Raw genomic sequence first — 576,716 nt, forward strand, 5'->3', positions numbered from 1 at the left:
TTGTTCATTGTTATATAATTATTCTACTTTTATTAAATGATTACTTTGGTGTTTATAGCCATAAATAACACATCAACAAGCCCATTGTGAATTCTGGGTCAAGTGCCTAATCCTAATAATTTGTCTTCTGTGATTTAAATATATAGACCAATAATTTAATTGAGCTCATGATGCTCAAAGTCACCTTTCCCCCCTGCTCTGTAGGAGAGCTTGGCTCGCCTTCAGGCCTCAGTGAAGGAGTGAATCTAATATCTGACCCCCCGTGTGACACTTTGTTCATCTTTTCTCTCATTGCTCTCAAACTCCGCTGCATATCTTTCCTTATCCTCCTTCTCCATGGCGTCTCAGTGGGAGTGGGAGTGTAATTACGCAGTCAGACGGTGTTTACAGACGCAAAAGCGCCTTAATTTATTCCAACAGTTAGCAGTAATTCCCCCACTTTAATTTATAGCTCCTCCACCCAGTGGGAAAACCAGAGAGGCAGATAGCGAGAACGAGGGGGGTGAAAGACGGAGCATATGGACTTTATATTACAGAATGGAGTCAAGTACAACTGGTGCAAGGTTTACACTCACGTACAAACCATCTACTGCATATTTTAGATGCTTTTTTATTTAAGGTTGGCTGTAGAAGAGGAAAGCAAAGACAAAAGAAATGTTTGTGGCTTTGCTGTTTGCAGAAAACCATCTGATTTATCCTTATGTTCCTTTTCTTTTATATAAAAATCTCCAGCAGTGATATTCCTGTCAGGTCAGTCTGTAAAGCAATGGAGAGAGGGCTGGTTTACTTTGTCTTTACTGACATTTAATCAACACTGTGATTGGATCATAATTCAGCCTTTACAGAGGTGTTACACTCCTCTTCTTGTAAACAGGTTTCAGTCTGGCTCAGCTGTAATTTAACACAGACAGAGAGTCTTTTCAGGCCAAAAGTGCATTTACTCCTGTGTTTTCTCACCTGATAAGCACCTCTAAAGCTGTGAACACTGGTGAGAAAACTGGCATTGATCACTTTCATACCGCCGCCTCACAACAGCTACAATGGTTCTTATTGACTTTTTAGGAACTGTGTGAAGAAAGGTACAAACCCTTAATGGTCGAAGCAGGGACTGATGTAAGGATACAGAAGAAAAATCAGCCTGCTGGAGTACAGAAATACACTGCTCCACCCCCAGCATGAAAAGAAGGTGCAGTATTGATGGAGCTGTTGACGGCAATTTGAAACAGGAAGAAGTCAGAATAGAGAAAAGCATATGGGCCAAATCTTGGCTGTCATGTCTTAAGACATATTCATAAGGAACAGTCTTGTTAAAACCAGCATGCCTCAAGTATATGCACCACACAACAAAATTTATAGTTCTGTGTTGAGTCTATGCCGTAACATACCTCATAGATCTAAAACTACAAAAAGACCTGCACATGCACAGCTGACATACACCAAAATGTAACTTTACATCCAGACAAAGCAGGCCACAAGCCCTGTGATTGGTCGGCTGGGTAGCAGAGGTTGACTTCCAGTATCTTAGTAATGTCTACAGGTACAGTATATGTTGTTTACTCTAGACTGAGATAAATGGCTTACATGGTGACACAGCTGTTGTTCCTAAAGGCTTCCACTTTCTCATAATGTCACTTACAGTTGACTATGGAATATCCAGCAGGGATGACATTTCACAAACTGTCTTATTGTAAAGGTGGCATCCATCACAGTTCCACACACCCTAACCCTGAGCTCTTCAGAACGAAGAATTTTGTATCACAAATGTTTATAAATGGAGACTGCATGGCTAGGGGCTTCATTTTGTACACCTGTGGCAACAGGTCTGATTGAACTGCTTGATAAACCTGACTTCATACTGAAAATTTATGAGGGGTGTGGCTGGAGAAAGTCCAGGTAAAGTCTGTTTAAAATCTTTGACATTTGCATTCTAACATGCAGCGCACCTAAAGGAAGCTGTTATGAGCCCTCTGCTTATCTACAGCAAAAAGGCATTATTAACCCTTAGAGCTCACAAGGCATGAAGCCACACCTTTGGTAAATTGCCGTGGGAATAATACACACCTTCTTATATGGATATCCTGGAGGTGTGTGTTAACAGGTCACATGGTCAGGCTTTACAAAATGCTTTCTTTTGCCTTGTTGTGTGTTGTTGAGTCAAAGTTATGATTGATTTTTACATTGCATAGTATTTTTGAACTTTTAAGACAGTGTTGTCATATATGACAAGAAAAGGCACGTGTTATTTAAAGTTGAATTACTTTTGAACAGTAAATCATAGGCACTAGTTTTTCCTCTGAAAGCTCACCGTTGTACCGTGATGATGCCTTTCACACCTTTGTAGGTCTTACAGAACATTTTCTTGGGAGCCTGACAGTTGGCTGACTTTCATCTTCTTCAAAGATTAAATCTACACCAGTAACTTTGATATTTGACATCTTTTTATCCATTTATAATCCATTTTTTTCAATCGTTCCTGCAGTAAACCAGTTTGCCATATTGGCTGTTTATATCCCAGAATACACTGTGGCTGGGCTATGACAACCACTGGGAAGCTAATACGTCGTCAGAGTTATAAACTGAAGAAGAGAGCCTGAGTGACTCATAACAGAGAAAAATAGACACAAAGAAGCTGTAATTTGTCCCTCAGTCACTGCACTTTAAATAATGACTCAAATGCCCAAAAGCACAATAACTTTTTGTCACAGAATTTTTATTTTTGATTCTTTAGTCCCAAAGAAATGGGAGAACAAGTTTGTGCAAGAAAACCCTTAGTCATTAATGTTTAGTTTGTTTAATACATAAAATAATGCAGTTATAATTTTCAAATAGGTTTTTCTTTTGTCTTTAAAGCCCCATAAGTTTTAATAAAGCCCATTGTCCTGAAAAAAAGGCTGTTTAGAGCTCGACTGTGCACCACAGGTATGATGTTCTACAATGTTTTTAAGACAAAAAGTCCAGAAGAGACACAATGGTAAAAACTAGCTAGGGGTGCAGATGGCTATGGTTAAGGTGCACCCCATGTACGCGAATGGCCTGGGTTCGCATCCAGCCTGAGGCCCATTACTGCATGTCTCTCCCCTGCTCTCGTCCCTGTTTCCGACTCTATCGACTGTCCTCCTCTATCAAATAAAGGCACAAAAATGCCCTAAATAAACCTTAAAAAAATAGCTGAGAGCTTTAAGGGTTAAGGAAGCTTATCCTCTTACTGATCTTTACTTCATTTTATACCACTTGTGTGAACCGGCAAGTCAGATTTCAGAGGGGCTTCTTGTCTTGGAATTTTCTCAAAAATGTTTGTAAGTTCATAGAGGAAATGTCTTAAACTGCACTTTCTTCTCCCTTACAGTTAAAGATTTTACCTGTGGAAATCTTTGTGTTATGTTTGAACACATTCAAGATGGCAGAAGAAGCATCGGAGTGACAGCGTGAAAGCAAAGCTACGTGTAACCATAAGTGTTTACAGTATAAACAAACAAATGGATCAGAAGAGTACAAAGCTGCTTCATTAGGTCACTGAATCAAACTGGAGAAGCAGTCACACTAAAGCTGTTCATCAATCAAGAACCAAAGAACCTGCAGACACAAGATCAAATAAGACAAATTTACTGCATTCAGAAAGTATTCAGACCATCAGGTTTTTGGTCACCTCTCCGTCTAAGGCCCTTCTCCCCTTATCGCTCAGTTTGGTTTGGCGACCAGGTCTCAGAAGAGTCCTGGCTGTGCCAAACTTCTATCTGAGAATTATGGAGGCCACAGTGGGAACCTTCAGTGCAGCAGGTTTTTTGTAGGCTTCCCCAGATCTGTACCGTAGAACAATCCTGTCTCTGAGCTGGCCGCTCCTTTGGCTTTACGGCTTTTTGCTCTGATATGCATTGACGGCTCAGAGGGCTTCTCTAAAGATATGTGTGCACGTCTATCATGTCCAATCAATTCATTTGACCACAGGTGGAATCCAATCAAAGTGTAGAAACATCTCAGGAAAGATTAGGAGAAATGTGAGGAATCTGAGCTCAACTTCAAGTGTTTACAAAGGGTCTGAATACTTGTGTCAATTTGATATTTCATTTCTTTTATTTTTTATTAGTCTGTTTTTACTTTGTCATGATGAGGTACTGAGTATAGATCGTTTAAAATGTTTTTTTGACTGTAGCATCAGGCCACAAAACTGAAAAAAGTGAAATGAAAACTCATTCAGTCTTCCTTTAACTTTAGGATAAAAACTTCATACCTTTGAATATTAACATGCCAACATTATAAAATCTACTTATACGTTATAAATTCTTAATAGACACACGTAAAGTAAAAATGTCCCTCATGTCCAGTCAATCAGACATTGCAGGAAATGAACATGAAAATTGAGTAAACTGCAGGAAAAGGAGCTGATTAATGGTTTAATATCTGTTTCAGTGAGAGAGGCTGAGCAGTAAAATGCTAATAAAAAAATCAGCCTGAAATATTTAATCACAATGACAGTGTTCTCCCATAACTCGGCTCTCTTGAATAAAGCATTGAGTCAATTTCCTGCATGGTAAAAGCTCAAGGCTAGAGCTGGACTTTTGCTTAGTAATAGAAGAAAAATAAACAATTGACAAAAAATGTTGCTAGGCAACACCATTGTGCATCTTTAAGTGCAGGAGAATCAAGGCAACTGTCAGTGGGGTTAATGAGAGTAAAGAAACAGATATCTTTTATGCCATGTTACTCTTTTAAATGTATAATGTGATTTTTAGAGTGGATGTTCTGTTGATGTTGCACTTTTGCACCTGTCTCTGAAAACCAAAACAAACTGAATCAATTCTCCTCCTTCTCCTCTTCTCTCTCAGAGTTTGACTGACTGCAGTCGTTTCTATGTCTGATTTCCATTCAGATATGCAGCTGATTCAGCTCTGATTTCTTTTAGACTTGACACATCTGTTTCTTCACTTTGAAGGGTCCACTGGTTTCTGAGTTGAACTTCACCAGTGTTCCTCTTGATAAACCAGCCCTGAGTGGGTGGGGTCTCTACCCCAGATGGTAGTAGGGCTATATGGTGTGATTTAGGCCGACTCTATAACAGTAGAGGTGTAATGTCACCTCACACTGTTCGACTGAATCATTTACTACGCACTAGAATTTATGTGCTCTCTCTGTAGGGTCCGCTGGTCAGCCCATACCTGAATGCTCATAATTTAGAAGTGAAGTCAGGATGGGCTGAGTTCCCTTTGAAAAATCTCTCACATGAAGTCAGATCTACTGTTTTTTATGTTTTCAAATAGCTTTAACTGGTTTCAACAGACATAAACAGCATCCCCATGAAACACAACTACCAGCAAAAAAGTAACAAAGATTCTGAGTCAGCAGGAGGTCCACAGGGAGGCCTACTTCCTGATCTTTTAATTCCTTTATTACAGTTAGGGAAAGCACAAAAGACATTCCTGTTGTCATTTTGATTGAAGATACTGTCTAACAGTTTACAAGGTAAAAAATGAGGTAAAAATGCTTGTGACTCTTTTCTTGCATGTGCAGTCATTAGTTAATCAGTGGAGGGCAGCTGGTTGGGCTTTGGTCAGCCATTGTGTACCCCTGTACACTACATGACAAACAACTCACGATCAGGCTGAAAGTCAGCTCCACTTCTAAACCGGGACTTCCATTGGGTTTCATTTGGATGTTTTGCTGCTACTGTGGATATGTGACCTATTTTATAAATAATTGTGCTTAATCAGTTTCCTATCATTTGTCTGAGAAGTGTGTTTTTGGATCAACTTTCCCTATTCACCTTGTCCCCTTGACCTGTTAAACTCAGGCTCAGCTACACCCCATTATGTGGTTTTGTCGATGTACAGAAGTGAAATGCCATATGGCATTTCTCTGGGTATATATAGGTTTTGGTGAAACTTCTTGCCTCGCTTCTCCGTGCTAAATTGATGCACAGTGACCCATCTTCTGCTAAAATAGAAGTCCTGCATGTCTGCTGTGGAGGGTTCCAGGCTGCCAAAGCCATGACAGAGCAGCAGGGGCGTAGCTAGGGACTTTGGGCCCCCAGAAAGAATATTACACACAGCCCCCCTTAACTGGCTAGCCGAGCAACAAATTTGTCATTTTTGCAAATATCTCTGCATTTTAATGTATTTTTTAACCCTAATTTCCCCATTTATGTGCAATAATTTTACTATGGTTAAATTTTATTCACTTGCATTATTTTGCAGCGCTGGACACAAATTCAGTCTGCTGAGCAATTCATTTAGTTTCTTTTGATTCAATAATGATACTAATTACTAAGAAAAAATAAATAAAAACACCTTTTTCATTGCAGGCTTCTCAATGGTTCTCCCCTACTGTGGGCCCGGGCAATCAGTACCCCTTTTTTCCCCAGTGTTATGACCCATGACCCAAAGCAGTGGCACCAGTGGAAGCACTCTCATTGACTAAAACTGAAACCTCTGTTGCCATGATGTAGTACAGACAGACCAAACACGTACCTGGTCAAATATAGGGCTAAGTAAGGTCGTTTTCACACCTGATACTCCGGGGGACTAGGTCTGTTTTGGAACGGAAATTGCAACATTTTTGCACTTTCCTTTGGTTTGGTTTGCATTCACACTGCTCTTGGTCAAACGGACCAAACTGTCTGAACACCTACAACCTCTGCCCATTAGGGGCGCTGTCATCACAAACAAACAGCGACCAAGAAGAAAAGAAGACCAAAACCGGAAATCAATCTCCTTCCGCCGGTCTTTTTTTTCCACATAAACAACTAGAAAAGCATTCGGAGAGCGCAGACCTCCGCCATTAGCCCTATCTCCCAATAGTACTGAATCCTCCATCTGGATCCAGACAGTGATCCGGATCACTCCCAAAATCTAATCAGTTCTTCCTTATGCCATTTCTGACATTTCCTGAAAATTCATGAAAATCCATCCATAACTTTTTGAGTTATGTTGTTAACAAACAAACTAACAAACCCTTCCTATCACATAACCTCCTTGGCAGAGGTAATGAAAAAACACATAGTTTACGCTGTCTTGGGGTTTACGAGCAGGCAGCGAGGCAGTGAGCTGTCCATCATGTCGTTCTTTACATGATACAAATAAATCAGCACCAACTACGACGTGTTACTATGGCTACACAGATGCCAAGCGAGGTTCCGACGTGTATTTGAATGTATTAAATCGCATATAAATCAATTCATCATTACGCTCTCCCAGGTCCCATGTTCAATCAGAATCCGCTTGTTTGGTCCACACCAGAGTTTGTGTGACCTTTACACCACTCCAAACGAATCAGACTATCCAGGAAAATGGACCAGAGTTTGATTAAAGCGGAACAAACAGCTCTGGTGGTTGCCTTGAGTCATCCATCCATCCTTCCATTTTCTATACTGCTTATCTGTTTGGAGTCGCAGTGGGGGTGGAGCCAATCCCAGCTGTCATCGAGCGAGAGGTGGGGTACACGCTGAACTGGTTGCAAGTCAATCGCAGGGCTCTAAATCATGCATATCAAAATCTGTGGATTTAGATGAAATTTGCAGTGTTTTCCCCAGGTAAACTAAAATGTTTACACCACACACACTAGAGTGGTTTTTTTTAAAGCGTGAGGAGGGCCTTCCCTATGGGAGGTGCCACAGGACTTCAGGGTAGAGGAATCATAAACTAGAAAAAGATGATCAGCTTTAACAACTTCTGCTGTGTAGGTGGGCAAAATGGACAAATTAATTGTTACCACAGAGACTAAACTATAGAGTCAACCATTAAAGTTAGGATTGTCCTGCATTGGTCCTGATGATGCTCAATGACCACAGTGTTTGATTTGCAAAGATGTACAAGCTAATGACAGCATAAGGCTGTGTAAACCCTGGGGTCATATTCAGATAAAGCAGTAAGTCTAGTGACCAAAACCAGAGGATTTTGATACCACTACATCCCTACTACTTAGTCATACACCTTTGAGAGTGCACTCTTTTATGAGCAGAGACCTGGTCTTTCTTTACTCAACCTGGAATTACCAAGAAGGGCTGAAACGTTGGAGGAGGGGCAGTTCCACGTTATAGGGATGAGCTTAGCGATTGAACTTGCAATCAGTGGCAGAGAATGATCATGGTTCATCACAAGTAAGCAGCACAACACATGAATGAGAGGCAGCAACATAATGGCAGTTTCTAGTGGAAGTGACCAATGCAACATGCAGCGGACTTTTATATTACATCCAATTATTCATGGTGGCTCTGTCATGGCAGCCACCAAAACTAGATATTTCCTTTTGCATATCAAAATTATGAATATCTCTATCTTTTAAGTGTTGGAAATATTTGATGTAATGTAAAAACTTAACTAAATAATATATATAAAATAGGAGTCTTTTTGTTCTAAATATTTCGATGCAAAAAATCTACATATTGTAGCTTTAAAAATGGCATGAAAGGGTGAGGTTTATCTAAACAAATCTAGGAGATTGCAAAGTAAACAAAGTAGAAAATTTGTTCAAGAAGACCTTGGCTCTCCTTTGTGAAATTATCATGCAGGCAGTAACAAATTGGCTGTGGAGTCTTTGTAAAAATGGATGATCCTAGTTTGAATGAGTACATTTAGCTTTGGTTCTGACACAAAAGGGTAACATTGAGCATAACACAGGAATCAGCTTAACTTCCTGCTTTAATAAAGACTATTAAGAGGAGTGCAAGAGTCAAAGCCACCGGGGCCAGACAATGAATGTAACTAATCTTCCTGTGTGGTTGCAATGAGCATTTATGAAAGAGAAATACTAATTAAAGAAACTGAGGATTTTGAGAGGAACAGAGAGAAAAGGATATGTAATGTGAAGAGGAGTGTGGGAGCTTTAGAGGAGGAAGGGACTTGTGAAGAGATTAGATTTTAGGAGGAAACAGAGACACTGATTGCTTTGTTGACTGGGAAAATGAAGCCGACTCCACCGATGATGAAGCATAAATGAGGATCTGATGTGACACTGGGTGGAGTCTCCTTTGGGAAATAGGGCTAACCAAAGTGCAGACACACAAACAAGCCGGACTCTGCATCAAAACCATCATGAGCACTTCAGTAAATAGTCTGCATCTGTCTCTGGTCACACATGTCAGCAGTGACAGCTCACAGAATTGGCAGAGAGTCGCCTCATCTGGCCGCTCTCTTCAGTAATTACCAAAGACTAAATGATATCACTGAGCCGCTGTGGTGAGCCAGCAGTCAACACACTCAATGAGACTATGACCTGCTCCAAGTCCAGCTGGAAACTTGTTTGAATTTTGTTTTTCTTTTAAACAAGAGAAGGACAAAATGGATGGCTGCAACTCCATCCAAATTAAATTTAAATCATACTAGAATAATATAAAATGTTCTCAGTGAGGTTTATTGGTGGTGAAGGAGAACAAAGACCCATGTTTGTGAGTTGGTTTGTTTTTCCTGGATAAAAAGAAACAAAAAATAAAACAAAAGAACCTGATAATTATGAATGAAATGTAACACATAACCAAAAGCAACTGTATGTTTAGTTACACAGATATCAAAGATATCAAGTTCTTACACAAAGTTTCAGCAAATCTTGGAACCAGTGTAGACTTACAATCCTACACGCACCCCCTAAAAAAATGCAGGATGACATTTCAACACATGCACAATAACAAGTATAGCACAAGAAGGACAACACTCACCCCTAATCTGTATTGGTTATGGCGGTAGGTCAACTTGAGGTCTATTCATTCCTATGGGAATCTCTGTGATGCCAGTGAAACTCCTCCCTAGTATTTTCCTAATAGTGAATTATACAAATTTCAGCTTTTTTTTTTTTTGTGGCAAGACCATATGGCTATCTCAGTGCTAGTGCTACCTTAGTCAAAAAGCTGCTAACAGGCTACCACTCTTCGTAAATTTATCACCTTGATATGAAATACAGATTAATCCAAGACAGTCTGGCTGCCGTTCTCACAGACTTCATCTGAGACACCGTTTATCTAAGAATAGACATGCATGCTAAAACATTCAATAAAAATCAGATTAAACGTAGGGGGTAAGGTAACAGTAAGGATATCAAAAGTTAAAAACCTAACCTGAAATACCTGATTACAAAAGTGAGTTAACAGGCTGCTCAAAAAAAGCTCATTCTCCACAAAACATTCCAACACAGCCAGTGTAGCTTATGTAGCTCCATTAGCTGCATATGCTATGTAGATAATGTAGCCTCATAGCTAATGTAGCTAAAGCTAAACTTACAAGACAGCTTTGTAATCTACGTAGCCACATAGATAAGTTATCTTTGGCTAGGTTCGCTAAAGCTCACGTTGCCAAATTTTACTTAACTACTACAACAGTACTTATTAATGTTACGTTACATTGGCTTATTAATGTTATTTACGTCTCTAGCATAGCTATGTTAGCTTTAGCTGAAACTAACAAAGCTAAAGTGAGCCACTGTTTTTACCACTTCTTAAACAGGTTGATATGTAATTTGATCCCAGATTAGACCTCTGACTTTTTTCTCTGCTTTATTTATTAAATGTTTCTTAGTTGGTAATGTTTGCAGTGTGGTTATTTCATGAATGTAACTGAAAAACTTTGTTTATGAATAATATTAAAATAAAGAGAAAGATTGTAGCGGCATTGTACCGGTAAATTAAGGCACTTCATTTCTGTAAGACGGGACCTCAGATGAACGCTGAGTGGCTGCCAGTCTTAGATCATCTTGTACATTAGTACATAAAATATACAGTATTTATTCATTTAGATTCAGATCCAGAAAATGTTGTCTGTCGTGACAGAAAACTGTCTTGGGCATGGCTCAACATACAGTGCAATAACAAACCAAAGACAAATGACATAACAGCAAGATGTTTCTAAAATCAGTAATGGTGAAATGTTAGTACGAAGTTAGTTTAGCTTAGGTGGTTCAGCCACCAAGATCAATACCAACATTTAAATGTAGTTCACTCCTTGAAAACAAATTAAAGTTTCAGGATGAAAAAGTTAACAATTTCAATTCTAACGACACGCTAAAGTGTAAGGAATGATGATGAATGCACTCACACTAGACAATCTGTAAAGCAGGCATGCTTTCAGCTATGTGCTGTTTCTATAATCGTCAAGTGTAAAGCCTGGTTGAAGGGTTTTAATGTTTGGTTACGCAGGAGTACTCTTGGCAGGCTAGTTTTCTCAGTGTGTAACAGTAATTTTAATTTTAATAGTAACGCTGTCTAACATTGGTAACATGATGTCTGCAGTGGGCTGAAAGTCTCCAGTTAACAGGTCTCTAATTAAACTTTTACACCAGGAGCGTTGCATCCATGCATGGAAAATGTTGGAGAATTTAAGTGCAGACAATCTTCTGGATTGACCATCAGTCTGAGCTATTGATTGACTATTGATATCATCATCATGTTAGTTCTGATCTCTGAAGTAACAACATAATAACCTATGTTTCCTTGTTTGTAGTTTACATCCTACACAGGAGGCAGTTGTTTGCTGCTTGAGCTTTCTGGTGTATCCTCTTGTGGTGTCCTCCAACAACATGCATCATGTATAAGTAAATTTGTATTTACAGCTTATGATGCAGCCTAATGATGGGCAAATGCAAGGTGAAACAGCAAGAATACAGTATGTTCGATACAACACACAGATGAATCAGACATAGGCAGAGGCCATCAGAGGCACAGGCCATCTAAATAATCAGAGCAATGTACACAGCCTATTATGTCCCATTAAGCTGTGCCAGAGGAACATGAAGTTGAACTCAGTAGAGAGTAGAGCACTGATTGCACCATCCGGCAACATACTTTTGAGAACAGCAAAGACAGAGATGACTGATTTAAGAAAAGCATTTAGCAGCAAGACAAAACTTAAATGTCACTGTAGGTGACCAAAATATTAAATGCATTTGTATCCATAACAAGATGATTTAGCATCTCCCTGTAGCATCAGACTCTTGTAGAAAAGCCTCTTCATCTATTTCAGTATCCTGATGAAACAACATCACTGCCAGTTGACTCAGACCTTCATCGTACTCTGAGATTGTTCCTAGAATTCCACATGAACTCGCTGGCTGCTGTACCACAAAGCACTGCTAACATTAGCAGCAGCATTGTACTCGACATTGAGCTTCACTGTGAAATTGATTTTTAATGCCAAAAGCCTGAAAAATACTCTGTTATTTGTTTTTCCTCATCAATTTTTAAAAATTCTTACCACTGACACAGTAAACTTTTTCTAGCTTACTTGGGGGTTCAGTGAAATGTTTTGATTTAATTTACCCTTGACCTGATACTTACATCAATCAAAGGCTTTTACCTGTATTTGTACGATGTTGGAGAGTGGATGCACTAAAGACTGCTACTCAAAAATATACAGAACAAGGATTATATTTAAATCAGGAGAGACAAATAAATAAGAAATTGTTTATTAAAACAAATATCATGGAATTTTATTTTGTGTATTACCCCCTAAACCTAATAACTGGTTGTGCCACCATTGGCAGCAACAACAGCAAGCAGGGATAACTGGCAATGAGTCTTTCACATTGCTGGGGAGGAATTTTAGCCCACTCATTTTTGCAGAATTGTTTCAATTCTGTCCCATTTGAGGGGTTTCTAGCATGAATGTCCTGTTTAAGGTCGTGCCACAGTATCTCAATGAGATTTACATCCGGACTTTGACTGGGCCACTCCAAAACCTTCATTTTTTAGGCCATTCAGAGGTGAACTTGCTGGTGTGTTTAAGATCATTGTCTTTCTGCATAACTCAAGTGCTCTTAAGCTTGCGGTCAGAACTTTTGGCTGGACATTCTCCATCAGGGTAGGGAACAGAATTCTTTGTTTGATCGGACACAGCAAATCACCCTTAAGCAGCAAAGCAGCCCCAGACCATCCCACTGCCACCACCATGTTTGACTGTTGGTATGATGATTTTTTTATGATATGCTGTTTTAGTTTATGCCAGATTTAATGGGATGCCTGCCAGAAAGTTCTATTTTTGTCTCGTCAGTCCACAGGATATTTCCCTGAAAGTCTAGGGAAGATATTTTTTGGCAAATGTGAGCTGAGCCTCTGTTTTACTTTTTGGTGGGTTTTTTTGTGGAACTCTCCCATGGAAACCATTTTAGCCCCGTCTCTTTGTTATTGTTGAATCATGAACACTGACTCTAATGGCAGGCCTTTAGATGGTGTTCTGGGTTCTTTTGTGACCTCCTGGATGAGTCGTTGATGAGCTCATAGATTAATTTTTCGTAGGCCGGCTACTCCTGGAAAGGTTTATCACCGTTCCAAGTTTTCTCCATTTGTGGATAATGGCTTTCCAAATGGTTTTCTGGAGTGCCAAAGCATCAGAAATGGCTTTGTAACCCTTTCCAGACTGATGTCATTGACATAGATTCTCATCTGTTCTTGAATTCCTTTAGACAGCGGCATGATGTGTTGCTTTATGGGATCTTTTACCTACTTTGCTTTGTCAGACAGGTTCTTTTAAAGGATTTCTTGATTCAACAGATCTCGTAATGTTGCTAATGAAACTGGACTCTTTTAAAAAATCTTGATTTTAAAAAGGGGGCAGTTACTTTTTTCACATCGTGCCAGAGAGCTTTGGATGGCTTTTTTCCCTAAAAAAAATGAAATCCTCATTTAAAAATTCCATTATGTATTTACTCAGGTTATCTTATTAGAATTGGTTTGATGATCTGAAACATTTAAATGTGACAAATATGCAGACAAAAAGAAATAAGCAAAGGGACAAATATTTTTTCTACAGCACTGTTGATGCTCTGATGGAGGAACCACGTCTCATTATTTCTAATGAAGCCTTGTATGCTGTTTATTGGGTTTTCATCAGCTACTTCCCTCTAGGAGGGTTGTTTAAATATGCTACCTCATCAGAAACAGACTTTCACCTGCTATGATAAAAAACTAGCAGGTGAAACATTTCAAAGGTTAATTAATAATGTTTGGCATCTTTACACAGCATACAGTTAGTGAGAACTGTCAAAAGAGCAAGAACAGAAAAAATGTTCTAAAAGTTTGACATACATAATGAGACAGGATGAGATAGCCATCAATCAATCAATCTGACACCGAGCATCTATGAAAAATAAGCAGCAGTTAAAGAAGAATGGGTGTCCTTAGATATTAAACACTTCAGAAATATTCATCTGCCCCACTCTCATCAGCACGCTGTGCTTGTGGTTTGATCAACTTTGATTGACAGCTCTAGCAACACAAGCAAACAACTTCAGAAGTTTCATCAGATTGTGATTATAATGCCGTTCAAACCTGATCGGCCCACTTCAAACCTGCAAGAGGAAGAAACAACACTGGCGTACATTTTTGATGTGATAAACTATTCAAACTTTTTATAAGCACTGTCCTTATATGATCCTGTTTTAAGAAGCTGTCGTGGGAAAAAAAAGTTTCTAAAGTCTGTCTTCTTTAACTTCAGAGGAAATAAAAATATCTCTGACTGCAGTATAACAGCAAACCTCTGCATAACCTCCACATTTTTTTCACTGATGATACAAAATTATGTACAGTGACTATAAAAAGTGTTCACCCCCTTGGATGTTTTATCCTTTTATTGGTTTTATATTGATTTTATAAATCATTGATGATTGTTTTTTGTTTTGTTTTTTGCAAAAAAGAATGAAAACATGAAAATTTTACTGTCAAAGTGAAAGCAGATATCTACAAAGTAATGCCAATTAAATGAAAATATATAATGTAAACTAAGTGACTGCATTCATATTCACTAAATTTCAAGTCAGTATTTAATAGATGCATCTTTGGCTGCAATCACAGCACTGAGTCTGTGTGGATAGGTCTTAATCAGGCTTGCACATCTGGACACGGCAATTTTACTCCGTTTGTCTCTTCAAAACTGCTCAAGCTCTGTCAGGTTGCACGGGGTTCAGCCCTTTTCAAGTCCAGCCACAAATTGTCTGTTGGATTGAGGTCTGGGCTTTGACTCAGCCACTCCAGAACATTTACCTTGTTTTCTTTAAACCATTTCTGTGTAGCTTTCACTGTATGTTTTGTTTTTTGCTTTTGCTGGAAGATAAATCTTCTCCCAAGCTGCAGTTCTCTTGCAGACTGAATAAGATTGTCCTCCAGCATTTCCCTGTATTTTGCCAAATTCATTTTACCCTCTACCATAACAAGCCTTCCAGGGCCAGCTGTTGAGAAGCATCCCCACAACATGACGCTTCCCACACTGTGATCCACATTTATGACTACCTGCTGCCTGAGGGGAACTCGCGTCTACTCGCTTCTTTACATTGACTTTACATGTAATTTACTCACACAAATGATTTTACTTGCATCCAGTGTGAACACATTATACTTTCAATAACTTTTCTCTGAGTTGCTTAGAGTGTTTTTTGTCTTCCTGGTGTAATGGTAGCCAGGAATGCTGACTAACCAGTGACTGGAATTTTCAGATAAAGGTGTCTTTATGCTACAACCACTTGAGACCACAAGGTGATAGAATATTTATGCAGTCACTTATTTTGCATTACATATTCTATTTAACTGGCATTACTTTGCAGAAATCTGTTTTCCCTTTGACATTACAGAGGTATTTTTTTAATTTTTTGGTCAAATAAGCCAAATTATATTGACCATGATTGATTAGAAAATCAGTTAAAGGGTAAAACATCCAAGGGGTGAATACTTTTTATAAGCACTGCATGCCATTTATATGCATGCAGAGGGTATGAAAGGTAGCGTTTATCTTATAATTTGGAGCTGAAATCTAATGACGCTACAGTCATTACTCTCTCATTTTACTCCACACTTTTTAAATGCTTCAGTTTTAAACTTTGAAATCACTTTCTGTTATCAAATCAGAGCATTCAAGGCTTCAGAGGCCCATAAACAGCTGGAGTTCAGTCAGACTTATGTCCAGATTATGGATAAAAACCATGATTCTGTTACAATTTTGAATGCTGTGTTTATTGATTTTTTTTCACACTTGGGTAAACCCTGAAAATGAACAAAGAGAAATAAATCATCGCAGCAAGTCCACAAAAACCCTCAAGACCCAACACAAGTACCTCATAAAACACAATCAGGGAATAATTTGTGGATAATAAATTTAGCGTACAGTCTGCGGCTCGTTTCACAGCCAGTTCTCCTATAAATGGCTCAAAGCCTTCTTCATCTTAAACACATTTACATATTCACAACTGCCTCTGCATGAAGATTAAAGAAGTGAACTGGAAATTTCCCTACCTGTCACATCAGCCAATTTGCCACCGCGAGATAAAACCAAGAGGAGCATGTAGCGTTCAAAGCCCTACTTATGAGCGCTGGAAATTTCCCCATTCGTATGAAAGTAAATGGGTTTTTTTGTGGGAGCCATAACAATGTGCTTTCCAATCATATCACCTTTCTATGGGGACTCCAACTATAAACACTATCACGCTCCCTCTCTGTCATTTACATAGACGTTTTAGTGTTTATTCCCCCTTTAAAGCATTCATTTGGCTGCGTTTTTCATATTACAGACGCATAAAATATGAAATAGATGGGAAACCGAGTCAATCAGCACTTAAACGAGAGGAAGAGAAAACGAGGAATGAGAAGAAAAATGGTCTTATTGCAGGTGATAAACAGGAGATGGAGGAAGGAAAGGGTTAAAGCATTCATTTCAGATTTTAATATCCCATTTCCCTGTTCATGCAATCACCAAATCACCTCATCGCACTGCAAAAGGTAGTGATCCATTACAGCATGATAGCAGTCATTTTGACTTGATGAACTGAGTCAGGCCGCTCGAGTAAACCCAAAGCAGCTGTCAGATTCAGCCTGAGAGACACGACCTGCTAATAAATCCTAACTGCTCTGTGTTTTTTGTTTGTCCTTGACGCTAATTTGATTATATTTTTTAAAGTGATGTTGCTCTCATCTATTGCGTCTGTCCTTGCATCTCCTACTTCACTAAATACTCCAGGGATCATCCTCCTCGCAGGAGAAATTACAGTCACGCTGGACTCCTCTGCACCGCAGCGTTCCTCTTCTTATTCTGGCCAAACAAGGTGGCATTTCTCCCCAGGACTCACCGAAGCCCAACCAAATATTTACAGAGTCACACTTCCTTAAATCCACATCGCAGCCATCATTTGTGCCCTGCAGCGGCGGATGGGAAGCATTTTTGGCACAGAGCGGGCGGCACAGCAGGACAGGAGAGAGGAGAGGAAGGATGAGACAAACTGGGGGTGAAGGATGTGTTTAGGCACAGCATTGCCACATTTCCAACTAATCCCATGAAAGAGCCGGACCAACACTGAGTTTAAAATGCTTACAAGAAGATTCATTGAGTGGCTAAATAGAGCTGAAACCAGACTCCTCTTCTGTTAATACCCACTAGTGTTACAAATACTGCACATATTAATCCACAGCTAAAAAATAGTCACTAACAAATGTTTAAAAGATACAATTTTTGAGTTAGGTGTTGTGTGTTGCGAATCTTAGAGTCATTCATTTTGACTATAACTATACAACGACTTCAATTTCTGCAACATGTTATTAAGAGGCTTTTTCACATGAATATGGATAAGGTGTTGGCCTTGAGATTTTGGGGTGATCTTAGGTGTGCCTTGAGAAAACCACTGCTCTAAGGGCTTTTGCACACCAAGGGAAGAATTTGTTGTTAAATGTATGGTTGGACTAAAGTCCTGTTAGTTCAGAAACAGCTTCAGTTGATAAGATTGTCTGACTGCAGACCACAGGTCTCAGATGCCCCCTTTTGCCAACCACTACTGTCAAACGCTGCATTTGTTAGGGCATAAATAAAAGCTAAAACATTCAAAATAAAATCAGATTTAACTTCCAGTCAAGGTTAAGATGAGGGCTATGACACCAAAAGGTAAAAGTCAAAAACCTGACCTCCAAAACCTAATTACAAAAGGTTTAATAAAGCTGACGTAACAGTCTGCTTACAGGAATAACAAAAACACCTGTTTCTTCATAAAAACACTGTAATGCAGCTAAAATAGCTAAGGCTAAAGCTACGTAAGCTACATAGGTAACAAAGTTTAAGACTACATCTTTTACAGTTTGCAAATCTCATGAACCCCTATCCTATTCACTTAAAATAGCTACGTAGCAAATAAAGCTAAGGCCAACAAAATACGTTAGCTTTTCCTTTGTTTGCTAAAGCTAACTTTGCTACATGCCTTCGTACATACGTAGCTACAACAGTATCAGCAGGGGCGGTTTAAGTGACTTGGAGGCCCCAGGATAGGATCAATGTGAGTGAACTGATTGTATGACATTTGCATTAAATATAAGCAGTGAGTAGTCACTCCACAAATAATTTCAGGAGAGAGAAACGCTGGAGAGCATTTCTCTATCTCTGCATCTCTCTATTTGTGTCTCTTTGTGTTTTATTGTAAGTGTTTGTCAGCTGAATGGCAGGAATGCAGCAGAGCGAAGGGCAGCTGTCCAACATTCGTTCCTGGATGGTGTCTTCGTCTTGAGCAGATTAAAAAAATAGCAGGACATTGCAACAAGCTCTCAGTTTGAAGCTTTTGTCTTCATGGATTGTTTTTTTTTCTTCTTCGTCTTCTTTTTTTATAAAATCATGTTTCAGCCAAATTTGAATACAACCCCTGAGATTGTTACTGAGACACAATAAAAGAGCAGAAATGAAATTTTAAAATAACTTTCCACTTTGTGTCTGCACTTTCATTTTGCATCAGTTTTGTATCAGTGATCTACATGTTTGTCTTTTGTTAATTTCCGTTGAATGTGATTAATGTGTTATTAGAGTTCCTCAGTGATTGATCATTTGATCTTTTAGCATTTATAAAGCATAAGCAAAGCCTTAGTTAATGTAACTTTTTATTTATAGAACATATATGTAAATTATTTATATTTTATTTGTAAACCAATCTTTAAATGTTTTATTGATGCATTGGTAAAGCTTTCATAACCTTAACCCTGCCCTTACATAATCCCGATACTAAAGGCCTTTGCACCCTGTGTCCGTTTTTTATCGTTCCAAATTTTGCACATAAAAAATAAAAAGGTCTCATGTTGTTCTTATAACACACTGATAATGACATATTCAGCTGTCATTATTTTTCTACGAACAGGTTGCATTTTACACCAATTTTTGCATCAGTCCAAGTAATTTAAACGGGGGATTGAAGATTCAGATCAGCCTCGGCTGCGTCCTTCTCGCTCACCCCCGCCCAACCTCCAGTCTCTTTCTTTCCCGCCAAAACGTCACTTTAAACCGTAGTTTGTCCGTGTATTATGTGGCTATCAACCATGGAAATATAACAGATGAAGGCAAACAGTAAGTTTGTTCTCACAGCCACCTAAAAAAGGCTGAATATGAGTTGCTCTCCATCTCGCCGATTTGGCAAACCTGCGGAGTACGGCTGGTGCTGCCTGAAGATCTCTCTTGGGATGGATGGAATCAGTGTGATTTTCAATGAGTCACTGCTTATTTTCATCTACAATTTGCCACATTCTACAAATTTTGCAGTGAATACAAATAAAATGCAACGGACTCAGTGTGCAAGGTCTGAGTGTGTGACGTTTTTTCAGGTTACAGATCCGATCAGTTTGGTTACTACTTATCCGTGCAGCAACTGTATGATGGCTGACAAGCTTCGCCATTTGGTGTGGTTCAGTATGATTAATTTTCTCATAGATAAAAGCCAATCTAGTATAGCCTACATCCAGTCCTTTCTCATATTCACAAAATTGCAGACTATGAGTTTAGAACATGCTACATTCTCAGTGTGACATTACACTTAGTATTAATAGTCTGAAAATGTTTGGAACACAACAAAAGTGTCTGATTTTTTTGATCACAGCCAAAAATTATCTTATTAAGGATCACAATGCCTTAATGCTAACCTGTCATCATAACTGGAGTTGATATATGTGCTAATGTCTGATCATTACTGATATCTCCACAGAAATTGCATTTTGGGAGGACGGATAACCTGTACCTTCATGAAAGGGAATAAAAAATATATATGTGAGATTTTAAAGGTTTAAGTCTTCAGTAGGCATGAATGTGCCTGAGGCAGAGAGCCACAGACAGGCTGAGTCCTAAAGTATTGAGAGACAGACTGAGGCGTTGTTGGTTCAGCCTTTTAATGGGATTTGATGACAATAACAGACGTATTGGCAGTCTGATCCTCTTATAGACTACACAGTGAGTTATTCTCAGTATAAAACTCATCTCCCACAACCCCTCAACACCCCCAGTATTACTTATCAAAGATTTCTTGTTGATGATTCCCAATTAATGATCTAATTTTCCACACCAGTGAGCTGACTTCTTTTGGCCCACAACATACGGGGCAGAAATATTGGAGGCAGGGAAGGGAGACGCAGTCACCTCACATGCATATTGTTGAGGGGGTGTGAGTCAGTGTGAAGAGAAGAGCCTCCTTCCTCATATATCACCTGTGTAACTTTACTTTTCACACATGAAAAAATCCACAATGTATGGCAGTGCAAAGACAGGAATGTCCTGGGTAACACTGTCGATAAAGTCACAGAAACTGACTTTTTGTCTGAGGTAGATGAGGCTTTTTATGTGGTTGTTTGCTCTCCTGCTGGTCTGGTAACACTCACTTAAAGTTAGAGCTCATTCAATTTTCACTTCAATAAGTTTCTGCTACCGAGGATCCTAAAGTGGGATCCAAGGGCTTTATTTTATCATCTTTTATCTCTGTTTTTTATGACGTTAAGGTTGGGGTACAGACTACATTTACAAATCTGCAAATTCTACTCTTACAGCATTATAGGTTGGGTTTGCTGACACTAAAAAACAGAATATAAATGCCAAACTCACAGCAAAAAAAAAGCCTAAGGAGCTAAGCTGACAGGGAAACAGCAACATCAGGGGGCGTATCACGAACCAGATTAGAGGGTTAAGTCTGGTTTATGTTTCTTCTGCATCATAGTGGCCTACGCTGCTGTGAGCACCACATACACTTCATGGACAAAAGTATCTGGCTGTCTGACCACAGCACCAACAAAGACTGTAATGACATTGTATTCAAATACAGGTACACTGATTTGGAGTCCCCCCCTTTTGTAGCTATGACAGCCCCCACTCTTCTTGGAAGGCTATCCAGAAGATGTTGGAGTGTTCCTGTGGGAATTTGTGCCCATTCATTCTTTAGAGCAATTATAAGATCAGGCACTGATGTTGGACGAGAAGGCCTGGCTCACAATCTTCATTCCATTTCATTCCAAAAGTGTTTGATGGGGTTGAAGTCAATGGCTTTGTCTGAGTTCATCAAGTTCTTCCACACTGAACTCATCAAACCATGTCTTTATAGTCCTTGATTTGTGCACTGGGGCACAGCCGTGTTTGAATAGAAAAGGGCCTTCCCCAAACTTTTGCCGCAAAGTTGGAAGTATAGCATTGCCCAAAATGTCTTGGTATGCTGAAGCATTAAGATTACCCTTCACTGGAGATAAGTGGCCTTGCCCAAACCCTGAAAAACAGCCCCATACCATTATCCCTCCTCCACCAAACTTCACAGCTGGCACAATGCAGTCAGGCAGGTAATGTTCTCCTGGCATTGTCCAAACCTGGGTTTACCCAGTTTTCTCCATTTGTGGATTATGGCTCTCATCCCGAGTCCCAAAACCTTAGAAATTGCTTTGTAACCCTTTTCAGACTGATCAATGTCAATGACTTTGTTTCGCATCTGTTCTTGATTTTTTTCAGATGGCATCCTTTAGCCTAAAACATTTCAGTGTGGCAAATATGCAAAGAGAAGTTGAAATACTTTTCACAGCATTGTCCATAACCATGCCAGCTCTCTTTAAACTGATCACCACAGTGAATGAGTCTAATCTCATGTTGTGTTCCAGTTAATCTTTGAACTCAGAAATACATTATCCCAAAAGCCTCCTAAACTTAGAAATCTGACAAAGAAGAACAAAGTCCAAGTAACTTAGGCACATTCAACTCAGGTGTGGGGTCCCAGGTCCAACAAGGTAAACGTAATCCAGCACCATGATCTTTTCAGGACTGGGTTAAATTCATAGTTGTGTCTCAAAATCGGTTGTAAAGTGTCATTCTTTTTAATTCTAATTACCCTGGAGTTTTCTCCACAGTGTTATTTATCTTAAGCTTAAGCAATGATTATGGAAACTTCTAGAATTGTGGAGTTACATTTCTAATATCACAGTCATGCCGTGGATCACTGCTGTGTTCATGTCAGTCCCACAAATTTGTTTTACCTGTTTGTGTTCAAACATTTAATTACAGTAGATCCTCACAATGAAAGGGGGAACAGCATCTTAAGAAACTAGCATTTTCACGTTTTGCCATTATATCCTAAAAGCCTCATAACCTGGTTGGTTTTACAATAAAAACGCATGTGACAAAACTGGACACTCTTTGAGGATCACCCATAGACTGTAGCCTTTATGCATAGTCAGATATTAAATCAGTTCAATGAATTAACATGGCTTTGATTAAGTCAAAAAGTTATTTTTGCATATTTTCATGGCATGCTAGCTATCCAGCCTAATAACATTTATTGTTTAAATTAATGAAATCAAATGTATCAGAGTTAAAGTGTAATCTCTATCCTATGAGGGTTTCACAGTAGAAATAAATGAGAAGCACAGACAAATTTTGGCTGTCAAAATCAGCTAATCAACTGATTAATTAATTAATATACTAATTACCACATTTTCGGCAGTGTCTCTCTACTTTAGTGCCGCAGCAGCAGTTGTGTTTTTAACCACAGCAGCATTTATATATTCATCATCACTTCTCATTAGTTTAATCTGAAAGCAGCAGAGAGCCAGATTGTTTCTTTTTATGCAGGATAAATGTCAAATGACACACTAAATGCCCACTTTTCTGTGAGTGCACACAGCCTGGAGCAGAAAGACGGAGTTAACAGAGAAAGTTCAAAACCATTTTCATGAAACCCAACATCTCTGAACTCATGCTGCAGGATTTGTCAAGACTGTAAACCCAGAGAAAGCCTCGCTCCATGGTTCACCCCCCAGATCAATGGCATCTTTAACACTGGTATGAAAAACAGTTCTTATAGAGAGAATATAAGTACAAAGAATATAATCTGCAATAATAACACCCCAGCTGCAATGGGCACTAATCTGACAACTATTTCTATAACAGATATCTGATTACATAAGTGAAGCCATTCAAAATCAGAATTTTTCAGCTCCAGTAAACAATCTGCTTGATAAAGTGTCACAAAAGTCAATGAATGTTTGAATTTTTCTGGAAAGCATCTGAAATGATCAATTTGACCTCCATACAAAAAACAATAATTGTAAAATCTTTTCTTGAGGATTCACCTCACAAAGCTTGCCTGTTTGCTTCTTCTGCATAAGGACTGTGTTGTTTCAGCAAACTCAAGACCTATTTGTTTAAATTAAAATATAAGAAAATCAGTACCTTTTTCAGGATAAATTAACAGATGAGCATGCACTCCAGAGTTATGAACCGAGAAATGACACAGTTTGCTTTGCAGATATATCTGGAGTGACTGATTTGCTTCTTATATAAACACAAAGATGGTTGTTCCTAATTGGACTGTGTCAGTAACCTTGCAAAGCAGATGGATTGGTCAGATTCCATGTCAGTCTTTAGGCAGATCTGTCTTGCAAAGCTTTAGTCTGAAACTATTGTGCCAGGTCTGAAATGAACCTGACCAATCAGCATTGTATAAAGAGAACAAGGAAGAAGCTACAGGCAGGGTTTTGTTGTACAGGAAGCAGGTAGCAATGGCTGCTGCAGGTGTAGTGATTAGCTTGGCTGTAGCTATAGAATAGCGGAAGTTTCATCACAATTGGGGCATTTCTTTATTAAAGCAAGAGCAAAGAGCCATACTGAACACTTTTCATGACCAAAAAGATGTATTTGAACTTCTGACCAGCCTCAGTATGAGTTTTATCCAACAGCAAGCTATGGGAGATTTCCTAGATGAATGTGAAATTTAAGACATGCAATGAATATATGAAACAGTCTACCTGGCATGTCAGGTTAGTTTTTGTAACTCTTGTCACTGTATCTTACTGTACTGTATTATATCATATTGCATTGTATCATGCTATTATATCATAACATGTTTCAGTTTGTCATTCTGTATAACATGATATTGCATTTTATTATGTTGCATTTTATTGTATTGTGTCCTTTGATATCATGCCTTGTTCCTCTTGTGAAGCCTGCCTGCTTTGGCGTGAGTTTGTGGTAGTTGCATGAATGTGGGGTAGGGGTCAATATATACAATGGCTGCAGGAGGAGCTGGCTTGGTTTAGCTCAGATTCTAAGTTGAACTGTGTATACAATGGCTGCTCCCATGTTACATTAAGCTATAGGCACTGCATCATGACTGTACTGTTCTCAATCCAACAGCCAAACAGCACTCATCTGACTTGAAATATAAGCTTTGTTGGTTCCATGATTGGATTTATTTTTCTTGAATCCCTCCTTTACAGGGAGCCAAGATGATAATGAACAGAAAAAGATGGACAGAGCTAAGGAGACGGTGGATACGACTGAAGATATGAAAGCTTTTATGCTGATGTGGCCAAATGGGCAGGCTTTAGCCGCAGCTCAATATACACAAATGTATCAGGAAAGATAGCAGTGCCAGATGTGCAACACAAAACATAACATATAAAGTGGGAAACACTGTCAAAGTTTATGAATGAAGTGAGTAAAATGTGTTGTGTTACACTGCCTAATATATACAAAACAAATACATTTTTTGCAAATTGCTATGCCACAGCAATGACTCAGTATGAAACGTTGTCATGCCAGATTATTATTTTGAGATAAATTCACGATCATAGCCTATAACTCCAGTAAAAGGTTGAAAACTAAAGTAGGCTGGGTCTTGAAACTCCAGGGCTGATAATGAGTCCCATTCCAGCTCTGATACTTTCCAGAAAACATTTTTAACGATTAAAATTTTCCCAAAATGTTTCTAAAATCTCTGAATAAACTAAAGGTAGGATCTTGAGTTCAGAGTGTCAAAATCAATGTAATTATTTTTCACCTTTTCCAAAAAATTCAGCCCCTGTTTCTGCATCTAAATGTGGCTTTACTTAACTGTTCACTTTATCTCCTGTATGCTCTGCCTTTAATTTCTGAACTTAACACCTACTCTTAGACTTTTGACTCTGAAAGATATGGAGTGATGTCTGTGCTGAGAAACCATTAAAAGTCAGCTTTAAGAAAGTGGCTGGAAAAACCAAGCAGCCATAATAAAAATCCATATTTAATGAGTTACCCTGAATGAATGAGAGGGTATCTGTAGTTTAGTTAAACAGTAAAATAGTTCTCTTGTGGGAGACAGAGACGTCTAAAGGCGGGTTATTTGAGGGAAAGCTCTCAGTGACTCTGACAGCATTTGCATGCCCTGCCAGAGTCTCATGGGAGAGAAAGGGAGGGCAGCGATCGATCCGGTGATCTGCTCTGCATGTGGGCAGGGAGGCACAAGTGCAATACGCTGCTTTATTTCCCACTAACCTCTATGAATGGGTTTTATGGCAGGAGGAGGCACTGGAGAGCTGTGGAGTTTGCAGAGAGGTCAGAGCGGAGTCCAGCTCCCTGCTGCAGTAAATGGCTTCATGCCAGGAGCAAAGAGAACCGATCTGGATGCTGCTGTTGATTTTCTGTCACACTTCTCTCATCTGTTCGGCCCAGAACGACATCTGTCAGAACCACAGCAAGATCAGCACGGTCACCAGGGGCAGATGCTCCCTCGTTTAAAGAGACTGTTTATTGTAAATGACCTTTTGTTGGCTTCCATGACTGTACTTTTAAGCAAAATTGGGCTTAATTTAATCCAAAACAGAGAACTTGGCAACCAAAGAAAAGAGTCCAGTCTGTTTAATATTGTCAGAGAAATCCATGAAAAGACTAAACCAATGAAATGATGTTATTTGGTTAGTTTCTGTTCTGTGAATGCAGAATCTATAGGGAAGAATCTTAATTTATTCGGTAACAAACACATTCAAGGTTTTATCAGTGGGCTGTATGCAAAACAGGAAAACAGTAAAGGGGAAAAAAACAAACACCATGCTGGTTTAAGGATTCTATCCCCTCAATGGCTATCTTTTTTGTCATATTAATAAAATTTGACAATTTATTGATTTGAATAAGCATGCCTCTGCATAAAAGAATGAGCAGATTTTCCAATAGAACAAAGAAAATGTATTTGTCTAATTAATAGCCAAACATGTATTGATAGTTATAATAAGTCTTATTTGTCTGACATGTTCAGGTAGACAGCTCACAAACCACAATTCCAAAAATCTTGGGACGTTGTTTTGTTTAAAATGTGAACAACAGAAACAAGTGATTATACGACTCGACTCATATTCAGTTTAACACTGTATGACAAGATGTTTTGTGACCAAACTAATCTCTTTTTTTTTTTTTTTTTTTTTTTTACACACATTCTGAATTTGGGGCCCACAACATGCTCCAAAAAAAGTTGGGACAAGACTTGAAATTCTGGGGTACACTCAAAACACAGCCAGAACATGCATTTTATGGTTTAGATTCTCAGTTTAGTATCATCTCTATTTAAATTCAGATTCAAACAACTTTATTAATCCCTCAAGGGGTTGGTTTGGAGCAGCTTTTATATCAAAGCATAAATAAAACACAATGACAGACAACACAACAATATAACAAGATGAGTCTAAATTTCTAACCTGACATGCCAGATAAACTGTTTCATGTGCGCATTACATGGCTATGTTTCATAGTCATCTGTGAAACCTCTCATACAAAAGGTTTGGGGAGGGCAAAATTTTCAAAAAATTCTCAGAAGGTGATAGGTCGAATGTTCTGTCTGTCAAATTTATTACTAGCTAATAAGAGCAACAACACAAATGAGGTTTGCATGCACAGCTCCAGTAGTAACCTGAGCTCAACCTAAAGGCACTGCTGTAGTTTATGATAATGGGGCTTGTTGGTGGATAAAACTCATGCCTGGGCCAGTCTGGAGAAGAGTGAAAACATCTTCTCCAATAGAAGCTTACAGTTTGGCTCTTTGCTTTTAATTTAATGAAGAAATGTTCTAGTAATTTTCATGTAGATAATCATGATATAGTCACTAAATTATATCTCACCCATTTGTAATCCATTGTTGACAGTTTCCTAAGTGGTCATAGAGGTGATGCTATCGGAAAGCTTAATGTAAAATCAGGAGATATTTGAGATACATTTCTGAAAAACTGAGGGGTCAGAGGGCTGACCTTTGGTATTTCTTTATTGATCTTGGTGATAGAGATACAGAAAAGCATGAGTTTAATTTGAAAATACATGACCATATTTAACACCTGACATGACTGAGGGATAGCTGCTGTCATGATGTCATTTCTAACATTTATTTGACATGTATCAGATGGTCATGTCGATGTCAATGTAGCAAAAAAATAAAATTTACCTCTGAATACTACCCTTGGGGCACAGATGGCCTACTGGTTAGGTCGCGACCCATCTACACATGTTCTTTGGAGAAGATGTCATGCAGCTGTGAAGGACAAACGTCAGGGTGTGATAGAAAAACATTGCCAAAAAGATCATGTTTTAAGCTGTTTTGACAATGCCAACTGTTCAGACAGCAAAAACAAAATCTTTCTTAATTCTTAAGCTACTTTTGGTCCTGAAAATAGTGAAATATTCAGGAGGAAAAAGAAGAAAAAGCAGTAGGCAGGCGTTGAAAAAACCTCAAACTTAAGCCTGGATGAGCGATGTCAAACAGCTCTCATGTTTGGTCTGGTTCCACAAAGCGGTCTGGTTAGGTTCTCACAAAGGTTTATTTGGTTGATAGAACATCACTGTTTCAACTAAAGCATGTTTGTGATGAAATAAGTCATTTTTTAGTTAAAGGGGCTCAGCTAGCCTCTGAGCTCTGTACAAGACTCCTAAAGACTCTTGTCTCCCTTCATCTGACCCAGCTAATGTTTTCCAACCTGCTTTGTTTTTAGGCAAACTTAAAAAATGCAAGTCACCCCATTCATAATGTTTTGATTTTAAAAAACATCCCAGTTTCTTCCAAGAGATTTATGTAGTAATAGAGTTAACAAGATACATCTCTAAAGCACTCTTTTAAAACAAAAACCTTATACTTTCAAAGAATGGTTGTGCAGACCTTAAAAATGCATTTTTATACTTTTCAGTGTTAAGACTTTATTTGGAAGTGATGCAGACTAAAATAAACATTAAGATGTGTTGCAGCACACCTGCCAAACAAAGACACTGAAACCCCTACATCATTCTTGCACAGATGTAACCTGTTCATTTTCTGATCCTGACTGAAGGAAAAGGGCTTATGAGCCAACTTGGTTTTCTTACATCATGATAGCTAATGATCTTTATAGTAATGGCAATCCTTTTTTCAATTTGTAGCATTTTCAAGCCACCCCTGACAATGCCAGAAGGCACCCTAGGGTGCCACAGCACTTCTGGTTGAAAATGGCTGAGCTGGATGATGCAAGACTGAGTTATTTGTGATACTGATCACCTGTAAGCCAGGTAAATCGATTAAAGTGTGGAAAAAACACTCGGATTGTACTCAGTGTATTTAGAAATTTTCATATGATTAGTGCAGCATAAAGGTCTATTTAAAATTTTAACTTTCCTCCATTCCTATTCATTCCTATTGGTTATCCCTCACTTCCTGACCCCATGGACATTCAGGATCACGTGTTGGCAAAGTCTGCTTATGCAAGAAGGATTCTGCCTCTGGTTTGCTTTGCTCTCAATGTACTGGAAACAAACATTAGATATGAAAATAAATAAAACTGAGAAAAATATATAAAAAAAAGATTTAGATATGTACTGCCTCTTGTTAGGTATTTTAGTTAGTGTATTTGAATCTGTGTGCATTCATGTTATGGTTGCAAGGTTTGAAAAGGATGAAAGAATGCTCAGTAGACATGATCAAAGGTATAAAATATGCACGAATGTGGGTGTATACATGAGGTAGAGAAGATGATTAAGATAATTTACATTAACTAGTGCAAATGTGCATATGAGGCGGGGCATTTTTGATGAGCTGGAGCCCTCCTGTTGGCTTTTTAGGAAGTCCATAAAGGAGGGCGTTGTAATAATCTAATCTGTTGGATATGAGCAGTTTCTCATAGTCATAGTCAGACATAAAAACCTCTGTTTAGGAATGTTTTTAGACAATAGAAGGCTGTTTTTATGTGATTCTGGAAGTTTAAATTGGAAATAATCATTTCACCAGCTAAATACAGTGTGCTGATCATGTCACCAACAACTTTTTGCGTTTTAGCAGGGGGTTTTTTGACAATAATTGAGAACTACAGCAGGAAAGGAATTCAACATGTCCCATTTAAAATATTGAATGTTTTTATATATTGTAAGTTTGAATATTTGATAGGTATAAAAACATTTAAAACATGTTCAGACTTTTATAGAAAGTGTGTTTTATTTTCTGTTATAAAGCATCCTATCTGTGCATATATGTAGTATAAGCTGAATGTGGTATAGTTAGAGATTTCCACCATGTGTTTCAAACACAGAAGCCGCTGAAAATACTGAATACTAAACATATATTTTCATTCTCTATTCAGGCAAAGTTCCCCCCACATGAGGAGTCTGTGAGTGTTTGTGCTCTCCCTGAAAGTAAGCTCAGGAAATACACATGAAAATAACTGTGAGCATCATGGGGGATAAATAAATTAATAATGAAGTTACAACAACACAGATTTCTTTCCCCATCATGCATCAGCCCCCCACTGCCTCCACGCAAACACACACCGCCACCCCGGCTCATCCTGCATCATAAAGCATCTCAATGCTAATTATTATGCTTCAGTGTTTGTGCACAGGAACACATTTCATGTCTCGTTCAGCAGCTCGTGACACTTCCAGCACACATGTGGCCCCTGAACGCGTCTCTGTGAGGCTGCAGTGATAGCTGGAGGCTCTGATAGCTGCTGTACTCACACAAACACGCATAAACGCGCACATACATGCACATGCACGCACATGCACAGGCTCGCAGTGATTTAGCGACTGTTAATAAGAGCAGCGTGGACTCAACAATAGACTTGATTGTGTTTCCAGTGGAGCTGCGGCCCTGTGTGCTGCACGCCGGCCTTGTTTGTGCCCGTAGAGGCACTCATGCATTACGAGGGCCTGACCCAGATCACAGATAGACATGATACTGTATGACAGGTTGTCCTTTAGAAAGCCCAGGGTCCTAAAAGGCAGACTGGCCATTTACAGGCTCCATGTCTGATAACATGGTGAGGAACAGATCTGTCTGCAACAAACAATAGAGATAAATCCCTCTATATTCTTCTGTACTTTTATTTAGATCAATAAATTCTAACTCATAAATGCAGGCTTTAACAGCAGAAAGACTGTGCTCTATACTGTCTAGAAGAACCATCTGAGAGGTCATTCTGACTGCTAGATTCCTCTGTTATCTCTGATCATAGAAATCCAATACTAACGAAAATTCAATATCTGTGTGAGGATAACTTTTTTAAATGACATAAAAGCAAATGTACATTTCTACCTGTTTATTCAGATGTTTTAGAATATAATGTACCATTACATACAGATAATTTGACATTAAAACAGTAATTTTAAAGATGTTTTAATAGATAATTCACCTAAAAAATTATTATATGTAATAGAAATGGGAATACAGTCAGATTGATGAGAGGGGTCTGGCTGTAGAGCCCAGTTCTCAGACTATCCCTCTTGCAGAACACTGCTGCCACATCTGTCAGAATAGGAGTTATAATTTGCCGGAACACGTCACTGATTTATCTCTTTTTTAATTCAACTTTACTCATAAAAAAGTCTGGCAATTAATTAAAACAGATGTTAACGGTCTTATCTAGAATAAAATTATGTAAAGACCTTTTTTAAAAGTAGTTATACATATGGTGGCTCCCCTTAGGTACGTAAACCTTAGCTCAAGCTAATGTAGCTATGCTAGACACACAGTTACTGTGTGGTACTATGTAAGCCAAAGTAGCTACATTAGCTTTAGGTTTAGTAACGCAATCTTTCGCAAACCTTGCTAAAGCTAACATAGCTACGTAGGTAAAGTAGCTAACACAGGAAAAGCTAAAGAAAATGCAGCATAAGCTAATGTTGCTAATGTATTTTCATTGGCTTTAGATTTAGCCACTGAAGTTACATAGCTACAGTACATTTTCTGCTTAGCTTATGTAGTTTAGGTAGCTAACATAGCTTCATTAGATTTCGTTTTAGCTACATTAGCTATGTAGCTATGTTATCTACATATCTAATGAAGATTCGTCAGCTTGAGACTTAGCTAAGACTTAGCATGGAGGACAAGCATTTTTCCTGTAATCACACTGTTCACTCAACTTTCTGTAATCAGGTTTTGCATGTCAGGGTTTTAACTTAACCATTACCGGAAGTTTAATCTATTTTGTTTTAACGTTTTAGTGCATATTTACTTTCTGAAAAAGGCGACATCTCACAGTCCTGGTCTGGAAGTGGCTGTGGTCCACAGCCAGACTGTCTTGAAATTGACAGCATGGTCTTTCTTGTGTTAAGTGAACTGTGAAACATCATGCTTTTATGGCCACACATTTGCAATAAAACGAAGTCCTCTTGGACACTTAAAGAACCCTTTTGTTAAACTGAGGTTCTCTGATAAAAAGATTAAGACATCCAATAAGAAATAATCCCCAGATTGAGCCCTTAGATCAAAATAAGAGACTTGCAGCTTTGCTTTACAACATGTAAACACCATATTCACATAAAAAGTTAAGATCCACTCCCAGTTCTAAAAATAGTCCTTGGACAGGAACACAGTCTAGGATGTCAACTTAAGCACAGTTTCCATGGCATCTGTGAGCCTCCTCAGATTAAATTTATTCATTATACATGGGGACGTGTGAGCACGACATTAAAGATGCATACGAACAGCTTATCCCGAAGACTTTAAAGGCGCTCCTCACCAAACAAACAAAGACGATGTATTATTCAAATAATCTCATGTCGGGAAAGTGTACCACAAATTCATCTGCTTTGAGTTATTCAGAGTTAATGAGGCTGAATTTATCCTCTGAGTGGTGTCAACTGAAGGACACGTGCTTCATGTGGAGAGGAGGGACCACTCATCCCGGGAGAAAATTTACATCTCATCGTTCAAGGCGACTAACTCGGTTTGACTTTGTGAGCGTTAATCCAACAACTTTGCTGCTCTGGTTATTTTTAGTCAACAAGATTTAACTTATTTTCATTTGGTGCAGTTATTAAAGTTGAAGCACAGCACGAGCCAAAGCTTACAGTGGAGGACAGACTGCTACACTACTTTTCTTATGTTGGAAGGAAGGAAACCATTGGAAAAAAAAAACAGCTCGATTAAATGCTGAAAATAAAAGACATTATAAGCAATGGAAAAAGCAAACAAGTAAAAATGTAACTAATGAAAGTGACTGAAAACTAGCACACAGCACCAAGGAACACATGAAAAGGACTAAAACACTAACACTCAAACACACTGAAAATACAGAGGGCACAAACTGAACTCTGAAATGCTACACTTTATTACAGGGCAGCACAAGTTTAACAGCACATATCTGCACAGCCTGTTCTTATTCCCAAGGCTCCATATAGTGACACTTTGTCACTTCCCTCTGTGTCTTATACAGACGCACAACTTCAGTGTCTGCACGAGGAACAAGCTCTCAACCACATGTATTTAAAATGTTCTGAATCAATATTTTACACCTTAAGGCACGGCCGTGATGGAGAACCAAGACTGGCTCCAGACAGTTAAAGGAGTATTACTGGGTTTTTCTTTTTTACTGAGGTCATGTGAGATGCATGTCAAGAATGATGGAGCTGTCTTTGCTTTAAGCACAGATGTTCCAAACCATCCAGTCAGCAAGGCTGAATAAAGGACACAACTAAACAAACAAACCCAGAGGTTTTTGTTGGCATGCCTCATCTGTAAAATTTCTTCTTCTGTTCTCTTGCTCATAAAATCTTTTCTTGTCTCCATCATGATTGGTATTTTTTCCTCATAATTATGTTGTTTTCTTTTATGTTCTGTCTTCTCTAATAACCTCTGACTCAAACAGCTGATCTGACACTGTGCACTGCATGTGTAAGAATACAGAGCCGTCGGTCAAAAAAATACAACTAAAAGGGTTGTTTATATCAAGGCGTAGGGTTTTTTTTTTAAATACTGGAAATAAAATATATTTTATATGTGCTACCGTTTTAGTGGTACAAGTTTGTGTGTTTGTTGATCACACACACAGCAGTTCATATCTTAGCTTACATGTAGAATCTACGGCCAGATTCTTCAAACTGAGCCCTTAATATGATCTAATACAAAATAATGCTATACAATATCATATCTTACCATTCTTTACCATACCATAAATGAAAAATGAAAGATAGATCCTGATCATCCTGAAAGTTGGATTTAACTTTTTTGCAAACATAATTCACTTGTTTTTCAAATCTTATGTGTGAGTCGAGAATGTTCCTACATCTTTCACCACATTAATGGGCTCATTATTGATCTGAGTTATTGATCAATCAGCCATCTCTAAAAATTGGAAATAAATAAAAGATATTTGTGCCATACTTAAAGGATAAACACTCAGTGTAGAGATTCCTAAACCCAGTTAACCCATCAATATTGGCTTAACTGGATTAAGAGATTTTGTTATTTCATGGCAACAATGAGACGGCATCTTTAATGTGTATATGTGGGTGTTACAGGGTTGTACTGTGAAAAGGAATAACCAAAGATCATACTCCACCCACAGCTCTGACCGGTTCTTACTTTTGATCACTGTCAGTGCAGGAAACCTGCATCCACACAGGTTGCCGCGGTATTTTCAGTGCTAAATGTCTCATTTGCTTTTTTCTGTGACCTTTAGCTTTCTGTGAAATAAAAAAACATCCAGTGGCTTGGTCACCAAGCTTGTGCTTAGTCTCAGTGGTCTCAATAAGCGGGTGAAGATTAAACAACCTCATGATATCATTAGAGAGCATCTCTGTGCAAATGCACACTGAGAACATGGAGCATCATCAGGACCATGAAAACCCGAACCTGAATGTGTCGTGGTTCTTCTGCCCACTACAAAGTGTGTGTCATCTCTCTGTGGTTACTAAAATCAATCCAATTTGTTCCATCCCCTGCAGAAGTTTGCTAAGATGCCCTTTTTAAAAAAAAATGTTTTTTCATGTCATGCCTTCCTTGACGTCCTCTGATCCCCTCCAAAGCAGACCCGCCTCACGCTTTGAAAACCTCTAAGGACCAGCGTTTGCATCTCCAGTGAAATAGTGTGAAAACAACATGTTTTATACCTGTCTTATAATGTTACCTCACCTCAACCATTTCATTTTGCTCCTAAACTTAAGGAGACAGTGTGGCATTGACCTTGGTTACTGCAGTGCTGTCTCTTGTTTAGTGGTCTGATAAGCAGTAAATGCAGGGCCGGGTCTCTCCTTCTCTTATGTCAAAGATAAAGTTGTTTCACTGATGCTTCTGTGATTGTGATGAATGGTTTTCTGATGCTTTTTTGGTGGTTTGTGCTTTTTTAAAAATGTGTGTTATTACATATTTTAAGGTCTGTGCAGCATGTTTTGTGAATGCTGTGTCTATGGCTTTAAAAAAAAACATTTTTTATTACATCACATTCACTGTTGATTACTGAATGTGTTTTTAGAAAATGTATCATCTAAAATTTGCAGTTCTTGCTGGGCACTGCACAATAAAGAGAAGAAAACTTGGTACTTGAGAATGCTAGGTAACATGATGATGTGTAATTAATCTGAATCATGCAATCAGAATATTTTAATAAATTAGATTATTTCAATCCCCACTGATTAATTGCCATATTTTAACTCTGGGTTACTATTTGACTTGTAGAATATCTGTTTGGTTGTTTCTTTATCTTCTTAAATGCTTTACATGGTTCTATTGTTGAATGTTTCTCCTTCATTTATTTGCTTACATTATGAAGTCAGCAGAGTACAGAGACATGATTTCAAATTTTCTGTCTGTCCACTCCAGGTAATTCTGGTTAACCTGATACCTCAAGAATGCTTTGAGAGATTTTGTTGTAACTTTGCAGCAATGTCCACTCTGACTGGATAAACTGTAGCCTTGCAAAGCAGATGGATTGGCCAGATTCCACATCTGTCATCAAGCAGATCCATCTTGAAAAGCTCTATGGTCTGAGGTGGCTTTCCTACTAGGGACCCGGGCCCGGATCAGAGTATACTTGTGCCCAAAGTTCAGTTTGCTTTGGTCAGTGCGAATGTGAACAAACCACACCTGGGAACCAGCCCGGGCCCACTTGGGGGGAGAGTCTTGGGCGTGATTCAAGTGGACTCAGTTCAGGGGAGATATGAATGCAATTGCACCCAGATACGGGACAGAGAGGCGCCTTGACTATATGACGTCATTGTAAAAAGTAAACTCCTTTCCCCAGCATGGCAGCTGTTCACAGTTTTCTCAGTAAAAGGTGGAAATCATCAGAATCAAGTAGAGAAAAATGACTGTTATGACTCACCTTACAGATGATCAAAAGTTGTAGTCAATGAGATGAGATGCAAAGGCAATAAAAGTCTCCTGTCACCTCAAAAACTGCTGTATCCGCAAACTGCAAGCTCATTTATTCCTCTGACCTGCATGTAGATGTGTAGGCAGGATGAACTCTATCAAACAATCTTCACTCAGGTCATGACCTGAGTGGTTGCCATGGCAGCTTCCTCTTCTTTCACTTCCTCAATAGCCAGCTTCATGCATACTGCCACCTGCTGTATCAGAGAACATCGGCAAGTGAGCTGAGGACCAGGGGGTTGGGGGGCTTGGGCCATGGTGCAGTTTGAAACAATCAAGCCTAATGTGAAAGCACCCTGGAATGATTTTACCCGGTCTAACCAGTCAGTGTCACTTGAGGAGAATGAGATGGTAGCTACAGGTGGGGTTTAGTTATCCTTGAGGCCTGTTGCTAGCGTGATGTAGTTGTTGTAACAGTTGTTTTATTAAAACTGGACCACATTCTTAAAAAATAGCAAAAAACACACAAAAAGAGTTTTATGATGGAATGAAATGTTTGGCCAAAAACTGACTGAAGTAAGACGTAGAAGTGGCGTTTAAGCTGCCTGAGGGCACCACCGGTCAGGAAGGAGGATTTCTACAACCCTTGTCATGCTCTGGATGTCCTTGCACACTTACCAAGGACATGCGAAAATAATCTGTTGAAAAAAATAGCAAAGTCCACAACTTTTGGGGGGAGCAAGGGATGAATGGGTTGCATAAGCATGGACTACGGTACTGTCTGAAAAGGTAGTAGGGTTGCCAAAACCCGTGATCAGGCTGTAGATACCTCTGGTCTCCAGGCATATGGCTCATTCAAAAGAGATACTGTCAAGCTTCACCTTGGCTGTGGAGCAACACTTGTGTCAACATGTAACAAGCTTGACTCTGCCCCCCCCCCCCAGCCCCGGGTTGTGGCACAAAGGGCCGCCTGATGAATCCTTAGCGCCCTGCGTGCCTTAAACTAATACACATGACTGCAGCTAAAGTGGAAGTTTTTAGCAGATCTGTACAACTTATCTTTATTGAACCATACTGAAAGTCTTTCTTGGTGAAATAAAGGGTTTTTGCACTTCTACTAACTAACCTTGGCATGAGTTTGATGCACAAACAAGCTCTACTACTCAAGCCTGGGTGACATAACTTACCAGAGCTGCACATGGCTTTAACCTTATTTTGTCATGTTGCTCTGGTGTGCCTATGATGAAAGTGATAGAGCATTCCTCCAGTAACCTTATGAGAATTTTTTGACAAGTCCTGCCCTTCCAAAACCCTTTCAGTGGGAGCTGAGACAGACTATCTGGTGTGTAACTGGTGTGTTAGGTTACAGTAGATAAAAGTAAAAACTTTTGTAAGTACAAAGTCACGGTCAAAAACCATCCTAGCCTTTCTTCTTTTCCCACCACTGTGCTTTCACTGTGTGGGCAATTCATTGAATTTTGATTTTGATTACAACTTTAGCTTCCCACAATCATAAAAACAAGAGAATTTTTTTGTTTCACTTATGTTGTCATGTTTGGTGAAAAGAATGCAGCCTCTCTTTGCAGGGTTTTGTCTGAACTTGATAAATGCTCAGATTGCCTGGCAAGAATGAAAGGTACTGAAACAATGTGTTTTTGAAAGTAAAAGCCTTTGGTTTTATTCTGAATAGGCAGTTATTGAGTTGTTGAAGTCAATTGACAGTTATACTTTAAAGTTCTTTTTCTGAGCCCTGCAAAACATTCATAAATATGATATTTACAGATCTCACTCTCTTAATGATCTCAGAGGTATTCAAAACAATCATGGTTATGATTTCTGCCATAACTGAGCAGCTGAAAATCCTGTAGCCTCTTAACAACCATCAGGAAGTTGTTCTAGTCTTTAGCTTTCAGGCTGACAGCAGAAATGGTTTTCCAATGGGGTTGTTTTTATCAGAAAATGTACTTATAATAGTGCAGTGCATAACTGCTATAAAGAGCTGAAAGCATAGAGCATGCAGTAAACTTTCTCTGTCTGCTCATATCTGAAGCACCTGGTCCATTTAAAGAGTAAAACACTGTATTTATGCAGACCAGCGTCTGATGTTCCAGCTGAATCCATGTGCTGGTTAGTATTCATCTCTCTTCATAATCTAGTCTGTTAACGTTTCTGGCTGTCTCCTCGAGCGTTTAACCTTGTCACAGATAGGCCTGGATCCATTAAGATTTCCTGAAAGGGTTGAGCATTACAGGCTCATTTAGAATGACTTCCATTTTTAATAAACTGCTCGCAGCCCTGCAGATCAGATACAGAAGGGGTGCACTTAACAATGCCGGAGAGATAGATATGCCTCATAATTTATATTACACAAAAGCTAGGGAATTCATTCCTGCATGATTTCTCCCTCTCTTATTTTGCCTCCTCTTTGTGAAAGCCTTTCACGCTCTTATTTTGACATGTGTAAAAAGCTGCCTTGTCATCTTTTCAGGTCTGCCCTGCTGAATCTCTGCGGCGATTCTTTATAAGCTCTAATGATGTTTACCTTTTTTTTTAAAGACTGGGATTATTTTGTTTGCACACGGCGTCACTGCTGCCAGCTGCACCTATAACAGTCCGAGCTGGCTTGTTAAAGTGGATCACTGGCACAGGAAGTGTCCTGTGTGCTGGATTTTTACATCTTTACAACACTTTGAGCATCACAAGGTCTCTGTATCTCTGCACATTCATGCCTACAGACAGACGACGTGTGCGGAAAGGTAATGATCATATCTGAGCTGAAGCAGAAATGATGGGATGAGAATAAAGAGGACAGGGTTAACTGACAGTGAGCAGGGGGGTGATGGGTGCCAGAGGGGAGGGTGAGGTTAATGGAAGTGGAGGAGGAGAAAGTGAAGGGAAGCTTGGTTAAATGGTATGAGAATTGAAAATGCCTTTTTTTAGATACTAAATCAATAAATAGTTTCTGTGTCGTGAGTAGCTGTCGGCTCCTTTACTACAGAGGTGAGAGGGCGAGAAGGAACACAGAGAAAGATCTCTATCTCTGTCTCTCATAACATAAATCCCTCAGTGGCAACAATATTCATAAAGCATTGCACATTCACCGCCTTTCTTCTCTTTCAATATCCACACATGTCAGCTCCATTGCTACCCTCGCAGTCAATTTAAGCACAGAGAAATATGTCTTTATCCTTCCACTATCTCTTGGGTTGACCTGCATGATTAAGTGAAAGCAGCTCTGCGCGCTGCATGACTCACTTTTCTTAGATCTATTCACAGATGTTAGCTGCTGCAAAATTAAAGCAGCTTGTGTAAATGCCACCAAGTCAGAGGAGGACAAAAGGTAAGAGGAAGGAAGCACACAACACGACACAAAGGATCCTTGGTACTCACACACAGTGGTTCACTGAGCGGTAACATAAAGTGGAAGAATGCTAACACTTTAACCTGAGATACACAGAGGGTTTGACTTATTAGCTAGAAAGTGTTTGGCTCCATATCACCTTTAAAGCTACAAGTTTTCTCCTTAAGATGGTATTTTCACAGCTTATCTGATAGGATGATTTTTTCGACAGGGAGAATGACGTCTATCCTATTTCCACACAGCACCCTGCTCGCCTGTTATCAGTACTCTGACAGCCAGAAGTGAAAAGTACAGATTTACGGCACTCATTTACAGACCAGCCAGTTAGCCCATCTTGATACACTGGAAATGCAATGAATGGCAGAAGAAGAGGAAAAAGAAAGAGTTTTGTGAAACAGTAGGCTGGCTAAGTTGTTGGATGGTTGTAACCTGGTTGCTCATCAAGAAGATATTATGATTTGTCCCAGGGTTTTTGGAAGTTACCTGCATTGCATACTTTTATTTATTTATTTAAGACTTAAATAATGGACTACTTTGCCTTTCTCAGGTTGATTTGCTTTTCATTTTCATTTCAGTCTGGGATTTTTTTTATGGGTGAGAAAATGAAGGAGTTTTGTATAAAATCCTGTCGTAGTCCACCTCAAAAGCGTTCTTTGTCCATGGCACTGTCTTACCCCTGTGACCCTCTGACCCACTCAGGCTTGTGCCACCATTTGTGATGTAATGTTGATATAGAGGTGACATTAAAAGTTGAGGATTTGTGCATTCTGTTTTATTTTGAAATCAGTCTGACAGTCGTGCATTCTCATTCCTGTTGTGGTCAATAAGCTCTATAAAGGTTAAATATTGACCTTGGAGCGTGTCCAGATTAGCCTTAAGGCAAGTCTAGGTATGTTTGAAACTTGTGCAACCCTACGTTCTTACTTCACCCACACACTCCTGAGACCCAAGCTTTCATTTGTTAAGCATTTTGATATCTCCTACTTATTTGAAATTAGAAGGACCTGATAAGTATAAGAGATTAATATTGTTTCTCAACAAAAAGCAGTAAAAAAAAGATGTCTACATATGAGGACAGTGGGTCTATTTACCGTTAAAAAAAAAAAAAAAAACTTTCCGCTTAAAGACCCTGTATGGTGAAATCAAAAATTCTGTCTTAACACACTAGATATGTTGGAATATGGTTGCTCTAAACATTGGAAAACACTGAGATCTACATGTTGTTTTTCACCTCTTTCCTGGCTGGGTTTCATTTGGGCGGGGCAAAGATGTGGGCTGGTGATGTCACTGGCCCCCAGTGGGGCATGAACCCACCTCTCTAACACTACTACAGTATAAAATCACAGAGCATTTCATCTCAGTACAGTGTGTTGTTAGCTGATACCACTGCCTTTATTGAAAGTCAACAGTCAGTTAAATGCTGTTTTTTATTCATTGTGAGGTAAATTTGCCAAATCTATCAGCCACAGTGGCCTATGGATCATTTAAAACATCATGACAGAGATTTGAGCCAGAAAACTGCTTTTGTTTCTGCTCTGGCACAGAGTCAGGCAGCTGTGCTCTGATCGTTAGGTCATCTAAGGTCAAGGAACAGGCTAATGGCGTGAGTGCTTTCTTCCATTCAGATTGTAGCATTTTTTAAATTTGAGAGGATCGTATTTCTCCTGAGTGGGCGTGCTCATTCAACGGACATGCCCACACCATCCTGGAGCAGATTCTACTCATTTTTCATGAATTTGAAACTTAATTTTATAAATTTAGAGATTTTTTTATCTGACTGAAATTTGACCTGGGAGTTCACAACACAGTGACGTGTCATATGACAAGCCTAAATAAAAGATTTGTTTTCACTTTACAGGGTCTTTAAATCTTCCTGTATTTTCACTGTTTCCTAATATTTTTTTGTCACTACTGATAAAAGAATTGTGAGAAAATAAAAATGATCTCAAAATATTTGTTAGATTTTGTTTACATCAATATAAAGAGTATGTACTGTATATACCTGAGTAAATTTACCTGAGCACATTTTACACACACTGAATAAAATTTTACTCTGAAAAATATAACATTTAGTCCCAGTCTATTTGGAGTGAGATTCACTCTGCGTGCAGAGTAAAGTTTTCAGAGTTGTTTTTACTCTAAAAAGGGTTTTTGTTTAACTCTAACATGCAAACATGAGTTGTCTGACTGAACCAACAGTTAAAATATCGTCCTCTCCAGTGCAGTCATATAGCCACAGATGGTAGACATCATGACATGCAAATGAAAACAAAACCTCATGTTTAACATGCAAACAGTTTGCAGTCATTGTTCATAATCATCCTGTAACTTGTCAGCCAGCATGGTTTTTCAGCTTCTCACGACATCTTTGCTGGCTTTGCCACCCTCTTAGAAATGCACATGATCTTTCAGGTAAGGGTAACTCCACAGCATGTTTTCATACTGTCGCGTACTGAGACCTTTAGTGGCATCATAATGCACCAACCTGAATTCCTAAATTGTTATTGAATCTCAAAAAGTCTCACTTTCTGCTAAAAGCCTCTTCCCTGCTTATTTGATGTTGAACTATAATTACAGAGCGCTGTGAGCACAAAGGAAGTGCTGACCTGCAGGTTAATGAGACATCTTCAACACAATGATACACTCAAACAAAAGATATACGGTTCAACAACTGACATTGTGGATATGAAGTGAATGCACTGCCAGAAAAGACATTATGACACAGGCAATATAAATCTTATTCAGGTTTAAATCTGTCTCACTAAAGCAGAGATCAGAAAATGTTTAAGTGGGACACAAGGTTGAGTTTATAATGTCATATTTTGGCAATCTGCAAATCCATCAAGTTTTAGATCTATGTGAAAAAGAATGAGAATAAAAACAGTCAAAACTGGTACAGCAGCGGCTGACAAATCCTTGACTTTTAGTCAATAGAGGAGGTCAAGTTTCAAAGGGCTGTTTCCTACAGACTTCACTACATATCACATCAGTATCTTTCATGTATCCTTCACTGCACTGTAGAAATGCCAAATGTCAGCAAGGTCAAGTATTTGAAGTATATACTGTATGGTATGTTTTAACCCTGGTGAAGCAATAAAACACTAGAAAAAGGTTTCATTCAGGGGAATTTTTGATTGAGCTTCAATACAGACAAATAAATATGTATGAAGCTTTGTTAAAGGGACTTAAAAATAGAATAAACCATATTCAGTAGGCGATATATAATCCTGACCTTGTTTGTGGAGGTAAAGCTTCATATTCAATTTGTCCAAACAATCCCCTGAATGCGTCTCAGTCTTTCTTTAAACACCCTCTCTACATTTTAATAGCCTCAGTTTTTAAAACTCACTGTCCATCTATAACACCGTCAGAATTCATAAAGTCTGATCTCATAACAGAAAACATGTAAAGGTATAATAGGTGACTTTCAGAGTTGATGATAAGTGGAAGTCACACTTTACTAACTGAGATCAAAATTTATAAACTGAATTTTGATGAAATTGGAACGGTCATTAGAGAGCAGAAATGAGAAATCCTAACCCCACAAGGCCAGGATTTGTCGGGTGTGCTCGTAATATTTTAGAAGGCTGCTCAGACCTTCACTAACATTTTTTTTGATACACAAAATCCATATTTCAGGTTTTCAATAAATGTGCCTTGGGCCTGGCCTTGGAAGATTAATTTGCCAATATGAACTGGTCTTGAACTTATCAGTTTCTATTAGGCTTCTTATCAAGTCACAGACCAGAATGTCTCTGGATTATACTCTGCTCTGCCTCTACTGTGGCAAAAAATCATAACCATGGTTATTCTTTAGGGGAGCACAATACTGGATTTCTGTCCATTTCTGATGTGCCAATATTTCTAATCTCTATTTCAGTATTAACTCCTTAAAGCCTGTTGTATCATATTTGATACATACTTTTATGTTACCTTTATCTAATCAATATGATCAATAAATTACAGGAAAAAAAACTGAATACAGTCTGATAAATGATAGAAAAAATGCCCTCAAGTGGATTATCAGTTACCAAAAACACCTAACGTATCAAAAGAGATACAAAATATATATACATATGTTAAATTTTATGGGAATTTGGATTTTTTTGGATTTCAATAGAAAGTGAAAAAAAACATTTCATTTCCAAAAAATGAGAATTTTCTGGCTATTATTTGTGTATTCAGGCTTTACAGGGTTAATAATGATATATACAAGGTTCTGCCTAAGACTCCAGACTCAATACTCTAAAAGGTGAAGCAAGGACATGTATGTTTAGAAACCCTGAAGACTGTATGTGACTATTATCCTACTTCAAGACTACACTGTAAAATCGAGTTATACTTAAAATCTTTGTTGAAACTGATCACATTAAAGTGTAATTAGACTAAACTGTGGAAACTTTCCTATACTTAAAAATTCTTTATATTCAACTCAAAACAACAAAATCTAAAACTTGATATAGGCCAACTTAAGGGTAACAATTACTGAAAGGTTCACACTGAACTAGGAAGTCCTCTTCCATACCAGCCACGGTATATTGTGGTTTCTCCCCACAGGTGGCACTTCTCTAACTGAGTCAGTAACTTCACACGTGGTGCAAAAGTGTCTAATGCCCAAAGACATTCTAGAAAAACTGCAGATTATGGAATAATTGTCGAATAAATAGACTGCAATTACAAAAGTGAATTTTAAGTGACTGAGTACTGTTTACTTAAAACTTAAAAGTGCATCCCAACAATTCAGAAAAATAGAACTGAATTAGTTATTTTTGATTTTAATGTTATGACAACTTATTTTTTAAAACAACCTCCAATTCTTCAGGCTGCACAAAGTAATCCGTTACTGTAATAGCATTGCATTTGTCTGTAACACAGAAGTGTAGCACGTAGCTAACGTAGATAACTGCATAAAGCCCACACCTACCAAGCAGGTGAAGCTTGACTTACAACAACAACCACAGGTAACCACAAAAGTGGAGCTAAACAGGCTTGTGGCAGCATATGTGGTGGAGGAAAAGTTACCTACTGTGGCCTCGTTCTTGATAGATGTCAGGTGCTGTTTTGGTGTGAACTTCCCAACTTTTCTGTCACCTTTTTTGTATTTAAGAGCAGAAAGGAGAGATTTTGTGTATGTCCTCCTTATTAGACTAAGAATTTGTGCTAATTGCTGTGTCATGTAGAATTATCAGGAGGCAGTGACTGTCTTTTGTTGACTTTATCAGCATGACTTGACTAAATGTAACATATGATGGACGTACTCTACTAACTCCTCATGAAGCACATGTACACTAAGTTCCAGCTTGTGCTGACATTAGCCACATATGATTACACCTTTTAGTCCAGGAAATAGTGCCATTGCATTATATTACACTAATGTGGGAATATGTCAGGTTGAGCATTGTATTTTTATTGGCAATTAAGTCACAGAAGATCTAAAGTGACAAGGAGTAATGCAAAAGTAACAAGTAATTTGTAGCTTCTCCACCTTTCAGAAAATGTGGGCTGAAACAAGCCATTCTCAGATTTCCCCTTATGATGTCTTGTGGGGAGTTAGCACTGCCCCCTGGATAGGTTGGCCCTCCCCACTTGGAATAAAGCTCTGCCTTCCTCCACATCCATTAAGCCCCATCCATGCATCTGTGTAATCAGGGGCGGAGTTGGACAGCTCATTAACATTTAACAAGCCACAGACACAGAAACAGCTCATTCTGAGCAGGGCTGAAACAGAGAGGGGTTTTTAGACACGCAAAAATCCAATACTGGAGTGTTTTTTTCAACAAACTTCACAGGCATGTTTTGGGGAACTCTGAGACCAATATAAACTTGTCTTAAAAGGGTAAAATATGTGACCTTTGATCTAAATATAGCTCTATTTATTAATCTTTCCTGGATGTTGTCCTTGTTTAAAAGAGTAGCACAGCAAATTTTGTTGTACAATGTGCAATGAAAATAAATGGCATTAGATATTTAATTTCATGTTACATTTTTTGTATAACTACACAAACATTGTGGGTCGCTATGCTCAGTAGCTCATCCAGCATTCAATTTAAATGTCCTCCAGCTCTGAGAATACATGGATGTTTGATATGACATAAATTGGCAGCCATGACTAGAAGTTATCATCCTCTTTGTTAACTAATGCAGTAGCAGGTTTAGCATGTCTCACATCAGTGGCAGCCATCCTGGTTGTTTGGAAACAACCTAAACAGCCTTTAAACCATGGCTGTCAGACAATTAGAATTTCTAATCACTGAATTTCTGTGGTAAGTCCTGATTAATCTCCTCTTTTTTGCTCTTGGCATCGCACTTTTTCACATTCAAAGCTGTGTTTATTTCATTTTGGGTCTGTACTGTCCTAAACTAAGGATAACTGATTTCCTGTAGGATACAGACCTGCTTTTATTTTTGAAAGAAAATAAGAACTTCATAGATTGAATATTATGATATGAGCATAAGTGCAGAAAACTAAACTTTTTGTGAACTGAAAAAGAAATAATACAACAGAAAAAGGTCAATGTTTGGTATCACAAGGTGCAGATGACTTTTGAATTTCCACTGAGCTGTCTGTGAGTCTTAAAGTGAAATGAGACATTAAGGAGCAGTGGTGGACTAATTTTCACATCATGGTGGCTGCAGGGAGAGGCTAAAGTGGCTTAACTGAAGTGTCTGAAAGGGACAATAAAAAATGTGAATAGTCACAGTTTAAAAAAAATGTTTGCACTCCCCATGGACCTTAATTAATCATGATAAATGCCTTAATGCTGACATATGACACTTGAAATATCTTCATTGGCTTTCTGTGCAGAACAGATTTTTAATGTAATGTCCATTCTTTTGTCTCTAGCCTTCTTTGAAATATTTCTGCCTGAACAGGAGAGAAACCACGAATAAATCATGAGTTTGTAGATTTATAGATTTCCAGGATTAGGCTCAGAATGATATCACAGTGATGTCATTGGGGTTAGTTTTTGATTCTTTAGAAATCTCCTCCAGAGTCTATAAAGGTTTTATAAAAGTTTTTTATAGGCTGAGATCTACTCCCAATGACGAGTAAACTGACCTCAGAGGACTGTCCCTTTAAATCTACCTGTCTATTAAGTTGTCACATAAACCTCTCATTGTAATCCATTTTTGTTCTCCAGACTCATAACCCTGTGCACTTTCCCGAGTCAATATCGAGTCTCCATGCCCCTGTGCTTCCCCACAGAGCGTGCTTACAACTCAAACACATTTTGTGACTACTGAACTGTTTAATAGTGGAAGCTCAGACCACATCTGTAGTTTGATCTGCTCTGAAAACTCATCAATAAGTGAATTCCTACTGCACCGTGCTGCTGCTGCTGCTGCTGCTGCTGGTAAATGCTTCCTCCTGTGTCTGTGTGCGGCTGACTGAAGGCTGAGCTCTCTGTTCTTGGGTCACTTCCAAGCAGGCTATAATTGATGCTTTTGATCGAGTGCTGCATGCAGATCTTTGTCATGCTCGATATATTACATTTATTCAGTGCAAATCATCCAGCCAGGGATTGATTTGATTAATGACTCAGTGACACATTATATTCATGTTATACCTCACTGTGGCTCCTGTGCTCCCTGTCAGAGTCAGGCACCCTACTGACCCCCGGTGGTGTGGGATTTATGGTGCAGCATTCAGGACCATGGACAGCGTCAAAGTTCATGAGACTTATCAGTGAAGTAATAGAGCATTGTGGGTTTTTAATGAGCAACATTTTTGGGCATGCATATATCATCATACACCACATATTTTAATGGCCTGTTAAATATTCCATTAAGCTCTCTCATTAGTGAAAATTCTGCGTGTACACTTTTTAACATAAAGCTTACACTGTATAAGAGCAGCTGCTCTATCATACAGAACTGCAGACCTGTTATTATTGCAACATTGCATTTTATTGCTTCATTTAAGCTTCAAGGTCTCAAACTAGGAGGGGAAAGAATATTGTTGCCTACAGCTGTAAATGCATTGCATCTCAAAGGACTTTTATGTTTAAGCACATTGCAGATTGTTAGTGGAAAGATAATAACAGCTTTTATGGCACTTTCAGAGGTGTCTGCAGAACTGTTAGTACACCGTAGATGACTTTTAATTAATGTCTGATTTCTTCCTAAGCATAGTTTCAGTTTAGCATGCCAACAGAGCTGTGTTTTTTTATTTTCCGTCCTACTGTTTGCTGGCTTTCCTTCTTGTTTTGTATTAAAGTGCAAGTTTTATGAGTAAACACTGGCGTCTTCCTGCAGAGACAAAAGTCTTGCCCTTCAGAAAGTGCAGCTGTTTGTTAGCATCATGGTGCCAATAACAGCGGCCTTTGCTGCAGCACGCAGTCGGTGGAATATGTGGAGCGAAGAGTTTGATTAGCCCACAGGCTCAACGGGGAATTCATCTGCTGCCAACAATCAATGAGCAGGCTGCAAAGCATGCCAATCAGATTTATTGGTTTCTCCTTGCTTTGGGTTATCACATGCATCATCAACACCGATATAATATCACCTTTTGTGGCTGTCTGAGTGTTTAGGTCTGTAGGTCATACACTTTGGTACACTCTATTTATCTCGACAGCTATTAATCTAATATTACACTGTTATAAAGACCAGTCACTTCAGCTATCATCTGACTTTTTCTCTGGCCATCAGGAAGTTGATATTTGTGGTTCTCAATAAAATAGCTGACTAACTATTGGATGGTTTTCGTTGATATTTGGTATAAATATTAGTGCTGATAAGAGCAACCTTAACAACTGGACTTCAATTGTTGTAGCACATAAAGCTAAACAAAGAGGAGTCATTAGTCTATGCAGTTGACAATGCAAAGATTTTCAAATCTTCTAAACCCATATTTTATTCACAACAGAATATTCATTTATTTATCAGATGTTGAAATGAAGGCATTTTACTATTTCATTAAAATATTTGTTAATTTTGAATTTGATGGAAGCCAACACATCTAAAAAAAAGTAGGGAAAGGGCCATGTTTACCATTGTGTAGCACCCACTCTTCTTTTAACAACAGTCTGTGAACATTTGGGAAGTGAGGAGATCAATTGCTGGTGGTTTAAGAGAGAAATGTTGTCCCACTTTTTTTCTGACATAATATTCAAGCTGCTCAAGAGTCCTGGGTCTTATTTGCCAGATTTCATTGTTATGATGCCCTGAATGTTTTCTATTTGTGAAAGGTCTGGACTGCAGGCAGGCCAGGTCAGCACCCGGACTAATCTGCTGCAAAGCCATGCTGCTGTGATGGATTGTATGTGGTTTAGCATTGTCTCACTGGAATATGCGAGGCCTATCCAGAAAGAGGCATTTTCTGAATGGGAGCATGTGTTGCTGGAACCTCTATCTACTTTTCAGCATTGATAGTTCCTTTCCAGATGAGTACGCTGTCCTCACCATAAGCGTGAATGCAACCCATACCATCAGAGATGTAGACTTTTAAGCTGTGCACTCAAAACAAGCTAGATGGTCCCTCTCCTCTTTAATCTGCATCCATTACCTCCAGAAAGAATTTTGAATTTTAATTTATCTGACCACAGAACAGTTTTCCATTTTGTCTCAGTCCATTTTAAATTAGTTTTGGCCAAGAGAAGACGGAAGCAATTCTGGATCGTGTTCACATATGCCTACTGCTTTGCATAATACAGCCTTTTTATATTTGTGTATGAAACAGTGAACTATGTTGACAGACAATAAGTGTTCCTGAGCCCATACTGTGATTTCCAGCACTGAATCATGCTTGTTTTTAATGCATTACCACGTGAGAGGCAGAAGATCACAAGAAGCCAATAATGATAGTCCCTTGCACACAGATTTCTCCAGATTCTCTTATTCTTTTGATGATATACTGTAGATGGTGGGATATTCAAAGTCTTTGTGATTTTAAATTGAGGACCATTTTACTGAAATTGAACCACATTTTCAGATGCAGTTTTTGCAGATTGGTGAACTTCTGCCCATCTTTACTTCTGCAAAACTCTGCCTATCTAAATGCTCATTTTTTGCCCAGTCATGTTACTGACCTGTTGCCAGTTAACTTAATTAGTTTCAAATGCTCGTCCAGTTTTTTCATTTGTACCACTTACCTTTCCAGCCTTTTGGTGCCCTGTCCTTCCTTTTTTTTTTTAGATGTGTTGCTGCCATCAAATTCAAAATTAGAAATGGCAAAATTTCTCCATTTCAACATCTGATATGTTGTTTATGTTCTACTGTGAATACTATATGGCTTTAGGAGATTTACCAATCAATACATAACATTTTACTGTGTCCCAACTTTTTTGGAATTTGGGCTGTATTTTGCCTGTTTAAAATTGACCTTCACTGGTGACTTAGGCTACACAGGAGTGCTGCATTCAACCCCTTTAGTGTGGTAAAATCCATTTTTGTTATTTATTTTACAAACAGCGTAGCTATGCTAGCTGTAGCTAAAGCTAGCATTAGCTAAAGCGTGCCACCATTCATGTAACTGGGTTATACATGATTTAATCCTGGATTAGGCTCCTGATTTCAGTTGCCGATATTTTGACTTGCTTTGAACACTGTTTCAGTGCTGACAGGGGGACTTTGGTGACAAGCTAACTTTCTGAAGTTTCCACAGGGAAAGAAATGTCAAAATCCCTCTGCCAAACAAACAAATGATGGTACAGGATGACTTAATGAGCGAGTGCTTGGAGATGCAACACTGACCGCACTGTGAACCACATTTCTCTGCAATTAGCTCATTAGCTTTAGCTCATTCTTCTCATAGGGAATGACTGCAGAAGGAGAGCGCTCACAGGTAGCAGTGAATTATAGTGACAGGCAAGAAAGTCGCTCACCCAGTAATGGGCCTGGGGAAACCACAGATAAAACTTGATTTTTAAAAAGGTTAGGACAATGTAAATGAAATCTGGAAATGATTTGTAATACATAGAAATAGCACAAAATGGCACAAAGGCAACACATTCAATCTAAATTTGAGAAATTTAATTGTTTTGAGAAAATTATACAATTTCAATTTAATTCTAGGAGCATGTTCCAGAAAAGCTGAGATCAGAACATGTGGCTTTACGTCATCTATTTAAAATACTCCTTAAACATTGGGGGACTGAGGAGACCAATGTCTTGTTTTCAAGAATGTGGAATATTTTCATTCATATTCAATACACTGTCCCAACTTTTTTGGAAACAAGCTTATATATTTTTTTTCCGTCTTTTTTGTTATCCATTTTTTATTCAAATATTCCTTTCAAGATGTAAAGAGAATCTCAATAAATATACTTCCAGAATAACTGACCAAGCTTCTCTATCTTTATTTGAGGTAAGTTAGCCTGACTCAATTAAAAAGTAAAATCTCACCAACAAGATGAAAAGAATTACATCCATTAAATGTTCTGCAGAGTCCTCTCCCTCAGCCCAGCTCTAGCTCTGATCTGTGCACCTCTTTAGATCTACAAACGCTTTACTGCCTTTACAGGCTGCCAGCTTTGTAATACATGAGAAATGCTGTGTCTTAGTTTTGGTGTTGTAATTTAGTGTCTTGTCCTGCGTAATGAAGGTCTCCCATCATTAGGCGGCTACACGTCCTGTTCAGTCCAGCCCTGTGTCACTCTGTCCTGGTCCCCGTGTCGTGTCCTGTTAATTGGTGTCCAGTCCTGAGAAATGTTTTGAATGATCAAGTGATGTAATGGAGAGATGTAGCACGTGTATCAGGATCAGTGTAATGTCTCTGACCGTCATGGCTCACAGCACAGCATAAAGCCAATGTAGGCCATTCAAATTATCTTACCCTTTATTTATATTGAACCAAAGTACAATTTCTGGAGGCCCTAATGAGCCAAATTTATACTTCACTTTCACTGCCCTTTTCTCATAGCTTTTTAAGAACACTCAAAAATACTTAAAAAACTTTTAAAGTTAAAATTAACTTGATTAAAATAAATAAACATATATTTGTAAAATATATGGCTTACAGTGCCTATAAAAAGTTTTCATCTCCTTGGATATTTAACCTGTTTTGTTTGTTTGTTTGTTTGTTTGTTTGTTTGTTTGTTTGTTTGTTTGTTTGTTTGTTTTATAAATCAACCGTATATCAACCATATCAATATAATTCGGCTTTTTTTTTTTTTTTTTTTTTACAAAAATTCCTTTTTAATGTCAAAGTGAAAACAGTTACCTAAAAGGTAAAGTCCATTAAATATGTTAAATAAGTGACTGCATAAATATTCAGCCCCTCTAAAGTAAGGTCCAGATAGATGGTGCTTTTAGTCTCACTATTAGTGACATGGCGATCACCTGAGTGCAGTGAATGTGTCTCAAGTGCTTTCAGCATAAAGATACCTGTGTCTGGAAGGTCCAGTTGCTGCTTAATCCGTATTCCCGGCTACCATTACACCATGAATACAAAAGAATACTCCAAGCAACTCAGAGAAAAGGTTATTGAAAGGTATAAGTCATGGGATGGATACAAAAAATATTCAGTCAGTGAACATGACCCAGAGTTCAGTTAAATCCATCATCAAGAAATATGAGGAATATGTTAAGATTTATTTTTTCACTTATTTTACATATTTTTTTTCTCATTTTATTGACATTAAAGAGGGGTTTTTTAGTAAGTTTTTTGTTCACAAAACTCAAATTATGTTGACCACATTGGATTAATAAAAAACAATTAAAGATTAAAACATCCAAACGGGGTGAATACTTTTAATAGGCATTGTCATTTTTCAAAATGTTCTTGCTGTAATGTATTCATACAAAAATACAACTAGACCAAGTTCTGGGTGGTAAAGAGTATTTTGAAAATGAGCCCTTTGTTGTCTTATTTCTCCCCTTAAATGTTTCACATTTTTAAAACCCAACTTTAAAAACTACTCTCACAAAATAAACACAGGAAAGGATAACATTTTGATCACACTTTGAAAATTCACAACCAGCATAAACTTGTTCTTATTTGCTTCTGTACATATTAACACCTTTCACAGAAATGAATGAGGGAAGAACTGATTGAGATTATGGGTCAGATAAAACTGGACACTGGACAGCACACAGCAGCCACCTAATGGTACAATGAATTCATTACATAGGCTGGGATGCTGAAACCGCCTTAAGTACAGAAACCTATTAAAGAACTGTGGAACATGGTCACGAGTCTTGGTATTTCTGTGTGTTGCAGCATCAGCAGGAATGTAGCTGTTCAGAAAGATAATTACAATGGAGTGAATCTTTATTGCCCAAGATCAGCAGAAAAAGTCTTCTTTGGTTTGAAAGAATACACAGTAAAATGCAACAATGAGCTGATGTTTGTCAGTATTTTTCAGGAAACCAGTAAAAAGTGCATTACATTAATCGAAAGGGCTTCAAATAAAGGCATGAATCTGTTTTTCAGCATCTTTTTGATTAATAAATTGTTGTACTTTATTATGTTTGGACAAGGGAAGTGTTATTAGCACCTCAAATATAACACATGGAGTAAACTGTTGCCTCCATGATTTAGAATATCAATTTTGTCCTTGTTTAACTCCTACAAATTAGTTGGCATATTTTTTTTTATCAAATTTTAACACAGAGGAAATAATTGTATATTTTTAACTGCAGCAGCATTATATACAGCAGTGATGCAAAGTTGTGTGTCTTCTACATTACTATAAACATGGAGGTTTTGTGTTTATAGTGAGAATTACAGTTGGCCAAGGTGTCTTCCTTGTAGAGCCCCAAATCAGCTGTCATGCTTCTCTATTCTGTGAAACGTTCTACCTTGTGTTCAGGATTTTAACCATCTCATGACAGTCAAAAAGACCAACAAACCTTTCACCAAAAGTGGTTAGGATGTCAAGGTTAGTCATACCAAACACCACAAAAGAAATGCTATTCACCAGCACACTGATAAAAAAAAAATAGTTAAAAGGACTGTGTTATTGAATGAAACTATTCTGTGTCACTGACAGGTGGGTGGAAATCAATTTATTCATCTGGTTTTGTAAACTCATTCATTTGTTAGTTAAGAATTTCAGCTATGAGGAAACTCAAGGACACCAGACTCTATTTGAAAAACAAATAAAAGATGAATAAAGCTCAGCAATTATGACCACTGAGCTTTTTTATCCATCCAGGCCAAGCCTTCCAGTTCTACCTGCTGAACAAATTCAATACAAGTGCACTGCATTTGGGATTAATTCTGTATTTATTGCATATTAAATGAAAGAAGATCTCACAAAGTCAGACATTTCCGTCTCAAGTACTGTAGTCTGCACTGAGACGATATGCAGCACCTGCACATTATAAAGCTTTCATCTTATACCAAACCCTTGTGAAAGTGAGGTGTCCAATTATACTTTTATAAAACTACTGATGAAAACCTGAAGGATGTTTTCACACTAATTCACTTTTTCATAAGAGTGATCATAGCCTTTTACCTGCTTTGTTTCAGTATGAAAGTAATAGCGACAAAGGAGCTCCTTTATGCAGTGTGTTAACCCAGGGCCGGCAGGTATCAAGACTTGGAACGAACAAACCAGTCCCCAAAGCATTCTTATAATTTACATTTGTTTAAACTGTCAGTGTTATTGTCAGTAGGGCTGAATAGATATTGATATGTTAGATCGCATCCTTGAGAGAGAGTGGGGAAACCCGAGCCACCTGCTTCAAGGAGTAAAGCCTCTGTTCTAGGGGTACATGGACATAACCTAACCTTGCAAAAGCAGGTGGATACGCCCGTTTTCTTGTTTCTCACTGGCAAATCCATCTTGCAAAGCTCCCATCTCAACCATTTGGGCCCAGTTAGAAAGTGACAGGACCAATCAGCGACGAGGGGCAGTACTTTCAGGTGCAGCAGAGTTGTGATGTAAACAAGCAGCAGCAAGAGCTGGTGCAGTTATGGAGGAAGACGTTAGCGTGGATGCTGCTAAAGTGCCAGTTTTATCAGAACTTGATGACATTTCTTTGTTAAAAGAAGAACAAAGAACAGCAGTGAGTTGTTTTCTTTTCAAAAACGACAAAAGTCGAGTACTTACATGTCTACAGTCGCCATGTTTCACGTTATTCCTCAGTAGTTACGCATGCACAGCTTGATAGCGGCTACATCACGTGTTTTGTTGCTCTGATTGGCCCGTAGAGATGTGACAGACGGAGCGTTCACCCAATCGTACTCCTAGTTTTTTTCAAAGCCTCTTTCTTTTCTCAAACATTTCCTACTGAAGCTATCCCAGATGGATGTGTGAAACACATCCATCTGGCGTGTCAGGTTAGATATAACTACCAGCGAAGAAAATACCCAAAATGTTCATCAAAGTGAAGCCAACCAGAGAAGTTGCTGCTGTGCAACACAAACAGAGAAAGAGAGAGAGAGAGAAAGAGGGAAATGACTTCAATCTGACAGACTTGCTGTTTTTCAAAGTCCAAGATCCTTCCTCTGTAGGAAGGACCCTACCAGGTCAGGTCCTACAGAGGCGAGGCAAGAGTCCCCTTTGGCAACCTTTTAACACACATTTGGAGCAGACTTGTGAGTGTGCATGATTAAGACATTGTAACAGGTGTGCATTGGCAGGAATCAAAGTGGAGTTGGTATTGACAATAGGTTGTATAATTTTTACCCAGCAGCGTCTGCATATCATAATATCTATAATAATATTATACCTATAAACATATTCTATGATGCTGGTTTTATCTGTTTACTTTGATGCCATAAATTATGATAACATATTTAAGGTGGACACAGGACAGTCATGTAAAAGTGTTTTGCGCAGTTGAGGACTGCTTACTCCTCATGTTTTGTTTTGTTTTTTAAGAGAAAGAAAATGGTGCGCATTGGATTGTGGGTAATTCCTGCGAGCAGGGGATCAGTATGTGCATCCTTAAAAATTCTCTGTTTTAAGGACTCAGTCTTTTGAAGAACTGTGAGGATCCTCTGCACTGTAAAAGTCCTACACTCACAGTTCATAACATAGTACCCTTCAAACATGGCTGTCACAGGATCCTTCCTCGGATTTAAGAGATATCAAGAGTTCGTCAACAGGAAAGACAATGTTTGTAACCCCAGGCCAGCAGGAGGGCCCCTAGGGCTATCAAACTTTAATTAGAGCAGTGGCTAAAAATGTGAAAAATTTGAAATAACAGTAGGACTCCCTCCTAAGGGGGCCCCATCTGACAGCACTGATGTCTCAAATACCAAAGTGAGTTTTGGAAATATTAATATCAAAATGTTTCATTAAGCCTTTTGCTCTTTTTCTTTTACTGTGTCTGATTTCTTTAGTAACAAAATATAGATGAATGTGGGTTGGGAAACCAAACAGACTCAAAAGGGGTCTGGCAGCAGACCATAGTTCCTTTCACAGACCATTACAGTGAGACTGTCAGAACAGTAATAAACACTAAAACTTTGAAATTACAGTTGGATCAAACTTTCAGTTAGGTCAGGGTAAGGCTTAAGGTAATGGTCAGGGTACCAAAAGCCAAAAACCTGACCAGCAAAACCTGCTTGCAAAAAATTAATGAAAGAGTAAACGATCTGCTTATAGGAAGAAAAAAGCTCACCTTCCATGAAAACATTCTAACATAGAACACATAGCCTTATTCCTATAGCTACCTAGATTACTGTGATACCTAGCAAACAGAGCCAGAAGTAAAGTTCACAAAGCCCATGGATATCTATACTAACAAAGCTATGAAGCTTATGTTAGATACATAAGACATGTAGCTAAGTTATCGATGTAGCAAATGTAGCTATGCTAGCTTTGATTACGTTTACTAAAGGTCACATTGCTAAAACTAAGCTACATGGCTTACGCTGTAACTTTAACTATGTAGCATAGCTATGTAAGCTTTAGCCAAAGCTAACAAAGCTAAAGCAAGCCACTGTTAACATATCTACCTCTAAAACAGGTCTATACAGCATTTAACCCCTGATTAGACCATTGCCCTTTTTCTGTTTTATCTATGAAATGTTGCTTAGTCTGCAATGTTTGCAGTGTGGTTATTTCATTAATGCAACTCAAGACTTTGTTTATAATTAAAGTTCCATTTTAAAAGATGAGATTAATTGTGGTTTAACAAATAACTGCACTAATCATGGACCTTAATTAATGGCGATTAATGCATCTATTCTGACAGCCCTACTCTAAAAACAAGCATAAAAAAGTTCCCTACATTTTCAAAACTCCACAAATATCTTGCAAAATGAAACCTTAATCAAAACCATGTTCTTTCTCCTCATAACCGATTCCATAACAGTATGCACAGTTATTTTAAGTATCGGTCGTATAGAACACCAAATAAACGCTGATCATTTCAAAACATTACCATTTAAAGTGTTCATGCATGTTTTAGCATCACGTGTTACTTGTGTTACATTATCAAATCCATTCAAGTGTGTGGAAATCAGTTTCCTTTGTATCATTCTGGCAGAGCAGGATCTTTTTGCTCTGAAATACTGTTTACATTACTACACATACATGCAATGCAAATGTTACCTATTTAACGTAGCATGCAGAAAAACTATTTTCATTTATGCAAGTACAATAAGAAACACGATGAAGAAAATTAGTAATAGAAAACAAAAATATAACAAAATGTATTTATTTCTGCAACACATGCTACAGAGAGGTTTCTCAGATTTGTCAGGATTGGCTGCCCAGCTCCATACACAGATCAAGCATGATTTGTTATAAGTTCTACCAAAGCAGCACGTATTTAATTCGAAATATTGTCCTGCCTTCGCCCTCCTCCCCCTCTTCCTTGATGGCTTCCCCGTCCTGCTAGGCCTCCTCACTTTCCCACTGCATTCTCACGGCAAGAGTCTGTTTAATTCTGTGGCACAATTGAAGTGTCCTTCCAATTTACTTTGCACAGGTGTGACATGAGAGAGACTAATACTAGTAGGTAATCGGGTGGTTGCATTTTGAAGGCCAGTGTTTTTAAGTGAACAAAGCTAAGTGATGAAATTTGTGTTCAGAGATGAGCAAATCTGTAATTAAGAATATTTGGATAAGACCAATGACATTGTGCCTGGAGATAAGCACTTTTGAGTGACTTTGTTGATACACAAGCATGAAGTTCTCAGAATTGTGTACATAGTTCATCTTTTCAAGTATACAAGTTGGATTAATTGTAATGTTGTGGCTCTGCTTTGGTTTTTCATTCAGCATTGGCTTAAGATTTTGGGTCTGCATATAGGTCTTCATAAAACCTACACAAAAAGCCTCTAAGGTCTGCCCAGATCCCAAAAGGAGGTCCACAAGTTTCATTTCAATTTCAAAAGAAAGCATTTTTGATGGTGCCAAATGACTTTAACCTGTTGTAACTTTTGTATACACTATTCAATGCTCTTCTCAGGCAACACAAAAGTAAAAACAGACTCATTATTTGTTTCATTATAGGAAGTCTCAATAGTGATGGTGAGCATTTTGATAACGCGCCAATTCCACAGGAAGTTGCCCTAACTCTTAAATGCCACATCTGATGTAATTCATATTTTACGTTTATGATTAAGGTATGCTCCCCAATGAATTCAAAGATTAATATTATGGTTTTGTTGTAGTGCCACCTACTGTAAGAAGCCATTAACCTCTAAAATAAAATGTCTAATCTCCTTTCAGTTGTAACTGATGATAAAAAATACCAATCCTGCCCAGATCACATCTACATGGTGTCTTGCTTTGTCATACTGCCACCCAGTGTTGGCAGCCACTACTACCGCATATATAAAATGTGACCTGCTCTTTTAATCCCAGTCCTGGAGGATGATCCTGCTATCTCTGCTGTGCAGGAGCACACTGCATGGTTTAAAAGCACCCAGCGGTGGTGGTGCACTGGCGTTTGAAACACACCCCAACATGCACCAAGGCAAGAGGGCCCTTAAATGCTGCTTTTGCAGTCCTGGTTTAAAAATAAATTTGTCTAAAAAGACTATTTTAATGCTCTAAAAAAACACACTGCAATTTAAAAATACATGAATAACACATGACACTGGGTTTCATTGTATTTTTCAGTTTTTACCCCTATGGTCCACATCAAAGAAGGGTCATATCATAGATATTACTATAACCATGAATATTACTGAGTCTTACTGCTATTCTCTTGTGAATGAATGCTTATATTAAGGAAATTAGGGGGTTTAAGATTCATTTGAATAACTGTACATTTGTTTTTAACAGTGACAGCTGCTCACTGAAGGAGATAAATTGATCTTCATCTGTCCTCAGATAACTCATCCTGGCAGAGTATCATTCTGGGAAGAGCTGTCTCCTTATTACTAGTCATGTTTGACATTGATTTTAGTTTTTAATGAGAGCTTCTCCTTTACTCTTACAAAATATTTTTGAGATAGCTTTTGTCATTTGGACAGGTTATTAGACATCCTGTTTAATTTATTGTGTTCCACTCAGTACCATTATTCAAAGTCTTGTCAGTGTGAAAGGTTCTCACTTTAGTTGGTGATGACAGCCACACACACAACACACAAGACTAGCTATTTAAAAGTCATTTTATTTTGCACCAACCCAAAAATCTTGGTGCAAAAGATAAATTCCCAGATACGACATCAGTGACAGTGCATCTCAGTAAAATAATAATGCTCAAAAAAGGGAAAAAGAAAAGAAAAAAACATCATTTACTACAACAAAGAGTTTAAACACCAATAAAAGCACAGGTTCTGAAGTAAAAATGTCAAACACAAACAACCAGTTGACTTTTTTTTAAAGACAAAGGCGCCAAACAACAAGAAGAAGAAAATACAGTAACTTGCAAAAATGCTTCATCTGGTACAGAGATATCGGTACAACAAAACCTCCCTCCACCAGTCATGCTCGCTCGTTTCTCTCTCATACACACAAACATAAAAACACAACAACACAACGAGATCCAATTTCAATCATCAATCCCATTACCACTGCATTACAATCAATTACATGTAATAAATATCAGAGAAAGCACCTTTAAAGCTGAAATGTGTTTAACTGATCAACTGACTGTGCAACATGTAGAAAAAGAAAAGTCCAATAAAAACGTAATTACATCAGGAGACTAATAAACCATTAAACTGTTGTCAAATTAAAGTTCATTACATCTTTTTTTTGCTCTTAATCAAAGATGAGTGTACACACCAGCTCTGCAGTATGATGCCATCAGAGCCATGTTAAAGTCCTTATTAGGTTTCTCATTTTCTTACATTATTTTAACTCAATGCAATAAAATATTTTAAAATCACATCTGTAAAACACCATTAAATGAGCTCAGGTTATACAGATGAGGACTAAATTATTTTAGTATTATTCCATATGAAATTTTACGTTTAAAAGTATTTCCCAAGTGCTGTTAAACAGAGCAAGGACTTTCTAACACTTCATTTCCAAACATCCTTGTTTATTTTGGATGCTTTCATTATTGTACTTTCAACAGAGAAACAAAATTTTTTCACACTCACAAAAAAAAACAAAAAAAAAAACACCAGGGCAGTTTTTGGTTCTTTTTTCATAGAGGGGCTAATAATTTCATCCTCATCTGTGACAAACTGAACTGAACTGAGGGGAAGGAGTATTTCACTGTTTAATGTGATTGTTGTTGTGATAGCCGCACATGGCGCTGGTCTGTTGGGGCAGCAGGAAGCTGTATAACCCTTTAATTTTCACAATGAGCACGCAAAATCACCAAAATGGATTCTGCTCCATCATGAAGCATGGTGGCATAAAAACATTCTTGCAGACTTTTACATAATGAGCCCAAAGATACCAAAATATTTTTTAAAACACCAAAGCATATAAACATGCTATAGATTTTCAGACCTGCTCAATAATGCAATAATTTACAGCATTAACACGAAGGAAAGAGAAACTCTTTTGTTTATATCTCCTCTGTTTCTAAAGACTAGTGTAGCACTGAGGCTGCTTCAAGTCAAACTTTTTTCTCAGAATACCCCCACATTAGAGCTGTTGCTTTGGAAATGCTCTCCATATTCTCTTATATAATATCTGCAGAGCTGGTAGTGTCTATGAGACATCAGTGCCGTGTGAAGTCAGGTCAAACTGTACATCGACTTCTGCAGTTTCCATCGTTTGCCGTCTCAGGGGTTTTCACACATCACAGTCATTTCCCTCAGCACCAAGTCCTTCCAGCTATCTACCTTTTTTAACCTTTTGATCATTTACATTCTCTGCCAATAGTGCAAACAGCAGATTTTTTTTACACTGAGAAAAGCAAAATATACAAGTTTCCACAACACTGCAATTTCTACAGGGCAGTAGTGCCTAAACTTTTGTCTTATTTGCCAATCATTTTACATTTGGCAGCTTGAAAAATAAGTCATTACATGTAAAGGGTTAATCCTGTTGGTCCTTTGAAGGACTACTCATTTGCTGTGTGGCTCAATTTTGATATATGCACTGCTTTGCTGTGTATATGGCTTCTGCTCATTTATGGCTCCTTTTTCCCTTTATCCCTATAAATCCAGGCACTCTTTTTACCCACAGTGAACATAGGTAAATGACTCATTTTTGACTTTAAGTGTGTGGAGTCACCATATTATGGTGAATGAATACTGAGTGAGTATTAATTTTAGTCAAGGCCACAGATTTCTGTACACTGAAAAGATACTAAACTAAACCTCCACCATCTTCTTATTAAAAATACATGTTTCGTTTGGGGAGAATTTGACATGATGAATGAGGCTGCTTGGCTGTTAAAAAGTTGCGTTGAAAACATAATACAAAGTTGAACCAGTCTTTTGGCTTTTCAGTAGGTGTTTTTTGGAGCCATTGACCTTATCACTGGAGGACATCGTGTTGCCAGGAGAAACACAAACCACTTCATTTTCTCCCCTGCCATTCAGGCTAGCTCTGCTTTGGGCTCACGGTTTGCTTTGGCTGCCCTTTGGATGCTTTTGCAGAGGCGGAGGAGGACGTGGAGGAAGAAGAGGAGGAGGAGGATGAGCTCCATCGTGTCTCCACTCCTGTGCTCGTCATCTTCAGCTTTCGACGTTTTGCAAGGGGAGCGTTGTCAACACTTTTCAGAAAGAAGCCTTCTCTTTTTCCACGATTGAAAGCCTGGTAGCAGAGGAAAAAAAAATCACAGAAAAGCCCAGAAATTTAGAACATGTACCCTACATCTAGATAAAGCACCTTGAGGAGTTCAGTGAACAATGTTTTACCTTGTAGGTGGCGTTGACGTAGGTACGAACAGTAGGCCCACTGGACTCAAGGACATCAGGTGTGCACAGAGGAGTGGTGGACATGGAGGCTCCACCCTGCAGCCAGCTGTTCTCTTTCAGATCTGACAGTTTGAGACGCCTCTCTGGATCCACCGTTAGCAGGCCTTAAATATCACAGAGAAGGGTTAACACAAACACACTACGAGAGGTTAAAAAGATAAGGTTTGGAATAAAAACAAATTCACCAAGAGTCCTAAAAACTATGGCATTTCCTATATTATATTCTTTGCAGATGATGTCATGCCACAGCAAAGAACTGAAGAAGGGGGCCAGGAAGTGATTTCCGTATAGAGAAGCTTAAAAAAATCATCGTAATCATTAATCATATTAATTCAAGGCAATTATGATAGGATCTTCTACTAAAAATTATCTGATTATTTAACTACCTATTTATTTATTCCCAAACCATACATACAGATGATGGTGACTGGAGTATTTTGATAATAGAATAAATAAATAAATTTAGATGGAATAAAATTCCCATTACCTATTCTTTTCAGTGGACCAGTTTTACCAATTTTCAATGGGGCTTAACTAACCAACCTGTTTTTAAGGGAAGTTTTTAGAATTTTTTTGTACTCACAGTCCCCGAGAGCCCATAACCCTAATAACCCCCTAACCTGGACCCTAACTTCAAAAATCACTTGAAACTCAGGACGGACTCTGTTTAATTCAGAGGGCCAAGATAAAGAAATTACCTGTGAATTATCAAGCAACTTGGATAGAAAATTATTATTAATTTGTACCTAATTACTTGGTAAAATAACATCGAATTACCAGAGAACTGCCAATAAATTATGTGGGTTAGGGTTAGAGGGTTCAAGAGTTAGGGTAAAACACCAAAGAATTACCAGAGAATTTACACAATATTGCAAGGAATTACTTGATAATTAATACATTATTACTAGGTAAATACTTTCTTAATATTACTGAGTTATTACTTGATAAAATGCCAACCAATACCAACTGAAAAAATGTTTGATAATTATTGCTTATTACTTTAAATTGCTGGGTAAAGCCTACTGAAAAAAGTGCTACCAAAAATCTAATTTCATTGCATCTCAGAAATGTTCAGCCACCCATTCTTGTTGTTCAAGAACTGATTCTTCTACATTCTTTCTTCTAATGGTATCAGGCACAAACATCCCCATCAGTGAGGCTCTACTTTGTTCATCACACACCTTTAACAAGCTCTTTGGCGTCCTCTGATACACCTTTCCATGCCTCCCCATCCAATGAGAAATCGCCCTCCTTTATTTTTTGCATGATGTCAGCAGCATACGATGAGGTCATCCCCCGCTGCTCACTCTGAAACGGCACCTGGCCTGACAGCATGGTGTACTACAGCAAACACACAGAGAGAAATATTAGCGCTGCAGCTGAATTTACTGATGCAACATAAAAAGAGGAGCTTTATGTTTAATTACCAGAATGACTCCCAGGCTCCAGAGGTCACAGGCTTTATCGTATCCGGCGCTTTCAAAGAGTTCAGGTGCAGCGTACTGCAGTGTGAAGCAGGGAGTCTGCAGGGGGGCGCTGCCTGCAGGGCACAGTCGGGCAAATCCAAAATCTATTACTTTCAGCACCGAGTCCTCCCCCTCATCCGAAAACAGCACATTCTGAAAGGAAGAAGATAAAATCAATGATCATCGTCTATCATTTCTTTTACTTTTACTGCTTCTACTGGTAAACACCCCCAGTAAAAACTACTATTACTATCAGTTGGCACGTTCCTAATCTTGGCATATGCTTTCCCAGTGTGAATGACATTTTCCTTCTCAGTGCAGATTAAGATGGGAGTAAAGGGAAAACAGATGGGATTTTCCTCAATGTGTCCTCTTTAAATTTGAAAATATTTTGTTGAATGTTAAACTCTATGTTGCTGGATAGAAGCTAGTTTTACATCTCTCCTTAGGCCTCCATTTATCTTTTGGTGACTGTCAAACCCCCACTTGAAAGGAAATGTGCAGGAATTGTGCATTATGCAGATAAACGTTTTCAGTCAAACCCTCTCCGGCCAGTAAATGAGTTTAGATTGGCATCAAAAATAAAAGTTTATGCGATTACGACAGGCATCTCAGTAAAACTCTAAAAAGTTAATGGGTGATTCTTGACGCTATCTGTCATTAACAGCAGCTTTATACAATATGAAAGCTTTCTCCTTCAGTTAATTAAATCCAACAGCCATCTAAAGACGGCGGGACATGTGTGATAAATCTGCAGCATTCATTTGGAAAAGTGCTGCACCACAACACGCAGGCATTATGTGCTGTTGTCCACTGTGTTTACAACAATTAAATCATTCATGTGCAAATGATGCGGCAGAATAACAACAACAACACCCCCGTACACCCAATTGGCTGCTTCTCACTTTATTTAAGACACCCTAGAAATGCAAGGGACGCAGGCAGTGGATAATGAAAAATACCGAAGGCCTGATTCACTAAAGGACTGCATGGCTTTTGCTCTCTCTAACCCTTTGTAAATGAGATAAGGAGACACTGTTTAACTTACAAAACACACAGTTATCACCACATAACATGATAACCAGAACATAGTGTGTGTGCGCTGGTGCTTCTTGTGTGTGCTATTATACATTTATTTGGGGCTAAACTGTTCTTTTTACATGCTAGTCAGAATGAAAAGGAAATACTGTCTGCTGAGAGTTGGTTGTGACTGCGTTGCAGATTTTTATAAAGGATGTCACACAAATTTTAGGCGCCAGTTCAGGTTCAGGTGCTGAAGTTACTACTGCCCTACAAAGGAATGGGGATCGTTAATTTTACTAATATTGATACCGTTATTAATATGAGTCCTTACATATTGTACAATTGTTAGTGTTTGATGGAAAGACAACAATACATTTGAACACAAGTGTATAAGCTGTGCAGAGCTTGAGTTAAAGACTTAACTGAATTCATGATTCTGTCTATGATATCTACTTTCCATTACTGAGAAACATAAACTTCTCATCCTCACAGCTGTTTTCACCTTAATTCAAGTTTCTCATTAAAAACTACATTTTCTTTTCCTTGATGCTACACTTGAACACTGTGACATTCAATTTACAATAGTCATTTTCTAAGCTGACCTTGAACACATCATAATACAACCATCTGTCTGCTCTTTAAGTGAGCTAATTAACATTAAACGTCCAACTTTTTTTAAAATTCTTGTTTTGGTTTAATTTGATGCAGAAAGCTGATATGTGATTTTCAGTTTTTGAAAAATGCAGAACCTACCTCCATCTTTAATCCTATGGCAATAATGGCAGAATAGTACTCTCACTTGTAGACCAGTGTTAATTTTGACAGCTGCTTTTAATTTTAGTCTCATTCTTAGTCTTCAGATTTAATGCATTTTTGTTTTAGTCATATTTTTGGCCATTTCTAACCCTTACAGTTTAAGGCTCATTTTAGTCAACAAAAACATTTTAATCTAGTTTTAGTCCATAAAAAGTTCTACATTATAGTCTGTACTTTAAGTCAAAACATTTATTTTCTTGCCTGAATCTGGTACCGAATCATGGTAGTGTGTTCTATGCATCCTGCCAGACCTGGGGTCCCTGCTTTCTACAGCTGAGAGGTGGAATAGCTACAGATGGATTGTATTTTGACAGATTTACCCACAGTGGAGAAATATCATGGTTTTTGAATGTCTGATGAAAACTAAATTACATTTTAGTCTAGTTTTAGTAATCTTGATGAAAACTATACTCACTTTTAGTCAGTTTTAGTCATCAAAGATCTATTTTTGGCTAGTCTTAGTCTAGTTTTCTCATCGAAAAAGGCAGTCAACAAACATTTTAGTCATAGTTTTAGTCGACGAAAGTAACACTGTTGTTGACAACATTGGTGCATATTGTCAATGCACAAACTCAAACTTGAATAATGCTGGCCACTGCCCAATTTTAAGCTTGGCTTTAGGGCAGATTTCCCCCCTCTAAGGAGCAAGGGGTTATGTCCCAAGTTGAGAGGCTCACTGCAAATGATGCCCAGTGTAACACATCATAAAAAGATATTATGAATTCTGGGGAAATACTTTCAGCACCAAAATACTGGGCAGAAAACTGCTTGTGCTGTGCTCATAGTGATTAATGCTGGTCTATTATAATAGGCCACAACAGAGAGTACAGTTTTAGACCTGCCGTCATTGTAAAGTATCCTGAGATAACTTTGGTTATGAATTGGCTCTATTTAAAAAAAAAAAAAAAAAAAGATTGCCTGACTACCTTACAGTGTGGGCTGCCACAGTCTGGTAAATTAATGGTAAACACGGCTCTAACATGTCAGCAGTGTCTGGGCTACTGCGCAAAATAAGGGTCCTATTTTTCTTTTTAATATTTGCTGGCTAGCTCTTGGAAGGGACAATTTTTATGTGTGATGAAACCTGCATCCATTTTTGAGTCTTGACTTCAAATAAACAGGAGAAAGTGTCCCCTCTCATTTCAGCTCATCATTTGAATGTGAACAAAATTGAGCTCTGTCTGAGAGTGCAGCTCAGTGCAGCAGAGTTGAGGTGAGGACAGCTCATCATCACAGTCAGATGTAAAACAAAATCAAACTGCACCAGACTTTGAGTGGATAGAGTGGATAGCGGGTACAATTTAATGTGCAATTTGTGAATGCGTTGGTGGTTACAATCCATTCTTAATGAATCCAGCCCTGGGATAATAAACTTTGCTGTTTAATTTCTTTTGTACTACAACACTCACACTGATACATCAAGAAGCCAGGACTTTCTTTTAAACTTCTAACATCCCTGACGATGCGTTTTGCATTTTTGCTGTAAATTCAATCATAATACAATACAACAGATTAATAAATTAGAAGACAGGCTGTAAGTGTAATATGCTGATTGTTTTAATGTGATCTGTATCATGTATGATATGTATATGAATGTACAGCTGACGTTGCTAAATATCTTTTTTAGTCAGTAGATTCCAGTCTTTAAATAAAAACCCACCTCTGGTTTGAGATCCCTGTGTACGACTCCGTTCTCGTGCATGAAGCTGACAGCAGAGACCAGGCTCTGTAACAGCTGACTGGCCTCTGCCTCACCAAACAGTTTCTTTCTCTTGATCCTTTCCAGCAGCTCCCCTCCTTTCAGGAGTTCCATCACTAAATAGGTGTGGTACTGAAAGAGGAGGAGAGAGGTGCTCAAAGAGAGACCGTTTTTATACAAGCCCCCATCCTTAAAGTTACATTCAGTTTATCCACTACTTTTGTTACTTTAACGTCATGAAATGCACAATATCCTTACTTGGTTTCCTCTACTGTACCTGATCAGTGTAGACTTCATGCAGCTTGACAATGTTTGGGTGGGATTCACATTGCCTCAAGGCAGCGATCTCCCTCTGAGTGTTTGCCTCCATTCTGACACAGTTTTGAGAAATGCTCAATATTAACAGAGACATTCTTCAAAACACACAATCGGATGGTAAAGCAAAGCTGTGTTGCAGAAGCATCACATCTCCACTAACCTGCGGCTGACGATCTTGACAGCATACTCATGGTCTGTCTGCTTGTGTCGGCATTTTCTGCACACAGAGAAACTGCCCTCACCCAGGGGTGGCCCTTGTAGACACAGCTCATAGTGCAGGAAAAACTGTGATTCCTGAGCAAAGACGGGAAAGAATGAGTCAGTACGAACTGTTAAGGGAGATGCGCTTCATTTTAGTTGATCTTTTTTTATGTTTGTGAAAAGACTTGGCTCTGAGCGGTGTGAGAAGCCCCTCACTTTGGACTGCACTTGCCAACAAGTGATAAAACCTAAAAATCAATATTAATTTCTCTGAGAAGGGTTTGCTTTCAGGAGTGCATTTGAATTTAAATACAGATTTAGTTTGCACCTACACAAGACTGAAACCTTGTTTTCGGTGTATCACCGTCTTCCCTTTATGGTAGGTCACTGGTAATAAACGTTTGTTTTTTTTTCTCTTTTATGTCTATACTAGAGTAGTAGTACAAGTCTGTGTTACCTTATCTGACAGAGACAATTTTTCTGCTACTGAACCATTTCACAAACATTGAGAAAATTCTGAAACAAATCCTCATGAATAAAGTGATTCATTGAATTTAATGAGTCTATTAAAGGCAGAATGAGTAGGATTTGTATTCCGCCCCCACGTACAGGAAAGCCCCGTAGTGTGAGATTCTTGTTTGCATAATGAGCTGTGATACACATTTCCATTGTTCAAACAAATTACTAAGTCAGATTTGTGGAATATCTGCAAACTACAGTTAAAAATAGCTGACATACTGACACGCATTAATGCTGTTAATGGGATTAACATCAACTGAGATAACCTGAAGTTTTCTATTCACACTTTCTATAATACTAGGTCAGAGCAGCATACAGATTGTGCTGTGTTTTAAATGTGGCCTCGATTTTTAAGAAAAGGCTAACCATCTTTGGTTAATAAAGCAGGCTAACTACACCAGTTTCTCTTCCTCATGTCCTTCCTGTCTGTCACAAACGCTGCTGAGCACTTTTTAACTTGCCTGGAACACAGATGGGCTTTTAAACCTTTAAGTTAAAAGATATTCAGAGCCTTTGTCTGTAACAGGCATTCTCACGTGCTTGGGGCCACAACTTCAGTTTCAGAGTATTTCTCCAAATGCTTACTGTTGCTAGATAGGGCTGGGAGATATGGCCCAAATTATCAAACAAATCACTAAAATCAGTGACTGTTTGTCTGAGCTAGAACTGATAATCTTTTGCCTGGCTTCCTCAATCCCTCTCTCTGCCTTGTAAGTGACTGCAAAGAGTTTTAACATGTTTTAAATCCAGTATAAATACTGTTACTAATTCCTGGAAAGTTATGCGTCTGATTGAAGCTCAGTTTTCTGAATCAGATGTTTACATGCTGAGGTTATGTCACGTAAGACAAGAATATTACAAGAAAATTTATAAAATTAGACATTAAGGAAACGCTACGCAATCCAAAAGCGTGTGAGAGACACTGCATTATGAAAATGTGACCTCCGTGGGGAAAACTAGGTTATGGCGATAAAATTTACACAATGGCAGCGCCATGGTTTAGGTAATGTGTGAGAAACGCTGCTCTTATTATTCACGCCAAACTCAATTTCGATTACAACTGATTTCCTTATCCGCTCAAAAGAGACTAAAGAAGAACGAGAATTTACTCAAAACAGAAAAGAACAGAATTTTCCCTCATTATAACAGGTCAGCAGAATGTTCTGCTTTTAGTTTCTGAGCAAGGTGTACACACGAACAGCGTATAAATTAAGGTGCATTATTTGTTTACAGAGGTCACCAGAACTAACAGAAAACCAAAGTTTCTGACAGTATCTTTAACCTGTTTTGCAGGGAATTTGAACAAAAACTTGATTTTCCAAAAAACATATTTATAAATAAAATAATCATCTTATTGACCCCTATTGCTAGGTTATGCCTGCATTAGTTAGTGTCTGCTGCCTTCTATAGTGACTGTGAGGGTAATGCCAGATCTCCACCGAGAAACCTTCAAATAGACAGGTCTGATTAAATTCTCCACCCCTATTGTTGTTGACAAAGCTGTTATCTTAAGTCCTGCCTCCTTCTGATTTCAATTTGTCTGTAAGGGAGAAGTGACAATGACAAGCCTGGTTGTGTTCCAGTAGTTGGAAAAAAAAATAACAGCTGATGCCGAACTCCATGCCGAACAGACACTGACAGCTCAATAAAGCAGGAACATAGGCACAGGCCTTAATGCTGTAATCACTTTACATTTTAACTGAGAATATTTTCATAAGGAAGTTCTAGGTACGCACCTGTAGCATAGCACTGCGTTGAACAGAAGCTGAACCTGGTCGGTCAGCACCGACCTGAGACTGGACAATGTCTCCCATGACTGCATTCTTATTGAACAGGATAGAGGGAGCGATGAAGGAGTAACCCTAAAATAACAGAGAGTTAATGTTTATGTATGTCAACGTAGTATACTCCGAGTTATCCACTTTAAGAGAGAGAGAGAAGCAGAGAGAAGACAATTTACAATCCTTTTATCACATCATGTAATACCCAAGTCTGCCCCCTATACATACAGATATCTACATAAATCATAACCCTAAATCTTTCTATCTGATCCATTATAACACAGCACCTTTCAGAAAATCAATGTTGCCAGATAATGAGTCTGTTTATGGAAAATGCTTTTTCAAGATTTTCAGACAGAGACATTGAAAACTAACCTGAAACAGGCGGTCAGTGCTTGGGGGCGTGCTCGCCGGAGAGTAAACAGGATCCATCCCTGTGAACTCTTCTGCAAAGTTCCCCACATCAAGTTCACTCTTCAGCTCTGGCTTGAACGGACTTGATACTTTCTTCTGAGCAAGGTCAGTCCAGTTCAGGCCCTGTTAGGACACAGAGAGTGAACGATGTAAGAGTTATGGATGACATTAGAGTTAGAGAGAATATTTGTGACTGGTGGTTGAACTGGTTAGGACCTTAAAGAAGGAATGTGCTTTAATTTCTTCAGCCCCTCGGGGTCCTGAACCCAGCCTCCTGTGGGGATCTTTAACCAACAACTTCCTCAGCAGGTCCTGAGCAGTGGGTCCGATCATTGAGGGGAACGGTGGATCACAGCGCAAAATACGTCTGACAGATCAGGGGCAGAAAAGGGATAAAATAATTTATCTTGAGACATAACTGCAATCCAAAAAGACACTGCCTCACTGTTTTAGGGAGCATCACATGAAAAATTCAATATGTGCTTGGTGGATTAATGAGGATACGTTCCTCCAACACAATGGCTGACATAATTTCTTTGACTTTATCTGAGAAGAATAAAGCTTGGTGAAAGATTTAAATGCATGTTTTATGCCGATGGAGTCAGTGATACTGACTTTGACACCTCACTCTGAGAGTTCCTCTCTCCCTCCAGGGTAAAGGGAGACGCTCCTGTCAGCAGCTCAAACATCAGGATCCCAAGACTCCACCAGTCTACAGACTGAGAGAGGAAACAGGTTAAAAAAGTTTACATGAAGGTAAGAGAACAGAGATGAGCAGAGAAGCCTGTCAATGTGTGGCATTCAGTTGAGCCTGGGTTATGATGGCTTATGAGTGGCCTCATTTCAAGACCAAAACTGTCGAATCAAACAGTGGTATTAAGCCGGTACAGTGTTCAAAGTAAAAGCCAACTAAAGACATTTTTTGTCACTTACACAGACACCAGACTTTCTGATTTAACTTTTAGCTGTTCGTGTTGAATAGCATTTAAAAAACACTCCAGCTTAATGTTTTCACTGGTATGCTGCAACTTCAAAAATCAACAAATAACAAAAACTGCACAGAGCTCCTTAAATCTTTAACAGCAAAATAAATGACCAAAAAACACAGAGTCTGCAGATTTGCTGCCATACCTTGCCATGTCCCGATTTCCCCCTGATGATCTCAGGAGCCATGTACTCAATGGTGCCACAAAAAGAGTATGTCCTTTCTTTCTATAATGACGAAGAGTAACAGGAAAAATAAATCTTACAGAATATTATGTTTACTGTACCCCACATTTTATGCTTCACTGTTCAAATAGAGGCACAATTAATGATTAGATATTGTTTTGTTTGCATACCTCTTCTTCCAGGAACTCCTTGCTCAGTCCAAAATCTGTCAGCACTACATGGCCTTCACTATCGAGAAGAATGTTCTCCAATTTGATGTCTCGATACACAATCCCAAGCTGTATTAACATACAAGACAAAAATTGACCACACACATAAGGACAATTTCAAAAAATTTTCAACTTAAAATCCTCTGAATGCACACTAGATGACTCAGCCAGTGTGAGAGACCATACACCTGCCAACAACCCTGCATGATCATGTGACTACAGAAGATAAAAAGACATGGATGTCTATCAATATCCTCAACTTGTCCCTTCACCACAGGCTGTTCACAGGCAAACAGAAGATGGACAGCCTAAAACTGCACCACACTGAGGTGAGGCTGGATGCCACACCTCAATTTCAGACATATTAACTAATGTATGCTTTAGTGTCAGACAGCAATATGCAGGTTTACAGTGCAGATAAACTGTTTTTTTTCTCACTGTTCATGAGACTTCAAACAAGATTTAAGAAAGTCTGAGATGTCCAGTAGCCTTTAAAAACCAATGAAGAACAGTTATAATTTCTATTTCTAGTCTGAATAGATTTCTTGCCAAACATTTCAGTCATCGTTCTCACAGTTTAGATGAATGAGGTCCTGTCTCTTACAGCCTCCAGCTGTTCATGTGCATAGTAGTGGGTTAAATCAATTATTTAAGTCTCCAGACACGCTGATTGATTCTGATCAAATTTAAAGTTATTATTGTGTTAGTTTATGGTCAGCTCTTAAACACACTCTCCAGGTTTTTGAATAGTTTGGTGTAAATCACTCCTCTTCCTGTTTAAACCCTGATTCATTCACAGGGTTTAAAAACATTTCTTATTTAAGAAGCTGAATGTTTAATTTGTTTCCTCTCGAGTTTCCACTTTTTTCTGCCCCCAATAACTTTTTTCTTAGATTTTTTTCTGCTTTTTTCTCCCAGGATATTTTTCAAGTGATTTTGGGTTGTACAATGGAACTTTAATAATTGCTGAAGGCAGTCTGTTTATCCTTTTCTCAAAATACATCGATAAAGAAACGCTCATTCATCATTTACAACAAACAAATAGAAAATCAACATAAAGCTGGCACTACTCAACATCATTTCAAAAGCAATTTTGCTCACAGGGATTGTCAAAGCTTTGGTTTAAAGTTAAATGCATTTTAAAAGTCCCTTCTGAACTAACACCAGATTTAAGCTGCAAAGTGAGTCCACACTGAGTTGAAAACGTGTGTAAACGAGCTCAGACCTGGCCTGAGATGTATTGTATGCTCATGCCCAGATAGATAAATGGAAATGACCATTCACCCACATATCTAGTGTACGCATGTTAGATAAATGAGAGCCAAAGTGCTTGGGAGGGGCAGAACTTAAAAAAAAAAAAAATTCTCAGACAGTCAATTGACAAATGTTCGATCTGTCACATTCATTATCAGAGCAACAAAACAAAATGAGATGGTAGGCATGTGCAACCCCAGGGAGTAACATGAGCTCGGCTGGAAGGCACAGTCATAGTTTACAAATGGTGGAGCTTGTTGTTGGATCAAACTCATACCAAGGCCATTCAAGGTGGTTCTTCGCTCTCAAAACAGAAATGCTGTCCAGATCTGATAAAAACTGTCACTATACCAGAGCTACCCTGGCGGAGAATACTGCAACAGGCTTGCAATTGAACAAAACCCCACCTGTAGCTACCGCCTTGTTCTCCTCAAAAGGAGCTGATTGGTCCAGGCTATTCAGGCTGGAACTTTTAAGTTGGATCTGCTTCATGACAGATATGGAAACTGGCCAATACATTAGGTTTGCAAGATTAACATTACTGATATGAAACCATAACATAGCTTCATGTCTGCTGAATTGAGAGGTGCTGCTCACAGACACCTCTGACACAACAGTACACAAGGTAACATATTGCTGCAGTGTCTCCACGGTGCTGTTTTTATTCTTTCTTCTGTCTCTTTGTATCCAAACGTCACACAGAATTAAGTGGCAGAGCTGGAAGAAGAAAAACCCACCTTGTGCAGGTGCTCCAGAGCCAGGATTATTTCTCCAATATAAATCCTCACCGCCTCCTCAGAGAAGTGATCCCGCTGGTACAAATGAGTGAACATCTCCCCGCCACTCACATAGTCTGCACTCACACACATACAAATACCCAGTTTGAATAGACAATATACAAAAAATACACAAACAGGCATTGTGAATAAAATTTAAAAAAAAAAAACAAAACAAAACAAAGTCAATAGCAAAAAACATAGAAAGAAACATCCACAGAGCGCTTTAAGACCAGAGTGAAAACAATCTCTGAGGTGATGGTGTCCCTGCACTCACCCAGGATGAGATGAAGTTTGCTCTGCGTCTGGAAGGCATAGTGCAGCGTGACCAGGAAGGGAGACTGGCGGATATGCTCCAGCACTTGCCTCTCAGTGCGAGTGTGTTCTGTGGTCTTTGCCTTTTGAACAATGGCTGCTTTCTTTAACACCTAGGAAAGAAGCCAAAATAAGTGCATCTTAAGTTTGATTAAAGGTAACTGTGATTTGCTCTTTCAGGTTAATGAAATATACATATATAGTTTTTGTTATTCAATCAACAGCATGCATCACTTCTACAAAATGTAGACATCCTTGGTAAAACTTACACAAAGCACTCAATATGAAGTTACTAAGTGATTCTTCTCATACTGCAGCTAGAAAGACCATCACCAAAATCTTTCAGTATGAAAATTCAGCTCAAAATAGCTCAACAATGAACGAGCATGGGTTTCTGGAGACAATAAATAAGTCTGAAGCTGTCAATCAGGGGGCGGTCTCCTTTTTGTGAGATCTTACAAAGCAGAGCACTGATGAATGCATCAAGACTTAAACAGCGATGGGCGGACGAGCTGAATGCAGAATTCAGAGATGAGGTTTGTGAAGATTGTTTATAGAGTAAACATGGTTGTTCAGTCGGTGTCAGTCATTGTCTTATTCAGTTCAGGATGTCACAAAGACCATATAATTCATTTTTCTGAGAAATTTGAAAGGCGTTTGGAACGTGATCTGTTCATAGCCATCCTGGAGGAATAAACTCCCTGTCTTTTGCCGGCAAGTATTCAACACAGCTCTCTTATGATCCTGATGTGTGTCTGTTTGTAGCAGCAGCACCACTGCCCGTGAGTGAATAAGCTGTAACAATGAGGACAGAACTGTAAATGGTGTTGGGCTAGTTATCAAATAGTGGACAAGGAATGAAAAGGACTCATGCATACATTCTCAAGTTACAGCAAAGCACTGATCTCCTACAGTCAAACTATTAAATAGGGATGCACAAAAATTATTGGTATCGATAAGTTTTTCACCAATATTGAGATATTTTACATATTTTTATTATCCCAATAATAAAATATTAACCAGTACTGATAATAAAGGGATTTGCTTTCTTTCTCATGAGACTACACATCCTGAAACAGTCATCATTAAGCCCAGACAATAAGAATATGAAGCCCCAGGGCTACGTGGCTACACCATGTCTAATAACACAGCGTGACTGGTAGTTATTCTGTGTTTATAGAAGGATAATACAAAAGTGTTTGTAAAACTTGCCCTGCAAAGATCCCAATAAGTGACAAAGTCCTCTAGTTTTAACACAAAGGATCTTATCAGTCACTTAAGAGTCGTCAACAGGCTCTTAATATGAAGCAGCAGTAGCTGTTAGCATTAACCGCTAGCATCAGGACCAAGTCAAAGGCTAATACCAGGCAGAGTGCTGATTCAGCCAGCATTTAAGAACTGCAGAAAGTTTGCCAGAGACAGCCAAAAGGCAAATCCATTAATGATAAAATCAGTCTGACAGTCTCCTGATCCACTGCTACTTGTTTAACGTATACCTGCCTGCTCTTTGATATGGTCTTATTCACAGTCTGATCCACAATATAAGGGACAGGAGTTTAATGACAACACCATTGTTTTGAATTAACGATGAACTTCACTTTTTTTTTTTTACATTAAATCTAAAATGAATTAATAACCCAACTTTGTTAAATTATTCATTTTAATAACTCTACTCTCTGCCCTTAACCAAATTCCTAAAAACTGGAAAATTTTACCTAACATTTTTAACTACTTATATTTGCCACTACTACTTATGATCTGTTTTCTGTGTGCACAGTCTGCACACAAACTTCATTTCCCCCTTGCACAAATCAGGGCCTGGGCCCTTCACCAAAAAGTCTAGGTTTATTTTTGCTTTTTTTGCTTTTCCTCCACTACAATTATAAACCAGTAATGATCAATCCAGATCATCAAAAAAAGGGATATTTCATAAACTGAATCTAAATAATTGATGCAATCAATACTATTTTGTTAAGGGGGACATATACTATATACTATAATAGTGGCATGCTGTGCCATATGCATGTAAGTCAATTAAAAACATTAAAGATGGCGCATGAGTAACAGCTGTCTTGGCTCTGTAGGCCTGAATAATTGAGGGAAACTTATTAAAGAGATGCCTATAAGGCACAGGATAAGAAAAAAAAACAGTTATGACAGCCCTAGGTAAATTCTCAGCCAAAATCAGGTACAGGCACGGCATGAGGCAACTCATTAGGGAAATGGAATAAGAAGCATTCAAGCAGAGCTGAGTTTCTGACAGCAAAATGAATATAAGATGTTCATGCTCGGCTATATAAAAGGAGCGTACAGTGCCGTGAAAAGTATTTGCCCCCTCTCTGATTGCTGATGTTTTTGCATATTTATCACACTTAAATTTTTCGGATCATCAAACCAATTTTCATATTTCACAACCCAAGTAAATAGAAAATGCAGTGTCTGAATGATTATTTAATTTTTTTAAGGGGGGGGGGAAGCCAAACCTATCTGGCCCTGTGTGAAAAAGTAACTGCCCCCCCTTGTTAAATCATGAGTTAACTGTGATTAACCACAGTTTTTGGAGAGCTGAATTCAATTTCACTGGCCACAGCCAGGCCTGATTACCAACAGATTTGTTTAATCAAGTAATCACTTAAATAGAAATTGTCAGACAAAGTGAAGTAGGCTACAAGATCTCATAAAGAAACGCATCATTCCACAATCCAAAGAAATTCAAGAACAAATGAGAAACAAAGTGATTGAAATCCATTAGTCTGGAAAAGGTTACAAAACCATCTCCAAGGCTTTGGGATTCCAGTGAACCACAGTCAGAGCCATTATCCACAACTGGAGAAAACTGGGAACAGTGGTGAACCTTCCCAGGAGTGGTTGGCTAACCAAAATGAACTTATCCAAGAGTTCACAAAAGAACCCAGAACCACATCCAAAGAACTGCAGGCCTCACTGGCCTCAGTTAAGATCTGTGTTCATGACTCAACCATAAGAAAGACACTGGGCAAAAATGGCATCATGGGAGAGTTCCAAGGCCAAAATCACAGCTGACAAAAAAAGAACACAAAAGCTCGTCTCACATTTGCCAAAAAACATCTTGATGATCCCCAAGATTTTGGAGAAATATTCTGTGGACTGACGAGACAAAAGTTGAACAGACAGAGATAGGTTTGGATTTTTTCCCCCTTTAAAAAATCAAATAATACTTCAGACACTGCATTGTCTATTTACTTGGGATGTGTTTGTGAAATATAAAAATAGGTTTGATGGTCCGAAACATTTAAGTGTGATAAATATGCAAAAAACTTAGGAATCAGAAAGGGGGCAAATACTTTTTCACAGCACCGTATACCTACATAAACTATGCTCCATGAGGTATTTTTGTCTTTCATTTGGAGTTCAAGTGTGTTGTATTGGGGTAGCAAGGTACCGAAAACTTTGTTTTGATTTAATCCTGTAGATATCGGACATGTTGGCACCAGGCCAACATTAGTACTCTCTATCTTTAGATCACCTGACTGACATTGTTTCCCCTACAATATCACTATCACACATGTGCATATTGCAATTAGCATTTTGTAAACATGTTTTATTCAGACACAATTTCTAGACTGGCATTTTTGCATTAAAGCAAAAAAAAAAACTGTGACTTCCATGAGATCTGGAGCCTGTCCAATGTGGACAAATTTGTATCCAAGGTAATGGATAAATTCAATTTTTCTTGTTTTAATCAATGTCTTCTTTTACCACATATATCCTTTAGAGGAGAAATTGCACTTTAATACAATGGGTATTACCAAGGCTGTGTTGGGTCTTATTTTAGCTCTTTTTTGTTATGTTAACATTACCTTGATAATAAAAAAGAAATAAATTCATATTAAAATGAAAACACAGCTAAATATGTTTTTCTCCTTTTCCTCTACAGGCTTTCACTGAGTGGCATCTCAGTCAACCTTCACTTTGTGGAATATCATTTAGATTGAATGGCATCTCATTATGTGTTTTGCAAGTATTACAGATTCATTTGAATAAAAGCAAAATCATTGAATCATTTACATAAAACTTTTGGAAAGGTTTCCTGATTTGAATTTAAAGCATAGCCCAGTGACTTAAATATACAACAAACACTTACCTTCATAGCGTAAAGCTGTCCTGCATCATGGCCTGTGTTCTTCCGGACCAAAAACACTTTTCCATAAGCTACACAAAGACAAACACACTGTCAAATTACTTTGTATGAAACTCATCTGGAATATGTATGCAGACACACTCCAGCACACAAAATGAGATGAGAATTTTTTTTGTTGATAGAAGCAGCCTCTCAGATCTCTCAAAGGTATTCATTATGGATGAGATCTAATAACAGAGACATCTCCAGCATATGGTCTCCCTTATAAACATTCACATACTACTCATGCTGTTTTGATGATTTGCAACTCCCAAATCACTACATAAAGAAACGCTTTGCCACAACAGTTAAGCCCTCTGGGACATTTTCTGTACAAGCTGAGAAATTTAATTAGAAACACTTCAACCCCCAAGATATGAAAGCAATGCCGCAAACACTTCCTCTGAGCTTAGGTGTACCTCATACTGACATCTTACTGAGACTTTTCTTCAGGTCTGATAACAGCTGTATCACTGCTTGATATATTAGATGCTTTATGAGGACACCTACCTCCAGTGCCCAAGACTTTGAGCAGCTCGAAGTTCTCCATGCCGACTTTCTCAGTGTGACCTGTGAGGTTAGCTAGAAACACAAACAGGAGAAATAAACATATAATTACAGCATACCGTGTGTATAAAGGGATGACTGATTATTGACCAATATTTGGCTGATTTACTGTATTGGCATTTTATTTTAATAAGTGCTGATAAAAATAATTAAAAGTGTGTTAATTTTGGTCTGCTACAAGTTGAAGTGGTCCTTTCTGGCTCTGTTTTCACTCTCCATTGACACCCTAATTTACCACCAATGACACTATTTGATCTGTTAGACATTAAACCAGTAACAGCCATATTCATCTTCAGCAATTAGTAGGGAAATGATACTGGATTTCTACCAATATAAGATAAGCTGTTATTTGCAAATTCATTTTAGCCAACCAATCGATACTAATAGTGATACATAAACGTAGTTCAGACCTAAACACACTTAAGAAATAAAGGATTAATAAAGAAACACTTCAGTCATTAGGGCAAAGGAAAATACTTCAGCTAACATAGGTCTATTATTCCTGCCTAAATCTTCACAAACTTATTTGTACTTAGGCGGATGTTTACAACCAATGGTGTAGTGCAGGGTATACACAGGTAAACAGACAGAGTACACCAACTTATTTTTCAGTATCCTTAGGGTATAATCCCCTCTGAATTCCCTTTCCTTTGATGACAAAGACAACAAAAAAGTAACCCAAGTATCACTTGTGTATTGCTTTGTAATGTACCCCTCCCAGCACTGCTATTGAATACGAAATTGTTCGATTAAATGCATATTTATGCATTTTTCAGTCTTCAGTCATCCAAGCAGTAGTAATGGTCAAATTTACTCTTCTTCTTCTGTTAATTTCATAATGATCTTTACTTCCTGAAGTCTTAAATGTAATGTGCAAATTTAAGGCCCATCTTTAAGTGAACTGTATATGCAAGGTTAGGTACTGACTCATTATCAGCCTGGCTGATTATTAAGACTGATATTTGGCATTTCGCAGATTATCCGTTTTGGCATTTTATTTTACTGACAACTGCTAAAGATAGGTGCACTAGTTTAATTCCACTGCTAATTGTGTCTTCCCCTCTTGCTGTATTTTAACTCTCAATAGTCTACTCTCAACAAATATCCTTTAAACAACCCATCTGAGTGGCTAGATGTCACTTGATCACCAGCCAATCAACACTTAACCCTAGGTAGGACTAAAAAAGTGAGCATCTCCTCCTGTTTTCCTGTTTCTAATTTACCTGTTGCTCTCTGTGCTGTTCCTCATGCTGATAGAGCTTACGCTAAATTGTTTATTTTTCATCATGTGATTTTAATTGCCCCATGCTAAGTCAATTTTGTACTTTACAATGTATGTATGTAGGTACCAGATATAAACTATTGGTCGCATGCAGAAATGCTCTTAGATAACTGCTGATATGGCTATCATACATCCCAAGTCATTAGTAATTATGTAGCCTAGTGTTTTTAATGACAGTTTCATTTCCTATCACATATTGTAACACTGAAAACAATTTTAACTATGAATGCATACCAGTTTTAAATATTGTTTATCAGTCTAATAAACTACTAATAATCTCCATTGGTATCAGCACTGAAAAATCAATATTCTAGTGTGATTATCATATTTCTGTAAGCACAGCTGTATGTGCTTTAGAAATGACACATGTCACACTTTCAGATATTTCATATCTGTATTAGTGTTTGGGTATGTAAACAAAACTTTCAAGTTTGTGCAATGGAGGATTTCAAGGTTGAGTCAACTTAGATCCACAAATAAACTATGTACAACTTCCATTATTCCACACAGAATTCCAATAATGACTTGGTAATAATACTTTTCAGACTTCATTCAACAATTCTTTATCAACATTGTTTTATCAACAGTTGGCCAGTGTTTACAAGATGTACTTTATAGAAGTTGATCTATTACAATTTATAAAAATGCTGGCTGCACTTCTCTGCGTAGAATAAAGGATGGTTGCCCTTTGAGCCATATCCACACCCTTATCAATCACAGTAAGTACAGTGGTACATTTCATGCTGTGACATCTCAGTACAAACATACAGCGCCACAACTTCTTATGACTAACCTCACATTTTTTTACTCAGGGAAGGAGAGTAAAGCAGCAGTCATCTGTTTAAAGTCAATTTGGGTGACTTTTCAGTGCATTTACAATATCTATTGTTTTACATAGTGCTCACTATGTTTTAAAACTATGAACCAAGACTAATTGTTTTCTTCCTTTTGTAGGTCCCACAATACCAGAATTTATAACTCCAGTGTGATCCTACATTATGTCAGGTTTAAGGCAACACAGAGTATTAATATACAACACAAACTCATGTCATTCACTTGCAGTAAATTATACAGTTGTTTTCAAACAAGCCTTACAGAAAAGACACAACAGAAATAAACATTCATAAATATTTTTATACAATGACGAAGAGAGTATATTTCTACTGTAAACGTCATTTATAACTCGCTTGAAAACAAACAGGAAATTTAACTTACCATTGGTGATCTGATGCTTGACGGTGCAGGCCTTTTCATTTGTTTTGGCATCGGAATCATCACTACTATCAGAGGCGTCCCCAGCCATAACTTTAATAAAATCAGACTATACAGTCTTTTTTCTGACTTAAATAAACCAATTAAATGTTCAAATGTATTTGTAAATAAAAGCTAATACCCTACAAGCTCAGATATAACGTCTACAGCATCTGTAATATAGAGGGTACAGGGATTATCGAAATGAGCAGACAGCTGTGTTTTCTAGACAATACTGTTGCCTTTTCCTTAATCCCCATGCGTTTGACATCCTGCTGTTTCTCATCGTTTATCTCGAGAGATTTGCCCAAATCAAACGGGAAACACGGACGTCTGGGTCTTAAACATCTGTTTAGTATCTGCAGTTTGCTTTGTTTTACGATGAGAGAACAGAGAGCTAAGACTTATTCTAATTTGAATAAGTGTGACTGTTAGTGAAGTTTAAATGGCTAGCGCTAGCATTCCCTGCTAACCAGTTCTCATTCATAATTCAGCTATCGTTACTCTGTAATAACGCTAACGCGACTTTTATATGTACGTCCAAACAAAAAAAAAAACAGCTCATTAACGAAAGCACAAAATGCTGGTATATTAGCTCAGTTGTTACAATAGCAACACACACTGAACTGCGAGCTAGAATGGCAGTAGTAAATCTGCAACAAGCAGCTATCGAGTAAATTTCTGCTGTTGCTCGTCAAAGTTTGAACGTAGCTAGCGCTAATGTTTGGTTAGCTTTTTAAGCTAGCTTCTCCAGATATCAGCACTCAGACCATGTTGAAAAAGACCAGTCTGTGTGGTTCCTTATCGTCCTCCCCTCCTCTGAAGCCAGGGTAATAATGAACCCATTTACAAAATATTTCTATAATGCCTTGTAGACATTTTTATCAACAGCAAGCTAACTGCTAACACCAGGATGCTTTCGACACAACCTGGGCGACGGTCAGTCACGTGAACCATTGGTGTAGGCGGAGCAGTGGAGCTCGAGACCTCAGACGAACCGGCCAGAAAGTAAAGCTCTATGGTACCAGCAACTTGTACTATACGTGGGAAATAATATATATGGACAAATATATTGTTATTTTTTGATATATTTATTTTGTCTAAATCAGAAGGTATTTTAAAAAACAATGTACCCATGTCACTCCTTTAAAAGTCACAGTGTGTATGAGACTATTTTTACATTTTATTTTATTGCATAATAGAAAATGAGGGGAAACACAGACTAAAACAAGAATAAACAATACAATGCACGAAGACAGAGTGGAAAACCAAGCTATGTGGTCAAATGGACTTTGTGCCTGCAGAGCTCAGAGACAGGATTGTTGCAAGGGTACTAAAAAGATCAGCTGCTCTGAAGGTTCCCAAGGGCACAGTGGCCTCCACAATTCTCAAAGGGAACAAGTTTGGCACAACCAAGACTCTCTCAAAAGCTGGTCGTCCAGCCAAACTGAGCAACCGAGGGAGAAGGGCTTTAGAAAGAGAGCCCACTAAGAACCCGATAGTGACTCTGCCTTAGCTCCAAAGATCCGGTGTGGAAATGGGACAAAGTTCCAGAAGGACAACCATCACTGCAGCCCTCCACTTATCTGGGTAGAGTCACTAAAACTCCAACCAAGGTTCAGAAACATCTCAGCAATGATCAAGATAAATAGGAGGCTCACGAGCTGAACTTCCAGTGTTTTTGCGGGGGGCATCAGCATCAGCCTGAAATGTAACCAGACTGAAAAAAGTGAATGGTCTGAATCCTTTCTGAATGCATTGTAACTTATATAATAAAATAACAGCACACAGCCGATCTACCTTTTAAACATCTTGTTAACAAAGTATTTAATTTTTTGGTAGCTTACAGATCAATATGACAGAGGCTTGCTGTCAATTTTGCTGTCTACACATTGTACAAGAATATTTCCAATCACATCCTGCTGGTGTCTGTTAACAGTATTTTGATTATGTCATATAAGGATTAAGTGTATAGGCATTGTCAAGCAATGATATTTACACAGCCATGTACACTCATCTTTAAATTGTACTTTAACTGGCATGTTGACATAAAGTGTTGAAACTACATCAGCCAAACACTATAAAATATGCCAATATCAACAAGGTTTGTAGGCTACTGAAGACTAAAACAGATCCCACTGACCTTAAAGATATATTCAGATGCAATATACATCATAGTCATGAAAAGTTCTTTGAGAAGTTTCCTCTACATTCAATTTGATACATCAGTGGTTCTGGTCAGGTGGTCCCACCACCACTTCCTTGTGAGAAATTATGACCAAACTTTTAAAAGTCAATACTTTTTTCATAAAACATTTTATTGTATGGGGGGAAGAAAATAAATACATTGAAACCTTCAGAAAAAGACCAAAGTTTATCCCCCAAACCCTAAAAAAGTATGGCTATACTACATGTCCACTCTAGGCTTTTGTACATTCTAGACTTATTGCTACAAATTCCTTTCCCAGGCATGCATTGGCACGCCACTAGTAACAGTTCCGGGGCCCACTTCTGGGTCCCAGTTGAGAGCCACTGTGATACATATCAGTCAAGATTTTGATGAGACCTTGATAAAGTATTCATGTCCCTGTTTTTATTTAGGTTCTTCTTTTCTTTTCAATTTGTCAGCAATGAGCCTCAGAGTTATCTTAGCACCATCAGGAGGAGACAGACTTTTAGTTTGAGAAACCACTGAGCTAAAATACTTGGAATGCAGGGATCAGTTATGAAGTAATTGTACTCTTAAAACATAGCAGAAACTGTAAAAACTGTAGACTGTAGACTCCTTGGCAACAGGATTCATAAAGATGGAGTTGTTCTTTATAATACTGTATATTCTGTATAATTTTGAAGCATGAGTTTGCTCTCATATTATAAGAGTCAAGGTTGGAGCCATGTCTGCAGTTTGTTGACATTTTCATATACAGTGCATTTAGAAAGTACTCAGACCCCTTCACATTTTTCCGTCTTTATGTTGCAGCCTGATGCTAATGATGTAAACTACCCCCCCCCCCCCTTAATCTACACTCAACACTCCACCAAGACAAAGTGAATAAAGTATTTTAGAAATTTTTGCAAATTTATCAAAAATTAAATAGTGCATTTTCACAAGTATTGAGACCATTTGCAAAAACAATTGATATTTAGCTTAGCTTTGCTATATGGAAGCCTCTCCACACATGAAAGCCTGCCCAGTCTTTTATGTGGAAACTCAAGGAAAGTTTCATATGTTTTGCACTGAGGAGAGGCTTCCGTCTTGCCACTCAGCCGTAAGCCCAGATCAGTGGAGGGCTGCAGTGATGGCTGCCCTTCTGGAAATTTGTCCCATCTCCTCACTGGATCTTTTGAGCTCAGGTTCTTAGTAGGCTCTCTTGCTAAGGCCTTTACTCCTGATTGCCCAGTTTGGCTGGATGACCAGTGTTTGGGAGAATCCTGGTTGTGCCAAAACTTGTTCCATTTGAGAATTGCGGAGGCCACTGTGCTCTTAGGAAGCTTCAGGGCAGCAGATCTTTTCTGTGGCCTTTCTCAGATCTGTGCTTTGCACTGGTCCTGTATCTGAGCTCTACAGCCAGCTCCTTTGACCTCATAGCTTGGTTTTTGCCCTGAAATGAATTGTCAGCTGTGAGGCCTTTGTGACTTTCCAAATCATGTCCAGTCAATTTAATTTACTCCAGTTGGTGCTGAAACATCACAGCAAAGATCCAGAGAAATTAGAGGAATCTGAGCGAAATTTCAAGTGGTTTAGCAAAGGGTCTGAATACTTTTGTCCATACGATATTTCCGTTTTTTCATACCTTTACAAAAATTTCTAAAAATGTGTTTATATTTTGTCATTACGGGGAACAGTGTGAGGATTCATGAGAGGAAACAGACTTTTTGTTTTTTTTAACTGTAGAATAAGGCAGCAATATAAAATTGAAAAAAGGGAAGGGGGTCTGAATACTTTAATGCACCGTATAAGGAAGCAGTGTTTGGGATCTGTAGGGCTTCAGTGCTTTGAGAGAAGATTCCAAGACTAAATATTTTAGATAGCAATCCACTGGGATAATTGTTGACCCCTGTGACTTATTCAACTTGTACCTTTAAGATTTTGAAATATTGCAGCCTGCTGCAATGTTACATTCTGGTAAAACAGTATTTGGCCATCAAACTTTTCAAAGCCATTGACAGGTGTACAAAAGTGAATCACTAAATCATGACAATGAAGTTTACAAGGTCTCCTTATGTTGATACAAAGAAAAGTTCCTTGCAGTATTTATGACTTACAGTTTTGTTGATATTTCCACTGCATATCAGCTTCACCTCCAAGTTTAAAACTAACACAGAGACAATAACATGGAGTTCTTATTTGCTGTATGAACTTGTTTAATAACTGATCAATTCTGTGTCTTTTTTACTCACTGCAAATCTTCCCAAGAACCTTAAAAGACATTGGGTGGTACGCTTCCTAGTTACATGTCGTCAGGATGCCTCCAACAATACAACAAAGAAATGCTTCATTTCCTGGTGTTAATTTCACACATTTCTCATTAACCATCTGGCCAAAGACAGCAGTATCTCAAATGTGGCTTTGAATCATTTTGGATAAAAAACAAAAATAATATCTAGGACACCTACAAGATCCATGACCTGCATGTGAGAAGTGAGTTGAGGTTAGATTCAGCTTTCCACCAGAGATCTGAGATTAACAAAAGGACAAGAAAAAACTTGACACCAAAACTTCAAAGCACCATTTTTAGTCAAGCCTTGAAGTGGACAACACCAGTTAAGAAGACCATTGTTGACAGTTTCAATTGTGATCTACATACAATCTTGATTTTTCCTGTATAAATTATTCTATTTGTCATTACATATCAGTAAACTATGAACCAATAAGAATATCTAAACTTCCCCTTTAAACGCTGAGTGCCCTGGTGCACTGAATTGTATTGAAGTATTTGCACACATGAAACCAGTGTTGTATATTAGGGTTCCTGGAAACCTGAACTTCTTCAGATGACATAGATGCTTTCTTAAATACAATGTAAAAGTTGTGAAACTGATTAAAAAAACAACACACACAGAGCCTCAGTGAGACCAAGGACAGTATAATTTTAAATTTGAAGGCAAAAAAAAGGGGGGCGTAGTATTTTGGAGGGCTTTGTTCCACTGTCGTCTTGGAGTTTCTTTCAAACAATCTGCATCCTGGTTCTCATCAACGAATTGCTATCAGTCCGACATCAATGAGTTTCTGAATCTTCTGAGCAATAACTGGATTCTTTAAGTGGCTGTGGATCACACAGGAAATAAAAATATTAATAATTATTATGATAAACTTTATGTAGAAAGACAGTCGCACTGAAGATGGCAAACTTACTCGCTGAGTGCCTGCGGGTCCTTCTGCATTTGCTCCAGGATCATGCGCATGGCAGGGTCACTCATAATCTGTTGCACCTCAGGATCAGCCATCGCTCTTTTCTTCACCTCCTCAGGGCTGTCATTCCTCATCGCCTGACTCATCATACAGCGCTGCATGCCCTCTGTGGCTTCCTGGAAAGGCAAAATGATATCAATTAGAAAGGCATGATAAGTCATTGTCTTTTATCTTTAATGTTCAAAACCATACACTCACCAACCACTTCATTGGTTGAACCTACTGGACTGCTCATTAATGCAGTTATCTACTCAGTCAATTACATGGCAGCAACTGAAGTTAGAACTTTTCTTCACAGGAGCTAAAGAGGTCGATTTACTCCAAAAAGTGTGTGTGTTTGTTGAAGTAGTGTAATATTTAGCATTTCTCTAATCCACTTTAGTGCTTCAGTGGCAGTTGTATACTTTTGTGGGCTATTTCAACCTGGAATTCTGAATTGTTCCTTTAACGCAGAAGCAAGAGCTCAGGTAAAGAGCATTAGGGTTTGTTTAAGTCTAGTGTTTTATATCTGACGTCATGACTTAGATTTATTTTCAGCCACTTTCTTGTCACTGGCCTAACTGTGTGAGGTAAGAAAAATTACAAGCAAAAATTGTATTCTGTGGTTCAAAAATGTATAACAATTGATGAATGATCAAACTAAATTGTTTACTGCCATACCAGCTATCTGAATTTGACGGCCATGCAAACTTTAAGCAAGTTTTAAATCAGCCTTACAATATTAAATGAGTTTTATCTTGAGATAAGTAATTTTCTTGGATATTTTTTAAGGGAACCTGGAATATTCAAATCAAGAAGGTGCATTTTGCTTGTGAACGAGAGCTTGAGACCTGCTGCCTACCAGAGAGTCTCTGTGCCTTGCTGTGAGAGGCTGTGATAGCAGCTAGTTGCGCCAGTCTTAGTGACAGGGTTGCCTGTGTGTTTGCTTTATCTGCAGAGGTTTCCCAGAATGCCTTTGGGCATTAGGCATTGTTGCACCATGAGTGAAATTACTGACTCAGTTAGAAAAGTCCCGCCTGTGGGGAGAAACCACAATTTACAATGGATGGTACATGATGGCCATGGTGGAAGAGATCTGCCTTGTGCAGTGTGCACCACATCTATTTTTGTTAGTCTTGGTCTAGTTTTTGTCATGGAAAAAAAGGTTGTTGATGAACATTTTTAGTCATAGTTTTAGTCAATGAAATGAACACTGCTCCATGCTTGCTTTGTTGATTCAGTAAGCCGCTACTGACGTCATCCAGCATGGAAAATTGACTACTCTTCCACTCTCTTCCAGTCACAGGGATGCGTTTAGGTACTGAAACATGGTACTGTTTGATTTTACATGAATTGGTACTCCGGAGTACAGACAGAATTCTGTCAGTACCTATACAAGTGCAGAATTCAGTTCCTATCCCTACTTTGAAATATTCTGGATTATGTTCTGGTGGATCTCCCACTAGATGGCAATGTGAGCAAGATAGGCAGACAATGTCAACAGTGAAGTAAACAGCTACCAGCTGGCTCTTTTCATCCATTCAGATTCACACGGCACGAGCTTCAGCCATGAGAGAAATCCCCTTTGCTACTATTACCTTCGCATTCACAGGTGATCAGAACGGGCTAACTTGTCCACAGAGCTGACGCTGAACTATAGACTTATATAACTTATATACTAAAAGTGCTACCAAACAGTCATAATGGCACACACAAGATCACCAATCACCTCAGTCACAAACACACAGAGCTAGCTACAAAACACAACAGGTTAGCATAGAAGCTAGCTCACTAGCCCAGTAGTAGGAAGGTGATGAGCATAGCATTAGCAAATCTGTAGCGCGTCGCTATCACCACACTGCAGTAGACCTGACAGGTTGACAGGGAAATGTGAGGTCTAAAACAACAAATTTATGATGTTGACGTTATGAGGTGCCTCTTTAGGTGCTTTTAACATGACTGCATAGATAAATAGCTGACAGTAGGGCTGCTACCTTATGTCAAATGTAACTACGGTGGCTCTATAGTGTGAGATTAAACAATCAGCTAAAAAGATAAAAAAAATAATAAAAAATAGAATCTGTTTAATTCATAGTATAATATAAGCATTGTTCAGGGCAGGCCTTAAAATACACAATTTGATTATTACATATTATCACATACACTGTTTATAAAGAATCCCATTTCATTCAGTCTAACTCCAAAAGCAGATTAGCTGCTGCCCTTGATGAACATGAAATTAGGTCTTAAAAATATCTTTAAAAGTAAACTTTTTGAATTCAGTGAGTCTCCTAGATTTGTAAAAGAAAACTGAATAAGAACAAACTAACAGAGTACCAAATAATTGATTATAAATAAAGAATGGTGATAAGTCTAAATTAATAACCAAAACTTCATTTAAATGTAGTTTTTACACAGTTAGGTTGCTCATAAATTATCATTTCCAAAATGTGAACATCCTGCTTCGATCCCTAGGTATTGAGTATCAAACTTGTTTCATTTCCAATTTCAAGAAACGTTTCAGCATCAGTATCAAAGTTAAAATTTTGGTATCGTGACATCACTAGTCAAGTTTTGGTTAAAACATTTTAATGAGCAGTTCGGGAAGTTTATTTTTTGGTCTGGTATTTCTCCAGACCTCCAGGCCACAGAGTAACATTTAAAATACCTTTGAGGAGGACTCCAGCTCCAGGGCCTTCTGGTATGCATCCATAGCTTTTGAATAATCTTTCATGGCCTCCAAAGCTGCTCCTTTACGTGTGTAGCCTTTAACTGTGAAAAGACGTGTTCAAACAGGTGTAAAATCAGTGTGACTTTCACTTCTACACACAGTGTTTTAACTGTAATGCACATTGAAGTTACTCATGTGAAAAGGTAATCAAAATGTAATAAATACAAAATTATCCAACTCACTGAAAGTGGGCTCAAGTTTGATGCACTCTTCACAATCCTGGAAAAAAAGTTCATCGTGAGGTCATTAAATAGCATCGAGTCACTTTTTCATTATGTGCTAAACCCATTAAGCAGTTCACTCTCACTGAGATGCTTAATTATGATGAACGGTACCTTCAGGGCAAGCTGAAACTCCAGCAGCTTTGTGTAGCAAGCAGCTCTGTTGCTGAACAGTTTGGCATCCTTGGGGTTTCTCTTGATGGCCTCACTGTAATGTTTCATGGCCAATGGGTAGTCCCCTGTGGCAAGGAAAGAGAAGTTGATATTTTTACGAGATCTAGTTTATTGAAAAACATTGAAAACAACAATATTTTATGAACTGGAGGTAATAACATTATTATTATCTAATAATACCAATAAAATAATCAAATTATTTTTGTTACAAGTAAAAGAAGCTTTCTGGGCTATTTAAGAACAAAATAGGCTACCTAGAGACAACTCATAAAAAGTGCCAAGTTCACATAAAAAGCTTGATTTAGAAAATGTAAATAAAAAGTGAAGTGCTGGTTTCCCCTTGCCCCTTTTTTCTAGATATTGACGTAGCCAATTTTTAAATTAAAAAAAAATTTCAAACATTTAATAGCCTTAATGTCTGCTTTTTTCTATCTTTTCGTATAAGTAATCCTGTAAAAAGTAAAGTTCTGAACTGAATTCAGGTCTTAATTTTACAATCCTGGAGTCAATAAGGGATTTATATGTCCAAAAAAAGCCAAAAAAACTTTAAGAGAGCACTGATAGTCAGAGATTGTGTCACTGATCATATTGGGATCTATGGCAGTTTCTTTTCCCCTTCCTCAGATGTTGAGATGTTGCTCACAGGTGTGTGGTTTGACTTGTAGTAATGTTTGACATTACCATATTTAGTGACTGCGAGTGTATCGAAGTATACAAGAAATGTCAGTTTTAACGAGCTGTGGGAAAACTGAACATATAATATCATTAAAAACTCTGTTTTTTGTTTTCATCTTTTCTTATTTAAAAGCTTAGCATCGCTACTCTTCCCTAAATCATATTCTCCACTGTTTTTCTGGAACTTCCCTGACTTCTGCAGCTGTGGCCTCTCCAACAACCCTCGTCTTCACTAGCAGTGCCTCATCTGAGAGAAGCATCTGGCTGGCCGAGCTACCACTCACATGTAGCTACCACTAAGACAAGAGGCTGGGCAGGTCAAGAAACGTATATCACAGTAGAAGTAAAAAAGCTGCACAGGTTGAGATGGGAGCAATCATCAGATTGACATCACGAGTCTAGATTGGATGGCACTTGGGTCTGGATCTACACTGCTAATTAGTGGCCCCGTCTTTACTCCATACAACTCCACAAAGAGCTGGAGGGTGGTTCATTTAGCTTGAGAAAATAGTCATTTATTCATTTAATGTCTATTTAATTGCTATTGTGTTGCTAATTACATTACAAATGCTTCGACTAAACACACCTTTCTGGAAGGCGTCGTTGCCCTTGTTCTTCTCTTCCAGGGCTAACTCAGGGTTGATGTAGGCTTGTTTTTCCTGCTCCTTCAGTATCTTTTCTGCCTGTGAAAATAATTGCAAAACAATGGTTTAAGTGAGGATCCCTCCTATGTTTACAAGTCCTGTACATGTGCAGGTCTGACTAATTCAACCAAGTATTTCAACTTAAGAAATTAGATTAGTTAATACTTAATGATCTAACTTTAACTCGTGAAAACTCAATTTAGCTTGCACAGCACCTGTTGACACTTCTTCAAGACATCAGGAGTGCGATGTTCTGTCAGACTCTTGTTGAAAAACTGAACTGCTTCTTTATATTTCTCCTGCTTGAAGTACGAGTTGCCAATCCTAGCCAGTGCCCTTTGAAAAGGCGAGAATGGTGAAGATGAACATGTTAAAACATAATCAGTGACAGAGTTCAGCCTGTGAACAACAGACCTCTTCATTCAGGGATAAGAGTTCAGTGATTTAACTCTCAGAAAACAAAAACTGAGTGAGTACACAAGTTAAATTTACACAAATTCCCCACTTGGCAATAGCAACACACCTATCATGGCGAGTTTATAGAGCGAAATAATGGAGCAACACTGCCACCAAATGGTTCCTGTATTAAACAACTTTTTTCTCCAGTATTGGTGATTTAAATCCAGACATTTGTTCTTAGTCTAGCAGCACCCAAAAGAATAGCAGTCCATCCCTCCAGCCTGGGGGTAGTAGCATGTGGGTAGTTTTGTGCAAGTATTGACAAAAATAAAGACAAGACTTTCTTGCAACACTCACTTTGCAATTTGTCTGTAGTCTTCTCGGTTCTCTCTGCCAACTTCAATGGCCTTCTCACACAGCTCTCGGCACTTCTCGAAATCTCCCTTCTCAAAGAAAACAGCTAGAAGAAAAACAAAAGGAATAAATATTTAACATTTTAAGAGTGTTGTTATAATCTTACTGTTCTTCCATTCTAGTTGAACTGAGCTGGAGAGATCTCAAGAAAAGATCTGAGGGTCAAAACTTGATTTATTCCATATATCTAAGAATTTCACTCAGCAGCTTCTAAGCACCATTATTTGCATTTAAATATGTGTCTTGTTTTCCTCTCTATTGCAGTTTAATTCAAAGTCTGGTAAAGACGGCATCTAGTGTGAAAAAACTTCCAAGCAAGACTTCCTAACACCATCATTTCTTGGACCATAACATTCCTGTTAATCTGTTGACCCTGAGTCAGTTCAACAGTAGATTGACTACAAGTTACACTGCAGCTTCCCTCTGGTTCATTTCAGCGTTATGAGTGCAAGACGTTAACTGATTGACAGGGATTATGTTAGCTGAAGTAACAACATACAGACAGTTTTACAGAAAGTAGTGATACACGGTACTTTTTCAGGCCGAAACAATAATCAGCTATTTCCTACTCTGTGGCTGATAACAAATGACCCTTTTTTCAGATATTTGCTTTTTACAAGGATTTTATTCTATGTATTCACGGTATCTAGTAAGAGGATGGGTTAATATGTTTTGTTTATAACCAATTCCAACTGGCATCACTCATGTTTACATTGAAAAAAAATTTGTACTTCAACTTTTTTTCCTCCTTTTTATCTTATAAGCACTTTTTGTGAACGAAAAAGAAATCAAACATAAACCAACAACCCACATACTTTGGTTTTGAAGAATTGTCTTTTTCACTTTTGCCATGATTTGAATTAAAACGTGTTGGCAAACAGATCTTTAAAATCTGATATTTCAATAAACTAAATAATAATTCAGTAAAAAAAAAGTAAAATCAGAAAACTTTTCTTGTTAAAAATTCATGTTACTTTCAAAAAGTAGAGCTCACATCAGTTGAAAACAAAGGAACTAAAAAGCTGTTGTAATAACTCTAGATAAAAGGCATTAATGATAACACACAATTATACTAAATAAATGGAAAGATTTGTTATTTTTTCAGCACAAGTCAGAACTGACAAAAAGCATATTTTTCGCACGATTTCAAAATAGCTTCTTTGCAGTCACATGATTTTGATGACACATGAATGCCCACTGGGGGTCAGGAAGCAGGGGAACGGAATAAATGGGAACGAATGAAAGTTAGTAATTCAACACTCTAAATGGACCTCAACAAAATTATCATCAGAAAATTTTTACATACAGCAAGCATGATACCTACACTTCACTTTTTCTTTTTCTACACAGCCTCATTTACATTGTATGGAGGCGATCAATATTACAAATCTCTCAGTTCTGCACAGCTCCTAGTGTCTAGCCAGATGAAAGGAGACGAGAGTCTTGAGGAGTCCTAAGAGGCAAGCTGAGCCCCTTTAATGTATAAACAAAATCCTGATTTTGTCTCAAACATGCTTTTAATTGAAATGGTGATGCACCATCAACTGAATAAACCTTGTGGGGTAAGCGAATGACTAAAGATGTGCCGTTGATGAACGAGCCTGTGCGAAAAAATGGCTCTTTTATGTGGACGTGGTAGCTAGCTCCTGTTTGAGTGCCAGTTTCCTTTCCTCCATCCTTGGTCATTATTTAATCCGCATTTAAAAAGCCAAACTGTTAGAAAATGAAGAGCTGTTTGGGAACTTCACCAGCTCTACTGAGCTAAGCCGAATGATGTGGATCTCTTAAAAGGAGACAGATTTCCTGTCATAACAAGAGAGACTGGACAGACATCAGCTTAGGGAGTATGGATAAGTAGGGATGCTCTGATACCACGAGTATGAGTACAGTAGAGGTTCTCTTTGCAGAAATCAAGGATGACAACTCTTATGTGAATGATAAGATCTCTGGTGTTTTTTTTTTACCGATCCGGATCTTTGTGGACCACATTTTACAAACACATTCATGTTTTTCTCCTCTGAAATACAAAACACACCCACATCAGTGTCACCGTGTTTAGTCACACTGTTGCAGCTCTTCTTCTATGTTTCATGGAGGGTCACATACCACAACACCACCTACTGTTTCAGAATGTGTAGTCTCGTGAGGAAGTAAACAAACACCTTTATTATCTGTGGATTTTATCTGTTATTTGTTTATCATTGGAATAATAAAATTATATAAATATTTACAATATCAGCTGCCAATAACTTACTTCATCTCTAATAATAAGTAAACACAGAAGCTTGTCAGGTCTGCCATCAAGAGGAGAGGAAAATGACTTTAATGGGCTCAATTTTTGGGTGGGGGTCTCATCAACCATTTAGATGCGATTCAGCTACATTAGATATCCGTTTATGGAAATCTATAAATCGTCAAATTACAGCTGATGAGAACTGGTGTATGTGCTTTTGAGGATTGATTTTTTTGGCTTTAATGTCTTTATTCATAGAGAAGGGAAGTGGATCTAGTCATAGATCAGGAGAGACAGTGGGGATACGTAGAGAAGGAGCCACAGACTAGATGTGAACCTGCATAGACAGGGTATCACCAAACTGCTAGGCCATCTGCACCCAGAGCTAGTGTGTTTATAGCACTGTTCGCTGTCCACTCAGAGTGTCTCTGTGGGATACACCAACACCAGCTGATAAGTAACTGGTCAATACAGCTCAGACTACAGAACAGAAATCAGAACCCTTCCTATGCTGATAATCAAGACGACCATGTACAGATTCTACTGTCCTCTTTAAAATCTGGTGATGATAAAATCAGCTGCATTGACTTAAATCAACATTAAAATCTGACTGGTGTAGAAGTTTCTTATCAGCATATCAGATTTATGGCACATATCATTACAAAATCTGTTAATTTAATAAACTTTTAGGGACATTATGATCACTTAAATTTGTTTTCAAACATTTGCGAGTGCATACCTGCTTGATTTGATAAAAATGTCATGTTGGTGGGGTCGTGTTTAAATGCCTCTTCATAGTGTTTCAGTGCTGTTGCAAAGTCCTTATTCTTGTATGCAGTGTTCCCAAGTTCCTTTTCCTTTAAGGCCTATTAATAAATGGAAATAAGAGGATTAACAGTAAGAACAGAAATTCATTAGGAAAGACAATATGGTTAAAAATTGATTTCGGTGAAGAGTGTAATGAAGGGATTTACCTTTCGCTTGTTTTCAGGAAGGTCTTCCTCTTTGGGAGGGGGCGGCTGGGTCTCTTTTGGTTTGGGAGGAGGAGGAGGGGTGGGCTCCTCTTCTTCTTCCATTTCAGAGAGGTTCAGTCCCAGCAGTACAGAGAGTGTGGTCATCACTCTGGGATCCTGCAGCTTCCTACAAAACAAGCCCAAAAAATGCTTATGTTGGCTCTGCTCCTATGCATGAGGTCTTATCGGATTGGAGCCAACATACGTATTTTTAATTGATCGTAGATAGACAATTTGATTTGACCAGCCCAGCCCATGACTTAAGTCAGCTGTAATAACGGAGTACAATTTGAGGCAGGCCGTAAACACAAGAGTGAAGGCTCATTCATGCTCTACATTCGAATCGCATAGGGATACAGACGGACCTTTCTGTCCGGTTCATTTCATCTGTTTTTTGTCTGTTCTCTCAAGGTGTACAGATACGGACAGACCGTGCAATACCATGGCCAATCGTGGGGCAGTGTTGAGCAATGCAGCACACAGTTCAACTCAGAGCGAAGAAGAACTTAATCAAGTTTTCTGAAGAAATTTAAGTAAACAATGAGTTAGCTACAAGAAAATAAAAAACATATCAGTGATGTTAGCTCACCTGGACACAAAGACAGACAGCTACAAGAGCAACACTGAGCTGAGGACAGACCATTTTCTCTCCACTCCATGGGACGGATGGAGCAGCATCAAAGTAGCTCGGAGAGAGACAATGACCTCCAGCGAATTTGTTTATTAATGTTCACTCCAACATAATGGACGCACGTCAGTATGAGGGTATTGACGGTTGTTAAGTTCAAACTGATCTGTTTTTATGTGTGCTTAAAGCATAAATGAGCCTTATGACAACAAAGCAGCAGTATCAACATTAGCAATCCTGTGGCTAAAATGTCAGTGGTATGGAAATACTTCAAACTTGAAGGTGAAAACAGGGATATTGTTTTGAATATGTATGATTCATTTCTTTTTTATCCTGTGCCTATTCAAGTCAAACTATTTACAATACTTTAAATTGATGCAGGGATGTTTTGAATTAATTTTTTGAGTTCAGTTTCGTTGTGACTTACATAGTCAAGCTAATTATACCACTTTTGGGGGACTGTGATATTTCAGATTAATTTGGGAATTTAGGGGTGTAACGGTTCACAGAGGTCACGGTTTGTACCTTTGTTTTGGGGGTCACAAAAAAAAAAAAAATACCTCTAACCTATTATTATCGTTTTTTCCTTTTACTAGCATAATTTTTTTAAGGTTGAAATATAATTTTGAATCAATAAATCAATCCTTTCTTCCATCTATCTTATTTAGAGCTATCAGTGATAGTTGGTACAGCCTGTGATCTATTAAACATGAGACAAAAATGTGGGAAACAAAAAAAATGTGCAAAACGAAAGGCAATACAGAAGACAACCTAATGTCTGCTGATTTGTAAAAGTCAAAATAAACACAACTTAAAATGCAAATTAAAATGTGTGCATTGTAGAGCAATATTTCACATTTATGATTATGAAGTGTGCTGTCACACCGTTTTTATTAAAAACTGATGCAGTGGGTACCAACGCAAAATCCTGACTCATGTTTGTCAGTAATGGATCAATCACTAGCTCATGGAAACACAGGAAGAGATGTTGCAACAGAGCCTGAGCAGGGCGCTTAACACATTTGTTTTATGTGTTTTCTACTTCTGTCAGTCTGTGAATAGTCTTTAGAATGTTTTAGCAGCAGTAATATCTTTGACCTCTCTGCTTTCACATCTGGAGGCTTTTTAAAAACAGCGCAGAGATAAGAAGACTGAGAAAAGGCAGCGGGTCTCACTGCTCTGCCTCTTTCGCAGCTTGCTGCTGGAGCCAGCCATAGGGAGCCAGCCTAGCGTGGACTTCTCTTCTTTCTATGTTTTAATATGCTGGCCACATCATCTTTTTCGTTAATGGCTTAATAGTAGTTAGCAAACACTTACTGGCATTACTGCCAGCTGAATTGGTGGTAACTATTGTTATAATTGTATCTGTTTTCACCATCAGCTAAGGGGGGTCTGGAGGTTTTCTTCTAAACATTTTAAGTACTAAATATTTCTATCCCAAATTTAATTGATTTTATGGAGCCAATGTGTACTTTATCTACCACTTTAGAATTATGGTTTTTAGTGTTCTCTTTTTTATTTTTAAGCTTTTTTAGTTTTCATCAGGCACAGTTTAACAATGATGTTTTAAAACACTGACTATAAGCAGAATTTGTAATCTGTCTTAGCTAATCTTGAGCACTGCCATTTCAACAAGATTTATGTGCTGTCATAGTACTTCATAACCTTCCTCCAGAGTATACAGACGAGCAGTCATTTTGAACTTCCTTCATATAAAGTGCACAAAACTTAATTTCTGAAAGAGAACAGGAACTAGAAGACATTGTGGATATGATCAGTGCAACACATCCAGCCACCTAGCTATCTACAGCTATCATAATCCTCGTTTAAAGGTAAAGGGTCACCGTGAGTTGCGCAAGATTAAAGCCTAGCCAAAGCATGGTGAAACGAGCTAATAAATGAGCTGCAGGGCCTCACGGAAGCGATCTCTAACGTTAAAACTGGCGCACCAACTGAATCATGCTACATTATTACCGATCTAGGGAACCACGGACTGATGCACTCAGACCTTTGACGTTAATATCAGTTAACTGATCCAGGTCAGTTCACGTATGTCTGCAATGTTGTCTAAAGTTATTAGGTTCTGAGTTGAAGGTAAACAGGAAGGTGGAAAACAGCAGGAAGCCGATACACATGATGCATTCTGATGACATCAGCACGACTGATTGCTTGCTGTGCTTTGCAAAATTATCTGCACCACTCAAATAATAAATAAAAGACTACTCTGGATACATGAAAGGGCTGTCCAGATAAAGTCTTAAATGAAGTGTATGTGACAAGGGGCTTATTTTTAGTATGTAAGATCTATCTCAGATCAAAGTTTGGAAATCTTAATTTGAGGAAAGTTGCATAAGCTGACAAATTTTTGAAAGTCCACATACGTGCCCAGCTCCGACGGTTTGTTCCTGAGCTGCTCCAGCAGCTCTCTGTAGCTTGGATCTGACAAAAGCTCACGGGTTCGAGGGTCATTCTCCAGCTTCTGATACAGGTTTGGCATGGCGAAGGGATTCATCATTGTTTTCTCTGGGGGAAAAAATATAGGTTTCTAGTTTGATTTATGTGATGAAACAAGCTGTCAGGATGCTAAGCCATCTCAAGCTGGTCTAGGAATAACTCCAACAGTTTTCATTCCTGCTACTACTACTTGTCCTCTGACTAAATGAATCACAACTCTGCTGTCCCAAGTGGGCTGCCTACTCTCCTATTGAAAACCTGCACTCAGTAAGATACTTTAGCGATCCCCTTGGCAGCCATCTCTAAATCCTCTATGCATGTAGGAGGAAAAAGTGAGTCACTCAGTTTTAACACTGTACCGCCACTTTTACTGTGGAATAAAAGACCTCATAAATACAACAGTTCTTACCTGCAAGCCGGGCCTCAATATTCTGTAAACCCTCCTTCAGCTGCTGATTACTTGGCTCTTGCCGAATTCCCTCTTGGTAAGTTGTTTTAGCGTCTTCCAATCGGCCAAGAAATTCCAGTGCTGCAGCTTTGCGTGAATAGCCCTGGTTGATCAAGATTTAAAGACAGAAAGTGACCTTTTTTGGTTTAATCCTTTCATAGCTTGTCTTTTTATTCATTAGAAAATAAACAACTTCTCACCTTTCCCCAGTCAGGCTTGATCTTGATGGTCTGACAGGCATCCTGGAGAGCATTCTCATAGTTGCCTTTCTTAGCATAGGCAGCTGAGCGGTTACTGAAGAGGACGTGGTTTGAAGGGTCAAGAGCCAAAGCTTCGGTGTAGCAGCGTACAGCCTCATCAATGTTCCCTGCACTCAGGGCTTTGTTGCCCTGATCTTTCAATGCTGAAACCTGGGATTCAGGAAGATGCAATCAAATTAAGCTGTGACAGAGAAATTCAAAATACTTCAACCATCCTGCTTTGACTTTTCCATCGATCCTACACTCTGAAGAAAGCAGCTGCCACTGGCAGGACCGAGGAATGACAACAACACTCAGCTGTTCATGTCAGACAGGTGCAGCAGTAGTAATGTGACTTTCTGTTAAATGTACATTGAGGCTGATGGGAGTAAATCATACCCCTGTGTAAGTCTAAAAGCTGGATGACTGAATGGTAAGTAAAAGTTTGTCTAGTCCAGATAAGAGCAGATTTAGGAAAAAAAAGTCTTTTTTTTTTTAAATGTCCCAAAAAAATTCTCACATTTTTTCTTTTGACTGTGGTACTTCCTGCAGCTGCGTACTGCATGAATGAAGTTTGAGTTGCATCAATTACACATGCAAGTGAAAAATTACATTCTCTAACAATGCCACTTCTGGTTGTACAGTCACTGAAATCCATGGCTAAAATGTTCATACATTTAAACGCAAGTGGTTTCATGGGAGATATGGGGCACTGTGTATTGCTGTGCCCTTTCAGCATGGTCAATGCGACATATCTGTTTTGTGGTGAATCGTGGATAAACACTTTTTTGTTTATCATCCTACATTTGAAATATATGTATAGTGATAAACTGAATTTTCTGTCACACATATGATGTGCATAATGGGGAACTGGCTCGCAGCCATATTTTTTTGTTCAGAAAATTGTATCCTAAGGCATTTTACACCAAGACAGTTTATTAAACTGGAACATGCAGTGTATAAAAGGTCTGCTTTCTAATAATTTGTTCAGACAGAAAAGAAAAAGCATACTGTGGGTGTTATAATCAGGACAGTAAGAAAAATTCTGTTAAAATACAGACTGTTTTGCAGCACCTCTTGTCACTTGTCATCAAACTTTATCTCTAATTGTGTTTGACAGATTCAAATACACACTGAGCACCAATGTGTTATAAAAAGAAGATCTAATCTCCTCTGGCTCCTTTTGATGACTATGCCATCAGACACTTGGGGTTCATTTATAACCATACCAATCAAATACATCAGTGAGTTTATCAATTGGTACATCTTTGCTTCTACAGCCAATAGACCCTATTTATCTATCTGGTCATTTCAAGACAGTCCAATGTATGTGCATGAATGTCACTTATCAAATACTTTAACACAGTAATTAGCTTATGTTCTGGTACAATTTCTGTAAATTTCCTGATTGTTTGTGCAATCTTTCAACTACTTAAACCTTTGATATACTGAAGACCCCAGTTAAGTCAGAAGAAGTATAACTTTGACTCGTTTTAGCAGCCGCCTACTTTGAAAACAGTGCTTTGACACTTATCAAAAATAAAATTAAAATAAAAAGCGTGGGGCAAAGAAGGCCTGGTGGTTAACCAGGTTTCCCTGTAAGCATGTAAACACAATAGGGGTGTAAAGGTATGTGTATTTGTACCGTACGGATTTGGTATGGGCCTCTCAGTACGGTACAGACGTGTATCAAACGAATATATGTGGAATGAAGCTCATACACAGACAACTCACTGTCACACCGTCCTAGCAACCACAGCAAACGACAGCAACAGCATGAATATTTTAAAGAATGTTTAAAGAATGGGTATAAATATGTCAATATATCAATTAAAATAACCTAGTAATTCAAAAATGTAATCATTTATTAATATTTATAATCATTGAACAACTTTTGGAAGGAGGTTGCTGCATTATTATTAATTTAAATGTAATTTATTCCACCTATTTATTTCAATACAATTTAATTTTAAAAAATAAATAAATAGAAATTAAATTTTATTTATTTGCTTTGATTACTGTACTGAAAATGTGCAGAACCATGACTTCAAAACCAAGGTACGTACTGAACCAAATTTTTTCCGTACCGTTACACCCCTAAAACACAGTATTATAAATAATCAAAACCAGGATATGACTCATAACTGGGACACTCAAGTCCATGTAAACACACTCAGTGAGTACCCAAATGTAAGTACTTGTACTTGGTCTGAATAAATGTTGCATCGGTACGTCTCTATTATATACTTCCAATTGGGAGCATTAACTACAAGTTAGAAAAAGTTTTAAGAAGGGTTGTCCAAATATTACAATTTTCACCCTTTCTATACCATTACTAAATTCCATTTTTTGCATTGAAATCTGTTTTTGTGTCATTTTAGATTTTTCTACTGTCTTAAACTAAGGATAACTCACTTCTAGTTATCCTACAGACCTGCTTTTAAAGGTAAATTGAAGATTTTAACATAAACTCAACCACAGAAAAAAGGAACTTGTTATGTACAGAAAAGAAGGTATGTAAATGGTAAAAAGTAAATGTTTGATAGCACATGGTTCAGGTGACTACTGACCTGTCCACTGAGCTGTCAGTGAGTTTTTAAAACTGAAACAACAATCTGAGAATCAGAGCTGTACTTATCTTACATTACTGTGGCTGCAGGGAGACGATGCATAAATCAAAACAAGGTTAGGGAGAGGGGACTGTCATTCTATGTTCTTGCTAAAAGATTAAGTCAATAACATGCTATATAATTTCTGGTTGTATCAGCACAATTTATTCTGCCCTGAAGTTCCTCTTTTGATCCCGTAGAAAGCCTATTTTCCAGGTTGAGTGGCCTTGTCATAATTGATCGTGATTAGCCAATTCATGTATGATAAATAAATAAAAGCTATGACATGTAAATACGAATAAAAGTCAAAAAAGTTGATCTGACAAATTCAAGAAGGTTCGACAGCTGGTGGCAAGATGCGGCTGTAGCCATGACAGCAGCGCGTGTGCGTCTAGAATGATCCTCCGGTCTGAGAGCAGGCTACTGAGGGCAACACTGAAACCGGTCCAAAAATACTCATGCGGCATGTGCTATACCCTCACTGCCGCGTTTTCAGCACAATGTCTATCATTAAATCCCTCTACAAAAGCGAGTTGTAAGTTTACTACGACTTTTCTCCGCCCGTCTTCACATGAATGATATCTTTCACGCTGTAAGCTAAAGTTAGCTTTTAAACCGCGGTTTGCTACTTAGAGAAGACAGAAGGAAGGTCATCATATCGGTGATGAGCTAGGGTTAAGTTAACTGTTTCGTTGAATCACAACATGGATAAAGTCTGATATGACTGCACAACAAACTGAGATAGATGTCCAATGACAAAGCAGCTGTGAAAGAATAAAGTCATGCGTTAGCTTAGAGTTAGCCAGTCTTGTCTTCTGCATTCATACATTAGATACAACCGTTAAAACCTAGCCATCTGAATTCCTGGGTTTTACATTAAGTTTGGCTACACTACATACTTAGTGTCAGAAGGCTTCGTGTTTAGCAACGGAAGAATGCATATCATGTCCAACTAAATCATTAGCTAAACTGCCACAGCACATTACTACCGGGTTGATGCTAACTGACACGCTAGCTAGCGGTTGGATATTAGCAAACATTGGAGTCCGGTTATAGAAGACAGCTAACTACACTAACGACGGAGTTCAATAGGTAGACTCCACATTTATTTCACCAACATCGAGGGGAACTCAAGTATTTCTAGACAAGAAGGAAATAAATAATGATGGAGTTGTAGGGCACTCACTTTCTCCATGGTGCAGGCATGAGGTTCCTTCCAGAAACTACTGCAGACTGGCGCCTCCCCCTCAACAGCATGCAGGTTGCCAGTATGGGATGTAAGAAATCCGCAATTTACGATTATAGACGGTCCGTGATGACAGCCGACCGACGGTAACATCCAGAAGCTGGCAGAAAAGTAAAGAATTCGACAAAACTTTGAAATGAATGCTTCTCAAGTTGTGTCAAGTCAACAGATGACTGATACGGAAGACGAAGAAGGAGAAAATGGCAAGTCTCAAACCAAACGCCTGTTATAAAGTCTGTCAAGTTGAATAAAAGAGAAGAACACTTTTAAAAAACTAATCACCTTTTACCAAAACGTTGTCATTTCTTTAAAAAAAATTACGTTAGCAAAGCATTTTTACAAACGACAAAACAAATTTAAGTTTTTACAAAACAAATTCTCAAAAAATCTTTGGCAAAATAACAAACTGGAAAGATTGTTGTGTGATTGTTGTGTCTTCTATCATGGGGTCTCCTTTTCCACTCGATCCTGAGATACTGTATGTTTGCTCTGTAATTTCACCCATCTCAGTCTTAACAATGATTTTGTAAAAATTTAGAAAGGTTGCACTTGCAAGAAAATGTGTAGCTTTAACTTGGAAATCTGGTTGTACTTGATCCCTGTCAAAATGGTTCTCAGAAATGAATAAATGTATCCTATTGGAGAAGACAACTTACAGCCTGAGGAACAAGTATGAACAATTTGTCAGAACATGGAAGCCATAAAGCAAACAGCAGTCCCAGACTTGATGTAGTTTTACTGCCCTGGAGTGGACTCATCTAAAGCCTCACCTCTGTCCTTTACTGTTAATATTATTAGTTTTTTGTTCGCTTTTATTTTGTTTGTTTGTTTGTTTTGTTTTGATTTGTTTTGTTTCATTTCTTTTTGTGCCTGGGTAGGTAGGAGGAGGGGGTTGTTCTGTCTGAACTGTCCAGCTGTTGTTGATTAAGATGAGTGCAAAAAAAAAAAAAAAAAAAATTAAGGCAGTTTAGAAGGCAAAAGGGGGTCCAACCTGGTACTAGCAAGGTGTACCTAATATAGTAGCCAGAGAGTTTATGTTTTCCCTGAAAATAAAACTACTGAAAACTATGCAAGAAAGGATGGTATGGGAGGATTTTAATTTAATCATGGATGTAGGATATATTGAAGCTCAAACATGGAGGACAGCAGACAGATTAGCAACATAAACAGGAAGAGAAATTTTAAAATGATTTAAAGTGGTATATTACACTTTTAACCACCTCTACGGATGGTGGGGTCCCCAATCTCTGGTGCTGTTTTTTGGGGGTCACAGGCTAAAAAGTTTGAGACTAGACCAGAGAACAGCAATGAACTATGCACTGTGGAAGTTTTTCTCTCGCCTCTACTACTCCGAATAACCACAAAGATGGAATTTCATAGTTTTAAGTGAACTCTGCACTGACCTGTATTTTGGCATTTTAAAATTTTAATGGGATTTTAAAAAACTCATTAAAAGCATGAACCATGAAGTAAACTTGATCATGTTATAATAGAAATAAATATTTGGATAATTAAGTATAGAAATTTGAAAAAAAAAAGTCTTTAGGTGTAACTGTTACTTTAACAAATATTTCATAATATATATTAAACAAATAAAAATACATTAATAAATTAAATATATTTGGCCACTTTGGTGGTTTAGGTTGGTAAAACAACAAAAAAAAAGGAAAAAAAATCCAAATTTTATTTTTCTTTTCTTTCAGTAAATTGTCATTTGTTATTGAAATAAACATGCACATTTAATATTACACATGCAGTGTTGAATTTATTTGGTATCCATTTAGAGTCTCCAAATAGACATTTTGAAAATCTACCTGGCCATCTCTGTACAAAAAAAAAAAAAAAATACAGTAAGTAAACAATAATTTTTGGTTGGTTTTTATATCAATTTACAAGTAGGTATTTCTTTGATAAATTAGAATTTAAAAGGAAGGAGAACAGTGGATGTGGAGGGCCCCAAAAAGGGTAAATTCACCACTGGATAGGACTTTAAGTTTGATTTGAAGTGCTGAGTTTTGACATGGTGTCTGATGACAAGAGGACTGCTGGCTTGCTTCTTGTAATAGTTTGCTGATGTTTTCTCCATCCATCCATTTTCTATACCCCTTATTCCATACTGGGTCGGGGGTGGGCTGGAGCCTATCCCAGCTGTCACTGGGCGAGAGGCGGGGTACACTCTGGACTGGTCGCCAGTCAATCGCAGGGCTGACATATAGAGACAGACAACCAGGCACGCTCACGTTCACACCTACAGCCAATTTAGAGTGATCAGTTAAACTAATGAGCATGTTTTTGGTGGTGAGAGGAAGCCGGAGTACCCGGAGAGAATCCACGCGTGCACGGGGAGAACATGCAGACTCCACACAGAAAGGCCCTGTTGGGGAAGCAAACCAGCAACGTTCTTGCCTGATGTTTTCTGAGGATATTAATCAGCTATTGTATGGTAATGTGCTATGTGGCAAAATGAGAGCTAAAGTGGAGAAGTGTGTATGTTGCAACTGACTGTGTAAGAAACATCTGATTGGACTTTACATTATGTGTGTTTATACATACGGATAGAAATTGCTGACTTTTGATAGTCATCTTCATGATCCAGTCACCCGTGTTAACAAGCAGTCTGTGACAGGGAAACAACAGCTTGGGTTTACTGTTGGGCTTGGTTACTGTCTTAGATTTGGGTCAGGTTCAGATAGAAATAGATTACCCTAGCCTGACAAACATTATGGAACCACATTGTAGCTACAGTACCGGAGGCCCAACCATGACAGACCCTAAGTGCACTCTGAGTCATCAGATGACTTGAAACTACTATACAAGCTGAAGTCTATTTACCACTGTCAAATGCACATCAATACAAAGCAGTAGAATTCAGCTTAACAGAATTCAATATTAAATATAATATCATACTGTTTAAGGGGGAATCTGAAATTTTAAATCAGAGAATAAAACATTTTACTGATCCAGTGTGAAAAATCAATCATGTGTTGCTAAGTGATGTGGCACAATGTCTGATGTTTATTTACTGTTAAAATGGAGTGTAATGGTCACAGTACAATCAACAGTATGAAAAATACAGAACATAACAGATTGACTGACTGATTGAATTAATGAATAAATGCATTCAATTTTTGACCTGATTATTTTTATTTAAATTTTAAACACATTTTCATGCGGTCCAATTTTTTTGTGTGTGGGATAAACACGCCTGCGGAAAACATTAGCAGACTCAGTGGGAACATGGAGAATCCTGACCAACAGAAACCAGTTCGTCACTGTCAAAAGAGCCTGGTTGCACGTTTCCTGCTGTTTTATTTTAATTGAGGTGCCTTTTCATTAAAACTTATATCCATAAGGTGTATGTACTTTACACTACACCAACGATTAATTTTTTCATGGATAAATGTCATACTGTGAGAGACAAAAGATGTTTAAGTAAATAAGTCTGTCCGGCAAAATGCCCTGTTATTGTTATGTGTTTCGGCTTTTCCTGTTTCTGAAATGTTTCCTGGCAGGTAAAATATTTCGCTGCGGGTGGAATATATCAACAGCCAGTCATACGCCCAAAATGTTTCCCGCTTTTTTTTTTTAAACGTCCCAGAAAAATTACATCCGAGTTTTCCAGAGGAACTTAAAGCTGACATCATCGGGGAGTTTTGGCGCGTGCAGTTTCCAGGGTGCTGAACCGGGCAAGACAGGACAGACAACTCGCTCGTAGGTTGTTTCATTTTATTTGTGAACTTTTGGCGACAAAGAAATGATAAATGAGCGTATGAACTTGGTGTGTGTTTTAAGACCGTAAATTTGACAAGCTTAAACATAACATTTCTGTATAAGCTCTCCATATTTGTTTAACGGCGCCTAAATCTAAGACCTGCCTAACGGCCACTTTAGCTTTAAGCTAACTTTCTAATCTAATTTACTGCTTATGTTCACCTGTCAGACGAATTTACCACAAAAAAGACAAAAATTGGCTCAAAAACTCAAGTTTTCCTCATAGTTAAGCATACTTTTTTTCTATGTAAAACTAAACGGAACCACCATTAACCTCATCATCCTATGTAAAGTTATGTACATGTATATTTGTTTAGCTTTGCACAGCTAGTACCACCAGCAGGTTAGATGAGCTTCTTTTCAGTGTGAATACCATGAGAAGACTGGAACACCAGCAGGCCAGGCCAACAGCAGGTTTGTAAAATAAAAATGGTCAATGTGACAGCAGTTCCTTTTGATTTTAATCTCTTTCTAAGTATTGAAGTGATGAATGGTTTCAAATTATATTTTTACTACAGTCGTTTAGCTTAAATATTTTTTATTAGTTTTTAAGCTCAGTATAAGATATTAGTTTGATTTTATTGCAGCATCTTAGAACCCCAGTTTTCCAAAAAGTTGGGGTTCTGTGTAGCAATGCCTGTTAAATCTCATAAACCCATATTCTAGTCACAATGGAACATTAACAGCATATCAGGTGTTGAAAGTGAGACATTTGACCATTTCATGAAAAATACAGGCTCATTTTTGATTTGATGGCAGCAACACATCTCAGTAGGGACAGTAGGGACATGGACATGTTTACCATTGTGCATCCACTCTTCTTTTAACAAGTCTGTAAACATCTGGGAAGTGAGGAGACCAGTTGCTGGAGTTTTGGGAGAGGAATGTTTTCCCATTCTTGTCTGATGTAGTATTCTAGCTACAACAATCCAGGACCTTCTTTGCTGGATTTTTCGACTTATGATGCTCCAGACGTTTTCCATTGGTGAAAGATCTGGACTGACTGGCCAGTTCAGCACTCAGACTCTTCTACTGTGAAGTCATGCTCCTGTGATGGTGGGCATGTGGTTAAGCATTATATTGCTTAAATAGGCAAGACCCTCCCTGAAAGAGACGTCCAAATGGGAGCATATGTTGTTATAAAACCTCTGTACACTTTTTAGCACTAATAGTGCCATTCCAGCTATGCAAGTTGTCCATGCCATAGGCACTAGTGCAGCCCCTACAATCAGATGCAGGCTATAGAACTGTGGGCTGATAAGTTGGTCCATCTCTCTTTACACCTCCAGGACACAGCATCTGTGGTTTCCAAAAAAAATCACATTTTTCTTTTTCTGACCACAGAATAGTTTTCCATTTTACCCTTAACGATAGTCCCACCCCTACTTTGTTATGTGTCTGCAATCAAATTCAAAATGACCTAATATTTTGAGTGAAATGGTAAAATGTTTGTTTCCACATCTAATATGTTATGTTCTATTGTGATTAAAGAATGGGTTTATATAATTTGCAAGTAAGTGCATTCTGTTTGTATTTGCATTTTACACAGCCCCCAATTTTTATGGAGTTGAGGTCACATAATAGTGATTTAATTGGCTATTTGGGTAATGTACTTTATTGATAGAAGTAAAAAAAGACATGATGAAGTATTTGGTTAATAAATGTTAGAAATCATCAAGGAGTATGGTTTGCCAATGTTTATAAGCTGTCTGATATGCCAGTATGTAACCTCTGTTGTCTCCATTAGGCTGTCTATCTGTGCCACTTTTCAACCAGAAGAAAAGAAACCGAGTCCCTCTGACATCTGCCCCTTCAGAGAGTGAATTCTTTTCTCACAGTGAATACTCAGCAAATACCAGCTCAAATACATCTCACAACACACCAGGTGAGGCATTCATTCAGGCTGTGTTAGCTTCCACTCTGCTTCATCCACTAGGTGGCAGCACAGGAAAGATAACGCGAGCATTATTGAGTGACTTATTCATCTGTTCATGTTTTAGTTGCTTTTAAAAGCCACCATCCCTTGCTGAATCACACAACACATTTTAACAGTAAATAAATAGGAAAAAAAGAATATCCCCATTGATTAGGACTAAAAATCAAAGCTGGGGAAAGCAGAGGCTGTAACAGTAAAATAATTTTCTTCAGGTTCCTATGGGAGTTACCATGCTCCTGGTCCATCCACTGGTGCTCCACCAAGGCTCCAGTGGAACAGACAGGGCAACCCACAATCTTCCCCTCCCCAGCAGTATGGCAGTAACAGACCTGCTCCTGGACCTTCCCCTACTGTGAGAAGCTATGCACCTATTCTACATCCATACAAAGGAGGAGACACAAGGTATATCCAGTTGTTTTTCTGAAAAGTAGTAGGACTATCTGTGTTGGTTTGACTTAATTATCTAAGATTAAATGCATTTTTAGTACGTTAGAATGCTTAAAATATCAATATCTCCAAATTACCATCAATCTATTTTAAGTACAGTCATCTTTTTTTTTTGTTTTTTCAGAGACAAAAAGTGTCTGAGACTTCATTTACCGTTATTTTATTTTTACATGAGAGATTGTTAAAGACCCGTGTCAACAGGTTTTAAAATACAACCTGGTGAAATGACAGGAGTATCATTTCAGAAGTTTTAAAAGTCAGTGTGACACATATTTGGTGTTTGGTGCTTGCTGGGTTTCAATTTTAGATCTCAGCATGCAAGAGTTTGTGTTTCATTTTCAGCGCAAAGATGGGACAGCCAAGCAACCCAGTTAGACAGCAGCCTGCCAGCTCCAGTGTTAACTCTAGAAACAACCTGTATCAAGCCCCTCGCATCAGTGATACTGCTCAAAGCAAGCCATCACCTCATACTGGGTTCTCTCAGAGGAGTCAGCAGCCATCTCACAGGCAGTCCAATCCCACACAGCAGTATTCCCAGCAGTCAAGACCTCCTCCTGCACTTGTCCCTCCACCCAGCAGGCCCCCTGCTCGGGACCCACAACCACAGAAAAACTCCTGGAATTTTACTAACAGCTTTGGCCCTCAGAATCCTCCCTATGATGGAAACAGGAGCTCAAATCGAGCTTGCACTGTGCAGATACCTCAAAATCAGGTTAAATTTTTACTTCATGATTAATAGAGATATTATCTTTTTTGCTATCACTGTTTTTTTATTGATCTTTGTATTTGTACTCAGCAGGGAACTTCTCCAGGGAAGCCAACCGTAGAGCACTCACTGAGAATCCTGACTGCAGTTATTGATGGAATGAGACACTGGAGCCAGTTTAAAGACAGAGCCCCTTATTTATTTGAGATATTTGGTCAGTTGATCTGAATTGGATTTTGTCACCTTTGAGCACTGTCAAGTAATTTTAAACACTATCAGACTGACAAACTGTGCTCTTCCCTCAGCTACTCTGGACTCTGCAGTCACACTGGGGCGCCATGGAGCCAAGAACTTCCTCATGAGAGACGGGAAGCAGGTTGTGCAGTGTGTCTTCTATGAAAATGTGAGTTTGAGATATATATATAAAATCCTTTCTAGTTTTGGCTCAAGGACACAGAGCTCTTCTTTCACAGTCCTGCAATTGAGAATAAAAAAAACTTGAGGAAAACTAATGCTTTAATTATCCATCACACAAGATGCAGCACAATAGGCTTTAATCGCATTGAAACCACATTGTTGTCTATCTACAGATCTACAGGGGCTTTTTTTTTTAACCACTCTGGAGAGCAGGAAGTTAAGTTGTGCTGTTCCTATCAATTTTTTTCTCTCTTTCGCAACAAAAAAGTATCAACACAATTACTGTTCCTCTCTTTTCTTTTTCCAAGTTAGCTCATGGCTTTGTGCAAGTGGAAGGTAAACAGAGCTGTCACAAAGTGTGCATGTGGCGAGTTGATTGAGCTAGTGAGATGGCAGCCAGGTCATTAGAGTTTACTTAAACTAACAAATAACTCAAACTGAAATTTAAAAATCACTTTAGTGAACTGAAACAAAAATCTAAACCAAGCTTGGAAAAAAATGCTAACACTATTAGTGTGATTATAAAACTAATGTAAATAAGAAAATATATTTACATATTTATACATATTTATATATTTACAGACAAAATATTCTCAGTTTTAATCTTTTCCTTAGAAAAAATGAACAGTAGGACACTGACTGATGGACTTGTGCAGGAGTTGTATTAGGTTTGTGTGTGCACATGAGTCTATAGCATATTATAACACTTTGTAAAACACATATAAAAGAATTATATCAACCTTAACCTTTTGTATTAAGTAATTAAGTTGGACTGACCATGCCTAGGAAGTTTAAATGGCCTGATTTGATTGAAGAAGACTCAACACAATAATAATTTTAGGTCTTGAGTTGTTTTCAAAAATCAAATTTGAATAAATAAAATGAAAAGTGAAATGTAGCTGAATGCATTTGTCAAATTGTACAGTATTTTTACTTTTTCTGGCCTTTTGGCTCTCTCTCCCCTGACAAGTATCCCATATTGAAGGAAAAAAATATAATGCACAAATAAAAACTAAACTAGAACAAGAAATTTTTGAAAATTAATGAACCAAAATAACCCAACAGAGCCTTTTCAATGAGGCATTCAGAATTATACACCACCTGTGCACAGGGCTTTTGTGTAATTCTTTATGCCTCTGTCGTGTTTGTTGTTGGTTTGTGAGCGTATTAAAGAGCTGCTAAAGGTTACCACGTCAGTTATTCTGTTAATAATCAACAGAGTTACAGAGTATAGGCCTTAAACAAAGCAATGGAATGGTGGTTTGGTAGAATCTACACATGCAAAGGCAAATGTTGAAATGTCTGCATTTTTTACAAACGGCATTAGGAAGAACTGGCACATGAATAGTCAAAGGGTTGTAAATATGGTTATGCAAAAGTATTCTGAGGTGTTTGTTTTCTCAGTAGGTAACATGGTAATGTAATGAGCTACTTTTCTCAGATGCAACGTTAGCTTAACACGTTATTATTATAAAAGAAATGCTACGCAATTCAATTTCAAAAGATATTTTTCTCTGATTTTTCTAAATAATAGATGCAAATGACAGTCATCAATTCATAAGAGCGTAATTTAGATTTTATTAAACCAACCTCCAAATGATAACTATTTTTTTTTCCAAAAATAAAAAACTCAAAATGCACTGTTCCACATTATTATGCACAGCAGAGTTTCAAAACATTTTATAGGTTGTAAAGAACTGAAAACGGTCATTTGTTGAATTTGCAGCAGTAGGAGGTCATATTTACTGAAATCAAAGCTATTTCAATTAAAAACATCTTAACAGGCAAAGTTACATCCTTTTCAGCCATGTTAACATAGGACCCCTTTGATATCACCTTCACTATTCTTGCATCCATTGAACTTGTAGTTTTTGGAGAGTTGCTGCTTAAATTTCTTTGCAAGATGTCAGAATAGCCTCCCAGAGCTGCCGTTTTGATGTGAACTGTCCGCCACCCTCATTGATCTTTTGCTTGAGGATGCTCCAAAAGTTCTCAATAGGGTCAGTGGAAGATGGGACCACACCATGAGTTTCTCTCCTTTTTTACCCATAGCAGCCAATGACACAGAGATATTGTTTGCAGCATGAGATGGTGCATTGTCATGCATGGAGATAATTTTGCTACAGAAGGCACGGTTCTTCTTTTTGTACCATGGAAGAAAGTGGTCAGTCAGAAACTCTATATGCTTTGCCGAGGTCATTTTCACACCTTCAGGGACCCTAAAGGGGCCTACCAGCTCTCTTTCCATGATTCTGGCCCAAATATGACTCCACCACCTCCTTGCTGATGTCGCAGCCTTGTTGGGACATAGTGGCCATCCACCAACCATCTGCTACTCCATCCATCTGGACCATCCAGGGTTGCACGGCACTCATCAGTAAACAAGACCATTTGAAAATGAGTCTACATGTATTTCTGGGCCCACTGCAACCATTTCTGCTTGTGATCATTGGTTAGGGGTGGCTGAATAGTAGGTTTATGCATGAATGCAAGCCTTTGGAGGATCCTACACCTCGGGGTTTGTGGGACTTTAGAGGCACCAGCAGCTTCAAATACCTGTTTGTTGCTTTATAATGGCATTTTAGCAGCTGCTCTCTTAATCCGATGTCTGGCAGAAACCTTCCTCAGTATGCCTTTATCTGCACGAACCCGTCTGTGCTCTGAATCAGCCACAAATTTCTGCACTGTACGATGTTCACGCGTAAGTTTCCGTGAAATATTTAATGTTTTCATACCTTGTCCAAAGCACTGCATTATTTGACGCTTTTCAGCAGCAGAAAGATCATTTTTCTTTCCCAAATTGCTTGAAACCTGTGGCCTGCTTAATAATGTGCAACCTCCTTCTTAAGTAGTTTTCCTTTAATTGGGCTCACCTGGCAAACTAATTATCAGTTGTCTGAGATTGATTTCAGTGATCCAGAGAGTCCTGAGACACAATACCATCCATGAGTTTGACTAAAAAATTTGAATGTTTAAGACACTAAAATCCAATTTGCATCATAATTTGGAACGCGGCATATGCTTCTTGTTCTTTTGCTGACTCTTCCAGTAGCACACCCAAAGGTAAAGAATGTTAGCTTGAAAAGGTATGCAGTTGCAAAGACTGGCTTTACTCCCTGATCCAACACTCTTTTGGGACTCAATCAAAAGTGAGACAGCGTACATTTATACATTTTAGGTGGATCATTTTAAAATTCTTACTTTCAAAATCTATCTCACTCTGAGTTGTTTCTCCAAAGTTTCCCAGCCAGTTGTAATCCTCATTTTATGTGTTTTTTCTTTTTTGTCCAATAGGAGCGAGAGCTCCCCCGTTTGATCCGAGGTCAAGTTCATCGCTGTGTGGGAAACTATGACCTCAGCAGAGAAGTCCTGATCTGTGTGTCCATCAGACCTGCCCTGCCCTCAGAGCAGAGAAATGCTCAGGAGGCTGTCAAAGCCTGCGATGCAGAGATGAGGGCTCTGGTCAAATCCCTTAGTGAAGCCTGAGCACAGGCAGGTATCTGAACAAAGTATACACCAGGAGACATGAAGATTGAATTTGAAATGATTACAAATCTCCTACATTTTAAAAAAATGTTATGGCTGTAAATCCTTAAAGTTTTGAAAAAACATGTTTAAGTCATTAATGAACTCATGGCCAGTTGCCATTAATTTGCTGCAAGCGCATTCCATTGTTCTGACAATTGTATTTATTGTTTCAAAAGAAGTTCATTGACAGTTGTTTCATTCAACATAAACATTAAGTCACAGTCAAGCCTCCCTTTTTTGTTAAATCTGAAATGTTTTATTACAAAGAAAATTCACAGAACAGCAAACATTGTTTAGAGGTTAATTCGGGTAAAGCAAACACGATGAGGTAATATCTCAAAATATATCTTTGAAAAACGGGGCAGTTAAGAATAACGTGATATCAAGTACAGTTAGTTTATTTACAGTTTAACATCACAATAGGGGGAAAGAAAATAAATTTCTAGTCTACTGAAACAGTTTCACCAGTGCTGAGACTTTACACACAAAGGTTTAACAAAGAAGGGAATAAGTCCAGTGCAGTCACGCCAGTCATTCCCACAGTCAAGCACAGTATGAGGTCCAGTACAATACCAAGAATTCTCTCCTGACTTTCTTTCAAATATGGCAACAAAAGCACAGTTATTTTTTATGTCAGGAAATTTCATTATGGGAACAAAATTTGGTAAATATGAAAGGTTAACCCATGAGCAAATACCAACTTGACACTAATACTCACAGAAACACCCACTAGAAAAGGGAGTCGAGCCCAATGAAATTGGCAGTGTACAGGGACAGTTAGTGGAAATATTTTGTCCTTGGAACATGACAAGGACGGTGTCAGCACTTAAAAGGAGAAGTGGGATGACAAAAAACACAGCAACACATTAGCTTAGTTAGTGGTTAATTATTATAAGCCACATTTCACACATAATGTTAACGTGTCGGCTCAGCACAGAAAACAAAGGGGGAGTTCAATTTGTACAGCTCCTTCCTCTGCCGCTCAATTTATAAATCACATAAGACAAGGGTGCCAGGAATTAACCAGTTAGCTGCATGTCACAACCTTTTAATACAACAATTCAACTTACCTCTGCTATATAATTGGCGAAATGTCTTGGGGCATAATTGAACACAAGTACACTGATTTTTTTTCCTTCTATCAGCTGTTCCCACTAGGATTAAACATCACCTTTTATCCTCCAGAACATTTGCTCAAGTTAATGAGATCATACTGCATCAAGTACAGGAGAAACACTTCACCTATGAGAGGAAAATATATCATAGAAAAACACATAACACAACAGGATCCACGGTTTTCAGCAGAAAAGTATGATAACCTGATATTAAACATTTGTCTTGGTTATGTTAAAAGGCACAAGTTGGTCGGATCACATTTAAAATCTAGATCAGTTCTACCATTAACAAAGCCTGCCTTATCATGCATTTTTTTTCCTATATCTTCCTGACTTTTGCAATCATTTTTTTCCTGAATTATTGTGTTTAGTATTCTTGTTGTAGACAGAAAGAAATTGCTTTAGTTGAACAAGCGGGTTACACAACTTCACAAACAGTTCTGGGGAAAAGGTTGATGAAAGGATGCAGAATCCCAACATAACATTTTGACAACACTACTCTGAAACCACAACTTATTATTATGATTCACTTCACTGATACTGGAAGAGATTTCCATTTGTTCTCTCGGCAGGTCAAACGCTGTGTCTTTTCTTTGTGAAAATGCACCGTCTTTGAAAGCTCTAACATCTTCTTGTCTCCCGCTGGTTCACTGCCAGGTCACAAAACTGCGTGGCAGAAAAAAAAGCTAGACGAGCAAAATATCCTTCAAAGTGTCAACGTTTTTCTTTTCTTCTTTTCATATTTATTCTGAAATCCCGACCATTTGTACAGTCCAGATGCTTCAGCATGATGCAACTCCTCCATATTTCAGACAAGAGTCCACATCTAGCTCTTCCAATAGGTCAAAATGTTCTTATTGGAAAAGATAATTTGATTGAACAAGCCATTCTGCTGCATTTCCTCATGCTTTCACTGTCTTTATGCAGCTCTACAGTCTGTATTGGAATGTTTTCCACATTGACATTTAATCCACTAAAACAGAAAAAATGAAAGAAACCCTTTGTTTTTTACTACTTTATGTTAATTTTGTGGTCATTTTTTAAAATAAGTCAGTCCTTACACTTCATCTAACTGCATTATCTCCACAGCTAACATGAAGACAGTCTAACAGCAGGAAACACATGACAGATTAGTGGTTTAAATCATAACCACAAAGTATGTTAACTTAAAACATTCCATGTAAATCAACTTATTTTAACTAATTACATAACAGATGCAGGAAGACTGTTTTTGTTGTTGAGTGTCAGCTTCAGTTTTTATCGAGAGGGGCAGGGCTTCCCAAACAGCATCACCTTAGAAACAGAGTGCAGTCGTCTCTCTATGGCATCAGGCTCAGGTTAGAGAGAGTGATCAGGGGAAAACATTAAATATCCCTGCACTATAACAGAGTGGGCAGAGGGGTGGGAGACAGCTGCTCCTTCGGTGCATATTTGGCAAAAAAGGGCAAAAAGACGGTGAGCATGACTCCCACAATAGCCAGCATGTAGCCCCAGCCGATCTGGCACTCGCCAGCATTGTAGATGTCCGAGTTCCCACAGATGGTCCTCACGAGTGATGAGTTCAGGCCGAAAGGGTAGACCAGCAGTCCGGCAGCCATGATGAACACTGCAAGAGATAGAGGACAGAGTGGTTAGACAGAGAACTTTTGTTTTATGTTACACCGCATTTAACTCAAGTTCCTTTCTCACACAAGATTTAATATAACTATTTTATAGTTAGGTACAAGAGGTTTGACAAGATCTCATACCAGGAGATCTCACAAGACTAAAATGTCTATGAAGTATTCATAGACATTTTTATATACAGTGCCGTGATAAAGTATTTGCCCCCTTTCTGATTCCTGATGTTTTTGCATATTTATCACACTTAAATGTTTCAGATCATTAAACCAATTTTAATATCTCACAAAGACAACCCAAGTAAATACAAAATACAGTTTCTAAATGATGTTTTTATTTATTAAGGGAAAAAAATATGGCCCTATGTGAAAAAGTAATTGCCCCCCTCCCCCTTGTTAAATCATGAGTTAACTGTGGTTAACCACAGTTCTTGGAAAACTAAGTTCAATTTTACTGGCCACACCCAGGCCTGATTACCACCAGATTTGTTGAATGAAGAAATCACTTAAATAGAAGCTGTCAGACAAAGGGACGTACTCTACAAGATCTCAAAAAGAATCACATCATGCCACAATCCAAAGAAATTCAAGAACAAGTGAGAAACAAAGTGATTGAAATCCATCAGTCTGGAAAGGGTTACAAGGGCATTTCCAAGGCTTTGGGACTCCAGCGAACCACGGTCAGAGCCATTATCCACAAATGGAGAAAAATGGGAACAGTGGAGAACCTTCCCAAAAGTGATCGGCCAAGCATAATTACTCCAAGAATGCAACGACCACTCCTTCAGGAGGTCACAATAGAATCCCTCAATTAAGGTCAATGAGGCCACAAAAACTAAACTTACTTTTCATGAGGATTTTATTAAATAAAATACCTTTAAGCAAGTCTAAGCTGCATGGAAAAACTTATTCAATAAACATTTTTTGTTATATTTTAGTCAACAAAATCAACACTGTTGAGTAAAGTATAATGTTGCAAAAAATCTTTTTTTTAATGATTACTTCTGTAAATACAATCTTTAAACACAACACAGATGTGTTTTATATTAAGGTATAAATATGACTTTGAAACAAGTGCATGAAAGTGAACAGTGTTGAATGTGCCATTCTTCACAAGGTTGGGGTAGTTGGGGAGTTTCCATTTGTTTTAGTTTTGATTTTCCAAATTCAATTTCAGTTTACTTGGTTCTTTGATGGTGATTTTTTGTGGGGTTATGATTTTTTTTTTTTAATGCTTTGTTTTAGATTACTATTTCATATTTTCTTCTCGTGGTATCAAAAATGGTTCAGATCGGGCACAGACGGCCTAGTGTTGAGGTCACACCCCACGTACGCAGGCGGCCCGGATACAAGTCTGGCCTGTGGCTCTTTCACAGCATATTGTCCTCCACTCTCTCGTCCCTGTTTATGGCTCTTCACATTAACCTATCTCAAATAAGGGTAAGAAAAGAAAGAGAAAGATGGTGACTTCTCAAAAGTTTATAGCTTAAAAAGGGTTAGATGCTTTAACCTCTGCTGTCAGCAAGTTTATACAAAAATGAAACTGTCTTGCCTGAAACAAACTGTAAGAAAAGGCTGCAATTCTCTAAATACTTGTGTCAAAGATAAAAACAAAGACTCTTTCATCTAAAATTATATTTTTACTGTAGTTAGTTTCATTAAAACAAACTAGTTTAAGTTATTACTTTTAAGGAAAGTGTCATTTTGTTTCAAATTTAGTTTTACTTCAGAAAAAAACGTTTGTTAACCTTTGAAATTTCAATATTTAGTTAGTTTTTGTTAACAATTTAAAATCCCTTGCTTGCATACGGGTTTATTTAAACTTGACTGAATAGATTCTTTAACAATCCTGTGATGGTATCTTCATCCTCTACTGATGGGCCAACTAGGAGCCACTTGGTGGCAGTAGAGGTTTTGCATAAAATAGCCCTTTAGTGAGTCAAGCATGTAATTCTGATAGTTTACAAGTGCTAAGTACATCCTTTTTCACAAAGAATTATGATCTGTTGCTTTGTGTGTTACCCTTATAAAATAAATCAGGACCTGGATGTTTTTATTAGTTGAACAATGGCAGAACAGAGCTTTTAATGTATTAAACAACAAAAGCCCTAACTCCCTGTAATTGACAGAAACTTCTCATAGAGATGATGAATGCCTCTTTAAATCCGTCTGCACTCCTCATATTAAAACTCGTTGCTTCATAAAAAGAACCCTCTCCCTGCACTTGCTGTGATCAGCTTTCTGAGACGCTATCTTCAGCTCCCATGCAGCCAGAGTGAGTGGCTCACTTTTCCAAATTGAGTCAGGTCTCCCAGCCCGTGCTGCCAAGCAGTTATCGACTGTGCTACAGGCTATCACTGCTACTGTTAGTCATTCTAAGTGCCTGCTGGATTTCCATTACAATGCCAGGTGTCATAGTTGTTTAAGCTTTGGAGAGCTAGGGTTGCTGGAAAAGCTTGAACTTGTTCTGGTGAGAAAACACTACAAACATATCTTTTATTACTCTATTGATTTTAGGAGATGTCTGTTTCCCTGTTTTCAAGGGCAGAAGCTTCATGGTCAGCAGCAAAAAAAGTGCTGCTGTGAGAGCTACGTACATCGCAGTGGCTGTATGAGTACCAAATCAATGGTTTGTGTGGGCTGTAAAGGATTGTGTCAGTGGAACAGGGATGAGGAGCTTGGAAGCTTTTACTGATGTTAGTTGCACCCTGGGGATGCTGGAATTGACTGTAGGGAGGATAAGAGGAGAATGATGGGGGAGAAACACAAAAAAGGTCCAAATAGGTGAAGAAGGTATATCTCCTCTGAGTCTCAGGGTTGTCTAGCTTGCAGTCTAGTCTCTCTGTGGAGTTCATTTGGGGTCTATCCTCACCCGTGCCTAGCTACTGGTGGCCACATTTTTATCTGCAGGTGCCTGATGCCTTGAAACTCACCAACTAACGACACTTTAATGACCTTCTTTATCAAACTATCACTGGCTATTGTGGTGGAAACACAACGACACAGAATGAGAACCCAAGGCCAGTTCCACCTCCTCCAAAAAGATGATATTAGAAGCAGACTTGGACAAAGTACCACAATAGATAAATGATGCACAACACCACATAGTTCCCAAAAATAATCAATACAGGAGTGAAATCCAGGCTGCAGTCTCTAACAAGTGTCAGGTTAGCAGAGAGGTGAGAGCTAGATTTTATTTTATCAGAACAAGAAGGTTCGTTGAGCCTGTGTCTGGATCAGATAAGCTGCTGCCTGCGGTGAGTGGATCTTTGTAAGCCTTTAATGAGAGAAGAACTGTCCAAAAACTGTAAAATCCCACCCTCAGAGCAGAGGTGAAGTGGAAATGGAGGAATTTTGTCCTTGAGGTAATAGAGAGGTGAAACTAAAAGAGAGTGCAAAACCAAATCCACAAAATTTAAGCAGCAATGTCTGTTGTAGATGTTGCAAGGGGCAACTGAACTGCGTATGTATAAAGTTTTATACTCATTTTTGTGGTTCCAGAGGGGACTGCAAAGTCTTAATGAGTATCCTCAGAAGATGTAACTTAACTCAACTAATTTTTATTTATATAGAAAAAAGTGTAACAAAATTTAAAGAGGAAGCCTTGATAAACAGTCTGTACTGCAGTCCTATTCAGTTAGCGGCCCAGCCTGTAGTCATGCCAGAGATGCAGAGGGCAACCTGTTTCGCAAGTTTTCATTAATTCAAACAGTATTTCAGACCATGAATGCAACACTCAGCGTGGCCTAGCAACAGTCTACCTACAATGCGCTGCATCGTTTTGAAGCATGGCTAGCGATGCTGACAGAGTATAAAATGTGTCCTTTTCAGCTGTAACTACAACTGTGCAAATTAAGTCTTTATGCACTTTAAGATATGCCTGGGTAAATTGTTATTTACAGAATTTATTTTTTTTCCTTCTAGTTATTTTATTTGTATTCAAGTAAAAAAGACATTTCTACTACCTCAGGTTAGGTTCAAATTCAGCCCTGTTGTTGTGTTTTTAGGCACTTTTTCATGTGCTTTTATCATGTTGCCAAATATTAATAGGGAATAAAAAGTGCATATTTTTCATCAAATTGGTTTGAAATTTGACATTACCAGCTGCTTACTGGGCACATGTCTGGCCTGGCTACATTTCCTGATTTTAAAAAGTGGCCCTGTTGAATTTTTGTAATTGACTTCAATCTGTTTGCATATGAAGCTTGTCTATGTATACTTAAACCAGGGTTTGAATTTGACTTTTTCATCTACCTGCCGCTGTGGCTGGTGGGTTACAGTCACTCTTTCTTAACAAGCAGCATTATTACCTCCATCACAGAGGTTATGTGATTGGCAGGGTTTGTTTGTTATTTTCTTTGTTAGTTTGTTAGCAACATAACTCAAAAAGTTATGGACTGATTTTCATGAAAATCACCATCTGGATCCAGGAATTTTTTAGAGGATTCCTCACTATTGGGAGATAGGGCTAATGGCGGAGGTCTGCACTCTCCGAGTGCTTTTCTAGTTTAATGAAGTATTCTACGAAAAACAAGGCTTTCAGGATTTAAGTTCTAGAGCATTTAATAAGAAAGAGTTGCACAAATAATTTGAATTGTCACTCATTTTAAACCTTGTTTTTTGACCAGTTTGCCCTGTACTCAACCATACAAACATTTGCTGTGCTTCCTACAGGGGCACTGTACATTTATTGGCATTTTCCTGCATTTCTGGACTCGTTAAAATGTGACAGTGTTTTTTCTTTTTTTCAGGCTATGTGTAACTCTTTTAGACTTGCGACAAGCAAGATCAGTTCAGACCCCTTTAGCAGATATACTTGTTGCAATGGAGAGCTACTCTCATATGATACTGAGTAAAACCCTCCCAGCACACAGCCGCCTGTAAACATTTGACAGCAGCACTGACAGAGAGAGGAGAAGGCTGGCTTTTTTTTGGTCAGTGAGCATGTAGGTCTGCTCGGCATTGCTCTTTAAGTACAAGCTGAAAAAGGGGTTTAATCTACACTGATGTTTCTGAGAAGTACCTGCATTTGGCTGGCAGTGGGTGCTAATTTCTCACCCAGACTCAAACGTTGTAATTTTGTCTAAAGGCAGTGGCTAAACTGGAAAGGCTAATTTGTTGTACAGTAGTTGAGATAGCTTTCTAAGCTAAAACTAAGCTAAAAAGCTAACTTGAAGATCAATGACTACTTTTTATATTTTCGCAGAAGATGAATTTTTTAATGCATTGGTTTGCAATCCAGAGGCATGGCTTTGGTTTGATGACTTTCTGAACCCTGTAAAGCTGCTAAACATGAGACGGTAATGACATTGATGATGATACAGCAAGGCTAAGGAAGTAGAAAAGAAAAAGAAGCTAAAGAGAGAGATATAAACAAAGGAACACAGAAACAGACAGGGTGGCATTGACACAGCCATGAAGCAACCCATATCAGCTTTATTCAGCAGTTTAAAGCTGGACAGAAGTAAACCTATCAGACATCTGAAGCCTTAAACCCTCTCTGCCTAAAGCTAGTAATTTATGAGCCAGCAATGTTATAGGATTGCTCTGCTAAATCCACAGAGTGCTCTTACTTGTACTCTTCTTAATAGCATTATGCCTGACTGCATGTATTGCATATTTTACAGAATGCACCATACAGAACAATGAGCTCTTTTCAATTAAAGAATTGAAACGGCGTTCTAGTTTCCACTGCCTGCATGGTAGACGAGCTTAATTTGGACAGGGTCTTACATGGCCCGGTGGTCTAATCCTGAGGAATGGGCAGTGTGATGAAAGAGGCTGACATGATACCATGACACCATGCAGGAAAGACTGAAGCCTAACAGTGTTCATTACTTTAGCAGCCAGCAGAGCAATGCATGTGGACTCCCACTTCAACTGAAGTTAAATCACATGCCTTTGAGTTGTTGACATCATTGATAATGAATAGGTGAGCATGCTGGAGTGAGTCCGCAGGTAATGATTTGAGAGTGACTCTAGGGTCACACAAAAACATATTAGTCAAAACAATACTGCGGTTTTACTGTAATGAAAGCATACTTTTAAAAAGCATCTAAATCCAGAAAGAGCTTTGTTAATGTCACTACTGAAGAGCATTTGTGTAAATGGGCACAAATGTTTAAATTTAAAAGCAGCAAGTGCGTGAATAAAAGTTATAACTGGAAAAGTGGGGCAAGGAAGATGGAAGATTTTATGTTTTTGCCATAGGAAAGCAATCTAGCATTGCATTTTTTTTAGGTCAAGGGAGGAGTCCAAAGAAAGTAGCAATAACACCAGGAGAGATTACTTTTAAGGCCAGTTAAGACAAAAGTTTAGAGACCAGACAAGTTGAAACAGCATCAGTTTATAATGTACTGATTTGCAGTTCAATGTTCTGAGAGCTACTAGTTCGCAGAGCTGTTGGCTGTTTGTTGTGGATCTGGCCTACAGTAAAGACCTGTTCGTGCATTTAATGCAGGGCAGGGCTCATCTTCACATAGACATCAGAGAGGTAGGACTGAACGGTGCTTTTGCTGGATTTATATAAAAGTGTTTATTTTGCATCATTCCAGTGCAAAAGTGTCAGGTTGTAACGACATTGTGTTGAATTTTTCTAATTCACTGTTTTCTTCCTTCAGTCCTGAGCCAGCAACAACTCTTGAGAAACAAAATCAGTTTAAATAGTAGGAAAACCATACTAGCTATACCTTTGAGACTTGTTTTACATAGAATTGGATGTTTTTCAGGCAAACTGATGAGGTGAATTTCTCTCCTTCTAAAGGGTTGCCATTGACATTTTGTATCAGACCTGGCTGTCTGATTTCACTGCATGCTGATTGACTGTAGAAGCAGGTAATATGCCTGCATTTCAAACACGCCACTGGCAACTTCAGAAGATGAGTGGCAATGCCATCAGATTTTATGTGCGAGGCTCAAGTATACTACACACTCAAAGATTTTTAAAATTTTACCTGATTTTTTTGGTTTTGGAGACCCCAAGCATGGTAGCATATAACGTCAGATTTGACCATCCTGTTGTAGTATGTATAGCAGGGGTCAACAAGCACGTTTGCACAAGGGCCAGATTTAGTCTTGACAGAGACTCAGGGGGCCAGACTTTCAAACAAACAAAAAATAAAGATTGTGGTCTGATAAACATACAGTATTATTGTATTAGTATTTTCTTTCCGGATGCAGGAAATTTTTAGGCATTACCAGTGAGATCTGTCCCTATTTTCTACAATGCAGCAAGCCACAAGGAGACATGCCGGCCCACAGAAATGGCCGGGCCCCTGAAAATGGCAAAGAATCAGCCCTCCATATTGAAATGTAGCACCAATATTTATTCATTTTTACAACTTTTAAACCAATTTTTGCCACTTTCCACACATTTTGGCACTCTTTAGCTCTTTTTTGCAACATGCCTGCCAATTATAGCTCCTGTGGGCCATTCTTTAACTCTTTTCACCACTTTACCAGGGTATTTTTGCTATAATTTTGCTATTTTAATCAATTTCTGATACTTTCTGCCCCTTTCTGCCTCTTTAACCCCATTTTGCCATTCTTAACCCCTTTAAACCACTTTTCCCGCATGTTATATCCCCTTTCTACCACTCTTTTATCCATTTTTGCCACTTTTCAACTATTTTTGCATCTTTTAACCCATTTTTTATACTTTATGTCCCTTTTGTCCTCTTATACTAATTTTAACCTATTTTCACTGCTTTTCCTGCCATTTTTTGTCCCTTTGTACCACTCCACAACCCATTTTTACACTTACCACCCATTTTTGCCACTCTATCCCCTTTTCACCACTTCATCTGGCCCTCCTTGCAACATTTCTACCAGTCTTAAGCCATGCCCCCCCCCAATGAATTTCTGTAAAAACAGATCAAATGTTAAGTCAATCTAAAACTATTTTAAAATTAATCTTTTGTTTTTAAAGATTTATTTTTGGCCTTTATTTGCTAGGATAGTGGATAGAGTTGGAAACAGGGGAGAGAGCGGGGAGAGACATGCAGGAAATAATGCCACGGGCCGGATTCGAACCCGGGTCGCCTGCATATATGGCATGCGCCTTAACCACTCGACTACCGGCGTGCCCAAAATTAATCATATTTGGGATGGATTTAACAGCTGACGACATTTCAAGCCAAAAGATACTCTTCAAAGCACAACATCTTCTTATACTCGTTTTCTGAATTTAATGGTCTTCTGGGGGCCAAACAGGAAGCTTTGGGGGGCCTGATATGGCCCTCGGGCTGCCAGTTGATGATCAGTGATGTATAATGTGGTATGGAATAAATTATCAACACAGCACACCAGTCACTAAAAGATTCATTGACCAAATAGCGACTCCACTTTCAAAACTCCAAATCTCATGCAGTCTCAGCGACTTTAGAGTAAACTCGCTAATTTAGATGTGGCTAACTGCTGTTAGTGTTCTACTGCACACACTGTGGTAGCAGTTTTGGTCCAGCTTCCTCTCGTCAGTTTGATTGTAGTATGTTTTACAGGACATGTTGTATGAACACTGATGTTGTCACAAATCACATGTTGCTCCCACCATTTCTAACATCCAACTAGACTTCATGTTTCACGTTGACTTTTACTGCCGTGGCTGCGTTTCTGTTATGCTTCATCCTTAGGTCAGCTTGCTTCCTGAGCGTCAGCCAGATATGCGTGGACACAATGTGCTGCAGTACATTATGCCACTGCTCTATTCCCAGCAGCCAGCCGCAGTTGGCAGAGTGTTTTCCTTAGGGAACAGTTAATTTGTCAGTCTCAGCTGCCAAGTTACCACTTTGTTTAAGAGCACAGAAGAAGAAATTTAGCATCATCTTCTGTTTGAGGTGTAGAGTAAGCAAGAGGCCTTGGCCGCTTGTGAAATACCACTGCTCTTATTGTTTTTTCACTTAACCGGTGAGGCGAGCCCTGAGTGGACTCTCAGCTCTGGTATCAAGCGCTTGGCCCAGCAGTGGGTGGTGCTGTCAGTGTGTGCTAGGGGTGGTAGTTTTAGTCTTAGTAATAAAATGGTCATAAGCTTTAGTCACATTTTAGTTATTTCTGAGTTTTTGCCTAATTTTAGTTGGCATATACTAAAAAACATTTTAGGTCAGTTTTAATCAATAAAAAGTTATTGCATTTTAATCTAAACTTTTAGTCAAATTTGCAGCCAAAATATTCATTCTCTCTGCCTGAATCAGATGCCATATTCTCCCTGTGTTCTATTTCTACAGCTGAGAGGCAGAGGAGCTACCCACAGTGGAGATATATAATGAATGACCAACAAAAACAAAATAACCTTTAAGTTTTGTTTCAGTCTTCTTGACAAAAAATAAACTTTTTGTCGGAGACTTAAGATAAGATATTCCTTTATTGATCCCACAAGGGGAAATTCCAAAATTTGTCATCCAAGATCTACTTTTTGCTAGTCTTAGTCTTGCCTTTTCTTTGAAAAAAGGCTGATAGCTAACATTTTTAGTCATAGTTTTAGTCAACAAAATTAACACTGCTCCAAAAACTGGATTTTTTTTATCCTTATATATTAAAAATGTTTAATATTTACAATCTCAAGTTGGAGTGGCTCTGATTGTCTTCTGAGCAGGCCGGAGAGGGAATATCACTCAACACACCACACATAACAGAAAAATCTGTCTCATTATATGATAATCTGCCTTTGCTAACTATGGTTGGAAGGGGGGAATCAGGCCAGAAATCTAGAGCTTTCTAAAAGATAGTTACATTTAAATCCCCCATCCTCTGCATCATATTTACCTTACAGGTTCACAGCCACCAGACAGTAAAAAGCTACAAGTACTTCCACCATTTATCTTCTTAGAGACCCAAACAGCCAATTTACTAAACTTCCACCAGCCAATCAATAGTCTGTGTTTATAAAATCTTAGCACAGAGGAAAATGTAGCTCTGTCTGCCTTTTCCCCACAGAGAAGAATGGAAGGCAAGAGGTGTGGCGCGTTAGTGTCAGCCTTGATCAGCTGAGTGCAGCTGAGTATGAGGCTTTCATAATGGCTCAGAGATGATGAGACAGTGAATAATGGAGAGACCTCAAGTGAGCTGGGCACTAATGTGTCCCACTTTTAATGCAAACTTATAATACACCCTGGTAAAGAAGGCCATCACTGTCAGTGTTTATTTGAAGAAAAGCTGGCAAATGGAAGTTTGGATGTCACACACTAAAAGTTGTTCTGCAGTTCTTTGAGTTTTTAAAATACCATTTTTATTCACTATTTTTCTCTGACAACTAACAGGCTGTTAAACTTGGAAAAAAAACCTTAGAGGACTCACTGTTTTCTCATTACAGGCAACCTGTTTGAATGCATACTTCAGCAGCTTCAGCACAGATTTCTGTCAGAGGAAGTAAAATATCGATTTGAGCATGCAGAACAGCCAGCGGCATCCAAGAGCACTAGACTTCATTGTTCATTAGCTTGCCCTGTTTTCACAGGTAGCTACAAGGCTGCTGAGGCCTTTGTGAATGGTAATGAATGGAAAATACCTTTCAGTGCTCGCTTTTTTCTTTTGGTGAGAAAATTTGTTTGTGTGTTGTGCATCCAGGACAAGTGTGTTGGAGGAGAAAAAAAATATTTAAAAAAACAAGGACAAAAGCGTTGCACAGCAATACAAAGACTTCACAGCTTTAACAACCAAATGAACTAAATTAACCTTGAATGTCTTTCTCAGTGGTGCAGCAAGAAATGGAAAAGCCACTCCCGGAGACGGAGAAACGGGTTCACAGCAGTAAGGATGAGAGAAAGAGATTGGATGGGTCTGTGGGGCAGGAAGGTGTGTGATAACCTGGCATCCAAGTGTGACACTGAATCAATTTCATCACACACCTCAGACTGAAATCACTCGCTTAGTTTATTACACAGAAACACACAAATCAGAGGATCACTCGTGTGTTATATTTCAATATGAACGCCTGAGTACAGCCGTAAAAATCTGAGGTCTTGAATTCACTCTTGTCAGAAAGCCGAGGTACTGCATTCTGAGACATTTACGGAGCTCGTAGAAAGAATAATACCTCATTTTTCTTGAGAAGCTAATGAATGCAGCAGGATGAGCTTCAAGGCCTCGGTCATTACAATACAAAGAGCTCTGCTTTGGACTAAACTTCATTTCTCCCACCTGTAGACTACATCCCTGTCTCTGAGAAGTAGCACTCTAATACAACAAAACCTTGAAACCAGCAAAACTATGTTTTAGATTTATATCCTGTTCTTAATACATACCTGGTAAGTAGCAAAAGGTTTATGTTAATAAAATCAGCTTTATGGCCAAGTATGCTTATACAACAAGGAATTTGACTGAGGTTAACTTTGTTCCCAACATACAGGAATTGAACATTAAAAATACAAAATAAACAAAACTGAAAAAGCAAAATAAAAAAGATTTATGTACAAGATCTTTTTACTGAGAATGCTGGTATAAAAAGGTATAAAATATGTAAGGATGTGGGAAGATTTACATGAGGTAGATGAGATAATTTAAGACAGTTTAATTAGTGCAAAAGTGCATATGAGGTGAGGCATTTTACCACGATGAGCTTTCTTATAGTACTGAAGCAACAGTAGAGCTGTAAGAGGCAGTGCAGCAGATTTTACATTGAGCAGGGCTAAGGTGCTTGTTTGATTAAAGTTCTATTTTCTGACACTATGTGACTGTTGAGTGATCATCAGAGTAACTCTGTGACTGTTGAGTGATCATCAGAGTAACTCTGTGACTGTTGAGTGGTCATCAGAGTAACTCTGTGACTGTTGAGTGGTCATCAGAGTAACTGTGACTGTTGAGTGGTCATCAGTAACCCATTACACTACTGTGTTATATACAAATGTAATGTGAAGTAGCACGCTACATGGTACAACGTTACACCTAACACTGTCCAGCATTTAAAGATTCTACATTTGAACTTAGAATCTGTAAATAGAGAGGATTATCATTCAAATGATGTCAGAAGTGACTGGGAAAGCTTTATTTTTTTATTTTTTTGAGTACCACTGAAGTCAGAATTCTTTCCTATATTCTGAACCTAAGTGTTTTTCTGCCCTGGTTAAATAAGACTTTTCTGAGGATACAGACAAAAGACTTTAGTCTTCAAATATAGTCTCACCATCCTTCTAAACAACCTTATTACAAGTTAAGCTTTTGTCATACTTGTTGCTTACCATCTACAGCATTATTTGGAAGGCAGTTAAACAATGTAGAGACAATAGAGACATCATTGGAGTGTCATAACTCTGTTTAAAAGACAATTAAACTTAAGAGGAAATGGGTCTGGCCTACTGTACATTAATCACACGGTTATTCCTACTTTGCTGTGCTGTCATTTGTCTGTTTTCTCCCTCTGGCAAAGTGTTACATAAAATAAATTAACTGTACTGATTACTGTCACCCCGACCCAGACAGCCAGACGCCAGCAGAGCTGACACTGTGTACAGTCATTTTGTAACAACGCTGTATGATTCACTGTCTAAACAATACAGTAGTGTTGAACCTTTGTGAGAATTAGGGGCCGATTCACTGTTCAACATTAGCTTAGTTCACTAACAGTAGCTGACTTAATGTGCTCTCCTGCTGAGGACAGGCACTTTAAAGTACTTTGTGATGAGAAGTCAGTTAGAGGAGGACTGACGTTGAAAAATAAGACAAGACAGGTTATACAATAGAGTCCAGCCGTGCAGCCAGAGAGAGGGAAGCAAAATATATTAAAGACTAATGCCCTGCTTATCTGCTCTGACCTACAAGCCACACAGACAGTCAAGTGCAGACCAGCAGCTCCTTGGGGATGAGAGCAGTCAGACGTGTAAATACAGCAAACATTAAAAGAAGCCACAGAAAACCACAGTGGGTTTTTGGCTGTTAGTTATTCTCTGTCACCTGCACCCACTGCTTAGAAGTGTCTTATCTGGCTGTTCTCCACACAGGGACATTATCTACTGTTACTTCAAAGACACATGAAGGAGTGCACACATAGAGTGTGGCCTTACATTACCACAAGCCTGTTTGATGTCACATTACCTTCCAGCAGCAGCAGCAAACAGAACACATATTTTTCTTCACTTCCAAGGACAATACCTGCCTTCTCCCAGGTGAAGTTTTGGGCGAGGCATTACATCGGCAAAATGAGACTAATAAATCTTGATTTGCAGACACAACAGTCATTTGTTTGTGTTGGTGGCTATGTTTGTCGTTGATGAAACATGCTGACAGGAAACATATGCAAGAGAAATGTTGCTTAATTACAGATGTAGGCCCAAAGCTATACATCAGAGCTGCTGTTTCTTCTCCATGTTCTTTATCTTCTCACCTGTTTTTCATAAGTAAGCATTTTCCATGAATGGAGCGGGTGAGCTGATCTCTGTCTCGTCTCGTGTAGACAATAATAACCCAGATGTGATCAGGCAAGCTGTTACAGAGGAACAACCGCAGGCTGTAAACACAGTGTGACCCACATACACTTTCTTGTAGACATTATGCATATTCATTTGCATATAAACATATACATGAGTCTGCTGGTAAAGATCATGTAAGATCGAGCATATAAAACAGTCAGGGGTGAACGCTTGGCTCAAGGACAGTTTCACATTAAATCTGAGAAAAAAGCTGTGTATGGCCATGTTTGTGTGTCCGGTAATGAAAGCATAACAAAGGGCAGTACAAAACAGTGACGCATCTTTAGGAAATTGCCTTTTCACTGGCAGCATAGAAGGAGTATTTCCATTTCCCCCATATCTGCAGGCAAATGGAGATGGCCGGATTGATAATTTCTGCTTCTCTCTCACACAGAAAGCAGACACTTTTCTTTGACCTCCGGTCCAGCAACAAAGAAAATAAAGCAAAGAAACGTCCAAAACACTTAGGGGAAAGTGCATTTAGCAGACACAACAAATAATGGAGATAAAGAATTATGAGAGGAATTTGTTAGGATCTCTGAGGGGAGCATTCACAACAGATTGCTCTATATTAAAAACCAATCCCATTTAAAATAAATAACGTACAACACTGTACGCAATCTGCAGCAGATGGTTCAGTCTCTCCAGTGTTGTGTATCCAAATGTGCATCCACTTGGCTTCATTATTTCGACCCTTCTACATTCTCAAGGTGAGGAATCGTAGCGTGGAAGATGAAAGTTTCCAAGTTGTCGGGAGTTGAACTGTGCCAGCGATGAATCTTCAGGTAGTCAGCTGGGACCTGGTGGAGCGTGGGCAGGAACAGCAGGGACTCCATCCTAATGTGATGAGCTGTGCTCCAGTCTGCACACAGCCATGTTGATAATTAAGCTCAGTGCGCCTCTGGGAAATTATGCTAATGATGCTCCTCCGACTACCTTCATTCCTCGAAACGTTTGGCTTAAGGTGATTACGCACACAACAGCAAGTAAAACACAACTCCAGAAGAAATGTTTCTGAGGGAGATTAAGGAAGAGAGTAGCGGAGGGCAGTTTGGAGAGAGAGTAAAGTGAGGGGTGAAAGTTTTTAAGGATTTGGAGATACTCTGAATCATGTCATGGGTTTGTTTTACTCTTTGTGGAAAAAGAAGAACAGAGAACCAAGAAAGCAAAGGAGGAGCTTATGACTGAAGAAAATGGGAAAAGAAATTAAAACGGTATAAACTTACTAGTCCATTAAACAGGATGTTTACCAACGATTTCCTGTGATGGCTAATAACTGCACATTTTTACATGCTTTTATGATAGGACGAAAATCAACTTGTTGTACCCAGATTGTTTAGAACACTGAATTTACTTTAGTTTGCATCACAGTTAATTTTTTTCTCAAATGTACTTTTAACTTTTGCTCTGACGTACTCTGAGTTTTTATCTGTTTACGCAACAGCCTGAAATTAAGACTTAAGCCTCTGTGACCTACAAAAGCAACCACAACTACACAAGTAACCATCAGGGGAAAGCAGGACTATTTCAATTTAGTCTCTCTGAATGTCTGTTACCTTTGTTTCTAGGCCACCATGAAGCAATGTCCTGGTGAAAGAAGCTTTGCTTACATTTTTAAAACCTAAAATAAAAGAGAGATGATGCTTTAAAAAAAATAAAAGTTAGCGCCTGATTAGTATTACCTGTGGATTTCTGATAAATTGTAGCAATCACAGATGAAATTTGTGTTTTAACCCTATGTTTGAATGGACTGTGCATGTACTTTGTAAAGTAAAAAATTCCAGGAAAAATTATCTACCATATTTTAGCAAACACAGAGGTCAAGAGGTGATATTTATCCTGTGTGAATTGGCATCTCTGTAATTGACTGGGGGGGGGGGGGGTTTGTTTGTTGATGCTGTTATGCAGCTTTTTTGCACATTTATACAGTAGGAAAAAAAGGAGGCTGTGTTGGACATTGTAAACAAAGTCCTTGTGGACCGTTTAGTTTTCTTTTTAGTCTTTTTTCTTCTCAGGAATGACTTTAATTTGCTAAATTCAGTCCCCTTCAGTGCTATTACTCACACAGATGTTTGCACCTCTGCTCTCTTAATGCCCAATGTTTCTTCCACCCTGCCTACAATCTCTATTTTCTTGAACTTGATCTTATGTAATATTTAACTGGACATTTTACATATAACATACCTCTTAATTTGAATTGTGTCAATCAGTATTCAGTGATTGCTGTTGATGTGTCTTGCAACGATCCATTAAACAGATTGCAAATAACATTGACAGCTTCAGATGCCAAAAAAAATATCTGTTTTAACAATGCAAGTTATTGATTTCAAAAATTTCTTTAAAAAGTTAAAAGTTAAGCAGATAGGCAACATGGGTACAATTCCGCTGGAAACTCTGAGACACAGTATGTGTAAGCTACACAAAAGCTATTCCATCTGCACAAAAGAAGAAGAAGAGAGGAAGCTTAAAAGGACAATTCAAAGTGTGTTGTTTTTTAAAGATGTCATGCAGCACCTTGATGTTTTTCATTAGAAATGTCTGTAGATAGGAGTATATTACAACCTCACTAATCCAGTATGAATGCAACACACCAAACACTGGCATCAGGATATGTCACAAATGACCAGAGGTTACCAGGTAATACTACTACGACTCTCTGTGCTGAGTTTGCATGTTCTCCCCATGCACGTGTGGGTTCTCTCCAGGTACTCCAACTTCCTCTCACAGACAAAAAACATGGCTGATGACTAGTCCAGGATGTAAGGTGCCTCTCGCCCAATCACAGTTGAGATAGGCTCCAGCCTCAAGGAACCCACAAAAAGATAAGCAGTGTAGAAAACGGATGGGTGGATGGACTTCTTTTGGTAAAAGACTCCTGCTATGCCCACATAGATCAGAATTCTCTAGCAGGAGATCTCCTAGTCCCTAGTGCATTATCTCGTAATTAGAAGGTTGTGGGTTCGATACCCAGCTCCTGCAGAAACACGTTGATGTATCCTTGGGCAAGACACTTAGCTGCAATTTCCTCATGGGACAACTGTGCCAGGCACTGAAGCACTGCGGGTTTGCTCCAACCAAAGGCGAGTGACCTTGCCCACTGGAAGTGTGTCTAGAGTGCTGTGCCGCACCACACAGCCCTGATCAGCAGGCAGAAATCATGGGAGAACTGCAACTAACAGCACTCAACAGCAGACAATTTTACCTTTTGGGGTTAATTTATCATCCTTTCCGGTATAAGTCCATGATATTATTGCTTCCGCCATTTGGTGAGTACATCAGGAAGTTACAAGGTTATTGTTTGCTTAAAGGATCTGTGGTTTCATGTAAAATTCTTTGGTTAAATGTCCTCAAAAGTGAACTTTTCCTATGGCGCCGTTGTAGCTCTGTGACCAACTGGACTCTCGGTGACCCTTTGCTCTCACTGCAGGATGAGACGTAATGTTGATATAGTGATGATTTGCGACCAGGAGTCCGTGCATTGTGTTGTATTTTGAAGGAACCGGATATTCTACGCTGGTGACTTCCTTTTTTGAAGCTTTTTGATCGGCAGGTATCGAAGCGGTATGGCAGCAGCTGGTGCTGAAAATAGACCAGCGTATTTTGAACGAAGCGGAGTGAAGTGGCATTCCAGGGACACGCCACTGCAGGTCTGAAGCGCCGGCTGTGGAAATGCTCTGATAGACTAGAGAAGGAGTGATGTGCTCCGCAGTGCAATTCACTGGCAGATTGCAGCGCAGTCGCTGTATGTAGAAATTGGAGGTTTATCCCACTTTGCTCCCACTGCTTGGAGTCATGTAAATGGGTATGAAAGCGTTTGAATGGGATTAGCTAATACTGATGGCCAATTCTCCTTAGCAACCTCTGCCATTAGTGTGTGAATGTGGAGTAAATGGAGCAAAAGGGTGAATGCATAGGTATGACCTGCGGTGGAAAAGCGCTTTGAGTAGTCAGATGACTAGAGAAGCACTATACAAGCCTAACTGGTTGGTTTTCAACTGGTCAAGCCTCAGGACTCACCAACGACTCATCACTGAGAAAATGAATCCCATATTTCTGATAGTTTTTGACCAATCAGATTTATGTAATGAAAATAGTAGTTTGGAATAAAAATAACAAAACAAACAAACATGTTTTTGAAGGGTTTCATAGCTTTTTTGATGCATATTTTTTTCCAGCATATATTTACTTCACACTGAAAAGGGCTCTACAACCCACTTTTGGGTCTTAAACTTGCATTTCATAGAGATACTAGTTTGATGCTCCACCACATGGGCTTAACATGTTATGATCATATCATCACAGCTATGAGGGTGGAAAAGATGTAAGAGAAAAGCACAGAGCTGATATGTTTATCGTAATGTGTTTGTTAATTGTTAAATTACTCATTCATAAGTTAATGACAGAACCAGTTACTGAAAATGTCCATCTCTGTTATCTAGAGCCAAATTGCCAAAAAGGTTCGACTAACCTAGATTTCATGCACTAAACATCTAAAAAAAAGTTTTTAAGGCAATTTTCTGATTCTGTGAAAGCAACTTGTTAACGAGAACATCAAGCAATTTACAGCGGAAATGGTCAATGGAGGTAAAACCTGTTGACCTTGAGTGCAGCACATAAAGAGATAAAAGAGCGAGAGAGCAGAAAAAGAGAAAGAAAGCCAATGAGAGAATAAAATAGATGGAGTTAGGAGAGATTAGCAGAGCAATAAGAAAGCTTTTGCTATCTTTAGAGAGAGCCTGCCTGTGGACTGGTCAATCAGAGCTCAGTAATAAGTCTGTTTATCACTGAGTCATTCAGACCGCTCTAAGCTAACACAGGCCACCAAAGGTGGTTAAAGCCCAAGATCCAGAATGCATTTGGGCATGTAACTGTTTTGTGTAGTCTCATCGACTCTTAATGATTTTGACTCGTACAAGCTTTTTGCATTAGGGAGATTATATCAGACAATGAAGTTAAGCTTTAATGATTCCCTGCCAGGCACAGTGTAAACAAAGACAGCGATACAGATAAAAACAAATCAGAGTATTAAAGATAAGACGAACAGAAGCACTATGAGGGTATGCTGTGAATTCTCTCAAGTGATAAAGAAATAAAGATGGCTTTGTGAATTGATTTCATATTAATTTAAAGGAGCAATTCAGCCAGTTTCCATTTACTTACTTGTCAAGGGTTTGATGAGAAGATTAAAACTACTGTATGTTCCATCTAAAGCATTCAGCAGCTGCTGTGAGGATGGGCAGAAATCTTCTCCCACTTTGTAAAGACCAGGTCACAACAGACTAAGCAAGTCAACACAGATATCCCTCTTTCTAGCAGCTTTTCCAGCTCTTCCTGGAGGATTTCATGACCTTTCCAGGCCATATGGGACATTTAGATCCTACAACAAGTTCTGGGTCTGTTTAGGATACTTCCCAGTCTGCCAAGAAAACTTCCACAGGGAGGAATCCCATTTCAACTGCATGCATCTATAATCTCATTCTTTTGGTCACTAATGAAAGTTCATGACCAAAGGTGAGGGTTGGAGCTAAACCAAAAACTTAGCTCCTTTTTACCCCAAGAGTCAGGTACAATGCCTGCAATGCTGCTGATGTCGGACCAATCTGCTATCTATCTTACGGTCCATTCTGCCATAACTCATGAACCCACAATTTGAATTTCTTCACTTGGGGCAAAGAGCCACTTCCCATCCAAAGGGAGAAGCTATATCCAGAAAATGTGGCCATTTGTCTAGAAATTTACATATGAACACACACTGAAAAAAATGTTTTGTTAATCATACTTAATTTTATTAGTTTTAGCAGTTGCACACAATATGTTTATCTAGATCTAGATACAATTTTTTTGTTGACTGAACTTACTGTTTTTAAATAATCTCAGATGAATAATACAGGTAAGTTTAACTTAATAATTTTGTGTAGCAGGTGCTTAAATTTTTTAAGAAAAGTCATCTAAACCTAGGTTAAACAGACTCGAATGAATGGAGTTGAATTAACCTAAATTTTATTAATTTTAGTAGTTGAAGAAATTTGCCTAGATTCCACATGTGTTTTTTAAGTCGTCTCAACTTATCATTTTTAAGTAATTCCAAATTAGAGGTATATTTGCTCAAATTCAGTACACAGTAAAACAAGATGAGTATATTGTATTTAACTGCTTAACTTAAAATTTCAAATAGTACTCACTGACAATGTATTTTTATGTTATCATTTCACCTAAGGTGGACTAACTTGTGCAATCATTTGTAGCAATGACTGTTAGTAATCCACTGAGCCAGAGAGTGAAGTTTCACCAATGTCAATCTGTCAATCTATAGGCAGGGCCTCTTTAAGTGAGACAGTTACTTCACTTATGGTGCATTTTATTTTATTATTTTATTTAACCTTTAAGTAACCAGGTGAAAACCTCTTTGAGATTAAAAACCTCTTTTTCAAGGGTGTCCTGGCCAAGACAGCAGGAGCAAACTGAGTGCATAAAGGTTTAGTGCCCAAAGGCATTCTGGGAAAACTGCAGATTTGTCATGCACATGCTCAGACAGGGCAGTATGTGGTCCTCATTTGAACACATTTTTTTTATGTTCCTGGTAAACAATTAAATTCAACTAGCCTAAACATATTTTTAAAATTAAAATCACTTTAGTTTAACACATTTTTTTTTTGACATTACTTTAACACATTTCAAACAACTTAATTTAACACAGTTTTATTATGTTACTTTTGCACAATTAAAATCAACTCATTTGAAATGGAGACAGCACATTTTGAAATTATTCAAAAAATATAAGAAGGATTGAATTACACATTTAAATCAGTGAAACAAACTTATTAATTATACGTTACAAATACTAAGGGTCAAAATCTGTTTTTTTTTCAGTGCATACAAGGAGACAAAAACCCAGAGGAAAAATCAATAGTGTAGTATGGGATAAACGCAGGTATACTGAGTATACCCACTTTAAACCCCCCTCCAGAATGGCAAAGGCAACAAAAAACCTATCTGAGTCCACTACACTGAAAAAAGTAAAACAATGCTGTTGTTGGATTGATGTAATTTTTTGATTTATAACAGCCTAAAATTATTGATTTGTTCATTAAATTTAAATCTTCTAAATTATCTTAATGGTTGAACCTATATTTTTTATTTAAACTGGCAGCTGGATACCAAATTAAATTCTGTCATTGGGTTAATGCATTGTGGTGATCCAGAAAGCAGTCGCCTGGAGCAGGGACTGCTGGGATTGTTTAGTACAAGGGACTTCACTCTTCTGATGCTCTATAATGTTCATGTTTCATTGTGAGGTTGCAATGGTGCATGTTTTGTTTGTTGGTTCATGTTTTTGGGGGAGGGTGTTCTTTTCAAGTGTCACACCATGAGTGAGGGGGTTAATGGTGCAGACTACCTTGCCTGTATATGTGAATACCTGTGTTAAAAATAAACTACAGCTACTCATGCTCACTGCATGAGAGCTTGTCTATGAGCCATTCTTCACTACAGCTTGCCACAGCATTTATACTGCATTAAGTCTGCTGTGTGCATGCACATTCGTAACAACATCCCATAGGTCCTGAGTGGTTTCAAAAAACATTTGCCACAACAGCAGCCGTTGCTTTCTGAGTGGCTCTCCCTCTACACTCCAGCACAGGCATCCAGTATTGACCTATGTATCAATTAAGGGAAATTTTTATTTTCAGTTAAGGACAATCTAAAAGAATTAGATTTGCTAAACCTTTAAACATAGTTTCTATGAACTTAAAAAAAGTACATTTACTTAGTTTAAAAAATTTTTAATTGATTCAATTCCAAATGTTTTGTGTGATTGATTACTTCATTTTTTTAAGTTCAACCAGTGTTTTACTTTTTTCAGTGTGGTCAGTTATTTTGAAACACATTAACCCCAATAGAGCTGAAAATGGGGAAGAGTTAAATCAAAATGTATCATCATGTTGTTGTCTCAACCTGTAGTCTTTGGGCCAGTGGTGACTGTAAAATCTGATCTTTGCCTGTTAGTTTCATATTGATCCTTACTCCCCGATGCAGCACGACCTACATGACAATGTGAAACTACTTAAGAACCATTTTTAGGGAAATTATATGTTGGATGGTTTCCCCAACTTCTTTTATAAAAGAGGGTGGTTAATCTTTGCTAAATTGGCCCTAGAAAAACTGGGGTGATAAGATAACCTTAGAGTGCAAGTCACCACAACATCATCACAATTAATTTCAATTGCATCAGTATTACAATATAAGCATACAAAATCAATAAACTGCAAGTCCAACATCATTAAACATGAAAATTAACAAAGTGTGCTTTCTCACACACTGCACATTTTAGCTTTTGAGTGTAGGACCGGTTTTAATGGGAGGGCTTTCAAACCATTTTAAAGCAGTCAGAAGTAAAAGCTAGATGTTAACTATATCAGATGAACTGGTCTCATTTTGGTGGTGAAAGACACTGCTTTTAAGATTTATTTTGGATTCATGTTGGACATGTTGCAAAAGGTGTGTAAAACATGAAGAACTAAACAGGCATAGGAACTGAGAGGTAGCAAATGTGCACAGTTGATTTTTGTTTATTTACCTCAGTATCATTACTGCTATACTTCAAACACTGCAGACATGCAAAGTAATTATTTAGTGTAGCTATAACAAATAATGTAATGAGCAACAAATAACTATTGCTGCTTAAGTCTTCTCTAATGTAAAATCCAATTGTTGACTGACAGAAGGAGAATTAGAGCAAAGCAAACCAACCAAGCACTGAAATACTGATTTGTATCGATAATTCCCACTGCAGCATATATTCAGTTGAACAACATATCTTTAGCCTCCAAACAAAGGCTGTTTGAAGTGTGCGTCTCTGAGCTCCCAGTGCATGCTGGGCCATCTGAACTCCTGCTTATGACGGTGAATCTCCATCCAGGGAGCGCAGCAGCAATGACACATGAATCTCACACGCTGCACCACATCTATCATCTTAATTACTTCCATTTCCATATCGCCATCTATTTTTTTAATGTAGCAAATTAATTTACACCTCAGACAAATTGCTTGTCCTTGACTTTCTTATCCCTTATGAGGCAACCAGCAGTGCACACACAGGGGGTTGTGTCAGTGTACAACCTAACTAAACCTAATCTGTCGCCCCATCCATCCATCCAGCGAGACTCACAGACCGGGTTAGCATGGGAGACAAAGTATCAGCATGCTTGAATGGGGAAAATAAATAATCATAACTCAAGAAAGAAAGTGGCGATTAGATTGAAGACATCAATCAGTGGTAGAAAGTTGCCTTCACTTTGATAATGGTGTGTTGTGTGAGGGAACAGGTGATGAGGAAACAGTGATAAATCTAATGCAACCTGGCGGTCTGTCATTGTGCTGCATGTGAACGCCTGCTGGAGGTGATGTCTATGTGCGAGCACACAGCCCTGTGTCTGACATTAACCCGGTGATTGTGTTGACAGCCTTTGGCCCTGAGGCTAAATCCTTAAGCGAGACATCTCCGGGGTTCAGCGATTGCCTCGGGTCCTACAGGAAATGTCAGCCGTAAAAGTCAGGACAACCGGATGACACTGGTCAGTGCATCGTATATCCACCTGAGCTGTGGCTTCATGGCCTATACCTCTGTGTGCCTCAGCGTCATTCAGGAGAAAATTACAGCAAATATATGACACAGACATACAGCAAGAACATGCAATTTCATATGTATTTTTTCCCAGAAGATAAATCAGAAAGATTAGTAAAATTAATTTGAGTATTTCTTGTTTTCAGAATCAGTTAAAACTTTAGAAACAGGGTTTAGAGATGCAAAAATTTCCTTAAAGAGACTCAAAATATCCCTCATATTCATCTCATGGGAGATACCATAGAGAGCCCAAGAGACTTAAAACAAAAGCACGGCACAAAATGATCACAAAAATACACAAAAAAGACCACAAAGAGACGAAAAACAACCTTGAGAGATACAACATAACCACAGAGAGAACAGCCACAGATACCGTGCCTAATAAAAGTATGCACCCCCTTGGATGTTTTACCCTTTTACTGTTTTTATAAATCATCATGATCAAAGTAATTTGGCTTTTTTTGACAAAAAATGCCCAGAAAGGCGTGCAGGTAGTCAAGTGGTTAAGGCACATGCCATATACGCAGGCGACCCGGGTTCAAATCTGGCCCGTGGCACTATTTCCTGCATGTCTCTCCCCGCTCTCTCCCCTGTTTCCAACTCTATCCACTGTCCTATCAAAAAAAGGCCAAAAATAAATCTTTAAAAAAACAAAAAAAATGACCAGAAAACCCTCTTTAATGTCAGGGTGAAAACAGATTTCTTCAAAGCAATGTCAATTAAATTAAAAAAGAAAATTAATGTAAAATAAGTGACTGCATAAGTAGTCAACCCCTCCAAGTCAGTATTTAGTTCTGTCAGGTTTTTTTACAGGTATTGGATTTTTCAAGTCCATCCACAAATTCTCTGTTGGCCACTTCACACTCAACAAACCACTCTAAAGACTGCTGGAGGTCCCCGGCAGAAGAAGCCAATAGAACCACATCTGCAAAAAGCAGGCATGAAATCTTGACGACCCAAAACATTAACCCCTCCCATAAATACACCTTGAGATCCTGTCCAAAAAAATCACAAACAGAATCCAAGATAAGTGGATGCTCTGGAGAAGGACAGCATGCACCAGGAATGTGTTTTTGATTAGGATGCGAACACATTGCTCAGTTTGGCCAAACAGGGACTTGATGGCTCGCCGCAGCAGCCCTTGACCCCATATTCCTGCAAAATCCCCCATATGAGCCTCTGAGGGATTCAGTTGTAAGCCTTCTCCAAGTCCACAAAACACATGCAGACATGAGCAAACTCCCATGTTCCATCAAAAAGTTGTGCAAGGGTAAAGAGCTGGTCCACTGTCCCATGGCCAGTCACCCCCCAAGTTTATCAATTTTATTTTTGAAAGATCCCGCTCTTCCCAAACATGTTGCCCAATAAATGTGGAATTTAAACCATGCTGTGAAAATGTGAAACAGCTTATCTATTGTGTCAGGTTAGAATATATCTAAATGTATACGTTTGTACATGTTTGAAGGAAAAACATGGTTACAGTGTTTTGTATTAATACTGTGGTTAATAAGATCAAACAGTCTTAACTCTAATGTTTAAAATATGCCACCTTTCTTAAAACTGTAACCCAATATTGCTCTGATATTTAAATGTTCTGAACTCAGCCCATGTGTTTCATTCATGGATAATAAAACATGCATGAAGGCAGCGCAGAGGATGTAATGGAGCTTGCTGAATAAATATACATGTATACATAAACACAGGAACCACACCGCCTATTTGATATAGCATCCTATAACCCTTATAACCTCCTGCAGAACACCACAGGTGTAATGAAAATACAGTATACATGAATTCATGAAGAGGGGCTCAGAACAGGGTATTTATTTTCCAATTGACTGCCGTGCATGTTTCAAATAGCTACATGTTTTTTTATTCTACTTCCTGTGGTTATGGAGCGCACTCAGCATATAGACGACCCTGTACTGTAACTCAAGTGAGAAATTATGAAAAGCCCAGCTGCAGGAGTTCACCTTTGTTGTGTAAATTATTTTTGCATCTATAGGCAGGTTTAAAAGCTTCTCCTTGGAACCATGTTGTTTATGAAGCAGTGAGAAAGCGAGCATTATGGATGTGATGTACACAAGGCTGCTTCAGACAAAGAAAATGAGGAGCTGTGCACCTGAGCACAGTAACTCCCATTAATCAGTGTGTGCACCAGTTTGTGCTGCTTCTTTGTGTTGCTGTGTAGCCTACACTGAAAATAATAAATGAATGTTCCATTTTATGAATCTAGCTCTCTATCTTTGTGCACTGTTGAGTGTGTTTCTCTAATGGTTAAAGCAAAAATAGGAGGTACTGCCGCTGTTCACACATTAGTTGATATACTGTATTGAGTCCAAAAAAGGAACTCAATGTTTTTGGAAAATATGTTTTCACTACCCCTAATTTGGCCATTTTATACAATAGTAAGAGGCTTTCACACTTTAAAAAAGGGGCTCTTTGTGTCAAACCATTAGTAGAGCGAAAGTAAAAACCTTTCTCTCTGCTTTGTCTGTGAGACTTTAGAGGTTGGTTTACCTGCTGTGGAAATGATTTGAATGAACAATACATGATGGCTCTTGACTCAGCAGTGTGCACAGAATCACTGAGGAAAATTTTCAAGCCTAGCAGTTTCCAAAGATACAAAAATACAACATTTAAAGTCATGCTTTATCTAACTTATCCAGTATATGTAAATACTTAATCTGGGCTTTTAAAATACATGTGAAAATATTAATTTTGCTGAAGTCATACTTTGTCAAATTTCTTGGAGCCAGACCAACGCACCTGGATTTTAAGGTTGGGGTTGACTTTACTCTTGCATGCATACACCTAGATCACTGGTTCAGGAGTGGTGGGTTGGGACCTAAATATGGGTTGCGACATTCTTCCAGTAGGTCGAATGTGTGTCCAGTCAGGTATGGGGTATATGCTGATTCAGCACTTCACTGCATCAACCTTGGTCCTGTACTGCTCTGGCCTGCCAATGACCATCCTCCAGGCCTGTGCCAGGCCCATGCCCCATCCCTCCAGGTATCCCCCAGCTGCCCCCTCCAGGACACATGCAGTCACCCCTGGTGTCAGGACCAGCCCATCCTTGCTCTACTGAGCATGTCAGCATTAGCTGCACAGTCTTGTCACAAAAGAGTACAGTTGGTCTCTGGCCATTAGTCAACATACAGGCCACACAAGAGGACAGTAAGACCAGAAGGACCAAGGACTGAAAGACTCTGACTTTTGTCTGCATGCTCAGATACCGGTAACGCCCCACTGTCTTGCTCACCCCATGCCTAAGTCCAAGTCTGCAGTTGATCTCAACCTGGCAGTCAGCAGATCGATAGATTACGCTGCCATGGTAGGTGAAACACTCTCCAACTTCCACATTCTCATCAGTCAGACACCGATTCAGTGGCAGCATCCAAGAAATCCCCGAACGTCTGGATCTTTGTTTTTGTCTTCCTAAGGATCACAGCATCATCAGCAAAGTCAAGATTATTGACCTGGACATCACCAAATGATATTCCACAGTTTGCTGCCCCTGTTACCCACCCCATCATCCAGTCCATACAGGTACTGGAGGGGTTGCCTTACCCCAGAATCAACTAGGAAGAAGTCAGAGATGGAACCAACAAACTTCACAGCACTCTCTGTACCAGGGCAGACATCAGCTGCAAATGTGTTCCAGGGAAAAAATCAGGCAAAAATGCTACGTACAGAAACCTTAAGTGGATATACAGTGATGATTGATTTAGGTTATCCTATGATGACGAGTTAAACCCAGCATTTGTCTCAAGAGTTCTTCATATTTATCTCCTTTTCTGTGGATAACAAGGCTTGTTTCCTAAGATAAAATTTCTTCAAAAATTACCAATTTTCCATGCCATCTCTGTAAAATGTTGTGCAATAAGATGCATGCATATAAGTTTTTAATGAAGGACCTAAAACATGTTTGTTTGAGCTATCTCTTTGTGCAAGTAAGTTTTTTTTCTTTTTTGGGTTCAAACTGCAATATTTTTCATTAAATCAATCTAAGTAGCTGGAATTTTTAAAATTTGGGTCGCAATTTCCTTTCAAGAGTAAGTGGTGGGTCCCCAGTCATGTCCGACCAGCTGAGGCCATCTACTCCCTAAGTCTAAATGTACGGAGCAGTAAAGATGGGTTCTGCTTTGATGCAAACCTAGAAAAACTCATCATCTGACAATACACTGTATATACCATATATACAAAAACCCTTATGAAGAGAGCCGGGTATAACCTGGTTTGGAGCAGGTGTTGGGTGTAAGGAGCTGAGGGGGAGGGCAACATCATAATGAATCCCTACAGGAGACTGGGGGCCCTGCTGGGCTGCTGTAATGAAGCTCTGCCCTGCCATCGCTCCCTGACCCACTGGCATTAAGGAAAAATGGAAACCATTACCTTCAGCCTTCACCTCCTCAGACTACCAAGCAGGAGAGCTGAGCGAGCGGGGTGTGCGTGGAATGAGGCGGAACTAGAGACAGCACACAGCAGGGAACTCAGACCAGACAGTCATATCGTATTTTAAAGAATATGTCTGTCACTGCTGCAACAAGAGAGTCAGGTGTAAGAGTATCTGTGTGTTTGCAGGGACAGTGAAGCCAAATACACTCAAGAGAGGAATCAAGTTAAACTACTTACACAGCTTTAGCCTAAACTTACTTTGTGACTATTTCAGCTCTTGGAGCAAAAGCATTTGGACTTCTCTGGCTTTAATAGTATGTATTTCCACATTTGCAGACATAATTATAGATATGTATGTGTTTTCAAACAGTTTCACACAACCTTTATCACCACACCCCAATGCTTCTCATGCATGTTCATTGTTTTAAAGTGCAGAATTCCTCTGCACCAAAGAGGTGAGAAAAAAGGATGCTTTTGTCTTAATTCTATATGATTTGTTGTCTCCTATTTAGCACCCTCCACAGCTCCACTCTCAAACTGAATTATGGATGGGCAGAGATCAGCAGATCTATGGGTTCAAGTTGATTAGAGGAGATGGAGCACCAAAGCAGATGACCAAAGATGAACCTGTGAGATAAGATGAGCTTCTTCCCCTTTCCTTCTGCTTTCTTTATCTTTTCATTAGCCTTTCCTTGCCCCCTCCATGCTGTCTATAATTGTTTTAAAGGTAGAAAAGCATAGATATTAAGCTAAGCAATATCTAACTGTTCACTAGTGGTGGCTGATAAATCCCAGCTTTACCTTCAAGTTCCACAGATTATAGAATAATTATTTATCAGGCATGCATCTAAGTTGCAGTGTCAATGTCAGTAAATGGGCAGTATGCCCTTTGATGTGGAGACAGATTTATTTAACAACCACAGAATATAGCACTTTAAGAGAGGGACTGTGCAGCAAATGTGCTTAATCATGGTACCAGCATTTACCAGTCCGCTTGGTTCCTGTATTTTACAAAGGGATTGTTTCAGGGAACAGGTCACATTTTGGTACTGAGCTTTACCAGTGTGGGTAGGTGTGTTTGTAAAATTGTACCCATGCAGGACTCTGGTGTTCCCTGCATAAAGTAGCCTTTTTTTAATAGGTTTCTGATGCGTTGGTTAGCTGGAGCTAACAGATGGTTCAGAAGCATCAGAATTAAACATTAGCGATGGGCTAAAATGCTGTTTTAAGCAGCGGCATCAGTCCTGATTTTAGCACTGAAACCGCATTGGTTGAAGGCCAGCTCAGACTACACGAATTCAGACAGATTTTTGCCCAACTTGCAACGTCACAGCTCATCGTCAGGTTGGTTAAGAGCCTTGGGAACGCCAAATGGTCATGTGGTGTGACATAACTATTGATGCATCAAAGACGCCCCACAACCACAATTCAACAAGACTAGCATGTTAGAATTTTTCAATATGTCATCTTGTCTGACTTAGCAATAGATAACGTAGCTACATAGGTATGTCACTATATTGGTAACATAGCTAGAGCTAAGATTGCAAAACAGCTTCGAAGCTACACAGACACATTAGCTTAAAGCCTATGTTGCTAAATCCAACTTAGCTACACTGGCTCATGTATCAACTTTCATTATGTAGCTAGAGCAGCCATGTTAGCTTTAGTTGAAGCAAACAAAGCTAAAGTAAGGCACTGTTCATTTAAGTCCTTCTAAAAGAGGTCATTACATAATTTAATCCAAGGCTGGACCCCAGATCATTTGCACTGTTAAATTTTTGAAATATTTCTACTGTTTGCAACGTGGTTATTTAATGACTGTAACTGACAGACACTGTTTATGAATAAAGGTGATTGCAGAGAAAAATGTAAAACTGGAAAAACACTACTGGCAAATTACAGCACTTCCTTTCTGAGATATGCGGTGTCTCAGAGGAACAGTCTGTAGCCAAACCATTCTCAAAACCTCCTGCAATGTGGATAGAGGCAATGTGCATTTTGGTGTATAGAAGTGAGTAAAAACCCCCATGTCATTAAAGGGACCCCCAACTACTAACTGAGTTTCATCTTTGGAGTGATTTCAGGGTCTTGTTTCTGTCCCTGGGTGTTGCTTAGAACCTCATTTAAGATTTTATACAAAAAAAAGCATATATTTAGAAACTATTTACTTGTTAGGATTATGCATGACTTTAGTTTCTGTTCTCATTGGCTGATGAACCAGTTTGTTACCCCCGCCAAGGAGGTTATGTGATCAGGGTTTGTTAGCTAGTTAGTTTGTTTGTTTGTTAGTTTGTTAGCAACATAACTCAAAAAGTTATGGACAGATTTTAATGAAATTTTCAGGAAATGTCACAAATGGCATAAGGAAGAACTGATTAGATTTTGGGAATGATCCAGATCACCATCTGGATCCAGGAATTTTTTAAAGGATTTGTTACTATTGGGAGATAGGGCCAATGGCGGAGGTCTGCACTCTTTGAGTGATTTTCTAGTTCCTTCTAAAACTCCTCTCTTACAACTTTAATGAGCATCTCCATTTACTAACTATGACTGTGACACACCAGTGCACATACACTTGCAGACACAGCGTAATGACATGCTTTAAAGTGCTGTCCATGCTAATGGAGTAATAAAAGACTCTAACAGCTCGCCTCACCTTCGCCCTGTGTCATCTTCTGAAGTTTTGTTTCTCAAAGCAGCACGACTCAACCTGCTCTTTAATCACTCTATTTTTTTTTCTTTAAAGAGACAAACAGATCAACCTTCAGCCTCTCTTCACTGAGATGTGACTCTCAGTCTCTCCCTCTATTGATCACATGCTTTCAGGTCTGTAAATGAAGGCTGAGGTAACAACGATGGCCCAAGAGGTAATCAAGAAGACCACCAAGACACAAGGGAGAGCAGCGCTAATGTGGTGAGAGCATTTCCCCTGGTTACAGAAACCTTAATGAAAGCAGTCAGAGCTGTGTGGTTTCAAACACAGACACATGGAGGGGCTCCTGTGTGGCTCTGAGGGCTGACTCTCCTCTCTCTCCTTTATTTAGAGCTTCGTCCTCTCCCTGTCACGCACGCACACATGTTGGGTGTCAGGGTCAGAGGGTGACCTCTGTGCATCGAGGCGTGACTCAGGGGTTTAATCACACATACTTATTGTTTCACTCTCAGTCCATCTATCATTGCTGATCTGACAGCCTGAAAGTCATGAAGGAGTGGGTCTAGAAAGGGCGCCAACTGAGGAAACATTCATTGAGGAGCATGCATAATTTCATATATCATTTACAGCGTTATCTACATACAAAGTATCCAGTGATATTAGGGTTTCCATCTTGGCCAGTTTCACAGGCAGATGTGAGAAAGATAAAAATATTTTCAGACAAAATGTCGAGCTGAAAAATAAGCCAATTATTAAATAAGAAAATCGTGAACAATTACATATTATTGTGTTACCTAGAAGATCTGTTGCACGAATCCTTTACTATAAACTCAAAGTAATATAAGCTCAAAGTAATTCTACTACGACCCACTTCCTGTGCGGTGCTGGAGTTGTTTATCTACGTAGGCAGCACATGCCTACTTTAGGGGTTGATTATTAATGTGATCACTGTGGCTAATGTCAACCAAAGCCTAGCTCCAGGGTAGTTTAGAGCAACTGAAAACTATGCAGAGAAATCAGCGGTATGAAAGGATTCTGAGTCAGTCATTGGTGCAGGTAACAAAGAAGCCGAGACAAAGGGAACTGGAGATGGCTGAGCGACATAAACATCGATGCAGCAGCCAGGATGAGGACAAGCCTGGGCTGAGCAGAGAGTTGTAGTGGACTTTGATAAGTGGGTAAATCTACCTATGACTATTTCTTAGACCAGGTGGAACTGTATTCAACACAGAATCATGTAATGCAGAACAGCATGGACTATTAGAGCTGCTGGCAAGAGCACAATCTCACCTCATTGTTGGGTGTTCATGCTCAGGGCGTCCTGGCTATGACGCCAGATGAGGGAAGGACTTTACTGAACTATCCACTGTGGACGGTTTTGTCTTTCTTTGGGACTACTCCACAGAAACCATGATGGTTGGAATTTACTGTTTTAGCTGAGGTTACAGTTGAGATAATCAGTTTATGAGGATAAATATTGGACCACTGAGGGTAACTAAGCTTCCAGTTGTAATGCAGCGTTTCAACATAGTGTCTTCTTAAGTTTGGTTCTTGATCTTGGGTCAGGTTTGAAAATAAAAGTGTATCCCCAGTCCCGTTTTATCCCAAATATAAAGCTGTATCACAGTGTTTCTGCTTACTGATGTTTTATTGCTGTTAAATGCAGGTTATTGGTCACATGGCCATCTACACCGCGTTCCACATTATTATGCAAACAACATTTTTCTCTGATTTTCTAAATATCAATGCAAATGACAGTCATAATATTTTTCAAGTCATCAACAGTTAGAGTATAATTCAAATGTTTTTGAACAAACTTCATAATGATAATTTTTTTTTTTTTTTAAATAAAAACCTCAAAATGCACTTTTCCACATGTTCCACATTATTAAGCAGGCCACAGGTTTCAGCAATATGTGAAAGAAAAAGGATCTCTCTGCTGCTGAAAACTGTCAAATAGTGTAATGCCTTGGACAAGGAATGAAAACGTTCGATATTTCAGGAAAAATTAAGCATGATCATCGTACTGTGAAGAAATTTGTGGCTGATTCAGAGCACAGACGGGTTTGTGCAGATAAAGGCATAATGAGGAAGGTTTCTGACAGACAAATACATCAGATTAAGAGAGCAGATGCTAAAATGCCATTACAAAGCAGCAAACAAGTATTTGAAGCTGCTGGTGCCTCTGGAGTCCCCCCAACCTCAAGGTGTAGGATCCTCCAGAGGCTTGCAGTCGTGTGTAAACCTACTATTCAGCCACCCCTAACCAATGCTCACAAGCAGAAATGGTTGCAGTGGGCCCAGAAATACATGAAGACTCATTTTCAAACAGTCTTGTTGACTGATGAGTGCCGTGCAACACTGGATGGTCCAGATGGAGGTGTAGTGGATGGTTGGTGGATGGCCACTATGTCCCAATGAGGCCGGGACGTCAACAAGGAGGGGGCGGAGTGATGTTTGGGCCGGAATCATGAGGAGAGAGCTGATAGGCCCCTTTAGGGTCTCTGAAGGTGTGAAAATGACCTCGGCAAAGTATATAGAGTTTCTGACTGACCACTTTCTTCTATGGTACAAAATGAAGAGCAGTGCCTTCTGTAGCAAAATTTTCTTCAAGCATGACAATGCTCCATCTCATGCTGCAAAGAATAGCTCTGTGTCATTGGCTGCTATGGGCATAAAAGGAGAGAAACTCATGGTGTGGCCCCCATCCTCCCCTGACCTCAACCCTACTGAGAACCTTTGGAGCATCCTCATGCTAAAGATCTATGAGGGTGGGAGGCAGTTCACATCAAAACAGCAGCTCTGGGAGGATATTCTGACATCCTGCAAAAAAAATTCTAGCAGAAACTCTCCAAAAACTCACAAGTTCAATGGATGCAAGAATAGTGAAGGTGATATCAAAGAAGGGCTCCTATGTTGACATGGAACTTGTCCTGTTAAGATGTTTTTGATTGAAATAGCTTTGATTTCAGTAAATATGACCCCCTGATGCTGCAATTTCTACAAATGACCATTTTCAGTTCTTTACAACCTATAAAATGTTTTAAAAAGCTGTTGTGCTTAATAATGTGGAACAGTGCATTTTCAGGTTTTTATTTTTTTTTTAATATTTTTTGTCATTATGAAGTTTGTTCAAAAACATTTAAATTATGCTCTAATGGCTGATGACTTGAAAAATATTGTGACTGTCATTTGCATGAATATTTAGGAAAATCAGAGAAAAATATCATTTGCATAATAATGTGGAACACGGTGTAAAGCAAATGAATGGTAGTTGTTCCAAAGAGAAGTTAGCTCCGGCTAATTCCGAGGGTTTGTAAAGGACAGAAGAATTCTGTTAAGCAGACTGTAATTATTTTTCATGTTAAGACTGGAAAGAAAATGTTTGTAGTGTGGAAGTCTTACACCGTGCCTCATGAAACCCAGAGGAACACAATCAAAAGCCTTTTCCAAGTCCACAAAACACATGTAAACTGGGCAAACTCACATGCTCCCTCAAGCAGCCCTGCAAGGGTAAAGAGCTACTCCACTGTCTCATGGCCAGGATGGAGCCTGTATTGTTTATCCCTGTATCTGAGGTTAGACAATTGACCAGAGCATCCTTTCCAGCACCCTAGAGTAAACTTTCACCAGGAAAATCTGTAGAATTTAAATACTTAAAACTCAAGTGTTGAGGTTTGGATCTGAATTGATCAACAACAGTGCCAAAAGTGAAAATACAAAAAGAGGTCTGGGGTATTCAGCTACTTCAAAAATAATGCCGTTTTTGGCCTGGCAGGGAGGTTTACTGTTTGGAGATCAACACATCACCTCCTACTGAGTTAAACATTTTGGCCTGAATCATACTTATTCTTCATCTCTGAGCTTGCCTTAAAACACAGAAAAATGTAACAACATTTGGTTTGTATTTTGTGAATGAGTGCAGATTCCCACTGGTTGCATTTCATACCAGCCCTCGGGAGAGTGATGAGACAAGCAGGGCAGCGTAAATAGAGCTGTTACCTCCCTCAGGATAAATGTTCTGTAATTTTAGCAAAGAGAAACATGCCAACGGTCTTTTATTTAACTTCAAAAATGATTGTGAAGTTGTATGTTCAAGTTATGGCACTAAAATCTCAAAACAGCATGCATACAGAATTCCAAAACTAAACAGATTTGATTTAATCATCCAAAGTCTTTAAAGGTTCTCCTTTATCTTGGAGCAAGAGTGCTTTTAAAAGTATTCACCCCCATGGATGTTTTACCCTTGTATTATAATTAGGGACATGGGGATCACCTGAGGGCAGTGAATGTGTCTTAAGTGACTGTAGCATAAAGACACCTGTGTCTGGAAGGTCCAGTCACTGGCTAATCAGTATTCCTGCCTACCATTACACATTGAAGACAAAAGAACACTCCAAGATCCTCAGAGGAAAGTTTAAGTCAGGGGATGGATACAGGAAAAATGCCAAGACACTGAACATCCCCCAGTTCAGCTAAATCCATAATCAAGAAATGAAAGGAATATGGCACATTAATCTGTCAGTGTTGATCTGCCTAGATCAGGTCGTCATCATAAACTGACTGACCGTGCAAGAAGGAGACTAATGAGAGAGGGAAACTTGTATTAAATCTCCTTCAGAGTTCACCAAAGGCAAGTGGGAGACTCCATGGTCAGATGAAAGAAAGCTCTTTGGTCTGATGAGACCAATGTGGTTTCTTCTGGCCATCAAACAAGACGCTATGTTTTGCGGGCACCAAACACTACACATCACCTCAAACACACCATCCTCACCAAGCACATTGATGGCAGCATCATGCTGTGGGGATGCTTCTCAGCAGCTGGCCTGTAAAAGTAGAGGGTAAAATGAATGCGGCAAGATGCAGGAAAATCCTTGACGACAATCTTATTCAGTCTGCAAGAGAACAATGGCTTAGGGAAGATGTTTTTTCAGAAAGACAATGACCAAAGTATACAGCGAAAGCTACACAGAAATGGTTGAAAGACAACAAGGTGGATGTTCTGAGTGGATGAGTTAAAGCCCAGACCTCCAACAGAGAATTCGCGGCTGGACTTGAGCTGTTCACACTTGATCCCCATGCTTCGGACAGAGCTTGAGCAGTTTTGCAAAATAGTAAAATTGCAGTGTCCAGATGTTGAAGCCAGATTGAGACCTATCCACACAGACTCAGTCCTGTGATCATTTTTTTTTCTGTCAAATAAGCCAAATTTTACTGACCATGATTTATCAATAAAACCAATAAAAGGGTAAAACATACAAGGAGGTGAATACTTTATAAAGGCATTGTATGCTCAGCTTCAGGGAGAAACAGAGCTGCTTGCTTGTCACACCGTCTACTGGAGGATAAATAAGCAGGACACAAAGCTCTAAAACAGGTGCTGAAACTGACTGGTCATGCTTTAATAATCAGGTGTAGTCCTTGTTATTAAGGCCTTAAATCAGCACCTATCTTCTACCTGTGCACAAACATTTGCTCACCCCGAAAGTATCTCATACATGTCTGGAAAACCCCTCATAGTACGCATGTTGTCACTGCAAACCAATGCAAGATGCAGGATTTCTATTACTACCACTGTGACCCTTTGCCAACATGCACACAATTACCCTCCGTTCAAATAACACTGTGCTGGGCTCCCTTGTGTCAAATTATGGTGATAACTGGGGCGTTCATCAAGGCTGCACAAAGACTGGTTAACATCTTCTGTGGCTACTCTATTAACAGCTTTATCACTAAGCAACAGCAGGAGAACCCGCCCCCAATCTACCTCATAGACACACAAACACTGACACAAACACACACACACTGTCCCTGTAAGTGTAATGGTGCTGTGTCTAATTTAGAGGGTGTTTGACAGACAGCATTTTAATGACCCAGAGCCCGGGTGAGGAGTTAAGCTGACAGAAGCATCTATAGGGCCCCTATCATGTCAGTGAGAGAGAGTTTGAACAGTCAAATATCCATCTATGCAGAGTGAGATGAGGCTGCTGCTTTTATCATGCCATTAAACTGCACCAGCTATGAATAACCAGCAAAGCCACTCAGTGTTTAAAGGAGAAAAAACAGGGCCTGGAACCTGATTTGGCTTTTAAAGAAGGAGCTACAATTACTTTATTTCTTTTCGTCAGAAACGAAGGCATACAAAGTTGGTTTCTTTCTGTTTGCTTCATGTAATGCCTTTTCTACTGGAACATAAAGACAAATGTGTTAGTGGCTGACACTTTATTCTAGTGTGTCCAAGAATGACTGGGATGTAAATCTGAGGTCATAGGGGATGACAACAAATCTGACCTCATATACAAAGTGTTTGGAAAAGGGCAGGACTTTTCAAAAATTCTCGCAAGGTGATTGGAGGAACATTCTGTCACATGATGGGCCCAAGACAAAATGAGTAAACAGCTCCAGGGAGCTGAGTTGTACACTGCTGTAATGTTTGGATGACAGAGCTTATCAGTGGCTAAAATTCATACCAAAGCCTGTAAAAAGACCAGTAAAACATTTTCTCTGCTAAGTGAGGCTTTCAGTGTGGCTCTTTGCTCTTGTTTTAACAATGAAATGTGGTCCAAGTCTGATCTCTCCACCAGAAGGCTTTGCATACAGCATCATGAAAAACTGTTTTCCCCTTTCTGATTCCAAGCTTTTTTGCATATTTAACACACTTAAATGTTTCAAGTCATTAAACCAACTTTATTATCTTACAAAGACAACCCAAGTAAACACAAAATTTAGTTTCTAAATGATGATCTTATGTATTGAGGGAAAAAATCCAAACCTATCTGACCCTGTGTGAAAAAGTAATTGCACCCTGAACCTACAGATTGGTTGTGCCATCCTTGGCAGCAATAACTGAAATCAACCGTTTGTGATGACTGGTGATGAGTCTTTCGCATCACTGTGGAGGAATTTTGGCTCACTCTTCTTCACAGATTTAATTTAACTCAGCCATATTGGAGAGTTTATGAGCATGAACTGCCCGTTTAAGGTCACACCACTGCATCTCAATTGGATTTAAGTCCAGACTTTGACTTGTCCACTCCAAAACCTTAATTTTGTTTTTTTGAGTCATTCAGAGGTGGACTTGCTGGTATGTTTTGGGTTGTTGTCCAGCTGCATAACCCAAGAGAGCTTGAGCTTGAGGGCATGAAGTGATGGCTGGACATTCAATTTCAGGATTTTCTGATAGACAGCAGAATTCATTGTTCCATCAATCACAGCAAGTTGTCCAGGTCCTGAAGCAGCAAAGCAGCCCCAGACCATCACACTACCACCCCCATGTTTGACCATTGGCATGATGTTCTTTTTATTAAATGCTGTGTTATTTTTACGCTGGATGCAATGGGCCGCACACCTTCCAAAAAGTTCAACTTTTGTCTTGTCAGTTCACAAAATATTTCTCCAAAAGTCTCAGGGACCATCAGGATGTTGATGTAAATGTGAGTTTCTTTTTGAGATCTTGTAGCCTACTTCACATCATCTTTTAGAAACTGTACGTTGTATTTAATTGGGTTGTTTTTGTGAGCTATTAAAATTGGTTTGATGATGTGAAACATTTTAGTGTGATGAATATGCAAAAAAAATCAGGAATCAGAAAGGGGATAATACTCACTGCATTGTATGCCAGCTTACAGTAGGATGATCCCAGACTCATGCCAAACAGCTCAGCAGAAGAGTGAAAACATCTTTTTCTTTATAGAAGGCTTCAGTTCTATTTTTGCCTTTTATTTCATAAAGAAATGTGGATCAGTTGTGATAAAACTGCTACCGTACCTTAGCTACATCTGAACTAACCACTACACCAGCAGCAGCCATTACTAACAGTAAACTGAGTCAATAAGTACATCATACTTGTGGCCATTTTGATTTAGGAAATGTTTCATTTTACTTAAATTGAATATTAAGTATTAGTATGTTAATATTTTGCTTGACAATATTAAGAGAAAAAGTTAATAAGTGCTAAGTTAGTTTGTTATCATTGCCACCATCTGTAATGCTGAAGTTGTGTCATTAGTCAAAAGTCATCGGCCTGTAGGCTGAATTAATTCAGCCAAATAAAAAATCTGCAAATCCAGTGGAAATGCCCTAACATCTAGAGCTGCACAATTTGTTGATAATATGACTGCAATAATGCAGGACAATATTCTGATTGTGATTACAATATAAAACATGAACGGTATCATGAGTCTACTTGCTTGGTTATCAAAACATACATAAAAGTAGCATAAAAAATACAAAACCTTAAGTTTGTACAGTACTGCTTTAAAAAAAAAAAACAAGAGTCAAGCTTGATATATGTCAACACACGTGTGTTGATCAGAAGCAAAGGTAAAGCTCAACGGCATTTCTTTTGTCCGGCCCTTTTCACCCCTGGTAGTACACTTAGAGACCACTGGTGGGTTTTTTTTAGACTCATGGGACATCCACAGCATGACCAGGGGTTCATGGCAACCTTACTACTTGCCTGGATGATACCCGATGCAGTGCTTACTCACCACATCCACCCCTTACTCTGCCCTAAATATGCTGACTTAACTTTTCAACAGATTATTTTCTTATGCCCCTGGTAATATCAAAGCCATCCAAAGCACAACTGGGGTTGTGTCGATCCTCCTTTGGCTCACTCGCCATTACATGCCTTACTTCAGCCTCAATTTTTGGCCCAAAAATGCCTAAAAATCATGCATAGTACTGTATTTAAACACAAAAATCCTCTGCTAACTCAGTTTTGTTATAACTTAGAGGTGGGGTAAATTTAGCCACTTCAACTTCGAAGTTCTCAAAGCTAGTGTAGCATGAGGCGTATCCTTAGTTGCACAGCTGATGGAGGGAACATGAGTGTATAGCCAAAGTTTCTATGTGAACATTTTATTTATAATCCCTTCCAATAAAGCTTAAACTGCCACCTGCAACCTTCTCATTTGTTGTGTCACAAATCTTGTTTCATAAAGTTTAAAACCTGCTGTGATGTTCTTTCTGCATTCATTCCTGTTCTTTTAATCAGCTAAAAAGCAAAGACATTCTGCTGACAAACTGCAAGCTCATAAAGAGTTTTTGAGACTGATTATTCCAGTCATCTTTAAGGGGGCAGCCCTAATGTCAAGGGTACAAGGAACACACAATTAGAAAGCATTAACAGAGTGGGACTGAAAGCCCATCCTCATCACAACGCCATGGCACTCCGGGAGTACTGAGTAGCATGTAATGAGAATAACCATGCAGCTTTAGTCATGAAATGCCTAATTAGCCATTAGCATGCACTAAAAAGCAGCTATGAGACCATCACTGTCTCTCCTCCACAATCCCCCACTGAGCTGATACAATAGAGCACAGGCTCTGACACGCTGTGGGGGGAACAGTCAGCCTATCAGATGTCTCCCTCAGCCATCCAGGTCCCAGCAATGAGACTGCGATAAGGTTTCTCTTTGCTAGTCCTGGTCCAGCACGCCCACTCAAACTCCTGTTCAAATGATTTTGTGGGTTAATTAGAAAGAAGCTGTCTGAGGTTTACAAGAGTGGAGTCATATGTAGTCAAGATTTCACTCATCACTTTGAGATGTTCAGCTAATCAAACCCTGAAACGTACACACTGACTGTGAGCACGCTCACTTTCTGATGCTGCATTCTCTGTCATTAACAATTTTCTCCTCTTTCTGTTTTGGCCAAATTAAGCAGCCCAATTTTAGAGCCTGTCTTGGCTAATGATAGTTGATGTGTTGAAACTGCGTATGTGCAGAAAACAATCTGTATAATTGGAAAAGACAACACAAATCAACTACCGAGTGGAGGGTACTGAGAACAGCACTGCTTTCCCAAAAGAGAGGGTCAGTTTTTAGAGTTGGCATATAAGCTTATTTAATACCTGCAAAGTGGGATATTAATGGCTCTGTTACACCTTGTCTGTACTGTGTAACTCATAGAGGTTGGATGGTGGAGTGAAGTTTCCAGCACTCAGATCCACCATCAGAGAGAGAGAGAGAGAGATAATGGCACTGGCAGAGTGTGGCAATGTGGGACGTCAAAGCTGAAAGGACCGGAGAACTCTCTGTGTCTGCATGTCTGAATGTGCATGTATGTGAAGCCCTTGGTGCATGTTTTGTGTCATGCTTGTATGTTTCTGTTATGATGGATTGCAATGTGAAACCTCATAATTCAACACCAAGATTGCCCAAGGTGAGATGCACTCTGTAAGCACAGAAGTGTAATGACAGTGGAGCTTTGGCACTGAGCTGATGCAGACTGGCAGTGTAGGTTCACATTAGGCACAATTGTTGCACAATTGACACAATTGTTTCTGAGCATGATTACTGTACCTAACTTCTCTCCCCATAAATGCACAGGTTAATCAGTATTCCTGGCTGCCATTACACCATGAAGACAAAAGAACACTCCAAACAACTCAGAGAAAAGGTTATTGAAAAGTAAAGTCAGTTAAACCCATCCTAAATAAATGGAAGGACTATGGCACATGTGTAAATCTAGTGAGAGAGGCCACCAAGATATCTATGACTACTCTAAAGGAGGTTCAAGTTTTAGCAGCTGGGATAGGAGAGAGTCTGCATACAACAACTATTGCAGAGGTTCTTGACCAGTCAAAGCTTTATGGGAGAGTGGAAGAAGAGAAACTCAGATTAAATATGGACTAGAGTTAGCCAGAAGGCATGTGGGCGACTTCATTGTTGAGTGAAAATAAGTTCTTTGGTCTGATGAGAGCAAAATAGTGCTTTTTTTGGTGGACACCAAACACTGCACATCACCACAAACACAGCATCCCTGCTGTGAAGCGCGGTGGTGGCAGCATCATGCTGTAGGGATGCTTCTAGGCAAGCCCTGGAAGGCTTGTACAAGTACAGGGTAAAGCAAAAAAAAAAAGGAAAATCGTGGGGGACAATCTTGTACAGAAAGGTCGGGAGAAGATTTATTTTCCAGCAAAACAATGACCTGAAGCATACTGTAAAGGAAACACAGAAAATATTAAAGACAACAAGGTGAATGTTCTGGAGTGGCCGAGTCAAAGTCCAGACTTCAATCAAATAGAGAATTTGTGGCTTGACTTGAAAAGGGCTGTTTGTGCCCAATACCTGTGCAACCTGACAGAGCTTGAGTAGTTTTGCAAAGAAGAATGCAGTAAAATAGCAGTGTACAGATGTGCGAGCCTGATTGAGACCTATCCACACAGACTCAGTGCTGTGATTGCAGCCAAAGTTGCATCTACTAAATACTGACTTGAAGAGGGTGAATATTTATGCAGTCACTTATTTACATTACATATCTTTATATTATTACTTATATTTATATCTGTTTTCACTTTGACATTAAAGATATTTTTCACAAAAAGCTTCTACATGGGGACTGCAGAGCTAGGATTGAATTTAACAAGTGGTTGGACTGAACAGCCCGTCTCTCCACTGATAGAGAGAGCGAGCCTCTGATCAGCAAAATTCATAAATTATTGATGATTGCTTCATCCTCTTCAAGTTTCAGAACCTGCATAGGTATGTGTTTTTGGCCACTTATAGAAGTTTTGGCTGCATCATGAAGCACTTCACTGTTGTCAGCCTGAATCTGGTTGCTGGACAGCACCTCTCTCTGCTCAACTCCTGTGTCTAGGTTTACTGCATATATTTACATTCATTAGCATTGACATTTGCGATTGTGGCTCATCTATGTGCCATTTGGCTTGTACTGGCTCTGTGATTAGTGTATTGATGGCTGAGTTTGGACACCACTGAGCGTGTGTTTAGGCTGTATTAATGGTGTCATTTTGCAGGGCAGAAGAGTCGCAGTACTGATGCATCAGAAGTAAAAGCGCCGTTATTGATTAAACAGTGAAGACCCAGAGATCTGGACAGCAGAGCGTGATGAATGTGTGAACTAAATATCACTATGAAACCATCTGTAAAGCTGCTGACTGTGAATGACCGGCCAATAACTGCCCGGCTGGATTCTTCTAACAGAGCCAAACAGTCTAAGCTCAGTCATTTACACTGTCATACGGGGCGATGCTACACTAAATTCAACCTCATCTGCCAAGTTTCTCATGAAACATTTGTTAGAAAGACTTCATCATTAGTAACTTGAGAGAAAACTGTTGAAACAGAAACACAGGAAACAACAAACAAGGCTCCAAGTGAGGTTGGGTGTGCTCACATTTAATTGGTCATAAAATTAGCATGATTTTTGTTTGACAATTATACAGTTATTATAGATAGTGTCAGATTATCTTTAGGCTTTGCACAAATGTCCAACCTGACTGAAGGGGAACAGATTAGATTAAAAAATATTTGTGCACAGTACTGTGCATTAACCATGAGTGAAGAGAGGCAGCGGTCAGCAATGGGCAATGAAATGAGAGTATGTGCCAGTGTCCTTCTGCTAAAACAGAGCAGTGATACAGAGAGAAAAGATGTATTTGTTACACTCTAAAGTTAGAAACACATCAACACCTCTGCACGGACATAAAGGAAGCTTCCAGACTTGTTTGAGTGATGCTCTCCACTCCCCTGCATCACAGCCTCTATCCTCACCGTTTAATTTACCAGTCAGTTTGTGGTATCAAGTCTCTTAAGCACCTTATAAAGATGCAAGTGTTAATGTGAGTGTCTGGTACAGACAGAGAGCAGAGAAGAGAAAAAGCAATGTCTCCTGGTCCCTAAAAATTTTCCTTGACATCCTGGCCTGCGGACTGATGACATCGTTAAAGCCCTGCAAAAACTGACACCTATCAAAAGACCTAAATTTAAAAAAATATTACAGGCAGAGCAGGATCACTGCAGACACTTCTTTTGGTTCACTGATGATAACTTCTTATTTTGCTTGTAGGTACTTTTTCAACTGGTGGTGCTCAGATGAACCGAACACTTAAGATGACTACTGTACCTCAACAACCCATTAAAGCATGCACCTTACTATGTCTGTGGTATATCCTGGTTCTTGTATCAACCCCCTGACTGGTACACACATCCCAGAGCAAACCTGCCACATAATGTCAGACTGATGTCAGCCCTAAGACCACAAAGGAAGGGCTTGACCTTTAAGAACATCTGTAGGTCTAACAGAAAACATCCCTAAAGGAGTAAAGGCTTTAATCCTGCAGCTAAAATCAAGCCAAGTTTAACCTTTCAGACAGGCTTGCATAATTGGGTTTATATTGCTGGTTAGATTTTTTTCATTGTTGGGTTCTTATGCTGTTGTAGTTTCTTTGGATTTTGGTGTCTCAATGATGTTGAGTCATGTTTTTCCTACATCTGCTTTTGCTTGAATTCCCAAGAATGCTGTAAACCCTTGTTTATAAGGGGGCTATATGAGTAAGGCTAATGGATTAATATCACACTTTTCAACTTTTAGAGGCAGCTTTAGAAGATTTTACTTCAGATTTTGTCAACCAGAAAGGACAGCACATCATATTTCATATCATAATCCAGCCAGTATGCCTCACCATGTCTGACAAAAATAGATTCAACTTTGTATGACACTCAACATAGGATTAATGACAGACTCTTATCCCATTTTCAGGCTGATTCTGTTTAGTCTGTTTCAGCTTAAAGCACCAAGTTTCTCCACTCTAGTAATTCCCAAAGCCTCTCTTGTCCATCCCTATAAATGCACCTCCATGACGCTGACATTACACTCTCTCTCTAAGTAAATTTGACCAGCGTGCCCTATGCGTGCCAAAGCATGTCTGTGTGCTTCCATCAGCCACATCACTGCCCATGCACATCTCATGCCCAGCCTGGATCCACCCAATCTACCATCTGCTTTGGCAGTGAGCTGCACCCAGCCAGGCCAGACCACCGCTCCAGAGAGGGACGGGCGGGTCGCTGATCGGGGGAGTGCTCCAGATGCTCCTCCACCCAGCTGCAGCCTGTTGGCAGTGTCACGGCATGCTCCTGGATTAATGAGCCCCCCCTCTGCTTGCTCCTTGGGCTGCTGTCCCGCTATCTGTACGGTGGCTGCCAAGCCCATTATCCATGCACGGTTTAAGTCAAAATGCCACACGCTCGCTCACTGATCGATGGGGTCTTAAACAACGGGGAGCCATTTAAACAAGGAGTGTCTGCATGTGGGTGTGTGACAGTTTTCTTGCCGCCTATGTTCCCCCTGCCATCTCATCTTTCCAAACCTTCTGTATGGATTTAGGAGGCTGGGATGGGCGCCATCGATTACAAACAGCCAACCAATCACGCTGACAGACAGCTTGGTTGAGGGCACACCTTGGCCTTTAATAGTTGTGTCTGTGATGCTCATGTGGGAGGCTGAGAGCAGATAGAGAAAGACTCAGCAGGCAGCCACTGTAACCTTGTGTATCTGCATAATGAGACAAACACATAGGCACAGACAAACTCCAGAAGTCCTAACAAACACGCATTTCGACAAGCTTTTTTAAAATATTAAAGCCTCTCCTCCCTCGTCCTGTATGTGTGCGAGTCTCTGCTCCACTGGTGGGCTGAGGAGCAGCTTAAAAAAAGACTGAAATGCAAATGACCTTGTCTCATCTCTCAGCAAACATAGAGGAATTAAATTAAGGCTCCCTGCGACTTGGGAAGTGCTCTTTCCTCTGTCCTGTTGGTTTTATATTTGTGTTTTCAGAATGTGAGGGGGTAGTCAGGCTGTGAGGGGATGAGACCAATTTTCTTTAACCCTCTGAGCCCTAAGCTTTATTTAACCATTGTATCTCACCTGGACTTTTTCTTGAAAAGAAAAAAAAAATCATTCTTAAGGTGAATAGTCAGGCTATGCAGTGATGTGTTCCTGTATCCAGTTTTGTGTGATTATTGGGAATATTCCAGCTGCTTTTTCTCTTTTTTTTGTGTATGTGCCACTCTTTGTCTGGCCTGCCCCACAGTCACAGCCACTAATAGGAATTCACAGCCGTTTAATAATTCACACTGAGGTAGGCGGCTACAGTAAACCGTCAACAACATGAGCTCCTACTGAAATCCCATTAACTGCCAATGGATTATTCCCATAATACATCTGTCCATGCTTTCATGTACACACACTACAAACACGTGTGCACATGTATCACTCTTCCGCCCAATATTCCTAATGGCTCAGCGATAAGCAGGCTAAACCTGCATGTCTGCTCAGGCTATGGGGCTCTTTCCATTATTACAGCACTGAAATGGAGACCCTGTTGGCCTCTGGGACGGGGGCTCAGCCTGGGGACATTATGATAATGAGAGGGTCTGTGGGGTCCCATGCAGACTGATGGGATGTCTGATGATAGTAGTGTGGGTACGGTTTTTGAGCTCTCTGCAACTTAATCTAAAAACCTTCAGTATTTATGGATGTAATTTCTTCTGCTGCGTATTCTGTTCTCCTGTTTGTCTGATTTGTTTTTAGAGAAGTTGATTCCTCAGATTTGAATCCATCATGTCCATACTGAACTGTTTACTCAGCTAAAATGAAATGCTGAATAATTGAATGAAAACGTTATTTGTCCAGTGAAATTGAACGCTATTATCATTCAATTTAATATTTATAAATCACTTTTATGAATAAAAAATAAATCTTCCACAGACATGTGATCACTGAAGGGTTGCCAGGCAACAAGGGTAGACTCCAGGAATCTCTTAAAATAGTCCCATAGATTACTCCCTCCACAACTTAAATGTTTTTTACACTTTAAAGAGTTTTTGAATGGCTGTAAAGTGACAGAAGGCTAAAATTAATACAGTGCCTATAAAAAGTATTCACCCCTTTGGATATTTTACCCTTTTACTGATTTTATAAATCAATCATGGTCTATATAATTTGGCTTTAATTGACAAAAAAAATCTTTAATATCAAAGTGAAAACAGATTTCTACAAAGTAAGGTCAATTAGACAAAAAAATTTAATGTAAAATAAATGACTGCATTAATATTCACCTACTTGAAGTCAGTATTTAGAAGATGCACCTCTGGCTGCAATCACAGCACTGAGTCTGTGTGGATAGTTCTCAATCAGGCTTGCACATCTGTACACTGCTATTTTACTGCATTCTTCTTTGCAAAACTACTCAAGCTCTGTCAGGTTGCACAGGTATTGGGCGCAAACAGCCCTTTTCAAGTCCAGCCACAAATTCTCCAATGGATTGTGGTCTGGGCTTTGACTTGGCCACTCCAGAACATTCACCTTGTTGTCTTCAAACCATTTCTGTCTTGCTTTTGCTATACGCCTCGGGTCACTGTCTTACTGGAAAATCTATCTTCTCCCAAGTCCTAGTTCTCTTGAACATTGAATAAGATTGCGCTGCAAGATTTTCCTGTATTTTGTTTTACTTGTTTTACCCTCTATCTTTACAAGCCTTCCACTGCCAGCTGCCAAGAAGCATCCCCATAGCATGATGCTGCCACCACTGAACTCAGTGCCTGGATTTTTTTTTTTTTTTTTTTTTTTTTATTCATGCCCTGACTTAACTCAATAACTTTTTCTCTAAGTTCTTGGAGTGTTCTTTTGTCTTCATGTGGTAATGGTAACCAAGACTACTGATTAACCAGTGACTGGACCTTCCAGACACAGGTGTCTTTATACTACAATCACTTGAGACACATTCACTGCTCTCAGGTGATCCTAATTTAACTAATTGTGAGACCTCTTGCTCTAACTGGCTGGACCATTACTTATTTTTGTTCTTTTGTAACTTCTTTGTCAAAAAAGCCAAATTATACAGACCGTGATTGAGGCCCTGCATTATCTAGCTTTTATGCTTCCTGGCTTCAGCTGCATATCATGGGGTGCTAATAATCTTTTTTGAAATCTCATCAGGGAAGTTATGTCTTGTTATGTAATGAGATACTGTATACGACTTAGGAATAAAAAGACACACTGCAGATTTAACTTAAGTTTGTTGCTTTTCCTTTGCACTGAGATCAGTGTGATGGATAAAGCTTGATTTTCAAGCTTTTGGCCTTTATTTGACAGGACAGCTGAAGAGAGACAGCAAACAGTCTCTCGGTTTATGGGTGCTTGGTTTATTTTTTTAAAAATGCAATTGTTGCACAATCTGTACTTCTAATCTGTGTCTTTGTCATATCACTTTAAATCAATGGATTTAAAATAGCTGTATAAATATATAGTACAAATACCTTACTCATGATAACATAGAGAGACACTTAGTCAGTAGGTGTACATGCAAGGTTTAGTTGAGCTATTGGCTATACTTCTGTCTTTCTCTAGGTATACAAGCACCAAGGTAGGATTGATTTATTGACAGAAGTATGCCAGACTCTGCTAAGGTAGAAAGTGATATGCCCTCTTTTCATTCAACAGCAGCCTGAGTTATTACATCACATGCCAAACAATCTACAAACAAGACCAGGCAAATTGTGAAACTTCTGACAACTTTATAGCTCTCTACATTTCATTTGGACTCATCTGTCCAAAAATGTATAGTTCTTAACCTAGCAGTCTCACTGTAGATGCATATGTGTTGCTTTCTTCCTGGTTTTATTCTACACATTTCTGCTGTTTTAATTCCAAAGCAGGAACTGTGCAGAATGTCTCAGACTGAAGTGTAAGCATGCAAGCGTAACTTGACCCCATATACAGTAACATCTGTGTTAAAGTAACACTGAGAATTCCGCCTTATTATTTCCGGCAGACACACTTATTTACAAGCATATTAAAAGTCCATTTTTCAAATATTCTGAGTGGTGTGTGTTGTTAAAATGGTAGAGTAATTGTCATTGTCTGGTTCAGAGTTCTTAAATATATTTTACACTTGGGACACTTACAGTATATATCAATAACTGCAGTAACATTTTACCATGAAAAAGAAAATCTTTCTTAAATCATGGCTCTGTGCTAATAAGAAGTCAAACAGGAACCCTCATGCTCAGTCATCCTGGGAGACATTGATGTTAATTTAGACAAGAAATGAAACAATATGAAACAGGTCCTGATATTAAAAATGTCCCCTGATAGAACATAAACAATAAAGTGTCATATATTACTCTCCATCCCCTGTGCTGAGGAATATTGCTTCATTTTAAGAGACACAGTCAGTTCAACCTGCATCCATACAACAGCCTTGAGCAGTGGAGGGAGTGGCTCTTTGTCTGAGTGTCTGCATCCACAGCCTTGTTAAACACAGAGAGAAATGCTCCTCTGGCAGATAGTACATTAGACAGTCACTGAGATTATAGCTTTAATCATTAGCAGTGAAAAGCTGATCTAAAAGCTATCTGTGTTTCTGTTACCGAACATGGAAGCATTGGGATGCCCCCGCTTACTTGAGCAGGAAATGTTTTGGGAATCCTCCGCTCTCAGTTTGATCTTTTTAAGTAGATTAAGCCCGTTTAAAACCACAGGTGCAGAACAAAAACCTTTTTCATTTCCTGTAATTGCTAATAGTGAACAAGCCATTCAGATGCTGCAGCTCAGCATTGAAACTAAATGTGTTTTATAGCATAAGCACCTGCTGCAGGAGCCAAGAAGCGCCACATTAATGCTCATCGTTTACTGTAACTCATCGCTTCAGTTGAGATAATGGAGCAGAGGTAGAGGGGCAAAAATAGACACCATCACAATCAAGACATGCAAAATTTTTTTTTTTATAGGTTAAAAAATGTATTCAGTAATTATTTTGGCATCAAATCATCAAACCAACTGCAGTTCCTTCAGTGTCCACTTGAGGCTTGCTACATAAGTCATGAAATCCCCATTAAATCTCATAATGATGTTCATTTTAGAGCATAAATAGACTAGATTTTAGTCCCTGTAGCTCATTTCGTTATTGGTTAAACCTGCATGGAAGTGAATTTGCTTATAACCCACCTCTTTTGGTTTATTTAGGATACCATCTTTACATAATTACACATAACCATAGGCATGACTGAGTTGGGCAGTTTGCGGCTCTTATTTTTGACTAGACTGAGTTTACATTCCCAATATCTATGACATGATTCTCCATGACAGTCATCAACTACATTTGTACGAGGGCCAGATGTTGTCTTGATAGATGCTTTGGGGGCCAGACTTTCAAAACTCCTAAAACAAAACAAATATTATGGCCCAAATAACATATCATTTTATTATTATTTGTATTTTATTTCAAAATATCAGTAATTTTTAAGCATTAACAGAGAGATCAGTCTGTGTTGCCTTTGGGCAATCTAAATATTTTAACTACATATTTCCAGACTGCCGTGTTGTCCATCACTAGGTTTGACGTTAATATGCTGTGTCCAAAAAGAAGGACACAGGTTCTCCAAGAGCCTAATGTGAAAAGTTGACACAGATTTAATCAGGACTGGACTGATAAGTACATGTTTATAATGCATCATATACATATAATGGCTAACAGGTGGATTTCTATAAAAGAGGGATCAAACATTAAGTCATTTCTTTTAAAACTGTTGCAATCATGTGACACATCTCAAATGTTACCCCTACACACCGGCAGCAGCACATCACAGGACTCCTACCAGGCACTGCAGGGCCAGGCACTTGATACCAGAAGCAAGAGCCCACTCGGGGCTCAGCTCCTCACCTCACCAGGTGAGTGAAAAAACACAATAATAGCAGTGCTATTTACCCAGCAGTTGAAGTCTCCCAGATGATGATAGCTGCAAAATTCTCCTTCTGGCCACACTGGGAATAGAGCAGTGGCATAAGATGCTGCAGCGCATCATGTCCAGGTGCTGCTAATGTGGGTTTATTCATAGAAAACACTAAGGGTGATTGTGTGGATGCACATTTGCATATAGTTGCTCTTCAAATCAAACAGAAGAAGAAAGAAGAAGAAAACATCAAACCATTGACACTTGTTTATGTTCTGTGCAGACAATGAAGTCCATGCTGCTATTATTGACGTTTGTAATATTTTTTAGATGCCAACAACCCTTTACCTACCACTACATCTACTATGTAGCTCAGAAGATGAAATGGGCCTGCATTGTGCTGACACAGCAGTTTTTGAAGAGACAGCAGAAATTTAGAATTGCTTTTACAACTCTTCTCACAGAGGGGTACGCCTTACTCAAGCATGGCTGCGATCACATCTCCCGTCTACACTTAATCTGTGCCTGAGACCAACTCCTCTAGCACAGGGGTTCCCAAACTTTTCAGACCCCCAAAATAATGGCAACAGAGATCAGGGACCCCCATCTTCCCTTGAGGGGGATAAAGTGCACAAAAAACATGCACAACACTGGAATTTTAGCTAGTCTTTATCACTTTTACTTCAATTTAAGGACAAATATCTCTTAAAAACTATGTTTTGATTTTAATTTAAAGTCATTTCAACAATACTCTTACAATAATAAATTAAAAAGTATTGTTTTAAATCTTATGAAATTTCTCTCTGTTTTTGGAAAGCATCTAATATCTTTCTTGGTTTTCTTCAAATTTGCCTGTTTCTAATGCCTTCATTTATTATTATCGTCAGATTTTAATTCAAATTTCCCTTGATATTTAGCCATAATAGTTCTACCTGACTGTGAATTGTTTTTTTTTCAGTACTGAAAATTTGACATTGCAAAGCAATAAACAGCCTACATACTGTAAATATAATATCCCCTCCATTTCCTAGACATATAAGTGTTAAAATGTACTTACTAATAATGCCAAAAAATATTAACATAAAAATCTATATTAAAAAACAGTGCATAAACAATAGTAGTGTTTAAATTGTTGTTTATTTCTGATGTTTTTTTTCTTTGTGTGGACCCCAGAAAGAGTAGTTGCTATCCTTATTGGGTAATGTTGATCTAAAACATGATGTAGTTTCTGTATGACTTTATGATAAAGCCAAAAGATTATGTTTTTCTTCAGCTGGTGTGAAAACTATCATCCCAGCCTCTTTTTAAGGATCAAGCTGAGTTCATTGCTGTGTAGGAAACACTCTGAACATGGAGCTCTAAAAAGCAGCAGCAGAGTTTAAAGTACTTGAACCTCCTTAAAAGCCCGAACACTCTGCCTATACGGTATGATTCTTTAAATGTGTTTATCCTGCCAAGAAAAAGCTGTCTGCACTGTAAAGAAACCACATTTAAACCAACACACATCCGGACTTGCTGTGTTGCTGCAGGCTTCGTGTGACCCGGTCACAGCGTAACCTTTCCTTTCCTGTTACAGTTCACAAATCTCTCTGCACACAGCCCTGTGGCTGTTAGGCATTTGTCACTGACGCTGGCATGTTGTGAAAAGAAAAAAAAAAAAAAACACTCACTTTAGAGCAAACACGTAGGGAGCGAGCTGCAGCCTCCACCCTCCAGTGACTGCACAACAACATTAGCAGCCGTCTTTATTAGCACTATTAGCACTTGAGGCGTGTTTTTCATATCCTGGCCGTGTTAATGTGAGGTTAGATTGATGGTGATGATGATGCTCGGCGTGGAGATTTTTGCATCTTATTTGCAAAAGGTTGACAATGAGGGGCTTCATTTCCATAATGAATCCTCGGCGCCTCTTTGATGAGCTGTTGACAGACGAGAAAACAACAAGTGTCTTCTTCTCCAAGGATAAATAATGAAAGAAGAGAAAATGAGCCTGTCCACAGAAAAATGACTCCATCAGCACTTGAGGCTTTTTCTTCTTTTCTTCACTTTCTGGGTAGGAAATGGTGACAGAGGGCTGCTGCTTAAAGTCACAACTGATTCTCAAAAAAAGAGTCAGTGCTGCTATGTGATGTCCATTTTTACAACTAGGGTACAGATGCACACCAAAACTCACATCCAGTATACCTTACTAATCGCTCTTAGTCATAACATGGTTAGACTTATAGTCAAAACAGCTCCCAACAAAGTTTTTTCTAATGGATGAACATGGCACAGGGTGAATTAAAAATGGTGCAGTTCAGCTGAGCTGCATTGTAAGATTTCCTTTAATGCTATAAGCAAGAAATCAGCCAGTTGCACTACACAGTTTAATTGGGGGCGGATTTTCTCTTGGATCAGTTCACTTTTACTGGCTCCATGCCTGTATTTCCCACTAAAGCATCGAAAAACTTTCAAATAAGGAAGAAAATAATGACTTTAAAATGAGAAGAAAACAGAAAAGCTTCTGTGACTGAACTTCAGGCGCTTTAAGACAGCATAGAGCTATGACCCCTCAGATACTGTACATTTTCTTCCATCCCAGTTTAAGCTTTATACCCCTCCCTATTAAATATTAGATACATCATTGGCAGAGATATGAGTGTGACTGTAATGGAGCCTATTCTTTTAAGTTTCCCCCATAAAATCTGATAAACCTGTGATCAAGTCTCCTAACCTCACAAACAGCTTCAACACTGCTGAACATAGAGCTGTCAGGGGGTCAGCTCTGCCCTGTCATGAGATTAGACCCTCAAGAGGCACTTTAGGGTGACATGATTTTTAAAAAAATCTCACTTGTCAGCTAAATTTCAACATTTTTTTTGGTGTTGCTAATTGATTGATAAAAAAAAAAAACATTTCAGAAATGGATATCAGGACTAACTTGACATACCAAACAGACTGTTTCATATAACATCTGAATGGATGTATTTCACATTTATGTGGGAAACCCCCCTTACAAAACATTTGGGAATGGCAGGCAGGACTTTTCCAAACATTTTCAGAAGGTGATTGGACAAACGCTCTGTCTGTGATGTACATTATGGGCCAATCAGAGCCAAAATACAAAATTGAATTGAGATTGAATGCATGCACAGCTTTGTCACAAATGCTGCAGTAGCGTAGAACAGTGGTACATGATGTGCACAGAACTTATGCTGAGGAGAGCGACAACATCTCTCTTCACCAGAGAAGCATTCAGTGTGGCTTTTTGCTCTTGTTCTAACCCTCTGAGCACTGAGCTACTTTTTTAGCCAGTGTGTCTCACCTGGACTTTTTGTCTTAAAAAGTTTTTATAACATCAACTCTGTGATGCACAGTCAAGCTCTAAATATCCTTTTCCTCAGGAAAACCTGGGCTTTAAGACTTTGTGTCTTGCAGAAATATTACTTGAATTAAAAAAAATGATGGGACTATAAAGACAAAAGAAACAAAATTAATAAGAAATCAAACTCAAACATTTTTATGTATTAAATTCAGCATACATTTGTGACTACAATTTTTTTGCACAAACTTGTTCTCCCATGTCTTTTGGACTAAAGAATTTTTTAAAAATCACTGAGACACAAAGTCTTCACAATAATCACATTTTTACAAAAGAAAGTTCTTGCACTTTTGGAAATGTGAGTCATTATTTTAAGCAGTTCCTGTCTACAGTGACTCTGAAGTTTAAATCACGACCTCTCTGTGTCTCTTTCTTCCTATTATGAGTCATTCAGGCTCTCTTCTGCAGTTTAGAAGTCTGCGCACATACACTGCTTAGCAAAGTATGACGTGACAACAGAACAGCCTGCCATTGGTTGTTGTAGCCTAGTCACAATGTGATCTGGGATCTAAACAGACAGTATGGCAGCCGGGTAAGTCACTAGCTGCAGGAGTGATTGAAAATGGATTATAAATGTATACAAAATGACAAATATCAGAGTTACTGGTGTGGATTTAATCTTTAAAGACCCCAGAAAGTCAGCCAATTTCCAGGCTTGCTAGAAAATGTTCAGTGAGAGTTATGGAGGCTTGGATAGCATCATTAGAATGGCACAATGGAGGGCTTTCAGAGGAAAACAAGAGAAGTTTTAAAGCTATTTGACTTTGAATAACATGTCTCTTCTTGTTTTATTGGACAACACAAGCCTCAGAGGGTTGATAAAGAAATTTGGACTAGTTCTGATAAAACTACGGCTTTTCTACAGCTAAATCAGAGCTAATTACTTCAGCAGTAGCAGGTAAAGGAAAGCTTTCACTGAGGCTATTTCCTCTTGTTTTGATAAAGAAATGTGGTCTAATTCTGATGCAAATGCCACTGTGACTACATCTAAGCTTACTGCTCCATAAGCAGCCGTTGTACATACTGACTCACAGTGTAACCCACACATCATTACTCGCACCTTCTAGTAGAAGAGCTAAAAAAAAAAAATGTTTCTGTCATGAAAAGCTCTCAGTGTGGTTCTTTGCATGTGGTCCTGATTAAGCTGCCGCTATGCTAAAGCTACATCAAAGCTAACTGCTACAGTGGTGGCAGCCAGTACTGTTAGCTTCCAAAACAGCCCTACCTGTAGCTCCCACCTCGTATCTCATCAAATGATGCTGATTGGTCAACACTGTTTCTGGCTCTGACATAAATGTTTCTGATTGGAGCTTTGATGGATGGATTTGCCTGATGACAGACATGGAGGATGGAAAATCCATCCACTTTGCAAGGTTATATCAGATCATAGTTTGATTTAAAAACAACAACAACAAAGAGACTCAGGGTGAGTGTCAAAGCTCCAGCACAAGCCATGATATTGCTAAACTTTAATGTGCTTATTTTAGGTACAATAATGTAACAAAAAAACATTTCTGGAAGAAGAGAGGAAAAGGGGCTTGCACATAAGGGGGCACTCTAAAAGGTCTTTTTGTAAGCATGAAAATAACAAAGGCAATATAATTCAGACCTTGACTGAAAAAATACGATGATGTTTAACGACTGAATATCAAAAGTAAAAAAGTGGCTAGTTCAAAGGGATACGCCTAACATCCAGCGGTGTCAGTTGACAACCATCCAGCCAAGAGCTTCCTGTCAAAGAAGACAAAGCCTCGTCACTCCTCCACACGTATCCCTACGCCGCCCTCCTCGCCTCCAAACAACCAAACCTTGGAGCTTTATCACCAGAGAGCGACGCTGGTGAGATGAGATCCCCACACAGCTTAACATCTGGGCGCTTTGCCGCTGATGCCCTCATAAATAAAAGATAACTCCTGCCTACCGCGCACAGTGGCGCTGGTATAAATCATGTATATGGATTTTCACTCTCTCTTTCTCGTCTCAACCCCCTCCCTTTCTCCTGCCCCTTTACCATAAGTCTTCCTCTGCTCCCTTTCTTTCTCTTTGTCTTTACATCTCTCTGTGACATCCACAGACAAAGGAGGAGAGGAGGTGATTAGAAACTTCATGATGATGCAAAAAAAGTCACATCGTCACTCTTCTACTCTTATTCAAAACCTCTACAACCAGAGTAATGTATGGTATATCTGATATTCCCACTTAACCTGTAATATTTTAGACATAAAGTAAAGTTTAACTGAGGGAAAATACTTATGGACAGAGAGTAACAATCAGCCTTGAATATATAACCAGACTTCAGTGGAGACAATGGATTTAACACCACAGAAATGCAAGACACTAAGAGCTGATTACTGAATCAGTTAAAAAATCAAAAAAGTATTTTTTTTTCTATTTATGGCAAATACATATTGTCATCCTGAATCATACGATACAGTTATTGAACAGCTATTGCTAAATTTTGATGACTAATCATAGCATACTCATCTTGCATAATATCATTGATGCAGAATCATCGTTATACCTGGGCGATGTTTCATATCATATTGTATTGTATTAACTACATCATATCATATCATGCCATATGATGACTATAAACTGTAATATCTTACATAAATAGAGTGCATCATATCATATGATACTGAAGTGTTGTTTATTTCATATCATGTCACATTAATGTTGTATTGTATCATACTGAATCATATTGTATTCCTTTGAAAAATGACGTATCATATTATATCATATTGCATCATAATGTATCATGTTGTACCTTACTAAATTTCACTGCATTGTATCGTGCCAACAATTTTTTTGTATTCCATTTTTAATAGTATAGTAACATATTGTATCTTACAATGTCACATTGTATTTTGTCATATTACATCATGCCACATCGTCTCAATTATATACTACCATACTGTACCATTGTACTGTAACATATCATATCTATCTTATCATACTGTATTGATTTACATCATATCCTATCCTATCCATGATCTTCTTGCTTCCCCTTTGGATGAGTACATTAGCAAGTTACAAGGTTTACGCTTTCTACAAAGGATGTTAGGTTTTACATAAAATACTGCGGTTAACTTTTCTTCATCAATGGTGCCACTGTAGCTCTGTGAACCAGTGACCTGTAGCCTGTACATGTATTTGTACAGATGCTGATTATGTCTCTCAGTCTTGAATTAAAAGATACATTTTTATAATTACAGAAAAATTACACTGGATTTACTCTCACTGTACCACACTCACTTTTTAAACATGTTCAAGCATTTAGCAGCTGATTATGTCAGGAATATGTCCTATTGACAGAGATGACACAAGACTGGTATCATCACTGTGAATCCCAGCACATTTGGAGTTTGGTTGCTTGCAATAACATTGAACAGGGGGGGGAATTTTATTGGCATCAGGGCTCATGCACTTTGTGATGGTTGCAGCCCTTGTTGTCAGCTCTTGTCTTAGCATGACTGGTTTATTGGTATATTGGTCCCCCTGGTATGCAGAATATAGCAACATTTTAGAAGAGAATTTGGGCATTGAAAGTGTGCAAATACAACTGATTTTACAGTATCTACAAATAGCATTATGATTACCTTTTTTAGCCTTTGTTGCCTTTAGGGGGCACCTAATTTATTTCAGCCAGTTATATTTTAAGGTAAAAACTCCTAACATGACCTTTAAAGCATTAAATGACCCACTTTATACCACTAAAACCTTAATAATTTATCAAGATTGTTTAGGAGGAATAAGAGCTGGAAAGCATAAGACCTGTTTTTCTGGAAATTCATCATAATGAAAATAGGAGGTATGAGCTGCAAGATGTCCTGAAAATTTTTGTTCATAAAGCATCTTTTCCACTATGAATAAAAATTTCAAGGATGTAATCATTTCAGGTTTTACGGCTTTAAAGAGGTCTGCTTCAAAATAGAAATGAAATGTTAAAATTATAAAGATGAGCTTCTGTTAAAATGAGGTCTGAGTAATGCAGCCTTTCAATAAAAGCAGCTTTATCAATGCTCAGTTTGATACTTTATTGAACTCCATGGGGGATTCTTGCTGCTAAACTCTCCCCTGATTGTTTTATTAAAGAGAGGATGTTACGTATCAGGAGACACAACACAAACAGACAGACACAAGCCTTCAGGTAATGACAGACCAGCGTAACTTCATATTAGTAACTTCACAATCTGATGGCAGGTAAACAGCTGAATGATCAGCTGATTTATTTAATATCCAAGGACAGGAAGCTCAAATCAGCGTCAAATAAAAAAGAAAAACCTAATTATGTCAAGTCTCCTCTGCTGATGATAAAGGATAATTACTTTTTTATTCCTTGAGCAGAGGCTGAATACGTTCCCTTTAAATTGTGGCGACGTAACCTTTAACGAACACGCGTGATTGATGAGGTGCCTCATTTCTCCTTTCCAAATGATTACAGATCACTGTTTCTATTCCTAACACACATGCATACCAATCTCTCCTCAAGTGTCTACAAACAGGTATGTGAACGACACTTTAAAAAAGAAAAGCATCTCATTTCAGGACTTTCATTACTCATATGATCTGATAGTTACATCTGCAGAGCATGGAGGCAGAATACAATTACAGAGTAGAGAGAGAGAGAGGTTTCTGCTTTATCTGTCCCAGGAATGAGACGCACTCGCGTCCACAATGACCATTTGTGACTAGAGCGTCTCACAATACTCTGCTGTATCTCTGTGTCTGTCTTCAAGGAGACATATTCGGACAGTAGGAGCCGGTGATGAATGAGACATCGCCCTCTCTGATTCATATTTCTCATTTCAGGAACAAACAATGCAGATGTCTGAAATGAATCTCACAGACCCAGGGAACATGGTAACACAGCTCAGTCTGCAGCCAGGAGGAAATAAACATTCGTGTATAAAGAAACAATTGCTCCAGAGTGAATTCTGATACCAGAATTTAAACTTCAATTATTGTAAAAATCTAATGATGTTGAACAGCCTAGCAATGGTCAGGGTACCAAAGTATAGTTTATTTCTGAGGGGCATTTGACAGTATGGAAATCAAGAAAATGGCCAGCCTCACTCGTTTTTCATTTCTGGACAGAAACCAAAAAAAAAAATAAAGAAAATAATGGCTGCCATTATTTGAAAAGTTTACATTTCTGTGATTGTCCCCTTTCGCTTTTTTACTTCCTTATTGTAAAACAGTAAAAGGGAGACATTAAACAAGATCTACCAGTTTTTCAAGGTCTGTTTTCCTTGTTTTACCGTTTTAATTCAATAACCAAAAAAGGAAATATGGCGACCAGCTTTTTTTTTTTTTTTTGTTTTTTTTTTGGGGGGGGGGGGGGGTTATGTCCAGACACTAAAAATAGGTTGTTAAGTTATACTTTGGTACCCTGACAATACTGGGTCATTTCTGGTCTTTGAATTGTAATCAGATAATCAGCGTCCAAGCTTTCTGGCTCGGAGCAGCTTTTGGTTCAAATATGACAAAGTTTTTCTAAAGTTTTAGAACTTTATCATAGTGCTGATCATTCAAATAACAGATGATGTACATTTCAAAACATGTGGTCTCATCAACAACATGAAAAATGGTTATAATCTTAATTGATCTTACTATTAAGGATGTGCTCAATTAGCCAGCTAAACAATCAATTATTAATCAGTTACCATGATAATTAATATATTTGATCAATTCAGTCCCACAGTCTGTGTCAACTGTCCTGTCCAAATTGGAGCCATATACGACTAACCACTGTAGCTCTATATACCATCATTATGCTCCATCAGTTGCATGGTTGGGTTGTTTTTTGATCCAGAAAATGCAGATTAAGTTGTTTACTGACTGTGTCAGGTTTTTCTCGAGAATAAAAATTTGAATATGAACATGGACCAGTCCTGTAATGGCTAATCTGGAGAGCCGGGAAGATTCCCAGAGGGCCAGGCTGGTTTGAGGGCTGTGTGGGCTGGTGTACAGAGACAGTAATTAGATCAAACGGGCTGCACTTACTACAGATGGGTACGAGGAATCCATTATTCCAGCAGTGATTCACTACAGACAGTAATATTCTCCAACAGCCAACCAGCTTGATCATGGTAGCCCATCTTGTCTGTGTTTGACTGGAGGCACAAGTTTATTTGCTGAGTAATTATTTTCCTTCCTCAATAACCCCTCCAACGACCCACAACACTGTATGTGTGAAATAAGATGACTTAGTCCCTTGTTTGTGGTCTGTCTATGTCTGGAAATATGAAATTCGGGGGTTGTTCAGAAAGGCTGCTGTCTTCTCTGGGCCAAAGCTCATTTAAAACAGACTGAGGCGAAATAGAAAACTGTTCTGTGGTCAAATGAATCAAAATTTTTACCTCTGCCAAGGAGGTCATGTGATCGGCAGGGTTTGTTAGTTTGTAGCAACATAACTCAAAAAGTTATGGATGGATTTTGATGAATTTTCAGGAAATGTCAGAAATGGCATAAGGAAGAACTGATTAGATTTTAGGAGTGATCCAGATCACCGTCTGGAACCAGGAATTTTTTAAAGGATTTTTTACTATTGGGAGATAGAGCTAATGGCGGAGGTCTGCGCTCTGTGCTTTTCTAGTTAGTCCTGTGGGCTAAAGAGGAGAGTGACTATCCAGCTTTTTATCAGCACACAATTCAAAAGCCTGCATCTGTGATGGTATGGGGTTGCATTAGAGCCTATGGCATGGACAGCATACACAAGGGCGCTATCACCACTGAAAAGTATATAGAGGTTTTAGAGCAACATATGCTCCCATCAAGACAACGTCGCTTTCTGAGAAGGCCTTGCATATTTCAGCAAGACAATGCTAAACCACATTAACCTTGCAAAGCAGACGGATACGCCTGTTTCCATGTTTCTCACTGGCAAATCCATCTTGCAAAGCTCCCGTCTGAACCGTTTGGGCCCGGTTAGAAAGTGACAGGACCAATCAGTGACGACGGGCAGTACTTTCAGGCTTGGCAGAGTCGTGAAGTAAGCAAGCAGCAACAAGAGGCTGGTGCAGATATGGTGGAAGACATTAGCGTGGATGCTTCTCCAGCGTAAGTTTTAACAGAACTTGACGACATTTCTTCATTAAAAGAAGCAAAAAGAACAGCAGAGAGTTGTTTTCTTTTCAAAAACGACAAAGGTTGTGTACTGACATATCTACAGTTGCCATGGTTTGCGTCATGCAGTTCACTTTGGATTTACTCCTCTGTAGCGGCCATAGACAAAATATACGTATATTATTTCTATGGGTAGCGGTTACGTCACATGTACTAAATCCATCAAAACAGCATGGCTTCACACTACAAAAGTCCAAGTGCTTAACTGGTCTTCCTGCAATCCACAACTTTCACCAACAGAAAACATCTGGAACATCATAAAACGAAAAAGTCGGCAATGAAAACCCAGGACTGGTCGAGCGGATCAGACAAGAACGGGACAACATTCCTCTCCTAAAACTCCAGCAACTGGTGTCCTCACTTCCCAGACGTTTACAGACATTTGTTAAAGAAGGGGGTATGCTAAACATGGCCCTGTCCCTTCTTTTTTGTCAGAGTAAGCCATCCGTCTAGTCTCAATGGATAAAGTCATGATGTTAAACCTTGACCATTCAGAGTAGTTCACCTAGTTTTTCATCTGTACATAACGACCAGCCTGAGCAGAATTTGATTGTCAGTAATTGTTCATGAACATATCAACATTTTAACCCTTAAAGGTTATCTCTCTGACCTCTTCACATTTAAAATCTTCATTTGAGCTTAAAGAAGCCCATCAACAGTCTTTCCACTCTGACAGGAAATAAAATGAGACAGCTCCCCCCTCGCACTAACAGCTGAGTGAATTCCTCTGGGACTACAGAGCGAGTTGTGTCCATATCTGCTGTTTGCTGCTCTGCTCTGACACTTGACAAATGCGGTCTTCCCCTCTAAACCTGGTTACCAGCAGGTTGTCCAATGACAGCAGATTTTCGCTGTTTAATGCCACACAAATCCGATTATGTCTTTCGGGGGTGCATCCGCCCGCTGACAGAGATGGATGGAGATTATAAACCGAGGTATTGGCCGAGTAGGACATTTTTTAAAAGGTTAGGAGAGACATAAAAATGGCAAGACTCAAGGATGTCTGTGGTTAAATATCCCTGCTCACAAGGTCAGCAGAGTCAAGGTGGAGGAGAGGATACTGGGAGCAGAGCAGATTATTGGGGCTTCATTCTCAAACGTCACCAACCTGTCCCGGAGACTTTATATGACGGATGTTAATCTTCATGTTTTTCAGCATTTTCATGGTCATCGTAAATTATAACCACAAAGGGAAAGAAAGAGAAAGGGACAATGATGGAGGTCACATGATCTGATGGAAAATATTAAAAACAGAGGTCTAATGGATTCAAAAGGACTGACTTTAACATTTATAGATATGAAAAATTGGTATTAGTGTTGTAGTGATCTATTTTGAATGTCTTGGTCTTCTCATGGACTCAAGAGCATTTTTCTTGGCCTACCTCGGTCTTGGACTGGCAGGACTCTGGATTTTCCATCAAGCCCTGTCGAGTCCACCACTGATCTGCTATTGTTCGACTTCATTAATAAGGAGATAATAAAACTTATAAAGCTATTTGTTGTCACTAAAACAACAAATAGCTTAAATTTTTTTGGGATAAAAAAACTCTTCAATGTTAACGTGAGAACAGATTTCTACAAAGTAATGTCAATTTAACAAAAATATTCAAAGTAAAATAATCGACAGCATAAATATCCACCCCCTTTAAAGTGACTGGCCTCATTCAACAGAGGTCCAGCCCACTGGCGCTAGTCTCATTATAATTGAATTAGGGATCACCTGATTGCAGTGACTGTGTCTCAAGTGATTGTAGTATAAAGACCACTGTGTCTGAAAGGTCCAGTCACTGGTTAATCAGTATTCCTGGCTACAATTACATCATAAAGACAAAAGAACACTCCAAGCAACTCAGAGAAAAGGTTATTGAAAAGCATAAGTCAGGAGATTGATACAAAACCTTTTCAAGGCACTGAACATCCCCAGGAGTTCAGTTAAATCTATCATCAAGAAATGTAAGGGATACAGCACATGTGTAAATCTGTCTAGATCAGACTGTCCTCACAAACTGAGTACAGGTGCAAGAAGGAGACTAGTGACAGAGGCCACCAAGACACCCATGACTACTCTGAAGGACTTACAAGCTTCAGGCACGGAGACGTAAGAGACTGCATACAACTGTTGCCCAGGTTCTTCACCAATCAAAGCTTTATGGGAGAGTGGCAAAGAGAAAGACACTGTTGAAGGAAATCTTCACTAGAGCTCACCAAAAAGCATGTGAGAGACTCCATGTTCAAGTGCAAGAAAGTTCTTTTGTCTGATGACACAAAAATGGTGCTTTTTGGCCATCAGACAAGATGTTATGTGTGGCGGACACCAAACACACACAATCCCCACTGTGAAGCATGGTGCCGGCAGCATCATGGTGTGGGGATGCTTCTAGGTGGCCAGCCCTTAAAGGCTGTAAAGGTAGAGGATAAAATGAATGTGGCAAAATATAGGAAAATCCTGGAGGACATCTTATTCAGTCTGCAAAAGAAGTAGGCTTGGGAGTAGAGGGATTTTCCAGTGAGACAAAGACCTGAAGCATACAGCGAAAACTACACAGAAATAGTTTAAAGACAAAAAGATGAATGTTCTGGAGTGGCTGAGCCAAAGCCCAGCACTCAACCCAACAGAGAATTTATGGCTGGACTTGAAAAGTGTTGTTCACACCAAATCCCTGTGCAACCTGGCAGAGCTTGAGCAGTTTTGCAAAGAAGAATGGAGTAAAATTGCAGTGGCCAGATGTGCAAACCTGACTGAGACCTATCCACACGGACTCAGTGCTTAAGTGCTTTGATGGCATCCAGGTGCATCTACTAAACATTGACTGGGAGGTTTAGTATTTTTTGTGAAAGGAGCAAACTCATACTGACCATGATTGATTTATGGATAAAACATCCAAGAGGGTGAATACTTTTCATAGGCACTGTATTGCACAATGTATTGTGCAAGCAGCCAACAACCTATGGTCACTAGCCCAGCAAAATTTACCATCATGCATCACGGTTCAAAGTTTTAAAGAGTAGAAAGTGGCATTTGACTGCTCTCATACATGACAGGTGGACAAGAGGATCATGAATACAGAGCATGGGAACACAAAGCAGTTCTTATTGTGACTGTGATAAAGTGCAAAAGATTTAAATGATTTTTTTTTCCATTATGGTGATTGCAGACATCAGATGACGTATATGCACAAACAAATAATACAGCATGAAATATGAAGTGGTTCATCTGGAGAGCCAGGAACTGGAATGTATGATTACAGCACCACAGAGAAGACTCATCTCATTTATTTTTTTTCTCTGGAGTTGAATAAACCCAGTGCGCTGTTTTAAATAGTGCTAGTTTATGCCTTGAATTATAAGAGTATCTATGAACTTTCTTCTAGCTGGATTTCTACATTTACATTAATGGGACTTCTCTGGCTTTAGCAGCACTGGATGTTGCTGGTTGCTCTAGACTCTCATTTTTAGAATGGGAGCAGACCCAGACTCAAATGTCCTCAATAAAACGTGGACACAAACCCAAGTCTTAAGCTAGGGGGCGCCGTCAGTCCTCTGACCTCTATGGTTAGTGAGGATCCATGTGGGAAAGTGAGCCATGAAGCACAGCAGTAAATAGATTCCTATCAGGGATCAATAGAAGGTAATGAGAGGATAATAATCAAACCGTTGAGGATGTTGTGAACTGTTTCTTTCTTATTCCAGTTATTCACTGTGAATGTTTACTGCAGCTCATTCACTCAGACTGTATCAGTGTCTGAAAAGCACCAGTGAACTCTTTGAGCTGCTTGTTTGCCAACACAGTTTACTCTCTGGGAAATCCAATCACCACATTCCTCCTCTGGTTTTGTCTTCCAGTGTCTCTCAGTTTCTGGAAGGATCCATTCAGAGCACGGTAACCATTCTACCTCTTCCTGAAAGGCTTTAAACCCTGCACCTCCGCTCCTCAATGGCTGAGAACAGACCGGCCTGGCCTTTCTCTGCCTAACACAATTAGCCATGGAGCGTCCGGGCCCGGCCTCCTTCACATTCAACTCCATGACTTCATCCATGCACACTATCAGCCTATTGCCATGCAAAACAGCAGCTTCTTCTTCTACTGCAGCTTTGCACCATCTCACATCACAAGCTTAAAAAAGAGGGTCCCCCCTCTTTAGCCCTGCTTTGTCCCACGGCCACTAATGCGTGTAATTTTTTGCAGGAATGAGGGACGAAGGACTGCGAGCAAACACACCTCATTCAGTTTGAACTATTATAGGATTTGGCTTCAGATGGTGGGAGGAAGATTTGTAATTGTGGCAAGGGCGAGGTTAGAGAGCAGCAGTATGGGAATGCAGAGGAGTTTTGGATTAAAATAAATGCAAAAGAAACAATTCCTGGAGGACAACTCCAAAAAGGATGCAAGAGTTCTGTTCTCATGGAAATGTCGTCTAAGATGTCCATTACGCTGAAATCCACAATGAAGCATGCATAGTGCAATAGCTGAAAGCTAGAGAGAAATACTAGAGTCTGTTTTTTTCCTTTAAAAACATCTTAAGATTGAATTTTCAAGGACTCTCCACATTCAGAAAGAATCTCAAACCATCCTTTGTTCTCATAAAACTTTCTTAAATGATTCAAAATGCCTTTAAAAGCCAAGAGAAGAGGAGGAGGAGGAGTGGAATACAAAGGCGGCGTGCCTTCACTGAGACAGCTTTATATGATTAAAATTGACTGGCACATGTAGCAGGACTCCACACCCACCCATAACAGATATTAAAGACCCCCCTGGGAGGACCGGCCTCCTCAGTGGATGAGACAGGTTTGTTAAAAAAAAAAGCACAAGGCCAACGCCACAATCAATTCCCTGCCATTCAGACAATGCATGTGTGCCTGTTCTCTGTGTGCACTGCTGTGTCCTTGTACCCACGTACCAGCAGCAATTCCAATTCTGTTAGCTCCTTTAAAACCACTCAAGCCCCTCCTCACTGAGCTCCCACCCCTTACCAGACAAGCGGCGTGGAAATAAATATTTATCACATCACAGTAAAGAGAGAGTAAAACATGGAGAGAGAGAGAGAGAGAGAGAGAAGACGCTAGTGGTTACGATGACAACAGCTTTCTCTCTGCAAAGGACAGAAACGGATGGAGCAGAGACAAAAACAATGAGGGACGAGCAGAGGAGCTGTGGGAGTGTGAGTGAATGAAAATAGCAGCTCAAGCCTCCAAATGAACCTGAGGTGGTGAGCGCCCATCTGGGCAATATGCCACTCTGGTCAATTTTCTTCACTGGATTCTGAGAAAAAAAGCAAGGTGTTTTTAGTGTTTTATTCTCTTAAGAAATTCACAAAGTTGTGAGTCATTTAACAACTCCCATTCCACTCAACTCCTCCAAAAGAAGAGAGAAAATAGCCCCTTCCTAGGAGGCTATTATCACTCCAACTGAGGCACTTTATGGAATCTTGCAAAGAATGAGAGTGATTTTTCAAAATAATATTCAGCGCACAAAAATGTTATACCAAAGGCTTCTGTGAATCTTACTTGAAAGAAATCAATTCAAGATTCAATCAGAGAAGAGCAGACTTTGGATCAGACTGTAAAGGCTCCATAATACTGATTAAACTCCTGGAGACATGGCTGCTCATACGGGGGGCAAAGGAGGGGGGCAATGGACTCACCAAAAAATTTGGTCTATTTGAAAGTAAAAAGAGCAATAATGATTTCAATTTAAAGAATTCATATCAATGCAATGAAAATATGCAATGCTTTCTTCTGTAGTATCTGTAACATGTAGGGAAGAACAGATGTATCGGTATCTGCCCATTTGACAAATGTCAGCCATCTGCAAATAACGTAGGCATGAACAAGCGTCAGTAGCAGATGTTTATCTGTGTGTCATATTAGTTTAATGATGGCATTTAACAAACCTAACAGCTGATTTAAAGAGGATCAAACTAAACATAGCAATTAAAAAAACTCAGTATCTGTATCAGGCATCAGTACCTGCATTAACCCTGGTTTTTACAATCCTTGCTTCTATAATAGATAAGATATTCCTTTATTAGTCCCACAGGGGAAATTCCAATTTACACCAGCTAAAAGTATAGCTCTGTGTGTTTCATACTTCCTTGTTTTTTCAAGGAAATATCACCCTCGTATTAGACTCATGCTACTACGGATTCATTGCTTTTGATCTAACTTTATAGTATTTAATACACATTGTCATAAATGTTTCCATCCATATGGGGGTTTCTAGCTATGTGCTCCCTGGAAAGTCAAAGCAAGCTGCTTGACTGACCTAGAGCCTTCTCTGCCAAGTAAAACTGTACATCTAAATATGATGAGAGTGTTTCTGACTGAAGTGTACTTTTCTGTTCTGACTGAGCTAGCCTCTCATAGTAGTGTTCTATAAGAGGGGGCGTCTGAGATCTGTGGTCTGCAATCAGACTGTGTTGCCAAAAGGAGGCAAATTTATTTTAGGAACAAACATTAGACTGCCTGCTGTCCTTTTAAAGCAGCACACATTTACCTGACCAGCCTCCAATCATGACCTTTGACCCCAGAGAGGCTGAGAGTAATAAGAGTTTGACTGGATCAGGAGAAGAGGGACCCAGAAAACTTTATTTCAGTACTGACACACACATCTGATAAATCATTATGTCAATTCCTACAAACTTAACCAACAAGTTTACTCATGAGGAAGCATTACAGGATGTATCACGGCATCAGTTATTAAGAAGAGGAGAAAATGGGAATAGGAATATTTTCTTAATTCACATCTACCTTTTCACTGTGAAATGACTGTTGGGTTCAAGTTGCTTGGAGGAAAAAATTTAAGAAGCTAAACTTTAAAGACTTTGTGATTCTGTTTTTCTGGTTATTAAAAGGAGAATTCCCTAAAGTTGGACATGAAAGTCAGTCTAGTGCTTATGAGAATGACTCAGCCTGTGAAGACAGTGGCTTTGTAGCCTTAAGCAAAACTCTTCAATACTTTAAAAATGACCTTGAACATGGTTGAATCCAGCATTTGGCTTGAAACTTATTCTCAAAGATTTTCCCATGTGCCTGTTGCAATAATACATACACTGACCTAATAGTGCAGGGAGACAAGCCCTTGCATTTCTGATAGTATTTGGTATGCAGTTTTTGTTGACCATTTGGGCTGGATTGGCCCAACTGGGGCACTCACCAGGGTGGCATGAATAACTCAACATGATGCAAGAAGCGTGAACCCTAATCAGAGAAATAAACACTTAGAAACACATCCACATATATAATAACTTCAATGCCTGTGGTCTACTGATATCTTGCTAACCACCACATGGATCTCAGGGACCACAACAACCCAAACAGCACTGGCATACCCAGGCCCCATACATGCAGGCTCCAGATATTGACAATGCTATTCAACCACGTGGCCTCTAATAGCCCCAACACCCCAACCATTGATGGGCAGCTATTATATCAACAAGATTATTAAACAGTTGGTGTGTGGAATTTTTGAATGAGTAGACTATATATTGATTATATGTCTGAAATAATTTTGGTGGTAAACATGCTTTTCTTACAACTTCAAATGCATCTGGAACTGCCCCCACTTAATCAAAAAAAGAGTTTCCATCTTGTAGAAGGGAGTTGTTAGTAAGTGGCTACCTAAGACAACAGAGTTTGTTGAGAACCTTAAACATCATCACAACAAACATGTAAACTGGCTTTCACTGCTACAGAGAAGCTGACTGTCTTGGTCTTCACCTACATGTTTCAGCCAGTTTAATGTTTTTAAATGAAATAAAGTTTTTGTGAAACAGGATGCACAGTGATGAGGATACAGGTCCATATCATACTTCTGCAGAATCCCATCAGAGAAAGAAGATCCAGAGAGGAACAAAGAATTAAAGCTGTAGTTGTGGGATACAATCCTTTGTTAGAGCAAATACGCCTTTTATTATCCTGTAAAACACAGTGGTTGGCTATACAGGCTTAAAATTTTCACATGAGGGCTTTTATTTTGAAATGTTAGCTTTCAAATGGGTCACATGATTTCCTTTTCCTCAAGTATTTCATTAAAATAAGACAACAAAATAACAGAATTGAAATAAACATAAATTCGGCCCCGTTTTTAAAATCGTATTACTTGTTTTTCCGTTTCTAAGACCAAAACAAAAAACGGGAAAATTCATTTTTCATTTTTTTTTCTATTGTCAAAACAAAAACAAAAAAACGGATTATCAAGAGTTGCAACCCATTTCTGAGACTTGTTTAAACCAGGAAATGGAAATGGATTCTCCCCTCCCTGATATTGGTAAGTAAACTTTACCAAAGAAACATTCAGGCTTTGACTGTTCTGAATTTCATTATTTAGAATTATTCAATGAGTAGTGTCCCTGGGGCTGTAAAAGGGCCCGGAGTGGCAAATACTTACAGTTCAAATTAATATCTCAGGTTTTATACAATGCTCTGGTGATCTGAACGTGTCGTTTTAAAGAGGTGTAGAAAAACCGCCCAGCGCTGTAGCTCAGCATAGTGGTCACTGTTGCCAATCTCCTATGCTGTTTTTGCTCTCCGCAGGTCACATGATTGAAAGCTATAAGCTATTTGGTCACAGTAAGAAGAAACTCTTTTATAGAAGAGTTGAGAGTGCCAAATAAAAGTTGGATGTTAAAGGTGGTGATGATGAAGTCGGTTGACTGTGGTGTAGTTACACACACGATTACATTCATGCTAACCTTGTTTTGTTGTCACAGATTTTTTGCAATAATCCAAATCTTTTTAAAAACAAACAAACAAAAAAACAGGGCTTAATGCTAATTTCCACGACTACATGATCTGTGCAGCGCTACATCATGTTTAAGACAGATGAGATTGTGTCAAACAGATGTTTTATCTCCAAAAAACTCTCTCCCTGATCTTGGAAACCTAAAGTAAGAATTAACCCTTCACTTATTATTTTCAGAGAGGCTATTCTTAGCAGATCTGCAGTTTAAAATTTGATGGACATACAGTATGTGATGATGAAACTCCTGTTGTAATATGAAGGCATAGATCATCAATAGTGTGTAAGGGTTTAAGTATTTAAAAGTCCTTAATTTTATAAACCAAATTTGAGGGCTTGAAATAACATAGGCAGCATCTTAAAACAAATACAACTGAAATGCATTATGGGAAATGTAGGATTCTGCATATTTGGTATATTGTCTCAGCTTTTATTGCTTTAATTTAACAATTATTTATTTATCTCTCCCTTTTGTGTCCACTTCTTGAAAGTGAATGCTTTATTGCTGGAACACTGCTTTAATAGAGCAGCTAATTGATTAATTAATCACAATAGAATAATCAATAATTAAAGTATCCTTTGTTCAATGACCCTCCCTCTCACTAATTCATGTAAAGAGACACAAACCTGCACACATCAAATCAACAATAACTGTCTGATAGCGGCACTCATTTTGATGAATCTCTATCATTGTTTTGGCCTGTCCCTTCAGGGTCTAAATCCACTTTAATGCTAATAGACACTCTTTTTTTCCTGTCTTTAATAGGCGCTTCAATAATGCAAGAGTATTCCATACAATCCAGCTAAATTCAATTGTGCATATCAGAGCCTGCGGCTTTTCTTTCCCTCACACCTCTTCTCTCTCCAGGTGGCGACCCAGAAAGGTCTCTGGCAGTCGTATCCATAATTCTGAGTTGGCCGCAGATAAAACCATTATCTCCCACATTTGATCCACCTCAATCCTCCCTCAATATTATATTTCCTCATTAAAGGAGGTGTGGGGGAGTGCAGAGCCTTCCCTCGAGTCTTTTTCCTGAATTTATTTCTTCCCTTTGCCGTAACTTTGCCTCCATCCTCGCTGCCTCACTGTTTTATTCCACATGCATCAGTCTCACTTTCCTCTGTCCTTTGATTCTCTATTTGTCTGTTTCCTCTTCTTTATCACTCTCTCTAAAGGCAATCCATCTCTTCATGTCTTTGTCTCTTTTCTTTTACTCTTGTCTGCTCTCTTTCTCTCTGTCTTTTTTTCATGGGCAGAAGACTTCGACAAAACAGCGGAGGATGATTTTCCAAGAAGACGTAAATCCCTGAGCGAGCAGCAGAGGAGGTGACATGTGTTGTAGGGGAGATGGAGTGATTCAGAGAGAGGAAAAAGCAGAAAGAGACAGAGAGAAAACCCTAAAGTTCAATTTGCAGTAATTCTGTTATCTGCGGCAGGCAGGGCTGGGTCACGGCTTCAGTTACAATAGGTCCCCTTAGACCTGTATTCCCCTTGTCCAACACTCAGCCTCAGTCTTATTGCCTCCTGCCATTTGTCAGTGTGTTTGCGTGGATGTGTGTTGTTTGTGTGAGAATTCCTATGACCAGTGCAGTAATCCTTAAGAGCTCAGATAAAGTCAACAGCAGGAAGAGATGAGACAAAACGGGTATCTACGATCAATGAGAAGTCCAAATAACCCTTTAACTCATTGTGTGCCAGCCCTTTTATAAAATGGAAAGTGGCATGTGCCAGCGTTTTTGGCAGTTTTGAGTTATCTTTCAAGACCCACAGAATATTTTGTACTATGACTCTGAAAACACAGAATAGCTCAAATGAAAGAAGAAACTCTCTATTTCATCAAGCAAAAAAACGTTTGTTTGCAGCTTGTTCCATTCTTGATTTATTTAAACTTGAATAGAGGCTTGTTTCACCAAAAACACCACACTTTTCTAGAAAGCTGAGAAAAATGCATTTTTGTGAAAGAGTCTGTCAAGCAAAACAGTGATTTGAATGTTATAATTTTGCCTTCAGTGACAAAATACATCTGAAAAGTTATATTACAAAGGTTATTTTATTGTAAAATAAATAAAATAAATACAAAATACAGCACAATACAACTGGGCAGCCAATATATTGCAGATATTTCCTATGGGTTGCAGTTTAATCATACTCAAAGTAGTGTATAAACTCCATATTGAGACATATTCTAAAGAAATCACTGCAATAAACACACAGATCACTAAATTAGGTACACCTGTTGGACTGCTCATTAACCCAATTATCTAATCAACCAATCACAAGGTAGCAATAATGCATTTAGACCTGGAAATATGCTCAAGAGATCTGCTGAAGTCCTGAGCATCAGAAAGGCGAAGAAAGGTGATTTATGTGACTTTGCCATGGTCTTTGGTGCTCTTGCAGGCTTTTATGTTCTTTATTCTGACTCATCAAAACCAGGCATTGCTCTCCAAATCCTCAACTGACTGTGTAAACTGTAGCCTCAGTTTCTTGTTATTAGCTGACTGGAGAGGCACCAGGTGAATGGTCAATTTACTGCTGTAGGCCATCTACTTCAAGGTGTGGAGTGTTGTGACTCCAGAGTTATTACAAAAGATTGAGTAGTGAACATGGACTCGCTAAACAAATCTGAAGGTATTTCCTCCTATAAACTGAAAAATTAATTCAAAACCTCCATTTTTGATCAAGTCAGATGATCCCTAAAGTCACCATTCAGTAGCTCCTCCAAAAACTAGAGCAGGGATTCTCAACTGGTGGGTGGGGATCCAAAAGTGGGTTGCAGACCTGTTTCAGTGGGTCAGGAATTTGTGCCTGGAAAAGACCATGTGGTAAAAAGTCTGTCAGTTTAAGAGAAGCGCATGCCTACATCATTTTATCTTGTTCTGATTGGCCCATGATGAATGTGACAGACAGAACGTTCCTCCTCTGAGAACTTTTTGTAAAAGTCCTGCCCTTCCCAAACGCTCTATAGGAGCTTTCCCAGATGAATGTGAAATATATCCATGCAATGGATATTTGAAACAGTCAACCTGGTGTGTCAGGTTAGAGCCACTCCTATCCCCTGTCTGGCATTTCAGTGAGAGTCTGTGAGGCTGCTGTTAAAATTCTAATTCTAACATGGGGTGTATGTGTGACTTCCTGTGCTTCTGCAGCCAGCCTCAAGTGGACACTTGAGGAGCTGCAGCTTTTTGCACTTATGCATTAGCTTTCTTTTTAGCACTGGAGGCTGCCACATATTCTGGATCATATCAGAATATTCATCTTTGAGTTCCTTTATCCTGGTTCTCAGAAAGATAATATGAGCTGTGTAACAATAAACTGTTGTTTCACGTCAAGTATTGCCTTGTGTGAAATATAAACCAATTGTGAGGTGTGAAAATGGATGGGCTGCCCTTTAAAAATCGCTTTCATCCTCGTGCGGCAATGTGTATGAATTAAAGCAACGATGTAGAACAGATTGAACTTCTATAATACATTGATCCCCTCTGACTGCATTGTCTACAAGATACTCAGTGACTGCTCCAGCAACAATACCCCATGTAGCAGCTTAAAAATGCATGTTTCACCTCTTCCTGAAAACTGTCTCAGCCTTCATTAAGCTGGGCCGCCGACTCAAAGGTGTGACCTTCAATTACCCCCCTCCATATTCAAATTAACCGTCTTTAGCAGGTGAGAGAGAGGAAGACAGAGAAAAAGAGAGAGAGAAGAAAAGGTAATGAGATACAACTTTTCATAAGAACAAAATCTCACACAAATCAGTTTAATGCCTTAATACTCACCACAGGGTTAATGAGCCTGGCATAAAAACACTTAGATATTAAGCAGCAGGTCATAATTAGAGGAGAAGCAGAGCTAGAGAGTAAACAATTAATAATGTATGTGTTTGCGAGAAGATTTTAAAAATGTATCATCCCTGGATTAGGCTGTTTTAAACATTTTTCCCTTTTTTAATATTTGCTCCTAAATTTTGAGGCCTCAGAGCCACAAAAAATGCACAAATGATAATGATTCTGTTTTAAGAGGAGGGAGGATTGAGCGCTTAAAGGGGGTAAGAAACAGATATCTTCCGTGGGGCTCGACTGGCTTGGGCAATGTGTTGGAAAAACAGCCGGCTGTGGAGGGGGGATTATTGAAATCTGCTCAGGCAGGGCTGTTTTAAATGGGAAAGGGAGAAGTGGTGGTGCTGAGGCTGTGTGCACGAGTCACGGACAAGCATGAGCGCTGCTGTTGATGACATCTCCATGAATGAGTAAATCTGCTGCTCACACCACTGCTACTATAGTTTTAGTAGGAAGTGGAGGGCTGACAGCTGCTGCACTGCCCTCTCAGACACTCACACTGTTGCGCTCACATACACTCCTGAGCGCGCGTGTGCATGGTGAGGCCGCTAAAAAAGCTGAAAATGAGGGTGTGCAAGCTGTGACGGTGAACATTAATGGGGACAGCAGCTGTGGAATTAATGTGGCACATCTGGGAGGACGGAGCAGAAAGGAGACAGAGGGAGTGATGAGGGAGAGATGGAAGTCGACAGACAGAAATAAAGAGAGGAAGAGGAGGAGGAGGAAGGATGGAGGAGGTATGTTTGACTTGACTTTCAATAAGCTGCTCCCATCAGTCTCACTCGATGTCTCTCTCTGGCATCTGGCTGCAGTAATAGATTTCTAAGATCACCCTGTCCTTGTCTCACTAGTTCAAACATCTTCATCTTTGACTTTAATCCATCCAAGAACACTTTACTTTAACTACATTCATGAAAACACACTGCTGTTGTAGCGTGGACACATTTACCTCTCTGACTCCAGATTAACGAAGTATACACAAGGATTTCTCAGAGGCATTCACCCAAAGTTACAGAGTTAAGAGGTACAGACACCTGTTCATAGTATAATAAGGCCAGAGGTGGACGTATCATTGCATCATTTTTGATGCAATAATGTATCAATGATGTAGCCACAAGATACAGAATACACAAGTGGTTGAGACAATGTGGAAGCATAAAGGTGTGGCAGGCAATCCAGCAGCAGAGACGACAAATGCCGAACGTTTTAAAGACAAACTGATAAACCAAGTCAATAATTCTCCACATGTGAATGATGTGTCATTGTCACTGCACCGAGACAAACATGCTAGTCAAACCAGCTAAGATGGATAAAGTCTGTTATAGAAATTGATATTTTAAATGTTTGAAAATAATGTAAATACATTTGGTCTTAAAGTTAAGAAAGTGACTGTGTTAATTGGTGACTTTCAGCTAAATGCATTTGGACTGTTTGTATTCTTTCAGTTTGTCATTAAAGTCATATCTGATGATGATATTTTGATATAACAAAAAAAGTGAGAGTGACATTTACAATGACTCCTGTTTTCATGCGCTGTTTCAATTAAATCATCCAGAAAGACACCAGTTGAGACGGGCGCTAATGAAACCGATACACTGAGAGGGTTACAAGGAAAACACTGGAGAATCTGACCAAAAATTTAACAGTCTGAGTTAAGCTGAACGCGCAAAATGAAATTCAACCTTACAGGATTAGAGGAGTTGATGGATGAAGCCAATAAACACTTAAAGGTGCAGTGAAATTGGAATTCTAGCGACATCTAGCGTTAAGATTTTAGAATGAGCCCATCTGTTACCAAAATATTACATCACTAAGGGACGAGAGCCCATGAAGACCAAAAAGGATCGTGAGCCGGACATCATTTACAGCAGTGACGAGGTGAGGGTTTATTCATTTATTTTTGTAACCATTATTTTGATAGATTATAGGTCAGTCTTCTTCTCTGCCTGCCTTCCAGGTAGATTTCAGGACCGGCGGGCAGGTTCATATTCAAAAATCGTGTTTCACTCTTTCTGTCCCCAAAACGTTGCCGTAGACAACATGGCGGTTCGTTACGTAAGCCTCTGTAACCCACAGTAATGTAAATTTAAAAAGCTTTTTTCTAATTTTGTAAAAAGAAAATGAAAGTTTTAAGGGGATGATTGTACACTCATTTTAACATACTTCACTTAAATATATAAAGATTATATCCCATTTACACCGTTTCTGTTCAGTGAAATGCTGCCAACTTCTACACACCGCACCTTTAAATGAGTGCAGCAAAGAAGCCCTCGGGGAGAAGAAAAAGAGTTTCCCTGTTGGATTATGTTTCCTGGTTTTGTGTGAGATCATTTTGGTTTTGTATTTTTTACCTGGTATACCACTAATTAGCAGTCGATCACTTTTTTGTTTTTGGGGGGTTTTTGCTGTGTGGATTTATTGTGGGTTTTTCCTGAGGAGACTGGTGGATTATAGACTTCTGCATTTGTGTTTACGTTAGTCATAGACATTTAAAAAAGACTTGAAAGACTAGGTTGCTGTTTTCATTAGATTTGGACTCTTAGTTCATTATGAAATTATAAAAACTGAGATAAAATCTTAAATTTTGTTGTGGTCTACTTTTCATTTAAGTTTGCGTACAACATGCGCTTATGTTCTAGGTGTTAATTAAATAGGAAGCACTTTAAAGTCATTACATTCTCTTGAGAGATTTATCAATTATATTTTTTCAGAATTGTTGTTTATTGCATTTTAATATATTCTTTACTTTAAAAGGTTTTCTATTTTCCTTAAAAATCCCCCCTTGTGTGTGTTCAACGCACACGTAACAACGAAGTGTCACAACTTCACACAGAACATTAGAAAAACAGGATTGGGAGATCCCAGCTGTAATAGCTACTCTACGCTGAAATGACCCAGATGCAAAAAATGCAAACTTGCAAGGAGTTTTGTCATTGCAGGTTGTCATTGCCTCCTTGTGGCTGGCTCCAAATCTGCTCTGAGTGACTCCTACAGCTCCAAAATGGCAACGCTGGATAGGTGATATGTTTTAATGACTGTTTCCTCATTCATTCCAAAAATGTTCACATGAGAGTGAAAAATGCGTTCTCTGCATCTTCTTTCATCGTTTCGATGTCTCCTTCTTGCCACAATAACCGCAGCCAAGTGTGCGCAATTAGGCATACAAACTGTTTGCACCTCCCTTCGAGACAGGTTAAACATAGACGCAGTTTCTATGAGCAAAATTGCTTTGAGGTTTGATAAATCGCTTTGCATGCGCTAAAATAATATATTTAAATTTTCTCCTCCAAGCACACGCACAATTGCGTGTAAACGCCCCATATTGCATATTCATTGCAGCAAACATACTAACTGGATGCAGCTGTGCTATTTTGCACCTTTGAAAGACGCAACCCTTAGCGGGCACTATTAGTAAATCAGTTTGTACTTTTTTTTTGCTTGTGCAATGAGTTTGCACACGTTTTTATACACGCAAACCTTTAGTAGATCTGGCCCTTTGTGTCCAAGGGAATTTGTCTCTTTGAATGTTTTTTTTTTTTGAAGGTTTTAGAGGAAGATGCATCAGGTTGTAGATCTTTATTGACTGATGACGTTGTGCTCTGTGACTCAGGATTGGTTGATCTGTGTTTGTATCTGCTATGTGTCATGTCTGCAACTCTGGCGATTTGTGCTGCTGCCTGTCTTGGCCAGGTCACACTTTCAAATGAGATTCCTGATCATTGAGGCTTACCCAATTAAATGGATTTAAATAAAAATAAATACAACAAATAAATCTCACATAAAGCTCATGTAATCCAAAGATATTCAATCCAAACAAAAAAAAGTAAATGCTGGGACGTGTTTGTGATTTCACTGATCAAGTACAAAAAAGGCAGAAGGAAACATTTATGAGGAAAAGTAGTTCTTCTTAAAAATAAACACAGAATGAGCCGACACTAGGACAACAAAAAATCAGTAAAGGTTTATATAGGATTAAACACTTGTAACAGATTCATAACCAACTTCATCTCCTTTGACAAAAGCACAGCTTCAAGGCAAGACCTCCCTCTGCCCCCCCATTAAAGCCCCATCCTGGGAGCTCCATCAAACAGGCAGCCAGAGGGCAACCTTAAAAGTCTCCTCAACCTCCCACCTCTCTGCTGCTGCCGACATGTCTGTCTCTCGGTCTTTACACCTTCTTTAAGGGCCTTCAAAAGCAGGAGCAAGCACCCGTCTAGAAAGGAATTTTCCAGACACGCAGACAGGCTTCAGCAGCCCACTCGGTTAAAGAAGGAGAAACTTACTGGGATGTCTGTGAAGCCACCACCATGCCCATCAGCCTGCTGAGAAGCCAGCTGAGACAAGCCTTGGAAAAGTGGAACAGCCCTAATGAACCATCACTTTCATAGAAACCTCAGGTTTGAACACAGCAGTTCAGATTTTCAGCAATTTTCATCGATGGAGACACAGAGAGAAAGAGACATGAGCAGCTGTGGACTGTGGCCAGGAGAGAAAAAAACATAAAAATAAACTGCCACTACTCTCCAGATACCCTTCAAAACAACACATATGGCCTGCTGCTGTTCATCAGCACTATGATGAATGGATAAGCCTCTTTATGGGACGATCACAAATGCTCAGTATTCACCTCAACACACCAAGCTCTCATTATGTTTTCACTCTGAGACGCAACATGGTGGATAAGAAAATCTCACAGCAGACGGCAGCATCTTTAAGCACACAGCTCATGTTATTTTGGACCAAAGCAGGTTATTCAGTGAGAAATATTCAGGATTATTTCTAGATAATTTTTCTCAAGTGAATTGGGCTCATGGGGGGTTTTAACATTAGGTAAAGGTAGGAAATGACCTGAGGCCTCAAAATATAGGCATGAACTTTGAATGTAAATAAGGAGCCAAGAGTTATCAAAGTGGACTCAAAATAGATTTTGAGTCTATGTTTTCCAAACATTGCGATTAAATGAAGCTCAGTGTTAGATCATGCAGGGCCGGGAAGTCATACACCCAGCAATGATCAGCTGACAGCTAGCTGATACCAATCATCGCCTCCTGGCTTCCACAGCCAATCAAAACTCTTTCTCTCTACACAGCAGGCCATTAAAATGTAACATACTTCTCATTAATCGCTGCTTGCATTAATGCTGCTGCACCACGCTGCTGCTACTGCTGGCAAAGCTTAACTTCCTCCACCCCAGCCTCCCCCTTTATAGCATTAAGCTCGTTGCACCCTGATATTGAGATTCATGCTACTATGGATTGATTGCTTTTGAAATAATTTTATTGTACTCAGTATACATTGTCATTAATGTTTCTATGTGAGGGTTAGCTATACACTCCCTAAAAAGTCAAAGCATGCTGCTTGACTAACCCAGGGAGCATCTTTTGAGCAGAGCCTTCCCCGCTAAGTAAACTCTACATCCATTTTGCAATACAATGGTAAAATGAAAGTGTTCCTGACTGAAATAAACTTTTTTGTAGCATTCAGTAAGTATGTTGGCTTGTGTTGTTTCATCTTTGCAGCCTTTTTTAATTGCCCTGCACTAATGATAGTCATCCTTCTACAACATTCATATTACAACCATACTAGGTTAGGTGTTTAACAAACAGCAATGATTAATCTACACTGACACTTAGGTAAAGGCCAATGACCTGTACTTAAAGTCTCAGAGTTTCTTTCCATCTACTGATTAATCATCGGTCACTCGTGGCCTGACGATGAGGTTATGATGGCAAGGATGGGGGCCGTCAGCTGTAAAACACGCTGATACCCACACTTCTCACAGAGCAGAGGATCTCGCTCTCCTCTCCTGCTCTCTTTGCTCTCAGATATATTGCACCATCAATCCCCCGCAGCGGAAGCCGCACTAGGAAGATGAATAAATTAATCTGGAATAAATGGCCTCCTGCTTGACACATAATCACAGATTAAGCCGGGTCGGCCGGGAGTGATGGAGTGAGCCCGGCTGGTGGGGTGTGCTGAGAAGAAAAAAGGAGGGGGTGTCACCCACATTAACCCCTACCCTGAGCAGGAGACCCTGCACAGCTTAAAGCAGACAGAGCAGAGATAGAGAACAGCTCTGAGATGATTTAAGCAGAGCTGCAGGTTTGTCCCTGAGGTGTGATTCAAACAGTGGGAGGCGGCCGCTAATGATGTCACTAATGAGAGGTTCATTAGAGGGTCAGTCCTTCAGGACCCGGGCATGTAAACTCTCCACTGTTATGAAAAATCCTTTGTGTGAAAGACACTGATGAAGCTCTGATAAAACACTATATCAACATTTCCTTAAAGACTCTAGAAATCAGGCCTAAGACAGTCAATTATAACTATAACAGTTACTGAAATGTTTTGAGGACAGAGCCAAATAGTAAATAAATTTTAAAAGTTTCTGTTTCTCTCTTCAGTCTCTTAATAATTCTGTCATGTAAGCCTGTTTCTCCTGAGCGTATTGTTATGCATGACACAGTAATAAAATCAATCAATCAACAGAAAACCTTGTCCAAAAATAGCTCACGTTGCTGTTTAGACATTTTCTCAATTAGGACTGTGCTGGTTACATTTTGATTGACATGATAAGGGTTGTCTGCATACCAATAGCAGCTGTGAAAATCAGCATAGTGCTGCCTAAAAAGACATTTTAATTCATCTGAGTTGAGGAATACAGGGGAGACAGTCAACGCTGAGCCACCTTCATTTTTACTAAATTAATTTCAGCTGGGCAACAGTGATTCAAACTGTTAGGTTATCCAGATCTTAAACAACAGTTAGCATGCGTATGATGATTCTGATTCTGATGGCATTGAGCTGAGATGACTGGAACAACTGGATCCAACTAAATTTTAGCATTAAAGATAAAAACACTGATGTGAAGTTATTTTGTATGTAATTCTAAATATAAACAGTACTGTGTTGGGACCATGGAAATCATGCTAGTACAGGTGCAGGCTGTTAGGCCCTGAGGCAGTGATATGGCCACAGATACAATACGATACAATACGATACAAAACGAAACAAAATGAAACGAAACGATACGAAACAATACGTTATGATGCGATGTAAAGCATTACCATATGATATGACACTGTATGACACGATGCAATGAGATGCGATGCCATACCATACCATAGCATATCATACCATAACATACAATACCATACAATGCGATGCAATACGATACGATACAGTAGGATGATATACCATACCATACAAAACGTTACCATCCCATACCATAACATATGAAACGATATGATACAATATTAGAAAATATGATGTGATGTGATGCAATATTATGTTTCACAATGCCTAAGGACAGGATAGGATAGGATACCATGCAATACAATACAATACAAAAAGATACAATATGATACGATATGATATAATAAGATAAAAAAACAATAAAATGTGATGCAATGCGATAGGCTATAAGATTCAATATGATAAGATACGAAACAATACAATACAAGGCAATATTATGCGATCCAATGCTAGATGAAATTGTAACATTTAAAATGACATGATATGATACCATAGGATAAGATATGATGCAAAATATGTCACAATGCATTATGATAGGATAGGATACTACAAAATATAACAGGATAAGATATAATGAGATGTGATGAGATGCAATATAATACAAGGCAACGCAGTGATATATGATATGATAAAATCAGATATGATACAATAGGATACGCTGAGATATAATACTTCGACACACTATGATATGATGCGATACAATGGGATGCAATAAAATTCAATACAAGGCACTACTATACCATACAATACACTACCATGATGCAATGCAAAACAGATGGTAAAATACAATATATGAAATTGTATGATTGAATACGATACAATGTGATGGGATATGATATGACACACTGCATTAAGATAAGGTGCACAACAATGCAATCCGAATTCTCGACATAAGATATGTTATGCTACATTGTGACACCGTGTCACGATGCATTCAGAAAGAGCACAGTGACCCCCGTAATTCTCAAATGGAAAAAGTTTGGCACAACCAGGACTCGTCCAAGAGCTGGTCACTTGGCCAAACTAAGCGATCGAGGAGAAGGGCCTTAGTAAGAGAGGAGACCAAGAACCTGTTGGTCACTGTGACTGAGCTCCACAAGGTTCCAGACGGGACAAGGATGGGACAAGGTTCCAGACGGATGGCCATCATTGCAGGCCTCCACTTACCTGGACTTTATGGCAGAGTGGCTTTTCAGTGCAAAACACATGAAAGCCTGCTTGACTTTTCTATGGAGGGTTTTTTTTGTGTGTGTGCAAATTCTGAGGTTCAACTTTCAACAAATACCAATAAAGTGAAATCTCAGAACTCAACATGCTACATTATCTTTCAGAATGACAGGGAAACATCAACTACATCCAGCAGTGTCCTCATCTGGTTTTCTGCTGAGTGAAACACAATTAAGGTGAGGGCTGAGATTCGTCATGTTGATTTATCCAACACCTCACCTAATGAAATTTCCCACATTCCCTTTTGAACAAGTGGCTGAAGGGGGAGAAAAAAATGAGAAATTGAAGAAGGGGCGACCCTCCGCTCCCCTCGCTCCTCTATTGAGATGAATGAATCTTACCGCTGTCCCTTTCATTTTTCTCAATTAAGTGTTTGCCGTTTGGAGCGCTTCTCAGCTTCATGATCATTAAAACCTTAGCATGTCAGAGGAGGTTGAGGAGGAGGAGGAAAGGCTCGCTTAATTCAATTTCACAGCCGTCAGCGCTACCTGCTCTCATCAGCAGACAGTGGGAGAATGCAAGGGAGGGATGGTTAAAAGAGAGAGAAATAAATAATGACAATAAACACGCCATCCATCTGAGGAGAGCTGCCAACAAGAAAAATGCTTATCGACGGTGCAAATCAGTGCTACTTTGTCTGCTGATGAGTCTGAAAGATTGTTTTTTCTTCTAGAAGTCAACAAAATTATACGCATCTGATCCAAGTTTAAAGATGTTTACAGAAAAGGGCATCACTGTGGAGGGACAGAATAAAGAAATAACTTCACGTTGAACTCAACAAGTAGATTTGCTTTGGAGAAAACAAGGTTTAAGATTCTGTCCACGCAGGATGAGCATTAAAAAAACATTAGATTTTCAAAGAGAGAGACGTTAAAGAGCCGCTAGCCAAACACTCGTCTTCCTCTAATCAGAAAAGAGTCCGAGTTTCTTTATCTTCCTCCTGACGCCGCATTGACCGGAGCATAAACCCTGACCAGGCGCGCTTCAGCAGTTAACGTGATATATTCATGTGTCGATAAAGGGAATGCAGGGGAGAAAATCAATGCTGATATAATACACTCACATTAACATGGACAGGACAGCACAGCCAATGAGGAAACCCCCCCTATTGAAATTGTCATCTTCTGTTATAGTTAGCATGCAGCTAGGGTATGAGATTGGCATATATGGCTGCTAAAACCAATGATATCCTGTCTGTTTATTAAACCTCTGAAGAAAAAAGTGGGAAGCATAACATCTGCCCTAAATTGTCAACTGTATGGGCCATAAGCTCCTCTTTCTCCATGTTAACAGATTGGACATAAAATCAAAATGTATGTCAAACAAATTTTCCACAAACATCATTTTTGTCACCAAAGTTAGTTCTTAGTAAGGGTGTGCAATAGGAGGATCTTAGATTGTGGAGAAATAAAATGTATCAGAGATCTGATAAAGCTGAGAGATCGAAAGAATCGCAGCTAAGTTCACTCACCTGCTCCATTTCCTGATGTTTTTCCTGAGACTTTTATTGTGACAGACTTGACAGGAACAGAACGAGTCTATCAACAGATGCTCTGCTAAACTTGAGCATCACAATGCTAATAGACATGAGGAATTAAACTGTTTCTGCTTGTAGAGATACAGCCACAGTCTGCTTCTTTAAATCATCCAGGACTAGAGACAAGTGAAATATGTATTAAAACATACCTTCAGCAGGTACAATGTTTGTTCCTGCTGCATCTGGTCCAAGTGAAAAATAGATGAGCACTCATGCTACTAGCCTGCCCAGTGACCTTATGATGACCTATGATCAGAGCACAGCTGCCTGGCTCTGTGGCAGATCAGAGACAAAGTCTCTTTTCTGGATCAAATCTCTCTGTTATGATGCTTTGAATGATCCATAGGCCACTGCGGCTGATAGATTTAGTAAATTTACCTCACAATGAACAAAAAAAACAGAATTTAACTGACTGTTGACTTTCAATGAAGGCAGTGGCATCAGCTAACAACAGACTGAAGTGAGATGAACTGCTTGGAGATTTTATATCACTGTAGCGTTGGGGGGCGGGGTAATTCTGAACCGGTGACGTTGCCTGTCTAGATATTTGCTCTGCCCAAATAAAACCCAGCCAGGAAAGAGGTGCAGAACTCCCTAACGTTCTAGATCCAAATTCAGTTGCATGTAAATCTCAGTGTTTCACATGTTTACAGATTTGTAGAGTATAGGCTCTTTACAGATGAAGACATGCAGCAGCAGCAGATGAATCCACTTGGGGGGCAAGTAGTGATTTCTTCATTAAGAAAAACCACCAAAAAGACTTTTCAACAGTTTATAACCATGCCAGGGTTCAAGGTAGGAAAATAAAAACACTCTTTATTCTAAGGCTTTATCTCTGATGTACGACCTTTCCTCTGTTCCCATTCGTTCCTAATGACTGTCCCCCACTTCCTGACCGCCAACAGAAATTCGGGATCACGAGAATGCAAACAACCGAGGAACAGTGAGAGTTGTAAAGGCACAGACCTACAGTCCAAAGTCTCAGTAAATGAGGCCTCCACAGATGCCATTTGTTTGGAGTGTGGGATTTCAGACACAGCCAAAGATTATAGATGACATTCTATTTATAAAAACACAATGTCACATACCTCCAACACCAGGGAATTTTCTAAAAAGTCAGGATTCAATCTTTTGAGACATGTACACATATTGACACATTTTACTGATTAAAAACCCTAAATGTCAACATATTGCCAGTATCTGAATTAAGTCAGGAGATCTTATTTATTCTTTGGGGACTACAGGTACCTGAATTCTCCAGCTTTTCAACTGTCATGGCTGAAGGGCAGAATTAAATTATGAGGATAGGCCAGATTTTTATTATGTAACTTCACTGCATCTCTGACCATCAGGCTCCCAGTAGCAATCCTAAAGCCAGCCTCTAGTTTGGTTGTGTTGAAAACGAGAGCATCTGTGGTTGTGTTCTCATCCTCTGATGGGACTGAAAGAGTCTAAGAAGGCAACAACATAATGTGTCTGCTCCTGTTCTCAATGGGACCCACTCCAGTATCGAGCACAGTCACTCTGCAGACGTCAGACCATTGATTTATACTTCCCCCCTCCATCCCCTCCACCCTCCCTCAATGACTATATGTCGGCACCGGGCTGTCCAGGACGTGGATCGACTCTTAATACACGTCACACAAACACTCACTCCACAGTCTCCCCAGCAGGTTTGATTAATTTGGCTCGTAACGCGTGTGAGCAGAGCTATCACCGGCATCCAGATGTTCCACAGCCCTTTTGTCTGCACCCCCACTACATACACACCTGCTTTCATCCCCTCCCCTCGCCTCCAGTAGTGGATGCTGTGATGCGGCATGTAGCGTGCTGTTGTTTTGATTATTTCCCTCTCTGTGAGCTGTGACTATCTGCTCTGCATCAGAAGAAAAGGGGTGCGTTTCCACAGACGCTGGCAGAGATTGTATCAGTGACTTAAGGGCAGAATCAAAGGAAAGGGGCTGTTGTGTAAATACGACACACAAACACTCCAGAGCAGGTACCCACACCTTCTACTTCACTGTGATGGCACACAGTCACACTAACCCTCCACAGAGTGCAGCCGTAACACTAACAAGCACAAAGTGAGGCATCTTGAGGAGCGTGGCAAGGACTCTCTAAGTGTGGCCGTACAAAAACCAGCAGACATAAGGATCCTTCACCTCTGATCCTGCTCTTATCTCACATCCAAACCTTCACCAGCCCCCCAGATTTTACCTCACTCTTAACCCAGGCAGAGTCCAGGCACAGGAGCCGGACAGAAAGAGAATAAGAAATGTGGCTCAGGAGGGGGTAAAGATGATAACGCAGAGGACAGAGAGGGAGTGATAGATGGCAGCCATTGGGAATGCAGATCAGACCTCGATAGCCACTTTATGGATGGAGGGAAGTGTAAAGTTATGCAGCAGGGAGCAGAAGTATGCTTTTTAACGACATTGGACTTCTTTGATAAAACATCTTTTTTCCTCCTTATGGTAAAAAAAAATCTTTCTGCTTACTTCCAGGTAGTTATTATCACTGGCAAGAATTATGTATAACAGTTACAAGACCATGATCTTAAATATCTGTTATTTTGCCAGCAACTTTTTACTAGGGCTGGCTGATATGAACCAATACCTCCAAATATTTCAGCTGACTGTTGAAACACAATCGGTGATGTAGTGGCATCTTAAGAGGTGGATATACTCTTCATTTATCCCCAATTGTTAAGCAGCCAGTGTAGCAAAGGATTACCCCCTTGGTTAAAAACAAATATATTTCGAACCATATTTACAGTAGTACACCTGAAAATTGACGTTTACTTTTAAGCTCTTAGAGCAGATCCATCATTTCTATATTTCTCATTATTTTTAGAAGAAATACGTTACAAAGCAATTAAGCAATATAGATATTTTAATGCAGAAATTCCACTCATTATATCTTTAAACTTCCACTGAATTAGAATTTTTCCTCAGTTTTTCCCTTGTCTTTTGCCCTCCCATTATGACTTGAGATCTAGCCCCAAATCTGGAGGTGGACTGACCTTTTTTGTAAAATTTCGTGATGTGTTTTTTCTCCTTTTATTGACTCCAGATCACAGAGGTTTTGTACATATTTGCCAAGCCCAAAAGGACTCTAATAAATACAAACACGTGCAGACGACATAGTTTTATCACATGCAAGCGTATTTCTGATATGGAAACACAGCAACAGATGCTGGTGCACTCTGCAGTCCACAACTGCACGCATGCACACAGCCTGGGGGTGTTTGTATTTCTGAAGCATATGTGTCCCTGTTTGGAGTTAATACAGCTCTGTATCTCAATAAGCAGCTCCAGTCTGTTCTCTGATAATCAGAGGAAAACACACATGATTAACATACCATACTGTGTGTGTGTTTAGTTTCCTTGAACACAGATAAACACCAGGCCGCAGACCCTCTCCGTCTGTTTTATTGATGCAGACACTGAGGCAGAGAGGGTTAATGAGAGTGTTTGTTGGAAGTAAAGATATGAAGCTGAAGTCCTGACAGAAACATCTCACTGCTTTAGCAGCCTCATTGTTCGGAGTGTATTTGCATACTGATGACGCTGGAGCCTCCAAACACTCTGCAGCATTCACATCCACCTCAGCCATCAAGAAGAATCCCTGAATTCACACTTTGCGTGAGAGAGACAAATTACAGAGAATATATCACATAAGGAGAGTGAATGTCGGCACATCTATACAAACAGCAGAGCTCGGAGCAGCTTTAACATGAGCTACTGTATGTGGTGTGAAAAGAGTGATGCTACACTAAGGCCATGCTACCATCTGCCAGTCTGTGTGGGTCATGTTGAACAAATGGTGTCGTCAAATGGGGTCATGTTTACTGTATTTACCAGAAAATTCCCCCATTAGTATTCATCACAGTGTAAGCCCAATTTTTCTGAAAGCTTTCAGTTTTTTTGATTGAGTTGTGCCACACCCAAAATTATGCATATTTACAAATAACTCAGGTTAGGCTGGAAATCAGGCTCAAAGTATCCTAAAAAAAATAGATGGCAAATTGCAATATAAGATTTCCCGATTCCAAAAAATTTGGTGCACTAAAATGTAAATAAAAACAGGATGCAATGGTTGCCAAATCTCCTAAACCTATAATTTATGAACAATAGAAAATAAACAACATATCAGATGTTGAAACTGAGACTTTTTCACCATTTTATAAAAAATACAGGCTCATTTTGAATTTAATAGCAGAAAGAAGTAGGGACAGGACCATGTTTACCACTGTTTAGCATCCCCTCTTCTTCCAACTAGTCTGTAAACATCTGGGAAGTGAGGAGACCAGTTGATCGAGTTTTGGGAGAGGAATGTTGTCCCGTTCTTGGCAGGCCAGCTCAGCACCCAGACTCTTCTATGGTGAGGCCATGTTGTTATTGTGATGGATATGATATGTCATATAGCATTCTGTATCTGAACTATGCAAGGCCTTTCCCTGAAAGAGACATCTGAGTGGGAGCATATGTTGCTCTAAAACCTCTGTCTACTTTTCAGCATTGATAGGAGTCTGTCCAGATGTGTAAGCTGCCCATGCCATAGGCACTAATGCAACCCCACACCATCAGAGATGCAAGGTTTTGGTCGTTTTGCTGATAAGCTGTAATGTTCCCTCTCCTCTTCAGTCTGCAAAGCACAGCATCCATGGTTCAAATTTTGGTTCTTCTGACCACAGAACAGTTTTCCATTTTGTCTCAGTTCCTTTTAAATGAGCTTTGGCCCAAAGATGAAGGAAGCATTTCTTGATCCTGTTCATGTATGGTTTCTTCTCTGCATGATACACTTTTGATTTACATTTGTGGTGGGCACAGCCAGCTTTGACAGACATTGATTTCTGCAAGTGTTCCTGAGCCCATGCAGTGATTTCAGTACAGAATCATGCCTGTTTTTATAGCAGTGACACCTGAGGGCCCAAAGATCACAAGCATCCAGTACTGGCCTTCAGTCTTGTGCCTTGCATTCAGAGATTTCTCCAGATTCTCTGGATTTGTTGTTCCACAATTTTAAATGCAGTTTTTTGCAGATTGTTGAATCTACCTATGTTTACTTCTAAGAGACTCTGCATCTTTAAATTGCTTCTTTTATACCCAGTCATGATGCTGACCTGTTTCCATTTAATATAATTAGTTCCAAAATGCTCCTCCAGCTGGTTTTTATTAGCAACACTTACTGTTCCAGACTTTTGTTGTCCCATAAGATGTGCTGCTGTCATCAAATTCAATATGAGCTAATATTTTTCATGTAATACTAAAATATCTGTTTCTTCATCGATATGTTGTTTACGTTCTGTTGAGAATAGAGATAAAGATTTGCAAATCACTGCATTTGTTTTTTAAGTACATTTTACACAGCGACCCAACTTTTTTGGAATTAGGGTTGTAAAACCAGATCTCCTTAGTTTTATATAGTGCAGTGTTTTGTTTTCTGCAGCTCCACACATAAAGGAGGGAGGATATTAAAGTGTGTAGCTGCACTTACAATAAAATCTAATACAGTTTGTCCTGAATAAATTGGATGGTGACCATGACACAAAGTCAAGTATCCTTTTTATTCGTTCCCTTGCCTTGTTAGTGCAAACAAATCCCCCTAGATCTCCTATGTGTGTGTGTACATAAGTGTGTATCTGTGATAAGTGTGTGTGCATGAGTGAGATCTGTTATGGCTGCGTAGTAAATGGGATGTTTCTGAAGCCAAGTGTAGGCCATGCTGAGTTGAGGGGAAAATAGGGCCATCATTACAGATGATAACTGTACAATGACAATAAATGTGTGTGATTGTGTGTTGATGTGATTGTAATGACAGACTGTGTGTTTCTGCTGAATGAAAATGTGTAGCTGGTATGGAGGCCAGACAAAGGAGAGCTGTTTATCCATCTTTGCTTTAGAGGCACTCGACTGCTGCACAATGAGTCCACAAACTGCACATACATGAACACAGACACGCAGTGATACAGTTGTTGTGTGGTTTGAAGCCTTGTCTTTGTTTGACAGGTGCTGTGTGTAGTGACAGAGAGAATTGGTGTCACTGCTGTCACCATGGGGGTAGGATCCACCTGTGTGTGTTTGAGGGTTGTACATTAGATGCGACAGGTTTTACATGAAGTAACTGTGACATGTAGCAGTGGGTGTGTATTTCATGCTTTGTGCATGTGAGGCTGTGTAGTGACTGTGAGTAAAATCAGTCAGATGGAGACACAAGCCAGGGTGCTGATTAAATGAACAGATAAAGAACGATGGCTTTAAACCAGCTTTTACAGCAGATAAAAAAAAATCAATTAGGAGTCTTCAATGATGGTTCAGTTAGATAAATGCCAGATTTTTACATGGACCTAGTGGTGAGCAGCAAGGCCCAGGGATAAAGGGGAGAGCTTTCTGGGACTCAGCCAAACTAGGGGCTCTGGGAGGTCAGCAAAATTACTATCCATTCTTAAGTTACGCTGTGTTAACGATGTTTTATATTTTAACTGTATAATAACCACACTTACCAAAGGAACAAAAATGAATTTTATTTATTTATGTTGTAGAACACACTGATCATCAACTGGTCATATCAGGCCCCCCAAAGCTTCCTGTCCGGTCCCTAAAAGATCATTAAATTCAGAACAGGAGGAAAAGAAGATGTTGTGGTTTTAAGAGGATCATTTGGCTTTAAATGTCTGCAGCTGTTAAATCCATCCCATAAACAATAAATATTGAAAAAGTTTTAGAATGACTTCACATTTGATCTGTTTTTACTGAAATTTACTGTAATAATTATTAGATATTTAAAAAGGGGTTAAGCTTGGCAGAAGAGTGGCAAAAATGGCCAGATAAAGTGGTGAAAAGGGTTAAGAGAGTAGCAAAATGAGTGACAAGTGGCAAAATAGGTTGCGCAGTGGCACAAAGGGACAAAAATTGGCAGAAAAAGTTGTGAAAAGAGGTCAAAATGTGGCAAAAATTAGTTGCAAATGACAAAAAATAGTGCAAAAAAAAGTGATGAAAAGGGATTAAAAAGTGGCCAAAATAGAAGAAAGTGGCAAAAATAGATTTATAAAGTGGCGCAAAGGGGAATAAACATGCAGGAAAAGTGGTTTAAATGGGTTAAAGAATGGCAAAATTTGGGTTAAAGGGGCAAAAGGTATCAAAAATGGGTTAAAAGTGGCAAAAATTGGTTTTAAAGTTGCAAAAAAATTGTTGAAAAACTGCTATGAAAAGTGGTTAATGAGTGGCAAAAATAGACGAAAAGCAGCAAAAATGGATAAGAGTGGCATAAAGGGGATAAAAAATGCAGGAAAAGTGGTTCAAAATGGGTTAAAATCTTGCAAAATTGGTTTAAAGAGGTAAAAGGGGGCAAAAGTGTCAAAAATGGGTTAGTATTGGTGCTAAATCTCAATTGGGGAGGGCCCATTCTCTGAGATTCTCAGGGGCCCAGTCAGCCCTGTTGTCAGGCCTGTCTCCTTGTGGCCTGCTGCATTATAGATGATAAGGATAGAGCTCACTGGCAACGCCTAAAAATGTCCTGCGTTTTGAAAGAAAATACAAATACTACTACAATAATATTTCAATCAGACCAAAATATTTATTTATTTTTGTGTATTTGAAAGTCTGGCCCCCAGAGTTTCTGTTGAGAAGAAATCTTGTCCTTGTGCAAACGTATTTGATGACCCCTGCTGTAGAACAATATAGCCTTTTATAAAACATAAACCCCTTCACTTAAAACAGAATTACCCTTTAATCAGTAATGTGTACAATGAACTAAACCATTAGGAAAGTAATGATAGTCTTTAATACTAAGCCATGGTGTGCACAAACACCAAGATGACTGAGAATAAAGTAACAGAAACTGGAAAAAAGTGGAAAGATTGTGAAAAAGACCAAAAACTGGTGATTCACAATAATGATTGAAAAGTAGAGAAAAAGATGTGGAAAAATTAGGCAAAAAGTGGAAAAATAATTTTAAAAAATGGAAAAGAAGTGGCAAAAATCATTTAAAATAGGCAGGAAGATGTAAAAATGGCCAATAAGTGATAAAAATGTTTAAAAGGGGCAAAAATTCTAGAAAAATGACCAAAAGAAGCTGTAGAAGTGAGCAAAAATGGGTGAAAAGGAAATAAAAGAGGCAAAAAGTGCTAAAAATAATTAAAAGGTGGCAAAGAAATAACCAAAATGGGCAAAAAGCGGTAAAATCAGGCACAATTTTTTTTCCTTTATGAAGCTAGCTGTTGCGCCATTCCCCTGATGCTAACCATGCCTTCGTTACCATGAGGAAAAATTTCTAACTATCCTGAAACTCAGGTTACTTTTCAGGGACACTAAAGAAAAAATCCACACAGGTAGATCTGGTATTGAACATCACTGTATCCATTTTCAATCCATTTTGAATCACTGATTGCCTTTAACTTAAATGCTCCTGCTTACAGACATATTGTTGCTTTGTGAGGAGCTGTCAACCAACGGCAGCCTTTACCTAAACACGTCATGCTGTGTCAGACTGTGCATGCTTAAACGCGCAAAAAAGATGGTTCTAGGAGCTGGCTCTCTTCTATATTAATGATGCTGTTTCATAGACATGAAAAGCTAAAATGGTACCATTTGGGAGTAGAGAGAACAGGTCCAAATGATCTGGATCTCTAAAAAGAGCCAGGGTTATCACTTCAATCCACGCTGGATGAACACTGGCAGTGGAAATGCAAGCAACATCAGAGTTTACCATACCAAACTGTGCCAAACTAAATTGAACCAAAGTGAGCTGCTTGGTGAAAACACACCATAATAGAAGCCACTAACCTCACATTAGGTCCTATTATGAACACTTAACTACAACCTGATACTTCACAGGCAGAAAAAAAGACACTTAGAGTGAAATCCCAACGAGTGAAGCTGTGAAGTAGAATAATAAAGCTTTTTGATCAATAACTGTGAGTGGACCTGGACACAGAGAGTGAGCTGACAGGCAGTGAGAGGGTGTAAGTTGATTATCTGTGAGCTGGGGGATTATCCCTCGTCATTCATCCTCTGAAGTGGACCCTTGTCACCTGGAGAGAGGAGGAACTGAGAGGAGGAGAAGCAGGAGAAAGGAGCGAGAGAGACGATCCGTGGACACTCATATCAAGGAACCAGATCCAGGAGGACAGGATCCATCTCTCTCTCTCTTTCATTCTCGCTCTTCTATCTCTCAATCCTTTGGCTTCTCTGGACACTGAAGAGGTTCAGATTTCGGGTGTGACAGCAACATCACCGCAGTGCCAAGCCTGCAGTGCCTGAGACCATCAGAGAGAGAGAGGAGATACTGGCAGTAGCACGCACACATGTCCAATAAGCATGAACAACAAGACTAACACAAACACAACAACAAGCAGAAGGATGAAGATTATTTGAACAAGCAGTGTGTTTCTATGTGGGTGTGATGCATGGCTCAGCAGGGGTGAGTGTTTACCCATCATATCACAGGGAGCACAGCAGTCCCAAACCTGCCAGCCACGCCTGACATCTTTATCCGGGCAGCGTGCCCGCCTCGCCCAAAACCAGCACCTGTTCAAGTCACTTTCATCAGCAGGGAGATCACATATCAGGGTGTACATGGATACTGTACTCAGTCACACAGATTACCACAGAATGCCAAAAGATCCTAAGTGTGACAAACTGTTCATATCAGGGCAAAAAATGAGCCACGTTTAGCTTTTTGATTGGATAAGCAGTCATAAACGAAAGGTTAAGATTGAACTTTATATTCAAACTTAAAAGATCATCAAAGTCAGAGTGACTGTCCCCTAAGCAATCAAGTACACTCATGGATCTGTCTAACTGGCAGGATACTGAGATACCACAGTAGATACTCTGAATTTAGGAGCTGATCATGCCCACTGTAGTCAATACTAATATTGATTCCCTCTCAAAGACATCCTAGAGTCCTCCTCTCTGCTTAGTTTGAAGTACCCTCTATGAAGGCATCAGTCAGTTAGAAAAATGCCAGTCACTGTGCTCTGTTCAAAATGTATACCTCTGCTGTTTTCTGTGGAGATATCTGATTACTTTCAAAGTAAAACACCATGAACAAACTGTCTATTATTTATCCCATCAGGATATAATCATCTTGTGCAAAAGAGAATGGTAAACATGGATACTTAAATGTCCTCTGGTAAATCTAGGGCCTTATTTTGATGTTGTAAAGATCGTTGTACACTGTTCATTTAGAGCCAAATCACATGTGAATTTTAAGCTGTGCAACTTACTTGGAAGTAGAGTGCCTAAAAAACTATTGATCCCCCTTGGATGCTTTATGCTTTTAATAATTTCATTAATCAATCATGGTCAATATAATTTTTTTAAACAAACAAACAAAACTCTTTAATGTTAAAGTTAAAAAAGATTTATAAAAAGAAATGTCAATGAAACAAATACATGCAATGTAAAGTAAGTGACTGCATAAATATTCACCCCCTTCATGCCAGTATTAAGTAGATTCACCTTTGACTGCAACCACAGCACTGAGTCTGTGTGGATAGGTCTCAATCAGGCTTGCACATGTGGATGCAGCAATGTTTTGCAAAACTGCTTAAGCTCTGTCAGGATGCACACGATCAAGTGTAAACAGCCCTTTTCAAAACCAGCCACAAATTCTCGATTGGATTGAGGTCTGGGCTTTAACTTTGCCACTCCAGAACATTCACCTTGTTGTCTGTAAATCATTTCTGTGTCACTTTTGCTTTGTGCTTTGGGTCATTGTCTTGCTGCAAAATAAATCTTCTCCCAAGCTCTAGCTGTTTTGCAGACTTATTAAGATTGTCCTCCAGATTTTCATATTTTTTTTCTGCATCCATTTTACCCACTACCTTTACAAGCCTTCCAGGGCCAGCTGCCGAGAAGCATACCCACAGCATGATGCTGCAAACATAGCATCTTTTCTGATGGCAAAAACAGCCCTATTTTGGACTCATTAGAACAAAAGAAATTTCTTTAACTTGATCATGATGTCTCTCACATGCCTTTTGGCAAATTCTAGTCCAAATTTAATATTAGTTTTCTTCAACAGTGGCTTTCTCTTTGCCACTCTCCCATAAAGCTCTTAGTTGTTATATGCAGAGTTTCTTCAATCTCAGCTGCTGAGGCTTGTAACTTCTTCAAAGTAGTCATAGGTGTCTTGGTGGCCTCTCTCACTAGTCTCCTTTTTGAATGGTCACTCAGTTTGTGAGGACGGCCTGATTTAGGCAGATTTACCTATGTGATAACCTTGCAAAGCAGATGGATTCGCCCGTGTCCGTGTTTCTCACAGGAGAATCCATCTTGCAAAGCTCCCATCTGAACCCTTTGGGCCCCGGTTAGAAAGTGACAGCACCAATCGGCATCAAGGGGCAGTACCCTTGGTGTGGCAGAGTCGTGATGTATGCAAGCAGCAACATGAGGCCAGTGAAATTATGGTGGAAGACATTAGCGTGGATGCTGCTAAAGCACCAGTTTTATCAGAACTTGACGACATTTCTTTGTTAACAAAAGAACAAAGAACAGCATTGAGTTGTTTTCTTTCCAAAAACGACAAAGGTCATGTAATGACTTGTCGACAGTCACCCTGGTTGGCGTAATGCAGTTCTTTATGGAGTTTACTCGTTTGGTAGGGGTGCAGCTCGGTAGCAGCTACGTCACATCTATTGTTCCTTTGACTGGCCCGTAAAGATGTGACAGACAGAATGTTCATCCAATCACCCTCCAAGTTTTTTTTTCAAAGGCTCTGCCCTTTCCCAAACGCTGTCTCTGAGTGGTTTACCAGATGGATGTGTGAAACAAATCCATCTGGCATGCCAGGTTACCTATGTGACATATTTTCTACATTGTTTTGATGATGGATAAAACTGTTGCTTGGGGTGTTCTTTTGTCTTCATGGTGTAATGGTAGCCATGAATACTGATTTACCAGTGACTGGACTTTCCAGACACAGGTGTCTTTATACTACAATCACTTGAAGCATATTCACTGCGCTCAGGTGCAAAATCATAAAGTTAAATGCAGAATAATTGTCTCATCTGTACCATATCAAAAAAGAAGTCTTATTACAACAAATGCTTACATCTAGCAGCCCATTCATGCCAGCTGTCTCTAAATGGGAGGCTTACACTTGTAAGTTTTACTGTCTAGCTTGAATATCAAGAATTCATGCAAGGACAATAAACTCTCTAAGCTGATGCTTCTCAACTACTCTTCATCTGCCCATCGAAGCACAGTTGTGTTACAGATCCCAGAGAGGTGGAGTTGCAGGTTTCTGATTAAAAAGCTGCAGGCAAGAACAGACGGAGTATTGTTATTATTTATTCTCACCTTCTGGAGTTTTTTTTTTTTTTTTTTTGCACACCTGGGTGCATGTATGACAGCAGTACAGGCAAAGATGAACAAAGACATTCCTACACGCACTTAGAAGAAACTGCTGTGCCGTAAGATTTTTCATTATCAGGGGAGTTACGGTGGACATCCTGACCTAAAAACACAACAAATTCTTTGCTTATTGTCACTTTGCTGCTATTAATCATTCATCAGCAAAATAACAAATCAAAGGGCTCAAAAAAGTCAGAGGTTTAAAGCTGCTGGGTTGAATTTTGACTCTGGAAAAGACGCTAATTACACTGGATCCCTCTAATGGAGTCACGCTGCACCAATTAAAGACAACAGAGACACAAGAGCGCACATACAGAGCTCATTACTCACGCAAACATCACAGTTCTCACGGGACAACAAGACAAATGGCTCTCTTCTTATAGCACATACAGTATATAGTGTTTGTCTGATGCACTAATGTGAAGGAACGACAGAATGGGAGCTGTGGATGAAACACTGCAAGGAAAACTGTGAACTTATTTCTAGTCCAGAGTCCACAGCAGACACATTTCAATTTCAGAGAGTTTCAGAGAGAGGTTCTGCAGGGCGAGGCGCGGGCTGAGGGGGTTGGAGGGAAGATGAAGAGGCGATGGAGCTGCAGGAGGAGGCTGGAGTCAGGGAAAAAAAAAAGGAACAAAAGGAAGAGTTGAAAGGAAGTGCCAAAGCAAAGAGGGCGATAGGGGAACACATTCTTGAGGAAAAATTGCATGTAGACATCTTTTTCCTGTTACATCTCTCTTTGAGGCACAAGTCAGGCATTGTGGTGATAATTGCAGCCACGCTCTTGCTGTCAGGAGCACTTCGGGTCTCTTCTGATGCATGCTGAAACATCTCCTCGCTGCCATTTCTCGCCCTCTTCATCTCCTCCGTGGACAGGGAGCCGCTGAGTGGAGGCCCGCTGTCGTGAAGACGGGGCAGAAAGCCTGATCAGACCTCTCTCCTTTCAGCGTCTGACAGGCCGTAATTCTGTTTTAAAATGGAAAAAACCTCTAAGTGCTACTCTTGGCTCAGCAGCAGTCAAATATCCTTTTCTCCTCTCTCAGGATTTGATGAATTCTTTGTCTCTCCTTGTTCACACAAAGTGCCGATTGTCCGTCTGACCTCTCAGGGGGGTCGTTGACTTCCTCTGGCCTCTGCATGTCCAGACTGTGTTAAACAGCTCGGCTATAAAAGGCAGAGCAGAGATGATGGAGGGATTACAGCCTCGGTGTCATTCTGCCTCATTTAAAGTCTCATCAGCAGCACACAGACCCCTGTGTGTCCACATACTGTATATATAACTCTAACATTTAAATCTGTGAAAAAAACCATCATGGTGCCCCTCTTATTTTAGCCATCCTGGAGTTATATTTCATGAAAATAACACCCACGCCCTAGTTTTAATCTATTTGCATTATATCCTTTTATTACTGTTTTATTCATGTGCTTTATTAATAAAACACTAACTCTCCTATATGACTGTTCTTTTTCTGCCTCCCTTCAGGGATCACTGCAGATCTTCTTCTCTTACAAAGTCGGATGGAAACTTTGGTGAATATCTCTGAGTATTCTCTTTTATTTCATTTTCAATTTTTAAACTTAAGAAATAAAAAATGAAAAATAGGAATAATATAAAAGAGAAGCTCGGAACCTTAAAGATAAGTGAGACGCACACATTCAGAAGTGAAACGGTCTAAAATCTTTTTTGTATAATTGGGATGACCCCTAAAAGTCAAATTACTCATGATTCATTTGAAAGACCGCCATTAACGGCCAATGTCACGAACAGACACCTCCTTATGAAACAAAGATCAGAGCTTTATGGGAGCTTTAAATGTCTAATTAACTAAGCTAACTAAATAAATCATGACTTATTGGCTTTCTTGGTGTAAAGAGATCTTATTAATGTTTTTATTGCATTTCAGAAAATATCTGCAGAGACCAGTATCATCCTGATGATATCTTGCATCCCTTATTCAAAACATAATGACAAATAGGTTTATCATGTGCTTCATCTTTAATTTTGCAAATAAAACAATAAATCAATGAGAGCTAATGAGGGGAAAAATCATTAGACAATTAGATTTGACTACATAAACACTCACTCAGGGACATTTCTTTTGTATAATAGCAAGGCTTTTATGCCCCCATGCTGGTAATGCTTTTCATCACACATTGGCGTGTTGAAATATGGCAGAAAAATTCATTCAATAAAAACACTGCAAAAAGTTGTCCATTACATCCTTTTTATTGGAAGGCAATGGGGCCCAAAGGGGGGACCTTTCTGGGCCCTTGCAAATGAGGGGCCCATGGAAGTCAGCGAAATCATCCACTGTGAAGTTAGGCTGTGAAAACCAAATTTTATTTTTATTCTGAATGATAACCACTCTTATCAAAGCGACAAAAATGAATTTTATGTATTTATGCTGTAGTATGTAGCCTTTTCAAGATGGGATAAATGACATAAAGGTTGTGAAAAAGTAATAATTAGCAGTGAGGGGCAAAAAAAGAGGTTTAAACAAGCAAAAAACCAGCAAAAATTGGCTAATAGTGGTAAAAAGCAGAAAGCAGCTAACATGGGGTTGAAAGTGGTAGAAAGTGGCAAAAATGGGTTTCAAAGTGGCAATAGGTCATGATAGTGGGTTCAAAATTGTGACAAAGTGGCAGTTGCAGAAACTGAGTAATAGTGGTAAAAAAAAATGATGAAAATGGGTTAAAAGTGGAAAATAGTGGGAAATAAGGGCTACCGAAAATTGGCAAAAAAGTAGCAAAAATGGGCTTTTAGTGGCATACTCTGGCTTACATGGGATTGAAAGTGGTGGGGAAAAAAAAGGTTCAAAAGCAGCAATAAGTGGTGAAAACGGGTTAAAGTGGCAAAAAAGTAACAAAAAATAGGCTAAGAGTGGCAAAAAGTGACTTGCATTGGGTGGAAAATTGAAGAAATTGGCAGAAAAAAATTGTTTAAAGTAGCAATAAGTGGCGATAAAGTGTTGAAAACTGAAAAAAAGTTGTAGAAATTGAATAAAGGTGGTGAAAAACTGGCAAAAATAGGTTAAAGGTGGAAAATAGTGGAGAAAAAGTTCTACAAGTGGCAAAAATTCTCAAAAATGGATAAAAGTGGTAAAGGGAGCAAAACTGGGCTTTTACTGGGAAAAGTAGTTTCATGGGGTTGAAAGTGGTAGAGAGTGGCAAAAAGGGTTAAAGTGGCAGTAAGTGGTGAAAATGGGTTAAAAGTGGCAATTAAAGTGGCAGAAATGGGGTAAAAGTGGCAAGCAAGGGGCAAAGAGATTTAAAATGGCAAAAAAAAAAGTAGCAAAGACGGACCAATGCTAGCAAAAGTAGTTTCCATGGTGTTGAAAGCAGTAGAAAGCGGCAAAAAAAAAAAAAAAAAAAAAAAAGTTTAAAGTGAAATAAGAAGTGAAAAGGGGTTCATGTGGCAAAAGTGGCAGAAATGGATCAAAAGTGGAGAAAAATGTGGCAAATATGGCTTTAAGATATTAAAAGGGGCAATAAGTGGAAAAAAATGGGTTAAAAGTGTCAGAAAAGTTTTCAAAAAGGTGAAAATGGTATAAAAGTAGCAAAAATAGCAAATATTTTGGTGATGATGGGTTTTAAGCAACAGAAATGGGTAATAGAAGGTGTGAAAACTGGTTAAAAAGTGGCATGATTAAACAATTTCAACATCAGACCCAAAAATAGCTTGGCACACTTTTTCAGTGCCAAAATGGTGAAACTGGGCGTCAAGATTGGATTTTTGATACAGTCCACTCTTCAGAGGAGTCACTAAGGGCAGCTGGCAGTGCTTCTGCTGATTCACCTGTATTCACCTGGCTACAAATTGGAGGGTGACAAGCAAGATGCTTGCAAAGATGCTACAGATCCAAAACTCATGCATTGGAATCTTAAATCACAACTGGGGAGGGCCCATGCACTGGGACTTTCAGGGGTTCAGCCAATTCTGCAGGCAGGCCTGTTGGTAGGACAGCAGGTTTTCCAGCTTTTCAGGAATCAAAGGACTGAGAGATGAAGGGAGAAAGCTGCAACTTCAATACACTACATTTCTCAACCAAAATAAGAAGGAATAACATAAATCTGTGAACATAAGGGTCTATCAAATGTCACTCTATGAGGATGGACAAACCTATCACTAAAGTGGTGACATTTGTGATGTTTCACTTTTTCTCTGTTTGCATTTTCCAGGTGTTTTTTTTTTTTCATAACTAGAAGACGGTAATGGGATAAATAGCCATATCAAGCCATGCACAAAGATCACACATGTCTCAGAGCGGAAACAGAATATAAACATAATGCCCTCTCCTGATGTTAACCTGATGTGTTCACACATTTATTCCCCCCGTTTCATGTGGAAATTCCACCTGGAGGTCAAAAGGAAGAAGTCTGAATCTCAGAATGAAGAAATTGTGTTGAAACATTTAAGCTCCCACAAAAATGTGGATATTTTCTGGAGTTTTGATCATGTGTGACTAGGACTTTTTCTCATTCTATCATGTTGGACCAAATTCTAAAAAACTATCCATAACAATGTGTCAGTGTGACTTTTCTACCACCGTGGGATTTGGATGAATGTGTCCAAGCACACAAGTGTTAGCCACGTATGTGGGTCTGTGGTGACAGATTGAGGGTGCTGGGAGACTCTAGGGACCGTTGACACCTCTTGACGCCTGTTGCTGCAGCTGAATGTGAGTGTTATTCTCTGTAAAACCCCTCTGCCCTCAGCAACAAGAAAAAATAGGAGGTTTCAGTGGTTCCCATAATGCCTCTCTCACCCTGTTTCCTCTCTTTCCGTTTGGTTCGTCTCCCTCGTTTGTCTTTCTCATTTGTCTTCACACAAGAGACGACTTATATCCCATAGAAATCTCCTGCCTGAGAACTTCTGCTCCCCGGCATTAAAACTGCTTGTGTGTGACAGAGAGAAAGAGCAGCAATTTACGGCCTGTTTCCACACCTCGTATGTCATCATAGCAGGAGATAAAAAGGTGAGAGAGCTGCCAGCAGATGCCTTTTTGACAGAATGTACATTTTTTAAGAAGTGCTGCAAAAAAGAGCTGAATATTTAACTAAACCTCAAGACCAGCTGAAAACCTATGTATGGGTATTTAGTAGGGATGTAGAGGTGCATCAGTTCAGTTCATCGATCAGCTTTTTACAAACATGATGTCAGTGGTAGATGTTCATTTGTTGATGTGGCCTGTTAGATGAGCTGATTTGCTCTTTGTGGTCAAACAGGAGAGAAATGTGCCATTATGGGAGAGTTTTACCAAAATAACTGATGAAATTAACATCCCTACTGGTGATGAGGATAGCCCAACTGGCTTAAGTGTTATTTTAAAGATCTGTATTGGCTTCAGCCCTGTTTAAAAATAGGATCAAAATCTCGACATTAAAGTATTTGAATTATACAATTTGAATTAAATATGAAATATGCATATCAACTACAACCAGGCCACTGCAGTTCATTTTTTATTAGCTGATCTGGTGTAGGACTAAATATCAGATCAGGTCTATTCCAGACTTACAAGTCAGTTACCCTAAATTTTAATATTTAAGCACAGTTGAGCACTATTTAGATCTAGAAAATATGGATGCAGGTGAACACACATACAGCACAATCTTTGAAAACTATATTTCAGTATTTTTACAGTTGTGCTGTATGAGGTACAGAACCTACAAAAAGTATTTACCCCCATGGATGTTTTACTATTTTATTGATTTTATAAATCAATTATGGTCAAACAATTAGACTTTTATTTTACAAAAAAAATCCCCAAAAACTCTTAATGTCAAAGTGAAAACAGATTTCTCCATAGTAATTTCAATTAAATAGAAATATGTAATGTAAAATAAGGCCTCAATCAGGCTTGCAAATCTGGACACTGCAAATTTACTCCATTCTTCTTTATAAAACTGCTCAAGCTCTGTCAGATTGCGGCATGAATAGCCCTCTTCAAGTCCAGCCACAAATTCTCTATTAGATTGAGGTCTGGGCTTTGACTCGGCCACTCCAGAACGTTCACCTTGTTTTGCTGGAAAATAAATCTTCTCCCAAGACTGTAGTTCTCTTGCAGATTGAACAGGAATGTCCTCCACCTCCTTCTACCTTTACAAGCCTTCCAGGGCCGGCTACCAAGAATCATCCCCACAGCATAATGCTGCCACCACCATGCTTCACAGTGGTGATGTGCAGTGTTTTGTATCTGTCAAACATAGCGACTTGTCTTATTGACCAAAGGACTGTTTTGGCCTGACCAGACCAAAGAATTTTCTTCCACTTGACAGTGAAGTCTCCCACATGCCTTTTGGTGAGCTCTAAGAGTTAAGAGTATTTTTCAACAGTTGCTTTCTCTCACTCTCACTCACCCATAAAGCTCTGACTGGGGAAGAACCTGGGCAAGCTTCAGTTGCTCAAGTTTGTAACTCCTTCAGAGTAGTTATAGGTGACTTGGTGGCCTCTCTCTCACTAGTCTCCTTCTTGCACGGTTACTCAGTTTGTGAGGCAGGCAGGTTTATATACTCACTACACTCATGTAGCATAGCGATACAGACGATGTGGCTGATGAGCCAGATTGAAGGACAGTTACAGTATGTCGCACCCTTTTTTGAAAATTAAATAATACCTCAGCTAAAACTCTAGGATTTAGTAACTTTTCAAGTCTTTTCTACAAGTCCAACAAAAATGTCTAAGTAAAATCTAGAAATGTGTCCTCTGCTTTTGAATCTGGTTGACATTAACACAATCCCTGAACTTTCAGGTTAAAAACCCGGTTCTGAGTTCCTTTTTTTGAGTCATAAGAAGCAGATTGTCCACAGCAGTGATCTTGAAAACAGAAGACAGTGACAGCCAGCGTTTTTCAAACCAAACATCTTCTCCCTCTCAGTTCTTCCCTTCCTTTTCTCTGACATTCTTTGTTCAGAAGTTTCTGGACCTGGGGATTTCCGGCCCTGATAAAAGAGAGCGGCTAACTCCAGAGTAAACAGGGCTAGACCGAAGCAAGAGACCCTAGAGACAGGAGGGGGAATCATTAATGCATCAAAGGCTGTCAGAAGAATACAGTGTGAGAGGCTGAGAGAGTAAACACAGCAGATGGTGAGCATCTCATCCACGGACGGACGACTCAGCCCCGCTGACACAGAGTTAGCCCCCACTGAGGTTGTTTGTATCGGCCTGTCAGTGAGAGGGGATAATGGGGAAAATAGCCGCACGGATTATGAGATAAGCCCGGGCACACTTGACAGCAAGAACAGAGGTTGTCCAACACCTCCTCACAAAATATAGGAGCTATCTTATCTTTAAGTTTTTGAAGGAGTGCTTCGGGGCTTTTGTTTGTGGTTTATTTCATTCTTGGGGTCTGAATTTTGTGGATTTCAATCATGCAATCCGTCGTTGATTAAAGTGATCACAACAAAGAAGTCAGTGAAACGTGCATACATGCCAACATTGTTAAAATACAGAGTGACAGGGTGTAAAACAAGCTGTGCAGCAGAGGTTGCCATGTATCTTTTTGAATGAAAGAGATAAAAATGAATGACTAAACTTTCATCTATCTCCTGCTATGAAATAATTAGAGCAATTTAGGATGATAAGCATGAGCAAGGCTCTTAGAATATACAGAAAGCTTAGTTAATGATGATAAATAAACAACAATAATGACGTATGAAAAACAGATCATTTTTAAGCAGTGGATTTCAACCTATTTCTGTCAAAGGCACACCTAAGATCGACCCACACCATACTCAACAGCCTCCTTAATAGGTGTATGAAACATATGTTAGTAAAAATTCCCAAGACTTGTGCCTAGGCGCACCATTTTAGAACCGCTGTTTAAAGCACTGGTTTTTCAAGGGCCCCCAGACTCATAGCTAAGAAAAGCTACCCCTGCATAATTTAAGACTTTATAAACTTGGAAATTTAGAGATTTTCTCATAAATTTGTAACTGTGTAAACTCGGAAATTCTGAGTGTGTTTTCTTATGAAAATACAACTTTAAAATCTCAAAAACAAAAATCCTCAATTTTTTTTTTCTCACAGATCCTCATCATTTTTGCATATATTTTAGGGTGGCCCTAATTCACTATTATACATTTTTTCTACATTGTGAATTTTAAAACATATAAGCATATCTGATTTTGACAAAATCAGAGCAGCCAGGGTCCTGTAATCATCCAAGAGCGCAGGAGTAAAGGAAAAAAAACAGCAGCAAGTAGCTGCTGGAGAAATACTGAAATAACAGCAAATAAACATGAAACATTGCATCTCAATCGGGGCATTTATGGGAAGGATGTGCAAGAGGATGTGTCTCTCACATGCACAGGTGATTGCTATATAAATTTAAAAAATGAAAACATGTCCAGCAAATATACCTGGGTGGCTTTAGATATACCTGGGTGGCCCACGCATGTATTGTTGTTGTGTGGGAAACACTGAAGTTTAAATCTTAGATTAATAATCACAAGACAGTCTTCCTTTCACAACACTATTACTCTTGTGCATAACACTTTCTTTATTACTCCATGTATAATTGAACGGTTTATCATATACAGTATATATATATATACATATATACATATATATCAGGCTGCACGAGTTTTGTCTAACTTCAAACACATCCTAGTTCAAATGCAGATTCATTTACACTCTACAACCATTCACGGTGTTTCACCTGCTGAGATAGTTTTAATACAGGCTTCTGTCACTTTTACACTTACCTCATACTAAACATATCATACTTCTAAAAGTTCCTAGTGAAATACATGCAATTGAGCAGTGCTGACATGGTCTCAGATGTTTTTATTACACAGAAAATGAGAGACAGAAGTTAGACTTAAGTTGTAATACAGCTTGGAATCATCCTCTGTTTCAATAAATATGTGCTGTGGGTGTAGGGATGTGATCTCAGGACATGGAGGCAAGCTTCTTTGGCAGATACAATCATGACTGAACAAAGAACATTGTCTAGTGAAAGTTTCATTTAGTGAACCCTCAAGTTTCCCAGCGACACCCGAGCCTCTGTCTGCTCCAAAAACTGGATAATCAAGCAGACAATAAGGGGTGTGACTGTCAGAGTGATCCCATTCTTTTCATTCTTCACTTCCTGTCTGTCTTCTAGCCTCGTCCTGACCCCCACTTACACGGTGAGAGACGTGAAATGAACAAGAGAGGCTGGAGGGGTAGGAGAAGGGGGGGGGGGGGGGGGGCTTTAATCTGTTTGGTCTCAGACTGGCTGCTCGCTCCAATCTGTCTTCCTCCCCTGTCTGTCTGCTCCTGTGAGGTTCCCCTTTAAACTGTAATCACAGAGAGGCGAGAAGGTGAGGGATGTGACGGGATGGAGAGAGAGAGAGGAGGACACACATAGATCTCTCTGCTATCCTCTCTATCTTCAGCGAGTGCATACACTTCTTTGCTGTAACAGATTAGATCACGAGCTGGAGAGCATCCATCCCATCAGCAGATCAATCAACGTGAGCAGTCCACTGCACACATGACATATCAATTAGAGGGAGCTGCATGTGTGGTAGCTGTGGATGCACAAACCTGAAAGGTGCTATCAGGAAACACAAACACAATTTCACCTCTTGTTTCAACTAAAAGGATAGTTTGGGTTTTGGAGTGCTTTTTATTAACATTGCTGTCAAACATTATTCATTGACAGACAAAAGTATTTGGCCACAACTGTGAATTATTGAATCCAGTTGTTTCAATAAGACCTGTCGCAACAAGCACCAGGCCATGCAGTCTCCATTTGCAACATATGTGATACAAAATGTGTCCAAGACTCCTTCCAATTCCTCATGACCAGGATTCAACAAGACTAGCATGTCAGAATTTTTCGTACATCGCCATCTAGTTTGACACACTGACCTGACATTAAAGATGTGAATCCTGATGTCTAACAACAGAAGAACATTTGCTCCTTATCGTTACATCATCATTTACTAGATTTACCACTTTTATTCCCTTTCATTCCCTAAAACTAATGTGTAAATTTTATTTTATTTTATTTTATTTTATTTACGTTATCACATGCACACCTTAAGTTCTATCTGAACGAGAGCAGGTCCATATTGTCCTCCTCTTGACACATCCATACTTATTATCCATAATCCAATCCACAGTTGTTTCTTATTTTCCTTTTTATGAGCAATAGACTGCTACAATCACACAGAGCGCTTCTGTTGTAGAGTGATTGACACTCTTTGGTCCACCCCCCGACAACATGTGAACTCACACTCAGTCATGGAGACAGTGGTGACGTCAGCATACGCTGAGTGGTCCAGACCACTCTTGTAGTGTGGCCACAGCTGTACTCCCTCTCCTAAGAAGTGACTAACCCCACTCTGAAGTGTTCTGTGTGTTTGCATGTTGGGGGGGGGGGGGTGCAGCCCTGCTAGGTCAATCAACGAATCAGAGAGGAGCACCTGAAAACCTGCAGCTATAAAAGCTTGGCTACCCTTCAGTCTCTGCCCAGCTTCATTTGATTGAGCTTGCGTCTTTGTTAGTGTTGGTTTTGTGATATTGTTCTAACAGAACTTCCAGTTTATGTGACTTAGTATTTCTTGTTAGGAGGCAGTCATGTTTATCTTGTCTGGGCTAGGAATTGAGTTATGTCTGGGAGTACTTAAGTACTTTTGCTTTGTTAGATTCACTAGGTTTAGGGGTGCTGTTTCACTTCTATTTTGGTTTGGTTGGAGACAGTAGGTAGCTAGGTTTTCTTACCAGTCTGTTTCACTACGCTGAGGTAGCACTTATAACTATAGTTAGACTTTCTTTTGCTCTAGTTTGTAATTTATGTAATCAGCACCCGCATGCCCTCTCTGTTCCTATTGCCTCACCTTTTGATTTATGAACATTTTTTTACTTCTTTGTTAATAAATAACTTTTGATAAACCAAACAATCTGGTTTTTATGTTACCTCCCTATCCCCTCACGAGCTGGGTCATAACACTGGCATAAGGTTAAGTGAGGTAGTGACCATCAGGTCTTAAGATTGGCAAATTCAATTTAATCTGTGAAGAAAGATCTGTAAAAGATGGATAAATACAACCTGATGGAGAAACACAATGATTAATGGCCTGTGCAACTACATTAGCAATGACAAAGACAAAAGTAAGACAAAATAATAAGTAAATAACACTTTTAATAGAGGGGAGTTATAGAAATATTCTATAATTTATGTGGGTTACTGATATAGGAGGTACCCAGGGATGAAAATGGACATTAAGAAGGGGGAATGTAAAGCATGAAATTGTGTGAGCTCTTATTAAAAAAAATTCTCAATAAACAATGAGTTGGTCATCAAAAAAATGTCATATACAGCCATCACAAGGACAGCAAAGCTTTCCCTTTTGTCCATACTGTCTGCTATTTGTCAGGTTTATATAGGAAACACGTGCTCACATATACAGCTCCAGATCGATGACTGGTGTACCAGTAGATCAGCGTGTGAAAACATGAGGAGAGATTTCATTATAGAAGTGATCGATGAAATCAATACAGTGTGCCTATCCTCAATGTAAACGAGGTCCAGAATGTCAGTCTGCTCCTGATGTAGGAAGTGAGTCCACAACTGACGGCTTTTATGATACCTATGAGTGAGTCTGTGTGTGCCCAAAGTCCGTCCCAGAATACTAATCCAATCTCCACCTTCATGTCGAGATATTATACAGCTGCCTACAAATAACCTCCAAGAGCCATGTACACATCATATCCTCTTCCTCTGCAAAGCCACAGATACACAACCTCAGGACAAACCGAAGGCATGCCTGTGTTCTGTATAGAACTAGATGATGTGAATATAACAAGAACAGGTGTGTTTGTGAGTTAGTTCATATGTCTAACTAATGTTTTGTGTGGGGTAAAAAGGCAGTGGACAAGAATGTTTCATCAGTCTTGGTCTTGTCCTGTTCTGGCCTCCTGTGTCAGGCCCATGCCCCATCTCCCTAGGCTGCCCCCGACGTCTGATCCAGCTCACTGGGTCCTGGGTACCCAGCATGTGGTGAGCTGGATCTGGCTAAGGAAGGCACACTAGGTGTCTGTTAAAGTGCAGCTGCCCCTCCTGTATCCAGATAGGCTCAGGGTTGCTTCATGTATAAAAAAAGAACAATTTACGCCCATGACAGGATAATACAGAAAGACCTTCCTTATATACCCATTCAATCATACGTAAATCATCAGAATAAGCAAAGGGGGAAGGAGCTGCATCATACAAAATAAGGTTAGATTGGACGGCTGTACACCTAAATGGCTATGGTTAGACATTACTAGTGAGCAGAGATGTCAATGAGCCAACAATTATGGAGAGAAATTAAGGAATGATGATGCCAATCAGCATACACAGGTGCAATTTCAAAACTCAAAATGATCTAATGCTGCCCTTTATAAACAAGGTTTGTCAGAATGATAATCATGGATAAACATTATAAAGTGGAGTGAGTGTATCACAATTCCCGACACAGCAGCATTAGCAACATATCAAAATAAATCATACAGCAATAAAACAGGACTTCCATTAAGTGTAAAAGCATTTTTAAAGAGGCCAGAGTGATTCATAGCTGTACTCAGGGGGCACACTTTGTGTTGGAGACAAAATATTTCCCATCAGCCCTGTTTTCTGCTTCCTCTGATAAATGCAGATGTGGTTGACCAATAGTATAGTATAGTGTAGTATAGTAGAGTAGAGTAGAGTAGAGTAGAGTATAGAATACAATAGAATAGAGTAGAGTAGAGTAGAATAGAATAGAATAGTGTTGCACAGCATAACAAAGCAAAATAACAGTTAAGCTGTTATGGTTTCATTTAAATTTTTGTTCTGTCTTAAACTTTGGTTAATTGACTTTCTGTATTGATACATACAGTACCTGCTCCTATTTTGAAAGAAAATAAGCATCTTCTGGTTGATCAAAGATTATGACATAGATTAAACCATAGAAAAATAGGAACTGGTTATTGATTGAAACGAAATTAAGGAACAGTAAAATGTGAAATGTTTAACAAGCATAAGCATCTTTAATTTAATTTTGTACAACACAGCAAAGCACAGTAATCCCAGCATTGTACAGCAGTCTTCACAATATTCATTTCAGTTCACAGACAGTTCACAGGATTTCAGTACCTGTTGCCTCAACTCAGCCATCAAAGCATTTCATATTTTTGTCTACTTCAGTACAGGGTTTTCTTAACTTCCTGAAAAAAGGTTTATCCTTGGTGAGTTTAAGATCAGTGCCAACAGTAGGTCACTTTTCATTTACTCTTCAGCATCCTCCCTGAATCTATCTGATACCTGCTCTTATCCAGCTGACTCTGGATATGAACTGAATTTACAGTCCTCCTCAGCCACCCCGCTGCACTGATGTCCTTGTGAAATGATATTCTCTCTGCTGCTCGCTCCCTCTCTCTCTGCAGACACTTCAAACATGTCATGGATCACTACTGCTCCCCTCTTTTCATCTTCTACACCAGCAACTGTACACAGTGAAAATACTCTCTGCTAGTTCAAGATACTGATTTTTGTATATTCTATAAAGATTGCACACAGAAATGGCGAAAAAATACTTTACAACTGCACCGCTTTTGCTGTTTATATTCTGACATGTATGCAGTATATTGAAAGAAATACTGACAAATTGGTGAAATATGTTTGCTAGCTTTCATATAAATAAATACAATTCGATTCAGTTGTAGACCTGCAGGAACAGATTAAGTGATGAGGATGATCTTGAACTCAAGACTTAAAAATGTCTTGATGCTACATTTCTACAATCAGCATATTTAAGAAAATATACTAAAAATCAAAACATCAAAATTTTTCCCACCACCAATTCAACTTCTTTATACATTATTTATTTTTAGTATCCACAATAAAAAGGTCAGCATGTACGCACCTAAACACAGTTTTAGTTTCAGCATTTTAATTCACTCAGCAGAGCTGACACTTTCACAGACTGCATGCAAATGGCAGTCATAAACACAAGCAAAGCAACAGCAATTGAGCTGCATTGCCTAATCAATCATAGTACGTGTGTATGTGTGTTGTGTGTGTGTATTTGACAGCTACCCGTGGTCTCAACCCTTCATATTGCCTACAAAAACTAATTCCAACAACACAGATGGCACAAACAAAAACAAGACAACACAACACAAGCTCTCACTCATCACTGCGAGCTCAAGAGGAGCCTCTGAGTGGAGGATCAATCACTGCATGAGAAGAGAGAGGATAAAACAACGTAAGAGAAATGAGACTGTAAGATTCCCACAAACAATCATCCAAGTAGTGTGTTTGTGTTTATTTGTGTGTGTTTACGGCTGAGGATGCACTGTGGAGGAGTAGAGAAGCAGAAATACAACATCACAGACACAACAGTGACTCATCCTGGATGTTGTTCACATCAAACTATATGAGTGGGAATTCCTGGGAGACGCACAAACACGCAGGTTGTGTTACTGTGACTGTAACTGAGTCAATCTGCAGCATGACTGTGGAATCAACCATCCAGATCAAATAAGATACCAGTAGTCAAACATTTAGAGATCACACTAGTGTTAGCGCAGAGGGGTGTACTACAGAGAGAGTTTAACAACCTCAGTCTTTCTCTGGCTTCTCCCTAACCCTAGCTTTAAGCATCCAGTTGGAAAGATATCAGGAATCACAAAGGTAGATATTACTTTACATTCGACTCAGGTTCATGGCATAACATCCCTTTTTAGCATCAATTAAGTAATTCAGACTAAACTGTTAAAAAAATCTAAACCTTGAGGTCAAATCAGGGTGGTAATAACTAACTGGCGTGACAGAAACCATGTTGAGGAAAATTTATGACACATATTTAAATTTCATGGATGATCAATGTCCCATCTGTTAACATGGAAGGGGCAAAGCTTGTGACTTAATCTGCAATTGGTCAGTGGAAGCCTCCAAATGGTTTGGTTCCACTTTTGGAGAGAAGTCATATAATATAATCCTATACTCTAGGAAAGCCTGTCTATTTCGCGCTTAAATGGTGTTACATTTGTAAGGAACATGCATTTGTGGGATGAGCAGCAGAGCTGAGTATGTGGGTTGCGTCCATGAATAATTTCCCAAATTTTCTCTACCAATGCCAAACAGCTTATTTTGCTGTTGCTACTGAGAATTGGCATGCCATATTTGACTGACCTGGATTGGATCGATGTGATAGGGCAACTTAGAGCTGAAGTTCCACAAAACCAAGTTGCAGCCAAGTACTACATAACATGGGATGTCAGAGACAGGGTGCAAAGTGGGCGTCCCATGAGGACAACACCCCAAGAAAATCATTTCCTCACTCTGTCAGCACTCAGAAACGGTATGCTGTCTTCTACAAATTTGCAGTCAAGGTTTGCTGCATGGACAACAGCTCTCTGGTCAGACAATCCAGAACAGACTGCATGCAGCCAACCTCCAGGCTCTTAGGGCTACCAGGAGGCTTGCCATGACAGCCCTTCACCAACAGGCCCGTTTGCGCCAGTGTTGCAATACCACCCCTATGGCAGTTGGATCATAGGGTAGGCTGATTGCTGCAACGATACAGTCTTTTAGTGGAGGCAGAGCAATACTGCGGGGTGGCATCTACTTCAGTGGAAAAACAAGGCATGCCATCATTGGAGGCAATCTCAATGTAAATATATATCAAGGTGAGATTCTGCAACCAGTGGAAATCCACAGTCTGGGACCAAACACAATCCTCCAAGATGAAAATGCTTGCACCAACAAAGCAGGGTTTATCAGCAGGGTATATACGTATGAAATTTATTGTGTTCCTCTATACTGATCATATAACATCCCATTCTTACTGGGCCATCACACTACTGTGCACATAACTGGTGGCTGTAAGTGTATCATGTCACTTTACACTAACATGTATCACTTTAAATGCTATTGACTGCACAGAATGTAAAGAGAAAATTCCTTCTGTCCTTCTGAATTAATTTTATTTTGTTTATGTTGTTAACTCTTATTCAAATTCTGTTGTATTTTTTTACCACTGTTTCTCTCTTTTGTTGTATTGCTGCAGTGCTGGAATATCTTATGATAACTCATTTGTAATCATTTCACCAAGTTTTTTATCAAAATAACACAAATAGAATTAGCAGCACAAAGCACTATACACTTCTTATTTGTAAAAACAAAATATCAGCATATTAAAGTTAACATTAAACCTCATCAAATGTGCATTAATAAAGGTACTTGGTAAATACTTTTTGTCAAAATACTTTGATTTTCTTTTGAAACTACTCGCTTCAAGTATAAGCTGCCCTAACATTATTAAAAGAAAAAAAGGAGGGACATCCAGAATTATAAATCTGGGACTTTTTCTTTTTTTATCAATGAACTGAACCTGTACAGAACCATGACCCCAAAACTGAGGTACGAACCAAACTGTGAGCCATTACACCCCTGTTATTTACTGTCATATGTAGCGCAGTTATCCCTTACAGTTTCATCTCTAGTCTTTGGTACTGATTAGTGAATAATGATTTGGCTAAAATTGTTCAGAAAGCAAAAACGGAGTCTGCTGTTATGAAATCCACACAACTATCAATAACACTTGTAAAGCTGATAGGAATTAGCCCATTATAAAGAAACACTCACCACAACAATAGCCATTGGTTTTCTTTAATTCCCTGGTTTTATCAAGACATTACTGGATTATATATTGATGTTTTAAACTGCTGCATAGAACCTCTTTAAGTCAAAGGTTTCCCATAAACAGCAGCTTCTGGATTCTACAGTACAGTGAGGAAATAGCCCTTAAGTGCAAGATCTAGCTTCCACCTCATCATCTCTGCTCAAAGTTGCAAAATGAAAAAAGAAGAGAGGCCCTCAGAGGTGGAGGACTCATGTAATATGCATAGCCACTACACTATCTGAGTGTGTGAGAATGTAATGTGTAGATGTGTGTTTGCCGGAGCTTTCGTGGCAGGATGACGAAGGAGCAGGAAGAGAAGCGAGACAAGGAAGGAATAAAAAACAGTCAGACATGTTTAGGTCTGTGTGGTGGATGTTCTCCTTCTGACGGAAGGAAAAAGGCTGAGTCAGTCCAACAGAACAAATATTATAAAGAGGAAAAAAAAGTGCTGCATTTCCCTCCACATTTCTTTTTTACCTGACTCTGTTCATCTTATCTTTCCTCTGTCAGCATGTCATTTGTTGCTCACTGTTGTGGCGCAATGCAAGAAGGTGGAACTGCATGCCAAGTGGAGCCAGGAGATATGACATAAAGTTTGAATCCCTTTTTCTAATATCTTTGCAGTGACTGAAAAATTTGGTATGACAAAATCAAAAGATATTGCACTTATAATACATGTATGCATTCTTTGAGACCCCCTAGTCCAACTCAAACAAGCCCCATTCAGCTCAGTGCATGAAACTAGAAAACTACAGCTTTATAAGTCACTGTCCTTGATTACCTTGTTGCTGGTGACCAGTTTCTACTAACTCCTAAAAACACTACATTTGCTGATATGGCTGTTTCATAATAAAAGCATCTCAACAACATACCAAGTGTGGACTTTTATGACGACGTATCTGACGGACATACAATATTATTGTCATCAAATTAACTGAGCTTTGGTGGAGCAAGACAGCCACTCCTTTGACCACAAATCACAGGCCAAGGCCTCCTTTCATCAGGAGGACTTAGACAAGCAAGTCAGCAGTTGGAAAACAACTTAAAGCATGGAGATGCAGTTACCCTGATACATGAAAGAGGTGGTGTTGTTTGGTTAGTGTTGTATGAAAGTCCACTGCCAGGGGGCTCTCAATCAATAAAAGATGATGTTGAGGGTCCATCCCCCACATTCTGTACTGGGTGACCTCACTAGACATTTACAAGCCATGTTGAGACATGCCGTTCAGCCCTGCCCACCCCCACTACTTATTAGTTATTGAAGAGCCCTGTTAACAAAACTGCACTCATAAGGTGTATTTAATAAACAGTGAACCGCCATAATTGTTTAATGGATAAATTTCACATTATGAGGGGAAAAAAGATGCTAATGTGGTAATGCCTTTCCTGTTTACACTGCAAGCTACCTAAATAGTGTCCTGAGATAAAGCATAGCATGAAGCTGGAAGGTACAGCCACTTCAGCAGGGGCTTAAGGAGGGGAGCTTGGGCAACAAAGGGCACAGCGGAAAAGAATAATCATGGTCCTTCACTAGTTAGCATCACAAAACATGAATATGAAACCCCAACAAACCACCAGCTTCCAGCAACCTTTGTTGCAGTCTCCAACATAACATGCAGTTTTTTCACAGCATGGCCTCAGGGGTGATTTTAGTCATCTGGAGGCCCAAGCAAAGACAACAATTCCACCCTTCCACATTTAACTAAAAACAATCATAGTAAGGTAACTTTCAGCTAAAAACTAGAGTGTTAAAATCTCAGTGTTTAACAATTCTACATTGACTTTATAACTCCTAAAGTGTAATCTTACCTCCATTCTGAGTGAAACTGTCTGAAGTGTTGGAGTTATTTGACAGCATTGATCCATTCAGTTCATTCAACTGATCTAAGCCCCGCCTTCTTTCATTCCAAATCTCGGTGGATTGGTGGGCATAGTTCTCATGCACTATCATGCACTTGTGCAGAGTGTTATGTGTTGTGTTGCTGTTGAATAGTGTTATTTTTGATTAGAGATACTCCTGCACCATGAGTGAAAATATCCATTATGTTAGTCAGTTACTGTTTGTAACAAATGAAATAAAATATGTGCATTGTAACATCAATAAGTAAGATAGTCATTGCTCTAATAAACACCCAAAGTGAAAGGGATAAAACAATGTTGTATTAACTCTCTGAGACCAATGTCGTATACAACAAGAAGTGACTTAGTTTATAACAACTTAAATGACTGGAACCATAAATCACAGCCTCATACTTTTTCCCTCTGGAAGTCCTCTATTGTGCCATTCCAGCGAAGCTATTCATGCCTTTGTTGCCCTTACAGAAGCTTCACTCGCAACCCTGTACCTTGGGTGACTATCCTGGGTCTTTAAAGATTAAATCCACACCAATAACCCAGATTCTGAAAATCTTTTAGACATTTAAGACAAGACATTTTTATCCATTTTTCAATTGTTTCTGTCACTAGCTGCTAATTCTAAACTCCATATTTGCTTTGTGACAGGCTGGCAACCAATGGCAGGCTGTTCCATCCTGTTTTGTTAACCTGTGCAGCTTGTCACTACACTGATCATGCAGAAGATGGTCTGAAGAGCTCATAACAGGAAAAAAGAGAGCTGGAAAAAGAGAGAGGAACTGCTATGAATAATGGCAAAAAAGACCCAGTTCAAAGAGGCACAAGGACTTTTTTGTAAATATGTGAATATTTTGAAGACTTTTTGTCACAGAATGATTATTTTTCACTTTTTGATCCAGATAGGTGAAGATGTTTGTGTAAAACAAAAATCTTTGTCATTAGCTGAGTCACACATACTAATCTTTGAGTTTTAATTTTTTTCTGTTGTCTTCATAGTCCCACAACTTTTTTTTAATTCAGTTGAAATGACTGCAGCACTCATATTCTTAAAGCCCAGGTTGTCCTGTAAGGATGTTTAACTGTGCAGCACAGGGTTGATGGTTTGCAAGCTTTTTAAGATATAAGTCCAGGCAAGAAAAATAGTTACATAGCCTCGGTTCCAGAGGGTTGAAAGTGCATTTTAATGTGTAAAAAACCAACACTGTGAGTGTTGAAAACAAACACTATAATAGAGTGACAATATAAAATTTAATGAAGAAGCTGTGAGAATTATATAAACTCATTAAATAGGTCTAATTTAACACTGATGATTTTGCTGTATACCTTTGCCTAACAGTAATGGCTGATATCATGGCTGATAGGTTGATTTATCAGTGGCATCTGTGCCTTGCTTGTGCACTATGCCTGTATCTAAACCAGCAATGACAGTGTTGCAAAGGTCCATGTCAGGGTACAATGTAGTAATCCCAGTAATGGCATGCACACCCCTAATGATACCTAGGACAGCTCTGGCAAGTGTGTGCAGAGATAGTCAAAGACTTCCCAGCATATAGAATATATTAAAGGTTAATAATTACTGTAAAGAACATTAATATAGGAGGAAAAATCTTTGCTGTTTCCCTTTTTTATCGATTGATGAGGAGAAATATATCAAAGCCCGGGCGTGCTCTCAAAGGGAACATTAAAGATGGATGAAAAAAGTGTTGATCTCAGTCAGCTGAAGTCTAGAGTAGAGCTCTTCAGTAAATTAAAAGAAGACAGATGAATTGAACGGGGTAAAAAAGTTCAGTCTTAATTACAGCCCTGCTCTAATTGAGTAGTGGACCGATCATTGTGGTTTTTGTGGGTAATATAAGAGAGAGCGTGGTGAGACGAGCTGATAATTAGAGCAGACATCAGATTTGACCAATGAGCAAGCTTAGAAACATGAACACATGGGCTGTAATTCACAAGGAGACATTATATTTGTAGTTTATCCATCTGTGAGCATGATTAGTGCTGTAATACAGCAGCAGAACATATTAGTGAATGAATTAAATGTGTTGCATGTTTGTAAAAGCTTTGTCAGGTTTGCAGATGAAATAGCTGTGTCGTTTCCCCTGTAAATATCAATTATTTCAGTGTAAAGCTTCTCTGTTTAATTAAAGATATTAGCTCAAACACAGAAAAATGTTCAGATTTCTGCGTGGTTGTGTTTGCGTTGGCAGGAGGCAGTGATGGTGAGATATGACTAATCACATCAGCGTCAACATGGAGAGCAAAGTGCAGCTCTGATTATACAGAAAGTGACACTCACACATACAAACACGCACACGCTGTGACTGACATGCGTGTGATTAATGTGTATTGTCAGCTTCCCGTGAGTCCCAGGTGAAGAGGTCACAGTGTCAGCATCACACCGCAGCATCTAATCTAGGTCACACACTATAGAGCAGGCGTTTGTGTGAAAAATTTAAAAATCAACTTCTGTCCTTGATGGCTTGCATTGAACAAGTTCTCCCTGCACAAACTTACTCTAAAAAGGTGTGTCAGAGCCTGGAGCCGGCTGATGAAACAGAATGAAATATCAGTGATCAACAGAAAACAAGCAGAAAAAAGGGGTGCCAGGTGATGATTGTGATGAAGACGTGCTGATAGGAAAAAGAAGAAGAGGAGTGAAGTTGAAAGGATGAAAGAGAAGCAGAATTGTATTGTTGATGGAAGAGCGACAGGTCAGAGAGAGAAGCATGGATTTACCGCACATATTCTCACAGTCAAAGCTTATTAAAGGAAGAGGAAGCAGCCTGCAGGGCGGAGCAGAAGTGAAAGACTCCAAAACAATTCCAAACAACGCACAGCGCTTGACCTGTGGCTGCTCCCATCACACAGAAAAGTGGAAAACTGGACAGCAGCAGCTACATTTTGAGCCTGGAGGCAGCTGGGAGGAGCTGAGAGATGGCGGAGATAATCAAACAGTGGTTCAGTGATGTCTGCTCTCTCACTCACTCAGATTTTCACTCAAATATCAAATCTAAAGCTGAGAGAGTTGGTACCATCTTTGACCGTTAAATGACCTTCTACAGTCATGTCAGTGCGCCTCTTCTGTTCTCTGAAGCTTAGAAATAACACTATAACTGATCTTCTATTCTGTGTGTGCAACCTTCTCGTGGCTTCCTAAGTTTAAAGTTCTTCTTTAGTTCATACAAAGTAATGCAGGACTTTATCATCAGCTACATTTCTGTTATCTGCGTTTATCATTACATTCCTTTCCTATGATCCTAAAATATCAACATTATTAGTATAAATGTGAAGCTAGACCACAAAATGATTCAACATAGTAAATCTTACCAGAATTAAAAAGACAGTCTGGCTGCAGATCAAAGTTCTCAGACAACCCAGGTTGCAGACCACTACTATGACATGCCTCCTCTGCCAGAACATAAATACATGCTAAAACTTTGAAAGTAATATTGGATTAAACTTCTGGTTATGGTAAGGGTTGAGATCCTGAAAGCTGAAATCAAAAATCTGACCTGTAAAACCTATTTACAAAAAGTTTCATAAACAGAGTAAACAGTCTGCTAACAAGCGGAAAAAAAGCCCTAGTCCTCTATGAAACACTTGAACACAGCTAACATAGCTAAGGCTAAAGCTAAAGAAGCCATGTTAGCTGTATAAGCTAACAAGGATAACAAAGCTTTGTTGCTATCATAGCTAAATCTAAAGCTAACAAAGCAACGTTGGCTACATAGGCCACATATATAACTTAGCTTTACAGCTAAAATAGCTAAATGTAAAGCTAACAAAGAAATGTTTGCTGCATAAGCTACATATTTAACTTAGCTATATAGGCAACATAGCTAAATATTAAGCTAACAAAGAAACAAGCTGTGTAGGCTATGTAGATAACATACCAATGTAGCTAATGGAGCTAGATCTAAATCTAACAAAGGACACTGGCTTGGTAACTTACATTTGCAACTGAATCATTGTAGCTAGCATAGCAATCTAAAGCTAACAAAGCAATGTTAGCAACTAAAGCCACATCGATTAAGTTGCAATGTAGCTTACATATCTTAATCTAAGGCTAATGGAGCATTTCAGCAACCAAGCTCCATTGATAAAGTAACTATGTAGCTAAATTTAAAGCTGACAAAGCATTGTGAGCTATGTAGATAATTTAGCTTTGTAGCCAACATAGCTAAATCTAAAGCTAGCAAAGCAAATTTAGCTACTAAAGTGATATTGATAAAGTTGCTATGCAGCAAAAGTAGCAAAATTTAAAGCTCATGAAACAACTCTAGCTACACAAGCTTCATAAATAAAGTAGCTATGTCTTTGCTTTTATTTGAAAGGACAAGTGAATAATGGAGCGAACTAGGGAAAGGAGAAAGAGGATGGCACACATGATTGGCGTTGAGGGTTGGAGTCAAACCTGGGCCACAGTTTGAGGACTGTAATTTCAGTCCATAATGGCAGTCCATACTGGAAATGATACTCCTCATAACCACGATTTAATCATGAAACAGGAAAAAAGGTAACCTGGCACACCAGATGGATGTGTTTCACACATCCATCTGAAAATGGTTCAATAGGAAACATTTGGGAAAAGAAAGAGGCTTTGAAAAAAAACTAGGAGTGTGATTGGGTGAACGTTCTGTCTGTCACATCTCTATGGGCCAATCAGAGCAACAAAACACATGACGCAGCTTCTATCGAGCTGCACGTGCGCAGCTACTGAGGAATAACGTAAAACATGGTGACTATAGACATGTAAGTACTTGACCTTTGTCATTTTTCAAAAGAAAACAACTCACTGCTGTTCTTTGTTCTTCTTTTAACGAAGAAATGTCATCAAGTTCTGATAAAACTGGCGCTTTAGCAGCATCCACACTAATCTCTTCCTTCATAACTGCACCAGGCCCAAACAGTTCAGATGGGAGCTTTGCAAGATGGATTTGCCAGTGAAAAACAAGGAAACGGGCGTATCCATCTGCTTTGCAAGGTTAGAAAAAAGGTGGAACCAAGGCAGATCTTAAACCTCCAGAAGAACAGCTGCTAGACTCACCTGTGAGTCAAGTCAGTTGCCCCTCTAGTTGTGCGAATTCCTGCATAATAGCTTAATATCATCAAAATGTCGCGGCAATAAAATCTCCCTCCAGTAAAGAAACTAGACAGTAGGCAATCCTGCGAGCAATAGCAACACTGACTCTGGAGAGAGGATCAGTGGTGTGATTCATGGCTTTAACAGAAAGCATCGCACACTTTCATATAGGTTACTACTGACAGTTTCTCTATCTTCAGGTGGGACTGTACTCCTGTCCTCTCATATCCTCTCCTCCTATGTGTCTTTTTCCAGTTGGACCCTAACAACATCGTCTCCTCTTCCCCCCAGGTACTTCTGTGGCTCACTTTGTTTAGGTGTTGGATTTCCTTTTTCTGGTTCTTATGCCAAATTTTCCTGCCATTGACACAAAGGTCTGAACCATTCAAAATAGTGCTTTCACTGTGAGCCTGAACCAGGCCGTGGTTCGGTTTGGTCCGGACCAAGACACCCTCTTTTGGTTGGACAAAGTTCAGGGTGTTTAGTCCAGATCATGGTCCAAGGGAGGATTTAATACCTGTCATTAAGTTTCGAACCAAACTGAAAGGTCTGAGAGTTCAGACCAAATGACGTAGGTGTGAAAGCACCCTTAGGAGCTAGGTTGTAAGCATGTTTATTTCTGCTGTAAAAATGGGCATTTTGACAAAGAACCTTGTGGACTGGACTGTCAGTGAAAAGGGAGCTAAGCTGGAAGACAAAGCTGGCAGTTTACTGGTTGATCTTTGTTCAAACCTTCACCTTGAGCACTGAGTAAGGAAGAAAGAATGAGATTGTGGATATGAACAGTTGAATGAGATCCATAGGGAGGGTGGCTGGGCTCAGCCTTAGAGACAAGGTGAGCTCAGAGTAGAGCTGCTTCTCCTTCATATCGGGAGGAGCCAGTTGAGGTGGTCTTGGCATCTGATCAGATGCCTCCTGGGCACCTCCTTGTGGAGGTCTTCCAGGAATGTTTAACTGAGAGCAGACCCTGCGGCAGACCCAAAACTCTCTGGAGGGGTTTATATCCCACCTGGCCTGGGAAGACCTCAGAATCCCCCAGGAAGAGCTGGAAGATGTTACTGGGGAGAAGGATGTCTGAGGTGACTTGCTTAGCCTGCTGCCAAGGCAATCCAGCCCCAAATGAGCAGGAGACAAAGGATGGCTGGAACTATCCATCCATCCTTGATTTTTTTGCATCTAGCATCAAGTGAACACCAAAGGAAGTGCAGTTGTTCGTGCTCTTGTTTTGGCCTAGTTTTTCAACACTGGAGGTTGCTGCTTTGTCTGATCTCATTTGACGTATTTTGTTTGTAAAGAACTTTGCAGTAAGTGTCCTTAACTACTGTTAAGTGAATCTACTTTAATGGGACAATGGTTCATAAATAGCTGGGACATGAGTGATGGTCCAAGCACGTTTCCACATACTCTGTAGAGAGAAACCCTCTGAATGCTTTCTAATCTTGGAGCGGTGCATGCTGCTATCAGAGTGTACCAGTCTGATACGGAAAATGCATTCATCTGTATCAAAGAGGTGATTGACAACTGGCAAAGGTGCCATATGGTTACCGGCGGCGACAGCAGCACTGAAATAACACAGCAGGTGCTTTGATCAAAGACACTTCCTGTTTTCATCCGCATGCTTCAGAGCACATCTGCATAGACGCTTTACTTAGGGGAGCGCTGACACAGCAGGATGGGCTTCTCCAGCATCAGCACAATGCAACACACTGTCAGGGTGTATGGGGGGGGTTCGGTAGAAACACACGGTGGCTTTCCTTTCCTGAGCAGTCTGGGTCAGCCTCAAAACACTAAAGGATGATGGGATGCAGATAAGAAGGCACAGTTTCAGAGGCAGTCTTCAAAGGGAGATATTCAGTGCGTGCAGCAGGGGTTGGATCCAGTTTAGCTGAAAATTAAAAAACCTTTTTCAGCCAAAAATGTGGTCCTCTGAGCGACTGATAACATTCCTTCACAGAGGCGGTTTTCCACTCATTCTGCTGTGGCTGCAAAATTTGTTCACTTAGTGCCAAGAGCGGCCAAAGTGTCACGCTTTCCATTCAAATCCAGTCCTGTGGCTGAAATAAAATACAGTGATCTCTGAAGATATCAGAAGAATGAACTGGTTGTTACTGATGGAGTCTGAGCAGAAGGCTGGTCTTTGATGTGACCAAAGCAAAACTGTCTCTTAAACAGTGGTGGACAGTAATGGAGTACATTTACTTGAGCACTGTACTTAAGTACATTTTTTCAGTATTTGTATTTTACTTGAGTATTTGTTTTTTTGGAAATTTATGACTTTCACTCTACTACATTTCAAAGACAAATATTGTACTTTCAACTCCACTACATTTCTAAGAAGCTTATTGTTACTCGTTCCTTCTAGGTTCAGCATAGACTTGCTGTCAGATGTTGGTGTTTTTCTTTTCTAAAATGCAATTGGCCACACACTGTGCTCCTCACAGAAGGGAACCAATCACAGTCACCGCTCACACCTGGGATGGATTTGGAAATAGGCTACGTCATCCTCGCTCTGTGTAGAAAGCTCTCCCGCCTTCATTCAAACAAAACTTGGCAATGGAGACAGTAGGAGAAACTCAAGCTGAAAAACCAGCGTACCTATGGCCAAATCTCAATTCAATGTTTGAGATTTCAGAAATGTCTTCTGTGTAAACCGTGAACAAACTGCATTTCTGCATTAAAGAGCTCACCGCCCAACCTGAGAAAGCACATTAAAGGGATACTTCAACATTTTGGCAAATTTGCCCATTGCCATAATTCCTGTAGACTTAGTAATGGGTCCGTTTCCTTTAGTTGTCGGTGCAAGCTGTTTCTAGATCTGGGGGTACCGTTAAACCAGCTGCACCGCGAATGCTATTTTAGCAGACGAAATTTTTGCTTTCCCTCATCAAACTCATCAAATACACAATCCTACAACTCCAAAACGCTGTCATGGACAAGTTGTGACCTGTACATTCACCACGCTATGAAATAATCATGGAACATTATGATACGGAGATGTTTTAAAGTTAAATGCAAAGCCGGAACTACACTCGGAACTGGCTGCTGCACTGTGTCACTCCGCCCAGTGGTTTACTCAAGAAATAGTTCCGAGTATTTGCTTCATGTGTTGTAATGTTACATAATTATACGTTATTATTTCATAGACTAACCACAGATTAGAGCTGTGGTTCTCAACTGGTGGGTTGGGACCCATAAGTGGGTCGTGGACCAATTTTCAGTGGGTCGTGAGTAGGGTTTCTGAAAAAAAATGGTGGCAAAATACCTTTACTGCTTATTGGACATGCATCGATACCTATTATTTTACCCTGTTCTACTGTGAAATTGGGTAAATTTATTTATTTTTTATACATATTTCAATTAATTAATCTTTTTTTGCAATAAATGGCTACTTTTTCCATGATGATGAAGTAATTTCACAAGTTCTCTGGAAAATCGGCAAAAATCGACACATAATGATGGGAAAAGAGGGTATGAAATTAGTCAGTTTTATCCATTTTCTTTTTTGTATCAGGTTTTTTTGGTCCAATCGTGCTCCAAACTGCAACACATTCAATTAACTAAACATGCATTGTTGAAAATGTTTTGGAAACTTAAGTCGCAATCTGTTGTAAGACAGACTGGTGGGTCATGAGGCCAGTTGAGAACCACTGGACTAGAGGGTGTCAGCCAAACTTTATGCATAAATGGTGCTTTATGAAAGCATTGCCTTGTCTTTCCAATCTGTTGTTGATCAAAGGAAAGGGATCTGTCAGAGTGAGCTGCTTGTCTTTAAATGTGGGAGTTAATGAAGTTTATAATGAGATATTTCACACTGTAGACTCAAACACTGATCAGTCAGAAACTTATTTCACCCTACCTGAAATCATGATTTTTGTGAACATTTATCTTTGATAAATAATATTTGAACCCACAGCTATCTCGAAATCTTATGTTCACAACATAATCCTTTGAGTACATAGAGTCACCAGCTGTGCCAGCAGCTCTGAAAGTCATATTTGGGGGGATAAAACAAGGAAGTTTTTATCCTTTAAATAGATTTTGATGTTTTGTTGTCAGAAATAAAAACACCTCTGGAAAATCTGGGTTGAAATGCCTCTGATTCTTTTCAAAACCTGTTGCCAAAACATTGCAGCCAAATCAGCTCTCAGATTTCAAACAGATTTCACTACATCACATCTCGCTTTTTATCCCTTTCTGTAACAGTAACGACCACAAACAACACAAACAGCTCTGCCTGAACAGTCAAGGAGAAAAACCCACTGTGGTTCATATTTCTTTTAAGAGCAGAGAAACACCGCTGCAAGCGTTTCTCTTTCAAGTCCTGAACCCGGGCATCTCCCAAAGAAACATTTTCACACAAACACTGCTTTTTTTAAAATACCGCGCAGTTGCAGACAAATCAATAAAAAGCAAAAAACAACAGGCGATCAATGAAACAAATAAACTGGGCTGTATGTTCTCTTAAAAGAACAGCATGCACATCATCTCCATATGTTAAATAAAGCTGTAACTGTAGAGAGGAACAGCTGAGATTAAGCATGAACATGCAGCAGGCGCTTGTACACTCAGCCGAGTGTGACATGTCTGCAGCTCTGAACAGATAACTACAAAGAGAGAATCTGCCAGAGTCATGTACCATCAAGAAACCTCCATGTAGGCTTCAGCTGCTTCTGTCTGCGGATATGTGAGGAGAATTTGATAGAATACCAAAAGAATAAAGGAGAAAGTGTCAATCTTGTTTGTGTTTTATGTGCATTTATCAGACTGCTTGTAAGCGTTTCTTTACTTTGCTAACTGTGTGACTGCTCCTTAATTGTTCACTCTCTCACCCCACCAAAGAGCCGTCCAATCTGATGGATCCTGACCACTAAGAAGAAGGAACAGATGAAATATGCATGACAGGAGAAAAAGCTCCCTGCCTGAGCTCACACAAATGTTCTGCCTCTCTCTCTCAGGGCGTAAAACATTGATGGAGGCAGAGCTCGGCGGCTGAACCGCTGGATGGAGCGCCGAGCCCAACCAGAGGAGGGTGAGCAAGTTCACGTCTAATTCTGGACAACACCCATGGGAGCACACAGGGAAGAGAAAAACAGCGGGGAGGTTTACCTTGAAAAAAAAAGTGTTTTTTCCTAGTTCGATTGTGCCCTCGGCTGTGTGTTTATAGAGCAGGATACGACAGAGACGTTGACATGAGCACACAAACATTCATGGTTTGTGCCTTTAACCCTTCAGCTGAGCAATAACAGCGCTGATATGGGAGATGATGCTGGAAATGCAAGCATGAGTGTTGTAGTGGAGGGATGTAAATGACGACAGTTAAGAGCAGACAGTGATTCAGCCTCCTGTGGATGATGTGTTTGTAGAAATCCAGGCTGTTTGTGTTTATATTTGTCAGTCTGAATCAACAGCAAGTTGATAGTGAAAGAAGAGGTCAGAGATGTCTCAGAAAAGTTATTTAGAGAGTAAATTCACTGAAGATGCTGCCAACTGCAGCTTTATTTAAGGCTGAATGCTGAGAGTGGAAAGGAGATTTAATGTTTGACTTTTTTTGCATACAGAAATACCAAAACTCCAATGTTTCTGAAACTGCTGATTATTTTATATCTCCAACCATTTTATAAATCTTTGATCAGAAAAATCTGAGTCCAAACATTGTCCAAAATACATCTCACAATAATAAAAGTGGATTAAACGTCCTTTTAGGGTTAAGGTAACGATAAAGTTTTGACCTGCAAAACCTGATTACACAACGTTTAAAAAAGCAAACTCTCTGATACCAAAAAAAGCTTATCCTCCAAGAAAACATTCCAACACACCCAGCGTGATTTATGTAGCTCTGTTAGCAGCATAGATAAAGGAGCTACATCGCTAATGGAGCTACATAGCAAACAGAGATAAAGCTAAGTTCACAAAGTAGCTACATACCTAGATTATCTATGTAGCTAAGTAAACTTTGGCTACTTTTGCTAGGGCTCATATTGTTAAAGCATTCATTGCTTCATTGGCTTATGTAGAAATGTAAATTACATAGCTAGCGTAGCTACTAGCTTTGGCTAAAGCTAACAAAGCTAAAGCGAGCCACTGTTCATGTAACTACTTCTAAATGTGTCTATACATAAATTACTCCCAGATAAGACTTCTGATCTTTATCTCTGTTTTATTTATGGCAACAAATGATCTAAAGATGGAAGCTTATCCGGTGACCAGTTGACCATGCAGTGAGGACTTTACCAATGGGGCACTACTTTGGATTTAAAAAGTTATATTCTAAATAACCATTTATTTGGCCGACCCGATAAACACATCTGATATTGATCTGAACCAGATTTAACTTTCCTTGCATTAAGGCTGTGTGTAGCTATCCAGTTAAATACAGATATCAAATTAGCAAGAGCAAGATTAAAAAGTTAGTCAAACTAACCAGTCATTTTTATAAACACAGGCCTGAAATCCTGGTCAAATACTCTTTGAAAACTGTAATGAAACTTCCTGCCACTAGTTACCACTCTAGCTTCGGTTAAGGGCTGGTACCTTCCTGTTAGAGCTTTCCCCAGGCAGACATGGATATGATAGTGATAATTAATCACATTTAGCACACTATTAATCTTCAAAGAGGAACAAAGGCTGGCAGAGCTAGATGCTAATACTAGCCACACCCTACACAGTATATTTGGCTCACATCATACCTGCTGACACAATAACCCTTTGATGAATTTGACTGTTCTCTAAGCATTTTCTCCTTTTTAGACAAGTCAGTTTAATGCAATTGAAATGGCCGTTTAGTCGAAAAGGGAAATAAATACCTGTAAAACATCCTTACTTTGCCCCACCATGATATATGGCACAACATAAAGACGCCTATCTAAACTGAACCTCATGTCTTTGAAATAAGTTCCAAAATAACCTCCATTTGTTGGAGTTTTCCTCATTATTATTTCTGTCCTTGTGACGACTTTCACATGCATTGTTTACATTCACACAAACATGCTGACATCTCCTTTGTTGGTCAGAGATAATGGAGAAAACATGAGGATCAAAACAAGCTTTATATATATATATGTTCAAAAACAACAGCAACAAGCAGCATCCCCTTCTGATTTTTCACTCCTGTATGTCTGCTGCAAACACACCTTTATGACAAAAAGTGCTTGTTATTTCATGCTACAGAGAAAAGCATTGTTCTTAATCTAGTTGTTTCGGTTTATCGGCCCTCTGTGAGTGCACACACTTCCTAACAGTGCTGGGAAAACAAACACTACTCTGATCTGTCCTCCTCAGGGCTTTGTGGGCTCTCTGTGAAACCTCCGTCTACGAGAGACAAGAGCCGACCTGGAAACTGAACAAAGACCTGGCTCCAAGTCACATTGTCATTTAGCAAAAAATGCTGCTATGAAAGACACAGAGTATCACACTGAACAAGGTTACACAATCAGAGGAGTCTCAGCACTTTGCTTCTGACGCGGCGTTAATGTGACTCTGGAGTCAGAGAACAGAACTAGAGTCTGAGTGTGAACAACAAGCTGCACTTGAAACACAACATTAACTCTGCCCTGTGAAAAGCTTCAGGTTTGTCACTACAGATTTAACCAGTGAATTCAGACTCTAATTATGCTTAGTTAAATGCCACGCGCAGGGATTTAAATAAGCTGCTCAATATTCTCAAGGATTTACGAGGCTATTTAATTGCTGCTGCCGCTAAATAAATAAAAGGGAAAAATAACGATTAAAGGTTTGAGGATCAGTCGCCCTGGAGAGCAAAGAGGAGAGACGAAGAGCCTTCAGAGGGACTTCATCACAATCAGAGGAGGAAGAGGAGCTTTGGACAGGCTTAAAAAGTAGAAGCAGAGAAACAAGACATCACTCGACATACTTGAGTGTCAAACATTCAGCAGGTAGATTCTGTTTCAGAGATGTTAGACCAGTTTTAATACGCTGATAGATTATCAAATACAATTCAGGCTAGGAGTCTTAAAAACACTGATAGCTGGTAATGTTTCAGTTGTGTCCTTGGTGACCAAGAGGAGACACTCAATTATGAAGAAGACTGGATTGATTACATTTTAATGGATTTTGATTTTTGTTGTTTTTTTGCTTCAAAACAACATCTTTATACAACATTGCCCTAGCTGAATCCTGAAGGCCTGTTTCAGCAGAGTACAGTTTACGTCTTCATCCTTCCAGGTTTGGGATGTGGCCAGATCATTTTTCTTAGACTAACACTCTTTCTGCAGTCTCTAGTGTGGGTTGACCCTCACTGCCCAACAGCATCTTACCCTCTGGCTCTGTTCTCCCTTATTCACACTCTCTCATCTAATGTCCTGCCCATAACACAATCTGATTGGCTAAGACATTACATGAATTATAGCCGATTAACACTGTAACCTGAGTGCTACTGGCATGCAGAGAGACACAGAGCAGGCTGGAGGGGAGTTTCCAGTATGACTGGTTGTGAGGGTAATACTGCAGTTATTCCTAAATTTAAAGGCACTGCAAGCCTCCATAGTAGGGCTGGACAATAAAAACATTGTGAAAGTTTTTCTCTCTGCAATCTATATATTGTAGTTTTTGTTATTGCAGACAGGTGATGAAGATAAGAAGAGACAGAGCAGGTGGACGAAGCAACTTGTTTCTTCATAAACTTGCCACTGTGTTCCTTTGATGTCATCAACCCTTTCTGACTACATTAAAGTTAACAGCTCCCTGGCATGAAAAGGTCCAAGAGTGCAACTGCTGGTTAAACAAATGTGCATAGGGTTGAGCTGCTGTGACTGCCACACTGCACTCACATTGAAGCTCTTAAATAAACAACTGGCATATGTATGGTGTGTACGATAGCTGATAATGAACATTGTGACAAGCAGCAATTTATAGCAAGAATCAACACATCTAGGATCGGCCTCACGTAGCGTCATGCCGATGTAGTGACACAGCAGCATCACCTGTAGCCTGACTTGAGGAGGAGACTCATTCAGCTGCACAGAGCTCAATGTTCTTGCTTCTGATTGGGATTTCAGGCAGACTCTAAGGCGTGTACGTCAAAGAAACTCAAAAATGCAGGATTTTGATTAAAATCCAAAAGCACACCAGCAGCAGCATGTTGCGCACCAGGTCACCTGACAATCGCATGTCCTTGTGACGTGACTATTGCACATCTCTATCGTGATAGATATGGAATATACCATTCAGCCCTACTCCCCACTGTAGTTCTTAAAACACACGCAACACTGCTCACAGTTTTTATGACAATTCTGTCCAGTTTACAAGCTACACAGCAGAAAATGAAAGGTGAACTTAGTTGTAGTGCTACTGGGAAAATTTGGATGTACAGAATTTTTATTGCTATTTATGTACGGTGTCCATTTTGGCAACAAACACCCTCAGTGTAACAATTTGTTAAAATCTTTTTAAAGGTCACATTTTATGCAAAATACATTTTTCAGGCCTTTCTAACAAAAATATATGCCCATGGCCAGTCTACAATGTGTTTAAAATGGCATACATTTCCACATACAAGTCAAATTTCTGCCTTTTGCATGTGACAAAATTAGACAATAAAGTGTTTTCTGTTCCATTTATAGGACCAAACAAAGTTATACTGAGATAGAGCAAGAGCTGCAGCAGTCTGCAGGTGTTCTGTCTCTCCCAATTATACTTTGATTTGTTGGGAGTTTAATTAATTTTATTCTAAAAATAGTTTGCAGTCCTCATGATGTTGTGTTAAATCCTTTCCCATCTAAATGTGCGGTTTGAGCACAGACAGTCCACTTTGAGATTATCACAGTGGTACATGTGAAGGCTCTGTTCATCCAAATGATTTTTTTCCTCTTACTGCAGCACACAAAGAAATGTATACTCTCATATTAAAGCAAAAAAAAGAAAAAAAAAAACGTTTACACTGCCTGCCTTTAAAATGCTCTGTTGCACAGGTAGCGTAGTGAAGGTCTGTACTGAGCGTGGGTGACATGAGCCGTGCTGTGTTATGGGTTTTTAAAGACCAACCGCTGACACGAGCACACTTTGTTTACTATACTGCTTCTCTGTTTGAGTGAAAGAGACGGCCTAGTAAGTCACATGTAGCCCTGAACCAATGACCTGTGTTAAGGAGGCATAATTGACTTTTTACAGCACGCTCTAAATCTGTCCTCGCTTCCTCACCCCTACAACTGTTACGTAGACTTTGGTTACCTAGCAGCAGCAGCTGTCCTCGAGTTGTTTTCTTTGTGCGTTTTTTGTGTTATTGTGACTCATGGGCCACAAAGTCAGTCATTTTTCTGTCGTAATAATAAAAGCTGCATCAGTGCTAGTGACGGAGAAGCTCTAATGGTGAAAAACTGATAAGTGAAGGCTCAAGGTTAAAGGCAAAGAGAGAAGGAATTATGAACTTAATGTAAATTATGTATGTAAAATGCAGATTTCCTGTAATGCTGATTGTGTCCTGTGTGAGCAAACTGCTTTTTCTGTGTTTGTATTCAGTTCTGGACCAACCTGCTGCCATCTGCATGTATCCGGCCAGGGTGCAGATCCTCCTCTCACATCCTCCGCTGGGCAGGAAGATGGTGATGATAGCCAGCAGGGAGCTGACAGCCAACAGAGCACAGCCTCCTGAACACAGCACTGCACTTGTCTAAGGACAAAAACAGAGAAAAATCCTCTTAGATTTATTTAATCACCAGAAAAAAAAATATTATCTGATTCATAGGCTGTATAACAATACAGAAGACTAGTGTCCCACCTTTTATTTCTTGTATCTTAAAGAGCCCAAGGACCCACAAGGAAAATGTGAACTAGTTGTTTTTACATTAAAATCATAACAGAATAGGCTTACTTCTTAACAAAAGACCCATACAGTAAGAGAATTATATTGATGCATGTGTAAATTAAATTTTGACCACCTCAGAGCAGCCACCTCCCCCAGAAGTTTTTAGGTATCTTCCCTCAAAAGGGTCCCAGACCCCAGGCTGGCAACCAGAAGTACAGACGACATAGCAGCTCCTACACAGAGCTTAACTGTGCGGTACCAGAATAAATATCCCATCTTTCTTCCCAGCAGATTTTATAATTAGCTATAATGGCATGACCATCCAAAGTACACTTAGGACGAGTTACAAGAAGAAACAAGTTGAAAAAAAATGTGATTGCAATGTTAGGGAATGGAACAACACTAAGGAAATATCTACCCCTTCTCCCATGATCCTCAGCTGGCTGGCTGTTCATAGCTTTCAATCATGTGACCAGTATGGAGGCCTAGAGGTTTAGGACTGTAGCAGCTGCACTAAATTGCTGCACTTTAATTTTCTCTTCAAAACAACACATTTACACCTGCCAACTACAGAAAAACTGCTGGACCAAAGTCAACAAAAGTACAGATAGTCTTAGTGCTAATAATTAGTTTAGGTCAATCACCAGCTATTTGAGGAGTAAAGAGCAAAGCATAAGTCATTATAGCTGAGTCATTATCAGTTGTCACTTTTAATGTTAGTTAAAATACAGTTTTGATCAGTTTAACACAATATTTAATGGTAGGATTAAGAGATGTCTGTTTGGCACTGCTGTATTGTTCCCTATAGGAGCAGAGGAGCATGTGACAGCTTTAACATTGACAGCATTAATCCGCTTCTTGCTCCTCCTTTGCTCTTCAGTTTCTTTCTCTGATTGTCTGTCTTATATACAGTCAGTGATCCAACACCATCCCAGTATACTCTCACACAGGTGCACATATTCAACACTCTGAGAGAACTCTTCTTCTTTGGAAAGCTACTTGTTCTGTCAAGTACCTAAAAACCAATGTTTATGTTTGCATTCCTCTCAAAGATGTATGACTCACTGCTATATTTGAAAACACTCCTCAAAGCCAAAAGTCTGTGTTTTGGTGGGCTCAGATTGTGTAACCTCACATTTAATCCTCCTCGCAGGTTAATGGCTCTCTCAGCTGGAAAACAACACTCCACGGCCAAACAACAGAGCGCTGTCCCTATTCATTACATCTGTGCTTAATCACAAACACACTGGGGCCAAACAGGGGCAGGAGCAACAACAACACACAGACACAGTACAGAGTCATTTGCAACTTTTTACAAAGAGAGAAACCTGCATAAAAATGTCCATGCTAGCTTGTATGCTGTACATAGAAGCAGCCAGCATGTTTAACTCCATCAAGACCATGTCTGCGGCATCCTGTTAGTGTTTTGACTGGATTCATTCTGCTCAGTGTGAGTCAGAAAAAATGTGTGAAAACCCAGATGAATGGCATCGAAGTTCAAAGCCAAACCATGTATGAGCCCCGAGGGAGGGAATCTGGGAAGATGGATGGGCCTTTCCCACAACTTTCATGTCTTTGTAGAAATGTTTGATCTGAAAAACACCTTAAAAATAGATAGACACAGCTCTTCCACCATCCTCACCACTGGAGTACCCCAGGGCGGCCTTCTAAGTCCCTTGCTGTTGCCCCCATATAAACACTGAGTAGCCGGTTTGAACGCCCACATCATCAAGTTTTGGCCTCACCACAGAGACAATACATCAGCCAACTTAATGGAACAAGTGAACCTGACCTGCTTGATAACAGGACCAGATATACTGTACACATGTCTGTTAATCCATTTAATTTCAGCTTGTGTTTTTATTGATTTAGAGCATGAACTTGACATGAAAAATTATCCTCAAAACCTGCTGGAATACTATGATCAGGAAAGACTCAAATGGTAAGTTTAAGGACTGAAAAATAGGGTTGGGTAAGAGTACTCGAGTGCATAAAGTCCCCGTAAAGTGATAAAAAAAAAAATCTGTATTTTAGGTTTGTTCTATGACAGGCCACTATGTTATTAACAACTACGCCAAATTTCAGTCATGAAAAACATCTCTAAGTTTATAAAATTAGGCTTCAAAATCATGAAAAATATGGCAGTAAAATCTGCTCTAGGATGGTGTTGGTCTGTCAGTTGAATGAGCTGAAGCCACACCCACTCAAGAGAACTACAATCCACTCAAATCTAAAAGAATGCTTCTGATCAGAGCGCAGCTGCCTGGCTTGGCTCTGTGCCAGACCAGACAGACGTGGGATTAAATTTACTGTTTTCTGGCACAAATCTCTCCATTATGATCCAATTTATGACCCATAGGCCACCGGACTGATAGATTTGGGAAGTTTACCTCACAATGAACAAAACCACAGCATACAGCAAGCTGTTAGATTTTAATGAAGACAGTGACATCAGCTCACAACAGACTGTTTTGAGATTAACTGCTCAGTGATTTTATATCATTGTAGCATTAGAAGGGTGGGCTAATTCCCCAACAAGGCTTGTGATGTTATGGGCACAGATTTTTCCCTGCTCAAACAAAACCCATCCAAGAAAGAGGTAAACAACTTTGCAAGGGTCTCAATCCAAAATACAGTCACACTCCAACATACTTAGGGTGTCAAGACACAAAGTTTGAATTTTACTTCAGAGGGACTTAAATGATCATATATTTGAGATTGTTCTGCCTGGTGTAAAAGGGTCCTGGCTAGTACTGAGGAGTTTTCCATCAGTCACCACCACCAGACCAGACCACTGCGGGATCCTAAAAGAGGACACTACCTAAAACCATTATTTTCAAACTGAAAGAACCTGGCGGCGAATTTGACTCAGTGCTTGTGTCCTGTGTGTTTATATATGACGCATGACATGGGACACATTTAACACGTACTCGTCTCAGATAACTGCAACAAAAGCTGCCAAAGCCAGACAACAGCATCACATTAGTGTTCAGCATACAGGCAGGAGGGAAATGTTTAACATGAACCAGGGAATTACAGCCCTAAAACATGTGTCATTATGCATGTCCCTGGTGTGACTGACATGAATGGAGGATGGGTGAAAGCAGGAGTGATTTCCATGCCTGACAGAAAATTTAATTACCTGGTTCTGGGTGTTTGGTGGTAAGGCAGAGTGGAGAGCAGGGACATACTTAAGTGCTATGATGTTGGTGGCAATGATTATGATCATTCTTTTGACCTTTATTTCTCCAGGTTTGTGACACACATGTTCCTCTCATAAGCAGCACTAACACAGAGCCACAGCTGTGGTACAGATCAGCTACCTGGGAACTGTTGGCAGATAAATGCCTTGCACAAGGGCACCTTGACCATGGCAATCAAACAAAGGCATGTGCAGAATAAGAACAACCCCTTTGGGGAAGTCGTTTAATTGCTAATAATTTCAAGGAACATGAACTTTAATTTGAGCTAATTTATGTTTCAGATGTCATCATAATTCAGTAAAAGAATCATTTCTCAGACCTCTGGCAGAAAATCATACTTCCTATTTTTTGAAGGATACTGGGATATTAACTAATGGATGAGTCAACCTCAGGCAGAACACAGCAGACAGGTGCATTAACAAATTAAAAGTATAAATCAGTACTGAATATGAGTACTAAAATTAATGATTCATGGTCCCCAGAGGCTCTGTAGTACCAAATTTGATACGGATCAAAATGTTTGTTTAGCCTAAGGATAGTCACACATCTGATGTTTTCAAATCTTAATAGATTTTTACAGCTATTTTGCTCACTTGTAAGGATGCAAACTATTATTTAACTTTTAACTAATAATTTTCTGAGTTTCTATTAGGGGTTCTTTTTTCTTCCATGAATCACAAAGATACCAAAAAACCCTCTGGGAAATCCAACACTGGGAACAACAGAAACACCCCCAGAGCCTGAGACATTCAAATGTGATCACAGAGACTGACAACCCAAACTTTTTAGGTAAAGGCTGGGGCAGCCACAGACACTCATGCACAACTTACCTAGTGTGAGTCACCATCTTCAGCAGCATCACTGCTTTGTGTGCAGACTAACATCATTCCAAAGGAGTTATTAGCCTCAGTCAGTGCTACACGGTATGGTGACAGCAAGCAGGTAAATGAAACTGATTTCTCAAATTAGGTTTATCACCACCAAATGTGACTTCAGAAGAAAGAAAAATAAAGGAGGATTAAAATCCTTGATTTTTCCCGGCTGTTCTGGTGTGCGTTGGATTTGCAGTGAAATGTAAAAATGAGGAAAAGAAAATTGGTGAAATCTGGCTGAGATAAAGGTACAGTTGTGCTGATGTTTGTGAAAGTGAAAGTACATAACATCTGGTTAGTGAAGCTTCCCACCCTGCTCGGTTGTTGTGGGTATTCTGATGGAGGCAGTCTGACCTAGAATCAAAAGTATCAAACATGTCTGATATTTACGGCTCTGTAGGTTTTGGAGTCTCCGATGCAACAGGGGTTGCTAAAAATATGCTTTGACACCTAAAACACCACACCACATTACTTGGACAAACGATCATTCACTACAACCATAAAATGGGGACTGCCCCTCCAGTCATCAGAGAGGGAAAATATGGCCTGTTTTCAGTTTGATGTGGCAGTGTTTTAACTAACATTCAAGTCTGTCATGGTGGCCCTGTCAAAGGGAGTAAACTCTAATGTATATTCAGAAAAGCTTAGCATTAAAAGAAATGATGGTTGCAAATACCTACAAAACAAACACAAACAGCTCAAAATAAATGTATTTTCAAAACACTTTTATGGAACATATGCAAGTTTGGCACTTAAACTTTGGTCCTGTGTTGCTCCGGCATCCTGATGAAAATCCTACAGGCCTGTGCTAGGTCTATGTCCCACCTCCTCCAAGCTGAACCCTCCACGCTGCATACGGCCACCTCTGATGTCTGGTCCAGACCACCCCAAGGTGCCCATAAGAGCGTATCTGTTGTTCCCGTATCAAGCAGCTGGACTTTCTCATCCTCGCTCTCCAGAGCACATCAACATTAGACACACGGTTTTGCCAATGATACCCAAAAATGTGCTGAAAAGTTGTCCCAAAGGAGTACAGTCAGCACCTCACAAGAGTATATAAGATCAGGAGTACCAAGGACTGAAAGACTCTGACTTTTGTCAGCATCCTCAGATGCTAGGAACGCCACACAAATACCTTGGACTAACAGAAAATACAAACACAAATCCCTACACAACAGAAGCAGTCTGACGGACAATGTGAAGCAATGTGTGTGTCTTCTGTTAATGCAAAGCGTGTGAGATTTCCCTGCCTCCTTACAAATGCCACGGCAAGACACAGACCTTTACAAGTAAATTAAGAATTTCTCTGGCTTTGAAAACTGTGGGAAACAGAGTTTGTTAAAGTATTTAACTTTACAAAAGGATTAGTCATTTATTAAATTAGTGTCAAGATTTCACTTGACCTTGCAAAGCAAAAGGATTGGCCAGATTCCATGTCTGTCATCAGGCAGATCCACATTTCAAAGCTCCAATCTGAAACAATTGTACCAGGTCTGAAAACAGACCAGAACAGTCAGCATCATTGGAGGAGAATGGGGCTGTAGCTACAGCCAGGTTTTAGTTGTACTGCAAGCTGATAGCAATGGCTGCTGTTGATGTAGCGATTAGCTTGAATGTAACTATAGATCAGGACCACATTCCTTTATTAAATGCGTCACTGAATGCTTTTATGACAGAAAAGATGTTTTCACTCTTCTACTTATCCTGCATTAGTTTGCAATAGTTATTGGTGGGGTTTAGTGGTACTGTACAGCCGATATGTTCAATAGCTTCCACTGTTGAAGCGATCAGCTTGGATGTCACCATAGCATAGAAGCAGTTTCATCAGAACATTTCTCCATCTTAAAGAGAGCCACACTGAAAGCTTTTCTTGGCAGAGAAAATGTTTTTGCTTGTCCAGACGTGCTTCAAATTGAGTTTTATCCACCAACAAGCTCCAATATTCTTAATCTATTACACTGCCTGCCTGCCAAACTAAGGTTAGTACCACATGCCTACTATGTCATTTTGTCTAGTCGCTGTAACTGCCCTGCAATTATGTGACAGACAAAACGTTTGTCCAATCACCTTCTGAGAATTTTCTGAAAAGTTCAGTCCTACCCTAATGTTTTCAATGGAAGGTTTCTCAGATGAATGTGAAACATATATATCAGTGAATATATGAAACAGTCTGGTGTCAGGTCAGATTTTAGTAGGAAAAATTCTAAATATTTAATCCCTTAAAATTAATCACTAGTAGTAGTCATTTTACATTCAGCATGCATGTTTTGCTCTGATAAACATTCTTTGATGGTGGTGTCATTTTCTATTTTCAATTATAGATGGGCATAGAGGAGGTTCTTGCAGGTTTAGATGTGCAGTGATCAATCACTCCTCAACCAACATTGAAATGTTATTGGGACAAATAATGGTATTGATGGATGTTTACCTTTAGTCTAGTTTCTCCACTCATCCCTCCAAGTTCCTGTTACCCTCAAGCTGACCCACCAGGAGGCCTGGACCCCTTCAAAAACATGTCTACAGGCTGCCTTGAGCTGATGAAAGTATTCCAGTCAATATCGATTCCTCTATTGTTAGTATAAAGATTGTAGAGCAACATACACTGACCAAGGACAGAACATGTATAAAAACAATCATGTTGCCAATAAGAGCGCTTATCTCTGGTAGCTGCTTGTTGTTCTAGTTTTGAAGCTCTACAAAGGGACAGAGGAGACGCAGCAGCACACTTGAAGATACAGAGAAGTCATTAACTTCAGTCCTCTTTGTTCTTCCTCTCTGCTTGAAATTATATTCATGTATGCAGAGGAATGTCTCCTCTCTCTGTGCTGCTTGATCTCGGCGTGCCTCGTGGGCTCTCAGTGTGCAGCCTATACCTCCCACCCTGCTGTTCCCAATTCACTGTGACACATTAAAGGTACATCATATCTCATATAGGAGTGGAGGATGGCGGGGAGGGGAGGGGAGACATGCTCCTGTGTATAAGGTATGCTTTTGCTAAACAATAAAAGACTTTAATGTGGAGTCAGCTGAATTTAGTCTGATAACAGAGAAACTGTAATTGTTTTTACTCTTAGTTTTTCTGCATATAAGCTGCCTTTTGTGTATTCTGTCCATTTTTGAGTCACTTAATTATCTCGGAGCACTAATAGATTTATACACGTGACATTTTGTGTGCCATTTAAACACAGCCCCAGAGACTAACAAAGGCTATCAGAGTGCCACACTGCTATTTTTACTGAAAACCCACCAACATTTCAATTAATGCTGCTCCAATTAATCAACTCCCCACACTGTGTTCTGTCTTCTGGAGAAACAAACTCATAATCGTCATCACTTTTACTTACAGACAATACAAAAACATTTTCTTTTTTCTTCCGATGTTGTGGCGTCGCTCTGAGCACAAGTTAATTTAGTAGAAAATGAGCTGCTAACAGCACCGGTCCTCTCAGTGATGCTTACTAAATAGACTGCAATTATGTGTTAATAACTGGTCGAGCCGCTGGAACAGCTGCAAAGCGATGGATTTGAAGGAGTGGAAAATTGAGGAGGGAAATAAAAGTTTTAATCCGGCAGACAACAGACGAGTTTCTGACTCCCATTCTTTGACTTTGCTGCAGTCTGAAACTTGATTTGGAGCGCAATCATGTCAGGATATTGAGACGTAAGGTGTGCTGAGACACAACTAAGACATCACGACTATAATTAATATTGACAATACCTGTCAGGCTCTACCCAAGAGCTCCATTTAATCCCACAATATTAGAAACAACCCCAGAGCTGCCTTTAATATATCCAAACAAGTGTTACAATGCATGAGCTAAAGGGGCTGATACTCATGTAAGACTACACAGCTCCATCATAAAGAAACTTTATTGGTTTCCCATAATAAACGGTCCACATCCTGACCCCAATGGAGGCCAATAACCACAGTAATACAGAAAACCTCCATCCAGCTGCTTTGTGTAATAAAGGGACGGTCTGAAGGGGACTCTTTGACCACCAATTACATTAAGGAAGTCGGGGATTACACTGTATGGGCCAATGAAATTTCATTGTCTCCTCAATTGGGAGTTACAAGATGGATATGGCAAGGCATGTCTCATTAAACGCACTCTGACTTTCCAAGCTTGGACACAGGGGCTAAATGTCTCAGGAAAATGGTGGGGGTTCTCCTAAAGAGGAGTTCAGAAGTGCTGAGGAGAGGAGGCAGAGAGAGTGCTGCGTGGCCCTTGACAGAAATAACTCCACCACTTTATGTAGGACAGACGGTGAAGGGAGAGCACCGGTGACCCACAGATGAGCAGACATAATGGGATAGAGCTCAATTGCTCCCTTTTAACATGGATTTAGTTTGTTTCTACCAAGCAGTTTGGTTTGTTTCAGAATAGTCTGGCACAGTTGGTATGTAAACTCTGATCTTGCTTACAGCCAATTTTTGTCAAGATAGGAATTACCACTTTATTTTAGATGTCCAGATCAGTTTAAGAGACAGTCTTTTAGTCTGTTCATTTGGTAAATTTGAGCATTTTTATTTCTATTAAATCACAAGAGAAATGGAAAAGCAGGCCTGTTCTTGGGTTGCACAAGTGGTTTGCTCTTTTTAAATAAAAAACGTGGACAAGTTCTGATAGAACTGCCACTAAACTATAGCTACATCTGAGGTAAATGTTACATCAGCAGCAGCCATTGCTGCCGGCTTCCAGTACAACTAAACCTTCGTTCTCCTAAAATGATGCTGATTGGTCATTCTCAGATCTGGCACAATCTTTTCAGACTGGAATGTTTAAGCTGGATTTACCCAATGACAGGCATGGAACCTGGCAAGTCCATTGGATAATTTGGCCGATGGCCAATGGCTGCAAACAGGGCTGATATCAGATGATACTGGAGTTAAAACTGCTGCATTTGTGCATCCTTTATATGTACACAGTGTAATACAGTATTTAGCAGTGTGAGCAGAATTGGTTTGCACATCTGCCAAGAAGAAAGAGAAAGAAGCAACCAAGGCAGACATACGAACAATCGAGTCCATGGAGGGTTTTGTTTTGTTTTTTCTTACTTCTCCTACTTCTACATCTGTGGCACAACTCAGAAGATTAGAAAAGCCCACGCTGTGTAGATAGCTGGTTGATGGTTGGTGGTCTTCTGTTAACTGTGTTTGAGTACACATGACTCATCCCTAAGACCACCTCTTCATGCAGACTCAGGCAAAGTGCCCATGTACAGTATGCTTGCCCATAGAGATCGATTGAATCAGACTTTGGGCTCAAGTATAGTTCAGATTCGGTCTCTCATGGTAAACCATCCTAAGACTTTCCATCCAGATAGCTTGCATATCTGACTATCAAGGGACAGCCCTGTTACTGTGTACAGGTATGCTCTCAGCTTGCTGACTCATCCTCTGAGAGCCTCAGCTTTCCATCACTGATCAGCATTCAGTGGAGAGAGAGCCCAGCGGTCACAGTGAAGCCTCAGCCCGGACATGTTCTGCCTCTAGAAGCCTGTTAGCAGCGTTACACAGTCTACCAGAGCCAGCAGAGGGGCTACTTCTCTCTCACCTCATACAGAGGATCAGTCCATTCAATGTAAACTGCTTCCCTTCCCCTGTACTTTACCTCTCTCTGCCTGTCCTGTTACTTTATCATCTCTCACAGAAATCCTAATAATCCTGTCAGAGCGCTAACACAAAAAGAACACCCCCCACCTCTAAATGAATAATACATCCGTCTCCTCATTGATCCTCACTGGGAGGAGACCAGGACGGCGATAAAAGTGTGTATGGTGAGTGTGACGGTCTGTGAATGGCTGACAAAGCTGTGTGTCTGAGGAGTGAATGGGAGATGTAGAGGAGATGAGGGAGAGAGAGGAGCGCAGATTAATCACCTGACAAGTGGATGGAGTGTCCATTTGTGCCTCTGGGGCGGGCTGCAGATAGGATGTGACATTCAGGAGCACTTAGGAGGACAAGGGACTGCTCGCTGCTCCCTAAACAGCACACAGTCGACTCAGTGTTAGCGTACAAGCAATGGACACTCAGAGGAGGAGTCCTTCACTCTGGATGGTGCAACAGTCTTCCTGCTTCACTATCATTTTCTCACATTGTGCCTTAAGCAGATTGCTTGTAAGCTGCATATCCGTACACTCTGGAGCAGCTGGCCAGTCCCGACATGAAGAGTGAAAGGTTGTATGATAGTTCAGTGTATTATCAACCACAGAAAACACCTGCTGACTGAGGAATAACCACTGGGTTGGATTTACACACTTGTGGAGACGAGTTAGCATTATTGGCATTGTTGATCACACACTATAACACAGCTCAAAGTTCTTAAGGGAATAAAGTACAATAAAGACATATGTGTTTTTTGATGAGGAGATGTGAGAGACTATTTGGAGCCATGCCAAAAATGCATCAATATATAAAACAAAGTCCGTTTGGTCTAGAATTACTCAAAGAAAACACACAGTAGATATTTTTGTTGCTGGCAGTGTTGTCCAAGTTCATGCTTAAAGTGAGCTACCTCAACATTAAGTTCAAACTGATTCAAATGAAATATTTTACAATGATAGCTCATGATTTTAATACTCATTCAAGGTCTATTTCTTCCCATTTGGCAGCTCTATGGACATCTTTCTCAGTGACAGTCTTTACTTTTGTGACTCACAATAAACGACAATGACTAAGACTTTTTTTTTTCCACAAACATGTTCTCCCATCTCTTGGAGGACCAAGAAGTGAAAAAAAATCATTCTGTAACAAAAAAATCTTCAATATATTTACATATTTACAAAAAGTCCTTGCATTTCTTTGTTTTGGTTCTATTTTTGCCATTAATCAGAGCACTTCCTGTCTTTAGTGGCACAGAGGGCCAAATTACAGGTTCTGTCTCCTCATTATGAACTTTTTAGGCCATCTCCCGCATGAGCTGTTTTGAGTACTTTGGCGAAATATGATGCAACAGCGGAACAGCCTGCCATTGGTTGTCACAGTCCGTCACAGAGCGTTGTGGGATGTGGACCGCATTAGCCACTAGCAGCAGAAATTATCAAAAATGGATCAAAAATGGAAAAAGACATTCGGTATTAGAGTCACTGGTGTGTATCTAATCTTTAAAGACCCCTGAAAGTCACCTAAGGTCCAGGCTCACTATAAAAGCTTCTGTAAGGGCTACAAAGGAGTGGATAGCATCATTAGAATGGCACTATAAAGGGCTGCAAGAGGGAAAAAGTAATTTATGTTTCAAAAGTTGTTTAACTTTTAGGAACCTGTGTCTCTTGTCTTTTATGATGATTTTGGTCTTATAGAGTTAATTCAAAATTCAAGAGCAAACTCAGGAAACAGTCAAAACTGGGCACTAGTCATTGAAAACATGATCACAGTCACAGAGGATAAAAAATATCCTTTTCTACCTCAAAATAATGCTAAAGCAAGCTGTTCCTATAAGATGCTATCAGTACTATCAGTTCTCTGTTGTTTACCTTTGGTTTAAAGAGCAATACGGCAGCATGGCAGCAGCTGTTATCTGGAGCTACTAGTGGTGGGTGGCTGTGTTACAGTTTAGACAGGACATTTTACTGGGACTGTAGTCCTGAAATGTCTAAAAATATCAAGAATTTGGTTTACAGTCTTGTAGTTCTGGTGATCAAAAGACTGGGAATTTCATAGTATAGCAGGCTAATCATGCACATCTCTAGTTTGATTAATATCATTAGTAAATAATATCATTCTGTACTTGCACAGTGGTAAATCTACAGGTCACAACTTGTCCACGACAGCATTTTGGGGTTGTTGGATTGTGCATTTGATGAGTTTGATGAGGGAAAGCAAAAAATACCATCTGCTTCCATAGCGTTAGCTGTGCAGCTGGTATATTGGTCCCCCCAGATTTAGAAACAGCTTGCACCGACAAATAAAGGAAACAAACCTATTACTAAGACGATAGGAATGATGGCAATGGACGAATTTGCCAAAATGTTGAAGTATCCTTTTAAGGCATATAGTTTGTCACTAACCTCAGTCTAGAAAGACCAAAATGAAGTAAACCAGCTCTAGTTTTAAACAAGACTAATCACTCCAATTTTTGAGCCAGATTTTTGCACTCAGTTGCATTTATTGTGGATTTGTGTCACAGTCTGTCCTTCTGGCCCCCTACAACATCCCTAGCTGTTAGATATTCCCTCTACCCTTTCAAACACCTATTCAGATTTCTGATCACTTTTGTCTGACCTTCCTTGCTCTGCTCCTCATCAGCCTCCCTCCTTATTCACTGAAACTTGTCTAGTTGCCAGTCCATTGTTGTTGCTGTTTGCCTTGTAGCATTATTTTGAGTTTCATTTCATCCTGAACCTGCCTACCTGTTTACCTCCCAGTCAGACACCTGCTACCTGTGTGCCAACCTGCCTGTCACTGCCTGGAAGCAACATTTCAGCATGAATCATTGATCTGCACCAGTCTGCCAGCTTTGTGTCTGTATTTGGGTCCTTCCCTACCATCTTCACCCCCAACCAGGAAAACATGGAGAAGTCTGTAACAATACGTTAGAGGGTATGTTGAATGCTTTCACTCTGAGGGACGATCACATTTATAATATACTTTAAAATCAAACATATCATTATGAAAACCTCAAGACAGTTTCCTGGTAAAGAGTAACTTGCTGCTGAGTGTTACAATGTTTAACTACAACAGACGATAATAGAAGAAAGGGGCCCGCTGATCACAGAGGCATGGGAGCATGCTAGTTTGGTACTTTGCTGCGTCAACCTTGGTACAGCTATGGCTTCTTGATGGCCATCCTCCAGCAGGGCTGCACCAGGCCCATGCCCCATCCTCCCAGCTGGCCTCTCCATGATACACATGGCCGCTCCTGTATCCAGAATCATTCCAATCCCCACTCTCCTGTCTCTGTGCACATCTACATTAGACACTGTCTTGCCAACAATATGCTAAAATGTGCCAAAGAGAAGTTGTAGCACAAGCCTCTGGCATCAGTCAGCATCCAGGCCTCAAAAGAGTATAGTATAACTAATAGAAGGACCAACAGCAAACCCACTGCCCCATGTGGGAGGCCACGTCTGGGGTTGATCTCCTTGCAGTCAGCAGATGAACGGATTACACTGCCAAGGAAGGTGAACTGCTCCACACCGTCCTTACTCTCACCATTCACATACACAGATTCAATATCAGCATCCATGGCATCCCAAAATGCCCGGATCTTTGTTTTGGCCCAGGAGACATGCATTCTCAACATTTCAGCCTCCTCACTTACCAGGTTAACAGACCTTACAAGGACATCTAGACTTTACAAGGATCACAGCATCATCAGCAAAGACAGACCAGTGTATTCGTCATCATCAAATGAAGCTCCACAGGTCACTACCCCTGGTACTCACCCCATTATCCAGTCCATACAGGTCCTGAAGAGCATAGGGGCAAAGATACACCCTTGCCTTACCCCAGAATCAAGTTAGATGAGGAATCTTCACACATTCTTGACATCAAACTGGCAAAATCAAACTATGAAGCAAAATATGTCTGGAAGAACATATTTTGCTTTTCGAGTTCTTGTTTTAAAATGGAGGCAATTATATATATTTTTAACTTGATTCATCGATCCTTTGTTAAGTTACTTAAAAACTAAACAGTTGTTTCTCTTTTTAGGAGGGACACAGATAGTGGTTAGGTTCCACCTCATGTACATAGAAGGACCGGGTTCAAGTCCAGCCTGGGGCTCCGTTGTTGCATGTCTCACCCTCAGTCTCTCTCTCTTATTTCAAACTCTATCCACTGTCCGCATCTCTACAATAAAGGCATAAAAAGCCCAAAAATATATATTTTTAAAAAGATGGCACTAAGGAGTGAAATTCATTAATCATATTATATACTGATTTCAGAATGACGAGGACACTTTCAGATAAATACATTAAAACATTTATGTTTTTTCAGTGGATCTTTTTGTTTTAATGATGAATACAATTGTTGTCCCTTCAAATCTAAATTTGTATAAAAATGTTAGGGAAAAAAGCACATTAAAATGTATAATAGGCAAAAAAAATCAGGAAGTATGTCCCTGATTCCTCTTGTTTGTTTTGTTTTTTTTCAAAATAAGAAATTTGCTCTTTATTAAAAGACTGTACACATAAAATTCACCAGCCATCTTCATTTAACTGTTCAGAGACCTACTAAAGTTTAGTAAAAGCATTCTTCATTGTCCCCTTACTGCTGAGTCCTGCATATTTAATCAGATGGCAGAGAACAATCAAGCATTTGCGGTATAAAAGATTAACAACATGTAGCAGTGTGTTTATCTTGACCACCAAGGCTGCCCATAAGGGGGGACAAGGGGAGAGCTTTCTGGGGCCCAGCCAAATTGGGGGCCCGTGGAAGTCAGGAAAATCATGGTCCATTGTAAAGTTAAGCTGAGATAACCATATTTTATATTTAACCTAAATAATAACCACTCTTATCAAAGCAATACAACATGAATTTTAATATCTATACTGTAATACAGTATAGACTTTTTAAGATGAAAACCTCTTTACTCAAAACAGAGTTACCTTTTTTTGCTGATGTTAAAAGTGTAAACGGGCACACTGAACTAAATGATGAGGAAAGTCGGTAAATGTCAGACTTCATAGCTAAGTCATGGTGTGCACAAAGGTCAGAATGCCTGGAAATAGAGTAAAAATGACAGAGACAGTTCTGATGGAAAATAATGACATATTTGTATAATGAGGCAACCAAAAAGGCAAAAACAGCAAAAGCAGGTTGAAACAGGCAAAAAAATGGACAAAACAGCAGCAAAATAGGTTTAAAGTAGTAAAAAAAGGTGGATCAGAGTTGCATTAATGGACTCCAGTGGCAACAGTGGCAAAAGTTTAAACAAAGGACACAAAACAGCAAAAATGCTTGAAAAAAAATAGTTTATAATGGTCAAAAGGGGCAAAACAGTGACAAAAATAGCAATAAATGGCAAAAAGTTTCCAGTTTAATAGAAGCAGCAAATATGGGTCATATTTGGCAAAAAAAAAAAAAAAAAAGTTGAAAATTTGTGGAAACAGCAAACATTTTTTAAAACAGGAAAAGATGGCAAAAATGGGAGAAAAGTGGCTTAAAAGAAGAAAACGGTTAGAAAATGTGTTAAAGGTGCAAAACAGAGGCAAAAATGGGTTGTAAAGTGGTAAGACAAGGGCAAAAATTGGGGAAAAAAGGCAGCAAAAATAGGTTTAAAGTAGCAATAAAAGTTGAAAAAGTGTGACAGTAATGGGGTCAAGTTGCAACAATAGGTGAAATGTGATGAATAGCTTAAACAAAGGGCAAAAACAGTGGTAAAAAGGGCCAAAAAATTGGTTAAAAAGGGCAAAACAGCTTATATTGGTTTAACGTAGCAAAACAGTGACAAAAATAGGTAGGACATAGGTGAAATTTGGGTCAAATTTTGCAAAAAGGTGGTAAAGAAAGGGTGGAAATGGCAAAAATGGGTGTAAAGTGGCAAAAAATAGTGACAAAGATGGTGAAAGGCGGCAGAAAAGAAGCAGAAAAGGGTGAAAAACAGACAAATATAATGGTGGAAAATCAGAGGCAAAATTGGATGCAAAGTGGCAAAACTGGGCTAAAAGTAAGAAAAAGAAAGAGCGAAAATTGGTGGAAAGCACAAAGAAAAGGGGTTAGAAAGAAGCGTGAATAAGTAATTCCAACATCAGAGTCCAGCAGTAGCTTGAACACTTTCAGATCCAAAATGAGGAAACTGTTAGCCAGAACCTTAGCACCAGTGCTACTGACCCAACACACATGCATTGATATCATCAATAAATCCGAACAGGGGAGGGCCCGTTCTCTGGGGTTTCCAGGGGTTCTGTGTGCGGCCCTATTGGCCACTAAAATGATCAGTAATACAGAGCAAAAGTGTGCTAAGCTGTCAGCCAGCTCGGCTCATTCTTTGAGAGATGGTTCATTGACACAGTCTTGTATCATTTTGTGCTTGAGGGCAGCCTCTGTAATTTGTCCTTCAGGAGAAAAAGAAAATCGACTCTCACAGAAATAATATTTCCCCCAAACATAAAAAGACATTTTGGTGTCCGTACTGTGTATCCTCACAGCCGTTTGCAAGTTCTCACACATACTTTGGCTCTCTTCACGTCTTCACACGGGCCAGCTAACACCAGCAATAACACATTTTTCTAATATCTTTGTGGTCTCATGTTTTGGAAAATCCCACCATTGATTTCTGCTCCAAGTCCTCGTTATTTCATCAATTTGTCTGGCTATTTTTGCGACTGAGACGTGGACAGACTTTAAGGGAGCTTTAGTACATTTTTAAATATAAAAAGTGTGGGGATGATTCTTCAAATAAGTCACATTGTATGTCTTTTGTTTCCATCTTTTTATTTAGGGAAATGATTGTGCTATATGTTGCATTTTCATGTCACCTGCAGCTTATTTCCTCACCTGGATGGTTAGCATTGTGTAGTATATTTTGTGTCTTTAAAGTGTGATGGGAAAACCCCAGTTGTGTTGTTCTTAAACTATATGATGGTGAGGATAAGGCCAAACTTCTAAATCATTATGTAGAGGGAGATGTGAAGAATTTTTATCAAAGCAATGACATTAGAATGAATAATTTAAAAATGTAACGCTTTAATAATTTAGAGCCTGTGCTCTAAAGGGCCTTTTTGTGCATTTCAGCACTTTTTCTTAATGTCTGAAAGCCTAGACATTTAACTTTCTGCATTTACATGAGAAATATTATATTTTAATATAAGCTGACCTACCCAAGCACCTCATATTCTTTTCATCCCGATGCTTGTTCAGTGGAATATCTAACAAACCGTACACCTTTAAATAACATTTCTTCACTGAAAAGCTTCCCTTCTGTATAAATTGTGACATTTTTAGTTGTTGGTGTCTGAGTCCTGCTACAGTCAGTGTTGATATCTGTAATCTTTGACCAATCAGAGCCTAGATACACAGAAACAGTAGACAGCCTCTCATGGTCCCTGTGTTTTCTCTCAGGGAGCCACACAGGACGCTCCCCGCTGCACAGCAATGCTTTAATGTGGTGTTCAGTCCACGGTGTCATGTTCAATCAAAACACTGTGGGGATCTCTACTACAGTCAGTGTGTCACTTTCACGCACACACACAAAGAGTGACAGCTGAATGGACTAGAAAAATGCCACATATGCAGAAAACAAATCAGAGAAGCCCAGACGCAGCTCTTTGTGAGAAGGTAGAGTGTGACATTCAAGTGTTTTTGATTTGGATCACAGAGCGGGATGTTGGTTAAGAGTCACCAAACGCTGCAGGGACGCCACCTCAGCCTGTCAAAGATTTTCTAGCCAACTTTTGTCTGCTGGACTGTAATCATAGCCCTAGTGAGATAGCAGAGAGGAGGAAATTGCCCTTTATGTTGAATCTCTGGACTATAAGAGAACAGACACCCTAACTGAGAAATATAGGTTCCCTTTTCATATAGTTTTTAGTGATGTAGCGATAATCTGATATGGGTTGGTTAACTGATCTTGACGTCAGCGCATTGGTCCGCGGAGCCCTGGGTCAGTAAAAATGTGGCACGAACCGGTCTTTGACTCAGCGTCTATAGTCTCGCGTTCGCCGTAGGTGCTCGCTAGGTAGTTGGATGTTTTTCACAGGTCGTCACCTAAACGTCTTTCAGTTCTGCACCTCAGGAGAAAGTCATGTGGACTTTATATGAAAGAAGGGTAACTTTCAAAATGTCTGCCCATCTGTACGCTTTGGAGAAAAGCTCATAAATCTCACCTGTTGAGATGGCGGAGCTAAAGTTTAGCTAAGATGCTAACACTAAACGCAGCACAAACAGACCCGAACATAAACACTTTTCTCAGTTAAAACTCGGAGAACTCTCCAGTTATCACCGTAACAACAGCCCCTCTATTCACAGGGTTTACAATCGTAGCGTGTTGTTGGGAGTGATTGATTTGGTGACATAATTAATACATCTGAGCTCACTGATGTGACATTAAACAGAGAGGACTTGACTGAGCTGGAGATCAGCTGTTCTCCTGTGAATTAATTAAAGAATAAAAACAATCAAGAACGGTCAGATACACAGAGAAAGGAAGTAACGATGTTTTTGCGACATATAGACTGAATACTCACATTAAGAGGAATTATGAAAAGAAAAAAAAATGTATAGTTGGCTGTTTTAATTTGACTGTTTTCAATATTATTTTAACCCCTTGTTCTCCTGTACTAGCAGACACACTTAATTTGTGCTTTTTGGGAAAATTTGATATTTAGTTTGTACTGTTATTGGGATTAATAATGCTAAGGAAGTTACAAGTGCAGAAGGATGAACATGTACCAGTAAAAACTCATTTTAGTATTTATCTCCCAATTTAATGTCAAAGTAAGACACCTGGGCACCTGGGTGTGATGAAAACTTTCTTAAACATAATTTCAGAATGTTAGCACAGGCCTGGCATTTTGTCTGTTTTATAAATAAGATCAAATAAACTTAGATTATTATGAAATTATCTTGTTTCTCCTTTGTTGCTAATTTTTGTTAAAGCAAAAAATTATTTGATTCAATAATCAGATTGTACTGGATCAAATTGGATCGGATCGGACCGAATCGCTCCTTATTTTAATTAATCATCAGTGAATCGTAGTCTGTGAATAGAGATTCGAATCGAATTGTCTTGAGAAGGAGAGATTCACACCCCTAGTAGTTTCCATTTAAACAGCTCATTTCATTGTCAGATTTTGAGCATATTACTGACCTGTTAAGGCCATCATGTCTGTCATACTATTATTAGGCTGCAGAGTTAAAGAGTAAGCTCTGTAAATTAGCCTTTGGAATGATGGTAGAGTCAATATACAGTGGAAAAAAGTATTCTTGTCTAGGATGTTTTACCCTTTTTAGTGATTTTATACATCAGTCAAGGTCATTAAAATTTGTTTTTTATTTAAACTCTTGAAGCCCAATCCCTGCACAAACTGACAGAGCTTGAGCAGTTATTTTTGTTGTTGTTGTTTATAAGAAAAGAAAAAAGAAAAACCGCCAAAGGTGCATCTACTATATACTGACTTAAAGGGGTGAATATTTAACTCACTTAATACACATTACATATTTTATTTACTTAATATTACTTTGTAGAAATCATTTTTTTTTTGTCAAAAAGCCAAATCATATTGGCCATGATTGATTTGTAAATCAATAAAACGGTAACCCATCCAAGCGTGGTGTTTTTTTAAATAGGTTAAGTATTCTTTGGCAGTTATACAGTCATCTTTTACAACTGTCATGAAAATGAGAAGTTAGAGTTTACATTTTTGGTAGTGAACAAATACTCTAATGCAATGCTTCCCAAAGTGTGGGCCAGGCCAGGCACTGCAGGTGGGCCACTGTGAGCCTCTTTTCTCAAATAAAAAACATAAACATGATTCTAAACATTAAAATCTATTTTTAAATGATTATTAAATATTTTTTACATGTTAAAATGCTTTTTTAAGTCCAAGAAGTAACAAAACACAGTCAGAAGATTTAACTGGTGAGACTCCATTAAACATTCAACCAAGCTGCATTTACATTACAAGGAAAAGGGTTTATTAAACACATTTTAAGAGATGAATACCAATATATCGGTCTTTGCAGGTGCCTGTTTTAAACAACAACAAAAAAAAACACCTGTGGCTCCTTAGTTGTAGGCCACTTAATGACAATGCCAACACTTTCATGTGGTATGCATGTGTCTTGAAATCCTCTGTTAATGAAATGAAAATGAGGTAAATACTTGGGTCTCATGTTACTGTTATACAAAGGTTTTGGTGGGCTTTCAAATTTGGCTGCAAAACACTGGAGTCTGGGAAAGGCTGCTCTAAGTCATTACTTTCCTTAGTATAAAATGAAAGACATAATAAAATACTTTTAATGGCAGTAATCCTGTAACAAAATTACCCAACCTGGATGGTAAAAATATGACCAAGTAGGCCCAGTACAAATCAAGAAAATACAGCAGCAGAGCTCTGAAACCATCATGTTGGATGAAAAGTTAAAAAATCTCCATTGTTTATGTCTGAAATCTTACAAACCAAACTGTTTCTTCATGTTCAAGGCTTGGGATGATGTTCCGTGGAAAAATAAACACAAACCTAAATATTATTTTGTTAAATTGTTCTCTAACTCTACCTCTACAAACTCCACTCTACTACAGACTAACCCAGGGTTTGGTACATTAAATCTAGTGCAGAGGAAGTGATTGTCTTTTAGATTTATGGGGTGTTAATGTAATAAAATTGCCATATATAGTAGCAGGCTAGTAGCAGTTTTTTCTGCATTTGAATCCAGCCATGCCCAAATGTCCCATTGCTGGCCTGGTTCCAGTTTGTGTCTCTGCCAGGTTGCTGCAGAGTGCAGACCACCTGCTGTGACACCTGGAGAGCAGAGAGACTTCACTTCTGGACTCTGACATGAGGAATAAACACAAATTACTGTTAATCAATGTGATGAAACTGCACTCTGACCTGTCACTGGAAACTACACACAGACTGTGTACTACATGTCTGAGCATCCAGAGCACTGTATCCTGTATAAATGATCATGTTCCAGTTAAATGCACAAACCCTGATTCCAAAAAAGTTGAGATAAAGTGTAAAATATAAATACAGATACAAAACAGTGGCTTGCAGATCCTTTTCATCCTTTAATCAATATATGCATTTATTCAAAACAGGTGATAGTGGGTTTACACGGTGGTGCAGGGGTTAGCACCTTTGCCTCACAGCAAGAAGATTCTTGGTTCACTCTCTAGTCAGGGCACTTCTTTGTGGAGTTTGCATGTGCATGCATCTCTCCGCTTCCTCCCACCACCAAAGACATGCTTGTTAGTTTAATTAGTGATTTTAAATTGGCTGAAGGTGTAAGTGTGAGAGTGCATGGTTGTTTGTCTCTGTATGTCAGCCCTCTCTTGCCAGCTTGGATAGGTTCCAGCTCTCTGCTATGGCTTCTGGAATGAAATAAGCAGTGTAGAAAATGGATGGATGGAGGTGATAGTACAAAGATTGGGTATAAAAGAGGCACCACTGAAGGCTTAGGTGTTTGAAATCAATGATGGCATCAGGTTCTTAACATTGTGATGGACTGTGTGGGCAACAAGTGCCACCGTTTATTGACAACATTCCTCAACATGCAGTTCAGAATATCATTAAAATATTTACAGAATCTGAAGAAATTTCTGCATCTATAGAGCGAGACTGAAAATCAACATTGAAGCCCCATGAACCAACAACCCCTAGTTTGGCACTGCTTAAAACACATCATTCTGAGATAGATATTACAATGTGGACTGAGGAACACTTAAGAAAACCGTTTCCAGTGAACACAATAAGTTGTTGTATCTGTAATGTGAGTTCAGACTAGAGATGCACACAGTTATCCAGTTAAATGGTTAGATTTGTTTGTCCAATTAGCTGACGCAAAAGTTACAAGTCAATAAGAGTCATTATTTTTTTATAAACACAGCCCTGGTCAAATGCTCCTTTAAAACTATAATGAACCCTCCCACCACAAGTACTGGCTGTAGCTTCAGTTAATGGCTGCTGCCTTCCTGTGAGAGCTTTCCCCCAGCATTTCGTCACACATGAATATGAGAAGCTCAGCAATTAGCATGTTGTAGGTACAGCAGGGTATGACTTTTTTTTTACTAGAAAATGCAAATAAAGTCTTTTTTAGGAGGGTCATACTCAAGTACAGCATATCAACTTAACCAAGGAGACAAGTAACCACACATTAACAATCTGCAAAGATGCTGAAAGAGTCTGCTTACAAAAGGCAGACTCAAGACTTTGGATCAACCTAAGGGCCCGCCCACTAAGCTCGACTGCCTTTCAGCTAGCTAGCTAGCATTCTCGTTCAAATGAGACCCACCAATCAGTTGGCAGTGAGGTTTTTCCTCAATATAATCGAAACGATCGTGGTACAAAAAAATTCACCCCCGTACAGTGAGAGCACATGAGGACATGAGATAATGAGACACATTTGGTGTTTTGAACCAGGCTGTACCAGTTTATTTCTAGTGAAAAAAACATCTGTTTAACAGATGTTCAGACAGGACTTCCAGTGTTCCTGCAGCCAGCCTCAAGTGGACACTCACTGTATTGCAATATTTTGCACTTCCACATTGGCTTCATTTTTCAGGACCAGGGGTTTCCGCTTGGTTTACACAAAATACAAAGCAACAATGATGATGTGGGGGTGTGTTAGTGCCTGGGTAACTTGCACATCTGTAAAGGTACCATTAATACTGAGAGGCACATAAATTTTGGAGTAACGTGTTCCATCCAGATGGCTTCTCTTTCAAGGACATCCCTGCTTATTTCAGCAAGACAATTCCAAGTAACATTCTGCATGACTTACAACAGCATGGCTTCACAATAAAATAGTGCAGGTACTAAACTGGCTTGCCTGTAGTCCAGACTTGGTCCTATTGAAAATGTATGGTGCATAATGAAGCACAAAATTAAATGACAGAAACCCTGCACCACTGATCAACTTTAGATATAAGTCAAGCAAGAATGGGAAATAATTCCAACTTCAGTAATTCAACAGCTGGTCTCCTGTTCCAAGAAAACAACAGAGTATTGGTAGAAGAAAAAGTGATGCCACATGGTGGCAAATACGCTCCTGTCCCAACTTTTTCGGAACATGTTGCAGGCATCAGATTAGTAATGTATGTTTTCATAATTCCAATAAAGAAATCAGTTTGAGAATTTGAAATGTTGCCTCTGTGCTGTGTTTACTTACATATAAGCTGAAAAGGACTTTTAGATTACAGCTTTCTGTTTATTCACATATGACAGAATGTCCCAACTTTTTTGGAATCAAGGCATGCTTTGTCTCTTTAATGAAAAATGTTGCTATTTGGACCTCAGCAAAAAGTGGCAGAACAATAAGACTGAACACATGAAACAACTTAACAGCGTACCATAGAATTTTTGCAATATTTTTTCCAGGCACATTTCAGCGACCCACTTTTAGGTCTCAACCCACCAGTTGGGAACCATCGCTCTAAGAGATGCATAATTCCTTACAACCAGGTAATAATGCAGATGTTACTCTTTGTCATTGCCTACTCTGCAGGTTTTCCCAGTGTGGTGTTGTTGGTGTTCAGCATGGATTCAACAATTGTAATTTCCCCAAAAGACTCATTAAAAGTTGTTTTATTCTTTCCCAGCTTTTAAAGTGCAGCCAATATCAATAATAAAGGTTCAAATGTTCAGAACTACAGCCTAAATGCTTCCAAAAAATACTCAAGAGAAAAATTACTGTCCTTTTTTCCACAATAAAAGCCATTACGTTCCATCATGTTCTCCATTTTAAAAATGACGTTTAGAAAAAGATTTACTTCAGTCTAGGACTAGAAGTAGTTGGAATATAAACTGCCTCAGGTCGTTGCCAACCTGCCAAAAGACTTCAGTGAGGCTCAGGTCCCAGCACTGCTGCAGAGCGGCAGAAAAGCAGCGCTCTGGTTTCAGATCAGCGGCGGGATGCAGGGAGAGGAAATAGATGCAGGCTGCTCTCATCCCAGAGGAGAATCATCTTTATGAAACCCTCAGGTGGAGCCGTGCAGACAATGACTCACACCAAAGAGACTGTTATGGAGAGCTATAGGACGCAGGGAAAAAGCTGCTATTTTCAGCACACTGTTCAGAGAAAAATAGCTCTCTTTGAAAAGTAGCTGGAGCACTGCAGCGCTGCAGACCTGCTGAAACAAACGAAGAAGAAACAAAGTTTGAAAGAGAGAGAGACACAAGCTCCCCCCTCCGTATAATAATGAGGGATTATATAATAGGTTCACTTTATGGGTTAATCAAAAATTGTATGACAAATGATCGAGAGTCCATCTGGCAGCGCTGAGCACCACCTGCCTACACACACAGCATTGTAATCCTGATTCCTTCTTTTTCCCATGATGCACGGATCAGAGAAACTGGTTTCTGATGCATCCACATGCTCCTCTGATGTTGATAACATGGGACTCTTTTTTCAGTAATGAGTTCACAAGGTATAAATCTTTACGCTTTTAATCCAAATGTGAAACAAACATATGCTAACAAGATGGTTTCTGTTTATTTACACTGTGCTGATGAAGGTCATCCTTAGTGGACAACAAATGGTAATGACCATATTACAGATTACAAATATGCATTTGAGAGTATTAGGGATGTAATCACAGTACTTGAGTCCTTGAGTAGTTGCTAACTGTGTGCTATGAAAAACTTTTTGAACCCTTCTTGATTTCTTTAATTTGAGCATGTTTGTCACATTTGAATATTTCAGATGATCAAACAAATTTCTAAATTAGACAAAGATAACCTGAGTAAACACAAAATTCAGTTTTTAAATGATTTAATTGATTAAAGGGATATTTCAGTGTTTTTGAAGTTGGGCTGTATGAGGTACGTAGCCTTAGGTGATTTCAGTGAGCATTGCTCCTTCAAGAAGGACTCACTGGTTGTGCCGCACAGGAAGCTAGGCTATACAGGGTAACAGATGGGTACAGTTCCTCTGCAGAATTTAGCAAGTTTTTGGCAAAAATGGGCAACAAAATAAAGTTGTCTTAAATGTATGCAAAATTAAAAACTTTCGAAGATGTTTTTTTTTTTGTCACTATTTTACAATACAGCCTTGGCTACCAGTTACGTACTTTTGCACTGCATAATAGCGACGAAAACTCAGAGACTTTATGGGTATGAAATAGAAAGCTTCAGAAAATGTAGATATAGCGTATGCTTGAGCCAACATTGTTTTGTTGCTCATTTTTACCAAAAACACAGAATTTCATGGAGAAACTGATGATATATTGATGACTGGGAGTCTGTGCATTGTGTCCTATTAAGTTGACCGGATACTTGGCACACACTTGGATTGATCTGCTCTGTGTGGACTGACAAGGTTTGGCAGCAGCTATCTTCAACAAAGCGGAGCAGAGTAGGGCTTTAGGGACACCCTGGTGCTGGACTGACCAGGCCCATGGGCAGTGGAGCTGCTCTGTTTGGCTAGAGGGGGAGCTATTTGCTCCACAGTGGGATTCGCCAATGGCTTGCAGCACAGTTGTTGTATGTGGAAATTTGAGGTTATACTTTTTTATTAAAGAAAATATAAGGCAGCAGCTTACAACCTTGCGCTTAATCTTGTCTGCTTCTGTATGCTGTTGCCTTATATTTTCTAAAAAGAAAATGTAAAACTTCACGTCAAGTTCTGATCTTTTTGCTTTTTAAGTATTTTTGAGGTTGCACAGGACTTTAAAAATACGAGCAGTGAGCAGTAATGGGCAGAAATTCTGTGGAGCAGTCACAAATTATGCAGGGCTCTACATCACACCCTTTTAACAAAGTGTCCTTTTGCTGTAGACTTCAAACTACAACATCTTGTTTTGAGATTGATTTGGGGATTTTTATGCTTTTATTGATAGAAGAGAACAGTGGATAGAATTAGAAACATGGGGGACAGCATGGGGCGTGCCTTAACCTCTTGGCCATCTGTGCTCCTGGACTACAACATCTTGAAAGCTCATGGACTGATAGTTTTGTATTATAGTGTTTTTCCTTGTTTGGTGCTGAACCACATGGTGGTTAAAACTGTGTGCTTATGCTGGTGGCTCGTTCGTACATTCTATGAATGTAAACTTATGATGTAACCCATAATGCACCTTGGGTATTTTATTTATGTTCTCTTTTCTCTGCTGCTATTCTTAAATGTGCATAATAATCTGCCTGACCCTGAGTGTGTCGTGACTAAAAGGGTCACATGAGGGTCGATGTGTCAATGAGCATCTGTGTCATGTAGTAACTTTTATTTATTATTGTCTCTGTTTGGTGTTTGTGGTTGTATGTATGGTCTGGGTAGACTGCAAAAACTGAATTGCCCTTTGGGATAAATAAAGTTATCTGAATCTGATATTAAAAATATTCTTCAAACAGTAAATGATATCTTGAATGGCATATTCATATTTGCTTGCTTAAAGACTGGGATTGTGCTCCACAGTCACTGTGAATGCAGTGCTGTTGTGTTCATCATTTCTCTACATGCCATTAAAATGCATATCCTCAAAGATTGTTCTTTGTATAGAATATTAGCTGTAAAAAGGTGCTTTGTTATTTGAATAAAACTAATGAAGTCATATTTCATGATTATATTAAAAATATTAAGGCAATAAAATTAAAATTACAGGTAGTAAAGTGGTATGACGGAATTTTTACACAAGAATGTCTGTGCAACCTTTGGTTTTCACCCTTCATAATCTGATACCATGATGTTGAGCAGAGATAAGTGCTGATTCACAAAGCTTTACACTACAACGGGGAAAAAATATAGCTTAAAGTAACATGAGTGTGTGGATAGAAGTGTGTAGTAACAGCCGCTTTATCAACATGTTGCAAATCAACCCTCAATCTGCTGCTCTTTCCTCGTACATCTGTTCCATTATCATAGCTGTTATGAGCTGTGATGGCGGCTATACCCATGCTCACAGAAGCCTTCTCTTTCTGCAAAACATCATGGGGGTTTTTTACCCACGCCAATGAAATCGGAAGGGGGTTATGTAAAGGGTTCCGTATCTTTGTTTGTTTGTTCGTTTGTTTTATGTTCGTTTGTATGTGTACAAGATAACTCCAGAACGGAAAGTCGGATTGTCACCAAACTTTCAGGGAATATTGGGATAGTGACAGGGAAGAATCAATTACATTTTGGTGATGATCCGCGCACCCATTCATTTTTTCTCGGACTTCGAAATTTTGAACACCATAGTAATCAATGGGAGCGTGAGTTCCTCGGTGGCGCTGCTTAGGCATGGGTCTGCTGCCTCAGACGGCCATTGTAGTTTGTGGTTAGTCTTCTCCACTCTGATGTCATCACAAGGATGTGCCAACAGGTCTAATAGGGTTAACTGTATGAGTATGTCTGGAGACTGACTTGCTGTTTCACCCATGCATCCAGCTGCATCATGAGCATTCTTGTAAATTAACTTGCCCATACAAGACACATTACTGGAGGGCATCAAAAGAGGACACAAAGGGAGCTCAGACTGTATACAAAAACCTGATGTGTAGGATGTTAACTACAAACATGGAGTCATTTGAGCAGTTTAATATAATAATAGTTCAGAGATTAAAAACTAACGTAATATGAACATCAGTAATCAATATCAACATCAGCACAGATTGATGACTGGTGGTCAGAACCAGGCCTTCCCACAGAATTTGCAAGAGTCCTACAAACCTAGAGAATGGGCTCTCCCCAGATGTGACTTATTAATGGTGTCAATGTATATATATTGGATCAGAAGGAAAAAGTCAGGTATGTACTTAATCAAAAACTAATGCAAAGCCATGGACACACTTGACTTAAAGTCATCACTCTGCATGGTCACATTTGAACTGTAACACTGCTCTTATTTTCAATATTTTTTAGACAAGTATCTGAAACACTATTCAACTGTCCCAGCTATTTTGACAGCCATGTTTGTCTCTGTGCAGTGACACTAGCACATTGCAAAGATGTGGAGAATTGCGGACTCGTTTTTTTCAGTTCCTCTGTAAATCTTTCACTGTTGTCACCTGCGCTGCTGTGTTGACTGTCACACCTCCTCCACATGTACACAGCCTCGTGTGTACACCGCATCTTGCATAGCATAAATTATTGAGGAAATGCACAGCCTATGCCTCATACTGACGCTGGGGACACGTAGCTGCCATGATGTGTCTGCATATGCATGGTAAACAGCAAGTACAGCATGTCCCTTTAACATTACCCTATCTGCCTTAAAGCTGTTGTTGTTGTTGCTGAAATCTGTTTCACTGTGCTGATTAAGCTAAAGCCACGGCTGGAGAAGTTTGACCTCTGTGTACCATTTGTTATTTTCTTTCAGCTTTTTTTAATGTAAAATGATGCCAAGCTGCCAAGCCAAGTCATAGAGGGGTCCATGGAGGTTAACAATGACATGGTTCAGCCTAAATTTAAGCAGTGATTGAACTTTCATTAAAAAATGTCCATTATTATCCATTAAAGGAAGTATACATTTCATACACTGTTGCTTGTTTGCAAAATGTAAACTCACTCTTCATAAAATGGTATGAGGCATTATTTTTGTAATATCCATGTTGTAGTGGGCAAACTGGACAGTAACATCAGTGTGTATAGCTTGCTCAGACTTACAGTTATGTTTTTTGGTCCTCTCTAAAACTGACTGGATCCAGACCCAGGAGGAAAATATTAACCGGGGGGCCTGCACTTATGTCAAAACTCCAATGTGCACATATTGATGTTATAAAACGGCACTTGGGGAGGACCTATTTACTGATCTTTTAAGGGGTCCATCTATATCTGTAGGCAGGACTAAAATCATGTACTACACTGAAAAAGTACAACAATGCTGTTGTTGGATTGATGTAATTTTTTTGTTTGATAACAGCCTACAATTATTGATTTGTTCATTAAAATCTAAATCTTCTAAATTTTCTTGGTTGAACCTATCAATGTATTTTTATTACATTAAGCCTGCTGTGCACATGCGCATTCGTAACAACATCCCGTAGGTCCCGAGTGGATTCAAAAAACATTTGATGCAACAGCAGCCGTCACTTTCTGAGTGGCTCTCCCTCTACACTCCAGCACAGGCATCCAGCGAACCGACTTCGACTGAGAAGAAAGTGCCAAGTTGGTAACGGAAAGGAAAAATATAAGCTTTGTGTGCAGTTGAATTAATCCAAATATAATGTATCCTTAGTCTTCATGGCTCCCTCTAAGAAACTGCGCTTATCGCTGAGGTTTATCTCCAGAGGTTACATATATGACAGCCCAAGTTCAGAGACTGTCAACTTCTCGTTTTCTGAGATGTTCTTGTTCTTACATGGTTAAAATTTCACTGCAGTAATTTGAAGGGGACTTATTATGCAAAAATCACTTTTCCAGGTTTTTCTAACAAAAATACGTGAACTCTCATCATCCTCCTCTCAGGCACTAGCAGAGATGCTGGATAGCTCAATGGGTTACCCTGCTGACTTTTAACTGCAAGATTGATGGTTCAAATCCCAGTCAGATCTTAAACTTTAGATAGCAGTCCCTGAAACATCAGGAGAGTGCCATCCATTTCCTGCAAGAATCCTATACTACTGTTTTTTCAGCAATAAACTTAACAGGCATGTTTTGGGGACCTCTGAGAACAATATAAACTTGTCTTAAAGGGCAAAATATGTCCGCTTTAATACATTTCTGCTCTCCCATCGGACCAAAGTAGCAGGAGTTTTCAGGACAAATATGTTGAGGTGACTTTCAAGACTTGTGGGAGGCATGGCAGCCCAGGGGTTAGCGCTGTTGCCTCACAGCAAGAAGGTCGCTGGTTCGCTTCTCAGTCAGGGCCTTTCTGTGTGGAGTTTGCATATGCCCCCCTTGCATGCGTTGGTTCTCTCCGGGTACTCCTGCCTCCTCAGACCTCCAAAAAAATGCTAAAATGTTAATTGATGACTCTAAATTGGCTGGGATAAGCTGCATCCCCCAATGGGGTAAGTGGTATAGAAAATGGATGGATAAAGGATTGAGTGCTGTATTCTCTACTTAAAGCATTTTTTTGAAAATTTAATTTGTTTTACTTTATAATAAAAAAACATTATTTTTTAATTGAAACAACCTAAAAAAATTACATTTCTTCAACCTTTATGAAATGGTTGTATGAACTTAAACATTTTAAGTTCAAATTAGGGGAATATTTATATCGGTTGATTAAGGAAAATTTTTATTTTTAGTTTAGGACAATCTAATTAGGTTTGCTAAACCTTTAAACATAGTTTCTATGAACTTAAAAAAAAATGAAATTTACCTAATTTTAAAAAAAGTAATTGATTCAATTCAAAATGTTTTGTGTGATTGATTACTTCATTTTTTTTAAGTTCAACCAATGTTTTACTTTTTTCAGTGTAGGTTTTTCTCAATATGGACATTTTCAGGGCCACAAAGCACGAGTTAAGGGGAGCTTTAGGTTGTTTTCATCCCTGATAGTCCAGTGGGCTCGGTTCAATTGTCTACCTGCCCAAAGACTACTGTTGGAAATAGGCTAGCAAGCTAAATCTGGTACAAAGCATCTTGTCTCTTTTTGAGACTAAGGTAATCATGTGCATTGATACAAATAAACATCATAAACTAAAATTAAAAATCTAAAATTGCAACATTGTTGCACTTTTATGTGGTTTCGTTTGCATTCACACTGCACTTTGTCAAACCCACCAAACCATCTAGGTAACAGTTTTCCATCTGTGGTGCTTTTGTCCCAATCAAACAGCAATGAAGAAAAAAGAACACAAAGAAGAAGAAGAAAACATTATGAACAAGTAAGGCAGCAAGCTGTATAGCACTGATCATCAACTGGAGGCCCAGGGGCCTCATCAGGCCCCCCACAGCATCCCATCTGGCCCCCAGAGCTCAGTTAAATTAAGAAAGAAGATTGACTTAATGTTTGATCAGTTTTACATAAATCAACTTAATCAAATTAACCATTATTAGCAAATAAGATGCATGACAAACTTACTTATTAGTCCATTCTTGATTAAAGCAGCAGGTTTCAGCGTAAATTTAACAGTTGGGGGGGGGCTAAAAATAAGGTACATTTCAAAGAAAATACTATTATTATTTTAACAAAAAACGTGTCTTGTACTTAGTTTATTCATGAATTAATCACTGCAGAGACTACAGTGTGTATCTATGGTAAAATAGACAACAAGTGAGATACAAACATGTAATTGAATGTATTAAATCACATTTGTATATTCATAAATCATTACGCTTTATGCCATTTCATGCCTTTGTTTCACAAGTTGGTCCTCTTTGCTTTACACCTCAAACAAACCACACCAGGCTTCGTTTGGAAGAGAACCAGTTCATTTAGTCTGGAACCAGAGTTCAAATGAGCTTTAACATCACTCCAAACATACCAGACTTCATTTAACCCTTTATGGGGTATTGAAGCATACACACATTGGCCACTTTATTAGGTACACCTGTTCAATCGCTGGTTGCCACAAATAGCTAATCAGCCAGTCACATTGCAGCAACCTTAATGGATTTAAGCATGTAGATGTGGTCTTACTGAAGTTTAAACCGAGAATCAGAATGAGGAAAAAGGGGAACAGGGCATGGGTGTTGGTGCCAGATGGGCTTTTCTGAGTATTTCAGAAACTGAGATTTTAATGCACAACCATCTCTATAGATTACAGAGAATGGTCTGAAAAAGGGATAATATCCAGTAAGCTGTAGTTGTGTGGATAAAAATACCTTGTTGATGTCAGAGGTCAGAGGAGAATGGGCAGGCTGGTTTGAGATGATAGAAAGGCAACCGTAATTTAAATTAACATTCATTACAATCAAAGTATGCAGAATATTATCTCTGAACACAAACACGTTATTTTTTCATTATGATTCTCATCACTGCTAAAATAATTTAGTTATTCAATGTTTTTGATTATTATAGGTGTCCTGTTGGAATTATCAGATGATGCAGGGTTAAAGGGGACCTAACAGTTCTGGTGTGAAAGTGACCATAGACGTTTCTGGCATTGCAAAAAAATCCTGAAAATCTATCAGGAGAACTGCATGTGTGAATGCAAATGGCAGAATTTTTCATTCCAACTTTACCCAGGATTTTCTCCTCAAAATTTTGCAAAGGTCGGCATTCAAATGTGGAATGCAACAGGAAATGCGGAGGAAAATTCAGGGGTATTGATGCTCATGTAACCAGTGAACCACCGGTATAATTGTGCACGTACTGGAACAGTGTGATTTTGTTTTTTCCAGACAAGTTTGCTACTCTCTGTCTTTTGTTTGTACTGTCAATGGTTCGAATTTGCAAGAAAAGTTTCCCACATTCACAGACAGGTAAGTGAAGAAGATTGTACGAGCAGATTTGAGGAATTTTCAGGAGTGCAGCTATGAGAGAGGTTTTTCTGAGTCGTCCTAACTTTGGAATGGAAACGTATTTTTCAGATATGTCAGCTCCACATGTATGCAGGGTTAGTTCAAATAGCTGCAGAAGCTCTGAAACCCCCTCAATCCTCATCATTGTTTCTCCTCCTGCCTCCAAACTACAGCGTCAGATCAGAGTTATCATATTCACTGAGGAGGGGGATCAACACCGCCCTTTCTCCTTCTTCTTTCTCTTTATCTCTCTCTGCTCTCAATTATAAAGTTGATGTTCTGGAAAAAACTGGAGAGTGAGGAGGGAGGCGTCAGGTTGAGGTTTAGGCGTGAAGATAAAAAACTGCATCTCACCACAAAGTTGTTAAAAGCGCCTCTTCTCTCTCCTCTCCTTCATAATAGATCACAAAAGGCGATAGGATCAGATAGGAGGATCAAACAGCTGGGATCCCTCACAGCCTGGTTTAATGATGACATCCTTGCAGTCCAACATAGGCTTCTATTCAGCGCTGCTGTACGAGTGGGGGCTGATGGGTAGTCAAAAGAGATCGACCCCGGGCAAAGATTCTCTTTTCTCTTCTCTATATAGATGCTGTAATTGAATTATAGAGCAACTGATACTTTTGAGTATGACCTCCCCTTCACTCCTCCCCCCCAGTCTCCAGCACTGGAATTTGTCTTGTTTTGTCTCTTGGCTTTGAAAGTAAGAGACTAATTAGAAAAGGATGTTAAGAAAGCTGTTAAATTTGGAGAGAAAAACGAATAATTTAGGGGGAAAAAAAGACAAAGGATCCAAGGCGATAACAGTTAATAAGCATGTTTGATTGTTAGTATGACTGTGTTTGGCATCCCAACAAACAGCAGAGAGAAACTGGTGCACAAAGACATCCAATTCAGTAATGAGGGTTTATTTTATCACATCAAAATCCACAGCGCTGCAGGAGAGAGAGAGAGAGAGAGTTGAGGGAGAGAGATAGTGGAGATGTGGGTGAGAGGGAGGAGTGCTGTGCCTTTTCAAAGTAAAACAGAAATACTGATCTCTCACACTGGCATATAACACCACAGCCCACATACAGTATGACTCCATCTGCACACTTAAGACCACGCTGACATCCCGTGTGGACCGTGTGGTGAACAAACTGTATCACACAAATCTGCATTATAGAATATATCCACCCACCTACTCAAACTGTTAAACTGAGAGTGAAATGACTTTAATGAAAAATATATCGAGGCACACTAGGCACACAATCTTTTTATTTTCAATTATCATTTCTCAATTATTATTTATTTCTATGATAGACATCAATTTGAGAAATGATCATCAAAACCTTTAACTTCTATTAAACTCATTTTCAAAGAGGGAGGGTACAACCTCCTGTACTTAAGAGAGTTTACTGAGCCATCAGACAATTTTATTTTGAAATGCTGCTTCACCTACATGAAGTTGCATATGTCCAGAGTTTATTACTTGTAGATGCAATGTTTTGTATTAAATCTTTAACTGGATATGGATCATGAGGACCCTGTCTGATGCAGGAGGACCATTTTTCCTAGAATATTATGATGAGAAGAGAGCATCTAATGGATGTTAAATAACCACAGAATTAGTAGTTGTTAGTTTGTTGGTGGTCTGGCGATAGATCGTTACTGCGATTTTGGGTAAATGCTTTCTTAAACATATGTATGCTTGCACTGCACCAGTGTACTTTGTGTATTACACCCTTAAGATGAATTTGTGGCTGTATTTGTGGGGCAGACTCATGTCTTTGTGTCATCACAGGGGGCAGGAGTGGTTGAAGTCCAGTGGAATGTTTTTAAACCTGCTAATATGGCTATAAGCTCCTTCTCTTATGTTTCTTGTGGTACTTGACTCATGCCTGCATCACACATGTGTAGAAAATTACTCCTTGAATAGCACTTTAAACCATGCACCTTATACTATGCACTTTATTCAGTATGTTTTACATGTCTTATTATGGCATATTTGCACATTGTAAGTATTAAATGCAAATTGAGAAAGGAGTTTGGTTGCACAGTGCAGATCTCAGAACCCCCATCTTGCAGACCATTACTGTGGGATGTTGCATATGTCAGGACAAAAGTGATGTATTTTGCCAGTACATAGTATGGCAGTTACACTCATGAAATAACCATGTTACAAACATAACAGACCTAGCAATATTTCATGACTAGAAAAGCACTCAGAGAGCGCAGATCTCCACCATTAGCCCTATCTCCCAATAGTGAAGAACCCTTCAAAAAATTCCTGGATCCGTCCCCATGTGCCCCCCACCACGGCATTCGCCGATTACTCCCTCCCTGGTGGGGTGGAAACACAGTGAGGCAAAGCACTGGCTTCACTACGTGTGCCATAAGATGCACCCATGGTCTCACCGGACGGCTGGAAGTCATGGCTTAGAGTGAATATTCCTCTATTCCTCCCAGCATTGTGAGTATTGCTACAATTTGCTGTCTTTCTCTCTGTTATGCTCCGACTTGTCTCCTCAACCGGGCGTGCGGCTTTCAAACTCTATAAACTCCAAAACTTTGAATAGAAACACACCCAAAACTGCCGCACCAAAAACTGCTGCTTGGATTGAAGTTACTCATGTCCGCCATCTCCTGGTGTAAAATGGTAACAGCACAGACCTCCACCATTTGCCCTATCTCCCAGTAGTACAGAATCCTTAAAAAAATTCCTGGATCCAGACGGTGATCTGGATCACTCCCAAAATCTAATCATTTCTTCCTTATGCCATTTCTGACATTTCCTGAAAATTTCATCAAAATCCGTCCACAACTTTTTGAGTTATGTTGCTAACAAACAAACAAACAAACTAACAAACAAACAAACAAACCCACCCAATCACATCACCTCCTTGGCGGAGGTAATAAAACAGAACATAGGTCAGAGGTGTAATCTGCAATTTGTTTGTGTAGACCCATTTTCAAAGTAGCTTATCAAAGAGTGGCTTGCTTTAGCTTTGTTATCATTAGCTAAAGCTAATGTAGCTATGCTAGCTATGTAGGCAACATGATTAGGTAAGCCAATGTAATAACGTTAGCCAACACAGCTTTAGTATATAGCAAATGCCAATGTAAGCTACTTAGCTAAGTTTGGTTTTGCTACATTAGCTAAATAGCGATTTTACATAGATAAAATATTGTTTTTTGAGATTTGCAAAACTGTAAGGTTTACAGTCTTCAGTTAAGTTACCTATGTAGCTTATGGCGCTAATGTAGCATGGTTTGCTTTAGCCTTAGCCACATGAAATGCGCTAGAGTTTTTTCATGGAGGACAAGTTTGTTCCTGTAAGCAGACTGTTTATCAGGCTTTATTGAATATTTTGTTATCAGGTTTAACAGGTTAGGTTTTTGACTTGTAACTTTTGGTATTCTTACCATTACCTTAACCCTTAGCCTATCACCAAACAGAAGTGTAATCCAGTTTTATTCTGAAAGTTTTAGTGTGTATTTCCATCCTGACGGATGCAGCATCTCTCTGTGGTGGACTGAAAGAGGTCTGCAGCCAGGCTGTCTTGGATCCAGGTGCTCACGTGATGCACTGCATCCCTTGTGTTTTCTCTACAGTGTCCGTTCTATCTAAAATGTCAAAGGCTTAGCATGGCTTACTTTGGCCCACCCAGCCTTACTGGTCTCTTGTAGGCATGAAAGAGGAGTCATTTCAAACAAACCAGCCCCCACAAGGTTAATTTACTAAATGGTTTATTCCAATTTTCTTTAAATAAATTGATCAATTGTATTCTTTAAACCAGTATTGTGATTTTTGTCATGCAGTGAGTGAAGTGGATTATTGCACCCCTCCAGCAATATTAACTATACAAATCAAAATGCATACAGTTCATAATGTTTCACCAGTGCATGCTGGGAGGCCTGCACACTTTATTATGTGACTGCACCCCATACATCAACACACCATACAACCAGTTAGTTGGTTGCTAGCTTTTTGGCAAGCTAAACAGGAAAAAGTTCCACAACAGTTGGTAGAAAAGTCACAGTGCCTCCTACTCTAGGGGAGCTGGACATTAATCAACTGATTATCTCACTGTGCATGTACAGTAGGATAAAGACAGTAATGCAGTTAAATGGCCGAACTCAGCTTCAAATGTGCAACTTCCATAATCCCTCTCTAGTTTCCTTAATTCTGAGAGAAATTACACTTAAGCCTAATCCAGGATTAACAAATCAATCCAACAATGCCACAGGAAATGAACAAAGAGGATGAGAAATAACAGGATCATTTAAGCCTGATTACAAGATCTAAGCCTGCATTAGTTTCACTAAATAAGAGCAACAGGACTAAACACATGTATGTTTGTCTGAAAGCCAGTAAAAGCAGAACACCTCATTTCATTAGGTAAATGGTTTTTCTTTAAAAGCTGAGATGAAAATTAATTAGGATGAAAATTGTTTGAAAATGAGTCAATCAGTGGGTTTTAAAGGAGAGCATCTTCTAAAGATTTAGCTTCTTTAAACATCCTAGTTTGAGCTGCAAGACTCCCAGAAGACAGGAAAAAAAGACTAATTTACTTTGGAGGTTTTCAGAAACCTGATGTAATATTTATAGCTGTTTCAGACTTTATTAAAAGCACAGACCCTCTCCTAATTTAAACCATCAGTTTTTTTATAAATAAAGAATTTAGATGGAGGTCCAGCAGTGTAACCATGTAGCCCCACCCCCTCCTACTCCACCTGTAATGGAGAGGTTTGAGAGAGCATGTGGGCTTCAGAGGACATCGTCCTGCAGCACATACTCCAAACCTCACACAGCCCAGCTTGCTCCTGCATTTATGCATGATCTGCACTACTGCTGCTCCCAAATGCACATTTCATAATTCATACATACTGTACTGTAGCAACTGGAAATGCTACTATATCTGCCTGCACTGCTCTGCCCGCCTCATTTCATCAGCGAGTCAGACGGGGCCATGTTACGCTCAGATTAAAGGACCCAACCTCCAAAATGAACATGTCGCTGTGGGGGAACATTTCTAAAAAAGTTCCAATTAAAATCTGTTTGGGAGTCCAACCACACCCCTCATACCTCACAGCTTTTAAATTAGTAAGAAATCATCTTTTTATTCACATGAATGAAGACGAGAGCAGATCATTGGGGCTCATCAATAGCGTGGGTTGCCAGGTCCGGATCACAGTTGCATCAGTCTCATGAAAAGAGAGGCAGAAACAGCATGTGCTGCATGACACAGAGCCTATTAGAGGCTCAGGAAGAGAATGATGTAAGTGGACAACAACATACTGCTGAGCTGCTTCATCTAACTCAATAACAGCTCATCATTACACAGGAGGTCACCCACTAACTAAGAAGAGGTTGGCCATTCACTGAAGCCCACTGGGCAAACAAATACATTTCAGCCCTTTTTCAACCATTAATAGTCCTTTCTTTGACATAATGATGTGAATTAAAGAGCACACAATAACTCATATGGCCTTAAAATAGCTCGCAGCATGAATGAGCTGTTTCCACACTGTAGAATGAGTGTATAATGAAATAATACATGAGCGGTGGTCAGCTACTGTTTTATTACAGACATTAATTATTAAAGCACTGATGGGAATAAACACTACATTAACGAATATTTTCTTCTTTCATCAAAGAAGAAAAGAGAAGAAAGTGAAAAAAACTTTTTAATATGGGATGTTAGAGCAGTTAACATCTCCATTGCATCTAAATGAGTTGATCATGTGTCTAAATTTACACATCTCATACTGGCTTTTCCCATATCTGTCCTTCTTTTCATTTATTCCTCTCCATGTAGAGCTGCACATTAGCTCAGCAGCTGTTTCATAACAAGAAATTAACTTTTAATTGAGGGATATGTTTCACAGAAAGCTGGTTTAAAGACAAGAGGGTTAGTTTTGTCTGAGCCCATAGAGTAGTATTGTTTTAAGCATGCTGTTGAACTTTAGAAACAAGTATAAGTAAATATGTTTAGTAGCCTTTCATAGTCTGAGTGAAGACTGACATCCAAAAGCTGCATATAATATTCAACAACTTTGGATGTTTCAAGATACCATGTAGTTTCTTTATTCTTACCACTCTCGCCCACTACGCTCAGCCAGCGAAAGGCGCCTGGTACTTCCTGTGCACCAGGCTCCTAAGACACTAGCTCGACTCTTCTCCTCTGTTGCCCTTAAGTGGTGGAATGAATTGCCCAACTCCATTCAATCCGCAGAGTCCCTCTCTACTTTCAAGAGAAAGCTAAAGACCCAGCTCTTCAGAGAACACTATGCACTTAGCTAGACTTTTCTCCTGTTTTAAGGTACCCTTTACTGTTTGGTCTTTTCTTGAATCTGCTGCTTGGTCTGTTTTTAGATAACTTTGACTATTTTTTTCTTTTCTGCTGATTTTTGTGCTTTAACACACGCTTTGTTTTCTGTAATTTTTAAAAATCTGCTGAAAGGACTGTGTGACGGTACCCTATATTATTTATGCCTTTCTTGTAAATATGCTTCTTGGTCTGTTTTGAAGTACCTTTGACTGTTAAATCTGGTTCTCTCTGGTTTGGGTACCTTTTACTGCCCCTTTTCTTTCTGTTACTCTGCTGTTTCATCCATTTTCAAAAACACCTTTATTTCTAAGTTGTGGTTTTGGTCTGGTTTAAGGTACCCTGTATTTTTTTTCTCTCTCCTTCTTTTAAACCTGTTGATTGGTCTGTGTTACCTTTTACTGTCTACTGCCTTGTTTTCTACTCTACAGTTTGGTCTGTTTTAAGGTATTTCTTAATTTTCTGTTAGATCTCTGGTTTAATCAGTCACACATGAACATGTATTTTATTTTTCTTTACCCTCTTATCAGTAGTTTGGTGCGGTTTCCAGGCACAATATCTTTCTTTCTTCCTTTTAATGTGTGATTTTATGAGGTAGTAGTGGGCGAGAGTGGTAAAACATCTCATAACTGATTGTTTCGTTTCATACAGGACTTATTTTCCTGAGTGAAAACATTGCACTTCAGATTGGATCTGAAGAATATTCATTGGATTAGATGGATTATTCATTAATGAAAGGACATTACTTTTCACATCTGCTAGAACAAACAGAGCTGGGGAGCTTATTCCCTCTGCACTGAGCAGTAAATTTTTCCCACACAAAGTCTGCTTTTCTATCTACATAGTTTCAGGCAAAGAAGAAGAAAATCTTTGCCTCTGGTGAGTCACCAACCTACCAGAAAGATCAGAAAAACTGATGATATGCTGCAACTCCTCCTGACCCCAAACGAAACATGTCTCCACCAACGGCTAATTTTTTAATGTCTGACATGCCTACACTGTCTAAGAACTTAGAAGAAGACGACATTTCAAAGCACAAACTCAGTGACATCTCCCTTTATGCAGCGCTGAATAAATCTACACACTTGGGACTCGTGGATTTTCTTCTCTGAAGCTGCGAGCTCGCTCCAGGATCCAGCAGAAGAAAAGTTCTGTTTAGCTGCATCCCTGGAGCTTTATGTTTTGATGTTTCTGGATTTGCAAGAAGCCAAAAGTGGAGCAGAAAAACTAAATCCAGACACAGCTGAGTATCACAAAAATCAAGCTTGTGCCTCCACCTCTTGTAACATCTTTCTCTCCGCATAAAGCCGCCTTTTAGATGTCGAGTAGAGGTGAATTTAGTGTATTAAAGGGAATTACCTGTTACCCCCTTTTACCTGCATCCTGCTTGCTCTGAATACTGATGGAGGCGGCTACAGCCGGCGTCAGAGCATCGAGCGGAGTGAGCCATCATTTATGTTAAAAAATGGAGAAAGGCTGGCTGTTAAATCAATACATAAACTACCCGCAGGATCCACGGTGAGGGCAGAGGAAGTGACAGCCGACTTAACAAATGGACGGCGGCCTCGCGAAGCACGCTGACTCAGCAGGAAACAGCGCTCCGATACAGCGCTCTCCCTCCCTCCTCCTTCTATCAGTCAGACTGCTCGCTGTGTCTACCTGTGAACTGCTGATCAGAGGCTCTTAAATATCTCCAAAGCAAAGAGGATAATTCATAAGAGAGATAAACGCTCGCAGTGTCGACACGTTCGCCTCTGCTGGGAGTTCAGCCAATGTTTGCAGAAGCCTTTCCCGTCTGATGATAGAGGAATATATCACTTTTTTGACCAGCTCTGCCTTTGTGGTGTTTTTCTGCTGTGAGAGAATCAAATCAGAGGTATAAAAAGCAGCAGAAAATGATCATACACTGCAGGAAACATCCATCCATCACAACTGATGAGATCATAAATCCTTCTCCTCCTCACACAGACTCTCTTTTTCATCGAGATGGGTATAAAATGCAAAACTGTCTCCTCCTCCTCCTTCAGAGACATCTGTTCTATCCATCATCTGGACAGCTGTTCCCCCACACTCACCATTTCTCTCTCACATACAGAGATGACCTCTTGCCTCTGCGCCGCCTGTCAACAAACCACAAAACTTTACAAAACCTGCAGTCTGATTGGATTTCTTTTAGGAAAGATACAACCTGATCGAAGGACAGAAAGCCCTAGCTAAAATACAAACTCTCAAACTGTTTGGATTGAACTCACATTGAAGCCCCTTAAAACACATGGCTGTAGGTCAGGTGGTGCGGCAAATAAGAAACAAACTAGTCTCAACACATGAAGAGATAAGTCTCCCTTTAATTTGTCAGTCCGAGCAAATAAGTCATTTATTTGCAGTGATACCTTTTCCATTTTGAAATAAATGCAGGGCCCTATGAAATCCGTTTTACTTTTTGCCAAATTCCATTTTTTATGTTTAAATTTTTTGGAATTCCATTTTTTAACCTTTCAGCTAATTTTACCATAAAAAACGAGTGTCCTGTTTAGGTAAATGAATAAAATGTTCACTAATTAAATAGAAATCAACTTAAATTTATTAAAAAAGGGCCACAGTTGGCCCAGGAGCTGTTGGTTTGATGACCCTGATATAAAATAATTATAACCAGTGCAACTGTCAGATATTTCCAACATTTTCAACATTTTTCCAACACACTGGGTCCTAACTGATGTTCATGATGCAAATGAAGAAATCCTTAGTTCTTTCAAACACAGAGTGATAGTAACTTAATAAGAAAGTAACAAAAAAGTTAAATGGTTAAAAGTAAACCTGGTACCTAAACTTTTCTTTACTCTCACAGTCTTTAACGGTTCTCTCCTCATCTCTCTCCATACATTGCTGTCTGTCCGTCTGCCTCAGACCGCTACGTAAATGCAGACACATGTTGACTCATTAAGCAACCAAAGGGAACTACAGTATCTACAGGAGAAATTATTAAGCTAATTGATAATCAAATGTAACATCATTTAGACTATGGGACTTCGTAAAATCTCGAGTCCATCCAACTTGAGTATGAAGCCTCCAAGGCGTGAGCAGGTTTTCAAGTTGCGACTTCAGCTGTGTGCCTTGCGCACTGACACACCTCTCTCTCCGTGACTCTCTGGTGTGGTGAGGTAAAATAACTTGAAGCACAGATGAGTTTCCTTGTAGGTGCAACATTATGTCGCTCTGTAATGCCTGTGTTGAGCTACGTGATGTTTGCTGGTGTTTCGTGCAGCTGCTTTGACATGCTTTGTATTGTTTAGGAGGGGGCGGGGTGAGTGTTTGTGAAGTGAGGCACAAGCTGTGCCATGCTTCAGTGATTCCCCAGGTACATATTCCCCAGATATACATTCCTCATTCTAAAAAAAACAAAACAAAAAAAACAGCATTTCAGTCAAATTCACTCAATTTCGCAATTTCCACGTTTCTGTTTATATAGGCCAATTCCCTAATTCTGTCCACGATTCTGTTAACGCGGATATCATAGGGCCCTATAAATGTTCCTCCATAGTGGTGAAGATGGTGTACCAGTTAGGTGATACGCCATGTATGCAGGCGGCCCCAGGTTCAAGTCCATTTAGGCCCATTTGTGGCAGTTGCCATACTAGAGGTGCTGACTCAGAATGACCTTCAGTCAATCACAGGAAGATAGGCGGCGCTGAGGCAAAAGGCTGGAAAGAAACTTGCTGTTTCACCTTGTGTTTGCATAACGTGCTGTATACAACGGTCTAATGTGTGGGATGTAAACTACAAACATGGTGATAGTGAATGTGATGATAAAATTGAGTGCACAATTAATATAACGAACATTAACAATTAGGTGTGATGGTGTTTGTATTTGTGCACGTAATCTCACAACAAATACGTCTGAATTCTTTCTACAGCTTAGAGAACTGACATATAGAGACAAGCAACCAGGCACGCTCACACTCACACCTACAGCCAATTTAGTCACCAGTTAACCTAATAAGCATGTCTTTGGTGGTGGGAGGAAGCCAGAGTCCCCGGTGAGAACCCACACATGTACGGGGAGAACATGCAAACTCCACAAAGAAAGGCCAGGGCCAGGCCTTAAACCCCCTAAAAACTCTGGGATTTTGGCTCAGCTCATCAGTCCTGGCGAAAAATTTTGTATTCTGGTGGGTCCAGACTTCTGCTTCCAAAAATGGCCCCACAGGGGCCCCAAAACCAACAAATCAGAAGCCCCTCCCACAAGTTTGTCTGACATGCATGAAAATTGCTACACATATGTATCATGACTAGGCGAAAAAAAAATCCTCTTGGGGCCATCCTCTAAAATGCAAAGGAAATGATGTCATAGCCAATTTGTGCCAAATTTTGGCGATTTTGGGCAAATTTACAGTGCTCACATTTGAATTAGCTCATCTTAACTTGGCTAAACTCGCCTGAGGAGACTCATCTCCTGGACTCCAGACTGGTATTTCCTGAAACTAACCAAGATGGAGATCTCAGCTTGTGCTGTGCAGGAGATTTCACCAGGAGGTGGGGCCATAATAAGGCCCCAAACTTTGACGAGTACTCTTTTCGCCATTTTTCTCCAAAAAAATGGTGTAAAAACAACAACTATTGTCCATAACTTCTGAGTGCTTACACCAATCATCACCAAACTTCTCACAGATTATCACACATCGAGCCTCTATCAAATCATGCAACAACATTAGAAATTAATAACTCCGCCCCCTTCTAACAAAACAAAATTGATTTTGCCTCTTTTTCCACTTTTCTCACTTTAAACATTCAGCCCCTGAACACCGTAGAACTTAGGCAGATAATCTTCAGGTAGGACATGCACCATGACTAAACCTACAAAAAAGCCTCTTGGACCCATGCCAAAATCCCAACAGAAAGTCCACCAGCTCCGCCCCAATTTCAAAATAACGCCTCTATTTGGATATTTACTTACTGAAAACTGATGCAATTTGGGGGGACATCATTTCATGGCCTTCAGTGTGCTATGGCAGCACATCAGTATCACACTGAACATGCCCACATGAAAACGGCTCATCATGGCGCCCTCCTCTGCCAACAGGAAGTAATGCAAATGTATTTTTCTTAGTGTGTTGAATCTATCATGCTCTGATTTTGACCTAAAGTCCTCAACATCTGTCCAACATTGACATGTTTAATTAACAGACACCCCAGTGGCCTTGTCGGTCATTTTGATCCTTCGCCATTGGACAGGAAGTGGGTGTAACTCTCAAATGAAACAGCCGATTGCCTTCAAATTCCACATGGATGATAAGGGTCTGCCTCTCTACAAATTCCAATGTTCATTTCATGGATTTGCTGCAGCTCCCCCTACTGTGAGATGCCATTATTACCTCCATTAGTTCTCCGAGGGGACTTATCTCCTGGACTCCAGACTGGTATTTCCTGAAACTAGACAAGATGGACATCTTAGCTTGTGCTCTGCAGGAGACACCCCAGTGGCGATGTCGGCCATTTTGATCCTTCGCCATGACACAAGGAGTGGGTGTAACTCTCAAATTAAACACCCAATTGCCTTCAAATTTCACATGTATGATCAGGGTCTGCCTCTCTACAGATTCCAATGTTAATTTCATGGTTTAGCTGTAGCGCCCCCTACTTTAAGATGCTTTTATCACCTCTAAAATAACAAATCCAATCTTTTTTCAATTTTACATTATAAATAGTCCTTTTCTTTATCATGGCTACATATCAACATCCACCTCTGACATACTGCCACCTACTGTTTAGAGGCAGTACGACCTCATGTACAATGGGCACCATGCTGAGTCTTTTTAACATAAGGATGCTAAATGGACGATCTCCATGGTCTCTGCAGTGCCGCAGCACACTGCAGGGGTTTGCCTACACCCCACTGTTGCCACATACTGGCGGTTGCGCCACACCCCGACCTGCGCTGGTGTGCGAGGGCCCTTCAGCGCTGCTTGCAGCCCTAGTTATTTATTGTACTTTCAAATTTAAATCACCATAGAAAAGACAGACTACAAATAAACAGAGATGCCTTACATAAGCTCATGTACATATTTTGTACAAAACTATGCACTAAAATAAGGATCTTGACCAGAATCTGGTGAATAACTTGGAAGAATTGTGAATTAAATGTATTTAAAAAATTGAATACACATAGCTCTATTTTCAAAACAATGTACATCAGTCTGCTCCTGCAATTAAATGTTTACATCATCACAACCCTCAGAGAGGTTCTGATTGATCTTCTGATGTTTCTCATGCATACTTTTAAACTAGGGAAGGCCACAATTGTAAAACAATAAAGTTCAATGAGCTTTGCCCTGATTGTATGTAGCGTATTATTTTGTGCTGTGTTAACGTCATCATATAGTTATGTCAGATATGTGACTGTGAATTCAGTCCTCTGTCTGTGTTGTGATGTTGACTGAATCTTTCAGCTTCAAACTGCTGCTGAGCTGTTTGGTCCTTAAAGTAAAACAGAATTGACTGAACAACAAAACCAGTATTTGAAAGGTTCCTGCCAACCATTTTCTAACTCTAAAATGGAGTGCCACTCTAAAATGGAGTGATTTTGTCCTTTTCTGCCTGCCACTGCTTTGTATTTTCTCCAAACAGCTTTTCAAATGAACCTGTAGAGAGTTGGAGCTTTTCTGAGTATTCAAGGACACTTTGACATGCAGGATTTTAAAGTGAGATTAGGAAAAGAATTGCATGAAAGAGCTGCTTTATGTGGTCATGAATTTAAATGTAGAGGACTAGCTGATGTTCACGAAATGCACTGTGTGAATTTGACTGTTTTTTTGTTTGTTTGTTTTTTGTACAAAAGAAAAAAAGAAAAAACAACCTCCTCTGACCAGCAAGTGAAGCAAAAACGTATGTGGCCCCTGCAGCCTGAAATCTTCTTCAGGAGACCTCATGTCTTGAGGAGCTGGGCTCTTTGAATCTTTTAAAGGTAGACTGAAGGCACTGGAGGATGATGTATTAGGTTGTAGTTGTTTTGACTGATGACTTTCTGATATGTGACTCAGATTTGGTATCTCTGTGATTTTAACTGCTTTGTTTTTTGTGTCTGTGCCTTTGTTAAATGTGCTGCTGCCTGTCTTAGCCAAGACACTCTTGTAAATAAGATTTTTAATCTCAATGAGGTTTTCCAGGTTAAATAAAGTCAAATGAATAAATAAATATTCAATATTGTAGATTATATTTTTAAAGTAAGCAAAGCACCTCAGTGTTGATTTTCTTTGTGCTGAGATGTATAAACTGAAGGCAGCAGCAACCATGAATGATAGAAAATCAATATAAAAACTCCTGTTGTGTTTCAAATAAGGTGAGCAGTGTCGTAAAGCGTACAGTTTGCAGGTAATGACATAATAAATGGAGCGCCACTGGTACAATCCTTTAAGTGCTTTAGACACAAGACATCCAGCAGAGTTGACAACAGAGGTTGAAACCGTGCATTACTATACACCACCAACCCATGCTAACAGATACTGTGGACACAATATATAACAAGAATCACAGGATTTGTGCTGGTCAAATAAAGAGGAAAAACCAAATTATGATTGTCACTTTAAATTGCTCCTTTGTATGCTGTCTAGGGATGTGCACAACCAGCCCACTAAAGCACTAAACATCCACAACCTTGCTTGTCAACACCAGAATTACAGTGGCTATAAACAATATTCATCCCTTTACCCTTTTATTTATGTCATAAATCAATCATGGTCCATCTAGTTCGGCTTTTTGACGAACAAAATAAGATACAAAATCTGTCCAAAAATTTCAAAGAGAAAACCAATTGCTACAAAGTAATGTCAATTAAACAAAAAATATGTACTGAAAAATAAGTGACTGCATAAATGTGCCCCACCTTTAAAGTGATCTAATCCAACACAGGTCCAGCTAATTGGTGCTATTAGTCTCACAATTAGTGAAATGGGGATCACCTGAGTGCAGTGAATGTGTCTTGAGTAATTTTAATATAAAGACACTTGTGTCTGAAAGTTCCGTTCACTTGTTAATCAGTATTCCTGGCTACCATTACACCATGAAGGCAAAAGAACACTCCAAGCAATTCAGAGAAAAGGTTATTGAAAAGTAAAGTCAGGGGATGTACACAAAAAAAAAAACTACCAAGGCACTGAACATCCCCCAGAGTTCAGTTTAATCCATTATCAAGAAATGGAAGAAATATTGTATGTGGGTAAATCTGCCTTGATCAGGTCATCCTCACAAACTGAGTGACCGTGCAAGAAGAAGACTAGAGAGAGAGAGGCCTCCAAGACACCTATGACTACTCTGAAGGAGTTACAAGCTTCAGCAGCTGAGATGGGAGAGATTCTGCATACAACAACTGTTGCTTGGGTTAAGAGTGACAAAGACCAAGCCACTGTTGAAGAAAACTTGTATCAAATCTAAGAGTTCACCAAAAGGCGTGTGAGGGACTCCAAAGTCAAGAGGAAGCAAGTACTTTAATGTCTGTTGACATAATAGAGTTGTTTTCTTTTATGTGAAAATAAATTATACAGACCATGATTGATTTATAAAATCAATAAAAACATCCAAAAGAGTGAAAACTTCTTTCAGGCACTGTACTAGTTGCTTAGACAAACAATTATTTTCATATGTTAGCCCTTAACTACGGTGGCCCTGAAGGCCAATAGGAAATAAATATTTCAAAAGCGCAAAATATATTTCAGAAAACACAAAAACATTTCACAATACACAGATACATTTCACAATACACAAAAACATTTCACAAAACACAAAAACATTTCACAATACACAAAAACATTTCACCGATCGCAAAATACATTTCACGAAACCGGAAAGGGTAGGACCATGGTACTTGTTTGTGATTGGCTAAACCCAAGTCTGTCCGGCATCAGTCATTTATCGTTTCCTGTTTATACTTCTTACCGCAATAGCCGAGCGAGCACGAAATTTCAAGTGTCTACCGGCATGGAAGAGGAACTTGAGCTGATAGCGGAATACGTCAACAAGGGAAATACATATAGTGTGATTCTTGACATGCTCTCCTCATATCATGACATACACATTTCAGTTGGAACCCTAAAATCGTGCTTAAAGTGTCGTGCCAAAAGAAGTACCCCCGGTAGGATTTGTATCCCCCTGCCGCCTTTGCCGAAGGAGCTGACTATCGACTATCAGGCGTAGATTTCGCCTCAGTGAATAAAAATGACAATAAAAGAATGTATAAAGCAGAAGATTAGTTTTGATCATCTGTTTTATTCATCATTATCGGGTTTTTGTCGGTATTATCTTTTAAAATAAGATCTTTTAAGTAAACGTTTTGATACTGCAGCTTGGTGCACACTCATTACGCTGAACTGAGAATGCATCTTTTTCCTCCTGCGTCCTGTCATTGTATTTTGGCGGCGTGTTGGTCATCAAATCTGGGTCCATGCTGCTGTACATGAGTAACAGACATATTTTCTTCATAACTTTTATCATCTTCTATTAGCGCTGTTTAGCGTCAAGCCGCTGACATGCACTCACCACTTCCCACTTCCGCCTTGTGGTATTTCAAAATAAAGGTCCTGCATAGCCATATCATTGAATATAAACTTGTCTATTGACCAGTCTGAACAAGATTTACGTACAGAGAGATCAATTTCAGACCATTTATTTCAACACATCATCCACTTCGACTGCATCCCACTCTAAACAAGTGTTTCACAGTGTAAAGAACTGTAAAAAACAAAGGAACATTTAATTGCTATTGCGGTAAGAAGTATAAACAGGAAATGATAAATGACTGATGCCGGACAGACTTGGGTTTAGCCAATCACAAACAAGTACCATGGTCCTACCCTTTCCGGTTTCGTGAAATGTATTTTGCGATCGGTGAAATGTTTTTGTGTTTTGTGAAATGTATTTTGCGATCGGTGAAATGTTTTTGTGTATTGTGAAATGTTTTTGTGTTTTGTGAAATGTATTTGTGTATTCCGAAATGTTTTTGTGTTTTGTGAAATGTTTTTGTGTATTGTGAAATGTTTTTGTGTTTTGTGAAATGTATTTTGCGATCGGTGAAACGTTTTTGTGTTTTGTGAAATGTATTTGTGTATTGTGAAATGTTTTTGTGTTTTGTGAAATGTATTTGTGTATTGTGAAATGTTTTTGTGTTTTGTGAAATGTATTTGTGTATTGTGAAATGTTTTTGTGTATTGTGAAATGTTTTTGTGTATTGTGAAATGTTTTTGTGTTTTGTGAAATGTTTTTGTGTATTGTGAAATGTATTTGTGTATTGTGAAATGTTTTTGTGTTTTGTGAAATGTTTTTGTGTATTGTGAAATGTATTTGTGTATTCCGAAATGTTTTTGTGTTTTGTGAAATGTATTTGTGTATTGTGAAATGTTTTTGTGTATTGTGAAATGTTTTTGTGTTTTGTGAAATGTTTTTGTGTATTGTGAAATGTTTTTGTGTATTGTGAAATGTTTTTGTGTTTTGTGAAATGTATTTGTGTATTGTGAAATGTATTTGTGTATTGTGAAATGTTTTTGTGTTTTCTGAAATATATTTTGCGCTTTTGAAATATTTATTTCCTATTGGCCTTCAGGGCCACCGTACTTAACACCCAGAATGTTTTCAACTGAAAGTGGGATATTAAAATACATGCAAACATGTTAGTCTGACTGAAATTGTACTAGATTGTAATACTCAGAGTCAGGCAAAGAATTAATGCATTGCATAGCACAAGTTAGGCTGCTGTCTGCTTTAAAACAGGTCATAAAACATTTTTATAACTGCTGCATTCCCATTCCCATAAGTTCTATCTCCTTTTAAATAACTCTGGGCCTTCTCTCCTCACTCCACTGCTCTGATGAATAGCACCTCATAGTGACATTTACCTACAAGGAGGACTGAAAAAATATTAGTGCTAGCACTGTTAATGTTAGCCTCACAAAAATATGATATTGTTTACTTACAGATGCTGTGGCTCCATGTTTTTTAAATAAACAATAAAATTATACTAGAATTTATTATTCTTTGAGGTTAGTCACCTTGGATCTTGGGTATTTTCTTGCAACTATTTTTTTAAATTTGTTAAACAGACTTTAAATTCAGACTAGCAGTCTGGTTAAAAGTTAACACTCAGAAAACAGTCCATTTATCTCACATGGCTAAAAAAAAGGATCTCCCCGTGTACAAGAAAGCAATGACAAATTGATCTGCTGAGTGTAGTTAATATTAGCAGTGCTAAAGCACCACCAGACTTTGGCCCTCCTTGCAGGTAAGTTTCCACATGCCTCTTATGTACAGTATTGCTCCTTTACATCAATGGAGTAAAAAAGAGAAGGCCATTGGCCGGAGCTACAGCTGTGGCAGTTGCACTTGGATGTGCAATAGTTCAAGCCCAATATTTGGACAGGGTGAAGAAATTTAATCATAGTTTGCTAGTCTTGCACACCCCTACTAGGGATACATTTTGTCTAGAATGATCCTTAGTTAGAAGAAGAGGAAAGAAAAAGAAATGATGGTATGTGATGGCTGAAAACAAGAATTGGAATGCCAAATGGCTCATTCAAACCCAAATCTATCACTCTAAATGGCTCCCCTGTATACACTCTGCCTACCATTCATTTTGTCAGCAGTCAGACGACAGCCTTGAAGTAAACATGCGCTGTATGATAATAAGTCAGCACACCACATTTCACGCAAGACTTGCTGTCAAAAGACCAAACATCTATCTCTCCTTCTGCAGTCCTTCTCCTACTCCTCACTGTAGTTACCCTGACTCTGTTTATGTTCCTGATTTAAGTCAAGGTGAGCACAAAACAGCGCTAATTTATATTGGGGCGAGCGGGGGTCTGAGGATGTGTTTGTCTCATAAAACACCAGCAGAAAGACGATGTGATCGCTTCACCCCAAACCAGCCGCCTGACAAACAGCTCATCAGGAGAGACTCTGGTAAAACACCACTCCTGACCCCCTGCTTTCGTGGTGTATGTTCTCTATGCTCTTTTCATTCTCTGTTCACAGGTAAGTGCACGTCAATAAGAGGCTCAGCTAAAGGTCAGAGCAGAGTGGGAAATGGGCCGGAGCAGGTAGCTGCAAACATACAGGAGGAAGTCCTTTAGTGATATCAGTTAAGGGAAGGTGCTGTGAAAAGGGAGCTGGTTTTGAGTGGATAGACCCCCTTTTTAACACTGAATGACTGTTTTTATTTGGTGTTTGTGGGGGTTAACAACAGCAAGGATTTTATACAAGTAAGGCAATATTGTGAACAGTTTTACCACTACACTTTTTTTCTTTAATCTGTGTTTTTCTTAAGGTTCCAATTAATTATTATCATGACTGAAAATAGAGTGGAGGAGACAAACAGTTTCAATATCCACTAATCAGTGGCCTTTTGCAATGTTTCTATTTTGACCAATCACAGCAACTTTTCTGCAACTTTGTCAACATGATCTCTGACCTCCACAGGTGTTGACATATGCACATCACTCACCTCACTTCTTTGATATCAAACTAATGATCTGATTACTTTAGCTATGTAGTCCAACCATCAGAGTATGGTTTATTGTGTCTCCAGTAAGAGGCTGGATCACTGCATGTTTGAGACAGTTTTTTTCTGCTGTGAGGCAGACAGCTGCACTGTTACTATCAAGTTCTGCTGTAATCCTTTCTCTATCATCAGCTTCCCAATATAACCTCTGACTGCAGTGTCTTTAAGGATATAATTTACAATTAACACATGATCAATCCAATAGTCAGTGCTAACATGAGATCCTTTATCTGTCTTTGATGTTAACTGTTAGCTCCCATTAGCCACCTAATGATGTTCTGTGTTAAGCGCATGAACTAATAATCCTAAATTCAAAGTTTCACCAAAATAGGGGCTCTGTTATAGGTGTAAGTTTATGTACAGTGCCCAATAAAAAGGAGTTACAAGCTTCAACAGCTGAGATGGAGAGACTCTGTGTTCTTCACCAGTAAAAGCTTTATGGGAGAGTGGCAAAGAGAAAGCCACTGTTGAAGAAAACCCACATTAAATATATACTAGAGTTTACAAGAAGGCATGTGGGAGACTCCATGGTCAAGTGGAAGAAAGTTTGTTTCCAAGCACTGCACATCGGCACTATAACATCATCCCCACTGAGAAGCACGGTGGTGGCAGCAACATGCTGTGGGGATGCTTCTCATTAGCCGGCCCTGGAAGATTTGTAAAGGTAGAGGGTAAAATGAATGCCGCCAAATATAGAAAAAATCCTGGAGGACAATGTTATTCAGTCTGCAAGAGAACTACGGCTTGAGAGAAGATTTATTTTCCAGCAAGACAATGACCTGAAGCGTATAGAGAAAGCTTTACAGAAATAGTTTAAAGACAACAAGGTGAATGTGGAGTGGCTGAGTCAAAGCCCAGACCTCAATCCAATAGAGAAAAGGGATGTTCACACTTCAGCAGTTTTGGAAAGAAGACTGGAGTAAAATTGCAGTGTGCAGATGTGCAAGTCTGATTGAAACCTATCCACACATACTCAGTGCTGTGCTGAATCTACTAAAGAACTGACTGATAAAAGGCGAATGTTTATGCAGTTACTTATTTTACATTACCTTTTCTTAAATGACATTACTTTGTAGAAATGTTTTCACTTCGACATTACAGAGATTTGTTTGTATTTTTTTTTTTTTTTTTTTTGCCAAAAAGCCAGATTATATGGACCATGATTGGTTTATAAAATCAATAAAAAAGTAAAACACTTTCAAGGGGGTGAAAACTTTTTATATGCACTGTACATTGAGACAGAAATACCCCTGTCTTCTATTGGTGGTTTTACTACAGTTAAAAATATTGAAAAAAATGAGTTTAATCATGTAAAACTAAAGTCTTGCTACATTTGGATAATATTAACATCATAACTGAATTCTAAATATATTTATCAGTTCAGACCTACAATCTCAGTCAAGTGCTCTGTCTACACTTTAATGCAGGCATCAACCACTACTTGACACCTTAGCTCCAGTTAATAGCTGCTGTGCTGCTAAATCAGCTTTAACCCTGATGTTATAGCACAATCTTGATGTCTACATTTAAACATTGATATCAATATTAGTGTCAGCTAAAATATTTTGTTGATATATTGCATAATGACAAAAATCAACAATCATACATCCCTCTTTTAAACATTTTAAAGTCCTTTTTTTCCTGATGGAATTACAATTTAAATAGAGCACTGAAAAGTCAAGTAATGTGTCAATTAAATATGTCTGGCTCTTCTGTAAGCACAGCAGTGGTGGCTAGCTGAGCAGCTGCTATCATGTGTCTACTAGCTTAGCATGTTGAGGTTTATTATTTATTTTTTGCTCATTCATAACGTGTAAAAGACATGCTGTTGAAAACAGTAGAAACATAAAGACATTTACATTTAAAGTGTCTTTCAAGTTATATTTGTGCAGAGATACTGCGAGAGAAGAACTGTGAGTTCAGGTGCTAACAGTAGCTAACTTGTTTTAGCTTTAGCATTCCTTCAGCGCTTATTGTTCACAAGCCTTTTAGTGGTGTTTAAATTATCCTCAGGTGTTTTCTCCTCTTGAAAAAACTACTGTAATCTTCAGAAGAAAAATCACAACATAAGTGTCACTTTGACATTCTGCTGCAGACAGAAATTGTGGTTTGGGAGGTGTTAGCTTAGCTGCGACAACAGTCAACAGCTTCATCTTTTTGAGATAAATTGAGTTTACTCTCAGTGTCACTTTTGTTCCCTTCATTTTCATCCATTTTTTTCTTTAACAGAGGAATCTCACTTTCTTAAACAGTTGCTCAAACAACCCTGGAAATCTGTGTGTCCTTCCAGAAAAGCCAATAGCTACAGACTAAAAGATGATGCCCCTATTTTTGCTGTGTAATCTACCAAGAGAGTGAAAATATTCAAAGCTTATCATCATTTTAGTGATATATTTTCAAAAAAACAAAAAAAAAAACCCTTTAGAGAACATTTTGGTACCCCATTTTCCTATCTAAAATAAGTCCCTGAGTCTACTTTTTCTCTAGCACCACTGTCCCTCAGTGGTTCTCCCTGAACCTCTAATTACTGCATCAGCGCCAACATGAAGAGCAACAGCACATCAACGCCTCTTCTGATCGCTCTCTGATGGGTGGGAGAATCTGCCCTTTTTGTAACAGTGTTATCAGTGTGTCGGTGTGTGTAACATCACTCTGAGTTGTCTAATCATGCTTGCCTATGTGCAGAACATGCCTCCGTTCAAACACTGTACATGGAGCTGTGAGCAGAATGAGGTCGGCAGGAATAAAGCCGCCAGACAAGTGGGCCTTTTGTTTCTCGTGCAAACCGGGCAGCAGGACCCCCCCATCTCCCCCCAAGAGGGGTACTACATGTGCATTAGACATCATTTAAAACAAGCAGACACACTTCCATACAAATGGCTTTCACCACAGAGGCTCCACATTAGCATCACAGCAGAGAGGCTATAAGAGGCTGAGAGGAGCTTTACTGCTACAGTAAATCTGAGGAAAGACTCCAGTCTGCATCAAGGACGAGATGACGGCTTTCTGCTCTCATTTCACAGTCTTCTGCTGCTCTGTTCAACCAGTTTATTTATCAGAAAGAGGCAGGGAATACATCGACTCTCTTGGGAATATTTGTATGTGTGCACTGTTAGACCTGCTGACCCTCTTTTGTCGTTTAGAGAGATAAAGTCTGAACCTCATCCATCATTTTTGGATTATTTAAACATTAGCAGGTGAATCTGTGTCTAAACCTGCTGACCGCCGACATCGTGTTCTGCTCAGGAGGCCACATGTCACATCAGATTGAAGAGAATTATTTAACAAAGGTTCTCACTCCCCTCAGCTGTGAGAACAGGACATTTTCAGACAAGCTCGACTCACCCTGAGCTCTCTATGGCAGACTGCTGTTAAAGAGAGCAAGATGTTAATTTTCCTTTTCGCTTCACTACCATCAAATCCAGAAGCAGTGTTTTTTGGGGGGTCTCTCAGCGGGAAAAAGGGGTTTAAACTTCCTCCAGGGTGAATGTGAAGTACAGACTCAAAAACACGAGTCACACTGCGTAACTTGTTCGGCCACTTGCTGTCTTAAATTAAGAAGTCTTTTCAATTATTAGGTTTATGGACTTAACCTTACATCGCTGTTTCCTTTGATGCAGGATTCTGTACTACAATGGAGAAAAGATGCTAAAAGGTGGCACCACCACCCTTGTCCACATTGCTAATAAAAGCAGCAATTTGCAATTCCCAATGAATTGTAAAGATGGATATTTCCCAGAAGCTCACAGTACAATATGTGACACAATACAGAGTGATATGATGGTACATATTGTGATACATGTTGATTTTGGTTTAACAAGCATGTCCTACACAAAATTTACTGCAGTAGCTGTTCTTTATTGGAAAGCATAAGAGCAAAGATACAGATTTAATGATTTTACAGTTTAAAAAACTTAATTTCACACACTCAGGCATCTCAGAAGTAAACAAAAAATGTCCTAATTATATTCACTAAGCTATTAATAAATCCATTTCCATGAATATTTAACTTTATAAGATTAAAAAAGCCCTCTCTGTTGCCTCTCTTGCTGGCCTTTTTCATACAACAAAAAAAGCCCCGTTCACTTAACTAGAGGTCCACTTACAAGAATGGCTTTCTGGTTTAAATTTGCATAAAACAGCCCCAAAGTTTAGGTAATGAACCATCGAGAGAGGATTAAACAGTGTTACCCACGACTGATCAAGCATACATTAACACCTATGCTGTTAGGCTCAAGTCTTTACAGATAAGGATAAAAGTGCTGCCTCTGATCCCATTTAGAGATTGAGGGAATTTTTTAATTTTACCATTTCATTCAGTGCTGGATGTGATGGCTCAAACCAGCCTAGTGTAGCAAGCTAGCTGTCATTACCAACTGATAATTAGCCTGGTGCCTTGTCTTCCGCATATGCAAGTTGCTGCAGTATTTTACCTTGGTTTTGCATGACTCATGTCCAGCTCCTGACAGTCTGGTGTTTGAAGAAACTTAAAAAAAAAAAATACAGTGTCTTTGCTTTCTGTTTTGCTAGCAAGAGTATATTTCTCATCCATATTACGGGCAGTTTGTTTTGGTCTGAAGGTTACAATGCATCATGCAGTTTAGCGTCTGCTGCCATTTGCTGGCTTTATTAACTGCGTCGTAGGTGATGTTTTTGAAAACTGCTGTCAGAGCATTTGCAGACATATGGATTCTGTATCAGTGCACCAATCGGGAGGGAGTATGTGACAATAGTAGCTGTGTTAATGATGCCACACGTCTCTGCATTTTATACTGGTGCACTGGCTGCATGATATATAGGATGCAGCCAACTTTTTAGAGTAAAACCTATATTAAAGTGTGTCTCACACACTGAATTTTATGATAACAATATTGTCACTAAGGATTGAGTATGTGTAATCAATCAGGTTTTACAAAAACAGATGTCTAAATCCCAGTTATGAGTGCACACTGTAATCTGTTGAATTAAAATATTGGCTCCTGCACAACATGCTCAAAGTAAACTTACTGGATTGGTTGAAGTCTGTTACAGACTTCAAAGACAAAGATGAAAGGCTTGAAACTAGAGTCTTTGGAAGGATTGTACAAAATTATTGGGACAGTTACTTTGTGGAAAGAGCACCTCTCTGCCCGGGGTTATCAGTGTTTGCTTTGAACACTTTCTTTTCTTAGACTTGCTGGGGGAGGGCAAAGAAAACTTCATAGAGAAAAAAAATGATACAATCTGTTTTAATAGGATCCCAAATGTAAACTGAAAATGTCCAATGGAAGCCAGAATTTTTGCCTCTACAGTCAGCATAAGAAAGCAATATAGAGGCAGAATTATTTACCTTTTCTATCACAGTGTTAACTGTTTACTTTGATCAACTTCACGAGGGTTGAGTTTGTGATGCTAAAATGATTCTGTGAGACCTGATTTGAACTTTCTTTAGCTTATTAAGAATCCATTTCATGGAGTTGACAGTTGAGACCTATTCATTCTCTGCTTTGAAGAGCACAAGCACAAAAACAACCTATTTATTGTTAGTAGAAAACACTTCTTGGTTTCTAGTAAGCTTCAAGCTAAAGTAACATTCCTCTCCTTTATTACACCTTTGAACGATCACGTTGCATCTGCAGTGACATAATCACGGTAGCCTAGTTTGTGGTTTCATGACATCTCTGTGGAATTAGAGGCAGCAAAGTGTTTTAAACACAGTGAGAGCTTCATACACACACATTCAGGCAAAAGCACAACGATGCTCTGCCCTTGAACTGGGGTTATGTAAGCAACAATGATCTTTACTCCACGTATTTGGAGGTCACGTCCAATCTGTGCATATCCTGACTTAGAGATAAAAAAAGAAGGGATGGGACGACAAAAGCCTGGAGAATTAAGTCGTACTAACTGATGAAAAACAGCTGGAGGAGCATTTTCCAACTAATGAGCTTGATTGGCCACAGGTCAGCAACATGACTGCCTCTCTAAAATGTTCCTGACAGGCAAATAAAAACATAACCTTATTGGTAAATGCATGAACTCCTTAGGATTACTTTGCCTCTGTGATGCGATCCTACAGTCAAAGTCCATCAATGTTAGGATGCATATGTACTTGACCCCATTTTTCTATACATGTCTATATGTCTGTTTCTGTATATGCTTAAAGTTTTTTTGTTACAAGCTTTACACATGTTTATTGTTAGTAATTTAAAACAGGCATGATTTGGTACTGGAAATCACTGCATGGGCTCAGGAACACTTCCAGAAATCATTGTCTGTCAACACAGTTCACTGTGCCATCAACAAATGCAAGTTAAAGCTGTTTCATGCAAGGGAGAGGCCACATGTGGACACGACCCAGAAACAGCACTGTCTTCTTATGGCCAAAGCTCATTCAAATAGACAGAGGCAAAATGGAAAACTGTTCTGTGGCCAGATGAATCAAAATTTTTGGAAACCATCAACGCTTTGTCCTCTGGACTAAAGAGGAGAGGGACTGTTATCAGTGCTCAGTTATAAAAGCCTGCATTTCTGATGGTATAGGGTTGCATTCGTGCCTATGGTTTGGACAGTCTTCACATCTGGACAGGCCCTATCAATGCTAAAAAAAAGTATCTAGAAGTTTTAGAGCAACATATGCTCACATTCAGATGATGTCTCTTTCAGGGAAGGCATTGCATATTTCAGCATGACAATGCTAAACCACATAAAACATCCATCACAGTAGTCTGGGTGCTGAACTGGCCTGACCTCAGTCCAGAACTTTCACCAAAGAAAATATCTGGAGCATCATAAAAGGAAAAATCCAGGAAAGAAGACGTTGGACTGTTGAGCAGATAGAATCCTACGTCAGACAAGAATGGGACAACATTCCTCCCCCAAAACTCCAGCAACTGGTCTCCTCGCGTTCCCAGACATTTACAGACTGTTGTTAAAAGAAGAGGGGATGCTACACAATAGTAAACATGGTCCCGTCCCTACTTTTTTGAGATGCGACCCTGCCATCAAATTTATACCAAGCTAGTATTTGTCATGGGAAGGTAAAATGTCTCAGTTTTAACTTCTGATATGTTGTTTATTTTCTATTGTGGATAAAATATGCATTTATGAGATTTGAACATTTGCAGTCTGTATTATTTATATTTCAGTGTCCCAATTTTTTGGGAATTGGGGTTATAGGATAAAGTAATTGTAAAATATAGATCAAATCCTAACATTAAAGTTGCTTAAAATGATTTTATTCTAATGTCAAAAGTATTTCAATGGAAGAAAAATGTTCACACCAGCATGCAGAACAGTCAAATCCTTTTTCCTGTCCACATTTTTTACAGTGACACTTTTCTAATGAACGAGGACAAAGAAAAGCCAAGCAGCAGCCAGACAAAGAATCAGAAGTGACTTTCATTAAATGAGTTATCTCTCTACTTAAAACTAGTTCTGGCTCACTGGCTGGTGAAATGACATTTGGAGCATCCAGCAGGGTTTATGCACCAGTAAGTGTTCTTCATAGGCTGCTGGCAATTAGGCATGGTGAAACATCTCCAGTAACGTCTATAATTCATCTTCTTGGCACACGGGTGAGACAACACAGGCCGATGGAAGCCAGTCACATCCTTTTTTCCCACAATCTCAGCTTGACATGCTGCCATTTTCTGCACAGAGGGACAAAAGACGAAAAGGAACTCAGACGTTTTTCCAATCAGAGCTTCTGGAGCTCAGCCACCTCTCTTTCAGAGTACAAGGAGACCTCAACATACATCGAGCATGTCAGAGAAGCCAAACATACATGGCACAAAGCATAGGGGCATCCAGACACGCCTCCCACTGCATGCACACCCTCTCACAGTTGAGTGTGTCTGAGCTGCTGGCTAATCCAGCTCCAGTGTTCAGTGCTGTGAAGCAGCTGGGAGCACACAGACTGTTAACAAGTGAAGGTAAAAATGTTCTCTGGCAGCCACCTTACTTCTCCTCCTTTTGCACACCCTACATAAAGCATGAGCTTGCATGCCTCCTCTATAGAAATGTTCCACTTAGTCACCACAGCATGCATGCATAGACTCTTGTTTCCACACTTTCACTGACATCTGCACACACACACACACACACATCTGTGTGCAGGAGCATGCTAACTCACTAGCACTGCTCCACATTTGCTCTGCTGGAACATCACACGACCTGACAGGAACAAGCTGAAGTAATTGAAGGAATAATTCAGACGGAAAACCACCATGTAGAAGTTTCTTGTTGCAATGAGTTAAATGAGCTTAGCTGCACTGATCAACTAAAAAAAATGAGCTCAAGAGCCCTGCTGCTTTTCACAGTGTGACTTTGCAATGCAATGTTTGAAATGTGAACAGCAGTTCTGCCAACCTGGCGACAGCAGCCACCACATCTCAGAGCACATATCACCAGCAGCACTGGAAGGCAGCACCGGCCAATCCAAAGCATTTTTACAGCAAAAAAAAGTGACAACAGAGGCAGACAACACAAAGTACAGCACAAGTAGGCCACCCTCACAGAGAGCCTCCTCCTCCCTCATCTCTGTCCTCCTCAGGTTCCCTCACAGTGTCCGCAGGGCTCAGCTTTTCTTTAAAGTGTGAGCCAAGAGGACACTCTTCCACTCTGATGGAGACCACACAGCTCAATGTACATTGATAATAGGCTCCTGCGGCAAACACAAACACAGAGCATGATAGGTATGCCTTAGCATGCTGCGAAAAAAGCATATTTGCCTCCTTCCTTATCTTTTTAGATCAGATCAACTAAAATATTTTGATATGAGACAATGATGACCTGAGTAAACACAAAATACAGTTTTTAAAGGATGATTTAATTTATTAATAGAAAAAGACCATCCAAATCTACCTGGCCCTACATGAAAAAGAAATCGCCCCTAAACCTAATAACTGATTGTGTGCAATAAGTGGCCATAAGTCTTTCACATTGTTGGGAGAGTTTTGCCCCACTCTCCTTTGAAGAATTATTTAATGCAACCCTATAAGAGGGTTTTCAAGTATGAGGGGCCTGTTGAGGGTCATGCCAAAGCATCTCAATCAGATTTCAGTCTGGACTTTGATTAGGCCACTCCCCTTTTAAGCCACTGAGAAGTGGACTTGCTGGTTTGTTTTCGGATCATTGTCCTGCTGTATAACCCAAGTACGCTTGAGCTTGAGGTCACAAAATCATGAGCAGACATTCTCCTTCAGGATTTTTAAGTAGAGAGCAGAATTTATGGTTCCATTAGGTCATCCTGGTCCTGAAGTAGCAAAGCAGCCAAAGACCATCCCACTACCACCACCATGTTTGACTGTGATATGATGTTCTTTAATGAAACATTCACTTTCCATTAAGTTCATCTTTTGTCTCATCCGTCCACAGAATATTTTCCCAAAAGTCTTCAGGATCATCAAGAAATGTTCTGCCAAATGTGAGATGAGGCTCTGTGTCCTTTTTGGTCAGCACTGGTTTTATGCCATGGAACTCTCCCATGGATGCCATTTTTGCCCAGTGTCTTTCTTATTATTGAGTCATGAACACTGACCTTAACACCTTAACTGAGTCAGGTGAGGCCTGCAGGTCTCTCAGTACTGAGAACAGAACGGCAGCACCTGAGCATGTCTCCTGTGCAGGTTTGTATTTCTGTGAGCAGGTTGTTGACGGATTTAAAACTGAAGGCATCAGCAGAACGACGTGTACATGAGTGAGGAGTGGTGGAGTAATAAAGTGGCTCTGATGAAAACTTAATGGCCCCTTCACCTTTATTAATGGCTGTGTGAGCAGGTTGGTGTGCTGGGGTTCACCGCTGTAATAACGTGTGGCTCTGTGTGTGTGTTAAAGCAGCTCCATCAGCCTCACTCTCTCTGACTGCAAGTGAAGCTCATAACTGCAGCCACTAATTGACTCACCGACAGCGGGCTAACTAAATGAGGACTGATTTCAGCTGAATTAGCCTTAAACACACTTTAGTTCAGCGCAGAGCATGCAGTCGTTGATGTCTGAATATAAATGAGGTGATGTAAACATACAGAGATCTTTTCTGAGCTCCCATCAGCCTCCGCAAAATCGACACCTGTGCCTCCCTGAGAATAGAAAGCCTCTTTACAGATACTTCCGCTACAGTCACACAACACAAGCAGCCACTTATTAATATCTCCCTTTCAAATGCTAATTCAACTTCATACATTAATCATAACTCCAGAGGTTGCTGGGTATACGGGAGCAGCTTTTCTTATTTTTACAACTTTCAGAGGGGGGTGCAAGGTTTACGGGCCAAAGAGCTTGACTTTAGAAAGGAATGAAATTATCCCACAAGTTGCATGAATTAAATGTTGACTATTTTCTATATCAAGTATGCTAGTAACAATACTATGCAATATAATTAAAATCAATACAAATAGAAATCCTTTTGGCAAAAATATGTTGCAATAATCAGCAGAGGGCGCTATCTGGTTTTGGCTTCTCTTAATTAACACCAGTGGCTGAAGTAGTTGCACTTCAGTTCCACATTTTATTAAGAACAATTGATATTTCATACATTCTTATACACAGGGCAATCAATATTAAACAATATTTTGTCTTAAATTAACCTCCATTTAAAATTAACTTTATCTTACATGGATAAAATCTTGATCAAATTGTATCGCAGACTCTGTATTATCATATGTATTACATCAGGAGTTACATTTATCATCATATTTATACTAACAAGCTTAAAAACTCCATTTCCCAGCAGCCTCAGCAACAATCAATCAAGCTTAACTACAGATGCATCATTTATAAAACTCAGGGCCAATGCTGATACCAATGTTACAGTACTGTTTTAGCTGATAGCCAACTCTCTTTGGTGTAACATTCCCACAGTGTCATCATTTTCTCTGTCTGACCATGAAAACTTCAAAGTAAGTCCTACAGGTCACATCCTCTGCCCAATGTTAAGACCCTGGGTCATAGTTCTGTATTGTTTCTGTTTTATAGCATATGTGCAGCTCTGTGTCCGTCCCTGCAGTGCTGAGTGTGTCTCTGCTTAGGTGTGTCCGGGTAATTAGGTGTTGATGCAGGTGGCTGCAGGTGATCAGCTTATTTCAATAAGGTGCAGCTGCTGATTTGATCTAGCCACTCCTCCAGTCTTTAAATCTCAGATACTGCTGCACTTTACCAGCTACTCCCAATAACGCCAGCAGCTCTGTGTGATTTCTACCTTAGCTTTGGTGATTTTTTTTAATCCTGGACTCTGCTTAGTCAGACTTGTTCTGAGTTTTTGATATTTTGCAAGCCAGTTCTGTGATTGTAGAGTTTGGAAACCTGTGTATTATTCGTGTTAACATTAAGCATTTAGCAGCAGTGAGCAACCTCTTTTGTTATTCTCTTTGTTTGTGCTATTCACATCAAGACAAATTAAACTGCTGCTTAACTTTGCTTAACTTGTATCAGTGGTATTCTTGGGGGGGGGTGACATTGCTCAGAGGCTCAAGAGTAGTAGAGGCTACTAGTATATGTAGAAGAGGCTCAAAAAATTTTTGCATGTTTTGAGGAAAACTTCTTCATTAAAAATTAACATAATTTTTATCACTTGAATTCATTCCCACCAACTCAAATCAGCTGATTATTTGTTCCTGAATTTCTGAAGATCCCGATCTTATCTCTTTTTCACATATAATTTAAAGATATAATTTAAAGAAACGTCAGTGTCAACTCTTTAAGGCAGAAAATTGATGTTAAGTCCAGGGAGAGGAAGCAAGTCTGTAAAAGAGTTTAAAATTTGTTGCTACTGTCTTTCTGTGCAGTAGTTGGTGCGATAACAAACGTGTGCTGGATTCACCCACAGTCTTTGTGTTTGTCTGAGAAAGAAGAAGGATCCAAACCCTGCTCTTATTATTGTCAGTGGGATTATGGACAACCTGAGCAGGAGTATACTGCCTCCTGTACTTAAGAGTACTGAAGTGGTTCCTGAACTTTTTTCTTCAGAGGTTCTGCTGAGCTCTTTTAAGACTCACATGAAAAAGTGATGTATTGATGGTGAAAATCAAATCAACATCAACTTTAATTGTTTCAAAGCTGTTGTTTTTGATTAGTAATCATCCAATTCAGTTATCGAGTTATAAACTGCAAAACACATTAAAACTGTTATTAATGGATTAACTGTGCCCACCTTCAATCTTATTAATAAGTGACAAATATAAAGGAAGAGCCCTGATCAATGAGCATCCAGTCAAGCCTGTGTCACACTCTCAGCTCTAATATGTATCTGTCCAGCTGTGCTGCAGATGCTGCTCTGTGTGCTAACATCTCACCAGAATGATGGATCATGTCTTAACACTGAACTACACCTCATCATCTTAAACATGTTTCTGTAAAGACTGACTCAGGGGGAGCAGCTTTTCTTCAGCCTAACAATGACACTTACAGTATGGTGAACCAGCGTTTATGCCACCAGAACAGATTCTCTGCATCAGCTCTTATTCAATGCCAGGGATAAAAAAATCCCAGTTAAACCAAGTGGTGTTTAAGTGTTATGCGGTTGCTTTCTGGTAGTGTTTGCATTTGCATTGTGATCTAGACCTGACCATCCTACTGTTGCCAAACTTTCCATCAGATCTCCTCTCTGCTTCCTGTCTTCAGCATGGACCGTCCCATGTGACACCTCCGCCACCTCAGTCACCACCTGTCCAGATCATCAGTGTCCTGGTTCAGCACTTCAGATGGCAAACCGGCATCAAATCCTATCCATGCCTCTGCCCTACCACCATCGCCAATAGTGTCTAGACTCTATAAGGGGGTTTCCTATCCTGCTGTTGTCCTCACTAACCATTTGAATTAGTGAAGACAACTCAATGGAGTCTGATCACCAAAGACATCGCACATTTCTCTTTTTCTAAAATTGTACTGAAGTCTCTCCTGAAGAAAGTTATTTCAACAAACAAACAGCTTCTTCTCTCCTAACTTCTTCCAGTCTGAGGCAGGAGAAAAAGAAAAGGTGCTTTATTGAACCTCAAGGTTAAATTCTGCTTTTCACTTCTATTGGCACAAATGTAAGCTGAAGGTGAACACAGGATCCTATGATATCATTCCATATGTGCATGATCTGAGTGCTGCCTGGATATTTTGGAGCTCAGTGCCTTGCTGAAAGGCCCCTCAGTAGTGCCAGGAGTGCGAACTTTTATGGATGTATGGGGTACAAGTTGATGAATGAGCAGTTAATATGAAACTGACATCATAAAAGTAATTGAGACTAGTATTTATGTTAAAATTCAAAAGATAAATGACCCATTATTGGCTGCATAATCAACGTTTATGATTAAATGTCTCAAATCAGGAGCAATTTCCTCTGATCAGGTGTCATTTTCTTGATTTAGAGCCGTAATAGCTTTGGAAGGCTTCATGATTGTCTCAGATATATTAATCTTTCTAGGCCTGCTCATAGAATTGACTGGGCCCCTGAAAACCTGAGAGAATGGGCCCTCCTCAGTTGTGATTTATTGATGATATCAATGCATGTGGGCTGGATCTGTAGCACTGGTGCAAGCGTCCTGGCGAACAGTTAGCTTATTTTTGAGCTGAAAAGAGTGTCAAACTGTTTCTGGATCTGATGTTAGGATTATTCTTTCATGCTACATGCATTTTTGCCACTTCTTTGTGCCTCTGTAACCCATTTTTGCTGCATTTTGCCCTTGTTTTCCACTTTTTTCCACTTAAACCCATTTTTGCCACTTTTAGGATCTTTTTGACCACATTTTTTTGCCAATTCTGGCCCATTTTTGCTACTTTTTTTTTGCAAATATGTCCAATGTTGCCTTAAAAGTCAAAATTTAACATTGTACAAATCAGCCCATTTTTGCCACTTTATACCCTTTTCTTGCCATTTTTTAAAACTTTTTTAACCCATTTAACTTTTTCTTTTTTTTTTTTTGTTTGCTTTTTGCCACCTTTACGCCTCTTTCCGGCCCATTTTTGCTACTTTTTGCCATTTTTAATCAATTCTTGCTGCCATCTACCCTTATTTGGCCTTATTAATACTATAATGTTACAAATCTTACCATTTTTTGCAATTTTTTGCCACTTTTTACCCCATTTGCCATTTTTGGAACTATTTTGAACCTATTTAACCAATTTTTACTATTTTTTGCCACTTCTTGCCAATTGTTGCCCATTTTTGCTCTTTTAAATGAAGTTTTTAACACAACTTTGTTGCTATGTGCCCACTTTTTGGCATTTCTTGCCAACTTAACCTCACCTTTTTTTTGTCAATTTTGACACTTTTTTGCCACTTTTTGCCAAATTATTTCAACATTTATGCCAATTCTAGCTCATTTTGCTACTTCTTTTTGCAACTTTTAACCACTTTTTGCCACAAGTTAGACATTATTTTCCTAATCCTTTAGTTCAGTGTGTCTATCCACATTGCATTGTTAGTGTTACCAATAAAAAGCTTTTTTTGTTTAAAGAAAGGGGGTTTACATTTTTCAGAAGGCCAATCTGTACCAAAGCAAAAATCAATAAGACCCATGTTTTGTTGCTTTGACAAGAGTGGTTATTGTTCAAGTAAGAAATTAAATATGATTATAATAAAAGCTTAACTTTACAATGGACCATGATTTTGCTGACCTCCATGGGCCCCCAGTCTGGCAGGGCCCTAGAAAGCTCTCCTCTTTATATTATCTTATGGTGCTTTGCATCTTTCCACTTAAAGCTTGCCACCCTGACTCCCATCATGCCTTGTCCCTTCACTTTATGCCCCACATGCTCCACTCATCCACGCACGAGTAAAAGACATGGACATGTGTGTGGTGAGACTCTACCTGCCAGGAGCTGGAGGGGATCTCTGCGAATTTGCCCAGACCCCCGAAGGTGTAGCAGCGGTACATTTGATCCATAGACTCTGAGCAGTGCCACAGCAGCCCGAAGCTGACGGAGTCCTTGTTGCTGCTGTGATGGTGGTGTTGGTGACTGTTCCTCAGCTGGTCCTTAACAATCCAGGCGGGAGAGATGAAGCTGAAGCTGCAGACGGCGACCAGAGCAGAGGACAGGAGCACCCAGAAGCAGCCCACACAGCTGAACATGGTGGCAGCGTGGGGCGCAAAGCCCGGAGACAGACCCAGATCGATCCCAAACCCGGCTTCTTCTTCTTTCTTCTCCCGACCCAGGAGCGAATGCATTTGGAGCTCACACCTTCAAGAGGAAGATTTCAACTCCAGACCCTCACCTGCACTACATCCGCAAAAAAATCACAGAGCATCCGCAGTGTGACTGAGTCCAAAACATCTGGTCTGCGCAGAGAAATCAGTGGGAAATCCTCTCAAAGACATCAGCAGGAGGAGTGGTGGAGGTACAGCAAAGTCAACTCATCCGCGCCTCCATCAGTCTGGAAAAAGCCAAAAACCTGAAATGTTTGTCACACCCAAACCTGTGTGTGTGCGCAGTGGTCACACAGCGCGCGAGGAGCTGCAGGCTGACTCACAAACAAACAAAAACAAACAAACAAACAAACATGTCCCACAGTCAGGCGCAGCAATCCTCTGATCCTCCACAGGCACTTGCTCTGCCTCAACACGGACCGTGGAGCACTTCGCGTTTCAAAGGGAGTGAGTCTGGACCACGTCAAGCTCAAAGAGGTTATGCAAGCACTTCCGGGTACGATTTTCAGAGTAACAGTGAGGAGGCGCGGCAAGGGCAGCACGCTATTCCAATGTCCTTTTCCCTGATGTGAGCACTGCTAAGCATAAAAACATATTTTATTGCTCTCCCAGAGCTCCTTTCTGAAATCCACAGTGATGTGTCACATCTCTTTATCTATTCTATTTTATTTATTCCTATATTCATTCTGGTTCAGCTGATATTCTCTGAATGTCATCACATATAAAAGCAAGTGACTGTGAATTCTCAAGGTTTAAAAACTGGTCATCGTAGCTGACAATGAGGATGGACCATGTCAATGGAAACCTCAATGGGCCCCTCCATACAGCTGGGCCCTTGAAAGCTTTTCCTTTCCCCCTTATGGGTGGCCTTGGATTTGTGGACATGAAACAACAGTGCAAGTCTAATGAAACGGGTCAACAAATGCCCCCATGGTCACAAAATGGGACACAACTTTGACCCTTCTCTATTCCCATCTTTTGATGACAGGTAGCTTCTCTTTTCTGCCCGTTAGAAATGAGGAAAAATAGGATTTAGAGCTCTAAACAGTAATGAAATAAATACATTTTTATGTAGTGTTAACACAATCTGTGGTTTTAACACAATAGTGTAAATAGGTAATCTTGTTTATTTACGCAGTGAGGCAGATTATATAGGCTTAGCTCTGTAAGTTATTAGCCCAAGGAAATGTATCATACACTTATGTCAGGAAATTCACTGAAACAACGTAACAGTACGTTGGTTTTGTTTTGTAAAGAAAGAATCCTCGTTTTCGCTGTCTCGCGAGCTTTGTTTTTGTAACTTGACTAATCCAACATCCAGCGGAAGACTCCCACAAATCTACTTGCTCGCACTGAACACAGAGAGACGTGTCTTTGTAAATAACAAACAGCATGCGGCATTATTTATTTGCCTTTTTTCTCATTTAGATATTTCTTATTATGCCTCTAAGTGTCGGCATGCACGGGTTAAAATGATTAGTGTTACAGTATTTGTTTCACAGAGACAAGGACAAAAATGTCATTAAGTTGTAGTGGCTGAGTGTCAGCCAATCAGAGTTTCAGAAACGGGCTCACTGTTAATTGTGGTGGGCGTTGCCTCTGCACGTGCAGGTAGACTAGCACTGAAAATGAGCACGCGGAGCTACAAGAAGAAACACTGATTGTATATCATTACAGATACTGAGCTGAACAGCTTTATTATGCTGATTGATGTAGTTTGTTGTTTTAAATACATACAACTGTACTGTACGGTTTTTGTACGGAGAACGCTGACATTATTCTGCACTTGTGTCTCTACACCTCACTCAGAGAGTAAATTAAACATTTTTATTGTTTATTATTGAGTTAAGTGTGACTCTTGAACCCTTCAGTTTGATCCGAACTTCACAATTTGTGGATTTGGACTGCTACAAGAGAAGTAAAATCCGTCATTGACGGAAAAATGAGAAACACTTCTTCTTCTTGTCACTAATAATATACCCTGTCATCAATTTCTCTGTTTCACCCCCACTTAGCAATAAAGACAACATCGCCCCCAGCTGGTCAGAGGTGGTAATTTCCACAATGAAGCTGCCAAAAGGCTGATCATTGTCCTCATATTTAATCTACGTTTTCTTATTTAACCTCATTAGATTAGAGGTTTTTTGTTTTTTGTTTTTTTTGGAATGCATTTTAGTTGCCCTCACTTGTATGGGATAAGCAGAGCCTGATAAGTTTTATAGGTCAACCTTGTCCTCAAAGAGGATTTTGTTTGAGCAAAAAATGATGTCTACAAATCTCCTGAAGGTCCTGTTTCTGCAGAAAATACAGCGCTGGATCAGAGCAGATGCTTTAGCTGAGTGTCAGCAAGGTGGTCAGTTGTTGGAGGTCTTCAGTTGGTCAGAAATGGTGCCAGTCACAGAGAGGGATGGGAGAGTCATTTAGATGATGGAAGACGAGGACTGATTAAGGCCAAATATCAACAACATTCACACAAAAAAATCTGAATTTCTTGGAAATTTCATTTCCAAAATCCACACAGACCCCCAAAACTGCTGACTGATTAATCTAAAAAAATCTGTAAAAAATTCACAAACACATTTTTAAAGCACTCCATAAGAAGTATGCCAATGTTTGTGCATGTTCACTTTAACATAAAGCCTGAACATTTAGATTTTTTAAAAAAATTCTCAAAAATTCCACATACATTTCGGAATAATTTTCAGACAAATTTCCTCTAAAATTTCTTAGCAAATTACAAATAAATTACAAATAAATTCCCCAAAGTTTACTCCAAAACATCCAAAGAAATTCACTGAAATTTCCATATTCTTGAAAATTTCAAAGGACAATCCCCCCCAAATCCCAATCAAATTCCCCAAATTTACAAAGGGAATTTGCAAATTTTAATAAAAATGCCTACAAAGTTCAAAGCAAATTTCTTTTAAAATTCAAATCAAATTCCCACAAAATTTAAAAATGAATTTCCCAAATTTTCCTGAAAATTCAGAGCAAATTTACCCCAAAATTTCCAATGAAAAATTAAAAAATATTGTGACCTGTTCCCAAATTTCCAAGAAGTACTTTGACAATTTCCAAGCAAATTCTCAAAAAAATATATTTCAAAAAAACTCAAATTTACATGAAAATTTCAAGCAAATTACTTAAACCTCAATGGGCCTTCTGGACAAGAAATTCTCACTGCAGAAATTAGAACTACGTTGTAGGAAAGGCCAAATGTAATGTCCTCATATGTACATGTGGGGTCATAAGAGGTTAAAGCTGATCCAAATCCACCTTGTAAACATAAGACACGATTCTGTGTCAAACTAGCCCGCAGCGTGCAGGCAGTTTACACACTTCAGCTCAATAAGCCACAGAAAAAAAAAACAAAGGACAGACAAAACCATTTTATAATATATGTATTTAAATCAAACACAATTTAAATATATTATAGATTAAGTACACATACATGTCAGAAAACATTAGTGGTACATAGTACCAAGAGTCTTTTCTGGTTTTATTTCCACGTCTTGGTAAGGCTCAAAACAAATTTAAAAAAAGATTTATTTCACTGAGCACACTTTCCAGTTTAACAGTCAGCTCACCACTGACGGTTGTTTCAGTGATGCATTAAAAAAAATCAGCGATCACCATAAAAAAAGACTAACATTAATATATGGGGTAAACCAGAAATCTACATATATATATTTATACTGTATATTTATAGAACATTTACGACATGGAGTCTGGAGTTTTCCAACACAATCGGAGCACTTAAGTTCTTTAAGGGAGTAATTCTTCTTCTATGCACAGTAAGGTGCCAGTGCCAGGAGGTCATAGAGGAGGTCAGCCTGTCCAAGAACCGAATCAGCTCTTCTTCTGCGCCACTGTCACACTTCCAGTCATCTACAGTACGTATAATGTTCAAGGTAGTAGAGCACAAGCCAGCGAGCAGAAGACTCAACTACTCCAGGCAGGCTGAGGGGAGCGTTTGCAAAAAAACTGTACATTTGCGAGGCCTAAAGCGGCTGACCTTAAAGAGAGGGCTTCATCTAAAAACAAGGAATGGTTTTAAAAGGTGTGGGGAGGGGTGTCATGACAGAGTCAGGGTCATTCAGCCTTCGTCACACCCTCCATTAGTCCGACATGAGAATCACATGTTTCAGACAGCATGGCTGAAGCGAAGCAGTGACGGTCCTGACTGATGATGCTTCCTCTTACTTCAGGATGAATGCTTCCTTCATCAGGAGAAACCTCCTCCAGCTGATTCAGAGCGTCAGGCTATGCTTTATTTTATACAGACACAAAATAAAGCAAAGCACCTGTACCTTTATAGTGTTAGAGAGTTGGAAGATTGGAAGAATGATGGACTTCAACTTTCCCAGTATCCCATGCGTGAACAATCACTCATCTCTCACTCAGACATTCTTTCACACACATGGTGCTTGGGGAGGTGATAAAAAGTCTTGTTCATTTTGCAGTTCATTGCGGGGTGAACTCTGTGAACAGCCAGCGTCTGTAGGGAGTGACCATCCTTTGGTTTCTCAGTGGGGTCATAACTGTAGAAACAGAGAAAGAAAACACTTAGAGGAGAAATCAGCCCTGCACTCCACAATTTTACTAAAGAATGAATCAGTCAGCGTAAACAAAACTGTCTGATCTCTAGAGAGTTTGTGCATCATAAAAACTGCAGTGCACTTTCATCGGCTTTCAGACAATAGACTCATCTTTACCCTATTAATGCCATGCTATTACTGCCCTTGTCATTAGATGCTTAAAACAATAAGGCCAATTTGCTTGGAAAAGAGTGTTTCGACAAAGTCAAGTTATTTTCCAGCTGTCACTTTCACTCAGTAATAGATGAAAAATTCACCCACAGACTGGCATTGCTGTGGTTGCACTGCAAAAGGACAGCAAAAATACAATCTTCTAGTTGATTTGTTTGATTCCATCAAAGTAAAAACTTGCTCTCCAATACATAAAATTGATGTTATGGTACCCGCAGCAACATTAAAACCGCCCCGCTCCTGCAAGATCTGTGTCAAGTTCTGTGGGACCCATGGGATCCCACTCCCAATGCAGCCCTCTACAGCAGACTCATCATCAGCCCGTCGTACTTCTTTAGTGTGTGTGTTTGAGAGCAAAGGCCATGTCCTCTTCGGCATTATGAGCATACATGTTATACACGGGAACTGATGTACTGGGCTGGGGGGGGGGGTTAAACTAAAGCAAAAGGTGTAAACACTTAGTATTTAATAGAAATTTGTACGTATTTATGATTTTTCATGGCACCAATTTCGAACCAGTGCACCCAAGAAGTCGTGTGGCATGAAAATCGACATAAAAAGACAGACAGAGGGGCACACAGACACGCCACCAGTTATAGTTGTAAGATTAGTTAATTATAATAGTAATACTTTGCGGTCAAATAAATTATCTGAGTGCAGTCCTGTTTGGTTGTTAACAGGTTTAAATGTGTGGATAGTTTGTTTGGTCTATTCATTTTACTGTAGATGTCTTGGGCTGCCTGTTGTCTGTTCGATCGCTGACTAGGCTAATATTATACTGAAGACATTATTATCTCAGCGTGGACAAGAGACAAAAAGTTGTATGACAAGGAAAACTTCACTTCTTACTGTTAAGTGTCATGAAGAGGACAGAGTTTTTGCTCCTCTGTTTCATCAGCCTTAAAACTGTCTTACATTATGATTGGTCAGATGTGTACCTGTTAGAAGCAAAACTTTTGAAAAATTGATAAACGATCTGGTTTGCAAAGTCCTTTAGTTTATTACTATAATAAAAAACACTAATTCTAAAATTCTTGTGGGTTGATTTCTCATACTGAAGAAACTGGTCAAGTTAAATCCTGTTTCTAACTGTTTCAAACATCCCTGTTCAGGACAGAGAGTGAGCTTTCATACCTTTGTTGATTTGGCGGGGCTGTCGTGGTTCGACTGCTGGACGACGTCATTGACGATCATCTTTGCGATCTGCCATGCCATCTCCTCCTGAGCCTTTATGGTAAGAGTCAGAGCACAAACATTAACTTTAGCTCACCACAGCCTTTAATAAATCATACAACATGGACTGGTGTCACAGGGTGCATGTGAATACATGCCACTGAGAGCCTTCCCGTCTGTCTCAGCGCTCTGAATAATTTATGAATATTTTAACATCGTGTGGCCTCACCTCGTCTGAGTTTCCTTGGACCCACTTCTTCATGGCTTGAGAAAACATGGAGCCTAAATAAAAGGAGAGAGAAATGGCTGAGTGAGACAAAGAGACTCCACTAGAGAGCACAAATATTGAACTAATCAGAACAAATAATCTGCTGCAAACTGCAGACTAATGGGACCCTCACAGGGAGAGTTAATCCTGAAATATGTAAGCAGTTAGTGCTTTATTAGACACTGCTGCTGAGATGTGAATAATACTTCACCAGCTGGCAGTTAACAGCATTAAAGCTGACATTTAGACTGCAAATTTCACTGCAAAAACGGCTGGTACTTTATTCTAATAAAAGAGAAAGCCCTCCATGACATGATAAATAAAGAATTTGTATAATGTTTGATCTAAAGAGTGGTGGAGGCTGTTTTTCTCACAGGAGGAGGTTATTGTTATTTAATATTTCAGAAGGCTATGAGCCGTGAGGAGAGCTGGAGCAGCTGCTAGATGAGGTTTATATTCATAGGCACAGAGATGTATTTCATCACAGAAAAGAGGAATACGATAAAATATGACTGACTGAGGGTACAAACTAAAAGAGAGTAACAAGACAGAGAGAGATGATCAAGAAGAAAAGAGGAGTGGTAGAGTATCATACCTTTGGATTTCTTGACGTCCGGCTCTGGCTCGGCCTCCCTGATAAACTGACCCAACTCGTTCACCTTTCCGAACGTCATCCTTCTGAGCAGACAGAAGAGGGTGAAGACAGCAGATAGAGAGCAGTACAAAACTGAGCTAAATGTTAACATAACAATCAAACACTGTCCCATTAATGTCTGTGTTCTTTCATTAACAGCAAACATGAGGGTTGTGTTATTGGGGGAATACAAGTGGGGGGAGGTTGACAGAGTAGAACTTAATCTTTCAATAACACCACCACGCCAAGTGATTTTTGTGTTATTTTAAACATGCTCGTGAAAATTTTACAAGGTAGTCAATAAAAGCAGAGAAGATGCATACATGAAATCCTAGCTATGGCAAATCAAAGAAAAAAGCAGACGAACATAAGAGAAAACATCATGGGAACTAGATGATAAAGATCATTGGGGCACACTCTTATGCTTAAGAAAGACATAGAGCCCAGACAGAGCTTCAAAATTTCTCTATTTAGTTTGTGGGTTGGCTGAAATTTTTATTTCATTAACCAGTCCCTCTTAAATGTGTGAATTATATAAATATCCATGATTCAAGCTGTCAACTCTTCTGTCCATAATATATTTGTATTAAAAGAATCACATCCTCGATGCTTTCAGACTGGTAGTTTAAAAGACACATATTTAACTTTGGTTGTTTTTAAGGTTTTAAATGGACTAGCACCAGTGTATCTTGACCACCTGCACTACCAAACCCCAGCTCAACCACTCAGTCAGCAAACCAGCTGCTCCTAGATTTCCCAATATCAAAACTCAAAAACTGTAGGGATCTATTTTTTTTTTAAAGAAGGGATTTTAAGCCTTTGTAGTGGCTGCTCCCAAATAATGGAACAATCTCTCTATCTGTATAAGATTTGCCCAGTATGTCAACATTTTTGAATCCCTAGTCTGTCTCTTTCCACTACTTCTATCTTACTACATTTTATATTGAACATATAGTCTTTTACATGTTCTTTGTAATTAAACTTGACTTGGTACAAAAACATTATCAATGTATTTGTGCAATTTAAACACTGTGCAAGAGTTTACTAGCAATTTTTGGTGGATTCTTTCTCAATTGTCCCATAAAATAGGTGTTTTTTTTACTTAAGTGTTGTTACTTTTTTTATACTATGGATGATGAAAATAACAGACGCCCCTTATAAAGGCATATATGGTTCTTTAGTTTGGTAACAATGAACTCTCATAGATTCTGCTCATCAGATCGTTTCAGCTTGTTAAGAATACAAAACATCAATCTCACCCAGCATACGGCCGCTGGTACAGAGACTCAGGGTCCAAGCTGGCAACGTCCACCGTGATTGCCTCGTCGAAGTTTTTCAGGATCTTGATCGCTGCTTTTTTGGTCCCTTGCTGTGAAGAAGAAACCATGAACAAATGCTGGAACCATTACAGGTGCGTCTTTTCCTTTGCAGACAACAAAACAACAAGGACGCCCTCAACCTTTAGCATTAACAGAAATATCTGTTATCTGAGACGTGTAAATGTCAGCAGACAGAGGAGCATGCCCTCTGGGTCTGAATATTAGGGTTGAAGTTTAAAGGTGGGGTCACCTGAGTCTGAGAGCTCTCGCTGGCATTTGAACTTGACCGGTCATTGTCCGCCTGCCCGCCCTGACCCAAAGTGCTGACATTCACAAACTCGTCCGCCCGCACAGAGTTGATGAGGTCACTCAGGTATTTGTAGTAAAGGTTGCTAGACAGGAAGCCAGGCATGTAGACCTGAAGAACGAAAACAACAGCGAAGTCTATGAGTTAATAATGAGCTCTGAGATATTCTTTTAGGTACATAATACACAGGTCTGTTATTGACCTTTAAGTGCTACCAACAATGTTCAGCTTTCATTTGATCAAATATTAAACCACACGTCAGTGGTGTACAGGGAGAATATTTAGTGACTTCCAACACAATATCTCTAGACAGATCCAAGAGATTTACTTTGTTTTCCCTTATGAAAGAGCATGGCAGAGTATGAGAGAGGAGTCATATTGTCGATGAAAAATTCTCGTGTGAGAGTCTGACCTTCTCCATGGTGGTCCAGGCCTGTCTGAGTGGAGTGGTGAAACAGTTGGGGAGCGGCCCTCCCTCTCGGCAGATGTTCGACTCTATCTCCATCCGCACAGAGTCACCAAAGCCCAAAGGATTTGTGGCCTGGAGTGAGAAATACCTGGAGAGGATACAGAGGTATTAACAACTCAATTTTTATGAAGGCATCGATGCTAAGAGTTAAAGAAATAACCAGAAATAATAAAACAATAAACAAATCAGGAAACCACACATTTTATTAACTAAAATAATTGTCTCTTAAAATGAGAGGGAAGTGCTGCAATACCCTGTAACAACAGCCTCTTGTCAGAGGAAAGCTTCAAACAGGGATGTTAAAGAAGTAGGTCGAGAAACAGGGTTACCTTACAGCAAGCTGCCATATGAATCCTATTACTATAGATAAGTGGAGCTCATACATACATCCACACAGGCTAGAGGGGAGTGATCTAGGCTAAAATAAACCTGTCAAAGTATACAAGGAAATAAATGGTTAAAAAGGGGAAAGTTGTCAGTGAAATAACTTGAATGGTTGGACAGACTTTCACAATAAAATTACATGACCACTGTTTAAAATACTGTAAAATAAATTTTAATGTTTCTATAGATTACAGCCTGTATTTTTAGTATTGTTTTACAAACAGAAACCCATATGCTTTTCCTGGAAACGCTGAGTATAAAAAAATATGATTACTCTGAAACTACATTTAAACTTTTATCCATGAAAGTTTCATATTTACCTGCAGTTTTTTCCCTATAGTTGAGATGTGTGATAATGCACACCTTTGTTCAATTGGAACAATTTTATTTTGTTTGTTTTTTTTTAGATTTTTATTTTAGGGCTTTCCCTTTAACTGAAAAATTCAATGGATAGATTATTCAGGAGAGAAGGTGGTGAATAACGTCAGTGAGAGGAGTCACAGGTCACACTTGTACTTGGTCGACTGATTATGGTGGTTTTCCACTATGTGGTGCTGACCCAGCTCGTCTCAGCTTTATTTGGTTGTTTTGTTTTTCTATTAGAGAATGTACCTGGTACTTATTTTTTGTTATCACCTCTTGCAAGGTTCCAAGCAAGTTCAGCCAATACTAAAATGTGAAGTCAAGACACCGCAGACCAGTGAGATGCCAGAGATAATTGTCACCAGGAGTGTCAAAAGTGTCCCATGCAAGAATCAAACCCCTCTCAGCGTGCAGCTGTATGATTCTCCAAACTCTCCTGTACTTTTCAACAGTATTTTGTCTCGCTGCTTGAAACCATCTCTGGAACAAAACTTGTCTTCTTCCTTGTGACAAAAAGCCACAGACCGAGAACCAGATACACTATCCTTTTGATGTACTGCATTGTTTTTGTGTTGGACGTCACTGCAGGTAGGCACCACCACAACTATGACAACCTGCCTACCCCATGAAGGAAGTAAAGTGCATTTTCTAATGGAAAACAAATGGCCTAGTTCCAAAACTGGGAAGAACTGAGCTGAGCTGAGCTGGTGTTGCATATAAAAACACACTATTAGAGGGCTATATCCTCCATATATGGGGAGCAACTTAACCACTAGAACATCAACATCCCAATCAAGCAGATCTGCATTTACTGTTTGCAAGAAAAAAACAAGGCACAATATCGCAGAAAATATGTGATGTCAGGAAAGTTGTACTTCTGGGCTTTCATTTTCAGTTTAAAGTGTTTTTATGTAAAGAGGTGGAGTTAATAACAAGCAATGCCATCAGAGTAATTATAAACTTTAATATGAAATAGTATCCACAGTGATATTCCTGAACAACAATGAAAAATCAGATTTCAAAATATAGCTAAATAAGTCACTGGAATAATTATGCAGCTATGTGTGAATCTTTTGCTTTTGTACAGATGACTAACTACTTTGAATATGTGATACAGATTAAAATTACAAAAGGCTGCCTTTGCTGCTGAAGCACAGTGAAGCTGCAACTTCCTCGTTGTCTGATATGGTCTATCTGACGGAAAAGCTGTGTTTTATAATCACAGGAGCAAATTGACTATGGTTTGTTTTATTCATACAAGACCACAGGGGATATATTGAGTTGTTCTTTCCACTTATCATCACAAAGTCAGTTCATGTCTTTTTGAACTATGGTGATGCAAATAAGTTTGAAAGAGCAGAGCTTTTCAGTATCCAGTCAAGAATTAAAAACAGTTGTTTTTTTAAACAGGGGGGATCAAAAAGTCCTGAACAGCTGGAGCAATATGATTCATAAACAATAACATGTTCTTTCTCTACTGTTTATGTTCACTCCCATACAATTTAAAGATCTGTTCTGAAGCTAAATGGACTTAAGGATACAAAATAAAAACAAATTCCAAGTATAAAATCACTTAATCTCTACTAAATCTTAATGAGTGGGAAAGGAGACTGAAGAGAAGCTCAATGAACACGTACTTGTCGTAAAGGATCATGGCATCATTTTGAGCCTCCTGGCCATCATACTGGCCTTTTTTAGCTGCAAGCTGGTTCTGGAAGTTGTCAGCTGCCAGCCAGAACTGCAGTACATTCATGGCCTCCTCCTTTTCCATGTACTGCAAGAGAGGAGACAGAGAACAAAATGCAAAGAAAAAATATTTCATATCAGGATCTATTACAGACTGTAGAATACAAAATGCTTACTCTTTTACACTCTGTTTTCAGTGTGGATGGAGTTACCAGTCATTTCAGAGACATAACTATGGGTCAAGGTTCCTACAAAGTTTCATTTTTATTTCTCCAAATGTTCCCAGGCATCTGTAAGACTTTCTTTACAAGAAAATATCTGAACAAGTAGCTGCAAGTATACTATGTAGGAACAATTTTTGAATAAGAACATTTATTTCCTAAGTGACTATAGGCCTATGTATTTACTCTTTCCACTGAAACAACAGTAAGTACATTTTAAGATAATCCATCTACTTGTCTACATACTGCATAACTCATTTATGTTAAACAAGTTTTGAAGTGGTTAAAAAGGTTTGATTAATGCTTTATACAAATGCAATTGCAAGTAAATCATAATACTGTCAGTGCAGCAGTCTGAAACCAATGATAATTCCACGCTCTTACTCACTGCAGAATTTAATTCCATACAATTTCATACCAAATACGTGCCTAGATAGATGATTGGATTGAAGAAAAAAAACATCCTTGGGACCATTTTACATCACTTTTTTTTCCAGAGATAAACACACTTTTAGAGCCAGTTTTGTGGTAGCAGCAAGAGTGTACAAGTATGTAATATGAATCAGCAGGGTTTAAAGCACTGCAGTAAAAATGTGTCTTTAATGATGTACCTTAAATAAATGATGTTTTTTGGAGCCACTGAGCTCACTCACCTCAGAGAAGTAGAAGAGAGCTGACTCACAGAACAAGATGTCAGCCAGAAACACAGAGCCACTCGTCAACACTTCAATCTGGTATTTACAGAAATGATGGCTCCGCAGGAACTCTGTAAAGTGCCTGAAACCAAAGAGCGAGTGGGACATAAACACAGCTGCTGCTACTGAGGAAGATGAGGTGATGAAACGTCAAAGGACAGTCGCTATATTTTAATCCAAGAGTCAGGCAGCAATGCTTCCATGTGATGGTTTAATCCTTTAGAAAATGAATAAACAGGCACTCACTGTTGCTCTAAGATGCTGCAGACCACCGATTGAGCAATGACAAAGCAGTTTGGGTCCACCATGCCGTCCTCTCCACAGATCTTGGCTGCAGAGGAAACACGGGAACATTATCACACTTAAGGCCATCAATCAGATTGACCAAAAAAAAAAAAACACAGAAAAGTAGAAAAGTATGGAGTCGGATTTTTAAATGGTGTCTGTATCTTACCAACAATGTCGTTTCTGATCTGCTCTGTGATGGGGATCGGCCTCACAGCATCTGGAGAAATGTACCTGGTGAAGATGGTGACTGCATCTGTCTCTATACCTGAAAATCCCAGAGATGGAGATGATCATCTAGTGTTTTTATCCATGAAAGGATATTTTAGGGTGTAGTTTCCTAAAGAAAAACTGACATAACTAAAAATCAAAAGCCAAATAGGTTGTCAAAACATGTTCCTGTCAGTAATAGTTCTTGAGTTATCTACTCCTAAAGCCTTGAAATGAGGGTGAAAAGGGAGGGCATCTCATCATCATACATTAAATATAGCATTCAGTAGATGATGAAGTCGAGCATCAAATCAAAAGGGTAAATGTTGTGCAGATAGTGCCTTTCTTAACACAAATTTCCACTCGAGAACTATCCCTATCCCAAATCAGCAAGACACTGCTGTTTCTGATAGCACAATTAAAAAACTTAACACTAAAAGAATGCATCAGAGTTTCTGTAAAGAGTTTCTAACAGATTGAATCAATATTGATTAATTTTGTGAAATACAAGGGCAAAAAGGGATCAGCAGCAAAAAGACCAAGTGCTTGAGAAGCAACTGCTGCAGGGTATTTGTCGAAGAAAGTGATTAACAGCTGATTTAATGCTTAAAAAAAAAAAAGAAAGGAAAAATAAAACACAATGACATTCACGTATGGTGGTTCATACATGCACCCCATGTATGAAGGCCACAGTCCTCTTGACCATACTGGGTTTGAATCCTGGCCATTTGTGGCTTGTCTTCTTCTCTCTCCTCCCAATAAAATCACTCTCTTACGTCTGATTACTAATGACATAAAATGCCCCAAAAATATACAGAGCAAAACATTTTAACACAGCTTTCCCAAACATCCTAGTTTTATTTTTGAATGCTAACATTATTTTACTTAGCACAGACACAAAATTATTTCACAAAAACCTAAAACCACCAGGGTCAGAATTTTTACCCCCCTTTAGAACTGACCTTTTTGTTGAGCCATAGCACAAACCACTGTTGAGCAATGATGTGCTTTAACATTGTAATGCTCAAAGCTTTTAAAATCAAGTCAAAACTGAGGGTTATCTTCCAAATAACACACAATATAAAAACTTCAGTAAGGGTTTGAGCTGTCACCGAGAAAGCATCAGAGAAAAAGCAAAATAAATCAGTTTAGCTTCACATGATATGTCCTTGAGATCTTTTAATGTGTCCCGTGTTCTTATCAAGTTTGGGTTAATAATGGCCAAATTTCTCATGGACTCCTCTGATTTTGGGATTTTTGTCTGCCTTTTTTTGTTCCTTTCTTTGTTTTATGTATGCCTTGCTTATTGTTAAAGCACTTTGTAAACCATTGCTTTTAGAAGTGCTGGACAAATGGAGTTATAATTACTAGCAAAGATAAATTAGTACTTACAAAGCTCTTCTAACTTCCAAAAATAAAGTAGTTTAAAAAACATCCTTTTATGATTATTTTTGTTGCTGATTAAATAACATGATGTACTGGCCATAAGTCAAACAAAACAAAACAAAAAACCATCTGAATTTCAAATGGATTGAGCAGCTAATTAGGTATAGACATAAAAAAAACATAAAAGACAAAATGGCTTATACTCACTCTTCATGAGTTTGTCAGAGAGGGCCCTCAGAGTGCTGTTTGCCTGCGCTTTGAAGGGAGTCCCTGTCCTGGAGGGGGTCTGTCTGCTTGGGGTATCTGCTCTCGGAGTGCCAGGTCTGAGGCCTGAGTCTGTGGTGGGGGAGTCCTGCTGTTCTGACTGCATTGCTGATCGTTCTCTGCTGCTGTCCCGGGACAGGGCGTTGGGTGTATTTTCATTAAGTCCTGGGAGCTCCGAGCCGTCCGGAGAGGCTGGGACAGGCTCAGCCAGCGTGCTTTGTTTGACAGAGTTCAGGCTGTGCGCTCGGACCCGGGACCAGCTGGTGGAGCGGAAACTCTCTGCCTCTAACCAGAAGCGGACCAGGTGGTCTGCACTCCGTAGGTCCATGAAATGCATGTAGTGGGGTATCGCCACATTGTCTCGGAGGACTTGGTCTACTGTCTTTGACAGCCGAGAGCGAGTCTCCTGAGGGTGATAGTTCACACTGGAATGACCTGAAACACAAAAAAACACAATAAAACAATCACCTAACAGAGGCAAACAGGGGCTTAAAATATAAAGGCATATCAGTCAGTACATTATCAGATCATATGGGCCAATGACAGATACACCTATATTAAATTATCTTTTCTTATATGTGCCATGCTGAAGCTTTTTTACAGAACAAACGATGCAAAAAACAAGTCTGGAGTTATCTAGACAAGGTGTCATTATGTTATTTGTCTAGCAGAAAGCACTCAATATACAATGTTTACAGTATTGTTGCTTGTCTGTGGATGAGTAATCATCTTCTCTCACTTCACAACTAGTCGTCATTGCAGCTGTTTGGGTCATTCTAGACAAGCACTTTTAAAACTATGAATGGTGTGATCCAAGCAATAAGTATATTATAAAATTTGCAAAAATTCACTAAAAAATGACTCTAATCAGCAGAATCACCTCCTTTTAAACACTTGAATTTTTTTCAGAAGACTTAAGAGTAAATCCCTGCATTGAACCAACAATAAGATTGATCTCTTAAGTCCACATTAACCACTGTAGTGTTTGACTTTAAGTACAGCCTGAGCAGCACAGTTTCTATATTTACAGCTCTGAACTGTCAAACTAGCAGGATGAAAAATATAAATGATAATAATGGTGGCTGCAACATGGAGTGGGAGATAAAGAAAAAAAAGTGGATTTTCTGTTTTCAGCTTTCTTATTTGAGCAGATAATTTGGTCCAGGCTGAGGGCTACCCTGTGAGCTGAATTTAAACTCCAGGATTTTTGTTTTGAAGTCTTTTGATTTTTCTTCTTTCTTTCTCACTGTCTGTAGCTTTCAAATTTGCAATTTCACACATGATTAAACCCAGACAAACTTTTGAGAATAGCACGTCAACAACATCTGTGTTGCCTGGCCATATTGTGTCATTAATGCACACATGAGGTGGTCAGCAGCAAGAGGAGTAACAGGATTTTGAATTGAATATGATTCTAGTAACAATCAAACAATATCAAGACTTGATTTAATACCTCAGCAACAAATCACCCAAAACGGGTAAATTTAGTTATCAGTCTTAATGCTTCAGCATACTAAGACGTTTGGACAATGCTATGCTTCCAACTGTGTGGCAACAGTTTGGGGAAGGCCTGTTTCTATTCCAACATGACTGTGCCCCAGTGCACAAAGCAATGACTATAAAGACATGATTTGATGAGTCTAGTGTGGAAGAACTTGACTGGCTGACACAGAGCCCTGACTTCAACCCCACTGAGCACCTTTGTGATGAACTAGAACAGAGATATCGAGCCAGGCTTCTCGTCCAACATTAGAGTCCAACCTCATAAATGCTCTACAGTATGAATGGGCAACAATTCCCACAGAAACACTCCAAAATCTTTTAGAAAGCCTTCCAAAAGAGTGGAGGCTATTATAGCTGCAAAAGGGAGAGCAACGCAATGTCATAGTATGTGTAATTTGAATACAATGCCATTACAGTCCCTATAGGTGTAATGGTCAGGTGTTTGAATACTTTTGTGCATACAGTGTATGTCTGAATTTGACTGTCGCCTCAGTACCTCAGTACTTTTTGATACCACATGTTCCGCATGTATACAATCTCTGGTATTTCAATGATATATAATACTGAAAAGCTAAAGAACTTTTTAAAAATTGATCGTGGTTTTCCATTTAAGGTAATTAAAAACAAAGAATGCACAAATATAGAGTGCCTAAGGCTCCATTTTTGTTGCAATTAAAAGTACAGCTGATTTCATTTGATTTTGCTAGTATCATATCTCACAACTTAAGGTATGCTATGTAACTACATTTATTTATTTATGTTCAGTTTGTTAGGGACAGATGCAGTATACATAGACAACCTAGAGCAGCCATCATAGTGTTTATAGCGAATGCTAATTTGCAACATCCATGTCTTCACAAGTCTCAAATAAAACCTGTTAGAATAACATTCACCATCCTGAGGGACTGAAAACACATACATTACTAGAAAAAAACAAACAAGATTGTGAGCTGTGATAATGAGTCACAGTGCATCAGCTGTAGTCAGACTAAAGCGTAGGCTAAGGCTTCATGCTGATATGTTTGCCCTTTGAAGACTAAATAATTCTTTAAAAGTTATCACAGAGTCTGCAGAGTGAATCAATCAGCCTTCAGATTTCTTAGGATCAGAGTAAAGGAAAACTTAGTACAAAAACTTGTTGAAATCAGAGCGAATATTGCAAAATCTGTGTCTGCAAAAAGGGCACATCTCATGAGCATACGTTATAAGAGTCAAAGTGCTCCACATCTGTTCAATCTCAATGCAACTTTTAGAGAGACAAAAGAAGTCACATGATCATGTCCAACTTAATTTTTGTCCTCCTTCAACCTCTCACCTGAAAAAAAACAACATTTTTTCAAACTCAGACTAGCCCTGTCTTAAAGTTGAACCGTCATGTCTGCCTACACAGAAACCAGCCTGCTTTGTCTCCACCCTTGCTTCCTCCCTTTTCTTTGAAAACCACAGCCTAGACATGAATTATTACCCCCTGCCTGGTGAGTTTCATTCAGACATTGCTGTCCAGGCTGCAGCACAGGTTCCTCTACCTCCGTCTGACTCACACCAGGTATTTTCCAAAAAAAACACACTGGGCTCTTGAAATTCCCACCACCGCTGTCATTAACACGTGCCACACTGCTTTTTTCACTGCCTCATGTCACGGCAGTCACAGAACATACACAGAATCTTTTTTTAGCAGAGCCTCTGATAAAGAGCGGGAGACATGAGAGAGAAAGGAGAGCATCACACACATGGACTCAAGAATGCTTGGGTGATTGTTGAAGGTATGTTTGCCACTTGCACAACAGTATGTTGTTTAAGTCATGTTAGTGCAGAAGACACACCAAGGCATCCTAAAAATGTTGCACATTATGATGAAAACCAGTCATCCCTGAAAGGTTTAACAAGAGCTCATGAAACTAATTTTATCTGGTTTAATTTCCATTCTCTCACAACAAAAAGATGAAGTGGTCTTTAAGAGATTTATCTGCCAGTTTCTATAAAATATGACTACCTATTATTCTTACCTCTCCATTTGTTATTGCCTAGCTGCTAGTTGTGTTTGCTGGCAATGCAGTTTATGTGATGGTGAGAGGAGGTTTGCCACTGTATTTTGCCAACTGAAGCATGAAAATGAGAAAATAGATATGTCCTAAACCTCGGTGTGTGAGACTTTTCAAAGAGAACTCCAGTGATATTTGTGACAGTCTGACTTAACTCATACAGTGTAAGCACTCAGGTTATGCACGACCATCAGACAGTAGAGTGTGAGTACATAAATTGTGTGTTGGTTTTGTATTGCACACTATTCTTCAAACTGTGTGAGCTTATATTTCATCATAACATTTATAGAGTCAGCTTCAAATCCCCCAGTGTACGCCTGGCTTTACATTCTTTGACTTGCTCCAAATTCTCATGGATTTACCATGTCTGAAATCCTCCAACCTGCTCTGTTTTTGGTGAAGAGGTTCAAATGTTTTTGCTCCTTAATCTTGGTCCAATCTACAGGGTCACCTTAAACTTGAGCGTGTTATTGATTTGAAGATTTTAAGACCAAAATTAAGGATCATTGAGCAGTTTGTGCACATGTTTTTCTGCTGTTGATCTGCTGAATCAATGTTATCTTTGTGGTCTGTTGTTTCTTATACAGTATGTTTGGAACTTCCTGTGCTGCTGCCTTGGCCAGGACTCCATTGTAAGAGACTTTTGTATCTCAACGGGAGCTCTTCCTGGAAAAATAACAGTTCAGTTAAATACTTTCTTAAAATGTTTTGAAGGCGTACCAACTCTTTTGTCCACAGTGCAATATTCTGTGACACGCCGACTTGAGCTGCAAGGATAACTTTACAACCAGTGGATCTGCAAAAACTTAAATAGTATCTGTTTTAATAGAGTGCTTTGTCCTCTTGTTGACAAAACACACTCAAATAGCTGCCTTCAGCTTTGTTTATGTGTAGATATTCTGCTTTTATTTCATTATGAATGATAATAACATGAATACTTTTGGATTTTATGTTGACTGGAAAAAATGAAGTTTACGTTCTAACTTAGGCTCAGCCAAGTTTTAAAGTGCAGTTTTCAACATTATATTTAATGGACAAAACAAACATTACAATAATCTGCAGATTAATGGGTACTTTGGTTTACCTTTTTTTCTCTGCTCCACTGTTTTGTGTTTGCTGTTGCAACCACTTTAACTATAACCACATTAGGACAAGTAGAAAAGAAAGACACTACCTCTGGACCTTTTTAAATATAGGAAAAGGCTCCTCCTAACATTTCATAAACAAGATTAGATGTGTTTTGGAATAAACACTGAAACTATAGGTTTAATTGTCTGGTTCCATCCCATATGTTATTCCAAGGGCTATCTGCATTTATGCCCTGAGGTCCATAATTAATGGATTTAAAAAAAAAAAAAACATTATCAATTGCATGATTTGTTGTCCTTTCAGTTAACTTTGGTTAAGCCACTGCAACTCCTCCCTGCAACCACAGTGATGTAAAATAAGTCCACCACTGCTCCTTAATTCTCATTTCACTTTACAAAAACTCACAAACAGCTCAGTAGACAAGTCTACAGTCATCTGCACCTTGCTTTATCAAACATTTACATTCTTTATAGTTCTTATTTCCATTTTCAATCCATAACAAGATCCTTTTCTGTGACTCACATCTTAACCTTTGATCTACCTGAAGTTTCCCACCGACTTTTCAAAGAAACTCAAAGATTGATTAATCCATTGAAAGCACTAGTTTTATGTTAAACACAGAGAAACATGAACATAAAGACTCCTTACCGAGATCTCCAAAGTGTGCCGCCTCCATGTGGCTTGGCTGCTTCTTGAGGATGGCAGTGCGTCCGCGGGCGAACGAGTCCATGTTGGCCGAGATGGCATTGATGGCCACATGACTGGGCCCGGCTGCTTCCTGGATTGCATGGTGGTTCCTCAGGCCGAGAGAGGGAGAGTTAGGGCTGGCTGGGGCTGGAGGCGAACAGAAAACGGTGGTTATGAAAGAAAAAAAATACAATGATATCTAGGCTGAGAGCGGCCTGAATTAAGTATGACATCACTGTGACTTGTTTGAAAAGGTCTTTATAGTGCAGGTTTTTGAAAGAGCTCACAGTTTGTGGGCTGAGGCCTTTGGGGGGGGGGTGAGATATTTGAGCAGACAGACTGCTCTGTGTTTGACTCTGAGCTGAATGTGTTTGGCTAATTAGCCTGAGGTCAAAATGTTGGTTTTTGTGACAACACTATTGGCCTGATTTGACAAAAAAGACCCAACGTTAGAAAAGCAAAACTCTCAATCACTTCCTGCAAAGGTCAATCTCAGCTCTAAAAGCACCCAGATGTGAAAACATTGATCCTGTTTTTAAAAATGCCTTGGGAGAACAATGAAGTTTAAGTTCTAACCACACTTCAGAGAGTTTCATAACTTTCTCAGAGTCGACGATGAACTCACCTCTATTGGCTTTAGCATCAGTCACTCTCTCTGGTTCTTTGCTTTTGGCTGCAGGGAAGAAGATGAGAGGAGAGTTGTAACTAGAGAAGCATACAACAGTCAGATTCATAAAACAGGGTGAGACCAACTCACAAAACTGTCAAAGGAGTCATCACCACTAAGAGTGTGAGGTTAAGAGATGGTGTTGTGTCACCAGAAAGACTGGAATGCACTGTCTAATTACATAATGGCATACTGTAGTAAAGTAATACACCCATGACACAACACAAACAAATCATTTACTGCATGCCTGCTTGCCAGCTGCTACTCACACATGAGGAAATAAAAAAGAAGCTGATGTTGGTACATGAAAGCCCCCTCAGTCCCACTCACTACATATCAAGCAGTACTGAGAGAGCTTTCATGCTGAACAAGTCCTTGTTATTTCTGTGACCTTGGCAGTCTATTAGCTCTGGTGGGTTCCAGCAAGTTTAAGAAAGATTCTGACTCCTCTCTGAAGCTGTCAAATAAAAGATGAAATGTGTAACCTGCAGTGGAACGAGAGCACAGAGGGGGACAAGCTTTCAGCAGAGTGACTCAACATTCAGATCTGCAAATCAAGCTGTTGCTGCATAAAAGGATCAGGCTAAGTATGCGTTTAAGGCACTTCAGTGACAAATGGGACAGAAGATGCTCTTTGAGGAGACATTTTAGACAACGCTGTGAATTAACAGCTGAGAGACATCATTGGCCAGCTGTCTGTTACTAGAAAAATCTTTTACAATCCATTTAAAATACTCTGCTGTACAAAGCTAAACAATGTACAATAACACAGAATTTTGATCTCAATACATTTTTAACAGAACAATGAACTGATGATACCATGATACCAATGATACTAGAACTTCAATCTTTAATATGATAATAGTGAAAATCAGTTGAGATCAGTATCTGTTCCAATATCACAGTATAAAAATAAAAGTCATAGTCACCCATTTTTAAGAACTGTATTGTTTGAGATATCAAAAAGCGCAAGCACACTTTCTTAATTGATCAATAACAGATTTACATTGCGTCTTGGGCATTCAGATACCAAGTGATTTCATTTTTGTACGTCTAAACTGTGCATCAATAATATGTCTTCAGTGATGACTTGATATTGGATCAAACTTTCCCCCTTCTAATGCAAACAGCAGCCTGTACATCATTTCAGTGGCTCTCTTACTGGGGCTTGGTATCCCTGTGTCTGGTGTGAGGTGGCAGCCAGTGGCAAGTGGCAGCCAATAAGAATCAACGGGGCAGACTAGCAACAAGGGATGAGGCTATAAGTCCTTTTTTCCAGGTGTTCTCTCTCACTGTGTCATGGACATGCTTTTAAAGGGCCCAGTGATATATTATTTAGCAATTAAACTATGTGGGTGAAGGCTAAAATGGAATAAAAACTCAATTCAAGGTGACAACTTATGAGGGAGTCACGGTGTGTTGTTCACAGATAACTTGGTTCTAAGAGCTGGCTCCTTTTGAGAACAACAGGACCCTGCTCCCATTTAAGGGATGTTTTTTCCATTATTATTGTTATTTTAAAGATATGAAAAAGTTAAAATGGTACTAATTGGAGTCACTTGGGAACAGAAAGGCCTGCTTTTACTACTGAGCTGAGCCACATAATCTGGATCTCTAAAGAGTTCTTAGTCTCATCACTCCAAGCAAGGCTGGAGTAAAATAAATAATGCCACGCTTTTTGTTTACTATAGGCATACCACATTACTGGCATTATTAATGCCTGCCATTGCATGTTGCATCTGCGCAACCAAACCAGATTTGATAACAGCATCTCAGACCACCTCTGCATCCAGTCAGAGCTAGAGGGTATCAAACTGTTTTCAGTACACATTTGAGGTACACCCACACAAATTAAGGATTACCACTTGGTATCCTAATGCCCAAAACAGATATAAATACCTGTAGACCGATGCCAGAAAGTATTAATGAGTAGTGGAATCATTTTGACAGCCTTTGCTGCAATAGATCTGTTCTTGCAATTTAAAAAATACTACATTCATATAACTGGAGGTGCAAATTAAACTTCTGGTCATTGAAATATTAATTCAATCACACTTGTAGTGTTCTATGTAGATAATATAGAAAATGTAACAGTACAAGAACAGATGAGAAGAAATTCTGTGCAGGCCTGACAAGAGTATAACAAACTTAACGGAAGGACAAGAGAACAAAACTGATAAATGAAAATGCAGTTTGTAAGTAATCAGAGGTATGCCAATGACCCCAGAATGAACAGTGCACACAAACCTAAAGACCAAAGAATTACAGTGTTAATTCGTCGTAAATGGATGATACTATTCCTCCACAACTTTCACCCATACTTTAACACCATTTACTCCAGTGAGTATTCTGACTTCCTGTTAATCATGGGTGTTGTCCTGCTGTGGACCATTATCACTGCACTCTCTCTCTTATATTTCCTCTTTTGAAGGACCTGCTGTGTCAGCAGTTTTGACCATTGTGAAGAAACACTAATACCACCAAGAAAGATGAGCAACAGTGTGCAGTGTTGACAGTGGATTTACTGCACTGATTTCCAGAGTAAATACATCTTCCTCCCCTGCAGTTTTCACTTTTACAGCTTTGATTTCAGTTGAAAATTGTTCCACAATCACTTCCTCTCCAGTATGTGCTTCACATCTGTCAACTTTCTATCAAAGCAAAGAGATACACTTGTTTGAACTAACCATACTCCATGAAAAGACCTCCCGTTATCTGGCTATAGTAGCTCAGCAAGAACATGCAGTACGTTGTGTGTAGTTTTTAAATTTTTAAATATACTTGTTAAAATACATCAGTGATGAATCAAACCCTACCTTTGTGTAATTATTACAACTTTTCAGGGCTTTTAGTGCTATACATCAAGGATCTGGACCTCATTATAGGTTTCTATATGGACTGCAATAGATGATGTATTCATTCACATTTGAGATTCACATCAGGTCCATTCTAATTAAACTGAAACAGACATATTTTCCCTTATGTGGCAAATTTAGAGCAATTTTAAGTACTTTGAGGGATCCGACTTTAGGTGTAACTGGCTGTAGATGGTTTTAATATTGATGTGTGTTTTATATATATTTACAATTAGTGCTAACTGTACTCCTGCTCAACTGCTTATTAACACATATATCTATCCAGCCAACCACATGGCAGAATTTAGGCATGTAGACATAGTCAAGACGATCTGCTGGAGTTCAAACTGAGCATCATAAAAACAAAGAAAGGGGATTTAAGTGACTTTAAATGTGCCTTGGCAAAACAGCAATATTTCAGCCTTCCTTACATAGTTTCAAGCACAACTGAATATCATAGTAACAGAAAGTGAAGTAAGAAGCTATGAGTATTACAGGTCTGAGATTATCTTTAGCCAGTTGTAAATGTGAAACTTGAGAATGAGCATTACAATGTGGCACCACCAGCCTACATCTAGTTGCTCTGAATAAAGTACATAAAAATATTAAGCTGATTAGCCAGGTCTTTTTCCTAAACCATTCTTTTACTTGTTAGCTTAAGCTCTGAGGGCTTAGCCTGAAATGATGCCTGGTAATTTTGTGGTTTATGACTGATACTGTTGAAAGTCAAGATCCAATTCGATCAGCTCCTTTACTGCTACTTAAAGTTTCTGTGATTATGATGTGATTAACTGATTATGAAACAGACTGAACTAAAGCGTATGATACTTAAGGGGTTAACAAAGTAAACTAGACACTCAGGAGGAAGAATGAGTGATTTTATATAGTTATGATTAATGCTAAAACACGTTACTGAAATGTTCATGTAGAGAAAAGCTAAGAAATGATAAGTATTTTGTCCACAGGAGCCTCCAAAACTGACATTACCAACAATTTCCTCACAGAAGCCTTAGCAGAAGATGATGCTGCATGTTATAACACCTGCTAATGTTATGTACATGTTGTTAAACATTTTTAGTGGACCAACTGCTCTTATTTTTTATCGTGCGAGTTGTAACTTTACTATCCATTGATAACCTGTTGTGCTGCAGTCAAAGACTGCTGAAGCAGAGCTAGCTAGCTGTCATCGTACAGCTTCCCTCTTGAGGTCCAGTGATGGCTACCGCAGATAAACGAGGCTAATAGGGTTGTTAAACGGTAATGGGTACTTTATGATTCATATTTAGCTACGCATAAGTGTTTAAGCAGTACAATCTGTCAGCTCCGTGCCACCCTAACAGGCTAACACCAGGTTAGATAACAGAGGGAGGATAGAGAGGCCAGCGCTAAGCTAACTAAACATGTTAACATTATAGCTTTGAGCGGCTGACTGATTCATTTAACACCACACCGCTTAGTTAATTTGCCTGCGGTCAGTCTCCGCCACATTATTTCTGTGTTATCAGGGTACTCTCTCTCCTCTCAGCCGGGTCCTCAGAGCAGTTAGGAGCCGTTGACGTTGCACCCTCAGAGGTAGCTTCTTCCTCACCTTTCCTCTTGAAAAACGACATGACGGGTTTGACTCTCTGGACGTTTCCTCAGCTCACTGACTCCGTCCCGTTTATCCGCGGCTCCCTTCATTCAAATGCATCTGTTCCGTACACTCCTGAGGTGGAAACGGGTTATAATCGCTGCCCCGGTGAGCGCTGTCAAATTACATTTTTCTACAAACCCAAACCCAGCACCGCAGCCATATTGTCAATAAACGTCCCACTTCCGGGCTGGTGCGGCAGCAGCATTGTGGGAAATGTTGTATTACCTGTCATAGCCAGCAGAGGAAGCTGTTTCTGCAAAAAACAATGAAGCACTATCTTATTTTAATCGGTAATTGTATTCACTTATTAGGCAAGATTCGGGTACAAATTAACATGGCAGTTCCCTTATTTAAACTTGTCTGTGGACGCTATGGAGTAAAACTTCCACAGGGAGAAAATCTATTTATCAGTTCATCTATTGCTATTCTGCCACTTGGGCTTTTAATGTGAAAAAAATGTGTCAGAAATAAAATTACGTTTGAATGGTCATAGCTAGAGTATCAAGATATCCACTTTAGAGTTAAACCACAGCGTGAATTGGGTCTTCAGGCCAGACCCTTTAACAATAACAAACATTTGGAGTATCATAATGAAAAAATCTGGCAAATAAAAACCCAGGACTGTTGAGCATCTACAATTCTAAATCAGACAATAATGGAACAACATTCCTCTCCTAAAGCTCCAGTAACTGTTCTCCTCATTTCCCAGAAGATTACAGACTGTTAGAAGAAGAAGGGAAGCAACACAATGGTAAACATGGCCCTGTCCCTACTTTTTAGAGAGATCAAATTCAAAATGAACTAATATATTGACATGTTTTACTGTGAAAAAAATGAGTTTATACTGCAATTTATTGCATTGTTCTAATTTCACACACCACCCTTACTTTTTAGGAATTGGAGTTGTACTTTTGACATTATGAAATCCTGCATTTGTGTATGTGTCAAAGTCAGATTTAAGATCAGAACAGAGGAACTGTCCCCTTTACAGGAATATTAGCTTTCTGGTGCAGAACTCTGCAACAGATTGCAGAGTGCCTTCATGTCATTGTGTACTGATAGTCACTGAGTCAGTCTGCTCATGCAAATTCCAAAAAAGAAAAATGGTGCTGTATTTCAGTTTTATTGTCTCTGGCCAAAAACCAAGAGTTGAAAAAGATGGCCATTTTCTTCATTTCCATACAGTCAAATGTATCAAAGTCAAAAAAATTATATGTTGGGACCCCGATCCTGTTTCATATAAATGCGTAAGGCCTGCATCATTTTCATTTAAAGAACAATTTCAATAGCATCTTGTGGTTGTATACATTGACTTGAAAACTAGTGCAATATTGCAATAATAGTAACACTTTTCAGACAAGAAAGACTTTTAAAAATAAATGTACAAATCACGTCATCTCTTGCTATAGTGTTTTCACTGCAAAAGTGAGGGTGAGTGACGCTTAACCACTGGTATGTAGGGCCTCTCAAGTATTGTGATACTTTTTCTTCATTCAGACAGGACATATGTGAAATTAGAGTTAGCAAACGATGACACAGTTAAATGTTTTAGTTTTAATTTCTTTCAGCAGTAGAAAATGTACTGCTTTAAGCACACAGTCAAGAGATTTTCATTGCTTTATTACATGGAATATGGTCATTAAACTGGAATAAATGCATAAAGACTTCTTAAAGATATAGTCTACTATCAAAACTGATTCAGACTGATCATTTCCATGGTAAAATTTAACTTTATAAGTGCTTTAATAAAGCCTTAACACTGATACAGATCATATACCGTTGATTCATTAGATCATAATGAGATGTTTAGTTTAGCCATCAATCACATCATTCGCTACAGTTTCAATCTCTTCCAACTCCATGGGTCTCTGTGGGCCTGTCAATGCGATACACAAACTCTGCAGGCAGGAAGTAGCCCAGGTACTCCACACTGTCAGGGGTGGTGTCGATGTAGTAGTGACCCCCTTCTCCGTGGTGGCTGAAGCAGTGCGTATGCTCAACACGCAAGTCCAAACCCTGAACACAGAATGAATAGGAAGGTTACTAAGCATCCTTTTTGTACTGATGATAAAAACTTATACATGCAAATAACTAACTCCTCCTCCTTATTCAGTTTAAAGAGTGTGTTTTACTCACAGGGTCTCTGGATACCAGCACAGACTGGCAGATGAGTGGAGCCCTGACCTCAAAGTGTTTCAGCCAGTTGTTTACATCATCGTTGGTGTTGAGGGGACATGCGGAGAACTCTCTTGGCTATTCAAGAACAGACAAAGGACAGCATTAATATATATAACTTACATGAGGTTAAAAAAATTCCAGCCTGTGCACATTCTGTCCAAGCCTGGCCCTGCTCGACCCGTTAACTTCATTTATGGGTCCAAGCCTGATTTAAACCTAAATTTTTAAAAAGTTGGCTGGTATAATGGATTCAAACTACAATTTAGTGTTGTTTTAAAGAAAAAATCCAGTAAAAAAGTTATAATGAGTGTAGGACAAAAGAATGTATTATAGACATGGCTAATTTACTGTTTAAGTAAAAAGAGTACTGAGGATGAGGAGCAGTCGCACAGACGTCACTGTGCACTTCATGTACAGAGTTTAACGGAGATTATCAGTCTGTTAACAGACTAGGCAACTGTTTGCACTGCTCTTTACCCACTTCAAAAGTTAAAATACAACATATGGTTATATATAATATTTGTTTATATGCAAACACAAACTGTTTGGGGGTTTAGCATACCGAACTACACCAAACCGTATTGAATCAAACTGGACCAACAGATGGACGTGTGGCTTTAGACTCCTTGAGCCCAACCTAGTTTGGGCCTAGAGGAGGGGTGGGCATCCTGACCCTGCTTCTGGCTGTGGGCCACACAGGGCAGGTGTAAGGACTGGGCTGTAAAGCTAACCTTTAACTTGTACAATCATCACATTTTTGTATCTTGAAACGTGAGGAAGTAAAACTTGTTTTAAACAAGACCAAAACCGAATGAAAATTCAGATCTAGAGAATGAATAACAAAGGTAAATAAGATCCCTCAAATTATCAAAAAGTAAAAACAAAGTCAATAAAGAATATGAAGAATTTACAGCTGTAAATACACCGTGGTCTGAGTTTGTCACTATTAGTTTGTGTAGGTTCAAATATTCACCATGATGTGGATTTTAGCTTTCCCCTTCTGGATGATGAAGGTTCCTCCCAGAGCGAGGCTTTTCTCCAGATAGTGACCTTCCAGAGTTTTCCTCAAGGATGTCACCAGACTGTGGCCTCCTGTCCGCTTCTTCGCCCGCACCTCAATGACCTGAAGACACACACAGGTGCAGTGGACATGACAGCTCAGCTTTTCTTTGTGTTAATGTTTATCCTTTCAAATGTTTGGCAGTCACATGCAACACGGCTGAAGTTTATTAAAAAAAAACTATAGTTCGGTTATTAGCTAAGAGGTAATTATGTTTCAGTTCATACATAACCAGAGGTGTTCATTATTTGCCAATGACACTGCACTTTTAAAGGAGCTGCATTGATGAGTAAATATTTATGTACCTTCCCAGGCTTCCCTTCACAGGCATACAGATTTCCCAGCAGACCAAAGTTGCAGTCAGAGAACTTGTCGCTGTATTTTTCCTGCAGACACTGACCATCTGCTGGATTAATGGAGGAGAAGTAGCTGCTGTTCACTGCAGGCCTTCCTTCGGCTTCAGTTAGACACAAAGGCATCAGCTATGGACAAGAATAACACTTGCACTTAAATGTCTGCTTTACTAAGACTTTCCTGCATGATTTTCCTCTCTTTCAATTATACATTTCTTTTGAGGGGATCAGTGAATTGTCATCTTGCTTCCTGAAAGGATTTTATGCAGAAGTGGTCCTGCTTTTCTTACATTATTTCCATTGCTTAACGACAAACGCCTCCTGTCTTTGTTTGCTGAAAGGTAACTTTCACTTTGGATAAGTCCAAATTCCAGGATGTAATCTGACAGGCACACAAAGTTTGTCTTTTTCAATCAAATATTTACTCTGTAGTAATGACATGTTAGCAAAGAGACGTAAATGAAAATGAAACCTTCTGACTATAAAGATGACCCCAGGGCTTCAACTTTCAGAGGAAATGACAGGAGAGCTTCACTCTTCAGCTACGCTGCTCTTAATTCCCCTAAACAGAAACACTTTCCTCAGTATTTGTGACATGATGAGAGTGAAAAAGATTCACCTCTGCATTCATTCCCAGAATCCTTGAAGCAGCGCCTGCAGCACCGAGGATGAAAGCTCCCGGCAGCTCCAGCTCCTTTGATATGGTGTTCATGTTGTATTCCTGACAGGATGGAGTGACAGTAATTAAATATAAATGTAGCTGACAAAATGTCATTGTTCTTTATCTACATACAGGCCTGCCCATATAACTGACTGGGCCCCAAGAGAATGGGCCCTTCCTAGATTGATTTATTGATAGTCTCAATGCATGTGTGTTGGATCAGTAGCATTGGTGTTAGCATTCTGGCTAACAGTTACTTCATTTTTGGAGCTGAACGCTATGGAGCTATTATTTGGTCTGATGTTAGAATTGGTCATTTGTGCTACTTTTTAACCCATCTCACTTTTTCTAACCATTTTTGCCACTTTAACACGGTCTTTGCTGCTTTTTGTTCTTTTCCCTCTTTTTGCTAACCTGACACACCAGATGGATGTGTTTCACACGTCCATCTGGGAAAGCTTCAATAAGAAATGTTTGAGAAAAGGCAGAGGCTTTGAAAAAAACTCAGAGTGTGACTGGGCGAACGTTCTGTCTGTCACATCTCTACGGGCCAATCAGACAACAACACAAGTGACGTGGCCGCTGCGCGCAGCTACTGAGGAATAGCGTGAAACATGGAGACTATAGACATGTAAGTACTCGACTTTTGTCGTATTTGAAAAGAAAACAACTCACTGCTGTTCTTTGTTCTTCTTTCAACGAAGAAATATCATCAAGTTCTGATAAAACTGGTGCTTTAACAGTATCCACGCTAATCTCTTTCTCCATAACTGCACCAGCTCTTGCTGCTGCTTGTTTATGTCACAACTCTGCTATGCCTGAAAGCACTGCCCCTTGTCACTGATTGGTCCTGTCACTTTTTAACCGGGCCAAAACGGTTCAGATGGGAGCTTTGCAAGATGGATTCGCCAGTTAAAAACAAGGAAACGGGCGTATCCATCTGCTTTGCAAGGTTATCTTTTTGCCCCTTCAATGAACTTTTTGGCCACATTTAACCCTTTCTTGCACCTTGCAACAATATCTACCTCTCCTTTTGCCACTCTTAACTAATTTTTCCCACTTTTTGCCAACTTTTGCCACTTTTTTTTAGACAATTGTGGCCTATTTGTGCTACTTTAACCATTTTTGACGGTATATTTTTTGCTACTTTTTAAAAAAAAAATTTTTTAAAGATTTATTTTCTGGCTTTTTATGCCTTTATTGATAACTGAGGACAGTGGATAGAACCAGAAAAAAGGGATGAGAGAGCTGGGGAGAGATGTGCAGGAAAGCGCCACAGGCTGGATTCAACCCATGCAGACCACGTACACGGGGTGCCCCTTAAACCACTAGGCCACCTGCACCCCCACAAATTTTGCTACTTTTAATCCAATTTTGAAATGTTACAAATCTTCCCTTTTTTGACCATTTTTCAAACTTTTTGGCTTCTTAAAGCCCATTTGGCCACCTTTCACCCATTTTAGCTGCATTTGCCCTCATTGTCCACTTTTTTTACATCTATTTGGAACTTTCTGGCCACAGTAAAAAAAAATTTTGCCACTTTCTGCCCACTTTTCTACCCCTGCTTTTGCCACTTTTAACTCATTTTTGCCACTTTTTTTTGCCCATTGTGACCCCTTTTTTGCTTCCTTTATTGCAACTTTAACCAGCTTTGCAGCTTGTCACCAATTTTGCCCCCCTATTGGCCCAATTTTGCCATATTTAATCCAGTTCTACAAATCTGCCCCTTTTCACCTATATTTGCCAATAATTGCCACTTTTAACCCAATTTTGATCTATTTGTGCTACTTCTTTTTGCCAGTCCTAACCAATTTATGCAATTTTTTTTACTTGTGTTCCACTTTTAACATATTTTTGCCACCTTTTGCCCTACTTGTCTCTTTTCACTATTATTCAGCTCTTTTCTACAAATGTTATCTCAGTTTCTACTACTTTTTTTCTGGCTTCCTGATGGTCATTGTTCAGGTTAAAAATCAAATAATGTTATCACAGCTTAAGTTTACAATGGGCCATGATTTTGCTGACCTCCACGGGCCCCCAGTTTAGCTGGGCTTTAGAAAGCTCTTTCCTTTATCCCCCTTATGGTTGGCCTTGTCTACATATGATCTTGCCATTTAAAACAACATACCTTCTCTCTCTTAACCAAAGGCACAAGGTACGGCACACCACCAACATCAGTGATGCGAGGATTGCCACACAGGCCTTCAGGGAGATGACAGAGGTAACATTATGAAAAAGACAACATAATACAAATACCAGACAATTCTCAGCACATGCAAATGAGTATGATGTTTGTGAAACAGTATTTTAGTTCATAAAGCACTTTAATTGTAAAGTATGCTCAGCTATATGCTTTTCACATATTAGATATTAAAAGGATCAAAAAGTAACAAAAACTTAACATTTTGTTTCACATACAGATTCAAATTTGTATGCAAGAAGTTTAAGATTCCCATGATCACAGCAAAAGACACAGATAGCTATGGAGCAGATGTCTCAGTTGCACATCACAAACCTTTATGTAAGAAAAGTGGAAATGTTCAGATTTATTAATGACACAAAAGTCTTGTCGTGTTCTGCTAAAAATATTGCTTTGCAGCATTATCACCAGGGTCCAAACTCTTTTCTACAGTAAGTGTTAACATGGTGTGATGCGAAATGGACTAAATACACATGAGGGGCATGTATATATTTGATTTAGACTTGTGATGACATTCAGACATCTGCATACAAACTGTGTGTTTCTATGCCATTCATGCTGTTATTCATGCATTCCTCATTGTGCATGAAGTTTGGCTGACTGGTTTCTTACCTTTAACAGGAAAGCAGAAGGGCTCTTTGCTGAGATCCGGACACTCCACAACACTCACCTGAACTTCTGCAAAGTTCTCCTGTAGTCCTGCTTGTAACACTGCATCCAACAACAACGCCTTCGTTACACTTTACCCACGTCATACCATAAACATAACCGTGTCATTCTGCCTGTGTATCAAAGTCAGAGCTCTCACCGCCCCGCAGCTCCTCTAACCCCGGCGCGTGCAGCTGAACCTTCTCCGTTTTGCTGCTATCTGCCATGATTCCTGAACTGAAAATCAATGACGCACAAGCCTGAGGCAGTGCGGAAGGAAACGATTGTTAAAGCGACCACAGCTAGAGTGGTTGAAGATCAACCAAAGATGAATTAATGACAAGAGAGCTCCCTGCCCACAACCTAGTAAAGCGGCAGATTGCTCGCTCATAGGAAGTATGTCCTGTGAGAATTTGTGATGCACAGTTTTGAGGAAGTGAAGCGGGAACATTTAAAATGTGTTCAGTTCATTCCTTAACTCTGATAAAACAAATGTTGATCGAAGTGTAAACTTCAAAATATAATACAGATTGTACACTTCAAAGTGCACACTTAAAAGAACACTTCAAAGTGCATTTTTCAAAATACACTTCGAAGTCTGCCCTTCAAAGTACACTTCGAAGTTCACACTTCAAAGTGCACACTTCAGTGTACGCTTCAACTTCAACATGCACACTTCAGTGTACACTTCAACTTCAACATGCACACTTCAGTGTACACTTCAACTTCAACATGCACACTTCAAAGTGCACCCTTACAAGTACACTATGAAGTGAACACTTCAAAGCCCACACTTGAAGTGCAACCTTCAAAGTAAACATTGAAATGCACACTTCAAAGCCCACACTTCAAAGTGCATACTTCAAAGTACATTTCAAAGTGTACACTTCAAAGTACACTTCAATGTGCACACTTCAATGAACACTTCAATGTGCAAACTTCAAAGTGCACATTTTAACATGCACACTTCAAAGTGCACACTTACAAGCACACTACGAAGTGCACACCTCACAGTACACTTCAAAATGCAACCTTACAAGTATTTCAACGTCCACATTTTAAAGTGTTCACTTCAAAGTACACGTTGAAGTGTACACTTATGCCATGCACACTTCGAAGTGCACACGTGTAAGTGCACACTTAACAGTACACATCAAAGTGGTCAATTTGAAGTGCACACTTTAAAATACACTATGAAGTGCACACTTCAAAGAACACTACAAACTGCACACTTCGAGGTACACCTCAATGTTCAAACTTCAAAGTACATTTTCAAGTGCACACTTCGATGTGCACAAATCAAAGTGCACACTTCAAAGTACACTTCGGTGTGCACACTTCAGAGATGCACACAAGTCATTTTTTGCAAGTCCAAGTCAAGTCTCAAGTCTTTGGTCACGATTCCAAGTCAAGTCTCAAGTCTCCAATGGTTGTAATGAGCGTTCTATAATCTGCCTCTGACGTCCAGTCTGCTTAGACCACTGCATTTTTGTATCTCAGGAATTTAAATCCTGTATTGTCTTATCACCATCAATAGGTGGGGTATTGTCTGTGGCCGGCTTGCCATGGTGTGCGCATGTGTACACTTACATATGAACAGGGCTTGACATTAACTTTTTTCACACCAGCCAATGTGACTATTGGCTTATAGCCACTCAGTATTTCACTAGCCAGAGTTCTGTTGTTGGGAATGTATGTGCTACATATCATATGTACCTCTGCTATAAGATCCCTCATCAACATGATCAGTATCAGCCCTCCTCTTAATAAAGCCCCTCTCTGTGTACATATGAAACACTACAGAGACATTAGTAAAACTTCACTGATAGAGACAGACACTGAGACATTGGAGATTACATGTTCTTGTTATTTGTCAGATATATTTCTTTAATGGTAGTAATTTTATACTAACACAGAAACACTAACTGTTAATGAACTGTTTCTTCTGAAATAAAAGAAAAACTCAATGAGCATTTCTAATTCTCACTCAGATCTTCAGCAGAGTATGCAAAGTATTTCTCCATTCTTCTTAAGAAACTTCTGTTATCATTTATGGTATAAGTTTCTTTATATGGGTAAAATCTAGCAAAATTTTACTTTATTCTGTCTCTGTTTCTCGCTGCCTCCGTGAACCATATTTAAAGTTTAAATGTACCTGTCGTCTTTTATGTCCGTTCATTATCAATAAGCGGCAATGCAGAGATCCCAACATTAATTTGTTCCCCATAAACGTATGATACTAAGGGAATATTAACCAAATCATAATTTAAAATTGAGCACACCCATGGCTCATGCGGACGACACAGAGACACACACAGCTGGAGCGCACACACATACAAACAGCGCTGATGCTGATCCTCCCTGGTAAAAGAGGAGCTTTAATGCAGGAGAAAAGAGTTTAGGTATTCTGAAACTTTTGCCCTCAACAGACTGAAGTCTGAAGTCTGCAGTCTACCAACATGTTAGCGTGTGTTTCAGAGCAGGTGCGTGCGTTACCGTCACGGTTGTGTGTCATGGACAGCATGAACGAAGATGAGGAAGAGAGGGGAGCAGCCATTAGTGCTGCGTAAAAGACGCACGAACCGTCAAACGTAAGAGGAGGAAAGGAGAAAAAAGTAACGGGGGACAGGGGACAGGAGATCATGATGGAAAAATTAAAAAACCGAAGACTGAGCACAAGTCCCAAATCATGAGTCCGAGTCGAGTCTCGAGTTTTTTGCGCATGAGTCCAAGTCAAGTCTCAAGTCACTAATGTGTGCGACTTAAGTGCGACTCGAGTCCAAGTCACGGACTCGGGTGCCCATCTCTGGCACACTTCAAAGTACACTCTGTAGTGTACACTTTAAAGTGCACACTTAGTAAAAATTTTGAAGCTTAAATTTTTAAATGTAAGATAAAAAACTCAGTTTATGATTTAGCAGGAAAATAAACCTAAAAAAACTTTTCAGCCCAAAAAAACTGTTAAATCAATGACAATTTGAGATTGCAAAGAAATACATGCGACAAAAATGCTCTACATTTATGATGGAAAAAAAAATCTCATCAAGATTCCTGGACTCGCCATTTTGGAGGAACTCAGCAGAATTTCTTGAAGCACTGGAAGAACTATGTCCCTAAAAACGATCGATGATATTTGGAGAAGATCCTCTCTAGGGTGATGAATGATGAAGAGAAGAGGATTGAGAAGCACAGGCAGGCAAGGCAGCCCTGTCCTGCTTTTGGAGGTGGTTGGTGGGTGCTCTGGCCGCTCGCTGAAAAGAGGAGGACATTTTACACAGCCACTAAGCTGTGTCAGTCAGGCAGGTGGAACATTGCTGGTGGTGCAGAGGTGTTGTCACTGTTTCAGCTCAACCAGAGGCAGTCTTTCCGGGTTGGCGCCATGAACATGACTTCTCTTCAGGAGGACTCTCGCATACCTGTGATGGCGTGAGACGTGGCTGGAATTGAGCACTGGGCAAGACCAGTGTGGGCGGATACACCTACTTCTGGTCTGGCTGCACTGATGGATGCCACCCTGAGTAGGGTGGCGCTGGTGGTTGCACGCCAGCTGGTCCTCCTGATCTCAGAGGAGAGGCCTGTCAATGAGCCTTTACTGCAGGCGAGACTGACCCATTCATTGGGCTCGTTTGTTGCGGTCTCTGTGGCATAATATCTGACAGAGGAGTCAGATATTAAGGAAGGATGACCTGGCTACTCTTGGTCCTTGGTCCTTCTGTTCTTACTATACTCTTGAGAGACAAGGACGGGAAGCTCACCAGCCTGATACTGGAATGGCAGCTGTGCTTTTACAGGCTTCTGGCATCCAGACCTGCAGGGCATCCATGTGCTTCATGGTGCAGGCCTGGATGATCTCCTTCAGAGGGCCAGAGCAGTACAGAACTAAGGTTGACGCAGTGAAGTTCCGAAACAGCCTATGTTCCCATACCTGACCTGACCAAGCAGCTTTGAAAGCTTCTCTTGTGTAAATAAATGTAAATAGAAATGAACTTTAGTTTGCTTTTCTGGTCATCTGACTACTCAAAGTGTTTTTTACACCACAGATCCATTCACCTCACATTCACACACTGATGGTGAGGGCTGCTATGTAGTGTCCATCAGTATTTACTAACCCATTAAATGCTATTTTTGTCAATTTTGAAACAGCACCAAGCTCAACAACCAATCAAAATCAAGAAGGGGCTGGACAACTGATATGAGGTTAGCAACAATGGCTGATGAAAAACTGATCTGATTTCATCTTTTTGATGGTCATTCCTGCTGTCAGTGCCAGTATAGGATTCCTTTACATTGTGTCATGTTTTCTTGGTGATATTTCCTTGAAAAAAGCTTCAATATAAAGCAGTGATTTTCAAAGTGGGGCCCCTGGAACCCCTGGAGGGCTGAAAAAAACGAGGGATTTGGCAATTTTGAATTCAGCAAGTTTTGAATTAACAAAAGACATTGCCTAGGCTATATAATGACAGGTATTGATGAGAGAAATCAAGTGGAGAATCTTGCTCTAAATGATGTCAACCCTGCCCCTTTCTGGGTGAAAACATCCAGTCAAAATGAATTGTGATGACTTTTCTGAAAGGGTATTGGAGATTCAGTCAAACCAGACAAAAAAATATCTTGTGACCAGAGATGTCAACCAATGTCATGTACTTTATGTGTGTATTTTAACCATGGTAAAAGAGTTGGATCTTAATTTTAAAAATACTGAACGTGTGAATAATCTGTTGTCAGGTAAAACTAATACAGCTAGATTTATGTGTTACGTGTTTGCAGAGAAGGAATGAATATAAGACTGTCATGCTCAAGTAAGAGTAAAGTTAGTTGGTTAAAATTTACTTAAGCAGAAGTAATATTACTAGCCAAGAAACCCACTCAAGTAAAATAAAAAAGTGTTTCATTTAAAGTTTACTTAAGTACTGGTAGCTAATTTTTAATCCGTAATTGAAGCTTTTAAAAATATATTGAAGGAGCTACAAAACTTCCCGTAAAACTTAAATGTTTTACCACAGACCAGTGATCACCAACTGACGGCCCGAGGTCGACACCAGGCCCCAAAAACCATGATAAGAAAATAGTTTGTATATAATTATGTATATAAGGGACACCCTAACGGTTGAAAATAATCTGTTAGGTTTTAAGTAAAACTAGAAAAGCACTCGGAGACCTCTGCCATCAGCCCTATGTCCCAATGGTACAGAATCCTTAAAAAAAACAAAAAAACAAAAAAAAAAAAAAACCTGTATCCAGACGGTGATCCGGATCACTCCCAAAATCTAATCAGTTCTTCCATATGCCATTCTTGACATTTCCTACGGAAAAGTATTGGGGCCACTGAAAAAAAAATTTGAGACAAAATTTTTTTTTTCACTTGTGAGAAAAAAGTCAGAATTCTGAGATTAAAGTCAGAATTCTGAGAAAAAAAGTCAGAATTCTGACTTTATTCTTCAAATGAAAAAAGTCTCAATTTTTTTTTCAGAATTCTGAGATTAAAGTCAGAATTCTGACTTTAATCTCAGAATTCTGACTTTTTTCTCACAAGTGAAAAAAAAAATTCGTCTCAATTTTTTTTTTCAGTGGCCCTAATACTCTTCCGTCATTTCCTGACATTAAAATCGCTTGGGAAAAAAGAAACCAAAAACGGAAGTAGAAAGAGTGAAACCTCCCATTTCTTTTACAGACCTCTGCCTCTTCTTTGGTGATTGGTCCGATGATCCAACGTCACGTCAATGATGCGGAAGTACTTCCTGGTTGACCCAGATGTATATGCTAAGTATTGTCGTTCACGTTGTTCTGGTGTTTTGGTGCAGCCCCACGTTGTTAAGCGGTATCAGCAATTCTAGTAAAAACACAGAATTCTTTATAAAGCATCTATTTCAGTTATAAACATGGATATTTACGATAAAGCCACTGATCGGATGTAATCTCGTACTGTCATTACAGACTTAGCTTCTTCACTTACAAGCAGTAGTGGATGCACACAATGGCTGAAGTGAGTAATTCTCTGTCTACGACTCAAATCTCTGAGCTTTTATCAACGGAGTCATGCCACCTTGTCCTGGAAACACCTCCTCCAGAGTATGTGGAGAAAGTATCTCGATATCTAGCGTCCTCATGTGGACACAACGAAGAGGATAAGGGATGTGGAAAGCCACTAGATGAAGACAGGTGAATAATGCTGGTAAGGCTGGTAAGACTATTCCCGTAAAGGCAGGGGGAAATGCTTCAGTTTGACTGTCCTCTTGTGTATTTCATTGTGTCTGAGCAGAGACTCAGGAGACAGTCTGTTCATCACTCAGAAGCCTGTGCCTCCGCCTGTAAGAACAAGGAGAAGGCCACACAAAGACCCCACACCTTCCAGAGATCCAGAAGAAGACGAAGATGACTCTTCATCATCTGAAGTTACTTCTGATAAAAAGAGACCTAAGAGATACAGACTACCAGAATATACTTTCCCTTTCCTGAATGAAAGGAAGCGCAAGAAAACACGCAGAACCATTATATTCACACAGAACACACGTCTACATGTGAGGATGAAACACTCTTAGACTTGCATTTTTATCACAGGCTGTGATTGTATATGCTGATAAATGTACTATTTTACCTCCTTACAGAATTATACGATGGGAGGCTTCCTTAAATGTGTCCAAAAGATGTGGAAGGGCATACAGAGGAGAGATGATGTGGAGTTGTTGCCAACAGTTGACAAAGATGGAGAAGACATATCTCCACTGACAGAGTAAGTTGATTTCAAGTAATAATTGTGCTTAGTTTGAGGTTTGTGGTCACATAAAATTGGACATAAAATATCATTTGAAAAAAGGTAACTGAATGGATTGTATTGCCCGGTTAAAAATGTTTTCCATTATTTATTTCTTGCAAAGTGTCTAATAATCTCCACTCTGAAATAACATTGGCATTCCCCAGAGATCCAATCTTAGGCCTCTAAAGTTTACATTAGCCCATCGTGGTGTCAGTAAAGAGAGGTAAACCCACGCACTTAAGCGTAGTTTATACTACAGCAGTGAATTTATGCTATGTATACTATAAGCTAAGACTACATATTTTTGTGTTGTGTGTCCATGAAGCTCTACAGTACTTGAGGCCAATACTACTCATTAGTACAACTTTAAATGTACCACCTCCACATTTCCTGCTCGTTTGTGTTCAGTAAACTGAAATAGAGCATATTACATTGGAGCTGATGTATTGGAGAAGCAGTAGATGATAATGCAGTTATTGTAAAGAAGAAACAAGAGAAGACATCAGAGGAGAAAGAACGTACAGCTGCTCAGTCAGCTTAGGCAGAGCATGGTGCCATTCTTTTGGACACCGAGGCCTGAGTGAGGAAATGAATGTCTGATATTTAATCAGTCAAGTAGATTTGACTTGTTGTTTCACCTTCTGCAGCCGTTTATCTCTGGCGTTCACACAATATACCTGTGGACATTATTCAGAGACTTGGAGATGCAGGCGGATTCCCTTACCACTATGATTCTCTTTTGCTTTTCTCTGATTCACACCTTTCCTTGACCTTGTGATGTTTTTTCATTGAAGTCAAGAAAAGTAGATAGGAAAGGAGTTAGGCAGTATTTTTTGTTTATTTTTTGAGCATCAATCAGACATATCACTTAACAGGTCATATAGAGTAATATATTGATAATTTGCACATAAAATACATGATCAAAAGTCGTTGCACCCACAAACCCTGTTTAATGAGGCAGAGAAGGAGAGGAGGTCAGGCAAATGATAGGAAGCAACAGCTGAATGAAAACAGTCAGTGACTGTAGGTATTGTTAGATATTTCATATTCATCTAGTCAGAAGCTGCAGCTGCACTGAACTTCTCAGTTTCTGTGACTTTATTAACAAAGATATTAAACAAAGATGGACAAACAGTGTTAATCCGTGTAGAACATTAACCCAGAAGTTATGAATAGATAATTAAATACAATTTATAATTAATAGATAGTTTAATAACAAGCATATAAAAATATCTCACGTGGTCAAACAGAGTAAACAAGCCGAATGTGGTTAGCTGTTAGCTACATGCTTTATCCAACTATAACACCTGATTATCATCAGGACACTTTGTGGCTGTTAATTTTCTGTTTAAAATGTTACATTGACTGCTCGATTTTTTGCATCTTTCTTGTGTTCCAACCACTCAGCGTATGGTACAGTAGATATCCTAGTCTTTTATTCATTCACACAATCACACACTGATGGCAAGGTGCCACACTGACTGTTTCACAGCAAAACAGAATTAACACCTTAACCAGCAGTTTTGGGGATGTCCAAATGGACAACCTGCTTTACTTACTGACTCATTTTTATTATTTAAATTTTTGTTCAGTCACTCTCTCCCATCCTTTAATTTGTCATTGTGTCATTTGGTAACATGTTGTTGTTTTTACCATTACATGTTTGCTGTGCTAAAAGAACACTTCTGTTTGCAGAGAAGAAGATGAAGCATCATGCAATGATGACATCAAAGTGGTGGTAAGTAAGCAAACAATAGCTCTTACAGATGAGGACAAAATTATTAGCACCCCTATGAAAATGTCTTTTTTTTAAGTATTTCACAGTTGCTGCCAAACAGAGCTGACGTCCTTAGGTTTCTGTGGCAGTTATTGAGGTTAGTCTGGGAGAAACAGTCTATTCCAAAAGCCTGGTGTAGAGCAGTGGGGATCCTGATTCCCAAGGAGAAGGAATCCTCTGATCTGAGCCAGTTTCGTACCGTCTCACTCCTGAATGCGGAGGGGAAGATTTTCTTCAGTATAATGGCAAAGAGGTTATCCAGTTATTTAGAAGTAAATAGACTAATAGACACAACGGTGCAGAAAGCAGGGATTCCAGGTTTTGCAGGGTGCATAGCGCACACCAGTATGATCTGGCATCAGATCCAGGCAGCTAAGGCAGAGAGAATAGGGAGTTACACGTAGTATTTTTAGATCTAGCAAATGCGTTTGGGTCAGTACCTCATAGTCTGATCTGGAGGGCATTTGAGTTCTTTAGAGTGCCAGAGGTAGTGGTAAACTTAGTGAAGATGTATTTCAGAGATGTTAGGATGTGTATTAGTACTGCAAACTTTACGACAGGCTGGCAGAAACTAGAGTTAGGTATTATGGCAGGCTGCACAATTTCCCCTCTAGCCTTCACAATGGTGATGGAAGTCATTGTTAGAGCTTCCAAGTGGGTGGTAGGAGGAGAGAGAGATGGCAGGATGGGATGTGCTTCCCACCAATCAGGGCTTACATGGATGACATGACGCTGGTCACCACGACAGTGCCATGCACGAGAAGGCTACTGGAGAGGCTAAATAAGAATCTCAAGTGGGCTAGCATGAAGATCAAGCCTAGTAAGTCCAGGAGCATCTCAGTATCCAGAGGGAAGATTGTTGACAGAAGTTTTTTGTAGATGAGGAAGAGATACCATCGGTCAGGGAGAGGCCAGTAAAAAGCTTAGGAAGGTGGTATAATGAAGACCTCAATTACAGTGAACAGGTGGAGCAGTTTAGAAAAGATGTAGTGGAGGGATTAGGGAGGATTGATAAATCAGGGCTCCCAGGGAGGTTGAAGTTATGGCGCTCGCAGTTTGGGCTATTTCCTAGACTGATGTGGCCCATGTCAGTTTATGAGATCCTAATATCAAAGGTAGAGAAGCTGGAGAGAGTAACTAACTCGTATATAAGGAAGTGGTTGGGTGTTCCTCAGTGCCTGAGCAGTGTGGCACTGTATTGCAAAGGGATGCTCCAACTTCCGATCACTAGCTTGACAGAAGAGTTCAAGTGCTCAAAGGTTAGAACAGAGCTGCTGTTAGCAGGGAGTAAAGATAGAATAGTTAGCAGTGTAGTTCCAAATCCAACCAGGGGAAGGAAATGGAACCCAAGACAGGCAGTAGAGGAGGCAGAGGCAGCTCTTAGGCATGCCGAAATTGTAAGCAATGTCCAGATAGGTCGGGGTGGCCTGGGGCTTGGCTCAGGTAGACCGGAGTGGAACAAAGCAGGTCCTAAAGATAGAAGAAGACTGGTAGTGGAACAGGTATGTAGACAGGAGGAAGTAGTAAGGTGTACTAAGGCTGTGGCTCAGGCTAAGCAGGGACAGTGGATGAACTGGGAGAGTCTAGAGAAGAGGAAGCTGAGTTGGAGAGACCTATGGAGTATGGAAGATAGGCGGGTCAAACTCCTGCAAGGGTCTACCTATGACGTCCTACCATCACCCCAGAACCTAAAGTGCTGGTTTGATGGGGACCCATCATGTCCTTTGTGCTCCGAGACAGCAACCTTGTGGCACATTTTGACAGGATGTAAGATCAGTCTGTCACAAGGTAGATATATATGGAAGCATGACAGGGTTTTGAAGAGTCTAGCAGCAGGAATTGAAAGCAGAAGGCGACAGGTGAATGCAGGACAGAATCAGGGAACGAGGACGGTTCAGTTTGTCAGAGAGTGAGAGAAGGTTAAAGGGGGTAGGTTATTAGGTAATCACCAGTTAGGCCAGTTAAAGGATACTACACCGCGTTCCACATTATTATGCAAACAACGTTTTTCTCTGATTTTCTAAATATCAATGCAAATGACAGTCATAATATTTTTCAAGTCATCAACAGTTAGAGTATAATTCAAATGTTTTTGAACAAACTTCATAATGATAACTATTATTTTTTTAAACAAAAACCTCAAAATGCACTTTTCCACATGTTCCACATTATTAAGAAGGCCACAGGTTTCAGCAATATGGGAAAGAAAAAGGATCTCTCTGCTGCTGAAAAGTGTCAAATAGTTTAATGCCTTGGACAAGGAATGAAAACATTCAATATTTCAGGAAAAATTAAGCATGATCATCGTACTGTGAAGAAATTTGTCGCTGATTCAGAGCACAGACGGGTTTGTGCAGATAAAGACATAATGAGGAAGGTTTCTGATGGACAAATACATCAGATTAAGAGAGCAGATGCTAAAATGCCATTACAAAGCAGCAAACAAGTATTTGAAGCTGCTGGTGCCTCTGGAGTCCCACCAACCTCAAGGTGTAGGATCCCCCAGAGGCTTGTAGTCGTGTATAAACCTACTATTCAGCCACCCCTAAACAGTGCTCACAAGCAGAAATGGTTGACGTGGGCCCAGAAATACATGAAAACTCATTTTCAAACAGTCTTGTTGACTGATGAGTGCCGTGCAACCCTGGATGGTCCAGATGGAGGTGTAGTGGATGGTTGGTGGATGGCCACCATGTCCCAATGAGGCCGGGACGTCAACAAGGAGGGGGCAGAGTCATGTTTGGGCCGGAATCATGAGGAGAGAGCTGATAGGCCCCTTTAGGGTCCCTGAAGGTGTGAAAATGACCTCGGCAAAGTATATACAGTTTCTGACTGACCACTTTCTTCCATGGTACAAAAAGAGAATCGTGCCTTCTGTAGCAAAATTTTCTTCAAGCATGACAATGCTCCATCTCATGCTGCAAAGAATAGCTCTGTGTCATTGGCTGCTATGGGCATAAAAGGAGAGAAACTCATGGTGTGGCCCCATCCTCCACTGACTTCAACCCTACTGAGAACCTTTGGAGCATCCTCAAGCTAAAGATCTATGAGGGTGGGAGGCAGTTCACATCAAAACAGCAGCTCTGGGAGGATATTCTGACATCCTGCAAAAACATTTCTAGCAGAAACTCTCCAAAAACTCACAAGTTCAATGGATGCAAGAATAGTGAAGGTGATATCAAAGATGGGCTCCTATGTTAACATGGAACTTGTCCTGTTAAGATGTTTTTGATTGAAATAGCTTTGATTTCAGTAAATATGACCCCCTGATGCTGCAATTTCTACAAATGACCATTTTCAGTTCTTTACAACCTATAAAATGTTTTAAAAAGCTGTTGTGCTTAATAATGTGGAACAGTGCATTTTGATTTTTTTTTTTTTTTTTATAATTTTTGTCATTATGAAGTTTGTTCAAAAACATTTGAATTATGCTCTAATGGCTAATGACTTGAAAAATATTCTGACTGTCATTTGCATTAATATTTAGGAAAATCAGAGAAAAATATCATTTGCATAATAATGTGGAATGCGGTGTAAGGACTGAGAGATGGAGGTAGATTTAGGAGGGAAACTTGTTGTGCCACAGGAGATAGTTTGCACCAATCTTAGGCCTGACATAGTGCTATGGTCTGCCAGTCAGTGTGTAGTTTATTTTATAGAGCTGACGATTCCGTGGGAGGATTCTGTGGAGGAAGCCTATGAGAGGAAGAAGCTGAGATAGGCAGATTTAGGAGCAGAAGCTGAACGGCGCGGATGGAAAGTTAGGACTCGTCCAGTAAAAGTGGGATGTAGAGGGTTTGTAGCAAGGTCAGCTGTTTCATGCTTGCTCCCCCCCCCCCCCCATCTGTCTCATTTTCCCCTCTTTTTTTGCTCTTAGTTATTGGTAATAATTGTTGCACTGTAATCATGAGTGGTGTTAAGGAAGGTAGTATCAGCATTGTCACTACCTGGAGCTTGCATGTACGGAGCCTGGGTCTGTTGAAGGTGGCGTGCTGTTGAGGCTGTGTGGGCCATGTGGTAAGATAAGTAAGATGATGTCTGCGTGTTGGCATGGTGGGTGGTGAGAGCCGGCATGGAGGGGGGTGGCTCTGGGATGCTGGAGATCACTGTTCAGCCCTCTGGAGGTGTCGTGGGACTAACTGGACGAAACACTGACGAAGGAGGGTTCCCACTTGACAACCCCTGCGAAGTGCTGGTTTCTTACTACCCATGGGTCTGCATGGTTGACTTGCGGAGGCAAATAGTAATGGATTAGGGATTTCCTCACTGAGCGCTGATCCTCTTTATAGGGCACAAGTATCTTGTGTTTCTTTCAAATTCACACCGCTTTTCCAAACATTTGTTTTATTTTGGATCCTTACATTATTTTACTTTGCACAGATTAACAAAATTATTAACAAAAAAATATTAACTCCTTTTAGAACAGACCTTTTTGTTGAGTCATAGTACAAACTACTGTTGCTCAATGATGTGTTTTAGCTTTGTAATGCTCAAACTTTGTAAAATCAAGTTAAACTGAGTTATCTTCCAGTTTACACACAGAAATTCAATAATTGTGCAAGCTTTAGCTTGAGCTTCATAACAAAAACAAAAAAAAAAATCAGTTTAGACAAAAGAAAAAGAGTTGCTGATGCTCACAAAGCAGGAGAAGGATATACAAAGTTATCAGTGTTTCAAAGTGTCAAGAACTGGAGTGAGAAGTATCATCCAGAAATTCAAAGAGAGCCACACAGTACAGAACAAGCCAGGCAGAGGTAGGCTGCTTTTCCACTTTCTGCTTTTCACGTCCAGAGCTGATCACTCGGTGGTTTGAGTCGTCCTGGATTTCATCCACAGTCTGATCTCTACACTGTCTGATCTGATTGACTTTACAGTGTGAGAACTCAGGCCATGCGTAACTATCGAACCGCAGTTGAGCGCATAAATCTCGAGTTTTGGTCGTGTGTCATAAAGGAGAGCAGGACCATTCACAGCGCAACCTGGTGCGGCCAAACTGGTGATGGAAAAGTAAATCGGTTGGCTTGGTTTGCTTCAGAACAGCCAAAAGCCATAGTGGAAAAATCCCAAAAGACTCTGGAAAGCAAACTAGTGAGAGATGTGTCTAAAGACCCCAGAACAACTGCCTAGGCACTAGTGAATGACTCAAGAAAAGAAAAGCTCCAGTTCTGCAGAGTAGACACCCTCAAGCCAGCCTGAAGTATGCTAAGGACAACCCGGAGGAAGATTGTGCATACTGGAAGCATGCCCCTTGGTCAGGTGAGATCAAACTAGAGCTCTTTGGCCATAGAGACTTATGCTGTGGGGATGCTGCTGTGAATCTGGGACTGGTAAACTTGTAAAGGTGGTAGAAATCATAAAGAAAAATGATTATGTGAAGATTTTGAAAGAAACTTTAAGCAGTCAGCAGCAAAACTGGGTCTGGGTCATCGCTTTGTCTTCAAACACAACAACAAACTGAAACACACAGTAGCTCCTGGTGAGGAGCTACCTCCAGAAGACCAAGGTGAATGTCACTGACTGGCCTTCACAAAGTCCCGACTTGAATACCATTGAAAATCTGTGGGATGAACTGTAGACCAAGGTTCATGTCAGAAGACCATCAAATCTGAAGGAGCTTGAGTAATTGGCTAAAGAAGAAGAATGGGCTGGGACTCCTCAGGAGACGTGTCTGAGACTTGATGAAAACTACATCAAATGACTGCAGGAGGCAAAACGGACACTCAGCTGACTATTAGAATCATGGGGGCTATTAATTTAGATGCTGGTAGTTTTTGTGAAATGATTATGCTTTTGTGTACAAAGAAAAATTATGTGATTATCCAAAACAAAACCAGGATGTTTGGAAAAGCTGTGATGAAAATTCCTCACTCTGTCTGGGAAAAACTTTGGAAAATGTGGAATTTTTATAGGGAGGGCTAAAATGTTGTCCTCATCTGTTCATGAAAGCAATAATTCTGTTTTTCCTTTTTGTTTGCTAATATTTCTTAATACTGTTTTCAGTTTGTCCTCATGGGGTACTGAGTGTAGATTAATAAGAACAGAAATTAATTTAAGCAGTTGTAGCATCAGGCTGCAATGTAACATCATTGAACAAAAGAAGAGGTTCTGAATACTTTATGAATGTGCTGTATGTGTAAACCTGTTCTTAAGTATAAATCAAAACTCTTTACTGCATGTATACTTAGTTTGACTGTGTGTTGTGTTACAGGAAAAGAACCTATTTGTGCTACCATTAAAAACAAAGCGACGTAAACAAACAAGGGGCAACCAGCCAACAAAGAAAAGGAAAGAGCAAAAGACAAAATCAACCGATACCAGACAAAAAGCCTCACAAGAAAAAGGAGGCGAGACTTCACAGATGATACAAGAAAGCAGTGATGACAAAGAGTGTTCTTGTCAAGTTGAAGCTGAGAAAAAGACGAAGAACAACAAACTTGCAGGTGGAAATGAAAACTTCATAAACCGATCTGAAATACTAATGACAGAGAGACTCCTTACCAAGGATGAAAAAAAGCAGAAAACAAGAGGGGAAGGACTGTTGAGTAAGAAGGGGGAAGAAAAATCACTGAAGGAGATGGAGCTGCAAACTGAAGTCTTACACGTGGACGATAACCCTCACCCAGCAGAGGATGAGACAAGTGACACTAGTACTAATATATCAAGCCATGAAATGTGGGCAAAGAAGAGAAAAGAAGACAAAGGAGATCATGTTGAAACATCATTGAATATGGAAGTAGATGGGATTCCTAGCTCGTCCCAGGAAAACAGAGTGGCGTCTCCGGTATCAAAGACTAGTGTTGAACTGGAAAGAAATAGAAAGCGGTCAAATGATGTTGGCGGACAGGAACATGAAAAGAGAGACACCTCTGATTCAGAACGAAAGAAAAGAAAAAAGAGCAAGACTGCTGCTGAAAATGTGACCAATGTAGAGTCTGATTTAAGAGCAGAGGAAGGGACTTCTTTAGTGAGTTCTTCTGCAGAAAATGGTGGCAAGAAGAGGAAAATAAGGAAAGCAAACGAAGAAGACAAGGAGCTAAATTCAAGCTTTGTTTCAGAATCTCTTAATGACAATGCTGAGGTTGTCAGGAAGAAAAAGAAGAAAAAAGAAGAGGTTAGCATAGTTGAAGAAGAAGAAAATGGTTTTTCAGCTCCTTTAGAGGTATCAAAATCGAGTTTTGTTAAAAGAAAGAAGCACAAAAAGAAGTCATCTTTTAGAGATGGAGAAGAGGCTGTAGCTATGAGTTCTTTAAATAGTGATGTAGCCCTGACTGAGAGCACAGAGATGTCTCAGAAAAGGAGAAAGAAAAAGAAGGAGAAGAAGAAGTTTGCAGAGGATATGGATAACCTTTACAGTGCTGAAGAAAAAGAGAAGGATGGGAACAAAGATGAAAGGCAGAAAACAGAGGAAAGTCTTGACAACCGAAATGCAGAAGAGGGGGTTAAGAAAAAGAAGAAAAAAAAGTTTGCAGAGGATATGGATAATCTTTACGGTGCTGAAGAAAAAGAGAAGGATTGGAACAAAGATGATATGCAGAAAACAGAGGAAAGTCTTGACAACCAAAATGCAGAAGAGGGGTTTAAGAAAAAGAAGAAGAAGAAGAAGAAAAAGTATGCTGAGGATATGGATAACCTTCACAGTGCTGAACAAAAGGAGAAGGATGGGAACAAAGATGACAGGCAGAAAACAGAGGAAAGTCTTGACAATCAAAATGCAGAAGAGGGGGTTAAGAAAAAGAAGAAGAAGAAGAAAAAGATATCTGAAAACACTCTAGCCCCAAGCATTGTGTCAGTGTCTGTGCAGGAAAAGGAAGTGTCCTCATCCTTCCTCTGTGCTGAAGCTGAGTCGTCCCCCTCTGTGGAGGTTTCTGCGGGAGAACGTGTTGTCAACACTGGAAATCAAGGGACAGAATCAGAAGAAATTTCTCAAAACATGGACGATTTAAACCATGGTGACAAGAAAAAGAAAAGTAAGAAGAAGATGTTGGAAATGCAGAATGTTGATGAGCACAGTTTCCAGGTACCAAACACAACATGTTTGGTGAAAAGGAAACATACAGGAAACGAAAGCGAGTTGATGACTCAGATGGAAAGTTTGGAAAGTGCAGAGGATGCAGGAATTTTTTCACCTGATGAAGCTGTGGTGATGAAAAAGAAGAAGAAGAAGAAAAAGAAGGGTAAAGATGAGGACGGCCATGTTATGCAAAAAAGCCCATCAGCAGAAACTTTATCAGTCCAAAAACAGGCTTCATCAGCATTAGAGCCACTGGAAAATAAGTCTTTAAATGATATCACAGACAAGAAAAAGGCAAAAACCACTGATATTGAACTGTTTAAGGTGAAATCTTTTATTGAACCTGCTGGTTCAGAGCTGAAAGATGGCACAAAAAGGAAGAAAAAGATTGAATCAGATGAGCAGAAAGTACCCAGTAGCCCAAGTTTATCAGATACCTCTTTGTTGCAATCTGAAACATCATTAGACAGAAGTATAAAAAAACAGCACAGGAAAACAAAGAGGAAGCTTTATAACTCAAATGATGGGTTCTTCTCAGGTGTTTAAATCCTGCTCTTGATGAGGTTTTGTTGTTGACTGGCAGCTAAATTGATGAAGCTAATCGCAAACACAATAGGAATGTGGTAGGTGTGAAGCAACAGCTTTAAGCTTGACCTTTTTTTCCTCTTTTTCAAAAGATCTCTTGTTGTATCAAAGCGTTTTCCTTGTATGGTCCGGAATATTTGTGTTAAAGGAGAACATAAAAATACAATTACATAGGGTAATTTATATTTGTAAAAGTTCCTGTATATGTAAATGTTTCAGGAAAATATAGAGTTTTATATATTCATTGTACTTTTCTATTAGAAATGCCCACTCATTTGTTTTTCCTTTTTTTTAATTAATTAATTTATTTATTTTTTTACTTAACACCATCATCAGTTGGTCTAGTGTAAATGTGAACACTGTCTTTCAGTTGAATGACATTTGGGACCAAAGTCAGATTCATTCATTCATTCTTTACCACTGTCTTACTGTAGAGAGATGTTACATATTTCTGTCTTTTGTCCTTTTTTTCTGAAGCATTTGCACCTCAGCTGCACCTTTAAAGGAATCATAGACATATTTTTATAGTTTTAATGATTTTAACTCTGGTGGAAATAACAATTTTGTAAGATTGATTATCTTTTGCTGAACCCTGGTGGAACATACAAGTCTATAAAATGTGCATAAACTGTATCCTAAAAGGCTTGATGTCAGAATCATTAATAAAGGAAACTGTATAGTAAGCTCGAGTATGCAACACTTTTTACTACCAACAAGCGAAAGATGCCTTAGCCCTAGTTTGTGTTAATTATGTTCAAGCTGCTTGAAATTCAGTTTGTTGCAGCCTGAGCATTTCTTACAACAGATACACTGAGTGTCTGTTCGTGTAATCAAATGCATTTGGTGTAAAGAGCATTATGGGGTTTAACCCTCAGGCCTTGTAGCACCCAATAATGTAATCATTTCCTGATAATGTAATAAAGCCTGATAATGTAATAAAAATTTGCACTTAACTTGGTCGAAAATGTAATAAAACCTAATAATGTAATAACTTCACCCATAATGTAATAAAATACCCTGATATTGTAATAACATTTTTTCTGATAATGTAATACCTTTTTTTTTCAAACCTGATAATGTAATACTTGACAGATAATGTAATAAATATGTTCATTACAAAGCAACTTTCAGTAACACTTTATTTGAAGAGGGTATACATAAGCATAGTCAGCTCTTTAGTTCAGCTTCTATGTGTGTGCTGTAACAACTGTTTATTACGATACTACATACTGGTAACACAACATTATGATGAGTAGCTTACAAAATGAAACAGAACTGCTCATGAACACTAAGAGGGTATTAAGTGAGCTAAAATACCTAGACTAGTAGTATGAATGTCTTTGGAAGCATCAGACTAGTTAACAGTGGTTTACTTAACTTACTGTAAACCAAATATAAATTCTAGAGGTTGGACATCTCACCAATAACAATTAATAACTTAACCAGTTAGTCCAACAGTTTCAAAAGTAACATATGCAAGGTAGCAGATAGCTTTGCAGAAATGATGTCATGTCAATAAAACTGGATTTAAATGGAGATAAGACCTTAAGACAATTACTTTCACCACTAAAAAATTGTATACTTTCATAGAAACAAATACAACTTCAGAAACCCTGTATACACCCCAAAAAAGGAGTTTGAAAAATGACCATGTCAGTTGTCATCAAGTTCTGTCATTTTGATGCTGACATTTTTATTTAACCTTTATTTATACAGGTAAACCTCATAATATACCATGTAGTATGACAGTATGTCACTTGACAGAGTAAAATGTCAATTAGACATTGAAAGTGATATAATAAGCATTTATGAGTAGATATGTAGGTCTATGTTTATGTCAGGTGTCATGTAATGTGTATGTAGGTGAAGGCTTATGTATACCCTCTTCAAATAAAGTGTTACTGAAAGTTGTTTTGTTGGTTTGTGGTTGTTTCATGAGGTAGTGATTTGTTGGAAATCTGTGAAGTGAAGAGGTACGTTTAGGGAAGCTTTACCTAGGGTCTCCTGTGCTGCTCAGAAGTTTATCTGAGCTGTAATTCTGGTCTCCCAAGGAGGTAAGTCCATCACCCACTCAGAAAGACCAGGATGTAGTTGCATGTCCCTGATTATTTGCACATGTGCATATGGCTGGATGGTATTCATGGTCTACAATTTAACCCAATAGTCATTCTATTGTTTCAAATCCAGTGTATATAACATTCTTAGATTCTTAAAACACAAAATTTAGAACTCTGGACTGAAAATGAACATATTTATTACATTATCTGGTTTGAAAAAAAAGGTATTACATTATCAGTAAAAATGTTATTACAATATCAGTCAGGATATTTTATCACATTATTGGTTAAGTCATTACATTATTGGGTTTTATTACATTTTTGATTGTGTTAAGGGCAAATTTCATTACATTATCAGGCATTATTACATTATCAGGAAAAGATTACATTATAGGGTGCTGCAGGCCTTACTATTGACATTTTATCTACTTCCTTTATATCCTATTTTTCCCTATTTTAATACCAATGGCATTTAATTTGTTGGAGCTGTGCATTCATTTCTAAATTTTGAAAATTGAACCCATCCAGCCTGGTTGCAGTGGCAGCAGGCTTAGCAAATAAGCCTAGACATCACCCTCCCAAACAACATTTCCCAGCCCCTCCTTGGGGATTCCAAGGCATTTCCAGGCCAAATGGGGTGCATGATCCCTCCAGCAATTTCTGGGTCTACCCTGGGGTCTCCCATGGATTCACCCAGAAGACCTCCACAAGGAGGCAATATGGAGGCATCCTGGTTGGTTGCCCAAACTACCTCAAATGGCTCCTTTCAAGACCAAGCAACAGTGACTCTACCTCAAGTACCCAGAGGATGTCCAAGCTCCTCATGCTATCTCAAAGGCTTTAGCCCAGACATCCTCCTATGGAATCTCATTTTGACAGCATGAACCTCATTCTTTCGGTCATTACCCAGACTTCATGACCATAGGTGAGGGTTGGAGCGAAGATCGACCATTAAATTGAGAGCTTTGCCTTCCAGCTCAGCTCCCTTTTCACCACGATGGTATGGTACTATATCTGCAATACACTGCACCACTATTCCTGTCAATCTTGCTGTCCATTCTACCCTCGCTCAGGAACAAGACCCCAGAATCTTTAACTCCTACAACTAGAAATACCACCTGGCCCTTAAAGGCCCCACAGGTATGCTACTGCTGTATATTAAAAGTACAGTGGTATGTCAGGAAGAAGGGCTAAGGTGGGGTGACCATATACCCTCAAAATGTATTCAGTTCATCTTTGGATCAGAGTGCAAAGTTTCAAGAAAATCCCTCAGGGTGGTCTTGAGTATTCGTAAGAATGACAGACTACCCAAAAACTTAATACTCTGAAACTGGCAGTTGCTGTTGTGAAGAAATAGACATTGCTTACAGGTGTACAGGACAGATAAATAGAAGGATAGGTGATAACACTTTGTCCACACGGGGTTGCCAGAATCAACACTAGCATAAGTTCCTTGTAGGAACTTTAACAGTACAAAACAGAAATAAATATTAAAAAAATAATTGAAAGCTACACCATAAGAGAAATAAGAAAACTATAAAGAAAAAGATTAAGCATCAGCAAAAGGATTGGTGCAGTATTTCTAGAATATGCTCAATAAAATACGTAAAACACAATAAAAATATTAACTTAACATATTACAGTAGTTAAGAGCAAACTATTAAGCAAGAATGTATTAAAACTTAAAAATTAAAACAACGAAACTGTTTGCCCAAGTACAAAATTACTATCGGTGGGATTTTTCAGTTTATTTTGAAGGGTACACCCGGACCTACTGTGTCTCGTCACCTTTACTTTGCATACACAGATTCGATGTTTAATGGGAAGGGTTTAGGATACATTTTATTTTGGAAGGGAATTCACCGGAAATGATCTGTAAATAATCCTAGTCGGGTTTGTGGTGAGTGTCAGCCTTAACAAAAAGGGAGGACCTTCATTAACTGGAGTTTTTCCTTTGCTACTCGAGACATGTCGTGCAGTCTTCAGCTTCTTTTACGCACGCTGACTGACCACAACAAGCTCGCGGGCACGTTACGTAAGCGCGCAGCCTGGGCAGGCTTTTAAACAGAGGCTGAGGAGCTCCAGCTGGAAACTTTTTACTCTGCTGCTGAAAACCTCTGACACCTTCAACGTGTCTTCGTCCACATTTTATCACTTCAGCGTTAACCACACAGTCATGTCAACGTATAACAACAGCGCGTGCTTCAACGAGGCCAGGCGGGTGGCGATTTTCGGGGGTACGCACGGGAACGAAATGTCAGGCGTGACGCTCGTCAACCTGTGGGTGAAAAACAGCGCCGAGATCCAGAGGAAAGGAGTCGAGACCAAGCCGTTCATCACCAACCCCAAGGCTGTGGAGAAGTGCACGAGATACGTGGACACAGACTTGAACCGAGCCTTCAGCCCGGAAAACCTCAGGTAAACACGAGAGACCCCGGAGTTGTCATGTCCTGTCACCGCGTCCCTGCTTACTGCTGCTGCTGTGATGTTGTTGTTCCTGTCTGCTGTCATACTGATGGACGAAAACATTGTCATGTCACGGACACACATTAGAGGTCCACCATTATCATCGGACTCGATCATTACACGTTATCGATCAGTGTCTGACGTTGTTAGCTTGATTACGAGTCTAATATTGTAGCAACAACAGACATGGTTCGTGCACACCCATAGCTACTGTAAACATTGACCTTGTGTGGATATGTTCGTGTACATTTTGTCCTTATGGCATTTTCTTATGCATGGGATGACTTAATTCAGGAGGCTTGTCTTGGTTAATGGTAGTGCCTTACATTTTTAAGTTCGTGCAAATGTGTATTTATTAACAGTTTTCAGTTTTCTACAGATAAAAAATGACAATATGATGAAATATGACAAATATGGACAATACCATAAGATATTTTGTTGTAGAGCTACTATACTACTATTACTAATAATATTAGTAACAAAAATCATGATGATCATCATTATCATGATGATGATAACCATGATAACGATAGTAATCCAGATATAAAATACAAAGGGCCATGGGGAAAATGGTGTTGCCACTTAGCATGATGTTGCCTATAGAGAGATGGAGAAAATGCATACAACAACGAAACGTGGACTGTTATTATCACAGGTACATAGCGTGTTTACCATCTGCCATGTCCCCCTTTAGCCCCCCACTCATCCCCAACCCCCTCTGGCTCTTCCAATAACAGCAGAGCAGCGTGTCCTCTCTCCTCCTCCTCCTTGACTTGAGCCAGCAGGAGAAAACGTGAAAGAAACGTGACCCAGCTTCAAATGAATTGACTTTTTTTCTGTCTCTCTCTTTCTGAATTGTGCCTTTTCATGTGCACTACAGCGGAAAGTAAAGTCTTACGCAAACGCTGGCTCATGGACTTATTGTGCACGAATACACGGCAACCTATTTACTAATGTGGTTGGATAACAGCAATCCCCTATTCATATTTCATCATAAGAATCCTATAATAATACTTACAGGGTTGTTATGGGATTAATGTATATGGCCCCCAGCTGGGACGTTGTTATACTAATGCACTAATGTAAAATTTATCTGTATGCTTTGTATTTGCCATGTGGGAATGCTGAATTCATACAGTTAAGTGACAACAACTGTGCTTAAGTTTAGAATTCTCATTGTGTAGCAGTTGCAGTTTTTTAAATAACACTATGGACTAAAAGAGGAGCCCAGTCCAGATTGACCTAGAAAAGACTAAAAACCAAAACAGATAAGAGCAGTAGAGCTCCTGCTCCTTAGACATGAAAACATAAGCTCTCATTAAGCAACTGCTATGATTACAATGGCTGTTTTGCCCAAAGTTTAATTTAATATAATTACAATTTTACATATAAATATTTTTTGTTCTGTTAAAATCATCCCATGAAGATACCAATCTGCATGACTGCAGAAGGCCTGACAGTTATGTTACACCCCATGAACAAAGGTGATAGTCTTCCAAGGGGGTGGGCAGGATTTAAGTAAGGTCCAACTTAGATACAGTGCCTGTGGGAGACTGGCAAAGAGAAAGCCACTGTTGAAGAAAAATCATATTGAATCTCGATTAGAGCTGGACAAAAGGTATGTGGTGGACTCCATGGTCAAGTGAAAGAATGTTTGGTGGACACCTAACACTGCACATCACCATAAACACACCATCCCCACTGTGAAGCAGGGTAGTGGCGGCAACATGCTGTAGGGATGCTTCTCGGTAGCTGCCCCTGGACAGCTTGTAAAAGAAGAGGGTTAAAATGAATGTGGCAAAATATAGAAAATCCTGGCAGACAATCTTGTTCAATCTGCAAGAGATCTATGGCTTGTGAGAAGATATATTTTCCAGTAAGAAAGTGACCTGAAGCATACAGCAAAAGCTACACAGAAATTATTTAAAGTCAACATCCTTGCTTTTTTTGCTCCTTGGGTGTACTTTTTTTATAGGCATTGTGTATATTAACCTGGAATCTCTTGATAATATATTAAGCATCTCAGTTAGACCTTCCTGGCTAAATAAAGTGCAAATAAATGCATTTTACATTGGATCAGTTTAAACTTTTAAAAGCTTATATTAAACTGTATCGATCAAGTCACTTTCACTTTCTCATTTGAATGATCCTTAAAGATCTTCTTGCCACTCAAGCCCTCTGGCCTCTGTCAAGGCAACATATAAGAAGATTATCGAGAACTTAAATAGACTGACAGCTCAGCTTCCCCTCACATTAACAGTCTCTCAGTTGAAGTTGATTTGTTCACCAGCTTTGGTTCACACGATGCCTTTGCACTGTATTTCCAGGCAAAGGTCCAGACAATGCCGGGCATGTTTTTTTGTTGTAAATGGGGTCAAAAGAGCAGTAGACAGGACAGTAAATGTACTGCGTTACAGTAGCTCTGAGAATGTCCCGGGCTCAGGGTTATTTTGAGGTGCTTCAGAAGAGCTGAAAGAAAAAGAAAGTGGAAGCTGTCATTCTCGGTTTAAACTGCGTAATTTCAGTTTGAAAGTTGATTGAATTTATTATCACAAAACCAGGCTGACAGAGCCTATTCTAGCTTATACATTTTGAATTCACAGTATTCAAATAGCAGCTGTTTCCAAGACATCAAGCCCAGGAGCTCAAATGCTGTAATAATGAATACAGGAAATCTCATAAATGGTTACTGTGTCAGTGTTTTATATGTATCATCTACTAAAAGGACAATGAAAAAGCAGAGTGTCATTTGATCATATTTCTCACCAGTATCACTCATTAGCTAACATTTGACTACGCTAATGTAGCATTAAGCAGTTGCTGTTTGATATGGGCACACAATATGATAGCAATAGCCTTTCCTCTATCAAGCTAATGTCAATGTTAGCTAGTTAGCAGTTATTCTTGCTGGCAATAATGTAAACTAGGTTTCCAGCTTTGCAAACTGAGGAAATCTCATAGTCATCATTTTACTTCTTCTGGAATCATCACCAGCTGAAAAGACAATGGGAAGCTAAATGCTGAGTGACAACAATATTTAAAGGTTCATTCAACACAATTCTACACAAACATTCAACAAATAATGTAGCAGTCAAACAGTTCCCAGCGAATGTACTTTTTGATATTGTACCACAATATGATAACAAATAGTTTTTTCCTAGATAATGGGGAATCTTCAAAATGGGCATCATTTCACCACCTCTGGATTTATCCATCCATCCATTTTCTATACCGCTTATCCCTTTCGGGGTCGCGGGGGTGGGGGGGCCGGAGGCTATCCCAGCTGTGATTGGGCGAGAGGCAGGGTACACCCTGGACTGGTTGCCAGTCAATCGCAGGGCTGACATATAGAGACAGACAAGCAGGCACGCTCACACCTACAGCCAATTTTAGAGTTACCAATTAACCTAATGAGCATGTTTTTGGTGGTGGGAGGAAGCCCCTCTGGATTTATCACCAGCTTAAAAGACAATGGGCAGCAATATTTTAAGGTTCATTCAACATAGATAACCAAACACCTGACCAAAGATAATGTAGCATGGTTCCTAGCTAACCCTACTAGAAGTACCTTTAGCTGGTTAACAGTAATGTTAGCTGCTTTGGCTAATTCTGCAACAAATATGAGGATAGCCAACTGAAAAGAAAATTGAAAGTGAATTACAGAGTGACACAGAAATATTTAAATGTTCATACAACATTTTAGATAATCCATCAGTAAACATTTGAAAAAAAAGATAATGTAGCATGCAAACAGTTCCTTACTGTCTGCTCTAAATGCACAATTTGATAGCAAAGATTTAATCCTTAGCTAATGGTATCATTAGCTAAATAACAGTATTAAGGTAGGTAACACTAGATTTTGCCACCTAACAGTTACTTAAGGTAGTTAACATTAATCTTGATATTATCAAAAACTAATAAAGTTTCAACATGTGCTTTTTCTTGAAATATTTTTAAGTTTTATGATTCTTGTAGTTATTTATCACTGTAGTTGCTAAATAATTGATGTATGGATGCAGAATATTTGTTGAGTAGCTGGCCTTATATATCTGCAAACCCCAAACACACAGCAGGTCAATATTATAACATGTTTTGATGTGAAACAAAGGAAAATGTCATTATGGTGAATTGTCACCACAACTGTCCCAACAAGTGAACTCATTTTACAGTAAAAGGTCAGACTTCATTTTTGAATGTGTTCCTGTTACCAAACTACAAAATCTATCTTTGACACAGCAACAAGGAATTTTTGATGCATAGTAGACATTTGACAAACTTAGGCTTTCCATTTTAACCCAGTAACTCTGTTAACGTGTAGCCGTTAAATCTTTCCACTGTGGCTGACGGGTGAAAGTTGTACACAAAGCATGCAGGTTTTTTAATCATTAACTAGCTTTATTGCTTATCGTTCCATCAGCAGGACAGTCTGATAAGCTGTAAATGTGTCAGTCTTTTATTGCTTTCTCATGCTCTGTTTGTGTGTGCTCGTGTGGGTGTGTGTTTTCCTTGCAGTGCCCCAGGAGGAGACGACCTGCCCTATGAGGTTCGGAGAGCCCAGGAGATCAACAGGATGTTTGGACCCAAAGGCAGCCCTGAGGCGTATGACGTCATCTTTGACCTCCACAACACGACGTCCAACATGGGCTGCACTCTGATCCTGGAGAGCTCTAAAGACCACTTCAACCTCCAGATGATGAACTATATCAAGGTGACAGCCTCCCTCCACTGTGTGCAAAGCATCAGGATCAGTGGTTAAATTTAACTCCAGACCCCTGAGAGAAATATTACATAAGTGGGCTTTATGCGCATATTGTACAGTATGTACTTGTGGCCATACCTGAGCTGATACTATACTAGAAAAATAGATACTTGTTTACAATTTTGTTTAAAAAAAAAATCAAATATGATAGGCAAACAGAAAGTGGCAGTGTATCAGAAATTTTTATGTTTTTTATATTTTCTATCACCACGCCCTCTTTTCTCTGGTTGTTAAGGTCAAAGGTCACCAACTCTTTCCATCTTAAGATTCTCTATTATGTTTTACAAGCTACCAGACCAGTGTTTATATCATCACCTAACATTATGACTTAAGTTCAGTTAGTCGTTTCACGTTTGTAATTTTTCAAGCATTTGTTATGGCAGCATAGCATAGCATAGTTTGGCGTCAGGCTCTGACTTCATTACTTTTGTCCAGTTTATCTCAGAATTGAGGAGTGATGAGATAACATCTTAAACCCCCAGTCAGAGCCAACAGGTGGAGGTGGGTTAAAGTGAGAGCGCATTGCTGATCCAGGGAAGAGCAGACAATTGCAGAGCAGAGGTAGAGGCCAGACATGTTGCAGCTTAAATAGACCTGAATTAGGAAGATGTGAGTCATATGATTTGATTAAGATGCATGTCAGGTTTGAATCATTGTGCTGGAAATTACTGACCTGAACTAAATCATGAGTTTCGTCACATTTGTCAACTACCTTTTTTCCATGAGGACGGCTGGACTAAGACTAGGTAAAAATAGTTTTGATGACAAAAAGTCTGACTAAATCAGACTAAAATGAAAATTAGTTTTCATCTGATATTAAAAAAAAAAACCATGATATGAGACAGCACAAGCTGTCAGGCAGGGTAAATCTGTAGCTCTTTAACATATGAGCTGTAGAAAGCAGGGATCCCAGGTTTTGCAGGGTGCATAGAGCTCACTGATATGATTCAGGCAAAGAAAATAAATGTTTGGAGTTAAAGTTTGGTCTAAAATGTAAGGACTTATTATTGACTAAAACTGGTCTAAAATGTTTTTAGTTTTAGTGGTCTAGTGAAAAGTTTTTTTTTTTTTAGATGAAACGCCTGCAAAAGATTGGAACAATGAACGCAAATATGAAAACCTCAGTCCAACCTTTCTCATACTGAAAACCAAAGCAGGGAAGGAAGATTGGTTGATGTTTGACAATGAGCACATCTCTACTTGAAATGTCTCACGGATCGTCCAGTAGATCACATTTTGGTGACCCCCCTTGTTTAGGTCATGCAGCTTCTAGTGATCTCTGTCTTTTGCTGACTTGTACCACTTTAAATCAATAATTTGAATGCAGTGTGCAATATTTTGATACTTCTTACACTATCAAATTTATAATAAACAGAGATTGTTTAGTTTTTTGACAGTCTCTCCAGTGATGTAAAAGTTAAAAAAGAAATTGCTTTTTCTCACTTTGCTTTTAAGTTGACATGCCACACATTTATTATCAAAATCATTTTGGTATCATTTATCAAAAGAGTTTAAAAGAATTTTCAGGGTTTTTCTCAGCTAAAGGTGAGGCTAAGATGATTCCTTTGCACCCATGTCAGACTGCACAGATACAACATTGTATTCAGGGCATTTTGATAACTGAATGTATGAGAGGTGATTGATTAAAGTATGTCCCATAAAACATTTAGATGTTTCCTCTTCAGAATTGCATTTGATACAACATAGGAGCTATTGTGTTATATTACAATTTTTCAAATTATATATTATTGCTCACAGGAGAAGAGTTTTCCTGATTGATACCAGTGAGTGATTTGTTAAAATCTACATTTTAGAAAAAAGATTCTCACACCTAGTTATGATGGTCCTTCTATCTTTTTCATGTTTTCTGTGGGAGAAGGTCAATATTTTACTAAGAGATATCTCTGAAGAGGTTCAGTTAACCTATGTCAATAATATAATCACTAGTTTACCTATAAGTGTTGGGTAAACTCATTTAAAAGATCAACCATCCAGATAACCCAGGGGCCGGTTTTGTCATTATCTGCTCTAAGCCTGTGAAGACACCCTCCTCATTTTTAAGCTTTGAGTAGTAATTCACAGCCTTTAGAAACATGGTACATGCAGTAATTCTAATACTTTGAACAAAAGCAGACTGAAATTTGTTTGTTAGAAAATGACATCTATGAGCTACAGTTTTCCAAACCCTGTAAAGGTACCACTTTAAAGCAATTTGCATGTAGCTTTTGGTTTATGTAAGGCATGGTTTGTGTTAATGTGTTATCAAGTTGCACAAACCTTCATTTCCTTAAATTGCTCATAAACTTGGAGTATGTTAAATACACTGTCTCTCTTATCTACTCAAGATCTTGCTCCTCAACACAAACCATGCAGTCATGCAGCGCAACAGCAGGGAGGGAAAAGAAAGGCCAAAAGCAGCATGCTGTTTGTGACACTAAGCAACAAAGGTTGTGAGAAATGTGATCCAAACTTTTCAAATCACACAACACAACAAAAAGATAAACAGACAGATGGGACCAGTGACACCAGCATATTATCAAACTGTAGCTGATTAATCATTTCTTCTTAGCCCTTTGTTTTGTATAACAGTGGAATACCAGTAATGATCTCAGAGCCTGGTTCAACATTTTCTAGTCTTTTAGCAAAACTGATTTGTAAATCTTTTAGTATTTCCCCTGGTTATGATTCTGCTCAGTCCATGTGTGGAAAAATGTCTCTCATCAATATTTTACTAGGTGAAAATAAAAACTGGATTTTGCTGAATAGAGAAAATAAACAGCACATGTGATGTAAATGTGTCTAAAATTAAGCATTCAGGTGGTTGAGCTCCAAAAGAGGAACTCTGAACTGTTGAGTGCGAACATCTCTGTGGACCTTGTTCAGGTGTTAATTTTGATGTGCAGAATGTATAATTTTTATTTGCTGGACCCATATGAAGTGTAATGAAAATAGAGCTAGTGTTTTTTTTTTGTTTAATCCCTTTGAAAAAACAAGCATCAGATTTTAGCATATCATAAAAAGACTTTTTTTTCCCACATTTTTGCAAAGACATTTGGGTATCTGGAGTATCTGTTGGAGTTTCTGCACAAAATTTAATACAAGCAAACCCAGTCCTTTGTTTGTGGTCTGCCTTTGTCTGACAGCATGAAAACTGAGCGAAGGTACAGAATCTGTACCTTCCTCTCACCTGGTATCTCCTTGCCTAGATCTCCACCCACAGCCATGGACGCCCACATGGGGACAGCTAGAAGGAGCTCATTTGTATTGAAAGAGACGCATCAAAACCAAATAGTCTGAGAAAGGTTGTTTATACAGGGTTAAAAATCTCCTGTAGTGCATGTTGTAATCTGCAGCTGGGATCTTATTTGTGTCTGTTTTGTGTCACAGAAAGCCATCGCTCCGGCCAGCTGTCTCGTTCTGCTGAATGAACATCCTCTTTTAAAATATTCCACTTCACGCTCTGTTGCCAAGCACCCTGTGGGTGAGTCCCTTAAGTCCTGACAAAATGTCTGGGGACTGTTTTTAAGATCTTTCAAAGCCAACTGTATTGATAAAACAGAGAGTAGTTACACTCATATATTTAGATTGTTTGATTGCAGGTCTGGAGGTGGGCCCTCAGCCTCAGGGGGTTCTAAGGAGTAACATCTTCGAAGCCATGAGGATAATACTGAAACACGCCCTGGACTTCATAGAGCTGTTTAATGAAGGTAAGGCAGGCAGACATTCATTCATTAAAAGACAAACTTTAGCATTTGATTTTAAAGCCTGTGAAGAAATAAAACCACAGAAAGGGTGTAATAACTTTTGCTTTGGACACAGAATTCTGCCTCTTTCTGTGCCCCTACATACTTACATCTTTAAACAGAGAGAGACATCTCTTTCCCCTCTTTTGATGGCAAGGGTAGGATGTGACAGGGAGGGGTTTACAGTTCACATGAAGGAAAACATGCAGGAAACGTGTTTGAGCCGCTGAGTGAGTCATAAAAATTGTATCTAAGTGGCATATCAGCATTGGGAACACAGAGCTGAGAACAACAAACCCAAATAGAGTCTGGCTTCAGTGTCTTTTTTAGAAAGTCATTTTCAAGGACTGTTATAGTTAGGAATCCTTAAAATCTGTTATGTCAATGTTTTATACATTGCATATTGTGGCTTTTGATGTTGTGGAGTCAGGCAAATGTCAACGTATGTAGTTGGCCATGCTGCCACAATCATTAGAGGTCTAAATGGCAAAATAAGCTGTTTTTCAGCACAATTTTTAGTTATAATGAATGTTTTTATCACTCAGATATTCTAGAATAAAGACATTAAAAGGAACATTTATAATAAGCAAGCAATCAACTGGCTCACACATTTCTATTCATATAGGTAGGAGGCTCAGGATTCACATAAAAGTACATGTCAAGAATTCTGCACAGGACGGCTACTAGAAATTATGACTCATAATTCATTATGCAACAGAAAAATAAGTTGTTTACTGTCTTCCTGTTTATCATCGTCATCGTGACAGGAAACATTTTGTGACAAAACGCCCATGGGTGTCCATCTGATTCATCCAGATGTACTCTATTCTCTAAATGTATCTGCATCTGGCTCATTCCGCCTCCGCTCTGCTCGTTCTCTCCCCTGGGGAACGGAAACATGTTTGGAAAGTTTAGGTGTAAGATGGTCTGTTCTTCCTCCTTTTACGTAAACTGGTGTTTGTTGCCAACTGTGAGGTAGAGTCTGCTAGTTTCCCTGACTGCTCTGCAGCTGAATGGGCTTCTTGTTGGCTGTAGGTCCGTTTCCATGTTGTGAGAGTCCGGCTGCCAACGGTGTGGTAATCTTCTGTCAGGGGGCCTCCGTGGTGTGGATGAATGCTCAGGCATGGTGATGAATCGGTGTTCCTGCGCTTTGAAGCAGAGAAGCAGGAAGAAACAAGTTTGTTCAGCCATAAGGGATTAAACAGTTGGTAGAGTTCAAAATGTCTTACTCCAAAGAATAACAAAAGATTCAGTGAGAAAACCTCAGTAGTGTGTAGTGAACATTTGTTCTTGTTCTCTGTGCAGCCTTTGCATAACAGTACAGCTCGCTGGTTTTACTCTTTGGCAATTAAACAGTTTATTTAAGCATCTACTTATTCATTGTAAAAACCAGCACTTCCTGTTTGTTCCAGAAACTGAATACGGCCCTTTTGGCACATGATGGCACCTTCCAGTTTAACCAAAGTGAATCAAGTTACATAACATCAAGTAGCTCCAAGTTACTTTGTTTGAATCAGCTTGCAAGACTTCAAAAGCTATTCAGCATGATAGCTGATTGGGCACAAATATACACTGGTGAGTAAAGTTAGACAGTACTGTTGTGTTAGTTTGTAAACAAACATTTTGATAAGAAAAATTCTTGATGTATTTTTTATGACTTAATTGCTGACCATCTGCATGGTTGAGTAGTGAGGCTCAGTTACAATTACAATATTTCTTTACCAAGTGATTATCTTTTCACAAGTGTCTTGTTTTTATTTCAAACACACAAACACTATGTCTTTAAACAAAGGTCAAATCTCTGGACTGCAAGGGTTTGTTCCTCCGTGTATAAAATGGTGCATCTATTTACATGGTCTTCCACTGACCAGCAGTATTCTTTGGTATATACAGAGTCTTTTCTAGTCTGTTTTGCTTTCTTACATGATTCCTCTTACATCAGTGCAAAAATGAGTGACATGAGGTTATTCTTAGCTGAGATCTCTTCAGTCAAGGAACTGATCATTTTCTGCTGAGAAGTACCACCCCTTTTCCCCTCTGACTGAATCGCCATGGGTGTTTGTTATATTTTCTCTTCTTATAGTATTTTGATGAGAGTGGTTTTCCTGCAAATTAAAAGATAGAGGAAATGTTTAGAGCATTTTTATTTGAGATATCAGAATGCTTCTTTTCTTTCTTTCCATTTTCTCACCTCATTGTTTAAAATTATGGGCCAGATCTACAAAGCAGTGGCTACCATCCCTTTTTTCCTTTTAGCCCCCATTACTTGTATATTAGAGGGGCAGAGGCCCCTCAGGACCCACACAAACACAAGGTGACACATAGATGTCAGAAATTAACATAAAATTTCATGGTTGTTATTTTTCAAACCGAAACAAAATAGTGCCACACATACGCTTCCTTACCTAGAGACCTTTACACTAACTACTTTAAGTTTTTTATCATGATTTTAGTTAGTATAAGTTAATCTCATTTTGACAGAGTGTCTCGCCCCCAAGGGGGTCCTGGACCCCAGGTTGTGAACTAATGCACTTAAGAACTACTTATTATAAGAACAATCCTGAATGTTCAAATTAATTAGTTAATAAGATGTGGATGAAAAAACAGTCTCACGGAGAATGACTTCTCTCAGCTATAACTGACCGATGACCGACTTCCAAACATTAGTCAGTCTGCTAATAATTGCTTTTTGTAATACTGTAACAATAGCAGTGGCACCATTGTGTTGTCACTGTGCTTTTTTCATGGTGGAGTCATCTTTGATCCATGTGCATTTATCATTGATTCGCCACATAGCTGTTGGCACTAGAGGTACATATCCAATCAGCTGCTGAACTTTCTGGGCATGTTGGCATCGACATATTATTAGCGCAAATTCTTTTCCATATGAGGAGCTAAAACAGGACAAATAGGGAGTGCTGGAGTGCATATACAGTTTCAAGAAAAAGTATTTAAATCCTTTGGGATTTCTTGGATTTCTGCATAAATTGGTAAAAAGACACAACAATAGACAAACACAGTCTCCTTAAACTAATACCACACAAAAAATGATATGTTTTTATTTCATGTTTTTATTGATGCAACAGGACAATGACCCAAAGCACAGAAGTAAATCAACAACAGAATGGCTTCAACAGAAGAAAATATGCCTTCTGGAGTGACCCAGTCAGAATCCTGACCTCAACCTGATTGAGATGCTGTGGCATGACATCAAGAGAGTGATTCACACCAGACATCCCAATAATATTACTGCACTAAAACAGTTTTGTAAAGAGGAATGGTCCTAAATTCCTCCTGACCGTTGTGCAGGTCTGATATGCAACTACAGGAAATGTTTGGTTGACGTTATTGCTGCCAAAGGAGGGTCAACCAGTCATTAGCCTAGGGGTTCACATACTTTTTCCACCCTGCACTGTAAATGTTTACATGGTTTGCTCAATAAAAACATGAAAAAATATCATTTTTTGTGCAGTCTTAGTTTAAGCAGACTGTGTTTGTCTATTGTTGTGACTTAGATAAAGATCAGAACACATTTTATGACCAATTTATGCAGAAATCCAAGAAATCCCAAAGGGTTCATGCATAGAAAGTTTTGCAGCTTAATCATTACCCTTAACTGGGTTGCTTACACAGAGAAATCAACTAAATATGAATTCCTGAAAAGTGCTAGTGCTGTCACATTAACTCACCAGACATCAGTGAGTCATTTTGTACATACACTGCAAATCCTGGTGCTATCAGTGCATGCAATGTATTTTTTGTGAACCTGGTCCAATGAGTCTAAACTTGATTTTTTTCAGCCTTCTCAATGACTTACTGATCAAAGTATTTTCCGGTGCCTTTACCATTTTTATATGTTGTTGTTTGTGTTGTGTAGGTATGGAGTTTCCACCCTGTACAGTAGAAGTTTTCCGGGTGTTGGAGCGTGTGGACTATCCCAGAGATGCCAATGGAAACATCATTGCCATGGTTCACCCAAATCTGCAGGTAAAAACAACTCAAGTTTCACACACTAGCTCATAAATATTTGCCCTTTTGAGCCTGTAAATATTGGTTACTATGAAAGAGGAAATGAGAAATTCTCTGGTTCATGTTAGGATAAATAACTGGAGTTTAATCAGCATACTCAGGTTACGTTCTCTGTGCTTGTTGCTTGTTGTTGTTCCAGGACTGTGACTGGGAACCGCTGAACCCTGGTGACCCTATGTTCCAAACATTTGATGGAAAGACCATCCACTACCAGGGCCCAGGCACCGTCTATCCAACTTTTATTAATGAGGCAGCCTATTATGAAAAACAACAGGCGTTTGTAACCACCAGGAGAGAAACTCTGGTAGCCAGTGCCATCAGAAAAGCATGAAAAATGCTCTGTGAGGCTAACAAGGATTGGGATTTCACAGTTTCTTTTTTAGCCTCCACATGAAAATCTGTATAGTTTTTGCACTTTGTTCTGTTAGAAAAAGACAGACTTTTCCTCACATAATGACTAGAAACCATCTTTTTCACACTGATTTAGTTTTCTATGCGTTTACTATCAGAAAATGTATTAACTATGCAAAAAGCATTTGCAAAGAGTCACTGTGAGAGTCTTTGATTGAAGACTTGTACATTGCTGTGGTATTTATGATATTGCTGTTATTTTAAGATTACATTTACATAAAATCCTTTACATTTATGATAGCAAAAGAAAGGACTAGTAAGTAATGGCTAACGAGTAAATATTCACACTCCTCTTACTGCTCAGGACGGCCATGGGGATCAAATCCTGCAACATTTTGACCCAAAACTCTTCTTGTTTGTCTTCTTAATATTTCTTTGTGACATCTTTGGCAGGGTGTTTGTGGCCTTTTTTAATTCTACCTACCTGTAACTCCTGTGGTTGCATCTGTGGTGCTGTCCTATTGTTGCCTTACTTGAGATTTCACAGAAAATTGCACAACTAAATTTGGAGGGAAAATTTGTAGATTATACGTGTCTGATTTTAAGATATTATTTTGATAAGAAATGCTAAATGTTGTGTTCCTCTAAACTCATGGGATGCAGGTGAAAAACATGTTTTATAATAATATATCTGTGTGTCTATTTTGATATACTTGTACTGTACATTTGATTTTAAGTGATGTATAAACCTCGTTAAATCATGGGAAGCAGATTTACTTTCTAATATTTGTAGGTCTTTCTCGTCTATGAGTGTATTCACTGTGAACTTGAACTTGTTCATTTTTCATTCAGCAATATTTTTGGTAGCACCATTTATATGATTCGTACTGTTAACTGTCCTGTGGAAATCATCAAATCAATAAATCTTGTACTGTGCTTGACTGGGCTTGATTTTTGCCACTAGTGTTGCTCAGACTTTTCACATTATGCATGTAAGCTGCTTCTACAGTCACTAGAGGGCGGCATGTAACACAGACTGAAGTCTGCATGATGCACCTTGTTGCAAAATATAAGTACTGGGACCTCTCTCAAATTAATAAACCCATTTTTATTATCACTATAATGATTAGACAAAGCAATAGCATGTTTCCAGGTCAAGGTCCAAGATTTTCATTCTATGTAACATGCATTCAGTGAAGTAAAACTGCATTAGTCAGGCCCAGTGTGCTAAAGAACCACTGGGGAGAGAGGGCACCAAGTCCTCTGTTATCATTAGTTATATATTTGTTGGTCTAAGCATAGTGACACAGGTTGAAATAAACCTACTATTAACAGATTTTTAATTAGTTACAATTTCAACTCTGTTGATCTCCTAAGCTTGCATGAGATGCAAAAATATTAGTGCAGGATCACTTTTTATAATGACAAAATGTTGTAGGTGAATTCTAGGGAATGCAAGGGATCCTGAGTTTTATGATCTTGTTCACCTTGAGAAAAATCCTCACAGAAGCTGTTGCATACATCCCACCTCAATGAACTTTTAATGTTTGAATTTGTGTCTGGCAGATAGGGATTTCAATAATGTAATTTTGATGTGATACAACTTTAATTCCAAAATAACTGTGAGGGAACTGTCAAATGTGAATTTAAACAGTGTACAGTGATTTGTTAATCCTTTTAAACCTATCTTCAGTAGAGTACAGTATGGAGACAAGATACTTATACACTCCTAAAGAGATCAGCCATTACCAATGGATCATGGTTTGAGGTTCACCACTTTGAGAAAGACTGAATGAACAAACAGTCCAACAGTTTATGAAAGTGTTCTTCAACATGCAGATGCAGGGATTTAGAGATTTCACCATCTAGAGTCCAAAATATCATCAGAAGAGTCAGAGAATCTGAGAAATGTCAGCATGCAAGGGGCAAGGCTGAAAACTAACATTGAAACAGCACAAAGTTCAAAAGCCAGCATCTGTGATGATGAAGGGTGTATTAGTGCCCATGACATGGGTAACATGCACATCTGTGATATTAAATTAATACAGAAAGGCACAGACAGATTTTGGAGCAACATATGCTCCATCCAGACAGCATCTTTTTCACGGACATTCCTGCTTATTTCAACAATCCAATGCAGCGCCACATTCTCCATAAGTTACAACAGCATGGCTTTGCAGTAAAAGAGTGCAGGTTCTCGACTGCCCTGCATGCAGTGCTGTCTCCCATTGAAAATGTATGATACAAAGTAAGGCACTAAGGAAAGTCAGTGAAATCATTTTGAACAGTTCAGCATTAATGTAATTCAATCCTCATCAAAACTCATTTAAATATATATTTCCAACCAAGCCCTGATCACAACACTGACCTAAATCACTAACACCATTTTTATGCCTTTACTAATATATATTTTGAGACTACACCACCTACATTATGTTTAAGATAACATAAACAGTATTTATAGCAGGAACAGGTGTATTTACAGTGACTCATCTTTTTCAAGCTGGACGATAAATGCTACAATTACAGTGTTACTGCAGGCTGTTGTTTAGCCTCTTATTTGCAGCATGAAATTTGTTGAGGGGTTACACTGGATGTAAATGGCACATAGGACATCTGGAAGTAAACACTGAAGTAGGTCAAGAGGTGTGGCAGACATTTATGTAACTATGCTGGATAATGCAGCTATAGTACTGTATAGTATGGGAGTTTTTTTTAGCCCTTTAATTCATCTTTGATTGATGCACTGTTAGCTTGAACTGAAGCACTTTAGGAATGACTTTAAAGAATGCTGTTCTGCCAGCTACATCTGTGTACATGTGTCTGCCTTTTCTCAAGTCATGCCATTATCTTTGGATTGAACAGGTCACTGAGAAATGATACAGATGCAGGGTTGGCCATCACCATGCCAGATTTCAAACTATAATTGTCTATTTGCATTTTCAGATGTAGAAGTCATGTCAAAATTGACTATGTGGACTGTGTTGCATCAGGTCTGGGCTGCACAGTAGTGCAGGGGTTAGAGCTATCACCTCACAGCTAAAAGGTTCCCAAAGACATGCTTATTTGTGGGTGTGAACATGAGAAAGCCTGGTTGTTTGTTTCTATATGTTAGTCCTGTGATTGACTGGCAAGGTGTACCCCGGCTCTTGGAAATGACAGCTGGTATCGCCTCCAGCCCTCTGTGAACCTTACAGGCTGTATGGATAATGGATGGGTAGAGTATCTGGCTCCTAACAGCTTTCTTTGCATTTCAACATTACTTGTGATAGAGCTCTGATTGTGACCTAGAACTTAGACTATATGATTTTTTTGTCCATTATGATGGTCACTGTATCAGATTAGGCGATCACAGGTCAAACATTTGTGCTGTGAATTAATCCAGCAGAAATGACAGATTTACATGCCACTCATCAAGACTGATGTGATGATGTTATATGAAGGAGGGGCTGGGATAGATGAAACTCAGAAAGAAGACTGTTGAAAAAATACTGTATTTACTGTTTTTTACCTGTTTGTGTATTCGAATGTTATGATGGATGATATGATGTGAGAACACTTCCATTTCTGTTTTATTGCAAGAATCTTTGAAAAACTCATTTTGAATTGATTATCATGTTCAATAAATGGGCTTCAATCTAGTTGAAGACACGGGTTTCCCACCACAACTCATCTAAAATTCACTAACAACATGTTTTCTGCTTTTGATTCTGGAAAAAGGGGGTGGGTAACAGGAATAGCAAACTGTGGAGTGTCATTTGGTGATTCCAGACTTTGCTGATGATGCTGTGATCCTTGCAGACACTGTAGATTTTCTAACAGGGGGCTCTTAACTTGCCGAGTGAGGAGGCTGAAAGGTTGGCAATTCATGTCTCCTGGGCCTAAATAAAGATCTATGCCTTTGATGCTGCCATTGAAGTGTGCCTGTGAATAGTGAGTGTGGAAGTCGGAGAGCTTTTCACCTACCTTGGCAGTGAAACCCATCAATCCACTAACAGCGAGGCTGAGATCAACTGTAGACTGAATAGTGCATGGAGCAATGGGCTAACTATAAGGCGGTGTGGCACTCCTGAGCATACACACCAAGGCCAGAGTCTTTCAGTCCTTAGCCCCCGCCAGTCTTACTATACTCTTGTGAGGCCTGGTCTTTGACTAATGGTCAGAGGCACCAGCTGGACTCCTTTGTGACAACTTCTCTTTAGTGTGTTGTTGTGTATCGTCAATAAAACCATGCGTCTAATGCTGAGTGCTCAGGAAAGCAGGGATGGGAGGGTCAGGTGCTGGAAAGTGGGGCGGCAGATGTGCTTGTACAGGCACCTGGCCTGATCCAGATTACCAGATGCTGGATGCCCAGGGCATGGTGGGCTGGTCCAGACGTTGCGGGTGGCTACCTGCGTTGTTGAGGGGCCAGATGAGAGGGTACCAGGAGAAATGGGACATGGGCCTGGTGCAGGCCTGGATGATGGTCATCAGTGGGCCAGAGCAGTACAGGACCAAGGTTGACATGGCATTGCTGAGCCAGCATATACTCCCATACCTAACCTGACCAGGCAGATCATAGGTGCAATTTTTATTGAGTTTACCAAGGCATTTGGTTTGGTAAATCACTATCCTTGATAAACTCCACATAATGGGTCTAGATAAAAATGCTTACCTTCGTTGCAGACATCAGACCATATTGTTTTCATTGACCTTTGGCTCAGTTTAAACTTTACAAAGCTGATGGATTGGTCAGATTCCATGTCTGTCGTTATCCATCTTGCAACGCTCTAATGGATCGGACAAACCATCATCGTTTGAGGAGAACTAAGTAGTAGCTATGGGCAAAGTTTAGCTGTACTGCAAGCTGGTAAACAATGGAGACTGCTGTAGCAGTAAGCTTGGATGTAACTATTGTATAATGGTAGTTTTTATCAGAACTAGACCATATATTGTTTTTACAAGAAGAGCAAAGAACTGAAAGTTCTTCTTAGCTGAAAATATGTTTCTGCTCTTCTCCTGACCTGCTCTTCAGCGTGAGTTTATTTCACTCCTGAGCTGAGCATACACATTTCATATGCTTCATCACTCTGCTTGGCCCATAATGGATGAGATGAACAAAACGTTTATCCAGTCACTCTCCACTTTTTTTTGAAATGGTTCTGCGCTTACACAACACTTTCATTGAACAATCACCCAAATGTGTGAGAGATACATCCTGTACAATAGCTAAGTGAACTGGATATCTGATTAGGTCCAGTCCAGTCAGGTCAGGATGGCTAAAACAGGAGTTCCACAAGGCTTTATCTTAGGACAACTATTTTTTTCATTTAACAGTCTTCCACAAATATGTTCAAATCGTCATGTTCATTCTATCCTGGCAAAAATCTCATTTACCAAGCATTAACTTTATCCTAAACTGATTTTACAAAAAGCTTGTGCTGAATAAGAAGGAATTCTATCAAATATGTATTACACTGTTTTTAATTCTAATGACGGATCTCCCATTGATTTGACTCAACATCATCTAAACAAAAGATTGTGGAAACAGTACTCTAGCTTTGACAGGAAATCTGCCATTTTGAATAAGAGAGTCCAAATGTGTGTTTTTAGCCTATTTCCAGGGGTCCTAGAAGTATTAACTTGTATGTGGGTGTTTTTCCAATTAATCTAAGTTTCAGGAGATAGCTAAAAGACATGTGAACGATGAAAAGTTTTGCAGCTTTTGTACAAAACTCAAAAGGCGTGGCCATGGCGAGTCCCTAAATTTGCATATTTTTCAGGAAACAGAAAGTTGAGTATAACTTAACTGTGCATGGTCCAATCCAAGTGAAATTTTGCATGCAACCTCTATTTATTCAAGAAAAAATCACAAAACTTGAAACATTAATAGTTATACCAGTCATACGATAAAAATTGAATAAATACACATTTTAGAAAATGTCATGACCTTGAAAGCAATTCTGTAAAAACAGGTTTGACAGGTTTTCATGCTACTTAATAATATAACTAACTTTCATATAACTACACAGCAAAATCACCAGTGTTACATCAACACTGAGAGAGTTCAATCTAACACTAGAGAAGTGTTCATATGTGTCCACTCTTTTGAGTGTTAATTTAACACTTTTAAAGTGTTCCTTTTTTACTCTGTACCAGTGTTACTCCAACACTGTCTGGTGTTAAAAATTAACACTAAGGAGTGTATTACAATTAATTTCAGCAGGTGTAAAATACTGTGGATAGCAACTGCTCCTCTTCCACCAACCTGATAATAACAAGAAACAAGACATGTAAGTTCCACCAAATGGGTATTGGTAATCAGACACACTTGACAATATTGACTGCCACCTCACATTGAGAGGTATTCAACAGCAATCAGAGAGTTATGAGGCAGACTCAAAGACAAGACTTGTCCTGAAATGACAATCTGCCCTCACTCCACAGTTATAATTAAGCTGTCACCACAGCCAAGACTTGACCTACCTGTAAAAGTGTTTATGCATCAAAAACTTAGGAACTCAAGATAATTCAAGAAACACGTGCAAGTGAATCCCAGCAGTGACCCTTGTACAACAGGCAACATCTAAACACAGCTAATCATCTAAATACATCTAAAAACATCTGAACCCAGCTTAACACTGAACTGAGGCATGATGGGGAAAACTCTGCCCCTCAGATTTGAAATTGCAGTAGGTGGAGCTTGGATCAACTGACTCCCTACAGTGTTGGAATAACACTGGTTGATTTAACACTGTCAAATAACTACAACACTGAAGACTATTTACTCTGAATGGAGTTAAAATAACACTTTGAGTGTTAAAATCAACACTGAAATGTTTAACACTGAGAATTCAACACTCCAGTTTTTGCTGTGTACCACTGACTATACTTTAAAATCAAGCAAGCAGAACACATTTATGTATTGTAATCACAATGACATATCCTAATATTGTCCAGTATAATCACAATTACTTATTATTGCCAAATCATGCAGATCCAGTCCATCAGGACCAAAACCTCAAAAAACAGAAAATTAGTACTAATTGTACTGAAGCTTTACTGTGTATTTATTTCTTAGATATCCGGACAATAACTGACCACAAATCTGCACGTCTGTATAGTGCCTTCATTGCACTTTGTATGGATTTATTTGTGCCTTAATTCTGAGCCACCAATGAGAAACTTTGAGCATGGAAAAATATATTGTGCAAGCACACAAATCGTATATTCAGACAAAATTTTAACTCGATTAAAGAAAAACTTCTGATTGAGCAAACAAGAATCAATTCTGTTCTCAGTTTCATTCTATGCTCTCTCACAAACTCTTCCTGTCTCAAATCTGCCCAAGTTTTACACAGCGTTACAAATATGCCACAAAGTCAACCTATCAGAAAACTTATGGGGTGTGAACTCTGATTGGCTGCTTCTGCTCCAGTTAGATTGCAGCATCCTGGAAGTTTGTCCTGGCTGCTAAATACAGCGTGTCCTCTCAGCAAGACAAAATGTGACACCACAGCCACGTGAAAATAGCTTCTGCTTTGGTCTTCGAAGACATGCTGTAGTTAGCAGCTAGATAGCTAGGATCGTAATGTTCATAATATTACAAAAATTGTTGTTCCCTGTCTGCTCTTCTTCGTTGGTTCAACACATCTCTGCACAACAGTGTGCTCACACAATTTTACTTTCTGCACTTAAAGTTTCCCATTGCTCACACAGAATTGAGGCGCAAATTGGCTGCATTCCTTTGTGCAAACATTTTGCATTACATGTATTTAATTTAATATTCCTACCAACATTTTTCTATTAACTTATCTAAGTTCAATGTCATCAGAAGTACTGCTTTTGTATAGATTGTTGCTATTTTTATTTTTCAGTGCCCAGTCTTTTGCTCCAAACTAAAAAGTCAAATTCTTCTTATGTGGAAAATATACTTGGTAATACAGTTTTAATACATTTCTGGTATTGTGGCAGCTGTTTCCTTGATTCATTGCAAATCTTTGGATTCAGCCTATTTAAATATGGATTAAAATGTGTAAACCTACTCTGAGAATTCTGCTCCGACAGGAAGTCGAACTCAGTGGATGGGCTCTACAAGTGTTTTATGAACATCACTGGCAACGGTTGCAGTTATCTGAACTGAGCCATCACAGCAAGAATCAGACTGTCTGATGATGCTGACTTCTGACAAATTGCAAACAGCTGGTCTCAGGATGCTGCAAACAGATAATTGTGAAAAAATAAAGGAAGTTGGGAAAGGCTATAAAGGCTAACAAAGAATCATCTAAAGTAGAAAATATGTCAGCTCAACACTCCTGTCCCCTCCATCAGCTGTTCACGTAGGCAGGACCTTGGGTGTTATACCCACCAGAACATGAGAAATTCAAAGCAAAAAACAATGAATGTGCAGTACTGTCCCTCTAGCAGAGATAGATTATTGCACAGTTGCTTAAAAAATAAATTCAAACTAAGAGATTGTCAGAGTCGTAGCTAGAAACTATGCATCGTCTCCTTCAGTTCGAGTAGTGTGAGCTGGCAGGCTTTTAGAACATCACAGAGCGAGCCTGCTGCAAGAAGTTGCAAGATGCAACTCGTCTCTTAGTGAAACTGAACTGAGCTTAATTTATTAAAAGGAAATATTTTTTAAGGAGTAAACTTAAGAAAGAAACTTCCATAGTGACTGACCTCTTCCTTCTAAGGAGGATCCACTTTGCCAGGCAGCTTAAGTTGTAGAAAAGCTTAGTGAGAATCCCAGTGCCAACATTTTCATCTCCTGTCTTATGCTCTCTGAGAACTTGGTTGTGATGAAGACTACACACACATTCATAATGACAAAAGAGCCCATCTGGTTGGAGGGGGATAAAATACTATTTAGAAATAGGACTGAAAGAATGAAGAAACTGCTGCAGAGCTATAGACAATTTCATATTGGCAATTTTCCCCACAACTTGCTATAATTTTGCTTTGACAGCAAACAGCAGAGGATGAACACTGAGGCTGTAAATCAAAATTAAGTGGTTACTTACCATGGTGGCAAATACGAACAACAGGAAATCCCAGAAGGAACTAGCATCCATCACATAGAACATGATCTCAGACCATCCCTCTAGTGTGATAACCTCAAGAGAAAGAGACAGTGATAGAATAAGAACATGACTGTGTTGTAAGCTCCAAGTTTGAAGCATGATCCACAATGAAACAGAAAACCAGAGGAGTTATGATGTGGATAGAAAATAATTGAGGGCAATAGCTAGAAAATCAGCACCAGCTATGCATTTAAGTTCAAGCATAGCCTATTTTGAAATGAAGTTCTAATTTACAAAAGAGTTTATGCTCTGCAAACTCTTAATGTGTTGCACCTGCATTAAGAGAATTTTGTGTTGTTGGTGGTTTCACTATTTGCTCTCATTTGTTATTTCATATAGGCTATAGGTTTAAAGTGTAGGCTTTAGTTATCGACTAATCAAAACACTTTGCCATGTTTTGCATACACTTAAAACACTTTTAAGGATTAACAGCAATTAGGGATGCACGATATTATCGGTCTGGTTTTGGTATCTGACATAAAAAACTATCAATAAAAAGCATTTTTAATCCGGTGTTACTTACAGTGCTGCCTCTCGTGTCTCTAAACAGGCTGATGCCTGAAAATAACTTATGCTGACTGCTAGGGATGCACAATATTGGATTTTTGCCAATAACCAATTTGCCTGATATTTACAGATTCTCTGACTCACTGGTTTCCTGAAATATTTTTACTACTCCTCACCAACCTTTTTTCTTATTTCAGTCATTTGTTGTTGTTCCTCTGAGACACATCATAGAGACAGGGATTTTATTGGCAGAGCTCAACAAACTTTCCCTGTATCCCCCTTTTTAATCTCACAGCACTGGCTTCAACATTTTTTTTTTCTCCCCTTCTTCATTTGGTTTCTTTATGCTTAGGACTGTCATGCAGAAAGAGTTCTCTGGACTTTCATGATCAACATCACAGACATGTTGGAAGAAATCATAGACAGTAGAAAGAAAATTTCAATAATCTAGACATCTCTGTCCAGAGGTCACTCGGTGTCTTAAATGTGGCCTTGATTATTGTTCACTGTGACACACTACAGGGAATAAAAAATCAATTTTCTGGTCAATGGGTAAACTCTACAACTGCTGAATCAGGCTATGACCAGGGTTGCCAGGTCTGGGTGAGAAATCTTCCAGTGGCCGATAAAAACTAGCCCAAAACCAGCCCCAAAGCAAGCCAGATGCTGAAATTCAACATAAGCCATCAAAACCTGCCACACCACATATATTTCTTGTGTGCATGCAGGTGTGCAGCTTCTGTATGTCTATGTGCCAGTGTGGCATAGCAGGTCTTTGGTTGTGTGCCATGTTCTATGTTTTCCTGCTTCTCTGCTGGTCAATTTATTTGTATTTGAGGATAAAAAAGTCTTTTATTCTGCTTTGGATATTAAATACACATACACAAGACATCAAAAATAGGTCTGCTCAACCCGCAGACAAAAAATCTACCTGTGGCAGTACATAAAAAGTAGCCCACTTCTGTGGGAAAACCACAGACCTGGCAACCCTGGCTATAACTGTGCTTGTAATGTCTAGTTGCTACTTTTGTGCCCATGCACAGGCTAATACCCCAGTTTGGCCTCCCCAGCCCAAAAATCTGAAAACTTGAATATGTAATGATATTATCAGTTAAAAGAGAATAGAAGCATGAGCCTATCATCTGCATTACGTCTGCAGCTGATACACTGATGTTCTACTGCATTCCATCAGCTGATTGTTGAAGACTTGCAGATAAACCAGAAGAGCACTTCTACTTCCTGCTACAGCATGTTAAGCTTTAGATGAGTAATGGCATTACCCATTCTTTTCTATTCATTAAAGTAACCCAATCAGGACTCTCAGTGCTGATCAATGATTCCTCTGAATATTGAAAGCTTTTAGGGGAATAATCTTTCAGTTCTGGGCAGAGATCCAAACAGGCACTCTAAAATACCCAGCGTTCATCTGTACCTCCACCCTGCCCTGCTATGATAACGTTCTTCTCTGCTGTGAAGCATCTCTATTCTGTTTTACTGGAACTCAGCTGCTTGGCTGCTCACCAAGTTTTGACACAGATGCATCCTGCAGAGTCAAAGGTGATTAGGTTTTATGTTTCCTCTGCAGTCCAGTCATCCGTCATGAACATCATCATGATCAAAAGCTTTCAAGGTGAGATATATCGTTTTTCTTTTTTTTTTTTCAGATGCTTAATGAATAAATGTTGCAGTGGTAAATATGAAGTGTCTGTTTGATGTGCCAAAAATCAAGTGGGTGGAAAAAGCTGAGCAAGAGTCACATTTCTCTTTAGAGATTATACTGCAGTGATAAAATAGCATCACTCGAAACAAGCCAGAGAATGTGCTTATCTTCAGTCACTTCTAAAACAGTCCAGCATCTAGAAGGGGTGCTGTAAACAAGGCTTTTTATTCAAAGACAGATTCACAGTATTGTTAAATCTCACACTTGCTTGATTGAAAACTCACGTTTAAATTGCTTTCACTTCAGATGTGCTTGATGCATTCAAGAAACATCGGAATTCTGGATTCTTTTAAGCATGACAGGGAGTGCTCCATAGTTTCCATGGCTTGTAAGACCCTGTTAACATTTTGCATTATCGTCCGTGCTGGGTAATTGGATACCAAGTTGATTCTTGGTGCGCTCACACTGTGCATTAACAACACTGTATGATCAGCAATCAGGACTCACTTGCCCACCTCTCATGCAAAACACCCCATACATTTTTTAATGGCTCTCATACTTACCATGACTATTTATGTGCATCTAGTCTTGCTGGTCACTTGTCTTGAACTGAGGAACAATTTCTATCTAAACGGCTGCCCATGAGCTGGTCCAGCTGCAGCCTGTTTATCCTGACGTCCTCACAGACTGTTCATGAGCACAGTATATCTCAGAACAGAAATAAACACTAACACTTTTGAAATAAAATCAGATTAAACTTCTGTTTAGGGTTAGGGTAAGGGTTAAGGTAAGGGTAAGAATACAAAAAATTTAAAGTCAAAAACCTGACCTGCAAAATGGAATTACAAAATGTTTAATAAAACCGAGTAAACAGTCTGCTTACAGGAGAAAAAGCTTGCCGACCATAAAAACGCTCTCATGCAGCAAATGTAGCATTGCGTAGCTTAATTAGCTGCGTAAACTGGAGCTATGTAGCTGATGGAGCTTCACGACTAAAGCTATGCTCACAGAACAGCTATGTAAGCAATGCATCTACATTATCAAAGTTAGCTTTAGCTATGCTTTCTCAAGTTGACGTTGCTAAAGCTAACTTAGCTATAGATAACAGAGGTACCTGGCTACCTAGCTAACCCAGCTAAGCAAATTCACAAAGCAGCTTTGTAAGCTACAGAGGTATGTTATCTATGTAGCTGCATTAGCTTAAGCTACACTTGCTAAAGCTCACATTGTTAAAACTTATATTGCTACATTAGCTTATGTTGTAACGCTAATTATGTAGCTAGTGTAGCTATGTTGGCACCGCTAAAACTAACAAAGCTCAAGCAAGCCACCACTCATGTAACTACTTCTGAAACACTAAAACAGGTCTATACATGATTTGATCACAAATTAGATCTCTGACCTTGCCTCTATTTTATTTAAGACACTTTTCTTAGTCTGTAATGTTTGCAATGTGGATATTTAGTGTATGAGACCACCAGACTTTGTTTATTAATAAAGTTGAATTAAATAAAAAAGACTGAGACTGTAAAATAATGACACTTCCTTATGAGATATACATTGCCATGAAAAAGTATTTGCCCCCTTTCTGATTCCTGAGTTTTTTGCGTATTTATCCCACTTTAATGTTTCGGATCATCAAATCAATTTTTATATCTCACAAAGACAACCCAAGTAAATACAAAAAGCTGTTTTTAAATGATGATTTTATTTATTAAGGGGGGAAAAAATCCAAACCTATCTGCCGCTGTGTGAAAAACAAAATCCCCCCCTTGTTAAATCATGAGTTAACTGTGATTAACCAGAGTTCTTGGAAAGCTGAGTTCAATTTCACTGGCCACACCCAGGCCTGATTACCACCCGATTTGTATAAGTCAGTGGAACATCATAACTCAATAATAATTTGACACGTATTCTAGTTCCAAAACTGTTAGCAAGGATGCTAGCACCAGTGCTACTGATCCAACACACATGCATTGACATCATTAATAAATCACAACTGGGGAGGGCCCATTCTCTGGGTTTTTCAGGAGCTCTACCAACTCTGTGTGCAGGCCTGCTTGGTATTATCTGTTTAATTTAAGAAACTGAGCTGAATACATATTAAACAAGTGCATTCTTTGTTTTAATTCTTCTTTATTGGCTCATTTATTTATACATTTCAATATTCATAGATTCTAATTACAGACATATTTACAGGGAAAGTTGTCTGCTGATCCTGATTTATAAATGTTAAATCTATTTTTTTAACTATAGCCCAACACACCTGCATAAAATCTAATACTAATGAGAGAGAGAGAGAGTTGCAGAAAAATAATACTGTTTTCATAGATATGACCAATATTTTTAAATAGTTTTATTAAACTAAGCATAATGAACTCAGAAATGACATATATTTAAATTAAAAGCACAACCTAGAGCATGATGAAATGGGCACCAGGTACTAAACTTCTTCGATCAAACACATTTAAAATAGAGGGATATTCCATAGTCAATATTTGTATTTTGTTTTACCAGTTAGAAAGATGTCAAGCACCACAAAAGTATCTATCCCCATGGTCATGCATAGACAGGGAGGGCAGGATTTTGAGATCAAAACAGGATTTTGCTGCCATTAAAAAACAAAATGTATACATGGCAATCAGATATATAATTAAAAAGAGATAAAACAACAAAATGTTAAATGAACATTACAAATCACAGTATATCACAATTGTAATTGCCCCTCAGAGTCATGTCACTGGTGTTACATTGTATTGAAAAAAAGGTCATTCATTTTGAGATTTAAATTATGCTGAGGATATCACTTGACCTCCTGTAGCTCTTTCTTGATGACCTATATAGAAATAACCAGATGAGTGCACTGACCCTTCAACTTTTTAGAAACTGTTCGAAATAATCTTCTGATTTCACATGAAGCTTTTAGACAGTATCACTGGTGTTACTCCTTTTTTGTCTGGAAACTATACAAAAATAGAATACAAATAGATTAAAATCATATTTTGTGAATATATATTATCCTTCAGCTTTAACTTCTTTAACTTATGCTATTCTTAACTTAAAGTGTTGGAAAAATGTATATATTTTTTACATATTGTACCCCTAAAAGCGCACGTTTCCGTAGAATGGTCAGAATGGCCCACAGTAAGATATGCCACACTGATTTGGATGTTTTGGCAAAGAAATATATCAACAACTCGGGTGTTCGAGCAGCACTTGAAGGCAGCACGTCTGAATACAGGAAGTCTGGAAACTTTTCAGCGTAGTGACAAACTTGTTCTGCGCATCTCATACAAGCTCACGGCGCACACGCAGCTCTGCTGTCTGTTTATGAGGGAGGCTGAAGATGTTCAGAAAGTCGTCAACTTAACACTGACAGGCATTTTTTTGGTACATATCAGAGCAGATAGGAGGGTGGATATCTGCGCCAGATACGGCGCTAACTGTCGGTGAAGACTCGGAATAGTTAGCTTCAACGTCTTTTAACCGACGCCTCACGAGCCAGCGGTGGACAGAGCCTGATTTAAACAGCAATATGTGGGAACAAGAGGAATTTGCCAAACACTGGAGGAATGAGTTTCCTGACGGGGAAGTGCCTCAAATGGACCTGAACTCTGTAGAGGACATCGAGTCCGAGCTGGAGACATGTAAAACCAACCTGAAGAGGCTGCAGAAGGCGCTGGCGGAGGAGAAATTCAAGGTGATTTACCTGCAGACCACCATGTCTCGGCGGAAGAAGAACGACCCGGAAAGGTTTGAAGGAAAGGATGAAAACTTTAACGCTGACACGTTTGGCTTTGCTAAAACTGGAAATGTTATTAAACCGCAGCGGAGGGAAGATGAAGGGGACGGTCACAGGATGTCCAAGGTGCCCGACACAGGAGGGGTGAAGCTCCACGCTGCAGGTAACACAGCGGGAATCACGAGCTCCTTCAGCCGGGAACGGGGCAGGTTTAGCGGGAAGACAGGTAAGCCCGTCCCTATCCCTGTCCCGCCGCGGAAGCCGAGCTTTCAGAGAGCAGAGCCGGTGCAAAGTGTGGTCTGTCAGCCCAATGATAACGAGGTGAACAGTGACCGAGAGTACGAGGACACTGAAATGAATGAGAATTTTGTCAGGAATAACTTGTTGACACCGAAAACCGTCGGCAGGGATAGCCAGTTATCCTCCAGCAGTTACCGGGACAACCGGCGGCCTTTCCGCCACAGCAGGGACTTTGACTCGGGTGATGATGGCAGGCTGTCCCCGTCCTTCCAGCAGATCCTCCGCAGAGCCTCCCGGGGCTCAGGGTGCAGCACCCCGGACAGGAGGAGTGATGGGTACCTGAGCTCCGACCATGATGACTCCTCCTCTGCAGGTAGAACACCCCCACTCATTTTACTTACTGTGTTAAATGAAGGAAATCATTATTAAACCATGCTATAAACACACAATAACAAACAGCATATGATGACATGGTAGAACAGCAGTGATGGCATTTCTACTCACGTGAACTCACGTGACTTAGTGATCAGATCATTGATTCAGTCTAACTGAGTCGATATTTTGGTCTCCCAAACGGTTATTTGTTTAGTTCTTCTGATTTTTGTTTATTCAATTTAGTTTGGAAATGTGTTGACCTATAAATAGTATGTTTGCAAACATTTTTAAAGATTAATTTACCAAAAATCGTATAATTTCAAAGCAATTTCCAAAAAATCACATCTTAACAAATGATTCAATTTTCTGTTTGATTTTGCTCTCATGTGTAAGTATGCAAAATGCAATTTTGGTTATTTAAATAAAATGAACATTTTCATGATTCATCTCATTTTTACAAAAAACACCCCCCCCCAATCAAAATATGATTGACAAATGATTACAGAACTTTACTAAGCAAAGTATATATTTAATGTACTTAGCTTGATTGACTTAAAATCCAAAAACCTCTGATCTGATTCAGTAAATTTGTAAGAAGAGATGGACTTTGTATTATGGTATCATGGTATCACAAGGACTTTGTGTTTTTGCAGCTTTCAAAATTTAAACCAAGCCATGAAATTGAAGTCAGTTTTTGAATATATTTGAAGGTTTAGCTCAGTTCTTTGACAATGTCAAAGCAAATATCCCTTTTTCTTATTTATATTAATAACAGATCATTATGAGGTTGTATATTTACTTATAATATTACACCTATTTTTCCTGATTAAAAGAGACTGCAAAAAGTAGTGCTATGATTAGTGACATCAGACAAGAGCAGCCAAAATCAGACATTACCTCCTGATGGGTAAAAAAAAGAGGATATTTATATGTTGTAAAATTCATTCATATTTTCCATATTTACACTGTCAATAAATTGTATCGTATCCTTTGGTGTCTTACCCTACTGTGTCGTAAAGTATCGCACTGCATTAAATCACATTTCATCCCATCGCATCACAACAAATGGCATGGCATCGTTTTGTATCATCTTATAGTGTCTTACCATATCATACAGCAGTGTATTGTATCTTACAGTATCCTAGCGTATCGCATCATATCGTGTCATACAGTATCCTATGGTGTTGTATCTTACAGTATCGTATTGTGTCGTATTTTACAGTGTCATATCTTACAGTATTATGTCGTATCTTACAGTATCGTATCGTATGTTACAGTATTCTATCTTACAGTATCGTATCTTACTGTATTGTATTGTGTCTTACAGTTTCATATCTTACAGTATCGTGTTGTACCTTACAGTGTCGTATCTTACAGTATCCTATTGTATCTTACAGTATCATATCTCACAGTATCTAATCATATCTTACAGTATCGTATTGTATCTTACAGTTTCATATCTTACAGTATCGTATCTTACAGTATCGTATTGTATCTTACAGTATCGTATCTTACAGTATCGTATCTTACAGTATCGTATTGTGTCTTACAGTTTCATATCTTATAGTATCACGTCGTACCTTACAGTATCATATCTCACAGTATCTTTTCGTATCTTACAGTTTCATGTCTTACAGTATTGTGTCATACCTTACAGTATCGTATCTTACAGTTTCGTATCTTACAGTATCGTATCTTACAGTATCGAATCTTACAGTTTCGTATCTTACAGTTTCGTATCTTACAGTATCTTATTGTGTCGTGTCTTATTGTATCTTATGGAATTGAATCACATTACTGTATCATATCAGATCGCATTGTATAATTCCTGTATTCTCATTGTTTTTTGGGGTATGGTTACATCCCTACCCAATCAAATTCTCAAAAGAATTACTCTTTTTTTTATGTATCTTATCATATTACATCATATTGTATCATATCTTACTGTGTCATTCAATTTCTATTCATATCAGTTATGTTGTATCATACCCTGTCGTTTCATGTCGCTAGTGTATCTTACTGTATCATATCACATCGTATCATATCTAACCTATTGTATCGTATTGTATTGAATCATAATTCCTGGGTTTTTAATTGTATTATAAGGTATTTGTTTGATGAAAGATTTACTCTTTTTTTAAATGTATCTTATCACATTGCACCATATCATATCATTATTAATCGTATCTTACCATATCCTAATATATCGTATTCTATCACAGCGTATCTTATTGTATCCTATTGTATCGTATTGTATCATTCCTATCTCATTGATCCATTGTATTGTATTTTGTTGTATCTTGCTGTATCGTATCACATTGTATTTCATCGTGTCATATTGTATCTTATTATTCCTAGACTTTTAATTGTATTGTGAGGTTTGACTTCATCCCTACACAATCAAATTTGTGATGGAATCACTCTTTTTTAAATGCTTTGTAAATATTCATTAAAAAAAGAGCATAGTAGTCAGCTCTCAGATGGGGGCCACTTTCCCTCTTTTCCTAAAGCAGCAGGCTTTATATGTTCACTTTTTTGTAGCCTCCATCACTACAGAACAGTCTGTGTGATCAGTAACACATTATCAAAGTCAGAGACCTCAAGCATTCTACTGTGGTAGGGAACCATATATTAGTATGTATACTCTGGTAGACAGAGAGTATTCTGTTTACCAGTGAAAGCATTGCATTTGTCTTTGATGCCTGAGAGTGCACAAAGCCAGTTGATGTTTCAGCATAGCCTCATACACTGTCCTGCTGTGGTTTATGCACTGATCAATGGTGTTTTGTGACTTATTTGTTTTTTACTTTGAATTCATCCTTCAGTCACAACCCAGTTGACTAATGGAGAAACAATCATCACACACTTTAAGCTATATGCCAAACGAGAAATAATCAACTAGAAAGGCCCTGTTGTAGACGTTATTTCCTCCTTTAACTTCTGCTACAGTATCACTTTGTATGGATGTGTAGCGGTCTACCACAGATTAAGCTAAAGGTATTCTGAGAGTCTGCTTTTAGCTCTCAACAGAGACTCATGTGGCTGCATTTATGTTTAAACCTTTTTGTTTTATTTAACAGAAAAGAACAGCCTGTGTCATGGGAACTGGAGTTAGGAATAAATGTTTCACATAGGAAAAAAGAACTGGTATGTAGTTCTGTTAGATTAGCCTTAAAAAGCAGCTATGGTGTTTTTTGGGTTTGGAACTGGGGAACTGAAAAAAGTGCCCAAGGAGACAATTCAGTGCTTTGACGAGAGATGCCCGATTGGTTTTCATTCAATAAGAATGAAAAATGCTTCTATAGTTATGGATCACCAAAACTGATCACCTCCTGTGGTTAATATTGTGGTGTCTGCAGCTGAGAGAAGTACTGTGTGTGCATTGTAGTGTAATTGATACAGCTAATTTAACTGCCGGACAGTAAGAATTGAGCTAACCAGCATTGTGAATCAAATTAAACCAAAATTCAGCACCTCTAACTCTGCTTGAAAAAAAACTGTCATCTTTGCTGCTGATGAGACAGTCATCCTCCTCCACCAAAGCAGGAACTTCTTTATAAGTCCTGGTAGTTAAAAAAGTTTTTTCCAGTGTTGAAATCTGTGCTAACACCTGCAGAATAAAAGCCAGTTAGCTAATTTAACAAGGCAACATAACAGCTGCTGTATGCGTGAGCATTTTTTTATTACTAGCAGTGAAAACCTCATCCCTATAGACATCAGTAGAGTTTTCATCTGAAAACATCTGAAAATGTTAATTAACTTTGAGAGATGTGCTATTTTTTTCTTAATTGTATTAAATGTATTAAAATAAATAGGCCAAATAAATTACATTTAAATGATTAATAATGCTGCAACCTGCTTCCAAAGGGTCTTCAATGAATAAAAATATTAATAAGTAAATACATTTTTAAATTCTAGGTTACTTTAATTGATATATTGACATATTTATACCCATTCTATAAAAACTAAAATTTCCCAGGTAAGTTAGCTTGTTAAGAATGGCAGATAAAGAGGCTAGAGCCGTTCGAAATCTTAGGATAACTTTACCTATGACGCAGCTGCAGACATCATGGAGTCCCCTCTCCCCCTTCTCCGAGGCTGACAGTAGAAGGTACACATTTAGAATTAATTTGATTCACAAAACCAGAGCCCCATTGTTATAATAAAAAGATCCTACATCGTGGGAAATTCATAACCAGCTGGTGAGACTTTTTGTTGTTCCTCCTCGTTACAGTGACGTCCTTGTTTGAATGGTGCGTTTTCAAATGCTTTGATTGATCTGCTGGATGACGTGCTGTCAGCAGTACACATGCTGAATAATGTCAGCGCTACTGTTGTTGTCTTTGTCCACTGTTGTATTTTACTGGGAAACAAACACTTCCTTAACAGGACACTTCAATCTGGGAATATTCAGGCTGTTGCTGTCGTTTGCTGTGGTTGTGTGGTTGCCAGGACAGTGTGACAGTGAGTTGTGCCCTATTTACACCCCCATCTTTTGTTAATTTAAAAAGACTTCAGATGGCATCACTTAACACTTGATTTTTGCAAAATTTATTGAAGTTCCAGATAATATTTCTCATCCATCTTTACCAGAGGTGGAGAAAGTACAAGACTATAGTTCTCAAGTAGAAGTAGTTACTTCAGTTAAAATGTACTGAAGTAGAAGTTAAAGTACAAGCCCGTAACTCTACTCAAGTAAAAATTAATTAATTTAAACTTCAAGTTACGTACTTAGTAACTGCTGAGTTGTACAGTAAAACATGATCTTTCTTTAGTGGCAGTCATAACATAAGAATATGATTCTACAGCCAGGGTGGTCAGGTAAAGTCACACCATTATTATAAAGTGTAATGCCGTGGCTGTATTGATTTTTATTTTTTTTTTATTTTTTTAAGGTTTATGTCGGGCATTTTTGTGCCTTTATTTGATAGAGTAGGACAGTGGAAAGAGTCAGAAACAGGGATGAGAGTGGGGGGGAGACATGCGGTAAAGGGCCTCAGGCCTGATTCGAACCTGGGCCGTCCGTATTCATTGGGCGTGCCTTAAACCACTTGGCCACCTGCGCCCCAGCTGTATTGATTGTTGTAGAATCATTCCCTCGCTTTGTACTACTCGCACAACTGGCCAGTTTCATGTTGTTTACGGAGACCGAGAAACTCCTCATTTTGACTTTGTTTTTACTCACTACTTGATGCTTTTTAAAGTGTAATGATGCACACCACTTCCCTCAAAATAAACATCTGTAAAATAACTGATTTCAAAATGTACAAATACCTCAAAACTACTCGACTACAGATGTTTGAGCTAATGTAATTAGGTACTTTCTTTACCTTATAGTTTGATGTCAAACTAGTTCTGCTTGGAGCTGATTGAAGCTTTTTTGCAACCGGATGCCTTTTTAGAGCATTTCTAGAATGTGATAAGGAGGTATGAGAACGCACTATCCTCATGTCTGTAAACACAATGATATCAGTCACTTAGCCAAGCTTAGACTGGGCACAAGGGGACACAGTTAGCCTGTCTTTAGCCTGTATTCCAGCACCTCTAGCATAGCAAAAGAAGTGTGTTTACCAGTACTGTGTGTTTTACTCCAGGGAGTTAGTGCTTCTGAATTGTCAAGACATTTTAAGACACTTCCCAGTCAAATTGCACGTTTTTTTTTTCTGTTAAGTTTTTAATTTCATACTGATTGAAGCAGCCAGATAATTGCAGTTAGAGAGCAGTCAAGATACTGGTGTTCAGATTTTATCTTTGGATGGAGAGTACCGAGCATTTTCCCCTCTGCACCATTAAAGTTTGGCTGATTATCATTTTTTAAATGCTGATAGTGACTTTTAAGACACACTGATTGCAAGGAAATCACAAGAAAACTGGTATGGTTAATTAGTTCAGAGACTGCCAATAACATTAACACCATTGTCATTTTGATGTGGACTCAAACTCTTAGTCGGTAAATGACAGGTTTAGACATGAGCCCTGCAGAAGAAGGGATTTAGGAGTTAAATTGATTATGCAAACCAAATCCAGGAAGCAGGATCCACACATATGCTATGGCATTCTTTTACTTCCTTAAGAAAATGTGGCAACTTTGACTGGGAATGTCTGCACGTCATGACTCAAGACTCAGTCAGTGACTAACATTAACATAAGAATAGATTGAGGAAGCCTTCCTTTAGCAGACAAAACATGCTTGGTGACACATTTTCATGCCTCTGTCTGCTCTGCTTGTGAATATTGTGGGATTATGGGTGGCTTTGTACTAATTGTTAGCACATGGTTTCATTTTTATTGGTCTGATGGAGCCATTCAAGTGGTTTGGCAGATGTTGGCTTGCCTCAATTATGTTGCAGGATTTACAGAAGTTATTGGCTTTTGTGTTTGAAGTGAGAATCCGAGATTTTACAAGAACCAAACCTTCAGGTCCAGTGCTTCATCCCTGTTTGATGAGCTGGTGTGGTATTGAAACTACAAAGGAGGATGAACCAAGAAAAGAGCAAACATGGTTTTTCTATTATTGCATGTCATGGTGGGAGGTATTTCCCTTTAAACTAGTGGGCTGGTAAACATAAACACTTACTGTAAGTATTTTAATCACTTCCATCTTTGTTGTCCAGCAGGATATTGGTGTTTTGCTCTTTTTGACAACTCATATAATCAGTGGAAGGACTTGATTGCAGTTAAGAACAATGGAGGGTGTGTGGAGCTGTTTGCAGACCTTAAAAGATTTTCGGGGCCTCTGCCTGCTTGGAATACAGTCCTCTCTAACTCCCACACACAAACACAAACACACCAGCAGTGGGCTCATGCCAGGGGTCTTGCTCACTCTGGTGCCTTTTGTGTAACTTGGATTTGCTGGGAAAAGGTCATTCATTAGGTCATGTGACTCTGAATCCATAGGTCAGGCCTCTCTGAGGGCTTCTTGATTCAACTCTGATTCATCAATCTGTTTTGATCCACTGTTGTTTCAGGACTCCTAGCCTTTTATGTCTTTTGATATTTGTATAGAATGACAAATCTCACTGAAAGAGCCTGAAAATTGCAGACTGGTTTGCATTAGTCCAGGCCTGTCATGCCAAAAAGAAGTAGACGACTATAATGAATGACAGAGACTCCAGCTTTAAGCTATCCTGACTATTTAAAGCATTTTAATGGAAAATATCTGGCTGTATTTGCTCAGACAAGAGCAAGATTAAGGTAGAAAAGATAGGATAAATGTAATACCTCAGTTATTTTTAGCTCTGTGCATCTTTGATCCACTTCTATTTCTCATTTCTGCACAGCTCATGAAAAGGTTTGATGACTCAGTGTTTTAATAGGTGATAGAGATTCAGTTAGAAGAGGAAATGTCACTGTTTACTTAAAGTTCGGCAGGTCATTTAATGATCTTCACCACAGCTCAGCTAAGCAGAGGAGATGTCTGTTTCCTGTTCCTTTTACTTTTGACATGCTCCTCTGGCAGCTCAGAAACTAGCAGAGCTTGAAAAACACTCTCTCATGCACAAAGTTTGCATAAGTTCAGATTTGGACATAAACGTTACTGACACCAGAATGTTTTTTTTTTTTTCTTTTAAAGAAAACCATGTGGTTAACATGATGACATTAGTCATAGCATAAATGACATACTAAGTGGCACACAAGTACCAGCATCTGTGGATGTATAATTTTGGAATTAAAGTCTTTGGAGTGAAGCCCTGTCAAAACATATAATCAGGTTGAAGTTGTTCAGTGTTAGCACTGCTGTTTACAGGCTTTATTTAAATCTTAAACCCAACGTGGAAGTGTGCAGATCTCCACTTTTTCCTTCTGTAGGCAATTAGTTGTTTGGTCTGAAATATGTCCAGAAAGAGTGAAAATGTCAAGTGGTGTTTTCAGAAGAAGATGACATCCTCATATGTATTGTTGTGTTTCCCTACAACTCAAAGCTTTCCTGTTTACTGCCAGTTGGCGCTGAAAATAAAAGGCTGAGAAATTAATTGAAATTTAGCTTGAATTGCAATATGGCCTATTGCATTTTTCTTTAACTTGAAATATGTGTCAAAATACCTATTAAATACGTTTTTTTTTGCAGCAGAGATGTTATGCTGCTCACATTATGCAAACATTCAACTGTCAGTTTTTTAGAATAGTTTTTAGGAAAACCTACTTGCCTTATTTTTGTATACATTTTTGCTTAATCATAATGGGACTGACATAAAGTGATAATTTCTCTCAATAACATTCATATCACATTTGCAATATGAGGCAAAAAGATCACATTTAGGTATTTTTAAAAAATTGTTCAGCCCTAGTAAAAATGTTAATATTGTAAGCTATTGTCTCATCGATTTCATCTGTTTCTTATTGCCTATGTTCTCCTGTTCTCCTGCACTAGGATGAAGGTTGCAATGGGGCTACTGTCGACAGTTATGACAGTCACTTAAAAATAAAGAAACTAAATGAAATTCTCGATGTCAGGTGAATCATGTTATAGTAAAATTCTGAATGAACCTGTTTTAATTTGAGTTGTGTTATTTGGAAAAGATATATCCCTAATGAATTTGCCAACAGAACAGCGTCAAAGTAAAGAAAAAAGGAGAGCTGGAGAAGCCAATTAGGAAGTGCTGACTGGCGTCCCATGATTGAAATAGGATAATGGTGCTGGAAATGGAGACTTATTGTAAATGAAGATAAAGCACAAATAGTACAACTAAGAAAACAATCTTTAGCAAGAAGCTCAGTTGTATTTAATATAAGTTTATTGGTGTTATTATACTGATCAATATACATTTCCTGGCTTGGCTCTAGATGTCGTGACATTTAAAGAAGCAGTGAGTGTTCTCTGTCTGTCAGCTGATGGAGCTCTAAGATAAGTTTTAAACAAATTTAAACTATGCGTTAATCTTTGATTTTAAAATTAAACACAACTCTATGATTCATGTGTGTGTCCAGTGTATTAATGCCTCTGGTGTTTGGGGTTTCCAGGAACATAGAAGTTGTAAATCTGTACATCACAGAGCCATTTGGGCCTCTAGGGAGTTCACAAATTTACAAAAGTCCTGACTATGAGTGGTGATATGGGATGGGAGCCTCCAAACATCAGACACAAAGGTGAAATGTTGGAGCTTTTAGAGATATCTGATCAGAGACTCACTAAAAAGATCTCTAATTGGGACACTTTTCACTGTCATCCCTGGGCCAGGGATTGAAATCTGTGTTTTTTTATGCCAATAATATGTCATAAATTTTTCAAAATCAGTTACCTTGTGACATTTAGGACATTAAGAGTACTTTATGTACAGACGAACATGGTCTGTTGATATGTGGTGTAAACCGAAACTACAATCCTATCATCTTATAAAGAATAGCTACAACACTGGGTCCTATGTCAAGTATAATCTAGAAGACAGAGATAATTATGTGCACACTTGCGCTCAGAAACATTATCTTTAACCTTAGAGAGCGGCAGGTTTAGCAACACTCCAGAGGAGGACAGATGTTTGTTGTGTGACTTTGGGGAAACTGAGATGAGATTAGTTTTCTGTTTTACTGTTCAATCAAGCTACACAGTGATGCAATGGCTAAAATGGACTGTATTGGTCCATCTGCTACTTCTACATCACATCTTGCCATCTTCACCTGTGGGGAAGAGATGGGAGCAACCAAATTAGAAAGATATCAGGGGCAAATCTCCTTGAATCTCAATATAGGAGGAAAAATCAGATAAAAGTCACTTTTAAGAAGCTCTAACCTGAGAATATTGCCTTCTTTATTCTTAGAATCTTCTTCAGACCAATAATTACTCATCAGGATGGTTGGAGATTAATTTCTTTTTAGACAATTCAACACCCTTGAATCTCTTAAGGTTGGACTTCAACCGTGGCAAAGGTACCTGTGGCCAATAAAAGTTACACTGTGGCTACCAGTTCTTATCCCTTATGGAGTACCTTTGTCAGAAGATCAATACAGTTCCATGCTCTTATTCCTTCAAGCTAATGTTTGTTAGCTTAGCTTCAGACTAATACACTGGCTCTTTAGCTTTAGCAGATGTAGCAGACACCCATGCAGCAAGTGAACCCTTAGTGCCACATTATGTTGCTGTTTTGGATTCTTTTGGACATTCTACAAGTGAAAAATATCAAACTTCTTATATTTTTTCACTATATTAGTCTGTTGCAAAAGGCTGTGTAATGTTTTGTTGAACTACCCTCTATATTATTAAACTTAAGGCACCAAAAATGTACTTTCCCAACAATTTCAGGTCATTTTATTGCCCTGTTTCCTTTAAAGTTTTACTGTTTATTTCAGAGCTCTATGTAGGTAATTGTTTTTTGATTAATTAAAAAATTCTGTGACATTGTAAAATTTAAAAAATAGAAAGAGTTACTGTGGTAACTGTGATATTCCAGCTGCCTTAAAGTAATATCACCTTCAACATAACTCTTTACAGGATTTCTTTCTTAAGATTAGGATCTGACAGCTCTCTCCAGTAGTGCTTTTTGGCAAAATGATCTGCAATAAAGAGGCTGTATCCCTAAAAAGGCTTGGCAGCACATGCTGTGTCATCTCCTAATAGCTTTTGTTTTCATGTCTTTGTGCAATAACAAAAAAAGAGATTTCCATAAAGTCTGCTAAGGCTGTCACATGGTCATTGTTGTTGCACAGAAATAAGAGAAAAGAGTGCAACGATGTGCACAGGGAAGAAAACTAGAGAACAAACCTGTTCTTGTCACTCTGGGAGAAAGTGGTTGACACACATATTTCTCCTCTCCCCTGGGTTGGCTCTTCTTCACTCAGATAAGCAGGACTTGTCTAGGCTCGTCCAAACAGCGTGTGTAGCAGCTGAACTATGAGCCTGTCATATTGTTTCTATTTGAACATGTCAATAGGTCTAGTTTGAGGCTCTGAGGCCTAGGTGCAAACCCTGTGTATGTGCTTCTGATTTTTTTGTTTGAAGACATATCGCTTCAGCTTCTACAGCCTGTAACAAGGAGGTGAATGCTTCATACCATAACATACAGTCACCTTACATTGAAGGCTTAATTTTTACTGAAACTCTGACTCGTCTCAGTTATTTCTGTGGAAGCACAGCTGTAGAGCTTAGGCTGACATATAGCTGCTGGATCAGTGTGTCAGATTCTTGTTTGCCTCTTTACTGCAGTACAAGAACAGAAAGGGATACAGATGATACAGATGTAATGCTAAAACTGGATCATCATTAAGTGAAGATACTGATATTTGCTTCTTTTCTCTTCTTAGCATCGCACAAAACAAAACCATAAATCATAGAGGTGGGACAGATCCAATCCAATATCAGTATTGGGTTTGATATTTACATTGATTTAGTATTAGATATCTGACTAATGGCACTGATCCACTTCACCCTCCAAATTCTGATGTTTTCTCTGGGCTGTGAACAGAAGCATCCATCATTTAGTAGCCTAAACAATGCCGCAGCAAGTGTTGCAGAGTGCTATGTGACAGACAACAGCTCTGTATGATTGCAGTCATTATCATATTTTACCTCAACACTAAAGAGCAGTCAGATAACAAACTGAACGTCAACCGTTTGAGTCTGTGTGCCTAATGTGAAGCATAGTAAAGAGGTAAAAGTTGTGTTCTCTGCTCTCAGGGTTTAATGTCTGTAACTGCAACATGAAGCAAGCATACTCTGTTGGCCTGTCTGTTGCTTTAATGTGAGCTGCAGCAACTCGTACCATGGTGACTGAACAACCATTTGAAAGTGTTTTAACTCATCAGCAAAAGTCAGTAGTTGTTGTTTTTTTTCAAGCACCTTTTTGTGAATGCCCACAACAGGAAATTTAGTGTTTTCAGTTGCAGTTTGAACTTTTATGTCAATTTTTAGTTTGAAAATGTCCAATCTGTTTCTTCCTACTACAATAGCCCCAATATATATCCTCTTTTATTGACTCGTTTTTTTACTTGACAGTTTTTCTTCTAGTGTTATAGATTTCTATATTTAATTTAAAAGTAAAACACTTCTACCGGTTTCTATGTAAAGCCAGCATAAATTTAGCATAATTTAATTGTGAATCATATCAAATGTAATGCATTTTAACGAAAAAATTAGAAATATTGTTTCAGTTTACTAGAGCTTTGTGTAACCCTACATAGATTACCACCAAGGACAATAAGAATATATAATAATTTTTCAAAACATATCTAAATTAATGTTGAGTATCAGCACTTATATATATTGGTATCGCAACTTAAGGAAAGTGGATCAGTGCATCTTTGATAAATGGAATATCTTGTGATTTGATTGAAAAAACAATTCTGGTACCTTTCTACCTTACCACAATAATATTAAACAATTAATCATGAAATGAATATTGTACTCTAAGGCTGGAAAAAGGATGAAAGATGGATGTTCAAATATATACTGGTTTGGTATTGTCAAGCCTCAATTATTAAAACATTGAGTCTTCTATCAAAGCTTTAAATCATTTTGGTTACATTTTAAGCAAAAGGCATAGTGTAGCTCTTTTAAAAAAAACATAAATAGCGCATTAAAGTACAACTGTAAAGCTGTACTGAAACCATCACCAGACATCAGTAGTGGTAAGGAAAATACTTCATACTGGGCCATTATTAACATTTAGTGACCAAGTCAAAGTTATTGACATGCATTAACCCAGTGGTTCCCAAACTTTTGACAGCCCATACCCCTTCAGACATTTGACCTCTAGTCATGTACCCCCTACTCTCACACACTTATAGCTGCTAGAAAAAGAAATATGTCTGTAAGCCTGCCACCACCTCCCACATTTAGCATGCATAACATACAAATAAAATCTCTCAACGTGAATTATTTCCCATGAAATAGATTGATTTACCAGCATTTTCAGTGAGCAACACCAGTTCACTTTTGAAAAAAAAAAATCCTTTTCTAGAACATATTCAGTTATGAACTTGAAACTGTTTAGTACAAACTCACCACAGCTTTAATGAGAAGGGTGTCTGACTGAACATATGTTATTATAAGAATCTTGGACAACTCAGGACAGATTTCCTTTTCCAAGATGCCTCACGAATCCAGCCTTCAGCCTCTCTGCCAACACGTCAGGCCTTTATCAAAGCTCACAATACAAACATTTGCCAGTTTGAACTTTAACTACTGAAACAGCTGGTTGAAACCTGACAGATGTTCAAGGGCCAGCATACATAATAAGTAATTAAAAAATAATATAAAAATTAAATCTGAAAAGTAAAAAGAAAAGTGAAAATTTTTTATATAATTTAATTTTTTTTTTTGTTTTCAAATCACGTTTTATTTTTCGCATACCCCCTACGTCATTTTGCGTACCCCTGGGGTTACAAGTACCGTAGTTTGGGAATCACTGCAATTAATCCATGTTGGTAGTGTTTGAACAGATTGCATCTTGCAACTTTATGTAAAGAAAGACCACTTTATTTTCTTTCTTTCTTGCCTATGGACTGACTGTAGTTATGTCAAAGACTTCAGCTGGAGGGATTCATGCAACCTCTGGAGCCTTTCCTCTGTTAAACTTCCTTACAGAACTGTCTTAGTGCTAATGTAAAGACATGGGTGGCAACCCCTCATAGCATGTTTTTAAACCAGGAAGCACTGAGTGTAGTGCATTATTTTTAAATTTTTGATGAGTATTACATGGCTGCAGTTCCTGTTTAACATGTATACCCGTCATGCACTTTGTGAAGCAGTGATGGGTTGGACTAGAGGATCGATTTCTCATTCTTAAAACTAAAATACCCCCAAAATGAAGGCACTTAAAGATGCTGTAGCTTGAAATCCTGGAAACTAGAAAACTATTTCTGGCGTTACTTGTGCCTGTGTTACCTTGGTGATGGATGTGTTGTCGAGGTTGTGCAGGCAGGCAGACAGGATGTATCTGTGAGAGAGGAGGAGGAGGTGTTGTGGTGCAGAATCATTGCTTGTTTGTTAGCCTGATGCTGGAGTTGAACATTTGCATGTGTGCAGCAGAAGCATGGACCTTAGTCCGATATCTGAGTATGGTTTTACCCTCTCTTATGATCAGACGCATCTCTCACAGTACAGACACATGCACACAGAACACAAGGCCAGATCTGTTACTCAGATTGTTTCAGGTTTTCATCAAACCACTTGTGAATGTTATATCGATGTCAACAGTAATAGGTTGCTGTTGTAAGGGGATTTTTTTCATCATACCAGTATTTCCCACAGTGCAGTCTCAGGGCCAGAAACACTCAGTGTAGTCTCTGTCCCCTCCCATAATCCTATGATGCAATGATGTCCTGTATCCTGCTGACGTGAGCAGACAGGATCTATAACTGCTGAAACTGTGATGATTAATGAAAGTGGGGGAGGTGTCAGACCAGGCGCATGATGGTGAATATAAAAATTGTTGCCTAAGTTGGCATTAAAACAATGTAACACATTGCAAGGTGACAAAGAATAAGCATATGTTTTCATTTTTATGTATTTCTGAAAGTATTACTATTCTGGTTTTACCTTTTGAGACAAAACATGCATCTTCCCTAATGCAGTTCTGCCCATTATTTTAATCTTACTGTGCTGTAGCCAGCAGGATAATGTACAGCCTTCACCAAGAGGGCAAAGCTCTGGTCCTTTGTGAAACCTACACTGGTAAGGTGAATCAACACTGAAAAAACATTCTCACTCCATGAATTCAACAGTTATTATGGCGCCCAATTCAGTATACAGTGGCCATGTAGCTTTTAAACCTTAACCTAAACTTAACAAGTAGTGTTAGGTCTTTAACCAAAAAAGTGCAGTTATCTAAGCCTGTAATGAAAGTGTTAGTACTCAGACCTTACACAGCTGTGGTGGGATAAAGCCAGAGTACCACAAGTACATAAACCTCCCAAAACTGGGCTAACATGGAAGCTAACACTTACTGCCCAATTCTAACTGTAACCCTGTTTAGTATTGTTGATACATGAATCAGTTATAGCATTACTGGTATCTTAACCTTACATGTCAGAATTCAAACCTGAAAATAGTGTATTATTGTTGGAACCTAACCTATTAGTGTTGGTACCGTTACATTACCCAGTATTGTTGGTGATTAAACCTAACAAAGTGGGTTGGTATCTTTACCTGGCTAAGGATGTTTGGTACCTAAACCTAACAAAGCATTGTTCTTACCTTTACCTGACCCAGGATTATTGGTACCTAAACCACAAAATATATATTGTTGGTACCTTAACCAAACTCAGACTAGGGATGGGACTGATTTGATCAAATATCGGTATCGGGTCTGATATGGACGTAATTAATAGATTGGATATCTGACTGACGGCCCTGTTTCAAGTGACCGATCCAAATCCTTCCTACAGTTTGCGCTAGACCATGAACGCATCGCAGTCTAACATGAGACAGTCTGTGTGTAACTGAGTTAGTATTAGTTAGGGATGTTCTTAGCAGTATAATTACCTAGTAGATTAAATGTAAATCTATATTTAGAATAGTCAAAACTAGTCTAAAGATGAGAGAACACAAAGAAGAGTGGGTGTGACGTTAGCCTGGTAGCTAGCGCCGCCTACCTTCGTTCCTCTTTTCAGTTTAATATCGTACTTTGATATTTGGCCTCTTTTCACTTCGGGTGAGTAGTCATACGTGAGCTTAACCCTCGACAGCCCACATACCACTTTATTTCCATTTACTACTTTGGAAAACTAACGTACCGTGGTCTTCCTACTATATGCTAACAGGTTAGCCACTGCCGACCTTCTCATTGTTTACATCCTGTGAAGGGTCAGAGAGGTAGTGGCAGGAGGTTCATTAAAGACCATTATAGACAGGGATTTATAAATTATACTCAGTTGTTGTTTTTTGGATAATGTTGAGATTTATTTTATAGTAGTAGGAGATGATACCACGCAGCCTATTGGCCGACAGGTGAAGTAAACTGACCACAGGAACCGATGCTGTGAGGGGGGGCAGAGCAGAGACACTCAGCAACAAACAAACAGCCTGAAACTTTGTGATAAGTTGAAAATGTGTTGTTTCGGAGCCTTACTGCTGTAAAAATATCAGAAAATATCCCACTCTGTGGTGCTTTGTGTGCTTCTCTACCTGTAATTCCAAGAGCTGCATTGCTCCTCTGTCCCCAGCAGCATGTCTCTCTATATTAGCTGTGCACTACCGCTTCTACCCCCTGGTCAGCACGTTGGGGGACGGAGGAATTGGGGGGTGAGCACTCGCTGACCAGGGTGATCTTGGTCGGACATAAGCTTTTCGACCAAATAATTGACTATTCGAATGGAAGCTGTCAGCCCTAGTTAGTTCCTGTACCTAAGGCAGTATTGTTGAAACCTCCGCCTACCCCAGTATTGTTGGGACCTTAATCTAACCCCGTATTGTTTGTACCTTTACAACTGTTCTGACCCTGACAAAAATGTTGATGCAATGTGATAAAAATTGATTTCCCATTAACATGCAATGGCAAAAGGACACAAAGACACACTGGCCCTTGCTTATTAGTGTCCATTTCTAGCATCCACAAAGGCATCGACCTCCCAGGGGTTTGTGATTAAAGGATGAACTATTCTGGAAAGGTTATTGAATTAAGAGGAACTGTAAAAGGCCACAGGCTTTCAGAGGTGACAGTCATTGACACACATAGCTCTTCTTCCATTCACCAAAATACGCCCCTGCTTTGTTCCTATCTCCCTTAGAATGGGACTGAGTTGGACTATCCCTCACTCACCAATCTTCTCTTCCCCTTATCAACTGGTTTTATAAACAGGGACTGAACAAACAAACTGAACCAGCTATCTCATGGGGTGTTTCCTTCAGATTAAGGCTAAAAGCTTGGAATTTACACTAGGGAAATGCTGAGGTACAGAAAACACAAAGTCATTCTTGAAGTGAAAATCAAACAGCGATTAGCAGCTGCAAACTGAAGGGTGGGCTGAGTTGTGGTTTTCCTGTCAGTTAACTGATTCGAACCGTAATACTGAATGAACAAATCACTAGTAGATGTAAATAATGTTTCTAAATTTATTGTTGTGGATTTGTCTATTAACTGGAACCAAGGCAAATCACTTGGACCACTAGACTTGTCTCAGAAATGTGAAACTACATGTTACTTTTAGCTGAAGGGACTTTGACACATTTCTGTTTTACAGGTTTCTTTTTTATGACTTAGCTCTCAATTCACAGGGTAAATCTCATTCCAATAAGAACAGTGAATGTATCGGTCAATAACAATGTGGCTCCCAGCCTTACTCCCTTTTTATTTTTGACACCAAGACAAACTTCCTCTTCGTGTGAAATCTGAGAAAACACCAGCTTACTTCTGATTGGCTGAGTTCTATGGCTGCCATGGAGACCCCAGTGTGGTTTGTGTGGTAAGGAGCTGGAGTGTGTATTAGTGCTTGAGTGTGTGTGTGCAGTAGGGACCAAAGAGGCCTGCATTCCTCTCTGACACACTGCAAGTGGGTGTGTGAGGCGGCATCAGCTAACTACTACTGAACTGTTCTGCTGCTGCTCACAGTGATTGAAATGGGCCTATATGGGATTATTCCATAATGCCCCAATCAAACTGAGCTGATGTCTGGTAAAAGCTCCATGTTTTGTTAAAGCTCAGAATCTTAATCTTAATACAACATAAATAAAATATTTTATTATATTTATTATTATTATATTTAGGAATAGACTTGATAGAAAAAAATCACTGTATTTTATAATTGTTGAACAACTTTGATCACAGCACATTGCTAGAGATTTTTTTTCTGTAATATTTCATAAAATCAACCATATTAATATTAATATTTCATAATTATCACCTTAAACTTAAAATTGCTCATCAAAAGCCTCAATTTTTTTATATTAGCATTTTCCCCCACTGACATTTAAATGTCAACTTTGGTATTATTGATGTATTCTCAATAATGACCCCTATAAAATTTTTATTTATTTATTTATTTATTTATTTATTTATTTCCAATTTTCAGAGCTTATTTACCTTTCACTTGCCTGTTTCCCCTCTTTAACCACTTAACTCCTACAAGCTAGCAGAAACTACTCCGGACTGATCCTGAATTTGCAAACATCAGGTTGCTGGGGCGCCATTAGCCTTGTGGTTATGTCTGTGCGCCCCATGTACAGAGGCTGTTGTCCTTGATTTTTGCAGCCTGGGTTCAGATTTGGCCTGTGCCTCCTTTCCTGTATATTGTTCCCCACTCTATTCCCAATTCCTGACTCTGTTGGATGTCCTGTCTACAATTAAGGCATTAAAAATAAAGTAAAATAAACAACAGTCTGCTGGTGTTAATAAACACAATAAGCTAACACAGTTAAAGAAACCTCTTTAAGTTTGAAAGCTTCCATCAAATCTTTAAAAGTAACACTCATTACCTACTTGGTAGGCTAAATTGTCTGTTTATTATTGAGCATCTATATTTATTGCCATTGCTGGCAGTGCTAGCTTGCTTCCAATAGCCAGAGCCCTATATAGAGTCACAGTGTCACTGAAGAGTTCTATGTCTCTTTTAGGGATGGACAGATCTTGCTTTTTCAGGGCTAATACAGATACCTATTATTAATAGCTTATGAGACCGATAAACAATGTTTGGAACCAATATGGATTTATTATGATGTAAAAAATGTACTAAGGGTGGCAAAAGTAAAATTGTTTGAAAAAAAAGGAGAAGGAAAATAAACACATTAGCCCTGGCTCTATCAGAATGAGAAACGGCACAGAGCAACAAATTAGCAGCAGGAGAACAGAAAGTGATGCCATGCGCTCACTGTGTAAGTTTCACCCAAGCTTAATGTTGATTGACTAGCACTAAGAATGTTTCCAGGCGTCTGTTTCCCAATCAGCTAAATGCCCATTTAAACTGTATTTAAATCACTAGTCTAATTAGGAGAAAAAAATATAGAAAGCAATCAAATTCTTCACAGGGTCATTGTGTCAGTGGGTTTGATGTGAGCCTGATATACTCTGTAGAGCATGGCTAGCTCCACCAGCCTTCATTCTTCTTTGTAGATTAATCTTGTGCTTTGATATTTCTTTTCACTTGGTTAAGTAGCTATACATGAGTACAACCCTCAACAGCCTTTACTCCCTTCCATAGGTATTGGAATAGTGAGGCCAATTTCTTTATTTTTGCTGAAAGCATTTGTGTTTGAAATCAAAAAATGAATATCAGACAATAGATCAACATTTCAGCTTTTATTTCCAGGTATTTACATCTGGACCTGATACACAACTAAGAAAATAGCCTTATATGTAACAGAACACCAAATATTAAGGTGGAATAAGACTCAGAATTTACTAGTAATTCCTTTGCTTGCAATATCTGCATCAAGCCTGTAACTCACTGACATCACCAATCTTTTGTATTCTTCTTTTGTGACACTTTTCCAGGCTTTCACTGCTGCCTCTTTTAGTTGTTGTTTGTTTTGGGGGAATACCTGTTTCATGCCCCGTTTACACGACAACATTTTCGAGTGAAAACGCAGAAGTTTTGTAGCGTTTTGTCTGTCCGTTTACACAGCAACAGCATTTTGGCGCCTGAAAATGGAACTTTTTGGAAACAGGCTCCAGAGTGGAAGTTTTTCAAAATGCCCCATCTCCATCTCTGTGTAAACAGGGAAAAACGGCACTTTCTGAAAACAAACATGCGCACTGCGGCTGGAGTAAAGTATTCATGCGCGAGTAGGCTTATACTGCATGCGCGGATGGGAAGCCCAAAACAAAGATGGCCGACACCAGTGTACTGTTCGTGCTCCTCACTCTTTTGAATTTAACTGTACTTCTCCAACAAAGTGTTGATTTAACTCACCATCACCATTTTCATGCCTGCACCAGATTCTGACTCGACCCAAATCACACCGCCATCTATTGGCCTGGCATGTACAGTGCTAAACAAATTTATTAGACCACCTGTCCCAGAGACCATCCAGCACCATGAAGTGCTTTAATGTGGACTCTTTTATTTTCAGTGAGCTCTCCACGTTTTACCATTTTGAACAGTAATGAGGAATTTCAAACTGAATTCACCTTTTTATACCCAAATTTGAGCTGGCTCACTAGCCTTCTCTGAGAAGTTAGAAATTAATCAAGCATAATATTCAACCACTAAAACTAATTTTTCTGTTCAGGAATGAAAGTAAATAACTATAATTTGACATATTAATCAAGAAATATTAATGTGCTTTACTATTTTTTCAGTTTTTTTGTAAATCATTAAATTTGAAAATTCATGGATAACAATAATAATTATATTTTAGCATTAAAAATATCATTTGGGTTAAAGAGCTTCTACATATTGGTGTATTAACCATTGCAGAAACATAAAAAATGATTTTGGTTTTACCAGTTTTTACCAATGCTGTTAATTTAGGGCAGCTGTGGCATAAACCTTACTTTGGGTGGTGGTCTAATAAATTTGTTAAGCACTGTATACTACATCGTTTTTGGTGTTTCCCACAGTCTCGTGTGTGAACGGAGATCGTTTTGAAAACGAAAAGTGCATGCTCTATGGGGTTTAGATCTGCAGATTGACTTGGCCACTCTAAAACCTTCCACTTCTTGCCCCTGATGAACTCCTTTGTTGTTTTGGCAGTGTGTTTCTCTTCATTATCTTGCTGAATGATGAAGGATCTCCCAATCAGTTTGGTTTCATCTTTCTCAAAATTGGAAGACAGGGGCGCACCAGTAGTCGAGTGGTTAAGGCGCGCGCCATGTATGCAGGCGACCCGGGCTCGAATCCGGCCCGTGGCACCATTTCCTGCATGTCTCTCCCCGCTCTCCTCCCTGTTTCCAACTCTATCCACTGTCCTATCAAATAAAAGGCAAAAAGGACAAAAATAAATCTTAAAAAAAAAAAAAAAAAAATTGGTAGACAAAATGTTTCTTTAGACTTCTGAGTTCATGTTGCTGCTGCCATCATGTGTTACATCATCAGTGAAGATTAATGAGCCCATCTCAGAAGAAGCCATGCAAGCCCAAGCCATGACATTACCTCCACAGTGTTTCACAGATCACAGAGCTTGTATGGGATCAAACTTTAGCATTTCCATCACTTTGGTAAAGGTTCTTTGTCTCAACAGTCCATAAAACTTTGTGCCAGAATTTTTGGGGCTCCTCTCTGTACTCTTTGGCAAATTTCAGCCTGGCCCTCCTATTACTCTTGCTTAATGAGTGGTTTTTATCTTCTGGTGTAGCCTCTGTTCTTTTGTTCATGAAGTCTTCTGTGATCAGGAGATGGTGATACCTTCACTGCTGCCCTCTGGAGGTTGTTGCTGATGTCACTAACAGTTGTTTTAGGGTCTTTCTTTACAACTCTCACAATGTTTCTGTCATCAACTGCAGCTGTTTTCCTTGGTCTATCTCAAGGATTACAAGCCTGTGTTTCAAGCCTGGGTTTATAAAAAAATCTTTCGCTAGCTAATTTGATCCACAGATTTAACAGTCTAATCATTTAACCATGCAGATCCCTAGCTGGTACTCATGTGACATCCAGCAAATCAGTGCTGCATACAGGACATTCAGTGAGGCCATGGAGGGTGGAAATAGGAGAAGACACACATTGCAGTGGAACCAAAGTAGCACAATTTTTGATTAATGGACTTTATGGATTATCTGTAAAATAAAATGCAGATACTGATAACTGGCCAAATGACAAATGTCGGCCTCAATAACCAGCCAGGCCAATAATCCATCTACCCCTAGTCCCTTTACAACTAAGTAATAAGCTATCCCCACAACCTCACCAAACATGTTTCAGCCATTTCAGACTGGGTATGTGACAGCTGCATAATGGCTACATCATGGCTCATTTTTTCAAATTTTGGTGTGCTTCATAGTAAGTTCTGACTTTCAGACTGACTGCATTAATGCCATGCCATGCATCTGAGATGTGTGTCTCATCCACTAAGAATCTAGAGTCCGGAGGCTTGCCTGTTTTCAACATGATCCACACATGTCCATATGCAGAAATAGACTGGAAAATAATAAATCAAGAGCCATATTTACCTTGGTCTAACAGATATTGTATGTGTGTGCACATCGATAGAATGTCGCAGGCAAAATCAGCAGCACAAATACACTTCTGATTTGTGCAATTCAAAATAAAAAAACAGTTTGATAATTCTGTGGAGAAACTTGTTTGTACAGAATGCTTTTACTCTGCCTTTTCACAGCTAAGATATATAATAAATCAAGCCACTTGTGTTGAGTTTATTAAGGTTAAACTTATAAAGATAGGAAGGACTGTGACAGCAGGGAGACCCAGCCAAAATATAACACCTGTGTGCTTTGTATAAAACATTTGCCACAGCGATCACAAAGTCAACATGAACACAGTCCAAAATGGATATTAGCTAGTCAGCAAACTCAAGCAGGCGGCCTGAAAGCCCTGACTTTACATGCAAGTTGAAATAAAAATTGAGCTATGACGCAGCTGTTGTGCAGCCAGGCACCTAGACTGAAACAGCCATCAATTCTCAAATATATGAGGCCCATATATATTAGGCACATGACATGTGATGCTCATGTGGGCAGTCTGAAAGCTCTGAAAATCAAACTGTTTGAATGCGGCCATGCACCCAGCCTGTGCTACTGCCAGTACAGAGGCATTTAAAACATGGGCATATAGTTACAACAGAAAGGGAGATTAAGAAGTAAAAAGTGAAATAAAATAGACTTGTTCCATCTGCAATAACATAGTCAGATTAAGGTGAAGTCTTGAATCCAAATGATGGCCCTTAAAAATGTACTTTTTACAAATATGTCAGTCATTCCTTTATTAATGCATCAAACATCTTACATTAGGTTTTTATTTTCAAAGTCTAAAAACTTAATTCAGTCTATTAATAAGGGTTGAGAGCTATGTAATTAAATAGTAATCAGTGCGATGCTTGACTGTACAAACTTAAACCTGTCGGTGCTTGTGGTTCTACATCAGAAATAATAGGTCATCTAAATGGTTGGGAGGCGTTATTGAGAAACATGTCGACTGTTTCCTCTGGCAGCATGTTCAGTCTGTCACTGGTTACAGAAAACAGCTGGATGTGATCAATAGGGAGTTGAAGTTGTGCAACAGTGGTCAACATTTGCTGATTCAGACTGGTCTACACTGACAACATGATGTCAACTGTAATTCAGCTGCTTCATATGATTTAACTTAGACTGATGTGAACAACAAGTTCCCGAGGCTTCAAACAGGCCAAACCACAGATTGGTTTAGGCTAATGGTTGTTTGATCATGTGCGTTTTGAGGAATACAGCAGTAACACAGTATACAATATCAAAACCCGTAAAACCTCAACCTACAGTGCATCCGGAAAGTATTCACAGCTTATGTACATGGGTTTTTTTTCTTTAATAAATACCAAACAAAATTTTTTCACATTGTCATTAAGGGGTATTGTGTGTAGAATTTTGAGGTAAAAATTAATTTAATCCATTTTGGAGTAACATAACAAAATGTGGAAAAAGTAAAGTACTGTGAAAAAACTTCCAGGTGCACTGTGCTGTATAGATGATGACACTGTGTTGTAAATGTCAACTAAGCATAATGTGATTGCATTTTTGTTCTTTTCTTGTCCCTAAATATTCCACTTTGGATCTTGTGACAGCTGTGCAGCTGTGTTCCAGCGTCGTGGTGGCGTTGTCCTGGGTGCCTCTGGACCATCACCTCTATTAAAACGGCTTGGCTCAGACTTAAAGCTTTAATAGCTTTCCCAGCAGGAGTGTTCTCATGAAGTGACTTTCTTTTTAGCCTGAACACACTCTCATTCTCTCCCAGCTCTACAGACATAATTTCCTGCCAGACTCTGTCACTTCTTCCCGTCTGTGTCATTCTCGAGAAAGCTATTTTTATTGTTTAAAAGACTCAGGGGAGTTAATGAAACACTGGTCTGAAGTATTGTGGTTTTTTAAACACCTGTACTTACAACATAAAGATTTACTCACTTCTTTATCCCCGTATGCTTTGTTTTAAGTTGAACATCCTTTGCTGCAATCATCACTTTCAGTTCCTCTTACTTGTATTAGCAGCAGATGTACAAATAAACTTTTGAATTGCATAATAGAAACCAATTGTGATAGAAACTTGATAACATAATTATAGTTCATGCAGTATGATGTCTGGATGGGAAAGGCTGGTTACTGGTTATCTGAAAGGAAAGAAGAGTTTGAATTTCAGGGCACATGAGCTCCTCATGTGGTGTTAAGTGTCATAGTGAGGATCTCATGTGGAAACAGTAGCTCCACTGAGCCTGCAGGTTGAGGGTTAAAAGTATAGAAGAAGCATTATACTTAATTGAAAATCATTCCTATAAGAAGTTATGTTCTTCCTATTAGCATTAATTTGATTGCACAGTATTGCACTCCTTGTAGAACCACACACTGTTTGTTGTTGGAATTATATCATAGTAGTTCTCTGTCCTGCATGCCAAATAGACCTGTGCTCTTTAACACACAATTTCATGTAAGGCCACACTGATCCTGCCATGATTCTGTCTAAAACAGCACATATTTTTGGTGATTTGGATCATTATATAGAGGATATAATGGATGAATACAATTTCTCATGTCTTCAGCTGTATATTTCCTAATTGGTGAGAATCAGAGAATAGATATCAACGAGGTTGTTCAGGTAAAATCACACCTCTATAATAAAGTAAGACACTGTAAAATTGACAGCTTATTTAACTCGTATAAAGTTAAATTTAGTACTTTAAAAGTATCTATATTACTCAACACATGTATTTAAACTACACTTTTGAAAATCTTAACTAGTTTACAAAATGACAGAGTTGCCGTAGCTCTTCAAAATCTGTGGCACGGTGGGTCTCTGGCAAAAACAAAGCAGAGAGTCAACCTTATGGTGGGAACTGCATACTAATGCACTATGCGTCCTTTAGAAGCACCCAAAACTACAGGGAGACATCAAGTTCAGTGGATAACTTCACACATGGTGCAAGTATGTCTCACAAAAACAATAACAATCCACCAGAAACATGAGCAAAAGAACCCCGGCATGGATCACTGTTCAACAGGAAACATCTAAATGCCATTAAGCACGTATAGAACACAGCTAAACATTTTGACCAAGGCATGATGGGGAACTCCGCCCATAAATACCTCAGATTTTATATGGCAGACGTTACAGAGTTGAACTAAAACTGGTATATCAACACTGTGAAGTAACTCCTGTAACACTGGGAGCTAAAATCAAGAGCTACTAAATATTTGACCCTGAGATGTCAACGCTCTAGTTTTTGCTGTGTACAATATCTGTGTTGGAATAGGATGTGGAACCATGCTTTCCCTATATGCTACTGTGTAGTCAACAGAGGTGAAAAAAGAGTATTTTCCTCAAAGAAAAGTACCTTAACTTTGGTTAAACTTATGTAGAAGTAAATTTACTGATGTCAAAATGTACTCAAAAAGTACAAGTACACAAAAGGAACAATCATCAAGTATGACAATTTGAGTAAATGTTATTAGTTACTTTCCACCCCTGGTTATAAGGCATAGAAAGGCAAGGAGAAAGAAGAGGATAAACTACAATCTATAATTATTTCAGCTGTTAAGATAACAACAGCAACCCATAGTTGATATATTAGTAATAACAGTAAGAAATGTACCTCTGTTACTACAGCTACTGCCACTAATATGATATATTATGTGTTTGTTATATAACTCACAACTTTCCCTGACATAGCAATGACTGCGACATGGAGATATGACAGTACTCATTGGCCACTTCATAAGGTACACCTGTTAAACTTTACATGAAAGAAAGTATCTTATCAGTCAATCAGTCATATGGTAGCAACCAATGCATTTAGGCATGCAGACATGATCAAGATGATCTACTGAAGTTCAAACTAGGGCTGTACGATTTTCAAAAATAATCTCATCGCAATTTTTGTAGATTGCAACAGGCCATGTTGCGATTTAATCTAATTTGTGATTAATTGCCCAGCCCTTGTTCAAACCAAACATTATCACCCCAGCTAACTTCATGTATTGATGTACTAGTTTAGTTTTTTATTACCACTTACATCACTAATGTTAATAACAGAAACTGAAGCTGAATCTTGTGTCCTTATTGTGCTTTTAGACTTAAACCTGGGCTTTAAAACTTACCACAAGCAGATAACACTCTTGGGAAATTATCTTCAGTTTATCACCCATGTCAGTATCACATGCCTTTAAAATAGAATTTCCTATTGGAAAAAAACGACTGGTTCAAGCATTTGGATGACATATTGGCAGGGAGACCTCACCCTGTCTGGAGGGGATCCTGTGGGTTTCTGCGATGGTGTAGAGATGGAAACAGCACCCTCATGTGGGCATAAGTAACAATGACCTTCTTGTATTGATGGATTTGCTTTCATTTAGTGCTGCTTAAGTGTTTCTAGTACAGCAGCTCACAGATGTGCTTTAGTGTGGCTAACATGTGCAGAGCAGCTGCTGCAAAACCCAGCCCTAGTGCTGGGTAATTAATTGAGTTTCAATTTCAGGTTTGTTTTTTGCTAGCTATGATAATGAAAATAAGGTAATTGAGATTAGATGATTACTGAAAATGATAGTTAATCTATTTTTAGTTATCTATTTATTGCTTGTTTTTCCAAGTGTCTTTGCAGTGTTTAAGTTCAATAAATGCACATGATGTATCTACAATCAGCAGGTAATAGTGTTTAATAATTGTGATCTCAGTATCAATCAAAGTAATCATAATAATGATTTTTACTGTAATGGAGCAGTCCTGTTCTGTTAGTGTGATGAATCCTGCACATTGTTGAGTTAAGGTTAATAATATCATGGCAGTGCTTAGGGCCCAATATACTGTTACTGTGCCAGTAACCAGGAGCGTAGTGAGGAGTGCCAGCTGTTGAGCTTTCTGCAGTCACAGGACCACTCCAAGTGAAAAAAAACCCTGATGATGTCATAGTGAGGTCATTCCTCAGATTTTGCATGGGACATTCTTTTCTAACACACAACCATCTTTACAAGGGGGTTTGGCCTTGGGAAAGTCAGAAAAAAGTGAAAAAAAAATGTGTTTTTCAATGCATGATAGGGTATGTAATACCTTTAAGGTCAGGTATTGGAGCATATGCTGGATTTTCACCTTACTGTGTAAACCTTGGTCCTGTGCTGCTCTAGTCTCCTGATGATGTTTTTATGTTGATTCTTTCAACTTTATTTACTGCAGGTTAGACTGTAACCTGTAGTACCACTATAATGTGCTGCTATCAGTAGCAAATCAGTGTTATGGAACTTATAGCTGTTTGTGTTTCAAATGGTTTTAGGACCAGAACAGACACAATCTTTGAAATACGTCTTGTTTTTAAGTGAAATGCAAACAGGAAATTATTCCTTGTATTCTATTGTTGTTTAAAGGTTGTGAAAATTTCACCTTTTCCAATACTTTTTGATACCCTGTTTCTACACTCTTGTTCTACATTATTTAAATGAACAATAGTTTTGAATGACAATACTTTTAAACCCCTCTGTATTTGATAAGAGAGGTGCTTTGGAGAGGAGTGAATGCTTTTAGAGGCGAACTCCTGCACACTGTTTAGATCAGTGTCTCTCCACTGGTGAGTTAGGACCTCAAAATTCAGGGGTCATTTTCATCATTGCAGACGTTTGCTTGGAAAAAAAAGTGTGGCAAAGCATGTCTGAATTTTCTTTTTCTTCTTATGCAATGCTGTTGAGTGTTTAACCACTGATTAGATACTCCTCAGTGTCTGAAAAAAATAATGAGCCTTATAGGACTACAACTTGGGTTGCACATTTTTGCTTTATTTCAGATCTCAAAAGTCTAAAAGAATGCATTTTAGAGGATTTGTATACACTGCCATCTAGGTTGAAAATTGTACTGAAAATTGATTTGAGTGCTTGAAAATGTTCAGTAATATGGGTCCTAAATTTACATTGAAGATGTGGGACTGGGTCTGGAGGCTAGACCAGTTGAGAGCAGTTGGTCTAGATTGCACGTATACCTTTGCAGTGTACTTTTACTGATATGTAGCCAGTGTATTTGTGCAGTTTAGACTGTAAAGGAGTTTCTTTTCCTATTTTTATCATAAAAAAACACATTAATACTGTTTTTTCTAATACGTAAAGAAAACTCACTGTGGTAACAGATCCTGACCCATATGCACATTTACTCTAATTAATGAAGTATCATATCCATCCAATGTAAATCTGCCACACTATTCAATATTTTGATACTTTCTGATATTCAGCATCCTGGCACCATACCGTTAATGCACACCAACTTGTATTCATTGGTTATAATATCTTAACACAAGCTTGTACATATTTTGATTTAACCCTTAAAGCCTGTTGTATCATATTTGATACATTCTTTTATGATACCTCTGTCTAACCAATATGATCAATAAATTGCTAAAATAAAATTTTGAATACAATCTGATAAATGATAAAAATGCCCTCAAGTGGATTATCAGTTACCAAAAACACCTAATGAATCAAATGAGATACAAAAAATATATATGTTAAATTTTATGGAAATTTGGATTTTTTGGATTTCAGTAGAAAGTGAAATAAACATTTCAGTTCCAAAAAATGAGAATTTTCTGGCTATAATTTGTGTATTTAGGCTTTAAAGGGTTAAAATTGTTTATCATTGTTTCAGTTTTATGTTTATATTAAGGTTTTATTACTGAGAGTGATGCTAACTGGAGGCGTATTCCTTGTTGCAAGCAAACTTAGCCAGTAAATAAATATCATATTGAAGATAAAATTCTGTTGTCATAGCTTTGGTTTTATTTTTGCAGGAGAATTTGTGGGACAAGTAGGTTACTCACATGCAATCAATTTTACTTTTGATAGTGAAGTCTTAGACATCCTGTCATCCTGTATGAGATTTACATCATGTGGTTCACTCCTCAGTTTCTTCTCTTGAGCATCTTTAGGTGTGTTGACAGGGATGAAACACTAGAGTGCACTAGTACTTTATGTGGACATCTTCTGCTGTGCTCTCTGTCCACCTCAACACTGAGGTGTGTCTATGTGTTTGTGTACTTCTCTAGCCTTATAGTGGCTTTCAGTCTATGAGCCGTTGATTGAAGAAATTAGTAAGCTCAGAAACAAATGTGTTTGCTGGATGTTTTTATGTAAACGTAAACACAAACATGCAGCTGTGTACAAATGTGCATACACTGTTTTGTTATGGAGTACCTATATCTCTCCTCTGCGTTGGTTTTCAAATTCTAGGAGGAGCTGAAAGAATAAAAAGTCAGCTCGACTGTAAACAAGAAACAAACAGCAGTAATGAGAAAACACTGTAAATAAGACATGAGGTGTTTTATAGTGTGTGTGTGCACTTTTGTGTGTTTATGTCTGTGTGTGTCGGAGGGGCAGTTCTGCTTATCTGGTGTCTGTCCAATCACAGCATGATTCAGATGATTTCCACATTGACCTCAATAGATCAAAGTGAATTCAGCTGGCATAGGATGAATACTCTCTCTCCCTCTCTTTCTCTCTCACCCTCATTCATAAACCCACACCCTTTCACACACAGACACACATATCCACACAGGCTCCTGGATCTCTTTGTCCCCTGCTCTGTCAACCCAGCTCAGAATTGTACTGAAGCAGCTCTATCTTATCATAAATCAGTGGTTGGTTTAATTTAGAATCAGTAGACAGGCACACACAGATATGTGGCAGTGGTCGACTAGCCGGGGTCGTTCCACATAATTGGATGTTGAAGGAGTTACAGGGGGAGACTCAGGGCAAACGAGGTGAGAGGAGCTCTCCCCCTGCCAAAGCACATGCTGTGATACACACACACAACCACCCACACACCCACACATGCTTTGTCAATCACACAGGACCACTTAACACTGAGAGCTAAATTATGGGGAAGTGTTAACAATTAACGTCAAATAAAGAACAATGTAATTCTATTATAACATGACTTAGCTTGTCTTGATTCTGATCATTCAATTACAGCATTACATTGGTGCTTAACAGGATACTGTCATATAGCTATAAATAATAGACCCTTTTTCTGTATGCAGTTATGTTTACAGACTCTGAAGTCCAAAATATTACAACACAGAGAGTGAAGGGTTAAAAAACGGTTGACAAACAAACAAATATAAGGAAAATGCAGAAAAGTGCCACTAATAGAAATAAGGTTTTGGTGACGTTTGTAAGCTTGTTCATGAAAACTAAATGTCAAATATTATTGATTATGCAGAAAACCTCACCCAGCTGCTGCTGTGGGGTCCTGTTAACCCATCCTTAACTCACCAGCAGTGGCAGTATTTACTTTAATATGAGAAACAACAGAAATTCAAACAGACACAAGGATCTTGTGTTAATTTGTATAAAAGGGCATAGAGGTACCACTATATTTATGCAGCTCTAACTGTAGAATATAACGTACTTTTTTGGCATTAGACGTAGGGACATTTTAAATCAAAACTATAATTTCTCATTGTTTTTTATCATATGATTAAGATCTTTTTAAAGGAATGTATTGAATGTAGGTGATGAAAGGTTAAAGTCGTTTCCCTTTCTATTCACAACAAGGGTTCCAAGTCGGTTAAACAATTTTTTTTTTTTTTATCATTTCAGGCCCATAATCCTGGTTAATTGCTCCATCTTAACAGTAATGCAGCTTCCCACTATCAGTTACTTTTTCCTAAGGACTGTTGCCTTGCTGCCAGAGTCCTTGCTTGTTAATTCATTATAAACAACTGCTAACTGATAGCTAGGGCTGAACGATTTGCAAAAATAATCTAATTGCATTTTTTTTCCGCAGTATTGCGATTTAAGTTGTGATTAATTTTAGGTTCCTCATCTTACATATTTTTTCAATAAAGACAAGAAATAAATTATTCTATATAATAATCTAAACCATGTTGGATAGTAATCTATTGGGGGAAAACAATTTTAAACAATTATCTGATTGTGATTATTTTGGCTCATATTTCAAGTTTGATAGCAATTGCTCTATTTAAGAGGATGGTCATTTTTATTTCAATCTCATTTTAAATAGGACGTATTCATTAGCTTTTATCAAAAAAACAAAAAAACAAAGTATTTGCATAATGTACTTAAAATCTCTGCTGCAAAAAAAGTATGAAACTAGTATTCTGACACATTTCAAGTAAAGAAATATTGCGACTTTTGTGATTTGTAAATTGCAGCAGGCCATATTTCGATTTAATCTAATTTGCAATTTATTTCCCAGCCCTACTGATAGCTACAATGGCATCTTGTGGACACGGATTGTTTTAGCACTGTTTTGATTTAGAAATGGAGATAAAGCTGTCCAGAGGCTGTCAGATTATCCTCACAATGAGTGACGGCATTCAGCGCAGGATTGTTTGATGTCAACCTGCAAAGATGACTGAAGGCTGGTGGTGCTAGCACTGCTATTGTTAGCCACATTCTGTAAATGAACTTTGCATTGTTAGTGTGTGAAGTTAACTTGCCTTTAGACTAGTTGGCTGAACAGAACTGTATTTTGTGTTTAATCTGATGTGAAATAATTTGACTACTGATAGTGCTTCTTGGTAGAGAGGATGTATGACAATGGCTACCTGACTGTCTATCACCCTTTAGGTTCTGCCCTTCCAAACACAGTCCATGGTCTGTTGCCTGTATGGATGTGAAATATATCCCATGCCACATACATGTGAAACAGACTATCTGGCATGTCATGTTAATGGAATATGGCCTGTGATAATGATAATTTTACAATACAGTGGTTCTTTGACAACTGATATCGTGCAAGACAGTCACTCAAACTGTCAGTGTAATCTGTTAAGAAAACAATATTTTTAAAGTAAAAGTTCAATATGAGGCCCCAGCAGTTAGATTCAGTTGAGTCATGACCAGAAAATGATGCTGGATCAGCATCTAAATAAGTTTTTCACACTTAAAAGAGGAAGGATTACTGTTAAAGAATTTTACTGATTATGACAATCACAAAGAGGACTGACAAATGTCTTATTAGTTCAGTTAAGAGAGAGACAAACCCCACTGGGCCTTTTACATCATAACCCAAAAGAAACAAAGGAACTTGAAGGCAATCACAAACAATCAAAAGAAAATGCCCTAGATGATTTCAGGCTTCCCCCTTTTAACAAGCAGACGCTCATCATCACGAGTGCACTCCGGGCTTTTTAATAATGCATAGTCATCACTCGTCCCTGCTGCCATCCCAACCCCCAAAACAAAGGGAGGAGTCTGAAAAACATACAGTGAAAGACTATCACCACCCATCTCTATAGAATCCTGCACATAATCAGAGCCATGCAAATACCGCAGTAGAGATCAGTTATTAGAGGGGGAGTAGAGCATGGAAAGGCTGTTGTTATTAGAAAATCATAGACTTTGTGATGAAATTTTCCTTCTAGTTCTGCCTTGAAAATGTCTTAAAGTCTTCTGAAAGAAAACACCCAATTTATTTTTTTCCTTGTGAGATAGCTGCAAATATTCATTTGTCCCTCCAGTGTTTTTTTAATCCTTCTCTTTTTGCCAGGACTAATTTCATTGAACCTAAATAATTTGTATTTCTGTGAACTGTGGTTTGCTCCAGTGCTTCATTAGGCTTTTTGGAGCCACTCATATGGAAACACAGCTGTCCGACACGGTGTGTGAAGACCCACTCCCTCTCATACTCTTACACAGTATAAGCCTAAAACATAGCAGAGGGGTGTTTGTGCACCAGCAGATGGGTTAAAAGGGCAGATGAGGTTTGTAACATTTCCAGTTTAGTTATTCTCATTTAGCCATTTCAGTTTCAAACAGGGTGTACCCCCTGTCTCTGCTCTGTACTTGGTGTCCCCTAGAGATAAAGCGAGATGGGGACTGGAAAATTAGTGCAATCAACAGACCACCCCCCTGCACCACAATCACCCCCCAGGCCTGGGTTAAAATGTTGGCAAAGTGGGGTAGATGAGGGTGGGGCTGGTTCAGTAAGGAGGGTGGGTCAGGGGTATCTGGGTAGAACAGAGGGGGCTGGGGGGAAGATGGTGGGTGGCACTTTGATTGGCTGGTGTGCCACTATGCTGCCTAATTATACATACACACGCTTACAGTGGTCCAGTGACAGCCACTATCTCCTTCCAGAATCTTCTTTATGTCTTGGAATTACAAGAAAATAGCTTGCCACATTTTTGCTTGAGAAGTCTATTTTTTCTTTTATTGATTCTTCCAGTAAAACATTTCAAACCTTGGTCTTAAATGTATAAAATAAGTATTTAATCACCTTCAAAATAAAGCTTGTGAAAGGGTTTTTCAGTAGAAGCAGTGCAGTAAATTATCAGTCTTCTTTTGGAGACTTCTAAGCCTGACTTTGTAAATCCTAAAAGGGCCTTTGGGCGTCATGCAGAACACTGTTGCTCACAGTGGAACGACATGCATGATCAAAAGCATCGATTGATTTTTGCCCTTTTTCTGTTGTAGTCTGACTTTCTGGCTTTGGTGGCTGTAATCCATTGTCCATTTGGTTTTGTTACACCCATGTGGGTTTTTTAAATCTGCTGGATTCTTAATGTTTGATATAAGTTCTAGTAGAAGTCAAATAATGTGATACCTTTGATATCACAACAACGCAAGTACAAGCCCTTGGCACCCAATATAGGGCGTTAAAAATGTAAATAACACCAGTACTGAAAAGCCGCTTCTTTTGATACTACTGATCATGTAATATATAATGTACCATTTTGAGCATTTAAACATCAGATATCAAATACAAACAACAATTCCAAAAACATTGGGATGTTATGTAAATGTGAATACAATAGAAAAAATTGATTTGCAAATCCTTTTCAACTTACAATCAGTGAAATACAGCACAAAGACAAGATGATCAAACTGATAAACTGTATTGCTTCAGTGAATGCCTGCAACATGTTCCAAAAAAAGCTGGGACAGAAGCATGTTTACCACTGTGTTGCATCAGCTTTCCTTCTAACAATACTCTGTAAGCATCTGGAGACTGAAGGCAGTAATTGTTGAAGTAATGAAAGTGGAATATTTTCCCATTCCTGCCTGCTGATGTACATTTTAAGCTGCTCAACAGCATATGGTAAAGTCGTATTTTATGCTCGATAATGCACCATACATTTTCAACGCGAGACAGGTCTTGTACCCACACTCTTTTACTGTGAAGCCGTGCTGTTGTAGGTCATGCAGAATTTGGCTTGGCATTGTCTTACTGAAACGAGCCAGGACTACCCTGGGTAAGACATCATCTTGATGGAAGCATGTTTGCTCCAAAACCTGTATGCACCTCTCAGAATCAATGATGCCTTTACAGATGTGGAAGTTACCCACGCCATGGGCACTAATACACCCCACACTATCCAAGATGCTTTGCATTGGTAGTGATCTGAAAAGGTCGTTTTTCTTATTTTTCAGAGGCTCAGACAAGTTTCTTTTTTTATTTCATGTGAGCCTTTTCCTGTCCTTCTGTTAGCCCTACCAATATATGTGAGAAGAGACAGCCCCATCCTTCCATGGATGCTGTATGTAGGTGCACAACAACGTTTGGTCTAAAATACATTAAAGAATTAAGAACCTATTAAACTTTGTGCAGTGAATCAAAAATGAATAACAGTCCTACAGGCGTCTGCTCTCAGTCAGACGCTGAGGAAAGGATGGTGAAAGTGGTGCACTGTGTGACACTCTGAAAGACTGGTGCAAAAGTACAACACCTACTGACATCCACTCTGAAAATCACCAATAAAAAACATATTGCATGCCTTAAAAACCTGACTGCACCAGGCTTGCAAGTGATCTGTCACATTGCTGTGTCTTACCTTGGAAAAAAACTGTTTTTATTCAGAGATATTTAAAATGATGATTGCCTGAAGTCTATATCCAACCCTGCCTCTCAGTTCAGCTGCTTGGCCTTTATTCCAACACAGGCTCTCACAGTAGACGTCTGTTGCCGAGCGTTGACCTTTACAGAGAATGAACCATCACTGATGTGTTGAGCTTTGTTGTTGTTATGATAGAAAGAGCCAGACTCCCCACCCCCCACATTTGCAACTAGACGGATACTTCAGCTGCTCTTACCTGCAACCTTCCTAGCTGTTTGTGTTGTGTTTGTCTGACTGTGTGTGTTACATGGAATTGCACAGAGACAGTTAGTAATGGCTCTTTTTACTACACAGCTTGACTGCTTATTAATATTTGATAAATGTTCGTTTGTGACGCTCCAGGAAGACCAACATGCTGCTTTGTGTGTTTGAATATGACATATACAGTGCTGGGAATAATTACCCATTTCTTGATTTCTTTTTTTTACACATTTGTCACACTTAAATGTTTCAGATCAAACAAATTTTAATATGAGAGAAATGCAGTTTTTAAATGATTTCATTTATTAAGGGGAAAAAGCCATCCAAACCTACCTCATGGAAAAGTAATTGCCCCCTTCCCTTTTTGAATAATAAATTAACTGGGAATAACCACTTTTTTAAAGCTGAGTTCAATTTCACCAGTAACAACCTGACTTGTTGAATCAGGAAATCACAAAACAGAACCTGTCTGAAAACGTGAAGTTGGCTAAAAGATCTCAAAAGCAACACATCATGCTGTGATCTAAAGAAATTCAAGAACAGATGCGAAACAAAGTCATTGACATAGATCAGCCTTGAAAGGGTCACAAAGCCATTTCTAAGGCTCTGGGACTGTAGCAAACCAAGGTGAGAGCCATTATCCACAAAGGGAGAAAACTTGGAACAGTGGTGAACCTTCCCAGGAGTGGTCAACCTAACAAAATTACTCTAAAAGTACAACATCGACTCATCCAAGAAGTCCCCAAGACCCCAAGTAGTGCGCCCTGTTGGAGTGTAACTAATACAGTATTTCATAAAATCATACCAACAGTCTACCATGGTGGTGGTAGTGGGATGATCTGGGGACTGCTTTACTGCTTCAGGACCTGTACCACTTCCTTTAAATGATGGAACCACAAATTCTGCTCTCTACCAGAAAATCCTGAAGGGAAATGTCTGGCCATCTTCAGTGACCTCAACCTCAAGCACACTTGGGTTTTGCAACAGGACAATGATCTGAAACACACCAGCAAGTCCACCTCTGAATGGAAAAAAACAAAACAAAACAAAATGAAGGTTGTGGAGCAGCCTAGTCAAAGTCTGGACTTAAATCCGATTGAGATGCTGTGGCATGGTCTTAAACAAACTGTTCATGCTTAAAACCCCTGCAGTGTGGCTGAATTGAAACAATTCTGCAGAGAGGAGTGGGTCAAAATTCCCCCACTGATGTAAAAGACTCATTGCCAGTTATTGCAAATGCTTGCTTGTAGTAGTTACCTCCAAGGGTGGCACAACCAGATATTAGGTTTAGGTTAGGGTCAGTTACTTTTTAACATGGGACCAGGTAGGTTTGGAAATAAAATAGTCATTTAAAACAGGATTTTTTAAAAATTTACATGGGTTATCTTTGTCTAATATTAAATTTCTGCAATGATCTTAAACATTTAAGAGTGACAAATATGCAAAAAAAAAAAGAAAAAATCAGGACACACTGTGCTTTTTCACTGCACTGTATGCGTGCATTGTAAAGCGTAGATGGCACATGTGTGGTTTCTTTGTTTGCCTCTGCCCCTTGAATGATGAGGTCTTTAGGAAGGGGAGGTGGGCCGCCCAAAACCTTGGAGGACATATACTCAAACAAAAGTGCACACGTGGGAAGAGTTATAGCTGTGTGGGTTGTGTATTTGTGTAGTTGTAAGAGACAACACCATACTGTCCCAGATATAAGACAAAGGAGATGTAATTCTGTACAGTAGATATATTTTTGATGAGGTGCCTGTCTCAGTTTGCTGCCTTTCCCTTTACATGAACCCATATGCATACGCATGCTATGCATGTGTGTGTGCTCCCTAAACCTTGACATTGTGAATGTTTTTGTCATGCCAGTGTGGTTTCAATCCCTCATAATGACACATTTATATTCATTAATAACCCTGACATACATTAACACATGCAGGCTTACTTTAAATGCCTCAACACACACATAAACACACGGATATGACCCCTGGCTAGACGAGCTCTGGGGTTGCCCTGTCGTCTGTGTTCTCTCCAGCTGGCACATAAGCACTCTGCAGCCAGACAAAGAGCGGTGCTCGGGGCCCGGTGCTCTGCCTGTGGAGGGTGGTGGTTGGTGGTGAAGCAGAGAGAGTGGGGCGGTGAAGAGGGGGGCTCTCCTCCTGTCAGCCTTTGTGCCCTAATTGAAGTTTTTCTGCCTCTCAGTCCTCCCATCTTTCCTCCCCCATGCTGATTTGAGGGTGTCGGGGGGGGGGGGTTGAGGGCCTGACAGGGTTTTGAGGGGAAGGTTTCATATCAGGCTTTGTTGCCGCTGGCGTGATGCTCCTCTCTAATTTTTCTAACAATGCAGCGCAATTGTTCCTAAACTCGCTGATAAAGAGAGAGGGTGATGAGAGGTGATGCTGTCAGCTCTGTCTCCGGGAACAGGACGCAACAGGACAGCTAATGTGCTAAATGAGCTAATGTGCTCATTAAAACCTGGCAGAGAGAAATAAAAAAAAACAGTATGATATTCATAATTGTTTGATTGCAGATGCTATGTTAAGATGTGCCTTTGTAATTACTTTGATGCAGATGTTGTAGAATAAGATGTAGACTGACAGGCACATATTCACTGAAACCAATCATTAGCACTGTGCAAGTTTATCTATAAAGCAGTATTCATCAAGCAACTAAATGTGCTTGATAGATTAAAATCAAATTATTTATTGCATATAATGAACATAATATTTGGTAGATTAAAGTAAGGCTGGAACACAAAAAAATGTATCTAATTGCAGTTGTTTTGTCTCTTTGCGTATTGTTTTATTGAGGGTAATGATGATTTGATGTTATTGTCATTTTTAATAAGACAAACACAAACAAATGTTTGGATATATATTGTTATTAAATCTAAATTTAGATCGATTGCCCATCCCTAGCATTTGTTAGAATTAGTTAGAGGCCCAAAAGAGCTAGAAAAATTAAAAATATTTCTGAACATAATTTTTAAAAATATATTCAAATTAGTGGGTTTGAGTCCACTTATTCATTTTTCATTTTATTTACTAAAATTTCATATTTGAATCAAGACTCAACATTATTTTTATATCCGGTCTTAACCAATAAAATCAGGCCATTTTATCTAACCAGGCTTGGTGCACATGCCAATCAGTATGCTCATGCCAAAGACAAAAACTAAGGATATTTTTTCACTAATCTTATTTCATTATAGTTAGTTTTGTAAGTAACCTTGCAAAGCAGATGGATATGCCTGTTTCCTTGTTTTTCACTGGCACATCCATCTTGCAAAGCTCCCATCTGAACCATTTGGGCCCGGTTAGAAAGTGACAGGACCAATCAGCATCAAGAGGCAGTACTTTCAGGCATATGCATATGCAGGCCAAGTGCTAAAACCTAGCTTTAAACTAGGGCTGGGAAATTAATCGCAAATTAGATTAAATTGCAGTATGGTCTGCTGCAAGTGCTACACTTGAAATATGTAAAAATAGCAGTTTAATACATTCTTTTTTTTTCTTTTTTTTTTTTTTGCAGCTTTACAAGCTTAGCCTCCTCCATCCCTGGCCGCCTCCTTTATAGCTTTAAGCTATTTGCACCCTCATATTCAGATTTATGCCACTATGGATTAATTGCTTCTGAAATAATTTCTTTTTTTTTTCAATACACATGGTCATTTATGCGTCCATCCATATGGGGGTTTCTAGCCGTGGGCTCCCTGTAAAGTCAAAGCATGCTGCTAACCCAGGTAGCATCTTAGAGCAGAGCCTTCTCTGCCAACTAAAACTGTAGTCTATATCCATTCTGCAATGAAATGGTAAAATGTATGATGAGTGTTCCTGACTGATGTAGGTTATAATATTGATTTATTGCTTGAATTTGTTGGAAAATTCACAAGTTAAGTAATCTAATAATAATTGCATATTAAATTGCAATATCCGGGGAAAAAAATCGCAATTAGATTATTTTTGCACATGGTTCAGCCCTACTTTAAACCTAGCTTGTTTTCGTGGCATAAACATTGCTTTACAATTTTAACAGTGTACTTTGACTTACACTTAGGTATTTAACAGTACTTACACTTGAATTGAGGAAAAATATGGATCATTTAAGTTGATCTGACAAAGTGATACATTGCCGTTACATTTTTTAACCAGCAGATGGGTGTGTCTGCGGTTGCCTTCTCTTGTTTGGCCCCAGTAGCTGGAAAAGAAAGCGGTACAGACATGGAGGAAGCCAGTGATTTTGATTAGAGAAGATCATTGAATTGAAATAAAGAATCATATTTATTCATTAGTTGACTTCAACCTCATCAAATCATAAAAATTTGAAAATTGTGAGAAACCGTGGTAAAATCTAATCTAAATTGAGTATAATGATCAGAAGTTGAGCAGATTGCTCCCTCTCTAATTTGACCAGTACATGCAGCAATGTGGCAGCTGGTACCAGTATTCAGCTCTGTCAAACCACCTATTCACAGTGGCCATGCTGCTCATGCCTGTGTGTCTCTTTCATGTTCTTCCAGCATGCCTGTGCTTGTGCGTGTTTGTGTGTGCATGTAGACGAGGGGGGCAGAGCCAGTGACTACAGGAACAGAAGAACAGGACTGGCTTTAAACATGACATCTGAACCCACCAGTCTCTTCCTAGATGAATGACTGACTCTGTTCAAAAACACAGCGGCTCCTTGTCCTTGTGTGTGGCAGCCAAGCGGCAGTGATCATGGGCTGATTGATCATGGTGTGTATTTTACACACCAGAAGCCCACAAAAAACACAAAAAGACATAAAACCATTGGCTACGAAATGTGTCTCTGGGCTAGTTCCACCTCATCTTTGTACATGAAGACTATGATTCAGCAGTCAAATGAAATATGCCTGTGATTGCACTGTCATGATGCTAAGCACCATTTTTGTGTTATAACATTGGACTAGTAGAAGATGTGCAGGGGTGCTGGTTTAACTCAATTATTAGAGCAGGTGCCCCATGTTCAGAGGTTATAATCCTCTTCTGCATGACATAACGCGATGGTCTGGTGCAGGTGTGTTTTTGGATTTCAGTACCAGCCCTAACTTTCATCATCGCTGCATCTCTAGTTGTAAAATTGCTTGACTACCCTTAAAATAAACTATCCTCTGCTTCCACCTGGAACAATATACAAGGTCATTTAAGTGGGGTAACTTCTTGTTAGTCCTAAACAATCCAGAAATGTTACTTCTATAAAGTGCTTTTACTTTCAAATCATTGATTTAAAAAATTTGAAATAGCCTCACTTAAAGAATACATTTTGAGCTTTCCAAGTTTGTCTTGTCAGTCAAGCAAAAGCAAGGGAAAAGGAAGTAAGGTGGTGATTCAGGACAATGATGTAGCCTTTGAGTTTAAGGCAGGGTTATTTAAGGATAGGTGCTCGCTTTTGCACTCTACAGGGGAACAAAGAGGTTTTCACACTCAGCACAGAGAGGTGATGTTTGAGTTGGGATTGAGCTTTAGGAAGGTAGAGCAGAGAAGAAGAGCCTGCCAGTTTATTCACATTTAACATAAGCCTGGTCGTTACACAGTCATTATACATCGCTTCAGAGTCCCTGCCTCTGCTTGAAGAGAGAGAGAGATGACAGGAGAGAGAGAGAGAGAGAGAGAGAGAGGCTGATGAGCCATAAGCGCAGAATCGAGAGAGAGAGGAGGGGTCGATGAGAGTGAGCGAGCAAGCCAAAGAGAGAGAGAGGGAGTGCTTCTCCCTTCCCCTAGCAACGGTCGGCGGTGGTCGTCTCCAGCCTGTTGTTTTCTCTCACACAGCGCTCACACTCCTGCTTCGGTTGTTTGCTCGTCTGCCTGTTGGACTCCGGAGTGTCTTTTGACATATTTGTCCCAATGATTCTGAACACTTCTTCCTGGGAGATGAAGGCTGCTCTCCGAGGATAAGGAACGGGAAAGAATCAGTGCCCTAAGCAGAGGAAAAAAAAAACAGCAGAGGAAGAAATCAGAAAGAAGTGAGTGAGACAGGGAGAGAGAAGGAGGATGGAGCCCCTCAGCGCTCGTGGCCTGCCCCGGCTCTCCTGGATCGACACCCTCTACAGCAGTATGTATCTCTATCCATCCGTCTATTTACTCTCCACACATCGCTTCCCATTTACCTCGTACTGTTTTTTTTTACCCAGCACCCCCTCCTTCTCTCTTCATCTCATGCTCTGCCTGTTTGCATTACAAGCGGAGCTACATGCCCACAGAGAACACTTTACATTTTCTCTGGACTTCCAATTAGTGTGCATCACTGTGGCTGTCCATAACAAGACGGTCAGCTCCCCCCTTCCTCTTTCACCTCCATTCCCCTTTAATGGAAACAACTCCTGTCTGATGTTATTGAGCTTTTTAGCTGCTGTTAGGCACAGAGGAAGAGGAAAGCCTGGAGAAAGGTATAGTGGGAGAGTGTGAGTCATTCCTACAACCTGGAGGTAGAACTTTATGTTCCAACCTATTGAGGACACAAGCTGTCTGATGTTGAATTTTTAATCTGCTCTTTATTGTGGTCGTCATGCTGCGCTGGAGACTCGATGTGACATGTCTCACTGTACGGTGGGGTCACTCAGGATGCTTTCAGATCAGTGATTTCAGGATACCATCACAACAAACAGTGTAAACATGCAACTTTTGGAGCCGGAATGTTCCACTTACAATGATCAGGATTAATACACCAGAATCTGAATGTTAATTTTTCAGGCTTTAATCCAGGGAAATGTGGCAGGGGCAGCTGTGATTCCCTGTTGTTGTGCTCTGTTTTGGTGCCTGTGTGTTTGGGTTTTTAGGCACATGACACAGCCGTTTGGGATTAGCTGTGCTGTGTCACTATTGTCACCCTTCTTTAATCTGCAGAGGGGGAGTGAATATGAGAGGAGGAGGAGGAGGCGGCAGGGTGCTGGTGTTTGGGATTTTAGTCAAACAGAAAGAGAAAGGAGAGAAATGTGAAGCCCTGTCATGTTCTCAGAGGTCTATCTTTTCAAGCAGCTGTTACCACTCTGTGGAGAAATGTTGGCTCTGTCACAAAGACGCTGAAGGAGTGATAATGTTGGTGTGGTCATTGTATTTTCAAAGTGTAAACAAAATGTATAAATTTGCGCTTTTATTTAGAAGAAAGAGGCGTGAAAACAATAATTAGTAAGATAAACCTGCACGTTATTGTAACACTTTGGCATATGAATGCTTCTGAAAATGTGTGAAGGAATTGTTTGGCACCTATAGATCTCTGTGCTATGAGCTGGATAAGAAGATCACTGCCTTTTTGTTTCTGGCTATGCCTGTAAAAATAAAGCTACAAGAAAGGCTTAACCTTAACTTCATATTAAAATAAAATGTGTAGAATAGTTTGTCTTGCTGTGTTAGAATAGACCCTGAAGCCCTTTTTAAAGCTCTGTCATTGACATAATAGATCTCCTTGATTAATTATAAACCTCCATATTTGGTGGCATCAACTTTTGGTCATGACCTCCAAACTGATGTTGCTGTCTGTCTTCAGTTGCCAGACTCCTTTTGTCACAAATTAAACGTTACACCAACTCTGTTTATGATGTTCAGAGAAGATTTAGCAGAATCAGAAGACTCAAGATTCTAGGCATGCATGATATTCTCAGTATATCAGTATTGGCAGATATCAGCTTAAAAAGTAAAATTATCAGTATTGGCAGTTATGAAACTTTCTGCAGATATTTACACCCACTATTTTGCAAGAAAAATCTTCCTTTATAAGCTGTAAATACTGTCCAAACAAGTAAGAAAGAAGAAATTTAGGCTGGACCTAAGACCCAAGTCTTTTTCTTTGTTCATCATCATTCCTTACACTTGGATGGATTGAAATGGATTTTGAAAACCCTGAAAAGTTTTCAGCTAGAAGCATTGACCATCTTAAAATAAATATTCTAGCAAATTAGCAAGCTAGCGCTTGGCTTAGTGTTAGCCTTGTAATGTCTTCGATTTATATAGCGCATTTCAAGAAACCCAAGGACACGTTACAAAACACATAAGACATGGACAAACTATGTGTGGGATAAGATGAGTGTAAGGGGTGGTTTAGAGAAGACTGTAGGCTGTGGTGAACAGGTGGTGCTTGAGACATTCTTTTGAAAATATCCAGAGATGAAGTGCTACGGATGTCTGCAGGCAGAGTGTTCCAGAGGGTGGGGGCTACAGTGCTGAAGGCTCTGTCTCCATAGGTTCGGAGTTTTGTTTTGGGTACGGAAAGCAGACAAGTGTCTGAAGACCGAAGGTTGCGAGATGGAGTGTATGGATGGAGGAGATCAGAAAGGTACTGAAAAGCCAGGGCATGGAGAGATTTGTACATCAGGAGGAGAATTTGTGACCCTTATCTTGCAGGTTATAGTTTTTAGCTAACAGCTGGCTGTAGCAACATAAGGAGTTAGGTCAACCAATTGCCAGCCTGATCGTTTATCAGGGCTGATATTTGGCATTGGGTCTGCTGCAAGTTGTGTCGTTTCCTCTGGCTCTGCACGCTCTCTACAGTCTCCCAAATGTCCCACAACATTTGATAGGCTAGATGTCATGAGTAATAGCCATGTTTATCTTTAGTAACAAAGTATTGTTGTTTTTTTTGATCAACAGGTCTAAATCCTATCAGGTGCTATAAATCTAATATTTAATTACTGAAACTGATTAATGGCTTATTTTTACAGTAGGATCGGCTGCTAACTTGGTTGTTTGTTGTTTGGTACGTGATGCAACAGGCCAACCAGGGCTGCTCGATTACAGCAGAAATCATTATCACTATAATTCTGACTGAAACTGAAATCACTGTTATAAAACACAGGTACTCATTGACTTCACAACATCTACATTACCTGCATTCATTGAAATAAAACACTCCTAAAACTTTGGGAAAGAAGCCATAGATGAATAAAATGAGTGACAAAAACATAAAAATTGTTAAATATGTTATATTTAACAATTTAGTCATGGTAATCTTTTTTTAATTTCCCTCCACTAGTTCCATCAATAACTAGCTGAAAGGGGTCATATCGCCACTTACTGCAGAAGAGTCGGACATAGTTTGTCAAAGAATTGACTCCCCTGTGCGTGAAAACTTATAAACACTGATTAATTACAGAAAACATTATTTTCACTCACCTCTGAAGCATCCTTGCTTTGAATTATCTCAGCTCTGAATTTAGTCTAATCCCTCTTTTCAGAAATGAATGAGGTTATTGTGAGTGTGATAGTGACTCTCTATCATCAGGGAGGACTGTATACTCACTCTGTGTACTATTTTAATGTTGCTATTTTGGTTTCTAGCTTTTCTGTGAGCAGACAGTGAATCCATCACAGCCTAACACCTCATGTTCTTCAACACATTTGTAATTCTATGAGAAACTGGATGGGTCTGATAGGAGGTTGTCTATTACCATTACAACAGGCTCCACTGTGAGCTCTTGTAAAGGTAAAGGCCACCGTGCTTTTTATGCACCTGTCATTTCAGCATCCCACTTCTTTTCTCCTGTACTTTGCAAGCCTGTGTGTGCCTCTGTGTGTGTGTGTATTGTAGAAATAAATTTGTGCTCCATGGCTGCTGAACTGACCTCCTTTCTGCACTCAGGGGAATATAAAATACACTTCCACTTTTGTGAGCTTTTCGAGTGCTGCTGCTTAAGCTCACTTCCTCAGTACACTACGCTGACCCTGAAACAGCCCATTCACCGGTTCACAGGCTCCAACTCAGCAGCACAACAGTGTAATGTCCCGGATTACCAAACATGAGGCTGTAATTGCATCCTTTCTCTCCAGCCACTAGATGTGTGTTAATGGCTCATTGGTAAGCTGTGACCACACGTCCTTAACTGGCTGAGTAAAGTGGGAGTGGATGCTTGAAGCCACAGCTGCCTCACTCTCCCTCCCCAGAGGATCAAGTCGTTCTGTTTGTCTACTGCAACATTTCCTACAGCTTTTCTACTCCTCACTCCCCAAACAAAATCAGCGGCTCAGACCTCTCATCAGTCATCCTCTGCCCCATTTGTCCAGTCAGCAGCGTAAGTGGTAGACTCCCAGGCGGCTATTAGCGTTTCTGTGCATGTGTGAGTTACAAATGCTTCAACACAATCCTCTCATTTTACCTCTCATTATTTGTTTTCGTACCTCTTTTTGCCTCTCCTCTAGTCACAGTGTGGTTTATTTTTAAAATGTTTCTCATATACGTACAAAAGTTTTACCAGTTTATTTGTGGTATGCTGCAGGGTAAATAGGTTTCTCAGCAATGATCTGATTTTAAAAGCAATTTGATGATGCCATTGTCCTCATTATCTGTCTCTAATAGGTTTGTGAGGATACCGGAACTTCAACATGATACTCAGAGTGTGGGCTAAAAATTCTGCAGAGATGGACTGCAGTTTACATCTGACTTTTGTAGCATTATGCTAACACATAATGGCAATGTCCCACATGCTTTATTGTCCCTTTGTGCACACTTTGACTGATCCCTTGCCACGTCTTCCTGCAGCCACAATGTTGTAAAATTAGTCCACCACTAGTCCTTAATGTCACATGTTCTGTGGTTAAGTTCATGTTCTTTGCAGATGATGTAATGCGGAAGTGGAGGACACCTATTGGGGGGCAGGTGGTGATTTCTGCACAGAGAATTCTACCACAAGGCTATGCCGACTACAACTATGCCTATATATATATACTATAAATTAAAAAAAAAAAACATTCTCAGTTTGTAAGCTGCTTTTGTGTCCTAAAAGAAGTGAACTATATAACAAAAAGCCTCTGTCTAAAGCCTGGACAAGTGGTGTCACCATCACTTGTATATGGGTCCGTTTCCACAAAGCAGTCTGGTTTGGTTCAGTACAGTTTTGTCATGGTTTAGCTCTTTGAACTCTGATTTAACCTGTGTTTCCTCAGCTGATGTCTATCCAGCCTCACTTGTTGTGACAGGAAATCTGTCTCTTTAAAGCGATCCAGATCGTTTGACTCAGTTCAGTAGAGCTGGTTGTTTGGTTCCCACTCTTCATTTGGTCACAGTGTCTTTTTAAATGTGGATTAGATGACAAGGAAAGGAAAGGAAAACCGACACTCAAACGGGAACTAGCTACAGTGGCTCACATAAAAGAGCTGGTTAGTAGAATAGGTTCATTTGTGAACAGTACATCATCACTCGGCCTATTGCCCCACAGGGTTTATTCGGTTAAGACTACATGAATTAAATATGTGTGTATGATGTGAAGTGGATTTTTGTCTAAAATGAAGGGGCTGAGCTAGCCTCTAGCTCAGTACAAGACTCCTCTAGACTCTTGTCTCTCCCTTCTGGATAGATGTTGCCAGATGCTAGAAGGTATGCAAGACTGAGGAATCTGTGATATTGATCACCCTACCAAATAACCTTGCAAAGCAGATATATATGCCCGTTTCCGTGTTTCTCACTGACGAATCCATCTTGCAAAGCTCCTGTCAGAACTGTTTGGGCCTGGTTAGAAAGTGACAGGACCAATCAGCGTCAAGGCGCAGTGCATTCGGGCGTGGTGAAGTCGTGACGAAAGCAAGCAGCAGCAAGAGGCCAGTGCAATTATGGCGGAAGAGATTAGCATGGATGCTGCTAAAGCGTCCGTTTTATCAGAACTTGATGACATCTCTTCGTTAAAAGAAGAACAAAGAACAGCAGTGAGTTGTTTTCTTTTCAAAACCGACAAAAGTCGTGTCGTGTGTACCAGCACAATTTGGAATCTTTTTACAGGCATTTGCAGACTACCAGATGTGTCTTATGCGTTATCTCATTAATTTATGTTAAACATGTGTAAGTAGACTGTCCTCTCTTGATGTTTGGAGGTGGCCAGCCCAATGCCTGGACCAGTTTGATACCAGTAAAAGTCAAGCAGTTTTTAATGCTTGTTTTAATACCACAGTAAAGAAACCAAATTCCAGCACCCAGCTTCTTTAAATGTTTGTTTTAAATATTAGAAAGGTAGGCATTCCTGTGTTTAGTTTAAACTGCACAAAACCATTGCAGTGACAGTACTCAAATGCTGCAGTCTTTGTGTTTGCCTGCAATTTTTGACAGATTATTTACTCTCCATGTTCATTAAAATAAGACTGTATTGTTCTCAAATGCCTTGTATTGGAAAGTATTGAAAAATTTGACAACCATAGTCTTAGGATTGTCCCTGACGTGCTGTTTTTTTTTCCAAGTCTTTGTTTCTTCCTTTGTTTTATTTCCCTCTCAGTCCCTGTGCACTTTTTGTATTTCACTATTATGAAAAGCTGTTTATTTGTGTTGTCTGGTTTGACCTAAATTTAGAGAGATTATCTGGACATGTTAGGTCAGGATTTGCCTTTTTAAATGAGAAAATGAAAAAGCTTCTGTATTCATCAGTACTGTGTCCCAGTTGCTTTGTCAAATGTTATCGATAGAATCACTGACCTGAGACTCTTTGTTACACAACTTTGATTCAGGGCTTAATGGACTGTCTCCATGGTTAGGAAGAAAAGGAGAAAATAGCTCAGCAGAAAGGCCGGGATAATTAACAGAACTATGAAAAAGACAATAATGAACACTAGATTCAAATGAGGCTGTTACATGAACTTACTTTATAACAATCCATCTGGATTACTTTTAATATCATAGATACATTACCGGCCAATATTAATGTGTTCTCAAAGGATTTTGTCTTGATGACACATCGCCCCAGGGTTATGTATCTCTGGGTACTTTTAAGTCACAGGGATTTTTTCCATTTGTTGTATTCTAGAGGTGTTCTAATTTAGGTCTAAAACTTCTAAATCTTAGGTTATTTTCAGACACCAGTTGGATTAAAGAATGGCAACCAATACACTGACTTAGACCATTTACTTCAGCTGTGTTTTGTTTTGTTTTTTTTTTTTCTTTTGAGAAGTGATGTACCCACTACATATTTAATGCAAGCAACACTGAAAACATTAGGACAGTGTATCATGATTTTAATTGTAGATGTAAAATAACATCTTTAGGTAAAAAAAAACAAACAAACCCTTAAATCACAAAATCACGTTCTGTGGCATTGAAATTTTCCTTATTTGCAGTGACACAGGAAGTCTTCAAACTTTCAGGGACAAGGGCTTCTGAAGTGATCATTTCAGTGCCTAAACTGTAGTATTTTTGCCACATCTGCAGCCTCACTCTTACTTCTGACACTGTCATCCCGCGCTATAACCTTCAGAGAGAATTAGCCAGACTCCTCTCTGGCTTGCTTCAGAGCCTCGTGATGCTCAAGCTACATCAAAGGATGGCTGGATTATGTAAGAGACAGAATATAGGCATTTTGGCAAAGCCGAGCTGGCACATGCACATGTCAAAACGATTTCCCCTAATCCTCAGTCACAGTGAGGAGAGCTGGAATATGTGTGCAGCTCTGAGGAAGCAGTAAAAGAAAATCTATAGTATTGCTGTACATCCTGTTAGTGAGTGAAGTGTAGTTGAGTTTGGACCAAAAAGTCATGTTAACATACCACAACATCAGACTGGATATTTACCAGTTTGTACAGGGTCAATAAGTGCTTTTAAACCTTATCCTGCAGAATTTTCTTTGGGATAATGAGATTTTAGTGAGAAGTAATCTGCTGTCAGTCTTGTTGCGCTATGACCAAAACTCTTGGGATATATATGAGCTCATTTTGTTACCTCTAATCATGCTATTTCTACAAAATTGTCTGTATCACCACCCTAATATGACACAACACAACTTTAAATCCTTTTTATTGCCTTTGTAATAAAACACCAATGCACTGGCCTTATCCATCATCTGTTAGTTTTATGAGTCAGATGTTATTCTAACGTGATTCTTCATCTTTTTTATTAGGCAATCTGAAGTACTTGGTGGCACTTGCATACAGAGTGAGTAGCATCATTCAAAAAGAAACAGATGCTGACAGTTTTTGGGTAGCACATTTCACCACACTAATGATTTTCTCTGGCTGTCAAACCATTTGCTGTGGTTCTCCTCTACAACTGTGATAAATGGAGCCAGCCCCAGTGCTGGCTAGCTGCTCCTGGCTCACTCCAGCCCAGTCCCAGTTCTGTCTCCGAGTGTTTAATGTTACTTGTTAGTTGGCTGTCACAAGAGCTACTTCGAAGGGCAGACAGCAAAGTGATTCTGGAGAGCTTCCCAGCAGAGTGTCTGAGGGGAGTTTAATACAACCAGGGATGTCTCATTTTTCACACCCTGCAAGATCTATTTTGTCCCATCTTTCTTTCTATCACTGTATCTCTCACTGCTTGAGGAGCCAGTGGCAATACATGGGCAGATCGATGGGATCTTTAAGTGTTTCCAAACACGACATTTGTGGCTTCACGACGGAGGAGAACAGGAGACAAATCTCAAAGGGCCCAATTAGGTTCTGTACTGAGCCCACATTTTTCTCTAATTAGGTATGATTCAGAATATGTTTAGGGTTAAACCAATCCGATTTAGCTTTTGAACATTGGTTGGACACTGGCTCAAATAGGATAAGGTATATGTGACAGTGAGACCAATTCTTTGCTACTCTTTTTGATTCAGTTGTATCCTTATCTCTACTCACACATACAGCACATTCAGAAAGTATTCAGAACTCCTTCACTTTCCAGCCAATTTGCAGCCTGATGCTACAGTCTAAAAAATTTCTTTTATGCTCAGTACTCCGTCATGACAAAGTCAAAACAGAATTTTAGATGTTTTTGCAAACTTATTACCAAAAAACCCCTCTCAAAACACTTGAAATTTAGCTCAAGTGGTTCCCATTTCTCTTGAAATGGGAGACAAATGGCTTATGGCAGAGTGCTAGATGGAAGCCTGAGGCTGGTGCAAAACACATGAAAGACTGTGTAGAGTTTGTGCCTTTGGGGTGCTAGAGTCTATCCCGGCTGGCATTGGGCAAGAGGCGGGGCACACCCTGGACTGGTCGCTAGTCGGTCGCAAAGCTGACATATAGAGACAGACAACCAGGCACACTCACATTCACACCTACGGCCAATTTAGAGTCATCAGTTAACCTAATGAGCATGTCTTTGGTGGTGGGAGGAAGCTGGAGTACCCGGAGAGAACCCACACGTGCACGGGGAGAACATGCAAACTCCGCACAGAAAGGTCCTGAATGGGAAGCAAACCAGGACCTTCTTGCTGTGAGGCAACAGTGCTAACCCCTGCGCCGCCATGGAGCCCGTTTCTGAATCATGTCCAGTAAATTTAGTTTACCACAGATGGACTCCAATCAAGGGGGCTGGACTTTAAAAACAATAAACTTGACTTCACTGTCTTTGGGACATTTCTCATGCGGAATGCTCCCTCCAAACTTTCTGCCTCAGTGGAACCTTTTTTTGGATGTGAAATCGCAGTGCTCCTTTGTAAGGTCTTCCTTCAAATGCTTTATCAGGTTGCTAGTGTTGAAGTTGGTGCTTCCTCCCCTCAGAATTACAGCCTTACATACTGGACATGTTGCCCTTCTACTTGTCTGACTTTAAGTGTAAAATACTGTAAGGGCAGCAATGAAGAATTGATTTTAAGTGTAAGATTGTCTAAATGAAGCAAAATTTAAAGTTAAACAAAACTGTATCAGATGGGAATGAGTGCATTACTAGTACTTCTTCTTCTCTTGGGTTTCCAGCAGGCTACATGCCTTGCAACACCTGGCTCCTTATCACGTGACTACACATGATAGGTACATATGTGCCAGTTTGTTTTAACGGCAGTGCTACATTAGTAGAGAGGGAATTACTTTTCTACTACTACTTTTCAGAGGGCTGCCATGATATATCTTTTTAAAATATACATGTCTTTATTCTAGGCTTGAACATGTTGGCTTTTTTAATCTTAACATTCAAAACTGAAAGACTCAGAAATAAAGCGAGTAATGCAGAGTCATGAAAGAGAACGATTGCTCACCAGTGGCTTTTTGTCTTTGGTGGTACTGATTAAACAGGATAGACCATTATTGAGAATCAAGTGCTTGGAAGATTATAGATGCTCGATCATAAAAAAATTAATCAATACACTGCTGTTACTGCTTCTATAAATCACTTTCTGCAGTCAGAACGTTTTACTTTCCAGGAATTAAACATTGTTGTGTAATTGAATCTGCTGCATGTCAAGTCTTGAATCACTGTCTTTCTTCTGTACAAGCTCCTCCATTATGCTGATCAATAGTTGAAGCATTCCCCCCTCCCTTCTCTGGACTGTAGCTATAGAAACAGACATTTCAATCTGTCCTCTCATACACGTACTGAGCGGGACAGAGAATCTGAGTCAGCCTAAAGCTGTATTGTTATGTAACAGCAACATCTCCACTGCTTCTTCCTTTGCTGCCATGCTTCTCTTCTCTTTTCTGTGCTGAGCATCTTCCTCCCATTGGGCCTGGAAAAGGGTTCAGACTTATGTAATCGGCTTTATGTTCATTTTTCCAAAAACTGCCAGGAAACAGTTGTGTGATGCTGCAGAGGGAGAACCAAACATTTGGAGCTTAGAGTGTCTAAATGCAAACAGAAAGAGAGAGAGGCACTGGATGTTCTGATATCAGAGTAAACAATTTCACTGGCACTCTCATTCAGCTTGATCCAAAATCCTTTTTATCAACAAATATCCCCAGATATTTTCCCCAGACAGTATCATTCATAATATTCAAAGAGTGGATCCGCTTTCAAAGACTGCAGCCCTTACTAAAAATACATCAAGAATTGTGGCTGGTGTAAAGAAGACACTTTATATTTCACTAAAACAATCTATATGCTACAAGATAACCACTGATGCGGGGCCAAATCTTCCCCTTACAGCAAAAGAAAGCAAAATCCTGTTTTTGATGATTCTAGAGGTTATCTCTGTGGTTTTAGGTGTGTTAAGAGAGATCTGATTGGCTTGGAGGAGCAGAGTGACCTTGCTGATTTCAAATGGTAAAATATGAAAAATTTTTCATGTTTACGCACTGATCTCCTGTTGTGTTGGGGAACCCTGCAGACAGCTGTTTAGTCATGTGGACTAAGCAATAGCTGATTGGGAAGTAAGCTGACTTAAGAAGGAAGCACAGCAGCCACAGCAAATCAATGCTGCTCACTCAAATCCTGCTCAAGCTTTAACATGTAAAGCTCATGGCCTACTCAAAAACTGCAGAAAGCTTTTTCCTTCATAAATCTTATTGAAAAACTATTGCCAGTTTTGTCATCTGTCATGTTTGATGACTGTTCAGTCATAACTGACTGTTTTAGATTTTTGTAAGTTTTTCAGTTTCCAGACTTTGACTTGGGTTTCTCATGAATAGAATTTGTGAGGTGCATTGTTTGCAGATATTGCCACCCTTCACAAACTACAGGATCCGTTTTTTTGTTTTTTTGTTTGTTTGTTTGTTTTTCCACTTCTTTTATTCTCTTATTTTCAACCCCTGTTTGGTGGAGTCAACTAGGGCTGAAGGATTTTGGAAAATAATCTAATTGCGACTTTTTCCCCCAATATTGCAATTGTGATTTGATATGTGATCATTCCTTAACTTTCTTTTTTTTCCTAAACAAGGGCTGAACAATTCTTTAAAAGTGTCTAGCTCTGATGATTTTGACTCGTATTGCACTTTGGATATGAATTGTTGCATTGAAGGGTTTTTGTCATTCTTATATTTAATAAGAAAAAAGTACAAAAATGAAGAAGGTAGGATTTTTTGTAGACTATTCTTAAAGAAATGGCACCTAAATGATTGCATGATATGTCATGCATAACATCTGCTGCAAAAGAAGTTTACAACTGGAATTTTGACACAAATTTCAGGTCAAAGAATACTGCAGTTGCGATTTGATAATTGCAGCAGGCCATATTGCGATTTTCGATTAATTGCCCAGCCCTAGAGTCAACTGATATATATTTCTATAGGAAAAATGTTATGCTAACTCTACATTTTCAGCAATGAGCACGCTATATCAACTAAATGTCAACATGGAGTGTTAAGTCGGGCCCTTTAACTTAAAAAAGCTATGAAATGTGTTAATAAACTATTTCAAGTTGGGTCCTTCCTGTAGTTTTTACAGTGTTTGAGAAGAAAGGGTGGAAGCCTTAGGGGGGGTTTAATTTTACTGGAATCTGATAGCAGTGGCTGTCTCCTGTGTAGCGTTTAACTCAGCTGTAGCTATAAAAGTGCAGCTATTTTATCAGAACTTGACCAAATTTCTTTAACAAATTAAGAATGAAGAAAAGCGCTGGAAGCTTGTCATGATGGTAAAGATGGTTTTGCTCTTCTCCTGACCTGCAGTGCTTTGGCATGAGTTAGCATAAGTTACAGACGGGAATAATTATGCTGTAAGCCAGTAAATATAATCACTGCTGCCAGTGTAGTGATCAGCTCGGATGGAGCTATTGTATAGTGGAACTGGTCCACATTTCTTTGTTAAAACAAGAACAAACAGCCACCCTGAAAGCTTTGCTTTGTAAAAATGATGCTTTTGCACTTCTCCCAATTGGCCTCGCCATGAGTTTTATCCATCAACAAGCTCCACTATTCATGAACTACGGCAGTGCCTTTTGGCAATCATATCTATTCTCCTTATTTCTTGTTGCAGTCACAACTGTGGCAGTTTTCCCATGATATTAAGTAAAAACATGAGAAGCTATTTCTTAATCTACAGATAATCATCATCATTCCTTCCCATGTGTTCATACAACTTGGGAAATCTCACTGCAATGAAAGAACATTTATGTCTTTGGTCTAAATTGTAGAAACTAAGACAGTCATGTGCAGCGTCCCCAGGCAAGTATAACTTCACAAGAGTGAAGAGACATCCCCACAGACAGAGAGGTTATGTATTATTTCTACTGGTTCCAAGTGAGTGAATCCAGTTGAAAGAAGTGGATTAGAGAGTAGACTCCAGGTTGTAACATAATTTAGCTGTTTACTCTCTCCCACATCCCTGCTGGGGTTGTACCACGGCCGCCTGGGTTCATTCAATGACAGCTTGTGAATAATTGATGAAGATTTGGCTCAGCAGACTGTGTTGTTGTGGCATTTTCACGCACGACAAATAAGCCACAGCAAACACCTCTTGGATTACTTAAACTGAACTAATTGGGAAGAACACCAATATGCTAATTTTCTAACTAATAATGCAGTCCATGGTATATGATGTGATCACATTTTCAGGCTACAGAAATGTTATTTTACACTAAGATTAATTTATATTAGGAATTGTAAGAAAGCCTGAAAGTAGAGAAGTATCTTAATGATATGAGACAGATGACTATAAATGCAAACACATCTACACTCAAGCTGCTTGAGCTGATGTTAGCTTCTAACTTTAGCTTGAAGTCAGAGTTATAATAACTTCCAGTCAGCATCTTTTGCTCATCCTGGTTCTGGTGACTGTGGTACCAGATTAAGACAGATATCCTAAATGTCCCTCACCTTATCAACATATTTATCCTCATTCTGGAAGAATCTGAGGTGTTCCCAAGCTAGTCAGGGGGGATATTTAATCCCCCTGGGTCTCCCTTGGCTCTCCCCTCAGGTTTTCTTGCCCAGAAAACCTTCAGCAAGACATGCCCAAGGAAAATCAGATGCCCAAATCACCTCAACAGGCGCTTTTGTACACGAGCTCCCTCCAGATGACTGAGCTACTTACCCTTACCACTACTACCTTACCAACCCATCTGTCAGTCTAACAGTCATTTTGTTACTAAAACTGCATTTATTTCCTTTTTCTAGTTAGTTGATATGCTAGTTTAGTGTACACAATAGCAAAGATTGTTAGCTATTTTAAAAGATTTCATTAAGCTGGTGCTGAAAGACGTTTTGCATATGACTTTATGACCCGTCTGGTCCTTCCCCCACCTGAACGATAAAAGAAGCATGTTATTTAGTCCATCCATCCATTATTAACCTTTTATCCCATTTGAGGTTGCAGGGTCTGCATTTCAGCTGCCTTTGGGTTAGAGGTGGAGTACTCCCTGGATTGGTCGCCAGTCTTTTACAGTGCTGAAATACAGAGACAAACAATCAGCACACTCAGACGAGCAATTTAGAGTCACCAGCCAACCTAATGAGCATATTTTTTGTCTGTAAGGAGGGAGCTGGTACCCAGAGAGAACCGATGCATGCACAACGAGAACATGATTTCCGCAGAGAAAGGCCCCATCTAACTGGGAACATTTTTGCTGCAGCAACAGCACTGTTTCCTGCATCCCTAATTCCCTGGATGCTAGTGCTAAATAAATAATTAGTCAAAAAGTTCTCCATAGCAATCTGTGTAGTGCACATTTTGTACATCAAAAGTTGAGAAAGCTCTAAATGTCAGTATTAGATGGCTGCAAATTATTTTATGAAGCATAAAACAGTATTTTCCATAGCAAGATTGTGTTTGTAGAAGCACTGACACTGATGCTTACAAATAAGTATTACAGTTAAAACCATGACCCTGTTTACCAGTGACTTTAAACAGAAACAGATAGAGTACAAATTCCTCCTTGGTGGTCTGATGTATATATTTTGGCAATTGAGTGAAACAGAAAAGAGGTATTTATGTACACCTACATGGGTTTTTGAATGCTTTTAGCCCAGTCCGCTCTTAAGGTTTTTCCTCTGTTTGCAGAGGCCCAAAAGTGGCTGAGCTCATTTGACAGAGCCATTGACATTTGTATTAAGTAGGCTAATTTAATTAGGTTACTTTCTGTTACTTTAAAGGGTCCAAAAACACCTCAAGCATTATTATTATTAACAAAATATTCATAGTAGCATAATGTCAGCACCAGCAGTTCATTCACAGTAGTGAATGATGTCATAGATGTCACATGTCTGCAAAAGGTCTATACTGTGTTGCCAGTTTAAAGCAGAATAAGCCTTGTTCAAGGTTACACCTCATCTGCAAATTGTTGGCTAGAAGGGTGGGGCAGTGCCAGTCTGCCCCTGATCTGCCATCAGAGGAAGTAGCAGAAGCATGATGGGGGAAGACGGTGGCACTATAATGTTGGAACTGGCTTGGTGGATCGGCACAGTGTTTGTGCATGTCTGTCATGTTGTGCATGCATTTAACTGATTAGTCTAGAGAGAAGAAAATACTAAGAAAACAGTCACGTTCATCCCAGGGCTGTGTTAGCCACGTTGTACAGAGTATATGAGGCTCACATCACACCTGCTAACATTAGCAGCTAGCTCCACCAGCCTGCGTTCCTCTTTACAGATTAATATCGTACTTTGATGTGGCCTTTTCATTTCGGTGGAGTAGTTACACATAAGTTCAACCTTCAGCAGCCTACATGCCACTTTGTTTTCATTTATTACATAAAAAACAGTCATACCTTGCTGTTCCTACTTCACGCTAACTGCTAAGCTTCTCATATTTACACTCAGTCAAGTGCCGGGGAAAGCTCAGACAGGAAGGCAGCGGCCATTAACTGAAGCTATAGCGGTTTAGTGGCAGGAGGTTCATCCCATTTTAAAAGAGCATCATAGACCGGGATTTCAAGCCCTTGTTCATAAAAAGTTGTAGAGTAATTAGTCTAACTGACTCATACATTTTGCATCAGCTTATTTGATAAACAAATTTAATGGTTAAACCGCTCACATCCCTTGCAATGCTAGAGCTAGTGTTTGTGCACTTGTGCACCTCTTTCTAAAACGTTCTGTCTTTAAAGGAGACATATTATGCAAAAATCACTTTTTCAGGCTTTTCTAACACAAATATATGTCCCTGGTCTGTCCACAATCCCCTCAAGTACCAGAAAAATCCATTCCCTCTCCCCCTCTCTTTCTCCACCTTTCAGAAAATGTGTGCTGAAACAAGCTGTTCTCAGATTTTACATCTAGTGACCTCACCAGGGGCCCTTAGCACCCGCCCCCAAGTTTGGTTGGCCCTCCCCCACTTGGAGGAAAGTTCCGCCCTCCTCAGCTGATCCTCTCAGCTGCTAGCTGAGATGCTGGATAGCTCAGTGGGTTTCCCTACTGACTATGGTGTGGGACATTGATGGTTCTAATCCCAGTCTACTCTTTGGGGAAAAAAAGTGTCTGTAATATTATGAGTGCTGCATCCATTTCCTGAGAGGGTTGTAGTCAGGGGCACAGTCAGACAGCTAATTAACATTTAAAGCCACAGACACAGAAATGGCTTGTTCTGAAAAGGGCTGAAACAGAGGGGTTTTTAGACATGTAAAAATCCAATACTGGAGTGTTTTTTCAGTAATAAACCTCACAGGCATGTTTTAGGGACCTCTGAGACCAATATAAACTTGTCTTAAAAGGGTAAAATATGTCACCTTTAGATATCTTTTATGTAAAATTCATTAAGGAAATAAACTAGGCATGTCTAGGCTAGTCTAGTCTGAAGGCATGAGGGTTTTTATTCTGCCTACTTATTAGCAAGGGCTGCCTAAATTAGCAGGAGGCCATTAATAATTACATATCAGGAAAAATATGCATGTCCTGTTGTTTGATGTAAATAATTCAAACCTTTCTTGGACTTGATTGTTCAAATCAGTTTTGGGTGGGATAGTTTTTGTGTATCTTAACACAGAATGAGGTTTTTACTCACTAATTTTGCCCATGAAGGGGCTTATCACAGAAATCCCATAAGCTAAGCTATAATCCAACTAATAATACCTGAAATAGCAGCTTTAGCTCCGTTCTCCTTTCAGTGCCAAATTTGTTTTATCGTCACGTGGAAGGATGGGTGAAAATCCTTTGTTGTGCTTGATGTTAGAGGGTGTGTCATGTGTCTGAGAGTGTTTGTGTTCTATGAATCTGTAGGGACCTTCACTGTGCCCTGAGGGGCTCCCGCTCTGTGTGTGTGTGTGTGTGTGGGGGGTATGTTTCTATGGACAGCAGTCATCCTGCAGGCCTATAGTAACCACCAACCCCTGTGTCTTTTGCCACCCATGCCCCCGTCCCCCTCAGCCAATCAGCTCAGAGTACCACCACCACCCCGGCCAATGGTGCGCTTGGCATGTTTACGTTTCTCCCGGAAGGCACGGGCCGTCATTAAGCATTCAGGGTAGTCGAGCGAAAGAGAGGAGAGGAGGGGAAAAACGGGGGGTAGGAGAGGAAGATGAGGCCATTATGAGTTTAGAGGGCTGATGGATGCACTGAAAAAACCCCCCACCACTCTTCCAGACAGACTCAGGTGAACAAAACATACAGGTCATATATCACCTCTGCTATTCTGAAATGGACTCTTTCCACCACCTTAAATCATGGATATAAATCTAACTCTATACATGTTTGTCTGTGTATTTACAGCTCATATTAGAAGCTGTCAAAACAAGAATCCATTAACCTGCAGGAAGTCATCTTTCTATCCAGTTTAGTATGTGTGTGCGTGTTTACATGTGTGTTTTTGTGTATCATTAAAGATTAACGGCCACAGTCGGAGTCGGCCTTCTGGTCTTAGTAGGTTGTCTTTCTGCTGGGGTCAGAAATGGATGTGTACGTTCAGTCAGGTTGTGACTGACACAATAGAGACTTTTCCTTGAGAGAAGGATGAAAGAAAGTAGAAGTAATGGAAACATCCAGTAGAACAGCTGGTAAATGCATATTTTGAAATGTAGCACAGGAGAATCAAGACTTAATCTGCAATAGATACTGTAAGACATGAGGGGAATCACCCTTTTTTCATGATACACCATCCTGTAATTAAGAGTGGGCCATTTGTTTTGTTTTCCATAAGCAAGACATTGGATTGGTGTGGAGTTTAAATGGGAGTTGGATAAACATTGGTACAGCAATATATCAAATTATGACAATTAAGTCAATCAGATGTTGTGATGCTTTATTTTATGATTATCTTGTAGTATATAACATATTGCAGCATTGTGTTATTATCACAATGTAAGATTAATCACGATTAACTACGGTCTACAATCAGTGCAATATTTTTTATCGCGATTTCTCTCATGCTCTATTGTCCCTCTCATCACACTTTGGTCAAGCCACTGTAACGTCTCCCTGCAGCCACAGTGATGTAAAATAAGTCCATCACAGCTCCTTAATATCTCATTTTACTTTATAGGACAAGTCAAAAGTCATATGTGCCTTGTGCTATCAAACATTCCTCTTTTAACTATCCCTTTATTTCCTTTTCATAACAAGTTGCTTTTTCTGGGATTAAGTTCATAACAAAATCTTCCATGTACCTATTAAAACAGGTCTGTAACCAAACAGGAAGTAGATTACCCTTAGTTTATGACAGTAAAAGAATCCAAAATGACACAACAGCTGCTTTAAGGCAAAATCGTGGAATACTAAAATGTGATAAAAAAATGAATTGCAATTGATCACGATGAACTACAGAAATCCAGAGATTTTTCATGATTTAAAATTGTTGTATCTGACAGTCCTGCTTATAAAATTTGTACTTCATCGTAATCTATCGTATTGTTTTGTATGGTATGTGTCTAATCAAATCACATTGTATTGCCTCTATAATAACAAAACTTATCATATTGTAGTGTATCAAGTCATACCTGAAGATATCCCATTGTGTAGTAATGCATATACTGTATCTTAACATAAACTGTTGTACTGTGCCTTGACAAATCCAGTTATATCATACTGTATTGAATGGTATCAAATTATACCGTATTGTATTGTACCCTATCTTATGTTACCAAATTATTTCTTAACATATTCCACTACATCATACTGTTATGCATCTTAACATGTCCCATTACATCGTATTGTATCATATTGTACCGTACCTTAACTTTGTTTTTGTTTTACTTGGTGTTTTTAAATAACTATTTTCAAATTTTCCTGTACAGCACTTTGATACAAACTCTGTTTGTTATGGAAGTGCTCTAAATATAGTTGACTTTGACCTTGACCTTATGGTACCATACCATATAGTTTCTTAACATATTCCATTACATCCTATAGTATCGTATTGCATCGTATCATATCATATCCTACCGCATTGTGTCATATTGTATTTAGGGATGGGACCGATCCAATCCAATAAAGGTATCGGGTCTGATATGGACATAATAAATAGATCGGGTATCTGACTGACGGCGCCGATCTGAGTGACCGATCCAAATCCATCCTACAGTTTGCGGTTGACCATGAATGCACCGCAGTCTAACGAGACAGTCTGTGTGTAACGGAGCTAGTATAAGGATGTTCTTAGTGGTATAATTACCTAGTAGGTTAAACGTAAAACTATATCTAGAATAGTCAAAACTAGTCTAAAGATGAGAGAACACAAAGAAGAGTGGGTGTGACGTTAGCCTGATAACGGGCGGCACTAGCATTGAAAGCTAGCGCCGCTAGCGCCTTCAATCCTCTTTGCAGATTAATATCGTGCTTTAATATTTGGCCTCTTTTCACTTCGGGTGAGTAGTCATATGTAAGCTTAACCCTCAACAGCCCAAATACCACTTTATTTCTATTTACTACTTTGGAAAACTGTCGTAGGTCATACCGCGGTCTTCCTGCTACACGCTAACAGGTTAGCCTGCGCCGAGATTCTCATTGTTTGTATCCGGTGAAGGGTCAGAGAGGAAGGCTGCGGCCATTAACTGAAGCTACAGCGGTCTCTAGTGGCGGGAGGTTCATTAAAGACAGTACAGACAGGGATTTATAACTTATACTTAGTTGTTGTTTTTTGGATAATGTTGATATTTGTTTTTTAGTAGTAGTTCAAATAAATTTATTTGGAATACATGTAAATTCAATTCATTTTTGTATTTTTTTTTTTTTTGCTTTTTAATAAGAGGAGCTGGGTGGTTTACTACAGCCTCAGGTAACCTCACATTATACCAACAATAATAATTGTTAAAGAAAAATGTCGGTATCGGTATCGGCACATATTTATCTGAATCGGATCAGAACTGAAAAAAAGTGGATCGGTGCATCCCTAATTGTATTGTACTGTATTGTATTACATCTAGAAATATCCTGTTTTATCTTTTCCTATTACATCGTGTTGTATTGTATTGAATCGTATCGTATGGAATTTATCGCATTGTGTCCTATCCTGTTATATTGTATGGTATCATATTGTTTGGTATTATACCAAGAATTGTGTATGTTTCCGAACAATTATTATTCTTTGAACCTCCTTTAACTGCAAGCTTTCAGCTGCAACTTTGCATCCAACCATGTCTTTGACCACCTCCCAGCCTACACTTAAAAGATGTTCCTCTGACAAGCTAAGCATCACTATAGACTGTAAGACTGTGATTTAGCATTAAAAGGGTTTAGATTTGTTTGCATTATCAATGAATTTATGAAGACATAAGGATTTTCGAAAATTATTGTATGTCTTTTTTAATTTATTCATCACTAACTATGAAATGAATATCAGAAAGTAATAAAAACGGGATTCTTGTATCACTTTAGCCCATGTTTTTATAGCAAGGCCACTGCTGTTTATTTAGCACTTAATTGTGACCTTTTTAGATTGTAGAAACTCCAAATCAATGTCGTGTAGTTCACAAGGTGTCTCTGCAGTCTCTGTGTCTGTTTGCTTCTTTTTATGTCAGATGGATTTGTGTGTCTCAGTTTATCAGGCATCAATGATGCATCCCATCTCACTCTTCTATCTCCTCTGTGACTGCCACATCCAATAGACATCTATGAAAGAAACCTCTAAAGGTCAGCTTCTTTGCCAGTATGGACTGTGCGTTAGTTTGTATTCATGCATGTGTGTGTTGCCAGGAAAAACCGAATGGTTGGTGACACATTAGATGCCTTGTAGTATCGCTCTCTGACAGATTCACAGCACTAACAGTTGGCTAATCGTTATAAGAGAAGAACAGCAGATCCTCACAGCTCAGGAGTGGCTTGTTTCCAATTAAATTAACATTTTCCCTGCATAGCCACATGTGCAGGGTTGTAGTTGTCTTTTTTCCCTTATGCAGGTGTTTCTCTTTGAACCTGCACTCTCTCCTTCAATGCTCGAGGGACAGAGAAGCTGCTGCATCCTTGGAAAGTCTTCAACTCTTTTTTTCAATGCTGCTGTCTTTTTTCTCTGCTTCTGATCTCATCTTACAGACAGACACATACCTCCTGCTAGAGTTAGCATCCAGTTAAAGTGTGCAGCTATTCCAGGTTTTTATGAAAAAAGGGTGGCACTTTAAAAGGTGCTACTAACTCAGCTTAAGTGTTTTTCTTTTTTTTTCAACCAGCCACTTCTTTTTTGCCAGCAGTAACTTTTTCTGCCCCAGAGGCTTCTTCAAGCTTGAAAGTGAAGAGAACTGCATGAATATCTGGCTTGATGGTGCAATCCTGTGCAAGAGCTTTCATATCTGTAAGTTTGTTATACACACAATGATGCAGCAGAGGGTTAGCAGATTTCTAATGACACAAATCAACAGGATGTTGACCCTTTCTGCAGAACTTGCTTGTGAGTTCTCTGACAAACTCCTCCACAACGGCAGGGATTTTTGTTATAAAAATGCCAGAAATTTGGCTTCAGAATATATAATAGATCATAAAATGTCCTTGAAGTAAGTTAGATTCAGCATGAAGTTGTACATATTTTCAATTGGAGTGTTCGCCCACACACTGCCTGTAAATTATTATCTTCATGCGTCTTTGTTGCCTAATTAGTTTCTGGACAAATTTTCATCTTTTCCCTCAGTTATGTTCACTTTGGCTCCCAAAGGGCAAGTTTTCTTCTTTTGATATCAAAAGTTGCACCCTTCGCCTTCAGTAGTGTTACAGTGGTGTGTGAAGCACTAACCTGCTCAGGGCTTTCCTCTCCTATCTGACACACCTGGAGTGTATCAAACACTCTGCCTTTAATCTGCATCAGTTTCATCTAATTGGGCTGTGGAGTGCAATAAATAGACACCACAATAATCACTGCCAGGGATGCCCTGAGGGCGATCGACAGCCGCTTGCATTTTAATAGCTCCACTCGTCTTTTGTTTCACTGCACGGTTTGAAACACTTTCCATTAGCACAAGCCCATGAACACATGCTGAGAGTACTGCTGCATGCTGAGGAGTAGATGCCCACACAGTCGAGCTGCTGTCCGGAACATTTTCTAAGCTGAATGTGGGTGGCTTTTTTTGGGCAATTAATAGCTCTTCAATACACATGTAGAGCTGTGTTTTTTACCTGCTTACAAACACAGGGATGGGGGCTTGTAATGTGGAAATTTTAACCTAAAATGACTTGTTTGAAACAGTTATTGCATCACTGTTGAAAAATATTGAAAACTCACCACCTTTAACATTTCTGTCAACTCGGCTACTCTAGATCATCTCATCACTCTCACAGGCACCGAGATGGAATGGGCGGCATGAATGAAAGGTTGATTAGTAGGGATGTCCCATATGCTGATATTTACCCAGTCATTTCAGATGATACTGTTATCAGTACTGATATTTAAATGTAGTTAAAGGTTGAACTTAACTCTTTAACCTGTTTAAGCCAACCATTATGTCATTCCAATAATGCTATCCATGCCTTCCTAGCCCTTATGGAAGATTTTCTTGGGGTATTTTTTGGGGGATTTAAAGATTAAATCAACATCGGAATGTCTGATATTGGATGTCTTTTTATCCTTTTTATATGCATTTTGATCGTTTCTGCTGCTAGCGTTTGTATCCCACAATGCTTTGTGACAGGCTGTGATAACCAGTGGTAGGTTGTTCTGTTGTCATGTCATGCTTTGTCAAACTACTTATACATGACTGCAGATCATGTGGAGTGGGCCTGAATAGTTCATAATGTAGAGAAAGTGAGACAAAGATCCTGTAATGTGGCCCTCAGTGTCTCTGCAGACAGGAATGCTTTGAGAAATGGCTTGATAATAGCCAATACAATGAAAGGAATGACTTTTTTGTAAATCTGGGAATATTTTGAGACTTGTCACGTAACGATTATTTTTTCACATTTTGAACCCCAAGAGATGGGTTTTCTGCAAAACAAGGTCACATAGAGAACTTTGAGTTTTTATTTTATTTTATTTTTTTTTTATTTTTGTCTTAACAGTCCCATGACTTTTTCTTTAATTCAAGTGCAGCACACATATTCTTAAAGACCAGGTTGTTCTGAAAAGAAAGGATGTTCAGAGCTCTACTGTGCACCACAGTGTTGATGTTTTACAAGCTTTTTAAGACATTATATCCAGGTGAGACAAGCTCCAGCTGTTTAAATTTTGAGAATTGAATGCCTTTCTATAGAAAATAATTGATTTAGAACTACTAATCAGACAGAAGCAATTTTATATACCATTCAATCCTCTGATTTTTTTAGCATATTTTTAAACAGATTTTTTTTTTGTTTTGTTTTGTTTTAATGACTACTTTTATTTAACTTCATTTAACTAGTATTTCCATTGAAATACAGAGATCTCTTCTGTAATGGAGCTTTGGACAAGACAGCAGCAAACCATAACAAACAAAAAGACATGAACCAATATGTTTTTTCAAACCTGAATGGTTATAAAACGATCTGCAGATAATAAGATAAGTGCTATTTGCAGCCCTAGTTTTCTATATTCTTGTGCTTTGATGTGTCTGCACTTGAATGCATTCTCTCATACGTGTGCTGTCAAACATGGCTTTCAGCCTTGTGTTTGACAGTGGTTGTCCTAATCTATGCAGGCAGTGGTTCGTATCAAACTGGTCCAAACCTTGGGGATTTAGGCTAATTACAATGTATAGTGGCTGGCTGCCATGGTAACATGGGTTGGTTGGGTTTGGGGGCTGCAGGAATTGGGGGAGCACCAACGATTCATGCATTTGGCTCTGCAGGGCCCTTATCTTTGGCTGCCTCCAGGCATATGCCTCGTGAAGATATGCAGCTGTAGTAGGATTGTCATTCGTTGGAGCTACAAAGGGACAATATTTCCTTTTATGAGACTGCTCTCCAGCAGGAAAGTGCTCTGGATGTGTGCTCAGGTTGTGGAGTGGATAATGGGCACACATTGTTCATTAGACTCATGTGAGTGAAGTGGAAGTCTCATCTGTGTGTAGATGTTAGGAGCTGTTAGGGTTTGGATTTTGGATTGGCAGCTCTCGTGTCATCTCCCATTAAAGCTCAACGCTCAGGAGCTGTCACTTCCCTTCTTCCTCTCCGTCCGTCTCTCTCTGTCTACACTAACTAATGTGTGGGTGTCCTGCAGCTTATTGACCTTTAAAGTGTTCTCAGCTTGTTTCCTGAGCACAGTGGTTAGCTGTATCCCACCCATTATCATCCTGATTATCCTGATCAGACTGGATCATGCAGGGATAAGGGGAACAACGACCCCCACTTGGCTGGATGACTCACAGACTTTCAGATCGCAGCTGCTCAGTGCTCTTGACATTGGCTCAGTTAGCATCATGTAGCATTAATGTAATATCAAGCCAGTACTGAGGAGTGGGCGGATGTCTTATTTGTGCAAATGGGAGGTACCCTCTGACATTTAAGTGTAATTTTTGGTCTGGATCATAAGAAAAGCAATCGTTTTCTCTCTTTACCAGGTACTCTGCAGTCTGTTGATTATAGATGCCTAAATTGATAAGATTAATCTCCATAAAGAACTATAAATCTCATTAATTTCACAGTGAAAAGCTTTTGAAGTATTACAAGAGGTGAAAACGTCCCATCCCTCTTGTTAAATTGGAGTAAATCTTGAAATGTTCCCTTAAGAGATCACATTTCTTAAATAAACTACATTACACACCAGTAGCCCTCATTTTTTTGTGAATTATCAACACACTGAAGGGACCATGACTTAATTCACACCTCTCCTATGCGCAGGCTTAGTATGTATTAGTGTTCCTACCTGCCACAGCCTGTATTCGTGTGAAATTTTTTTGAAAGTTATTTTTAGATCATTAGTCTCTTAATGCTCTCAGCTTGCTGACAGCAGTGCTTACGGCTTTACTGTATATGGTGTGTGCCCTATAGATTTACAGTGTTTTATCATGCAAATATAGTGGGAGTCTGAAGCTTGTCAAGGAGGAGATTTTAATTTATAAAGTGTCTCATGCATGCAGAGAGACAAAGGGGGAATAAAAATAACCAGAGCGGTTGACACAGGACTGATATGCTAATTTTTAACATTGATTTCTTTTGAGTTAAGGTCACAAAATTTTCAAGTTCAACCAGTGAAAACAAAATGAGCTGGAAAACTGAGTGTAGCACCAAAGAGAGTCAAAATTCCGCCACCTGGAAGGACTGGAGCCTATCCCAGCTGTCACTGGGCAAGAGGTGAGGTACACCCTGGACTGGTTGCCAGTCAATCCCAGGGCCGACATATAGAGACAGACAACCAAGCATGCTTACACTTACACCTACGGCCAATTTTAGTCATCATTAATCTAATGAGCATGTTTTTGTTGGTGGGAGGAAGCCGGAGTACCTGGAGAGATGCATGGAGAGCATGCAAACTCCAAACAGAAAGGAAGGGGGAAGCGAAACAAGGACTTTTTTTGTGAGGCAACAGCACTAACCCCTGCGCTGCCATGCAGCCCACCACGCTTAAAGTCACTGGGCTAATTCAATGACTAACAAGTGTGGCCAAATACCTTTGTCCATATAGTGTACATTCCCTCCTTTTTTGTACATAGATGTGGACAAAATACATTTTTTGGAGTTAAAGTGATAGTTTAGGTATTTTCAGAGTTGGAGTTGTGTGAGGTTCTCGTCAGTTAGCCACAGGAGAAGCTTGCCACTGTGGCCTCTGTAAGGAGAGACTGGATCAGAGTGCTACCACGGAAGCTATACGGCTACGCAGGCAGGGTCATTAGCTCCACAAAACTGGCGCACTAAAAAAACAATATATGGGTAAAAAATGTACACTATATTGAAAAAAATTCACAGTGTTTTATATCACACCAGTAAACAGCTAGTGCTTTGAACAAGTGTTTTGTGGTGAAGTCAAGCTCACCCATATGTAATTCATCTAACTTTTTCTGTCATGAAAAACAGTTGAATTTGTAGGTGTGGTATTATACAGTAGAACACAATGTTTTTATTTACATAGTTGGGATAAAATAAGATATAAAAGGGTCTCAAATTTGTATCATTTTGAAATCATGTTAATGGGAATGGCATAAAGAATGGTATTGTAAGTTATTCATGTTGAACAAAGTCCCTTCCTTTTTACTTACTTTTATATTGTTTTAGTAAATGAACCAAGGAATCTTAGTGGTTAACAAAAGTGACTTTGAAGACAGTCTTCGCTATCCTTTGAGTGAGACTGTGTTGTAGTGGATTTTAGGTAGACAGCGTAGCAGCTGTTAAAACATTAAACTATCATCTCTGAGGTATCTGTACGCTTCCTTGTCAAATAAAATTCCAATTTAAGGCTCTGATAACAGAGCTGAATCTGTGAATGTGCAGCTAGACTCTGTAAACATCTGCTCTGTGCCACTGTGTGCATATGAGGCCGGTTGTTCACTCACATGTTTGTAAATGCAGCTGTTTGAGATTCTGCGAGGGAGAAATGTGGGTGTGTCTGCATATTGATCTCTACCTCGGCAGGATTGATCACAGTTGAGACGACTCCTGAGGGGGAGAAGCAGCACATGGTAAAGAACACAGTCTGTCGCTGCACACCTGTCTCTCTGGTTAGTTGCTGTTTGTCGTTTGCTGATGGGATTGCTTTTTTTTTCCCCAAGTAAAATAAAGAAAAGACTTGTGAGTATAATGGTTTTGGTTCTAGCTCACAGAATCAAAAATCAGCAATTCAGAAGCAGTATTTACATTCAGAGGTGCAGCGTGGCCATGAAATTGAAGCGCTGTAGTTTCAATTTTGTGTATCTTTTCACTTGCTAGAGCCCCATCCTCGTCTTATCCCTTTTGATCTGATGTACCTGCATATGTTGGATCTAGATTGGTTTCTTGTGAAGCTGTGTAGCTGCTGTTTCTGTCCTCAGAGCCTCGTGTCAGGTTGGAGTTCTTTAAATTAATGTGCGCAGGCTGTAAAGATAGACCCTTATAAAGGCTTTAATTTCCCTGGTGCCACCTTCTGATTGACGACTGTAGAACGGGGAGGTGTAAAAGCCTACATGTACACCATCATGAACCACACATCCATCAAAACAGTGATGTACTGTCATATTGTCATGACTCCAGGAGGAGGGGAAGGCAAGGAGGAAACACTCTGTCTTTTTGTGTTTTTCTTTTTTCTCCTCTTTCATCTCTTCCTCAGAGAATTGGATGTGTTACAGTTGAGCTCACTCTCATCTTTGGAGAGCAGCACTGGAGAAGCAGAGGAATATCGTATCAAACACACACAGAATATACAGCACAGACAGCTGGGAAATAAACATGTACAGACACGTTCTGACTCTCACAAATGTACCTGTTGTCTCTAAATTACCCACCTTCAAAAACTCAAAGATTCTCTACAGCTTTTCCATGTAAACACTAAAACTGTGTAGTTGTCATTGCAGTCAGTACTCCTCATCTATACAGCACAGAGTCAGTGTGCATGGCTGCTCTTGTGCCCACACAGTGTGAGCTGGCTGCAGGGCATGATGTAATCCTCTCCTCCACAGAAAAAAAATGCTGAGCAAGGCAGCAAAACTCTTCCCTGATTGAATTCTCACGCTGCAGCAGCAACTTTCTCCTCCTGCTGAATTAATAAGTGCACTGCTTTAAAGCTCCTATGGATAAACTCTATAGATCTGATTTTTTCCTCATGCACACATTTTATTGAGTGTTGTCCACTTGAGTAAATGAAGGGCTATTTATGAGCAGGATGAGGGTAACTTTTAAGCAAGGAAAAAGCTTCTCTAATCAGTGAATTATTGTATGCAGAGATAACTTAATTATATCCCGTGGGGATGCTCTCACTTCTCACTGTAGATACATGCTTGTTCAGTCCTCAGCAAAGGGAAGGAAAAGGTTTTTGGACACTATTCGCTGTCTTGTAGGATGCTGATAATAATGAGGTCAGTGCTGTTGATTGTTCACCAGGGATGACATACATATTAGACCTGTCAAGATTAACCGCATTAATCACAGTTATTTAAATTCCAGCTCAGTTGACAAGTCAAAAGTCTTCTGAACCTTCTGTTGTCAAACATGTAACTTCTGACTGTCCCCGTATTTCTTTTTCAATCCATAACAAGTCCCCTTTTCCATGGTTAACTAAATGCTAAAATCTTTATAACAACCTAAAAATAGCAAATAGTCTCTGAAATAATCACTTGCAAAAGCACACTGAGTCGAATGTTAAGAGAGCCAGATACCAAACATGAAGCTGAAGGAATACTCTGGCATCTGAAAGCTCAACATGAGCTGGTAAAGAGAAGATCTTGATTGCCCATTGATTGACCTAATGAGCTACAGCCCTGACTGCCCAGTGCTCCTGCCCTCCCCAACTAGAATGCTTTGTTTTTAGCAAGGAGTCCAGATGAACCTAAATGTGAGGGCTGTAGGCTGGTGGACATTCAAAATCCATGATACAGAAAAACCTCAGAAGTTAGAAGAGTAAAACAGTGCTGAACAAGCTGAAATCTGTTTATCATCTACCATGTTATTTCGTAATTGTCAGGGTAATTAGAATATTCTGTGTCTACCATGAGATGACTGAATAAATGAATTGCACTGACATGAATGTTCACATTCTGGCTGTGTCAGTATCCTTCAATAAAACAGCACATGTTGAACCACACTTGCACAGCCTGCTGCCTCTGCTGCTTTGTCCACACCCACACAGAGCAGTTGTTGTTCTGTCACAGACACATTCTGTCAGAGTGGATGTGGAGGAGAACGTGAGTTATCTCCACATGCAGGTACAGCAGCTGTGCAGAGGGCAGCATCATTTGCATATAAACATTCCTCTTGTTTTTGATGTTTCCACAAAGCAGCATGGTTGGCTGTTGATTTAAGTGCTTGTGTTATAGAAGCTGATGTATAAATGGTATGTGTGACATGTCTGCTATGCATGTGTACTTTGGTCCTGTTTCAGCTGTGTGTATGACGGATGCCTCAGCAGGTTTCTGCGGTCTGACTCCCATCTCCATCCATACCCTCAAACTCCTCACCTCAACATAACCTGCTTTTTAAAAGACAGATAAAAGTGACTAGGGGTGAGGTTGCAGAAGCAGCCATCTTTGACTGTAGCTTTCCTTCAGCTGAATGCGCTCTGCAGTGTAACAGTTAGACCTGCCCATCTGCCGTTACTTCTCTTAGCAGGGGTGTCTATGTGTGATGTCACCTGACAGGTGAGCTGTCATTCTGCTGCACCGTGTAGTATGTGTGAGGAGGTGATGAAGCAGAGGAGAGCTCACAGGTCTCATCTTTAATTCCACTTCACTTTTTATTTTCTTGCCGTGCGGCTTCCTTCCTGCTGAGGAGCGTGTTAGGAAATGAGGGGATGTTATAAATAGGTAAACATTTCAAAGCTGAGTCTCAGTCTTCCAGCTTCCCAGCTCAGCGCCCTAATGGTTTTAACCCAAGGAGCTGTTTTGACAAGCTTTAACGGAATCTAGTGAAAATCTTCAAAATATTGTGAGACTTGAACAGTTGTGCAAGCATTCATTTTTAAAGCTGCGGTGGAATCATTTTTTTTAATTGCTACAGGAAACAAACATAAAAAACAGCCGTGTGTGACTTAGAAATGTTCACTCCTCCAGGAAACATTTACAAAAACATATTACAGTTAAAGTCCAGTGGCTATTAACATTATTCCTGATATCTAAAGGGGTATTGATATGGGTTGATTTGATCTTGAATGGTTTCATAGTTTAAAATTCTGGTGTTGTGACATTCCTAACATGTGGCTCCTTTCATATTTTCTTCTGTAAAAGCCTGGTTTGAAGTCTTTGTGAGCTGAGCTACAGAAGAGTGATCCATAGTACCCCTGCAGAGGTTTATTGTTTCATTTAGGGGACTGAGTATGAAAGTGAGGGGGTTTTAAACATCTCAGCAGAGAGTTCTCTCGCCCTCTCTGTCGTGCCCTCAGCTGCTTTATGACTTAAGCTTTTCACTTGTAAAATGTTGTCTTGTCTCCTCATACAAATAACAGCTCTTTCAGGACACATCAGCTAACCCCCAGACATGGCTAAACAGCTTATCGGCAAGCAGGAAGCATTAGCATCAACTTGGCCCGTTTCCATGGCAGCCTCCGTCCCTGCCATGGAAACGAGGGCCGGTTATTAAGAGTGACAGGTAGATTTCTAGCTGTCTGTCAGGAGAGGTCAACAGTGAGGGTGATGTGAGCATATATAGTGAGGGAGGTCAATGGCTGAGTGAGTATTTGGCAGAGAATTAAGGGATGGAATTGAAGATTTAACAGGCTGGTTATGCAACAATCTCTACCACCACAGCAGCGATTCTCAGGAGAGCGTCCAGACTCTCTGTTTCCCGGGTATCATTGTGTTTCTGCTGCCAGCTGTCGGAGTCTAAAGCTCATCAGAGGGAATGTGTGTTTGAATCAACTGCTCCTCTGTGGTCAGATTATCATGTTGTCTAAACATCAGCACTCATCCTCTCACCTCTGAACTTTAAAATGGATCACTCATGTTGTTTATACTGTTATCCTACCCACTTATGAGGCACTTCAAACCATCATCATGTTTTTAGATGAACTAGCTTCCAGTTAGTGATGTATAATGTAGAGTTTTTCCAACTTATATAGAATATTATATAACTGGACACATGGCTAAGACAAATTAGTGATTATTTCTGAAGTTTTTGAAGTTCACAAGTGAGGGTGAAAGGGAGTGTGAGATTGACAGGTGGATTGGTGCAGAATCAGCAGTACTGAGCCAGAAGACAAAGCTTTCAATTTACTGGTCAGTCTACCTTTCAACCTTCACCTGTGGTCCTGAACTCTGGGTAATGACAGAAAGATTGAGATTGTGAATGCATCTCACCATCACAGTGGTGGTGGCCGAGGTTGGCTTTAGAGACAGGGTGAGGAGTTCTGACATTCAGAGAGATCCTCCTTCACATTGAAAGATCAAGTTGAAGTGGTTTGGGCATCAGATAAGGTGGCTGATAGGTTGAGCAAATTCAACTGACACTGATCAAAAATACCTGCATTTACCTGGTGCCAGTTTCACAGCCAGTGTGGTTTTGTTGGCCACTCTGGCACGAACGGCATGCCCAAGCTGATCCCATAAGTGTTCAGTGGGGTTGAGGTCAGGACTGCTGGCAGCCTTACATGACCGGAGATTGGCTGTTTGCAATCTGATAGTCCGGACGAAAAGATGGCTGCCGTATCATCCTGCAAACCTTGGCTACAAATGTGCAGAAGACAGCCTATGGTTCCTAAGTGCTAACAGGGTCTTCCTGGGACAGTGACTTGGTGGCCTGTCTCTGATGACCCTCACTATATGGAATCTGGCCATCAGTTTGGAGGTGGGACTAGTGCTCACTCCAAATAATCCTGCAACTTGGATTTCCAGAACACCAGCTTGAAGTTGACCCATTGCACAGGTCCTATCCAGATCAGTCAAATGGGGCATGCCAATTCTATCCCGGGAAATGTGGGAAGAGAGAGTGAGGGATGAAATGCACTAAACCATGCAAGGATCAGGAGTCAAATCTGCAGTCAGTGCAATCAGGATTGTAGCCACTGGGACACCTGCTCTACCAACTGGGCTAAAACCAACACCTTATGATGGCTCCATTTTTCTTTTTTTCTATGCTGGGTTGTACTATGTATGGTGTAGGTATCATATTAGTTTTTATCTAACATGACTGAAGCCAGCACCAATATTTAGACCTTTACTTAAAGATAATCTCAGTTGATAACACCCCCTCCCCAACATATATCCTACTTCCAGTAAGGGCATTGGATTGTGTCAGTACAGACTCATGAACCTTTCCAGATGCTGGCTATTTATCTCCGTGAGCATGTTTTCTGCTGCTTTAGGTCTTTTTAATGATATCTTATTAATGTCAGCTACAACAGCAAGCAGGGAAAAGTCTTTGTTTGACTGTTGTCCATCCACATGCTCATAAACATACCGTTACATCATGAAAATGATAATGCACATCTGTTTTATTTGCTTGCCTGTTAAAGACGTTATTGCTCAAGAACAGACACTATAAATGTCTTGCCCTGAATGCATCTGTGGAAAATTCTTTGAGACTTAAGGACACCAAAGAAATCAGATTAATGACAACTTTCTGTCATACTTACATTTGAAAATAAGACAATATTTAATATGCAGGCATTGATATTGTTGCCCTAAATTTCTGCTTTATTTCAGACACATGGTATAATAAATTTTCTTCATCCACATGTTGAACTCTGAAAGTGCTGAGGTAGTTTTCTGCCAAGGCAGATTTAAAGAGTCTGTCACAAAGAGTTATACACTCGGCAAAGTAAGCATTTCTATCAGAGTGAGACATGGAGTTGTGTGTGTTTGCTGCGTATTTCCCCCGATTGAGAGCTTTTCCTACGCAGCCGCTCCTTATTAACTGAAGTCTGATTGATCTAACCCCCTCACACACAGCCCAGCCTCTGAGTAATTGTATCTGCGGTATGAATGACACAGTGAGTGTCTGTGTCTCCTCCTGGGCTGCACTGATTTCCCCGAGCGTTACGAGAAGAGCAAAGGAGGTCTGAAGAGAGAAACATCAAACACATGATGCTGTGTTTGGGCTTCAAAGAAGCAGTTAGAAAAAACCCTGACTCATTTTCAATCTTGATGTATTTTTGGGTTTCTGGATTTGTTTTGGTGGTTGCGGTTTTTACCCTTATCATCATATGGAGATTAAGTAACGTCACAGGTTTGACATGACCTTTTCAGTATCTCAGTGTTTTAACTCTCATCTCAGTATTTACATTGACATTTTACACTGTACGGACAAAAATCAGTAAAGCACATACTGACACAAGCCTGCATAGACCAGAATGCAATGCAGTAAGTGAGCACATGTGTTGATTAAAGAGTGAGATGGAAATCAACTTATAAAAACATTCAACAAAGCCATATTTCATGCAGAACAAAAATGATAAATGTAAGTGTTTCTGTTTGCAGAGTAGAATAAATCTGCCTTTTTAATCTTTCACACAACAAAAGCAAAAAACAGTGCCAGGGGCCATATGGGACGGACTTAAATTTTACTGAAAATTTGAATTATTTATTGTATGAAGTAAATAATTGGGTGATGAACAGTAAGACTGATTAAAATACATTGATCTACACCGTAACTTTTTAAGTACACCTTTGATTTGAAATTCCTCCAGCACACCCATTGACAGTTTCCAGCCGCAGCATGTCCTTAACAAGCTACCAGTAGCAGCAGGTTGCTAGAAGTTAGTTGCCAAGATAGAGAGAAAATCCACTCCTCTCTTGGCTTTGTGGACTTATTCCAGACAGAGACTAATGTAGGTAGTCCTCTTGCCTTATTTTGGTGACTACATCGGTATTTGTTATCCATCTACAAGCGCATATACTGATATACTTTGTTATAGCTGAACTAGCACAAGTGGTGTCTGATACAGGCGCTACAGATAAACAGAAAGGAAAGTCTTTCTGCCTGTCTGAACTTCACATGGTCTCAAGCAGTACAGCTGCTGTCTTTATATTATTCCCCCCTCTTTCTCTCTCATTATGAGGTGATTGTCTTTTGAAATAAAACTTTGTCCTAAGGCCTCCATTTATCAAACTGAAGATTGCAGCTATTCTAAAATAGAAAATAATCACTGTACAACATTTAAATAGCATCACTTTTAAAATTATATTTGGTATTCCAACATCATAGCAGTTGAGTCGTATCTGTGAGGCTTATTCTTGAGATAGCATAGTACTGCTATCATCCTTGAGTGGAGGGATTAAAGGTTTAGCCTTGAAAAGCAGATGAATATGCCCGTTGCCGTGTTTCTCACTGGCGAATCCATCTTGCAAAGCTCCTGTCTGAACCATTTGGGCCTGGTGAGAAAGTGACAGGACCAATCAGCATCGAGGAGCAGTGCTTTTGGGTTCAGCAGAGTCGTGATGTAAGCAAGCAGCAACAAGAGGCAGGTGCAATTATGGCACAAGACATGTGTGGATGCTGCTAAAGTGCCAGTTTAATCAGAACTTGACGACATTTTTTCATTAAAAGTAGGGATGCACCGAAAAATTGGCCACCGAAAATTTTTGGCCGAAAATGGCCCAAAAGTGCAATTTCGGTTTTCGGCCGAAAGACTTTTATCACAGAAACAACAAGGCCGAAACACTATGTTGTGATGATGCAAGCATCATTGGTTCTCAAACAGGGGTACGTGTATGTGAAGGCACTCCAGGGGGTACGCGAGATTTTAAAATACCTGCCCGCTATTTAAGAAAAATAGCGCCCTTCTTCGCACGTCAGGAGCTACACGAGTATATTACATTCTAGAATCACATACGTGCTGCAAATGTCTGCGGTGTGTTTTCTCTGTCCTCTGATAAACAGTGATATTTTTTGAAGCGGAAGATAAAAGGAGGTTTGTCCCTCTCTGTCCTTCACTCCGTGCGTAACGCGGCACTTTTACGCACAGCCAGGACATCAGTGCCATTTTGTTTCAAGGTTTCATTCACTGTGCCAGCCAAGTTTGTAAGAGGAGGGACTGACTTTTCATTCATTCTATGTCAAATATGATCAGTAAGAGTCATAATATTGCACAGACTGGCTCGCGGTGAGAGGAGTTAACTCTCTCCACAGCGCACAGATTGGCTCACCTGTTTGTGTTCCAGACTGTTCAGAGGAGTCATTTAGCTCGTTGATCTGGAGCTTTTATAAGTCATATGTCTGAGGTCAGAGGAGACTGTATTGGTAAATATTTCACTAAAGTCCCGTCAGTTTAGAAACAGCTCCAGCTGTGTGAGTTTCGCTCCAACAGGCGCACATGGTGGTGGTGGTGCCGATTTTTAAGGCAGACAGAGGAACAAAAACGTCCTCCTCTCCAACACCACCTGATGTTTGATATCTCCTCATATTTGTCTGTAGTCAGTGCTTGTGTTTTTGCCTCTTTTTTCTAGCCTGGTAGAGAGGGAGACAGGTAACAGGCAGCCTGACATGTCCACATGAGCGCAAATGTGCTACTTAAATGTCCGCAACAATGTCGCGCTGCGAAATGATGTTGCAGGTGAGGAAGCTTGCTTTGACTTGCTACAGGTTCTAAATTTAAATATTTTGTGTAAATAATTTGCATGAAAAAATTGCGTATAGAGTGTAAGGACCTTAAGTTTATAAACTGGAGTTAATATTTTGTAGGCTCTTAAATTTAATCACCCTAAAACCCCCTGAGTGTCCCCCATGGCAGAATGGTTTGACCCACACTGGCACATGCCTGTCAATCACTGTATTTACAACCACTCCATTCATAAAAAGGTTTATAATTTATTTTTGTGAAGAAATGCTGATCTATAACTAAGTTCCTGATTTCAGTTTGAGAAGAGAGAAAAGAGAAGTCTTTTTTATAACTTGTTGATTAGTTACAGGTTTTTAGTTCTCTCTAGCTCTATGTTTTTATTTTCAAATTGTTCCAGAGAGACCACTGCAGCCAGCAGAGTTTTGCACACTTCTGGGTTTAAAGCCTTTCCAGTCACTGTTTTCAATAGCTACATTAATTTGAATTCCCACATTTAGAGATGAGAAGATGTGCCATGACTTTAGTCATGTATTTTTAATATTTAAAATGAATGAAAAAAAAAAATCTAATATTTATAATTTGAAAGTGTTCATCAGTTACAAAGTTTGATAAATCAGACGGCTGTCACAGCACTCTTTAATGTCTTTCTTTTTGGCCAAAAAGCTTTGCGCTGTTTAGGGGGTACTTGGCTGAAAAACTACTTCATAGTGGGTACATGAGTGAAAAAAGGTTGAGAACCACTGATTTAATGTATACATGATTGCGGTCAAGTTAAACATTTTATTTTGTATTTTATTTTATTTTATGTTGTGTATTGTTGGAACGAAGTGCTTAATAAATATTTACATAATTTTGTAATTGATTTATTCTTTGGTGCCTTAATATTAATTTTTGCAATTGCAATTGATTTTAGTGAGGTTAGTACACAGTCATAGCCATAAATGCAATGGTACTAAGAATTGGCATAACAATTTCTTTCGGTGTTTCGGTTTTCGGCCTTGGTTTCCTCATTTTCGGTTTTCGGTTTTCGGTTTCGGCCAAGAATTATTTTTATTTCAGTGCATCCCGAGTTAAAAGAAGAACAAAGAACAGCAGTGTGGTTGTTTTTTTTTTTTTTTTCAAAAACGACAAAAGTTGTGTACTGACATGTATACAGTCGCCATGGTTCGCGTTATGTAGTTCTCTATGGAGTTTACTCCTTCAGTAGGGGCGCAGCTCGGTAGCGGCTACGTCATATGTTTTGTTGCTCAGATTGGCCTGTAAAGATGTGACAGAACTTTTCTCCAATCTCCCTCCGAAACGCTGTCTATGAGTGGTTTTCCAGATGGATGTGTGAAACAAATCCATTTGGCGTGCCAGCTTATTAAAGGTAATCATCAGCAAGAAAATGTTGAAGCAATGAAAGATGAAGGTTGATTTTTAACATGAGACTTCACACATCAATAGGTGCATTTACACTGGTGGAGTGGTTCTCAGCTGGATGGACATCAGGATCCATCACCACCTCCTTATGAGAAATCATGACCCAAATTTCAACCACACAGATTTATTTAATGGAAAATGTTGCAGTTTGGGCCTTACATGGAACAAAACACATCTGAATAATGAGGCATGCTTGAAAAAGGAGCATGCTTGAAAGGCACATAGTTACAGAAGGGGATGCATGCCTTTTATTCTTACTCAGTTTTCTCAAGATAGTGTGGAAATCTGTTTGTTTCTTGAGGAATTAACTCACTATCTTGGGAAAAAACAGCTTTTTTTATTTCAAAAGGAAGATAGATAAAGTAAAATCTTGAGGAAATGACTGAAATGTAATGTCATCACTAGAAGAATACTTAAAAAATGTACTGATGTATGTCCATTTAGGGCTTCTATACATAGACTTTGTGCCCCCATTTTTTCCTACTTCTGCAACCCACTGGAAATACCCTGCAACCCCCATGATCCACTTTATGGTCCTGACCCACCAGTTGAGAACCACCGCACTATTGGAACTCTCCTTTCTGTATGCAGATTGTGACTCTATATGACTTCTTAAAAAAGATGAATGGTCAGCAAATATACTGGGGCGGCTTTAAATAGGCATGGGTGGCCCAGCATGTGTTTTCAGTCTGTGGGAGACTCTGGGCAATAAGACATAAACGTGTACTTTTGAAGTCTGCCGTGTCACTCCATCCAATAAGATTAGTGTTAAAGTAGACAAATGGCTTGAGAGGTGCTTACACCTAAAGAGACTTGAATGACAGAGATTGTCTCAGAGAACCATTCACATTTACAAACTGATGTTGCTGGTTCCCCATTTGGCTCAGTTAAAACTTACTTGAGTACCTGGAAAACCCCAGTCACGTGAATAGCTGACCACAGTTCAGTTCATGCCAGTATTTAGTAGGATTCAGGCTGTCACATGATTTCAGATAATGTTGGTTTGAATTTTTTTAGTTTGATTTAAGTTAAGATGAATTACTGACTGTATGACAGAGAAAGTCGAGCTGTGTTTGGTCTCTTTCAGTACAGTCCATTGAGTGTACCTAAAATTCATGCACATCCATCCACACTATTGATTTCTATGCCTGAGTGACCCATAAACTCACAGGGTGGTCTTTATAGGCCAGCTGGGGAAGTGAAATGACGACATTCAGCCAACACACAAACACACTGAATCATTTTACAGCTTCCATACTTGAACTACTCCTTTTGTGTGCATCAGTTTGTTGCTTCCTCTTTGGCTGTGTGGGTTGTTGAATACAGCACTGTTGCCTTGATTTGATTCACTTCTGTCTGATAAGTACACAACAGTGAGAGCATTTAGCCGTGTGTGTAGCTCTCTTATTACCATCTGTCAGTGGAGTAAGCTTGAGTTGTTGAATTTTTGTGGAATAAATGGGACCGGAGGGACTCGAGCGGTGACATAACGTTGACCCACTCGCCATGGTGGCACGGCTAACCGAAGTGAAGGTGTTTAGGTCAGAAAACACTCATGGCGTTCTTTTTTGAGGCCGCGTGTGTCATTCGTTCTCTTCTCTCCAGTGAGGGTAAGCCTGCTCACCTTATGTGTAGTTGTTACAGATGTGTCTGTGTAAGTGGGCTGATCCTGACAGGCTCACTTCTCTGTAGTGATGTTCCAGACAGAGGCTGTATTGATTTCTCAATAGGATCTTCCTCCTCTGCAAGTCAATCCTTTTACTTGACATGATCTCCTGTTTAATCGCATGTCATGTTGATCTTACCTCTTTTAAATATGCGTCTATGGGTGTTTTGTGTCTGCTCTGTTAAACAGTAATAACACTTTAGACCTGATAAATCCTCACCACTGTAAAAATAAAAAACAAAAGAAGGTCCCCTCTGCGTGGACTGACAGTGCAGAATAGATTTTTGTGTTTGTCACGCTCAGGGATTGTCAGGGTGCATTAGCTGAGTGAGGCAGCAGCCTACATTTCATCCTGTCAGAGTGGGAGCAGATAAACATGTGCACGTGCAGACCTCTGTGTCACTGGATCATGCACATGTGAGCATTGATTGTGGCTTTGAAAAAAAAAAGCAGCAACGTAACATGATTTACTGGCTTTACAGGAAAGAAAGCCACAAATTAGGATGTCAACATTTTCAGTTCAGAGATATTCTAAGTTTGGAAATGCCATAAAACAATGCTGTTTCTGTTGTTTTAAAGATCAGTAATATGTTACATCTATTTTGTAAGACAGATGCATAGTAGAGAAGCGAGTCCATCAAAGATAAACCAAACGACACACAGTTGGTGCAAACTTTGCTGGTATATTGACAGTGTGTAGGAGTTTGTCAGCAACTTTTGGCAATTAAAATGAAATATTATTCACTTTTTGCTGTCTAGAACTTGTAGTTTTTGTGTTTAGTAGTGCTGCATAATTTGGTAATAATGTGTGATTGTGATGACTTTGCAAAGCAGATAGATTTCCCAGTCTGTCATCACACAAATGAAACTTAAAAAGCTCCAACCTTCAATGTTTGTGAGGAACTGAAAAGGGCTTGGACCTCTCAGCATCATTTGAGGAGAATGAGGCAGTAGTCACAGGCGGGGGTCACGTTATACTGAAAGCATATATGGCTAGATGGCTTTCACTCTTCTGTGACACTTCGGGTAGGGATTGCCAGTATAGACAATGGCTACTGCTATGGTAGCTGTTAGCATGGATTTAGTCATAGTATAACGGTAGTAAAACCAGAACTGGACAACAGTTCTTTATCAAAACCAGCAAAAAGCCTCATTAAAACACTGTTTTGGAGGAGAAGATGTTCTCCGAGTTTCCCCACCGGTTAGTTTCAGTGAGAAACTCTTTCAGTTTCACCATAAACTCTGCCATTCATATATTAAGGCAGTGCTTGGGTTTCATCTAGGGCTGGGTAATTAACTGCAAATTAGATTGAAACGCAATATAGCCTGCTGAAATTTACAAATCACAGAGGTAGCGATATTTCTTTAACTTGAAATGTGTCAAAATACAAGTTTTATCTTTTTTTGCACATTATGCAAACATTCAAGTGTCATTTTTTTATAATGGTTTACAAAAATCCTCCTTTATGTGTTTTATGTATTTTTTTCTTAATCAAAGTGACATAAAAATGCTAATGTGCTTAAACAAAGCAAATGACATCACATGTGAGCAAAATGTGCCAAAATAGTTAGCTCATTCTAAATAAAACTGATGAATCCTTGTGTTACTACACAAAAATCATACCCCAGCTGCGATCAGCTGGTAGCCAGCTTCACATCCTCCACCCAAGCCGCCTCTTCTATAGCTTAAAGCTTGTTGCACCCCATATTCAGATTCATTCTACTGTGTATTAATTGCTTCTGAAATAACTTCATTGTTTTCAATGGACGTGGTCTTATTAATGAAATTATTTATTGCTTGAATTTGTCAAAAAATACTTAAGATTGACCTAAGAATAATCACATTTTAAATCGCAGTTGCAAAATTGGAGAAAAAAAATCGCAATTAGATTATTTTGCAAATCATTCAGCCCTAGTTTCAACTACAGCAGCGCATCCCGTGCCCATCTGCCTTATTTTGTCTTGTCGCTCTGATTGGCTGTATTGAATGTGACGGACAGAACATTTGTCCAACCTCTTTCTGAGAATCTTTTGAAAAGTCCTGCACTCTCCAAATACTTTGTATGGTAGTTTCCCAGATGAATGGGAAATATATCCATGCAATCAGTATATGAAACAGTCTCTCTGGTGTGTCAGGTAATGATTGTGATTATGATGGACAATTCAGCAGTTTGCAGTTGCAATAAGATGGTAACATTAGTCTACTTGCTTGGTTATCAAGAAAAATGTAGAGAACATTGATAGTTTTGAAGTGTGTATTTCTCAAAAAACATGCAAATATCAAGTAGGTTAAAAAAAAATCAAAAAAAGTTGTTACAGTACAGCTTCAAAATAGCTTAAGATTTTCTAAAAGATTAAAGCTTTTCCCTTTTTTTTAACATAAAAGTAGTTCTAAAAATGCATTAGTGGCCTTTTGTAAACTTAAAAGCTGTTTGCTAGCATTTCTGTAAACCTTGTAAGTACAACTGAATTTAAAATCAATTGCAGATTTTTATGCGATTATGAAATTGCATAGCCTGACATCATGATTGCAATAAGATTAATTGTGCTGCTCCAGTGTTTACTCCATCTGTGATTAAAGGTTCTTTAAATTCTGAACTTAAAAGGTTTAGAATACTCCGGTGTAGTCAACTGAATCAATAAAGGCATTTACACATAGAAAACACTTTCTGCCCAGTAATCAATCCCTTCTCTCAATCAGCAGTGATGTACTACATAGCAGCATTAAAATGATATAACACTACAGGTAAACATCTGTGACTGACATTGGTTCATGCTTAAATAATTTGCTGATGTTAAATTGATCTATGTGTGCATTTCTAGTGTGTATGCAACAGGAAATATTCAGGAGAAGTCACCACGGTGGTGATGGGGGGTGTTGATGACATGATATCCTGCTCCCTATGTGCTACCAGTGTATTACTGGTGTAAGACTAGAGCAACAGTTGCAGGGAAAATTGTCTGTGAAGCTGCTTGGTGATGTTTTATGTTTGCCAGCATGTTCTCGGCTACTGTTTTGTTGATACTCTGAATATGCAGCACAACATAGTGCAATTAAAATAGTCATTATACAGTTGGACTTCACTGCTTCTTTTGACCACCATTTCTGCATTGTTCTTTTCACATCATGTTCTGCCTCCAGGGGTCCCCCCTGAAATTTGTATTTAATATTCAGAAGTACGTAAGTGACTTCTGAATCACACTGCTATCCACAAAACAATTTTTTTTTCACTCTAGCCACATCTCTGTACGCATGCAGTACAAACCAGAACACATCTTCTGACACTTAATCTTAGTTTGTGGTTGTGTAGCTGCCTGTGTAGACCCAGTGGGGGGGCTTCATAACTGATCAGTGACTTGGCCCCAATAATGACACAGTTAAAAGCCTCACAGTTCTGACTGTGGTGAAGATGACAAGCATGCAGGAGAATTATTATGCTCCTTTTAATCATTGAGATCTTACTACTGCAGATTCATTTGTAAGGAGGGCTCTGTGCTCTACACTTCAGACAGTCTGAGTTGAAACAGGGGAGTTCATACAATTAGCAGTCGCTCTTTCAAGAGAAAATTATTATGTTTTAATCAGCTAATATGCATCTTCTTCAGTATTCATTGTAAAGAAAAAAACAGTTTTTATTCTAGTGCCTGTCTCTATCTTTAGATCATTATGATACAGTTGATGTTCATCTTTTAAGTGATGACTAAACTGACGTCTACATTCAAGTCCTTTGTGCAGTTCAACATTGTCACACCTTATTTGGCTTCTCTGCTATGTTACACCATGTCTGAGTGGTTTTAAAGTCCAACCTTTATGCCTGTTTCACTTTCTGTCTGATCTCCTCACTGAGTGACCAAGCAACAACCACCTAATTGGGCTTAACAAAGACATTTTCACTTGCCCTTTATCCCTGTCTCTGCCTCTGTTTCTGTCTCTCTCTTTTCTCTGTCTTGCATTTATGTGTCTAATCAGGCATAATGAGTAGAAATAATGACCACTCACACACCAAATTACATGTGGGGCGATTCATTCAGCCACAAAATAGATCTAATGACTCACATTAACAGTTTAACACATGATGCATACAAATCTAACAATAAATCAGCAGATGCAGGAGTACTCAGAACACTGTCAGTGAGCTGGAGGAATTCAGCTTGTGTGTCCACAGTGTGAGAGGCTGACGTACGTTCAGTCCATTCTGCTTTATTCTCAGCATTTCTAACCCTGTCCTCTCTGATTGGCAGATGTATTTCTGAATAGGTTTTGCGTCCATTGACGTCTCTGTAAATAGAAGTGAATCATTGCCTACATCTGAAAAGAGAATAGACCTTGGTGCTTATCTGAAACACGGCTGCTCTGAGGTTTGAAAACACATAAGGCTTCCTGTGCTTTCAGTCTCTACTTCTCGCTCACAGAGGAGTTTCAAATAAAGGATCCAGCTGTTCTAACATCACCCATTGGTTGTCAGCTACCTCACTGAAGCCCCAAGTTCAGCATTTTAAGCTGTTATTGTGTTATTTTTTGACAGAGGTGACCAAAGTTGGTGCTGCTGCAGAGGAGAAAGTTGCTAGCATATACAAAGTCACCAGAACTTAACAGTCTGAACTCTGAGCTAATTCAATAGTTGGTAAAAGTGCTGGTTATCAGTCATGTGTTCCATATGATGCTTGGATTCAAAGAAGCTCCAGGCTTATTCGCAGTGCAGTCCATAAGAGCACCTTTGGGATGTGGTGTCCCACCACATCCCAAAGGTGCTCTATTAGATTGAGATCTAGTGACTGTGTAGGCCATTGGAGCACAGTGAACTCATTGTAAATGTTCAAGAAACCAGCCTGAGATTATTTGAGCTTTCGTGACAAGGTGCTTTATCCTGCTGGAAGTAGCCATCAGAAGATGGGTGGTCATAAAGGGATGGACATGGCCAGCATCAATACTCAGGTAGGCTGTGGTGTTTAAATGAGGCTCAACTGGTACTAAGGGGCCCAAAGTGTGCCAAGAAAATATCCCCACACCATCACACCACCAGCAGCAACTTGAACCATTGATACAAGGCCGGATGGATCCATGCTTTCATGTTGTTTACACCAAATTCTGATCCTACCATCTGATGTCTCAGCTGAAATCATGACTCATCAGACCAGGCAGTGTTTTTCCAATCCTCTGTTGTCCAGTTTTGGTGAGCCTGTACAAATCGTAGCCTCAGCTTCCTGTTCTGAGCTGACAGGAGTGACACCCAGTGTGGTCTTGTGCCCTACTCAAATTCACTAAATGAAAGGTTTCAGTTTGGGGCTTAGATGGAACAAAACGTACGATTTAGCAAGGTGACAGGACAACACAAACAATGAATTTTGATATCTTAAACTGGAGAGATAAATAGTTGAAATCTTGAGAAAACAACCTTAATTTACTTATAATCACCACAAAAGGGAGCAAAATAAATCAACTTAGGCTTCTCAGGAGTCACAGACTTTATGCCATCATTTATATTTCAGGGCACACATACATGACCCACTAATAACAGCTCTATGACCCACTTTTGGATCCAGACCCACCATTTGAGAACCACTCCTCTAAAGTAGTGGATGTAGACTGACTTGTTTCCAGTCAGTTATGCAAGTTTCTGTGCTGACTTTGGAGCTTTGTTGCCTGCAGCCTGTTGCACCAGCTATGTGTAAGTTTTGCCTTAAGTTATGGTGTAAAGTTCACACTAAACCCTACGTTGGAACTAGTTAAGTTCCAACTTAAGTTGTGCACCACAGAGACGTAAGGTTGATCTTAACTAGTACAGGCTTACGTCCAAACTAACCAAAATACTGTCACAGATATGACGTATTCTTTTACTTTAACCAATCAGTGAAAAGCATTTTTTAACCCTGTATTTGCTACAGATGTTAACGGCTAAAAATAATGTTTGCTAACTGCCGTTAATCATCAAACAGAATCCAGCGTGGATGAAATATATGACAAGGCATTTACACAAGATTTACACAATAACATGAGATAATATAACAGTGGACAGCAGAAATGATCTCCGCTCATGGAAAACAACAGTGTTACTGATCATGGAGAAAGCAATGCTAACACCAAAATCCTCAAGTCCTCGTCACGCTCTGGGTTACCACGTGTTTTAGAGCTATCACTATGACAGCCATATTCTACGGAGGACTTTACACCTAGTAGGGGTTAGGTGTAAGATTTAAGTTATAACTTAAGCCTACGTTGAAACTATCACAGTTGGTGCAACACCTTAAATGTTAGGAGAGCGTAAACTCTGACGTAAATAAGAACTTATGTTCAAACTAGGCTACTTTTGAACTTACGCACAGCTGGTGCAACCCATAGCAGGTGTTTTGAGTAGAGGTTGGAATCACTAGTGGCCCCACTGTACGATATTATCACGATACTTGGTTCTCGTTTCGATATTATTGCGATTTTAAACATTTTGCAATACAGTGAGTATTGCGATACCATATGTTGCAATATGTTGAGATCTATACCATTTTTTCAACTTTTTAGCTGATTTAGCATTAGTCTTGTTCTCGTGTTTGTTGTATTTTTGTATTTTCATCTTATTTTATTTTCATGTAGCACTTCTTGCAAACCTAATGTCATGTCCATCTCATTCGTGCTCTGCTTGCATTCCTAATGTCCTTCCACTGGTGCTGTCGTGTTTGTTGTACTAACTTTCTTCTGCTCTATGACGTCACCTCTGCCGACCTCACTGGACAAACAATTGTCCAAACGATTGATTTTATTTTTCCTTTATCATAGACTTTAGTTCATATTAGCAATTAATTTGAAAACATCAATACTTGGTGGATGAGACGATCCGATAAATCACTAGACAAAATATCGCAGTACTATGCTGTATCAACTTTTTCTCCCTCCCCTAGTTTTGAGTGGGGTGTTTGTTGCTGTGCTGCTGAAGTGACACATGTTGATAATTGCAGACTTGGTCTGTTGACTTGTCTCCAAAACTTTCTGCCATTGTTGTCCTTGCATGTATGTGTTGAACCTGTCACATCTTATCTCCCAATGCACTGCAACTGCTTCACTCTTGTTTTTGAGGATGTGCACAGCTGATGCTAATAAGGCAAACATCATCTACATGCAATTACATGTTCATTTAAAAGTGAATTTATCTCTGGCTGAATTACATTGTAAACCTGGGCTTTAAGCCATCCTAAAGTGGCCAAAAGAGGTACTGCAGTCTTTGTCTCTTTAGTGTTGGCTGTATTTGGTTTCCACTTGGTTTCCAAACATCCTTATCCATGAGATTTTCTAAATGTTTCAGAAACAGGTAAACATCTTAGGTAATAAACATGGTTACATGTTTTTCTTTCATGCTCAAATACACTCAGACAACTTCAGCAGATTGGGGACAAACTCACCCATCAGGAGGCCAGAAGGTGTGCAGGAGAGTCAGAGTGGGAACAGATGGACAGGGGAGAAAAAACAAATACATGCACGAAACTCACAGTTGCCCATTAGAATAGCAGATCTGTCTTATGGCATGAAAACAGCACAGTTGGCATGGACAGATGACCATACCTCAGTATTTGAATCCCATCTTCACCTTTATGTCTCATATCGCACTCATCCTTCTCATTTCACAACACTTCATCACTCTGTCACTTCTTCTCTCCATGCTTCACTTCATCAGCTGAGACTTAAACGTACCATTTATCAGCTATTTGCCCAACAGCTCCAAATAAACCATATGGTAGCTGTGACTTTGCACGACACTCGTAAATATTCCCATCTAACCAACAGATGGAGTTTTTTTTTGATTGGCAGGTGGGTGGGCCATGGACTCAGGGTTATGGTGCGTGTCAGAAGGTGACAGACGGGGGTGTGTCGGATAGTCAAGGCACCCATTAGTATTGTCTATGACCACCCAGAGGGGATTATACCCTGCTTTTATTTTCAATCAGCTGTCATTTCTTGTTTGTTAGAGCTGTGTAATAATCAAACACAGAAAGCACACACTCTCTCGAGTATATGTGAGTACGTGTAGATGTTGTGAACAGAAACAGTTGTACTTTTAAAGTGGGAGGTTGTTTTCAGGCAGATAAGCTCACCTACGCACCTCCCACGTTATTCTCTTTTCAAACCTTTTTGTTCTGCTTTTATACCAGCCCACAGCTTTATGGCTTCTAGTAATAGTTACACAATCTGTTGTAAGCTGAACTTCTCCATTTCAAGTTCTTAAAATGAGGATATTATGTTATACTACCTGAGTAAACAACATGTCTAACCCATGAAAGTAAACACAATCTCGGTAAACATCTTTTCTTTCTCTGTTTAGCTCCAGTTTTTTGGATGTTTTTCCTGACCGTCCATGTATACTACACCTCTTGTCTCTAACAGTCAGATGTAAAAGTTTTCAGCCTTACATTTTTCATCTCTCGTACACAGGCTTTTTATATCCTATTCTTTTTTGTTAGTCTTCTGTAGTTTTCTTGGGAAGGCAGAACTCGTTTCAGACTCGGTGGTGTTGTTCTCTTCCACTCGAGCCGTCACTGTTGCTCAGGACTGAACACAAGCGTCGTCTCTGGACATGAACACTGACCTCGATACTGACACTGCTGCTAAAGAAAAACTTAGAGACTGAAACCAATGACTGACCAAAGCTACTTGAAAACAGGACTTAATGATTAAAAAGTAAAATGTTATATAATTATATAAAGTTTGATCCTAAATAAAGGTCACTGTGGCAAGGCTGATTGTTGCAGTTGGGGTCCACCCAACTTGCTCTTGAATACTTTTGTATTCGCTGACTTTTTAGTGAAGCAAAGCAGAGCCATGCTCCTAACCAGTTTCAATCAAATTGCAATTTAATATTTTTAACAGATTTACTGATTGAAATAGAGGATTATTGGGTTGGTTAGTCCATTATAATCTGTCAAATTTCCCATAAAAGGTCAATAGTAATTCTGACTCTTTTGCACTGACAACCATAAGAATGTATGAATAACACTCTAAACTTACTTTATTTAACCAAAAGCGTATGTTCAAGTTTCCTCTTTTATCTGAATAAAAGCCCAAAGCATAGAGACTTTTCTCTTATTATTATAGTGGACAAAGAAAAAACAGCAAATCAGTACATTTGATACAAGTGTGTGTAAGTGACAGTCATAAAGGGGGAGATTTTTGTTACACCAAAGTAAAATGATTAACTATAACACTGTTCATTCTTCTCTTCGCTGCTAAAAGCCTCTTTAGAGGTGATCCACATGTGCTCTTTACTCAGCAAACAGAGTAGGTAGTAGTGCCAGCAGAATATAATGCTTGAAAAATAGCATTATATTCAAAGAAAATTAATGAATATGAATATTCATAGAAAATACTCTATTGTTTTCCGCCGAGTTGTGGTTGTGAGTCATCAGAGCCGAGCGATGGCCTTGTTCTCTGTGCTGAAATGCAAATCATCATCTCCCTCTCTCTTTCTTCTCCTCTCCATCCCTCTCTCCCTCTTTGTCATACAGACTTTAACTACAACACAGATGGCTACGAGGGAGATGGAACCGAGGATGGAAAGTCTCAGGACGGCTCCGAGACGCTGCCCTATATAGACGAGTCGCCCACCATGTCGCCCCAGCTGTGCGCACCCCAAGGGCCTGATGGAGAGACGGTCTCCCCCACACCCCCTGAGGGCATGCTAGCAGGGGTAAGAGCCCACATAGACATACCCATACATACACAGAAATAAGCATACAGGAATGAACAAGTCAGTAGCAGTCCTTGACGCTTGAATGTCTTCACATTACTTCACAATGTCACACAACAGAAGACCAGATGGCAGTGAGAGAACCTGAGACATAAATCACAGACCTGATGTTCAGGTTGTTATCTTTGACTGGATGAGGGATGAGTTCTCCTCCAGGCCAATTTCTGGAGTTCACCGTGTAAAAATCCTCTTTTGTAGGTTTTAGCACAACAACTCATGAACTTTTAACTTTAAAACAAACTTTAAGACAGCCTTTCCAAACTTGAGTGTGCCATGGTCCAGTTTAATATCTGAAACTGATTTGGGGCCCACCCAACCCCTCATACAAGCATAACAATAGAGGTCTTGAACTCCCAATTCTTCTATAATAAAAAAAGAATTTCAAAACAAACGCTTAGTTTACAAGACATTGATGTCATGAGGAAAGTATTTGAGAAGGCACAAAGTAAAATCAATGAGTCACCACCATTTATTTGGTTTTGATGTGGCATCTGCGTGGCCACCCATATTTTCTTGTCTTGTATTGGTCTCTTAAAGGTGCACCGTCTAAAACTGGTAAGATTAGCCACACCTAACAGTTAGATTCTAGACTGCACTTTTTGTGGTTACTGTGGCAATCTGTGGTATTAGGAAAAAAAATGAACAGGCTATTTGAAGTCATCTGTGGTACTGTAGAAACACGTAAGATGCAAAAATCCAAGATGGCGGAGTCCATGGAGGGAACCCTCCCTCTGTATGAATAAAGGCTTATTCTAAGTCAATAAAGAAATAAAATAATATTATACAGTCAGGAAATTAAACATTAATTTAGACAGGTTGTAAATATTATGTTTCATTTTAACCAAGTTTGTTCTGCTAAAGGCTACAAAGGTTAATATAACGTACTGCATGTTTAATATATAATTACATGTACTTTGTGTCTCCCCCTGATCAGGGGACAGAGGTCTGGCTGCAGACCATACATTTATGATGGCCACTTTCACTGATTCTTCATCTGAGACACCATATCTCAGAATGGATGTGTTGTAATTTGTCGATACAACACATTTCCAGTTTTAGATTTAAAAAAAAAATCAACTGTGTTCATAAACAAAGTCCTGCAGTTACATTTATAAGGTCTAATCAAGGATTATGTACCCATTTTAGAAGTAGTTACACAAACAGTGGCTTACTTTAGCTTTAGATAAAGCTAACATAACTATGCTGGCTATGTAATTAATGTTACTACAAGAGTCAATGTAGCTAGGTTAGCTTTAGCAAGGTGGGCTTCAGGAAACATAGCTAAAGCTAACATACCTACATAGATAACCTACCTATGTAGCTTACATAGCTGCGTCATGAGCTTAGCTTTAGTTACATTATCTATGTAGCTCCAGTATCTAAAGCTTAATTAACTTAAGCAATGTGAGCTTTGGTAAATGTAGCTAAAGCTAATGTAGCTTGAGATAACTTACCTATGCAGACAATGTAGTGTGATCTAAACTTTGGCTATGTTAGCAAGCAGGGTGTGTCATCAGTTAATTCAACACCTGTTCAACTGTGACACCAGTGCTCTTCATCAAACAAAATCAATTTGAATAAAGGTGTAATTTAAGTAAATTGTTCAAATTTTTTTTTTTTTTTTTTGGGGGGGGGGGGTAATTGTAAATGGCCTCTTGCAGCCAATCTGCAGTACCATCAGGGCCAACTGCTGTAAAAATTGACCCTCCATTTCTTCACATCGGCAAACTTTACATCAAAGTGAAGAACAAAACCGTGAAATATTTCTTACACAATATCTTATTTATCTGTTTTATTTAGTCCTGTTACTGCTGATAGTTTAACTTTAAGATATTTATGCTAGTTGTGTTTAAGATTTAGGCATTGTGCCCATAGACAGAACTTTCTGTTCATTGTTGCTGCACCTATAGCCTTAGGTTCAGAGTGCTTCTCACCAGCACTTATTGTTGCTAAGTTACAAAGCTGACTTCTGCTTTCCCTTGTAAGGCTGTTATTCAGAGCTTGCTTTGCTTAATGTTTACCTTTAGTCATGGAAAATAGCTAGGAAAACATGGAAACACTGTAACAGAATTGTGTGCTGGAATATGCAGCAGTTATAAAAACCCTCATAGAACCTGGATAGAAGTCATGGCCCTTCTTGAGTTTGATTGGTCAGTAAGAGAAAAGTAATTGTAGCACAGTTTTGAAAGTTGCTCTTTTTTGCATTCAGGATACTGAGCACTGAAAGCATTGACTACATTGTCTCTGTACTGAAGATGAGTGCTGCCAGCACTAAATAAACAGAGGCTATGGACACAGGCCATAATCCATTAATCTTTTAGTTTCTATAATCTGAACAAGTTTGATCTCAATTTGAGCTGTGACTTACATTTTCACATTTCCTCCTTCAAAACAAATTTCCAAATCTAAAAGACTTCTTTAATTCAGCAGCTGGACCATGCAAGTGTTTTACATTTTTGTTTTAAAAAATACTTATCTTGGGAAAAAGAGGAAACTGACTTTCAGATGTATCCAAAACAGTCCTTTTCCCTTGGAAGTTTGGTTTAAAGAAAGCTTCAAATATCTGAAATGCTTCTTAGTTGCAATTCATCTTTTGAGACCAACTCCCAAATCCAAAGACTCTTCTTCCTCTGTCATAGAAACACAAAAGCAGTAAGGCAACGAACCATTATCACAAGAAGCTGGATCATGCAAGTGTCTGACATTTTTACTTTATATTAAAATAGCTGGCAAGCAGTTTTTGTAGCTTAACCAATCATTGTAGGAGCTAATTGATGCAGTTGCTGCATAACATGATGGGGTTTTGGTGGTGAATGCATGAATGAATGGTAATGAAGCTCCATTTGCAGTTTGTCATTGTAATTCTTTGCTGCATTCAGCTCATTGCATTTTCTGCTTTTAAGCAAATCAATCACATTTTTATCCAGAGCCACAGATTCCTATTTATCCTTATTTATCATTGAAGGCAAGAGTTGCTGCTGTAATCTTACCTCCAGTCTGTACAGGTCGTACTGAGGGATTCAGTGTTAATGATAGAGAACAGCATTCGGTCAAAATGAGGCTTCGGCAGCTCAAAGAAGTCAAATTAACCTTCAGTCATGGCAAACACACACTGTTCATGTGTCAGGAGAGTGATAAAGTTAAAGCTGACTCTTCATTAGCCACAGATTGTCCTCATTACTAGCAGCAGGAGCTTCACCTGACATGACTCCACTTCAGGCTCCGTCTGTGCCGACGGTCTTTTCTGGGCCGCTGATTGTTTCCCCCGGAAGTTAGTGGCTGTGTCTTGACCCCTTGTAATTGTTAGCAATTAGCCTGAATAGCCGACTGCCTGCAGCACGTGGCGGGTGGTGTATTCACAGCAGCAGGAAATGACTGCTGACCCAGATGGAGTTTGACGCCACCACGACAAATCAGCTGTTTGTTCGTGGATGTAGAATACAACAATAATGGGACAAAGAAAAACCTCTCAAATGGGAGCCAGCATATTGGTTCCAAATATTGATTATCTTCTGAACTTCTAATAATTGCCTTTGGTATCGGCCCTGAAAAATCTACATCAGTTGACTCCAAGAATAAATCCATCAACCACGTATACCAGATCAACAAACACAGAACATCTAGGCATCCAATATTGGGTAGTTTCTTGTTTTAAAGCTTTTAAAAAACTGGTAAACTCCCCCACATTGTCTAAATTGCATAAAACATTGGCAGTATTTAATTTTTGTGCAATTCAGACAGTTTGCAGGAGTCTGTCTCCTTTTTTTAATAACTTACAAGTAATGTCCCATTATTGAGTGGCTAGAACTTGTACGACAACAAAATAAAACTTCTAGCCACTCAATAATGGGACATTTCTTGTTGTAAGTTATAAAAAAAGGAGACAGACTCCTGCAAACTGTCTGAATTGCACAAAAATTAAATTCTGCCAATGTTTTATGCAATTTAGACAATGTGGAGGAGTTTGCCAGTTTTTTTAAACCTTTAAAACAAGAAACTACCCAATATTGGATGCCTAGATGTTCTATTTTTGTTGATCTGAATAGAACCTCATAAAGCAACACATCATGGTGGAATTCAAGAACAGTGGAGAAACAAAGTCACTGACATCTATCAGTCTGGAGAGTGTTACAAAGCCATTTCTAAGGCTTTGGGACTCCAGTGAACCATGGTATGAGTCATCATCCACAAATGGAGAAAACCTCGAACAGTGGTAAACCTTCCCAGTAGTGGCCAGCCAACCAAAAGCGCATCAACAACTCATCCGGGAGGTTACAAAATAACCCAGAACAACATCTACTGACCTGCAGGCCTCAGTGGCCTCCGTTAAGGTCAGTGTTCATGACTCAATAACAATAAAGAGACTGCAAAAATTGCATCCATGGAAGAGTTCAAAGGCCAAAACCACTGTTAACCAAAATGTAAAAAAAAGGCTTGTCTCACATTTGACAAAAAAACATCTGGGTGATCGGTGTGAAAAACTCGTGGCCAGTTATTTGCGGACATGCTCAAAAATATGCAAAAAAAAAAAAAAAGTCAGGGAGGGGTTGAATACTTTTTCATAGCACTTCACTAGAGTCATAACAAAGTTTTAATTCTGGTAACATGTGAGCCCTATTTGTAGGTTCCAATGTCTTTGTTTATTCATTCACATTGTTTCTGTTTACTGCTGCAGCAGGAAATATGAATCACTCTCTGTTTTCTTAAGATTTTGCCAATTAATATTTTCCAGACAGCAGGCAGTTTGAAAAGCTGATGCAAAATCTCTCATGAAATTGAAATACACTGAACAAATGCTCTCATTGCTATGCATTTCTGTTCAGAGAAGCAATGTGACACCCTCAAAGAAATGCTGAGTGTCTTCTAAATGTTTGAGCCTGCATATTTCAGCATTTTAACCCTCTGTGTGTCAGCTGTCGAGGGGTTAGCTGGGCTCCTTTAATGCCTCATGGCTGTGCGTGTGCATGCGTTTGTATAAATGTGGCTCGTGTGTCTTCCGTGACCTCTGTTGTGTCTGACTATGCGAGCTGGTGCTTCAGCATCCCTGGGAGGCTCAGCGGGAGTCACGCTGACCCTGACCTGAACCAACCCTGACACAGACACAGAGAGAAAGAGAGAGAAAAGAGGCCAGGAGGGCTTTCCTCCTCTCACAAATTAGAGCAGTTTTGACGCGCAGCATGAAACCATCTGAATGAATAAAACAACAACCACGAGGTTGACTCAGACCTATGCTGATTTACACATTCACAGCCTTAGAGGAATCTACCTTTTTTTTTCTTTTCTACAGTCAGCAGGTAAAACGGCCTTCTCACTATGACACCCTTTCTGTCCCACGTCTTTTTGCATCGACAATCTCATTTGATCTGTTAGCCCTTTAAACTACATGCTTCACTTCCCTTTTTGTAGCTCTTTTTCAAGCGGCTCTATTATCACTGTGCTAACACAATATTGTGAATACATTTTGGCCTTTATCACTGACCTTGTTATGATTGGGATTCATGAATTATTAAGCTCATTGTTCTGTTTTATTCATTGTGAGTCTTTATGTAGGGGTCAACTCATGTACATGAGAAGATGTCTCCATCTAGTGGTCACAAGGGGGAAGAACAGAGAAGTCAAGACATCTGAAACTTAAAGAAAAAAATCCTTTTAACTGTAGTCACACTTAAAGAATGACTGAAGTACTCACTGATAAAGACTAGTTCTAAAAACATGCATATGAAACACATAATGAAAATAATATACTTCAAATGAATAAAATATATGTCTTCAATTGGTTTTAAATTGGAGGAATCTTTGGCATAAAGTGAGTCTAAAAGTGATAGATTTGTGTCATGCACACATCTAGTGGTATAGAGGGGTGCATAAAACTCTCAAGTCCCAGGACCAATAGCTGGACTTTTTTCCTATTAACAAAAAGGTTAATTACAAAAACTCCAAAGCACAACGATGATTCAGAGGTACCAAGTCCAATTCAACACACTATCTCCATTTTCAATCTCTAACACACTCTGAATGAAATAAATTAAACCAAGACAGAGTAAGAAACTAAAGAATTATGAGACAAACAGGGCACTCACTCAAACAAAAATACTGAGCCTCTACAAAATACAAAATCAAACAATAATACATCCAGGGTTGTAACAGTGGTTTGCTTATAGACTTCAAGCGATGTCATGCACTCATGGAACTGCCCCTTGGTGAGAAAGGCCTCCCACTGCTGTAAGCTACAAAGATGTTGACTGTCTTGGTTTACACCTTAGTGTTTAAGCCAGTCTTGTTTTTGTTTTGATTAAAAAAAGTTGTTCTTCAATTAGAAGCACTAAATGTTGAAGACAATCACAGGCTGTACCTCTACAGAACCCCACGAGAGGAAGAAAACTCAGTCAGGAGCAAAAAGCAGATTTATGCTGTCCGATACTCACGCTCCTGTAATTCTGACATAAAATATTTTGTTAACGTCAGGAAAATGTGACTTCCTTTAAACTAGGGATGCTGGCTACCTTTTTTTAAATCCGTTTGGGCCAACAATCCCAGTCAAATGCTCCATCTAAACTGTAACTCAGCCACCTGCCACTAGTGGCCTCTGTAGTTGTTCTTAGTGATAAATGCCTTGCTATAACAGTGCTCTTGAATCTGATGCATGGTTTATTTTGACTTCAAAAATGGGGAGAAAGTTTTTCTAAGACTGTGTCAAGTTATACTAACACAACTGAAAATTGACAACTTTCAGCATAAGAATGTGGACGTTACCTTACAAAAAGGATTGAAAACCAGAGGTGCTAGCGCTGTTAACAGTAGCCACATTCTGCCAGACCAACTTTGCACCATTACAGTTTAATGTTGTTGTACCATTGTAGTGTGAAATTGGTTTACATGGTGTATTTATTTCACTAAGAAGTAGTTTGCTAAACGCAGTTATGTTTGTTAATTATATTTTCGCTACTTTTGATACATAAACATTGACAAAGTGTAGTTCTGGCTGGCACTTTTACCATTTAATGATTTGAATAGTATAATAATAATATAGAATAATATATAGAATAATAGAATAATATAGTATATATATAGTATAGTATAAGCTTTAACAGTGACAAAAATACAGTTTAACTAAGTTTGCCATTTTGAAGACTTGAAGAATTAAAATGCAGGTGCTGTAGCTCTGAGTAGTGGTCAGTGGCAGCTGCCACACTCCTCTGGGCACTTTTGGCCCTCACAGTCATATGACTGAAAGCTGTGAATTGAGCAGACTGTCTCTTGGTTGGTCCTCCAGCTGTCCACAAAGGCACAGGACTGAATGTCTGAACCTTAGAAAGTGGATCCGATCTAGTGTAAAGCTCCTCAAAAGACCAGCCCATTTGTATTTGGTCTGGCAACAGGACACAAGATTTGTCAAGTAGGGCAAAAGTTAGTTTTGAATACAATCTTAAAATGCCAAATGGTTTTGCCCTCTCAGTTCCATCAGCACAAAAATACTTACATTTTAAGTCTTTCACCCTCAGGAAGCCAACATTGCATGCATGTTTGTTTGAATGCACCAACAGATAATTGAATGTCTCATCCAAATTGACATAAAAATTATCTACAGTTTAAACTAAACGTGCCATTTTAAAGACTTGAAGAAATACAGTGCAGGGGCTGTAGTGGTCAATGGCAGCTTTGTATGCGTCAAGACAAGGGTTGTCAACATTTTGAATATTTAAAGTTCAATTCCGGTAGTTTTTTAATCAATATTTTCATGTTATTTTATGAAAAAATGTATTAGAAGTGGCTGCAACTTAAAAAGAAAAGAACATCTACTTTATAAGACAAGTGCATAAGAGAGGAACCAGTGTGTCAAAAATTACAAGCAAACTACACATCATTAAGATTGCACAAATATGCTCTATTGTCAACTTGTCAAGCTGAGACAGTGTGTGGGAACTTGCCTGCAAGTTTGTGTCGTTCAACCTAGTGTTTGTTGCTTAAGGCTTTTTGTTGCCCTGGATTTGAAACAGGGATATCAATATCATCACCTATATTGTTTGATTTTTAACAGAATCATTTCAAAGCTTTTAAACTCTTATATCATGATAACACCAGCCAAGACACCTGAGTAAGAGTCTGAGTCAGAGCAGGTCAGAGTGGCGGCTGTTTTGAAGAGACTCTTTGTGGAGTCACTGCAGTCCTCCTCTCTTCACCACCTTGTAAAGTCGGCCTTTCTTTCCGCTGAGTTTGCACAGACCTTTCATCTGCTGACAAGGGAGATCCAGCGCTGACACATCCATGCCAACATGAACACGTACAGCATGAGGAGTGTTTAATTAGCTGTACACAAGGGTTTAAATTGAACTTAAGGATGATTTTGAGAGAATAACTTTAGTGTAAAGGCTCTTGTTCCTGTTTCTCTACCATTGTTTGCCTCCTTTGTTTTTTTCTTGTAGAAAGTTAGAAATTTTCTTGACCTTTTTACTTTTTTCCTTGAATTTTTGTTCTCATCTGGTTGTATTTTTTCCACCTCCATTCATTCCCCAACTCCTTACATGGCTTGTTAAAAAAAAGATAACCCATGTTGTTGTCCAGGACTGTTGTCAAACCTTAACAGGGTTTAGCAGGATCAGCTTGCAGAAATGGACTGAAAATATGAGCAAAAATCTTAAAAATCTCCTCCTGTAAGAGCCATAAAAATGGAGGAAGAAAAATCTTGAGTGTAGTTGATTTTGCAGGAGGTCAGGAGAAGGGTGAGAGGTCATGGCAAATAAACTGTTTTCTTTCACAAAAGCAGAAAAACTCTGAACTTTTGCCATTTCAATTTCCTCTCTTACATCTGGAGTCACTGGTTTTTGGAACAGCCAGGCTTGGTGCACATGTGTTTAATTTTATCACTTTTTTTATAGTTAACCTTGTGTCCAGTGTGTGCTAAAGTGCTGTTACCCAGTGACCTGTAATTAGAATCAGCCACGCTAGCAGCACGTTAACTGCTCTCAGCTCCACATCCAAGGCTCTCAGCAGATCAATACAGACACAATGGACAGAGACCAGACAGAGAACAGAGAAATGAACGCTGCAGCACTCAAGAAAGAGACGTGTGTTTGAGGAAGTGCCCAAAGACACGGAAGTGAGCAGTGAAGAGAGAAGAAGCAGGCGGACTCTCCCAGTGAAGCTCAGACACAGATGGCCTGTGTAGCCATCAAGGAAGTGGCTGGAGAGTATTTGTTGTGAGGGGAGGGGCGGTATGTAGAGGGAGGGCAGACCTCATCGACCGAGGTGGAGCAGTCGACACACACTGAGAGTACACACATACACACCAGGAAGCCCGGCAGAGGAAGGGGGTGGGGTTGTGTAGGCGGGGTCCTCTCCCTTTCTCTCACTCGGTGTCCAGACGACTTGCTCTAAGGGGAAAACACTGATGTGTCCAGGCAGGCCCTGAAGACGGGATTCTCCGGCAAGAAAGAGGAGAGGAGGAGGAGGCGAGAAAAGGGAAGAAGAAGGGGTGAAGAAAGGAAAGAAGTATGGAGGAGGAAGAAGAGGAGGTGCTGTGCTACTTGGACAGGGTGCTGGAGGAGGAGGAGGAGCTGTTTGAGTATGGAGATGGGGAGCTGGAACCCATCACTCCGGTACATGCACAGTTCAAGGTGAGACTGGACGGCTGGATGCAGGAACTACTTATAGAAACATGCAACCATGGACACACATGACTCCTAGGTCTGCAACACTCTGACAAGGCTTGAATCTTGTCTAGATATAGTGAAGTTTTTTTGTTGTCTTTGTACAATGTGGCCACATTATGTGCTGCTACGTGTGCCTAAGAGCCATCTGTGCTGCAAGACAGTGTGACCTGATGATGAAGCAGCTACTCTAAAGCACATGTCACACCGCTCTGCTGCTTCTTAAAGTGGGCTGGTTTCTGTTTGTTATCCCAGTTTGTGTCTGTTTAAAAGCTCGCTTCTGTGTCTATATGTGTGTTTTTGTGTGTTTTTGTGGGTGTGTACTTTGAGTAGATGGATTGATAGAAAGCAGGCCTCCCCTGCTCTGCAGCCTGTCACTCTTGATGTCTTCATATCGCAGTCCTGGCATAGAATGAGATCAGAGGGACCAATATACTGTAGGACTTGAAATAGAAGCCCGTCCCAGTGTAAGGCCTAGTTCAGATTTTCTGGCCTCTAGTTAAGACGTTTGACAAATCAAGGCAGAACTCTGTTAGAGACTCCAGTCCTTTTAAGGTAGTTGGGAATCAAAACTAGAAAGGCTGACATATTTAATTGCATTGATTGCCATTAATTAAGGTCTACAATAAGTGCACTCATTTTTAAATTGCAATTTAATTCTATACTGTTCCTCTCAGCACACTTTGATGAAGCAACTGTAGTGTCTCCCTGCAGCCACAGTGATGTCAAATCAGCCCATCACTGCTCCTTAATGTCACAGTTCACTTTAAGTTACACAGACAGCTCAGTGGACAATTTAGAAGTCGTCTATACCTTGTGTTTTCAGGTGTTTACTTTATAACTGTCCCCTTATTTCCTTTTTAATACATCAGTGTTCATGTTGGCATCCATCTTAAATTTAGTCTTAGTTTAGCTCACTTTGCCTTTTAGTTTTAGTCGCATTTAAGTCATTTTCGATCTTTATCTTTTTAGTCATCTAATCCTGAAAAGATTTTGGTCCAGTTTTAGTCCATAAAAATTAATATCATTTTAATCTTTTCTTTTAGTCCAAGCATTTGTTTGCTTTGCCTGAATCTGATGCCAGATCACTTGTGTTTTCCATCCACTCAGTCAGACCTGGGATCACTGCCTTCTACAGCTTAGATATGTTGTATTTTGACTGGTTTACCCACACTGAGTAAATATGGATTTTGAATGTCCACTGAAAACTAAATCACAATTTGATCTCGTTTTAGTCTTATTGACCAAAACTAAAGCTACTTTTGGTCAGAACATTTGTCATCGAAGATCTATTTTTAGCAAGTCATACTTCTAATCTCCACATACAGCGGCACTGCGATCCTCTTGTGAATGGCACAGTAGAGCAAACAGCTGCCTCTGTACTCAGTTGGAGCAGTACCACTGCCCATGCGCCCTTCCAGAAATTCTCCAGTCAACTTCAAAATACAGCACAATATGTGGTCTCTTGATCATAAGTCACCACTGTATCAACGCCAAGTCTCATCCTGCTGCATGAGTTAAAGGTCAGTGGGAGGGCACAGAGCTACAATAGCCCTATTGGGTGTGGAAAAGTTAACTTTTGAGATAAAATATTGTGCAGGCGTAATTTAAACCCGTGATTCTCAGCTTGTCTAGCTCCAGGACCCATTATCACCTCTTTAATGAGAACCCATAACCCATACATTTAAGAAAATTTCCATCCACTTGAAGACCCTATAAAGTGAAATCCAATATTTGTATCTTAACACACTAGATATGTTTGAATATGGTTGCTGTAAACATGTGAAATCACTGAGATCTACATGTGACTGAATTTTGCATTTAGATCGTTAGATCGTTTTTCACCTCTTTCCTGGCTTGGTTTAATTTTGGCGGGGCCAATATGTGGGCTCGTGTCATGAGCACACAGTGGGGAACGTCCCCGCCCCTCAAACTCTACAATATAAAATCACAGAGCAGTTCATCTCAGTACAGTCTACTGTAAGCTGATGTCGCTACCTTTTGAAAGTCAACAGTCAGTTAAATGCTACCAGTGGTCTATGGATCATTTAAAGTCTCATAACAGAGATTCGAACCAGAAAACGGACTTTGTCTCTTCTTCTAGGTCAGTGTAAGTTTAAGGGACAGGGTGGTGCAGTGAGTGCTGTCCTCAATTCAGATTCAGATAACATTTTTTAAGTTTGAGAGGATTGCATTTCTCCTGAGTGGGCATGGCTTCAGCTCATTCAACAGATACGCCCACACCAACCAGGAGCAGAATTTACTGTCTCGTTTTTCATGAATTTAAAGCTTAATTTCATCAACTTAGAGATGTTTGATTCGACTGAAATTTGAACTAGGTTTGAACTACAACAAACCTAAACACAGATCTATTTTAACTTTACAGGGTCTTTAAATGTATTTAATGAAAAAGTTGCAGTTTAGACCTAAAAAGCAAAACATATGATCTAATACTCATGAAAAAAAATGTTTAAAAAGTTCATCATTACAGAAGCCCTTTAGAGACATGAGTGCATGTAATTTATTTTACTTCATTTTCTGTGATGACAGGTACATTCTGGTTGTTTCTAGAGATCTTGAGAAAGTTACACATCATCATTGGAAAACCAGCTTTGTTACCTTAATGTAATCAGGTAAATAAGTTGAGATGTCTAGAAAACAACCAAAATGTACAAATGCACAGTATTAGCCTTTTGCTGATATCCTACATACAGATGCTTACCAGCTCATTTTAGCTAATACAGATGTTGATACCGATATGTAGTTAGGACCTTCACCTTCCTCTGTAAGATCACACTTTAAAGTTTAAGGAATGAGGAAAAACAAAAAAGAAGACTTCAGCTGACATAGGTCTGTTTGTCCTGCCTAAAACTCCACAAACACATTCAAACGGTCAAATACAGACAATGTAGACAGATATCCAGAGCTGATATGTCCGTTGTTAATGATGGCTGAAACTTTTATACCTGCCAATAATGATAATAAACTATTAAGCTCATTTCTGCCAGTACTGATATCATGCTGATAGCAGTACAGAGTAAAAAAGATACAGATGCTGCCTAGGGCTTCTGTAAATCATACACTTTTAAGTCTCAGCCATCGTCCCCCACCCCACTTAGCCATGCAGCTATGTTTTGCATGTACAGGTCTAGGTGCAGGGTGTCCCAGTTCCTTCTGGAATGGAGGGGTAGGGTCAAGTACAAGGAATACAAGGCCCTTCAAATTCTGATTTTCCAAAGGCACACTCCAAACTGAGTGCTATGGGAAGTCTCCCAGAATGCCTTGCAAGTCATCGGAAAGGGTTAGAAATAATAACAGTAATCTGATATTATAATTAAAAGATATTTACATGCATTATGGTCCTTTTGATTCAAACAAGCATTTAAAAAAAGCTTGTAGTAGAAATGTCTGGTTATGTGTTCATGCCTGTTTGTATATACTGTCATTGGGGAACTTGAGGAGTTGTCCTGTTTTGCAGGGGAAGATTTCACCACTGTGTCAGAAAACAGCTCTGTGTTTCACTTTTGAGTCCCTGACTCTCTCCTCTACAGTGCAACAGGCTGGCATTGATGATCCAACTAATAAAGCAAGATCAAATCACAGACTTTTTATTAACTTTAACTTTTTATCAATACTCGAAATTTGGGAACATTTAAAAGTTCTTTCTGAAGTAAATCTACAATTCAATAATCTTTCCCATCTTTCCTACGCAGTTGTGTTTGATAATAATTAAAGGCCTTTTTTGTATTGATGCCTTCCTCTAATAAAAGCAGGGTTATTTTTCTTAGTCCAAGGTAAACATAAAACAGGTCTACTAATTGAGCAGTAAGAACACAGTGTTATTTTCTGTATATATGGTCTGACTGTGAAGTGCACACACAGGAGGAGGCTGCCATGGAAAAAAGCTTTCACCACTCGTGTATTTCTCATCTTGCCCTCTCACCACACAGTAGCTCTTTGTACAGCACAGGGAATATTTTCCCACTGTTGGAAGAAATAGTTTTTCCCTTTTTTCCCGGTCATGTCATTGAAGGAGTGATTTTTACATGTCTCTGACAAACAAATTTACTGAGAGTAAAGTGTATTTCTCTGCACTTTGAAATAAGATTTAGAGCGATCCAAGACATAAGTCGGCAAGGAAGTCTTATTAGAAGTAGTTCTAGGATGTAATTCACTAAAACCACAATGAAGAGTTGACATACTGGACACGGACTAACATGGGATTTTTTGGGGGACTGGTACTATTTTTTTTTTTTTTTTAAGATTTATTTTTGTGCCTTTATTAGATAGAGGAGGACAGTGGATAGAGTTGGAAACAGGGTCAAGAGTCGGGGAGAGACATGCGGTAAAGGGCCTCAGGCCGGATTCGAAGCCGGGCCGCCCGCGTACATGGGGAGTGCCTTAAACCGATAGGCCACCTGCTCCCCTGGTACTGTTTTTATAGTGAAGGAATTTACAGGTTACCAATGTAGCAGTATAGCAGCCAATACTGTAAATGGTTGTGCTAGAACCATAAATCACAACTGTTTTGCCTTTATTAAGAGGAAGTATCAAGGAGAGATGGGGAAGGTAATATAGGAAAGAAGCAAAACCGTGGGTCAGATTTGAACCAGTGCTCCCCTCCATACATGTGGTGCATCCTCACCACTAGGCCATTCATTTTAAACAGCTCCTTGTTTGTATGCACATACAGACAAGGAACTGTTTTGTGTTGATTTGTGTTGATTTTGGAGCTCCCTGTGCACAGGTAAGTCGTATCTTTTAACAAATATCGCTTCCTGCTATCTCTTTAGATAAAATAAAGGTGTTTTCAGCACCATGCTGTCACCATTGTTCTGACACTTACCTAGCTATATCAGGTTTTGGAGTTAGGAACAAGTACATCCCCACTTCCAAAAAAGTTTGGGCACTGTGTAAAATGTAAATAAAAACTGAGTACATTGATTTTCAAATTCCATAAACCTGTAGTTTGTTCACCATAGAATATAAACTACATATTAGATGTTGAAACTGAGACATTTCATCATTTCATGAAAAATATTAGCTCATTTTGAATTTGATGGCAGCAACACATCTCATAAAAGTAGGGACAGGGCCATGTTTACCAACATGTAGCATCTCCTCTTCCTTTAACAACAGTCTGTAAACATCTGGGAAGTGAGGAGACCAGTTGCTGGAGTTTTTTGGGAGGGCTGAAATGCAATTCTTGACATCTTCTGATGTCAGACTGTAGCTGCTCAACAGTCCTGTTTTTTTTTTTTTTTGCTGAATTTTTCATTTTATGATGCTCCAATTGGTGAAAGTTTTTGACTGCAGGCAGGTTCAGTACTGACAGACTCTTCTTCTGTGAAGCCATGCTGTAGTGATGTTATATATGGTTTAGCATTGTCTTATGGGAGCATTTGTTGCTCTAAAGGACTCAATGTCTGTGGTTTCTGAAAAGAATTTAAAAACAGATTTGTCTGTTTACAGAACAGTTTTCCATTTTGCTCCAGTCAATTTTTAATGAGCTATGGCCCAGAGTAGACAGATGCATTTCTGGATTGTGTTCACATATGGTTCCTCCTTTGCATGATACAACTTTGTGGTTGTCAGTGCCGGACAGGCCAGTCAACCATCTCTAGAGTTTACAGAGAATGGTCCAAAAAAGGGAAAATATCCAAAGAGTGGCAGTGTGGACTACAAATGCCTTGTTTATGTCAGAGGTCAGAGGAGAATGGGCAGACTGGTTTGAGATGATAGAAAGGCAACAGTAACTCAAATAACCACTCATTACAACAAAGTTAGAATACCATCTCTAAATGCACAACACATCTAAACCTTGAAGCAGATGGGCTACAGCAGAAGAAGACCACTGCCTTGTATCAATGGTTCTGGCTGGTGTTGGTGGTGTAATGGTGTGGGGGATATTTTCTTGGCATGCTTTGGGCCCCTTAGTACCAACTGAGCATCGTTTAAATGCCCTAGCCTACCTGAGTATTGTTGCTGACCATGTTCATCCCTTTATGACTGAAGTGTACCAATCTTCAGATGCCTACTTCCAGCAGGATAAAGCACCATGTCACAAACCTCAAATCATCTCAAACTGATTTTTTGAACATGACAATGAGTTCACTGTACTCCAATGGCCTCCACAGTCACCAGTTTTTAATCTAATAGAGCACCTTTGGGATGTGGTGGAACAGGAGATCCATATCATGGATGTACATGGATGAACTGTGTGATGCTATCATTTTAATATGGACCAAAATCTCAGAGGAATGTTTCCAAAACCTTGTTGAAACTATGCCACGAAGAATTAAGACAGTTCTGAAGGCAAAAGGGGTACAACCCGGTACTAGCAAGGCGTTCCTAATAAAGTGGCCGATGAATGTACATTTGGTTCCTTGTGCTTAAAATAGATGATGAGCTGTATTTTACAGTCATACCAAAGAACAATCCAAGGATCTGACTCACTATGTGTTTGAGCCATAAGAAAAATGATACTTTAGTTTATTTGCAGCTGATTAAAACAGACTGAGAGGCTCAAACCCTGATTACTACACATGCTCATATAATCCAGTCTTAATCACTCATGTAGTTATGAAAAAAGCTCTCTGAAAATCTTAAAAGACTGATTAAAACATTGCTTGTAAGCTTTCTTCTGCCTTTTCACTTTTACTTGCTTGTAAAGTTTCCACAAATGAAACAAAGACTTAGCAACAACACTTTCACGAATGAATGAGGTAACAGATATAAAATAGAATTTCAATAATAACGCAGCAAAGGCTTCTCACATATAAACAGTTCTTTTATAAGTACTGTCAGTTGCATATTTAAGGGGCACATATCTTTAAGTTTGTTTAATAATCTTCTTGTAATGAAGATAACTTAGGAAGATTCAGTGCACGAAAGGCATGTACTATTCTTGATGACAATTTCCCTTCAGTGTAAAGGGATGTAATAATCGTCAGGAGTGATTGGGTTAAAAACAATGAGGTCACAGCTCATTCCTCGTCTTATCAGGAAGAGCTTATATCTCTCTAAGTATCTCTTTGTGTTAATAATTAATCATTCTTTCCGCTCACACAGTTGGTCTTTGACCTCCCATGTACAGTGTGCAAACATCACTTTGGCTGTAATTTTTCAGTTTATTGCCTGTTTGTGTACATAGACAGGTGTCTTCTGTCAGGTGAAGGAGTGAATGAGAGCATTAGAGGCTCATGATCAGCGTGTTTACCTGAGCTGCTGTTTATCCAGTTTTATTAATGGGATATTTTAATGAGTTTTGTTTGAGTAGCTCTCACACACTGATTGTGTTGGTTAACACATTGCTTAATTTGCTTTATAAGTATAACAGCCTGACTTGACTTGTTTAGATAACATTAACACCTCTGCTGATTTTTTTCATATTCACAGTAAAGTGTGAATGAAAGGACAGACTTTAATAAATCATTATTATAAATACATACTGTTTATTCAACAATAGGTACCACATTCCCACCATCATATATCTGATCATACATTAGCAGTGTTTTAAATAGAGTAGATTATCTAAAGATTGTAGAACAGATTAAAATTATGAAACAGACTAAAATTACTACTAATGTCAATGTGTGACCTACAAAGCAAAAAAAAAAAATATCCATCAACTACAATGGTTGATTATTTCTGTGCTGCTGTCTCCAATGCCTGAAACTCCTGCTACTGTGGGTTAGGTGTTAGATGCAGTCATCAACTGCAACCTGCCCAGAGACCCTTTGTCACACCCACAGCAATTGTTCTCCATACGCAGTCAATTTTCTGTGAAGAAAATAAATTTTTTCACTAGAAAACATGAAGTATACATGCACAGATGATGGGAAAAGATATATAGGTACCATATGATGACGAGCCCAGACCAGCGCTGCCCAGTTTCACCCATCTCCACCCATCTCCTGTTTACTTCATGTTTTGAATTGAGGAACTTCCAGGTTCACATGAAGTGGTCCCAGGATGCTCATGCTCTCTATCATTACTTCCAGCACGCATGCACATTCTGGGACCACTTCCAATGTTAACCCAGAAGAGCCCTTTTCAGTGCATTTCTCCCTAAGTATGAGAAATTTGTGAATGAAAAAAAAACCACTGGTTTTCTGTTAAGTAAATACGCCTTATGAGGAGTCATTTTTATCCTCAATTCAGAACAAGAAGTAGTATTGAGAAGGAGGCTGTAGAGGTGGGCAGTGCTGAGCCGTGCTGGTCTTAACTTGCTGGAAATGCAGAATGTTGGGGAGGTCTTTTTAACAGAGGTGAGTTTGGACGATTGAACTTAAAAACTAAGTCCCATTATTGGTCATTTTCTAATATATATATTTCAGTGCAGAAATTCTATACTGCATCTTTAAAATTACTCTGTAAGATTAGCTCTTCAGTTAAGGTGTGAATAAAGTAAGTCTTACTCAGTGGTCTAATCCTGCAAGCTGATACTTGGCAGGAATATTAATGAATGTATTTAATGTAATGTAGAGCATAAACAGAAACACTGTCAAACATTTCAGCTGAGATTAACCTTCCCAGCTCACTGTTTGCATCCTTATTTTTCCACCTTCTCAAAATCACTTCAAATTTTTTTACTTAAATTTGTCTTATCATCTCTGAAGGTATTATCCTGCCATATGTTCTGCTTCTTCTTCGAGTTTCTCACCCACTATTAGGATGATGACACCTCGTACTGAAATCACTAAACCACCACAGCACAGAGACACTGTGAAGGTGGAAGAGGAACATACTCATTTAGATGTTTTCAGATGAACACAGGTTCCCAGTAAACAGCTGCTGGTCATTCCAGTGCACTTGAGATGCGTGTGTATTAATCTCATCATGTTTACCTGATGCGATGGCTGCAGAGGCATCAGGCAGGAAATGAGCCTGAGTCATTGTACTGGAAAAGGAATGAGTCCTAGATACAAGACAAGTGTTCATGTGTATATGAGTGAAATATATGACAATGTGCATGCATATTATACATCACTGCAATCAGTTTTGCTTTGTTTTCTGCAGGGTGACATAGAGAAAGGGCTGGAGATGAAAAAGCTGGTACTGTCCGGTTTCTTGGCCAGTGAGGAGATCTACATTAACCAGCTAGAGGCCCTGCTGTTGGTGAGACATCAACATTTTAACACTAATACATCTAAAAAAATGTGGAAATATTTTGGTTGTAGATGGCACTGACTAGGAATAACTGCCTGTACATCTTCATGTAGCAAGTTTGAGTCCCCTTTCAGCTAGTCAAAACCTTCTTCCAGTTGGCCATGCTAACCATGCTGGACAAACTTTACTACTCCATATGTGTCATATTTGTCTGTGCTTTACTTTTGGTACAAATTAGATGAGCACTACATCTCTAGCATCTGAAGGCAGACAGCTGCTGTGTCTAGTGCAGGCCTGTGTGAGCCATCATCAGTGGTTCATGGTCTGACTGAACACACAGAGCCACACTTGAGCAGTTTCCTGTAACACTAACTGAACATGCTTCCCCATGCTAGGAGACCACTATGTCACATCCTGCCACCTTAGCCGCACACCACACTTTGACCGACATCTCGTCAGTTAGCGTTCAAGCACAATGTTAGCTGTAAAGCTATGTCATCCCATGACAGTTTTAGCAAGAAACCCCCAGTTCTAAAACAAATAAGTCATATGAAGTAGTCAGTCAATGAGCTAAAAAAAAAAAGACTGCAGCAGCAGAAATCTGGTCTGCTTCTCAGTTCCTTCTGTCAGCTCTCAGTGACGTCACAAAGAGTCACAGCACAGTTTGACCAAGTTTGTTCCTGTCCTTAACTTCCTCAGTCACTGACAGAATATCTGAAACACATAGTGTCAACATGGTTTTATTTAGACTTTGTTTTTACTTTTTAAATATTCTGCAAGGTTTTGATTGCCAGCTAAATTAAAGGCCATACATGACCTGTCAACAAATGTCAGAAGCATTTTCATATATGCACTCCAACATGGCCTTGGCATTAAAAGTTATGTTAATGTCCTCTGCAAATTCTAAAAATACTGGTGTTAAGAGCATAAACCTAACAGAACCTGGGACAACTCTCATTGATGTCAGGTTTTGATTTCGGAAGGGGCATTCTGAAACAGAACGATAGCAGTCCTTATTGGGAATACTGACTCTATGTCCCTGTCAGTCAGCCAAGAAACAGGCAAAGAGGTGCAGCTGAGGTGTACTTAAACCTTTTGGCAAACAGCTACAATGAGCCCACATGCAGCCAGATCAGCCACACACATGGATAACACTCATGCATTATAAAATCATTATGGATAAGTGATTAAAAATGCCCTTGGCGGTTTTTTTTTAAGTATATAAATGAGCCATTAAGCAGGCCAATCTGTCTATCAGGCGGTAGAGATTTTTTTTTCTACTGTTAAAGTGAACCTTTTAAAAATGGGACATAACATTGAATCAAACAATCAGAAAATTTTTGTTATTTTGTTTATAAAGACCTAACACTAATCCACTATGAGCTCAGCACCAAGCAGCTTTTAGCAACAGTACAAGCGCAAAGAAAAACGTCACCTTAACAGACAGGAACCTCAGCAAAACCAAACTTATGTTGAAAGCTGTCTGTTAAAGCTGTGTAGGTGGTGTGATAGAGATAAACAATCAGAGCAACAATGAATTTAAGAGATGCATGGTTACAATGCCAATAGAGATGGTAAGAGTACAGGTGCATTTTGAATACTTAGAATATCCTGAAAAAATATTTTTCCCATTATTTTATTCAAGAAGTGAAACTTTCATATACTCTAGATCCATCATTAAAAAGTGAAATATTTTCAGATTTTTTAGTTTTAATCTTCATGATTATAGCCTTAGCTCACACAAATCAAAAATCGACTATCTCAAAACATTAGAATATCACAAAACACCAGATAAAAAGGATTGATGATACAGAAATGTTGACCTTTTGGAAAGTTATGCCAATTTATGCACTCAGTAACTGGTTTGAGCTCTTTTTGCACAAATTACTGTAACTATGCAACATTTCTTGGAGCCAGTCAGTCTGTGGCACTGTTGAGGTGTTATGAGGTCCAGATTGCTAACAATAATGATTTATAGGGCTACAATTCTATTCTTAAATGATTATTGATACATTTTGATGCACTTGTTTTATTTCTTTTTACATTTCTGCTCTCACTGTGTCAAACGTAATACAAATATTACCTTTGTGTTTAGAAAAAAAGAGATGAATTAAATTTCCACTGTCCCCGAATGGAAGATGTGTGTAAATTGCAAATTTACAATTGAACTTAACCAATGGTAGCAGCATCCTTTCTTTGTAACATTTCTGAATTTACAAACATAAAAATTCCCTTTTTCATGGATGAACAACAGGTTATCTATATCTTGCTGTTACGCGCTGCGTGTCAGAGTTCCACCTTTTTGTTCCTACTATTCCACAGTATTAAATATTTCAAATATCAATAGTGTGGATACTCAGCATCCCCACTAATTATCGATTATTAATAATTGCATTTACATAAATCAATTTAAAATCTTTCACCTCCACATCTCTAAGAATCTATTTTTGCCCACCTCTAATGGCAGCCTTCAGCTTGTCTGTATTGTTGAGTCTGGTGTCTCTCATCTTCCTCTTGACATTTTCCTGGGGGATTCTCTGCGGGCTTCAAGTTGGTTTCCCATAAAGCACCGTGACACCATGATCAGCAAAACCTGTCCTGGTAGTTTTGGCTTCACTGTTGCAGGTGCCAAGTCCTGCTGGAAAAGGAAATCAGAATTTCCATAGAACTTCTCAGCAGATGGAAGCATGAAGTGCTCCAAAATCTCCTGCTAGATGGCTGACAATGTTTACTCTGGACTTACAAAGCACAGTGGACCAACAGCAGCAGATGACATGACCTGACAACACTGGATACCAAGCAGTTTGTTCACTTTGTATGAGATTCATCTAGAATATATGGAAATGTAACTTTCAGAAGTAAATCACAGGGAAAAAAGTAACTTTTAGATGATATTCTAACTTTTTGAGTACTACTGTATGTGTAGCATAGCAGGAACAACCATGTGTGACAATAAATAAATCCCTCTAATATAAACATTCGCAGCTATGTTGACTATGAAACTGGGAGGTAATCACAGTAGATAACGTTGAGCAACTCTAAGATTAACTTAAACATTTAGAATAATAACAGATGTAAGGCTGTTACTTAAAGCAGTTGCAATCATGCAGGTCCACATCAGCGGACTGTCCATGCCACCAATAATGGTAAAATAATGGTGAAAGTGTAGGCTATATGGTATTAGCCAAAACTACCATGTCTGATAATATTCCAACCATTTTATTATCAGAAATTAGTTTTGAAACAAGGTGAACACGCAGAGAAAACATTTGCAGTTATGCAATGGCTTCATTGTTCAAAGGTTGCTACTTTGGATTATTTTGTTCATAATTTTTTAAAGATTTTTTTGGGGGGTGGGGGCTATTGCCTCTATTTTGATAGGACAGCTGAAAAGAGACAAGAAATTTGGGAAACAGGCCATGTTTAGTAAACAGGATTGGAACTCAATCCTGTGACCAGTGCTTTGAGGACCTTAGCCTTTGCATATTGGCCAAATCTACCGACTGAACTGAACTGGCATCCAAGATTTCTTACGGATAGACACAATTCTAGTGGAGTTTGTTTGTTGATTGCAGCTTTTCCAAAAACAGACATGCAATTAGGACTAAATTATTTGGGAAAATAATCTAATTAAAAATTTTCCCCAATATTGGAACTGTGGTTTGATATTTTTTTTAGTTCTTAATCTGATCTATTTCTCAATAAAAAATAAACAATGATTCATTCTAAATTATAGCAAACACAATATCTTGGTCAGTTAAACTAGGGCTGAACAATTTTGAAAATATCAAAATGCAATTATTTTGACTAGTATTGAAAATTTGACATGAATTGTTGAGTTGAAAGGAAATGATTTTTTTTAGTCTCATTTTCACCAAGAGAAACGTGTAAAAAAGCAAAGACAGTAGCATTTTGTTAATATTCTGAAAATATTGACACTTGGATGTTTGCATGATATGTAGAACATCTCTGACTCCAAAAATATGTTAAACTGATATTTTCAGGGTATCTGTGGGGTCTCAGAAGTATTTAAAGTTGATACATCAATTAAGTGAAAATTAAAGCTTTTAAAAAGTCCTAAATGCAGGACTTTAAGGTCCTAGCAGCTCAATTGTTAAGTTTTAATTGCAATGAAAAACTTGTAAATAGGTAGGCTACTTCATGATTGTTGTGTCCTAAAGAAGGAAAATTATTGCCTGCTGTTTTGTGGTGTCAAACAAACATCTTTTCTCTGATATACTTCCCTCAGAATTCTCCTAGAAAGCTTCATTTGAATACTACAGTAAGAAACACTAACAATATCACATTTTATTTTGCAGTCAGCACACAAACACACATTTAACTTTGTTGCTGATGTAATGGGTTGGAAATAGAGTGCGAGGATATAGTTAAACCTCTGTTTAGTTCCTTGGATTTTATGAACAGATGTGAAATGAGTGTGGTTTCACACTTTGAGCTGATAATGAGCTATTTCTTTGCAGGGCAGACACACAGTCCCCTCCAGGCCTGGATGTTGATGTTAGTTTTTATTAGTAACAATTTAGACATTGATTTACCTTAATTTAATTTCCAGCTTCAAATTGGCTGTTACAGTTTCCAACAGCTCCTTTTAGTAGCCTCAGGATCCTATTCTCCAACAAATGACAGAGAAAGGTAAACATAGATATGTCATTCTTAAGAATTAGAACAGCGTTGTAAAACAATGAGTGCTTTTAAGCTCTCCATCATATGCAGAACTTACTGGAGGCGTTTATTGTGTGTCTGACTTTACAGTCATTGTGTGTGCTTTTAAAAATGAGTTAGCCTGTTAGATTGTCTATCAGACAACCCCGCAGTCAGCAGGACACTGACTCAGCTCCCGCCTGAGAGAACCTTTGCTTCCATAACGTTAAAGCCTTTTCTGTTTTCACTGTAATTCAGCCCCCACCATCACCATGTCCACCCCTCACACATCTTTGATTAAGTGAGTTGGTAGGTGATCTGACCGGTCAGAGGCTGTACAGCAGAGAGCAGAGTCCTCCAATTGCAGAGCAGAGAAGCTAATATTATGCTTGTCACTAGGTGACTAAGGCAATGTTGGGCAAAAGCTTAATCAGGCCACTGATTGGCCAATTTTCTGCGATGAATTGTAATGATTATCGGAGCCTGCTCATAAAATAGACATGATTTCAACTCACATTTTAACAGCAGGTGTGTGTCGGGTGGGGCTTAACCAAGCAGCAACCTCTGTGATAATGAAGCCACTGTGCAAACGCAAAAAACTACAATTCCTTCAGTGTCCACTTGAGACTGGCTGCAGAAACACAGGAAGTCAGATATGAACCTCATGTTGAAATATTGATTTGACCATGTTTACAGGTTGAGTAGGTTAGTGTAGGACATGTCTTTATAGTTACATGCTGCTTCTTCTTGCCTTTTTGTTTGACACAGCGTTTGCAATGTTGCAGCCACTGTGGGATGGCTTTAAAGTCCCATTCAGTGACAAAATAGCTAATGTAACCAATATCATCCAATATTTCCTACAGTCTATGGGTGAATAACAGTATGATACATTAAGTAACATACTTAAGACTAAATCTTTTATAAAATATGCAAGCATACAGATGTGAACAAAAACGTAACCAAAATTGCTTTGAAGTTTGAAAAAAAAACAAAAGACAACAAGCTGTGAATATAGTCATATTGTGTATATGAAGTGGTTTTCTTTAATAAAAATGTTTCCATAATTGGTTTCTTGTTGTTAGGCTGAGCTGTGTTCATTGATTCTTTATGTTCTCTCTCTATTTTCGTGACTCTGCAGCCTATGCGTCCTCTAAAAGCCACAGCCACAACCTCACAGCCCGTCCTGACCATCCAGCAGGTAGAGACCATCTTTTACAAAATCCAGGACATCTTTGAGATCCACAAGGAATTTTACGACGCTCTCTTACCCAACATCCAGCAGTGGGACGAGAAGGTCACAGTGGGACATCTGTTCCAGAAACTGGTGAGTCTGAGACGTGGGCTAAGAAATCACACTGTGTGTAATAACAGCAGAGAAATATAAATGAGTGTTAGAAAGGAGAATCGTCAGGCTCATGCCATTTGTACTTATGAGTCACTTGTCTGAATTAGACTGTGTGTGCTTGTGAATGTTATGTATGTGTGTGTCTGTGGTCTGAGTGCATTAGCAGAAACACTGCAGCCTCCAATCTGTCTTATTTGTTCTGGATTATGTTGCTTTAACAGGCACTTGCAGTACATAATGTAGCAGTATCATTGTGATGTGTGAGAATGTGTTAGTGTGTACAGAATTAGCAAGGCTCCAGGCCTCCACTAAGGTCTTAAAGTGAGTTAGTCCTCGCTCTGTGTTGGATCATTACATTGTCAGTGGATTAGTGTTGGATAATGTAATTTTAACAAGGCTTCGCGGCACAAACTGTAACATATTTTAGATGCTCTTTACTGTGACAGCACTAAGCTGATGATGCAACATGCCGTAATTCAAAATTCAGCTGACATGTAAAAAACTGGACTTCCACTCGGAAAAATAAATCAAAAAGAAATCTAATTATCAAGGTTATGTTAGATTGTAGAATATGCAGGAAGTTAATAAAAAAAGCTTACTCCAACAATATGAATGTTAATTTACTGCACTTTTAGAAGAAAAAAGCCCAAGTCAAGTTATATTATGGAAAATTGGTTTGATGATCTGAAACCTTTAAGTGTGAAAAATATGCAAAAAACTCAGGAATCAGAAAGGGGGCAAATACTTTTTCACGGCACTATATATCAGCTTTATTATTCTGCACTGATAAAACACATTTTTAGTTGAAGTAAACAGTACTTGATCACTCTTAAGGTCTTTGCACACGAATCTGTTATTTTTGGATGCGTTTTTTTTCGGATCCCTAATCTTTAAATGTCACCTACTCGAACCTTGCACAGAGTCTGTTGAGTTTTATTTGTATCCACTGTGAAAATTTGTAGAATGTGGCAAATAGCTGATGAGGGCTGAATGATCTGGGAAAATAATGTAATTGCGATTATTTTTTTCAACATTGTAATTACAATTTAATATGCAATTGTTTTAAGTTCCTCATCTCATGTATTTTTCAATAAAAACAAGCAGTAAATCATTCTATATTACAACCAACACAGTATTAGGTTGATTAAAGTAGGGCCAGAGAATTTAGAAAAATATCTACTTCTGATTATTTTGACTCATACAACAAATTCGATACAAATTGTTGTACTGAAGGGAACAATCATTTTTATGTCATTCTCATTTTGACAAAGAAAAGCATTTACAGAAATGAGGGAAGTTGGATTTTTTATTAACTATTTTAGATATTGACACCTGAATGTTTGCATGATATGTAGAGCAGAACATCTCTGCAGCAAAAAAATATCAAACTGGTGTTTTGGCACACACTTCTGATTAAATAAATTGCACCTTCTGCAATCTTAGAATTGCAATAGGCCATAATGAGATTGAATCTAAATTTCGATTTACTGCTCAGCCCTACTGTTGAGTACTGGTACATAATTAAACAGTGAATATGAGCCTCACGCCTCGTGTGTCGCAACTGTACCTAGTTTGACATATGGAAAGCAACTTTTCAGTCTCTGTTAGGTGGCTGTGAGAACAAATGTATGCCTTTATCTGGTATATCCACAGAGCGAGAGTGAAGGAAGCAGCAGGCGCTGTTCTGAATCATTAATCCCCCATCTAAATGACTTGGACTAATGGGAACATAAAATTGAACCCTTTCGGAAAAAAATTTATGACTGACAAAAGTTTAGGCGTCAGTGTGCAAACATAATTAGAACAACATGAGATTGATTTTCTTTTCTTTCTTTTCTTTATTTATTTTTTTTTAAAGATTTATTTTTGGGCATTTTTGTGCCTTTATTAGAGGAGGACAGTGGATAGAGTCGGAAACAGTGTCAAGAGTGGGGGAGAGACATGCGGTAAAGGACCTCAGGCTGGATTTGAACCCAGGCCGCCCACGTACATGGGGAGCGCCTTTAACCACCAGGCCACCTGCTCCCCGATTTTCTTTTTTTAAGGTGCAAAAGGTTCAGACTCAGTGTGCAAAGGCCTTTAGTGTTTTTTGTCATTGTACAGAAATGATTTGACAACCATCCCTGAAGCGGCATAGTTTTCCAAGGGTGACTTTAGGCATTATCATGAGTGAAGTTACCCTCTCAGTTAGAGATGCCCCTCCTGTGGGGACTAGCTTCAGCATAACAAGTATGATGTACTTAACTTCAGTCTTTGTTACTTTAATCAAACTAGCTTTCTTTGGGTGGGATGATTGTTCAAAATTAAAATATATGAAAGACAAAAGGGTAAATTGCAGTGCATGAGAAAAATTATATATGTAAACTACAGTCACACTACTACATATCCTTTTCATGTAAAATTGCACAGACCACAGGTTGTGACTTCAGTTTTTTCCTTTTGTTTTAAAAGATGGAGGCTGTAAAAGTCACCTTGTATCTTATATTCATTTATGTCATGTTATTAATCTTCTTCTAAATTTAATACAACAGCCAGATAAATGTGACGAACTCTGATCAGCTCAGTGATTAAATATGCCCTTTTTTTCAGCTTGTGCCCCAGTTTTGGCTCAGAGCAGACTTGATTTATTGTCGCTAATGAGCTGTGAAGGAATCAGACGTCCCATTGTTGGACATTCTGTGACATTTTGCCAAGTCATGTTCACACTGTTGTTTTGACTAGAGCACAAGATAGTGTAATGCCACCTCAGATAAAAAATCTTGTTAGTTACCAGAAGACTGGAATCTTGTTTGAACCTCAAGTTGCTTAATAAAGTAGTAAAATATGTTTGGCTCTCCTGGACTGAGATTCTGTATTTGATTTCTTAGAGCTGGTTACTTTTGTGGGAAATGTGTGATCTTGAATTAGAGTATAACCTTATACTTGTGGAGAAAAACAAGGTGTCATATTGTGTTATCATGAGGTTGGACTTTAGGTGACATTTCTCTGCATTTTAATGTTGATTCAGACTATGTAAAAATATCACAAATCTGAGTGAGTAGTAAGTGAGTACATTTCATGTGATCATTATGATAAACATGATGCTGATGGCTGTCTCACTGGCATTTAAAAACAGGCTTCTCTGCCATGTTTCCGGCTTTCCCTTTATGCTAATGCCTCATAAAGGAACTTACTTGACACCTTAATATCATGTCAACTTGTATTATAAAATGTAACCTGCTATCACTTATACATCTTCAGATTTTTGTAACTTTGATGGCTGAAAACATCTAGTTTGGTTTTGTACAAGCTATTCCTATTAAAAAGAAATATAAATATATCCAAATGAAAAGCAGAAATGCCAGTGAGGAAACTCCCAACTCACAATACACCTTCATTCATCCCCATTCTTTTGACCTATGATAAGTTGAACACCCAACACATATATCAGCCCTTAGCGGTGAATCCACCCAAACAGGGTTGAACCCATTTAAACAATGCATTAACAGGAATTTATGTCCATTCGGGACATTCAGATTCCAGGTCCAAATCAAGTCCCAAATCTTTACTTCTGTCCAGTTAACAATTTGCACTGATCAGGGTTTTTGTAGCCAATCATCATTCACCCATGAATGAGATTGGCCTCTCATTGAAATGATGCTGATCTTTTTATTTATTTTTTTTAAAGATATTTTTAAATGATTTTTTGGAGGACTTTTTGTCTTTATTATGAAAGTGCACCTTAAGAGAGACAGGAAACCTGGGGAGAGAGGGTGCAGGTGTGTGGAGTGCAAACGATGCAGTGAGGACCATAGCTTCTGTTAGTAGATGCTATACCAACTGAGCTAAACTGGCATAAAGCCTTGGAAAGCAGAATAATTTGCCAGACTCCACCTCTGTCATCAGGTACGTAAATTCATCTTGCAAAGCTCCAATATGAAGGGGTTGTGCCAGGTTGAACAACTGGCCTGACTAATCAGTGTCATTTTAGGAGAAGGAGGTGATATACTGGAAGCCAATAGGGGTGTAACAGTACAAAAGAATTTCAGTTGGGTACTTCAGTTTTGAAGTCACGGTTCAGTACATTTTCAGTACGGCAATTAAAGCGAATAAATGACAGATTTTTTTAAAAGTTATTAAATTGTATTAGAATAAATACGCTGAAGGAATTAAATTTAAATTATTATTAATGCTCTATCCTCCTTCCAAAAGTTCTTCAGTCTCTTCAATAGGCTAACGAGAACAAACAGTCCATAAACAGAATCCAAAGTTTTGTTTCTTAAAGTTACTCTTAAACAAATCATATAACTGAACTTTCACCTAATAGTCATTGTACTGAATTGACCTCAGATGCTTGATAATTTATGTTATTTCAGTAAATTAGATGACAGGCTTTAATCTTCTGGCTTTACCAAGGATTTCAACAACTTTAAAATACTTGATGAACATTTTTTAACTTCAGGAACTGAAGTTTAGGAGATCTCTGATACAGCTTCTGCAAGTGGAGGACTGAGCAGCAGTAACAGACGGACTACTGCTGCTACTTAAAGAAACCACAAACACTCAGGGGATGAATCTTCAGCAGCACAGGAAGATGGATGAGACTGATCAGAGCTTCTTTCTATTAGAGGAGAAAAACAGAGCCTCCCCATATGTAATCTAAGCACTTCCTCTTTTCCTCCCCTTTTCTTCTCTGTGGCCCCGAGGAGTCTCACCACCAAGTGACACCTATTAGTGTAGTCACCAGCTCCCATCTGTGCTGCTTGTATGTGCGTACATGAGGATGTCATGTGGCAGCTAAACATTTAGTCAGAGAGCGAGTGTGAGTGTACAGATGGCAGAGTAATTAGCTGCTCTGCCCCCTACTGCTCCCTGTCAGCAGCTTGGAGGCCAATGAAGCAGCACAGAGGGACCGAGTTAGAGAAAACAGGCAGGGAGGGGATAAAGCCGGACACAGTCCGAACTGTTCTCACCTTTAGAGACGAGGAAAGGGCTCAGCTGCTGGCTATGACGAGTAATTTGAACTGGCAAATCCTGGCAAAGTCCCTGGAGATGTGATGTAGGAAGGGTTTAGCTTTGCTGTTCTGAGGGGTTTGGGGGCATAATAAAGATATGCTTTAAACACATATCAGACATTAGGTCTATTTGTAATCCATGTTCTCTGCTATTGTTTTACATGGATAGTCTGCTGACCATTTTTGTTTAGACTGAAATATCTCAATAACTTTTGGATAATTTTCCAAATCATTATCTACAGGCAACAACAGTGAATGTAGCTGAGCGACTCTTCTTTGTCTTTCTAGCGTTTTATGAAGTACCACACAAGATTGACTTTTTTGGCATTTACTGAAATATCTCCAACATCTTTCGATGAATTGTCAGGTAACTTGCTGCAGATGTTCTTACCCTTTCATAGTTACGCATGGCAAAGTTACTGAATTTACTTCTGCAATATTCATTTCTCTAAACATATGTTGTGGCCCACCAAACTCGTCTCAAGTAGCGTTAATGTCTCAGAAGACACTGATAAACTCTTAACATCAGGAAGGGAGTGGGTAGAAGATTGACAGTGTCACCAGTTAATCTAACACCAGTTAAACCGTGAAACCATCAGTTGTATACATCAGACAAGATGAATGATAAAACAGTGACATGTGTTAAAACTCTTGACTGTCTTATGTAACTTATGAGTCATAAAATAATAACATGTAATACATTTACGTACAGTGGTATCCATGGCACACAGAGATGCATGACTTGTACTTTTTGAGCATTGATTGGAATCACCTTTGTTTAATTAAAAAATCTTTGTGCATGATTTACATGACATTTACACAACTGACAGAAGTTTGAGTGGAAAAAGACAAATTTATTTCAGCTACTGGAAGAACTTATCCATTCATCCACTGTATTTCCTGGAGACATGCACATACAGTATTTATATTTCACACTACAGCAGTCAGCTTTACTTAATCTTCTGTACCAACACTGCTTATCATTAAAATTGTTATGGTGGGCTGTATGGGCTGTTTTATTAAAAAAGCACTGCTGCTAAATAGCTTACTTGTTCATGCATACTCACTTCAGATGTTATTGTATTGTGCAGGACATTATAGCTTGGTGAACACTGCTAGGCTTGAATATGCACAAAGAAAATTGATTAGAATTTGCTTCCTTAATTCAAAGTGCCACCAAAGGCTGTCTATATTTAGCATTAGAATCTAATAGTAGCAAAGCTCTGTTTTATTTTGTCTTTCTGCTCATCATAACCCTATGATTCATCTGTCAAATATGGCTTTGTGCTGCACTTGTGTGGGATGAGCCAAGATATTCTTAGAAACATTGTCTGTACTGTAGCTCTTAGATTTTTTTTTTTTATATTTGAGTACAGATATGGCAGATATGCTGTCATTATTCAGTAAACCTGTCAAGTGTTTACTGACTCAATTAGTCAGTTATTTTGTCTATAAAATGGCGTCTATAGAGATGAAATGTCATCGGGTGTTTCCCAGAGCCTAAGATGACATCCTGTAATATACTGTTTTGTCCACTCAATAATAATAATCACTTTACCTCCATTGGAAAGTTATGGTTGTGAAAAATCAACCAAAGTAGTTGCTCATTCATTATTTTTGCAACTTTTTTTCCATTTCTGGTCAACATTTTCACATAGATCCCCCTCTCTTTGTTCCTCTTCTCCTTTTTTTCCCTTCTACCTCTTCTCCTTCCCACCTCCACACAAAGCAGTCTGTTGTTTTTTTCAGCCACAATGACCTGTTAACTTGTTAAAAATGCAGTGACTTGTATAAAGTCTTGGTCTACATCCAGCATGGTGGTGACGGACAGTTCTGGAGCTTGAGATGTTTCATGTCAGTCACAGTGTGTCAAAGCAACACGGTAAAATATCTCAATCACGTCATCCTGCTGGTTTTGTACTTTCCAGCGAAGCTGCCAAATTAAAAAAATGTCTATCTTTAGACATTCTGTCATTGCACTTGGTGGTTTCTCTCTTCCCTTTTTAGGTTTTGGCTCAAAAAATGAAGCCAACAGTTATGATGAAGCTAGAAACAGACAGTGTAACTTGTTTGGTTTGGGTGACTGTTTTTTTTTTTTTTTTTTTTGTCTTTATTTAGCTAAGTGACTATGTCAGAATTAACTGTATCACTAAGCAACTGTTGGCTCTATCTTTTGTTTTCTCTCTTATCTTGGCCTGTGAAGGATATATTGATCTCATTAACTTTTGAGCCTCATCTGCGGCCAGAAGATTCCCTCATATGTTCTCTCTTGAGCCCACTTTTTTCACACTCTGAGGGAAGTGGGAGAAGCGGAAATGAAAAATAGGAGGAGGGGGGCTTTAAGTACAAAAGTAACAAGTCTTCCTCATTCACTCTATTCAGCTGAATCCAATCTTGTTGCTTTAATAAGATGCAGTCAGCTCTTCAGCCAGCTATTCAGGCATAGCTGTAGCAGGATGCATATTCATGCACTGCTGGTCTGCAGCTTGTGTTACAATGCACATACAGTGCAGCAGAGAGTGGCTGTTAATGAAAGGGAAGAAGAGAGAGAACAAGAGCGTGGCTTCATTTCATTTAGGAGGACTGCATAGTGTCACCATTGGGGTGGCATTATAGGAAATTGATTAGCCTCTGTGCATTGACTGTGATGCTGTGTGTCCCCTACTAAGTAAGTGGGAGTGCAGGTTTCATCACAACCCTTTGGAAATTAATTTCTCTGCTATATCTGTATATAAATTTGTATATAATAGTGGGACATGCAGACGTCATTTAAATATATTCATATAGCAATGTAACTGAAATTCAGTCCAATGTGTTTTGTGACAAGTATGGGATTTTACAGTAGTTTCAGGGCGCACACTTTCTTATGAACAAATTCTTGCTTATTTGCCAATCTTACTACTACAACTGGCAGCGTGTCTGTGTTTGTGTGTCTGTCTCAATTTGCACTCCACACCGTTGCTCCAGTTGTCCTTGACACCTCTCAGAGGACTTCCTGGATGTACTGGTTTGAAACTGGTGCCAAAAAAACATGAATATGTACACATTTTTCTATACAATCCTAAAATGTCATCATTCAGGGACCCCCCTGCAGTATGAAGTGATTGTGGAATGTTGTTGCATCTTAATGCCAACAGAGGGCAGCAGAGTAATATGCAAAGTAAGGGTGTTTACGTGGCAAATCTGAGAAAGCTGGCGCAGGACTGTAACTTTGTCGATTTGTTGACAATGATGTTGCATAAGCAATGGAGATGGCGAACAGAGGCATTGTTGATTTACATGGCATGAAAAACCTGGTGAAAGGAACAGAGCAGTGAGGTCGGTGAGCATGGTTAGCGCCACATGAACAGAGCCCCATTTGGACATTAGAAAATGCTACAGATGCGGTGGAGAAAATCACCTGGCAGAAGGCTGCAGGTTTGCCAATGAAAAATGTCACAACTGTGGAAAAGTGGAACACATAAAAAGAGCCTGCAGAAACAGTGGGTTACAGCAGTATGACAACAGCCATCAACACTAGCCCTGGTTTGTGCCAATTGGCTGTTTGGCACAGCTTTTGAAATTGTGGGCTTGAATTAATTAAAATGTCAATATCTACTTCAACCATCTAGAAACTTTTGTTCTTACTGGGGGGGGGGTGTTGGATTATCATCTAATTGCACACATCCCTAGTTCTAGGGATGTTATAGGGTTATAGTTATAATTGATAAATCTGCCTCTTTAAATGATAAATCAGTAAGTTCTCAAAATCAACGTCTTCCAACTCCTAGATTTGTTGAACCAAATTTTCGTAAAACCTAAGGTCTGTAATTTAGAAAATATCTTGTAGTAGCAAATCCTTGCAAGAAACTAAAACCATCAAATGTTTTATATTTTTGCTTTAAAATAATTAACCCCTAATATTTTGCTGGTGGTTGTCCTTCAAATGATGTCTTGCACCATTTTTTCTGCTCATCTTTGATTTCTTCTTCTTTCCATCCCTCTACATTTTGCAGGCCAGCCAGCTGGGAGTGTACAAAGCCTTTGTGGACAACTACAAGGTGGCGCTGGAGACAGCAGAGAAATGCAGCCAAGCCAACAGTCAGTTCCAGAAGATTTCTGAGGTATGTTTGTTGATGATCACAGACTGATCAGGAGTAGCTAGCTGAGAGTGAGGTAGATCATTTGGAATGTTATTAATGCAGCCTTCATCCACAGATTCCTGTGATTTCACTTCTCCCATTAGCAGAGTTGCTATTTTGAATTTAAAAAACATTAAAACAGTCCCCAGACATAAGCATAATAATTTCTTATTTGCCTGGTAGAACATTGTTTTATACCATATTTAATATTTTGTGCCACAAAGTTTTGAAAACTGATCTCTTGTAATTCAAATTACAGAACATCTCCTCCTTTCACCAATAAAGATTAGATGGTAAAATGTTCCCCACTAATACTTACATGTAAGCTGTTATTTGGTTTTAGGTGTCTTAAACCATCACAATATTCTTGAATACAGCGAAGGAGACAACAGATTCATATAATTCAACAACACAGGGGGGGAAGCAAGACAAACATAACATCCTCTTTTTGACAGAAAGCAGCGGGGTTTAAGGGAAATGTGTTTTTAATATGAGGAACACTGGTTTCAGACAAAATTAACAGCTAAATTTGATTCTACACTATAAACATGTAAGCATGTCCATGCCAAAACAGTTCAGCAGTTCACATTTGAAGGCTTGACGGCGCCAATGCACAGCAGGGTGGATATATTTAGTATTGACAGCTGATAGGGAGGGCTGTTGAGGGGTTCGTGCTAAGATCATTCAGATTACATTCAGATCCTCCTGCTCTGAATGTGTTGTAGATGTTAACTGACTAGTCATGGTGATGGAAGTGCCCTATTAAAATCCAACCAGTGCCAAACCCACTCCTCTGCCCGTGGGTGCGTTTTAGTTTTATGGATGGTTATGCTTACTTTAAACTCATGATGTTCTTAATATTTTATTATTAAAATTAATTGTAAATTTTAAAACATACAAAGGTAAAAGTTTTTGTTATGATTACAGAAATTTTATTTGAATTTTAGGGGGAAAAACTCCCTTGTTTTAAAACTTAAGGACGCTGCCACAAGATCTGCACAAAAAAATCACAGTTTTATCTGCTTCGTTGTAAAAGCATTTGCAATGAACACATAATAAAGAATGAATCTATTACAATTAACACTTCAAGTTCTTTACAGAAGCAAGCAATGCTTTCTCATTCAGAATGTAAACATTTTACTTGTGTGTATGACAGCCATGCTTTTATACCATTTAAATGTAGTGAGATTTTCATTACAAGTTATTCAAGAAAAAATGTAACGATCCTGATACTTTTTTCAAAACCACTGTTACAAAAACAGAAGTCCGTTGCACCAATTATTGGGTAATTCATGCACAATTTTAGGAACTTTAAATCAAAACCTTAAATTCATAACACCTATTTTGCTTAAAAATAATATTTGTACCAATATGTTGAGGTATAGAGGTGGATATAGGTCTGATTTCCTGTGAGGTAAATCTGCAAAGCTTGTTGTGTGGTCCAGCCTCCTTCAGCCGTCTCTGTCTGCTGCAGTGACCCTATACTTCTTCATTAGTTCTATCGGAGTCAGCCAAGCAAGTGGAGAGCTCTGTGTGTGTGTGTGTGTGTAGAAGTTTGCATCCACGGTTGGGTGTGTATGAATAATGAAATTGATCGCCCCTCTCTTCTTTTTTTTTTAGAATCTCAAAGTTAAAGGACCTAAAGACTCCAAAGATTGTACCTCAACTGTGTCTATGGAGGGTAAGTGTCTTTATGTGCATTTTGTCTTTGGGTGTATGTGTGATGTATGTCTGTCTGAGCTGACGTGCTGCTTTAAGACTCCGGTCCAGCCCCTTCTACTTGTGTATGCAGTGGCGGGCTTTGGGAGGCAAACTGGTGTGTGAGCGCTCTCTCTCTCTCCCTCTCTCTCTCTCTCCTGTCTCTGTCTAAGAGAGGAGGCAGAGAGCAGGAGAACAGAGTAAGGAGAGGAGATGAAGGATATGGAGGTGCTTCTGGTCCTCAGGCTGTGTTGTAACTGCACATACGGTAACGTCTGCATGATTTAACTCATTTGATGTGTGAAACTTGGAGCATTGTTTTTCCTGTCAGGATGCCAGCATTGTTGTTGACTATCGTTCATTCAGCAGTGTTTGCTATGAAGTTGGGACAGTTATTAATAAGCTGCCAGATTGAAATGGGACACCAGTTTATCTAATCTTTGGAGCTTTATGATCAGATACTCATAGTCTCAGTTCTTAATTTGCCTTTTTTACATTAATATGCTACAGCCCACGCAGTGAGCCTTTAAAATTAGTTTCTTTTGAAGTGTTGGGGCTGTGTTTTAGCTGACTGATGATCTCCTCTTACAGCTCACTGGGACTCAAAGATAGCAACTGTTCACATCTCTAACTTACAGAGCATATAGGAGGAAAGCAGCTTATTTCATGTGTTTGAAGGCAGGGCACGTTTGGTCTATATAGGGACTGCTTTGCCCCAGACTGCTCCTGATAGAGAATACTTATCACCAGAGGATTGGGACAAGTCTGATCTTTGTGTCAGCTCGGGGATGAGAGTGTGTTTATTAGGAAGTGGTTGCATGTCTTGTCTTAGTCGGTACCTTGCTAACCTAAATTGTTTTAACTAAAAAAGATGGAAGACCTCTTTCTGCAGGTGAAAGTCTGTTAAAATTATGCAATGATGAGCAAGCGTTATGAGTGAACAATGGTGTGTCTTTGTTTGACTGAGGGAGGGTGGGTGAGTGATTTATATGTGAGTTAATTAGCAGCACCATGTACCTGTGAAGTGTGTGTTAATTTATGCATTGTAAATGAGGAAGAATTCAATTATGCAGGTGGTTTAAAGAAAATTCTTTCACATCTTTACAGCTAAACCTGGAAGATTTTCTTTTTTTGTGCTGCACTACTGTATAGGTGACTAATTTAGAACCTGGAACAACATGTACACTTTATGGACAAAAGCCTTCAGCCGCATGACCATTACACCAACAGTGACTGTAATGATATTGTAGTCAAATACATGTACTTTAATGTGGACCCCCCCCCCCCCTCCCTTTTTTTGTTTTGTTTTGTTTTACAGCTATTACAGCATCCACTCCTCTTGGAAGACTTTCCACAAGATTTTGGAATGTTTCTGTGGAAATTTGTGCCCATTCATTCTTGATGCTGTTGAGGTTAGGGCTCTGTGCGCGCCAGTCAAGTTCTTCCACACCGAACTCATCAAACCATGTCTTTATAGTCCTTGTTTTGTGCACTGGGGCACAATCATGTTTGAATAGAAAAGGGCCTTCCTCAAATTGTTGCCACAGTGTTGGAATCATAGCATTGTCCAAAATGTCTTAGTATGGTGAAGCATTAAGATTGCCCTTCACTAGAGACAGAGGCCTAGCCCAAATCCTGAAAAACAGCCCCATGCCATTATCCCTCCTCCATCAAACTTCACATTTGGCACAGTGCAGTCAGACAGGTAATGATCTCTCAGACTAGCTCATCTGACTGCCAAACAGAGCATCATTCCTCACTTCACAGAACATGTTTCCACTGCTCCACAGTCCAGTGTCATTGTGCTTTAAGCCACTCTAACACTTGGCATTGGACTTGATGATGTTGACTTACATGCAGGTGCTCGGCCATGGAAACCCATTCAGTGAAGCTCCTTCGGCACAATTTTTGTGCCTACATTAATGTGAGTGGAAGTTCAGAGTTCTTCATCTATAGACTCAGCCATACACACCATGCGCCTTAGCATGGGACATGGACTTATAAGACATTTAACTGTACTAGTGTACTGTTTCTAATATACTGTACATATCTAAGTATGAGGTTTTCTTCTGGAACAAAATGCAGAAAACAATAGATACAGTCAGCATCAAGGGGAATTCCCTGAAAACATCACATTTGCTTCATGCTAAAGGAGGAAACAAACCAGTAACTTCAAAGCTGAAGAGTTGCTGTGTGTCCTTCATTACAAGTAAATTTTAAAATCCAAATCTTTCTTGTTTTAGTTTGATATTTAACCCAACCAAAGCACAGAGCTGAGCAGGAAAACACTTTGGCTGCAAGCCATCCAGCAGGAGGCTGAGCTTTGTCCAAACAAGCGTATGTCTGTAGTCAGCACTTTCTTAAAAGTTACTTCGGCATCATCTTTACCTAATTCATACAGTGTTAGATTGTTCAAGGGCACCATGAATGCTAAATTAATTGTTATTATTCATTTAGTTTATTTCATCTCTTCTAAAGAAGATTGGATTGTTTTTGCTTGCCAGGTGATTCAACCAGCTAGCAAAAGCTATGTGGGAATGAAATCTTATGCTACTGAGTGGGATCTTTAACCTAGTCTATGTAACATTTAGTATGGGCAACAATCCAGCCACATTCATATCAGGCTGACCACACACTTAAAGATTTTTAAATGCTGAAGGATTTTATAATTCTGGGAGACCACAGTTAAAAAGGAAAAATGGTTTTTCATGTTCTCATCCCCTGAGCCCACACAATAAGGAACTCAGGTAGACCAAACACCTGCAATCTGTAGAAACAATCCCACAGTGAGGATTCCCCACTCACAAGAACTTGAAAAACCTCACATGATTAAACATGACTTCAGCAGGAAAACAAACATGGATGACGATTGAAATCCTCAGCTGGCTGTTCTGGCATGCATTACAGTTGCATTCAAAATATGAGGAAAAATGACTGTATACTTATGAAATCCAGGCTGAGACAAAGGTAGGCAACATTTGTCTTTATGTTTGCGAGCTGAAAAAAATGATGTAAAATCCAGTTGATGACATTACCCGTGCTGTTCGTTCTCATTGATTGTTGTGGGTGTTGGTATGCCCATGGTAATCATGTGACCTAAAATCATAAACAGCAAACATGTTTAATATTTCAAGGTCAGGGAGGCTCTGACATAATAGGGAGCAGTAAAATAGTTGTTTAGACACCTCACACTTAAGGATCATTTGCTCACATACTTGTTTGTGATGCATCTCGACACAAGACACAAAGCCCCCGATCATATCTGGCCTCAGTCAGGCTTAAACTCATGTAATGTGTGGCCAGCTTAATTTTATTCATGTATATTTCTTGCATTGGAGTTTAAAATCTACTTGTTAGAAGCATTGTAGGCTGGTGAAAATGAATGTTTCCCCCCACAGGAAGCCCCATTCATGACTATGATGCCCCACAACTGTGTTTATGCTCAGGTGATTTAAAAAAAAAACCTGTCAACTTGTAGTTTGCCAACAGAACATGCTCCAATTCTGCAGTTTATTGATGTATTCATGTGCACAACTCCTGAAAACCTGCCAACATTTTCATATTGAGCTGCATATGAATGCAAGAAATCAAACTTTACACCCAGACTTTACTCACGATTTGTCCTGCCTATTTGTAAATCTTGAAATCTTGAAATCAAAATCATCAAGAATTTTAAATGCAAATCAGTAGAAGGGATTGATGATGCTTATACCCAACTGTCAAAAGCAGCGTACTTTTACCTCTCTGTTTACCTGTATGTTCTTTCTACTCTTTTGTTGATGCTGGGATCATGTTGAACTACAAATAGCAGCATTGATATAAAGGCAAAACTTGTCATCTTGTCAGACTGTGCCAGCGGTTTTGTCCGTCATTTCCATGTTTTTCCTCTCCTCCTGAGACCTGACCTCCAACAGAGATAGTCTTGCTGTGAGCTGCATGTAAAGGACCTGGGCAGATTTCAGAGGCAGCCTGCCTTCACTTTCCAGTAAAGTTAGAGAACACATGCGTAAATGGCTTATTATACTCTCTGTTTTCTCTGCAGCTCACGTTAGAGGTGAGAACATTTGGTTGGCACTGGTTAGGTTTAAAACTCTCAATGTCTGCTGGTTAAGCTCAGGTGGTAGAGCAAGCGCCCATATAGAGGGCTCTCCTGCTAAGCAGTGGGTTCTCCTTGCCTACTCCAATTAGAAATGCAGACAATGTGTTGGACTTGATCTGCCACCACATTTTTGAGTCTGAGGTGACATTGATGGAGTGATTCTCTTCTCCACTGCTGAAGTCATCAGTTGGTATTGTTTTTTTCTTTGCCATGCTGCGCCCCCCTTGTCATGACATCTTGCCCCCTATGGGGAACCCACATCCCACTGGCTGAGGCTGAGAGATTGATGGTGATGGATGAAGCTAAAGAGAGCATCAACAGCAGAAAAAGGAGCACTTTTAAATAATTTAACCTTTTAAGGTGCACTAGCAGAAAAGAGTCAAAAAAGTGTGGAGTGTATGAGGTGTTTTTCTGCTCTTTGTCCATGACACTGGGGAAGACAGTGTGTCAAAACCCATTTGCTGGGTTGTTCAATGCCAAGCCCAGTGAAAATAACCCTAAGGACATTTGTGAGTGTCGACTTTTAGAGAGAAAAGGAGAGAAAGACTAAGCAAGAATCTAGACAACAAGCAAAAAATTGGGGGTGCCAGAAGCCGAATAGTTATGTCTGTGTGCTCAATTTAAAGGAACTCTTGTCTTCAAAGCTGCCTGTTTAAATATGTTTCTCCTCAGTTTCAAACTCTATCCATACTCCTATCTGTACAATAAAGGCATAAAAAGCAGCAATCTGTCCACAGAGTCATTTCTGCAGAGATTACTCATAAGAGATTGATGCAACATTAGGCTGTATCAGTGTCTTTGTTAGCAGCTTCATCAAGTGCAGAAGGTCATTGAACCCAATTTATGTTTCAGCTTTGCACAAATAAATCCTTCTTATACCAAAAAACATCATCTCGTTCCCTGAAGATCTTAAAGTTAGCTATATGAGCTTGGAAACTAGCTTGTAATAAATAACCCTCAACAATGCATTGAGCATTATAGTCTCTGTACAGTGGGTATGCAACTGAGCCAGTTGGCAAACTGGCACCCCTCATCTTAAATTTGCAATATGATGGTCACCAGATCAGATAATGTTTTTATGCAGCATCAGTCTCCGAAACCCCATATCAGTCTGGTTTGAAAACATAATTGTAAAACAGCATGACACTGGGCTCATAATCCCTCAACAATCAGTAAGTCAGCACCCAGGGCAGCTGCTTTCATTACTGTTTGTATTATGTTCCTTAATTACCTGGCAGGTTAATCAAGGGATTCCTCCAGCTTTACTCTGAAAATGGTGCTCTCTTTTTCCTCCCTCCATACCTCTTCCATCATGCTGTCTTCCTATTTGTCTTCCTCCCTGTAATTATCCATCCATCCCTATAGTTTCTATATGATTAAACTGGACCCTAGCCAAATAAGGGACGTGTGCTTTTGTGGATTTTCTTCATAGCAATAAGTCAGAATGTCAGGCTTGTTTTATAATAAAGTAAAGCCCACTGTTTCATCTGCCCTCAGCTCTTTAATGAATTGATGCATACAAGTATTAAATCAAGCAAGCATATGACATCCTGCTTTACATGTAAATGGGGACTTTTGCTCCACACTACTGTTTCCTCTCTGTTCTTTAATCCGTGTTTGCCCCCACTCTATTCATCATTTTGCCTTCCTTATTTTTCCTCTCCCATCACTCTCCCCCTGTCCTACTCGTCCTCCGTCACGGCTCATGCCTGTCGGTGGAAGCCGATTTCTTGCCAAACACTGAAAGCAGGCGGTCCCCGTGTCCTATTTGTAGACCCGTGAAGTGTTTGTGTGTGATGTGCCTGTTCAAAGACTTCGCCCACATGGTCTATCCCCTAGTTAGCAGAGATGAACCACATGTCCGTCAGCCAAGTTGTCAAGGCGACCTTGAGAACAGGACCAATCAGAGGCACCTCGCTGTGGCAGGTCATCGACTTCCAATAATCTGCCTCTCTCCATCAGATTCTCTCTCTTCTCATGTCTTCTCATCAGTCCTGGCTCTTGACTGTACCTTGAACTTTGCGTCTCTGTAAAGATTCTGTCCTTGTCTGTTAAGTGAGCTTAATGAGACTCTTCAAAAACATGGAGCAGCATGCTTTTACACAGCATTAGAGCTGAAGGCACACATTACCATCCTCTTGACTGTAACACTTACACTCTCTTTAACTATATGCAGGGAATACAAACTTACTTCATTACTTTATTACTTTATTCCCTCTATATCTGCATGTATAAGGTATTTAATGCATGGGAGAAAATGGAGAAGCATAGTAGAGGGAGAAAGGAAACTGCAAGGGTTCAGATCAATCTTTCAAAATCATTTCAGGAGTCTAATTGATCGGTCTGAAAATCTGAAGACAACTTAGCATCTACTTTTGATCTACAGTTGAAATTCTGACTTAAGGTGGGCATTAGAGATGACATGTTCAACTAGCAACCTGAATTTTTTTAGCTCTTGGATCAACTTGAATATTTAATTGAAATATCTGACCATTTATAGTTTGTTTACAAACTCTACAAAACTAGAAATAAGCTCATATTCCTGTAGAAACTGTTAGCGTGCTAACTTCTGAAACGTTGAGCAAATTATCAGCATGACTAACATAGACATTCTAGCATTTTTAGTGTAAGCATTCAAACATTGTTCAAATGAAAGCAGTCCTATTCTTTAGCACAGCCTCATAAAGCAGCTAGCATGGCTGCAGACTCTTGTTTCTAAACAGAATCAGGTTATATTAGTATTTCAAACATGCAAGACAAAATAGGACACAAATAATCAATACAGCTGATGCACTGAGTCAGACAAACCTGCAAACACGCTGCCAGCTTGTGTACTCGACTAACGTCGAAGTTGTATCCAGGCTTACCTAAAGTCACCTCCTGTAAAGTGCCTCTACCTGAGTGGAATACAAACCTGCATATGCATTAAATTAGTGGAGTTCGCATAGCTTGCAGTCAGTGCAGGTCTTCTTGTTAATCCTCCAGGAGGCAGAAGCATTGGTTCAATGAAGCAGGACCAGTGGTGGGCTTCACAGCATTAATGACCATAGGGTGAAGTAACTTCAAAGAGCATCAGCAAGGCCCTAGAAGATTCTCTTTGGTCTTATACAGTAGCTCTGTGTGTGTCTGTGCATGTTTTTATGTCTTTGGCATGTGAGAGCGTGTAGAGTGTGAAAGTTCAATCTGACAAGCCCTTTCAGACGATCTGAACATGCTCCCTGTAGATTTCTTTCATTTCTGTTAGATGAAGGAAAGAAAGAGAAGTTGAGAAGAGTGAGAGGAGAGTGTTTAATTGAGAGGGAGAGTACACAAGCAGATGTGATGGATCATTAAGATATCCTTACTACTGTACAGATATTTAATAGTTAAAACAGATTACAGGTGGAGGTGAAGTGTAACACTTTTTGATGATTATTACAACACCAGAATGCTGAACTTTGACATGGTAAAAATCAAACATTATCAATATCTGCTGTTTAACCGTGAAAAATGGAAGTCCTAGGCACTCAGTTTGGGGAATTGTTTGTTTTGATTGATGGGAATTTGCATGCAAACTCTTGCAAACTCTTGCAAACTGTTTCAGTTGCACAAAAACATTGGCAAATATTAAACTGTTAGTGTTTTTAAGATGATGTGCTAACCTGACATACCAGACAGACTATTTCATCCTTTGCATAGTATATATTTCACGTTCATCTGGGAAACTTCCCATAAAAAGCGTCTCCGAATGGCTTTTCACAAAATTCTTGGAGGTGATTGGATGAACATTCTGTCTGTCACCTTCATCATTGGCCAATCAGAGCAACAAGACAAAGTTAGGGTCGTAGGCATATACAAATCCAGTTGTAACCTGAGCTTGGCAGACAGGTGTTGACACAGTTTTTCAAACGTCATGCTGAAGCAGGTTGGGAGAAGAGTAGGGGTATAACAGTTTACAGAGTCCATAGTTCGGTTCATACCTTGGTTTTGGGGGTCACAGGTCGAAACGGGTTTGGTTCATTGATAAAAAAAGAAAAGTCCCAGATTTATCATTCTAGATGTCCCTCACATTTGTTTTTTTGTTGTTTTTTTTTAATTGTATTAATGGTAGTGCAGATTATACTCAAAAAACATGTTTGAAATATGCATTTGAATCAATCAGTAAATCAATACTTTGATCCATCTAGTGTTATTAAGAGCGATCAGTGATAGTTGGTGATTTATGATTTATTAAACATAAGACAAAAAAAAATGGGAAAACAAAAACATAAGCAAAATGAAAACAAAACAGAAAACAGCCTTATATCATGATTTGAACAATATAATTTGCAAATTAAAATATGTGCTTTTTAGAGCAATGTATCATATTTATGTTTTAGAAAGAATGCTTTTACATCGCTTTAAATTAATAGCTGGTGCAGGGAATACTTGTGCAAAATCCTGACTCATCTACGTCTGTGAAGGACCCCAGACTAGCTCATGTAAACACAGGATGCAACATTACAACAGAGTCAGAGCGGAGCACTTAAAAACACATTTGTTGTTGTTGGTTTTTTTACTTATACCAATCCAATACCAATATATGCGATGTTTTTAAAATGTTTCAACAGCAGTAATATCTTCAACACTCTGCTTTCACATCCAGAGGCTTTTTAAAAAACAGCAACAAAAAACAACACGGAGATGGGGAGCAGGAGAAAAGTACAGCGGGTCTTGCTACTTTGCCTCTCTTGCAGTGGGGGCGGGGAGCCCACTTTTCTTCTTCTTGTGTTTTGCCGGCTACTTCCTCTTCTTCATTGGTGGTTTAATAGTGGTTAGCAAACATTTTTTTCCACCAAGTTTGATGGGTAAATACAGTCACATTTCTTTTCTTTTCTTTTTCTTAATGGTTCGGACATATTTGTTGTGTGAAAATGTGCACCGAACCGTGACCACTGAACCATGACCCACGAACCATGACGGTTTGGGACAATTAATAAAACTTTTGCACCCCTAGAGAAGAGCAAAAACATATTTTCTGTAATGAAAAGCTTTCAGTGCTATCCTTTGCTCTTTATTTAATACAGAAATGTGGCCCAGTTCTGATAAAACCACCACTCTATTGTAGCTGCAGCCAAGCTAAAGGCTACACAGGCAACAGCCATTATTACCAGCCTCCAGTATAACTAAAACCTTATCCATAGCTACTGCCTCATTCTTCTCAAATGATGCTGTTTGGTCAGGGACATTCTCAGACCTGGCACACTTTTCTCATGACAATTGTGGAATCTGGCCAATCCATCTGCTTTGCAAGGTTGACCGTGCGCAGGAGTTTGCCTATACATTTCCATGGATTCCTTTAATACAATTGTCATAATAAATGGGTTTTCCTTAATGAAGTATAATATTTTTTGCCACTCTCAATCATGAAGATAACAGAGAGTGTATCATTTAAAAGCACAAGGTATCGAAAAAGTTGTGAACATTTTGACAACCTTATGTTGAACCTCCCTGTGAGTGCAGAGTGTTGTCCTGCCCTGCATACAGAACACACTTCATCTCTTCTCTTTGTCTCACTCTGCTACTTTTGTCCCCTTTAATTTAAAAATCAGTTGCTTTAAGTCTTGTGCTATAATAAATGGAGATTAGCTTGATCACAGGGTGGAAAATTGTCAGCTGGTTTTTCTGATTGTTATACCCTTGCAGGTCTGATTTGTTTTCCATTACATATTCCTAAGGTTTTTTACTTTATGAGTGCATGAGCGGAGCAGCATTATTCTTCATTTTTTTCCTTTCAAGCTTCATGACACCGGTGGCATTATTATTCTGAGACCTTGAGATGTTTCTGGCATTTCATTACACGACTGCCAGGGTCTAAGTCTGACAGAAAAAACCTGCCTACCCTTGTCTCTTTCCTTTTTATAAATCTATATGTGTGTTTGCTTGTGATTCGTCACTCCTCAGGGGACCTCACATCTGCCATCTCTCCTGCCGCCCATCTCCCCGGTATAATCCTTTATCTCCATTTTATTTCTGTCTCTCCCTTGGTCCTGTATGTGGGAGTTTCTCACCTAGAGCTGTCATGTATGTCAGACCTGCTGCTGTTCACACCGACTCAGCGGAGAAGCTGTCCCGCGGGGAAAGCCGCCAAGTTTGGTGGTGGAGTCTTAAGCTGTGATGTAGAGACAGGGAGAGGTGGCATTTGCACATTCCTTGTGTTTATATATACATTCTTTTAATAAATACATGCTGTTATTTGTGCTGTTTATATTTGTGTTGTGTTTGAGAGAGAGTCTGTAAAAGATTGGTGTTAGGGCAGGCTGGAGTTTACCTAGCAGCAGCCTGAATATGCAGAAAAAGCAGACAGTTTTAAGTAGGAGGCTGCAGCAGCAACTCCAGAGGTGGACTGCATGTTAAGCAGCCTAGCTTTCAACTTTAGTGTTACTCCTTACCTTTATAGTGAGGAAAACTGACGCACATATAAAGTAACATTTTCTTTATGGCAAATACACTGTATATTGTTAAGTTATGACTTCCTAAAAGGAAGACACTTCCTCTTGGTTTGTTGCTCTCAGCTCTGTGTTCACGCCAATAGAATAATGCCTCCTTCAGCTTGTTTATGTTTTATTCAGAGGCTCAGACACTCTTGTGCAAGTTTTTTTTTTCTTTCACTTAAACCCTTCCCTTGTAACTGTTGATTTTAGCTTCACATTAGCTTGCCAAAAATACTAAAATCTACAGCATGAGGTACAGGCACTGTTCCTTACCTATATGTAAGGCATACCTTAGTTTGTTCTCTATATTTGTGTATTTCTAATCTTGAAAAGCAGATGGATTAGCCAGATTCCATGTCTTCCATCAGGCAAATCCATCTGGCAAAGCCCCACTCTGAAACGTTTGTGCCCAGTTGGAAAATCAAACGAATCAGAATTGTTTGAGGAGACCAAGACAGTCATGGGTGTGGTTTAGTTGAACTGCAAGCTGTACAACAATGGCTGCCACCAGTGAAGTGATTAGCTTGGCTGCAGCTGTATTATCAATTTTTATTCAAACTGTATGGTTGATTCTTCACTTAACAAGAGCAGAGAACCTCACTGATGGTTTTTTCTTGGCTGAAAGATTTTTTTGTTCTTTTCCCAACCGGCTTCAGTAAGAGTTTGATAAATGTGACAAGCAGAGTGTTCGTCCAGTCACTCTCAGAGAATGTTTTTAAAGGTTCTGCCTTTCCCAAACACTTTTTTATGGTAGGTTGCACAGATGGATATGATATTTATCCCATGCAATGACTATGATATGACACGGCCCATCTGATGTGTCAGGCTAGAATATTTTCGGGAGACAGGCTAAATCACCATAACACCCACCCATTGAAAGGAAAAATGGGCACCAAACTGCATTGATGATACAGTACAATGGCTATAGCAGAGCTTGAATACAGACCTACAAGAATACATCCAGGGAGTTTTTCTCGGGCTTGAATAAATATTTTCCTAATAAACTTTTATAAACAGAAGCCTATTTAATGGTCTTCATGATTATCACATGTAAATGTTGACTAGAAGTGTTTTTTTTTTCATTTAATTGTATCCAACAAGCATCAACTGCACTTTTTAACCTGAGGTGTGGTTTGATGTCTTTCTGGATGTTTAACATCTATCGTCTTTATATTTGTGAAATGTTTCTGAAAACCAGTTCTCAGAATCTTGACGTTTGCATGACCAATGACCTGGAATGCTGCATTTTTTCCACACCAGGCATGATGTCACTGGGCTACCATGAGAAAAAAGTCTATGATGGAGTAATATGACCAGATTACAAGTCAAGGAGAAACAAATCAGTTATTTCAGTAGAAGAAAAGATTGTTTGTTCTTAAACATTGCTAAGTAGTAAAAGTCAAATTAACTTTGGCTTTATATCTGAATGAAGATCAGTCCTACAAATGGGCACACAGAGTCAAAACACTAGGGAGGGTTGGGGGAGCAGTGGAGGTGATGCATGGGTTACAAAAACACACCCTAACGTTGCTGGTGTTGCTTCTGGTTTAGAGTCATATTGTCAGTTACGCTGCCGATGACGCGTTTAACTCAGCGGGAGCAAAGTGTAGGAGTGTTAGCCCTTCCTCAAGCTTTGTAGCTGTGACCTCTAGTGTGAATGTGTTTTTGTTTGTGTTGTTGTGTATCTGTGTACAGACTTGTGTTTAAGCAATATTGGCTCACCCATCTCCTTGTCTCTCCTTACAGCTCTTCTTTACAAGCCCATTGACCGTGTTACCAGAAGCACCCTGGTCCTTCATGTGAGTAAACAGCTTCTACTTCCTGGAATTTCAAAGATCATTTCAGCAACGAAAATATCTCATTGTTGTTAAAACCTGCTTTCACATTATTGATCCTGAAGATGTTGTTAATTTAACTAGGGAAAGTTTTTCCCTTTTTGGCTTTTATGTGGTTGAGGGCTCAAAAATCAGGTAAAATTTCACCAAACAAGCAGCGTTAAGCTAATAGGTTTAAATTTGCATTCTCTTGTCTCTCCCATTAATCATCAGGTGACCTCTCTGATTCACCTTTTGACCTATTGGAAGCCCTGATCCACGCATTGAGAATTACTTAACTAAAATAGTTTACGCTTTATAAGGGGGTTAAAACTGGCTCTACTTAATGTCCTGACACCAAAGAGCTTTTGCATTTGTGCATTTGTAAAGACTAGTGCTACACAATTAATTGAGTCACAATCACAATTGTGATGTCAGGCTGTGCAATTACATAATCGCAAAAGGTTGCAAGTATTATTTATATGTTTATATACTTAACCATTCATTGCAAAATGAATGTGCATGTTTTGATTGGCGTTGAAGGCTCTGCTCAAAGTCTGCTACTTGAGTAAGCCAAGACAAGCCAAGCTAAAATATGACTTTACAGGGTGCTCGGTGCTTGAAACCCCCATGTGGATGGATTGCTACATAACAGCAATGCAAATACAAATTCATGTAAAATTCATTACAATTTATTTTGGCAGCAATCCAATCCTTGTAAGGTTAAAAGTGAACTTAAGGGTGTGATGAAAGCTAAAGGAGGAAGTAGAGGTGGTGGAGGCGAAGCTTGGCAAGAAGGAGTTTGCTGTTATCAACATTGTTGAAGCAGGGATTAGTGAGAAGGATGTCATATGGACCTTGTTAAGTAACTGAGCAGTAATGGGCTGTAAGAGCTCGGAGATGAAAATTAAATCAGCCAGCAGTCAGCTGATTGAAGCTAGGCTTATGACTTCCATGTCCTGCATGAAAAAAATGCTTAGCTTAATTTTTAAGTGTGCGTTTATGCTAGTTAGCTAATGTTAGAAAAGGTGATGTTACTTGTTGGCCTGGGTATTTCTGACAGCCTCCCTATGTGATACAGAGGCCAGGACATGATATGTATTGCTATGCATAGTATTTGGGGTAAGACACGTTGTTATAAACACAACCAACAGCAGAATTCCCTACAGCAGCTTGTCTTTATCTTAGAGTAAAACAGAGGAGGTATATTTAAAGGTTCTTACACTTAAATTCAGATCCTCAGAGACCCAAGTACATTAATATAGTCTATTAATAATTACTTGGCTATTAATAAATGAAAATACCATAATTTTCAACTTCTTAAACTGAAAACGGCCCTCTCTATTGTCTCTCTTGCTGTTGTTTTTCACATTTTTCATATCATATTCTGGCTTCGCTTTACTATAAGCCCACTTACATTTGTAAAAAAATACTTTCTGCTTGACCTCTGCATTAAACAGCAATGCAGCTTCTGTGATGAACGGACGAGTGAGGAATAAACTGTGTTGAACTGTCTGATCTCATTTAGAAGCGGAGGGAATTTTTAACTTAGCAGCGTCATTCAGTGCTGGTTGGAACAACACAGATTAGCCCAGTGACCCTAGATATTGTTGCGAACTTCTAATTATCCTGGTGTTGTGCATTGATGAAGATTGGTGTTTCTGCAGTGTTTTGCCTTCTTAAAGCAGGCATGACTCATGTCTAACTCTTACTTTCTGGTGTTTAAAGAAACCTGAAATAATCCAATATCTTTGCCTTTGGCCTGCTGGCTGTAGATAGAAGCTATGATCCATGTTACCAGTGTGAGGACCAACTCGTTTTGGTGTGAGATCTGAACCAGCGCTGAGTCATGCAGTTTTACTGCTGCCATCGGCATTTTTGTTAACAGTGCCATAGAAAATGTGTATTTTAAAACTACCTTACAGCGTTTACTTCCTTTTGGATTCTTTAAAATCAGTATGGCAAGGTGCTCATGACAGTATATTGCTGTATCGATTTATTGAGTTACTATCAATATAGCAAAAGTAAACTTGCTTTTAAGTAATGTTAAAGCTATTTAACATGACCTGAACATTATATATTGTCAGCACGTTTTTCCTTTCCATGAGCATGTGCGTTCTCTGTGATTGTTGATGAATTGAATTGCCAGTGTGGTTGCCAGAGGTAGCCCAGCATTGGTTGCTATAAGAACCAGTTATGGGTCAGTTACAACCTTGGTGTGTATAGGTCAGTTAAAAATACCATTCCTGCTGGTATAGTTGTCTGGATGTATTTTGCTTGGTTACGGTAGTGTCTTTGATCGTCTAAGATGTGGTAAATGTTAGAGCAACAGCATGCTCAATGCATCCAAATCTCAGTGCATGTTTTTCCAGAAAGGTCTTTTTCCTGTCATTTATGCAAATGAAGAGGTGGAGAAAAATAATGGTGTTTGTTCTGGAAGAGAAACTGCTGCTCCATAGTCGGCTGTCCCGCTCATCAGACTGCTGGACTGATGAGAGCCGCTCCAATAAAAACAAGGAAATGAGATTTTCAGAGATTACTTAAGCATTCAATAAGGGGGAGTGTTTGGACGTGTAGAGCAATTATGTTTTGAATTAGACGACAGAATTGAATGTCCTCTTCATGCTTCAGTGGATTTTTTTTTTTGTTTCAAGTGAGAATGCACTTCTGAGAATATACAGAGTAAAGTCCAAACTACTTATATGTCTCGCTGACTTCAAGATGTTTAGAGACTTTTGAAGAAAGTCCTTGGAGAGGAAAAGACAGATGATCAAAAAGAGGCAGTGCTTTATGTAGAACAAAACCGATCTGTTTCTAACCTTAAAGCTGTCTGGAGAAAACAGTACTCAGTGAGAATGTTACCTTACATGAACTTTTCAGATAGCAGGCAAGATACACGTATTCTTGTCCTGATACAACCTGAACACATTAAGACAAACATCTTTATGCCTGAACCAAATTGTTTCCAACAGACATCACTCTCTGCCCCATATCTTTGCATTTTTAATATCATTCTCACATTTATATCAGTGCTTTAAAAGTAGAAAAAAGTTTAACATCTTCACAAAAATGTCCATCTTGTTTGTGTTTGTGTTGCAGGATTTGCTGAAACACACTCCTAAGGACCATCCAGACTTCCCCCTCCTGCAGGACGCTTTGAGGATATCTCAAAACTTTCTCTCCTCCATCAACGAGGAGATCGACCCTCGCAGGACTGCTGTGACCACACCCAAAGGAGAGGTTTGTATGATTGTTTTGTTTGATTTTAGGGATGCAAGATATTCAATTTTTGCCAATGTGCAATAGGTTGATATTTACAAATTAATTTTAGCTGATACCAATCAGAGATGTCCCGATCCCGATCAAATGTTTTGGATCGGAGTCGATATAAGCATTTTTAATTGATCAGAGATCGGCAATTTGATCCGATCAGCCTGGCTGATCATTTATGCCAGCTGTTGTAGACAGAGCACAATTTCCGCATCAGTAACACAACAAAGCAGCAGTGGCAACATTAGCATTCCTGTATCTCTGGTTAAAATGTCAGCGGTGTGGAAAAACTTCAAACATGAGAGTGGAAACAGTCCAGTTGCCACTTGGAGCATCTGTAATACGGACTGTTTCAAAAGGTGGTAGCAGCAGTTAACACTACAAATTTGATCCGTCGTTTCTGAACTAAGCATACAGTGGACTACGTTGACTTTACTACAGCAACAGGCAGCTTCACTGAAGCAACACACACTGGACTTTAAGAGAACAGACAAGTACCCTTGAGAGAGCGATAAGGCAAAAAAGATAACAGAAAAAGTGGTCGAATTCATCGCTTTGGACAGCCATCCCATCTCCATGGTGGATACTTTGAGTTTTTGTCGTCTTCTTGAGCTTTTAGACCCACGCTATGCCCTGCTGTCTCGACATTACATTACTGACACTGCCTTACCGGAGCTATGTAACAAAGTACATGACAGCATACTAGAGAATTTAAAAAGCAACTTCGCTGCCGTTAGCTTCACTACAGACGTTTAGAGCTCTGATGTTTGCCCCATGTCACTCCTGAGTCTCACTGAACAGTCCTCCACCTTCGAGTTAAAGCATGCAGTATTTCATGCACATCAGTTTTGTGGGTCTCACATAGCAGAGCATGTAAAACAGGCCATCGAGAATGCTCCTAAACAAGAAGCTACAATTCATTTTAAAGTAATAGTGGGTAACGAAATAAAAGTGAGGAAGGAAAAGTGATGTAGCAGCTCCAGTTGCACTTTAGAAATTGCTCTGTAATTACAAGCGTGCCTTGTATTTGATATTTGGGTTTTATTGCAATGCTAGTGTTTTGGTTTATGTCTCAGATTAAGCTTCTAAATCTGAAAAGGAATTGTTGTTTTGAATCTGTCTGGCTCATATGTTTTTGATCCCATTCAAGTTAAACTGTTTTGACTTCAGTTTTTGTTGTGACTAATACAGTCAAGTCAATATGTAACTTTATTTATTTATTGATGGATTATTAAAGTGAAACAGAGCTAATACACCATTTTGAGTAGAAATGTGATTTTGTTTTTTACAACAATGTGCGCTGTACTAAGTTAAATGGAATAAGTTTGAGAGATCTAGTAGTTATTCTGTTTACTTCAGTTATTTTTGTAAACAAAAACAACTGAAACTCTAATCCAAGTAATTATGAATATCGGATTGGGACTCGGTATCGGCAGATATTCAATATTGAAAAATTGGATCGGATCGGAGGCCAAAAGTGCTGGTCGGGACAACCCTAATACAAATACCGATAAATATAGTTTAGATCTAAACCCTTGGTCCTTGAAAAACAAAATTTTTAATGTTTGAGGATGATTAAGTCAACAAATTTCAGTCCTTAAAATATACTTTGAATTGTAATGAATGTTGCCGAATGAAGAAAAAGACTTTAGCTGGCATAGGTCTGTTGGTTCAGCCTAACCCGTAATTTCCACATATAACAGCTGTGCTGCGTTGCCCCACAAAATGCAATGTGGAGCAAATCGCTCCCCCTCTAGTCAACTGGAGCAGTTCCACTGCCCAGCCCTGGTCTGGCCCCAGTGTGTCCCAGAAGTGCCACTCCACTCTGCTTTGCTAGTTTATTTTCAGTGCTGGCCGAAAACCGCGTCAATCAACATAGAGCAGATTGATCCAAACAGCTGGAAAAATGTGCCAAGTATCTGGTCTACTTCAAAATACGCCACAATGCAACATATATAAGTTATCACTATATCAACATTACGTCTCATCCTGTTGCACAAGCAACAGGTCATTAGGAGGTAAGTGGGTCCCAGCATTATTGATGAGGAAAAGTTCAATTTTGAGGTGAAAAGCCAGATAATTTTACATCAAACCACACATCCTTTGTAGAAAACATAAACCTTTTAACTTCATAATGTGCTCCATGGTGGGAGCAATAAAATCATTGAGTCATGTTGAAATGAACACCAAATCAAGCCCCTAAAAGGCAAAATCATCTGCTGTCCACATACTATTCCTGCATGACCTTGCAGTTCCCCTGTGATTCCTACCCTCTCCTCACAAGCTGTTCAGAGCTTCGCTGCGTTGCGCAGACAAATGTACAAGGTCACCTGATTTTGGTTGGAGCCAAAAAATGCAGCTTTTCAAAGCATGGCGCTTCTGTGGTATGTGGAAATTTAACTAGCCATAGTTGAGACCTTAAACTTCAGTCCTTATAACACAGTTAAATGTTTGAGGAATGTGTAAAACTCCACAAACTTAATTGCACATTTTTACATTCTGTTGATACATAGGTTGTAGCTATTAGGAGAAATTTTGCATGTGCTGATACCAATATCATTCTGCAAGTAAGAGTTGACATGAGTTGCTCTTTCAGGCTCGTCAGCTGGTGAAGGATGGCTTCTTGGTGGAGGTATCAGAAAGCTCCAGAAAGCTACGGCACGTCTTTCTTTTTACTGATCTGCTGCTCTGTGCCAAGATGAAGAAGACGGCTGTGGGGTGAGGAGGCAGTTTAACATATTTTTCTTTCAGAGAATCAAAAGAAGGATTTATTACAGTCATCTGAATGCCTACCTTTTAAAAAGCTCTTGTATGTCATTCATTTTGTCTCCGACATCAGCACCCCTGACAAACAGAAAGAATGACATGACACTTAACAAAAGTTCTCTGTCTGAGAGGCTTTTTTGATGTCTCACCAACAAAGAGAAACTCAAAGGAAAGTCTGCGCTGAGAAGCAGATATTTATAGCCAGTAGAGTGTTGATGAAGATTTTATTCAGATAAATGTGATTGCACATGCAGAGGGTTGAGATTTCCAGGAAGCAGTCTGTTTTCATTTGACACTTGACACATGCCAATTTATTAAGGATCACACTTCCAGGACAAACCGTCTATCATCTTGTCAGTTCTACGGCTGCTGGTATCCTGATCAGATTTAATTTTTGCTCGACATTGTCTGTGTTGTTTGCAGCCACCTATCACTTGCAGGAACTCAAAGCGTTCCCATAACTACCAGACCTGTAAATCAGACTGTTAAGGTCTGAGGTGTTATCTCAGCTTTCAGCCTGCAAAATAAACTCACATCAACACAATATACACACACAGTTAGAGGAGGGCAGCCATCCAGAAACTCAATCACCTTCAGTCGAGTCACTGAGGGTCTTAATCCCATACAATCCTCTGATTATCTCACCTCCATCATTTTAGACTTTGTCATTTTTACATTTTTGACTTTGCTGCCTCATGTTCCACTTGCTGAACACAAATTTGATCTTTTCTTTGTTTACATCAGATTTAGGGAAGATTTGAAATCATGTTACAGTTCTAGCTGAGTTCTAACCTTTGTGTGTGTGCGGTATGCAAGGGTGTGTTCAAGTGTGACTAGATCAGCTGTAAGCAGAGTACACTTGAATGAAAATGAATAGAAAGACTGTGGAGCAAAGAGGAATAAAGATATTTCCTAAAGGCTAGAGAGCATAGAGGCACAGAAGCCTTGACAATGGACTAAGGGTAGGAATTTAGAGGCTTGGGAGTGGCTTTGTTTATTAAACAATGGATGTGCATGGATAATAGAGGAGTTCTGCCAGTTAATGACCTTTAAATGAAACATTTTATAACCAGTCAAAATACTCCTCACAAGGGGGTTAAAGGTATAATATGTGGTATTTTAAACAGTGATAAAATAGCAGGTAGCACTTTCCAAAAAGAGACTAGATTCAAACATTCTGGGTTTTTTGTTCTCAGCCTTTGTTCACACTGACAGAACAGTGTTTGCTTCATTTTTTTTAAGCTTTTCAAAAGCAGTTTTTTCCACATGAAACCTTCCCTGTTCAACCCTGCCACTTTTTGGCAAGACAGTCTGGTCTATTTTTGTACAAACTGACAAAACATTTGATTTTTATCAGAACTGAAGGATATATTGTTTTGTTTTGTTTTTTTTTTCAAATACAGCCATACACTAATGACAAACTTAAAGTAATGTCTTTGGGTTACATGTGTATTACATGCTTACATGTATTTTTAACAGTACAGCCTAAGTCATCTGCATTTTTGAGGGCAATAAGCAGCAGCAAAATAACCTGCTGACACTGAGCTCCACGGTGCAAAAAAGAAATAGCTTATAAATGTAGACTGATTCTCCTTAATTCTCAGCCAGTTTGCAGGATGGCTCCCTGAGATACTCCTGACAAAGGGCTTTAAACAACAACAACAACAACAACAAAAGATTCTTAAATGCAAAAAGAAAAAAAAAAAAAAAACTAGCTATAGTTCAGAGCTTAATTATGATTCTAAATTTCTGAGACTCAAGATAAACAGAAGTAAAACTTCAACTAAAGTAGTTCTCCTGATTCTGCTTTAAACAGCACAAACTAACTAAGCAACCAAGTTTAATGGGCATTTCACTGTAAATAGCTCTCTAACAACACACTGACACAAACATCTCCAATGCAGGACACACCTTCGTGCACCTTCGAGTGTGCATGGGAGACGGCACACAGAAATCCGTCATTGCTTTTGCCATGTTTCACGCATGTCACGTAGGACGACATGCACGTTCTTTTTATCTCTATTTTCAGTTTCCCAAACATGTTATCAAAAGCGGCTGCAACTGCGGTTGCTGAGTGAGCACTCCTGTGAGTGTTTGAGTGACAGGCTTTTTAAGAGTGAAATCCTCATCTATCCACAGAGGCAGCAAGGCTAAGCATGCTAACAGGATGGACACTTGATGTCCATATATCCGTGGTAAAGCTTATATGTTTAGCTTTACTGAGGAGCTTCTCTATGTGACTGGAAACTAAGTTTTGCAGTTCAGGTAAGGCTATAAGCACCTGCTAGGTATAATGTAGCGGGGCTTTAAATGCATCATAAGCCAGTATATTCCACCACACTGAAAGGCTGATTATCAAGAGCTATAAATTCAATGATTTTCCTTTTCAGCTCCTTACCTTTGGGTGGTCACTGCTGTATTTTTTTTAGCTTTTTTGAATGACTGAAATAGAGGCTGCTGCCGAGTTTTCCCTGGCACGAAGTTTTGTCATTCTTTATAATCCTTGCAGTCATCAGGTTGGCGGTTTTGTAGATGTGAAATTAAACTGGTGGTGTTAAAGGCATGTTGCCTAGCTCCTCCACGCATCTGATGTACTTTACAAGCGATGCAAACAGCTACTTTGCTGAATTGTACCCACTCCTCAGACTTCTCCCACACAGCTGTCATGTTGTTTATTGTTGTTGATGCACGTCCGGCGTCATCGCGTGCGCTTAATTATGACGTCACATTATCGGCCGTACACATCGGTGTAAATTTTACTATCGGCCGATACCGATAATTAACTTTTTAAGCTATTATCGGCCGATACCGATATACTACCGATAATATCGCGCATCCCTACTTCAAACTAAATTTGTAACACATTTCAGTTAAGATTTTAGCAACAGCCTGGTTAAATTCGATTTACAGTATTGACTCTCATTATCAAACCATCTGATGAAGGTGTCTCATGTGTAACAAGTTGACTGTGCAGCAATATAGGAATGCTAATTTAAGTCTCATTAGTGACAATGTAAATCCATCTCCTCAGCCCTGAAGGAAGTAGTGCTCCTCTGAGCATGAATCATTCTGGAACAGCTTTGGGTCCCTGTGAATCAGCAGAAAATTATTCTATATTTTGAAGTGTTAAGATCTGAGGTCAAACAAGCACGCTTCTAAAAAAAGGAAATTAATCTAAATTTGAGTTTGACCTTAAACTGTACTGCTCCCTATCAGCCAATTAGTGTCGCTTCGCTGGACGAATGTTTAATGAGGGTTTTTTTTTTCTTTTTCTCTGAGCTGTGAAGGTTTCCGTTTTAAGTGTAATCGTATGTTTTTATTTCTGTAATGATTTCAGACCATCATTTAAACCTCTTAACTAGAAATGCTTTGCCAAAATTAGGACAGAGATACATTATTAATGGTATTTCTAAGCCTTCTTAAATTATGACATCTATATTGGTGCATCTTTTGCATATTTCATGAAAACGACCATCTGGACAGATTGAATTTGCAGGATTTTTTTTATTATTAACCAGTTTACTTCTCTGCCTTTGTACTTGTGATTTGTTCAACTTTATGCTCAAAACATTTTATAACTTTAAATAGGAGGATGGATTTATACTTTGATTCAGTGACTGACTGTTATATTTGCTTCTGTCTCATCCTCATCCTTCATATCCATCTGCAGTCGCCACCAACAGTATGAGTGTAAGTGGTACATCCCTCTGGCAGACTTGACCTTCCAGACCCTGGATGACTCTGACTCCTGCCCCAGTATCCAGGTTCTGCCTGAGCATGAGATTGAAGAGATGAAGATCAAAATCTCAGTCCTAAAGAGTGAAATACAGAAAGAGAAGGTAATCCTTTTGCTTGCTTTTTGAGCCAAATCCAGGCTATTACTATGGCTTAAATAGTATAGCCAGTTTGTGTGGACATTCCTTGTTTTCTTTATTTAAAACATCCATCTATCTGCTACCTGCTTATCCCGTTTGGGGTTGTAGGGGCCATTCATTACATGAAAGGCAGGGTTCACCCCATACTGATTGCAAGCCAAGCACAAGGCTTTCTCATAAAGCTATTTTACAATTTTAACTGCAGTATTTGATATAAAACAAACAGTGCATTTCCAAAAAAGGTAGGATGAAGTTTATACCTGTTATTCCTAAACCTTGTGTATTTTTTGTCTTTACATTGACTTGACAGAGAGACAATAATAGATAAGTGGATACATTTGCCATCTATCAAAGTAACAATCAAAACATTTAATCATTGAGAGTGGGCACTACAACCACTTTTAATCTAATTTAATGTAAAAAAAAATTAAAAAGAATCAAGTGTAGGGCATTGAGTCTAGCTTGCAAAGGGTAATTTACAAAAGATCCTATTAAAATAAATAGGTAATATTTTTTCCCACCTTTTCATGTGGTTGATAATTAAGAAAATATTGACATCTTACGGAGTACGGTGTTAGTTTTGTCAACTAAAACTATGACTAAGTATCTTAGTTGATATGATTTTTAAATTTGTGAGGTCAGTGTTTGGTGTGGTGCATCCACACAGGATATGTGAAGTCTGTGATGTGCTAGAATTTACAGACATTTCTGAAAACATAAGGGTGCTACATGGCTGCAGCAATGAAAATGCAGAGAAAAAAGCAATATTGTGCACATTGTGTTCTGCAGGTGATTTTTCCCTCATGTGTCCTTTACATACTGTGAACCAGAGCTTACAATAGACGTGTGCTTAGTGTTTTTCCCCTCTTTATACTGTATATCTATATATGTTAACATTTTTTAGATATGTAACAAGCTATCCATGACTAATAACCTAGTGAACAATCTCCCCTAACTCTTCCACAATGCATCAAGGTTGCATAACCTGTGTATCTCCTGCTACTTTTAACATTTATAATACAGTTCATGCTGTTGATGTAATTCTGCGCTCTATATATTTGGGATCATTACCCATCCAACCTCCTCGCACAGATCAACTGTTGTTTTCTAACCACTGTTGAGCCACACATTTCAAATTATAAACTGTTGTGCATAAGATGAACGGCTAAATAATACTAATACAATATCAGGTACTTTGAAAGAGAAACTGTCTGTGCGTATGAAGAGAGCAGCAGTGCACAAACGCACATTTGGACAGCAGGGTTTTTACAAAATAATTAAAGTAAGATGAAGCTGTTAACTGAAATAAAAGTACTATTTATTACCTATCTGTGTCAAAATTTGTGAACAATTTCCTATGATGCCGTGATCAGAAAAAGTCGCACAGACAGTAAAAAACATAATTACCACCCAAGTTACAGAGATGCCAGTTCGCATGGGATTAGTATTCTCTATGTGCATGAAAATATGGAAGGTAATTTGCCCTGGAGAACATTACTCCACAAATTACGGACATAGTCATTTAACAGGATTAAAATCACAGATGTCTTGCACGGTTATTACAAATTACCAGTGGTCCCTTGGTAATACTTATTCGGCGTGAATAGGGCATTAGACTAATGAACATAAAGACTGAAACTACCACTAAAATTAGAAATAGCTGTTATACACTGCTACAGTACAATATAAGAATGCTACATGGACTGGAACCACTTAACTAAACTAATCGCTTTGTGGTCTTGTAAAATATAAAAGAAAAAAAAAGAAATCAAATTTTTATTTGAAATAGCACAAAGACATGAAATTGAAATGCTAAACCTAAGAAATGTAATTGTTTTTGGAAAAATACATCTTAAACTCAATGTCCCAGCTGTTTAGGAAATGGGGTTGCACTAGAATAAATCAGTCCTTTTTTCTGTCATAGGGACTACCAAGTTAAGACTAGTGGAACTAGAAAAAAAAATGGCAAGTGGACCTCTGAATAGGTCAAGGCACAGGGTTGAAACCACCTCTTTAACTAGAGTGGGTCAGCTAATGTAGGTTAGCCTCAGTAGATCCAATGTAGACCCAAAGCTGGGTCAAGCAGTTTTCTATTTATTTCAGTAAGGGTAGCAGCCAAATTCATTCTAAATATATGCTAGAGTTAGTTAGAGTATGAATTTTAGATTCATGACCAGGAAATGTCACATAACATAAATACTGAGGCTCCACGGGAATACTAACAGCTGTCAATAGAGCCAAGAAAGGAATTATTTTGAGCTTTTGTTGTGTGAAAGGTGGAATGGCATATACAGAAACATGTTAGACAGGCGCCCAGGTTCACATGGTAGCAGAGAGTGAGTCATTTAAAATTCTTTCAGCAGGACCTTCCTGAGTCCTTTTAGTAAATCATCAGCTGTTCTTATTATTAAAAGAAACAAAATCAAGTGACTCAGGAGGGAAGTTTTGGCTGATTTCCGGAGATACTGATATTTTTGTTTCTCATAGTTCATGGAAAGAATCCTTGTGTTACTGATGCCTTACTGGAAGCACTGTACTTCCCATAAAACTCAGAACTTGTCACCCAAAGTTTTGTCAGTCTGAGATAGAGTTAGTATAAGGTTAAATGTTTGCAGTTGGGAATTTCCTGCTGAAGTCAGTGAAAAAAAAAAGTTAAAGCAGGCACAATGTAAATACTCAAATGCTGGAAAAATGAGACTGAAAAAGCAAATGTCACCGCAAACATACGCCCCACTTCCTACTTCTTAAATTATTACTATGAGGATACCATCATGTCTTCTATCAGCACTGTCAGTAACTGAGGTCAAAAGAAAACATGCTTTAAATCTCCAAACATCACAAATTTTCCATAATACACCCCCACTCTCTGGCTTAGACTCTTAGTTGGCTTCATGAGCAGAGAGTTCCTGTTATTCCGTCTCACAGCGTTAAATCTCACCCACCCTGGGGCACAGTGAGTGACCATGGCTGGTATTTAGAGCCAGAGGAGGCTCAAGGAGAGAGAGAGAGCGAGAGAGATGGAGCTGATTGTATCCAGACTCTGACTCACAGCTTCCTGGTGAGGGCAGGGAGGATGTGGGTATTTGTTTTCCTTCAAAGCTGACCGCAAGATCAGATCTTTGAATTATATATCAAGACTCTGACAACACAGTGCTCACTTTCAGGGACTTATACACAATTATTAGGAAGACGAGAAAGACTTCAGTAAGCAGATGCAGAAATGGTAGCCTTATATATTTTTTCTTTTTTCATCTTTAATACAAGGCATCGTTAATACGTATGTCAGTTCTTATTTTTATCTTTAAATAGATGAGTTAAAATTATACCCCTATTAGAGTTTCATATGTATAGAAAGTAGTGAGTTTATAGATTATGATACACAAGTTGTGAACTCAAGGGAAGCCTGTTTGATATTAGAAATACATTTGATATATGATAACATTGTTCAGTATTGGTTAAGAATAATATGAAGTAATAAATGAACAAAAGTTAAGTGCACATTAGCTCCATCTCTTTCTCCATCTGCTGTCCATTCAAAGAATAGCTTTGCAATATATCCCTCCTGAATCCAAAATAAATCCAAAAAGCAGTATACTCACCATTAAATTGGCTCAAATTAAAGTGAGGGTAGACGATAGGTAGCTTGAGCTTCATCAAACTTAATTAAAAGGATGTGAAAGATGACTATAAATCTCAGACCCCCACCTATTAGTTTAAATGTTAACAAGCTACACAAGAAAGCGTTGCATGTTTAAAAAAAATACATTATTTTTTGATATTTATTATCTTAAGTTCAGATTTTTTTTTTTCACAATTAATTGCCATTATTAATTTTATGATATATCAGAACTGCAGTTAACTGTGGAGCCCTAACTCAAGGATGTCCAAGCCAGGGACACAAATGGCCTACTAGTTTAAGCTTCAGTTTTGTGTTAGCTAGCCTCTATTTTTTTCTGTTTATGCACAGGAGTGTCCTAACTATTTCACTAAGGGCCCCAGACAAAATAATACAAGGAGGACAGGGCCACTCTGATATACCCCACTTTTATTGTATTAAAGTATGAAAAAAAATCCAATAAGGGCTTTGTAATGTGATAAACTTCAAGAAAAAACTGCCTACACCACAGCTTTCAGTTAATGGCTGACAAGGTAAAAAGCCAATCATTGCTAAGGATTTTAAGGTAGCTAGTGACATTTCAGGGGTCAGTAGTAGTAGCCCATTCGATTTACCTTTGCCAGAGTAAGATTTACCCTTGGTGCCTCAAAGAAGGAAGATGCTGCTGGTTCAGTTTAGTCATGAAAAGCATGTCAAAATGTTTTTTTTTAAGAGAAAAAACACATTTTGCTACCATTTAGACCATGCTACAAAAGCATCCAATAACTGTTACAGTTACCATGGATTTAACCTAAAAAAAAAAAAAAAAAAAAAAAAAAAAAAGCATGGCGTTGTTATTTGTCTCATTTCTTTGGTAGAGAGGTTTAATGTTTTTTACTCCATCATACTGGTCTGAGCTGAAGTGTCACCTCAAGCTACAAGAACATTTTAATAGCTTTGATGGTTTTAAAACCATTTTTACGAGTCATTTTATTGATGATTGTACAGGCTTTAAAGCTGAAATTTGCTATTTTACTGCTTGATGAAACCTTGTGCTTGTAGTTGCTAGGAATATACTCTACTATTGGCATGATATCAGTACCACAGATGTTAGCTTAATAGTGAATTGTCAGTTTTGGTAGATATGAAAATTTCTGCCAACATTAACAATTGAAACTTTGGCTATAAAGATCTGCCTATATAAGCTGTAAATATTGGCCCTACCAACAAACAAGTTTGTGGAGTTTAGGCTGGACTTACAGATCTCTGTCGGCTGAAGTCATTTCTTCATCACCTACATACACTTTAAAGTTTGCATTAAGGAAATTTGTCAATTTGTTCAGCCTCAAACTTTAAAATTGTGTTTTATAAGGAATGAGATTTTTCAGTCTGAACTACAGTATCAATATCAGTATCAATGTCGGTATTGGCTGAAATTCATTTGTAAATATCAGAATATCAAGTATTAGCAAAAATCCGGTTATCCTGCATCCCTGGTTATTGCCACTTGTTTGATCTTTATGAGAACTCTTATGCTGTTTTGTCCAGCTCTTCCTTGTTGCAGAATGAGAATATATGTGTTAAAATATAGTTTACATTAAAAAAACAAATAAAAAAGTATGATATTGACATTTAAAGCATCATTTTCAGCATATAATGAAATTTTTTCTTCGTTTTCTTGTCCATAGAAAGCACCCAAGGGTCAGAGTCGTGTGGAGCGTCTGAGGAAGAAGATGAATGAGCAGGAGTCATGGCTGCTCCTGCACTCGCCCACCATCCCCTTCCGCATCCACAATAAACACGGAAAGGTGAAGATCTGTCTGTGCCATGCATGGCTGCATCCCTGTAGCTGCAGTGCAGAGATGTAACCACTAGAGGGAGGCATTTATCTTTAAAAGAGCACTCTGAGGCAGATACAATTTAAATCTCTAGATAAGGGTTTCCAAATTTAGGATCGTGAGATAATTCGACATTATAGCTGTTGTAGTGCTTTTGGAATACTTTTTAAAATATATTCTACTCAAGCATCCAACTGTCTTACCTTTAATTTATGTTTTATTAGGTGTGTAGTAATTTTTTCACTATGTGCCTGTCTTTTGGGTGCTTATTTTGTTTTCCTGTGTATGCAGAGCTACCTGTTCCTCCTCTCCTCAGACTACGAGAGGTCAGAGTGGAGAGAAAGCATCCAGAAACTACAGAAGAAAGGTAACACAGGCTTTTAACACCATTTTTGACTAATCTGCCCTTGGAAAACCATGTGTGCATCTAGTTATGGGGTTTTCAAACAATTTTTACAAGCCGGGCCACAAAAAAGTCTGACCACAGCTGTGTGGTTGCTGTGTTTTCCAGATCTGCAGTCGTGTGTATTAAGTTCTGTGGAGCTCCAGGTCCTGACTAGCTCCTGTTTCAAACTTCGAACTGTCCACAACATTCCTGTCACAAGTAACAAAGATGGTAAGAAAGCTTTAAATATCTCCTTTCTTCTTCTCCTCTTGTCTTTGTATTTTCTCTTTCTTTCTTAACAATTACATAAACACATATTCTTACATTTTTCTTTCTGCCCCTCTCTTCTTTGAGTTTAAATTCCCACAAAAGCCTCCATTATTATACTCTCAGAAGCCACAAAAAGAAGCCACATAATCAGAAAGGAGGGGGCAAAGCAAGAGAGAATCTGGGTTACAATATGTTTTCCATCTAGCTTGTAGCAATCCATGCCACGCAGTGTGTGCTGACGGTGGCCCACTCTGAGCTCCGTGCTCCTATATGTTTGTTTTCGCTCCAGATTTCCACGTTGCAGTGCTTTCACAGTCTGGTGGTGACATTAAAGCCATCTGGCCAACCCGCTCTGATCTCTCAGAATGGCACGAGGGTCTCTGCTTCCAAATGGATGCACAGTACACTTACACAACCACCGAGCTGACAGTGAAATGCACACATTCATAATATGTCTTTCATTCTACAAAGAAAATATATTTGAATCTTTTACAATGGTATCTCTGTGCTTGTGAGCCTCTATTTTGATATCCAATACTTTTCAAGTGGGGATCATGGAAATTTTTGCTTTATATTTCAACTATTGTACAAAGGAGAACAGCTTAAGTTCTCTCTGTGCAGTTTAGTATTTTACTTCTGTCCCCCTAATGCTGCCTCCTGTGTGTACAACCATATGAAAGTACTGAGAGCTTCAGTATCCTAGGTTTCTTGCTAGCAATTTACTGAAAGTTTAAATGCTATAGCTCACATTTTTTTTCTAGCTAGCTATTCCCTCAATTTTTAAAAATAATCCCCTTACTGGATCAGGAGTTTGTGAGAGTTAAGATGCTTGGGGGGCTGTTTTTTCACAGTTTGGGCAAGGCCCCTTATCTCCAGTAGAGGGCAGTCTTGATGCCGCAGCATGCCAATACATTTTGGACAATGCTATGCTTCCAACTATGTGGCAACAGTCTGAGGAAGGCCCTTTTCTGTTCCAACATGACTTTGTCCTATAGTACAAAGTAAGGACTATAAAGACTATGAAGGTTTGAGGAGTTTTTGTGGAAGAACTTGAAAGGCCTGCACAGAGCCCTGACCTCAACCCCATCAAGCACCTTTTGGATGGACTAGAACAGAGATTGTAAACCAGGTTTTCTCGTCCAACATCAGTGTCTGACCTCATAAATGCTCTTCAGAATGAACAGGCACAAATTACCAAACCTCCAAATCCCTCCAAGAATAGTGGAGGCTTTAATTTTTTATAACTCCAGCTTTTCATATTGGTTGACATTTACATTTTGGATATTTTTAATATTTTTTTGGTTTGTGATATGCCCTGACGGGAGTTTATCTCAAGCAAAACAAGTATTGCCTTCTGTAATTTTAGGTCTCCACCATGTACAAAAGAACAAGACTAAGGGGATGTATTTAAAGGAGCAAGACCAGATCTAAGCAGTGAATTCCTCAGATTAATATTTCAGTGATAGTAGTCAAATGTATAGTAATAAAATATTCCAGCAACTCCCTAAATGTTTAATTAACTCTTCACAGCATTTTTGATTCTTCAGCTGTGGAAACAACATATATTGTCTCCTTATCTATTAATGTGCTCCACATAAGATCTTAACTCATAGTTTTAGTGTTTATAAGGTTACTGGTAAGCTGGTAGAGTATGTTGCTTTATAAATTGGCCTTCTTTGCTTACTCATTTATTCCTCCCTTTATTTTACTTAGCTTATTCACATATCTGTGTGTTAAAACAGAGTGGAGGCCCAACTTTCAACACTCACCTCGGTGGCATGTGACGCAGGAAGCACAGTAGGGGTTTAAATGGAGACCAGCTGGGGAAGGAATGTTTCCAAGAGGATATTTAATAACACCCCTACATACTTTACTTCATCTCACTCTTTTGATGGTGTAGTTTTCAATTATCACATAAGAGTAAATGGATTTAAACAGGTTTTATTGTAAAGTCCATTATTGTTAGACAAAAGGCCACCACAGGGCAGAACCTTTAAACCTTTACCCCAAGGAACTCCCCTGTTGCTTATATACAACACACTCACAGTTAACACCCCATGGGGGCCGACTGCTCTCCCCTCAGCTGCCTACAATGGAGCTCCGAACAGTCCTACTGCTGCGTTTATTTACCAGGAAACAGCCTGGCTCCAAAAGGCTTTGACCAAGAACGTAAACCTCCATGTTTCTTTTTCATCTGTATTAGGGGGTACATCAGGCCACCTAATGAAAGAACACCCATGAACACCCACGTACCTCCTGTCATCATCCAGCTTAGATGTTATGTCAGAAGAAGGCACTGCTTATTGATCTGAGGAGTGATACTGATCTGAGGAAGGCTGTGATAACAGTTAGTTTTCACTTAGGAGCTGTGGTAAATTATTTTCTGGGTACACTGTCTGATACATCATGTTTATGTCTCTTCAGTTGCGTAACTGTGTGAGATCAGACATTGACGTTATTGTAAAAAATGACTAGTTTATCCACACTTCAGACCACCCAGTCTTCAATATCAAGCAAATTTAACTCGCACTTCATTTTATGTTGATAAGCTGTGTTTAACTTCTGCTCTCCTCAGCTTTTTTTTTTATATACTTTAAAGTATTTCAGTCTTCTCTATTTTTGCACCAAATCAAATATTCATTTTTCAGTACTTTGATATCTCTTAATATTGTGTGTTTTAAAATGATAAAATCTCTGGTCTTTTAAAGATTGATGGTAACCAAAATTTTGTTTGATTTTTTTGTCATATTTTCAACCACAGGCTGCTGTGAGCAAAAGAGAGAGTGATTGCTGTCTAAATTATACAACTACACTGGCAAGACATTGACAATGTAGTTATATAATAAAACTACAATTAAATCAGTGTAAGGCAGTTTGCCTGCAATGTTTGGTCAATGAAAACTATAAATAAGACAATCTAAGGTGCATGGGACTTCTTTTTTGTTGCCATGTTTATGAGATAGGTATTGATATTGTTTGGTTTTTACTGGAATTATATCAAAGTTTAAAAATCTGTTATTTTCATGACATTTTTGGCCATAACCCTGGTTGTGATTCTGAGTCTAAATGAGTGTAGACACTGGTACAGGCTTTTATATATTACACATTGGCTACTGCAGGTCTTTACTGCCAGGTGCCCCTGCATGCACAGTCACACCTCTGCTAATGAAGGCAGCAGCATGATCAGCCAAAAATCATCTCTTACACACCCTTGGCATAGCATCTGATCACAGTGGCACATTAAGCCATTAGTTGGTACTTTATGATTTAGTTTCCTCCTTTCTGGATCTTGACTTGTTGTATCTCAGGTGTATGCCCTTTTAACAAAACTGTCTGCTAAATGAAGTTATAAATGTGTCATTCCATCATAATTTGCAATGACAGTTCATCTTTCCTCTGCTGTATGTGTAAACTTCCTTCCTGAGCTGATCTTTTAATACAGCACTTACTTCCATGTGTACATTTGGCACTGGACTAACTGCTCTTTGTGCTTGTGTTTTTTTTTCAGATGAGGAGACTCCAGGCCTGTACGGCTTTCTGCATGTGATCGTCCACTCTGCCAAAGGATTCAAGGAGTCAGCCAGTAAGTCAGCCAGAGACAGCATTTTTTTGTCTCGTTTTATTTTTTAACCACACTCCAGCTTAGCATCCCCTTACACATAGCTGCTGTGCATTCATGTCTGCCAGCAAAACACATGATCCAGTCAATCACTGCGGGCTGCACATGCAGTTTCCATCCTGCTTGGCTCAGTACAGAGATGGTCAGATGGATGGATGGAGCGTAAGATCATAGAGGGCAGGAGAGAGAGGGGAAAAATTTCTGAGAAGAAGTGAAAGCCACAGTGGAATTTGTGTGGTTGTTGTTATTTAGAAATGAGACTTAAATTTCACACAAAAAAAAGAACTTCCACAATTCTTCATAGCAGGGAGTGAGAGTTCTGAAACAGAGCTGCTGGCAAACATATTACCAGTTGTCACTGATACCTCCTACCTTACACAACTGTCCCTTTGTATAACAATGAGTGCAGATGTGTGTGTTTTTCATCAGCCGGGTGTGATCTTGGCACCGCTGTGCACTCTCAGACGTGTCAGCAGTGGACAGCTGGGACTTGCGGTACACTTTGTGCCCTGTTGCACAAGCCACAGATCAAATATTAAATATCTGGAAGAGAGGACGAGATGAAGGAATGTGATTTGCTCAGTTACCATGACAGCCTTCAGAATGTGAGAGCTAGAACTGCCCGGGCAATGGATCGGAAAGCTCTCTCCTCTGAAAGCACGTTTGATCCTCGATAGAGTGCAGAGAGCTGAAGGGTTTAAAATGAACATACAGTGTGTATATGTGCGTGAAGAAAAGTTGGGAAGCTTCCCTGATACGGTTAATGTCAGTGTGTCCAGTGAAGTATATAGAAGCAGGGTGGGGCATGTAAACCATGGAGGTAGTACTGGGTGGGTAATGTGAGTTTTTCCAGGATCACCATTATAGTGACAATGATGGCATCCCTACTTATTTAAGGGCATTTATCCCTAAACTAAACACCTACAGTCTGTTTAACAGATATAGGAGCTTTGAATCTGATGAATTTTCACAACAAATTAGCTTAAAATCATCCTTGATCAGAATTTACTAAAAAAATTGGCAGGGTTAATAAGGAAAATAATTACTCACACTGTACATGCAGCTTATGTAACTAATAAAACCTGAAATGGCATCCAAGCATGTTCCCTGGGTTCTTTTTGCAAGCAAAAATCCTTCCAAGTGCTTTTTATTTTGTCAATTCTGGGATCACTCAAACCACCCACTCCTGCCAGGTGAAGGAAACAAGTAAACAAACAAGCTGTCCTCTTCACTGAGTCCAGCAGAACACGTGACTAAAGGCGATATTTTGGAGCTGAAAACCAAGATAGAGAGAAGCACATGGACAGCACAGGCATCCCACAATATTTAAAAACATGCTAAAAGGAATCGTTGTCTGATTACTAGAGGACATAAAACTATCTGATAATACACGCTCTGTCCACTTTATTAGGTATGTATCTGCTAATTAATACAAATTGTTAATCACATGGTGGAAACCAGTGTGTTCAGACATGTCCAAACCGAGCTTCAGAATAGAAAAGAAAGGTGAGTCAAGTGACTTTGAATGTGCCATGGCTCTTGGGGTCAGACAGGCTGCTCTGAGTATTTCACTGTTGATCTACTGGAGTTTTCACACAATACCATCTCTAAGGTTTACCTGAAAAAGAGAAAATGTCCAGTGAGCAGCAGTTCCCTGGGCTAAAATACCTTGTTGATGGCAGAGGTCAGAGGAGAATGAATAGGCTGATTCAAGCTGATGGAAAGGCTACAATAACTCAAATAACCATTTGATAAAACCAAGGTTTGGAGAAGAGCACCTCTGAACCTACAAAATGTTAAACCTTGAAGCAGATGGGCTACAGCAGCAGAAGACCACAGTGGGGGCCAGTCTTGTTTGCTAAGAACAAATTGATGGGTCTTTATTTCTGCTGTGACATTCAAGTAGTAGGGTCAGAATCTGGTTTAAACAACATGAAAGCCTGCCAGACCACCAATGACCATGGCACATTCAAAGTCACTTAACATCATCTTTTTTTCTCCATTCTGATGCTCAGTTTCACCTTCAACAGATCATCTTTGTCTACATGCCTAAATGTATTGGCTGTTGCCTCGTGATTGGCTGATTAAATATGTGTATCAACAAGCAGATGAGCAGGTGTTCTTAATGGAGTGATCAGTGAGTGTATGCATAGTTCAAGCTTTAGAATAGCTTCAGTCGCCATAACTACAACACAGTTCTACATATCACAGTTGTTTTATTTAAGTCATATCCTGGCTGCATTCAAAGTGAATCGTCACTACCACTGAACACCTGTGTTTTTAGGTTGGAATTTTGCTGCGTGTGTGACTGTTTTATTTATGTCTGTGTGACTGAGTTTATAGTACAGCTGTGCTCATGATGCTGAAATAATCAAGTTCAGCCAACCTTTTATATACTGCATCTTTCTCTTTTTTAATATTTATGTGCCTATTTATTTTCCTTCTTTGAATTGAGATTTGATGATGATTCAGTGGGCTAAGGGGTATTGGGTTTTATGGTAATTGTGACTGTTGAAAGGGAAACACTTAAGGAGGTTTTTCCACATTATTAAGCAAGTCACAGGTATGCAAATGGAGGAAAAAGAGCTATTTCTGCAGATAAAAAGCGTGAAATAGTGACGTATCGTGCAAAAGGTATGAAAACACCAACATCATTGTACTGTGAAACGATCTGTATGTGATTCAGAGCGCAAACTGGTTTGTTCAGGTAAGGCAAATTCTTTGTATTAAGATTTCCACTGATGAGTAGCAAACAGGTTTTTAAGCTGCTGGTGCCACTGGAGTCCCAATAACCTCTCAATGCAGGATCCTTCAGAGGCTTGCTCATATGCCTAAAGCTATATTTCAGCCAAACTTAACCAATGCCCACAAGAAAAAACGATTGCAGTGGGCTCAGAAATATGTGAAGACTTATTTTCAAACAGTGTTATTCATCGATGAATGTCATGCTTCACTGGATGGTCAAGGTAGATGGAGTTCTGGATGGTTGGTGAATGGCCACCATGTCCCATCAAGGCTCCAACGTCAGCAAAGAGGTGGACCCCTTTAGGGTGTTTGAAGATGTCAAAATGACCTCAGCAAAATATGTGGAGCTCCTAACTGCCCATTACCTGCCATGGTATAAAAATAGGAACCGTGCCTTCCAGAGTTAAATCGTTTTCATGCGAGACAATGCACCATCCCATGCTGCAAAAAATACCACTGAAGCCTTGGTGGGGTGACCACCAGCCATTCTGAGTCTCTAGTAGTCTTGCATGTTAATGTTGATGCACCCTTTTTGAGAGAGCTGCAGCATTTTTATTAAGGTGCAGAGCCCCAGCTAAGTTGGTATCCATAACACTACCTAACTCTTCTGCTTGTTGTGAGATGTGTCTTATGTTGCAATGTGTGGATCATTTTAAATTTACCCAGAGGCAAGACACAGGATCTCTGAATGAAATCTACCCAAACGTTAAAGCTGATGACTCCTATGAAGAATCTATTGAAAATGTGTAAATAACTTTCTTGCCTAAGTGTGTGCTTATGTACTCTGTCTCAATTCAGCATAGGCAAAAAAGCAGCCAGAGGCTTAAACAATTTTATGGGTTTTTATTTAAGATATCAAAAGGATTAACAATTAAATGGCAATAGCACAGGATTCCATAATCAGAAAACTTCAAAAGTTAAAATTTAAAACCCTGAAATACCAACTACAACAAGGGTTTACTTTGAACCTGGACCGTTGAATTTCTGTTTATATTTGCTGATTGACACTTTCTTATTTGGAATAACTATTAAGGATTGGGAGTCCCAATCCCAGATTACCTTCCTAAAGAGAGACTAGGAAACATTCAATCTATAGTCAGGGGCTCTCCCTGACTGGACCATCACTCATGCTAACTCTTGTCTGGACTATTCTGAGAATAGCTTTTTCAAGAAGAACAGTTATCACCAGCAGGAGCACAGATGTGAAGCACAGTTTTTATTCTAGTTGAGTGGATTTATAGACCAGTTGTTATACTTTTACTTAAGTTAGTTTTAACCAGAGTAACTGTACTTTTACTTGAATACAATAGTCATGCACTTTTTCCACCTCTGCCAATTAGACCTTGAACATATAGTTCAGATTGAGTCCGAGCCTCGTGATCAGAAAGTTCAAATTAAGTTCAGTCTGTCCTTGAACCTTTGGTCTGATTACAAACCCATCAGAAGCCCTTGTAATTTACATTTGCTGAAGGAGTAAATGAACAGGATGTACCTTTAAGACAGCTGCACAGAGGCTTGCAATGGCATACATAGAGTATAAAAATCAACACTTAGATAATGTCTAAAGTGGCCAAAACATTTATAATATATAGAAAACTTAACTTAAAGGTTGTTGCTGTCTGTAGCTTATCTATATTTTGTGGAACATCATTTAAAGTTATTTTATAGAATGATATTATTGTGGAAATTTAATGTAAACTGTTGTAATTTGTGGGGAAGGGGTGGGATTAAATGAGTTTGTACTTCTTCCCGCTCCTTTTCAAACATGTAATCTTGATCATTAAGTGTTCTTGTATGCGTCTTCTAAATGTATATGACCATTTTTCGTTGTTCTGCTTTTACATGTTCAAAATAAAATTCACTAAAAAAAGATTTTTGCTATTATTTGGAGAGAACGGGATGCTAGATGGACCACCTACTTGGAAGATGAGCTTCTGTGTATGGGGCATGACAAATATTTCTGTCTCAGTTTGTAATGGTTTGTGATTTTTGTGTCAAGACTGTGTTCTTACTGTTTTAAAAACATCTAAGAAACTTGGTTATATATTCTTATATTTTCACTATCTGAAACATGTTCAGCACAGGGGTGACTGTTTTTTTCTAAAACCAGGGATCATAGAAATGTGTTCCTGAAACTGATTTCTCAGCCTCAATTGTTAAGTCCAACCAAACAAATTACAAAAAATGCTCAATTTCCTCCAAATGTCTCTTAATTATGGGATAAAATTTGCCCTTTTCTGCAAATGTTGTGCAACGAAGTTGTTTTGTAGGCCTGCTCTTCTGCGATTGGGGTCCATTGTGTACTATATATTGCAGCAATTCTCAGTACATGATCTAAACGAGCTCTGCATCTCTAAATGAGATGATGATATGGCAAATTATAAAATCAAGTTTGGATTGAAAATGGAGATTTGCAGTACTGTGCAGAACTTTTATGCATGTTTAGGCTAAGAATTGAGGTTGAAGTAAGGCTAAAATGTGGCAGGTAAGCTCGCCTGAGGGCAACATAAGGATGTAAGGAGGATTGACACATCCCCAGTTGTGCTCTGGATGTCATTGTGTATTACCAGATCACATCAGGCCCCTCTGTGAATCCTTGATGCCCTTCATACCTAAAACTTATGCACAGGACTGTATGCTGAGTAATGCAGCAATTTTTGCTCCTCTGACTTTGAAAATGCACTTTTGATTTTTAATTTAAAATAAAAACATAATATAGGGCATAGGTTAGCTGTGCAATAGAGCAAGCGCCCTGTGTGTGGAGTCTAGTCCTCAGTGCAATGGCCACATCTCCAACTCTGGGATATCTATTGTCTCTGAGACAAAATGGCTTAAAAATACTGCTAACAAAAATAGCTGTAACTTAAATTAACCATAGCTCTTGTTCCGCTGACTGCTCGGCTGCTGCTCTCTTACATGTGCCTCAGACAGTGCTGCTAGTATGCTAGAACCATTTCTTCATCCCCCGCCGATTTGTTTTTATGCATGTTTGTGTGCTCTCTAGAATTTGGTTTTAACAGAAACCATAGCTAAGGATATTTATGTAATTGGCTCAAATTGGCTGACATTTCCAACCAAAGCACATTTCTATCTGGCTTTTATACTTATCCAATCAGCTCCACTAGCAACGCATGTGTTGGTATTTTTTATATTTGCATTATAGTCTGAGTGTGTGAACAGCATGAGCTGCATTTTGATGCATGTGATAATCATTCCCATATCAAAAATCGGAATTTAAATGTGTAATGGATGAAAATAACAGTCATTATTCGGTGGTTAAGATTGTTAAGTAGTCATGCAATCATCAGTAACAGCCGTTCTGTGTTTTCTCTTTTGATTGAAAAGTCACATTAGCATTTACCCCAATATCGTCTTGGAGTTGTGTTATTTGTGTCACAACAATCTCCACCACCACCACCGCCACCAGTGGGAAAGGGCTTTAAAATCCGCCTGGGGCAAAGTAGTCAAACTGGGTCACAGAGGAAGGAGCTGAGAGTCAAGCACTTCCCAAATACTCTGATAAAAAATCAGTGGAAAACATGAGCAAGTAGAGAGGTGCAAACAAGTTTTCCACTAAAAAAAGGTGTATGTATTTGTGTATATTTAAGTGTCAGCTAGTGGCTTTATGAATTGTAAACCATGCATATGCGTTCAGCAGCTGCTGTAGCTAAAGGATTTCATGCTGCTGTTGTCCATGCTACAGAGGACAGAGGAGTATGTGCAGATCAGAGTGGAACAAAGAGGTGAACAAAGTGCCAGAAATCTGCAGTTGCTTTCATTAGCTAGAAATGTAGAAGTTCAGTTAATATGACTGAAAAAGTAATAATGGTGCTGTTGCTATTTGAGCAGTTTTGTATTCCTTGAGGTTATTTTTCTATTGCCTGAATCAGAACCAAAGACTTTTTGACACTCGCCACTGTTCTGTAAAAATTAATGGCAAAACGCTGCCCAGAGTGTCCACATGATTTTTCATGTAATCTAATCCAGCCACAGCTGCACGCATTCCTGATTATTGTTAAATGTGTTTTTATTAACTTTCTTCCTCTGGTTTCAGTGAAAAGAATTTCTTTCTTGTTTTCTGCTTTCAGAAGAACATTTTCTCCTGAAGCCAAACATTCAGACAGTTAACCGTTCAGTTGTCTGGGACTTGTAGCCTCTGATTACTTTAACTGATTATCACCCATCTTCCAATTCTGTGAATCCACAGTTTGACCCGACATTCAACACAGCCTCAGGCAGAGATTAGCCTCCTGTATAAGAACACACATGGACCACAAGGGCTGCAGGCCTCAGTTGATTGAGATGGAAGAGGATGGTATCCATTAACCCCTGCATTTAAGGGTCAGAGACCCCATGCTGACAAATACATCCCCCTCATACTCTGAGCCTGATGGTGACCTGCCAGGAAAATGAAAACTCATGGTGTTCCAGAGCCTCTTTTAGTGTGTCCTACTTCTCAGACCCCTCCATGATGCAGTGCGAGGACATAAAAAGACCTAAATCTGCACTCTCTGGCCTTGTTTGATTTTTGGGTCTGGGAGCTTAAACCCATTTCAGATGAAGAGGAAATTTACTTCAGGAGCAAACAGCAAGTGGTTAAAAGTTGCTGAGGACTAAGAAAACACTCATCTTTGATGGTTGATGAAAAGAATTTTAAAATAGCTATAGTGTCCCAGAGAAATGCCCTTACTACTTTACAGTACATTCAGAAAGTATTCAGACTCCCTTCACTTTCTGCAATTTTGTTATATTACAGACTGATGCTGCTGTCAACAAGCAAACCCATCATGACAAAGTGGAAACAGATTTTTACATTTTTTTGTAATTTAATTGAAAAAAGAAAACAGAAATATCACATGTACATATGTATTCAGACAATTTGCAAAAACACTTTGAAATGAGCTCAGGGTTCCTCCCATTTCTTTTGATTGTTGCTGGGATGTCTCTACACCTTGATTAGAGTCACCCTGTGGTAAATTGAGTTGTTTGGGCATGATGATTTGGAAAGGCACACACCTCTCTATAGAAGGCCTCACAGCTGATAATGCATGTCAGAGCAAAACCCAAGCCATTAGGTCAAAGGATCCTGTCTATGAGCTCGAAAACAGGGTTGTTGCAAGACACAGGTCTGGGGAAGGCTCCACAAAATTTTGTTGCATTGAGGTTCCCAAGAGCACAGTGGTCTCCACAGTTCTCAAATGGGAGAAGTTTGGCACAACCAGAACTGATTGCCTGGCGAAATGGAGCAATCAGGAGAAAAGGTTCTTAATAAGAGAGGTGACCAAGAACTCGGGGGTCACTCTGACTGAGCTCCAGCAATCCTGTGTGGAGGTGGGACAAAGTCAGTCACCATTCTGGGCTTAATGGCAGAGCTTCTAGAGGGAAGCTTCTCCTCAGTGCAAAACACCTGAAAGCCCCTGTGTAGTGCACATTTTGTACATGGGAAGTTTAGAAAGCTTTAAATGTCAGAATTTCAAATCATTTACTGAAGCCATGTTTTATAGCAATGCCTCCTTTATAACAGAAGCATTGAAATGGGTGAAACTATCAAGGAAAACAGCAATGTTTCGGTTCAAAATGTGACCCTGTTTACTGGTGAGTTTTAACAGAATGAGTTTTTGAAAACAGAGTACTGGCATATGCTTCTTTGTGTATAGTGTTTTATTAAAATACCTTTCTGATGATCACATTTTGACATCTAAACGAAACACCTAACAAAGATGTATACTTCAGGACAGTAGCGTAGTCATCAAGGCTTTTGTATGCTATTAGTATGCAGAGAAACGCCTTTTTAAGTCTGGTCTTCATATTTTCTCTGTAAGCGTCTTCAAGGTGACTCCACTCATTTGACAGAGTGACTGACATTTGTGTTAACTCTGTTATTTTACCATCTATTGCTTTTATGGCCCAGAACAGCTAGAATGTCATTGTAAACTAAAATGCATTGTAGTCTATGTTAACACTGGTTCTTTTGTCATCCACTGTAGTGAGTGATGCCAAAATTTTCCTGTGTCTGCAAAAGTAAATAAGAGAGGATCGGTGTCAAAAAATGTGATTGAAACATTTGTTCTTACCCATATTAAAATTAAGTTGGGACACTGATGGTATAAATGCATTCAAGATGTGATGATTTGTAAAACATTCAAACCTCATATCTGATAAAAAACACCAAAAAGGTCCACTTATCAAATGCTGGAATTTAGATTTTTTTTCTGTGTTTTCTTAAAATCTATATGCATACTCTGAAGATGAGGCAAGTCAAACTTAACAAGAAAAATGTGGACAGGGCAACAAAAGACTGGAAAGTTGTGAAATGTTTAAAAAACAACTAATAAAACATTCAGCATTGATAAGGTTAAATAGAAACAAACTGGCTGTCCAATTTGGCATATAAATGTTCCCAAAAATAATGAAATTTCTTTGTTTCAATGTTGTTTTTCTTTGTGCTATTTTCAAATGTGTGCTTTCAGTTTTTTTGCACACAGTACTTTTATTTCCTCTTTACACAATGTCCCATCTTTATTGAGTTATTAGTTGTGACTCACCGTTAACTTTGATACTTTAGTTTGTCTCCCCATTCACATATCACTAAAGCAGCTGGTTTGTGTATTTTCTTTCTGATGCTTAATATCAAACCAAAGTTGACTGCCACAAACACTACTGCCTGCCTGTGTGTAACGGAAGTGAACTTTAAATGCTTAATTTCATAAATATCCCCCATATGGAGGCGCTGAATTCCCCTTTGCTGAACTTCCCTTGTACCACTGCTGCTAATCTCGTCCTCATTGGGAGTAATTATGCCCGAGCCTTTAGGACACTGAGAAAACAAACAAAGACAGACTGAAACCAGATGGATTTGGAGTCTGTTGTACTGTATAGACCTGTTTTTATGGTACACATGTGGATGTTTGCTCCACTCAGTCATAGCTCACCCAGGTGGTATGCTTGGTATCTTAACATAGCAATAAACAGGCACAGACCAGGCTGTTGTTTCACATGTTGTAAACATATTCTTTGTCTGTCTTCAAGTGTCGTGCTCATTATATGCATATAAGATGCAGCCAGCCCCCCCAAGCTCTGTCTCCTTCACCCGGTCTCCGTGACTTTCCTGGTGAAAGGTCGATCCGTACATCCATCCATCCATCATGCTGTCAGATACAAGTTTACCCAAGGGATCACGTATGGGCTGAAGGACATACTATAGACACTTTACAGACAGGCGGTAGCGAGATCTGCCGGAACCACTGCAGCAGCGTTTAAAGAAACACATTAACAGACTTTAATTGCTCCATGTAAGAACTGAGTGTGGGGCAATCTCTGGGGAGTGATGGCTGTGGTGTGACCATGTAAAAAGTAGAGGGGGGAGAACTGGTTCTGAGGGTTTTTACAGGCAGGAGATTGATGTCTTGACAGCTTACAAAGTACAACATCTCAAGATTTTAAAGGACTATTTCACTTTGATGGAATACTTTTTTTCCCTATAATTTAAATGCACATTTGTTAAAAAAAATCTAAGACTCTTCAATTTTTAGTCAAATAAGTGGTTTGAATGTGGATAACACTCCTGAGGCAGAGGCTGACATGCATCAGTACATTCTGTTTACTCAATTTTCCTGTGATAGCAAGTCATTTCCAGATGTTTTCTCAAGATCTTGACTTATTTACCTCCTTTCCCCCTAGCTGAAAATTCAAAACAAACATAGCTATACTTAACCCATAAGTGCAAGCAATGGCAGCATATCATATGCCCTTGTCTGGCCTAGCACTGTTAGCAGTTTTGTTTTCTGGATCTCAAGAAAATTATCCTGTTAGCATGAGAAAACAAGCGCTGTTGTCTGGAGACAACAAAAAAATTAGGTCAAGCCTCAAGAAAACAACCAGGAAACACTGGTTTTCAGGAAAATGGAACAAAATGTATAGAGGCATGTTCTCTTCGGGCTTCTGCAGCACTTATATCAAACTTACTTCATAAACCTTAATGTAGATGTGCACAAACATTATATAAAGAAGTGCCAGAAAGTGTTGCTTTATACTGAAATACTGATCAGGTATTGATCACATATTGACAAAAACAGCACAGTAGTACTTTGATATGAACTTTTTGTAGAGAGCCAATAACAGTTTGTGGTAAATCAGCTGCTGTTTTCTTTACTACAAACAAATCCTCCAAGTAACAACAACAACAACAATATAGGAATATAATAACCAGGTTTAAGTTTCTCAACTTTGACTGTGTTCAGAATTAAAGATTCAAGTTTTCTATGGGAATTGTTCATTCAGGAACACTCATCATACATTTAACTATTTTATCGCAAAAATGTATCTGCCAGTCTAGTCTGAACTCTTAACGATAGTCTTACCTGGCAAAGAAGGCTCTGCCCCAGAGATGCTCCCTGGGTTAACTAAGCAGCATGCTTTGACTTTCCACGGAGCACATAGCTAGAAACATCATATAGATATATGCATGTATGATGCATATTGAATACAATAAAATGAGTTCACAAGTAATTACACCACTTTCCACATTATTATGCAAATGACATTTTTCTCTTATTTTCCAAAATATTAGTGCAAATGGTAGTCAGAATATTTTTCAAGTCATCAGCCATTAGAGCATAATTCAAATGTTTTTTTAACAAACTTCATAATGATAACCATTATTTTTTTAAATAAAAACCTCAAAATGCACTGTTCCACATTAGTATGCAAAACAGAGTTTTAAAAGATTTTGTAGGTTGTAAAGAACTAATAATGGTCATTCATTGAATTTGCAGCATATAATAACGTATAATTATGTAAAATAACGACATATGAAGCAAATGCTCGGAACTATTTCTTGAGTAAACCACTGGGCGGAGTGACACAGTGCAGCAGCCTTTGCATTTAACTTTAAAACATCTCCATCTCATAATGTTCCATGATTATTTCATAGCGTGGTGAATGTACAGGTCACAACTTGTCGACGAGAGCGTTTTGGAGTTGTAGGATTGTGTATTTGATGAGTTTGATGAGGGAAAGCAAAAATTCCGTCTGCTAAAATAGCGTTCGCAGTGCAGCTGGTTTAACGGACCCCCCAGATCTAGAAACAGCTTGCACGGACAACTAAAGGAAACGGACCTATTACTAAGACTATAGGAATTATGGCAATGGGCGAATTTGCCAAAATGTTGAAGTATCCCTTTAAGATACGTCTTAATTAGGATTGAAGAATCAAAGCATTTCTTGCTATGTGATTAGGGTCCATCAAAAGTGCATTACATTTTTAAAATCACATTAATTGCGTGCTTTATTTGTCCCTTTCATTACAGTTTAATTAAGTCACTATAGCATCTCCCTGCAGCCACAGTGATGCTAAATAATTCCATCAATGCTCTCTAATGTCTTTTTTCACTTTAAAATCCTCACAGACAGCCCAGTGGACAGATCTGGTGTTATCTGTACCTTGTGTTAACAAACGTTTCATTTTTTACTCTTCTTTTTTTGTCCCTTTTCAATATGTAATAGGTTCCCTTTTCTTTAGTTAAGTTCATGTCACAACCTAAAGTTCCTTATTTTCTAAATACAAGCAGGTCTGTATCCAAACAGGAAGTCAATTTCCATTTGTTGTAGGCAGTCCAAAAATCCAAAATAAAAACAAGAACTGATTTAAATGTAAAACATTGAAATTTCAAAATGCAATAATCCTTACAGATTCAATAGGGTCCTCGCAGACCGTTGGTTGATGCTCGGGCCTAACAAAAAGGAGAAGGATTACAGTTGATTTTAGAAATTTTGCGGTTTATTACCATTAGAACTGTTAATTGTGAGAATGTTCATTCTTATTTTTGTGTGATTTGTCAGTTTTACAAAGATCTTAGCATTTACAGCAGTGTAATACACATGTCCACAGGCTTTAAAGGAATTTGGTGTCAATATTGAAATGAGGGTAGATGATTGGAAGAGGAAAACCGTGATGAAGGCCCAACTTGCTAGACATGCAAAAAGAAAAGGTATATTTATCCTTGCTTTGTCTTATTGACAGAGGAGCAAATGTTTCTATTACCTTATCATGTTTCGACCACTGAGTCTTCCTCAGATGAGTCATGATGTTTCAGGAAGACTGCAAAACGTTAACAGTTGAAACATGTGAAAGTCATTAAAATAACTTTACTTTTCTGTCAGAGAGAAAACACAAAAAAAGAGTTTTTTTAGAGACATTATGGACATTTGGGGGCTATGAAAGAAGCTTTTCAACAAGGCATAATGGGAATCAAAGCCACTGAATTCCATATGAAATCCAAAAGCACCAACACTATGCTGTGGAAAAAATGGTACTACTTTTTTGTGTTCCTTTCTTTGTTGGGTCTTTTAAAGGCTTCAAAGATCATAAATTTTATTTTAAGAAGTGTGCTGCAACCCTACATAGGTAACTGATAGTCCTCTGGACTGTTGGTTTAGCTTTTGGATTTCAACTTTTTGCATTTTGCTGATTTTTTTTTGGTCTTAATGTTTAGGTGACAGAGGAATTCACCTTAGGTTATTTCGGTAATGAAGCTGCAGATCTGTGTGGCTGTAAATTAGTGTCAGAACATGGTTTACTATGTACAAAAATAAACACACTGACTTGTGATTATGTTTTCCTCTTATTGAAAAGACTGTCATCTGCATTCACTGACATCACTCTCCACTAAATGTCTGATTTAATGGTTACAATAACTCTTGACTGCTGCACTTTTACTGCAAGGTGATAAAACAGTGATTAACAGTGTCTGTCAGTTGACACCGCTTTGTTACACAGATTATGTTACCAGTTATCATAATTTACATGTGTCATCACAGTTATGATAGAGCTGTTAAGAAACATAAATGTTTATCCAGAGCTGTGGCTGACGTCTCTCCTCTTTGTGTTTCCTCTCAGATCTATACTGTACCCTTGAAGTGGACTCATTCGGATACTTTGTCAGCAAGGCCAAGACTCGAGTGTTCAGAGACACGTCAGAGCCACAGTGGAATGAGGTCAGTCACCAAGATTTTACCTTTTATTTAACATTGCTTCATTTCTGAACTAGCAGTCATTTCACTCTCCCTTGTTTTCTGTCTTTAACGTTGAATAGGAGTTTGAGATTGAGTTGGAGGGCTCCCAGTTCCTGCGGATTCTGTGCTACGAGAAGTGTTATGACAAAAGCATGCTCAACAAGGACGACAACGAGATCGTGGACAAAATCATGGGGAAAGGGCAAGTCCAGGTAGGAGGACAGAAGCAAGTCAAAAGCAAATTCTCCCTTCTCTCTGTGGGACTTTTCCCATGATGTGACACATTAAATTAGCTGTCTAGCCTTTACGCACAGTGATGGGGTTTTGCTGTGGTGGCATCTAATGATGCTGGTTGGATTAATAGTCTGAATGTGAGTTTATTTAGGGGGGATTTCCCCTGTCATGTTGTGAGAAACGCTGCTATAAAAATCCCTCTCAGTCTAGTTAACTTGATCCTGCCTACACAGTGGAATTTGTGGTTTGTTTGTATCAAGGCGAAGCTCTTGCATCATTGTTTAGATTCTGCAGAGCAGCCTACTCAGGAATCATATTTCTATTTTCCTACAAGTTCTCAAGAGAATCTGTTTGGTTGAGTATGGTTTGACTCCTGTCATCTTCTCTGAAATTCAGCGGAATTTTGCTGCAGCAGTTTCCTCATAAATGAGTTGGTCCTTGTGAATCCACTTCAGCTCTGAGAGTTTTAATCCCTCTTATCAGTGAATGTCCTCATGTTTCCCTTCAAGTGATGCCTGTGTCAGTGCCAGAGGTGCACTTGTCGCAGGTTATTTTTGCACCTGTTTCTGAAACTTTTCAGCTCTTCAAACTTTACTCTCATATGATTGGAATTTTTTTTTTTTTATCATGTTTGTTGCTGTTGCTCATAGAATCACACTCAGAAGTCACATCAAAGACAAATAGCACTGGGAGTACAAATCTCCTCTCTTACGTAGAGAGAGAGTGGCAGACATGAATACATGAATCACTTGCTGCATTTTAAAAGCAACGGATGTGTTTTGAAAAGCTCATAAATCTTCTGTTCTTCTCGAGTGGGTTTGTTGTTTTGCCTCAAACCTAAATTCCTGCTCTATATCTTTCAGGGAGTCTTTGAATGGAAACAAAAACATCCCCGACATATTTGATGTTGCATTTCCTGTCTGTCAGCAACACTTTCTATGCTTTCCTCGATCAGTTTGATGGTTTACGGCCTAAGTGTGATGCCTTTGATTGATCTGAAGAGCAAACGTGTGCTCCATAGAGACATATTTCTCATGTTTAGCTGCATCTCATCCACATGCATTTTAATGTGTATTTAAACTTTAACAACCTTGGATGTTTCTGAATTAATTAACTGACACAAAGATTAGCTAGGAGCTGTCAATAGAGTTCCTTTATCTCCATAAAGTAGATGTTTCTTAGCGCAGTGTGGTGGAAAATAATTAAAAACTTGCCTTGTGTGAGTGAGATTGAGTTAATTGGGTCAGGAGGCGGCACCTGATAAAAGACTGACCGACCTATGAGAGGATTAAAAAATAATAACTGTGCATATAAATGTATGTTTGAGTGAACAGGTGTCTTTATGTCTCCATGAAAAGAGAACATTTTGAAGGGAAAAATATTTTATCCACTGTTCAATATTTAGTCAGTTGCTTTAGCTCTCTTTTGAAAAGGTAGAGCCTCTCACTCATGTGGCTCTGGCTTAACTATAGTCTACATGTATCAGTGAGGGAAAATACCTGGTTCTTTTTTGTATCAGCTGATACTAAGATTTGACGGAAGGACACTGCCAACCAATCGAGTGAGATGTCCAACATGCTTCATGTTCCCGTATATCTTCCCAAACTCTCATCAACTTTTCAAGAGCATTTTTTAAATTTATTTTTTGGGCATTTTTGTGCCTTTATTTGATAGAGGAGGACAGTGGATAGAGACGGAAACAGGGGCGAGAGCAGGGGAGAGACATGCGGTAAAGGGACTCAGGCTAGATTCGAACCCGGGCCGTCTGTGTACATGGGGCGCGCCTCAAACCACTAGGCCACCTGTACCCCGAAAGAGCATTTTGTCTCACATCTTCAACTGTCTTTGGGATAAAACATGTCTCCACGCTGTGACAAAATAAGCTATCTACAGGGTCTTTGAAAGTTAAAAGTTGATAAGTCATTTTAGTAAAAATTAAAGCTTTAGTAAAGTATTAAAAAGTCTTGACCCCAACACCATACGGTCTTAAATTTTTTTGCTGTTTTCAATTTTCATGTATGTCAATAGAGCTTATAGGCTGGTTTATCTGCTTTTGTTTTTACACTTGGTGTGTAAATTCTGGCCCATCAGTGCATCCTTAAAGCTCTGCTATGTCTAACTAGCAAGTGAACTGTGTGATGGAGTGATGTATGCATGTCAGTAATGGGTAAATCCAAGTTTTCTGAGACGTGGTTGGAGGAGAGTATGTTGGAGCTGAGGCTGGAGCCATACTTGTTAACATTTTACAGCGAATAAAAACCAGTGTTGTGTGATACTAGCCCAGAGTCTGTTAACTTAGCACTGCTAGCATCTCGAAGAAAGCTTTATTTGTATACCATAATGAAATGGGGTCTCCAAATATATTTAGAGGGTAAAGGTCATAAAAGGTATTAAATCTGATTAGGGATGCACGATACTGGATTTTACCGTTAACTGATGAGGTGATATTTACAGATTAATTTTAGTGGTATTTAAATATGCTTTTACAAGAAATTTCAGTCCTTTTGGACATATTTTAAGGTTTGAGGATGACAAAGGAAACAAACTTTAGTCCTTAAAAACACTTCAAGTTTAAGGAATGAGTATAAATGAAGAAAAAGACCTCAACTGACATAGGTCTGTTGGTTCAGCCTAAAACTCCACTAATTTATCAGTATATATGGACAACATTTACAGAGGCTATATGCTGAAATACACAGGCAAAATATTAGATGTAGATATTGGCAGGAATTTGTTAACTTCCGAAACCTATATTTTCCTTTTTAAGCTAATATTTGCCGATACCAGACTGATAATATACCCTAAAATTGATGTCGGATGGGGCACAGATGTCCTAGTGGTTGAGTCGTGCCCCATCAATGCTGGCAGGCACAGGTTTGGGTCTGAACTGTGGCCCTTTTACTGCATTTCATTCCCCACGCTCTCATCCCTGTCATCCACTATCCTTTCCCTAGCATAAAAATTGACGCCAGATGTTCTGTATACACACTGCAGAACCAGGTACACTGTTGCCTCAATGTCTAAACCTATATATTGAAGTATAAGCTGTAGTGGATGCCCAAGTGTCAAAAAGGTGGTACCAGAAAACCAGTAGAGAGGAGCCAAATTGAGCTTACACATATGGCATGGCACTATTAGTTTTCAGAGCAACAATTGAATTTACATCACTTTGTCTGTCCCATGGGGCGATTGCAGAGGCACACACCGCTATCTGCTTGACAATGAACAAGAGCAGAAGCTAAAAATACACATTAAAAAGGCTGCATATTTGATTGCAAATGTAATATTGTTTCAAAAATTGAGTCAGTCTCTGTTTTTAATACTTTTCCATTGTCTTTTCTTTGTTTAATGGGACCATCTCGTTCACATAAGTGGTCCGTCAGTGGTTTTTTGTTGTATATATATGACAGTAAAGCCCACCCTCTCTGGTGCCGCTGCCAGTCAGAGAGATAAATATGCTGCTGCTGGGAACATCCACTTCCAGCCAACAACGGCAACAAAAAGTAAACAAATAAATATACCACATGTTTTCTGACTCACTGTGAGAGGAGAGAAAAAGAGAGCAGGATAGCAATGGGAGACAGAATGGCATGTTCTGTCCCCAGCTCTGAGGGAGGGGAGAGTTTTGTGTGTGGATTTGTGTCTGTACTAAAGATGGGATGGTCAGGATTGTGTTTAGAGCTGCAACAATTAGGCTGTGAATTTCCCTGCTTATGAAGACATATTGCCCTAAGTAGATCAACATTAGAGTCTTTTGTATGTCTTGCAAAGAATGACATATTTTCAAAAATAAATTCATAGTTTGTCAGCCATTATTGTTCAATGGTCCTTGTGTAATGACATCAAATGTTTGCAGTGGTCCTCTCCTGATACACACATTACAGCAAATTCTTAAACCACCCTCAGGTTCAAAATAAAGAGGGCTTTAAGGATGACACTCCATGGGAAAAGGTGTGTAAAGAAAAACAATGTAACCATTTGGCATTATGTAATGAGTGCACTGAACCAAGATGGCAGCCTACATGAGAATTTGTTTTATAAAAATTCTTAAAATGTAGAAATATAGTTTGTCTTGTTGTTGGGCATATGTATAAAATACACTAATGTTAATCAAATGAAGTTAGCATGTCTTAACATGTAGGGGTCCTGTAAAGTTGATCATTTGCATTTTAACTTCATAGTTTTAGCGTGTCTTATAAAAAGAGATACTTGACTATGTCCCTGTAGAAGTGTAGTGTAGTGTCAGTCATTTTTCAGTGTTCTGATATTTAAGGTACAAAACAGTAAATCAATATTTTTGGAAAAAAAAAAAAAAAAGCTCAGGAATCAATACAGAAAATCGTCATTACCTGCTCTCAGCTATGAATCATGTAGAAATATCAATGATGTCAAAGGCACTGACATTGGAAACAGAAAAATCAGTAACATCTGTAGAGTAAACAAAGTGACTCATACTTTGAAAAAATGTAAAAAGAAAAAAAAATCATCTATTAAAGCCTTTTCTATGTTTATCTATTCTATAAATGAATACTTGTATATTGTAATGAAGTTAATTATATGAAAGTATATACAAGTTAATTCGTGTGCAATATTACCATCCAAGCTCTATATCAGCCACAAAATTGTTTATCAGTGTCACTCTACAGCATGCCAATGTACAGGGCTCTAGGTCAGGGACATGGAGAAACAAATACTTCATCACATTCAACATACCTCTTTTCATATGGACTTGTCAACATAGGAAGTATTAAACATTGTTTCCAAAGTGTTAGCCTGAAGGACTTCAGCCCGCTCCACGGTCCACAGTGCATACCTAAAGAGACTTTCACTTGGACCCGAGCTGTTTGTTTTCCTGCTGAGGCTGAGTTTAGAAGGAGCCTTCAATGTTTTGCTTTGCTCTCAGGAGACCCTCTGATTTATTTAACAAGCTTGTGGAATACTGACTGACCGTAAATGGGCATATCAGGCTGGAAGTTTTCTTTTTTCAACCACTGCTGTTACTTCACTTTGTAACTGATGAGAAAGTCCATCGGCTCTGACATCGGAAGATGTTGGGATTTTTGCCAGAGATTTTAACCTGATAGTGCTCTCTGAAAGTGTATAACGTCTCGTGTAAGAGCTGTATTGTTTGTGTTGTGCTTCAGTCGACACATGCACACATAGGCGCACACAGAGAAGAGTATACAAACACAGTAAAGAAGAAGGAGAAGATAAAGGCAGCGGTAGCACGCTCGTGATTGAGTTGCTTGTCCACTAGGAAAATATTACTGTTTATTTGCAGCCCTTCACCAAACTGACTCCCCCTGAGCATATAACCTATGATCTCTAAGGTCATGCTGCTAATCCCCCGTTAAATGGCAACAATCTCGAGGTTACATTTCCCCTGTCTTTCAAACTGTCAACACAAATGGATTCCTAAATCTATCAGAGCAGGCGATTTGGAAAAGAGATCAGTATCAGGTCCTAAAGTTGCCAGCTAAAGAAAAGTACCGCCTCTAGTGTTTGGCTTTTTGCTCTTTAACCACTTATTGTCCCCTGGTTTACAACTGTTTGTAGCACGGTATGACCTCAATTAACATTAGAGACATTGACTGTTTTTGCTGTCAGATGTTGACACTACAGGCTTTGAAGGATCTATTAAGATGGACGTTTTTCAATTTAAAATGCTTCTGGCTTAGATCTGTTTGATTTCTGGTATCATTTCATGTCAGTTTGATGCTTCCTCTGGGAGTGATTTGGTTAAGTCAAGCTATATACGGATCCAAAAGTCCTGAACTGGTTACCATTGAAAAGTGCAAACTGTCTCCTGTTCTGTCGGATGTAAAGTTTCCTCAGTGACCCTTATATGTCATCCGTAGCCTGCGATCCTCGTCTTCAAAGGACCAGTTATGTAACTGTTTAGGTTAACAGCCCCAGTGCTTTGTGAAGCAGGAACACATCATATCACAGAGCGTCAGCAGTGCTTTCATCTTCTAACCCTGGCTCCTGGTACGCCCCTGCCAAGCCTCCCATGGGCTCACCTCCTGGGGCTTTTATTTCTCATCTTATCAGAGGAAGAGTTTGTGGTCTTTAATACACCCACCAGCACCTTCTGTCCTGAAGTCTGTCTCAATGAGCTGCTGCACTGTAGAAGACAGTGTAGCAATGTAAATCCCTTTTACTTGAGGGCTGCATGATTGTTGCACATTATAGTAAACAAGACAAATCATACTCATAATGGCGTAAAAACAATAAAAAGTCTTTTAAATATATACTATACATCACAAAATGTAAAATACTAACATTTTCTAACAGTGGGAGGATCATAAATGAACACTACATGATATAAGTTACAGTATAGGATAAATAAGAGCTTCATCATAAAGTAACCAAGATGCATTAGCAGCAATTTAGAGTTACAGAGATATGATACTTACACCATAAAGTAATTAAGATGCAATAGCAACATTACTGAAATGCACAAGTTATATCATAAGATAACCAATACATTTTATAATGGCTTGTTTTTTGTGTCTTTTTTTCAATATTTCATAACTAAGAGATGACACATTTAAATGCATATCTTGGTGTTTCAACCCCACTTCTCCCCCTCAAACAAATTTAGAATAGCATAGTTAAGTCATGTCTGGGCGTAAGATCACAGAAGAACCTTTTTAAACGTCTCTCTGTGTTCACTTCTTTGCAACTGTACCTGTAGTTTGAAGTTTCATTTCTCTCCTGCTAAGGTGTCAAGCTGCTACTTACAACACCACATTTCCTGCTGTGGCCGTACACGATTAAAGCACTTGAGCAAAATAACAGCTACAGGCTACTATTGTGAAGAACTTGTCAGAAATAATGTGTTTATAATTGATTTAACTTAGCTTTTGCATAGATGCTGGGGAGTGTACGGAGCTACAGGGTTTACAGCCTGCTTCTCAGAATCATCATGGACTTAAAACACACAAAACTTAACCTAGTCTAGTATAGTTAAATTCAGTTTCACTATGTTACGTTATGTTAAGTTTAGTTTACTTAAATTCCTTTTTCACAAATAAACAGAAGATACACAAAGATAAAGAAAGATGATATACACAGCATACTATCATACATTTGTTTGTAGCCTCTAAATTTGAGGAATTGTAGTTGTGCATTTAAGACCCTGGTATTCACTTTATCATAGGTAGTCAAAGAATGAATGGATCCTTTGGGAGCACGATTGTTTAGAGTTTGTGTCAGAGCTTATGGGCTTCAAATATCCCTGGCTTTGAGCTTTGAATGTTGCATATTGCTTGTTTGTGCTTTATTTAGAGTTTTTAAATACACTGAGAATGCAACCAACTCCACATGATATTTCACTAAATGTCACATTGTGTAGGGACTGAATGTTCCATGCAGTGTACTGTGTGTATGTCACTGCTGCAGTCCAATGTGATGCTACTATTATGCCTAATGAGTCATGTAGCATGTCCTGTACTATCCCCAGCAAAGGAACACTACCTCGACCTCTCAGCCGTTTCTTACCCACCCATCATCCTTTCTCTGTGTGATGCTTGGGGTTGTTTTTATTGGTTTGAGGTAAATGCATGTCAACACTGTTGCAGCACCGTTAGCAGGCTTCAACTAACAGTAACTTGATCGTTTTTAATGGCTTCCCGGAGATGATGGAGTGAAAGAAGTTGGGCATTGCAAGCAAAAAAATGGGGGAGTGATGAAACTGTTTGTTCCTGGCAGCTCTTACAGCTCTTAGCCCCCCTTTGAATCCGCAGAGCTGAACACAGGTGCACGCATTAGCCAACGTTACTGTAAAAGTATAGCTGCAGAGGGGTTGTAAAGTTTGAGGGTGAGCATCTATCTGCACTCTCATTCCCACTTAAGAGCCCAAGCACTTTCCCTCTACATGATACATTAGATGAAAAGTTTGACATTTACATGCTACGTGAAGGGTTTGTTGGTGAAAGTGACGTTGTTTGGGCTAATAGCCTGCTGGCCATCTGGAGGATTGGTGGTGAAGCTTGTGTACCAGTGGCACTCAGCCCATGCAGAAAGTGTGAGCCTCAAGCTCTGATCTAATCTCTCAATGTTTGAATCACACATGATGCAACATCAGGCTGTCATTAAAAGAAATAAAGCCTGATGACTGCACTTAGTCAAATTACAGGACAAATTACTAACTAGTTTGTGAGCAAATAGAGGAATTGGTGATTGACAAACATTTTTTCCTTTTCTCCCTATTATCCTATATTTTGTGAAAAAAATGTTTTAGCGGTGTTCCAGTTGATCGGAAAGTGGTCATTATTGGCTGATTTTCATTGAAAATACATCATCCTTTGATTGGGATTCACGCTTCTAGCTACCAGTCACCAGAACTGATCACTTATGGTTAATACTCTGGTGTATGACGCTAAAAGCAGTCCTGTGTGTGCAATGTAGGATAATTCCGTACTTGAATTGTCAGCCAATAAGTATTAAATTCATAGCATTGTGAATCAAACCAAACTTAAATGCAGCAACTCAACTCTCTCAGTTTAGTCACTACCCTGCATTCAGTTTAGCCTTGGTAAACTTTGTAATAAGTCCCATTAGTTGAAATCTGTTTTGAAATTGACTGATTAAAAGCTAACTTAGTCAACATCTGATATGTTCAAGGAAGGAAAAAAGGCTATTAGGGGAAAGGTAAATACAATGTCATCTTAATGTATTCAAATTATACTGAGGGTTCATTCACACTCTGCAGTCCATATGGTGGCCAAGCACATTTTAGCCTCTTGGTCTAGTTTGTTTGTCCTGTGAGTGCATCATACCATGCTCAGGTACAGTACATTTTCTTGGTCCCTAGGACAGAGGAAAAGGTGGGCTTCTGCATGGTACAGTTGCCCATGCATGTGCAGAAGCGCCATGGATAAAACGAGAGGAATAGATGCAGATGCTATAACTATTGATCTTCTCCCTAAGCAGGTCGGGATTCTTTGCTCTTGATTTGAAAATAATAAATGTGGTCCAGTTCTGATGAAACTGCCGCTATACAAGAGCTACATCCAGGCTTGTCACTATACTAGCAACAGCCATTGCTATCAGCTTCCACTAAAACTAAACCTCAACTGTAGCTACCACCCTATTCTCCTCTAATAATGCTGATTGGTCAGGTTCGTTTCCAGACCTGGCACAAATCCAATATCATGCATCCCTAATTATTTGCATTGTTTAGCCTATTAAATAGGCTTAATGTCTTTTCGTCTTTTAGTAATTGTGTTATGACATTGTATAATTAAGTTGTCCTTACTGTAGGATACTTGCTAAATTGCTCTTTAAGGCTATAAGGATGACATTTATGCTCCTTTTATCAGGTTATGCTGCCAACTGTAGGAGGTCCCGATACATTACAGCACTAAGTACTCACAACCTTTAAACCAGCTGCCATATGGAAACAAAAGATATGATCCATATCAGCTGATTTCCCCCATAGATGTAGCAGCAAAAACATGATCAGGGCTTTTCTTAAAACTCTAGAACTAAGTTCACTTTGAGAAAGGCTGAATTTGTTTTTCCTTTCTTTTGGTTCTCATGGAAACTGTGCCTAAGACTCCCAAGCGGTTATTTTTTTCAGTGTAATTTCTGTTAAAAAATGTCAGGCCTCGGGGGCATTCAGCGTGCTGGTATTTGGTGTAGTATTTGTTTTTAATACAGAGCTCAGTGATTTTAATGAGCGTGTGTGTTAACGTGTGTGCATGCTTCAGTGTGTTGGCATTAATATGAATTAGTGTCTAATGGTTGGTGTCATCTATTTTGTTTCTGGCCCCTGTCATTTAGGGCTGTGATCTGTCATGTTTCCACCCTACGTACCCCCTGCAGGCATACACATACACACACACATACACACAGCTGTCAGCAACACTAACAGATGGGACTCACTGCTCTGCGTGTGCACCCCCTCAGGGACAAAGCAGGCTCATACTCACACAGAAATGGGTGATTGGCTAATGCATTGTAAATGATATAAATAACTTGAGCCTGCCACATTACCTGGTGTTTATTAGCTTTTGTCTCCTTTGTCTGCAGAGGTGGGCATGTCTGGTTGGGGGTTATGGATGGTGGAGTCTGCACATTAATTCACCAACAAAGATCACAGAATTGCTCATTTCTCTTCCCCTCTGAACTTATTTTCTTTTTAATGTTCCATACATTTTTTCCCACCATGTTTTTAATGAAGCTCATCCCTCATAGCCTGTCTGCGTTGGAGCATATGGTTCTTTTTTTTATTGATGAGTCCCAATTAAGGCAACTTCCTCATCAGACGATGCTTGATCAGTGAGGCTGATAGCAGCACTTTGATGGATTTTAAGTTTTTCCCTGTCATCTTCCAACAAAGAAGCTCCTCTGTCACAGCCCCGCACTCAGGCAGCCTTTGTTCCCACTTAAAACATCCACTCCCCGTCACTTGGGATATGCATGCCCTAAATAACTACACGCACTCCTCTGAGCGTTCTTAGATATTGCAATTTGTAGATAACCACTTTTTTTCCTATTGTAGGAAGGATAGGAAAAGCCCTAGCCTGCCAAAACGAGTTTGTGTGCATGTGAAGACGAACAGATACATCTGATTAACATTTGTCATCCAGGAGGATGCCTTTATTGGGTTTTACTTGAAATCAGATGTTCTTTGTGGAGAAGAAAGGGCAGTGGAGAGAAATGTATTGCTATGTCATTTCATAAGAAGTACTTCCCCTGAAAGCTAAATATTTGAAGGATTGGTCAAGACAACTCTGTGTGTACTGGCATTTTTATCAAATATAAGACTTGTTCACATCTTGTACCATTTATTACACAGCAGTGCAGAAGAAACAACATGCAGCTTGTTAAATTCACAAAAACAGTCTCCAAATTCATCTGATGAAGAGGTTTTTGCAGTTACAGAATTATCTGCAGACACCCCTCCTATACAAAGCAAACAAACCTATTAAACAATGACTAAAGCAGTCCCGTGTTTAATTTCTTCCTCAACACTTTTCTACACTATTCCCTTGACACCTATGTTTGCAAGATGAGCCTCTGCTTGCTTGTGTAAAGACACTGATCTTGTTTTAAGGTAAGGATTTACCCATTAATCATCACTCACATGGTGTGCCAAGTGCCTGCCGTGTGTGCAGATTTATCCACAGAGGTCTCTAACACTCAAGAACAAACCAGCCAGGTAAATACTAGTGGCATAAAGATAATCGGATATGGATCGGTTAACCAATCTTGACGTCAGTGTCGGTGCATTGGTCTACGGAGCCCTGGATCGGTAAAAATTCGGCACGAACCAGTCTTGGGACCGGTTTTAATGTAATAGAACAGTTATTTGAGGCTCTGCTGCTTTTTGTAGCCTGTTCTGCCATGCTCTGGCTCAGCGTCTGTAATCTTCACACCCCTAGTAAATACACAAGTCAGAAACCATTAGTAATACAGTAGATAGTGCTTACATTCAGATTTAGATTTCCTGAATGTCCGTTAAGAGGAAATTAGTTTTTGCTGCAGGAGCACACAGAACATACTCAGGAGGACAACTACAGTAGTGAAATAAGACTCAATTAAAAAAGCCAAGACCCTATTTAAAGGCTGGAAGCCATAAACACAAACAATTGCACAATATACTAAACAATATATACAAACTAATTAATACTAAACTGGAAATTACCACCAAGTAGAGATAATGTTCATTTTGTGGTATCACGGTGACGGAAGCATCTCAATAGCTGTGAAATCCAAATAGTGCTATAAAAAACTAGTAATGGAAACACCTGAATTTCGAAAAACCTCTCAAATATAGCTAAAAGGTTTTTACGCTCACCAGAGTGAAGGGTAGTGGGAACTACAGTTACCATCGGCCCTTGCGTACCCATCATCCTTAGCGCTCCACTCGCTAGCTTGAGCTGTGTGAAAATGTTGGGAGAGAGAACCGAGTGACAGGGTCTTTAAGATTGTAGAGGCTCCAGTGGCTTTTAAATCTGAAGTGCCAAAGCCTTTTGGTGTCAAGAAAAGAGAAAAGGTGACAGACAAACAAAAACAGTATGCAGACATAAATTGATCTGAAAAGTGCTATATAGAGGAGGTTTGATTGAATGGTTTGTAATATATACTCTAATGGGGATTCTTGTCTTTTTGAGCCCGAAGTGAACACTCTAGGAACTGCAGTTTCTTGCACCTCTGCATTAATTTTCGACACTGTAGGTGGCCACTTGAGTGCAAGCAGTCTTAAACATGTATGTGTAGAAAGCTTCATTGTACTTACACTCAAAGTTTTTCTTTCTAGACTGTTATCCAAATGGCCACACAAGGGAATTAGTCTATGAAATGGATAGGACCATGAATGTCTTTACAAAGTCTGTCTAGTACGGTGGTGAAGATTTTTCATTCAAGCAGACCAGCTGACAAAGTAGCCCTGGCAGACCTCAGAGCCTAATGCTTTCAGCACTATGAATAAAACCTCACTAAATTCTGAATCAAATCTTTTATGAATAATGAAAGCCAGAAGTGCTCAAAACCTAAGCTGTTGGACTGAAGTCGTGGACATCGTTTTGATTCAGCTGAGGATAAAGGTCAAACTCTGAACCCTGGAGGAAGAGCAATACTCTGCTATTGTCTTTGGATGTCTGAGGACCTCATGAAAGAATAAAGTCTGGTAATAAAGAGGTAATTTAAAGGCCATAGGATTTCTTTGCAACAATCTCCTTGTATTTTCTGTTGGAACAAAAGTTAGAGAAAGAGATAGTGGGATAGTAAGGTGAAAAAAATAAAAACACACTGCTCTAATAGACCTGAGTTGTTGAGGGCAAGCTGCCTCTGTAATTGGTCCTCATTAAAACGTTACATAATGTTTCAAGGAAGTGTAAGGGATTGACAACAGATGTATGATTTCCTAACATGAACATGCATATGCAGCACATATGGAGGGTTCTTTCTGCTGCAGAGCCACATGGAAGAAAAGAAGGAGATGGAGGAGGAGGAGAAAAGGAAGCAGAGCCCCAGATGGTGGCCAATTATGTGATGCTGAGAGTTAAAGCGAGAACAAAGGGGCTCATCACAGCCGCAGAAATGAAATGCTCTCCAGAGGGACACCGTGAATCTCTCAACAAATTTTATACCGTTTCTTTGTCTCATGGAGGAGTCAGGGTTCCAAAATAATTGGAAACAGTCTGACGGGGGTGGGAGGGGTCAGCTGATAGCGTTGTAAATGAACACAAAGGCCTCCTATTCCTTCACTCAGATTAAACACTGAAAGGTGATGAAAGCCAAAAAAACTCTAACCAGAGCTTGAGTTTTGCCAATCAGGACCACTCAGTTGTAAAAAAAAAATTCCCACTTCCTCTATTTTCAGCTGCTTGAAAGCTTCACAGCCTTAGACTTACACAGAGGCTTGGCAGTCAGAGAAAGGATTACAGAGAGAAGTAAGAAGTGGTCATTAATAATGACAAGAAGATTTTATTTAACGCCCAATCCGCTCACTGTCTTTGTTCTCCTGCTGTGTTTAAAACAATCTTTTATTTTCCCAATTTGTCACAGGGGAACATCTGTTTACAGAGCAGCAAATAGTGACAAAACACATTTTATTTCCTCTTGTTAGAACTATCCTTGGTGGTCTCGCTCTACCAACTGCCTTCTTGTATTCTAGGACATTCCAAACATAATCCAGTCTTTTTTTCATTGGTCTAGTACAATCATCTTTTCTACTAAATCACATTTGAACTTCACATTCGCACATTCCCTGGCTGCTCTCAAGCTGTGGATTTATAGACAACAGATGACATTGGGGGAAGAGATTCACCTCATCCCTCTCATCATGGTCCCAGTCTGACTCTCCAAGGGGCAAAGCTCATTTCATGCTCTGCTCTGCCTGCCAGGGCATGGCAAGGATCA

The 576,716-nt window shown here is 39.1% G+C and overlaps 9 protein-coding genes across 16 annotated transcripts in view; 4 read left to right on the forward strand and 5 right to left on the reverse strand.

Moving 5' to 3' along the window:
- Positions 1-58,311: 58,311 nt before the first annotated feature.
- On the reverse strand, positions 58,312-81,204 carry rps6ka4 (ribosomal protein S6 kinase, polypeptide 4). The gene is made up of 18 exons (XM_041801226.1): positions 80,228-81,204; positions 77,674-77,745; positions 77,128-77,195; positions 72,967-73,117; positions 72,651-72,766; positions 70,621-70,728; positions 70,412-70,492; positions 69,896-69,999; positions 69,497-69,647; positions 69,242-69,403; positions 68,822-68,947; positions 66,526-66,659; positions 66,325-66,418; positions 66,009-66,179; positions 62,471-62,662; positions 62,225-62,384; positions 60,984-61,147; positions 58,312-60,879 (listed from the first exon to the last, which is right to left on the reverse strand). Exons 1-18 carry the CDS (start codon positions 80,313-80,315, stop codon positions 60,667-60,669), a joined length of 2,355 nt encoding a protein of 784 aa, XP_041657160.1. The 5' UTR covers positions 80,316-81,204; the 3' UTR covers positions 58,312-60,666.
- Positions 81,205-84,983: 3,779 nt separating this feature from the next.
- Positions 84,984-101,800, reverse strand: stip1 (stress-induced phosphoprotein 1). The gene is made up of 14 exons (XM_041802186.1): positions 101,724-101,800; positions 97,890-98,099; positions 97,651-97,792; positions 97,169-97,310; positions 94,121-94,286; positions 93,886-94,012; positions 90,857-90,959; positions 90,316-90,436; positions 90,043-90,139; positions 88,722-88,846; positions 88,569-88,605; positions 88,324-88,427; positions 85,620-85,792; positions 84,984-85,530 (listed from the first exon to the last, which is right to left on the reverse strand). Exons 1-14 carry the CDS (start codon positions 101,730-101,732, stop codon positions 85,458-85,460), a joined length of 1,629 nt encoding a protein of 542 aa, XP_041658120.1. The 5' UTR covers positions 101,733-101,800; the 3' UTR covers positions 84,984-85,457.
- A 3,645-nt stretch (positions 101,801-105,445) lies between these two features.
- On the forward strand, positions 105,446-112,733 carry LOC121519094 (spermatogenesis-associated protein 22). Of its 4 annotated transcripts, none has more exons than XM_041801884.1 (8): positions 105,446-105,494; positions 105,919-105,968; positions 107,302-107,439; positions 107,703-107,892; positions 108,280-108,649; positions 108,734-108,857; positions 108,949-109,046; positions 112,355-112,733. In XM_041801884.1, exons 2-8 carry the CDS (start codon positions 105,929-105,931, stop codon positions 112,544-112,546), a joined length of 1,152 nt encoding a protein of 383 aa, XP_041657818.1. In that variant the 5' UTR covers positions 105,446-105,494; positions 105,919-105,928; the 3' UTR covers positions 112,547-112,733. The 4 variants fall into 4 exon arrangements, with proteins under 4 accessions (XP_041657818.1, XP_041657817.1, XP_041657816.1 ...); XM_041801883.1 differs by having other exon boundaries at positions 105,449-105,498; positions 105,872-105,968; XM_041801882.1 differs by having other exon boundaries at positions 105,472-105,494; positions 105,872-105,968.
- A 170-nt stretch (positions 112,734-112,903) lies between these two features.
- On the reverse strand, positions 112,904-310,794 carry LOC121518975 (transmembrane protein 211). Its single transcript, XM_041801696.1, has 3 exons — positions 310,061-310,794; positions 244,158-244,296; positions 112,904-115,309 (listed from the first exon to the last, which is right to left on the reverse strand). The coding sequence occupies exons 1-3, from the start codon at positions 310,415-310,417 to the stop codon at positions 115,083-115,085; spliced, it is 723 nt and encodes a 240-aa protein (XP_041657630.1). The 5' UTR covers positions 310,418-310,794; the 3' UTR covers positions 112,904-115,082.
- Positions 310,795-313,782: 2,988 nt separating this feature from the next.
- On the reverse strand, positions 313,783-335,483 carry akap10 (A kinase (PRKA) anchor protein 10). Of its 2 annotated transcripts, none has more exons than XM_041802043.1 (15): positions 335,261-335,483; positions 330,776-330,823; positions 330,112-330,297; positions 324,773-325,264; positions 323,139-323,237; positions 322,931-323,015; positions 322,643-322,766; positions 321,720-321,856; positions 319,279-319,423; positions 318,810-318,977; positions 318,500-318,609; positions 317,202-317,281; positions 316,568-316,620; positions 316,300-316,392; positions 313,783-314,937 (listed from the first exon to the last, which is right to left on the reverse strand). In XM_041802043.1, exons 1-15 carry the CDS (start codon positions 335,280-335,282, stop codon positions 314,932-314,934), a joined length of 1,848 nt encoding a protein of 615 aa, XP_041657977.1. In that variant the 5' UTR covers positions 335,283-335,483; the 3' UTR covers positions 313,783-314,931. The 2 variants fall into 2 exon arrangements, with proteins under 2 accessions (XP_041657977.1, XP_041657976.1); XM_041802042.1 differs by having other exon boundaries at positions 317,202-317,284.
- A 1,361-nt stretch (positions 335,484-336,844) lies between these two features.
- c12h11orf54 (chromosome 12 C11orf54 homolog) lies at positions 336,845-342,701 on the reverse strand. Its single transcript, XM_041801785.1, has 8 exons — positions 342,566-342,701; positions 342,370-342,468; positions 341,686-341,759; positions 339,516-339,617; positions 338,849-339,025; positions 338,457-338,606; positions 337,442-337,558; positions 336,845-337,321 (listed from the first exon to the last, which is right to left on the reverse strand). The coding sequence occupies exons 1-8, from the start codon at positions 342,630-342,632 to the stop codon at positions 337,148-337,150; spliced, it is 960 nt and encodes a 319-aa protein (XP_041657719.1). The 5' UTR covers positions 342,633-342,701; the 3' UTR covers positions 336,845-337,147.
- A 5,383-nt stretch (positions 342,702-348,084) lies between these two features.
- LOC121519022 (uncharacterized protein DDB_G0283697-like) lies at positions 348,085-360,523 on the forward strand. The gene is made up of 6 exons (XM_041801784.1): positions 348,085-348,238; positions 348,340-348,564; positions 348,665-348,923; positions 349,011-349,135; positions 350,855-350,897; positions 357,145-360,523. The coding sequence occupies exons 2-6, from the start codon at positions 348,371-348,373 to the stop codon at positions 359,491-359,493; spliced, it is 2,970 nt and encodes a 989-aa protein (XP_041657718.1). The 5' UTR covers positions 348,085-348,238; positions 348,340-348,370; the 3' UTR covers positions 359,494-360,523.
- Positions 360,524-363,465: 2,942 nt separating this feature from the next.
- Positions 363,466-377,878, forward strand: aspa (aspartoacylase). The gene is made up of 6 exons (XM_041802198.1): positions 363,466-364,007; positions 368,568-368,763; positions 372,202-372,295; positions 372,414-372,521; positions 376,435-376,544; positions 376,726-377,878. Exons 1-6 carry the CDS (start codon positions 363,766-363,768, stop codon positions 376,915-376,917), a joined length of 942 nt encoding a protein of 313 aa, XP_041658132.1. The 5' UTR covers positions 363,466-363,765; the 3' UTR covers positions 376,918-377,878.
- A 13,584-nt stretch (positions 377,879-391,462) lies between these two features.
- The window catches only part of abr (ABR activator of RhoGEF and GTPase), a 237,685-nt gene continuing 52,431 nt past the window's right edge, over positions 391,463-576,716 (forward strand). The window contains exons 1-16 of one of the 4 annotated variants that reach the window (XM_041801080.1): positions 391,463-392,524; positions 481,047-481,228; positions 499,957-500,055; positions 505,847-506,032; positions 515,043-515,150; positions 516,789-516,849; positions 529,164-529,216; positions 532,331-532,471; positions 535,098-535,219; positions 538,938-539,106; positions 544,426-544,545; positions 544,867-544,942; positions 545,087-545,191; positions 548,739-548,813; positions 562,492-562,589; positions 562,688-562,819. In XM_041801080.1, the coding sequence (XP_041657014.1) occupies positions 391,705-392,524; positions 481,047-481,228; positions 499,957-500,055; positions 505,847-506,032; positions 515,043-515,150; positions 516,789-516,849; positions 529,164-529,216; positions 532,331-532,471; positions 535,098-535,219; positions 538,938-539,106; positions 544,426-544,545; positions 544,867-544,942; positions 545,087-545,191; positions 548,739-548,813; positions 562,492-562,589; positions 562,688-562,819 (2,547 nt within the window). In that variant the 5' untranslated portion in view covers positions 391,463-391,704. Of the gene's footprint in view, positions 392,525-433,505; positions 433,625-471,385; positions 471,505-481,046; positions 481,229-490,649; positions 490,903-499,956; positions 500,056-505,846; positions 506,033-515,042; positions 515,151-516,788; positions 516,850-529,163; positions 529,217-532,330; positions 532,472-535,097; positions 535,220-538,937; positions 539,107-544,425; positions 544,546-544,866; positions 544,943-545,086; positions 545,192-548,738; positions 548,814-562,491; positions 562,590-562,687; positions 562,820-576,716 lie in introns of those variants that run through there. The other 3 variants (XM_041801081.1, XM_041801082.1, XM_041801083.1) reach the window with 3 other exon arrangements.

Source organism: Cheilinus undulatus, linkage group 12 (assembly GCF_018320785.1).
Source record: "Cheilinus undulatus linkage group 12, ASM1832078v1, whole genome shotgun sequence".
Taxonomy (NCBI): domain Eukaryota; kingdom Metazoa; phylum Chordata; class Actinopteri; order Labriformes; family Labridae; genus Cheilinus; species Cheilinus undulatus.

Bases quoted from the DNA above. Each gene is read 5' to 3' on its own strand.
- LOC121519022 (XM_041801784.1), top strand. From the start codon at position 348,371: ATGCACACAATGGCTGAAGTGAGTAATTCTCTGTCTACGACTCAAATC. The intron at 348,924-349,010 runs GTGAGGATGAAA...ACCTCCTTACAG, and splicing joins CACAGAACACACGTCTACAT to AATTATACGATGGGAGGCTT. The intron at 350,898-357,144 runs GTAAGTAAGCAA...GTTGTGTTACAG, and splicing joins ATGATGACATCAAAGTGGTG to GAAAAGAACCTATTTGTGCT.
- stip1 (XM_041802186.1), bottom strand. The intron at 94,013-94,120 runs GTAAATCCCTTC...ATTTATTAATAG, and splicing joins TTCCTGAAAACAAGCGAAAG to GCCTTAAAGGAAAAGGAACT. The intron at 88,606-88,721 runs GTACCGTTCATC...CTTTTTTTCCAG, and splicing joins AGTTTCAGCTTGCCCTGAAG to GATTGTGAAGAGTGCATCAA.
- rps6ka4 (XM_041801226.1), bottom strand. From the start codon at position 80,315: ATGGCTGGGGACGCCTCTGATAGTAGTGATGATTCCGATGCCAAAACA. The intron at 72,767-72,966 runs GTGAGTGCAGGG...GTGTGAGTGCAG, and splicing joins CAAACTTCATCTCATCCTGG to ACTATGTGAGTGGCGGGGAG. The intron at 66,180-66,324 runs GTACAGTAGAGG...CTCCTCTTTCAG, and splicing joins ATGAAGTCTACACTGATCAG to TACCACACCTATTTAGTGAT.
- aspa (XM_041802198.1), top strand. From the start codon at position 363,766: ATGTCAACGTATAACAACAGCGCGTGCTTCAACGAGGCCAGGCGGGTG. The intron at 364,008-368,567 runs GTAAACACGAGA...TTTTCCTTGCAG, and splicing joins TTCAGCCCGGAAAACCTCAG to TGCCCCAGGAGGAGACGACC. The intron at 372,296-372,413 runs GTGAGTCCCTTA...GTTTGATTGCAG, and splicing joins TGTTGCCAAGCACCCTGTGG to GTCTGGAGGTGGGCCCTCAG.
- LOC121519094 (XM_041801884.1), top strand. From the start codon at position 105,929: ATGAGAAGACTGGAACACCAGCAGGCCAGGCCAACAGCAG. The intron at 107,893-108,279 runs GTATATCCAGTT...TTTCATTTTCAG, and splicing joins TACAAAGGAGGAGACACAAG to CGCAAAGATGGGACAGCCAA. The intron at 109,047-112,354 runs GTGAGTTTGAGA...TTTGTCCAATAG, and splicing joins AGTGTGTCTTCTATGAAAAT to GAGCGAGAGCTCCCCCGTTT.
- LOC121518975 (XM_041801696.1), bottom strand. From the start codon at position 310,417: ATGCATTCGCTCCTGGGTCGGGAGAAGAAAGAAGAAGAAGCCGGGTTT. The intron at 244,297-310,060 runs GTAGAGTCTCAC...TTTTGTCCTTAG, and splicing joins TCCCCTCCAGCTCCTGGCAG to ACAAGTGCAGTGCTGTGTTC. The intron at 115,310-244,157 runs GTTGGTCCAGAA...TATCTCTTGCAG, and splicing joins ATACATGCAGATGGCAGCAG to TGTTCATCATGGCTGCCGGA.
- akap10 (XM_041802042.1), bottom strand. From the start codon at position 335,282: ATGTCGTTTTTCAAGAGGAAAG. The intron at 330,298-330,775 runs GTGAGTTCATCG...GTTCGCCTCCAG, and splicing joins TGATGCTAAAGCCAATAGAG to CCCCAGCCAGCCCTAACTCT. The intron at 318,610-318,809 runs GTGACCCCACCT...TCTTCTTCACAG, and splicing joins GCGAGAGCTCTCAGACTCAG to CAAGGGACCAAAAAAGCAGC.
- c12h11orf54 (XM_041801785.1), bottom strand. From the start codon at position 342,632: ATGGCAGATAGCAGCAAAACGGAGAAGGTTCAGCTGCACGCGCCGGGG. The intron at 339,618-341,685 runs GTATGTTGTTTT...CCATCCTGTCAG, and splicing joins CTTTGGTTAAGAGAGAGAAG to GAATACAACATGAACACCAT. The intron at 337,322-337,441 runs GTGAGTAAAACA...TTCTGTGTTCAG, and splicing joins TGCTGGTATCCAGAGACCCT to GGTTTGGACTTGCGTGTTGA.